At 40.1% G+C, this 576,716-nt stretch overlaps 2 protein-coding genes and 1 long non-coding RNA gene across 3 annotated transcripts; 1 reads left to right on the top strand and 2 right to left on the bottom strand.

Moving 5' to 3' along the window:
- Positions 1-230,369: 230,369 nt before the first annotated feature.
- On the top strand, positions 230,370-236,502 carry PRL (prolactin). The gene is made up of 5 exons (XM_074848435.1): positions 230,370-230,397; positions 231,897-232,078; positions 232,490-232,597; positions 234,048-234,227; positions 236,189-236,502. The coding sequence occupies exons 1-5, from the start codon at positions 230,370-230,372 to the stop codon at positions 236,378-236,380; spliced, it is 690 nt and encodes a 229-aa protein (XP_074704536.1). The 3' UTR covers positions 236,381-236,502.
- Positions 236,503-277,923: 41,421 nt separating this feature from the next.
- On the bottom strand, positions 277,924-539,768 carry LOC141933623 (uncharacterized). The gene is made up of 8 exons (XR_012626147.1): positions 538,711-539,768; positions 536,180-536,487; positions 458,870-458,949; positions 399,303-399,418; positions 372,895-372,963; positions 329,997-330,152; positions 320,849-321,004; positions 277,924-278,194 (listed from the first exon to the last, which is right to left on the bottom strand). It is a non-coding gene; the product is annotated as an uncharacterized LOC141933623 (long non-coding RNA).
- A 23,112-nt stretch (positions 539,769-562,880) lies between these two features.
- SOX4 (SRY-box transcription factor 4) lies at positions 562,881-567,905 on the bottom strand. Its single transcript, XM_074829450.1, has one exon. The coding sequence runs from the start codon at positions 566,847-566,849 to the stop codon at positions 565,539-565,541; it is 1,311 nt and encodes a 436-aa protein (XP_074685551.1). The 5' UTR covers positions 566,850-567,905; the 3' UTR covers positions 562,881-565,538.
- Between the last annotated feature and the right edge of the window lie 8,811 nt (positions 567,906-576,716).

The following is a 576,716-nucleotide window of genomic DNA, read 5'->3' as shown; positions in this document are numbered from 1 at the left end:
AAAAGTGGGATGTTTTACTATCAGCTATTAGTACTTGGCATAAGCTTCTTCAACCCGCCTTTTCCTCTTCCACTCTCTTTTGCTTTGTCTGAGACTGTAGAGCTGACATAAACTAAGATAGTTCAGTGCCTCAAAGAAAAGTTAGACATCACTGTCATGAGACACAGCTTGACTGCATATTAGCAAATACTCAAGCAATTTGCAAATCTCCTAAGACTGATTCTCTTTATGTTTTCTGATGGTTTAACAAGTCAAGATTTAAAGAGAGAAATGAGCAATTTAAAAAAGGAGAGAACAAAACATCATAAAAATCTGGTAATGACTTATCCTGAGGGCTGCATGCTAACTATTGCCTTTAGGATCTTACACACAAACTTTCATCTCTTCTCTCCTGTAAGTTGCTGTGACCCTTCCTGGTATCCAGATGTTCCCTCTTCTTTCTTCACTAGCTCATCACTTTCTGAGGCATTCATCCTTCAAGAGGCATTTTTTCATTTTTGGTCCCCGCCTGAAGCTGATTTTTTTCTATGTTGTTAAAAAAAGCCATAAAAAAGTGTAGTTAAGAAAAATGTACTTTCCCTATTGAGAAAAAAAAATCCAGGTTACATTTTAATAATTACAGAATCCTAAAGAGATAATGGAAATAGTGTGGAAATAACTCCGGGGAAAGGTGCTATTGAATCTTCTGTTAAAAAGTCTCAATGAGTAGAGCATTTACCAAAAATGGTGATAAGCTTGTGAACATTTATGGCTGTGCAGCTAATGTATTTGTGAAAGGTAAGATTTAACAGGGGATGGACATGACAAAGGTTGTAAAGGTGACCTTTATTGTTTCACTGTAAAGCCAAAACTCCCCCAATTCCTCTGCAGGCTTAGAGTCTGCAAGGCAGGGACTTGTTTCTGTGCACCCTTTGTCAGCTGACACACAGCAATGATTACCAGATGGATTAGAGGAAAAAAACCACACAAAGTGTGGCAAACATGTCAGGATGTGGTTCTTGCAGGTGTATTTGTAGACAGGACAGAGGCATCAATAGTTGTGTGTCATTTTACATTCCCTACATCTCCACCATCTTCCTCTTTGAAGAACTTATTACTGTTTTTACTGGGGCTTTTAACAAGGTGCTGTTAAAAGTGTAACAGCTCCCGTGGCTTTGTCTCCTTTGTGGGAAACCAGAGTACAAGGGCATAGCCAAGATGCATATTGTGGCAGTGAGCTAGCTACAACCAAAAATCCCTCACAATCCATAACTTTCACTTTTGGGCTTTCAACATGGGCATCATATGGTGGTTAGAGCAATTGATTATCTCTACCCTCTACCTTGTCACCTGTTTTTACAAGGCTGGTTTGGAAAATAGCTCAGATCCCATAAACATTTTAATGTAAATATACCACATCACTGTAACCGCTTTTATTTCTTCAGCTGCTCCTGGTTGTTTCCCTGCCTATCCCTTGCCACCCCGTCCCCTCAGAATCAGTAAATAGAAGAGGGATGGTGTGATTTTTCTTCACAAAGGCCACATGTATGGGCACTTCAGACTGTTTGCAGGACAGAAGCCTGGGAAATGAGGATAATCTGTTTTAAGGAGCCAGAACTCTGCTTAGCTGAGACTTGTTCTGCACTTTGCCATATGGTTAAGTGCCATACATTACCTGCTTAGGACAGGGCCCTTTGCAAAAGCATGAAGTTTATGAAGGAAGCCATCTGTAGCACACAAGTGCAGTAGTCCTACAATAATCATGCAATCATAACTAGTCCCTCCTGGCACACATGTTCTTTAACTCTTTACAGAGCACTGATATATAAAAAGCAGATTACATTAATTTCCTTCTTTCTGGAGAGGTACAAGCCACAATCCCTTTGTCCATGGAGCAAGAAACCTACATGGGCCATGAATTTGCATTCAGGCTCGTGTGAGATGCACTGCAAAGCAATTGTTCAAAGCAATTGCTGTTTGGGGGGCTAGAAAGATCCAGGAAGAAATGAGAGAGAAGAGAGAGAAGGAAATGCAGCCATACCACTGAGGTTATGGTATGGTAACTAGTGGCTGGATCGCATAACTATGCTGAAAGAAGCTGAATACCTGAGGGAGGGCATGGATGGGAAATTCATATCGCAATCCAATGGGACCATCTGAGACATACACACCAGTCAAAATGGCATGGAATAAGACAGAGAGCAGAAATCCTTTTCATAGAGGAGGTTTTCAGCCCTGCCACCCTTCCCCTTGCTGGCGTTTCCAGTGGATAAGTGCATATTAAGTGACAGTGGGGCTGCTCAGTCCAATTTGAAATGAATGCTGTAAAGTGGGTTTTTGACAACTTATTAAAAATTTAAGTGTAATTCCAAACCCTCGGGTTAGTTGATTTTATAGTTAACATTTCTCTGTTGGAATAGCAACACATGATGTCTGTCAGCAAGCCAGCCACAATAGCCCTAGGCTGATTTTCCAAAAATAAAATAGCAGTCTATATCTGTCAGAACTGTGCTGCTGCCATGTTCTACACGGGCACTTCTTTAACCTGATAATTCACACAGCTGAAACATGTCTAAGAATCGGCTGAAGTGTTCTTGCAATCTGAAAGAAACTCTGTTCTCTTCCCCAGTGTGGCATAACCAGAGCAGCTACTGGAAAAGGCTTTCAAAACAGTCCACACGTTATGTCAGAAGACCACTGAAATGTCACAACTTACCAAAGTTAGACAGGTATGTTAGGAAAAAAAAACCAAAAGAAAATGAAAATTTTAAAATGAAAAGACAGTTAATTTTTTTAAGGGAAATAAGATCAAGGAAAAAATGTGCTTCAACAGATCACTGACCCTGATTGCAATGGAGATCTAAACTTGACCAAGTTGATGAATGATTTGGTATTTCACAGCTGGCACAAACATAGCTTGACGGGGTTTAGTTTCTCCATTTATAAAAAAGGTAATGTCCCAACTGTGGTTTTTGTTTGCAGTTTCAGTACTGAGTGTACAAGCACTGATACAAAAGCTGCAGAAAATGCAAATATGTTTACTGAAAATAAAGAAGGTTAATTTTTAGTTTTGTTTTAATATAGACTAAAATCAACTGTGCTGAAATATTTTAAGGAAAAAGGCACACCACTCCAGAGAACCTAACAGATTTGAAGGCTAACGAGATGCACATGCAAGCCCCTATGTTGACAGACTTGCAGTGACAACTTGTGCCTTCCTCTTCCTAAACTGGTATCTTAACCAAACAGATATGGACTCAAGCTCTCTTTGGAAACTGGTTTTTACAAGAGAAGGTATCTTCATGTGTTAAGATTGGCAACTGGAGGAAGAGAAGGAGCAAGAGTTCAGATGCAAATAAAGACGGGCTTAGCGAGAGACCAAGGTGCGTACCAAAGTGCTTAGCTGTTCTGCAGTAATGGAGCATGAAATGCTTTCCTCAGTAATAAATGCTACCCTGACCATGACAAGTGTTTACAAAAGGAACTTTGCTGACTCAAACATTTACTCCATATAATTTTGTTATCTGGGTAAGCTTGCATTTTCCGTCCCTCCCTCCTAGTTAAAACTTGCCCAATTCATACATATGTGTGCGCAGTATTTGAATATTTAATAATGTGCATATCTCTCTGTACACACACACGACTTCCAGTTATAGTAGGACTGATAGCTGGACTGGGGGATCTTCTTCAGAAAAGAGAAAGAGGAGAACTAAGTAACATTTATTTTGCCAGCGCTTCCACTTTTGTCAATTTGGAGGTGTTTTTAACCACTCATGTTTTATGTCTATATTACTCATATTTGTATTACGAATGTATCATAGGGAAGGATTAATTTCTAGTTTCTTTTTTCCTATTTACAACAGTAATGAATTGTGACAAAGTTACAGAGCTATTGTAGTCTGAACATGGGAAATTTCATGGAATATTCCCATTTCACTGCAAAAGTGATTGTTTAATACTCTAATTTTCCTTACAGAATGGAGATCCATAAAGACACCACTGTCTGCATTTCAACTAAGAGAACATATGAAAAACCAAAACATGAGGCCATGGAATACAGCCCCTTTTTAGAGATGGTGAAGTGACAGTTCAATTTGTCATTGCATTGAATGCAGCTGACTACTAAAGAAAATGGTTCCTCTGTCTACAGTGGTCACGTTCTGAAATGAATCCTTTCACTGTATCACACTGTTAGTAAGATTTATACATTCTGTGAAAAGCAAGGCATTCCCATCAAAACTGATCAAATTTAATGTAAGACAAGTTACAATTTTTGTCCATATTTGTGCTAATAAGATTCTGCTCTAGAACTTCATTTCTTGGATGGGACTTCTGTTTTCCATTTCAACCTCAAACTCATTCATAAGCAGTCTGTATTAACTTCTTTTTGTGCCACCACTACATGTCTTTGCTCAGCTCTCATTTTGCTAGGCCAAAGCAAGCCAAGCGGGTTAGGCTTTCTAACCATTGCTCTATTCATTGTCAGCTCTTTTTCTGTATCTATTCCTCTTTTATTTCAGTACATCTTTCCTCATCATGGAGCATCAAAACTGTACACAGTGACTCATGTGGAGTCTTCCCATATTGTCTAGAAGGCCATCAACAGTATTCTGGGAAATACTCTCAGTTCAACAACACTCGATTTTCTACAAAAGTTGCTTTTCTTCTCAACAGCCCCTTATCTTACTGAGCCTAAAGTGCTGGGCCTTTGTTGCCTCTCCCTTAAGTCAGGTCTGAGAGTCAGCAAGACTATTATTACTGCACAACAATACAGATTACTGTAATTGCAAATGGATTTATTGGATAAAAGAAGAGGTACAAACCTGTATCTACAAGATAGGACAGAAGCAAAAAAAAAAAAAAAAAGTGGGCATCAAATGTATCTTACATTTTTTAGGGAAGTGATGAGTATTGTACTTATTGCTACATCACACAGAAGTTATATATGTCATTGCACAGTTTATAAGTGTAACTATCGTATCTGTTGTGGCCATTATCCATCTTGCATTCCATCAGAAGGAGTGTTTTCAGGTTCAGTCCAATCTTCCATAGGTTGGATTTGCTCTACTAAAGAGGATTGTAATGTTGCTCAATGATAGATGTTGGAGGCACTTTACAACCAGCTTCAAAGGTAGTAAATATATGGGAGCATGGGCAAATATTTCAATTACATGGAATAGACAGAAAACAGTTTTTCCTCCCTTTTGTTCTCCCTCACTACTGAATTAAGCAATAGCACTTGTCTTTAGGCCATTGGGTTCATTGTGGAAAGGTCATGAGTAGTTCATACGCTTAAGTAATTTTAAGCACACGCATAGTAACCTATACTGAACAAAATTAATTCTCATCTCTACCTTGCACCCTGTTCTTGAAAGTACATGCTGAGAAGCAAGGGGTGAGTGTATTACAGAAATGGAAGAAAAAGTCTTAAATGGAAGAAGTCTTAAATTTTGTACTTCACTGTGCAATACTGTATAAGACAATAAATTTTATACTGACTTTGATGTCTACTTTATAGATAAGAATTGTTTGAGGAATTGGATAGCACCACTTGCTCCTCCAGGTTGTTTTACTCCTGTTTGTCCCATTCATCACAAACATGCAAACACAGGAATAAAGGACTAGGAGGAACCTCCTGGTCACAAAGTTGAATGCCAAAATATCTCAGCATCCCTGTAAAAATCTTTTTAATTGGCTCTCACTAACAAGTTTCTTCAGACAGAAGTCCTCATTTAAATATTGACTGGGCTATTCTGCCTTCACTGTAGTTGTACTTCGCAGCATCACACCATCACTGATATGAAAATGCCATGTAACTATAGGAATAATAAGGCAATGAAACTGCCATGATTTTTTTTTTTTTTTTTATAAAATACTGATTCTCTGCAGATTGACTAACATATCCAGGCACTTTGTACTTCATTCCCAGTGAAAATTTCCCTAGAGACACTAGACTTAGATTTTATACAAGGACATATCTATAGATCAGGAATATATTTGTGTGAAGTTTAAAATGCATTTATTTTGTCTCTCCAATAACATCCTGTAATTTGACTTATTTCATTTTCAGTAAAATCTTTCTATCTCACATATCTAGGCCTTTGCTCTTTTGCAGCAAGGTTATATAATTCTTCCTTCCTATCAAGTCTTTCAAGATATACTACATAACAGCAACATTAAAACTTCACTGAAGGATTTGGGTTTTTTTGTACTTATAGACATTTCTACAGAGAGTATCACTCAAGATTGAGTTGGAACAGAAGTTCAAGAATGGTACAGAGAAACCTTGGTTAAATGTGATTGTCTTTAGTGATTGCTCATTGGGAGGGTGACACTGTGGGTAATGTGAGAACCAGGCTATGCATCTAGCCAAAGAAATTCAAAAGGCCGCATCTTTTATAATGTGTACCGTTTCACGTGTGTGCATGTCCATGTTGTCTGCAAATCCCTCAGACTGGCATGAGAGAGTTCTCGGGCTATATTCAGAGGTATGCAACGCATTCAAGAAAATCTGACACTGCGGCAAGGCTGTCCAGCACTTGCTGGTGACAGCTCATATGATGAGCTAAAAATGGAGAGGTAGATAGGATAACAAGCCTCTTCTGGGCCAGATCAGGAAAGAAAAAAAAGAAAAAAGATAAACAATTGTGACTGTAAAGCAAACATTAGTAGAAGCATGCCATGGATTTACCTTGGGACTATACTGAGCTCCCAGTATGACTTGGGTGACAGAGAGAATAGTCTGGTACAGAAAACTGAGAGGAAAGCCAAGTATGTGGAAAAGGGAAAAGAGAAAGACAGAAATCCTTACAATATTCAGACTTAAAACTTCTCCAGCATTTCATCTGCACCTTTTTCCGTCATTTAAGCTGTTAATTGCCCAGAATGACAAGGAAACCTCTTAAAGCACTACACTGATACCAGTTGATTCCAGGTTTCAACAGGAACTATGACTATGTATATTGTTTCCAGGGAGAAAGTACTCTGATATTCAGCCATATATCCTGCTCTTTAGCAGGCAGGCATGATTTATCAGTGTTCTCATGGAGCTCTCACTTTGAAGTATTTGTCTTGCACATTCATGTCAAGTGCACTATGTCATATGCACATGCCTCTTATCTTACGTGCCAGAAATATCCCTTGGAAATATCACAACAGAGCCAAATGAAAACCAACTGATTTTCTGGTCTACAGTGGATAGTTTAAAGCTGCAAATGATCCAGTACATCTCAAGCAATTTAGCTATGCAGGACGGGAGTGAGCATGTTTTAAATCTGCTTAGCATATCCAGTAACAGCACACAAGTCTATTGGGTTCTGTCTGGTAACAGCAATATGGGAAGCATAGTGCACTAATTATGCCTGACACTTTCGGCTCCTTGAAAATGTCTTTTTAATTAGAAAATGGGGAAAAAAGGTCTAAAGCACCTAGGTTAAACTACAAGCGCAAACATGAGATGTACAGATACAGACTCTTAACTTGGTTAAGAGTTAGATGAAATAACACAATTGTCATCCACAATGAATACTTTCAGTCTTTCAGATGTTGTGCAAGGAATATGTATATTCATTTTCACTTCCCTTTATTGATTTGCTCGACCTCTCTGCTGTCATTCTCAAAGCAAGGAGAAGCATTAGTGTGACAACACAGGACATATCCACGATGATGTTCAAAGGTTTCAGAGGCTTTTGTTATTTTTCTAGAGATGGTAGAAATATCTATTCACCTCAGGACAGAGCAGCCTTCAGATTCAACACTTGAAAATGCACTGGGACTGCTGTGCTAACTCACACAACCAACTTCGGGATGTAGATAGCCAAAGATGCTGACATCAAGGAATGAAATCTTGGCCTCCCAGGAATTAGAACAAACTCAGGCGTTGATCTCAGTGTGACTGATTTTAACAGTGATTTTAGAAATGTCAGGCATGGCTTATGAGCCTAATTGATGGAAACATTTTCATGAATGTCAAATTTAAAATTACTGATGTAAAACTCAAGCACATGGCTTGCCTCCATACTGATCCCAGGTTCAGGTTTTTACAACACAGTATAGGACACACTACACTTTTATTTTTATGCACACAGCTCTGATAGTGGGGTCCTTGATAGCTGGAGTTATTGCTAGGATGTGGAACAACATTAAGAAGCTCCAGCTTTGTGCCTGCATAGCTATACTATAGACAATACCGAGCTGTGCAGCAGTAATTTCAAATAGTTAACTGGGAAAACAAAAAAACCTTTTATGTGATTAAAACTTCTGCTTGAGTACCCAGCATTTCTGCAGTGTATATACAGCAGATTACGGAAATCAAACTAAAATCAGCTCTTCTGCTGCATCTACATTTCCTTCCACTATTCCCATAGAGGTCCCACAAAAATAGCTACAAGTCAAGTACTCAGATTGGAGAGCAATGTAAATTCTTCTTCTTCCTCTTCCTCTAGTCTCCATCATGTGCTTTGTTATCAAACAATGCCAAAGCTGGAATATAAATGAGGCTAGAAAATATCTATATAAAATATACATATATATGTATACACATGATGTATACATTAGCCCAGGTGCATATAGCGTACTGAACTGCTATATGTTGTCTGCATGAGCTTCAAGGAACAGAGACCCTGTTATGAACTACTCCCCTCCATTTTTTTTTCCCATACACTCGGGCTATTGTAACATCTTCTCTCCCAGCAGTGCTTCCTTTCTCTTGACCTTTTACCCTCTCTGCTTCAGCCTTTCTATGAATGGCAGTGAAACAAAAGGGGAGAAAAATCAAGAGAAGAGTAATTCACAAGAAGAGGAATGTTCCATCTCCTCAGAGGTATCCTTACAGGATAACTGTCTGAGATCATCAGTGCAACAGAGGATACCAGTGTCAGTGATAAACAGGAGTGGGCAGAACTGGGAAAAAACAGATAAACTAGAGACTGCCTCAGTAATTTTTGAGCCCTATTAGAAGACTATAACATTGGTGAAATTAAGAGATTATGCAATTTAGGCTGGCATTATGTTTTTAAACTATAGCTGTTCAAGTGGAGTGTATGGTTATAACCATACTTCAGCTCCTTAAAATCTTATGTCATGTGTGTTTGGACAGCATCAAAAGAGTAATATTGGGAGAAAAGTCTGTTAATACTCAGTTATTCAATACAGTATTGCTAAATTACCTGGAGAGATCTTGTAGATAGATAGATCATTGAATGTTAAACAGCTATGGAGCCTTATCTATTTCATCTAGCTGTACCCTGAGTAATACAAGAGCTAATACAGACTGGGGAATTTCAAATGTATGCCCCAAGCATGCATATATATTACAGCAGTAAAACCCAATAGTGAACCTGTTTCTTAGGCATTGTTTGTAGGATTTGGATAATCACAGGAGAAGCCCTTGGTGCTGAAATGATATTCTTTTTGTTGAGAACACCTAATGGGACTATGTGAAGCTGAAAAGAAAACACACTGATTGATGTGAATATTACAGTAGAAAAAATGACAACTTCGGTGAGGCCTCCCTGCAAGTTAATAATTTGTTTTACTTGATTGCACCCTTGCTTGTCTCAAGGAATATTTTCAAGTGAAAATCACATGCTCATGCCTTCTAGCTCGAGTTAAGTACTAAGCAGGTTTTAAAATGTCCATTGTGCAGATAGGAACTTTTGTAGGGATTAGAAGACCTCCTACCAGGAAGCCATGCCTGGTGCACACTTAACATGGGGGTCTGGGGAGGCCCTGATCTGGGAATGCTTCTTCTCGGTCATTTTCTTCATCACAAAAGCCGTTGGTGACATTTCACGTGTCCTTTGCCGCTGGAAGCTGTCCTATCTTGGCCCTTGGCCAATGAAGTGAAATTATATATTCCATAAAATTACTGAATATTGCATTTCTAGTTGCAGCATCTATTAATACGATTGCTCCTGCCTGCTGAGGAAAGACAGAACAAGTTAGACTGCAGCCAAACTGCAACAATTAATTAATAACTAGGAAGTTTGCAAGAAAGATGCCTCACAGAGGGAGGGTGTCCCTAGGCTGTCCAACATGCCCTGCTCCCCATCATCCCCGGACTTCTCCTTATGCGCAGTTCAAATCATTCTTCCATGCCATAAGATGGAAGGAAAAGCCAAAAGCTTTTCTCCCTTGTTCCTAGTTTCTCTCTTTTGCTGGTCAGCACACAGCCCAGCAAAAGGATGAGAGAAAAGCAGGCACAGGTAGAAGTCACTTTCAAGGGGCATTTTAGTGGTGCCAGACTACTGTGCCATGAGCAGTTATTGGCTACACACTACAAACATTTATTTCCCTGCTTGCTGGCCACATGGCACCAAAACTCCCTTCTGGCCACAAGGCAGATGCCCACTGCTGGTACATGACCAAATGAAAAAGGAGGCTATAAGACTCCTCGGACTATTTTATGGCCATTTTCCTAAGCAATCTTTGGCTGCTGAAGCTCTGTACCCTCTCATACCAAGTGTCACATGGTGGGGATAGAGGTGGGGGGTTGATTCTTTATTTCCATGATTCATAAAAAGGTAAATGTTTATCTCAGTTTTGGCACTGAGAGGAAGAGCAGAGAGGGTTTTAAAGGCACTTTGCATGTAAGTACTCATGAAACCATACTGTTATTCTCACACAGCAGGCAGTAAGCAGCAGAAACTGAGACATAACAACTTAGCCATGCAAAATGAACTCCAGGCATCTGGTTATTGTACCTTTTTTTTCCTTTTAAAACCCCTCACAACACTGAATTGCACAGGGTCAATATGACGTGTTCATGATGGTGTTTGCAGTGGTAGGAAGTCTTTGTGACTAATTTTCAATCAGAAGAACATATTATTCAGGTATGGAGGGAAAAGAACACAACAGTTTATTTGCACCCATTTTATGACTCCAAAGGGCTCTGGTTTTCATGATTTGTATTGAAGTTAGTGTGTTTCAAAAGTATTTATCCAAAAGATGTGTTTTCATCATACAGTCCCCAAACCAAATTTATTTAGTTCCATTATATGTGACCTATCATTCTACCTTTCTTTTAAGACATGTAATATTATGGATCTGTGGAAGCATGTGATTCAGAGAAGCAATGCAACATGTCAAATGTTTGAAATTCAAAGATACCGTCAGTCCCCCGGGGCATGTAGTTCAGCATCGTTACAGCCAGGACCCTCTGTAATGAAAGCAGTGGTTCTGGTGGCTCAGACTCAGCTTCTCAAAGAGTTTTTGTCAACTGGTTCCTCATGCAGTATCTAAAAGCCTGTGCTCCATACCTGGCACTCCTGTGAAAAGGGTGGAGAGAGACCAGCACTTCTAAATCCAAAAACCAAGCATGCAGGCAACAGGAACGGGCATCCTTCCTGGCTCTTCCAGAGGTCAGTATAGCCAAGCACCTGCAGCAACGAGCCATGCATCCAGCACCAGGAAGGCGAGCAGTGACACCAGCCTTCAGGTGCTCCTCTTCTCCATCAACACTGGGTCCCAGGTGGTGCAACAAGGAGACAGGTCCTGTGCACACCTACCTCTAATGCCTAGAGATCAGCATTAGCCAGGAGGCCCTGTGCGAGCACAGCCCTTAAGTGATGCAGCTCTGTCATGGAAGCTCCACTGCCGGGGCTCCAGAACCATCAGCGGCCAGAGTCACAGGCCAACCATTTCTGTCTTATGGCTAACCTCGGCACAGCACTATGCCCAAACAGACACGTCCTGGGAAGAGGCTTATTAGCCATGCACCATCCTAATGGCTGCATGGCTTCCCAGTCAAAGCTGGGCTGTGACTGCCAGCTGGGACCACCAACGAAGCAGCCCCGGTCCCCAGCAGGCCTGCTGCCCTTGTCACCTGTCATCTTTGGGAATTTGGTGTATGTAGTGATTTAGTCAAAATCAGGGATCTGAATCTTGCACCCTTCCTCAAGTTGAGTAATATGTGTTCTCTGTTCACATGACTTAAGCGTGCAGGTCCCATGCAGTAAGTAAATCCTTAGGATTCAGCTGAAAAAGTTTTGATGACAAGTGGATGTAAAATAACTGCAGGTGCCTATAGAAAAAATTTATCTGTCTATTGTCCTGGTTTAACCAGGATAGGGTTAAGTTTCCCCAGCAGTGGGGGGGGAGCTCTAGCTGGGTTATTCAGATACCATGCGGATGTCACATCCTGGCAGGTCACATTTTCCTGGCGCGGGAGCGCGGTGCACTCGTGGTTTTGTACATCGTGCTTCAAACTGCTGTATTTGGTAGCTATTTTGCTCTGTTCACTGCTATCACTATTACTGTTATTGTTATTGTTGTTGTTGGTTGTGTTGCTATTGCACTGTTGTATTAAACCTTTCCTTATTTCAGTCTTGGGGCTTTGTATTTCACTCCCTTTGTGGGGGAGGGGCAGTGGCCGCGTGGTCTCAGACCCCGGCAGGGGCTAAACCACCACATCTATAAACCACCTTGTAGCTAACAATACAAACAATATTAAAAAACAAAATAGCTTAGCTCTCAACAATAGTTATACTGCTTGCAATTAAGTGTAATCCATAAATACCAAGGGATTGTCCATTCCAATTGTATTATATGTTTCAATTGTTAGAACAAGAAAAAGTATTACTTTTCTGACACACATTAAATTTAATAATAGTTACCATGTTGGAAAGAATAATGGGAAAAACCTTTCCTTGGGTTATCAGAGGGAGAGAGCTAATATCTGCCAGCAAATCCCATTATGATTATTATATATGACTCTAGGTTGGATACATTCATAGATTGCACAGATATTACTAAATAAGACTTCAGGCAACCATACATGAATTTTTGTAAATTGTGATCAGTGCAGTGGCCACCAGGTAATGGATTAACGAGCTGTCAGTATTAAATTCATTCATTTCTCCTTATCATTTACAGAGCAGGTGGCATCTAACTCTACCAGTCTGCACACAGAGCTCTGAAAGATTCGTAGCTTTTTGCAGAGAAATGGAAGGAGCAGCAGAAGATTTCATTTATCTGGAATAACATTCTGTTCATGACCTTTCATCTCCAGCACCTAGGCAGACTCAATCTGGTGGCGCTATTGACCCTGCGCATTTTGTGCAGACGAGGGTGGAATGATGATAAATATACTGAAATAGGATAGACTTGCTGTAACTTGAAATTAAGCAAGGTCTTGAAAGAAAAACCTTCAAAGGATTAAAACTGTGTGTATGCATGCATGTGTTTGTTCAAAGAAAGCACATAGTGATTGACTGGACTGTGTTCTGCAGCTATGCACATGTATTGGTTTTGGTGGAATTGTAAGGTGTGTAAGTCAGTGCAAAATTTGCCTTACCCTTCTCTAAAGTCAAGTCAGTCCTGGCTGCCTCTGACACATAAACAGTGCAAATTAATTTGACTGATTTATAAAAAAGTAAAACTAAAAATGCTGGAAAGGTTTCAGTGTTACTTAAAAATAAGAGGGATAAACCCTAGCCTAGTCAGGATATATTGTCCCCTTTTTATCCTCTCCTTTCACTGTACTAGTCCCAATAAAATATTTGGCTTGGAAAAATGAAAAAGGGTGGGAAAGAGTTCCATTTTGACCTTTAACTCAACAGCTCGTCTGATTGAATCTCCATACACTAAAAAAATTAAGGCAAGTGAGCAAGCAGGAGGGTTTCCTTTCACTAGGCAGGGCCTCGGTGGGGCTACATTTCCTATCATCTTGCTTGTTTACACAGTGTGTTTATAAAAATTACTGCAGCTCTCCATCTACTGCAGTATTTCCATTATAAGCTAAAAGGGTACTGAGGACTCACTTGGGGAGGAATAGTGATCACGAAACAAAGTGAAATGTCCATCCGCTCCATACCAGCATGCAGCTTTTCCACAGGTGAAGATAAAGAGAAGCAGCACAAGATTTGTTGAAAGAGTTTTATAATGCTTCTCATCTTGTCTTACTATGGTGGTAAGTGTTGTCAAGGAGTGCTTTCATAAAGAAGTTGAATTACAGTCATCATGAAGAACGAGGCCATGCTATTGTCAGCAAGATTACTGATGGCATAATACAATGCTGCGCACAATGAAGATTTGAAAGACAAGATAGATCTGCCATCAAAAGAATCTTTTTCTTGTCTGGACAGGGTTTTTCCCCTCGCTTTTTATAAGAAGACTTTTTAACTTAAAACAAACAAGCAAAGAAAAACCCACAAAAGGTAAAGGAATTCTTAAAGTAGCTCATAAGAATAATCATCCTGAAAACACTTGTCATCACTTTGGGGGGTAACTTGAAGGTACGAATTAGGGCGGGTATCTCCAAAACAAATAGTAGCCAAATCCTTTCTCGAGAACTGTGTGTGCTTACATTTCTGAGCCCTAGAAGTGCACTAAAAACACCTCTATTTTCATTCCTAAAGCACTACCACTCTGAGCGGTACTCGGCAAGAATTCAGAAATGCTGTACTTGAGCAGCGTGGCATTTAGAAGGCAGGTGTAATGTAAAACCATTTCATTAAAAGTAGGTTGTAGCAGGAGCCAAACAGAAAGATAGTTTATCCTGGAATGACTGAAAATTGATATGTATGATCTGTTTTGCCATTGATTTCTTCAAAGAATGTGGCCCAACTAGACCCCAATTTTAAGGGTATTTGGACACCCACGTTGCTCAGATAAGTGTGAAGTCAGCTGATGTCCATTCTTAATTCTCAGGCAGTGACACCACAGAGAAGTCCACCCTTACAACTTTTTGAACAGAAAGAATTTCTTGTTGTGTACCTCCACATGGATGAACATACTCACATGGGTCCACACCTCACTCCATTTATATATAAATGAAATTATATGTAAGTTCAAATAGTATCAAAAATAAAAAGGACAGCTACAAGTTTTAGAAAGTTACTTACAGTAGACAATAAACTCATTTTCAGCCTTTTGGCATATACACATCCTTTCTTCCTGAAAATATGAAAATTATGCTTTCATAGGACAAATCACCCAATTGTTTACCCAATGAATCAGAAAGTAGGTTTTTTTTTCTCATTCAAAAAAAAAAACCCCACCCAGTACTTGAAATGGAACACACTCATAATTATTTCTTTTTGCCTTTTCCCCTCTCTTCTTCTTTATTATTCCATCAAGTTAATGTTTTCTGTGTGAAATTTTGAGGAAGATGAAAAAAGAAACTGGTGAGATTACACTGCCTTTATCTGACTTGCGACGTATTGTGTATAATACTTTACACATAAATAATTATATGTATATTTTTTAAAAAACATTTTCCCATCAGTTGTTTTTTTTCAATTCCATGGCAGCACTGACCTTTGTCCCCTGCTTCTAAACGAAAAATGTTTGCTCCAAAACCATGCTAACCATCCAGTGTTTTGTTTGCACTCCATTCAGGAGCTTGCATAAATATTCAAGATATACAGAGAAAGAAGGGAGCAAAATGCCTGATATTCTACTTTACGTTACTGGGATTCCTTGAGGGACTGAAACAAAGTTTTAGCCATGCTTGTTTCACAGACTTTTACAGACAACTGTTGGTAAACCATGTGAATCCTGGGAGGCTGGATCATCTGCCCTCTTTCAGTATATAGGTTTTCCTTACCATATACTACCTACCTACCCAGCACTCTGCCCTTCAGCATAGCTTGCACCGCTGACAGCATGCCAGCCTGCTCTCATTCTGGTTCCTCCATCGCACTGCTCCTCCTTGCCATGCCCCAGCCTGCCTGCAGCATCCACTGGCTCCTCCTGCTCTGTTAGGCTCACCCAGACCCTTTCCTGTTACTGGTCTCTTGTTATAACTCCGCGACCAACTACTCTTTCCCAGTCCTTATATATGAAAGGGTAATGTATGTAAAATGCTTTCAGTTTGCCAGCTCAGTGGTGTTATGCAAGCGAGAACACTTATTCTATTGCTTATCAGATTAATGAATATTTAGATACATAAAACGTTCTCCAGGCAGCCAGCTTCAGTGTGTGCAGGAATTCTAATTGCAAGGTGGGAGAGATAAAGACTCAGTACTTTGAGCAACCAAGCCGGTACCGAGGAGGGAAGCCAACCTCTCTGAGCCGACGACCTTCACACCCCACTGCTGACGGAGACCCACAAGTCACAACACATAACTAATCACCTGTATTTTGGAACTGTTCATATCACTCAATACACTTGTGTTTTTTCTTGGTTTTCTAAGGAAACAAAGCCTATACAGTCATAATCTCTCTGTTTCTACTCACAAGCATTTAACAGCTGCTTTGGCATTGGTTTTTGATAATGGATTGTCCCCTTTCACGTGCTACCAGCTATCAGCCAGCACTCAGTCCAACAGTCCTGCAAAACAGGGATAGCTCAGAGGTTTAAATTCATGTAATGTAACCCATTCCCAGGCACCATGAGTGCAGAAACAGAAGACTCTGTACATGTCAGGGAAGAAACCTAGTGAAGTTTGTGGGAATCTCTTTGTTATCTTTGAAAGACTTTTGTATCAGCACTGTGAGAAGTTTTACCACAAGTCTCTCTGTTCTCCCATCTGCAATACATCCTAGTCCAAAAGAGTACCCAAACTGAAATTTCAAGGGATACAAAGATATTTAGAAACCTAAGTGTCCCTGACGGTTAATGGCACTTTCTTAATGCTCTCAAGCTACTTCTAAAAACGCCTGTTCAACAGCTCTGTGAGGTCTTTTTAATTGTATGCCCTTGCTTTTATTTCCCTTTTGGACTGTAAATCAAAAGGAGACAACTTTCTACCCATATAGCAGCTTGCAGAAAACTTATTCAGCCTAAACTGTACCCAAAATTTAGCCACAATTCATCATGGAATTTAAATACTATTATAAAAATAATAGGGACTAATAGCCTATCACTAATATTTAAAAGCATTATTACAATTTGAATATAGAAATCTTCCAGGATTAGTTAATACTAGTACATTTTTCTTACACTCAGCCAGAAATATCTGTTCTCTTCTCTAGACACTTTTTCTCAGAAAGCAATTGACAATTTGTAATACTTACTGAATTTAAAAAGTTAATTGCTGTCTAACTGAAGTAGCTTATTATACAAGTACTGGGACCATGCCTGTCTGCCAGTTGAATACACTAAAGCATTAATTTAAGCAATTTAAATTAAAATATAATTTTATAAAGTTGTTTTCATTGTGATTGCATATTGAGATTTTAAATAATTTTGACTTAATTTCAAGGGAGATGGATTCATTTTGTATATTATCAAATTGTAATCATTTCTGTGTGATTAACATTTAATTTATGTCTACACTCTTAGCACTTTCCTTCCCTATAGCCATAGTTGTATTATACTTTTTAAAAAAACCTGAGTGTTCTGTGCAATGTACTGTGGAGATGAAGTAGCAAAAAGTACAATTAAAAAAACTACATCTGGAGCTCTACAGGCAACCCCCCAGTAGAGTGCCACTATCACATTTCATCATACAGCCAAAACCACAGCTCTATAATGGTAAGAAGACTTCATAATAGAGACAATTAAAAATATCAATGTGTGTTCTATAGTGTAATATAGGCACTTGCTAACCAAAACCAAGACAATTGGAAGACAGCTCTACATTAGACTTTAGCCCAAACTTTTTGTATTTGGGAGACAGTAATACAGACATAATGGATGTAGCATCATACTCCCTGCAGCACAGATGGATGCTTTCTCCTCTGTCTTCTTCAATGTCTACTTCAGGACTCACACCCCATTCTAAGAAATGATGAGATAGTGCATGCTCCACTGCACCTGTATTATTCATGAGTGGAAGTGGGTATTTCTTTTCCATTTTGGTACCTTTTTTTTTTTTTTTTTTTTTGAGAGGAAGGTATATAAAATAGTTGAATTATCAAAAAAGTTAATACTCTAGGTTGACTTTGGTGAATCACTCTAACCAAATTCAATAAAGCAGGAAAAATGTCATGAGCAGAAATACAAAGCATTCTGATATTTTTTATTCACTTTTCTGGTTTTTCAGCTAAGTTCACTGAGGGACAGATTTTTCTAGTCCTTAAGCAGCACTTGAGGTAAATTACCTGGAAATAGTCCAGTTCAAATAACTTTGATTACTTAAGGAAAGATGTGAGAAAATATGTCTCTGAATATGCTTTCAAAGCTGAAGGACTGCTCTAAATTACCTGATCTGTTAGCAAACTGAAGAACAAGTATGGACTAAGAAGTTAGCTTTTGACTTACACTGAATTTCACCCAGGTAAATATTTCATAATGTATATAGTAACAGTTGTGGTCAGTACCACTTTAAACTGAAGTGTCCTAGGTAATTGCACAACTCCCCCTATATTTTCTGAAGGAAATGCTGTTAGCAGCAATCTGATTGAGCTCATCGGAAACAAGTACCAAGCGGGAATTTACATCCTGTCTTTGTCTCGGGACTTGATCTTGAATTTACAGATTTGTTTTCCCTGTTAAGGTTTATAAATGAATCCATGGATGCTTTGTCAATGTGCACCGTGCATTATTTTTTTCCCATTGCCAGCTCTTTGCTTTGGAAAGCTTGTGAAATATTCCTACTACTCATTTTTTTCAGTGTTCAGTTAATATGCTGTAAACCAAAATACACTCACAAAGTAGAAAAGAAAAAAAAAATCTGTAAGGTTAACAGCACCAGTACAGCAGCTGAAGGCATTTAGAAAATTAGAGTCTTTGTAGTGATGCAGTAAAAGCAGGAACATCACAATCCAAAGGGCAGATTGTTTTTCAAATCTGCACGTGCAAGTTACAGCAACTACATTTAAAGTATATTCATTCAGAAAACTACATTGGGACAGGTTTTTGGATTTTGGGGTTTTTTTAGATGAAGGAAATTATGTCATCAGTAAGCAAGGTATAGCAGACCTAGCTTTAAGGATCTTATTTAAGAAGATTTTTAAGTTTTGAATATCAAAGTCAGGAATATCAAGGAATATCCTGGTAAACTTACTAAGAATAAAAGGAGATTGGCTTGCTCTGAAATGAGATACTTTATCTGAGCCTCTCTCAAGTGCACAAGGTTAAACTAACTGTCACATAGTTTTGAACAGATTTTCTCTCCCAGGGAAAGGATAGAGAGCGTAGGCAGTCATGGGTCCTCTCCCAGTCAAGGTGGGAAACACTCCAGGAACGGGCTGCAACAGGCAATGCTGGAGCATCTACTGAAGGTAGCCCATCAATCATCTCATGCCAACTTCTCTGCTTAGTTGCCTGATCAGCTGGTGGACCTCTGTAACTCTAATCCCAGCGGAGGTGCGGTATTTCTGCTCAGGGTACAGACAGCTAAACAGGAGCTAAGGACAGCTGAGGACTTGTCCTGTCCCTTAACTATACATGGATAACATCATGTTGTACAGGGTGTTGGTCTGGGGTTTTTTTTCCTTCTTTCAGTATATAGAACATATCAGATCACTTCACCTAGCTTTTTGTTACTAATTTTTAAATTGAGAAGGACTGAATCTAGAAACTTGCATCTGAACCTCTTTGAATTTCTTGGAGAAGGAAGTCTTGATTTTCATCCTTTGATAAATGTTTTCTCCTCCAGTTTTTGCAGATCTACATCTGCCAAATCTGTTAGATCTTCATCAGATCTACATTCACACCCTACTCCCTTCTCTGTTATAAGATCAGCTTCTTCATAAGTTTATCAAAATATAATAACATATCCTTAAGAAGGTTGTGTTATTTCTATCAGTGAAGGAAAGAACAACTGTTTAACTCCATTACAAAAACAGGCAATTTAGGCTAGGCTGCAGAACCTCAGATGAAAAAAAATAGCAGGAAAGCAGATGAAATATATTTTAAGGTTAAGAGGTATCTTTAAACGCAAGTTTTATCTCACCAGCCTCAAATCTTGATTTGCACCTAAAAAGGCAAATCCCAAGGATTAGACTCTTCAGCCTTCTCTACCATCAAACAAATTTTACTTTTAAAGGCCCGTCTAGTGATCCTAATCAGCTAACAATGTTCACCATCTTTTTAATTGACTTTGGGACACTTTCCAATAAAATTCCAATTGCTTAAATGGCTGTGCATTGAAAACAAAATGCTAGTTTAACTTATTTCAGTGAACAAGCCTCACCTGAGGCTTTTGAGTCTAAATGTAGATGCTTCAATCAACATGAGCTGGGAGAAGGAAAAGCCACTACTGGAAAATTAAGCTAATGACCTTCACACTGTGCAAAAAGACAAGTACAAAAAGAATTGGTTGCAAGGGGCCAAATTCTGAGGGAATTTAAGCCACCACAGTGTTGCTAAATTGGCTGAAGATGCTGGCACTTGGCAGCTCTGAGAATTTGCATCTAAGAGAAAATCTACCTGTTCTCATGTTGCATTTAACCATGTGAAACACTGTCACAGTCTGTGCTTCTGTGCTCCACAGTTTTGCTGTCCCTGCTACAGTGAGGATTTTAGTCCAACTCTAGGTTTTCCACATGGCTCCATATTCAAAATGGACAGAAGAACCTATAGCGCGTTTGTTTTTTGTATAGCATCTAGCATTTATTGTATCTACAGAAATTACATTTCTGAAATGTCTTAATAAATAACAAATGGAAAAAAATATTTTAACTAATTATCTTCATTCATCCACCCCTTTTACATTAACACATGAACTACTGTAGAGCTCCTTACAAGGCTGTAACACTTCAGCTTTGCAACCTGCAAGGTTGTTATGCGTAACAGGGTTTAGTGTTTCATGTGACCAACTTCTACCTTGATTTCTAAGTCCTTTATAAGGCTGTCTGAATTATTCAACAGACGGGACACCTGAAGGTATGGTACATATGTATTCACTTATGTATCATTCACTTCAGGGACCACCTAAAGGTTTCTGAAGAACTTGCAGTTAGATGAACTCTCAGAAAAGAGCTGAGTACAGTTATCTGGGCTGGTATAGCAAGAAATTTAGAAGAAAGAGTTCCACATCTTCCATTAAAGACAACAGGAAAAATCCTACAGCACTGCTCCATGCGGGGTTTTTTTTATAGTATTACATTACCAGCCATTCTTAAATTATGATGATCATCTCATAGTTGTCTACTAATCTTATAATTTACCACTTTCACCTCTGATATTTATTCTCTTATTTATGAAGGCAGTGTGCTATCCCCCACTTTTGTATAGTCACAGAGATTAAAAGGATTTGGGTCAAAATGAATGCTTTCTTCCTATGCTTTTTCTTGACGTACTATGAGGACAGTTGCCTGAAGGACTCAACCTCCAAATAAAATACTTTTACAGTCCCAACCCCAAAAGCTTTAGAAGTTAATATATACTTTTTTCCCTCTAGTTATGTATGCTAAGTGTTCCAGAAATCCCTCTAATAGAAATAGATATGTGTGTGTATACACGCACACCCTTTCTTATCTTGGCAAGGAAGCAAGGACAAAGAAGACTTAGTAGCAAATCATTTAGATAAGAGCTAAAAATCCATAAAAGACTGAAAAGCTATCTTGCTGTTGTGTTCTTTTTTCCTTAAAACATGGCTATTCTAGAAAAGTGAGAAAAGAGGAGCTTTGTGAAATGAAGCCCTTCCTACAACCACAGAGCAGGATCATAATGGGTTATCAGTGTCATCAACATGTATCTCAGACCTGCCCTTTCATCCTTTTGTGATAAGTTCAGTTCCCTGTGATTTCCCTAACCCACTGCCCACTAGGTTAGCCAAAATAGCAAGAATTAACATAAAACACCCATCTGTCCCTTAGAAAAAAGGATGAAAAGCAAACATGCCTGTCTCAGGTAGGCCAAAGAGCAGCTATCTGATTATCATCACCTTCAGCCTCTGTAGACTGGGCTCAAGAGTGGTGTAAGGTCTCCTGTTCACAAGCCCCCCTGCACAACCAGCGCTGCAAAAAGCAGCAAAGAAGCTGAAGTCTAATAAGCTGACTGTAGTTAACTGCATTATGCAAAAAGACTAAGGAATGAAGGGGGAGAAGGAGGAGAAATGAATCAAGAAGTCTGTCTCCTGAGCGAAGGTGCCCAAATATCAGCATGCTGGGATCTATGTGGTGGTAGATGCACCCATGCAGCCTCTGGAAGGTGGGCAGCTCAGAAAGCCTGCCCTGCAGCTGGCCTACTGCCCAGCGAGCCTGCAAGACTTTCTGTCTGAGGATCTCCTAAAGGTAATTTTCAGGATATGTCCCTGCTGGTGAACCTGTAATTAGGTAAGGTCTAATCACCGTGGTGGTGGCCCCAAGCTGGTAGACATGGGTGACCAGGGTGGCCAGAGGGCCTGTTCCTCCAACAGGAATCAAGGTCAGCCTCCAAGGCAGTGAGGAGAAACGCAGGTGCAAGGAAAAACGTCGGGTCTCTAGGCGAGCTGGCCACGCACATTCACCCCTGCCCTCCCCACCTCTGGCCGTGTCACCTGCACCATCATTGCCCAGTTTTGCCCCTGCTTCCCCATGGAGGGGAAAAAGATCAAGTTTCCGAATTTTCAAAACACTGTTATAACAATGAGCTGTTGCTGCACCTGCTTCCTTAGCACCAAGCGAGCGGCCTCAGCTCACCTCGCACTGCAAAGGCGAGCCTGGCCTGCGATGATTAACTCCAGCACACAATGGTCAACAACTGAACCGCCTGTGTGCCAAAGAACGTGCTTTCCTTGTTTATCTTGCACAGCAACTTTTTAGTACTGCTTTTTTACAAAGGCCATGCCTACTCCAAATTCCCAGACGGTGAGTCAGCCACCATCCCTGGTGAACCTGTGGAGCCACGTGATGGAGGGTGAGGAAACTTCACCCCCTGGAGGGGTCAGGCAGGCTTGCTACCAGAGCACGTCTGGATTTAAAAAAACAAACCTGTTTCCTACCGCCACACTCTAGCCTTGGCCAGCAAGTAAACAACTTGTGGAGGCTGGCGTTCAGTGGTAGCCATGCTTCTCCTGCTCCCTGCCTATCTTTCCAGCCTGAGGGCTGCAGCAGCAAAGCGTCTGCTTTTCACCAACACTCGGCATTTTATCCTTGTGGTATAGAGGCATGATTACCCTATTTTTTTATCAAGGCTGAGTAATCTATGTACCTTTATAGGGCTGTCATCTTAATTCCTAAGCCACCCAAGCTCTCAGTCTGAAGCACAAGGTGTCGATGTGCTGTCTTCAGCAAAACCCAACAACAAGAATAGGCCTTTAAGGTCATGAGCAGCCAGTTGGAATTTCAGATCAGCCCTGAGGCTAAGGAAATTCAGAAGCAGTAGAAAGTTTCAGCTAAGCAAGAAAAAATTCCAACATGCAGAGGGAGTGCTACAAGGATGTTCATGTCCCACAGCATTTGCCATCTCAGTAAGTGGCTTGTAGTATGAAGGTGATGATATTTTGCACCACCTTCTCACTTTTATAGGATATAGCAATGACATATGCAACTCATTTTTGTTAGAAGGTTGTGGATCATACTCTGTAAGGGTAGCACATCATGCTATGAAGTGGGGAGCATTTGACATGAAAAGGGAATTTATTATCACTGCTAAAGATGGCCCCAAAGTGCCATTTGTAAGATGCAAGGTAGATCAGAAAGTGTGAGCGTTTGTTTTTCTGCTTATGCTGTAGAGGGCTTTTGCTCTATCCTTCAGCCTGGATATGTGTTATCTTCATACCACTGCTGTGTTATGAATCTAACTGTAGGCAATACCACGTGAGGACAAACCTAAACTGCTATCTCAGTGTCTGTGACACTGATGTAGTGCCACCCTGTGAATTCCAGCCCAGGTCTGCTCAGCGCTTCTCGGCCTAAATGGCCTTTGTTCTCCAACACCCTGTTCATCTTTTCAAAGCTTGCCCTGTGTTATGAATTGGGGGTAAGGGGAGTGGTGATGGTGGTGTGGTGTGAATAGGTCCCAGGATGGGGACATGAAGAGCTAGAGGAACGGTGAGAAGGGTAACGAAAAGGTGTCAACCTCCTCAGGCCATCCGTGCACTACTCCCACCATTCACATTGTCTGACCTACCCTCTCTTACCACCTCCTCCCCCAAGCTAGCCAGGCTTTGTGCTGGCCTCCATGCCAGGACAACCCTGGTTGCTTCACAGGTCTGGCCCTGGTTCAAATTTCACTGAAATCAAGGTTGCAGAAGGAGAAGTGTTCCTCCCTTAACTCCTGTAGACCTTGAAGTATGTACAATTTAGAGGAGAGCTGTGAGGAACAAGCTAGTGTACCATTTAAATTACTGTTTGTTGGTTTACCCTCCTTGTAATTCTGCATTGGTTTTATTATTATTATTAATTAAAGAACTAAGTATAATGAAAGTTTTGTCTCTAAGCTGAGTGAAATTTTCTTTGTTTCCTTTACCACAGAGTGCCACTTTCCACCATCTCCACTCACAGGCAGAGTTAGTGCGGACCTTGGTGAAAGATGTGAGCTGCAGGCTGGGAATGCCAGAGATTTTCCACACAATGCCCACAAAGTTTCTGAGACTGATTATGTTGTAGTTTGTTTTTAATAAATGTCGATATAGAAAAAATCAAGCTGTCAGTCTGGATACTCAGCCATTCTTTGCAAAACAGAGGACCCTTATGAGGAAGCCAGCATTCACGGTACAGTATCATAGGTGTCCAGCAACTTGTATGATGGGCATACAGATTACCCTAAGGTTTCCCCTAGAGAAGATCATGCTGGAAATCATGATTTCCATCTCCAAGGCTCATTCAACCCAGAAGTTTTCAATTTTATGAATTAACATATGGTTTAATTTGAAGTCATGGTACGGAGCCTAGCCTGTTGAACGGCCATTTTTAGAGAGCACTGGTAACATATGTAGGATAGTGAAGTTTTGTTTTGGTTGGAGGTTTATGGAGGTTATTTTTTTTCTTGACAAGTACAGCAACACAAACTGGATGGATTAGAGCACCTCAGTCATGTCATCGTTTATATTGTCATGGACTGTCACAATGACTGTTGTTCAGAAAGGATGCGATGAAATGTTTATGTGGAAAACTAATTAATGTTTTATATTTTTTTCTTGACATTTTGCGTGGTATATCCTATGCTTGTTTTGTGGGGGAAGGAGGGTGGGTTATTTTGCTTTTAGCTGTCTAGTTCTTACAGTTGGTCTGATTCTGCTCCAGCTGAAGACTTCGGGCATTTCACCACCCTCATGAGCAGGCCTGGAGCCAGTATGTCTACAAATGCAGTAACAGAAGCCCCAAGTCTAAGATGAGCTCTGAGTAGGAGGAATTCCATCTCCATATATGAGACCTTGCTCAGCTCAAAACATGTCAGCATAAAGCCAGATTTTGTGCAGAGCCGCTAAATAAGAACAAAGCTTCTTTAATTTTGAGGTACTGCTTTAATACTACAATGTCAGTTGCTGTTTTTCAGAGTCTGGGAAGCACATCTGGACTGTTGGTACAGTTCGCCTTGCTTAAGTGGCTTTAAGCTTCACCTCCCTTCCTTGGAGAGAACAAGTTTCTACACTCTCCTCTGTGGATGTGAGAGTTAAAGGCCAGCAGACCTCTGGGCCTATACTGAACTTGGAGAAAATATAAAGGAAATATATTCTTATTCATAATAAAAATTCTAACTGCATTTTTTCCCACATGCCAATCTTATTCCAAATTGGACATGCTCCATTTTAAAGAAAGGCAAGGATGTGTTTTGAAAATAGCTGAAGTAATGACATTCACCCCAGACAGAGAGCTCTCATCCCAGATCCAGTATCCCACAAAAAGCCAAACTGTTTTCCCAGTGTTGTTCCTTCACCCATCTCACCTGCTTTTAACCATGATGACAAATCTACTCATCAGAGGATGCAGGAGCAGCTTCTCAGCCTTTGGAGGGTGAATTTCCTTTGCAGCACTCAGCTGGAGGTGGTGATGCTCACTCTAAAGCATCTTTTTCACAGAAGGCTGTTAAGGCAGTCCCTGGGGTGTGAGAAAATGGGAGGTGTAACTTGAGCGCAGAGTAACAATAACAACTGCACGCAGCTTCTGCCTTCTTTCACAGGAAAAAAAAAAAAAAAAAAATCCGTGCTCAACTTTCACATACCTTCCACCTTCTGGCTTTCTCTCAGCAGTTCCCCAGGCAGTGGAGAAGGCTGAATTTAAAATGGAGGTTAAGAGATGCCCTAGAGCATGTTTAAGCCTTGTTACCTGTCCTTGTGAAGACCTGTACTTTGTAACACGTAGGAGGCAGCTGACATCCTACTGGTCTCTCTCTTTCCCCATTTCATCCTACATCAAGGCGATGCAGATTCAGAAATGTGTCATTTTTATACCTGGAATAGGGGTTGAAATTACGCCTTTGTCAAGCACAGAGAGGTCAGACTAGCCAGAAAGTTAATGTCCAGGATTACTGGAAACATTACCTAAAATAATGGCTTTCTAAAACCCATTTATCAAAGGATAGATGCCTGCAGCTGAGGCATTGTTGAAGATTAGACTCCAACACTGATGCATCCTGCTGTGAGAGCAGTGGGACAACAATCACGAGAGAGAGAGCGAGCTGGCGGTGAGAACAAGCCATGTCACAGCCACGTTCTTGCAGGCTGGTTTCTCCAGCCAGACTGAAGCCTTAGCCAAAGCAGCCTTTGGCAAAACAAAAGAGTCAAGTAGGTGTACATTACAGATTAGGCAGTATTTCTTCATAACAGCTTCCTAGTCTAAATGAAAGTTAACATTTTTTCATAGGTATGGTTTCTCACTAGTCATCTTGGCATAGAGTAGTTCTTTATGTCCACTATGTAAGTTTTGATATGTCTACATTGGTATTATTTTTTAAATCTGGGGTTTAGATTTCTGTACATATGTGTGTAGAAATCATGCTCAAGAGCCTAGACTGAAATTCAGTATCCAAGAAACATGAAAAATAGTGTGCCAGCTACAGTCTCTCCTCTGCCCCACCTCTTCAGTGACACTGCTTACGTTGAAAACTTCTTGCTCAGTGTGTGTTATTCACTCCTTGCTGTACCTTTGTGTTTGATAAACCTCAATAGATTTCTGCTGCACAAACTTGTCTAGTCTTCTCTCCCTTTTAAACTTTCAGCATTCATAACATCCTTTGGCTATGAGTTGCACGTCTGCTCTGTTGTGTGGACCACCTCCTTTTCCTTTATTCCCATCTTCCTTTGTTGTCCCTTAATTCTTGTACCGAATAAGTTCATGTTACAACACCATCAACCAGCAGAAGACAGAGTGGAAGGAATGAAGCAAGTTTTGACTTTTTGGTATGCTCTGAAGAAACTCTCCCCAGCTGAAGAGCAATGTAGAGTGCGGTACATAGCCTTTAGCTAGAAACAGGGACAGAGGAAACCTATCAGCCATACACAACACTCAGATGACAGGAGGTTTAGAGCTGCCAAAAATTCAATAGCTAAAACTGGCTCACCAAAACCTTCCAATGACAGCATATTGAAGCTCCTGAAGGGGAAGTAACATTATGTGTCTCCAAGCACAGGTCTCTCTGCTCACAAGATTAAATCTGGCAATTACAAAGAAAAACTTTGGGTTTGGAGATGGCTCTAATGCTGGAGAGATTTGCACAGTATTTAGGAAAATCATGAGGAGCTGTAAATCATTCTGTAATGTGTGTTCATGAGTTCATGGGTAATAGTGTTCCTTGATTTGAGTATCTAAGCATCAAAAAACAGAGACACAATTATCCTCTTCCTTGATCTTGGAGTCGCAAAAGATAGCTTAAACTTCCAGAGTGCTCTTCTGCCAAAGCACTGTATTAAGTAAGAACCAAGGATAAACTCCCCAGTATACTGTGATATGGGTCTGAGTTGTCCTGAACGGAAAGTATTTAGGTGGCCATGGGAACACCTATTGCTCAGAACCTTTCATGAGAAGACTGCATTTATACATGAACTGTATTTCCTTTTTAACAAACAAAATGGTCAGCAAAGACAGGAACTGAAATTCCACTTCATTCAGAGTAACACCCAATTTGCCTATTATGTTACAGATCTCTCCCACATTTATGATTCAATTTAGGAGATAATGTCAGTGAAATTGAAAGTTGTGACTGGATAATAGACAGCTGCTGAAAGATAAATGCTGAAGAGAAGAGATATTTTCAGAGAAAAAACCTATTTTTTTAATGATGAAAGTTTGGTTCCATTATGGGTATTGCTATTATAGCAACTGAGATGCTATTATTTGTGCAATGTGATAAATTATTTTCTTCTATTCATGACAAGCAAAAAGAAGATATTTGCTTTTATACTTCATTGTATTTGATTGAAAACCTACATTCTTGTTAGCCAAAAGATGGAGCAAGTCAGTGAGGACTTAGTCTGTATTTCAGATCTCCAGATCCAGCTCCTTGTATAATTACCTAAACATCAGTCATATAGATCAACGTCTTGAACTATCTGAACCAGGGGATCACTCAGAACTGCAGCAATGTTCAGTTCAGGATCTGACCAAGACTTTTGCTAGCTAACACTGAGTTTATATGGTATACTTGCTACAAAGATTGGATTAAAGGAAAAGTAAGGTTAAACACCAAGCACTGGGGTTTCAAAGTTCCAACATTTAAAACAAAAAAATTAAATAGGTCTGGAAAACTTCGTTCAGATCCTTTATGCATATGATTTACACTACAAGTCTGTGTTTTGTCTTACAACAACTTGACCTCGCACTGTCATCTGCCATCTCTGCTCCTTTCTCTCTCCCTCTTATCTGTCTTCCCTTTTTTTTTTTTCCCCCCTAGTCTAATTTATCATTCCATCTTTGCTTCCTTTCTTTCTTCCTCATCCTTTAGTGTTCACTGCAGCAAGCACAAAGAGTCTCCGGGGTCTCAGTTCTCATGTCTAGGCACTATGACAGCCAACCAGTGAAATCACACATCCACATTAGCTTCTGCCTCCCTCTCTCATATGTTATTCAGTCACTTTGGTGCTATAAAAAAAAAAACCAAACATAATCCATCCATCAGTTAGGAATTTTAAGAGAATGCAAGATGCTTAGTGTTTTATGCAGGTGAATCTGATAGCCAGACTCTAACAAGTCTTAGGGAACCAATGATTTTTTTTTTTTTTTAAGGCAGGGCAAAGACAAACAGAATCACAGTCATTGTATATGAACATATATATATGCACATGGAAACCCGCTAGCTAACAGCACGCACAATTTCACAGCTGATCTGAAGGACAGGCTTCCAGAGTGTCTGGTTTCCTAGATGTCTTCATAATGGATGTTTTATCATTGTTCTCACAGGCACTGCTTGTTGTGTGGCAGGTAACTGGTTGGCTGTGGACATTATCTATTGTGAAAGCAATCTTGAAGGCAGCATGAACAAATTCTGGGCTGCCTAAACTCACCAAGCGTTGATCATAAAGTTGAAGAACATCTTGGATTCATGCTTGTCAGGCCACATGCAAATATGCCACAGTGACAGTGGGGAGATGGTTATTCTCAGGCTACTGATGTTCAGTTTGTGGGACTGATACGCAGCATGTATCAGGAACCCATGGCTGTTAGTCATAGACAAAGATGGAATTATATCCTCCATGACTGCACTAAGGGCAGGGTTTCCCTGAGTGGACTCCAGGTGTGTTTGTCTCAAGGATGGACCCAATGCAGTTGGGCATTCTGTTCCTCTGGGCAGCCACAATGGGCACAGAGCTATTGCAGACAGCAGGCAGCCACAACAAAGCAGCTAATGGGCTGTGTCACATCTCCCACAACAATGAACTTTCCAGTGCAGAAATTTCTATGCCCAGGAGCTGTACAACCCAACATATGTGTTGTCTCTCTTTGGGGCAGTACTTGTTTCTTAAGAAATGCCATGAAGCCACACCTGTAAATTAGCAGTTCTCTAGTAGCCATCCTTCAGCTGCTTGCTCATTAGGCAAAGTCATGATTACCATGTGTTGTGGTTTGAACTCAGCCGGTAGCAAATGCCACGTGGCCAGTTGTTTACCCCTCCCCCCCCCCCCCCGGTGAAACAGGGGAGGGACCAAAAAAAAAAAAAATGCAGGTTAAATAACAAAAATTTACTAGCAAAATCAACAGTAATGATAGTAGTCCAAAACGGGTAAAATGCAGTAGTGGCTCACCGAACGGCGACCGCTACAGAGCCCGTCCCCAGCAGCGATCTCGACCACACCAGAGAAGCCCGCCCAGCCGATCCAGAAACCGACACAAAACAAACAAAAACGGTGAGAGGGCACGCACCCGCCTATATGCTGAGCTTTAATGTCACATGACATGGAATGGTCCAATGATCGATCAGGACCCAGCCCTTCAGCTGTGCTCCCTCTCAGCCCACGGACAGTTAACTCTATCCTGGCCAAATCCAGGACACCATGACATAACGAAACTGAGCTTGCAGCAGCTGTTCAGAAGATTTCTGGCCCACTTTCAGGTATCAGTCAAAGTGTCATGGTGTGGAAGATGGCTTGGTCCTCCTTGCCCATCAGGATTCCTCCTGTTCTTTTAACTTTCTCAACCTTGCATGTACCATCTTGGTCTAGAAGAGTTAAACAATATGAATTCAGTATTTTGTTATGTGGTGGGTCTTGATGTCGGTGCATTGCAGATATTGAAGGAATACTGTGACTCCTAGATGGCTCTTATTAGGATGGTCACCAAAGGTTTAAAGTGTAAGTAACATTCCAAAGCCAGCCAGTCTTGCACGCCATATAGATGCACTCGGATGTCCTAGAGATGCCCTAGGGATCTGAAGCATTGGCATAGAGGAATCACTCCAAGCTTGGGACTTTATGACTGGAACAGCACTTGAGAGGGCCCTATGAATCAGGACAAGCATGGGGCTCAAAAATGTAACAGGCAGAGCTGAGCACAGTTGCTAGCCATTACACCTCCTCTCCCTGAGTATAGACACATTTGTCAAGTATGTTGGGAATCAGCTATTGTAATAGCTCTGCATGGAGTTTTGTCAGCAGAAACTAATGGAAATATTGCCTTAACTGGACACTTCACACAGGTAGTTATTGAAATATTTACAGGCATGCCACAAGGTGAAATAATTAACTGTAACATTAATGGTTTTCACGGTAAGTAGTATGAGTATCCTGCAGCAGCATCTGTTGCTTTCAAATTCCCCACACAATGGGAAATTTCTTTTTGGTATGGCCTTGCCTTCACATTACACACCATCATACCTCAAAGACCATGTAGATGTTCGGTTGACTTCTCAGCCAACCAGTTAGACAGAAGCACTCTTTGCCTGATGGCAGTTACAGACTCGCTGAAAGGCAAAAAGAAAGACTGCAGCTGTTTACATCCTTTCGTTTGTGTTAGGTTTACTTAGCCTCATTGGTATGGTTATTATTTGTTCTTTGTGAATATTTCAGTTAAAAGGCAGACTGCAGAACAAATTGATACTAAAATACAATAGTCTTTTCTGAACATTATTATTAATAATAGTCAATAATGATAATAATAATAATTTTTTTAAAAATGCAGGTTGTACCACATCTTGGAAAAGTACACTTGAGTGTTGCTCTGTATCCAGCAGGGTTTATAGACAGACTGATAAGCCTTCAGTAAAAAATCTTAAAATAACATAAACAAGTAAATCAATGAAAAGGGTTATACAATTGTTGTTTTCATCAATTTTGCATAAGAAGTCAGCTATAATACAAATATTTCATTTGTGGCTGTATCCAGGGGGTCTCACATGCCGTGCACAGGGAGCAAAATGTAAATTTAGATTTAAAAATGTTACTGTAGTGTCCCCCATCAATAAGGAATACATGGGATTTGTTTACCCAACGTGTTTACATTCTTTGACCATCTTTAATGGCCACATAATTTCATATGGATATAATATCTATGAAAATATTCTGAATCATCTGAAAAGAAAAAGAATGTATAATTTACTAAAGAACACCGAAGGGAAGTTGCAACCTTTGTCAGGGTTTGGAAATTATTAATAAAAAAGTGTCTTTGGAGATTGCAAGCACTTGGCAGTAAAGGGGCTTGATGATTTTGGGTTTTTTTCAGTGCAATGAAAGCAAATGATTTCTATGGGGAATATTCTTAATTCAGTGCTGCAGAATCTATTACCTAAACCAATAGTGTTTTTTTAACACAATGAAGTCAAGATATTCATAGGAATTAAATTTTTTCATAAAGTTTTCCACAAAGAAACAAAACAATGGGAAATGCATAATTCATGTGCTTCACAGGGAAAGGAACACATTTTATTTACTTGTAAAAGTAAAAAAGAATGAAAGTTGTAAAGTAGCCTCTGTAATATTGGATCAAAGTCAGTGTTATTAAAAGATGGTGTGAATTAGAGACGTAAGTTTCAGGAAAGAAAACCACTGAAGCTGTACAGAAAAAAACCCTTTTGAGGTCTGGTATAGAAAAAGCAGAAGACTGGAGGATGTGGTTTAAAAGTTTTATATGAAATATTTTCTATCAATGAGAACAGTGAGTTCATTTTTAGAAATGTGTAAAGTGATATTACTGCTTATCCACTTCAATGCATCAAATTAGTTCTATAATTAAAAAATATTTTGAAGGAAGGCATTGTATTTCAAAACCTACAGAATTTTATTATTTTGGTTCTTTTATATTGTAGGTTTATATACTGAATTTACTGAATTTACAATTCTTTCTTGTATTGGGTTAACTGCTCAGTGAATAATAGAATAAATGAAGCTGGAAGGGAAATCTGGAGATCATCTAGTCCACCCTCCTGCTCCAAGCAGGGCTATCTTCAAAGTTAGAGCAGGTTGCTCAGGGTTTTGCTCATATGAACTTTGAAATTCTTCAAGGATGGAAATTCCACAGACTCTGTGGCAGAACCATGATGATGTCATAGTTGTATTCCAAGACATGCCTTTTTTTAGAAATATGTGGGGTTTGTGTCTGAATTCCAACTTTAAATCCTGTTTATGTGCCACCTAGAGCTGTTCAAGTCTGAATTTCTTGCTCCCAGGTCAGTATGTTGACTGTATTTCAGGTATTTTTCAGCATTTTAATGACATGTATGTGAAAGACACATCAACAGACAAAAAATATAGTACCCTTAGGATGCATTCAGTGTGTACAGCAATGTAATGCTGAATTCATTTCTGTAATGCTGAATATGTTTATTATTGCTTGAAAGCATCTATAATTATTAATATAACTATACTGAGTAGTACCTCCTATGGACTAAGTAAGTTATTTTCCATCCTTTCCCTCTTCTTGAAGTAGCAATTAAAGTTTAATTTCAATGAACAATTTACCAGAAAATGCTAATTTTTATTCCTTTTTTTTTTGTCCCCCCCTAAAAGAAAGTGAAAAATCCTGCTTTTCTCCCAGATATGTAAAGAATCCATAAACACTACATGTCTGGTGTGGATTCCAAGTCCCTCAGTTGACTAAACGTTCCTTAAACTCACTTAAATTAACTAACTTTATCTCACTAGTTTGTAAGTGGTGGAGAGGAATCTAGACTATTCTTTGAGAAACAGTATTTTTGATATTTGAAAGAATATCTGTATCTTTGAAAGATGGTGTACGTTATTGTAGACACAGATTTGGAAGATCTATTTTGGAGGTGATGAGAAAAGACAAACCAAATGGTGATAAGCTTTGCAGGCACTGATGAGAAGCTAAAGCCTATGGAGTTATGCCGTGAATTTTTATTTTAGTGGGGGTGGAGGAGATAGAGCTCCTGCTGCTGAAAATATCAAGTGCATAGAAGGTGATGAGTTTGCTTTTTAGTATCCACCCTAAATTCAATCAGGAAGATTAAAATCAACTATGATGTGCATGCAAAGCATGCATCTCCTACACACAGGCAATGCACTCTGAGTGCTCTTTCATCTGCTGCAGTAGACCAAGGTTACACTGCTCACCCCTCAAGAAAAAAATCTAATGATGGTGGTGGGTTTGGTTTTTCTGGTTTGAGTTTGGGTTTTTTTTCTTTTATTTTAAAGCTGCTCTGTTATTGTGGAACCCTAATGGTGTCACTCAGCCAGAATATGTGATGTTATCCATTGTGACAATGGTATTAATTCACTGTAACAATAAACCATGACTATCTGTAGCACACATATGCTGCACGCTGGAATTCACATCATTACATTAGTTAATAATGGGGGATTTTATCTGCCTTTCTTCATTGTTTTTTCAAACAGCTCTTCATGAAAATTTCAAGTGTCTCCTACTCAGTAACAAGTCATAACTCCTTGTAGGTGCCTCTGTTTTTTTATCATACATGATGTAAAGAATGGTCTGCCCTTTTTCCCTCTCCTGTTTTTTAATGACTGTAACTACTACTTGAAATCGCTGTGCACCTTCTTTTGATAAAGTACCTAAAACTACAAAATCTCTTAAAAATTAAGCACTGTCCATATCAATGAAACAGAGCAAGATGGTGTTTAGCTACTGAGGCTAGCATGATCCATTCTTCTAGAGGGTTGGGTTCTATATCTTTCTGCATGCATTTAGAAAAACATTGACCTAACCACAACCTTTGCTTCAGTTTCTTGAAGGATAGCTTTGCTTTATTCTCACTTCAGTGACTACACAAACTATTCAACCTGGCCTTTATCAAGAGAAGAAATTACTTTGTAGTGGTGCTACAAAAGTGAATTTGAAGGAAGTGGCCTCACAATTGATCTGAATTGCCCTCCATTAATTTCAGGTAGGCCTCCCAGATTTCCATCTGAGATTTCCTGGGAAAAAAATAGGTCCCAAGAGCTCTACATTTTTCTGGCTTACCTACAACACATTCAACCTACCAAGTCTTGTGCTATGGGAACAGTTCATTCTCATTAAGTACAGTGCATGTCAAACAATTCAGACCTACTCTGCAGATGATCAATTTAGTAAGATGATTTGCATGCAGAGTTTAGCATAATGCAAACATGCAAACACTTGCCATCTGAAAAATGCAGCAGTCATCCAAATGTCGTCTAAAATGAAGCCTCCAAAGTTAGCAAGGAAAGAAGGTGCTTTGTACCACACGTTATCAGCCTGATACACCTCTTTGTGAAGACACTTGCAAAGATTCCCTCTCATTTCAATTACAGATGACTACCCATGCATTGCCTTCCACAAAAGGAACACAAGCATAGTTTCACTACCTAAGCCAGTAGTGGTAACTAAAAGATAGTATGTATGTTCCTTCCAATGTGATGATATTAATATCCAATATCCACAGGCAAACACATCTGTCTGGGTATAAGGGTCACTCTTGTTAGCAAGAGTTTGTTATTCTTTCTGTTTTGGGTTTTTTCCCCTGATGAATATATTGCAATTTTCAGGAAAAAGAAAATGTACAGAACAGTGTTTCCTACAATCTCCGCAAAGGACCTTCATAGGGAACCCAAAGGTTTAGAAGAAAATTACCCGGGTAACCTTCACTGTTCTGCCAAATATCTTTATTGTGGCAAACAGTAAATGCCACTATGTACTCCAGCAATAGCATAATATAGTATTGATTACTACAATTCCATGAGCAGGGGAAAACTGTATGCTGAATGATACTCTTCACTGTAAATTTCAGGAAGATTTATAGTGCTTTTTCTATACTTTATCCAAAACAGCTGATCATGACTATACAATGATAAAGACCCAGGCACTAAAAATATTTTAACTGCAGTTTATACTCCAATTTAACAAATCAATAATATCTTCAACTATCCCGTGTATTAATTATGCCACAGCTTCTTGTCCTTATAAGGGTTTGGGAGATGCACAGTAAGAATGCAGCCTGTCAGGCTGCTTTATCCTCACTTCTTGGGTTTGGGGGAGGAGAGAGGTGGGGGGTTGCTTAGTAAAACACACCATCTCCTTGAATTTAAGTAGAGTTTTACATCACTGCCACCCATATAATCCCTTCAATGAACTCTCTACAAATAAGGCCCCAAAATCAGGGAGAGAGGGAGGGAGTATCTTTTCTGCACAGTGCAGCCACTCCTGATGTTGCTGTTGGTAGGGAATGACCTCTGTCACCCACCAGTCCTCTGTTTTGTGCAATCTGCAGGCAGGGATTCGTGTTTGAAGCTGGGTAAAGTGCAGAGGAAACCAATATCTTTCAACTATGACATAACTAGGATGACGTATTTCTCTGGGGAAAAAAAAAATGCATATATACATACATAAATTTAGCTGGACATGGAATAAAAATGCATGGGAAGGGAGAAGGCATATTCCTTTTTTTATCATCTTCCACTACTGGAAAGCCATTCCTTTCACTCTGTAGTGCTTAAGTACAAATGGACATGCCATTTATCTTCTGAAGCCTCTTTTTGCTACAGAGACATTTCTTGAATTTCTGGTCAAGTTCACTTGACAATTTGATTATTCATTGTGTTAGATCAGGTATATTAAGAACTTTGATCTTCAGGCAAATCATGGCCAAGTGCAGGACCTCTGTCTATTCACCAGCTTACCTGTGTCTGTTAAGCTGTGATTGCTTGTATCCGCATATCCGCAAATCCATGGCATGTCACTTTACTTCTATGTTTTCACTTGCTCAGCTTATCCTCTCCTGATACCTAAACTTCGATGCAGTAGCAATTCCTTCTGCAACTTGTTCTGCTGACAGGGTAGACAATTCTGTGGTGATATTCTCTCTGATGGGCTGCACACTGCACAAGACAGAGAAGAAGTCATTAATGTATTAAGCTTAACAAGATGACAATTAATGGGGAACATGGATCTCTGGATGTGTTTCAAGTGTACATTTAAAATATGAACATAAATTCTTTTGCAATTTGAACTGTTCTCTGTTTAAGTTTCCTAATTGGTATTGAGAACTACTAATGATACTGACCTGATCTCAAGCCACTCATGCCAGGATGGATTTTGTAAAGGGATGAACACTGTGGACCCAATTCTGCACGTGCTTCTTATGCACATGCCTAACTTCAAGCCACATGAATAGTTCCATTTAACACTAAGATCATTCTTGTTCTCTCAGGTTGAACAAGTACTCAGCTGCTTTGCTGGAGCAGGGCAGGAGCATGCACCCCTTTCAGGAGTTTTGCATTCACAACAATTTAACTATCTTATCCAATATCTTGTTGCTTGGCTTCCAGGTAAGTCATTTAGACCAAAGACTCCCCTCTAAATCTTCTTTCCCTTTTTCTCTGTTTAAATAAAGCTCCATTTCTTAAACTGCTGCAATTGCTGCTATGCCAGACAATGTGTTTTGGATTAGCTTGACATTATTTAAAATTCACTTCTTTTCAGCAAGGAGAAACCTAAAGAAGCCATGCTGAAAACTAAGTAGGGAATTTGCATCACATTTAAGTTAGATGCATATACCCAAACAATCTTCTTGACTTTCCCAGTTATCTCACATCACTTGAACTGTGTCTGTCCTAATGTGGGATAGAACAAGGAGAAAGGAATCACAGACCCACTGTATCTGTGTGTTTTTTCTTATGTACGGGTCATATGCTATATAATAAAATTAAACCTAAATCTATTTCACTGCAATTTAAGTGTAGTAAGATTGAGTTTGCTGTGATTATTAATGTACATCTGCCCATTATCATGATCAAACTGAAAAAGCTCAGATGTTGTCAAACCACAGCTGCTAGATCACGCATCTCACAAAATACTTCTGAGACCCATTTATGCCAAGTCCATGCAAGTTTCTTGTGTACACAAGTTTCAGCTTAGATTAATGCATCATGTAAGCAGGTATCACGCATCAGTAATAGCACTACAAACAGGTTAACAGGTGGCCAAACATAGAGCAAGCCCAGCTGTAGGAAGCCTGACCCAGTGAAATCTAGCTTATCTAAAGTCTAGTTTATGAATGCTCTTGCAAGACTGCTAACACAGTTCTGCACCTAGAAACACACTGGTGGTCTTCTGCTTCCTACAGCAAGGAGAAACATAGACCACAGCGTGGAAAATCAGTTCAAGAAAGTTCTTTGAGACAAAAATTCTTGCTTAAGAGCATCTAGCATCCTCTGCCCAACCCAAAACCACAGAGGCAGAGTGACAAATAAGTCTCCCTCTCTAAAGCCATAATGAAGATCTATATTAACAAGGCAATAAAAAAGCTTGTCATAAATTATCTGTTCAGCTTTCTCATGGAACATCAAAGATTTTCCTCAGTTTCAGCCCATTCCACCCTCTACACTAAAATGCCCCCATGGGCTGGCGGTCGTTTGGTCCTGTGGGGGAGTACTGCTCTCTCTGTGGGAGGTCTGGTGAGGATGGTGCCCAACCATGGCATGAAATATGTAACCTCTGTCATCTCCACCCATCCACAGTGCTGCAACATGGAAGAGCTTATTTAATATCTCCCCATTTGTGTGTAATTTCTTTCTGTATGTACAGAAACAGAATGACAGCATCATCCTTACAAAAAAGCATCAGGCTGAAGCGTGACCTTTACTTCCATACAATCATTTTATTGTGGCTATATATTAATGAGTAGCAGAACCCTAAAGAGCAGCAGATATGGAGCTCATATTCTCATATTATTGGCTAATTGTTTACTATATATCAAATTCAGTGGACTAAGTCTCTTGCTGGGAAGTTTCTTGGTACAAAAGTGTGTGCACATGCATGCACACACATGTATGAATGTGCACAGACATAAGTGTGTGCACGCATGTGTTGAACAGCTCCCTGTGAGAAGTGATGTTTTAACAGTGTGCTGGAGTAGATGGTGTTCACACAGCTCCAAAGCAGATGCAAGATATCCATATGCTGTGCTTTTTTATCTCTTAAACCAGATTTACTGTGAAAATATGTGCAGTATGTGATGGAGATTTTTAGCTTATCTATTTATCTCTACTGAGTCTTGGATTTTTTCCTTTCTTTACTTGTTTGTAAGACTCTTGGTAGAAGATTCATTAGCATTTACTGAGTTGATAAACAGTTTCTGTTCTCCAGTCCTGTTATCATTTTCTATTATGTTTTTTGAATCAATTATTTTTATTCATTGATATCCAGCCTTGTAAAACAACCTTGAATAACCAGCACATTAAAATGAAACGCCCATTAGAAAACATTTGACAAGAAATATCTGTCCCCTGTCGTTTGATGGGTTTTCTTACCCACCCTAAACAAACATTTTGGAACCAAGTCCTTTATCTCTAGACTGCCCAACAGCTAGATACAGATGTACTCATCTATCTGTCTGTCTGTCCATCTACCTACCTAGCTATATATCTTCTGTTTGCTTACTGAAACATTTTTTCCGGACAATTTATTTTCTCAGCAGAAACTTGCAACATCTGAAACAAAGTGAATAAAGGGTTGAATATGCTTTTATCAAAGCTCTTGCCAAAACAGGGCAGACTTTGGGAAGTTTCCTTTAAATGCTCAGATTCTCAGTACTTCATATTCTCTGCAAAAAAAGAGTGAGTGAAAAATGAACAAGTCATGGATTTTCAGTGCTCTAATGACTTATACTAATGTATTCCTTCATCTAAATACAGATTTCTATTTAAAATTCAGTATGCAGGGGTATTATGAATTCCCGTTTAATAGATTCCAAATAATTGCCCTTTACAAATGATGAATAGCTGTTTAAAGCCACTGATAAGAATATACTATTTCTCCCCAACAATGAGCCTTCCACATTAACTGTATCATATATGCCTGAAATTAGTTTATTAATTTTTTTATTGATATGCAAACTACAAGCTGATGACAGATGGCAAATAACCCCTCACTCTAACACCAAACCCGCCAAAAAAAGCCTTGTCTCTTCTACTGTTCTTTTAGGGGGACAAAAAAGAGAGATAAGAAGATAGCTTTTATATTGAAGGCAGGCCACTGAAATGCAGATGATGCCATCCTCTCTTGTACTCAGTTTTCAGATTTTCTGGCATAAAAAGAATAAGATATAAGTTGAATTAATGACCAGATTTTGCACAACTGCAATTCAAGATGCTTTCTCTGTGCTATTCATGCTATCTCTGACTGCCCTTTAAAACAACCATTCTAGACTTGTTCTTTCATTTAAAAGATGAGCATCCAAGAATACTGAAATTAAAAATACATTATTCATGTATTCAACATAGAAATGACCTGACAAAATTTTCACTTAACAGAACTGGTGGTTTCTTCATAACATATGAAACCCTTTGAAAACGCTAAGCAAAATAGATTAAATGCATCTACAGTTGAATTTACAGTTATGCATACAACATGATGATATTGGAAGTTTCTGAGGTTGTGTGTGTTTTGTGTGCTAAACACACCTGATGTACTCATATGCAGCACTTTGGAAAATGTATGTAAAATGTAAATCTATTAGCAAACTAATAGACTTTTCTTTAAAAATTGGGTGGATGTGGAAGGGTGGTATTATCTCAAATATTTAAGGAGACATACAAAGATATTCAACACCAACACCAGTGGTTTTGTCAAATAATGTGGTAATGCTGAAGTTATAAAAGCGTGCTCTATATATATGGTTTTTCCCTACATAATGGTTGGGTTCTACCAAGCTTTTAGATTGCAAGCAGAAATAAAACACTTGCTGGATGATAAGTACACATATATATAAAAAAAATTAAATTGCTGTAAGAAACATTAGTATTTCATATTATGCACATATTGCACAACGTAATATCCTTGTACTAGTGCTCACTTGCTCTCTCTGTCCATATGTAACTGGATGTAATTGTATTTGTGTACAGAGACTGCATCTCAGCTAAATGTTTGCTGCTGGAAAAATATTTGCCAGTGTCCTTATTTGCTAAAGCTAACAGCAAAAAGAAAAAAACCTCATCGTTCTTTCCTAGAGGTTAGAAAGTTACTGTAAGAATTGTTTTACTTTCCTCATTTTCATCTTTCCTACCTACAAGCAACTTAGATTTGCTTTCTGATTGATTTTCCCTTGGCAAAGTTAGCAACACCACAAGAGGTCCTAAAAGTGGGTTAAAGCAGTATTATGTCAACCATAGTTGCCTCTATAATGCTTGGCTCTGGTCCCTTTAGTCTTTTATTTTTTTCTATAGGAGCAGGGCAGTTACCCCCCTCTCAGGGCCTTTTCTTCCTCCCTCTGGGGTAGGCTGCCTTCTCCACACACCACTGGTACCCAGAAAAGAATGGTTCTTCTGTTTGTCTGGCTGCCTGCATATTGCATCCATTGCTCCATTCAGCCTGTCTTTTCAGGTCTGCTAGCTGCTGTACAACTTAGCTTTTGTGCTCTACTGCCAGGGGTTTTCTGAAGCCAGACGCTTTTTGAAAAGAGGGTATATTTGCATAAACAATACCATGTGAGGAGGTCTGCTGGAAACAAAATCAAAATTCAGCTGAGCAAATCTTCCTGAACAACTCATTTCTTGCAACCAACACCTCCTATCGTTACCATCTGTGTACTAAATTATGGCCGAAAACGTGTGCAGCTCTTTCTTTTCACTTGCTCTTGTGTACAGATTCCTCATATCAGCTGAAATATATTTTGTTTTCAAATTTAGATTGAACAGAGACCCTTAAACAGAATTTGGTATATGGAATGAGAAAAATATGGTTGTGTTAAATAAGGAACAGAAGGCCAGCCATGCATCAGCTAGCTTGCAACCCAGATTGGATTTGTACTGAAGGCTCATCAAAATGCATATCAGAAACAAGATCTACCCATCAGCTTGCTGAGATTTCAGGTCAGTGATGGCAGGGCAGCTTTATCAGAACAGAGCAGGGAGAGGAAGGCTTACTACTGTGGCTGATAGCCGAAGGAATCATTCTGGAAATATGTGTGCTTAAAACAAATCTCTAGTGGCTTGAAATATTGGATTTACTGAGTGCATGTGTATGTGTATGCACATAAAACACAAAGAGGTCACATATATGCATACATGAGTGAATTCATGTATATTTCTATGCACAAGCAAACATACACACATGGCCTGTGCTACATCCTCTGTATGCATTTACAATATCTTACCCATGGGAATAAAAATAATTAGGCTAACCCTGCAAAAAGGCAGGCAGGCAAACCAGAAGTAACCACATGGAAAAAAGGAAGAATACAGTTTGATAAGCTACTGCTCAAATCTCCCACTTTATTTGCATTATTTATTCAAATACCTATCTAGGTAATGCATCTCTCACTATTCCATTAAATTGCAATCTTGACTTTGCTTTCTTGCTCAGATGCTTTGGATATAATTAATAACAATATTCAAAATTTCTCTTCTACTGCATTAGGTCTGTACATACAGCATCTTCTGTTTTGCACTGCCTATTAAACCACACTCCTCTGTCAGAAAAATGGTGCCTATGGATGCCTTCAGCATACAAAAATACCATGAATGAGGGGTTGTCCTTCTACCCCACTGACTTGCTCACTGCCCACTTTCCAAGCTCTAGTGCCAAGCAGCTTGGGAGAAGCCAGATTTCCTCTGAGTGTTGACTCCATCCATGGGCTAAAACAATGTGTGCAGAGGATTTTTGTGGGCTTCTTTTATTGATCTGGTTTCTTCCCACACAAAATCCAGCTCAGGGGAGCAGTATGAATAGGTCTCATATGTCTTTTAACCTATAGACAGGAGTCTTATCAAATAGCTTCCCAGGCACCTCCCAAGTGTCTGAAGTAGCCCTCACTATAAGTCAGACTTCATTGCTGTCATGGGGCTCCAATCAGGGTGCGTCTCACCCTGAGGATGCACCCGAATGGACAGGTAGCAGAAAATTAGAAGGAAATACATTCACTCCTTCATATAATTTCAAAGTCCTCTATAAGATGTGGGCTTTATTATTCTTACCTGGAATGTAAAGTGGCCCATTTCATACCACACCGGAAAATGAAGGTCACTGAAGGTCCTTTTAAGGAACTGGGCTTAGCAACTCTTTTTACCAGATTTCAGTTTGGGGGAATCATCCCTTTAGGTGTTTGCCATTTGTTACATGAATAAAATTGCTACACAAATAGTATACATAAACCACATCCATTAGGGTTTAATAGGTGTGCTAGAGATAGGAATGCCCACTACATGACCTCTGTAAATATGGCTTTATTATTCTACTTCATTGCCCATAATAAATCTTTCATTATTCTGAAATTAAAGGTGTGTCCAGCACCCCTTATTCAAAACACCCCTTGTATTAGTTTACAACATAAATGACTGTATCAAGAAAAAGAGAAAACAATAATAAAAACCATAATTTTGTGCCTGACCAATAAAATCCAAAATACCTGCTACAACAATGCCATAAAACTTTAAGCTTAAGCACCAGAGAGCATGTTTGTCATCTGGCAGCTCCTGGTTTTGCAGTAAAGGAGTGAGTCTCTCCCAAGCTCAGTCTGCTCTGATTGTCCCTGTTTAGCCCTGCAAGGCCAAGCAAGGTCCTCCATCTCTGCAAAAGCCAGACATGACCCCATTGCTATCTCATCCAGCTCACTCTGTTCCTGGCTGGTACTCTCATATGTCACCTCTTAGCAAGGTCTGAAACTGGTCTACCAATTTCACTGGTCTCTCCAGCATCGGTGAAACTGTTGCAACCTCATGGAGCCCTCCACTTATGTCAACAGGGAAACATCTATATCAGTATAACGGGCCTCAAATCAGCAAGACATACGGAGGGCACACTACATTAGTCTCACTAAAGACAATTCCTCATGTTACAGCTGAAATATAAATGGGGAAATACAGGAGAAACTCACATTTCAACATTAACTAGTGTCACCTTATTGGTCCAAAATATGGTATGTACTCCCTTCTTTTAAGACCAGTTAGCTTCATGGTGACTGGGCTGCTTCTTTAAAATGACCCACAAAGGAAGACTGTTTCTAATATAAACAGGAATATGTCAGTCTGAAAGCAGAACTTGCACTTGAGTGATTAGCAATTATGCACCCTGCAGTTAATAGGCTCCACATATGTTAGCATATACATTAATCTCTGTTTTAATCTCTCTGCTTTTCTGAGGATTTTCTCTATACTACCCTCCCCACCCTGACAAAAAAACAAAACAAAACAAAACAAAAAAAAACCCCAAACAACATACAACCAGAAATTCACAGAAGAAATGATAGTGTTTATGTAAGAGAGACATTGCCTGGTTAGCATTAGATGTGCACTCATTATAGTGCAAGAAAAATTAGAGGGGAGGGGAGGGTTGGAAGTAGGAGAGGAGGAAGACTGAACTTGTTTGCAGAATGTATTTTTCATGGAGTCTGGAAAATGCTTTGGAGGGGGGGTTTGCATGACTGGATTTTGTAATCCTCATAACTTGGAAATCAATAAGATAAACGGAGGAGAACTGAACAGCTAGTGGCCTCAGTCTTGAAGATTCCAGGATAAATCCTTTTAATAAACATGAAACTGCAGTAGAGCAGAAATTGTAAGTCCTACTTTTGATTTAAAGATGTTTACCTCTGTATCTGCTACATTTCTCAGGTTTTATTCTCCTCCAGTCTTTCCAATTTTATCTTTCTGGATACCCACACAGTTAATTGTTTTTTACATTTATTCTTCAACGATGAAGCATGCATGTATATACATAACACATTAATTTTTGCAGACAGTGGGGACATACATATAGTTTTGCTTTGTAGTGGCTCCCAAGGAGACTTAATGGAAAATTACTGTCATTTTATAGTCATTTTGTTCATGCTTGAAACATGCTGTTGTCTGTATGGGAGATTCACATTTGCCAAACATGAAGAGGTAGAGCAAAAGAAGGGAAATGTCATTTAGAGAAAACTTACTTACAGGTAGATTTTGCTGGTGATGGTGGTGACAAAGGACTTGTTTAAAAAAATGAAGCAAACTGCATTTCACAGCATTAGGACTCCTTCACTAGTTAATCCACCAGAATTCGGATTTGACAAGGCTTGGTTTATGTAATAAATCTTTGATTAATTTACACTTTTCTACAATATAACAACAAGAATTTGGAAGTTCAAGATTTAATATGCAGGCTTCCTTTGATATACACAGGGGGGGGAAATATATTTAGATCTCTCATTTATTTTTCAATTAACTGTTCTTTATCCGTGCATTAATATTACAGATGTCTCAAGAATAATTAAAACAGATAAGCAATTTATAAAAATCTTCACATTTCATGCTAATTACCATAATGTAATGTTACATTTCTATTAGCAGCTTTTGTTCCCTCCCCCCACCCTTTACTTCTAGCAACCCTGGGGCCTTAGCCAGTCAGCATGTTATAAATCTTTGTTAAAATGCAACACGAAGCTAAGAAGCTTGCAACAAAGCAAATTGGACAGTGATGGAGCTCTCCTTTCTTTACCTTCATTTCCCAACAGCCAACCTGTCATCAAATATGGAAACAGTGATGGTTTTTCACAACTTCTTGCTGTGAAGGCTAAGGGGCTCCCAGGACAGAGGATTATGACTATGGACTTCAAAGGATCACAGCTAGGCCATGAGAAAGGCAGAGGAGAGCAATGTGATCCTAGGATCCTGTTAGACACATAAATCATAGGCCCAGGAAGGAACCATAGAGTCAACATACCTAGTACAACCATATCACACAATTATATTCACAAGCAATTAAGTCCCATCTGAAAATGACTTGGCTTGTTTGTTGCTTCTATTCCTATGCAAGATTATTACAGGGATTTAAAAATAACCATTCTAAGGGGAATTCCTACTGATGTTTCATGTTCAAGCCATCAAGTCAGTAAGTAATGCCATGTGGTATTACACGAGCTCTCCACACCTCCATTCCAGCAATCAGTAGAACCAAACACATAGTCAAGCTAAACAACATGGTTATCATGAGCAGTTTGGAGTAAGAAATAAAAAGAGGTTCAAAACCCTGATCTTGTGAAGAGTTTACATTGATAAAGAGGTTTCCTTTGCTGAAATATGAGACTTCATATCAGTAAGATGATGTACGTGCTCAAGTATTTAAAAGAACGAGATAAACTTGTCCAGTGAATTATCTGTAATGAACAACATGATCACTGGTAGCGATACAAATGGTCAGCATGTTAGCACATGCACACGCAGAGGCACGCACACATGTGCACCCCCTTCTACTCTGGTGCTGCACAGCAAAGCTCAAGTGTGCTGTAGTTGCATCTATCAGCAGCCTATTCCACTCAGCCTTTGAGCAGTAATTTGTGTCATAATACAGATAATGTACCTCCATATGTTTCAAAAATACAGTCATCTAAGCTTTCAGAAATAATAATGTAGTTTAGGTTTCATTTTGGTTTTATTCCTGAAATAGACTTTGATACAAGGCAGTGGAAATGAGATATTAAATAAAAATCTTGCTCTGGTGCCAAGTCCTGAAACCTTTCTTTAAGGAGAAGAGTACATATATGCATCTCCTCAGCTGCTACCCAGTCTATTGATTCAAAGCTACAACACTTTTTTTATATTACTTAATTTACCTTTATTTATTGCAACATTGATAACATTCAAACTGCATTAGATAATGTACTAGATAAGATACCTTTTTAAAACCTCTTACTGAGATCCTATTGGGACTGGCATGTAATTGAAAGCACTTAATGGAATATTTCAGGGCATATTGCCAGAGAATGAACAAGAGAATCACATTTCATTTTAAAATGCCATACAAAAATCGCTTAAAATGATCATAGCTGTTTAGTGTAGAAAAGGATGGGTATTATAATTTACATAGATTTTCTTTCTTTCTGAGATTATTTTCTCTCTTTGTTATATTTGACAACTTGCCCACTGTCTTTTCAGAAATGCCTGATCTTCCTTTTAATTAAGTAGTGAGGGGCAACAAGCAATACATTTTTTAAAGATTGTTGAATGTATTGGGTGTGTTTTCCACCTTGGGGCCAAATCCCAGGAAGAAATATCAGTGCTTACAAGTTCTGCCTTGACCTATTCTATGATGGTACAAAGCAAAGTTGTAATACTCTAAGTTAGGGCTTGGTTTGCACTGACCTTACTTCTGTCTTGGAGGGCTCAAAACTGTTCTGAGGTTTCTGACAACAATACGGCAAAATCCAGCCAAGACACTTTTCAAGCAAGAAGTCTTATTATGAATTTCTGGGGTGCTTGCACAGCCTCAGACAAAAGGAGACATCCTTCTTCATTTGTTATAAGTAAACTGAGGAACAGAGTTTAAGTGGGCTTTCCTGCAACCACACAACAGACTACCTAGAAAGCTAGGAATAGCAGCCAATCTGCCTGTCTCCTTCACCCTATAGAGTACAGAATGAGATCCCCTGCAGGCCGCTGACATCCATACACATTCATACTGCAAATTTACCATTGAAACCCTCCCTCAAGCACTTTTGCACAAGGAAAACTTTTGCACAATTAAAACCTTTTGTGCAAGGAAAAAAATCTTCCACCAAGAATGTCAGTCAGGAGACTGACTAAAAGGCATCTTCAGCTGACACAAAAAGTCTCTAAGTTAAATGAATAAAAGCAAGGAAAGTAATTTCAGATGTAAATTTTCAAAACGGAACTGTCTCTACACACAGAGGCAAGTATACAATACTTTGCTGATTCAGGCTTGGCCAACCTCATACTAGGAGCCTGTCTTTGTATATGTGAAGAATTACAAGGGAAATACATAAATGTTTAGTTGTACCTGTGCACCTTGAGGAGCCTTGAGCACTCAAACCCTTTTACCCGAATTTTGTTGACTAATACTGTTTAATTGCTACTGACATTTTAGCTCTAATTAATGCTAAAACTATTCATGCCACAAAGACATGTGTCACCCAGCTCCATTGCATTCTAGCAGCAGGCAAAGAATCCACCTGGGGCAAATGATTGTGTTTAATTTAGCCTCTGTTCTTTTTTCAGTCTCCTTTGAAAGCTACATTTCAGAGGTAAACAGCACTGCATTGTTTTTATCCTGGCAATTGGCAAGAGAAACAGGTCCTTTTTATGGCCTGGCATTAAAAATTAGGGCTAAACCCAAATAAAAAGCTTGAATTCAAAATTTCTCCAAACACTGTGTTTTGACATGCAGCTCCAGATTAAAATGTGTTTGAGTTCTGTTTGTAACTAACTCTCCTCAGAGGAAACTCTTAACATCAGTCAGCCAACATCTTAAAGGTTATAGCTCATCCCTTGTCTATAATCCTGGTCCTGGACCTGGATTTTCATAAGCACAGGGATGTGACCACACATTATCACCATATGTCAATGTATATTTGCCTGCAGGTTTGAGGACCACGTTAGTAAACAGGCCCTTCAGAAATGTGCAGCAATGACAAAATATAGCAAATACTCTGAGAACTATCTCATCCTTTCCACTTGTCACTATCTACAAGAGTCTGTGCTGCTATCAGCTAATATTTCCTGCAGGCAGATTTTTCCCACTGGGTGATCAGAAATGATGAGGCTCACTGGAGCTGTTTTCTCTTCTTTTCTGTTCTTTTGAGTCCATTGAAACGATGACACTAAATCTGGAAATTCAATGTGGCAAGGAAGCCACACTCACCAAAATTGAGATGGCTTATCAGCTTGATTCCTGTTTTGCAAAAGTCAGCCTTTGCTGAGAGATCTCATCTTACAGAGATAAGCCAAATGTGGAAAGAGCCTGTGGTGAGCAGAAATCTCCATACCAGAATGGAGATCAGAAATCCACACACTCAGATTTTAGCCTATGGAAAATAAGTTGAATGTTTGAGCTATCTGCATTCATGGATTTGTCACTGGAGGTGTGGGGGATTCTTTTCACCTTCTTGAGCAACACTGGCCAATTCAAAATCAAATCATGGTCTTCCTAGCTGATAAAAGCAAACCAGTGTCAGTCACATCATCACTAATAATTAATGCCTCTCAGAATACATCCAAACCTCTCAAATAAAATAATTGTCTAGATAATATCCCATCTGCCTCTTACAAATCCCATGCACATTCTCACCAAATGCTCCTGCCATTGGCTTCTGAGGCAAAATGATCAAGATTGAACAACACACAGCATATGCTCACAGCTGGGACATGTCAAAAGCAGGTTTTGAACCAGGGCATAGTACAGAGATGCCTCAAGCAGCAGTGATAAATATCTTCCTTATGGCTATGATTTAAAGCTCAGGTTACAGTGTTTACCTCATCTGCCTTTGACAAAGTCACAGGTACCAATGACCTACTTCTGTTTATGGTGTCAAGCTGGACTGGATGCTGCCTTGGAGGACACACTTCATACATCCTCTGGTATCTGAGGTGATGAACACAGGCAGAATACAAAAAATAAGTAATCAGCATGGTGAATGTGCCATGCAATTTCACATACCCATCATGGGGGAGGGGTTTGCAAGGGTATATGTGTAGTGCTGCTTGCCAATAGACACAGATTTTTTAAGTCACCTCCAGGCAGTAAAACCAGTTGCCAGTTCAAGTGCCAGGTAATTTTATAGGATAATTATTAACCTTACTGAAGTTATTAGAGACTAGCTAGTGGGAGACTTGTGAAGTGTGAATTATCGCTATCCGTCTGACTGGGAAGGACAGCTAATCCCCTCAAACATTTTATGCTGAGTTGAAGATTATCCCTCTTTTTAGATATTAGAAAAATCTTCAGAAGGGATCAAATTACATACAATTTTTACAGTTGTGAGAGAGCATTTACAAGATTTCTTTTCCATTTCTCCACCACCCACCCACCCCCCTTCATACCCACCCTTCTTTCCAACAATATGTTAGGAAAACACAGTTCTGTCTCAGCCCTCTTTGATACTGCCATCTTCTTAGTACACCACAAGCAGTGAAGTAGTGATGTGAATCTCATTATATCTTCCATGGAAAACGTTTCTGAAGATGATAGCAGAGCTAACACCATGTGCTAAGGCAGTCAGCACAGCTTTTTCAAGGTCCCACAGTCTCCCCTCCTCCTCCTTCCCACCCAAAGTAAAATTTGTTGTGCTGAGGATATCGACACTTTTTTTTTTTCCTTCTTATCAAGCCACTGGTGAACTACCACTGCAAGGCAGTGTGGTTACCTTTCTCTCCTTCCCACCACTTTCACCCAACATAGTCCCTAATGTTGAGTTTTCAGCACCTGTCCCAAAGCCAAATGCCACTATGGAACATTACAAGGCCACATCCTGTGAAGGAAAGTGTGAGCAAGCAAGCTCTTCTGCAGCTACCAGGGCCAACTTGTTTAAAGAAAGCATCACGTGTACATGGTACTGAAAAGAAATGGAGGTTAACTAGGGGGGAAGAAATTAAGAAAAGCTGTAGCCCAATTTTTAGAGGGTCTCTTCAGTCTCCTTGAAAAGGGAAATGACAGAGTATCACCACAGTGTGCTTGCCTTCATATGGTATTCCTCACCCCTGGTGTCTCAGCCATGCCCTAACACACAACCAAGTGTTTGCACATCCTTTCTTCCTGGGTGTCTGGCACAGTCATCTGTGAGGAACATGCAGAACTTGACTATTTCTCCAACAATTGCAGAAACATGGTCTTAGTACCCCCAGAGATGCCCCAGATGATGATGCTCCCACCCATTAAGCTCATACCTGCATCCATACATAGTGGTTTAACTGCGCAGATGGAGAGTTGGTTTCCTGATGTGAGTTACTGCCATTTCCAATCCATGGCTGGCGAGTGTCTGCCACTAGGGAAAGCAGTAAATTTCAAAAGTCTGTCCTTTGTTGATTTGTTACCCATCTCACGGCTGCTTCCTCTCCTCCCTTCCACATGTCTCTTTTGAAATAGCACATTTCTATTGGCATGCTTGAAGGGATGTTGCCTTGATTATCTTGCCCTTTCTTCTTCTATCCCCAGAGCTTTGTAACTGTCTTTTTTTACCCCCGAGAGAAAAAAATGTATGCCGCTGTTGTCTTCCTTTTCAGGGAACTGTTAAACATTAGTGCACACAGGCTTGCTTTCCTCATACTGTTGGTTTTATCTCTATACACCTTATTTCTTTATGCAAGATTGGGAAATATCTTCTTCAAGGACCATAGAAAGGCAAAAATTTGCTATTTCTGTTGCACCAAAAGGGCTAAATCTAGGAGACAGTAAGGTTGCAGAAAATGCAACCACCCAGATTCCCACCACAGAGCAACTCCTGTTTTACACAGCCACAACCAAAGAGTGACCCCAGAACTGTGAGGCACACAGGAGTCCAGCAAATATGTTCAGTCATTCCCCTAGTATCTCACAGGGATTTTTTTGGTCTTATTTTGGTTTGGACTTTTCTGAATGTGGCACTAGATGTAAATTTTGCATTTCTTATGCTATCTCACTTTGCCTAAGCACGCCCTACTTACTACTTTTGTGCCAATAATAGACACCTTAGTTATTCCAGAAACTAAGAAACAGGGACACTTGTACCAATGCATTCTCTTTCACAGAGCATCTGGTAGATTTGCTTTATTCCTCAATCTTATCTTAAAGCTCCCAAAACACTCTCTGTCTTTTCTCCTTTTACATTGTGTATTATAAAGGAGAAATAAGCCTTTTGTTAACTATTTGCCTTTTTTTATAGAGGTCCTGGTGATACAGTTTGTAAACTAAGAGAATGCTGGGACAGCATAATTTAAGAGAGGGTTTTAAACTACTCTTTTATATTGATGGGCTAACTTAGTTTGTGGAACTTCTTGACCCTTCTACCAGTCAAATGTGAAAATTAAAATTAATTTGTAAATTATTGATATTTGTTTAGATAGAAGGGGAAATACACTATTGCAGTCTCTGTATATACGGGCTGGTAAGGAATCTATGCATGTAGTTATAGATTCTGCAGTCCAGAGGCCATCGCACATCCAAAGCAATATTATTCACTTCTTAAAGCATGAGGCTACGATGTGAGAGTTCTTTTCCTTGGTTCCCTTCCTGGATTTTTTGATTAATCCAGGGCATGGCTTGAGTAAGTAATTTCTTCCTTTTGTTTTATTGCATCAATTTGGTCCATCTGGGGTTTTTTAGCTTGCTTACTCTCTGGAGTGAAGTTGTGTGTGTTCATACAGTGCTTAGTGCACTGTGGCTCTGAGCTCAGGTAGAGCCTCTAACTAATTTCTAAGTAAATACCACCCAAAGGAAGAATTTGAGCCATCAGGTTTTGCCTCACAAAGACTTCCTGGCTGGCTGGTAACAGGTTTGACACTTGCCCTGTCTTTAATTTTGGAGGACCCAACCATATGTTTGCATTGGTAAGAAAAAATCAAAACGTAGCTGTATTGTGCTGGCTGAGGGGAAGGGGTAGGGAAGGTCAGTCTAGACAGGAAAAATGGGTGAGAACAATTGCTTCTCAGGTCTGTGCCTCTGAAGTTACTCTATCAATGGGCCAATGCTCTCCTATTAGACAAGGAAACTCTTTTACCCTTAAAGGTGCCACCTGCAGCAAAACCATCTCTCTTCAGTTAGGTAACAAAGTTTCCTGAAAATATATTACATAAAATTAATAATGCCCGATACTTAGTTTTTATATACCTTGCTGTTGGAAGGGAAGGTCTCTAGGGAAATTTATTTTATTTAATTTATATATTGTCTCCCATTATCAACTTTTAGATTAATTTAAAATAAATTATAATAAATATTTCAGTGTGACATGCCAGCTATATCAATTTTGGCACAACAGCAGCAAATCCCTCATCAATAAATAAAGCCAGTCTGGATCTTTTACATCGTTTTACTCCTTGTAGAAGTCTGTTCCAACACACACACATTTTGATAGCTAGTAGCATTTTTCTGATATGGTAGCCTGTTTGAGGCTATATGCACCCACAATTATCTTCTACTTGTTATCATGACAATATTGTCCCTTTAAAAAAAAATCTTGACCGTATCTGTCTCTCCTCCTAATATGTTTAAGTGAGCAGTGACATATCCCCCTCTGCCTCTATATTGCCAGGCTAAAAAATTCATGCTTTTTTGTTCAGGTTTGATCACTGTGAGTGCAGCCCATTCTCTAGAAGCCATTCCAACCTGGCAGCCCTGCTTAAAAATGAGGTCTTAAGAGAGGTTGCAGAGGATCGGATGCAGTTTTACTCATGGTACAACAGTCTGCCCTTCTCACGGTATAACAGACGTATTCATAAGAAGCTATTTTGGGAAATTAGCTGCTTGAGCGTCTTTTCACCTGGTTTAAAAGTTCTTTTTTTTTGATTATTCCAAAATGAAGTTTCTTTTTTTTCCCCCAGTCCCAGCCCTCATTTCTTAACAAACATATACACATTATTATTATATTTTTTACAAGAATCAAGTCTAGGAGTTGTCATTGTTTTCTAGATTTTCTCATTTTACTGTGTGGGAACCACTGCTTTCTAGCCACATTTACTCCTTTAAGCTTAAAAGCACCTGTAAACTTGGTATTTCTTGGATTATCTGACATTCTCTTGATTCCCAGATATTTCCTCTGCTGTTTGTATGTGTTACAGAGCCCCATAAACCTGTCTACCTGTCTTCTACTCCAAGGAAAAGGTTTAAAATCACCAGTCAATGGCACAGCAAATGTCCCATTGAGCGATGGTGCATCCAAAATACTGGGGATGAAGCCAGCATCTAACCCAGGATCAGTGTGGTGAGTGGAAGTCTGAGAACATGAAAAAGTAAAATAAAGATTTTTCATGGTCCTTTTCCTTTATATAGAGAAAATTCTGATTGGAGGACTGTGCTTATCTGGGGTCTTGGAGGGCAAGTCCTAAGTGCTGCAGTCAGTCAAACTGTTTGGGTCAATGGGACCTTGCTTGAGTAAACAGGGAGTTTCAGAGTATTTAGGACCTAGGCCTATTAATTCTACTCTGTACACATCTTGGCTTATGAAGGTCTTAAATTTTATTCTTACTAAGTCTTAAATGAAATGACTCCTCTTGCATCCAGTGTTCAGGAAGAGTTCTTCCACTGGAATAAAAACACTCCCATCTGTGTTTATTTGAAGGAAATTCATCCATTTTTGGTTCTTTGGTTTCCTTTATTTCATTTCCTGAGATGTTAACCTGCTCTGGAGTCCCTGCCATAGCTTTTTTCTTTCTTTTTTTATAGTCTTCATTTAGTGCTACATTACAGGCTCAGGTTCATCAATTTTCAGCCTGGGTGAATTTAAAAAAAAACACTATTAACTTCCTCCTGTTGTGTGTATCTAAATATGGTAGTGTCTTTTTCTTATGAAAAGCTTTGCCAAGAGATTGTTAATCTAACCTTGTGTCATTATATCTTTCATGGAAATCCATGATGTGGAGAGGTCTTTACCATCTGCTTCCATCAGGAGGGTTATCTCAGTGTCTAGACACTATAGTGATAGGCTTTTTAGGGTTGCTGATAGATAGATAGATGGGGCTTTGAGAGCTTGCACTTAATCTTCTTCAGATGTGGATGGATGTTTTCCTGCAGTCTGGGATGAAGTTCAGGATTGCATTTCAGACACATTTGTCCTGGAGTGTAAATGGGACAACTTTTGTTAACAGTAAATCTAACAGGTCCAAGAGATTAAATGTGGGATTAAATAATGCGAGAATCAGAGAGCCTACATTTTGATATAGGATATGTTTATCTTCTTTTGTTTTTTAACACAAATTAAAATTCTTCAAGCAGAGTAAGAAGTTATTCATACACATTTAATGGTAATGGTTTCCTTCAAGGAAAACTGTTATAAAAAACATAAAAGAGCAAAATGGAAAGGGAGTGTGTGCCTAGACACACATGAAACTTTTATCACTTGACACTTTAAAATATATAGATTATAAAAAAAAAAATTAAATCTTGATAGCTGCTTGCCATTTGTTTATTTTGGCACAATTCTGTTCTCAGAAAATGAGAATAAGGCAAACAAACATACTCCTGCCCCCTGTCGTGTTCTGGTTCTCATGTGAGAGCACAATGCAGCAATGTTTGGGTCTCAAACAGGAGAAAGCAGCATCTGTTCTGAAAACCTGCCTCCATGGAAACTTTTAAAACTGCCAGACATTCCTGCACTGTGAGGTGTATGTCCTCCTGCAGCACTCCTGGTGTTGCTGCAGTCCGCAGCGCAAGGAACACAGTCCTCCCTGTGAGGTGGTCAGTGCCCCCACAATCAAGTGGTTTCAAAAGATGTCGAAAGTGTTTTTACCTGACAGAAGCAGCTAACTATTGAGATGCTGGTTCTTCATCTGTGCCTTTCACTGACTACTCTGAGTGCAGCACTCGACAACTCCCCCCACCTCAACCTCCTCACTTGTGAGCCTCCCTGGGCAGTCTCACGCCATTCTTGCCCTGGCTCCTACTCTTGCCCTGTGTCCCCAGCTGTCTGGCAAATTGAGTTTGGTTACTTTCGGTAGTACAGTTGGGATAACAACTGCCCTTCAGGAGAACTCGTTTATCAAGGGGTTCCTCAGGGAACAAATCTGGGACTGATCTTATTTTTATCGTTTATTGATACAAAAGTAGGAGTGTGAATGAGTAAATGACAATTAGCCACTAGCAAGGACAGAAAACACCATCAGTATGGAAGATGGAAGAAAGTAAGACCTTATTGCCCTTTCAGATTGAAGAGGTAGAAATACAAGTATAAAATAACGCATTTTGAGAACTAATAATATCTGTTATGAGATGAAATCAGCTGAAAAATCAGAGGGGATAGATCTGAGCAAGATCCTTGGAGCTAACACTGTAATATGGTTATGAAAAAGATACGTATATGGCCCTTGGAGATACATGGCAACTATCTTCAGCAAAGAAAGCATTCATGCCCTTATAAGACGACATTGATAGCATCCCAACATGAATGCTGCACACTGCATTCTGACAATCCACAATAAAACTGGGAATGGAGGAGACCCATGTAAGCAATCACAAGAATGGAAGGCCTATCATGGAAGAAATTGTAAGAGATCTGGGCCTACTTAGCCTAAATAAATGAAAGCTTTAAGGAAATATGATTGCTGAAGATAAATGCAAAGCTGGAGAACTACTGAAGTTATCAGACAATCCTGGCAGCAGAACAAACAGGTAGAAGGCAGCCATGGATACAGCCATGCTGGGAAGCAGGAGAAGGTTTCTAACAGCCACTGTCTGGAGATGCAGATCCCACCACGTGGAACAAGCAGCATATTCTTCAGCGTCTTCAAGACAGAACTGGATGTGTTTCTGAAGGAGACCACAGAGCATGGCTTCCTGCAACAGCAGAGGACTGAGCTGAGTGACCCCACACATCCCTCACTGTGCCCAAAGCTCCTTCAAGCAGCTTGTGATTGTCAAGGAGCACAAAGCCAGGCAGCCTTCTTACAGTATAGTACCATTCCAGTTTAAATTTAAGCCACAATACTAAAGTGAAGAAAGGGCTGAAGGACAGTTTAATTTGCTGCCTCTTCACTCATTTACCTGTTGAAAGAGATTGTTACAATGCAATGTACATTTGACACAATATGCTGGATTAAGTTCACCAACACACCCAATGCAAGCTGCTGACCAGCCATTGAGTTTATCAAGAGTACTGTGTCCCAGCTTGGCATGTATTGATCCCAGATCTTACATTGCTAGGCCTGTAAACCATCCAAGCCTTTTCCGACACAAGATGTTCCTGCAGTACTGTCTTTTGTCTACCAAAAGTCAAACTAGTAAATTATCACCAGTAAGCCAAGCATGGGTTCAGGTGCACACCTGCACAGAGTAACACAATTCAATTCTTCCAATAAAAGTTTTACATCACCTGGTTTTCTTGAAAGCTTCGTTGAGTGTTTTCCTCTAAAACACAGTAAATTGAGCATTGCTCTAACTTGTCCTGGCAACCAACAGTATCAAGATGCTGTATCTGCAGGTGAAGATACACAGCTGAGGGATTTATGGGATATGTTCTTTGATGTCTGGCAGTCTTGCATGGAGGAAGAGCGGATGCTCTGCCTTTGCAGCACCACAGAAAGCTGATGCTAGAGCGAGCACCTCTGTAACAGGCTGAGCTATACATTTCCTTTCATCTGGTATTTAGAAGTCGGATCAATTGAAAGGACAGGGCATTTTACTTGTGTTTTGCAGCCAGCCAGAAGAGTGCATGCTTTCTGGTCTGAGACACTGTATGGCTATCAGTGTCTGGTTTTTGTAACCATCGCTTGTTATTGTTACCTCATATTGAATAGCAGGCAAGCTAGGAAAAAAAAAAAAAAAAAAAAAAAAAGCATGTTTATTTATCTAAGAAGTTCTTATTTGACAAGTGAAAAACTTAAAATTGGATAAATGTGAGAACATCTGCCATGGAAAAAAGTACTTGGTTGTAACCCAGAAAAAACCCAAATTGGAGGTCTGCAATAGGATCAGAAATAAAGTAAATATATGGTATGAATACAAGTACCCATCATATCTGATCTGTGAAAGTAGAGCTTATATTGCTGCTCCTGTGTGGGTTAGAGCTCAGATTTCAAAACTCTGACTGCAAAAAGTATAGGAATCTGTTAAAAACATAACTGCTCTTAACCAACAGGCATATCATAACTCCTCAGACTGTAATTTATCAGATATTTAAATAGAAAGAGATTGATCATGAGAGGCCTCACAAATCCTATCCTGCTGTCAATATTCAATAGTGTTTTAACATACTGAAGAGTTTGTGTTGCCCAAAACACCAGGGTGCTATGTTTTACTGGCTAGGATTGATTATGTTTCTGATAGCACAGATGACTGAAGTTTTGGTCAGGGGAATTTCTCAATATGATGGAATAAATTCTCAGCTGCCATGTCAGGGAGTGAGGGTCCTTCTCACTGGGTAGAAGACAGCACAACCGCCATGCAACATGCTTATGGGTGTGTGTCTGTCATGTCTGTGACCATACACACCATTCTTCCTCATCTCTCTAAATGTTTTCAGACTATATTCTAAAGAAAGCTTCCAGTTATCAGTTAAAAACAACCAGCGTAATCACAGTTTCCAGTGAAACGGCAAATACAGACAACCAGTTAACTGGTGAAAGGAAGAAGATAGATCCAGCCACTGCTTGACAGGTCTTGCTAAAGGTTAAACTGACCAGTCCAGCATGAAAGCAGTAGGATGAGAGAAGAAAGCATACAGACTTGCTTCTCTGTCAGATCAGCATAGAGTGCAGGAACACACTTTCATTCCTTTCCATATAGAAGGGGGGAAAAAAGAGCAAGAGCAGAACCAAGAACTATTGCAAATTTCACTTGTCATCTGTGCTGAAGTGAGGTCCAACCTTTATGCAGCACATGGCAGGTGAGTAATGTTGGCCATTTCTGAAGCAAAATGTGCTCACATACTTTTCCCAAACTACTCTGTTAACTCAGTTTCAGCACATGGGGATCTTTGCCAGGTTCAGGAAGGGTAGACAAGGGAGAGATCCCCATTCTACACAGAGAGAATCATTGTCATGATCCCATAAATCAGGGCACACACTTTCGCAAACCACTTGCACTTTTGTACCCACTTTCACAGCTTAGATTGCCTGAAGTCCTGAGATGGCTACTGACACAGTTGGTGTCTTCACATGCTCCTGGGCTTGACTTTGTTGGGTAACAGCTCTGTTGTGAAACTGGCTGCCACAGGTCACAGCTGTGGTGGGATATGCTGCCATTTGGGTAACATGGGCCATGTTTCCGACATGCCAGCAAGGTTAAGGTTGTTTGCCAGAGATACTAGGAGCTATAAAGAGGCTATACAGAGACCTGGCCTCTGAATGCTTTGCTCTATAAAATTAGCTTGCTTTTTTTTTTTTTATGAAGAGACTTTTGTAATATTTCATACAAGTTTGGACCCAGCTCCAGTTCTTCTACATAGAATAAAAACCATACAGAGAAATGTTTCCTTTCCTGTGAAATACTTATCAGCAGGGTTAAAGAGTTGAGCACATTTTGCTCAAAAGACATCATTCATTGGCAGCAGAGATTATGCAGAACTAACAAACACAAAAATCATCCATTTTTCTCTGACCTCAGCCTGCTACAGACCTTCACTACTGTGCAGAAGTTTTCTTACAAATGTACTTATTTCACAGCTGAAATACAGCATTTCTCCCCGCTGCTGGAAATGGAGAAGCTCCTGCTGGCCTGAAGTAGAGACTCCTTCTCTTGGAGCAGAACTTTTCCTGATCCCTCACTGGATGTAGAACAGCTCACAAAGCTGAGAGGTCTCACAAACAGCACATTCCTGTTACCTCTGTTCATGAGACAAGAATTCTCATGCAATGACAGTTAAATAAGTGAGAAGTCTTACTGAATTACACTGCGACTTTTTCTCCTTGCTGGAGTGAGATAGTGTGCTGTAAAAAGCTGTTTGAAAATGAACAAGTCTCAGCTGAAATAAGTGAGAGCTAACAGGTTTGGTCCTGCACATTACATTCTTTTGTAAACCATAGAGATGCTTTCTGTGAAGATCTTCCATGCTCCCTTAAAAAAATAATCTTTTGTCTTGCATATATGCTGTAGACAGAGACCGCTTAACTGTAACGGTGGATGGGATTTATAAGGAAAGATACACTTGTAAAGCAAGAGAGAAAAAAAAAAGGCTTTGTACATTTAAAGGATTACATTTCAGACTGTGAAAGGATAAGAAAATAAGTTTCACTAAGTGTTACAAACAAGACAGAAAGCTATTATCAGAATCTCAAGCATGTACTAGGTACAACTTTCTAAGACACACAAGCAGGCTGTGGGGCTTCAGGGTTCTCCTGCTCCATAAAGCTTAGTCTGTGAATTGAGGGGAAACATTCAGCCTAATATTCAGCAAACCTACCTCTATATTGCACTTTATTGTCACCCACAGCAACTCATGGCTTGCACACTGGAGAGGGAGGAATCACTGAGGAGGAGGAAGGGATGCAGTTCTGAAGTAGTGAACATAAGTTGCAGTGGGAGATTTTGGTTAGGCTTTTGGGAAAATCCAACCTCAAGCCTCAAATTCTGTGTTGCAGAAGCCAGTTTTCTACCACAAGAATGAAAACCAATCTTTCAAATTTCAAATCTAATAAATCTGAGGCATTTTGCCTGCATACTTAGACAAAGCTTATTTTTATTGCTGGGGGAAAAGAAATGCTAACAATTAAAAATAAAAGCTGTAACTAGAACACACGATTTTCTTCTTACAAAAAAATATAAACAACCATATATATGTGGGGAACATACTAGTTGATACATTTTCTTTTGTCTCTGTTTATTGCTAAACTTGCACTAGATGCTGATGCCTTTACTCACAATGAGTCAACTCTTAGTCTTTAAACAACTCTATCATTGACTGAAAGAGACTTGCAAGAGGAGTGAATTACTACTTGAGTACTCAGGGTTGTCAGCACCTGGCCCTGGAAGCCACATTAATTTTAAATATACTTTTGAAAATAGAACAATGTTTAGGCATTGCCACTTCTGATTGTTAAATTGCTATGACAGACTTTGCCAACTGGCCCACGCATACACCAAACAGAACTACAAATGTTTGCATCCAGCACAGAGTGGTTACAGAATCAGTTTTATATGCTTGCATGTACACACACAATTCAGCTCTTTGAAGTAGAACCAACTTGAGCAAAAGATAGTCCAGAAGCTTTTACCATTGAGCTGAAACAAAGGCTTGGGTAACATGGTTCTGCTTGGTGCTCTCTACAAAACAGCATATCCTAACTGGAAGCGTGGCTGTGTGACTCCTTCAGGAGTGAGAAAGCATCCAGCTGTTCTCCTGGTAAACAGGTCACCCATGAGGGAGCTGGCAAGCTGATGAGAAGGGTGTTCAGCAGCAACCAGCCTTTTGAGAGACTGGGTAGTTAATGAAAAATGGGATCCAGAGTCTGCTTCAAGTGAAAGCATTTCCTTGTTAACCCATTTCTGGTATTTGCCTGGCAAATGCACTCTTGAGCTTCACTTGCTACCTGATGCCCCCCCTGAAATCAATGGCACATACAGCAAATCATAATGATGAGAGACAGGACACAGTGAAGGGTCCTCTCAGCTCCTCCAGACCCCAGCTCTGTGTCAGCAAACACAGAGTTGCATCTGTTACGGTATATCTAATGGTTGCACTTTACTTCCTATACCTTTTCACCAACAGAACAGCAGGAAATAAAAACTCTGAGGATACCAGAACTCAGGCAGGAAGACAGATGATCTGTTTTGCTTCTGAGGAAGCCCAAGACCACCAGAGACCAAGAACACCCAAGCAGACACAGGGACTTATTCTAGAGACTGGAGCCAAATTAAATGTTTCTTTAAAAAAAAAAAAAAAAAAATGAGTATCATTAAGATTTGTGTTTGGGGAAACTTCTGTAGTGGCTTGCTTTTCTGACTGACTAATTCCCTAGAAGAAGGTAAGTGTTACAAGTGAAGAGCTATCACTCAGGAGAGGTTTACTAAACTTACCAGAAATGTTCGTTTGCTTCTCTGTCTTACTTGTCTGTGTCTTGGTGTCATGTCTAAGAGGCACAGGATCACAAGATCGCAGACCTGTCCAGGCTGGAAGGGACCTCAGGTGTCTCTAATGCAACATTCTGCCCAAAGCAAAGTCAGCTGCAGGATCAGACCAGGTTGCTCAGGGCTTTATCTAGGTGGGTTTTGAAAACCTCCAAGGGTGGAGACTTGGGTTTCTGCTCCACTGCTTGTCTGTCTTCATGGGAAAGTTTCTCCTTATATACAGGCTGAACATCTCTTGTTTTAACTTATGCCCATTGCTTCATCTTCCCACCACACACTACTGTTAAGAGCCTGGCTCTATCTTCATGAGTCCTGCTGAGGAAAGCAAATATACTAGCAGGTGTATTCCCCAAACTAATATGATTGGAATTTTTATAATCAGATCTCATATGAGCATATTATCAGTTTTATGACAGTAGACTTGTTTTCTGAAGGTAGAGTGTTACATGTAAAGTAATACAGCCATAGCAAAATTGACCAATTCTGACAGAATATAGGAGCACCATCCTTCAAGAGATTAAGCATTTACCAAACTTAGACCAATCCAACTAGTAGCATGTAAAATTCTAATTCAAACAATTATCTTCTGCGTGGGTCCTCAGAGATAAATAAGTACACAGAAACTCTCCAAATGTTTGATATTTGCATGGCTGCCACCACCAACCTATCACCTCCACACACACACCCACCCCCATCCAGTGGTAGCTCCATGTTGCAGATTTTTTTAATACTGTTTTTACAAAGAGGAGTACATCAGTATTCTCTAAAGCATCTTTTGAAAACAGGCATGAACTAGGTAGGAGTACAGCAGATGGAAAATCTTCATACATGTAAAAAATAAATGTTGTAAAGCAGATGGTGATCAGTTGTTTGAATCAACTGAGAGGAGGCATTGGTATTCTTTGCATGAAAGATACTAGCAAAAAATTGCAGTTATGAGGGCAGTGAGGGGTGGACCACCTGGGGACTCTGTGAGAGTAGAGTAGGCTCAATAGAGCCTTTTAAGAACAGGTTAACATCTGTTGGAGGTGAAGAGTCTACCTTGGGTTACTTCTGCTTCAAGACAAGCGTTAGATGAAGTTTGATTTCTGTCCATATTCTGGTTTCACGATATCCACCCTGGTCTCATGGATCCAGCTTTTCTTTGTACCTTGAAGGGTTAGCTCCCAGGCTTTTAGTGTCACATGTGAATCTACAATTCAGGAGTAATTGAAAAAAAAATCCAAAAGATAACTCACTGCTGGAGATGATAAAGAATAGAAAAATCATGAGGGTGGTACAAGGACAAAAAGGAGAGCAAATGAGTAAGGCCTGAAGGACAACAGAGACACGAATGCCAAGAGAGGGGTGAGGCCATTCTTCAATTTGCTAAGAAAAGTGGCAGACAGTACTGTGAAGTATCATAAATACTTCCCGAGCCATAGACTTGATTCCTGTTGCCAGCAGACTCACAACTTCACAGAAGAGCTGTGGTTGGGACAGAACCCAAGAGGAAGAGTAACAGCCTTGGGCTGAGAAATGCTTTTATTAGCAAAGACTTTGCACCTTTGGGTGATAAGTATCATTCACCCACATTACAGATGAGGTAAGTGAGAAAGAGAACTGTAGGCTCTTGGGCGTCAGGACCAGCTCCTACTCACTTTGAAGCCCGCTAGAAAACTGTTTCTTCATTAACTATGAAGTTGTACACCAGCTCTTAGCCAGAAGACCACATGTAAGAGGATCCTGATTCTTCCACAGCTCTTGCTCCACAAAACCTGAATCTTGAGCTTCAATGTCAGGATGTGTTCAGGTTGGCAGGACAGAATCTGATCTGCAAATTAGAGCAGAATCTGATGAAGTAACTGTATCTGATACAGACCTGTGCTTATAAATCTGTACTTGCATTACACAGGAGGAATAGTTAGCAATTAGATTGCCTGGCTCCTGCAAAACTCTGAGGACAACAGAGGAAAAGTCACTTGCGTAGTTGCAACAGGCTTAAGACTGTTGAGTGATTGAATGAAGAATGAGAATAAAAATATTCACCATGAAACAAGACAATTTGAATCCAGAGTACTTTTTCAACCATCTACAAAATGTTTAATTGGTATTAAACTGGGGCTTGTATAGCGTAAGCAGAACCCTTGAATTCTACCATGGCAGTCTAACCACAGAAAAAAGGAAAAACACAAATGTCCTTATAAAGTTGAAGCCTGTGGGTTTGGATTAACAAAGTGACATGATTTTTTTTTTTTTAGATCAAAAGTTCAGTCTGGTTTCTTTTGCAGATTCCCCATACCTCTGCCCTGCCAGGCTTTGACTGAAAGGGACAGCAGAAATATCAAAATATCTCATATATTCCTGTTCTTGCAATACTTCTGGCCCAACCAAAACTAGGATACTTCCGCTTTCCCTGACCACTGGCTGACTGAGGTCTGTTCTTCCAGGATGGTTAAGAGGTGTGACTGTCAGACCCAGCCAAGCAGTGTTTACATCCTCTGCCAATCCTCCTTCCCAGAGATTGCTGTCATTTTCCCAGGGGCATGCATGCTCAGAGTAGGGCAGTGCATTGTCAGCCTCCCTGAACCGTACACAGGCGGCTGTTTTATTGCAGCACTGTGCAAAAGGTTTCTTCCCGCTTCTTTTTGTGTGGTTATACATCCCCTGATGTGGGGAAGAGCTGCAGACATGGATCAAAGCTGCTAATAGAATCATGGAATAAACAAGGCTTAATAGGCTAACTACTTCAAATGTGATTAAAGTTACAAGAAACCAATCCTTCTCTTTAACCAGGCCTGGCAGTTCCAGGTTAAAAACTGATTTTGTGAGGTTAGATGCTCTTCTTCCACATTAGTCTAGTTTCTGTATTTTTCCCCTGTTCCCACAAGCTGCAATTTGCACATTTCCCAACAGAACCCTGCCAAGCCATCAAACAGACAAGCTGGCAACTTAAGGGACTGAGCAGCAGTTTTAAGCAGAAGAGAACGAGCCAGCCAATTACTCAGCTCCCTTCCCCCTCCCAGCAAATCTCCACGATAATTTTGGAGGTCCTGGTATTTTTGTTCACCTTGTATAACCAGTAATTTATGAAGTTTCTCTCTCCCTGCATATCATATTGATTTAAAATACAGAAGACACATTAAACTTAAGTGTTTCCTTGAAGCTGATACTGCATGCAATTGCAGCTTTCTTCATGTTCATTTTTGAAGGTATTCCACATACTAAAAATGTGGAACAAGATTATTTTTTCATGCTAATTAAGAGTTATAGTGATAGAGGATGACCTGAATGTAAGAGAAATTTGCTACAGTAGTGATAGATCAGGTGTATGTTCGTATTTTTTCATCTCTGTAAAATGTGCCATGTTATTGTATGTATTTGTAATCAGTCAGCAGTAAGTTCAGGACAGGAGAAGACTTGCAATTGATGTTAAATGGAATATGATGAGATTAAATTGCTAAAGAAAGAGACAGTATTTGGGAGACATGTTGCAACACATGTTGGATTTTTAAAGCATCCATCATTTTCTGCATCAGTGAGGCTAAGACCATTTTCAAGTCCCATACCACCTGGTAAGGGATAACTTTCCTCAAATGAAGAGTTAATAAACACAAGGGACCTACACAGAGGTCTGTGTAATCGAGAACACCACGGAGAAGGTGCACAGGGGTTGCTCATTCACTGCTTGTCACAATCTGAGAGCTAGGGGACCTCAAATGAAATTAACAGGTGGCAGGTTTAAAACAAACAAAAGGAAGTACCTTCTTTTAACCCACTACACTATGGAAATTCATTACCACAGGATGCTGTGGATGCCAAAAGCTTACACAGCTCCAAGAAGTGATTTGACAAGATAAGGCAAAAGAGTTAAACAAAGGCTACTGAGCACAAAGGCATCATGGCTGTTGCAGGACATCCCTCAGCCACAGGCAGCAGGGGAAGCATCACCATACCCTTGCCTGTTCTTGTAGCCCTCCTGACACTTCTGTCCTTGGCTACTGCCAGAGACAGGATACTGTTCCACAGGGCCCTTTGGTCTGAGCAAGAAAGCCATTCTTACACTTCTATATTAACTGGCAGCCAATGTGCCAGATCTGGCCAATAAAGCACTCCTGCCAGGCCTGCTTTCTTTTCCCAGAGGAGTCCAGAAATAGCTGTTCAAGAAGCAAATGCCACCCAGATGGCTCAGCTACACTCATTCGTAACCCAGCAGACACACGAATGGCAGCTGCTGGGGGTGCAGCCTCCACCAGACAGAGCCCCAGCTCCCCACTCCCTCACGGCAGCAGCTATCGGGCAGGCAGCCTCCCGTCCCATCCCCAGCTTCCCCAGGGAAGCAGGGAGCACCTCGAGGGGTTTGCTCAAGGCAGGGCCAGAAGGAGCATTTACTGTGTGTGGGAAGGGAGAGATACTGTGGCCAGAACAGTATGAGCAGTCACCCTGTGAGAGGGGGTGATATGTCCTGCCTGCAGCACAGAGAACATGTGCACCTACAGCCTAGGCTTAGCTATGGTGAACACTGGAGCATTTTTAGCCTTGCCTGTCCATTAAAACAAAACACAGACCTAAAATCTTCTGCATCTCTTTTGTACTCTCCTAGTATACATCCACTGAAGGCAATAGGAGCTATGCTGGTAGCTGCTGGGACATAGGATCAGCCAAAAATGCAAGCCTGGTGGTATGGGGTTTTTTCCCTCCTATTTATCATATTTTTTTTCCTCCTTACATTCCAGGGCAGAATTACATAGTAAATACATAGCCTGGTGGATTAATCTAAATAAAATCTCTACTCCAGCTCCTGGAGGTAGCCACCTGATCTCCTTATTCAGCATAGATGATATGATTCTGACATCTTTGAATGGCAGAAGCCAGAAATACCCCATAAAACATAAGGTACAGCTGAATACATTTGATTTGGTAAGATGGTGTTAATATTCAAGGAACATAAGAAGCACGAGTTCATCATCAAGTATTCCAAAGACTGATCAATGTTCATTTATGAATGCATGTATAATGTATATCTCTCAGTCATAAGTTCATGGGTTACGCGCCTGTAAAGAAATCTGTGAAAACTTAAACAAGAAGCTGTCATCCCATCAGCTTTGAAAAGCTGAGACAGCAGAGAAAGGTATTTTGCTAATGGAGCTCTGATTCTATTTTTGCTTTCTACCTAATGATTTTCCTTTCTGCCTTTTAGTTATTTCAGCTACTTTGCAGTTTAAAAATAACTATAAGACAACAGAATAAAACACTTTGCATTTCTAGAGACCCTTTAAGAAAACTGAATTAGAGCCTTCCTTATAGCCTCCCTCTAGACAGTATTGCCTTTTTTAAAAAGTGATTCCCCCTCCTCCCCCTCCCTTTTCAGAGTCAAGTGTCTTCATCTATGCAGCAGAAATTAAACAATTATGAATAACTTCGTGATAGACAACATACATTTTAGACACATATACATAACTAAAGTAAGATCTTTCCAGCAAACACTACACTAACTCCTTGAGAAACAGGAAAAATCATGGAAAAAGAGACACCCACTGATTTTTCTTGAGCAGAAATCCCTTACCTCTCTAAAGCATCAAACACATCAGTTCTTTAAAATACAGCCTGCTATATAAATCACTGAACAATGGAAGGGCTCTTAAAGAACCAGAAATGCATCAAGATTTACTGCCATGAATGTATATTCTTTCAAGACTCTTCCAACCACTTTTTTTTTTCTTTTCCATTTTCCCTTTTTTTTTTTTTTTTTTTCAGTATCTGACGAATAAGGTTCCTTATTCTTGTCCCTGCAGAGGGCAACAAAGAGCTTTGCTGCTGGTCAAATTATTTGATTTGCATCCTAATGAAATACTGTAGCCAATTATACCATCCTCTGGCTACCAGGCACTTGCGAGGCCCCGACAGCCAGCCCGAAGCTCTGAGCTGACCCATCACCTCTCTGAACGCGGCGCTGCTGCCTGGCTGCGGGTGCACTTCTCTGACCGGCTGGCTGGGCTCCACATCAAAGGCTTGATTGTTCTGACTTACTGGCCCATGTGTCTCTGAAAAAAAAAGGAATGCAAGCAGGAAAGCTAGATCTGTAATAATTCAAAACATTACACAATGTTTTTAACTGTTTTTTTCCCCCCACTCTAATGCAGTTGCTGAAGTAGTGGGCTCTCAAAAAATCTTGACTCAATAAATCGGTTTTTCTTTGGATAAGTAGAAAAGTTGACGTAGCAAAAGTGCAGGATAACACCTAAAATAAAGGTACATCTAGAAACCATTTTCAGGTTCTACACTTTGCTTTTTTGCGGTAATTGTTATTAGAAAGCCTAAAATATTTAATTACATGGCAGTTCAACCTGCATTCTGCTACATGCACAATATTCTTATCCACATCTCTTCTCCCCTATCTTTAGGGCTAACTACTGCTTGATCTAAATGTCTGTGTGTATATTTGTGTGTACGCATGTCAGAGTGAGGGAGAGCAGCATTCACTCCGCTAGCGTGGAAGTTTCCAGCGTGCCATATGCATTACGGCTTGCAGCACAGATCGTGCCTGCAGGCTGACGGGTTCCCACCCTGTATCTCTTTATTATCATGAACCCCTGACAGCAGGGCAAAACGTTCAGACAGCAAGAGGAGCTGCATGAGTCCACATCTCAGCGGCATGAATCAGGGCTATCAGTCATCAGGTAAAGGATTATACTGGCAACTTTGAGAGACATTGAGGAAAATACAGCAGAGCCTTAAATAGCAGGTGAGGAAAAACCTAACAGCATTTTCTGTTGGGTGTGCTGGCTGTGCCCGCTGGCTACATTCAGTTGGATACAGTTATGAACACATGTATAGATGCCTACCAGTATGCACCCCTACATTGCCCAAATAGCAGTCCTACCAAATCTCTAGAGGTTTGGTGGATTTTTGTTTGGTGTTGTATTGGTTTTTTCTTTTCTTTTCAAACTATAGGTAAGACTAGGGAGTTGAACAGCAACACAAGATAGTGCAAGCCAGCCCGTATGGCAGTGTCTTGTCATAGAAGGGCAAGCCAAACACCTCTTGCTAAACAACTCTCCATCACATCTGCTGCAAAGCCTTGCTCAAGTATTGTAGCTGAGATGGTCTAAGGATAAATGCAGGAAAGTAGGTAGGATGCAGCAATATCTATCAACAGAACAACTGACAGAATTGGGTGGGGAAATTCAGGAAGACTTTTGGCCACACCAGTCTTTTTCCAGGTCTGAAAGTCTGGAAGAGCTCATCCCACCTTCACACAGGAAGGAAGAGTTTGCTTCCTGCAGGCTTAGCACATCATGGGTACAACCACTCCCTCAGGTGACTCAGACTTTCATATGTCATACAACATTCACATTTACAAGTTCAGGGCCTAAAACATGTTTAGAAACTTCAGGGCCTGGGAAAAAAAAAAAATCCTGGGAACATATACAGAAAAAGTTAGTGTTGGAAGGTTTTTTTTTTTCCTTGAGTCTGGTACGGAAAAATTGGGAAGAAAAAATATGAGGCTTTCATGTGAAATACTCTGTCTCAGAATGAACAGTGAAAGAATGTTTAAAGTAATGTTTACAATGATACTGGAATTTTTCCCTAAATGGATGGCTTTTCTGAACATCTCCATCCATACCCTCACCCTCCATACCTTCCAAGGAAAATATTTGCTTTCCAAACTTGCAACATTTCCAAAATCTGTACATCTGTAACAAGGTTAGGGCTGGGGATAGGACTGGGGCAAAAATCTGGGCCAGTAAGGTATGATAAAATAAGGCAGATGTTGTAAAATAAGGATTATGAAACAGAAACTTGAGGCTAGGTTTCTGGCTGATACAGACACGGGACCCTGACCAGGTTTGAGGAACAATGTTTATTTCTGGAAACCCACCATGAGGGTGACAGCCTTTGCAAGTGCGGATGACCTGATTTGTTTAATCCTGAAGCTCACAAGTATCTTCCTGTAACAACCAGGTCAGGTCTAATAGTTCCTACCTTTCAGAGCAAAGCTACAGTTTTAAAATTAAGCGAGAGTGTGTCAAAAGGTTGCTAGACCCAGCCAAGGACCAGCAGATACAATACCTGGACTTGGGCAGACAGCAATCCTGTCTAGGAAAGGATGCCTATGTTCATCTTCATCTCTGTTTCTGGAAATGAGTTTTCCTGTCTGTATTATAGAGCTTCAATTCCACTCACTAGGTTTCTCTTTGAAAGCTGCATACACCTGAGTTCTTGTTTTGTGTATAAGTCACCACCACTCTTGCTTTCTATTTTCAAGATTTAATTTTTACTTCCTATCTTAGGGATATGACAACAGGTACCAAATACACTTGGGAACACTGATGTGTAGGGAAGCGCTATCTTCAGCATTTGGTACAGCCATTATTAATCAAGAGTAAAATACGTGTACACATGTATTTTACATAATAATACTTTCTAAATTACTAAGTATATTTAGCTAGCTAAATCATCAGACCTTTTTATTCTTAAATAAATTGTTTCATTTTTATAAACCCATAATAAAGACAAATATTTCCCCAAATTTCTGGGTTTTCCTTTCTTCTGAGAAAAATGTCCTCTGACATTTCTCTTTTCCCCCAAGAATACCCATAGATGTTCTGCCTTTTCTCACAGTCATATTTGTATATCTCAAATTGACCTGTGATAGCTACCTGGGTACTCACAGTAACTATAATGTAACTTACACTCACAGTCTCAAAGCACCAGAGAAAAGTACTTTAGCTGAGGGTAGGGTCCCACATCCAGCTTCTTTCAGCCATAGAACCAAATTTCCTGGGGGGCCTACTTCCCCTTCCTAAATAATGAGAAGGCTAATTACAGGTCACAACCAGGTGTGATTCAGAAAACCTTTTACTAATGTAACACCCTCTAAGGACCCAGCTGACTTCAGGAAAGTGTTTTTGGAAACTCAGTTAAGAGCACGTCTCACCTGTTTTAATAGTGAGGTCAGACCTTGGGAAAAATTGTATCTAAATTCATGTTATTTTACACCATCTCTAAATTATTTACATAGTGTAACAACAGTGTTGGTTGTTGGGTTCATATAGATGATAACCACAGTTGAAAGCGGGCAGGAAAGGTTTACACAGCATAAATGTAAGGAGGGAAGGAATTAATCAGTAGTAGTGCTCATTGCAGAGGCATTTATCTGTAGTTTCTCTCACATTTCTTCCTCCAGAGGCAAGGTTATACATTGTCCCTCTTCATAGTACTGCACAAGTCTCTCTTCACTTTGCACCATGCATTTTTCATGAATATTGACTTCTCATACCTCCTCATACCTACAGGCCCATGGCCTCATAGTAGTTAGAAAGATTTGCTAGCAGGAAGTTAAACTCTGTTAGCACACATGCATCCTCAGAAATTCACTCTGGGGAGCCACACCTTGACATTGAGCTGAGCAGGATCTCAGTTACAACCTCAAGTAACTCAGGGTCAAGGCTAAGAATAACTCCTTAGTACACACCCAGCTTACAATACTCACAAATTTTACCATTATTTGTGTAGGTATCGCAGCTGTGCTGTGGGTTATTCGCTCATAAGACCCACACAAACACATCTCAGCCTTCACCAGCTCTTCTCTGCTCTCCATTACAGCTCAGGAAATAACTGGGAGAGGAAAATTCATTTCAAATATTTGTACTAATACAAAGTTAATTTCTCAGTGAAGGTTTCTACAAACCTTTTGTGATTGTTTCATACAAATCCTTCCAAACTCAGGTTCCCTGGTGTGAAAATCCACAGAATAAAATTCTTCCTACCTCATTCACCCTCAGCAAATTTCAGCTGAGCTGTAACCCGACTGCAGACATTAACAATTCAAACAGAGAATTTCAGTTCTGCATTTATAACTCACAGTTCTCAGTGGGAATAGTTACATAAATCACACTGTTTTGCTTTTGTTCCTGATTGCACAATATAACAGTGTGACCATACCAGAGTGAAATTTTCATGTTACACCCAGATATGGATTTCAAAATTTCTTCTCTGTTGGCTTATTACTTTGGCCACCAAAAGAGGGAAGGAAACAATACTATATAATTAACAAACACAGTGTACAAATTTAGCTGAAAAATTAAACTTTTAAAATTGGAATATCCTAAATGTAACAATTGACAAATTATACAACAAATACACTGTTTCTTTAAACTATTCTGACTGGATGTTTTAAAATACACACCATAGGCAAGACTTATTGATTTTTCAGTATAACTTCATCAGTAGAAGGAGGGAGATACAAGTGAGGCCAGGGAAACATGCACAGATCCCTCTATCTCTAAAGAGCTTGTCAGCAAGCTACAGCTCTGGCTCCATCCAAATATCCTTTTGTCAAACACAACTTGTGTATTCCTACCTAATCCATAGGCTTTTTGAGCTCCCACTAAACTAAACCAACCTCACAAACACACTCCTGCTCTATGCGAAACAGCTCTGAAATATTACAGAAGCCATCAGGAATGGCATCCTGATGGGCTTTAGGCAAGATTCATTTTGGCAAAAGATTTCTAGCAGCATGCTGCAGGTTTAAATTCCCCTGGATATCTGCCCTGGTCTTCCTGGAGTTGTGCCTAAATATCTAACTACATCCAGGTACAGAGAAAAGTGAACTTGCTTTCTCTGGCCCAGAAGGCTCGCACCGGGGAGCCAGCAAACCCCAGGGGAAGTTTCAGAAGCACAGTCCTTTCCAGGGCTAGCCCCACCAGCCTCAGGCACTGAAATAATTTTGGGATGTGGTTTAATTTTTCTGTTCATTCATAGGAGAGGTATAAGATGCACAGCTGTTTTGTTGGCCTGCCAATCTGTTCCCTTCCTTCACACTGCCTTGCACTGTGTGCAGTCATTTAAACCACGGCAAGAGCAACTACATCATTAGGCTTCAGCCAGAAGCTGTAGTTTGCTGACAATTTACATTTGTATCAATTACTAGACTAGGGAAAGGAGTGGAAAATCAGGCCTTTTGTTGAAATAGCTAGGTGGTATGGGTAATGCACGTCAAGTGTTTTGAAACTGCTTCTGTCTGCTGGCTTGCAGAAGGACACACCAGCCCACTCCCTCATTCTGGTACTCGGCAATGAACTTCACATAGCATTGACTGGGATTTAAGGATGATGTTTATTTTAATAATGCTGGGTGAAACCAAGCCATGTTTTGTCAGAGAGACCACATGCATCTGAGTGAAAAATAAAAACAAACTATTCTTCTTGGGAAAAAAAAAAAAGAAAAAGAATCTTAGGAAAGGGTCAGTGTAAATAAAGTGAAAACCATTTAAGAATGAGATGTTGAGGGACATTGGAGTCATCAGCAAAACTTGGACTTGAGCACTTCCTCAGCACGGACCCTCATCCTGAGAGGCCATGCTGTTATTCTTCTCAATGAGCGTCAAACTCAAAGGAAGGGGCTACTGCAGCTATGCTCAAGGAAAACTAATCTTCTGTAGTACTTCACTGTACCACAGCACATTCTAATTTTCCCTATTAGCAAATATAGTCCTGAGCTAATGACAAGCCAGACCTGCACCATGAACAGGAGCCACTTATTTTCTGAGGGAGAATAACACTTTTTTTTCCCCCCTTTTTCTTCCCTCTCACCTCTAACCCCCTGTGTGCTCTACTCTAATGAAAGGTCGGAGGTTAGGACTTTATTTTCCTCCAGACCATGAATGCTAAATAGCGTCAGCACGAACAGTTCAATGACCCCTGTGTGTTCTGAAGCCACTGAAAAATGAAAACAAATGTTAATCTGGGGTCTGACTCAGACTCTCTTTGCTGATCTATACTTATGGAGCATATTAGGGCCACTTACGAAATCAGACTGAGCGGTGATCTCTGACCTTGCTCCATTTTCAGATGGCCTTGCTTCATTTGCTGGAAGCCTGGCGCTGGCGCTGGCCTTGCAGTGCGGGGTCTCACCCCTCATTCTCCCGCCATGCCCACTGCTGTTCACGTGCCACTTACATAAGCCAGAGCAATCGCTAGCACACATCAATGGCAACACTCCAATTTAAAAGTAGATGGCTGGAGTAGGTGTTAGTAGTACCCTGTGTCAAGCTATGATTGCTCACATATGGTTGCAGGCTGAATAGCACTTTTGATTCAGGGCAGAGAAAGAAAAAGTTGGTGGTAAGAAAAAGAAGAAGATGAAGCAGGCTTGATCTTACCATTTTCTAATTTGAAATGGCTGGATTAGAAATAACTACAGCCAAAAAGAAATCAAGGTGGATGTCATCGAGATACCTATATGTGTCATCTTCTAGATTCTTAGGTGATCCTGATCTTAAACTGAAAGTCCACTGACATTAAAGCCACATATTCAGTAGCAAACCAGTTGTTTGCAAAAGACTTCTGATGAAGAATACATTCTCCTTGGTAACATGACAAAAGAAGAAAGGGAAATATTTTCTCTATAAAGTTAATATTAAACAACAGTGGTGTTCTTGCATTTAATCTCATCATCCTGAGACAGATACTTCAGATACTTTTCATTTCTTTCTTTTTTTTCTTTTACCCTACCCTTTTTCCTGTTCAATGTCTCTAATGCAAATAAAAACCAGAGGTTTAATTCTGCACTGTTGAGGCCTGAAGATTACTGTTGGTCTACAAATGTGAGCTGCGTGAAGACTGTTACAGAATTTTACTTCTTTTTTTTCTTTTTCTGGCAAAACATCTTGCTGTAAAAATCATACATGTCACATTAGTTTCTATTTGAATATTTCTTATTGCAGGACTGCCTAAAAAACACATATGGTGCATATAAGGTATTGTGCAAGGGAAAGAAAGAAGAGACGAGACATGATAGACTCTGTTAAAGCTTGCAAAGAGAAATGAACAATTAAATAAAATTCTCCTTTGAAAAAATTAGATCTCAAAACAGAAGAAATGAGCACTTCATTTGGGTTGGGTTGAACATATTTCTAAGCTTACAGGTACATAAAGCCCTGATACACCAATGTATTGTAATTCCCTGATTGTCCACTTAAAAGCAATGTGCAATTTTCTCGGCTTCAGCGGGGCTCTTCAAGTGAAAAGGCTGAGCACTAGACCTTCTCTTTCATAAAGCAGCAATTGTTCACAAATTTCCTGCATGCTTTGAGCACAATTAGTTTCAACTGATTTTAAAGAACACAATTTGGTATTTGCTTTTGGGGACATCACCTAGCATTTTATTTGCAACAACAAAACTAATGTTGGCCCACTTCAGTATTTGCCATTTTCGTTGTTTCAGGTTTCAAGGTAAATCTAAGTCAATTGGTAATGTCAACATGTAGTGATTAGCAATTTTATTCAGAATAACAAAAAAATCATACATTGTTACTATTCATGATTTTTCATTTAGATGGTTCTGGTCTATACTGACTGAGGTATTCAGAAGGTTAGGTCTTTTATATTGTGATGGATACGTATATTGGCTGGTATTACAAAGTCAGCATTTACTTTATGTTCTTAAAGTACTGTTGGCTGATACTCAAGAAAAAAACACTACAAGCTTCTTAATGGTGACAACCGTAAGTGGGTATATTAGCTGTTGATGTATATTCACCCTTAAGATATAAAAATTAGTAAGACTGAGGAGGAAAAAGCTGATGGGAGGGAAGGGAGGGAAGAAAGAAATCAATCTACAGGAGCTGTAGTTCACCAGCATTGCTGGAAGAAAAGCCATTTCAATTTAAGGATGTAAAACAATTTAAACATCTTCTCTTGAGTTTCCCAGCTTGCTGTCCTTATTCATGTTTTGAAATTCATCAGTAATTTTCATCAGGTATATCTTGAACAGTGCCCTGTGCAAACAGCCTTAGTCTTGAAAACTCCCTCCCTACCTGACAGACTGAATCATGAGCAGGCTCACCCAGAACCCCAAGAGCTGAACTGACTGCCAGTAGACAAGTGTGTGCAAGATTCACCATTTTTGTGTAAAATCCTAAATATTAAAATATTCAATTTAACATATTTTTTCTTAGGGTATGGGATGAGCTAAGCAATTAATTGATGTAATTTTGAAAGGGGGATGGTGTGTCACAGGATATTTTGCAGAACTGTCCAGGAAAAAAATCTCTTCCACTGAGTGTTTCTCATCTAAATTTCTGGCACCCTTTAAAACCTGTTTCATTTTTATTTCATTCTAATTTTGAGGTTGTTTTTCATGGCTCCTCTTTCCTTTGCTTTTCTTTTGGGTATCTATAAAGCTAGAAGCCTTGCACTGACATAGCCTCGTTCATGTTATCTTCAAAGTCATCTGCAGGCTTTGAGCCTGTGTACCAACTATTCATGAAAACTGTATAAATTATGTATATGATATTTATGTAACTCATGTAACTATTTCTGTAACTATGCATGAGGATACATACCATTATAATAATATAAAGCTGCATTAGCACCACAAAAGAATATAAAACCGTACAAAAACGTAGGCACTTTTTCCTAAGTGATCTTACTTAGTGTTGTTGGTTTGGATGGAAGGACAGGGCAAGGGGAGCTGAATGTGAAAGGAGGACTCTCCTCCCCCACAAAATTAGTTAGCTTTTATTACCAGGGTGGTGCTTTCCTTATGTACAGAGAGAAAAAACCTTGCATACTTAAAATATCACTCTTCTGTGAAATATTTTCTTCTGTTTGATCTAGTCTTAACAAAGTTTGGTGTTCTTTCCTTGGATAGGACTCTAGTAGTCCTTTCTTGAACAGAGGCTATATAAATATTGTATTACTCAGTCTTGCTTTTTTCAGGGCCAAATTTTTACTTTAGGTCTAGATAGCCTAGAAATCCTGTAGAGCTGTTAGACAGCAATTTGGGAGCCAAACCCAGAAAACAATGCATTGAAGTGAAGCAAGGAGAAAATGCTAGGAGCAAGGCCATGTTTCTTGTTGCCCACCTCCAGGCCCATTGGCTGATTAATAGGCTAGCTCCTTTTCAAAACCACCTGTCAAAACTGAGAAGACAGAGCTATGAGTCCTACTTCCTAGGATACATGGCAGCTTTTGAGGTAACGGAGGTATCGTCTCAAATAGGGACAAGATTTACTTTTCACTGCTTTGAGCGAAGTACTTCATATGTTGTCAGTTTGCATCTCATTTTACACCTATCATAAATACTCTGTCTTTGCTGAGTATAATAGAAAATGTAGGCCTAGGTTGAAGGGGTGGGTGGTTATGGAGAAGAGGACATAGGTTTAATGGAGACAGATCATTAGAAACAATTTTCAGAAAACAATGGGAAGACAAGAAAAAATTATGAAAAGGAAGAAAATGTGCATTATCTTCCCTACCTTTTAAAAATACACAACTTCCATAGTGAGCATCAACTGCTAGAAAATTATTGATCCTACACCAGCACCAGCATTTTTTTTCAGAAAGATTTCAGAAAGTTTGTTGAATGAGTTAGGTCTGTGAAATTTATGTAAGCTATTTGGAGCAGGAGCTATCTTTTATGTATCTGTACAATATCTAGCACAAGATATTTGTAAATGTCTAGCCAGATAAATGGAGTTATTGGGTAGTGTCACCTAAAATGCAAATAACAATGGCAACAACAACAATAAATCTCTCTGTACTGAACAGGAATTTAACCCTGAATCACAAGTGTTTTAGCTTCATGTTTTGAAAAGTTATTGCATGTATATCTAGCCAGACAAATGAGATATGCTGGATCTCATAGCTCTTTCTATTTCTACAACTCTAGAGAAGAAGTGCACAACATGCTGGAAGACTAAGTAAACCCAACAGGAATGATGGGCTGCCCATGGCAACATGAGCCAAGAACCTTCTGACAGTCACACAGCCTTCCTGTGCAATGCTGAGCTTGCCACTGCAACCCAGACACCTAGTTCAGTGTCCAGCCATGCCTGTATCTGTGTCTCTCCACAAACCACCACCAGAAGTTTACCAGGTTGGAAAAAAGCTCTATCAAAATTTTTTGTCCTAGGAATTGTAGAATCCATGACCAAATAAATATAACACAACAATATATGGTAACGCCTTATTCAAATGCAGGAAATACATGTGTGTATATGTGTGTGTATATATATACGCATATACACATGTATGTATACATGCATATGCGTGTGTGTGCATACACTCACTAAAGACTATAAAACATATATTATCATATTATACAACATATGGTAAAGAAGAAAGAATAGAAATCCAAAATCACTACCACTACAGGATCCACATGCTAAGAAACCAATTATATAAATATCACAACAGGTATTTTAAGTGATCTTAAGGACTCCTGTCTCTGTTGGATTAACCTCCAGAACAAGGACCTTACGGACACATTTTCTGATCTGTGTTCTTAAAGCATAATTAATTTATTACATCAACAGACACCCATCTCACTGGAGGGAGAAAAATTTCATATGCAAAACTCTTAGTCCAGATGAAGTTTATTCTTCCTTTCTTTTCTCTTCTGCAGTTTACAAGAATAAGGTCTCTGAAAAAAAAAAGGAAAGAAAAAAAAGCCTCCCATATATGCCTCCAACTTTGTTATCTCTGTCTGACATTGCTGCAAATACTGTTTGATACAGACAGTCCTTGAACCCCCATGAAATAAGATGGACTATGGAAACAGTGACAGCAGCAACTATAGATGAATAAAGACCACAGTTGGCTATAATTTTTCCAAAATGAATAGATACACTAAGAATTCACCCAAGAAACAATCAGGGCCCCTAGGCCATCTCTTCCTCATCTCCTGCTCCTCACATTAACATTGATTTCTATTGATTTAATTCCTAGAGTGTCTTAGCTGAGTTCACTGGTAATATTACCATATTTCCTATAATAAAAAAAAAAGTCTTTGTTTTGAAAACACTGCACTGTCAAGGAGTGGGAAAATAGGATTGGTTTTATATGCCCAGCCAGTGGCAAAGCTGGGTGTGAGACATCCATGTGCCAGCTTGTATGCCTGTGGCCTAAAACAGTTTTGAAATGGCATTCATATCACTCAACAGTCTACTTGGATGGTAAAAATTCTGCCTTAATTACATGCTAAAAGGAAGGATAACAAATCTCTGTGCTTGCTTTCCCAATTGCAATAAATGCCAGATGCCCTCCTAAGGCAAATGCAGTTGTGTAAGTTGACACAATGCACACAAGACTCATATTTGCTCATATTGCCTAGTTCATGGGCAGTCAGGCAGACTGATGGGATAATTTCGTGACCACAGAGCTGGTGAAAACTCTCGGTCTGAAAGATGGCCTCACGTTTTCCAGACTCTTGTACCTGGCAACAGGAGCTGGGGCCAACATCCCAAGACTGTGTTGTAGCTAAAGACCAGTGAGTTCTTCAGAAACTGCAAATCTGCCCAAAAATGCAGTTGCATAGGTATGAATGGAAAGGTAATTCCAAATGAAAGAAGAAATTACAGAGAGCAGATTTTTAAAAACCTCTCACACCCATTGTAACAGGGTTCATTTCTAAAGGGTTCAAAAGACATTTTTTCACATAGTTCTCACTGTGGCATTATGATAAGGCTTCTCTGCGCTGCTCCCGTCTTGGCAGATGCTCAGCAGCTCTCCCTCTCTTCTTCTCCCTCTGTCAGCAGCATGTGGCTGCAGCATTTCCACCTCTGCAGCTGTTTCTCAGCTGTGCATACAGACGGGTGGAATGGGAATGACACACAGCCACTGGGAAACTAGGCAAGACAGGGAAATGCAGGCTGGAGAAGAGGTTATGAGAGGACTAGGAGTCATTTCCAACCCTGAAGAAAGGATAAAACTTGGGATTGCCAGCTGGTGGAGGATGCAAAGAAATGACATACCTGTCCATGTGGTGAGAAGGCTAGAGGACTGGGAGAGGATGCATGAGGAAGGGAGTTGTGTCCTCCACCAAACTACAGAAATGTCTCGGCAGGTCTCAACATGCGGGCAGGGCAGTCCAGCTGCCAGCATCAGTGCCTAGACAGTGTGGAGAGACTCCTCCAGCAGCTCTGTGCCAGGTGCCAGTGGCAGGACAAAGAGGTCAGTGTTGTGCACATCTGCCTCAGTAATTTACATCAGAGGATGTGGTGGGCCAGCAAGGTAATGAGAACATCAAGGGCAGCCTCTGTGCTCTGCACAGTGTTTTCTCTCTTTTTGTGAAACAACTGTTCATAATCCCTTCAAAAAAAATCCTGACTGTGGGCTGGGAGCAGCTTTAAACCGAAACACCTGTGTGTCCTGCACGCACAGCCTTGCCATTATGTGTAGGGACACTGATTCCCCTATGGTACATACACGGTGTTTGACTCCAGGTAAAGCTGGAGGGACAGATCAGCTCACTGGAGAAACACAGGACTCTGTGAGAGTCTCGTCCTCCCATTGCTGGATGGCATTTCTCTGTCCCTGCTCGCAGTTCTCTCCCTCCCTCCAGCCTCTTAACCCCACACAACAGTCATGGAGCTGAGGCCCAGTGAAACAGCAGTGCTGGCAAATGCTTTTACATGTCCTCAGTCTGGGATGACCGTGTTTCTCCAAAGCACACAGGACTTCATAGATTACTCCTTATCTAGCACATAGCTGTCACTGCTCCAGAAGGGGACAGGCAGAAGTTAGCTGCTGCTGCTGCTACTTGCTCAGAGTTTGGGGTTGGTAAAACTCCTCTTTCACCAGCTCAGCTTTTTGAGAGATATCTAACAAGCAAAACCAAGGCAATTTCTTTCTGAGCTGTGTTTCTTTCCACCTTCACAAGGTTCTCAGGCTTCCCCTGCTGCTGTTGGCTGGTATTAACCTTAAAAGTACAGTATTAGGAGCTATGCCAGTGCCCATTTATTTCCTTTTTTTAGAACAGGCTCATGATATAAAAATATTATTAATTCAGATCATTGTGAAAATAGACCATACAGGCATAGACACTTCTCCTGATCAGAGGAAGTATGGATATCAGAACAAGCAGCAGGAGAAAGCTTCTTTAAATGCTCCTGAGTCCAACAAGGTGTCTTCCTGTGTGCCAGGAGCACAAGCACAGCCCCTCTCTTTCCACCCTGTGTGCAGCTTCCTCACCACCTCCAGGAGCTGCCTCAGTCCCAGCCCCCCCACTGCCCTGAGAGCCGGAGCCATGCCAAGGAAAAGGAGGAGGAACCAGCTCCTCTGCCCCTTGTCTCCAGCAGTTCCCCCTATATCACTGAAGAAGAGCATGTATCCTGCCTAAAACCGTAAGCCCTTGCCAAGACTCCCACCAGAGAGTGTGACTTTTGCACTGCCTCCTATTCGGGCTAGCAGCTAAATATCACTCTTTGGCCTTATGCCTCCTTTTTAAGCTTTAGTTTTCCTCAGCTGTGGTGGGATTGCTGGGGTAGCAGTGGGATGCTGACCTGGAAAGAATGAAAATGGTGGAATATGCTTGCCAAGCATATTCCAAAGACAAACTTTGGAAAACCATGTTTTGTTTTTATGTCTATACATTAAATTAATCTCTCCAGTAAGCCAGGTTTGCGCAAGAATGTGATTTTGAGAAGGAGTGGCAATTAAAATTCCTTATGTACTTTCCACCCTTAGAGCTGAGGCCAATGCATCTTAAAAAATAAAAGCAAACCACAAACACATGTGCATACTGCAAGCATCTGATCACCTGACTTCAATCAATTGATATTTATTTATCTGAACCCTGTTTTTCAAAAGTCTTGACTGCCACAAGTGATCTCTCTGATCTCTTTATAGGAATGCCTACCAGACAGATAGACAGACAGACAGACAGAGGGAGGAGGGAAGCTTGCTCCTGCTCTGATGGTTACCATGTAGCTTCTCTTTTACCTATGGATCTTTTCTAAAAGCCTCCACCAGCTATTTGAAGGAGGTTCATTACTGGGGGGGAAGAGAAAAGAAACAGAGCTTTTAATGCAATGGTTAGAGAAACAAGTATGAATCTTTTCTCCAGCCTTGTGTCCAATCTATTCCTTTTATTGGCTTTTTACAGTCTTGGACTGCCTATATTCAAAATAACACTTTGAATAGGGCCCCCAGTGCCCCATGACTTTAGTCAAGAACTTAAATCAGACTTAGCCTCCCAGGGACCTTCTTTCTTTCCTGAGAGGAAAAGATTTCCACATGATATGAGGTTTAAAATGTGATTTTCTAATTTTTTTTTTTTTAACAGGAGCTGTCTGCTGAATCTCAGTGAGACTCAGCCACATAACCCTCTTAGGGTCCCTTGGAAATCCCACCCTCAGCCACATAAAGCATTGTATTTTAGCTGAGGAATGAAGTTAGCATTCACATGGCTGTCTGATCCCAGGTTTTGTTATTAGAGGACAAACTTAAAGAACATGGGGACTGAACAGCAGAACAATTAACTGTGGAACATTCTCACTCTGTTAAACAAAATGATTGTGCCCAATAACAGAGGCAAGAAAGTGAGGTCAGAGCAGAGATGAGAAGCTAAAAGCAAGCTGCTGGAATATGAGCTATTTCCTTCCCGCATTTAAAATGAAAGACCTGAATGTCCTCTTGGATTTCAGTGAGAAATGGAAGTAGAACCAAAATGGTGGGAAGTAGAACCATGAAAAAAATGAAGGCAAAACTCACTCTATTTTTTTTTCAGTTTTTCTTTTTTTGCACATTTTAGGAGATGATCCTATTCTGTTCTGAGAAATATGTTTTAGCTCTTATGGACTAGTTTGTTCAACACAGTTTGAAGAGGGCAGCTACAAGGTGAAAAAGTAAGACAGAAAAAAATGCAGTCATGTCTAAAAATAATTCTAAATATATAATAAATCTGCAGTCTCAGTTATAGTGTTCAGTTTTATTTAGAGAATTACAAACATGAGTTTAAGGAAACTTGTTTGTACATAAGAAGAAGTATAAATATGCTTATAAAATAAACATAACCTTTAATCTGTTGGGAATACTACTGAAAGCTGTATATGTATGTGTATATATATACACACATATGTGTGTGTGGAGGCGGGAATGATATTCAGACACAGTAATAGAGCAGTATCAGGACTTTCTTCCCTTTGTCAATAGAATTCTCTCTGGGAGGGAAGGTAGCAGCTGTTTAGCAATGTGATGTTACTAATATGAGCACCTTACACATCACAGGGACTTAGGATATGTCCAGATAGTGCAGTAAAGTGAACTTAAAGAACTAGATACAATTAACATTTGAAACTAGGTCCCCCAAAATGTGAAATTTACCTTGGAATGTGAAGAAAGACAAATACCACCTTATTTTGCTCTTTTTCATCATGAAATCCATGCTTAAAGGTTGATTCAGTAAGGATCCAGAAGCACCATCTTCTCTTGAAACTTTAACAGCCTTTTCTTCAGCATCTGGACTGTTACTAACCCAATCCAATTCTACTTAAATAGTAAGGTGTAATGAGCTTGTTTGTTGGTTTTGTTTGGTTGTTTCTGTTTGGGTTTTTTTTAATATGGCCTAGCAAAGTAAAACAAGTTAAAGAGCTTTGGCTTAGTTGAGACCTAAGATTATCAGGCTTTAGCTGCACGCAAGCAAATTTAGCAGTGAATAGCAACTTGGCCAAGTCTGGGTTGAGGCTGGGGAAATCATATTTTGGGGAAGAGGCAATCCCCACTCCACAGCCTCTGAAGACTGCAGCTAAAATTAGGCAGTGGCTGATAGCCAGAGAAAGAAGACATATTTTCCCTGTTTTGCAATATATCCAAAAGCCATGTTTTCAGGAAGATTTGCTACTGTTGACTGTAATTTCTGTAAATCTGTCAGACATTCAAGAAAAAACATAGATCTTCCCATTCACCTGTGAACCAGAAGTTGACAACTCGGTCACAGAGATTAATATGTTCTGGCTTGGAAGAATATTTGGGAAATAAGTATCATATCATTGCCCCATTAATGTCAGCTTGAGACAAATACATGGGCAGTTTTCAGCTGTATTTAGGAACACATAGTCTGAATCTCAGGTTTCAAAGGTGGTCTGAATTTCAAGAATAATTACTAGCCAGTCTATAAAAATCAGGCCCCTTTCCACTTTCACATCCCTTGCAATAGACCTCCAAGACCTCACATCCCTTCTGAAAAACCTTAAGTTTTCAAAACCTATACCTACAGAAAGAGAGCCTAGAAATTTAGTCCTTGGTGCCCCAGGCAAGTCTCACACTTGTGGCCAAGTGTGAAAGGCAGAAGGGTGATCAGAGTTCAGACCCATTACCTTCGAGGGGCCAGAGCTCTGAGTCACCAAAACAGTGGCTGAAATAGCATATTTGCACAGTTCCTCTGACGAGAAACCTGGATGTCAGATGGAGAAAATTTTGATTCTCATGGGAAAAAAATTTGATAAACATGTTTCACATTGAGCATGGTCCACCCACACAGACAAATCCGGTTTGCAGCCCTCTGTTAGTTTTCATCCTTATTTAGTAAGAAAACATATATAAGTGTATCTTTTTCATTTTTTTTTTTGGGTGAAGCCTCACTTACAGGCTTCCAAAATGACACCACTGAAGAGCAGACCCTAACCTCAATGTTTGGTAAAAAAACACAGGAAAGGCAGCACCTCCCTTGAGGAACAGAGTAGAAGCAGTGAGCAATATTTCCAAACAAGTGGACAAACAAAAACATACAAAGCAGGCCACTACAAATTCAGTGCACCTCTTCTCATTTCTTCTGGTGAATCAAAGCCAAGCCCATGCAACTACAGGGAAACCGTCCAGATGTTTAGGCCATTTTCCTGTGGCATTTCATGATGAAAAACTGCAAAGCGCCAACAGTTCTTGCTCTAAGCTCCTCAGTGTTTGTATATTGTTCCACATAAAATAGACACTGACAGCAAAGATCCAGCTGCTTTTTGTTTTGCTATTGCTATTTTGAGGAATGATAAGTCTCCATTTGGGGTGGGAGAAGAGGGATTTCTTTAAGGACAGGTGACAGTGGTGAGGCAGAGATTTTTTTTTTTCCCCCACTCTTAATTCACTTTCTTTTTCAAAAGATCTGGGGGTTGTAGTATCAGTGATGGAAGCAACATGGTTGTCGAGCATTTACCAGTATTAGCTGGTATGAGAGAGCCTCCTAGCATGCTCTCAAAGGCTGGCAGCAAAGAATACTCATTATAACTTATTCCTATCCTAAAGCTGAATAACTGTTACAGAACTCTTGGGGAATGTACAAGAAATACCCATATGCAAAATGATAGGTGCCAGAGAGATCATATCCTTCTATCAAAGCTGTATTTATCTTACAATCCTCTTTTTTGATAGAAAGGTCATTTTAATTAGCAAGTGGGGGCAGGGAGTTATTGTTGGTAGCACAGCCCCATATTGATGGTTCCTATATACGTCAGTGCACGAGCATTAACATTGCTCAGATAATCTTGCTGGCAAGCAAAGAAACAACTATCATGTTACTTGAAAGAACTGAAGCTATATTGTATAGCAGTCATTAGTCTCCTTGAATCTGCTCATAATGATGAATGCATCATTCTGCCTGCCTGCAACTTGTGTAACAAACAGCACAGCCAAGTCTTTTCCAGTTCTGTTATTCTGTTTTAAAAAACACTGACATTTTCTTAAACAGACATAATTTACAATTTTAAGTAACACAACAGTGCCTTGGTGTGTAAGGGCCAGCAAGCAAACAAGACTTCTTTCACAGAGATTAAAAAAAAATAAAAAACACAGTCTCGTGCTCTCTGAGGTCACCATGGCTTAAAACTGGGGTGAGGCGGGGAGGAACTAGGACCTTTCTGTGACATATCTTTCACTTTGAAATATGTATTATGCTCCCACAGCAGAAACCCCAAGTGCAAGTAGAGTTAAACGCAATATGTAATCCCTCTGGGGACAAGCAGCTGCCTGTGTCTACACCATCCTATTAAAGCACCTCAGGCAGCAGTTCTGGGGTCTGAGCATCCATGATGTTTTGATCCCTGATTTATACTCCCAGCTTGCCTGAGTTCCCCTGACTGCAACACCACATGGGAAACATCAGGAACACCCAGCTCTCACAGCACCCACCAAAGTGTCCCCCACACACCATCTGTCCCCCGACATCACCTTGTCGAGCACCACTGCCTGGAGCGTCTTCCACCTGCCAACCTGTATCCCACCAGTCTCCATGGGATGCCCCTCACCACTCACACTTCTAGGCAGAAATCACTTTCCCTTATAGGATGGGCTCAGTTAGGAGGCATGCTCTGCACACCCATCATCTGTGTGCTACCCACCTATACTGGAAAGCACAAGGTGATGCTCATGAACTGACCAGCAAAGTCCTGACATATGGTGAAATATTAGTAAATAACTAATTCCCTTATGATGGGCACCAAACAGAAAACACTGTCCTGCTTATGGCCCTGGCACAGCTGGGCTTCTCCACTGTCTCAGTGCTGCCTGGACAATTCAACTTGTCTCAGTCTAACAGCTGAGGATAGATCACAAGCACATGACATTGCAGACCTCCAGAATAAAAATAATGGTGTACTTGTCAACGCTGAACTGCTGCAGCACAGGTCTAGAGGAGATCAGGGTGCCAGCCAAGGAGGGGATGCACTTTCCTTTTCTGCCTTGTGTAGAAGCTGCTGTAAAGGGCCATGGAGCTGGCCTTTATGTCCAGAACTTCTTGCTCTGTTTTTCCATGTTTGGAGGACAACATGCTTCCCCCTGTGGGAGACTGTAACATGCACCATAATGTGAAACAGTTTTCTGTCACTGGGTGTTCACTGAGGGCATTAGTCTTGAATCACAGCTCCTGCATTAATATGCCTTATGGGAACCATCTTCATAGAATCATAGAACACCAGGTTGGAAGGGGCCTCAAAGACCATCTAGTCCAACCTTTCTTGGCAAAAGCACAGTCTAGACAAGATGGCCCAGCACCCTGCCCAGCTGAATCTTAAAAGTGTGTGATGTTGGGGAAACCACCACTTCTCTGGGAAGATTATTCCTGTGGCTGATTGTCTGCATTGTGAAAAATCTTCCTCTTGTGTCCAGTCGGAATCTCCTCAGGAGTAACTTGTACCCGTTACCCATTGTTGTTTCCATGTGACTCCTTGTAAAAAGGGAGTCTCCATCCCATCTCATCCCTAGTTGTCAGAGCAGTGGGTTCATTTTACCCCCAGGCAGAGCACCTGTCAGCCCACTGTTCCCTCTGTTTCCCTCCCATCTTTGCAAGTTGCATTCTGGACAAGGGAATCAGCATGGCACTGTAGGACACAAGTGATGAGAGGCAGCTGGGTGTCTATAGGATGTGTGTGATCGAGATGAATTAGGTCTGGGGCTTGTGTCTAGAAGGACTCTTCCAGAGGGCTTGTGGTACACAGATGCTTGAAGCAGCCCCTTCTAACGTGAACAAGCTTGCTTGGAGACTCATGAAAAGCTTACAGGGTGGACAGCACATACCCTACATTGCTCTGTAAGGAGGCTCCTTAGGATTAGCCTAGCAGAGTTAGCAGATACGAGCCAGAGATTTTTCACCTGAGCTTGATCCTTCTTCAGCTGAGGTCAGTGATTTACCTTCCACTGGTTTCAAGACACAGGGTCACACATTTAAAATCTAGTTTTCTTCCTTAAGAAGCCGGTGTGAAATTTTCTGAAGCTGATTCACTTTTATTATTGGTGTTCTCCTACCTCCATTCTTCCCTCTTAGAGCTTTGGCACTGGAGAAACTCGGAACAGACCTACGGTTCTTAGGTTACAGCAATATTATGGCTTTACATAGAATACTGATTGATGTCACAGCTAAATAAACCATCCCATATATAACTGCCTCAAACAAAATAAATAAATAAAAGTCCTTCTTTCCCAGAGGCTTATCAATTCTGGGTTAGTGACATGGGGTCCAGAATCCAAAATCCATCACTAAAAATGCTGGCTCTCTATTCCACCAGCCCCTGGCACTGCAATAGGAAGGAACAGCATCTTGTCAACTGCAGCAGCCTATGACAGCTATGTGACACTACGTTAAATTCATGATGGACTGAAAAGAGCAGGTGACACACAAACTGCAACACTGGTATTGTCAAATAAGTGAGCAGAACCACTCTACAAGGGCAAATCTTCCTCACAAACTCCCAGAGCAGCTAAAGTGAGAAACACAACAGTAAGACAGCCTGGAGGGCAGGGAGATGTGCATTAAATACTGTCCCAAACATCTGAGCTCTGCATTCATGACTAAGACTCACTGCATCACAACTAAAGTTTGTTTAAGTCTTGGAGCTTTTTTTGTGTTATTGACATTTAATGGATGTTGGGTCATGAAAATACTCAAAAACCAGCATTGATGGAGGGAAAAAACCCATGTGTTTACATCTCCAAATGAGATCATGAATGTCCTAAGCACTGTGACAAAGGCTGCTGTCAGGAGATGTTTTATGACTGAGCAGAAACAGGAAGCAGGGTGACTCACTCATGACAGCCCATACCTGGACAATTCCAGAAAATTTCACAAATGTGAGTAGTTCGAATAGCTTAGATAAGGATTAGGTAAGAATGCAAGTATGGGGCCTTTATCTAAAAGAAATTCAAGCTGTTAACCTTTTCCAAAACTTCTTGGTCTGGGGTACACTCCCTGTGTATGTTCAGCTTTTTGGTCATGCTTACATTTTGCTGAAGAAGCAAGTTTAATAATAGTTTCTTCACTCACTCTTTCCCCATTTTCCAAAACTTCAACCCACATCAGTAAAATAACATGATCCACAGGGGAAATTGTCTTATTTTTCCATTGTCTACAGGCTAAAGAAAATTTGAAATCAAATCTGAAATTAAAAAATTGGCAGAATATGAACTGAAGTCCATATTAACTAGAAACTTCAGCACAAAGTATATTTGTCTGATCAAAGCAATATTCTATATCCCGTGGAAGCTTTTGAAGAATATTTAGAAGTAAAACAAGTGGGAATAATCTCTCTGTGCCAAATTTTGGGCTGTTTTTTAAACACACATCAAGGCAAAGCCATAAAGCAGCCAATTGCCTGTATCTTCTGCCAAAAGCAGCATTCCCTCCCGCTCTCTCCCTCACTTTTTCCCTCCTCCTCCCTCCAAATGAGTGAGATCAAGATCAAAAAAAATGTATCAGGTCCTTGAAGCACTTTTCAAGTTTTCAGGAATATTGCACTCACATGAGTGCTAACTCACACACACACACACACACACACACACACACAAGTCCCTTTAGATGTTTCTGCTGCTGTCACCACCAAGGATTAACCACAGGACTGTGGAGGTAGTTAGTGGCATAGAGAGGTGACTGAGGGAAACAAGAGAATTTGGTAGCCAGTGGAAAGCTAAAAAGCAGAAGTGGGGTCACAGAGGGAGGTGAGAGAGCGGGTAGCATTTGCTCTGGATGCCAAAAATGTCTCCCTACAGCTGTGTGCTAATATTATGACTATTATTTTGGCAGAGGCTTTTTTGTTTTCTTTCCCAAGCTGATTCTGCTCCCCTCTTGTGCAGGTATTGAGGTTGTGCTGGGCCAAAAAAGCAAAAGAAACAAGGCCATCAGTTTTAGATTTGCTGTGGTCTATCCAAGATATATAGCACAGGGCAGCAGGGGAAAGCAGGAGACGGGGAGAAAAGGACCATGTTAATGGTCACAACCAGGGTAAGGATCTTTGACTTTTCTAGTAGTTTTCGTTCAGGGTGAAAGGGTGCTAGGGATGAAGAGAAAAAGTTTTAATTCCAGATTGCCTCTGATGTAAATAACTGATGCAAATAACTCAGTGTATCTGATTAGCCTGAAGCTCTCTTAAAAAAGCTTTAGTACTAGAATATTTTATTGGAGGAGGCTATGGTCAGATCCTTCTACACCTCTCTTTCACTCTTCTTTCTTCTATCAAACTACAGTACATATATCATTAAAGACCTTTTATAGCTGTCACTAGGTTACATCAGCTCCAGCCCTCTACACATCACATGCTGAATTAGCAGCCCTCCAAACAGTACTGTCCGTGACAGGCACGGATGCCCAGTGGTGGCAAGGCAGTTTTAGTATCTTAATAGCCTGAAAAATGCTTTTCATACAGTTAAACTTCTGGCCTTGAGCAAAATTATTTCTTAGATACCCCATTCCTTAGAATTATTCCCCTAAATTATTCCTTTATTCCTTAGAAAATAAAGCTCTGTACTCCGAGGTGTTTCTGCATCCCTTCTGTAATTGGTAGTCCCTGAAATATGAAGCTTTCCAAGTACATTTTCTCAAAACTCCCTAGCATAGGGAAACATGACAAAATATAAGGCAGCATGTGTACAAATAAGAGTAGAAGCTGAATTTGTGAGTATCAGGCAAGCATGTTGTGATTTAGATTATTAACATAAAGAGGAGGCATTCAGTCTTAAATTAACATTCCAGTAGCCCCTATTTCCACTTCATATTTCCTTTTTTTTCTCATTCTATTATTTGACATTTATTTTCATTACTTCCCTCTGTAAGCCTGTTACTTTTATCATACATCTTTTTCCTTCTACTTTAAAGTCCTTACAGTATTTCACATACTTCTTCCTCTTTGTAGTGTCTCTTTTCTACTAACCTCCATTTTCTCGTGTCTGAAACAGCTACACTCAATTGTCCTCTTTAGGGCTTCGATCCTGAAAACCATCTTAAATCAGAAAACACTTAAACACATGTTTAGCACTTGGATTAATTTTTACATGAAGTGCAAGGTAAGCATTTACCTGAAGTTAATCAAAGTTCAACTGCTCTGCCAAACAGGTGTAGATTTAAAATATGTATATACATACATGCATATAAGATAAATGTTTTGGTTTGAAACTGAACAGCTTTCCAGGAGGAGAACCGCTGGCTCATGAAAAGTATTTGGCAAATTATAACCTCTGTCTCTGGTACCTAAGACATATTACATTCATCACCATCACTATTCTCAGTGCCTATCAAATAAGACCCTGCACAAGACACATCCTCTCTTCATCCGTGACACACAAGTGGAGTTTCTTTACAAGCTGTTCATTCCTCTGCTTCACTGGACCTCCGCAGAGAGAAGCAGCCACTGTGGTAGGACAGCAGGGGGAAGCAAGACATCCTGGAGTTGCTCTGGTAGAGGGGCAGAGGTGGTGTATCTAGAAGACATCCACCAGCTCAGATGATGCCTGAAGCTCTGCAGAGCACCTAAACTGACCTGCTTTTGCATGGGCTCAACAGAGATTCTTGCCAAGAACTTGTAGAGGAGGGTGGCATGGCCACAGCCCCATGGCACACCCAGAGATAACCACCCAGAGAGCTCCTTCAAATTGCAGGACGAGCACCTTTACAGCAAAGGGAGATCAGAGGAACTCTCACAGGGTTCCCATCCACTGCTACTCATTATTCTTACTGAAATTTAGGTGTACCCTCAAATACTCATTTTTCCATTCAATTCACATTGCAGCTTTCTCTCAGGTTGCACACAGACATGCCTTTAACAGGGCTTTGTTCCATCTTGACCCGGGCCTCTTGAATTTGTTGGCTGGATGGTCTAAAAGATGGGAGTATTAATTTCAGGAACAGGATAGATATGGCTTTCAAACCAGAGCTGTTTCCCATGCAGGAGGATTTGTGTCTGCTTGTGCTATTGGTCTCTGCCAGAAGTGGGGCTTGACCCACATGGTCCCTCCGCCTTTCTTCCTGGATGAGTTACTTTGCTCCATGCTCAGATCGTTGCTTTTGCTGAACCTGTTCTCAGATGCTCTATTTTCACATTGTATTGGGAGCTTGAACTGTGAATTCTGCTGGGAACAGATTGCCTAAAAATCTGGGCTTTACAAAGCCTATATCCATTTGGGGATTCAGTCGTTAAATCCATTTAGATATGCCAAGGGTACCAAATGTGTTTAGGTACTTTGCTGAACAGAGACTATATTAACGTTAATGAGAACTACTTCCAGAAGAAAGTAATTGTAAAACTGGGAGCCTTTTTGTTTTGTTTTACTTCTAATTTCAGAGCCCGCTCTCAGAGTAAGACCTTGGGTGAGGAAGTGGAAAGGCAATTACTTCCAGTGTACTGGACAAATTTGCCAAAGGAGAGAAACTGAATGTTTGATGCATTCCCCAAGGCTAATGTTCCACAATTATAAAAATATACTACCTCCCCTGTAACTGTGAATATAAAATGAAGCAACTTACCTACCATTAATTAGCTATATTTTGTAGTTTTATGGACACTGAACATGGTGTGCTAATTTACATACATTAGCATATAATTTACATGCTTACTTCAAGGTATTCAGTTTTATTGCCATTACCTTTTGTGGCCTATTTCTCTAATGACTGTAATGGAATACAAAAGAGATTTCTCATTGTGTTTACCCTGTTACCTTATACATGAGTTTCAGAATAATGTGTCACGCTGAGAAGTGGGAATTTTCATGCAAAAGGTTTTTCTTTCAAGTCTGAGCCACTTCATGACCACCCACCCTGCTGAATTTTCTAATGCTGCCTATGTTTCCTTGGCCACTGTGCTTTTTTCACCCACAAAAGGACACACAATATTTTAAAAGTCAGGTACAAGTGTAGAAATTTGCTCCATTGCCTGCACTAAAAAAAGAAAGTCAGACACAAGAATTAATGGGTCCTACTCTGTCTATCAGCACCTAAAGGCACAGAGAAAAATAATCTGCAGCTGGGGAAAGCTGAGCAGGGTCAAAGGGCAGTGCCTGCATCTGCATTCACTGGGAGGCAGAGAGGAAAAATAAAGGGTCTCTTTTTGTTGCAGCTCAGCACTATTTTAGAAAGCACAGATACTAACTTAATTACCACATCTCCCTTTTGCACTAGACCACTGCAGCAGGCTATAAATCAATACTTAAGGTCACATTGCTAAAAGCACTGAAAACCAGTCTTTTTTCTCACTATAGCATGTTGTTTGCTGTTCCTGCATCAGTGTTACGAGAGTTCAATATCGGCTAGGGAACAGGGCTAAAACAATGATTACAAAAGAAATCAGAATTGCAAAAAAGTAAGGTGTGTAAAGCAAACCAGTCCAGCTCATGACAGATACCATGATTGCATCAAACCTTCTGTCCTTTCTGAGCTGAGAGACAGGAGACACATCAGCAGGTGCCCAGGAGTATGAAATCTGTTTCACTCTGTGCTGAATTCTTCTTCTGGAGGCTAAGTTGATGGGAGAAGAGAGCTGAAAAAATTACAGTTATTTCTGCTGAGTATATCTTTGGCAACTTTACCATACATCTGAAATCAATGATATATGTGCATGCATGACATCTTATTTCAATAATTGTTTGGAAAGGGGATCAGGAGTTGCAAAAATAGATATTTTTTTTTCCATTTGCTTTTCTATTATACCTGCTGACCCAGATATTTCACAACCTTTGGAAGAGAAAACAATTCATATGAGATTGGGAAGATATGGAAAAAGCCACTTCCAGCTGAGATACGCTTGGCACAGCACTGAATGGCTTAGCCAGAGGGAGGGTTTTTTTTGTTTGGGTTCACGCTGGCAGTACGCAGCCAATACTAATATCAGACAGATAGAGGACTTGCATCCAGGTGCCCAGGGTACTACAAGAATGAGACACGGGATCCTGTAAATGCCTAATTTAGATGCTAGATCATCTACAGCTTTGCTGCTTACAGACTGATTTTTTTGGAGCTTATAAAAAGTGTAATTGCAATTGGGGGGGGGGGGGGGGATTAAAGAAGTTGAAATCTATCCAATATTAAAAAACAAATTTCAAGGAAATTTTTGTTTGCAAAACATAAACGGATTTTCACCTAAATTGAAATTTAATTTCCAAAACTTGCATGTTCCTTACAAGGGACTCGGATCCCAGAGGCTGGTAAGCCCACGTCACAGCACACTGCTAACCAGGGTTATTAGTTCAGGTGCGAAGTGGTGCAGATGCATTCAGTTTAGAGCTACAGCTTCAAGATTCCCTGGGTTTCAGCCCAAACACAGCCCCTGGAGGAGGTCTTTCATACAAGTGGGAGAGCATGGAAACCATGTCCAGGAGCTAATCACTTCAGGCATGAACTGTGCAGCTCATCAACATGTCCTTTGATTTAGAAGGAGAGCCTTAGACAATGCATTTTGGACTCCACAAATCATATCTTCTGATGGGACTTTATGTGAAAAATTTCTGATAAGAAGAGCAAGAGCACGATGTCTTTTTGAGTTGATGGAGGGGATTATTTTTTAGCTTTTTGCACAAGTACAAATAGCTCCAGTAACCTGTAACATGTCTGTCCTGATAGCAAGAGTCCCCAGAGTACCAGAGCCAACTTCCTGAGACATTGTTTGATGAGGATCTGGCCTAGATTCTGACATGCAGAGGATAAAATTGTCCACGCACATCTTCATGTTTAGATGTAAAAGCTAATCTCTTTTCATTTTTTGTCAAGAAGACTCATGCATGGCTAGTGAGCATGTGCTGGATAGGAAGAAGAAGAAGATATTATTTCTCTTTTAAAAAACATTGGTATTCTGATGATAGGCATTACACCAGTTCCTAAACAGTTACAGAGACAGGGCTTCCTTTGAAGGTAGTCTCAGTTACTAATGCACTTTTGGATATATTTAGGTTGGAAAATTTTGAAAGCTTCCAGACCAAATGGATAAGTATTTGTGGTAAAATTTGACAAAGCTTTTATATTACAGTAAAAACAAGTAAAATCCCAATATTCAAAGCTATGCCCAGGGTAAATTTACTGCTTCCTAATTCATTGTTGTAATGTTGATTTGAAATCATCAATTAAGGCCTCTAAGTCCTCTATGATAAAATAATATATGATTCAACTTTTTGGAAGGCTTAAGTAGTGCTGTAGGAAGAAGGAAACCTCAATGTGCTTTAAATCATAGTGGACTAGACAATGCCTAAACATCTGACAGCACAATATTTGTAACATTATTTACTACAGTGACAGTTATGAGCATTCAGAGTGTTACTATATTTATTTAAATTTGATCATTTGCCATAGCTCATCCCAGTCTTCAAGTAACTACAGCTCAGGCCTTAAGAAACAGTTACACAGCTACAAATGGGAAAGTGGCTGGGGATAAAACATTGTGCCAAACTCCAGAAAATAACACACAGGTTTTCAGAAGAAAGCTGCAATACATTGAAAGTAAGATTTAAAGCATGACTTAGGAAAACCTTAAGTGAATATTTTCTACATGACATATAAAACTAAACTTCTTTGATAGTGACTGGTAGTTTTGCATGATACCAGTAGCATGAAAGTGAAAAAGCCAGACTCGGCCTTGATTGTTACTGTTGTCTAAAATTTGCACCATTGCATACACTGCATTTCTGCCACTGAGGAGATCTCTTTTTTTATGCAAAGAGGGGTTGTGCTGGTCATTAATCACACACAGGCTTGCTCAAGCAGTGCCACCATAAATACTAAATATGCATAAATTCACAACTGAACCTACACTGACTTTTTTTTCCCCTTTCACAGACTATCATATGCAGAAGTGATGTAGAGAAAGCCAGTAACGCACAGAATAAAAGCAGAAAGAGCACTTCCTCATATCAAGCAGATTTTGCTTCAGGGATGCCTTAAAAGGGTACTGTTCATCTTGAAATTCTTGAATACTGTAGTTTTCATCCTTAATACAGGTGGATAGTCTTCAGCCATAGTGAGTGTATGTTTTCAGATTTAAAAGAAAAAAATAATCCTATAATTATTTCCATATTACTTGCATACTTCTTTTAAATGCAGGCTCATAAAAGTACATTTCCTTTATATTCACTGTATCATATTTAGATCTACATATGCTATCAGGCTAAAGTGCATGCAGACAGCTGAAAATGCCCTTAATTAAAAATATGGAACATATGTGTGTGTACATATATGCATACATACATATTTCTATGTCTGATATGTATACTACTGGCTTGATTCACTAATGAATAAAGAAGGAGGGAATACTGTTATTGCTAAATATCTGTCTCATCTATATTCCTTCCATGCCTTGATAATTGCACAGTATGAAATTAACAATGCTTCTGCTTACAGGTGTTACAGATGCATATAAATGTTTGTGGATTTTGAGGACTAGAACAAGCAACAATGATTCAAATAGATAGTATCCACTCCTGGCTCTTCTGTGGATTTTCAGTGTAATCTTGAGAGAAAATCTGCTCCTTGGTTAGGTGATCCATAAAGTGGGATGAGGTTTTTAATCTATGTCATAGTGATGTTATGAGACTTAGTTACTGCAACTAAGGCACTTTAGTGTTTTGCATGGTTTTGCAGGAGAGTTTCTGCATGGGATAGCCATTCTGTCAGGGTATTAAGGGGTTAAAACAGCACCAAATAAACTACTCACAGGGAACCTGAATCACCAGAAGACTAATTGATTCTAAAAAGTTCAGAAACTGTGCAACGTATTCTTGAGCACCATCTACTGGTACTGCAAATGGTCAAAAACATCCATAAAACCATCAACAAATATGTCGGCCTTCAACAAGTTGAAATTGTACATAGATGTTCTCTGTGTTGTTTTAAGTTACATTGTTCTGTTCATTTGGTGTTTTGTGATTTGATTTGGTTTTCTCTGGGGGGGTGGGAGACTCGAATGTCTAAAAAAATGGAAATACCTTTGCCAAAATGCAAAATACAATGATTTGAGATGTGCTGCCACAACATCTCCTGACATATGTGGTTGACTTACTTTGTGCCTCAGGCTCAGGTAGATACCTTGGCCTGCCTACATCTCCCACACTCCAGTCCTTCCTTTTCTTCCCTGAGTCAAACTGCAGGAGGTGTACCCTAAGCAAAAAGCACTATGCTAAAGAGGAATGAGCCAGCAGAAGCAATGTCACGTACTAGTCTAGGAAGATAGACAGGCAGACATTTTTAATCTTTGCAGAAACATTGACAGTTTAGGTGGAGGGCGCATAGCCACGTATCACCACAATGTCACCCAGATGCAGTCAGACTGTGGCATCACCCACATCTAAGGGTTGGAAAGCCCATACAGTTCAGGCAAATGTAAAGTCAGATCAAACTCTGGTGCAGCATCATTTAGCGCTACAGATTATCCTTTAACCAGAGTAGCTTGTTTCACTCCAGTAGACAGTTTCACCATGCCATGTAAAGCACAGCTTTGCTGACACGGATGCATCCACAGTATGAGTGTTTCAGTAGTTTCACACACCTGTCAAGTGTGCACAGTACAAACAGAGCTGGAGGGGAAGGTGGAAAGCAGAGTCCTTATCAGCCCTGGAGGTGGGATGTGTTTGCCAGCTCACCTGAGCCAGACAAGTTGTCAGCAAGGCCAGAGAGACACTTAAGTAGGGAAGAACTGGGTGTTGCTGCAGATATATTCCTTAAGAGACTATATTCCTTTGCAGATATATTCCTTTTCTTGTGTTAACTGACAAGGCCAGTAAAAGGCAAAGCAGGATGATTTTTACTCAGTGATGCCTTCAGATATTCTGCTTTTAACAAGGGGAAGACAACAGCCCTCTGCTGACCCTTTTCTGGTAATGTTAGGCACTGGACTCTCATACTTTTGCGATATGCCTTCACAATATTTTGGGGGTCTTGATTAACTCCCTTCCTCAGAGACCACTGGATTCTCCAGTGGCAGACTTGAATCTATCCAGAGAGGAGTCAGAGGAGAATCAAACAGAAAAGTCAAAAATGAGAACAGTAAGACAAGCTGGAACAAGGCTAGGGAAACAGTTAGAAGGTCTGATTATTCAAGGAGCAAGTTACCATCAGTTCAAGTAATGTGGAATTGAGGGGCTCAAAATATTCATAATATTATTATTCCTCTAGTGTACCAAAAAAGACCAACGTCAAGCAGCTGCTCTACCACTCCAGGACAGTGTATATTCAGTCCTTCATAGCTGAAAGTACAAAACAGGAAATTAGTGGGACTGTCCAGGTAAAAATCAGAAGTATTCCCAACTTAGTAAAAAATGACTGCCATACTTAAAACTACTTCTTGCACTCTTTATATCAACTTAATCACTCCTTAGAGCTGTAACAAAATCAAAATTCTACTCTTACTTTTGGACGTTATATTTTTCTTAAAGACAGAAAAAAAATACTGGGAAAGAAAATTGGCTTTCCTTCTTTACAAATAATCTAAAAGACCAAGATACAAAGTATTGTGTATGTTTAATAATATACTAATAATATATATGTTTTTCCCTAAAAGATCTCAATCTCTGCTTAGAAGAAACATTTTGAACATCCTGAAGCCGTCTAAAAATTTCCTGCAATCGTAGCAAATTTAGGCAGGATTACTGCAGCAGTATTCAGGCTTTTGATTCTGCTGACAAAGTTTAAATCTCTCCACCTAATATATACCTCCTGTTTCTCCAAGCCACAAGGAACACTTTCCAAGACCAAATCTCCATAGCAATCCCTCCGGCTTTTTGGTTTAAAGGAATTTTGGCCCATGCCATCGGTTATGAGGGATGGAGAAATTGGTTTACCTGCCAAACGTCTGGCAACACGCGATGATCAGATAAGCACCCCAAAGCCTTGACTCTGATTCCTCACACCTTGAGTCTCTGCACAAGGACCAAGCTCTAATGACCCTGTGGTGAATGCCTTCAACCAGAGTAAGGGCAATTCTCATGATGATCCAGAGCACGTTGGTGTAAATAGCTAGTGTTCCTGTTCAGATGCCAAACTGAGGTAAAGCCTGAGGAAAGAAGAGTCCAATTCCAAGTGAATAAAGATGCGTTGCTGTGGTTTCCCTCATTAAAAGAGAAGAAGAAGAGCAGGTTTTAGGCTTTGTAGGGTGTTTTTTTTTTCCCTTTTCCAGTTTGAATACAAATTTCATTTTTACCCTACTGCTTGGTGACTAAGACCATGATCCAGGAAAGAGATACCAGGTTACAATTCCTTCCTCTCCTTCCTGAAGATGAGTATCTTCTTATACTTCAGCATTTCTTTGAATCCATTGACACGTCCTCTCTTTCGTATGTGGTCTTCTCTCTGTTCACAGCTAGATTCTCATCCTGCTTTCAGCTGTCCTATCAGCAGAAGAGTCTTCTTCCCCTCAGCTTTTTGCGCAGATTTACAAGAGAAATAACATAATCTGACTGTACGTAAATAAATGTTAAATACTACTCTGATAAAGCTATACTCATTTTTTGCTTACCTAGTTTCCAAAAGAGGGAATGGAGAGATGAAGGACAAGCCCAAGAATAATAACAGAAGTGGGGGAAGTTTTAAAGAATGTTCTCCTATGTTTCTGCCACCATATCATGCTCATTCATACCAGCAAACATGATTCATCCAGCTTATGCAGCTGCAATTATTTGTAAAAGCATCCCTCCTTTTTCTAGTGTAAAACTCTTCTTCATTTCATCAAGGTATTATCACAGGTTGTTAGTTTGTTTCTGTTTGGTTTTTTCCTGAGTGCGTACACTATGGCTTTTTCAATAACACAGGTGTCCTACCAAGATTTTGTTTTGAAAAGGGATTGTGTACTTCATTAAAGACAAAACAAGTAACTCACCTAGAGTAACACACACGTGCACACATATACAGACAGAAATAAATAAATAAATGAGAGTAAGTTTTCTGTAACAGCACCATTTTCCACTGTCTGATTAGAGAGTCCAATGCTTTTATCAAGACCTTTTTCTCTCCCTTTGAGCTTTAAATAAATTCTTGTGCTAATTGCAGATAGCAGCAGAATACAGCACCAAGTGTTTTGAAACTGGCATGGATGTGAAAGAGAATAAACAAGCTATGGTAGATCAAACACTGTCGAGTGCTGTTTTTCTGCCACTGTCAGAGTGTATAGTAAAGAGTCCCATGCTATTTTACTGTTTCTGCCCTTGTAATGCATGCCGGATACGTACAATTTATGACAGAGCCATTGCTTCATGAGTTGCACTTCCTTTTAAACTGATGCTGAACTCGTTAGTGGGGGAAATGTGACAGGTTGATAGTGGTTTCTTATCTGCAGGTTAAACATTGTCAGAATAATTCATGGCCAGGCAACTGTTAGAACTGTAGTGTTTTTATAATTAGATCTGGAGTGGACTGTTCACTAAGGATTTGAGCTCCAGCAAACAAGCCCACATCACCATCAGTCTGAAGCTCGTTGCCTTCCCATCCATCAGATTTCAGGGAGGAAACATTCTGAAACTCGATCTGCTGAGCTCAAAGGAAATGTCCCCAGCACTGAAGCTACCAGCACTTTGAAAAGCCAAGGATGACCGTATTTCCAGCCATCGCCACTCAAAAATAATGAGTCAGGCTCCAGAAATAAGATTTACTTAAAAATCATAACACTTTTTTTTGGGGTGCAATGTTATTGGTTTTTTATATATATTAGATATGTTTTTTGAAGCTTTTTGACTATCAAGGGCAGAATCTTGATTTCCAGTTCCTTGAGCAAAGGGTACAATTCCTTTGAAATCCTGTGACTCAAAGAGATGGAGAAGACATACTGTGAGACTCGTGACAAAAATCACACAAGCTCACTTTATAAAGGTCACAATCTAAATGAGGACTTTCTAACACAAATTTAATTGCTCTGTTGAGCTATATCAGTTTACATCAACTGAGAATCTAGTTTTGTCCCTGATTTCAACAGTGCATATACTCCAACAACCATGCAAGTTACCTGTAAGTGGGTATTTTTCTGTGTTCCTCAAGAATAGACTGTACTCTAGTATTCAGTACAAGGGGGTAAAAGCGTATTCAGGTTTGTACAATCTGCATTACAGCTCTCTGTATGTTTGGTGAATTGCATCCCAGATAGGTTTAACCCAAAACCTCACTGTTGGAATTGCCCAGTAGCAATAAGGTCAACTGTTGTTTTAAACACTGCCCCATTTGTCTGTCCATTTACTGCCATACAAATTTCTTGTTTATGCTCTTTCACTATTTTTGTACATTCACAAGACCCATGGAAGGTTCTGGGGCCATGCCTTTAAAAAGTGACACCTACCTCTAGCTCCTGTATAATAAAATACATCATAAATCCTAATTAGAGATCATCCACAGCAACAAACTTGCCTTATATCCTTCCTTCCAACAGATGAGTTGACTTTTTTCTTTCCAAGTTTATTATAAAAATAAAAAATTCAGTGTTTTTAAAAAAGAGAAAAAAAATCACTGTAAATAAATAAGTAAGCAAACACACATGCATTTTTAATAATGCATAAACACTTATTTTAAGAATAATATTCATGGAAGAGCTATGATTGTTATATGCCTAAAATTCCCAAATGGCAAAATATAATTAAAGTAAGAACTGTTGAACAAATAAACCTGTTAAATACACAATATTACCAGGCAAAATGGCTATGCATTTATCACTTTGCCACTGTAATTACACTGACTGCTGCTCTTCATGCATATATTAATATCTCAGTAACGTTATGGAGGATGAGACATAAATTACAAAACACTGACTTAAAGGAAGATTTTTAGCCAGGCAGAGTGCAGTGGTAACAAGTATTACATACTTTTACAAAAAATCTTAACATTGAATCTGATTGTTGGTTTTATTTCAATAGTCATTTCTTGCAGTTCTGAGAAACCCCATCTCCCTAAAATAGTAATTAATGAAGTGCTGGCTTGGAAAGCCTAGCTAGAGTGGGTTTCAGATACTACAGGTCAAGAGACTCAGCCTGGGATTCTGAAAGTAGCTGAAGTGCGAAACTCACAGAAGATATTCAGTTTATCTCAAGAAAAGAAAGGAAAAACAGTATGTCATTTCTGTTTTCTGTGTAAATAAAGACTACTATTTTAAGATTGTTCGGATTATTTCAGGAGGTTCTGCCTCATCATCGATTGGCTGGATGTGGCTTTGAGTGGGTGTGCTAGCTATTCACAGCAAAAAAAGGTCAGGAAATTCATTCCCATGGGATGAACTTTTCTGAACCTGGAAGTGAGCAAAGAGACTTGGAAATGACTTTTGACCATTTGGATGAATGATGCCAAAGCTGCCTTCAGCACATTGTAGTTCTTATAACATATGGAGCACTGCCTGTGTTTTGAGACTAGAAGCTGTTAAATACTGTCATTGGGCCTAAGAAATCCCTGGGAATGTGGGATTTGGTTGAAGAAAGTTAGGGAGAGATTCTCACACAGCATGTCACCTTAAGGACCCACTTACAGAGGGCTTATTAAATGTTAATATTTGACTAGTAGCTGTTAAAACCGTATTACAGGCATGAGTAATACATGTTACACAGGGTTATAGACATCTCAGAAGAAAATGTCTAGACTGTTACTATTCCAAAATATCAAGTACATTAGAAAATTTAGGCCACAAAGTCAAGCCTGTGAATATTTAACTGAGCCCTGTTGTGTGTATTTAATCACTCAGTCACATCCTATTTTCTTCATGCTCCCTGCCTCACCCAGAGTACAAGAAAGAAAATGCCTCCACAATGGGAATCAATATTCTTTCCATAGTGCCCCATACACTAACCCCAGAGCAGCAGACAGCACATAAATCTTGTTCTACATACAGCAATATCAATTTCTTCATCGATGCACAGCATTTTAATATTTTCATTGTTCCCAAGTATTAATGGTTCAATCTTTCAAACTTCTTTATGGGAAGAGAGCATAGGATTTTCCTCATTTAATAAATGCAGAGTTAAGGCATATACAGGAGATCAGATGAGTTCTTCATTTCTGAGCTGAAAAACCTAAGATCTAATTTTTCTGGTTCCTTCACTTGTTATATCATTCTATGCATTGACAACTTAAGAAAAATTAAAATTGAACTGTAAGTACTTAACACCTTGCAAAGCTGCCACTGGGTGCCTGAAACAGACACCGCGGAAAAATGGGACACACATGAACAGTTGCCCAAATGCATGTTTATATCCATGGATTTCCCAGAATTGTACAGAAATTGTATACTACTAAGAAGGGTAGAATTGCATTTTGATGGCAAGTATTATGCTGCCTTTGCCAAAAAGTCTTGCAATCTCTTCCTGCCATCTTGCCTCACCCACTATGCCCTTTCCAAATCCTCCTATCAGAGAGGCACAAATGTTCTGGTAAAATCTGTATTCACTAGTCAGTGTTGACTTGTTTCTTGAGCAGATTTATTCAGTCCTATTGAATGACACAGAAGCAATGTAAGACAACTCATGATCACATGCATAAGCAATATGAACCTGTAAAAGGACTCAAATTCAAATTGCATTGACAATTTGAGAGCTGATATCCCTGGCTTCTGACCACATGATCATGCAACCTAAATTAAAATCAAACAAAAATACAAGAAAATTAATTTTAAAATGAATACATAAAACTGCATCAAGTGGAACCATAATGAGACTGCAATCTCTGCCTCCACAACATTGTCTTCTACTGATTAAACAGAGTAACTGACAGCAATGGAAAGCAGGAGGCTGTAATCTATCTTCTGTAATCTACCCTTAGCAATGGGATGAGGACAAAGCTTGACAGTATATTTCACAACTACTTGCTTAACAACTTGAAGTAATGCTGCAATTCAGGAACCTCATGTGTTTTTCCAAATCCATGGAATTATAAATTATAAAGTACAGAAATCTTTCTGCTCTTCTCTCTCATGGCTCTCCATGCTCCCGTCTCCCTAACATCTATACAATCCATAGTCATCCTTATAGACCTGAGACTGATCTCTGTCCCATCCTGCTCCTATAACCTGGAAGATGCAAGGGTAATTGCAGACAATAAAGCACCTAATGAATATCGAATTTCTGTCAAACTTGTTGAAATTGCAATTCTTTAGACTGAACACGTCGCTAAATTTGGACAAATTTTCACATTTATGTGACTTCTCCAAAGCACAGAGGTGTTTCATGTCCTTCACATCAGACTTTTTTGGATGAAGCCAATCTACTTTGGTCACTATGGGTTATTCTTTTTATTGGGTTTGAGCAATAGTTGTCTACAGACCAAATGTTCTTGTCATCAAATGAGTGACACAGAGAATATCATTTCAATAATGCCTTTGTTGGGACCATTGGTAACACCTAGATAATTGGGTAGTTCCATACAATGAAGAATACAGGTTGGAAAAATAATAATTTTCTTGGTAAATTACCTGTGTGGTTTTAACAATGTCATTTTCTTTAGCAAATTATAAAGTTCAAAGAGAAAGTTTGTTTTTTTTAAAAAAAAGCCTACTTACTCTTTTTGAAATAGATTTTCATTTTCTTACACTTCATATTGTCTTACTTCAGGAGTGCTCTCACTAAAAGTTGTGAAGGAAGATACTGCATAAGAAACATTATCAAAATCTAATCCTTAATTCCTGTAGACCATTCTTCAGACATATCAGAGTACACAAGGCACCTTTAGTTATCTACAATTTACAGTAGGTTTGCCTGCTGTATGAATTTGACAAGGATACAGTAAAATTTTTGAATAAAAATGGAATTTCCAGATTTGATTTGTGTTACTGTAGATCAAAAAAGAATGTGCCTTCAAAGTCAGATCAGATATTATCTTGTAGAATATTCTGAAAAGTTCCTTCATTTCTGCTAAAATAATAAAATTCCTAGTTTGTAACAGAAAAGAACCCCTATTGTCTCATATTTCAAGCCATGCAAAAGCAGATTTTCAGCTGGCATAAGCTGCAAACATTCTCATGAACTCCAAAAAAGCTACACTGATTTACACCCCTGTGCTTAAGGATAGCCTTGCAGTTTAGAGCAATAATAATTATTATAAAATATGAAGAAAAACAATTTTTTGTAAAGGTGCTCAAAAATTAAATTTAAGGGAAAATTCTCTGGCAGAAATGACACTGTCAGAGAATAGCATAGACCACTGGAATAACAACCATGCTGTCAAAACATAGCCAAAGGAACACAGTTTGAAAAGAGTTAGAGTATCATTATCAATGACATGAAGAAAAAAAGATAAGAGCAGCTTAACTACTGCCTGTCATTGCATGCACCTAGTTCAGCACCCAGCTTAAATAGTATTCAGGCAGCTGCCTGTGGATATACCCAATATTACATGTTAATGTAAAAGTTAAGACTGCCAAGATAACACTTTTTTTCCTTGTTCATTCGCATGGAAACACCAGAGACTATGTTAAACTTCTCTGCATGGTGTGTACTATGATTACAAAATTGAATACTGAGATGTTCAGGGTGGCTCCATGACTGACAGCTGCTCCACGCTCTACAGCATAGTTGGAAAGGGAATACACCCTTCAGGACCAAGCATATGGATGGGACTTCAAGTTCTTGTTAAAAAGACTCTGACCTTTCTCAATGTTAGTCTCATCCACGTATCTTCACCTCCCAGTAGCTGAGATTTCCCACCTCTAGAATGAATATGAAGAGCACTTGTCTACTTGGATAGTACTGAGAAGTAATTTAATATCTACCTGTCACAAGGAAATTCTTGTTCAACACAGAGGGGAAAGACATTTGAAATAACGGGACTGCATTCTAGCCCTGATTTTGTGTTAAACCCATGGGGTAACAATGGGCAAATCCCTTTTATGTTTTCATCTCTTTGCTTTCCCTCCCTCATCTTGTATTGGCTACTAGAGAATTTACAGAGGGACTGTCCCTTATTGTGCACTTGCATCTGTTTCTTTTCCCATGCCTAGTACAGAGGGGTCCTTTAATGGTAACACTGTTCAGAGCATCTGTCACTGTAATTTGAAGAATTTCTGAATGATTTCGTGTAGCTGCAAAATAATTTTCTTTAATGCATTAAATATGTCAGACTGTAACCCCACAAATTCTGAACCGAATGATGAAAGAAACACAGTGTAAAACTGAAATAGATGTCAACTTGATAGGTTACCATGGCTCAAGAGAAATTACAGTCTGTCACTCCAAAAGTCAAATACACAGTGGTTAAATACTAGAAAATGTTTATGAGACAAACAGCAGTATTCAGAGTTCAGATAAAGAGGCTATTCTGAGGCCTGACACAAAATGGAATCTGTTGAAATACTTCAAGCACAGAGAAATCTGAGATAGCATTCTTTCTTTCTCAGGTATGGCAGTCTCTATCGTTTCCCTCAGTAGATGGATTAAAATGATGACAGATGAAGATCCATTGCCAAAGTAAATGAAGGATCACATTTAGATACGTAATTACTTGGTTCTGGGCCATTAAGAAATACAAAAAATGGAAGCTAAAACACAGACTCAAAGACCTAGCCTGGTAATATTAATTTGTTCTTTGACATTTTACCAACTGTCAGAAACTCAGAGTAGAAGTGCATTTCTATCAGTAAAGATCACAATTGTGGTGATGTGCTGACTCTTTCCCATAGTTTTTAGTAAATACCTATTGTATCATACAGCATTCAGCTATAACAGGTGCAAAAATTATCTTCTTCAAGAAACACTGTCTAGTGCGATGTGTGCATATTTTCCAGATCCTCAGTACAATGAAACAGGTAAGTCCTGTTGCAGTGTTGAAGACTTGGCATGAAATTCTAGCCCTACTGAAATAAATGGGATTTATTCCACAAATTTCAGTAGGGCTTGAATTTCACCTCTGGATGACAGAATAACCACTCGAAACTTTATTTGGTTCCTAACCATTCCCTCAAGTCAAATAGGACAAAATGTATTTCTATGATACTCCTCAAAGCCACTGCTTTTGTTTCAACGTGGTGACAGATGCCAGCCATATTGGAAGCTTTTCAAATTGACTCCGAGTGAGACATTAGCTTACTGCCCAGAGAATAAACTTTCCTACTCTATTCGCTGAGTGCATTAGGGAATGTTTCAGACATGTTTTGCAGGACAAACCCTTTTGTTTTGCTAATAGGGCTCATGTACACACTTCCAATGGGAAAACATCTGTTTTATAAATCTGTCTTCCTAGATATAGCTGGATTCAAGCTACAGACTTTGGAACCACATCCAAACATTCCCAAAGTTCAGCAGTGTTTGGACCAGGTGGTTGGACTGAAGTCATTATGGAGAAATAGGCCAGTTTCGAGATTTAAGCTTCCTACACTTTCAGGGACATTTTGGGATTTTGTCTTAGATCCATCTCTGGTTCTTAGTTATGAGCACAGTTATTTAATGCTGCTTTGGGCAGGCAGGCAGCACCTATCCACAGTGACATAAAACAAGCATATGTCAGTCAAAGGAACTGCTCTCATGAAAAACTGAGGCGAGATTAAAAGTGACTCCCTAACTACCTTTAGTTCATCCACCAAAGAAATTCACAAACTTCTGCCTCAGTGTACACCTCAGGCAGATGATACAACAATATCCATAACAAAATCAAGGCTTCATTTTTTATTTTATAAGAAAATGTGTGAGCTAGCATCTAAGGGCTGTCAGTTTTGACATATTGTTGGTTTTGTTTTAATATTTGACTTAGTTTTAAATTTAATAATAAATGGGGAGGTAATTATTTCAGTTTTTTGAAAATCTGTAGTTTTGGTTCTGCTTTTTAATAAACTGTCATCCAATAAAAACAACCAAGAAAGAATTCAAAGAAACCTTGAAAATTTGGACCAAGGGACCTCTGTGAACTTTTAAAGTGAGGGATTAAAGTCTTCTGAAACATCTGCTGCTCTATAGTCTTTATCAGGTCAAAAGTTTCAAATGTAGAATCTATTCCTGGAAAACATATAACAGATGTTGCTGTTCATTATCTCATATACAATATGTGAGTATGTAAGAGAGGGAAAACGAAGGAGGCAAAGGCAGAAAAACATCTTCTGAAGCTACCCATGTTCCTTCTGGATACAATACCCAGATTTATGCCAGTGAAGGGCCCCCACTGAAAGTCACAGCTTCAGGTACCTAAATAATTAAAAACCCCACTAAGCAAATGGGCTGTCCAAGCAGAATCAAACAGCCTAAAACACTACCCTGAACTAACAAATAGTCATAGCCAGTTACAGTCTACAGTCACTGAGCTCCCCAATCAACACCCTAAGAATTAAATATTGCTTCAGATCCTCATTAGGAGAGACAATAATCAAAATAATGCAAATTATAACATCAGTTATTGTATCTGTGTGTAACACCTGACAGAAGAGAAACCACTAAAAGGTAAGCTCAGAGACCACTGAAGCTGATGAAGCCATAGTTACACAGATCTCTTTCCAAGTGAAGCAGTCTCTGTCCTACTCCCTCCTGCTCTTGATGCCCTTTCACTTCTTCCCCCATGCCACACATGCCAGTACAGCTACGTAACGGTACGGTGAACTGGAGCGGGGGGGAAATTCTGCTAAGAAATACCTTTTTTTTTTTTCCCACATCATTCTTTACTCACAGGGAGGGAGAGTGTAGGAAGATGACAGCATGACAGCAAGGAGCAGGTACTGTCTAAAAGGACACCAAACACGAAATGGCAGCCTAAGACTATTTCTATAGCTGCAGTGAGATTTGGGCTGGGCCTTATCTCTGTTAGCAAAGGATTTGCCACACAGCTATCATCTCTCTTTCAGCTTAAAGGAGAGAGCCCAGCCTAGTTCCTTTCTTTACCTCTGCCAGCAGTAAGTGATGCTGTCAATGACCATCCCAGTTTTACCCCAATTTGGGGATTTTCTTCCCCAAATGTAATAGCAACTTGTACTATTTTCTGGATGACATAAAAACCTGTAAGTGGTTCAAATATTCAGGAAAATGTATATGCCATACATGCCATCTACAATGCTGTAGTTCTGTAAAGCTGGGAGAGAGAGGCACTTTGTACATTGCACAAACGAACAGTCAGTACAAGAGCATCTCACCACTGAGTGAGTGCCATTTCATTCTCTTTTAGGGAAGATATATGCTTGTGAGCAAAAGCTCCCACCATAAAAATGCTGTCATTGTAAAATACCCAGGGTATTCTGAAAACTGTGCTCAAGGGCTGGAGGCAAATGCCTCAGAGGCAGGCTAGAGGCCTACACAACACATTTTAGCAGAACTACTTTGTTCTGACAAAGAGATGAAAGGAATCTAGGTTTCTTCCAACCTACACAGTAAGACGTCAGTGCTTCTCAGACTGTGGCACAATAAGGCAAGCATGTGGAGCAGGTGGTTCACCTCACTCGTCATGAGTCCAAGATAGATGAGAAGGGAGGCAGCTTTTGAGAGATCTCTTGCAGCCTGGCAGCAGTTCAGTCCGTTCCAGTGCTTCTTGTAAGGATCTGGCAGGATCTAAGCACTTCAGAAAAATCCCTCCCCTTGTCCCCAAGAAAACCCACAAAGTTCCTTTCTGTGTGGACTTTGCCCCATAACTCAAGAGGCTCTGATAGCTATAACCAGGAGTGAAAGCACAAGATCACTGCTGGTGGAGTTCATTCGGAGCCAGGACTGTTGGCTCATGCTCTAGAAGAAAGCACAAAGTAAGCACAATTTTAAAGAACTAGCAGTCAGGTAGATTTGTGGATGTTTTGCCTAAAAGGAAAATTAATGTAATGTGTTTTTCTTCCCTCAATATTACATGGGACGCTGACATCCCAGAGAAGCCAAGGGTCACTAAAATGTTGGTGTATAGCACCATCCTCACAAGTCTTCAGAGACAAGATAGAGGTATCCTGACTATTCCTCTTCTGATTGCCTTTAGACAGAGGTCTTTAAGTATCAGACAGGACCAGTCTTTTTACATCCCAGTATTTAACCACCTCCCTACTAATGAGAGAAGATCCAAAGAATAGAACAGTAAAAGACATATGGAAGAAATGAGGGCTCTCTTTGTCACTATAAAGGTCCTATTGATGACCTTGGGTTGGCAAGAACAAAAGCTTTCAGACCGCTGGATATTTTGCAATGTTAAAAAAAAGATCAGTGACCCACTCAACAAGTATTTATAAAAAGAAATGGAGCCCACTATCATCATGATTAAAACTAGTCAGCATTTGTGTTGGCAACAAAGAAGCTAAGAATTTAATGGATACAGAAAAGAGACAACCTACCAGCCTAAGGGACTATACCCAAACTATATTAAATTGATATATCCTAGCCTGAGGAAAAAGGACAGAGTTTGCCCATGCAAGACTTGCACAGTATGTCACACTCAGGAATTATTATGGAAAAACATAGGAGTTTTTGATCTGTTTTTCAAACATAAAGTATGAAAAGACTTTTCTGTTGGTGATAAAAAACCTTCAACTCCATCAGTGTTGCATATTCTACCAGGACTCAAAGTAAGACACCCTGTCCCTTCCCTTTAAAGATTCCCAAGCTAAGGTAAATTGGAAAATTATAAAAACTCTTGTACCCCAGGGAAAAAAAGCAATATTTCCATGCTGTTCACAATGGTTGGGCTCTCTTTACTTAGAAGAGAGGTGAAAAATGGCTCTACCTCAAGTTGCAGGTCCCAAACTGAAAAACTGTTAGCTTGCCAAAAAAGCAGTATGGCTACTACACAGGAAAAAAAAGCATCTCTTTTTTAATGATTTAGTTTTGATTTGAAAGACACCAAAATTAATACAATCTTCCATAAATGAAAACTTCCTGGAACTTGCAGATGTTGAATGAAACTGATGTCCCATGAGTTTTATAACTGAAAATTATGAAAATTCCCAGCAATCACAGGGGAAATTAGAAGTTCCCCAAATCTGCTAATGAAAATGGTAATCTTGATATTGGCAGTGCTCGCAGGGTACTTGTTTCTCAGCCATGTCTACAAGCTATGTCTATATTAGGACTTAGTGTGGACCAATAAGATATTGTAGAAACAGTCAGTGCTGAGAACCCACAGTATAAATATTTCAAGAGTTTTTTCTTGAATACTTACTCCTCTTGTGGATTGAACTCTCATTAGTTATGGAAGGAGGTTATATGTGCTCATCAAATAAATCTTTTGATTTAGTTTAATTTGAACAGAATCCAGTTACAGAGCCTGAGACCTCTGTGCAATGGAAAGCACAGCACAAGAAGTACAAGGGTGCAATCTGGAGATTTGCTTCTAGAGGGTATGCTTCAGCCAAACAAAAATGCTCATGTAGATAGCCTTCAAAGAGGATGAAGAATAATTTTGACTAGACAAGGAGGAATAAAAAAGAAGCAGGGTATCCTGGCTGTGTGGATATATGGAGAGGTTCACTTTCCCTGCAGTATTTCGGCCCTTCCATGCCCATCCAAGTGAATCTCAGGGGTACACAGTCCTGCTCAGCTGGGCAAACTCCATGTCTGCTGGAATCAAGGAACCAACAGGCTTCACTGATTTACTAATGTGAGTCTGATCTTACTTCATCACAAATAGTTCTGTAAAGCTAAAAGTAACAGCTGATTTTCCTATACATCCAATCGCATGAGTCTTCATTATGAAATATGACTACAAATATAAGTATGGCAACTGAGGCTGTCCATGTTTTCTAGGTGTTTGCTGGGAGTCCTGACAAACAAAGCAAATCATCCTATTTGATCCAGAGTAGGAATAACTAAGTAATGTAAAAGAATCACAGCTGAGGCCAAGTATTTGGGTCCAATCCAAAGCTTGCAAAATCTAAGTCAAGTCTTTCATGGACTAAGCACATTCTGCCTTTCTTCTCCTGTATCACTGGAGGATGAACAATTAATGATCAGTAGATAATTTATGACTCGATTATGAATCACTTTCTGTCTGACTTGCTCTCCTGAATCATTTCTATTGTAAACTAAACTCTTTGTGGATCATTGTCATTCATGCATTCTCTGGTAATACCAGTCTGAGGTTGATATCTACCCCTGATAACTTGCTATCTGACAAATTAAGGAAGATAACCTTTTTTTTTTTTTTTTCCCAGACCATGAATATCTGCAGAAATTATGTTCAGTACCTGGACTGTTTTATAAAAACTGAATACATGTATCATATAACAAAATGATCAAGCAACGCAAGGACAACTGCAAAAAAAAAAAAAAAGGCATTAGTAACAGAGCCATCTTAAGGCTTCTCAGCAGTATAAGGAAAATTGAACTATGTGGCCCCAAAAGAGGACAAAACTCAGTCTGGGACATCGGCAGATCTTGGTTTTGGGTGGAAAAGTGAAGGTCTTGGGAGGTATAGTTGGAAAACCATGGCTGTGAAACTGGATTTGGATTCCACAGGATGGAGGAAAGAAGAGATGGACCAGAAGGGTCAATGGGATATGGAGGCCTGTATTATAGTTTGCGGGGGAATTTCATACTCGCCTTATCCTATAACTCTGCAGAACTTCACTCAATCTGTCCACAATAGCTGACTCTGGACATGCCAGTGACATGGGATCATAGTTATCCACCAGTGCATGGTAACTGTCATCTTCCACAGGCCCCCAGCTCTCGTCCCTTTCATCATTGCTTCCCCACCTCCCATGATAGGACAGCCAGTCAGTGTCCTTCTCTACCTTGTTGTCACTGAAGGACACACTAAGACATTTCCAAGACTTGTCTGGGCTCAGATTGGAGGAACTCTGTGGCAGAAGTCAGAGGTCATTTGGGGATCACCTCCTCTTGAAGATAGTGGGTATCCCCCCTTGGATGCTGAGTGCACTGTTCCTTGTCTACATGACTGAAGGGGGAAGGACCAGGTAATGGACTTAGCCTCTGTTGGCAAGACTTGTGTCCTTGTGTCTGTCTTGAAGTTCCCACCATCTGCATGTTTTCGGCCATGGAGAAGAATTTAATAAAGATTCTTTCAAGAGATTACCCCACACAGGTTTTAACGATGACCACAGTGTTTTTTCACCCTGGATTCTCATTCCTTTCCTTCTGCTGAATCTTATCCCAGTTTGCAATTGGACTTCTAGGGAATACAAACTATAGCCATCTAAGGATGGCCCTAAGGGGTTCCGAAATCACTGAATTCTTAATACATGTGACAGAAATATATGCCAGGTTTCCCCTATTAAAATACAAAAGTATTTGTTTTCATCAATTTGACCAGTCTAGATTCCATCATCTGTCCAGAAATGTAATTATAAAACTGATCCTGCATTGTCCATCAGATGTACAACATGTGGCTATGAGAACACAGATGCCCTTGGACTTTCATCTTTCCACTGTCACGCATGTTGTTTTTGCTGTCACACCCCATAGTTTCCCAGACAGGCAAAGCCCAAACTACAGTGGAAATGCTACATTTCTTCTTCACATAAGAATACGCAGAGCCCATAAAGGGAGCGTCAAAATATCGTTCCCTGCTGTGCAAGTGTGACAAACATATAGACAGCTTTCTCAACAAACTGAGAAAGTAAGAAAGGCATGTTCAGCATTTGCATAAATTGCAGGGCTCTGTTGACCGCAGAATTTCTTGAGAAAGCATGCAGTTGTAGGCTCGAGTGGGCACTGAATTCTGGCAATCTATATACTACCAGCAAAAATTTCAAAGATGAGAGCTACAAATATTAGAAATACTGTGTTGATGGGTAGGACTTTACACCACTGAACTATTTAATGGGCAAGATTTTGTATGATAACAGCAATGGGAGGGAAGGATAATCCACTGCATAGGATGCTCGCGTGGGATCTCACACCACTGGTCAAGTTGTGACTGGGCAGCCAGCTATCTCCAGTTACCACTGGCAACTGTACGGGTATCAGCTCAGCGTGTTCCAGCTGTAAGACTGTAACTCACCTTATAGTCTTTCCTTAGGGTTTTAATGGCCCATAAATCATGTGTCAGAATCCTAAAGCATGTTTCATCGTTCTCTCAACTAAAATTTCCTCTGTGACCTTTGACAAGATATTTCATTTCAGGCTTACCGCAGATCCACATCTACAAAAAAGGGTCAGCACATTCCTATTTTATAAAAAAGTTCTGTGAAGGTACATACCCAACACAGAACAAGGCACTCAGAAGCCACCATACTAACAGCTGGACAAACCAGGCAAGAAATGTAGCTAAGCACAAGGCAGCTAAACCAGTTTGTTAAATGTTTAGTTGCACATTAAACTTTGATTGTTCATGAGGGCAGATGCACTATGAATTAATAAACAGGTGATACCCTTGTAAGAATTTCAAAAATTGATATAATCTGAGAGTTTACATTAGGACAGACTCAGAGAGATGAGAGACAGGCATGCACACACACACACACGCCACCATGCATTTATTTGCACGTGCAAGTTCAGGTGCATGTGAACAGCTCATTTTTATTTGCAGGTGCAAATTTTTTCCAGTGTTGGGGCTTACAACTCAGGAAATTTTGCGCATTTCACGAGGGTGGAAAAAAGTTTTGATTTCATGGTAAATATTTCATGAAACAAAGACCAGATGTTTGCCTTAGCTCCTGTTTTTACTCTGCCTTACTTTCCCAGCTGGAGTTATTAATTATACCTTTTATTCTCCTACTGCAGCTCTTAACTCTAAAAGATTAAATGGCTTGATTAGCACTGTTTAGCTTTTCCTAGGTGGTTTATTGAATGTCACATTTAACATTCTGGCACCTCACAGATGAAGCTAAATTCTTGCAGCCTTGAAGAAATATGACTATTTTTTTCCCAGAGAGCGAGAGAAGGGCATTTGTTACATATTTATAAACACATCACATTGGACATTTCTATTTATTCTTTAACACACACTCACAAACACACAGCCTGTCCTAGACTGTATGTTATTTATAAATGTTGATACTTAGTTCTTTTGGAAATGCCTCCTAGAAATTTTTTCATAAAAACAATGACTGGGAGGGTTACAGACATTTGTGGAATCCTTGGAGTCAAAAGAATATTCTCACATGATTTTTCTAACTCTTCTACCTTCTTGGAAGCATATAGAAAAGAATGCAATGAAGTACACAATTCTTTAGCGGAAAAAGAGCACTTAATTCTTCATCCTGGTGCAGCTTATATGGCTGTACCTATGCTCATGAGACAGAATCAATAAATCACTGTAAGAGATCTTTGACACCACTCCATTAGGGACTGGTTAACATAGTGCCAGGGTTCATGCTTTAAAATTGCCTAACACCCAAATCCTAAAGCTCTCTATTCAATTGAATCTTGAGCCAACCATCAGATGATGGCCATCCCAATGTTTTCATTGGACTAGTATCTAAAGCCAGAAGACTGGTGTAGGATTGCTGTGAAATAAAAAGCAGCCTTAGCCTTAACAGGCTGTGAGTTAAAGTGCTTGCAAATAGCTTTCTCTCTCTCCCTCCTACCCTTAAAGTCTAGGATTAACATGGCTAGCTACCTAGCAAGCTGAAAGTGCTTTCAAAAACCCATCATTTTAGATCAATTGAATCCATGTTCTTCAACATCTTTTCAGATTCTAATGTTTTAAGGACTTTTTAGAAAATGTTTAAGATTTCTTTAATGTGTTTTCTACCTCCCAGAAAACACAAAGATGACCAACCAGCTACTTACTCTGAAGAAAGATAGAAGAGATTATGTAGACTCCAACTGTTAATAGTAGAACAATAAGAGGTAAAGATTGAACACAAATTTCACCCTATGCCAAGACAGAGTTCCTACGTAATCACTGAAAGGTGGTCCTGAGCAGATGGAGACAATGTGAGCTTTGTTTGGTCAATTGTTATAATCATATCTTTGAATTCAGAGGCATCTGGTCTTAAAAACCAGATCTTATATTTCTTCCAATTTGCATTCGCATACACACAGAGGAGGGGCTATATCTGCATCACAACAGAGTACCAGGGTGAGGGCACTGCATGGAGCTTGCCGGCTGGAGGAGCTCAAACTACGAAGCTGGGAGCAGCAAGGTCAAACTCTGAGTAAATTAGACAGAGACCCCCTTTCATTCTTTGCACCACATACCAAGTACACTGGGCACAGGTCAATAGCAGCACACCCTGTTTACATACATATGCCAGGAGCTCTGGCCATTGGCACAAGTGCAGAAGCAGTTAAGATTCAGAGAAGTTTCTAAACCTGAAATGATTTTTATCTGTCACAGATTACGCCCTCACTCCACTCCCTGCTTTGGTCTCTCATTCTTGTTGGTTTCCCATTCCATTTACTTCCAAAGTGACCACCCCAAACCCTGAACAAATAAAACCAGATGTGGGACTAAAATGCTATTTTGTGTCACTGCAGCAGCCCTTTGTTTTGCCTTGTTTGTTTAGCTCTAGTTTGTAAGAACTTTGGGGCAGAGGCTCTCAATTGGTCTTTGTTTACATCTCATCTGCAAAAGGTCCTCCTCCTTCATTGTGGGCTCTTGTACTCTACCACAATAAAGATGACTATTAATAATATGACCTTCAGCTAGCTGGAATGTATTCAGCAATTTAAGGCATTGACATTGGAGAAATCCTTCTGAATGCCTGAGATCATATAAACCTTCCATTTGTTTTCAGGCCTATATCCAAGCTGTGGTTAAGTAGCTATCATTTCTAACATTTGCATTCCTCTTACCCCATAGTGCGTGGGGGGGATGGTACTATCATAATTATACCACATTCTTCTGGGTTCTATAACGAGCTATTATTTTGCTAATGGAATATTCAAGCAGTCTGCAGTAATTTATCAAATAGTCCCAAGTCCCATTTTCTCTGTGTGAATCTTTTTGTTCACAGGTAAATTGATGTGTGGGGGGTTATCAAGGCTTTTTTGTAATTCAAATTAACCATTCCACCCCCCTCTCTGAAAAAAGATCGTTAGACACAGAATGTTATTTTTTTTCTAATGATGTTTAGAATTAGAATTGTGCAGGCTTCCTGTGAGTGGCAATTTCTGCATTTTAATTCATTCTTACAGTGTTTTTGCATTTTAACACCTAATTTTGAAAATTTGCCTAAACTAAAGGGGAGCAAAATGTAATTCCATTTCTCCTTACAATTATTGTCTGCTCCACTGTCAGATTAAACTGCCAACAGTGTAGAGTGCCGTTGAATTGGCAATGAGAGAGAAAAAACACCATCCTCTCGATTTATTTTACTTACAGTAAAAAAAAAGCCTAAACCCAAGACCTGGATGTATACATAGACCACACCGAACACACACACACACAAACACACATTTCTTCCACTGTGTATTTCTCTGTATAAGAGGAAGAGGGAAGGAGTGCGTATGTATGTGTGTGTATGCACACACGCATGCATGCAGGATAGGAGGGAGAACTGGTACCTAGTAAAAGAACAGTAAGTGCAAATGATTTCTGTGAAAGACAAGATTTCTTACCTTCTCAAAAACTGTCTCTGCCACAGTTCCTCACTAATCTCCTAACTACAGTTAGGAAATTAATGGCTGGCACTATCAGTGGAGAGTTTTGTTGTAGAATCAGAGAATTCTGAGGAGAGGTGAGAATGGAGCTCTGGAGATCGCCTAGTCCAACCCCCTGATTTGAGCAAGATCACAGGTGACAAAACTGAGAGGAGTGGCTGAGACACCTGATGATTGTCAGCAAGAGCAGCTTTCTCAGGACATTGTCTGGTTTTGAATATCATCATGGATGGAGATTCCACAACCCTTCTGGGCAACCTGTTCCAGTGTTTGACCATCCTCACTGTTAAAAAAATGGGGGGTTTTTTTATGTTTAAATGGAATTTCCTTTACTTCAGTTTGTGCTCATTGCCCTTCTTCCCATCACTGGGCACCACTATGAAAAGTATGTCTCCATTTCTTTAGTCCTCCCAATCAGGTGTTTATACACATTGATAAGATCTCCCAGAACCTTCTCTCCTCTGGTCTGAACAGTCCCAGGTCTCAGCCTCTCCTTGTATGTCATATGCTCCAAGCCCTTAATCACCTTTGTGGCATTTTGCTGGACCCACTGCAGTGTGCCCATGTCTCTCTCGCACTGGGGAACCCAGATCTGGACCCAGAACTCCAGATGCATCTCATCAGGGTGAAACAGAGGGGAAGGAACCCCTCACTTGACCTACTTGCGATCCTCTTCCCAATGCAGTCCATGACATTGTTGGCTTTCTTTGCTGCAAGAGCACATTTCTGGATTATGGTCAACTTGGTGCCTTCCAAGACCCCCAGGGCCTTTTTTCCCCGACTAATTTCCAATTGTTAGCCCCAGCCTGGCCTGGTGCATGGAATTATTCCTCCCCAGGGGCAGGACTTGACATTTCCCTTTTGTGAACTTCATGAGGTTCCATTTCTCTAGCCTATTTAGCCTCTTTCCTCCCAGTTTTTTGTCATCTGCAATCTTGCTGAGGGTATGCTCTGTCCCATCATCCAGGTCATTAATGTAGATATGAAATACTGGCTGCAGGATTGATTTCTGGGATATAGCACTAGTGACTGGCCTCCAGCTGAACTGTATCACTGATCACAAACATCTGAGCCCATCAGTTCAACCAGTTTTCAACCCACCTCAGAGTCCACTTCCTTCATTTTCCTCACCTCAGAGTCCACACTTCCTTCATTTTCTATGAAGATGTTAGGGGAAGAAGTATTGCATGCTACAGAGAAAATGAAAAAATCATATGGAGAGATTATTGCCTTTATCTACCTCTATATACATATATATGTATATATATGAGATGTTCTGTCCATCTCATCTTCATAGATCTTGGTCTTCACCACATATATGACAAGTGGGGTTACACAACTTTTCTTGGGATCTGCCTCTATAAAGTACATTGCACAGGGAGTACTTTGTTTTTTCAAACCACAGAGTTAATTTTCCTTTGCATTTGAACACCATATACTGCCATGAGGTTACATTACACTTAGGGTGTCTAAATACAAGAACCTGTTTACTCCCTCTCTTATAGAAAAAACAGCTCCCACTCATTTATTGTGAAGAGGAAAACAGAACCAGCTAATAAACAGTTTTGAGATTCAGTCCATGAGGCATGAAACCAGAAAATCTACCAGCCATGAGGTTTTTCATCCCATCCTCTGTTATTTTGGGCCAAAATTATATCCTGTAGCCAAGCATTCCTCCCAGTAAAGGTTTATATTAAAACTGACACGTTGCTGGGGAGAGAGAGGGAGGTGCAGTTTTGTTTGTGAATAGCTGTCCTTTTCTAATGAAAATCATTTTGTCACAAAGAATTTCCAATTTGCCCCAGTAGATTATATTTCTGTAGCCTTAGCTCGGGCAGATACTGAGACAGTATTCTCTAAATGTGATGATATGTTCTAGTATCTTTATTAAAAATGCTGTTAACTTCTTAAGTGCTCTGCTAATTGAAATACATAAGAATCAATGAAAGGACTTGAACTTCATCATTTACCACCCAACCAGTCTCTCCAGCCTTTAGTTCATGCCTTCAGAATAAACTGATTCCCTCCCTCACCTGCTGGATAACCATTGCCCGCAGGGCAGCCAGTCTTCCATTCCGAGAACTTGCATAAGATTCTGCTTCCCTCAGATGCATGCATGTCTACTGCAAAGTCTCTCACAGGGCAACCTTACAGATGGGGTATCCTGACAGTACAGCATGAAAACAAGCAGGTCAAACGCTCATTTTTACCTAAATCACACAAATGGTATTAACTGCACTGTGACTGGCAGAGAGAGCTGGGGAGGTGGGCAGGAATTTGCAGGTGAGTTAGGAATTCCTACCGGAAGAAGTATAGCTAACAAGGCAATGTGTAATGCGGGAATTTTAATCCTGAAGCAACATTCTGCTATAAACAAGTGAGTGAATCTCGTAACTCCCTGCATGCAGGCATTTTTTAAATGTCCTTGTTAGAACATACGTTAGATCTTACGCTATTGTAACTCATTTTCTTTGAACCGTATCACTCCCATTTATAAATACGTCATCTGAAGTGGTGAAATGCCAGAAGACTGCTCTATTGCCACATCATTCATTGGACATAAATATTCTGAAGTTGAGCATCACTAGCCACATTTTTAGTTGAAGAAAGTTGTGCAATATAAGCATTTGATTAGTAAATAAATAAGGCATAAATGTCTTAGAATGCTGCCTCGGGCCAATAGCAGCTTAGGTTAAATGTGAGCTAAGCTCTCTGTGTTTCCAGTAGATTCCTGGCATTATAGTTAAACCAGAATTCGCTTGTTTGCTTAGCCCATATTCTAGAGTGAAGATTGCCATCACTGAAAACCTGCCGTCTTTCCTTAACACAAAAATCTGAAAAGGTAGTTTGTTGAGGGTTTCCCTCTGGATTTGTATTTGCTTATTCGGAAGTGTGAGGTTTGGTATTGATTTTGCTGGAGCAGACAGGTAAAGCAATGAAACAAAACTAAAGGCCTATATTTTGAAACTGGAGAAATTTAAAAACAGAGGTATGCTTTGTGCACCACAGTAACACTTGTATGAATACAGTAAGTGTCTTGCCACTGTTTTAAAAAGCTACACAAGCCATTATCTATTCTATATCCAAAAAGTTACATTTAATTTATGAATCCTGTAGATGAAGACAGATTTACAGTACATATTTTGCTGGCAAAGATCAGTTGGTCAAAGGTTTCTCCTCTTCATACTATTACCAACAAAACTGTACAAGAAAAAGTTTATATGAAGATATGCTATTAAAAGCATGCTTTGGCTAGCACAACTGCATATACTCAGGGGAGTGCTGGGGAAGCTTGAATAAGTCTTGGCAGTGCTTCAGCTCTGCCTTTGTAAAAGCACTGCAAACGTGAAGGCATTTGCCATCATAACATACTGATACAACTATTCAGACCTAGTACAGATTTGTCCTGAAATGGAACTAAGACAAGTACAGTTTAGCAAGACAGGAAGATATTACATACAGACAGGAGACATTTGGTGATTCATGGGTGCACATAACCTACCCCAGCGCTTACCAGGGATGATCTTGGCGACATGGAAATCTGTGCACTGAAAATGATGCAAACTCATTTTGCAACAGGCTGATGAACAAAACAGCAGAAAGCAACAGCTTCCAGATCTGCCAAGTAACACTGAAACAGAGCAGCCTGCCTAGAACTGAGCATCCCATTGCTAATCCTGTGAACCAGTCCACTATTTATTTGTAGTGTGACAAAATGGAATAAGGGTTTTGGGGGAGCCGGATACGGGAAGATGATAACTTCATCAGCAATACAATTTTCTTTTCGATACTAATTTGTGTTACTGTAAGAGCAAACCAGAGCATAGTATGTGCAACCTCATGATACTGCTGTTTCAGCTGAGTAGAATTCTGCTTTTCAGCAGTTCAGTGGGATCTCCCACATTGTCCAGGGATGAACCCTATCAAATTTGCTTCAATCCTAAACTGTAAATGGGCACATACTCACACTTAGAGGAAGGGTGGTCCAACAGTAAGGACACTATCCCTTGGAGACCAAGGCTACAGTTCCTGCTTTGCCACTTCTGATCTCACAAAGGTCATTAACTGGGTATGGGTGAACACAGGGAGAATAAAATTCCCCCCCCTTACCAGTGGTAGGAAAAGAAGACTAAAAATTGTCAGCTGCTCATACTTACGCATAGGTTAAACTGTTAAAGCTACACTGCCAACTTAGCATGTAATTAATCATATAGGTTTGGGGCCAGACCCAATACTCTGTATTTCTGCCATGGTTGATACAATGGCACCCTGATTTCACTTGTCTCATTCTGCCACAGAATGTATTATTGTCACTTTTACTATAACAGCACGCTTTTTTGAGGCAAATAGAGTTCTGCTTCCCAGAAGTATCTCATACATACAATGAAATACGTCTCACAGGAGAGCTGGATGCTCAGCTGCAATGCTCTCTTTTCACCAGATGTTTTTGTGCAATTCCATGTCCAAAAGAAAATTTTCCAAAATAACAACACTTCCACATTGCTGTTCTATGGAATTCAAAGCCTCCCCACCTTTTTGCAGAAGATTTTCCCAGTCCAGCATATTCAGTCAAGAGTTACTCTTTCTATCTTCTATGCTGATGTGAAGTGATTTCATTAATTATTGTGGAAAGGAAGGCTGAAACTGCTTGCCCTGCTAATACCACTGCTTAGACACACAACTTTTAAGAATCCACTCCATTTTTTCAAACCAGTCAGTGGTAAAATATGGTCAGAAAGTCTTTATTCTCTGAGTACAAGAACAAGTGGAGACCCTAAAAGCTGAAAACATAGTGCATTTTATAACAATTAGGAGCCTTTGTGATTAAGAGACCACACACTGATATATTTGCTAATTTTTGCTCTGCCTCATTGCTCGTGAAAAGGCGTAAATGCTAGCAGAAGGGGAGGGGGCAAAGGAAGGGGACAGATTGAATCTCAATCCCTTGAATGGCAGAGGCTCCACTAGCACTTCCACAAAGATACGTTGCACAGGCAAACACACTTGACTTCTGTGACTAGCAGGAGTGTCAACAGGGGAGGCAAATCATTTCTGAAGAGAGGCATATCACTCCAATCTTTTTCAGAGGCAGGATACTGCAACACTCAGAGGCTGCTTCCATGGCCCGTTTGTGCAGAAAACAGGACTTCTGTTTTCTGTGAGAGATGGTGAGCCAAGATGACAATCTTCACTAAAACCTACCCAGTTTAAACATTCCCCTGCCCTCCTCTCTTGCTGTTGCCATGGTCTGGTTAATGCAAAACTCAACTGAAAACACACGATACTGAGAAGAATTTAAATGCACACATGTATGCACAGTAACCACAGTTAATGTGGAGGTCTTCCACAAGGTTACTGTCCCATCAGCAATATTGTGGGACAATGGAATTTATAGCTGGTTCGGGTGCAAAAATTCACATTGCCGTTTTACATTTGACATCCTAGAAAGCTCAGGAAAGGACAAAAACTTACAGCTTGCCCTTGATCCTGACAAAGAGCTTATATGAGCCCCACCACTGCAGCTGTTTCAACTGAGAAATCTGAATTTTGCTGAAAATCCTTTCCTGCCCTCTTGCCTTCAGAATCAATATGTTGTAGTGAGTTATTTCCTTAAATACTCCTCACGCTATGTACACAACTTGTCTTTGAGGACAACCTTTAGATATACCCGCTGTCTGCAGCGCAGTTAGTAAAAGGACACCTGATGTTTTGTAATGGGCATATGCCATGTGGGCTCTTCTCTAGTCTTCTTCATAAAGATATGTTACAATTGCTTCCATTACAAAGGAAAAGAAAATTGTCTTTTGGTCCTTAGTGAGACATATTTGTTCCCTTCCTTCCTTCACTCCCAGGCTGACCTCTCCCCTACAGACAGACATGAAGACAACCTTACGTGACAATGAGACAATTTTCATTTTGTTGTGAACTGCTTTTTCAATTATTTTTCTCTTCTCTATTTCTCCTGGCTGACCCATACCAGGCTGTTGCTCTGACAGGGGTCCCTAAACTCCAGATTAAAATATGCAGATTATTATCTTTCCTTTCACTTAGACCTGTGTCAGATACATTGTAATTACAAGGAAATGTTTGATTGAGGTTTATATGAAAAAACCATAGTTACTTACTTTTGTCATCTTCCTTAATAAAATAAACCCAATTTGACATGATGTAATCGATGTTCAGGTACAATATAGACCACAGAGTATTTTATATTCACTGAGACAGCTGCTGTTAAAAAAAATCAAACGACAGCAACTGAAAATTTCTAATACCCACTACCTTCTACCTTCCACCTCCCACATTTAAATTAGGATTAAATAAGTTATACTAAAACAATGGAAAGAAAAGCAGGTATAACACACCAAGTTTTGCACTCCCTACAAATAATTCACACTGAAGTATTTAGATTCATATTAATGATCATTGGCTTAAGATTTTACAAAGAAATTATTTCCAAAATCCATGGATATATTCCAGTTTTCAATCACTGTAAAGAAAAACTTGGCTGATATTTTTAAATTACAGAATTATACTACACAAAGAATGTCTCTGTGCAAAGATTTTTTTTCCCCTCCTTTCTAATTCCTCCTGTTTTTTAACTAATTCTAAAAAACCCATTCAGTAGTATCATCATTAACAATGATTATATAACAGATATCTCTAGGTACACAGAGATTTAAAAATACATAGTGTTGAAGGAGAAATGTACATGGTCAAAGCAAGTTCTTTCCAGATTTTCCAGGGAAATTTGGAGACATGTAGCTCAAAAAAAGAAAAAAGAAAGAAAAAAATAGACTATTTACATAAGCATGAATCATTTTCTGTCCCAGGTACTGTTACAGCATAACATAATAACTGAAAAGCTGGAATTTCATAAATGCAGTCCTATATAATGGATCCAATTTTACCAACACGTGACGTGGAGGGTGCACTGCTTGAAACAAAATGCATGTGTTAGTGGGGACCTGAGTAAGAGAAAATATAGGTTGTTAGCAGTCATGGTAATCTTCCCCAAATACCTGGGGAATTCTGCATTTACAAAGAGGTCCGCTTCTAGCCTGTTACACCTTGCCAGCACTTAGCTAATAAAATAGTCATGAAAAATATGAGTATCTTCATAGGATTTCCTCATATTTCATTTCACCCACTTGTACATCTAAAAATTGAGAAGCTTTTTGAAATTTTGTAATGTGGTAATTTTGGCAAGATATCATTAAGTGTTTCTAACCTTTCCCTAATGTATTCTAAAGGCCATTTCAAGCAGCAGAGTTGCAGCCTGTTGAGAAATTGTTCCTGCTGACAACTGCATGCTACCACTCTCAGCTGTGATGTGGGCCTGCAGTGTCAGTTCAAACCAATGATAAGTAAAAATACTGCAATGACATGTCACCAGCTCCTTTCATTAGATTCTGAATGTGCCCATTGTATCAGCTTTTTTCACTTAAAAATTACTAACATTTAGCAGAAGGTGCAATAATTGCTTAAACCACAATGACTTAGTTGCTTGTAATTGTCTAACAAAAAATTGTCTAACGCAAAAAGAGATTCATGTGATTTCAGTGGGTTTGGAGATGAATAAGATACAGCTCAATAATTGTGCCTCTAGGAAAGGATTCAGGTCTCTGTGACAAACTCTCTGTGCAACCGTAACCACATCACATGGGGCCATCTACACAAGATTTACATTTGCCAAAAAACCCCAGCATAAACCCAACTTGGTACTTAAGCACAAATAAGCGTTCCCTAGGTTGTCCAGCTGAATGCTTGAGAGGCTGCAGGCTTTTGTGCTTTAGCCATCAAAGTAAATCACATAATTTTGTGTGTGCCCACAGGCCATTCTGGCCAAGCTGCAAATCTTGCAACCCATCTCCTCCCCATGCCTGGGACTTCACAAATTAGTCTCACGCCATGGCTGTCTTAATGTACAAAAGAACATTTTAATTTGTAATTCTCGTTTTTATCAGGCAGGTAAAACTAGATAATGCAGTTGTTGTTAGAGGGAAAAAAAAGTGAATCAGGGGTTCATACTCAAAGAAGCGAATTGAGTAATTCAGTCCAAAAAACTGTTCCAATATGAAAATCCCAGTTTCATCAACGCACCTTGCTTAGGCCCGCCAAGAAAATGTCTAAATCTGAAAAAAAAAAAAATGAATGCCTCTATCCTCAGTCTGTCTTTCCAGCTTAAGCAACCTCTCCTTCATGCCACGCCTAGACACATAGCATACTTGCAGTTCACTATACAAGGAATCTCGATGTCTGGATTACCATATGTATTTGTGAACAGGGTATCCCAAGTCTTTAACCACCATGGGTGTTGCTCCCTGAAACACTCCTGTATTCCCACAATACATGTAACACATACCTTCAATTTCATGCTACAGAAACATTTCAGTAACTGGCAGCAACAAAGCCCTCTCAGTTTTTTCAGAACCTTTGAACAGAAAATAATTACACACAAAAATAATAATGATGTTGTGAGGCCAGGAGGTCACCTTATGATGCCCAAAAGAGAGACAGAACAAAATGCTGTATAACTCTACAGGGAGTTATCCCCAAACAGAGTGTGCCCAACCCAGTGTATGCCACCTAACTTTGTTTTTTATTGAGTAGCTTGGGCACAATCTCAGTGATCTTCTTTGTTCTCCTTCCCTTCAATCCTCACTCTCTCCGCCGTGACCTTCTGGGGAGGCTGGCATTCCTTCCATGAATGATCTGTCAGATAACACCAGCTCTTTCTGCAGCATGGCCAGCTGCCCAGCTGAACCAATCCAGGACCCAGTAATTTGATGTATTTTAGCAAATAGTCAACAGATTGTAAGACTTATTCATTAAAACCACTAAGGATTACAGTCACAGTGGTAAGGTAAAGAAAAAAGATTTAGTATCCTGTTACCAATCCCTCAGCCTGCTACTTCATATAAATAATACTGCCTGGGATTTCTTATTAACTACAGCACTTCTATAAAAAAATCCTTCCTAAAAGTCTGGAAAACCAATTTTAGAGAAAATTCCAATTTAAACTTGGCTACAACTTACTTGTTAGATTAATCTTGCAAACTTTTAATAGGTATATTAATTAGACATCATTAATAACTCCAGTATCATCCATGAATTTCTGTTGTCCCTTAAACTAAATATGATTAACTTCACTCTTTCTCAAGGGTATAATTTTGCAAAAATTAGCAAGCATGAGAGTATAAGCTATTATAGTATTTAAAGTGTCATTTTGTTTATGATTTCATGTGCAGGGCCAGATCAGCCTAAGAAGTACCCAGAATCTCATGCATTTTTACACCAATATCCGTTTGGGATTGATGACAGCAGTCAAGCAGTAAATGGCTTAAAATGCCAAATTTTCAGCCACATTTCCTATATTCTAAGACAAGTTATCTGAAAGAGAACTATCTCACCTCAAATGGATCTCTTTTAAAACATAACAGTGCCTTGAGATACTGCAAAAGTCCTACTGATGCTCTAATAGAAAGTTTTACAAAGTACACAGTCCTTGTGCAGAATGCAATTGTAAAAAATGCCATTAAAGGTTTCCTTTCATTCCTATAATTTCAGCCATTTAATTAATCTTTAGACTTAAGGCATTGTGAAGACCCTGGGAAATAGAAAACTACACTGTTCCTATGGTTTTTGTCAGATTTTTGTTTTGCTGCTTCATTGAGTGTCTCTTGCTATTACTCCAGCAAATGAAGTGTGTTCTGTACACAGCAGAAGGACAACCCTTCAGCAAACAAGCATAGCCCTCAGGTACCTAGTAGCTACCCAGCCACACATGGTTTCCAGCAGTTCTCACCTCTTACTCTCTCCAAACAGTATTACCAAATAGCTTCATGACTTCTGTCTGCTCTTGAAATACTTACATGTTCTCCACAATCTAGATCACATCTTTTGCATGCTTCATTTCCCAAAGACTTACATTACAAGCACACTATAACCACAGATGCATTGGACATTCTGGGCCCAGTTCTTCTTTCACAGAACCACTTTATGTTTCAAGAAATTAAGTAATTTATGGAAAGTGCAGAAACTGCAAAATACAACATTCCCAGAGCATGAGGTTATTATGCAGGCTGGTACTCATTCAAAAGATGATAAGTCACCTGTTGCCTTTCCTACCAGCACATTCCCCACAATACAGAGAGTACCCTCTCTTTCACACACAGGGATTATTCAGTTCATGATATTGCATTAAATCCTATGCAGTCAGATTTAGAGCTAAATAATCAGGCCCCTCTGAGAGAGAGTTGCCACAACACCATGCATCTTCTCAATTGTCTACACTCCTGTCTGCTCCTTCCATATGACCTAACAGTCCCCAGTGCTTAATCAAATAAAGGTGAACACAGCCACAAAGCATTCACTACTCCCCATCTGTACAGGACAGATGGTGAATCAAACTTGTGTCACACAACCACTCCCAAAAGGAGAAGTTTTCGGGTGATCAATTGGTGCTTCATCAAATGGACCCCTTGTCCTCCCAGCTCCAACTCTTCTAATTGTTTTTTGTTAAATATCTGAGACAAAGAACTGCTGACCTCAACTTTCAAACTTCAACTTTCAGCATTGATCAACAGAAAATAATGGGTAAACCCTTGACAATACATTTCCATGCTATATCAATTTTTCTTCAGCTGGTGTATCAAGTCACAAGGATGCAACTCTGTCCCCAGAGACCATAGAGGTCTTTGAAGTTCCTTTAAACTAAGAGCAATCCAGAACTTTATGCACTTAAATCATATTCCCAGTGGTAGGGACTCCAGACAGTTGACAGCCAATGTCTAGGAACTTTCATATAATTTTAGCCAATCCACAGCACAGCTTTCAAGCTTTCAGAAAATTAATTCATTCAGGATAATATAGTAAACTCAGAGTTGAGAAAGCAACCATCATATTTGTTGAGTGTGTTATGATTTCATATTGTATTTATATGGTGAGAAAACCAACACTGCATAGCTTTTTTTATTACATTCATTTGCATGAAAAAAGGATACTGGGGAATCAGTGGGCAAAAAGCTAAAGCTAATTTTGGATGAGGCAACATGTAAAGCAAATGCCGTTATATAAAATAAATTAGTGAATAACTAGTACAGCTGTTCAAGTATTTAAGTTGGGAATCAACTGTGAGGAGAATAGAGGGAAAGAGATATCTACATTTTTTTTATGTTGAAACTTTTTTTGTTGTCAGTATTTTTTGCATCGCACAGCTTCACCTAGTGACATCCAGCTGATTTATTATTTTAAAAAGAAGTAACTAATCTTCAAAATCAAGTACCTTCCCTGTTCAGCTCAGTTACACAGGAGAGTGGGGGATACTTCCTCGCCTTTGCTCACAGTACAAAGCTTCATGTTTTTAGCAAGTTCTCATTTTCTGAGCACCAAAACCCAATCTCCTTGGCAGCTTTCCTTCCTGGTATGAACCTTGTTTTCAGCAGGCAAATGTCTGCCCAGTCAGAATTCACTTTTTTCTTATGCTAATACTGAACCTCTACAAGATGACAACAAGGAGCTTTTTTTGTACCTGCTACATTTTGGGGAAACATAGCCTTGTTTCATGAACCAGGGCCTCAGGCTTGCTTATATTAGTTTACATCATGGAGGAACTTGGCCTAGTAATTCCCAATGTTGGCTCATCATTGCTAAACTATAAATGGATATCTCCTCTTTGGCTGGGTGCCCAGGCAGCTTTCTTTTAAATTCTTAATCCCACTTAAACAACATGTTCTTAATAGAAACAAGTGGTTGTTTCCATACAGTATCTAAGTAACTAAATGAAGCGCAGCTACCACCAATTACCTTCTCTCCAGCATGACTCGCCAAAATGCTGAAGACCAAAGGCTATCTGGCAGTTCTGTTTCTGATGCTGCTACTCCTGCTTTTTCTAGTGAGCTCTTCAGCTTTCTCCCTCAGACAGTCCATAAGATATTCACGTCCTGCATCACCCGTCTTGGTGCAATGAACTCAGGTCAGCCTCAGCTAACCACATTAATCCCACCATTGTATGTACCCTAATCCATTTATGACTCTTGAGCATCTCAGTGCCTTTCATACATCTCCCCCAATATTCAGTTTTCCTCCATAGGTCCTATACTGCTCACCTACTTTATGGGCAGATCTTATTCTCCTTTTTATGGCTACAGAGAGTCTTGTTTTCATTATAACATGTATCCCCACAGGTATCCCCATTCTGTCTGCTGTTTCCATTAAAAACTATCCCAAATCTGATCTGGTTTTGTACCAGGACAAAAACAAATAGTACATCAGACAAAGTATGTAACTAGCAAGGAAGAACACAAAAGAAAGATTCTGTTCTGTAGTGGATAACTATATACATCAAGGAGGCTGAAAAACACTTGATGAGAGAAGCCAAAGTATCCCCATTATAAAAGAAATACAGTCCCCTTGTCATAGCTACACCTCCTACCAGCTTGTTCTTTCACTAATAAAGTACATAAATACATATTGGCATTTCTGAGCTACAAAAAACCCCAAAACCTCTTATCCATATTCTTCGTAGGCAATAAAATGTGGGCCCATGTTTCCCCATCTATTTTAAGACTTCCTAATGTAGTTCAGATGTGGAAGCTGGGGGAAAAGAACACACGTATCAGAAACTTTCATTCTTCTCCATAGTACAGCTTTTAGCCACAGTACAGCTTTTAGCCACATTTGTTACAAAGCCCTAACTTGTTTACAACTAAATATTTATTTGTATACTTAAACAACATGGTAAGCCTTGATCACAGTTGCACTGGTGAATTTATGCGGCTACAGCTAGCCAGTACCCCAACTACAAGTCAAGAGAGCCTGATCTGGGATGCTAATTTTCTTCAGAAAGTATAGCCCATCTTTAAACTCATGAATAAGCTTCATCTACTTCCATGGTTAATGGATTGTGTAAATACACACCCCTGAGTGATTTCTTTAATCAGGGCCTTGTTTTCTTTAGAGAGAGGCCCTGAAGCATTCCCATGCAATCAGTTTGTTTCTTTTTTCTCTCAGCTGTGAACATGAAGGACATCCAGGTTTTCTGGCCAAGCACTGCTGCTGGGACCTGGGACACTCTCTGTATAGACACAACAGGGAACATGGCGGGTTCACTGGGAAACTGCAAAAGAGCTACTGCAGGGGTAGAACACAAACTTTTTCTGTTATCTCCTAGTCCAAACAGATTGTCAGAAGCTGATCACCAAACCATAGATATGTTTTTAACAAGAACTCTTATTTCACTTCCAGCACAGTATCTACTCATTCCCTTCTTTGTTACACTAGTCACTGCCTATTGAGTATTATAAGTTGTTTTAAATAATGCAGTTAGCTATCTATTTGCCTGCAAAGAAGTAATGAAAAAAAGCCTTCAGAGACGTAATTAGCTCTAAAGGTCATGTTAAAGTTAGGAGAGAATAGAAAGAGACTTCTACTAGGAGAGAATAGAAAGAGAATGTGGGAGAATATGTGTATATGAAGGCTGCAAATATTTCGGTCGAGTGGATTTTATTTTGCATTCTATCTGGTTTCACTTATATCATAATTGAAGGGAAATGGTGAGAGAAAATAAAGTACTTTCCCATGCTGTGTCTAAAGCTTTTTTCATCATTAAATGTCATCGTGTCTCAAGAGTACCGAAAATACTGGTGAAGGCCATCTTAATTTTGAAAAACAAATATGCATGAGAACTGGTTGTAGCTGGACACAGTTTTGAACTAGAGCAGGTCTGCCATCAGTGTAATTTTATTGTAATGTGCCCTGGAGAGTTTGCATTAGGATCTTCAGGAAAAAAAAAAAAAAAACAACAAAAAAAAAACCCCAACAGTAAAAGGATTTAAATCCAGCTAAAACATCCCCTCTGTATGGAAGACTGGCCATATCACTTGTTATTGTCATGAGTGAAAATACCACTAGAGGCATAACTATAACTTGCCCCCTGAGAACAGACCCAAGCTCTGCTCTCACTCCAACAGATGCACCTTTCATTTAAAAGTGAAAACAGAGTTAGCCCTTAACAGGAGAAGAAAGGAAGGCAAAAAAAGTTCAGAGAAAAGTAAGCAGCTAAAGAAAGCATAAAAGGGAAAAGTGAGCCACAGAAAAACTTGTCTCACTTTTTCTCCAGCTGATGATGCCTGAAATCAGGAATTTTCTCCCATTCCTACTGACTTGTCTGTGATTGCATTAAGAACCTGTCCCCATATATTGAAACATGTCATTCTCATCCCATACGACTCACTATCCAGTCATCAAGTATCTACATCAATGTATATATTTATACCTCATGTATATATCCATATGTCCAGTCCTAATCAAAGCAGGCAGCTTTAATTGTTCTATTTCCATGTATTTTACTGTGACATTTCTATGTTCCTTTTAACTTTGTTCTGGATATTTCTTGTTTGCAATGTAGTTTCTTTTCTAGGCTTTCAAAAACTGGCCAACAGACTCGCTTTCCATAACACATCCCAGTTCTTTCCTCTCCAGCGAGAACCTGTCAGAGAGGAATATGGGTAGTGGGAGTCAAAGTGTAGCAAAATTGTGGTATTAAAGGAAGGTGAGAGCAAAAGTCTGATAGCTATCAAACTGTAAATGTGAATTCAAACTGATTTAATGGTTCTGTCCTAAATCAGCTATTTGACTCTGCTTGGGGTTTTCAGAGAAATATATATGCCCATTGCCTCAGTTTCCTTGCGAATTGGGACAAACTTTTAGAAACAGCAAATCCTCACTGAAGTATTAAAAACTGACTTTTAAACTCTGATTGGTCACAACAAAGGCCAAGTCAGTTAAGCAATTAACAGATTATTATTTTATTCATTTTAGAACTCAATCATAATACTCTGCAGAAGATTTTCTTCTGTCAGCACATGCATTGGGACACTATTTTATAAATTGCCACTGTGTTTGGACTTCAGAGGTCTCTATTCCCACCAGAGAAATCTCACAAGATTCCTATTATCTCATTTTCCCTTTTTTTGGCCTTGCACTTTGACCCTGGCATTCTCAAAAGGACACTTGACTTTTTATATTAGGCTTCAACCACAGACTGGTTTTCTAAACAATAAAGTACAGTAACTCCTAGTCCATACTTGTCCAGAGTCAGAGAGGCAGGCTCCACGAGCCAAATATATACAGTGGGAAAGTATAATTTAAAATGTTCCAGACTAAACATTTTAAAATCAGACAAAATAAATATTTCAAAGCACTAACCTGTAAACTATTGCTTGCTGATTCTGGAGCTTGACGTTGTTACTGCTGTAGCTCCTTGTTAAAAGATCATGAATCTTTAATGCTTTCAGACATCCTACAGATAGCAGAAGCAGTGTACATTGGCTCACAAATTATTTGCTGTCCTTCAGCACAACCTACTATATCCAGTGCTATACCATTGAAATTTGGAGTTTCAGTAGTTAATGGAAAGGCTGCCCTTGCTAGGATCAGTTTATCAGCTGATGTCCTACAATTGTGAGACACTGCAATAGTCCCATTTGCTCTGAGAGGGTAAAATAAGATTTTTTTTGCACAGAGCAGATGAGATGTTAATGTTCCAGAAACATATTCTCATCATTTTTCATGAGCTCAGGAAAACTGAACCTCAGAGGCACTAAACTGTCTTCTGGATAGCAACTGTCAGCCCAGGTTGCCTTAGGAGTACCAGGCTTCTTACACTAAGATTCTCCAGTGCCATTTATTAACACTTATGAGTTGCTTACTCCCTGAGCCCTATATGCACTCAAATTAAGAGTATTTGCCCTGTCTGATTTGGTTATTTACTTTTTTAAAGTATAACATTTTAAGCAATAAGTACTTCTAGCTATATGAAGTAAGAATATCAGGCTCAGGATAGTAGATTCATATTATAGAATTGTATGGATAAGGATGCTGAGACCTGTGGGGATAACCCTGGTATCAGGTAATCACAGAGAGCACAAGAAAGGCACCACCAGCTCAAGGCCACTTGCAGGACAGGTTCACCCTCTACAAGGCATTGCTGCTTCTCCCAGGTACTCAGATTTCCCAGCCTCTATGCTTCTACCTCCTTGGACAGCCCAGACTCAGAAAGCAACATAAACATTCTCAGAATATGTATGGCATCTGCTGTATTCATTAGGCTTTCTCTCCAGAGGTTTGGGAGTTTTTTTGGAGGGATGGGAAGGTTGTTAGCTATAGGATTAAACTCAGTAGGGTATTCAGCTCTACAGGCCACTTAATAATTTAGTATCACTCAACCTTCAGCACACAGACCAGACTACATCCTATGCAGAAGTGTTCATGATATCAAATACGAAAGCATTTCAAAATTGTCTAGGGCCTGTACCCCAGGCAAATCACCTGCCTGAGCATTAAAACCCATAGTGCAGACAAGGAAGTATCAAAGCTGGATTTATTATTCCAACCAGAAAAATTAGATTTCTGTTTTAAAAAGAAAGAAAAAAACTTCCAGCTCTTGGAACCCAAGGAACGCTCTGATAAAAATACCTTGCAATTACATTACTGTAGATGTCTGTACCAGATGATTTCATGTTCCAGCAGGAAGATTATCATGCTCTCTGTGTCACAAACAAGTAAGTTGAGAGGTCACACAAGCTATTTCTAGAGCCTTCAGAAGGATCTGAAGGAGTCAAATTTTTCCACTGACCAATGGGAAGGACATCACTATCCTTCCACTTTGCTTTCCAAATTGCTTTATCCAGCTTACACAAGGAGAAAACATCTTCTGAAACAAGTGACTCATTAAAACATATGATACTGCTGTCAAAGAGGAACAAGCATTATACACTACTACTATTACTGTCACTTGCAAAATTAAAGACTGAGCAAAATACTTCTCTCAGACAGTAAGACATGAAAGCTTTGATTCATTTCTAGCTTTACTTTGGGATTCTGTTAGCAGGGGATTTATGTATAAAAGTACCACTTTTTTAAAGTTAAATCTGATCACTCATGTAAAATTCCCAAAGTTAAAACAGATTTGCAATTTGGATCTACTACTGTGGTTGACACATTTCTAAGAATGAAACACTCAGGGAGCAGCTGTGCTCTCTGAGTTTAAGACTCAGAGGCAGAAGAGAAGGCCATGAACATGATATCATTGCATGCTGAAGATAATAATTTTGTATCAATTTCAATTAAGTTTTAAATTGAAGCATCCAGCACAATTTACAGTGGTAAGCCTGTGAAGCTGTGACACTGAGACAAATGCTGTCCATTTTCATGAGACAAGTTAGTAATTTTACAATATTTAATTAGATATTACTAGGGACCAGGTCATAAAGCAAAAAGAGTAGCATGTATTATGGAATTGTCTATAAGCCAATAAACAATCACAGAAGTTTATTTTAACATCCAAAACCATCCTGTAGCATCATTGCTGGGACAGGACATTTTATACTTCATTGCTAGGTGCAAGTGAATGCCATTCAATCTGTGCACGCATGTGTGCATGCATGTACTTTAATTTTCTCATGGTACAAAAGCTATTCATTAATGTGATGGTATATGACATGATTGTTAAGAGCCACTAGAAAAAATTATTTGCACTACCCTCATGTTTCCTGTTTTCTGAATCGAGATTTGTATTAACAGATGACATAAATTCCCAGGCTCTGTAACAAAGCAATTAGCTGATATGTGACCACATAGAGTAAGGAAGATTTTAAAAACTATATATGAAGTCTTTTTCAGCTATCAGAAGGAATCAACAACCTGACTCATGTTACCTCTTAAAGTAACTAGAGTTACTAATGTCTTCTTTTATAACAAGTCCCTCTGTGGACATTGTTTCTGGAATAAGAATATCGGCACAGAGTGTTTATACAACCCAGACTCTCACCCCTGGAAAAAGAAAAGAAAAGAAAATCCTAACACCTCATTGCAGCATTTATTTCAGAGCAGCTATTTTGTAGATTCCAACATATGGACAAGTTCTTGCATCCGTGTACACAGGTTAATGTAATAGACTATTGTGTTGAATGTTGCAGTTTATAAGAATAAGGTCTATGAGTGCAACCAAATAAACAATCATGTGTCGTTAAACATCAGTTTTGCGATCTAATAGTAAGATAATGATAAAAACCAATCCATTAGTTCAATGGATACTTCAGGGGATACTGGCACTTACTTCTCTTAACATACTAATACTTCTTAAGAGCAAGTGCTCATGTTATCCTTCTTCCTCACTGGGAAGATTTCTAAGAAGCCCGACTACTCCTGGTGGGAGCAGAACTTACTGCATTTCTTTCTCAAATGCAAGGTATCATTTAAATTATGTATTGTAAATAACTGACAAGAAGAAACATGCTACATGAACTTGTCCATGGTTTTATAAGGAAATGACAAATATGGTTTCCCACTGCACTGCTGAAAGCAAATTAGCCATACACACACCCAGTCAGCTACTGTGGGACTTAAAACACATCCAGCACTGCACTGGAAAATCTAACCCTTAATTCAGAAAATTCCCAAAGGCAAAGGTATACAGTAATGGCTGCACAGTTCAGGAAGGGAAATGCCATCTGCTCTGCCACAAAATATAACACTGCACACCTAGTCAGGTGAAGTATTTGACCTGAATTGTCCTATATACCATGGACAATACAGAATATACGTACACCGTAGAAACAGTCAACACCAAGTCGCTTCCACCAGCATTAAATACAGAGCCTGAACTCCTAGAGGTATTGTTGCAGAGTCACTGATGTTGATTAGACATGACATGGGAATAAAATAGACACACTTTAAAATACTGAATTCTGCTCCTGAACTCATGCTGGTAAGCCTGTACAGCTGCTGTGCAATACCAAGTGAATACACCGGTCTGGATCTGCACCAAAGGAAAGATCTTCACAACATGGTCAGTCAAACAATGTAGATGCTGCAAGGCCCCTTATACTACCTCCATGGTGAAGGAACCAGGTGGAGGGGGCTTAGTTCAAGAGTAAATTATATTTACTTTTAAAAGAATCCGTTTCCACTACAAGGCCAAGAGTGGAAACAAGACTTACATTTTGAAAGATAATACATCATAACTATCTTACATGAATAAAATCACACAGGAGCAACCATACCTGGCATATTAACTTCTGATAGTTCCTTCTGTAATACTTCCACCTTTCTAAAATATTCACAATGTCAGAGGGCTAATCCACCTTTTGTACGTTCTCTCTCTAGATGGTCTGGATTTCCAGCCTGAGAATTTTTCTCCTTTTTCCCTAGGAAAACTGCATTTTAAGAATAAATTACATAATCAATTGTTTCAAAGGCAAATTATTTATTACATTTCAGTGAGATGCAGGAACATATCTGAATAAGTAAAGGATTAATATGACCATATATTCCACATGAGGTAGTAGAATTCCATTTGCTTTCAAAAGTGCTTGTGTGTCTGTTTTCCACGTTCTTCTAATGAATATTTCATATGGGATTTAATGCAATGCAAGGGTAGAGCATAATGTACGTAGGTGTAATGGTTATAGGATAGTGCATTTCTGCTGAAAAACCAAGTAGATGTGGCCAAAGTGGAAGAAGCAGTGCCCCTGTGGAACTTAAACAGCTCTAGGAAAACTAATGGTTCAGCAAGCTTTAGTAAGTACTGTGAAATTCTCTCCTTTGTTGTTATTGTCAAAATATGCTTGCATGTTCTCTATCAGCCATTTCACTTTGTTGACTGAGATGTTTTGCAGTCCTGAATAAAAAACAAAACCAAAAACCCAACAGTTCTTGTTTATAATTTCACTGCATTCATAAGGTATTCCAGATCATCCCATCAAAACAGAGCACAGCAAACCCTCTATTCTATACACTGTAAAAACAAATTATTACAGCTTTTCAATTAAGGAGCGCAAGATCTTCCCAAACTTTTCATAAATATTCAAATTAATTGTAGTTCAGGAACATTTCTTTTGGTTTGCAAAGCATTCTCTGCATCTGCCCTGCAAATCCTTTATTAAGTTGAAGTTAAGGAAAGAGAGAGCTCAAAAGTACCCACCACTGAATGGAAGATGCACAAAATTAGCTGATGTGTCATGCATTCTATTCAGCATCAATTATCTGAAGGAAAGACATTGTCCTTTGTCACTATGGCTTTCTAGGTATGTATTTATTGATCAGAGTATTGACGCCGAAAAGACAGAGACAAGAAAACAACATTGCATGCAACACACCAGGTATTCCAAGACTACAATGTCAGTCTGATGTGGAGGACATTTCATTTTGATGTCATATTTGAAGTATGGTCAGTTTCTGTCTGATTGCTAAGAATGAACTATGTTGCAATTTCAGTGAAAGCCCTCAGGCTTCAGTCATCTACAATTGTGTCTGAAGCTTTCCACAACCCAGCAGATGTTTGGTCTTCCTATTTTTTTTTTTTTTTTTTTTAAATCTGATGAAGAAAAAAAAGCTGTTTCATCTTACTCTTTTAAGGCTGCTCAAAAGTCTTGCTCGTGATATACACAAGATTGCACTAGAAAACACAAGGACAAGTGAAAGTCAAATCTATACCTCATGGATAGGGACTAGACTGTTTCTCTCAGCCATTTGCTACAGTTCACAGTCTAGAGGACTGTAAGGGATGAAGAGTAGGGTTCCTTGCACAAAGCACATGGAATCAACCTCAGCTGCCCTGCTATGAATAATGGGAAATATTGCAGTGAGGTGATGGCAACAGTGGCAATATAGTACTTTGTAGCTCCCACTCTTGAGCGAGGCAGGGAAGGAAAAAATAATTCAGACCTCAAGACATTTCTGTGCTAATATTTTTCCTCTTCTTTTTCATAGCCCCAGCATAGTTATAGTAACGATCTATTTCTGCTGGTGCAGCTCACAGTGCCCAAAGCATAAGAGTCAAGTCATCAGCTATCTTAAGTGCATTTAAAAAAAAAAAAAAAAAAAAAAAAAAGAGGGAGAAAGAGAAACAAACAGTTGCCTTCAATAGATTGTCAATCTAAAGGATTCATTATGCACAGCTTCTCAGAAGATGGTTACTGTTATGACATTGATGGCACGCATAAACACACAGGTACAGCTAAGAGGTGATGGATGTAGTCAGAATATTGTCCTCCGTCATTCCCATTCACCTTTTCTTGTTATTTTATTTATTTTTTTTTTTTTTATGACAGGAAATTATTTAAAGGCACAGTCCTGTTATCATAATCAAATTATTATATTCTGCTTTCAGGCACTGTGGAGATTTCATGCAGATTCCAAGCATGTTGGTCTGTCTGTTCCAAGTTTTTATTTTTTTCCTCCAAGCACCCTCTGTTTCAGGACTTCCTCCTTTTCTAGATGCTTTCCTGATCAGGACCTGTACAGGTAACAGTCTATGAGATAGAAAATAATGAAAGAAGATATTCCTTGGGGTCAGATTGTCTGTGCTGTCCTTTCTCCAGAATATTGAAAATGAAGACCAGATTTTCAGTTCTAGCCAAAATTCAGACAGAGGAAGAAAAAGGCTGTAGCAGGGGTATAGACTGTACTATGCTTGCATGTTCTTTACTAACATATGTACATGGTATTTCTTCCTCCTCATTTCTCCTTCCTGTGTATACACAAAAGCAGCTCTGTCTTGCTCAGGCTAATGGGAGTAATACAGTCCTGAATTTATAACTGAGGTTCACAGCAACATCAGCATGAGAACCTCTGTACTCTAGTCATAACTGAGCTCAGCTAAGCTGATTCTGCAGGAAAATTTTCCTAAGAATTCAAGAGTTTGATCCAGGACTGTAGTCTGTGTCTAGAATGTCAGAGCTTTAACATTTCAGTGTACTAAATGCAGAAACGTTTAAGATATCTCCTTGAAAAGCAAGATGCCTGCATAAAAGTACTTCACTATACTAAATATTGGAGGAACGAGAATATCAAACTTACTGAAGTTCTGGATCTCTTTGAAAATGCTTTGAAATATTTTGGGGGTTTTATGACTTTTCATACCTAGTCCTGCGATGCTCAATTTTGATCACTATGCCCTTGTAATCTTCAAAAACTGTCATTGGTATTTGAGGGACAGGGAGTAATAGCTTCAGGTTTCCAGCTGCTAGTAGTAAGATAAATTGTTATCAATACTCCTTGAACATAGTTAGGTACCAAGGAATTACAATTTCTCAGAAACCTTGTTGGTCTTATGTTCACATGACAGCCACAAACATCACTGCTATTTTTCTGACTACGCAAACACACAATGGTCAGCTTCCAAAGTCAGCATTTGCCTGTAGTTAACACACACTGGTGTTTCCCAAAACTAAAGTCACTGTTTTATGAATACAGAAAAAACCCAAACAATTGTGGTACAGAAGAAATCACGTGACTGTTAAATATTTTAAAATTCACTTTTTATTCACTTGCCCATTGTTCCCCAATGGTCAAAAACATCATTAAGTGCCTACTCCCATTACCAGACTAACTTATCATCAGTTTCAAGAACCATCCAGGTTACACATCTCTTTGCAGAGTATAGTAGAGTCACAGTGAAATGCAGTAATGAACACAAATACAGCTAAAAAAGTTACTTGTATATTTAAAATCAATCACAAGGATGGTGTGTTCCATATCATTTAATCCTAATTCTTTTCTGTTGAGGAAAAAAATAGAAAAATTGTCTGCTAAATTTCTGATTTTAACTGCTTCATAGTAAAAAAAATTAAAATATTAAAAAACCCAGTCTGTATCTTTATTTGTGAGCTTACTTTTAACAGGTTTCCTTCAGAAATAATTCTGGATTATTTAAAGAAATATTGGATCATCTAGCTAAATAAGAAAACCATTTCTACAGAAAAGTTCAACCAAAAAGTTTCTGACAGCTGCAACAAAGTGATAGCAATATGTTTATAAAAATATACCTTTTTTTTTTTAAACAACGGCAAAAGATATATTTGAATATGCTATTATGGCTTGGCTTTAGCATTCAAAATCAAGGATAACCAACAACAGAAAATTCCAACTAACAACAACAAAAAAATAGATATATACTGTAAGCTAAAAGGGCGGTGATATATTATATAGATGAGATGGTTAGTAAGAGCAGCATTAGAAAACTTCACCAGAAGGTAAAAACTAATGATTGGCAAATACTAAGCACCAAAAGGACTTCATGTAAAAGAGGAAAAAACAGGACTTGTTGACAAGTGAAGAGCAGTGAGAGGAGATAAGCCGAACATATTTTTTTTTAATGAGGTGTTAAGTAGATCAGGGAGAGAGGTTGGATAATGACTGTGCTGATGAGTTGGCCAGGGGTGTGAAAAAAGTTGAATAACATGACATTTGGGAAACTCCGGAGAGCAGTGAAATGTGAGATGAGATAGCTTCTGAGAAAAAAGATTAACTACTTGGGCCACTCAGATAACTTTTAGTGATGCTAGCACTGCAAGGACTTGACATCTCGTTAAGGAACACATTAAAACAAAGCATGCACAAATTTAAAGAAAAAAATTCTGCCTTATACCAACTCCCTCACTCCCATAAAAGATTTCTGAAAATGCAAGTACTTTGTTACTCTTCCTACCTTCAGGTCTTAGTTAAGCAGCGCAGCTGAATGTAGCTACTCAGCTAAACTATACTGAAGTTAATACAGAAGTGCACTGGACAGTCCTTGTAAGGAAACAGGTATTGATCTGAAAGAGTCCTGGGACAATATCAGATGGCCTAAATGCTCCACAGAAGTAGATCACAATAGCAAAGCAATAAACACGGAGGAAATTACGAGGTTTCTACCTTCTGACCTTTATCAAAATTGTTTCCTCCAGACAGTGAGGGATAGGACATTCAATTAAGCCAGTCTTCACATCATAGCTATCAGCTTCTCAACACAGAAGAATAGGATGTGCTTCTGTGGTTCATCTGTTGGATGTCTGAATACTTTCACGTACCAGGAGTAGCACTGGGCATCTCCTAGCTTTTCTTATGCAATGCCATTCTACTCTATGTCCATAACTCTTGTGTCTTTGTGGAGATCTAGGGGGACAGATCTACCACCAAGGCAGTACCACACTTGTTCCCCATGTCAATGGAGCAGGGGAAGAACAAAAAGAACAGGGTGGATTTGCTTCATCGAGTATCAGAATTTAAAAAAAAATAAAATTAAACCAACCCTGTGGGAACATTTTAATGGGAAATAGAGCAAGCAAGAGTATTGTCAGGTTGTGCAAAAATAAATTTTAAAAGTGTCTAAAATAGCTAGTGGTTGTTTGAAGGAACTTGACAGTGACAAAGGCAGAGGAAGTTTGTGGTGGGTGTTCAAGGAGGGCAAGGAACAGGATATGTTTATGTGCAGAGATGCTAAATATAAACTGCAAGGTGCAGTAGAGATGAAAGAGAGCTCATCAACAGTATCTATAGAAGGTCAGGGTGCAGTATAAAAGCAGGGAAAAAGACATAGGCCACTATTCACACAGAAGATAGCAGAAAGACATTTTATGCCACTTCCCCATGATTTTGCTGGGCCAGTATATAAAAATACATAAAAGCTACCCTTACAATCTGAAGTTTCATTTGTACCAGAGTCAACAACAACACAAGCTGAAGAACTGGTGACCCACACTGCAAAAGTATTACTCTGCATAAACAGTATTTTACAGAATAAATGTGCTATTAAAATCAGTGCAGCAGTATCTGACTCTGGCTGCTCATCAGAAGAGATGAATGGAAATACTAGGATTTCACACTTGTCATTTTTTTCCTGTGATGGAAGCGAGGATGTCTCTGAGTTCTGAGAATGTCATCAAACACTGCCACAAAATTAGAAGAAAGGGTTGTATAATTACATAACATAAAATTTCCTTTAAAACAGAGTCTGAGGTACTGCTGGCATGACAACTCGCATCATACCAAATTTAGGATTGGATATGAAGTTTTGTTTCAAAGAAATTTTTTCAAGTCTCACGGCCTGTGAGTTATACCATTAAAAAAGTATGAGATACGAATTTTCTGCCACTAAAGGGATTTACACATAAATTGTTACACAAAGAATAGGCATGGAAATTCATAAAACAATGTAAAACTACTAAAGAGGGGTCTGACCATATGACTTAGTTCTTTGTTTTCTTTCACAAATGACCAGTTGATAGGCAAAACTGTGTTTATCAGCCTCTCAGTATAGACACTTCCATTCATTACCTGATGCAACTGTGGTTTTAGCTCATCAAGCAACAGGATATTTAATTCATCAGATGATCCATTTCTGACCACAGTTCTTTCCAAGTCCATTTCCTGAGTCTTATTTTTCAGGTAAGAATCCAATGGTCCTTGTTTCAAGTGATTGTGAAAGAGAAATCCATACAGAAAGCTCAAGCATAGACAGTCTGCCCTTAACTGCTTGTTTATCTTGAGCACCACAGCCACATTTAATCTGGAATCAATTGGCATTGATTAAAAATGCAAAGTAATCTCAAAGGGGAAAAAAATAGGGTAGATGGACAGGTATAGAGCAGAGTGGGAATGATGACACACCTCAGATCTAGATTTAAAGATGTCCTGTGAAGAAAGCGCTAACTGCACAGTGAGCTGGGGAATTGGCAGGATGAACAGACCAATTTTTGTCGTTATTTCTGCTACTATACCCATACTGGCAGCTACAAAGTGTTAAAACCTGCTAAAGGAGACTTTCCCACTCTGTGTTCTGACACAGGTCTTTCCACATCAGCTGGAGCTCCAGCACAGCCATGTTCACTCTGGCTCAGGTGGTAGACAAAGGAATCAACAAATTTAAAAGAGAGTGGAGGAAGAGGGAGAGATGCCAAGGAAAAGAAAGAACAAAAACAAAAACAAACAAACAAACAAACAAAAAGACAAAGAAACAATAGAAGATTTCAATTTCCATTTCAAATAGAAATACTGAATCTTTACCCAGGAAGCATGTCTTTATGGGCCACCTGAAAAGTATATATCTGTTTTATTTGTTTATTATGCTATGCAGTCACCAGGACATTATGTGGCCAGAGGAGATTGCAGCATGAAGTAGATAATGAAGTCCACTAGTTCAGTAATATTCAATCGTTTTTAGGGGTATTTTTTTTCTACTGCTTTTAATCAGAACATAGAGACCAGCAGACGGGCCACCTGCGATGAAAGGCAAGTAGAAAAATTGAGCTTGTCATTGTTCTAAAACTGTTATGCACATATCTGACAGCAACTAACTTAGATCAAAGCAGAGTACAGAGGGGATCAGAAAGCAACAGCCACCAAAGCAGGAAAAGAAGATGTGAAAAGAACTACAAGCTAACTAACCACAGGGACATAAAATTGGTATTGACCAAAGCTGTGAAACAATGGCACCCAGCAGTATCAAAGACATTGTTTTATTTCAGAACTACAGAAGAAATGGAAACGTTAAGGTGTGTCACGAACAGGTTGTAACAAAGTCTAAAGATGTAACACTGAGAGCACCTTGCACAAATACCCAACAGGGGAGATAAGACATTTTTTGTGTTCTCACCTATATAAAAATTATTTAGCATAAACAAACAGGTTTTGGCACAATAAAAAAGTAGACCTGCCATGAGAAGCATAAGTGGAACTGGAATACCCTTTTGTTTCCCACAGGTTACTGCATTAAACTTCAGGGACTGTTAAACATTAGAAACAGGCATCCTTAACCAGTTTTGTTTTTCCCACTCCTGGCTGCTGTCATCCTAGTAGATCCATATACAGGGAGTGATGTGCATCATTATCTGTATGCCAGTCATACTCACCCCAGGCCAGACAACCCCATCTTATAGAGAGCCCAAGACAGCTGTTAATTGCAAAAACCTTCTCTTGGATATTCCTCAACACTGATCCCTCCATCAGTGGGAAAGTCAGGTAAGTCAAAGGGTTCTCCCCAGACCACCAAACTCAGGTCTAGACAAAACACTGTGGATATGCCATCTCCATGGCTCTCCGGCAGGAAATCTTTAAGGGATTGTCCTATTTTATAAACAATAAGCAAGTTTCAGTCTGGGCTTTAATCCAGCTAAGATAATCACAATTTTCATTTCCTAAACCAAATTGTTTAACTATGTGAAACATAGAAAGCAATGCACATGGTCACATGTCAATGGAAAAACATCAAAGAAAGAGCCCTTTCCTCTGACACTAAAATATAAACTTTACTAGATCAATTGGGGGAAAAAAAAAAAGAAAAAATAGTGACATATTCTACTCCTCTCCCTTCTTTTCTTCAAGCTATAAACTCTCTAGCCTTCTCTTACCTCGCTTCCTGCTATCGATTTAGAGAAATTGATAGTAACTCTTCACCAATGTAAGAGGCACAGAGTGTCATCCGCCTGCCCCAACACACAGCAGAAACAGCATCAGCTGCCTGCCTCTACCTTCTCTGCAGCTCAAACAGCAATAAGGGGGCAGCTGAAGAGCAAACAAGATGGATGGAAAATGCCTCTGTGCTGAAGTCTGCGGTACCATGTCAGGAAAAGTTCAAGCAGAGGATGTCAGGGTCAGGGTTTGCTTCTTCCCTGTTACCTGTCCTTCCAAGGGGACAGTTTGTAGTGGGTGGCTGTGTACATGTGTAACTATTAGAAACAGGTACTGTAAATTGTTTCTTTTCTGTCAGATTAATTGCTGTGTGCTTTATTTAGGAGCAACTTAATCACACAGAGCATAAATGCGTGTTCAGCAGCTCAATTTATTCTGAAGTCCTGCTCAGCCTCCTGTGAGGCTACAGTTTCAATCATGAGACGTGTTTCTCTTCAACAGATAAATTTGCCAGACATTCAGTGGAAAAAAGCTTCCATTACAGCACATAGCCAGTCTGCTGAGAACCTGGCATTTGTTGACACTGGCTTCACTGAATTCAGGGACATGGATCCCAACCTCACCAGTTCTTTTAAGACTCCAGTTTTACATTGGCTTTCAGGAAGTATTTGCCAGTAAATCTGAAGTTGAAACAGAAATAGGAAGCTATGTGCTCACAGTGAGAAAGAGGTATAAAATAAAAATGATAGGGCTTTTTAAAAGAAGCTTACACTGAAATTCTTCCCTCTGCATCATGACTACACACCAGGAGGAAAAAATAGAAAAAAACAAAAAACAAAACACAACAAAAAAAACCTGGAGGTTCCTCTCCTGTATGTGAATGTGAAATATGCAGTAACAGTTCTCATTAATTTATATGTTGAGCATGAAATGGCTCCTACACGCTGAAAGAATATATAAGCGTACATGACAAGGGTTTTGAAAACTATTACCAAATTATTGCTTTACTAATCAACCAGTGAACTCCAAACTCTATTTGGAGAGCTGGAAATTGCTGCATCTTTTAATTCATCCTTTCCGTACCATCAGAACACAACTGTGTTTGAACATATCCCAGTCTTCCCATCAGAAGTTGATGATGCATCTTGAAAGACCCATCGTGGAAAAATTTCTAACATTTCAACAATAAACTTATATAACTGCTTAAGAATAACACAGGAGTGACATAAAAGTATTACTGTTTATCTGGGTTTTTTTATTTTTAACGTAATTAAATGTCTGTAAACAGTTATACCACAGAAATACAGGTATGTGGTTATTATTATAATCAATTTTATTGACACCTTAAAAAAATATACATGTTGCAGATTTCTGAGAAAGAACGAACCAGTTATTAAAAAGAAAAACTCCTGTTTTAGAAAGATGTGGGCCCATGACAACAGACTCTCAACTAAAGGAATTTATCTTTTAATAAGGTCGTGTGTGCATCACCTTTTGCCACTTTGGAGAGTGTGGTCTCATGTTCCTGGAATTCCCTACATGGCAATGAGCCTCTCACCATTCCCCCATTCACAGCAGAATCAAGGGAGCTGAAGAAATAAATGGTATGTACTGTATTATGTTTAAGATTTGAGTCATTGCTCTTAAGATTTTTATATTCCTAGAGATGTTACTATATTATTAAGAAGACAGATGCTTCACAAAATATGAAAGGACACTCTTCAAAAACACAGGTTAGAAAGATCACTGCTATTATTACTTTTGCTGAGAGCAATACTTTTCTGTTAAGGAGTGATGCAAATGAACTTTGATATATATTGGTTATTGTTTCAGAGGTATTAGTGAGAGAAGCTGAGAATTGAAACGTTCTTTTATCTTCCTCCTTTATCTTTCACTGGAGTGAAAATGGGATTGACTGGAGTGAAAGTGGGATTGAAATGGTGTTTGTAAAGACTTGAACCTAGAGGAGAGATACTAAAGCAGAGGAAGCTGTATTGTGCAAGCTGTACTGTGGGAGGGCTGATGGGTCACTGAAAATGGAGAACAGTATAAAAGAATGCAGGCAGGTAAGAGCTGAAGGTAAAAACAAATTTGCAGGCTAAAAGAAACAAGCTAGATTAATACTGATGCAATGAAAGGAGAAAGATTAGCATGTAGATGCAGGCAAACATTGCAAATTAAAAATATGGGAAGTTTCTCCATACAAAATATTAGCTCTCAGGGGACACCTAGTTATAGACACAGATGTGAAGCCTTAATTAGGTGGTTTCTCTTTCCTGATCCTTGTATAAAAAGTATCCTGGAGATGAAGGCCATGGCCCAATTGTACAAGACCTTAAATATCACATGGCACATTCAAAATTGGTTTAAAGAGAAAGCAAAGACAGAAGATATTAATAGAAGGAGCAAGAGAGTTTATTCCACTGTCTTTGCTCAATGAGAAGCAAGAGAGATAAAAAAGTTAAAGTCCTTTGGAATATGAAACACTGTTCACATGTTAAATATTTAATCTGATCCATTTAGTTATGTTTCCACAAGAACTCTAAAGCCTAGTTTTTAACAAAATCTTAGCTGAATCTTTGAGTGTGAAAAGTTGCATTGAACATCCACAACAAAAAATAAAAGTGTGTGTTTTAAGATTTTCTCATCTGTATGCAGAACTAAATATCTCAAAATATTTTTTTATTTTGTGGTGTCTCTTCCTATTTGATCCCAGCTATGAAAAAAATACGTATTTATTTAATGCTAAGTTTGAATGTCAAAAAATGCTATTCTCAGGATGTGGCAGTTCATATTTTATCTGAGAAGGTTTCCCTACTTCTGAAGAATATCTGTAAACACAAAACAGAAGAGTAAGGCTAAGAATAAAACAACAGAAAGCATATATGCACCACAGCCAGTAGTACAGAGAAGAGACTTCAGATGCAATGTAGTGTGCCAATCACCAGCACAGCTTTAAAATCAAATAATGCTGCCACATCTCCAGTTCTGCCATCACTTCTCATAAAAAAAATTGGTTCAGATATTTTCTATTTCATTTGTATATAGAGTTGCAGCATGAATTCCAGCCAAATGAGGAAAGCGTCGTCTGCCTTCCAAGAGACAAATGAAAGCCTGAACACTTCAAAGCTGGCATGTTTTGTTCCCACACCTGAAAGCTAAGTGAAAAATCCCCTTATACAGCACAGTTGACCCACTTCTGCTCAAGGGACTTTAAGCAATAAGAAGCCCAGCATGAAAGACACACCTGTTGGGGTTCTTTTAAGTTCCTTGTCAAAATTCTGACACAGGTATGAATATGCTAAATGTATTATCAAAATATAACAAAGTGGTACAACAGAACACTCTTTTTAATAATGCTTTAAATTTATGTTTATGTTAAGCACCCTCACACACCACCCCCCCACCCCCCACCCCCCCCAAATGAAGACTGCAGTAAATAATTAAACAATGAAACCATTTTGAAGGGCAGATATGCTGTGCATCAAGGCCATGCATTTAAAGAACTAGACAGTTTATAAATCCCAAATAATAAACATCAAATGAATCTCAGTGACTGTGCTGAAGTAGCTACTACTGTCAGCTGCTATTTCATCGTCAGCAGTTCTGTGTTTCTGAGTAGGGTGGAATTTTCTTGGTACAGAATCAAAACTAAATTTTGAACTAATTCAGTGACATAACTTAGAAATACTTAATGCTTCTGGATTTCCAGCTTTTTTTTCCTGATATAACCATTTAACACATTACTTGAATCAGTTAAACACTCTCCTTAAAATGAACAATCGCATTTCTGCTTCTACTCCTGTGCCATCAGAAATCAATGACATGAAACTGAAGTTGCATTTACAAACGATATTTCTAAAAGGACTTCACTGCATAAATAGGTGACAGTAACAGAAGTCAGGAATAGGCATTCCGATAGGCAAGCATCTTATCACATATGTAGGACTTTGAACATGTAGACTTACTTAGACTCCTGAGAATTACAAACTAGCCAGTGTAATGCCAGCTGTATAGCTTTTATTTAGTACTATCTTGTAGTCTATTCATTTTAACCAATGCTGAATAGTTTTAGAAAAAAAAACAATGGTAATTACCAGTCTCAGCATTTTCTCATCCTAATTTAGAACAAAGAATCAATTACAAATTTATAAATGATCCTATCAAATGCTTTTAGAAAGCTGTTTGAAATCAATCCATAGTCACTCTAGAAACAATATGAGAGCATACTTATTCTTCGCAAAATTTGGCTTTTCTGCTTCTAGGTCTAGCAGTAATGCAGGAAGATTGGAAAAAAATAACGAAAACATTTCTTTTGTCACTCTGTGTTCTTACATATTTGAATTTGTATTTGATATACCTTTTAAGTTTGCTTTGAGTTTGCATTTTCTTGCTGCAAAGCTGATTAAGCTAAATCCTTATGTAAAACTCACTTTGACTTCAACAGGGGTTTAGCACAAAGAGAAAATTAAAAACATAGGCCTTAAAGCAGGGGGCAAGAGGTTTGTGTGTACATTATACATATATTTATATATAAATTAATTTGTGCCACTTTTCTGGACTAACACAAAGGTTTACAGGGATGGTCACTAGGCCAGACAGAAAGTGATACATTTTCATAAGCATTTTCAACCTATTAACCTCATGCAATTTTGCACTTCCCCTATAGATGCTGAAGCTATGAAAAGACATAGTGCATGCTGGATAAAGCAAACTTTCAGCATTCACACTCCATTAATTAATTCATCACCTAAAAGCTAAGTATTGATTTTTTAATGGGTCTACAAATCTGTTTAAGCTACTCTGATGTAATTAAGAAGACATGTGTTTACTGTAAATTATCTAACAAGTACAAGGGCTGTGCATTCAGCAATAACAAAAATTTTAGCTCAAAGCAGACAACAGGGAAAACGACTGTTTGAAAATGTTTTTCCTCTAATTGTATAAACTACTGTGATTATTGTCAAGCTAGATTATTAAAAGCCTCCTATAGCACTAAAAATAGAAAGATCTGATACTCCTTCCATTGAAATCAACAAGAGATCTTGTGCAAATTCAATGGTGGGGAGTCAGCTACTTAATTAACGTGGGTGTCCACAGGGGTGGTGAATTAGAAATCTCAAGTTGAGCCTTACAGAAAAGTTACTATAGTGCATGGACTCCTTATAAAATATTCTATACAAAATACTGGCAAAAAGAAGAACAAAGCCATAATTCCCACAGGTGTCATCTGATTATCCAATAAAATTATACTCAAGAAGTCAAACTAACACATGAAATTGATATTAACTTCTTCCATCAGAAGCATGAAGGCTTATGGTTAAATGTATAATGATGTGCAACATATGTCTTGTGCGAGTGTGAGAAAAGCCGCAATGACAGGTGGACTATATAAACAAGAGTGGGGGAACAACCTAATAAAGAGTACAGACATAGTTTGTTGCAAATACAAGTTCTTACCTTATATTTACACTGCAAAAATGAAATATTCAGAGTGTATCATTATCACTACCAGGGGAAAAAAAAAAAAAAAAAAGGAAGAAGGAAGATGGGGCAGGGAAGGAGAGGGAGTTGTGATCACAAATATCAAAACAAAAAATTTAAGATTTAATGCTTCAGGGAAGGGGCGGGGAGCAGAAATTATACAAGATAAATCTCTTATTGATACATTAAGAAATCAGTATGGAAAGGTCCATGAGGTCTTGACCTCCAACCAACCTCTGCAACCTCTTCAACCTGAGAAGACATCCTGAAGCTATCTTTGCCTGCAAATCCCTAGCTTTTCAATTATCGTGGACATGTATACCTCTACAGTTGAAACGCAGAATGCATATTTTATTGTACAGCAGCCTCCAGAGGGAAGGCTTCAACAGTTCTGCTGAGAATAGTTACTAGTATTACTCAGTTTTCAAATGACATCCAACTGTTAATGGGAGAAGGGAGGATATTTGAAGGTACTTATCATGCAGAGATAAAAAGACACCAGAATAATCCAGCTATGTCTTTTGATAACTAATTAGCAGTAGAATTTAGTTAGATTTTTAAAAATAAAAAATGCATCAGAATTTTATTCTTATTAGCAAAAATGCAGAAATTTCTAAATATTTAATAGCAAAAGCATGAACATATTTTTTTCAATGTCATATTTTGGTTGAAGGAAGGACTTTCCAAATGGTATACTAATTATTTTTTTTGCTTTGCTTTGCAACTGTAATGAAATTTTGCATAATCAGCCTTTTTCACCAGCCTAATGTTCCATGTTTACTGACAGGAGCAAAAGAGGAGCTGATTTTTACATCAGTAGGGCTCACAGGGGATAGACATCTCATCAGAGTCCATTGTCTTGAAGGGTTGGGAAAGATACTAGCTAGCTAAAAAGCAGCTCCAATCTGTGACAATGGAATAGAAGAAAACATGAAGGTAATTATTTTATGCGTGCACAGTGCAAAATGTGAATCAATAATTAAAGAGTTAATTATCTCACCAGTTATGGATACAGGCTGGGGATTAATCCCTGCAAACAGGCCGAGAGACAATTATGCTCCCTGCGTGCAGCGTGAGATAACCAGCCCTTCTTCGGCTGCACAGATGGGGATTCACAAAAGGTGCTATGCTCCCATGAGGTAAATAATTTGGAAATGATCAGTGGCAGCACACTGCAATAACCAGTGGCAATGCAGTAATGTTCTACACCTCTGTACATCCAGACTGAGAATCCTCTAGTAGTGATAACAACATAGTGTTAATGCATCCTTTTGCAGAAAATCAAAATTAGTACTAAGTGTATCGTGATGGCTGTTAAGACAATTAATTTACTCTTTCATCATCATTGTATGCTGAAAGCCTTTCTTTGTGCTATAAAAAGTGAGCCATGGATTTGATCAAATTGTAATAGGTGATATGGAAAATGAGTAATTTTTAAATACTTCAGAATATACTTGTCTGCCCATTTTAAAATCCCAGTGCAAAAGCAGAAAATACAAAAGGGAAAACAGACACAAACTATAGTTGGAATACACCTCAAGAGACTAGCAATAGAAATAATTAATTAATTAATGGCTTCAACTTTTTATCCTTTGCCTGTTTTTGACAACTTCACATATATTCTATAGTGAAACTTTTAGTCTAATTTCCACATGAAATGAGATGTATATACAGCCAGCATCTCTCCCAAGTGTTTTCAACTTATTAGCCTGTTTCAGTTAGACTTGAAGAGGAAAGAAGCCTCAAAGATGATGAAGATGATATCCTCAAAGATGATGGACAAAAATCCATAAGGAAACAGAGCTCATTAGTATCATGGTTTACAGAACTGTTTACTAGAGGATAGGGTGTAGTTGTTGAGATTCAAGCTCTTCTTACTAAAGCCAGAGGCCTGGACTGTCAAACACAGTTCCTACAGCAGCAGACTAGAGCCCACAGCAGAATCTGGTTTTGGCATTATATAACCCTTGAATTAAAAAAAAAAAAAAAAAAAAAAAAAAAAAAGTTAAATACAAGCTGGTTTTGCTTTGTATGTGACATTCTATGTATTACTCACTATTGCCAACCTCAAGCTTTTGAAAACCATGAGTCAAGCCACAAAACATCATAAGATTAGCTGTAACATGAGTTACTGAAAAATAAATAAATACATTTGTGTGGTTTATTTGCCTTTTAATGCAGGGTGAGTTCAGGTCATGTTTTTGAAGCTTTACTTCACAAACACCAAGGCTACAGACTCACTTTTTTTTTTCCAAGTGGATTTGATCTAAGAAACCATAAGACTTGGTAACACTAACACTTCTCAAACATCATGTGTAGTTATACTGACTGTCAGGGACTTTCACTTGCTCCTTCGCAGTGGTGGTGAAGGCTAGTTCAGTGATTACTGGGATATATAGCTACAGCAAAGCTCCCGGCACATGATGGGTCTATAGAGAGCCTCAACACCAATAGGTCTGTGGAGAGCCAAAGGATATATGAGAACCTAGTGACCAGCGTATCCTGCCACCAAACAAGTACTCACAATCATGGTTTGAACAGATGGACATGCTTATGAGACATCTCACCTCCCCACTAGCTGAGTGTTAGCCATGCAAAGAAACTGCATTAGGCCAAGGGAGTGGAATTTCAGCCACCAGGTCTCTTCCCAAAAACATTTTTCTGCAATTAATCTTCATTCTTCTCAAAATATTTGGGCATTCAGAAAGAAAACATAAGCTTTACCCCTAGAAATTAACTAGGACAAAGTCTAAATCTGTAAAGGTAAATTGCATGTTATTGCATCCTGTTCAATTTGTCTGGAAAGTTCTCACCTTCTCATGCAACAAACACAAACCTTCCCTAACTCCTGTAGGCTCCTAACTCTTTTTCTTATGGCTAATTTTAATGACATCAATATACTGCACATAACAACCAGCTTTTTATATTGCTGCTCCATACTCACACTGTTCAAACTCCACATTTAAACCTGGGACTTCTAGATATTAACATGCATCACACGGAGCCATTTCTTATTTTCTTCCTCCTGTGCTCCTTCTTGGGTGGTATGAAATAAAAATAGTTTGGGGGGTTATTAAAATTAAAGCTACTCCACAGAGGCAGTTGGGAAATGTCTCAGAAAATTCTTTCTGGTGGGTTTTTATTTTTCTTTGATTATTTTTTGTGGGGGTAATTTCTATTCATCAGAACCAAAACTTTCTGTGGGAATGGACCGCATCTTTTCAGCTACATACAAAGCATCTGCTCAAAGTAAAGGAGACTATTGCACACAGTGAGAGCAGCTATTCACACACTGCCCAGGGAAGTTATCTGGAGCATCCCATGGCAAATGTCAACTTCATTCAGAATGGGGATTTTAGCTGAGGCAACATCCTAGACACTGCTTTTTTTTCTAGCCTACAGAGTCATTTAAAATTTCAAAGTGCAACAAGGGAATTTCTGATGTTTGAAAAACTTAGCAGGATAAATTTGCCTTTTTATTTCTCACAAACAGTTGACTTGCAGATTACCAAATTAAGATATTTACCAGCTTTAGGATTTATACAGATATCAGCCATCCCTGCTTCACAAAAATTCAGTACCAAGAGACTGGGTTTTAATTTGGAATAAATATTGTCTCCAGAAACAACATTAAGAAACTGTACCTCTCATGTTGCTCTAGCTCCCAAGTTCTATAACTTGCTTTTTTACTCTCATTTAACTTCCAGTTTCAGGCTTTACCTAGAAACCTCCCATTCTAAATCTTGTAGTTCTCCATTATGTTTTACACCAGGAGTGCTTAACCTGCAGGCTAAACCCTGCATGCCAAAATTATGCAACTAGCCTTTGACACACTGCCTGGCACTCTCTCCCAAGAGCCCTGTGTCCTCTCTACCATCACAGGCATGTGCTGTTTTGTATCAAGGGTGTGTACATATAGGTGGCAGGAGTATATGAGCATGTCACACCATGTAAAAGGCATTAATCTCACTCATCTCCTGTATTTTGTTATGATAGTAAATTCGAGCAGCCCCTACACATGACTTCACATGTATGAACATTCCCATCATACAACCCGATACACTTCAGTTGGTCATGTGGTATCTGGTAATGGGATAACCACATGCTAGGTCCTGATATACTGCATCTGAGGGCTTCCAGGAAAACCAGAGAGATCTGTCAACGTTGTGTTATACAGTTTTCTTTGTGAGAGATTAATAAAATGGAAGGGATAGAAACAGGTGAAATGGATCTAACTTGTGCTTCTATAAAGTAGAATAAGGTCAGCTTAATCTAGAGTGCTTTTAGAAACACACATGCTGTCCATAGGTGAAACAGGCAACCTTCCTTTTCTCATGGGCTATGGCACACTCAGGGAGTAGGGCCTCACAACTTCGGTTACAGGAAATGCAAAGAACTAGAATAAAGCAATTTTAAGGCACTTTAGCAGCCCAGCATTAGTATCACCCATGGCCCTTGTGTTATACAACCATATTCCCTCAGTATCTCCACTACTAAACTCAAAATCTCCATCACAGGACTGCAGCATGGAGCCACCTGGTAGAAAAGGGAAATTCCAATGCGAATGGAGCCTGGGGAGCCTGAAGTGCTGCCAGGGGCACTGCCACAGACACTGAGCTCTTGCATTTTGGCACCATCTTTGTTTTCAGTGTTCCAGCTCCGCTTTTAATGTATAACTTGGTATACAGTGCTGGGTTGTTGGGATGCCATAGCAAAACGATATCAGGAAGACTGCAGAGGCTATTCTTTTAAGCTGATGCAAGCTTCTTCAAAACACCCTCTGCTAAATTCAACCCATTAAAAACACCAAATATTTCTGTTCATTATTTGAAATTAAATTCCAGCTGGTCTAAGAAACTCTATCTGCCTCTGGTTTGTATGTCCAAATCCCTGGTGCTATTGTAATTCTTGTAAACACCACAAATAGGTTTTTACCAAAGTCTGCTGCTGAAGAAATGACAAACCACTGTAGATTCGTAACATGAGTGTGTCATTGCTAACTGCAGTTGCAACACAGACGATACTAAAAAAATAACTGTGGTAAAATTGTATTTTGGAGATCAGTGCAAACAATAAAATCTCCATTTAACAAGCTTCAGTTTCATCTTATTGAGGCATTTAGCTGGACAAAAGGGGTGAGAAGGGAGGGAAGATTACCTTCAGGAAGATTTCATACATGCTAGTGTATTAACTGTATCAACTTTATGACAATTATACATGTTTTTACATGTAATGAAACAAACTGAAATTTGATAACAACAAAAAATAGGCATTTTCATATCAGTAGTTAACAACAAGTATATTGTAGTAGTTTTACACTGTTGTTTCTTACTGTCCTGAGCATTCATATTCATACAGCTGAGCTGTCACGTGTTCACAAATAGGAGCTTCAAATTTTCTTTTAGGTTTTGCATTAGCACATACAAAAGTGATGCCTCAGTATAAAATGATATGCTCCAAGAAGTCAGTGAGAGTAGAGTAGGGTAACAATTCCCTGGGGCTTTGCTACAGCTCCTCCTTTTTGGTTTAAAGCCTTTGATTTGCTTCAACCTGTTATGCATATGTTTTCATACAACTTTACTTCTTTCAGTGCCCTCTTCAGAGAAATATTTCTAGGTCTACTGGTGATTTATAGTAACTTCTTAAAATAAATGCATTTGTTTTCCTTGTTTGCCACTATATTATACTGCTGTGACGGACTCTATTATTTAGCTTCAACCAATTCTTTTTTTATTTGTCCACTTGACTATCACAACATCGCTGGATAGATTTCCTATCTAAAACATATTTCCCTCATTTATCACAGAAGTCTGAATTTAGCTGAATTAACATGGGTGATTTAGCCTTCCCTAAAGGAAATGTATAATACTTTACAGAAATAATGTGGCTTTTTATATAAAAATCCCACTATAAATCATAGAAAACTAACTTGGATATCCTGCTTACCCATGAAAAACAACTAACTCAAAATAGCTTTACCCATAAGCAAATACACATGTGCATGGGCTTCTTTGTCTTTTCTTCACCTGTTTCTGCATGAAAACAGTGTTCATGGGAAGTGCTGGAAGGGCAGACTTGGAAGCACAAATCCTGATTTTATCTACACAGTCAACAAAACAGAGACTTCCATAACTTCTGCCTTTGCAGAATGAGCTTGATGAACAAACAGGCAGTCCCTCCTGCGTGCCCTCTGCTTCCCCCTGAGCCCTCTCCCAACCACCCAGAGTCCATTGCAAGGGGAGCTGCTCACAAGCTTACCTCCAGCTGCAAAACCAGGCCAACTGGCTATTCTGCTCTGATAGCAATTTTTGACTCCTGTTAATTTAGGTTAGTCTTCTGGGGGGAACCTGAATCTTCTCTTTTTCTCTTCTTGAGCTTTCTCTCTGACATTACCCAGTGAGTAAATAGCTATACTGAATCTCAGAGTGCTTAAAACATAGGCTTCCATCTTGAGCCCAAAATACCCTGTCTTTGTTTCAAAATCATGTCAACTTCTACTTCCCTTCAGCATGAGACACCAGCCTCTATCAGCCACTTGCTTGGAAACTGAAAAAACAACAGTTTTATCTTATGCTGCCCTTCACATATTAGAGACTTCCTGTCAACACCAACAGCACTTACGCATTATCTGTTTTCAAATCTCACCTTGAAAATACTCTTTTTTATGATGTGCAAAACAAACAAAACAAAATAAAAAAACCCAAAAGCAAGACAGTTTCAGAGACAGGAAAATAAAAGGCCAGCTAATGGAACATAGAAATATTTAAAATATATAATGGCTATTTCTATTAAAAAAAAAAAAAAAAAAAAAGTTGGATGGGCTTAGTAGAAAAGTATGGGGGAAAGAGATATCTTATCAATTTCAAAAATCTTGACTCAATCTTCTCCATCTCTTCTCTGCCCTTCACAAAATGCTAACAATTAGGCTGTATCTTCAATCTCTTTTAGAAATCTTGAATCTCTGAATTTCATGTCTTCCAGCTTTCCTTTACTATAGAAAAGGCTAAGAAGTTAATTTATTTTTCCACGAAAAGCAACATCACAGGACTCCAGGAGGGAAAACTTTAACACAGGCACCAAATACCACAAACCTCACGATGCAAGTAATCAGATTTTCTAGTGCAGGAAAATTAGAAAATGGTCTGTCTCACACTGATGCCTGAGGTAGTTGTTTGCCTCAGCTCACAGGCTCCCTAAAACAGTCTGACCTACATATTCCTCTTCTTTTTTCTAGGCCTCACTGAGAAGACAGACTACTTAGTACTATTGTGAGGTTCACTGGGAGGTTAAAAACATGGAGAGTTATCTTTAAGTATAGAAAGAGCAAAGTTTATTGTGTAAACATTTACACTGTGAACTGACCTTCTGACTTCAACTGCTAAAGAGACCAGGGGGAAATGTTTTGGGGCAGGAGTCCAGGAAGCTGAGTGGAGTGGGAAGAAGAAGAGTGGGCCACAGTTCAACGGGGCAGCCGGGAGAGAGACAGGGAGTGCTTCCTCTGGTCCGTGAAAAGCTTTGGAAAAGGATTGCATGACACTGTGCTCTGAGGTGAGCAGGGGACCAGAGTCGGCGACCCAGAAGTTCCTTCCTGTGTCCTTATCAGGATAGTTTCTTAGAAATCCAGGAAGACAGAGCACCTGGAGCGTGCAGAGATGGAGAGCATCCCAGAGGCATGAGGTAATACTTGCACTATACTATCCTTTGAACTACACACCCACAGCTGGAATCCTCTGAATGACTCCCAGTTCAGGGACCTGAATTCTCCTGAGGTTAAGCTGTGCAGTGGGATCCAGCTGCCTAAACACAGTGTCATTTCAGATGTCCAAGGGCATCTCACTGCCAACCCAGAGAACACGTGTGTGTTTGGGGGTGTGTGGGGGGGTCTTTTCTAGGTGTCACATCTCATCTGTCAGCCCCATGGGAAAGTTTCAGATGCTAGTGTGCCTCAGATGGCACCTGACATATTTATGTTTGAATCTGGAGTTGGTTACAAAGCATACTGACTCCCAGAAGGTTTTGAAAGCCTATAGAGTGATATATACTAATATATAAAATACAACCTGTAATACATTAAAGAAATTATTTCTCATATTTACAGAAATCTGAACACTGAGGACCTGCTTCAGTTGTCTGCACATGGCATATAGTGCTAGGACATTTAAGATGTCACAGGGTGTCTCTGACATCCAGATAGGAATAGCATATATTACACAGGACCTGAAAAAATCTACAACAACCTAGCCAGGTAGGAAACTTTAGGGTAACATAAACCATAGTTGATACTTCTGAATGAGCAATTGACTGGTTTTTTTACTGTAGAAATTTGATGCATGTTGGTTAACTTTAACATTAACAGTGACCCCTCACCTATCCCCTAATTTCTGCATGCTTGGTGTGATGGCGTGTGTGGTTTGAGATGGGGCTTGGCAAGGTTCTATGCTGGTAGTATACTAGTGGTCTGTAATTTACTGACAACTCAAATGAACTGCCAGCCCCAAACCACTGGATAATTGACATTCCCCAGTCAAAACAAGACAGCAGATTTTATGTAGGTGTGGATGTGGGAACAGTGTGTGGACAGAGGTATGTATAACTTCCCTACTTGTAAAATAAACAACATACCACCACTGTCTGTTAAGGACAGTGATGATGAAATGTGTGACATAACTTCTACTTACCCTATCTTAGAATTTTTTCTGTGCACATCAAAGAAAACTCTACAGATACTTCACCGGGTAGCTATAAAAGACCCTGGAAAGTGAAGAAACAGTGAAGTTATAAGAATGCTTTGCCCAAAGCTGAGGCAATGTTGTATGTCCTCAGAGAATGAGCTTACACTGTAATATAAAATTCCAGACACCACTTCTTCACTTTTTCATTCTTGCTTGGGGTTTACATGCAGAGACACATTTTCATGTAGGAAAGAATAAAGATTTTGCTTGGGCAGATAGATTCCATGAGCTATCACACCCCTTTTAATCCCAGTTCACTATGTCTATCTGTATGCTTCATATAGGATATTGTTCCTCCAAAAAGCAGTCACTGGGAAAGAAAAAAACCAGTTACCCAGAACCAAAGTAAAAAGCATTCAGGGTAGAATTGCAGGTGCAAAAGTTCAGTTAAACTTTATTATATATTTCTGTCAACATTTATGAAATTCAGTAGTCTGGAGTCACAGAGACAGCTAGTTTGGATTTTTTTCTAAAATTAATACCTCCAGGTTTCTTTTTCTCATCTATTTTGGGAAATACAGTAGAGATCCTCTGTCAGAGAGTCAAGAATTCAAGCAGAATTACAAGGAATGGGTTTTAAGTGAAGCAAGATCAAGAAGGGAAAAAACAACGTCATGCTCTTTTGAACTCTGACAAGACAGATGAACCTACAGCTAAGATACTTGAGAGTGAGACTGATGGCTTTCCAGGGCAGATGTCTGACTGCAAGTTCAGGCCATCCATGTCAGAACTTGATGTGAGGTTTAAAGTGCAGAATGATTGAGTTATCTAAGAAAAAGGTATTAGTGAGCCTTCAAGCAGTAAAGGCAAATAATTACAGTACTAAAGTATCCAATACCTTTAATACAGTATGAGATGCCTGCAAGACTTCATGCTTTTCAGCTGTGGAGAGGTTCCCCTCTTCTTTAACCAGACAGTTAAGGCACTGCACACTCACTCTGTCATTAGAGAAATGATTTCTTATTAAAATTCCCCTCTCCCTCTCTTCTCTAAAAAAAGTTGAGAAATGTCTGTCTCCTGCTGCTACCCTACATATATCCACTCTCTGGGTAAATTCTTAAAGTGTCCTACATAAGGGATATGAAAAATTGTTATGAATCAGGCCCTAAAAATCTGACAGCAAATCCCATGCTGTAATCCTAGAGGCAGAGTGGAAAAGATTTCTGGAGAATAACTGGAATTTTGCCAAGAATTTTTAAGAGCTTGAATGTCTTGGGGGAATGTATAAAAACAACCTCATGATTCAGCTAACCAAAGCAGTAAAACAAGTTCCCAAAGGCAAGGATCAGCAATTTGAATATATTTGGGTGCTCCCTTTAATTCCTGTGTCTTTTTTTCGTTCTTCTGTCCTTTTTCCAGTTCCTTTCTACTTTGAAGTTAGGAAGGTAGACTTTAGAAGTTACTTTTCCTTCTCACCCAGCCAACAGGGAAGGGTCATAAATAGGGCAGCCAGTTCCCTCTTCTTTGAAAGCTGTATGACTGTTCTACTTTAGATACACATCCTCCCGCCTAAGCTCCAGCACAGCATGAACCCTATCACAAATTTATAAGCTCCGATTCTGTCCTGTATACTACCTAGTACAGACATGTAACAGTCATCTTAATTATAACTTAAACGTAGAAAGCATGCCATTGTCATCTTTCAAGATTAAAACAGGGCAAAGCATCTATAGCAGCGTCTTATAAAACAGTGTTTAACTTCCAGTACACAAAAGACCACTACTGCACCATTTAAAAATGCTTGTATTCATTGTCTGTTCTGGAAGCAGGATCTCTCCAGTTTGAAGAAGCCTGTCTGACCTCCATGAATAATGAACTATTTAAGAACTTCAAGAAGAATCCTCAAAGAGATCAATCGAGACCAAAGGGAATGACAAGAATACAAGATTAAAGAGTCTCTGATATAATCTTGACAAAGTTGATTTGAGCACCTAAAAGTTTAATAGATTTAACTGACAGTGGCTAAAGCTAACTCACACTTTATGGCTTGCGTGATCCTTCTTGGAAACATTTTAGATACATGTGAGCAGTCTCAAATCATAGCTGTAGAGGGTGATGAGGTCTCCCCTCAGCCTCCTCTTCTCCAGACTAAACAACCCCAGTTCCCTCAGCCGCTCCTCATACGACATGTGCTCCAGACCCTTCACCAGCTTCGTTGCCCTTCTCTGGACACGCTCGAGTAATTCAATGTCCTTTTTGTAGTGAGGGGCCCAAAACTGAACACAGTAATGGAGGTGCAGCCTCACCAGTGCGAGTACAAGGGTAAGATCACTTCCCTGTCCCTGCTGGCCACACTATTTCTGATACAAGCCAGGATACCACTGGCCTTCTTAGCCACCTGGGCACACTGCTGGTTCATGTTCAGCTGGCTGTCAGTCAACACCCCCAGGTCTCTCTCTGACTGGCAGCTTTCCAGCCACTCCTCCCCAAGCCTGTAGCACTCCCTGGTATCAATACAGGCTGGGAGATGAAAGGATTTAGAGCAGCCCTGCAGAGAAGGACTTGGGGGTACAGGTGGATGGAAAGCTGGACATGAGCCAACAATGTGCGCTTGCAGTGCAGAAAGCCAACTGTATCCTGGGCTGCATCAAAAGAAGCATGACCAGCAGGTCGAGGGAGGTGATTCTCCCCCTCTACTCCACTCTTGTGAGACCCCACCTGCAGTACTGTGTCCAGCTCTGGAGTTCTCAGTACAGGAAAGACATGGACCTGTTGGAGTGGGTCCAGAGGGCCACAAAAATGATCAGAGGGATGGAACACCTCTCCAATGAGAAAAGGTTGAGAGAGTGGGGCTGTTCAGCCTGCAGAAGAGAAGGCTCCGGGGACACCTTGTTGTGGCCTTTCAATACTTCAAGGCTTATAAGAAAGATGGGGACAAACCTTTTAGCAGGGCCTGTTGAAATAGGACAAGGGGTAATGGTTTTAAATTAAAAGAGGGTAGATTTAGACTAGATGTAAGGAAGAAGTTTTTTACAACGAGTGTGGTGAAACACTGGAACAGGTTGCCCAGAGAGGTGGTAGATGCCCCATCCGTGGAAACATTCAAACATCTAGTTGAAGATGTCCCTGTTCATTGCAGTGGGTTCGGACTAGATGATCTTTAAATGTCCCTTCCAATGCAAACTATTCTATTATTCTAAGATTTTATGAATCCAGCACTCTGAGGAAGAAGGAAAGCTTAGCATCTGAAAATCCCACCAGTTTAGTAGTGCTCCCATGGAATGAGGAAATACAGTCAAGGAGACTTAAAATAATGACATCATCCATATGCACATGTTAATCTTATGAACAGCAGGACGTATACTACTAGGCCTTGCATCCCAAATCTCTAGTTCATTTAAAATTTCTGTCCGGTGCTTGATCTCTAGCTCTCCAAAAATACTGAGCCAGCAGTCAAGAATGGAATTTAACACTGTGCCAGACATAAAGAAAAAGTATCCATGACTCAAAGTCCACAGACAAAGCATTTCTGAGTCACACTGAAAATCAGTCCCAGGAACCAACAAATGTAAACAAACTGTTCCACCAGCCATGTGATGGTCTCAGTGTACAGTAAGTTGCAAAGTGAGGACATACAGTAAAGTATGTGAAAAGTAAGCCTCCCCACTAGAGATTACGCCTCCACAGAACTAACCAAGGCAGGGCTATGCACCAACTCAAAGAATTTGAAGATCATAAAACAAAGGACTTAAAATTATCCCATTGTTACCCTTCAGACCACGTTTTAACAAAAAGAACTGGCCTTTTGTCAGTGGAGACACAAATAAACTTCAAAGTGATCAAGAATATGAGAATTCTTTTACAATCAAATGTCTGCTTTATAAACAAAATGGCTAATTTCAATAGCATCTTTCCTTATTTGAGAACAATACTTCACCCCAGCAAAGCACATGAAGGAACACATACTTAACATCCTTTAAAAATACTAATAACCCCACTGGGGAAATTTGGCCTATTCACTGACTTTAAATGATGCACAAATTAAAGCACTTCACCAAATCAAGGTCCCAGTTTTCTGAACCAGACTTCCCAATTGGCAGCAAATGAGCCTGAAGTACAAACAAGAGCTTTCTGTTATCTGTATCATGAAGTGTCAGGTGTTACTTGTATATTTAAGTACAAAAGGCTTGTATTTCATAAGCCCAGCAGCAAAAGCGAGTGCTTTTAAAAAACAAAAAAAAGCAATCAGTCTCATTCTTTTCTTATTTATACCTGCATAAGAAATTGAAGCCATAGGAGTTTCACTGCCACCTGCAATCATTAATATCAGCATAGAAGAATGTTTATTACAAGAACATAATTTAGCAATGAAGTTCAATGTGAACAAAACTAGTGAACCCCAAGCCTCATCATGTGAAAAAAATAACACTCTTCTGCAATATATAGTGCTTGCATGTTGTACTTTCAAAGGCACCTCTAAGTATCTTAAGTTTTTCAATTGTTAATTCAAAGAGAAAAAAAGGAGACATTAAGCATGGCAGAATACTCTTTCTCTCCCCCTCTAGGGATGTAAATTTTGACGATGTATAACACACCCTAACTGAAGTCTTCTTAATTGACTTATCAAGTAAAAGGCCCTTCCCTGAGAGTTCTCCATAGACAGGATTGCCAGTGACACCAGCAGGAGTTCCTTGTGTGACACTCTGACATATTTACCTCTCTAACCCTACCCAGAATTCTTTAAGAGACAGCAAGAATTAGACCACTGTACAACACTGGTGCTCCATGAGTGACTGGATCAAGTCCAGCAATGATTTCAAAGCTAGGTGTTTGTCAATGTAGCCTTGCTAAAAGAATGCCAGCAAAGGTATTCTCAATGTCCAACAGTATTCCTAACGTGAAACAACACATGCATTTATATACTGAGATCTCAAAGTTGGTTCTATTAACAGACACAAATATTGCATAATGACTGAAACTATTTTTCCAGTTTTGGCAATGAGGTTACTGAAGTATTCGTATCAATAATGAAAGTCTTCTGTAATGCACCTACCCTTCAGTGACAAACAGATCAATGGGATCTAATGGACTGTGACAGGCAACAGGCACTGTCTCCACAAATGCCCGTGAAAAGCCAAGATCTTGCCTTTGGTGAGACATTTGTCAATCTCTTACTAAACTCCTTGAAGTGCACTAGGGAATACAGTGTAGATTAAATCAGTCTGAGATGGGTGCACAGTTGGCTGAAAGCTCTATTTAAAATGTGGTTATCAGCATTCACAGTCAAACAGGACATATTTATTAAATATGACCTCCTGAAGTCCATAGTTTCATTAACAAATGGAGTAAAGAAAACCTTTGAAAACAGCATCAAACATGGTGGGTAACAGGCACTTCTGAGAATAAGACTAGAATGGAAAAGATCTTTGTCCACTGGAGCAATACTCTGAAATACAGATGAGGTCAGAAAGGAGTAGTGCAAACTCCTGCACTTAAATCAGAATTAACAACTCTATAAATAAAATAGGGGGAAAATCCAGCTGATCAGAAGCTTTGCAGAAAAGGATCTGGGGGATTCCAAACTGCATGAGTCAGCTAAGTCAGGCTGTTTCAAAAATATACCATACACCAGTTAAAGATGTAAAAATAGGAGCATTATAAGAAAGGCAAGCTAAGGAATCCTCTCACTTTTCCTAGCCCCAGAGCTGGGCATTGTGTGAGCTGTAGGAGTGCCCTTCTAGCAGGATGGCAGCCACTGAGTGTCCAGAGGACAACACCATGCACTGTAAAGAGAGAATGGGATTCTTTAGTCTAGAAAAGAAGGCCCTATGAAGAAACATGATTATCTTAAAATATGAGGGCTAGGAAAAAATAATAGCTTTAAACTCCAGTTGTGAAAATGCAGAATAAACATTGGGAAAATGTTTCTAATAGTAAGGTGGTTAAAAAAAAAAAAAAAAAAAAAAAAGATTACATAAGTAAGGGTGAGAACACTGTAAGATCCTTCCTTAGGATCTGGGATAAACAAGTAAGATCTTACGGTCTCTTTCCACTGTTGTGTCTCTGAGTCTATGAGAACAGAATTGTCCTCTGCATCTTTTGTCAAAAAAGCTGTAGAAGAGCTCTTCTGCTAATCTTAGAAGAAGCTAAGATAAAAACTGGCAGACAGGCAGCTTCTCCAAGTCTTTGACTGACTCTGCGTGTGTGTGGTTGTGTGCACTCACATAACTTCCTGTGTGAGCATGTACATACCTCTACACATGCATGTGTGTACATGTAAAAGCCTGTGTTTATACACATTCTTGTGTGAATGAGGTGTCCTTAACTACCTGAAAGTTAGTTTTAAAAACAAAGATTTCCTTCCACTGAGCCTCAACAGCATAAAGGGCTGGAGCATGTAGGGTGGCGAGTATCCAGGAATGCTTTACTGCTGGTATTCTTGCTCATCTTTTTCATCCCAAAGTACAGCAGGTTTAGAGAGGTACAAAAGTAAATGTGAAGAGGCTTTTTTTTTTTTAAAGGGCAGTTGGCATAATTCTTGTTTCATTTACATCTACATGTAGCACTGAATGCAGCAAAATGACAGCAGTATAAAACTGACTTGAAGAGAGAAACAGATCTTTGTACGATTATAGCAATATATGAAGAGCTATTGATCTGAAGATTTGTTCCACAAGGGTGACTAAGACTATTCAACAAGCATGCTTGATGAGATTTGCACGTAATAGCTAATGGTGAAACCAGAATATGATACAAAATAAACATCCAAGCAATACAGACTATATCTAAACCTGGTGAATGAAGGAGACAATTATCCCCAGTATTCAGACCAAATGGTTTTCATTTACACTTGGCAGATCCTTTTCTCCATTTTGGAATATCTAAGCAAAGTTTTCCTCGCTATTGCATTCCCACTCTATAGTTTCAGTGCTCTGGGTGGCTGCCCAATGAAAAGCTAATCAACTATGTTGCGTTTCACTTAATCATACCAATACATCACCTCTACTCATGACCACACAGCCCAAAGAGTGGCAGCACACAAGAAATCTGAGAGCACACTGAAGTTAGATGGGAGGACATGGAGGAAGTTAGGTAATTTTATTATGAGAACAAAGTTACTTAATTAAATCCCTTTAAAAGTTTATGAGATGGTCTAACAAGGCCAGGAAATAAAGTTTTCTTCAAATGGAATGCAGCAAAGGCAAGCCATATTACTTGCAGGAAGGAGGGAATGGGAATTTACCCAAATTATTTGCAGTATTAAAAAAATCCCAGGGATAAGGTTTTTTTAAAGGGGCCCCACTCACTGGAATACCGATATGCCCTCTGTTGTTGCTTCAACAAAGATACAAGCCCAGGGATGGAGGGAGAAGAAAAATCCCAGCTTACACAAGGTCATTAGAAACTTTACATCCTCTCAGCTAAAAATCCCTGAAGATCTTCTCTGCCTTAAATGTGCTTGAGGCTCTCACCATTCCCAGTAGCGGCGACGGCTTCCTCGGCAGCACATGTGTCTCCCCCAGAGGGTGAGTGAGTATGTTCCATTCCCTCAGAGCTCCCCAGGCTCACCCAGGCTGCACATGTGCAACCTGAATGGATACACTCCAGCCCAAGGCTGCTGCAGCTGGCAGAGCCAGAATTTCTCTGTAATGGCTGGAACTGTGACCAAGAACCTGTCTCTCCACCCCTCCCAGTAATCCCCCTGCTAGCAGTATATGGCAGGAAACCATCTCATTCTAATGCAGGAGGGATAAGGGGAAAAACTGAATAGTAAAACCAGGGGAGTGGGGCACAAGAAAAACAGGCATAAAGATATGTCTAGGCAAATATATTACAAACTGGGAGAATGTGGGAAAGAAGATGGAGAAAATTACTCTCATGAGCTAAGAGGGCTTGACGTTGGAGAAGATGCCTGGCAAGGAAATGGAGACATGACAGAAACAGTTTAGAAGAGAAAGAGAAAAAGGGATCAAGCTGAAAAGGGAATGAGTAGAAATGAGTTTGTGCCCAGCAGATAATGTGCTCCTGCAGAGCCTGAAATGAAGCACAGCATCCCACTTTATTTGACCATTACAAATGATATTATCAAAATACCTTATGCTCATCTAGTGACACAGGACAACTTACAAATAATTATTCCTTAACTCAAGCAGTAGATTTTGGAGCAATTCACCTAAAACATTACAATTAACCACTCTAGAAGACCACTGGTCTCATTTTCAAAACAAGGAGAAATGGTACATGTCCACAAAGAATACTCAATGAGTATTGCTGAATTTGTAAAGTCAAACACTTAAGAAAAAGGAAATACTAGAATGAAGGTTATATTTATCTTGTCTAAGCCTCTCTTGCAGACACATTAGGACAAACATACAAAGTTTGCAGACTGCCTTTGTCTTAAGAATCAGGATGCATTAGATCTGAACTAACACACTACTCTTCAATATTTTGGGGTTTTGGGTTTTTTTCCTGGATTTCTTGTTTCCTGCAGTTGACTGTTCTGTCCTTTTTTCTTTCGTGTTCACTGTCTGCTCTTGTAGCAAATGCAGAGGAGGGGCAGAATTCTATGAACAAATCCCTTTTCCTGTAACAGTCTTCATTAATTCCCAAAAATAGTGTGCACCTGTGTCTGTGCTACTGAAAAAAAATAAGCCAGGCACTATTCTTTGGCTGAGAGCAAGTGACAGCACCGATCAGATCTACATGGCTAAACTCTTCTCCTCACCCCCAAAACAGACAGTCTGTACTGAAACTATCTATTAGGAAATGACCTGGGTCCCCAACTTGTGTTCAGGCATTGACCACACCATTGTTCTTTGGCTTGAATAAAAGAAAACTACCAAGGGTGTCATGTTAAAAATTACAGTATGAAGAACTGTAATCCCATGCTTAAGCTCATATACTTTCCCTGTTTCATTCAGTAGAATAAGTGTAGCCAATAAGATTAGAATTCCATGCAAGAAGTTTGTGTTATGTAAATAAAAAACATCATCATGTACACACAGGGCAGTATCTTCAGATCTGGTGTTTCCAAATAAATGTACTTGTATTTGGAACTTCAGTAATGTGTTTTTAGTATCATTTGTCTGTGTGTTATGTAATTCATACAGGGACATCAAGCCCTGCATAATAAGTTGGTTGGCAAATCCAGAGAGAGACCAAATAAAAATCTGAAGAAACAAAACAAAAGAAACAACTATAGGACTGGAAATCTAAGTTCTCTTACTAAATAGCATTCAGATTTTATGCCTTAGCATTGAACAAAATGCATACATTATGCACATGTATCACTAATTCCTGAAATAATATGTGCAGCATGGCACATCATTCTTCAGACAAGCAATTGGCAGGTAGTTTTTACAATAGCAAGATGAATTCACAGTATGGGATGTGTTGATTGCTCATGTCAGTCCCTTTGAAATTTTAAAGTGATAGTAATCAGAGCTATAAATCTCTCCTAAGTATAATTAGATTACTATTTATACCTACTGTTGTTAAAACCAGCCTAAGAAATTGCTTTTAGGGCACCATTACTGAAGAAATAATCTCTTTAAAACAATAATCACTGAGTTAAGTACAACTCATATACCTACTTTCTATAATGAGAACACATAATTCAAGTATTTAAGAATACGGAAAGTCTTTTCCTATTTAAAAGTTTGATAATAACATTTTCAGACCTCGAAGTTTATTCACATTATACTGCAGGTCTGGGAGCATCCTCCAATGCTGTAATGAACTGAGAAGAAGGATTAGATATAGTGTCACCTCTGCACAGAAGGCACCCATTGAGGGATGCAAGTTCTGTATTACAGAAAGTGCAGGTTATGACTACTGTAGGGCCCTGTAGGGAGTATTATGATAACGAGGCAATTATGATCAACTGACTAGAACTAGAGTTATCTCCATAGACTTTTTATCTTTTAGGAACATATTAGGAATTCCAAAAGATGGTAAATTTGTATAATCTGGTCCAGTGGTTCACTCTTGCTAATTTACATCTTATTTCCCATGGGAACTGTCTTGACTTTTTCTTGACTTTTTTTTTTTTTTTCTTTTACCACAGAGAGAAGGCATAGCAAATGCAGTCGGTAAAACCTGAAAGTGTCTAGTACCATCTTCTGATTAAACAGATCTCTATAAAGATATTTACATGATTGTAAAATAAAAAGAGATATCTTTAATCCCCAGGTAAAAACATGGCATTCCAGAGCAATGGGGAATTGTTTTCTTTTTCAGAATGCCCCAAGATGTTAAGTGTTCATGGCCAGTTGCCTCACTGTGCAGCTGCAGGTTTGGGACAGAGAAGGCTAACAGAGCTTGAAGCTTGCTGGTATTCTGCAGTGAGTACCTTCATTAAACACTAGCAATGGCATGAAGAACACTGATGACAGAAGCTACTTCCAAATCCATGTCTGGAATATCCCAGACAGATAAAAGATCAAGGGGTTATAGTACTAAAATACAAATTAGGATATATTGTTACAGGATCTAGGAGCAAAAGAGGCTATGATTCTCTTGATGGGTATAAACCTCAGCAGACTTTGCTCCTCATTTTTCCAGTGGAGGTTCATGATCTTGTAGTTTGCTTCATGCAAAACAGATTCTTGAACTCAGCAGCCCTCAGAGAGGCTTTGTCCATGACCTACCCATGTGAAGTCAGGGGCAAAACTGCCCCCAAGGTCTCACAGAATTGTAAAGTTAGTTCTCATATGGAACGTCCTCTCTTCCCCTCAAGGAGTCACTTCATTCCCCCATTAATATTTTATGACATGAATCTCAGAAATGGAAAAAGCATATGTTTGGAATGATATGTAGCAATAAGACCCCGTTTTTATGTAGTTTTCCATTGCATGATCCAGCTCATGTATTTAAAACAGTTTTGATTCCATTCTCTTCCAATTTTATTTCTCTCTTAAAATATTCAGCTGAAGAATTTTTCTAATAGACGTATGTTATCTTAATTGTTAAGAGGCCTCTATTTAATTCTCTAGATATTGCAAAACATAATATTAGTGAAGTCTAACAACTTATAAAAATCAGAGTTTAAGCATAGTTCTTCAGGTAACATTATTCTCCCACAAGGCACAATCTAGTTTTCCTGTGCTATTGCGCTTTCTATTAACTCAGCATTAGTCATAAAGTAACGGGATGTACATTGAGATTTTGATTTTGTTTACTTTGTTACACATTACTGATATTTAATGGAATGTATCGATTCATGAATTTATCTCAATTATAGGTATCATTTAAACAGCGACACCACCTATTCACAGGTACTGTTTAAGATTTATAAAGGAGTAACAGGGGATGGGTCCTTCACAGTATTAGTCTTGCTCTATGATACTATGCTACTGTGACAAAACATTCTACTTCTGCGCTCATGGATAACAGTGCTGTTGACTTCAGTGTCACAAGAACAGGTATCAAGACATGGAAGACAGATGGAAGACATCTGTTCAACACCCATACCTAAAACTTTCTTTGTAATTCCTAACAATTTCATTTTTCTTAAGGATCCCAAACACAGGCTCTGCTTAAGCATATGAGTGGTCTCATTTAAGAAAATACTTACAAATATTGACCACAACCATCAAGCACATTTTAACACAAGTAACTCCTCCACCAGGTACAAAGCTCCATTCAAAACCACATTCATTAAAATAATCTATATACACTGTTCTGTATTTGCTTCTGTCTATTTGCTAGATACACCATGAATGGTACATGGGTGGAGTGTTACCAATACCCAAGCCTGTTATGCACAAATTACATAGTACTCAAATGACTTAAAGTCCAGGAGTAAAAGAAGGAAGGGAAGAACCAGGAAAATTTTAAGATATTTCCTATTTCAGATTCACTTAGACTCAGCTGCATATATCTTTTTGGCCATTTGTTAGCAGCTACCAGTAAGCAACTCTGCCCAAAGGGAAAATGTATTCTAGTTAAAGATTGGCTTATGGCCTCATCAGCCAGGTTTTACAGCTCTTAAAGCACAGCAAGAGCAATGTTTATACTGAACTTGTTGCATAGGGACTTCAGATAGCAGGACAGTAATTTCTTGCATAAGTATTATATTTAGCTGGAGACAGCAGAGTTACGTTAAGAGGAAAGCAGGGACTTCTAAAAATAAAATGTCTAGAAAATAAGATGAAAACAGAGAAATGCTACACTGTCAATTTGAAGTAATACATTTTTTTCTGAAAATGTTCCCAAGACTACAAAATGTTTTATGTGTCCTTTGAGTTTTGAACACCCTAAGTACAGTAGCATATGTCTGTGCTGTTTAACCAAATCCTCCAATGATTGGAACTGCTTCTATTTTTATTTTTTTTGCTGTGTATGTGTGTGTAGAAGGGAATATTATTTATAACCATCTAAGGTCTGGCACAGCATTTTTGAATCAATGCCATTCAACACATCAATGTTACAGTTGTTCTATATTAATCTAATTGTTTTAACAACATTGGAAAGTTTGTTCTTAACTAACATATATATTTACATGTTCTGCAGTTCTAGCCTGTTGGGTAATGAGGTCCTAAAGAGGAATGTTTCAGCACTACCTTTTACACTAATATTAAAAAAAAAAAAAAAAAATCACCACAAATACATACCTATTCAAGGACCTCCCAGTATTATTAAAGTTTCCAGGAAGTCTCAGTCTAGCTAAACTGATGTAGGATTTGAAGTGGTAAAACTAAGGAATGTAATTTCTGCAAAGAGAAACACCCTAGGAGATGGTAGAGAAGAAAGATTTCATAGAATTCAAAAATGAGATGGCCAAAAATATTAGAGTAGGTAAATAAAAATGTAACAGTTAAGCCAGCAGGAACTGGGACAGAGTTTACACTGTGTTTCTATTCTGGAAGGCTAGTGTCCTCGTGTCTGGTAGTACTTGCTTGTGTCTCATCAGCAATGTGTTACATCATACCCAATGACCATTTAAAAAAAAAAAAATCAGAAGAGACTAAGACACCAGCTGATTAGAGTTTCATTTCTGGAAGAGAGAAGCATTTTTTCAGTGAAGTCATGTTCACTGAATGTGAAGTCAGTTCTCTTCTAAGAATGTACCCCAGTACTGTACCCCTAAGAAAGCTGCACCGTTAGGTACAGAATGTATAACCTCGTGATTTAGTTTTACATGTGTGGGCATGTATGGATATATATGTATACATGTGATCCTGTGTGCGTGTGCATGCTTCTTTCCTTTCCTCATTTATTTTTATTTAAAACAATGAAAATATTTGCACATCATCATATCTCTGGACTAACTTTTAGCTCCAAATAGGCGAGTAGCCTTCTGACCACCCACTAGGCTGATGTTACTGGCTTTGATAGGTATAAGATAAATTGGTGCAGCAGTAAACAATAATATTAGGAGACTTCAACAATGCCTATGTAGACTGAGGAAAATTCATATCAGGGCCTGGTGTTGAGACCAAATTTTTAGACACCGCTAATGACCTATTAATGGAGCTGCTAATGAGGAAACCCATAAGAGGGAAGCAACAAGAGGAAACCCTTGAACCTGAGCAGTGCTTCAGGCACTTCTGAAACTATCACTCATCTAAGTAATATAGAGCTGCAACTGTAAAGTTTGTGGTTAAAATCAATTGCCAATGGGTTTTCAGCATGCTTCTTCACAGAAATCTGAACATTGAGACCAAAAACCTGCATCCATCTTCTCAAAACTGTTAGAGTAGATATTTAAGCTACAAATCAATAATTTCCGCAAAGGTCAAGCTGATGGCTTCACAGTGGGATTAAGGCCATCATAAAACCAGGCTCAAACTGCCATCAGAGACAAATATCTGAATTTTACTCAAGGATCTAATCACAGCCCATCTCTAATAGAAAAATGATCGAGGAAGTACAAAATGGGACATGAAATTGGACTATCCTATTGTTTTCACATAGAGGTTTCATACTGAAGTGTTAATGATTTCAAACCAACAGACCTCACCAAAGTTTGAAAGTAATAATCTATATACAAGTGTTTATGAAACAGCAACAGCTATTTCAGTTCTCTCTGTACTTCTTACTACTTTACTTCCAATGCACATATATTTTTAATTGCCTAGCTTCTCTGTGTTATCTTTTACTATTCTTAGTCTAGAAAATGTTATTGGATAAGCTTTATAAGTTTAATTGTTCTAATTTAATATTGTGCTTTTTAGCAGAAAATCTAATTTGAAATGGCAAAGGGTTAATTATGGAATTTTCCAAGGGAATGTCCCAAGGAAAAAAAAAGATATGGGCTAAAATCAGTGAAATGTTAATTTTAGAATCTAATTTCTACTTCTAATTTTTCTTTATAAGGTACTCTTATATTAACCCTACATATGGAGAAACATCTCTAAAAATAAACATATGTTTTTAATGTTCCAAATGCCATTCCACACAGAAGCAAAACAGAGCATGTGTTAAACAAGAGCCCTAAGAAAACTTTTATTTAATTCAATATATTTACACACCTGATTAAACATGACTATCTAAAGACTTGCATGTGTCATTTTAATTATAAATAGCTGTAATTATATATAACAAGCTCAAATTCTCTTTATCTTTCATAAGATCAGGCTTCTGAACTCTTCAGTTTAACTCCAGCTATTTGTTTAATAATCTCAGTTTGCTGGATTCTAGTGCTTTCAGATTTTATATTAATACTGGAAAGAGGATAGTTTTAGGCAAACTAACATCATACAAGATATAAACCAAATCTCTGTTGCTCAACAAACATGCATACAGGCACAAGCACAAATCCCTGCTGGGAAATAAGTCCCAAACAAAAGTTTTTGCATGTGAAATCTGAATTCAGGACCTGGCATTTTGGGGAGGTAGAGTATCAGCTGATGAGATTTGTTTTGAAGAAAACTGTGCATTTAGAGAGGAGAATATTTCAGAGACCGGTCTTTGGCTTCCAAAAGAACCAAAATCCTATTTCTGCACTGACATGCCTAATGACTGCTGAGGTTTAGGCAGCACCACCTCCCTGGCCACTGACCCTTTCAGAAGTATTCACCAAACTACAATAGCACACAAAGCAAAAAGTGCTTAGGGGAGCACTTCAGCTAGTCTGCCTCTTTTCTCTCTAGTTCCTCATATCTAGTAATTGCTCATTGGTTGCTCTCTCAACTGGCCTATTTTGTTTGTTCAGACTGGAAAAGGAAAATCCCATCTTCTCAGGAGATTGCCAGTGCAATGTAACAATCTGCAGCATTGACTTCTCATGAGATTTTCTAAATTGAGCCAGACATTATGTCCCAGAAAGAAACATTCACTTTAAAGGGCAGTAAATCTGTACAGCAGTCCAGTACTCCTGCATCTGTATTTCTAGTCTCATATACATCTGTAGACAATTAATTTGATCGGCCATATCAACCTTTCTCTTAGAGGGACCAGCAGGCCTCACTCAATACACAGGAATAAGACACAAGGGAATTAGCTTCATTTTCAACGTTGCCTGTTCACCATATCAGTTTGAAAAAACCAATTTGAATAAATCAGCAAACTGATCAGTTTCCAATTCTACAAAGCGGAAATTACATAATTCTGACACTTGTAAGGCACTCTCAGTTACTTGAATGAAGAGAGGCTGGTTTTAAAATTTGATTTTAAACAAATTTCAAATGGGCCTCAGGAAAATCTTCCAAAGCTTATTACATGGCAGTGGAAGTTCAACACCTAAATACTTCCGTCATCTTTGCTGAAGTGACTTTTCCTGCCCACACATATGCACGCGCTTCAGATAAACTTCTGAAGCCTCTGCACTTTGCTGGCAAGACGTTTCTCATAAAGCTATCAAACAGTCAATTTGTACTCTGTCTATTAAATACATTCGGAAAAAGAAAAGTTTACAACTGGCAAATGGAAATGAGGAATTTTATTCTTCATATATTAAATAAGATGAGAATCCTGGGTCGTGTAGCTGCTACACAAATCGAATCTGTCATATGCTGCAACTGTGCAACAGGGCATATGTACTTGTCTCTTCAAGTTGTCAGCTGTCCATCAAATTTGTAAATAGACAGAACTCAGATTATAAATTATTCTACCACCTTTGATTATTTATTTACATATGTGGGGGGAAAATTCAAATTTGTCCAAACACAACTACTAATACATAGTATATGTGTTTCTGCACTATAACTCTGCTGGTAAGGAATTCATTGGGAAACATCTATTTTCTGGTATTTATATTCTTTGGAAAACCCTGCTTGTAATCATATCTTTTAATATCCATCTGTGTGCTTTACTCAACTGGAAGACTAACAATGCACTGTAGTTTATGTCTGGCCTCTAGATGATGCTACAATGCTTTTAACTCTCTGGCATTTAGTAGTATGCTATGTGCAAGCAACTTTGAACTATACTCAAACCATTCGGTACAGTAGCTTAAAAGCAACAGAAAGTGACTCTGTTTACAAAAACCAGAAGCATAGAAGGACTAAGACCTTTTTCTCTAGAAGGTTTCTACTGCAAGTGGATGCAAGAAAAATGTTATTAGAATTGGTTTGCTGCATTCCATAATGAAGACCCTCTGACATCAAGAGTAGATCAGATTTAACTCCTGCAATCTGTAGTAACAGCTCTCGAAATCCTCATCCTGCATCCTCAGATTTCTCCACCACCATAAAGTGCCCTTCATTTCACTTTGACCTTCGGATAACCACTGGTAAAATGTGATGATTATCAAAGATTTCCCTAGTTGCAGAATGTACTTTCCTGGTGAGTCAGCCTAATTGCACAGCATGTTAACTGCCGTGACATTGTCCAGGTGATCCCACCAAGAAACAAGTTCCTCTCACTTTGGGGAGCACTTGTAGCTGCTCCCATCATGCCTGAGTAGACCTTGGCTGTTTCCTAATCCTTCTGTTTCCCATTCCTCAGTGATGACTTCCTGTCCACCTGCTGCCCAGATCTATGAAAGGATACAGGAAGTCTACATTTACGGCTCCAACAGTAAAAACTTGAAAACAAGAGAGCAAGCAGATTACCAAGACAGTAAAAAAAAAAAAAATTAGTTGAGTTTGTTTGGTTTGTTATTGGAGCTTTTTTAGAAAATCAGGTGGGGTACAGCAAACTAGTGAATTTTATCTCAGATGTTTTCTCATTTGGCATCTTGGGAAAGGGCTTAATGTTGTGAGAAGGATGTAATGAAGTTCTGACAGGTGCTAGAATCTTACACTTAAAAAGCTTCCAATTTCTTTTCAAAACTTCACTAGAGCAAGTGAAATCAGTGGCAGGTTCTTTGTTTTAATCCTTAGAAAGGAAGCTACATTTCTTAAATTTATATTTTTCACCTGATGGTTGCTAGTGATTATAAAGCAGTGACTAGCCAATGGTAGTCACACTGCCATGCTCATATCATGTTACGCCACACTGTTGCACAGAAGATCCTGCGTAAATTGTTTGGCAATGGGTGAAATTGGAGACATATTCTCTTTAAGTCATTAACATATTAAGAATTCACAGATACTGCACTCCTAATAATGGATATATTCTGATTTCTTCAGGATGCGGGGCTGCAAAAAAACCCATTCATCAGTGTTGTTGATTTTGCAGATGATACCATCTCCTCACGTCCTGGCAGGAAGTTCAAAGAACTGGTCTGTTGGAAAGGCTGACTTTCAACCTCACATCCAGGTTATTGGTTATGAGGCTGCCTAGATAGCTATGCCTACTTTGCCATGTAGTCTGTTTCCTACCCCAAAGGCCAATGGAATCTCCTGGCTTACACCCTTCTACTCTCCCTGATGAGCTGACTTTTCTGTAGCACATTTCTTGATTAAACTAGCTGTCAGATACACAAACTGGGGCCCCTATAACCTGGAGAAGACAGTAAGATAATTAATTTATCATACGCCCAAATGTGACTGTTTGTAGTTCACTTATATGAAAGAACGAATTGCCTGGAGGGCATACTCAGCATCCTTCAGTGGCCTCCAGCCAGATTAGTCCCTGTGAACTGGGGAAGAGGTGGAAAGGAACTTTGCATCTTTTTTTTTTCTCCAGTTTTTCACTCCTAGCTGCTGCCAAAGACCTCAGCCTTTGTGGCCCACAGATAAATATGTCAGTGTCTACAGTTGCGTGGAAGATTATTTATGGGACATGGGGGGGAGGGAGTTCACATTTGCCTTGCATGAGGTAATCAGTTCCTGTGTATACCTCAGGAAACTCTTACAATTAAGAGGAGATTATCTTATACTTTCAGGGTCTGTCTAAAGTGTCACACAACAGTTTCTCTGAGCATATGGATCTGTAGTTACACACAGTGGTTCATAGATCAGCAAGACAGCAAAGTCTTTCAAAAAGGAGGTGTGGAATAAAATAACAAGAGGACCAGCAGCTGAAGAATAGTCATAGCTACAGCTTCTGACAGCTCTTCAGGCTGGAGAGAGTGTTTCTCATGACAGCCCCTTTAACATTAACCACTTCCATGTCTTGATTAGACAGTGACAGCACATGAAGTGAGGGGAGAATTCTAGCAGGCAGCGCTGAAACAGATGGCACTGCCACAGCACTCCTCCTGCCAGCTGCCTGGGAAGAAGCTCTCTCTACCCTGTGATAAAAATGGCATGAGCTCAGGCAGATTCCCATACCACTCATTCTCTGCATCAGAGAGGAGGCACCTCAGGAACAGTGGATGGAGCATGGCACAGGAACAAGCAAACCTTCAAGCGAGAGGCTCATGAACATCCAGATTCTAGCAAACCTGAAATCCCATGTACTTACTGGAAACCCATGGTGTTTAGGTTCATTTCCAGTTAGAAATATAAAAGGAAGACATAGCAAATTATTACATATATCTGCAAAATTAAAGCCTGGTTTGAAATTGAAAGACAATATGATTTGTTTTTCTCCTTGCTAATGCTCTTCTAAGTATTTCTTTTAAATATCGGCTTATGTTTTCACAGCTGCCCTTTAGTAGATGAAAAAATAGCCCTACCATTCTAGAACAGGAAAGATTTCTGAGACAATAGCATTTGTCCATTTACAAATATTTTTGGTTTCAACATCTTTATACTTCTTTTCCCTTTCAGATATGTTTATTTTGCTTATGTTATCATAATAAAGCACAGCATAATTCAATGCAATCTTCAGGCTATAAGACTGATCACACAAAATAGTTGCCTGGGATTATCATTCAATCCTTGCCACTTTTCTCAGTTTTCAGCAGACACATGAAGAGTACTTTTGGGGTTTTCTGTGTAATATCTCTAGTAGAGGCAACTCCCACACAGTAATTACAGGACAGTAGACGTTATTGAAACACACATTAATACACAGGAGTGAACAGAGTCTACCCAGTGTAAAAGACTAAGGTGTATAAAGGCTTTTCCTGCAAGCAAATGGGGCCAGATAATGAACAGGAAGAGTTTTTCTTTTTTCCACCTGTTGTGTGGAAATGCTTGTTTCACAGAGTTCTCCCATTAAAAAAAAAAAAAGAAAAAAATCATTCTACAGTAACAACAGCTTTCTATAATAGTGCTAGCATAGCATTTTATGCTATTGTGAAACAGTGCCATTTCATTTCTAAGAATTAGAAAGTCAAGATATACACGGTAGGGAGGTGATTTGTTTCACTTACCTTCCAGCAACATTCATTTCTCTACTCCCAATCTCCAACATTGAATAAAACATCTGAAAGAGAGCCCAAAAAATCCTTAAAGGGCTATGCCAATATGCGCAACCTTGGTTACAGTGCTCATCCTCCACAGCCATGTACAGTCATTGAAATTTTTCTAAGGACACTATGCTGTTTGGGACCATTTGAAAAGGGAATGGAGGTAACAGTTCAGCTCGGGCTTGATGCGTAATCCAGGGGGACAGTGGGCTGTGACCATCTTTACCAGGTTCGTCTTGGAGTGGAACCAACCACAACCATGGCTGCCTGCCTTGTCAGATTTTCCACTGTGGTAACTGGTTGAGGTTTAAGCAGATGCTGGTAGGGGCACAAGGCAAGAGGACCATGAAGTTTGCCAGAATGCAGTTCAGCTGGAAAATTTTTTTGAGCAACTTTGATTCAGCAACATGAGGTTAAACTGGACCAGAGCTTTGAGTCATGGGGATTTTAATCTGGGATGAGAAGCCCTAGAGTTTGTTGTATTACAGAATCATAATCTTTAGGTGAGGCAGTGAAGTTAGCAATAGGCTGAAGGTCAGAGCAGAACGTGCAGCATGTCAAATGATTTAGAGAATAAACAGACTCAGGAAGGGCAAATACACAGGCTCCAGAGGCAACACAATAGACTGACCTTCTCAACTTTCTTTCTTCAGCCTACCACGTCACCAGACGTAAACGCAGGCAAGGAGATAAAATAAATGAAGGATGGATCCCAGCAAGTGGTCAGGTTTTCAGCTACTGGCTGCTCAAGCTGCCTTGTGTAACAGAGTGAAGTGATGAACACACAAACAAGCAGAGTGTTTCTAGCCAGCTGTTTCAGCTTTAGTACCAGCCTGAAAAATATTATCAGATGTATTTTCAAAGGAAATACAAAGGAAGGCAGGGGGAAGGAAAGCTTTAACAAACATTCTGTTGCAGGTATAGATTTCATACAGTTTCTTAGAGAAGACAATGGGCAATAGATTTATTTGACTGTATTGTACAATGTAAAATAGCAATTAGAGCTAAAGAAGGCATTTCAGCTGGCTGTTATCTGCCAACAAAATATAAATCTGGATTACCCAAATTTATCACAAATACATATCAAATTCTCACAGCCAAAAACATTCCCTAAAAGCCAAAACATTTCATTTCAGAATTTTCAAACAGAATATTAAGATTCTAGTCTCAAAAGATTTTGAAAACATTTTACTTTTTATTCAACAGCAAATTAAAATGAAACCAAATGTTTAACCTGGAACAGTCCCTCACACCCTTGATTAAACCAGCAAAACAACAACAACAACAAAAAAGTCAATTATTTGCACAGCTGGACTACTAATTAGGAAATAAAGGCAATACAATTGATGTCTGGCTAGTGACTACCACATCCTACTCCAATGTGGTCTTTAAATGAAATAAAAGCAAAAAAGACTAAAGCAGCTTTGAACAACAGCTCTTTAGTTAAAGGCTGGATCTCCCAACGCAGCTCCACATTAGCTGGAGGCTTATATCGCTAAAATTCTGCTATAAAAGCTCTGTGAACACAAGAGAATTTGTGTAGGTGAAATCACCACCAAGAACTTAATAACTGTCTTTCCCTTGGAGGAATAAATTCAAGCCAAGCACACAAATATAAGAAGTTTCCTTTATATATTTGAGATCCAAAGCCAAGAGGTGCTGCATAAGGGTTTCACTACCCTTGAAAACATTCTCCAGCAATAAAAGGACTAAAAGGAAATAAAGCAAGAGGAAGGAGCTCCTCTGCCCTTATGCTTAGCTGACCCTGGACTGATGACAGCTTCATTTTCCACTTGGCACAAGATGATTTTGGAATGCCCCCAACTGTATGAGAAGTGCTCCCAAAAATCCTGTGGCCCACTTGTGACCTGAAGCAGAGTCCAGCAGTGTGGGTGAATCAGATCAGTTAGCACCTTGTCAGAATGGGAATAAAACAAAATAAAATAAAACAAAATACAAAAGAGGGAGAGGAAGAGCATGACAATCCCGCACTTTCTGGTTAAAGGATGTGATCGGAGCAGGGCAGCTCACTTGTTCCTTTCCAAACTGAAAACCAGACCCCATTCCCCAGTGGCTTCTTGCACACAGTAAGCTTTCTGTATTTTAAGCAGTATGCTCAAGTTAAAAACAGCTTGTTATTTCCAAGCAAACATTAATTTCAACTGCATAAGTGCCCAGACTGAGATCAATCCTCAGCCTGGCTCTGCTCAGTGACCAAAGCGGTGGGAAAAGGAGGGGTTGGCTGTAGCTAGATCCTGAACTAGCATAGCCTCAAAGACAGTTGGTGCAGTCCAGAATTTACTGTCATTTATGCAACAAGCTGGACTTTACAGCAGTGGTGGTTTGGCAGACCATGACTCTGTTTTGCATTCTCTCTACTGCAAAGGAGTTGTTTTTGCTGTGTTTATAATTGGGAAAGGAGTTCCCTTCTATCTGAGGACATAATGCACCAGTGAATTACATCCAGGACAAGCCCTTCTTGCACTAGAGTAGTGGCAAGGCTGCCAGGCAGAAAGAGCCACTCAGAAATTTTCTAGCACTTAAAAGCAGGAAGCCCAGATCCTATGTACAAGAAGCACTGGTCAAACTACAACACACACGTTATTCTCTTGCACAACAGGAGTGTGTGACATTTAGCAGCCAAAAGACCTTGGTTATCCCTGAAAGGTAGTAAGTAAACATCCTTCTTGCCAGAAGTGGCAAACGCCTAATTGCCGCTGTACAAATGCAGTCAGCAGAAGCTTTCCTTAAATTTGAAGTTACAAATGTATTACTGCCTGAGAGATTCTGAAAGCCTTAGTCATCAGTTTTAGGGCAAGATGCATGCAAGTGGCCTCAGGACATTACAAAGGATTACTGCATGAATAAAACTAATGTAAACTCATTCCTGAGCTGTTTGTTTCTCTCTTGATACAAGATTATTGTGTTTTGGTGTGTTATTTGTTGGATTTTCTTTTTTTTCTTTGTTTTCATTAAATTACAATAATTTATTACTCCTCTCCCTTGAAATATTCCAAATCTTGAGTGTGTTTGTGCCACTGGATGATTTCAGTATATGAGGAATTCACTGTACCAAGACGTCTTTTATCATGCATTCGGGTAGAAAATGTGTTATGGACTAATATCCAGAAAGAGTATTATGGACTAACCAGCTTCACATGCAGCCAGCTTGGGGCTAGTGGTGACAGAGCCATGGATAAACCACTAAGTCCCAACATCCCACACTTCATTCTAGGGAGTGATATACTGCTGTGCTGCATTGCTTAGCACCCCAGTTCCTGAAGTGCAATGTAAGCTCTGCCTTGCTTTTCTCTGGTGTAGTATATTAGTTTGTATTTCAGACCATACAAAATTAGCCTTAATTGCTTCTGGACTTGAAGTGGCCTGGCAAACAGACTCTTACTTTAATAGTGCTGCTCCTGTCAGATTTGAATGGGCACTCCATGTATGAGGCAAATAAGTCATATCCCATATAAAGTGACTATTGATAATTAAGAGCTCACTACAAGTAACTGAATACACAGACATATACTGAACAGTAAAATCACAGCGACCCAACAGTATTTGCAGTGAGCACACTTAATGTCTGACATGAAGTAGTACCTGAAGCTCTGGCTCTGCTGATATTTTTGCCCAGAGTTCAATACCTTGAATGCCTTTTTGCAGACTGGCCTCAAACCTAATAATAACAGCCCTCCAGAAAACTCCTTATCTAAGGATGGTATTCAGCAGCTGAGACACAGGCATCTAATGCCACTTGTGTGTCATTGGATATCTAAGACACTTGTGGAGATCTGGCAGATAAAGCACAGGAGTGCCTACCCTCATGACCAGGCAACCAGAGGCTGGACAGGACATCTAAGGGCATCTAAAATGGCAACTTGGCCCTACTTTCGGGCACCTGCATTGCTCTCTAATACACCTCATGCACTATTATTATCATTTAGGCTGACCTTCTGCCTGTAAAACTTCAGTAAACAACTCCTACTTCTAACCCACTTGAGCTAAAACGATATCCAGGTCTACTTTAAAGGTGTTTATAGTGACTGAGTTGCCACAGATAGATTCTATAGGTAATCTGAATTATCTCCAAAGATAATTCAGTCTTTTCCATGTGCCCCTAAATCTTGTCCTAAAAGAAGTCTTTCCCAGTGGAATTCACTATCTCCAAGGAGATACTTCACTTAAAAAAATGTATTGGGTGAAAAATTGGACACAGACTGTAATTTAGTTTCTCAGTTTGTATGTGCTGCCTGAATAGCTTTAAAATGTTACAGCAGTCAGTGTCAATTTATTCCAAAGGATTATAACCATACACTACAAGTCACAGAGATGCCACACTAAAGCCATGTTGCTGTGGGATTCAGAATATTTTGGGCTGGGGATTTACTGGTTTAGTACCTCTTTTGTTAATTTTAAAACTACTGTCATATTTTGAGTCTTACAGAGTAGTGGCTTTGCAAAGTTATGTTCCCTCATAAATTAAACTGCTTAGCAAAAGTGCTTAGTAATGATTTTACATTTTGGCTTAAGCGCAAACCTTTTTAATTTGTTGTATTACAGCCTGTACTCCTTGTGGAGCTATCAGCTAATTTAATAGCCTGGTTTGCTGGCTTCCCTTTTAGTTGAGGCTTTTGTATAGTCCTTCAACAGTTTTGATTCTGCCTTCAGGGTTCACAAAAAAAAGGTCATTTTCCTCTGTCACAGAAAAAAGTGACTTTTAAAATGAACAAGGATCATTACGCAAAAAGTAGTCTCTGCACAAATTTTGTCAGATCCTACCCAAAAGGAGCTTTAAAAATAGTGTGGCCCATATGTGAATTTAATGCCTGAAATGACAGTAATACTTCTCAGGGGATTTGTGAGAACAAATTCATTAGTATTTGCACGATGCTTTCAGAACAGCCTTTCTCTTTTGCTTGTTTTGCTGGTTATCTAGAAAGAAGGCTCAGTATGAAAGCATAGGCTTGATCCCTTGGGAATGCAGTACATGTAGCATAAACAAGTGATTTTATGTGCTCAACTATTAAGACACCTTTTAGAGGGGTTTCAAGCCAGCTTTAAAAATCCAGTGTTTCAAATCTGTGTTGTGGTCTGCATATATACACAGATTAAACAAAAGAAAGAGGGGGGGAAAATGTGATTTAATTTCTGAATGTGTATTTGCAGAAAGCTACATTCTCTTAAAACTTTGTTATACCGAAGTGTTCCTACTCTGGGTGAACACTTGAAAAACAGCCTACTACTACACCTAGGGTTGTTCACAGTGTAGGTGCTACATTATTAATCTGCTGGGAGCTAGTAAAATTGATATAAGGCTGTCCTAACTGAAATTGTCCTTGTTTTTATTGGATTGCACCTGCGCTTCAACATCAACTCTATTTTTAGCATTTAATATGACATTAATACAAATAAATCATATAAGGCTTGTTCTTAACAGATTTGCAGCATGCATACATATCACACACCATAACATATTTCCAATTCACATTAATCATAGGAGGATAATACATTGGACAATAAAACACATTTTTGACAGGTTTGTGCAAGTTTAGATTTGCTCAGCCCAGATCTCCTTTTCCTAGAATCATTCTCTACCTGATTTATGTTTCAACACTTTCCTAAGACATCCCTCCATTCTGTAAGATTGTTAAGTACATTGCTGCAATCCAGCTTACTATTCCAAGTGACTGCATGTCTGAATCAAATATTAAACTCCATTTTAGGGCAATTTATGTTCCCAGAAAGCTATATAAAAGCTTTCATTTTCTCTTCATACTTATGCCCTATGAGTCTTGCCATTTTATGGCATTTAAATGAGAGTAACAGAAAATGGAATCTACTCACACAAATCATATAAGAACTGTGCACCCACACTCAAGGCAACACCCCTCTCCCCCCCCAAAAAAACAACAAAAAACCCCACCAAATCAGCCACCTTATTGTTACAGGTCTCTTTCTCCCACAGGAACCAATTAGTGATGGACCTGATGCAGCATATTCCACAGCAAAATCCACACTTCCAAAGACTGTGTTCCTTTTTTTCCCCCCTCATCTATCTGCTACCCAGCCCACGGCCATTTGCAGAGTTTAGTTACTGCTGCCTTTCTATGTTTCTGCCCTCAAGGTGCAGATACCCAGCTTGGTGACTCAGGGTGCACTGCACAGAGGGGTGCTGAGCTGGGCCATTCACTAAAATCAAAAAATCTATTGGTGTAACATGAAATATGTTTGTTCTCCTCTTCAAGGCACACCTGTCTGTAAACAGTTTACTGTTGCTTATGTAACTGAGATTCTGTATGAGCTTCCTATTCTTTGTCTTGTACCTGTGAACATTAAAAATCAAAAACACTGGGAAGAATACTGGAAGTGTCTCATGCTGGATGTATAAGCAACTTCATATGTACTTGGATAAATCTGAGTGGGTTGGCTGACACAGCATTAAGCAACAAAAGGTTGGATCAGCTCCTAGCCAGGAAAAGTTTACCCTAGCGCCTGCAAGATTTCCTCTCACAATACCTCACCTGGTAGAATTGCTGTTCGTGGATGATAAGGGTCTTGGCTATCATACAGTATATTTTCCATGCAGCAGGATTTTTTTTTTAGCTGAATGTTTGGCTAGGCTCTAGCTTAATAGAGACAATGACCATATTGAATTATTGTTATCAGGGAGATGAGCTTGCCTATAATTCTGGACCCAAACAGTTGTGTTCTCATCATAGCTCTGCATAGACTACTAAATTTCAATGTTGACCTATTATCAAATACCCTATACTTGGAAATTTGGGTGCTGAATATTCTGATTGAGTTCCAGGTTTTGTGGCCTAGGATTAAGGTTTCTAATGACCATCTCTAAATAAAGCTGAAATCCTGGCTATCTTTGAAGACAGACGACCCGAGTGCCAATCTAAGTACAACTCAGACTCCACTGATTAGTAATTGCCAAGAAACCCTGGCCACACTGACATCAACGACAAAACTGAAACCATAGCTTTTGGCCTCACTTTATTTTATATTTTAGGGTGATATAGAGGCATGACAGTTCAGCATGTCTTATAGGTTCATAACAGGCATCCAAATGCAAAGACCCAGCCTCATTCTTAATATAAAGAATACACTTCTATTTTTATGTGAATTCAAAAGTATTTGTATATGCTTTTTAATCCAAAAATTACTCATACAGTACTGTTGTCACTGAAAGATCATCTCTGGGTTTTAAAGTACTGACTCAGTGTTCAAAACAGGAAAGACAGCAGTCATGTATCTCATTTTGAGGCTATTACTTCATTAGTCTAGGAAGGAGGAACACTGAAGAACCAATTGTCAATCAATGTCTTCCATATCAAGGTTTTTAAAAATGAAAAAAAGTCATCATAAAAATTGAGTATATTTCAGGTTTCCTGAAATGCAGTCATACAGACCAACACAAAGAAGTTCCCCACTGCTCTGAAACAATCAATGTTTATATAAATTACTTTGTGATCCATATTACTCAACTGTATCATTTTATTTTATTGAACACATTAATGTGAAATAAAGACCCACATGTTCATTGTACACAGCCTGAAAACTCTTCCAGCAGAGGAGAAATAAAAAGTAATTAGAAGGATAGCTGACTAAAAGGATTTAAAATTTTATTGAGACCTCTGGCTTATACAAAGTCTGCCTTAAATGTTATTCATCTGAATGTTTCTCTCACCTTGTTCCTTTTTTTCAGAAACAGAATGAATGTAACAGTTTTTAAAGCATGATTAACCCTATATTATCATCAGAAAGAAAGGCAAAAAGAAGTACAATACATATGGCAGCTAAATAGGCTATCATAAAATATTGCCCCAGGACTATATCACACCAATTTAAGTCAGTCAACAGCAAACAAGAAAGTATGCCTTGGATATTTGATCTATCTTTTTCTAATTAAGATGGAGGTGACCTCATTCTTGTTTCCACACACACATGAAATGATTCTAATTTCAGAGTCAAGTAATGATCTCACAAGAGCCAAGAAATGATTGCTTAGGCTTGATATATCCAGGTCAATACACTTTAAAGCTACATGCTATGTTACTATATTATTCATTTTTAAAAATATTTAATGTTCCTTTCATTGACTTGTTATTATGTTAGCAATGTAACTGTGTAATACTATTATCCAATACAGACACGTAGCTTTCTGGAGGTCTTTTTTTTTTTTTTTAATAAGTTTTTCTAATTATCTCTTCCTGACTTGATTTTGACATACAAGCCTTGAAAGCTTTGGGCCAAGTTTCACCAAATTTTCCCTTGCACCATTGGCTTTGCCAGTTCATATCAATAGATCTGTCAACCCTCCCCTTCCCAGTAAGAAACTGAAAACCAGGGATGTTTAGTACTTTACAAAATCCGTTCTACAGAGAGAATTTTGTCATGAACAGTTGTATATTCTGCTCCTTTCTAATCAAGATAGGCCTGTCCAGTTTAAAACAACTGTAACTGTATGAGCTTCAATAAGGCCAAATGCCGGGTGCTGCACTTGGGCCACAACAACCCCCAGCAGCGCTACAGGCTTGGGGAGGAGTGGCTGGAGAGCTGCCAGTCAGAGAGGGACCTGGGGGTGTTGATTGACAGCCAGCTGAACATGAGCCAGCAGTGTGCCCAGGTGGCCAAGAAGGCCAATGGCATCCTGGCCTGTATCAGAAATACCGTGGCCAGCACGGACTGGGAAGTGATCTTACCCCTGTACTCGGCACTGGTGAGGCCGCACCTCAACTCCTGTGTTCAGTTTTGGGCCCCTCACTACAAAAAGGACATTGAATTACTCGAGCGTGTCCAGAGAAGGGCAACAAAGCTGGTGAAGGGTCTGGAGCACGTGTCGTACGAGGAGCGGCTGAGGGCACTGGGGTTGTTTAGTTTGGAGAAGAGGAGGCTGAGGGGAGACCTCATCGCCCTCTACAACTACCTGAAAGGAGGTTGCAGAGAACTGGGGATGAGTCTCTTTAACCAAGTAATGGGCGATAAAACAAGAGGTAATGGCCTCAAGTTGCACCAGGAAAGGTTTAGACTGGATATTAGGAAGCATTTCTTTACAGAATGGGTTGTTAGGCGTTGGAATGGGCTGCCCAGGGAGGTGGTGGAGTCCCCATCCCTGGAGGTGTTTAAGAGTCGGGTCGACATAGCGCTTAGGGATATGGTGTAGTTGGGAGCTGTTAATGTTGGGTTGATGGTTCGACTGGATGATCTTCAAGGTCTTTTCCAACCTAGACGATTCTGTGATTCTGTGAAATCAGCATACAGTGAGGATACTGGTCAGATAAGGTCTAAGTTACAGCAGTAGATTTGTCCTTCACTCTGGAAGAAGGTTACACGTTGACTCCTGAACTGGTAGCACTGTAATACATCACTGGTTTTCCTTGCCTTCCAGTTGAGAAACTACAAGCCCATTAGTCATCAATCAAGTCTCCCAAGAGGCATGGAAAGCAGGCGTACTACTGCTTCTATTTCACAAAGGGATAACTGAGGAAAAATGGTTTTCCCAAAGTCTGAGAGGCCATAACAGGGCTGACAAAAAAACCCAATTCCCAGTCTTTAAACACAGAAACTATCTTCTGATATGGTTCAAGGAAAGGCAAGAAAATGGTGTTGTTCCTAGAAACAGGGACCTTTCTGTAGATTAAGAACTAGGAAAGAACACCAGCCCTTAGAAGCACTGTCCATCTTGAAATTGTATTTGTTTCAGTGAAGAACAGGCCAAAAATATCTTGTCCCCACTACTGATAAGAAATCTTCATCATGGATTGCAAATGTTTGTTGACTTTTGCCCTAATGGTCCAAATTTTCTCATTTCAGTTTGAATCAGCTATTACACTGCCAAGAAGGCAGAATCACATAATTGTTACTTGCAGTAGGGGAAAAAAAGAAAACAAAAAACAACACAACAAAAAAAACCCACAGAAAACCTTGCACAATGAAGGATTTTGAAATGCTATTTCCCATTGTCCCATTCAACCTATTTCAGAGCCAATAGTATGAGAAAGATTTAGAGTGCTGAAGAAACAGGGAGAAGTAGGTGCTGCTTTTAAAGGTTTTTTCAAACATCAGTGTTGTAATTGGAATCAACAGTATAGTCCAGCAATGCTGTCTTGCTGATAAAAAACATGTGTGGAAATATCCTTCTCCAGGAGGACCAGATGTCCAAGCCAGTCAAGGATTTGCAAGAAATTGCCCCCATCTGCCTCTGTATCGCAATTTGCCTAACCTATTGTGCAGCAGCCATTCTCCAGCTTAGCTGTAGCACCCAGAGGAGATCTGCAGCAATTTTTAATAAAGGCCCTTAACAGCTGATGTGGACTGTGGAAAGAGCTTCTTTCTTTCTACTTCTCCATCCCTTTTTTTTTTTTTCTCTATCACTAGGCTTATACAACTTCCTCAGGGGTCCTTGGAGGAAATAGTTTATTTTCCATACGTTGGACCGCAACAAAATTAGTGCCATTCACACTGATGTGACATGGTTAATCAATGGTCAATCTATGTTCTCAATGAGCTGTCCTTTCACAGATCTGGCTAGAGAGGTCTAAAACACTAGTACTCCCTGATTACTGACACCATCCCTGTACTGACAATTACCATTCACTCAGCCAAGCAGCACGAATAAGCCAGCAACATACCACAGTTATCCCAGACAGCTTTGTCAGCGTGTTTTTTAATAGTGGGATTCTAATAAGAGCTTCAGATAACATTTGCCACTCATTCCAATATCCCATCACTCTCTCTTCTCTACTTGGAGCCTTATTTATGCATGTTGGTGGTGGCATAACCCATGGATAGGACTTTTTCAGCTTGAAAATGAGATACTGTCATATATGTCAGAGAAGATCAAATGAAGCTTTCCAATATACTGCCCCAGAGGTATTAACTTCTTAAAGTGGCTCTCCTTTTCCCAAAGGATTGAAATAATCTGCCCAGAAAACATGAGCCTGGCAGTCAGCTCCAACTGTTTTAGTAGAAGACTGGGGGAGATCCTGGTATTATTTAATAACTGTAGCTTCTGGCAAGGGTTTAATATGCACATTTAAGCACTGTATTTAGCTCCATTTGTCTGCATGCTAGATTGGATCTGAGAGGCACCGAAGTACGGCACAAAATGTGGTTATGTTTCCTCTGAGAAATTCTCACTCCCTCTGGGTCCAGCCTTAACTAAGAATCATTATTTCTCACCTGAGGCAGGTTCTCCTTTGCAAAGCTAACAATTTTACAGTTGTAAATAAAGAAACAGAAATAATCAGTGGTGCAAGTAATACAACAGCAATAGGCCCTTTAACTATCAAAATGTCATCTGAAGGCTGCTGTTTTCTCCACTTGTAGCTCCACAAGGCTATAATTTACTTCAGAAATTTGGTTACAACAGATGAGAGTGGAGGTTTCTCAAAACAAGCCAACTGAATCATTTTCAAATAGCAATCCTAGATACTATTCCACAGACCACATATGGCAAAGAGAACACTAACATGAAAGACAAAAACTCCAGTAACAAAAGGTTCGCCTCTATGAAGCAATTTGTCTCTACACTTAATGACTTTAGGTGTGATATAGGTTACGACTTGGAGTTCAGTAGAGTGTAATGTCATGAAGGAATTCTGTAATGCAGCTATTCCTGTGGTATGATTACCCATTTTTCCACTGTGAGTCTTGCAACAAAAAGAAACACTATTACCTTAAAATGCCCCCAAGAGAATTTTATATCACACCTACAACCTGGTTTAGAAAAGCAGAGCAATAAGTTTTCTGCATAAAACAGTATATCGCAAGTCTAGCAGCAAGAATAAACCTGATTCAGATGGAAACTGGAGTTGTCAGGAAATATCCCATTACTCCATAAATGGGCAGAAGATGACTAAAGTCACCTCTCCCTCCTATGCCTGCTTCTCTTACATGTGCACACAAACATAGAAAAAGTGCTTATGAGAGCTGCTTCAGACAGCTATAATAAATCAGCAAAACTCACTAGGCCTCCCAGCACCACAGAGGCTGATAACTGCTGATCCAGGAGTGTCACTGACAGTGTTCTGTGTACCAGGAACAACAATGCAGAGCATATTTCTAGACTCATAGAATTGCTTTTGATCTGTAGCAGAGCAGTGTTCAGAATCGCCTCACAATGGTGACATCAGTAGAAGATCTGGGCTAAGAAGGCTTCTAAGAGCACAAGAAAATGCATCAGCAACACCAGTCCCAGCTCTAGACTGTGTTCAAGAAAACGGACTTACTAAGTGCAGCCAATGAGGCACCTCTGCAGTGCATTCGTTAGCATCTCCCTGCATAGGAGGCCACAGCAAGCTGAGTGAGGGTTCTTGAGCCTCTTGCCTTTCTGAAGGCAATCAGAGAAGACCACTGGTTTTGAGACCTCCAAACAAGAAAAAAACCACCTCACCCCACCCCCAAAAAAACCCCACCTGAAAATGAAAACAACAAATACAGCTTCAACTAAGTTCCATGCTCAGCTTTGTCTTTTTGGACACTAATGCAAATGAGGAACACTAGAAGAAAGAAATGAGCTGGTTCACATAAAACACATATTACAATAGATGCATCAATAAACACAGGGAAATCATTTTGTTAAGCAAGAAGTCTGGAGAAATGTATGGGTATTGATTAAAGGGTAAGAAAAGTGCTGATCTTTATTTCATTTGTGTATGTGTTTCTTTAATAGCCTTCACACCTGAAAATGACGCAAAAATGCATACTGAAAAAAATGTATGTCTGTACTAGCCACTTATTGGCATACTTACAGTTATTGTTAAGGCTCACCTCTTTATCTTCAGATTTTAAAAACAGCCTTAACTAATAAGCATGCAGATATTATTTTTAGAGAAAATGAATCTTATTTATATACAGTTAGTTGCAAATGTGAAAGAGAACATTCATTATTTTCCACATGAACTAAAGACATCTGGATTATTTTATCCTCCTGTCATTGTCTGGCTGTGATATTGTTGAATACATGAGTGTGGGAAGTGCCAGAAATTAATTCAATTCTAGAACTTGTATTATATTAACAAACTGGGAAAAAAAAAATAAGGAACATAAATCATTATTCCCTTCCCTTTCCCCACCCCCTACTTTAATAAGTGAAATGTCAGGCTTCTTGTTCCTATATCGTTAGAAAGGGTTTAAGCCTTTTTGGTTAGAAGAATTCCACTATAGTTTTGAGGTTTTCTTGTACCCTGAGGTTGGCTGAAAAAAGATGTGTTTTGAAAGGGTTAACTTGTGGAACACACTATAAAAGGCAGCAGTAAAAGCTGCAACTCTGTTCAAAAGGAGACTAGCACTTAGAAGGGAGCAAAAAATAAATAAACCACTATAGAGTAGAAACAGAAGCTTATAGACGCCTTGAAAGAAAACTGACCAAAATATCAGGATGCTATCCTAATTAAACTACACCTTTACTTTATTATTTCCTAACTCTGGTTAGTTTATTTCACCCCAGACGTATGTTTGATTGATTGATTAGCATCAGTCACAATTCTCTCTGCTTCTCTTTGCAGTTTATACCTTCTGTGCACTGATCCTTCAGCTTGATCAGTGTATCTTCCATCAAAACAATCATGTTTAGCCCTCAGCTAATCTGAAGCCAACTTTCAAATGTTTAGCCCACAAGATTATTCCACAGCCATAATATTAGTTATATTGTTTGAACTATAAAAAAAAAAAAAACCCTACCTTTTTGTTTTTGTATTTTTTTTTCTAACACAGAGAAGTAACCAGATCTAACATGCTCCCTGTTTGCAATTTTCATCCAATAGTTGCTAGGCAATTTTCCTGACAATGAAGTTTTAAGAAAGTAAAGCACAAATCTGCTCAAGGTCAGGTTTATGGTTAACCTTGTCCAGTCTAGTCACAACTGCAGTGACTTTGCAGGGATAATGAAGCAGGAGTTAGCTAGAGTTACCGTTGAGGCAATCCCAACATACAGACATTCTGACTTTATATCAGAGACAGCAGATTCCTGTGGGCAAGACTCTTCAAAATAAGCAGCAAGAAAGTAACAGCTTCAAGGGTTGGTGAAAATGTATGAAATTTGTGAATTGGTCTCCAGTTTTCTCCCTTTCCTGTGGAAAAGAATGTACAGTTGGGAACGGACTTTGACTAAACAACAGCATTTCTATGTATGTATCCATGTATGAGGGCAAATCAGGAACACTTAAATATTAAGCACTGAGAAATATTTTGCCCTTTATTCAGTACTTTGTTTTGATTTAATAAAGAAATCATCAAATGGATATGATTTAGAAGTTTGCACACCAGAGACACCAGTTTATGTGATCAAAGAAACCAGCCTGCCATGTGCAGTCAGTCCCTGCCCTCACTAGTCCCTGACTTTCCCCCTACGTGACAGGAATTGTCAACTTCTTTCACTAACAGGCATCCACATCATTTCAATGAAAGTCAGTATAGTGAGTGGCTTTAGTCCATCAAAAATTCTGCTTCAGTGTTTTCTGGGTCCAACACAACCTGCTTATTTGACATCTTCCACTTGGCTCTTCCCACAACCTTTAATGTAATCCTACCAGGCTCCTGCCATTGTTCCCTACCCACAATGGCTGCTGTTATGTGCCCATTAAGCTATCTTATTTCCCTTAAAATTCTATCTGACCCAGGAAGGAGCAAAGATAAGATTATTCTCTTTCTCAGCAAGTCTTTTTTTGACCTGCAATACATGATTTGAGAAGAGAATAATCAAAAGGTGGAAGCTGAGGCTTATATGTCAGATTTTCCAAGGTATTTGGGCATGTGAGTTTTATTTCTATTAAAATGAGACTCTCAGAGATGCTCACTCACTGTGTAATAGCCTCATTCCTAGTTTACTAAACACAAGGTTGGTTTAGTTAATTTTGTAAGTCACACCAACGGAATAAAATTGTCACATATTAATCAGCAGTAAAGAGCCAAATAGTAAAATTTCAGGTGATCCAATCAAGCCTAGGCAGAGACTGTATGCAATTCATTGCAAGTTAGAAACATAAGGAACTTAGGAAAAAAAAAAAGCCAGGGAGGAAATAACAATATTCTGAAGACCAAAAGCTAAGTCATAACAATCTGAGAGGAAAATCTGAAAAATCAGTCAGAAAAGAAAAATCTTTGGCTGAATTATTAAAATTCCAGAATTTGTGAGCACAGTAGAAATTATTTTCCTGGTATATTCTGGGCAGGGAGAAATGAAAAGTCAGAGAATGAAAAAAAGAGCAAGTGGAGAGTATGACATAACCCTGTTAAGAACAAAAGGAGCCCCAGCATCCTTGAGTGATCAAAAGTTTTTCTTCTTTGGAAATTTTTTTTTAAGAAAAAACCAAAACAACATCTTTTAAGTTCTTTATCACTTTTGGACATTTGTCTTATTCAAAACCCAGACAAGAAGAGAATCCAGAGAAAGATTCTTCCTGATCAACAGAAAACAACATGAGTTTTTGTACGCCAGTGGCAGTATACTTGTAGCAGTCTGAGCTCTGAATTTGCAGAGTGTATGGGAAAGTGTTTTCTGTCCCAATAAGTCCATGAAAGAATAAAGGAAGGCAGAGAATTCTCATATATTCTCATTTATATTTTATCCTCACAATGCTAATACTTTTATGTTATCATTGTGAGGATCTCCAGAGCTGCAGGCATTTATTGCTAAGAATGAACAATCAAATTCAGATTATATAAAGGTAACTTGAAAGTTACCTCAATGACTGTCAAGCAGTGTTGAACTTCAGAAGATGCAGTTATTTCATGTCTGGTGGGGATTTGGTTTGTTTATTCAAACTTTTCACTTGTTTATTCAAATATTTCTTTGTGACCTAAAACTAACATCCCAAATTTCTGCAAAAATCCCTATTATACTAGTATTTCTGATTCATCCACAGCCAGGAATTGCTAGAAATCTCACTAAAAAAGAATTTTTCTCCCCTTATGCCCCACCTATGTTTTTTTCAATCAAGTCTATGGAGAACATCCATCAGAAAAGGCAATGGCCTGGAAATGCATAGTCACAAAAGATATAACACTCGTTTTTACAGCTTAGTTCTGCTCCCAGTTTTTAAAAGAATGCCTATGTTTCCTTAATGGTTTGCTCTGGGCATTAACATAGAGTACAGGGACTCAAAAGCATCTCACCTTGCATCTCTGTTGCTCATAAAACACCAGTTTTTCATAGTGACTCATTATTTACAAACCCTCCACAAATAAGTCACAGGTAAAAACTGCAGGTAAACAGACACAGGTAAAAGCAGATAACTGCATATTATGGGGTATTTTTCTAGGCAGAAACAAAATTTGTACATGCCAACAGATGTAATTCAGGAAAAGCTAGCATTATACATATAGACCCCAGTTCAAAAAGTCAGTGCCTAGTTAAAGCAAAATTGGCATGATCTGCATGTCAAAACCATGAATTTTGGAACCACTCTGAAATGGTGTCTTCACAGTGTGAATGAACTTACCTGATCTTTGTATTTAGATGCTGCTTTTCTTAACAGTGACTTATGTCAATTCTTCACATTTCAATTAAGTACAGCTTCTTTCAAAGCAAGTCTATGGTTCTGGTCTTCATTTTAGCCAAAGCTGCAGTGAACCTTAGAGCTATGTGCCCTTCAGTTTTGAGTTTAACTTCTAATCAAAAGCTGAAGAGGTATGACTGGCTCTGGGATTTGAATACAATCCACATGATATCAGTGTGTTCTGACTGAAGATTCAAGTTTTTGGTCTATTTTCCTCCTCCTTGTGCCAAAGTTTTGACACACTGACAAATATCAGGGATACACTGAGGCTCCACATATGGATGAAAACCAGGGACAGATGGGAGAAGGAGTTCCAGTACAAATTGCTGAGCAAGAAATAATGCTTAATAAAATATATTGCATTTATCTATAATAATGTTTTTTTAATTTTCATTTCAAATGAATATACATCAAAAAATGCATTTTATATTTTTCTCTTCATTTATGGTTTTGTTTCCTCACATTGGTTATGAAAATAAAAACTTAACATCGTTGGGTCTTTTTAAAAAAAAAGAGAGCCTTATTGTTGACCTAAGTCACCGATATCTGCATCCATAAGATAGAACATCATAGTAGCTGAGTAATATATATGAAGGGTGTGAGTATATTCCAAACCATTTATATGAATGTGTGTATGTGTATTTTGCATATGGAACAAAATATATCAAGATCTACTCCTTTCAGAGTGGCCATTTACTTAAGGAGCATGATTATAATGGAATAACTCCAAGGGATAGAGAGCAGAAAAAAAGCCAACTGTACTTTTCAGACTTCTTTCTAGATTTTTCCCTCTTTGGTCAGTGAACTGAATTGAGCATCTGAAATCACATTTCTATCTTTCAGCTTCCATCTAGTGTTTTTATCAAAGGAAGCAGATACTTCATATTGTCCAAAAAGAGATTATTATCTACTCACATGGAAAAATTTCTCTCTTGCTATTTCCCTCAATGTACAGAATTACCTAATTCACTATTTCCATGTCTGAACAGCCCCTTTAATATCATATCCAAGCAAATCAAAAAAGGGTATAACAATCACTCTTTACTCCTTCCCAGCTTATAAGACGCACAGCTTAACTCATTTATAGCACACTTACTTTCGTTTGCATGACATACCAGGTAGCGAGACTGCTCAGAGGGAAAAATTGAAATAAAGAGAATGGATTTGTATGAGAGAGCAGGGGGAGAACTGGCTCTCACTGAAATTCAAAAAATCAAGTACTGTGACAGCTGATGCTGTAACAGGATTGCAAACCCTGGATCGCCATGAGGTTATTCAGTGCATCTGCACTGAATTTCCTGGGTTACTGTAACATATTACAAGGATGTGCTTTGATGTGTCCCACACAAATGTCCTCACCACCACACCCTCTTCCTTTCCCTCCACTCTCCACCTACTCCTGGCCCTAGGACCCTGCGGCCCACAGCAATGTCATGCTGCATGCCTTCCTGCTCACATGAGCAGCAGTTGTCAGAGAAATGAATCCAAAAGAAACAGTCAACAAAAACAGAAACAGCTGTAACAATTTTACATGGCATGGTTCTGATTTCTGGGTATATCCTCCACACACATGCTTTCTTTTCCTCTTTTCTTCTACCTTACCCAAGTATTAAGATTTTGTATGGTATTGTGGAAAAACAGCCATTAGAAAGAGGACAATGAAGCAGAGCAGTTCTGCTCACAGATTCTGTCATTCAGAAATTGGTGTTGCTTAGACACCTTTTTTTTAAAAAAAAAAAAAAAGAAGTGACAAAGGGAAATAGATGGGTAGAGAGAAGAAAAGTGATTAGTGGGTAGAATAAAAGAAGACTACAGGTTCTACAGGAAGGTACAGATTTTTGCAAGCAAGACATCTGACAATGTTTTAAAACCTGCTGTCCCCACATCCTCGATTCTGCCCCACTTACACCCTTCGACAGAAGGGCAGGTTGTAGTTATTGGCACTTCTCACACTTTTTTTTTGCGTGAGAAGCATCTAAACAGACTTTACTGAGAGACTGTGCATCAGTGCTGTGTTATTTACAGCAACATAAGGAGCCTCTGAGTCATCCTACTTAGTCTTAGACAATGAACGATGGGACCTAAGCTAGGAGCCATCCTCTGTTACCACTCTTGAAAGATCACTCTCCAGTGAATATAGAAAGAGCCCAGAGCACCTGGGCTTTTAACACAGTGTCTTAGCTGAACTTAGAGGATAGAAAGAAATAGGGGTGATCCAGCTAAAGCATTTAATAAATGTACTTAGTAAACACAAAACTCCTTAAGAAGGAAATAAGTAGTAGGTTTGAAAGATATCAATTAAATACTTAGCAAATCTTGCAATTAACCTGGTGGTTTTCAGCCTAGGAAGACGTGACCCTGTCATAGCAGACAGGGTGATTTCTGGATCAGTTATCACAGGCAGGATAGACTATTGGTGGCACAGATTTCAGTTCACAGCAGCCATTTCAGAAAGTACCCACAATACCTGCTCTTCTCTCCAACTGCACTGCAGACATATCGTAAAACTTTATAACTGTCTTGAGTATTTATCTGACATCAGACTGCATAGCAAACTCACAGGATTTATATAAGATCAACTCCCAGTGTAGGAATGTAAAATAAGATAAAAAGATAAATCTAAAACATCCCTATTATATTTTCAGGGTTCTAAGCTAAAGAAAAAAAAAGGTGATTGAACCTGTCTAGCTGATTTGCTTAAAGGTTTTAGCTGATGGAAAAAAAAAATAAATTAGTGAACCGATAGTGTGATAACATGCACCTGTTGTTCCTAAATGTTAAAATACTCTCAAAAGAAACAAAAGATCTAAATTCAGTTCCTCACTCGTAAATCCACAATCCCCAGCAGACTACCCTAAATACTGTATCATGGGGCATTCTGAGAGGGTTTTTTAAAATAGCCGTTAAAATACCAACCAGCAAGGGTATCACACCTTTCAGCTGAGCACCCACTTTATATTACCCTCTGAATTAATTTTAACACAGTAATATAGCCATATCTTTCAGCCTTACCATCAAGGTACTCTTACAGGAAAGTCCCTCCTTCAAACCTGCATCCTCAACCAGTGGCAGAAAGGACCCGAACCCAGACAATACAACTTGCTTTCTTGACCCCTGGACTTCAGAGGAGAAGAAATGAAAATACCATCTCTTCTTCGGTTAGGAAGCCTTTTACTGTTATTAAAAATGCTTAGAAGCAAAATGAAAAGCTGGACTTTTAGTAGTTATTCTTAAATATATACAAAAGTTTAGTTGAAAGGTATGAGCTTAACACAGGAAGAATAAGGTAAAATGGAAGGATGCTAATATGCCCAAGGACCAGCTAGTTCATTGTAATGATTTCTCAGTGACTTTAAAAATCTGTGGAACAGCGAACTGCATACATCACAGTTTGAGTTTGCATAAGTACTCCAAAAACATGGTCTAAACTTTTGTGGTCTGGAAGTGTCACAGGAGCAGACTTTCTTTCAGGTCACATTCCATTTCTTTTTCAGTTAGTATCCAGAGTGCTCAAGAGAACAACAGATGAAGAACAAACCAACTCATTTCAACTCCTTCCATTAGGGTCAATTTAACCTTTAGACAAATATGGGGAATCTCACTTTACCCAAACTTCCAGCAGTATCATTGAGAACTGTGCCTTAGCCTGAAAAAAATGAGAGAAATAAATAGGAGGGCAAGATTCTGCCCATAGATAATTAAGTCACATATGTTTGAATGAAAATGGAATTTGTGTCAATATTCCCAAAACCTGCATTTCACATTAAGTATTTTTTAAACCAAAAATGTCCCTGTTGTGTTTCTTACTTCCAAGGTTTTTTCAGCTGTGTCACTGAAGCCAAATATGGTGTCTCTCAATAAATCAGCCATATTTTAGGCTCTTATAATTGCATTACATTACTTCATCTTTCCTTAAAAATAATACTAATGTGGGCTATTTTCTGTTCAAACCATATGCATGTAGCTAACGAGTTCAATATGTCTGCACTTTGCTGCTATACCCAAGGAGTTTAACAATACAGTGTTCAGGGAGCACAAACACCTGACATGCTAAAACTGACATCTCTTCTCAGGTACTCCACGGCCAACCAGCTACCAGTTACAGATCCTGTGGTATTTACAGAAAGAGTGAGGAATAATGCTGGCATTTCAGCTAAATACTTCCTTTCCCAGTACAGTGTGTCTCAGTGGCCAGCCTATGTGAAGGCTTTGGCCAGGTGCTGAACCATGCTATGCTGGCCTCTGTCTGTTGTGATGTAGTAAATTATTTTATTGACTTATTCATGTATTAAGCAATTAAACAATATTTAATACAACAGAAGAAATTTAGAATAGGCAGTAGGAATTACCTAAAATTAACCTGGAATACAAACTCCTAGCTTAAATGCTTTGTTGATGCAACCATCAGGCACAACCTGCTCACTCGCACAGGTCAAAATAGAGAAGTGATTGCAAGGGTCCCTGGAGTTCCTTTGAACTGTGGTGTCATATTCAAGGCTGACCACAGCACGCTCTGCATCACCACCAGGAGCTCACTTCTGCCAGATGCCAAAACAGAACAAATGGAATTTCATGCTGGTTGTGCTCTGATTTAAAACCACCTCAGAACTCCACAATACAAGCACGCAATACAAGGACAGTGAGAAGAACTGGGCTGCAGGTTGCTGTGAAACATAGGCAGTGCATAAGCAATTCAGATGGGAAGAGATGTCCCAAGAGGAGAACCTAACCTCCAGCTGTGGTATCCTGCACATCTAGGCAAAACAAAGTGCTTTCACAAGGTGGCTACAGCATTCCCTTATTTTTTTTCAGGGTAGTCTCATGAGTTTGGCAGCATGAGATAGGGGACAAATTGTTAGAACAGAAATTGTCACAGATCCTACACTTACTAAGGCCACAGCACTTTTTGGCCTGCACTCTTCACACAATAGTGCAGTCTCGTTGGCAGATCCTTTGTGGAGGAGCATCTCTGCAGCCAGGTGTAAATTCTAACATCCTGTGCTGGGGGCATAATTGAATGGCAGCCCTCGGGGGGTCAGTACCCCAGAACATACATTGATAAATACTGTCATACTGCCCAGGCTGTCCTTTGAAAGATATAAAACACACCTCTGGAGCACGTGGCACTAGAGGCTCAAGAAGCTAACCTGGGGATCAGGGAAGAATTTCAGTTCTGGCAAGCCATCACCAATATGACTGCTTTATTTAGCATCTACTAAAATGGAGTGGCCTTTCTCTATACAGCACACAGGTCAGAGCCCAGTAGTAACAATCAATTCCCAGGTATATAAAATGAGCAGAATTCAGCCCAATAATGAATAAGTATGGCAGTCCATGGTTATTTCTTGCACACCAAGTTTGGCAGGTGCATGATCGTACAGTCTATGCTCACTCTCTGGGCCTGGTTTGATCTTTTCTAAAATTGACTGGTGTCATGGTTTAACTTCAGCTGACAACTAAGCACCATGCAGCTGCTCGCTCACTCCCCCCACCTGGTGGGATGGCAGAGAGATTTGGAAGGGTAAAAGTGAAAAAATTAATGAGTTGAGTTAAAGACAGTTTAATAAGTAAAGCAAAAGCCACACATGCAAGCAAAGCAAAACAAGGAACTCGCTCACCAATTCCCACTGCAGGAAGGTGTCCAGCCATCTCCAGGAAAGCAGGGCTCCATCACACATAATGGTTACTTGGGAAGACAAAACACCATCACTCTGAGTGTCTCCCCCTTCCTTCTTCTTCCTTAGATTTATACACTGAGCATGATGTCATATGGTATGGAATATCCCTTGGTTAGGTGAGGTCAGCTGTGCCTACTAACTGGTGACGTGGTATGAGAAGCAAAAAAGGCCTTGACTCCATGTAAGCACTGCTCAGCAATAACTAAAACATCCCTGTGTTATCAACACTGTTTTCAGCACAAATCCAAAACACAGCCCCATACTAGCTAAGATGAAGAAAATTAACTCTATCCCAGCCAAAACAGGCACAACTGGCTAAGAGCTAGCCATCCAGTTCAAGCTAGTTATCTAAGATACATCTCTATCAGATGAATGGGGGAAGCAAGAGGAATCTCCACAGAACTCAACCCAGCATGAGAGATGTCTGAGACAAACAGGATGCATTGTCCCCTGGGTGTATCTTGTGAGCATTACAGAAGATAACTAAAACTTCCTCAGATGAGATATCCAAACCCAAAGTTGAAAAAATTAATGTGTAGACAGCAAAATGAAGCTGTGATTGCAAAATAGAAAAGCATAAATTTGCACAAAATACTCTGGCTCACTTGGCTAACTGTAGCATTGAAGAGGTGGCCTTTGGCATGAGCTAGTAACCATATACACAGGTTTCAGGAGCTCTTGTGCTTTGCCCATTTTGAAGCCTAGAGTAGCACTCTGACTCCACTACCTTAGTAGCTACTTTATGCCTGTCACCTCCCCAGCCGGCAATCAACACCACCTCACTTTTTAGGCACATGTTCAGGGATGCAGGGAGAAGTTTTTAGTCACTATGCTTTCTTCACAGCTTTCTTTAGCTTTATGGTCAACACACAAATGAGTATTTTTAAGAAAACTGCTGTAGCCCTCAGTTGTTGATAATTGTGTGGATTTTTGAGCATGTATAATTTCTTAGGCTATTAACCAAAAATAAATATTTCAGAGTAAAATATGGATGTTTAGGTAAAATCACGTTCTACAAATGGGTTCTTGAGGCCATCAAATAACAGAGGTTGGAAAAACAGCCTGATGGCTCATGCATGTTCAGATACTCTTTTCACATAAGAATCTAATAAAATGTGAAAGGTGACTCTGTGTATATTCCTGCAAAAGTAACAGTGGCAGGAGGAAAGAGAGATGCTTATTCCTCTCAGGGAGGGCCCCCCAATCTTTAGACTGCTTTTGACCTTAAGTGAAACCTGAGCAGATGAGATCACCGTTGCTACTCTACTGCAGAGAGGAACCAGCTCAGCCTTGGATGACTGTGTCTTACAGAGCTGTCAAGTAGTGGCACTTTGGAAGGATAGTTCAAAGTACTTGAAAAAGATTTTAAACGTCTCACTGAAACACCTTGAGGAATACTCATTAGAGAGGGAGACTTTTAGGAAAGGCCCAGAGATCGCTGTGAGAAAGTCTCCTTTTCAGCTACATGAGACTTGGCAGGTCTGAGCTCAGCTGTGCTCCTATAACTTTCACTGCCAAAGATAATAAATAAATAATATTCATTCTTCCTAAAATGGTAGAGAAATCCACTATTCAACAATGAGCTCCCTTCAAAAACTAAGGAACGACACATAGGGCAAGAAGTCTATAGCTATATTTCAAGTCTTGCTTATGTTCTTCAGGATTCTTCACAGAATCACAGAATCATCTAGGTTGGAAAGGACCTTGAAGATCATCCAGTCGAACCATCAACCCAACATTAACAGTTTCCAACTACACCATATCCCTCAGCACTATGTCGACCCGACTCTTAAACACCTCCAGGGATGGGGACTCCACCACCTCCCTGGGCAGCCCATTCCAACGCCTAACAACCCGTTCTGTAAAGAAATGCTTCCTAATATCCAGTCTAAACCTTTCCTGGTGCAACTTGAGGCCATTACCTCTTGTTTTATCGCTCATTACTTGGTTAAAGAGACTCATCCCCAGTTCTCTGCAACCTCCTTTCAGGTAGTTGTAGAGGGCGATGAGGTCTCCCCTCAGCCTCCTCTTCTCCAGACTAAACAACCCCAGTTCCCTCAGCCGCTCCTCATACGACATGTGCTCCAGACCCTTCACCAGCTTCGTTGCCCTTCTCTGGACACGCTCGAGTAATTCAATGTCCTTTTTGTAGTGAGGGGCCCAAAACGGAACACAGGAGTTGAGGTGCGGCCTTTCCAGTGCCGAGTACAGGGGCAAGATCACTTCCCTGTCCCTGCTGGCCACGGTATTTCTGATACAAGCCAGGATGACATTGGCCTTCTTGGCCACCTGGGCACACTGCTGGCTCATGTTCAGCCACCTGTCAATCAACACCCCCAGGTCCCTCTCTGACTGGCAGCTCTCCAGCCACTCCTCCCCAAGCCTGTAGCGCTGCTGGGGGTTGTTGTGGCCCAAGTGCAGCACCCGGCATTTGGCCTTATTGAAGCTCATACAGTTGGACTTAGCCCATCGCTCCAGCCTGTCCAGATCTCTCTGCAGAGCCTCCCTACCCTTGAGGAGATCAACACTCCCACCCAACTTGGTGTCATCTGCAAACTTACTGAGGGTGCACTCGATCCCCTCGTCTAGATCATCAATAAAGATGTTAAACAGGAGTGGCCCCAAAACTGAGCCCTGGGGGACACCACTCGTGACCGGCCGCCAACTGGATTTAACTCCATTCACCACAACTCTTTGGGCCCGGCCATCCAGCCAGTTTTTTACCCAGCAAAGCGTGTGCTCATCCAAGCCTCGAGCAGCCAGTTTTGCCAGGAGAATGCTGTGGGAAACGGTGTCAAAGGCCTTACTGAAGTCAAGGTAAACTACATCCACAGCCTTTCCCTCATCCAATAAGCAGGTCACCCTGTCGTAGAAGGAAATCAGGTTTGTCAAGTTCAGTAATCTTTTCTCTCTGACACTGAGAATTTCCTCTCTCCCTCATGGCCATTGAGAATTTCTGAAGTACTTTTACTAACTCTCCCAAGATTATCTATAGCTGTGCCCTGGCTCCTGACAGAATTCCCTCCATTACGCATCACATTAGCCCAAAAGTGTTTATCTTCAGGGCAAGGTATGAAGTTCATCTATTCATTCAGGTTTATGCCAGTGGAATGAATGCAAGGCCTTCACTATGGGTTTGCTTATACAAGGAAAGTAGGGTGTGAATTTACAAGCTACAGTGTGAATTTACACCATGCTGGCTGCTCCCTGCATGTGTACTTTTACATGCAGTTGAGGAAGCCACTTCATACAAAGGAACTCTTAGTGTGCACTCTCAGTGTCCATAGGGGGTTTTAGAGCAGAGCAGCTAATGTAACATCATTCCACATCTTAGTTTACTGCTGGTAATTTACCTGTATACACAAGCCTTTGCGTTGTGAATTTGCCTGATATCCAGAAAGCAATGGCCAACAGGAATACTTTAACAGGAATAAAGGTTACTCAAAGGAAAGTATTTCTTCCCTTAATTAAAAACTGTATTTTTGTTGTTATATGTATACGTAGGTAGCCACTGTTAGAAGTGAAGTTAATTTGCCATCTAAACAAGTTTTACTTAAGAATCAGTTGTTCTGTTTCCACACTTTAGGCGGTATAAAAATATCTGGAATTTCTCCTCACTTATACAGCAGTATTTCTCTACCTAAGGAAAGTGCACGTTCCAAGAATTAGCAAGCAAGCTGACACACAAGATCTCAAACTCATATTCAGTCCTCTGTGAGCTCAGAATAATTAGCTGTTGGCATATCTTAAAACATGCAGGTGCCTGTTGTACCTCTGTGGTCAGATGCCCACCTGATGTAACTTAACAGAGTTACATCTGCCTCAACATCAGTCTGCCAATTTAGATAAGTAAGAGTACAGCCTTGTTTATTTCCCAGAGGGCATAGTAAGGTAAGACATGCATGCTTTTCATGACAACATTTTCTTGCTAGAACTCAAGTAAAAAAGTCTGTTCTTTAAAACAAACTGTATCAGAAAGAAATCATCTCCCACTCCCAGTTAATTCATTCCAAGTTCTTAGTAGGTCAACATCTACTTCAGGGTCTTCCAAGTGCATGTTGTCTCATCTATGTTTGTCTTTGAAATTATAAACTCCTCAGGTTATGCTCTGTGCTTATCTGTGTCTTGTTCCATGCTGATCACATCATCAGAGATTAGCAAATAATTCTTAGTATTAACAATAATAAATAATATGTGGCAAGATGTTCTCACGCTTGCTTTTTGCCTGTGAAGCATGGCACAAGAGAAGATGGCTTGAAATGACCTGGCAAGAAGCAGACTTTTCAGGATACTGAAAGGTCAGGTCCCCAGAGAAAGGACACTTCAACACCCAATCAACACACTACAGGCAACCAAGTCTCATGTCAGCTGTTCAGTTTGGAAGAGTGATATTCGTTCCTTTCCCTGGACTCTTCTGTATGCTGGGCTTTTCCCTCTCTTCTCTGTATGTAGCAAGCCAGCCGGGGTAACTAAAGTGCAGTAAAGTAAAATAAACAGATCTGCAAAGTGCTGAGTCCAGTCATTTTCCCCAGGAGAATCTGTGCAGCTCTGAGGCTTTACTGGGGATTGTAATTAACACCTGACTGAAGCATGTTTATGAACAAAGTTAGGAGGGAGAGAGAGAGATATTTCAGCCTTGAACTGAATGGTTTTGAATTGGCTCAACTTTATGGGCTATTTTGGCAGCAGCCATGATTGAGTGTAACCCTGAAATGAAAAGGAGCTTGGGGCTTCTTGCCACCTCCTCCTCCCACCCTGATCTAGCTCCTAGTACAAAACATGTGTTTCCATTTAACACTGGATAAGAGTCAAACGATGTCTGGATTCTAATTCAAATGTTTATTCTTCTGTGGAATTATTAACATTATTATTCAGTTAGGTGTAGCTTACTTCTACCTCAGACTAATAAAATCCCTTCTTCATTTCTTATAATCACATTGCAGGTCCAGATTCTTGAGAAATGTTCTATTATCTCCTAAATTCAGGCTGTACCCTATTTCTAATTCTCTCTCCTTGTTTATAGATCAAATCCTTCAAGTTCTTCCAGAATTGAAAAGAAAAATCTTCCACTGGCATTAGCAATGAGTTTAACAACAAAAAGTAAGAACACCATGGACTTAGAATCTGTCACTGATTTCCATTATTTTCATATCAGAATGGCTCCATGAGCACACCCACTGCATTCTCTCTGTCTTCTAGGGAGACTCTATGTTTGTGTTTTCCTCTCTGTTTTTGACTGACCTTAACTCAGCTATGTAAACTCAGTCTACATCAGGATCTACTTCCAGATTAGGTTTAGGACAGAATTTGTATTTTTGCTTCAAGACTCACCAAGATGAAGTTGGAATTTAAACTCCAGAGTGCCCGTATTTTACCAGCATTCCTATAATATTTAAAATCACAGAAAACCGCTGTGATTAACAGATTGATTTCCACCATCTTCAATAACTTGCAAAACATGCCTGCTCCCTATATATCATGCTTATAAGGAGTTCCACCCACAAAATTCAGTCTGAGCTCCCCTGATATTCCATAAATTCTAGTCAAGTGTTCTGTAATAAGATGACATGTGCATTGTCTGTTCAAGTACAGCACATAATAAATACACAGCAAACACTGGTGTCAATACTGCTGTGGGAGCAGTAACTCCTATGAGTAACTTCTAAAATCCTGGCTTTAGACCTTGCAGTACACAGGGCTCAAAGTTCTTTCTCTATATGACCAGGAAAAACAAAAACTTCAAAAGAAGCAGGATGCACCACTCAAGTAACACCTGGCTCTATCTGCTTTCTGTTAACAGTTTGTCCCAAGAATACTGTGTAGTTTTGGTAGCATCCTGTTTGTTCCACAAGGCATTGTTTTATTTCCTTTCCTGAAGCTCCTTTGGTGAACTAGTTTTTGTGTCAGATGTCCTAATTTATTCAGCTATTTTCCTACAATTTTACTACAGTTTTGTGTTATTACTGAAGACAAAGTATTTTCTAAAGAAAATATGCCAAAGGACAGTAAAAGTACACAAATACTCTGCCCTTCTGCTCATCAATTTTTAATCCTAGTATATATGGCACAGCTAAATGAGTCATAACGTCAAATGAATCAAAAATCTTCCTACAGTAGAAACAGACAGTGCAAAGCACTATCTGCATATAGAGCACTCATAAAAATTAAACCAATAAGAGAATAAAATGTCCTAATAATTTGATCAAATGACAATTTTACTTTAGCATTTCTCCAAGTCACTAAGATTTCCAGGCATTTGGTCAAATGACTGACAATATAATCAGAATGATGGTAAGCAGACTGCCTCTTTTATAAACATCTCTTTAGGCAATCAGTCAAATTACAGAATAATACATTCTGTTTCAAAAAACTAAGATGAAATGCTTGTGGCATTTATATGCCCATTAGCCACAGCACAGGTCTGAGTAATAGAGAACCATTTTCCTTGAGCCTGGTTAAAGGCTACTGATCTACTTGTTATAATTAGTGAGATCTTCAATCTGGGAAGCTTGGTATTGTAAATTTGTCAAAAGCACGTTAGGCAAGTCCACTCTATCACAGCCACACAACATCAATCAACTCTTGCTTTCTCTTCTCTCTAGATGTGTGTTTCTTTCACTGGCAGTACCGAGGCAAACACATACTGGAAGACCAGCTCTTTAGGACTCTGGTAGCACATATTTTAAAGGACAATTTGCCATGATGAGAAAATCCACATGATTCTCTCACACTTCCTGAGTCTTTAGAGATCTGTTTGGGATTACTTTTGGCATCAGAGCATGGTCATGATTCATTTGAAAGGTACAAAGCCAGGGATCCACAGCTGTGTGGGTCTTCCCACCACACCACCCACACAAACATCCATGAGAAGGCTGAATTTCACACGTGCATTGCTACCTTAGGTAACAGTCTAAAGTCCCACCAGGCACTTGGAACTATTCCCTGGGCCTGCAGGGGAGAGTGTCTTCCTTATTCCCCACCACACAGCTTCTCAGTATTCAGTCCAGTTTTCCAGACTTCACTGCCAACATATTTAACCCTGTAATTCAGTCATCAAAATCACAGTTGGAGACAAAGTTAAACAGTCCACATGCAGGTTTGGTGTGTGTGTGTGTGCATGTGAATTTTGTCAGGCCTTAGTGACAAGCTACCAGCAAGACGACGACATCCTTGATGCTTTGCTTAAGGGGGAGGTGGGGTTTCTCTGTGTTTTTTGGTTTTGCTCCTTAGTACTCCTGAGAACAGTAAGGTTTTGTGAATGAATCAACTACTCCCTTCTTCTGCAGTTTTCCAAAAACACAACCAAAACCACACACCACACTCTACCTTAGTGCTGCTCCCCATGCAACTGATCATTCCTGGGAAAGATGAGGAATAAGAGGAAAAGGATGCTTGCTCAAAAACGGTTTCCTAAATGTTTTAATCTTTTGTCCTATTCATGTGTTCCTGTTACAACATCCTCCAACAGTCATAGTTTTGCTTGATTGTCTGAATCTAAACAGCACAGTGCACCCTCAACTCTGACTCTCTTAAGGGGAAGGTGACGGTCCTAAGTGACAATTCTGTGCTTCACAGATCAAGACTTCATAATTGAGTCACATTTCTCCTTTTCTTTCTTGGGCAGAGTGACTCAAGCCTATTAGGAGAGCTACAGATTTAGGAATACAATGAACACCTTCATGAGGAAATTTGGCTGCGTGGACTGAAATCTGCTTTCATTGATTTAACTTGTTAGAACCTTCAAAAGGTCTCTCGTGTTTATGAAACCTACAGCATTAAAAAAAAAGGTAAACTAAGAAACACTAGACAAAGTTACCATTTTCTTATTCAGAGTTCGTAGTCTGCCTTTACATCTACAGAAAGTGGCACAAAAAAGTAACTAAAAAATCATGACAGACTATTGAGTGTGGCTTAAGCCCCAGTTCTGCAGACTTATGTATGTGGTTAATTTTACACATACCAACTTTCTCATTGGTTTCTTCACCTAAGTTAAATCAAAGCAGCTATTTGTGGTCTTAAGTTTAAGCACCTGACTATTTACAGGACCAAATATGAGTCTACTGCTGCCACTTTACCTTTCCAGCTTCTTCTTTCCTCAGTCAATGGCTCTGTTGCCATCCTCTGTGGAACTTGGAGCGAACCTTCTCTGATGCTGGAACGGAGCCTTTATTTGTTTATGGGATGGTAGATACCTAGACAACAACAACAGTGGAAATGCTATCAAGAAACTGCACTTGTATTTTCAATTAAATTATATAAACTTTTTTGACTAAGCAGGGTGCAGAAAATAGAGTCAATGCTTGCTAGACCTTTTGGGTCAAATCCAATGGATTTCTCTAGATTTATGAAAGGAAGTGGAAAGTTGCATTTGTCCATCTCCCTCCCTCACAATATTTTCTTTTCCTCTTTTTTTTTTTTTTTTCTCTACTGGTTACTTCACCAGTAGGAAAATACAGGAAAGGCAGAGGAAGAGGTGGGCGTGCAGCTCTCTCTGCTTCATGTACCGGTAAGCAAAATCAACCAGTCAGGCAGGAAATAGCCAGCTGCATTTCGCAGCCAGAGCTCCCACTCATCAGCCTGAGTCACCACAGAGCTCCCGTGAGTGCTGTGCTTCTGCCCCACAGCTCAGCCGAGATGTAAGACTTCATTTGCTCAGCCCTGCCACTGGTACGGGGTGAGAGAAAGGAGCAGAGCCACAGCCCTCATGCTGGCTCTTTACCAGCCATTGCACACCACAGTCATGAAGCAGATCAGAATGTGCCCTGCCTGAGTACATCTTCATCATTTAAAAATTAAAACACCTGCCACAGTGAACAATGGTATTGTCTCCTTGACATCCATACACAGTTCAAGATCATTAAAACTACTCCAGCCTCTTCATCTGTTCCCTTCTGGGACAGAAATAAATGAGGTTTACTTTAGATTATGTCTGACTAGTTCAGTTGCCAAATGTTTGGAGACTACAAGTGCCTAGCAAAGCTCAAGTATATTATGATACTGCATAGAGAAGGGAGGGTTTCTCAAGGTCTCTACTGCCCCTTTCCATTTACCTCACACTTGTCTTAAATACAATGTGAGCTGAAGGAACTCTGCACCTCCCACAAGGCACTCAGTATGGGAAAGTATGATGCCCATAGACAGTCAGCACCTAAACCTCACATGAGTTTACAGATCAAAATCAATGCTTTACGCCCTGAAGCAACTCTGTAAGCCAGGGCAGACTTTGGAAAATGAGAATAATATGCTGCCTGTGACTAGCTCGACTAAATAAGAAAGCAGCTGCATTTATAGAACCAGCTCTAAGACTTTCAGGTTTTGCAGGCAGACACCATTTTCTGACATCTGGGAGGGAAATGCGAATTCCAAGCTTGCCATATATAGGGTCCCAATCAGATCTAAGATTCAACAACAATACTTGAGTTGAGACCCATTTATTTTGGGATTGGGGTTTATTATTTTGAAAAGGACACAACTGAGTATCAGACAGCAGCACTACAAGATGAACAGAAATGTATATGTAGATTAGTGTTGGAAGGAAAGTAATTTTCCTACGAGACCTTGTGGGGGGAAAAGCAGCCACTCCATGTATATTTACAAAAGGAAAAATAGGACAGAAGAATGGTATCTTTTGGCTAATTGCAGCATACATCTGGGAAATTGAAAAGAACTGAAAGATGTTCAGTGTCTTAAAAAACCAAAGCAATATGTTTCCCAGGTTACTAGCCTATAAAACAAAAAGCAGACGCAATAATGAACTCAGATGCTACACTACTCCATGCTGGTCTTCACTGGATTGAAAGTGCTGAGTAGAATTTTAAAGTGATAGAGAAGGCAAAATACAGAGGAGAAGGGGAAAAAGAGAGGAGAGAGGAGGGAATTGTGTTACAAAAGACATCCCAGTAACTCCTGCACACACACACTTCCCTCACCTAGACTAAGAGCTGCTTTCAGCTGATCCCAACACTGTCTTTTCTTCCATCTCAGTTGTCACTGATCTGAGGCTTTTTGTCCACTGTCAGATGGCACATGCCATGTGTCAGACAATATTTTTTTTTTTAGATGCAATTAAACCAAACTTGAGTCCACCCAAGAGGCATCCTGCCCCAGCTGCACTTCTGCTCTGATATACACTCTGTTCCAACCCTACTGAAGACAATAAGAGAACTGACGGTGGAAAGACACCCTCTTTTTTAATTAAAATCATTTGTATCATATAAAATACTCAGGACAGAAGCAAGAGGGGTTTATGAATATCAGCTGAAATCAGCCTTACAGAGCAAGGGCCAATATTTGCATTTCTATTGCTTAACATTGTTTGGGTTGGGAATTATAGCAGTTTTCCTATTAACTACCTGCAGGCATGCACCAGCCTGACCTTTTGCATGCTAAATTGCATGCACTAAATTAAATTTTCCCCTCTCTCTCACTGAGATAAACAAGGCCAGTTACATGACTCAGGCTGCCCTTTTCCTCCTGCTGTTCCATATGCAAAGTCAATCCTAGCCAGTTAATCCTCTAATTTAAGAGCAGACTTCTATATTTTATAAGTGATTACAAGGATTTTGTTTCTTTTAAGCAGTTGTGGGTCAATAATTTGTATTCAAAAATAAGTACAAGTAGCATCATAATAATGTAAATTTCCTAATAAGAGGTTTGCATGAGCACTTCAGAGGTAAGTGAATGTTATTACCTCTTTATAAATTTGATGAAACAATATAATCAGCTACAATGGCTACTTAGCACACTTCTCCAGAGAATATGGGAGGAAAAAAAAAGAGGGAGGAGAAAAGACCCCGTTCAGCTTGTGATCAGTTGTCTTTTTGTATAGATAATAGAAACTCTTATATCAACTCCAGCTATTAAAAGTTTTCAAATACTTGTAACTAATTCGAGAAATATTTCAACTGCATCATTACTCGGACATTCTCTTAATATTCTCAATTGAAATGATGCAAATCAAGGACAACTTTCCCAAAATCAGATGAAGTTATTCTGATCCCAGTCACACAGATTTAGTAGTACTTATTTCCCAACAAGTCATAAGGAAATGTAATCAATTTACAGACTACACTGCAGAATTTACACAGATGAAGACTACAGGGAAAGTAACAGGTCAGGCTGTGAAAGAAAAAAAAAAAAAGTCCTTCTCAGTGGGAACTAAGAAAGATTTGCATCATTCTAAGATGCGTTATACTTTATTCCATGATGAAATAAGAAAATGTGGTTGCTACACTAAAACAAAGAAAGGAACTTGATGCTTTGTATCTTAGATTACATCACCTCAGAGGGGAAATACTCCTTGCTTGTCTGTGCAAAGGCAATTTCAGACCCTGGCATCTTTGAATGAGTAGAATAGGAAACAGTCATAATTTCCCAGTGGAGTACATCATGTCTGTCTACCCCACAAAGTTTACTGTTGCTGCTATTGTGCAATGAAAGCTTATGTTCTGTTGCCATACCATGGCTCGTAGAAAACACCAGGTCCCCATTCAGTCCAGCCATGGCCAGCTCAGCAGCAAACGGTACACTTGTGGCAGCTCTAATGATGACTGGCTAAGCCTCAGTTAATAGCAGTGATCCACCATCAGTTCCCAAAGCCTTGTAGTCAGAACAAAACTTTAGAAGAAAAAACACACTAACAGAGACTCCATGTTGCTCAAATTGATCAGCTCAGGACCTTTCAAAACCTTTAACAGAATGGATTCTTCTGGAAAAATGCTTTGAAAACACTGTTCACTGTCACTCTGACAAACTTGACACAAACACATATCTCCCCTCTTTTATAATAACACATAAAACAGCAATACACTTGCAGTTTACAGCAACTGTTTTCACAGAAAAGTGTTGATTGGAAAGCATTTATGTGTTTGTTGATGTTTTGATGAAGATTTTTTTTTAATTTTAAGTTAAATATTTTGTCTTTTTTTCAAATGATTGAGGCAGCCTAATTTGACTCTATACTTCATCTACCCCTTCTACAGAGGTTCTCTCGGTGAGAAACAGAACAAGAACCAGCATGATGTGACTGAATATTTCTCCTTCAGTCACAAATCACCGTTTGAAAATTTCAGCTCTGCTTACCTGATATAAACAAAAGCAGATGGCAAATTGTATATTTACCATGACTGCATTAGGATTTATAGGACATAACTATTTGCTTATATCAGTCACTGTTAAATTTTACTGGCTCTTTTTACTAGTATGTATCTGTGGGGTAAAAAGACTTCTGAACTGATCAAAAGAAACTAATTATCATGCAAGAGGATGTTTTTAATTGAAATTATTAACTGAAATTTTTAACTGAAAAAGTTCCCATTTGTTACATGGACCCTCTGCCACTTATTCAAGAACATAATGGCATATACAGTCAGTTCCTTGTTGAGTCAAGATGCATGGGCATAAATCTTCATGATCTCTTAAGTACCACATATACAGAGATACTGTTTTTCTCTGTATAGTTTTGCAAAGACATTCTGAATGTACCTGCTGTAAGAAAAGAAACTGTTTTTCTTAATTTGGCAAATCTGAAAACAAAGCCAAATGAAAGTGTCATATTCCTATCACATACTGCACAAAGCCCAGCTATCTTGAATATGAGTTGCACTTGCTCATCCTAGAAGATAGTTTAGCCAAGAGTTTACTGCTTTGTTATCATGGCCAAGCTAGGTGTAGAGACTGTGAAGCTGGAGATAAATGATTCATCTCTCTGTTTAACAAAAGTTAGTCTCAAAAAAAGTGATGGTTTGATTTGTGTTTAGTTGTCCCACTACAGTACATATTCATAAATGTCCCTTTTTGTTAACCAGTGTACACTGAAAGCCATGCTTTGGCTTTACCTACCTGTAATTTGCATTAGCCACAGGTGTCCATAGACACCATGATGCACAAAGAGCAACAAAACCAAAACCCAGACACTGCGCACTATATTAAAAAACAGGCAAAGCAAATTTCTAGGAGATATCAGTATTGGAAATAAAAGAGAAGTTGCATTTCTCAAGGTCATATCCCTTGAGCTCAAGTTCAGATTCCACAAAACAGCCTCTGCTGGGTCATATAAGCATTAGGTGAAGGGACCAGAAGGGAAAGGGACTAGCTGAGACTCAACGAAAATAATTTTAAAAGGCAAATAATTCAGACAAACCAATAGCAATCAGCATGGCTGTGAGAAAGAGATAAGATTCACTGGGGAAATTCTCCTAGATACCCATCATAATTTGTTTAGTCCATAGTTCAGTGTTCATGGTATAGTTTCACGTCATTCTGGATGGGGCTTTGACAACCTGGTCTAGTGGAAAGCATCCCTGCCCATGGCAGGGGGGTTGGAACCAGATGATCTTTAAGGTCCCTTCTAACTCAAACCATTTTATGATTCTATGATTTCCCTTCTCTGTTATACCAAGAGACAATGAAATCTGTGCCTTCTAATTTATCATTTAGAATTTTGTAAGATCTGTACTAGGTCCATATACCAGAATCATACCAAACAAAGCTCTTTGACTGGTTTTCACGTATATCTGTAGGTATGTGTGCACAAAGTAAAGCCATACACAGTTTTACAACCCATACTACTATATCTATTATTTATGCACATATAGCACATTAATTTTGAATTATGTTGTCAAATGTTTTGCAATATCCTAATTTCGGTTTGTAAACACTGAAGGAGTACTTCCCTCTATAAAGCAAGGTAACAGAACCTATAGAGGTAATTAAATAAATAGTAATATAAAAATATTTTCCTTTATATTCTGGTTGCATTACTCCTGTAATATGTTATAGCTATGTGGTACATATTTTTCTATTTGTAGGGTATATCTAAACCACTTCTAGATCTCAAAGAGAATCCCATCAGGGGCCTGGGGCACATGGTTTGTCCCAGGAACCACCCAGGAGTAGCCTTTGAGGGAGTAACAGAAACACACAGATCTTAACATCGAAGCAGGATACACACACATGTTTTTTCACGCCAGACCTCTTCTCCCACCGCTCTCACATATGCTTGCACTTCTGACCTGAGCTTCTAGCAGCTTGTGGGGAATTTGTACCGTATGCCACAATATGACTGTGTTCCCCAACAAAGCTATTGCCTGGTGCATCTCTTTTGTCTTTTTTTTTTTTTTAATCCTTTTTTTTTTTTTTATTTGGGGGGGGCGTGGGGGGGTGTGTGCAATGGAAATAAATTATACAGGTCTCAGGTTCTGTTTCACTTTGGCTTTGTTAATTAGCCACAGGTGGGGCATGAATCCTTTCACACCAGTCTTGCAGACCCTAGGTTGAAAGTCAAAACAGCTTTAGCCTCTTGAGTAATATCTGGATTACTTGATAGTTCCAGCAGCTGAGACATTTGTTTCCACAGTTGGCTCCTGATAGTCTTACACAAGGAGACTGAAACTGAATAAATAGAGGATGATATCTTGGGTCTATGGAACTGAATGACAAACCTCTCATTGACTCCAAATAGACAGAAATTTCAGTTTAGGATTCCAGGAAATCACAGAAGGTATGAACAGTTCCTTCAACACGAATCAGTTTTTCCCCTTTCTCTTTTCCCTTTTCTTCCACTGAATTGCTTAAAATTGGATAGGGCAGAAGTATTTCCTTCTGTGGCACCAAGATTTATATGAAAATATTATACCAAAAGGATCTGAAAAATACTTCATATATTTCCAAGCACTGGCATATGCAATTCTGTCCTGGAAGTGGATGAGAAAAGGTGTAAGTGCCTAACTTTTGTCTCACAGGAAATATATGTCTATAGGGAATATGTACTTTTCTGGGAAGGGTAACTGTTCTTAAGCAAACAAGGTGACCAGAACTGGATCAAGGGATCAGCAGCATAGATAAAATTAACTTCTGCTGTCCCCACCATAAGGAACCAGACATTCTTAATAGAGTAAGGAAGGCTCATATGTCTATCCATCTGTAGTCATATCTCCAAGATAAGTGTCCACTTTTTGCCTGTGCCTAAAGACAGCCTGAGATGCAAGTAAAGCAAAGAACTGGAAGAGGATATACCAAGATCTCTTTCTACCTTCCTACCTTCTTACTCCTAATGGTCTCTTACTCTTACCTTTCCTTTTCCTCAACTTCTCCACCAGAAAAATGGGGATAATTCTGTCCACTTCCTAGGAATATTAAGAGCATGACCCTAAACAAGGTCATAATCTTTGTGTGCTAGACACTACACCATCATACAGTGGGTGTGATCCTCAGATTAAATATTTTGCAGTTCTAATTAGCAATATAAAGGGTGACAGGAAAGAGGAATAAGCTCAATTTCTTTGCAGATAGAGAGCTGCAGCAGAAACTTAAGTAACCTGCATAGGAACATAAAGGAGTCTGTGGAAGAGTCAGGAATTTAACCTGGATCTCCAGGAAATCAGTTCAGTTCTCTCACCATGGAGCATGTTACTATGGAGAAATAACTTTTATCTCTATCGCAGACTTCTGGCATAAGACTAATAAGCAGCAAAACTCCCATTTATTCTGAAAAAGGACAGAGCACATAATACTCTCTTTCAAGAAAGAGCTGTAAGCTGCCAAGTGAAGAGCAAAAATGCAGAATTAGCATGTGAATTAGTACTATCACTGTGCTAAAAAAATTAATTCCATGCCATTTAAAGCTTTTTTTCACAGGCACATTTTTGTTTCTTACATATGGATCTTGGCAATTAAGGACTGAGTTAGTAAGTTCCAAACCAGTGAAATTTAAACTGTGCAGAGCAAGGTATATGAGGTGACGGTAGGAGTTAATAAGCCAAAGGACAAGCTAACACTGTCAAGTGTGACCTTTGACAGGAGGGTCAGAAGTCACAGAGCAAACCTAGAAACAGACTGGCTTTTAAAGCTTTCTTGCTGGGCTACAGGAGTGACCTTCTGTCTGGAAACAAAAAAAATCTTCAGTTTCGCTTAAGCTGTAATGACTGCTTCAGCTCCTGCCATAGATAGACATTAGGCCATGATAAGAAAGCTCTCGTTTATGCTACAAGGTTGGCCATGTCAAAGAAGAATTAACAGAAGAAAGAAGAAATAAATGCTATATTTTACCAGTCATAAAAGTGAGGCTTTCACTCATTCATACACATTCTTAAATCAATCAGCTGTCTTCAAAGGCCAGCATCCTTCACTTTCTACAAATACCTTAGTGAAAGGTTGGCAAGGGAGTAACTCTAAGCTCAAATACCTTAGTATGTACAAATACTTCTATAGCATGTTTTCAAGTATACAATTAAGCCGTAACAACCTGAATTTAAGTTTGATTTTGAGAGTCAAACACACAGTTCCAGAATAGCATCATTGCTGGTTAAATACTTGCATCACCAACAAAGGAACAGGGATGGCCTCACCTGACTCCCAAAGCTAACTAGCACAGGGGAAATTACAAATATTTTTCATGGAAATGACTGCAAATTAACTCAGAACAAGAATATTCACTCACATAACTGACAACTAATTTTGAAATAATGAATGCATTTAAGAGTAACACAGTTTTTAATTGCAAACTTATGAAGGGAAAAATAAGAAGTGCGCTGAATAAATTGTTCATTCTGAATGATTCATCCAGATCTAATAACTATCCATCTCTACAAATATTGTCATAAGGCATAATCAGCTGGTATAAAACACCAGAAAGAAAAGAGCCACAGAAAAATTAAGTACTCTTACTTCAGTTTTAATACCAAAGGACAGACTTCATAACTCTCTAGAAACCCTCCCTAGCTGCAGATGCCCCTACAAGAGCAGAGTTTAAACTGGGTTTTGCTGCCATGCATCATGGTTGAGACCCACACAGCTCAATTATCTTTTGACCCTAAAGGCAGCGTGAGGCGTTTATTCTCCCATCCACTCATTTTACCCTGCCTTCTCTTTAGAAACCCAGAACCAGAGGCATAGGGGGAAGTCTCTGACCCGAATTGCTGCACAAGCAAAACCTACAGGCTAAACGCTGCTGCTATATATGGGCTGGGGGAAAAGATGATGGGCCTGTCCCAAAAAAGCCCCTAACCATCATGTCTGAGAGCTCCTCTAGGGCATCCTCAGCCTAAACATTTTATGGAGAAGGGGGTCAGAGGTCACCAACTGTCAAAACACAGCACAAGTCACACCGCGCGGGTGAGGAAACTAAGCAGACGGCAAAGGCGGAGTTCAGGGGCTGCACTTCTTAATGCACGCCACAAACGGTAAAGCTGCCCTTAAAAAGTAACAGGCTTTTTCCCCTAAATCTTTCTGATTTTTACAAGTTGAGCTCAGAGTTAAGGGGGCGTGAGTTTTAAACGATCAATGCACATGTGGAATTAGACTATTCCAAACATCTTTTTTTTTTTTTTTTAATGAAGGGGAACAACCACCAAACTTTGAACCACCAAATTTAACCAGCAGCTAACTCCAAAGCACCAGGTGGTTTCATAAACCCAAAGGTTCATAAATCTTTTCTTTAAAGTTTCCAATTTCAAAAAAGAGATTGTTTTCTTTGTGGTTATTTTTCAATTCTTCTCCCTCCCCCCCTTTCTTTCCTGCCTTTGGGCGGATGACCTGCCAACCCCTGACAGCCTTTTAAGCTCGCCGTGCCGGCTCCTGCTGACGCTGCTGGAGACAGGCTGCCTGCTCACGGGGCAGTGGGCTGCGGGCATGACTTCATCTGCCGGGAGGAATCGCTGAGAAAGGGGCTGCACAGGGGAGCTGTGGTTTCTATTTTTAAACACTGCCTGTCACATAGCTCATAAGAGTGCGAAGAGTTCAAGTGTTCGGTGAATCTGTTCTCCCCACTGCTTGGACCTTTAAAATCATAATAGTAATAATAATCAAGGCAATCAAGTCTCCTCAATCTACAGCCTGTGGGCCACATACAGTTCACCAGGGCAATTCATCTGTCCTATGAGGTAACCTGGGAGACTGCCAGGCACAAGCAGAGGAATCAGGGACAGATGAATCCCTGATGGCATTTGTTTGACGCAGGCCAAGGCACCTTCAGGAAAGATAGCAGCTGGGAATAACCTTCTGCTATAACCAGAGCAAATCACCTGTCCTGCACCTTTGCTTCTGCTGTATGTGAATTGCCACTGAGAAAGGCAGCTGTCAGGCGTAGCATGAGCTCTTCTTGTGGCCAGAGCCTGCTGGTAGCTGTTCTGTTTGCAGGAGCGTATAGGGGTTTGCTTGTGCATGTATACAGTGGACCATGTGAGCAGTATAATTCCAGGAAGCACCAAACCTTCTGTAGTTTCTGTGATGTGAGAAGAGCAGCACTACCATATGCAATCCTCCTCTAACACTAAAAGAAGTCAGCCAAAAAGGCTGGATACTGCTCATTTAGATGCTACTCTGTAATCAAGACACATGCATACATGTGGTCCTCTAATCTTCTGAAACTGCCAGAAAATAAAGCAGCAAGGATGGAAGAAATGGTCATAGACTTCTAGCTTCTTTCTTTGTTTCCTAATTAAACCTCTAAAAACATCTCACTTTCACACATGCCTCAAATCATACAATCACAAAGTCATTCAGGTTGGAAGGTCCTCAGAGGTCACCTAGTCAAATCCCTGACAGCAGTCTGCTCCCCACATTCTCCTGCAGAAAGGCAGCATGGAAAGAGCGTTGCCAAAATAGCTGTGAAGCCACTAACTCACTTTACCTAAGCCAGACAGATGGGAATCTTCAGCCCATTACCACCTCTCTTCTTTAGAAACAGCACCTAACACAGAGACCCGCATACAGCTCAGTAGAGACTGATCACGCACAGCTGCTCAACTATGTTGCAGGTTTGGGTGAGGGTAGGTTATTAAATCCCCAGCCACTTGATGGGTGAGGGTGTTGTCCAGTCAGATTTGGTACAGAAATTACTCTCCTTAAACATGACTTAGTTAACAATAACATTCCTCTGAAGCCCTCAGATAAATATCACCCAGTTATACTGATGAAGCTAATGAGGCAAAAGTGTTGTGGAATGTGACCAAGGCCACACAGGAAGCCTAGATCACTATCAGAGCTGGGGTTACAGAGCATAGGCTTGGCCTAAGTGCTCTAGCCCCTTCTATGGTTCAGATTATTCAACTGCCCACTTCTGTGGCCTGAGCCACGCTAGCTGATGAGGTATGGCACTGGCCCAGATACATGAAGTTCAGTGAAGCAATGGTTTAGATACCAGAAAGAGTCACGCAAGCATTTGTGCCAATTCTTCAGCTGAGCAATACTCTTTCCTCTGGAAGAAACGTTCCTTACTTTTTATTGGAGCTTTCTTTTGCCCACTTTCATCCCATGTCTTTATCTACCACACATATACAAACATATACATGCTTTGCCAGAAAATCAAATAAAATGATCACTTTGTTTTTTAAAGGGAAACAAGAAGAGCTTTCATGTTTCTCATGTTTTATGCTGTTGTAACTGCATTTGATATAGTCCCATGAGCAGACTCTCCAATAATAATGACTAAATCTCCTTTTCTTCTATTTTGTAGGCTATTTAGGAGCTATTTGGAGCTGTAACCACAGTTATCCAGACAGCTCCCACCACATACATATGGTATTATTTACTCAACCTCCTGATTCATTAAATGTATTTCCAGCTCCTATGAGGTTTATTATTATTCCTCTGTGGCATCTTCATATTGATTATGATTTCAAAATTCTCTGCTGGAGATCAATGAGTATCCACTAAATTAGGTGACAGTTGATGGGTATAAAATTGAAACACTGCAACTATTTGCTGTCTACAGCCATCAAAGTAACAAAGAGATTCCATCTCTCCTCTCTCGCTCTCTAGAGCTAGCTCTGATTCTGTGTTGAACTGTAGGAAAAGAAACAGGAGAGTAGACAATTGGTAGACATCAGACCTAAAGATAGCTAGTTAACAACGGCAAATGTGGCATCTAAAATCTTCCAGCATAGTGGTCAGCATGACAAAGAAACAATTCTTTTCTACCATAGCTCCTACAAAACCCAGATCCAGTCTTCCCTTAGCTCAGGAGTGTTAGAGTATCACTCTCTTGATCCTGTATCTCTGAGAATTACAGACCTTGTTGAGAAACACCTCTCAAGCTAAACAAAAGAGATGATTTAGGGCTCATAAGCAGAAGGCAATGCTATTATTAATGAGTTGAAACCATAGACTCCTCGGTAGTAGAATTCATGCTCGAACTTTCTTAGTGGTGCCTGGCCATCAGGTTTCTTTGGATTCATTATTGCTTACACAGTTAAAAGCAATTGTCAGATACAATTTTTTCTTTCTCTTTTTTTGACTGGCCAAATTCAAAAGTGACTGGATCCAGATCTGGATTTGGCAGTAGGGGTTCATGGTTGTGCTAGTATCTTACACAGCTCTAGCTCAGATTGTCCTTAAGACTAGCTAAAAAATATTATTGAATTCCAACTGTAGCAAGCCAGTTCCCAAGCTAGAGAGTCCTCTGGGCAGAACATCACACCAGTATTTTGTATCAGCTATTTTTTTTAAGAATATGAAAATATCTAGTCCTTATCTTTTCAGCCTTAAATAGACTTGTCTAATCATATACATATGAAGAGTCCTTTCTCATTCCACCATACGCTGTGATAAAACATCTGAACAGGATCTCAGACCTGACACAATGCAGGCTGGATCTTGGTGGGACTAGGCTTGGATATGGGCCTCATTGTTTCCAGAGTCATCCAGCAACACAGAGAGCTGACACCCTGAAGGAATGATGCATGCCTCTTTCTTTTTTTTTTTTTTTTTTTTTTTTACAAAGCCTGTTCCAAAAAATGTCAGAGTAGCTTGTAGCAGCTTCAAGGGAATGTGACATGTAATTCTTACCCTGTCAAGAAAATATATACATTATTAAAGATTTGTCTGATTGATAGCATTTTTCAGAGTTATTAGCAGTGAGATAGATAGCTATTCTCTGATTTGCTAGATCCCTATGTTGATTTTGCCAAGATTAAAACAACACGATAAGGCAACATAATAATTCCAATAGTTAAAATTCTGAACTAAAATCACGAATTAAAGGGAGTTAAGAAGGCTTTGCCAGAGAAACAAGTATATTTCAGGTTCTCGAAAAGTGGATCAAAGTGACAGGTAAATGATTTCCCTATTACGTGCCATGTTCATGCAGGTAACATTCATTAGCACAAAGATTTTAAATGTGGCAAAAAATACTTATCACCTTACAATTCTCTCTATTATTTCTTTGACAAACCCTATCAGTGTTGTTCAAAACAGTAGGTTTCACTACTATTTCAAAGTAAGGATCTGACAGTTGATTCGTTCCTAAACCTACAGGAGTACGCTTTAGAAGGGGAGCTGTACCAAGCTGCATCCCAGATTCCTCTAATTCAGTATCATATCAAAAATCTCCTGGGAAAGACCATAGCATTTTTGTAACACTGGCCATAGGATCCTGTATACTAAGTGTATCACGACCTACTGAAAAACCTGGTCCAAGTTCACTTCACAACGTGCCAAGATTAGCTGGTCTTCCATTAACACCAAATACAGTATGAAAGTAACAAGAGTCCAAGTAATGGGGATAAGAGCAGCTAGATGACTCATTACATTGTCTGCATACAACCTTACTCTGTCAAAAGCATTACAAACCAACATGTAGTGGCATACTAATTTTTCTTGTACCTTTAACTGAGCCTGACAGCTGTTATGTGGAGCAAGCCTCTGAATTGGGCTTGCATGCACACATGCTTGTACAGGATGTTTCTAGGTATGCATATGGCTAGATGTGTCTGTGCAACAAATTTCTGGACTGATCTAGACCATGTGTCCAGAAGCAAATGTGTGTGTGTGAGTTGCATGGTACGTGCATTATTACATCTAGATACATGAACACAGGTGCCAGACTAATGGATTTTGGGAGGGTAAGCAATCTTTGTCTTGTAGCAGAAAGCAGTACGCTTCTCATGTGGTGTGGGGAGGAACAGAAGGTATATAGAGTTGAGAAAGGAAAACCAAAGCGAGTACAAATGAAATAGGGTTGTATGATCTGTGAATGATTCTGCAGGATTTAAAATAGAGATGTAGAATGGAGCATATGTTTTATGTGCAGAGTTTATGCACATGACCTATGCCTTTGGATATAGGAATCATACTCCATTAAGGTTACAGAAATAGTCTCATTTCCAAAGGTATTAGAAGATACAATGTTAAAACTCTTCCAGCAGAAAGAGGGACATAATGCACTATTGATTTTATCCCAAACCTCTAGAACTGCTTCCACAATCCCTTAGATGTATCACAAAACAGAAAACATAACAAATAGAAACACCAGCAGTGTATTTTTCTGAAGGGATTATACTAACTATGAATTTTTTTCTTCCACTGTCATTTTAAGGCATACATGTGTAAAGCAGTCCTGGACAATGTGAGAGCAATTGTGTCTGCTTTTATTCAGAGGCTAGCAGGCCTTTCTGACCTGACGTTCTTAGGAAAAAACCTTCAGACTAATCATATGCCTCCACAAAATCTTCAGTGGACAGCACTGAACACTGTCATGGGCTTGACAGATAAGCTAGCTGTATCTCTTGCTGATTGATTCTTTTACTTTTTTTAAAAAAACCCTGCAGATTTCCTTTCAGAAGGCAAAAGGCAATTTGAAATTCTCTCCAGATGTCAAGGATTTTTTTTGTCTTTTTTCTCCCTCCCAGAATCGTGTTCTGAATAGAAGAAATAGAGACAAAAATAAGACAGAGAAATTTAAAAAAAAAAAAAAAAAAAAAACAAACAAAAAAAAAACTTTAAAAGACATGAGCGATCTAAATTAAAAACCTTTGTGAAGTGAAAGGTAGCTGGAGGGAATGTGCAAGAATAGTCAGTTACTGCTGGCATGTTTACAGGCTTTGAAGGTTCTTCAGATCCAGCTCAGTGAGAATGGTTAACAGCAGCTCTACCTCACACCAAGGTTTTATGGGATTAATGGAATCTTTATTAAACCAAATACCTGCAGTTTCTATTATTGCCAATGTAGCTACAAAACCTTCACACTTGTCCATACATGGTAGAGAGTAAAATTGGAGCACAGCAAAAATGACTGGCTACTTTGCCTTTCCATTCTTGTGATCATCACTATTTCTAATAAGAAAATGGATTTATTTCTACTGACACTGTTTAAAATGAAAGTTGTTTGTTTCTTTAACACCCACAGATTTCTGGCTTGCATCCAACCATGAAGAAAATAAGATTTTGTGGAAGATAAACTGACTACCACAGGAAGAATTTTGGAGATTACATTATCTGATTTACCTAAAGTTGATTTATCTCCAGAACAAGTCTGGTGTAAACGGAACAAAACTTCTGCTACCTGGTCATCTATTTCAATCATTTGAGATCCACATCTCACAGCCACCTGCAGATAATGGATCCAGCTACAGGATCTGTCTAAACACAAACTCAAGAGCCATAATGGCAAAATGTTGCAAACTGATACCACGCTGTTTCTCTCACAAAATTTTGCAGGCCAACATGGAATACCTCTTTGCTTCACTGTTATAAAGACAAGAAAGAAACATTAAAAAACTGAGAACCTCTGTTCTGCAGTCATCTTTAATTGTAACCTGGCTCTCTTTCTCCCACACACATATGAAATACTTTTTTATTATAAGATTTAGAGAGAAATCTTTAACATTATGATTGCATCCCTCACAACAAATGTGAATGTAAAAATATATTACTTTTGATATAGATGTCTTCTCCACTTTTTCAAGACTGATTTGAAGACTCATAAGGTTAAGGAGGTTGACAGGATGCATGCTCAGAAAAGCAGAATTTTTGTAGAAAATTTGTGGCAAAATGTTGGGATTTTTTTAAAGGAAAGAATATCATAATCTGAGTAAAACTTCAGCCCTTTAGTAAGAATTAGTTTTAGTCTATAATGTTAAAAAATGTAACTACCTCTATTTAGCATATTCATTTTTATGAAGGATACAAACTAGTTAATTATATTCGCTATGAACAATTGATCTTTTCTGGTGTCTACCAGGTAGGATGGTATCAATATTCTTTCACAGGTATAAAGCCAAACACTCTTGAAATATGCTCCTTGGGGAATATTAGCCCCAAGCTTTGAAACTGGAGGCAAAACAGAAAAGCTATAAGGAGAAAGTGATGCAAAGATTGTGCTGCACTCCACTCCCTCCTATTGGTTTGTTATTGCATTTTTGGTTTTTTTTCCCAAGGAACAATGTAACAATATTGAAGCCTTCATCCCTTGGGAAGAGCTGTGTTTGAAGTAGCTCAAATAATAATTTTATAATCACACTTCAAAAACAAAAGTAAAATACATAGATTACAATGAAAAAGCATAAAGGCATCAGGGATGGTTATGCGTAAGCTGCCAAGCAGTGCAGTGTCTCCCATGTCTTCAAGTTTAATGAACACACTGCACTGGATGGCACTAACGAAGGGTCTGGAGAAAAAAAGGCAACCATTCCTTTAGCTCTTCCTGCCTACGCTAAACCTATGGCTAATGTAACAAGTCACACAGCATATCTGATATTACTGCTCTTGCTCAGTCACGAAGCTATACCATGTCAGTCATTTATAATGACTAGGCACTTCCGATAATGGCAATGTCATCACATTTCCATGATGATTTTGGCCTCAGCTTTGTAAATCCCACAAGATCAGGTTACAGATTGAGGACTTAGGAAATGAGGAAGAAAGCTCTAAAGGAGAAAAGCTGTGATCAAATGCAAATATATTCATTAGAGAAGAGATTGAACAGAAATACACCTTCAATATTTTTTTAATGAATTTTTAAACATACAAATGTGCTGCAGGTGTGCAATTTAATGTATTTGACCTTTGAAGGAGTGGTTAGCAATGTTCACTATCAAAAAGTTTTCTTGACTATAGTTTTTCCTATTTCTGTTTAAAAATGTTTACTTCAAACTCTTCAGCTGTTTTAATTTTTATTAACAATAATTTATTACTTATTGGCTTATATTACTGGATGTCAAATATAGCTATCATTTGTAAGTATTTAAGGTATAAGAGAATCCTATCGGATAACTTGGGAGAGCTGACAACCTCTGCACAGAACATACTATGGGCTGTGCCTGCTGTATGTATCTGTATGCATTTCTATGCATTTTTCACATTGTGCATAGATTTCTTTTTAATAGCACAGAATATAGTCACAGAATAACTCCTTTCACATTTTCTCCCCCCAAAAAAAGATTTTACCTTTAGGAAGGAGGTGAATGCATTTTACTAAAGCAACTTCATGTGTCTTCCAAAAACCTATGTCGATATTAACTTCTAGCCTGGGTTGAATAAATATGACAAGTTTAATTAAAATATCTAAAAAATGTGGTAGATTAGAAAAATGGTTCTAATGAGATAATAAACAAGATTTGAGGTTCCAAATTTCCTATGGGTCAGGAAATGCCCAATACACATACATCTCATCCATTCAGTATTTTTAATTATTTATTTTTATTTATGTATTAGGTTTAGAGACAGAAACAAATGAAGAGAAGAAAATGCGTTAGGTTTTGGAATCAGTAAGAGAAACCTCTGACATTGAATACTTCCTTAAAGACAATTAAGTAAAGGTCACATTGTTTCAGTATCATTTCTATTCCATTATGAAATGGAGAATTTTGAGCAGCAATATGCATTCCTCCCTCTGACAAGTACACAGCTAAAAGTGAGATCCTCCCAAAGAAGTAAGAATGTCAGCACTGATCTCTGCCTGCTACTTAGCTTTCAGCTAAATACTACACCCCCCAAAAAATCTTTCTACTCACCTTTTCCTCTCCATTCAATCCTTACGTACATATCAGAAATTATCTGACCAAAGAGTATTTCACATAAGGAGGTAAAATGCATCTTCACGAAGATGCACTTTGTCTAAAGCACAGGGTGCAAAAATCTCCATTTGCCATTTCGGGATACTATATATTAGTAAAATCAAACACGGCATGCTAAAACAGAAGCATATTTACCACAACCCTTGGAAATACCTAGCTATTGAAATGCACTCAGAATGCCTGTGCACACTTCAGTGCTCTCTTCAGAGTATTTGTAATTTAAAAAAAAAAAGTCCTCCTACTTTGACAGACTCTAGTTCCACAAAGCACTTAGAGAAATGTTTTTCCAGTGATGCGTTTATCCATAGAATAAAAAATACGCAAATATTTAAACCAGGTTCCTATTTCTCCTATTCCGCACTTGTCAGCAGGAAAATTGCAGCTTCTGATGGCAATTTGACTGTTTATTACCTTTTATTAAAAGTGTGTTACACAAATATAATACTTTAAAAAATACCAATAATTACCCAGTCCACTAGTAAATTCCACTGTGGCATGCCTACTCTAAGTAAATTCTTGAAACTCATTCTACTTTATCCTGAAGAATGATCAGCTGAAATCAGGATTTTATGGAGAATAACTTACTGATTGTAGCAGAACATTGTCAAGGAAATAAACCAGAGATAAAAGAAAATGTATGGGAAAATAAGCAAATAACATGCAAACCATTTAAACTGCTAGGTCTTCAGCCTCTGGTTCAGTATGTCTCAGAATCAAGCATACTTTTTTCTATAGCTAAGAGCATTTCAGTGATATTTTTATAGCAGTAAGTGCATCTTATAGGTCAAAGTGTGCAAATACTTACATGCTTGTAATACTTCTCCAGTTGGATTGGGCTGTGACTTACTTCAGAAATCAAGCCAGCTGTGGCCCAGTATGTAATCCCATCATCCCAGAAGTAGAGTAAGACTCAAACTGGATAGACAGAAGAAGCTGTCACAACTGCTCAAATCCTCAACTGTACAGCAGTGCTCCCACAAATCCATTCTAAAGATTTTTTGGAGCATAGAGATTCCCCTTATTTGTCTTTATTTTTAAAATCACTAGTTTTCAAATTCTGAAAATGAAAATTGGATTTAAGCTATAGGATAAATAATATTGCAGACATTTGACGTAAAATGCTGAACCAGCATAGGCTCACTCTCCTGCTTCACATTTATACAAAAAGTTTTGTAGGACATCTTTGTCCTAGCAGATGTCAGATCATTAACATCCAACCTCCACCAGTCAGACAAATCTGGTATCAAGTATCAGGCCAGGATAAGTACCATAATGTGGTCTCTCAATAATTCAGCTGAAGTGCCATAATGCAGTTATGTGTGTTCCAGATCAAATTTATACTGCCAGGTTATTTGATAACACACAGATACAGCATTAGTGAACACAGAGCCACAGGCTTCAAACAACTTCAAGTATGAGGACCAATATATACTAGCTAGCTTTTAGTCCGTTCTTTGCAAATTCCCCTGGTTTTCTTTGCTATCCTTAGCTGGAATTCTACTTGGGATTCACACTCAATATTTCACAGTGCACTTGGGCATATGTCATCATAGTGGCAATGTTGATAAATGACTTTTGAAACATGTTCTGCCATTTTATTTTTATGTCTACTTCTGAAATTGTATGAAACCACACTGGTACTTAAATTAAAAGTAAACTGAAAATCTCCCAAAGATTTCTACTTTTTTTCTCCATATGGAATCATTTTCCCTTATGTTCTTATCTATTTTTTACCAGCCTTCGTGCAGAGATTACACTAAAAAAGTACTCGATCCCCATTTTGCTGTTTTTTTAGAGAATGCTTTTTAAATTCTCCTGTTCCCTATATGAAGAAGACGGGGAGGAAGAGTCCTTGTTTTACAGAATCCTAGAAAATCACTTGAATTTTGCACAAAAGTTTCATGGACATTATAGGGAGTGATCAGAAAGACAAAATATTTGTCATTTGAAACTACTGAGATTGAAAAAATATTCTGTTTATATTACTCCTCAAAATGTATTTTCCACATGTTTGAAAAGATAAAGTGCTCTTAGGATTTGTTTTTGATCCAGATTAAATAGTTTTGTATCTTTCCAAAGCCAACCATTAAATGAAGTTGACTGGATAACTTTGTAAACTATTCTATAAAAGGAAGACAAGAACAACTATATTTTCAGTATGCAAAACAGGAACACACAAAACCTTTTGTTTCATTGAAGAGTCAGACAATCAGATCACGTATTTTTCTGCACATTCACTTTTGCATGCTCAATCATCTGCATACAAAACTTGGGGATCATCTTTTAAAAACATAGCCAAAAATTTGACATTTCAAGCTTCTGCATGTTCTGTTACTAAATACAGATACTTCCAGGTAAGTAAAAGACAAAATTAAGTGATATTACCCAGTCTTCGACTTACCTACTTAAATAAGTTTTCTTACCAAGAACTATTCTACTAGAAAAGATTTTTCATTCCTCTGTGGTAGCTATCAATCAGACACAACACTTTGCATATCTCAAAATCTTTAAATAAAATAAAATGGTATAGGAATATTTGATCTTCCAGTACTGATCAATAGTTCTTAATCAAAATGTGACAGTCTAACTCATGGTCTGCAACCTGATATGAGGTGGAAAGATAAGATTATTGAGAAACGAGTACTAAATGCTGTTATCAGTAATATTGATACATCACTTGTAATGCCTATGAAGCATGAGTAATGAGCTGAAAGCTATATAATAAAGTCTGCATACAGTAAGCCCTTCTTTTGGCATATTGTTTACACTGGGAGGTAACAATCTACTAATTTTACTTCCAGAAAAGCTCTTGAAGATAAAAGGAATGCGATACATTTTTTTCTGGAAAAAAAAAAAAAAAAAAGTAGTAATTCAATTAAATTCCTAAGGCAAAAGTGAAAGACAAAGGGAGATGGAAGCATACTGTTAATCACAGCCATATTTAATTCCTCAAGTTGTTCCAGGAGCCTTCCCCTCCGTACTGATGGTTGTCCAGCTATTTACAGTGGTGTCCTGAACTACTGTCAGAATGAGGAGGTTATTAGGGGCTAGGATCAGCTTCCTTTACCAAAGTTAACAGTCAGAGAAAACAGGATGCCAAATTCCATATTACTTCTTGGGAGGATATAAACCCAGGCCACTTCCAAGAGCCAGAGGGGAGCATTTTCAGCTACTTTCAAGTTTTTCTCAACCTTTAAATAGAACCCTAAATTCCTAATTTATAGAAGAAAATTAATATTTTGACCTATTTATTTCAGGTTATTGTAACTTTTTCTCTCCTTTCTCTTCTCTCACCTTTGTTTTCTTTCTGGTACTAGTAAGAAATTATGGTCTTCACTTAAAGTGCAGGTCTAGGAATCAGGAATTTTGGGGTTTTTTTCCCAAAGATTTCCTGTGCAGCCACAAATAAACATCTTAACTTCTACGTCAGTTCTCACACCTGATAAAAAGACTTTACCTTTATACTTATCTACTTCACAGAGAGTTTCTTCTCTCCTTCTGCCAATGATTCTCAATTGCTGACAATTTCAATCCATTCATGTTTGTAAAGTATTTGAGGATTTCAGGATGAAAGGTGCAAGAGAAAAGCAAAAGTATATTATTTTGTTGTAGAATGTTTTAACTAAAACATCATGCAATGGTTTCAAATAAACCACTTTCCTATGATCTACATTTAAGGTGCTTGTCTACCCTTATACAGCAAGAGAGGCTCTTCTTGAAGGTTCCTGACTTTAGCTGATGCTGTCAGGGGCCTGAGAGAAACTTCCCTCTCCAATAATGGTAAAGGGAGCCTAGAGACTTTACCTGCTGCCCTTGTGAATATCTTCCTCTGTTACCTAGTCCCTAATATTAATTGTGTGCCTTATTTTGGCATCACTACCAACCCCGCAAAATGCCAAGAAAAGTAGACTAGTAAAGGAAAGAGCAAATGGTGGGTTGAGAAGTGCTCACTCCTCTTATTCACAGGGCTCTTCTAATGTTATACCAGGATTTTTCAAGCTCAGTTGCAATCTTATTGGGGAAGATTTTCAAATGAAACAATTAAATCAAGATCATAAGCCATGTGGCTGTGGTTTAGAATACAGCTGTTTTTCTACCATCCATTCTTCAGTTCTGGCTGTCGCCCTATTCTAATTTCACTGCCTTTTTCAGATTGCCACTTTTCCCTGCTGCAGGCAACAACTGCTTCATTTACTGAGCAGGGCCTCAATTTCCAAACAAGATCCAGCCTCTAAGCAGAACAAACTGTTCTAGCAATCATCCTAGAACTTAGCAGATGTAGACCACTTGCTACCGGTTCTGGTTTATTGATGAAGCATCTCCTTTTATGGCTTCCCAAGGGATGCTTTCCATGGTTTACCCCCTAAATGCTCTACCTTTCTTCTGCCTTGTTTATCATTGCTTCAAGAATCATGTCATAGTTATGAAATAATGGATTCAGGGTTACATATGTACCTGTTCCACAAGTACGGAACAAGTTGTCTAAAGGCAAGAAAATTCATTAACACTGTATACCTTATTCATTATAATCATCTAATTTGGAAAGTCTTTTCATGGGTAAATGGACCTGAGAAACAGATGAGCGATTACACATTTGCTAACATATTCATACAGATGAGCCTCACACAAAAGAAAACGGGGCCAACCTGCTGAGGCTAGTTTGTGGATTACCACAGACACATCAGACCTAGAAACAAATCCCACTGATTACGACAGCATATGATTTGTGTATGGTGGAAAAGCCCATCTTTTACGTAGAGAGTTTTCAAGTATACAAAACAGTCTCATGGTTTTGTAGAGTTTTGGGGTTTTTTTTCAATAATGTTGACTTGTTCATGAAACATTTGTGAGTAAACGATAAACATACAACTTCTTCCTCTTCGATTATTGCAAATTATTACTTTTTTAATATAAGAACTGGCCCCATTTCTCTAACCATCTCTCAGACTGAGGATCAGTTATATCACTATTTGTCCTGTGTAATATCTTTTTTAACTGTATGGAGCTATATACCCAGAATTTCGTATCTATAATTTTACAGATAGTGGCCTGTCTTTTCAGGAGCCTCCGTTCCCTTTATCTGGATAAATTTCAGTACAATTTATGCTGTTTCTCTCACTGTGGACATTGCAAAATATTTTTTGCCTCCCACAACTAGCCAGAATTTTAACATAAGCAAGATTGGATGGCTGAAGAAACAAGGAAGGATGAGAAGATGCTTTTGGGGAGGGGGTACAGCAGACTAGAAACACTGAGGTTACCTGTTTCAGAATTGACAACTGGAGCTTTCTAGGATCACTGGCATTTGCACCTCATTCAGGGCAAAATTTTGGCACTCTCTTCATCCAGCCATACTTAGGATCCCACAGCTGAACTTGTTAATGAAATTCCCTCTCACAGTTAAAAATAAAAAACCAAAAAATACTGAATATGAATGTGGAAGAAAGGCATTTTGATGTTTGTAATTATCGAGGTAAACTCCACGACCTGCTGAATGTATGCAAAATGGACCCTAGATGGTGTATATAAAAGTGGCAGGTGCAGAGAATAAGAGCAAGTACTGAGGCTTCTTTCTGGTAAGGCAAGTCATCAGACAGGACCCCTACCATGAGAAACAAGGGGGCTTCACTGAAAGGTAAGACTTTTGCCATGCACTTGCTGATAAAGTTTATATTTCTTTAAATTCAGATTGAATTAGGAAGTAACTGAAATGTAACAGCTCTAAAAACTGAGGTCTTCCAGCCAATTCTTCAGTAATAGTGAGACCTGCCTCCACCTCAAATGTTTAGTGTCCAAAGCTTGGAATTAGAAGGCAGCTGGATCCCTTTTTTACTCAGTATTTTATCTCCTAAGACTACCTTTGCATTGAGCATTGTCACAGAAAATTGGTTTGAGGGATGTGACACCTGCACCCAAAAGACTGGATCCAGACTGCTTTGCTACACCACTCAGAAGGCAATGACCAAAAGTCATTATCCACAAGTCTAGAAGTGATGTACTAATTTTGAAGTGAATGTTTTCATAACCATCTTTGACTTCTAAGCCAACAAGTCTCAAGTTTTCTTATTCATAGAATTATTCCCCAGAGTACTTTCTTAACTGCAGCTTGTTCATGAGGGAGAAGGAAGGCTTACTTCAATATTCTGTAAATGCACTTTTCTTGAATTTAGAGCTAGAAAGAAAGTTATCACATGATAACATTAGGGACAGTTCTGCTGATTTACATAGTACACTTTAATTTAGTGTTTAAAATAAGTCTAGTGAAACAATAAAGGTAGCAGGCCAATTTCCAGAACTAAAACTCTCAGAGCACAGAACAGTGTTCTTTGAATAAGTTCATTTACCAAATATTTGCTCTTGATTTTCTTCCATTGTTTTTCTGCACATATTTTATTTCACTGAATAGAAAACTTTACTCTGATAATATTAAAAGTCTTAAACAGATGAAGTTTTGTGTTTTAGATAATGAGAAGTCCTCTACATCAGTTTCAGAAGCTCAGGAGAAAAGGCAAAAGTTCTCTCTGATTTCTTAGCAGTAGACAATTTAGGGTTAAATTTTAAACAGCAAAGCAGCACAGCTGCTGGAAATCCTATGAAGGAACTCCCAGGGCAATCAAAACCTTAAGAGAGTGACCTAATCACCCTCCCACAAAATTAATTTAAACTCCAAATGTTTGCAAAGAAAAAAAGGAGGAGGAGGAGGAGGAGAAAAAAAAGAAAAAAAAAAAAAGAGACCAATCTATTCTCCAAACTTCTATGTCTGTGCAAATATAATTATGTATCTATATTTACACTGTGAAGAAGTTTGATTTTTTTTTCTTCCATTTATAACTAGGTAATAAAGTCAGGCACAATAGTAAGAGACTTCAGAATACAGTGTATGCTGCAACACAGGTTATCTTGATTCCTCAAACTCTGTAGCAGACTCTGCTATACAGTGAGGATGACGGAGGGGAGATAGGGTAATAGAATTACAGTGCTTCCTTCCACTGATTTTCAGCAGCAAGTACAGAGGGTACTCTGAGCCATGTGACATCACAGCCAAAACCACCCAGCATCTGGCTCTGACAGCTACTTCTAAATGCACATACAAGTCAATGTAATGCCATTTTGGTTTGTTTCAAACCCGAACAGGCTTGTTGCTGGTGGTCCTTCTGGTGTCCAACATGCTCCTGACAAAGGAAGGAGTGACCTCCTTGCCAATCTGCCCCAATGGATCTGTCAATTGCCAAGTTTCCCTTGGGGAACTTTTTGACCGAGCAGTTAAACTTTCACACTACATCCACTTCCTCTCTTCAGAAATATTCAATGAATTTGTAAGTACTCTGCCTTTTCCTGAGAGCAAGAAAATATAAAAATGTAATTTAATACTTTTTAAACACAAACACACGTTAACATATGAAATCCTTCAAGAAGTAAACAAATATGACCGCTGCACAGACACTGACAATGTCAGTGGTGACCAAATCTGTGTCTAGTGCTGACCATTGTTAAGATCCCCAACACTTCTATTAAAAGACACCATTTTCCCATCATTCTTTATCTGTGAGACAAGTTTGTGTTTGCTGGGTGGCAGTTTCACTCTAAAGACTCACCAGAACCTTTTGACCTTTACAGCATAAAAACAGTGATAAAAGCAATGGAACAGCAATTAGTTAATACAGTGATTGAATTGAAGCTCTTCTTACTTCTCTGTCTCAATAATGCCTGTCCTTGCTGGTCTTCAGGATGAACGCTATGCTCAGGGCCGGGGTTTTATTACAAAAGCTGTTAATGGCTGCCACACTTCCTCCTTAACTACTCCTGAAGATAAGGAGCAAGCTCAGCAGATTCATGTAAGTCCCATTTCTAATGTCATTCAGAGTGAGATAAAGTGGGGGAGAGGGAGAAGAGGGAGGGTTAAGGAATAAAGAGGCAGCAGACACAGAGAGAGGGAAATCAGCTCAATCAGAATAAAAAGCCAGTAAGAGGAAGCTACCAAAAATCCAAGAAAAGTTGGTTTAACATTTGCTGATACTAAGTTACAGACTGTACACAATATATAAGTACCAGTAACTTTCATCTTCCCTTCCTTTTCCTGTATGTTACATTCAGTCATTGCATCTTATTTCCAGTTACAATATAACCTCATGGAGCAATGTCAGTTACCATGTTTGTACAGTACTGAGAACACTACAATCTTTGAACATTATCTTAAAGCACCTTATAGACAATTATTATATTAACAAACATAAAAATACATTGGCTATATAGTGAATACTGTATATAAGCAGAGGTAAATAGTTTTCCAGTAAGTGAAAACACTGACATTACTAAACAAATGCTAAATAGATATTCTTGCTGTTACCAGTAGGCAAAAGTGGTCACACCATCATCAAAATACAGAGTCGAGTGCAAAATACTGAAAAATACTTGTGAAGAGAAATGCTACATATGTCAATTTAATAATTATAAACCTAAGGGAAGATGAAGGTAGCCTTGTTCAGCCTCTGCTCACAGATACAATTTGAAAATACTCTGGAGAAAAAAAATAAGCACGGGTGTATGAATGGGGGTGTGCCAGGGAGAAATCTTTATCGGTTTCATGGTGGTGATATCCTTGCAATCCCAGTATCGTCATCTTCCCAGTATGTCATTCAGAAATTCTGTTGGGAGCAATAGAATTCACAGCCCTGGGTACATAACTAGTCTGGTTGTGTTCAGTTGTAGTGCACCTAACAAAGAAGAAATGGTTGACTACTACCATAACCATAAGCTTTATGGATTTTTTTATTGCCCACAAGAAAGGACAATTTTTAAAACCAAAGAGCTATTGCTGGAAGAACCACTGTTCAAAGGGGAGGACAGATGATTTATGTAGAGGCAATAAAAGCTATTTAGGGGTTTACCATAATGTGCACCTTCCATTCAGTACTAAACTTTTTTAAAAAAAGTAATTGGATTTTAAAATTTTCATCAAAAATCAGAGAAGGAGTTCTGTTTTTTTCACAGAGGTGAAACACAGTTGTGCTTGCTAGATTTTAATGTGGAGAGGGTTTAATGATATTTTCCATTACAATACTGTAACTACTTGTGATAATATCGTAAAACATGATGACAACGACAAACTTCAAAAACGCAATTGCACAGAGATATCTAAGACAGGGCTATAGGGCACATTCAGTGGTAAGTCCTGGAATAAGTTCCTAAATCACGATGTCTGAGGACATTGCTCTAAATGCCTCCTAATACTGACAGCATTTAGCCTTCTTATTTTAACTGCCTTTTCTTAATGTGGGTGAGCAGCATGAAGACCTACTGAACTTAATACTGGGAGTGCTGCGCTCCTGGAATGATCCCCTGATCCATCTGGCCTCTGAAGTACAAAGAATCAAAGAAGCTCCAGACACCATCCTCTGGAAGGCTGTAGAGATTGAAGAACAAAATAAGCGGCTTCTAGAAGGAATGGAGAAAATAGTTGGACGAGTAAGTATTAGATTCTTAACATCCTTCCAGGCTGTTGCTATAAGGAAGACACATCCAGTGATAAACCTTCCCTACCTGGAACAGGAAAGGAAACAGGCGATGTGAAGGAAGAAAAAGGAGCCAAGATAGCTGAATCTGAGAACTCTTCAGCTTTCTTCTTTCAGCTTTCTTTTCTTCTGCTATCTTGCAATTTCTAAAGAGACAATCTGATGTGACTGGCATAGCATAATCCAGTGTACTCCCAGCCCTGCTTCAAAAGAAGGTGTAACCCTCAGGACTGGTAATCATCATTCTGTCTTTGAGTATTTTGAATTTACAATCCTGATTTTTTAAGGATGCGTCTGTGTTTTTTCACATGCATATATTTATATGTATGTTTTAGCATATTTATATACATCTATATACATATAGGTATTGTGTATAGTTTTCAGAAATAGATACTGTGTTTAAAATTGTTCTGGAAGTCTGGGCTATTGCAAAGATGTAGTATACAGCAAAGTAATCCTGCTATCTTTCATTTCTCTTTTCACACCATATTGGTTCCTCTGAACTCTGGCTCTGACTTGGTTCCTCCTACGCTTGTAAGGTTAGACAACGAGGCTGTTGTCTGACAAAACCCATACTCAAATACCCTGTGTTATCAGTAACTGATTGAAAGCTTTCCTGAATAAAATCAGCTCTAGCTTGTTTATTTTTAAAGGGGCCTCTGTTAGTCCCTGAATATATCATTCTGTCAGTAAGCTAGATGTTAACGAGAGGTTCTGACTTTACTGGCTTTTACTTAGTCTCTGAACAGTTGAACATTAAGAGCATTAAGAGTGCCACCATCACTGTATTGACCACTTTCTACTGGCTCACTCATGGTCTCTCTCTCTCTCTTTCAGTTAGGTGTCTCTTTACTCAGAAACCTTAGCCCATCCAGGCCACAAATGCATTTATCAGTGTAATCAAATACATCTCTATCCCATATCCACGTGTAAAAAGGGTGCAGGCAAGGATCCAAGATAACAGTAGAAGTCAGGTATTGCTACAGTTACCTTGTCACTGCCTTCTCATTCACATTATTTACAGAAGGAGGTTGAAAACAAGACTGGCAAATTCAATACTGTCAAACCACGCTTTTGAATGATAGTAGATCTATCTTTTTTTTGCCTGTTGCTTAAACTGAATGATAGAGGCTCCACAGATACTCTCCCATGTGCTTTTACAAAGTACAACTGGTGGGAAATAAGGAAGACGCACAAACACCAATAAGCACAGACTTCCCTCCTCCTATGAAAGGTAGATTTCTGTGATAAGGGAAAATTAATGATTGTCTCTTTCCAACAAGAAGACCTAAACCAATCTTCACCTCAGATACTAGCTCACTACTAGCTTCCTACACATAGCTTCCTAATGTTAGAGGTCACTGTATCACTCAGCTTTTTTTTTTTTTTTTAATGGAGTCTGAGGTACAGTACATCTGAAAATTGTTGAGAGATTCATCTGGTAACATGTTCTTGAAGCTGCCTGTATCAGAGATATCACCTAAGAGATGGGCCGAAACAAAGCTGGAGATACACACAAAGAAGTTCTAGGAACAAGCACTAATAAAGATTCCAAGGTGGAGGGAACCAAAAAGAAATGTCACTGATGAGTCCATGCATGAAGGAAGGTTTGATTTCTCTGCAAAGTCAGATTCCACAGGACATTGGTTAACACACTAGTTCTCTTAAAACACTACTGACACAGTTAAGCTTTTTATATACTTTAGGGAAATAAACTGAAAAAAAATGACAAATTAATTGAAAATCTGCATGAAGATATACAACATTATACAGAATAGTGGGAACCATAACAGGAAACACTTTACAAGCCATATGCTAGAAGCTAACATTCCTCAAAGCCAGTATTTTAAATGCTCTGTTGTACATCCAGTCAGATTCACTACCATTTACTACAGTATCATTCTATGTCTTTAGGTTCATCCTGGTGAGATCGGAAATGACGTTTACTCTCAGTGGGAAGGCCTTCCATCCCTGCAACTCGCTGATGAGGACTCCAGACTCTTTGCCTTTTATAACCTGCTGCATTGCCTCCGCCGAGATTCCCACAAAATTGACAACTATCTCAAGCTTCTGAAGTGCCGCCTAATCCACGATAGCAATTGTTAAGTACTCACGGCCCTATTCACTTACTGAAATCATTCAACATGGTGGTGGTGTTGCTTTGCCACTTTGCATTGCAAACTTTATGAAGAGTCACACAGTACAGTATCGGGATCATCAGTAACCTTCAGGCATGTTTGCATGAATTCTGGCTGCAACTATTAGCACCATTTATCTTTGTGTTTTAAAACGTTATAAATTACTTGTATGACAACAATACACTTTTCTGTCGTGATAACCAGATCGTGCAGAGACAAATAAAAATTTTATTAAATCCAAAAGCATATAACACTGAGTGGTATCAGTGAATGAAAAATAGCTGGTATGGTTTACCTGTAGCAGTAGTTTCTCGTTTTGGATATCAGTCTCCAGTTACTGATGACAGGATATCTTACTTCCATTGCTCTTTACCCTGCCTCCAAAAAAGAGGGGAAAAAAACTGAGGGATGCCAAAAAGCAGATTAATAACATATTACACTAAACTAGCCTAAACTAAAAGTAGTCTGAAATTCAATCTACTTGGATTGATGCTTTTATTCTATACAAAAATTGAGAAGAAGACAGAAAGGTAAAAAATCCATCCTGGCTAATGTAGCCATTGATTCCCCATGCAGTCCATGGAGAGAGAAGACACATCTGGAATTTTAAGGACAGAGATCCAAGTATATCTACATCTCTACTGACTATTTGGAAAAGAGGCATTTCCAAAGGAAGGTTCATTATGTTTGAGGTGACTATCTGAGGGTAAAGGAACCAATAGGTTTCAGTAGGTCCCAAAAGGAAATGCTAGGCATCCATATCACATCCACATGTCCTTCACATTCCTCACAAGTGATATGGTGGTTGCAGATGCTCAGAAAACTTCAAGCTATGAAAAGGCACTAAATGAACTAAGGTGTCTGCTGTCCTAAACCCAGAGTGTCTCCTCCATTCACTTTGGGTTTAACCACACTCAAAATTTTTAGGGCACTCATTTCCTACAGTTAAACATCAGAAAACTGGAGGGACCAAAACAATTGACTACTTTGGAAAACATCTGGCTTACAGTCAGTCACACAGCAAGTAAGAAGCCAAATAGCAGCTGGAGCCATATCTATATACTGTCTTTGTAAGCCATAAACAATCTCAGCCTTGGCTCCATCACACAGCTTCAGCAAACAGAAGCTTAAATTCAAGTCAGCTCCTCATGGGTCTGCCTTCCCATTAGACAAACCTGCTGCATTGCTCCAGAGTTCAGCCAGCTTGGAGGAAGAGTGAAACACCAGAGAAGATGGGTTTGAGGATTTAAGCCTCTCATTATCATAACAGAATAGGCACAGCCATAATAGGTATTTATGTAAGAGATTAGATAATACCAAGTGTTAGAAAGGTCTCATTTTAGCCATGTCTATAAGGATGTAATGATACTTGCATTTCTAATTATGTATATATATATAATGGCCTTTTAATCTTTTCATGTCTTCAATTATTGATTGCCTCAAGCTTTATCTGGATAAGTAGATACTAAGCCTATTTTTAATATATATAAAATCACCTGTACAGCAAATAAATTCCTTGTTGGACAGTCATAACTGACAACTTTCATAAGCTCTGAAATGCACAAAACTTGGGGCATATGCAACAGCGGTTTAACAACACACAGCTGCACAACACCACAGTCAAGGAAGAAAATGGCTAAAATCTGCCAGGCAAAATGCATGTGCCCAGACTAGAATTTAATCCGATCATAATATTCTATTTTCTGTTATAATGCCAATGGGGAAAAAAGCATTTTAAAGGGTAAAAAGAAAAAAATATCCCTTGTAATTATCACAAGTGCTTAGAATTACAGTGTGAGTTCTTATTCAAAAGAAAACATGAATAATAGGACTACTCTGTATTGAACTGCAAAAACGATTATATCTCGCTGAGTAAACTCCTACCTCAGAATCTCTTTAGAATTCAAAAGCAACTTGATTAATAGGGCAGACATTCATAATTTTACACTTACATGACTAGATCTGAAACAATGACTTTCATTAACCGCTTAAAAATTACAGAGCTAAAACAATTGTCTAAAACTTGCATGCACTGGCTTTATTATATAGCCTGGTTTAGTACAATTATGAGTTTTTAATTTCATAAAGACAGACAGAAGAGAATGACAAAAAAAGATTCTAAACTGAAAAGCTATCTGGTTTGCAGCTGTTTAGCTAAAGGGATATTTAAAAGTGATCTGGTTAATATTCTGAGTCATCACAGCTGTCAAAGAGACAGAAAGACATCGAACCCCAAGAGCACATTCAAAGCTACACCTTCACTGTCAAGTGCCCTGGCAGGGACAACGCCTTCAGACTCTGAATGTTCAAGCCACAATATAGGCCAATCTCTTTTTTTCAGTTGCTAATAGGAAAAATACATTCTTATCTCACAAATATTCTGTTAATTAGTGCATGTTCATAAGACCTGAGCAACTGTCTTTCATCCAATAAAAATAGTTACATAGCCAATCTCTTATATTTTAGAAAACTGAATTTAGAACAAGCACATTCTTTCTAAGTGAAAGAAATTGGAATCAATAAGAGTTTTTTTCCAAGTGTATTAACTTCTGGCTACTTCAGGTTTCCAGCATTCAAGATGACTAGCTTTCTAATTATTTATTCAATACCCAAATTGGCCATATTTAAATCTCTGCTGGTTTCTTTACTTCCATTCATTTAAGATTGCTTAGTGATAGGAATGGAAAGGTCTACATGGCTGAAATATAGGCTCAGTTCTGTTCCCTTTGAAAATTATATTCAAGCTTCCATAAATGGCACTAAATTTAAGATAAGACCTTGTGACACCAAATCTAAATGGCATGAAGTTCAAATCAATTCATCACTGAGAGCATTTATCACTGAACACAACAGAACAACAGAGATATGCAAAATAAAAATCTAACTTGCTATTCATGACTTTTGTCTAGACTGTAGAACTATATCCAACCATTGGAGCAAACAGAAATAATCTTGAGGATGGTTTTAAAAGCCAATAAGAGAAGATTTTACTGACAGTATGTAATTTGGAATCAACTAGTAATGTGATAATCTCTCTACCACCCTTTTCTCTTTTTTTTTCTTTTTTTAATTTTGAGATCCTACAAAAAGGTTCCAATGGTTTAACTTCTAGCAGAGGAAAAAAAAAAAAAAAAAAGACCATAATTTGGCAACTCATCTGTACAATACAGTTTACCTTCACAATATTATTTCAAAGGCAATCCACAATTCTAATAACAAAGGATACAATGTAGAAACCACACATATCCTCTAAGTTTAATTTCTGAACAACAGAAATTCTCTGAGGGCTACATTTTAAACTGAGTCTGCTTATTATAAATGAAATGTATACAAACAACAAATTATGTCAGAGATGTAAACTCAGTAATCATACTTATGTATATATCCATACACTATAGAAATCAAATACTACAATCATGGGAATAACACCACAGGCATACACATTCCCATTGAAATTACTGGGTTTACTGATCTGTAAAGCTATTTACATATATGTATTTCTATCTCAAGCTTTTAACAACTTGTGCCTGCAAATTACTTGAAGACTGAAAAAATTACTTGAAGACTGAAAAGTCTTGAAGACTGAAGCTGAGCCTCAATGTTCAATTCAATTGAAATTTAAGACTGACTGTCCATAGATTTATATTGTGTTAAAAGGAGGTTTAAAACTATTTTTAAAACCTAATGATACCCTTTTGAAGTTCCTTATGCTCGTATCCATCTTTAGGAATGAAGCTAAATTCAAATAAACATCAGTCTTGGAAAACAGTAGGAATGTCAGCCATGGTTTTCCAACTTTTTTTCCCCAAACAACTCAATGACTATCTGATAACATTTCAACAATATCTACTATCATTGTGATTTTAAGGCTATATATAGATATATCCCCTCATAATTGAATATTTTAAAAATGTACATCTTCTCTTAGTGATTTTTCATTTCCTTTCATGTATTCAACTATGAGGAGGAAATGAAAACAGATGAGTAATGGTGCCTAACATCCTCTGAACTATATCTTTTTTTCCATACAGGTGAAAGCAGTACAAACTGTCCTTATCTTTAGTGAAAAAAATTTTCAGAGACTTCTCCCATTTTCTCTGATTTTTTTGTGGGTTTGGTTTTCTTTTAAAGGTCCCACAGGCAGATTCTGTGAAACACAAAGAAAATACAGTGTCATTTTAAAGGAAAATACAGAGCCCGCCTTTCAATCTATAATTTTATTGCACATTGAGGGAAAAAACAAAACCTGTTTCTTATTTTGTCACTAATTCTTTTTTGTACCACCATGTTTATGTTCTTTTAATCATCCAAGCAGCACTAGAATCTCATGCTAACATTTTGTTTATTGGGAAGAATAAGTTGTCATGGCATACTGCCTTCTAATTCATGTGTCCAAAAGAGAATTGAAGGATATAATCACTTTTTGTTCCTTTCCTCATGAAGGAGTTCTGAAGCTCTTTCACTGAGTGATAACATTTTATATCAGTATTGGCCAGTCCACATCATCTTAGTTTTCTTCCTTGGTACACAATGTTAGCGGTAACAAACTAAGTGAAAGGAGGTTATAGAAAGACTTTCAGGGTCACAGAAAGACTTGGTCTCTGGCTCAAGAAGTACTGATATATAGATAGATGAATATTCATTTCCTATTTACTATTGACACTGAGCCTCACTAAAAGTCCTAAGGAGATGTCTTGGACAGAGCCCTTTACTAGGAATTCTTATATTTCACAACCATTTAAAGAAAGATGGCATAGACACTAGTCAAAATTTGTTAAAGAACACTTTTTACAACAAACACTTCTTTACATTTTATCCAGTTTGCTACCAGAGAGTGCTTTGCCAAGCATAAAAATAAACAGTATTTACTGACAACATTTAATAGTAGTTGTCCCTCAAAAATTCACTTTTCCTGTCAAACATTACCACACTAATTATGGGAACACTTTTCCCTTTTTAATAAATGAGAGGGTTCATTACACTGAAGAGTTCAGATCACTTATTAATTCACATGAGTGACAGTGTGAGTCATCAAAAATGCTAAGAGCACTCACTCTAGCATATCAAAGAAGCTATAAAACTCATATCATTTGTACCATATAACACATGTTGCAAAGGAGTTTGCAGAATACAAAATACATCACATGCATGTGCACTCAGTGAATAGGTATTAGTTTGTGCATTAAATGACTAACTCTAAAAATATTCTCATTTATTGATGGAGCTTTTTTCACTATCAAGCTGACTACGTCCCTCCAGCTTTCAGTGTCAAATAAGTCAGAAGTTAATAAAGAATATTGTATTTTTTACAGTATTATCAGAGTTACTAGACCCTCACACCACAGCCATGTCACCGTTAATGTACACTAATACAGAACAAAAAAAAAGGTCTCTTCCCAGCAAGGTCCTACTCTGTTTACTTATAATTCAAACAAGTGGGAAAAGTATGCAAAGTCTGGTATATAACATAGCTTGTCTCTCTGTCTTTCTTTTCACTCTATTGCTAAGGTAGAAATAATTCCTGAAATATATATAGCTATTATTGTGTCTACCTTTACTGACTTCATGTTTGAAAGCACTGTACGCGGTTTGCGGGATTAGGCCAATAATCATACATGACAATAGGCCCTTTCTTTAGCCAGATGATTGAAATAACAATAATCTTCCCCAGGAGCCATTCTTGGGAGATTTCCAGCCCGATTTCATGGACAAAAATAGTTCATATAGCTCAAAAAAGTTTCCAAGCCTTTTGATGATTATCCAAGTCTAACTAAAGCCTCAGAACCTTTAGGATTTTCCAATATCCTGGACCTACAGCACATGTACTATAACTTAATATGACAAAAGCTACTTGAATTAATTTGATTTGCATGGTATCTTCATAAGAGCCATGCAATAGAGACCATGGGTCCTCATGTCAAAGCTAATGCAGTAAGAAACTCAGCAATTCTTTAAAGTGGCTTTTGTGTTATTTGCAAGGAATCTGTTCTTCTGTGTCCCTGTTGCATCAAAGTGAGAAAATAAGAAAAGATTCTGTTCTTTATCATCTTGTACTAGAAAATACTTCATCATATTAGAAAATTCTCTCAGGATTTCTCAAGGGCTATGTGAAGAAAGAAAGTGCAATGCACAGCCTCAGTTTATTGAGAGATTAACTTTTGATGGATGGCACCATGAAAAATGTAAAGCAAAAGCATCAGAAATGGTTTGCAAAAAGTTTAGGATACCCATTTATTTTTATTTTCACTTGAGATTCCATCTAAGTGAAAGTAAGGTTTAGGTGAATATAAGACATAAAGAGACTCATACAAAAACAAATCTTGAAGCTTTTAATACAGTGGTAGATAGTAGCATTGTTTTGCAAATATGTTTTCTGTCCCCTAGACAACCCTCCTTGTGCATGTCATAACTTAAAAAAAAAAAAAAGTTCACTACTACTCTGAAGAGGGAAAAGGTACCTGTGTAATTATTTATATCATGCACATCAACTCAGTATCAAAGCATGACATACCTGGTATAGCCTCTTTATCAAAGGGATTATGAATTTTGTCTTGGACTAAATTAAGGGTAATATTATATATCTATTGTCATGGCATAAATCTGACTGGGAACAAAACAACAGAGCAAAGCTGTAGAATGACAGTGCTGCAGACTTGAACATGCACAACACATTTTAGAGAGATGGTCAAGAAACACCACATGCTCTCCTCCAAAGTATGCACTGGATCATAGAATCACAGAATGGTTTGGGTTGGAAGGGACCTTTAAAGACCATCTAAGTCCAACCCCCCTGCCATGGGCAGGGACATCATTCACTAGATTAGGTTGCTCAAAGACTTGTCCAACCTGATCTTGAATGCTTGTGATGATAGGGCATCCACAACTTCTCTGGGCAACCTGCTCCAGTATCTCACCACCTTCATTGTAAAATATTTCTTCCTTTTATCCAATCTAAATCTACCATCTTTCAGTTTAAAATTGTTGCCCCTTGTCAATACAGGACAAGACTCTTCCTTTATATGCTGAAAGACCACAAAAAGATCTGTCTGGACCCTTCTCTTCTTCAGGCTGAACAACCTCAATTCTCTCAGCCTTTCTTCATAAGAGAGGTGTTCCAGCCCTCTGATCATTTTGTGGCTTCCTCTGGACCTGCTCTAACAGGTCCATGCCTTTCTTGTACTGCGCACCCCAGAACTAGACAACTCAGAACTGGACACAGTACTCCAGGTGGCATCTCACAAGAGAAGAGGGGGAGAATCACCTTCCTCAACCTGCTGGCTACACTTCTTTTTATGCAGCATACAGACAGCTATGGTGTTTGCGCAGAGCATGACTAGATTTCTGGGCTGCAAGTGCACATTGCTGGCTCATGTCTGATTGTTCAACCACCAGTATCCCCAAACCCTTCTTCACACAATGTCCTCAATCCCTTCATTCCACAGTCTGGATTGATGCTGGGGAGTGCCCTGAACCATGTGCAGGACCTGGGCACTTGGTCTTGTTGAACTTCATGAGGATTGCATGAGCCCACTCCTCAAGCCTGTCAAGGTCCTTCTGAATGGCATCCCTTCCCTCTAGCAAATCAAAAGATTAAAAATGTTTTTTTCATGTTTCACAGATGAAAGATGGTTTTGATCAAGTTCTAATCTTAAAACCAATCAGCAAGACTTATTTATTTAATTGTAGCCAGGGCAAACTGTATTTAAACTTAGTCTTCAATGTAATAGATTTATACAGGGGAAAAAAGTGGCACTCGTAAGTTTGTTTTGAAAGCAGAAACTTATTTTATATTAATCCATATCCATAATCAATAAGCTGACACTTCTGTTGTTGTTTGTAAAATACAAAGTATATCACATTTCAATTGTGGATGTTGAAGGCATAAGGAAAATTTAATACATACGCACATCTTTCCTAGAGCTAGTTACAAGCAGGTAGATATTCCCCAAAATATCATAAAGTTCCTACCTCTTAAGAAATGCTTACATTTCCCACTTTCTTTCAGTTAAAAAAAAAACTCATGCAATGCAATGAACATGTAGTAGAAAAGTTGACATTTAGCAAAGAAAAGGCTCTTTCATTTGGTTTTGACTTTTCCTTCCCCACAAATATAGGGACATTCTAAATCAAACCAATCAAATGATGGTTCAGGATTTCTTCCCATGTATTGACTGAAATCAATTCCAGATTCACAATTTTCAGAAAGAAAATTAAAGTTTTCCGTGAACTTGCCATTTTAGTAGGTAAGAAGCATGTAATTTCACCATACTCTCTCTCATGAGAAAATATTCCTTGAGTAGGGATCTCCATCAACCCACCATTTTAACAACAGTTCAAGATATATTTTTCAGTTAAAAAAGGGACCAAAAATTCAATATGACGTGGTGCATGAAAGCTTTTGAGAAATGCAATGTAGTATGAAGTATATCAATACGGAGTTCAAGATGAAAACATAAATAGCAACTGAACAAATAGCTTGATGAACATAAGAGGGTTCTTTGTGAAAATTTTTGAAAAACAATCTGGTTTTTGTAGTCCAGAGATAGCCACAAATCAAGTAACATCTAACAAAGAAACCTGATCCAGTGACTCCATGGGTAAAAAAGAGACTATCCCAAACCTATCCCTGTGGCCAGCAGCTACAAAGCAGAAATACACAAGGATTACATCAAAGGAAACTAGACTTTTTTTTTTTTTTTCTCTGCATAAACTCATTCCCTTTAGAAATTAGCAAATACCTCCCTATTTGCAATTAGTTATCAGTGGTTGTAAATTATCAAGATTTCTCCAGTGAGTCCCCCTCATATGGGTTATTTCATTCAAGGGAAACCCAATTTCAATCACATATTAAACATACCCTTTCCACCACACTGGACATTTTTTAAGAGCTTCCCTTTTATCATCATCAAACCTATGGACTTTGAAATCCTGATGGAATTGAACACAAACTCTAAATTACTTCTTTAAGCAGCCATTATAAGGTAGGGTGCTGAAAAATGTAAACAATGAAGGATTAAACCCATTTTAATACACCTCCAGGGTCAGAAGAAAAGGCAGCTCTGAAGCTCTTGTGCCAGCACTGGCCATTGTTCACCAAAGGGCACGATGCTCAGCAGGGCCCATCAGGGCACGTGGTGCTTAATCTGTGCGGTGCTTATCGTCCCTCCAACGCACCACAGCAACCCTTGACACCCTTACTTTCAGGACCACAGTTGTGTAGGCCTGAGGAAGCTAGTGACAGGGAGGGGGCCCAAGGCGAAATGCCTGGTTTGAAGGGGGGTTAGTGATTAATGCCGGCAGCAATGGGGAGAGGCTAGCGGGAGAGGCTGGCTGGCGAGGCAGGCCTCGGCAGCCCCACGGCCTGCTGGGGGTCGCTAGGCAACTCGGGCCTACCCACCCTCGGGGCCTTCAGTGCAGGCTGAGGGGTTTCGGGGAGCTGCGGGGGTACAGGATTTTTCATCAGGCTACGGAGAGCCAGGCACGCGTATACATTATTGTAAATAAGTGGGGGGGGATAACCACAGTGTCACTGCTCCTTCTAATTCAGAACATTCAGTGGGTAGCAGGTTTTTTGTGGGTTTTTTTTAATGTAACTGACAAAATCTGGCAACAATGCACAGTGTAAAAAGTGACATTTTGACTCTAAGGGAGGAATTATTTGCAATTTGTTTTGAACAGAAGCTTAGTTCATGTCAGATGTGAACCTCCAGACAATCATTAGTTTAAACTGCCTGCTATGTGTTTAAAAATTTCAGTCAATTTAGAACTGATCTGAATTGCAAATGGGATGGTAATAAGCCATTAGGGAACAACATATCTCTCTTTCACACTTGCAACCCTCTGCTTTAAGGGGCCTTGACTGCACTGAAATATGAAAATACCATTTTAGTCATGCGCATTGCCAACAAACATGGAAATGAAGGAGGACCAGACTCGGAAAGTGGCACTCGGAGCCACCACAGGAGCAAAGAAGCAGGTCTAGCCCTGCTTTAAACGAGAGGCAGCAAACATTTTCCACAGAATAAATAGCTTGACTTGATGGCACAGTAAAACAGAGGCCTGGCATCTGATTAGCGCTCAGTTATTTTAATTTCTGAGGATCTGAGGCATTTCTTATCCTCTGTGAATCCATTTTTGTGAACAAGAGTAGACATTGTATCACCTAAGGTTTTCTGCACAGTTACCTGTATTTCCTCAAAATTAGCTGTCTAACAACCCTCTGTGTTCAAATGAATGAAAAGATACAATTTTTTCATTCTTGAGCTTTCAGTTCAAGACAGGGCTCTGCAATACACAGATCCATTGACTAAGAAGACATCTGCACAACTAAAACAGAATAAATGTCTTTTAGATGACAGCATTAAGCATCGTAGGTCCTATCTCAAGTATCTTTTCCCACTAAAGAACATTATAAATCACCAACTGATGTTTTATAGGTATTTCATAGGTGGAAAGACTTTATTCTACAGCCCTGTAGCCACTCTATAGTCACTCTTGTGTAGCCATCACTGGTTTTTTTATGCTGCCTCACAGAATTATATACCTTATAAAACTCTTCTATTTCATGCTTTCTTGAGTCTGCAGCTGAGGCTGACTCTATATCTCAGCATAGCAGCTGATAAGAAACCTACTCTCTACATTCAAGCAGATTCCCATGCAGCTATGATGAAGGAAGAAATGCAGACTTCTGATCTGCATCTGTAAAAGCTGAATGTCGATACCTTAGTATCAACCAGTGCGGTAGATGTTCCCACACCACTGGATACTATTGCAACCCTAGAGCTGGACAGTTTCCTAATGGGATTCTGCGACTCCTTCCCCCCTGAAGCTATATGTCTAAATACAGCTCCTGGAGATTTTGTTTCTAGAGAACCTCTTTGTTGAGGGGGGACTAGCCCAGAGACACCTACAGCAGACTGCAGAGATCACCTCATGGGTTGTCCAGCTGACCCAAATGCTGCTGTGTTAGCTCACATGCTGGACTGGATTTCTGCAGAACATGCCTTCATCCTGAGGAGAGCATTAAAGTGGATAGCCCATTAATTCTTTCATGGCACATCCAATCAGAGCCCTCTGCTCTTCAGAGATAACACCTTAAAATTGCTGAATGCAGATGAATTTGGATATTATACCACATCTCAGCTTTCTTAGAATGTTCACGTCAGCTTCCGTCCAGCTGGCAATATGCTAGAAAGGGGACTGCTTGCACAGGACCTTTACTGAACTGCCATGCAGCAGAAAGGAAATGGGAAAGGTCAAACAGGTCAAAGTTAGACTGCTGAGCCAGAGCCTTTGCATACGAAGGGAGGAGCCAAGCAAGGAAAATGCAACTCAGGTAAAACTATGGGAACAGACGAGTAGTACAAGAGCTTGATTAACCAGCTTCCCACCCAGGACTGGAAAAAGCCTTTCCATCCGAGCCCCTCTGCCTCAAACTGTACTGGATAGCACACATCTAAACCAACCTTAACATGGGATAATTCTATTGACACAGTCTTCTAATTCTTGGTGTATATGTGCATATAAATATACATATCTATAACTTATTCCACTTCAACACTTAAAAGAAATTCTATTGCATGAATATTAAAAGCAAAGGGAAAAAGTATTTTCAATATTCAAAATTTCATGTAAAAAGACTGTAGCAATATGAATAAGCTTCAGACAAGGAATACCTGAGTTTTTGTTTTGGATTACTTCTTCAAGGACAGGTACACCTAAAACTACTTAAGCATACAAACTTTGCAGACAATTCAGCACCACCAAAAGTAAAGAATTCTGAACTCTCTATTTCCTGGGAACACAGCAGACTATTCATCTTCCTCAAAGCCACATGAAGTAAATTAATCCTTTCCAATTATCCTCGCAGGGTATATTTGGGGTAACAATTCCCTACTTTCATACATACACGTGTGGAGCTTCCACTCATTTTAGTGAGATAAAAGACATTTCCAATTTGGATCTTTGAAAAGGTCTGACATTCAGTATTTATTATTATAGCAAAGATTAAGAACAGTCCTACTGAACTCTAATATTTAAAGACTTACTCCTTTCAGAAGTGGTATTATGGCACAGGACAATTAACATATTCCCAGAAGTATATCTTTCAAGAAAAAAATTTCCTGTGATAAATACAGAATTATATGTTAATTCAGATGGAAATGGAGTAGTTAAATACTTCCAGATCTAAACTCTAGCTACTTTGCAATTTCCCCAGCAACTGCAAAGTAATAATAACAAAAAAAAAGACTATTCAAGCTTTCCTATCATTACATGGGGCTTAAGCAAGACAGCACACACAATAAGATACTCAGAATCTAGCAAAATATTGTAAGGAAAAAAAAATATAGAAATCCTTTGTTCTCTGCTTCTTTTTTAGTGACTTTAGGCAGTTCTGTATTTTTGTGTCATTAGATAAGGTATTCAATATTCATTCCATCAACTACTCTGGCAAAGTGTGTACACGCCAAAGTGCATGCTCTAAACCTATTTAATTTTCCACACACAAATTGTTTAATTGTCATAAATGGGTTCTTGCATGTACAAATTACCCCCTGCACATACACCTGCATAATCTGGCAGTTTAAAGATATATGTCTTATATAGGGAAACCACTGAGATTTACATATCTGCTCCATTTACATTTGAAAACTGACTTCCATGTAGAGGGATCTTATCCTTATTTGACATGTGGCACAGGCCAAAGATCTGCAGTTGTATTTACTGAAAGGAAACCAACACAAACAGTGAAAGGGAATGATATGAGCAACTTGGGAGATGTGATTTCTTGGACTTTCAAGCATGTGTGTGTGTGATAGTCGTATACTTTTTGTGTCAGATACTTGGCTATCTAAATATTACTTTTCACATGACATAGTCCTGAGAGCATGTAGTATAAATTATCATATATCAGTTATGAAAAGATAGTCATGTGAATGGAATCTGAAAGGCAAACAATCATCTCTCAGCTGCAACTGAACATAATTCAAACACAGAGTAATATTTTGGTTTGGTTAAAGAAGAATGTTACAGGAATCAAAGGCTCAGACCTACATTCCTTCCTTGCGTGGATACTTCTGTTGACTTCAGTGGGATGGCTAATGTAATATGGTATAAACAGTCAATACTATATTTTAATCCCCAAAGAATACTGACGTAGGTACATGATATTCATATGTATAAAAAATACAGAAGATAATATTATTGAAAGCAACACTGACCTGACTTACTTGAAAACAGAAATGAAGAAAGTTTTGTTCTTTGCATCCCCAATTGCCTTCTATCAGCTAAGTGGGTCACAGGTTTCAACATAGAGACCAGACCACCATCTGCTAAGTAAAAATTGACATAATACAGAGTAGGTGATTCATGAGAGGAAAGCCATACATACTTTGTCAGTGCAGAATTGAGTACAGCGGGAAGCAGAATTCTCCCTTCAGAATTAATATTCTATCTCTCAATACACTCTACAGATAACCCAAAGATTGTGTGGCTGAACTGAATGTTCACAGGAAAGCCGCAGAGAAATCTGATGTATATGCTTCACTAGGAATGGATGCATTACCTATATAAGGTTCTGCACTGAGACTGTCCTCCATCTTGATACTCAGACTAGACGCTAACATAGGATTACCCTCATTCACCTTGTGCAACTCCTTTGGGCTAGTGGCAATGATATTAACTTGCCATAGAACAACAGTCTATAACATTGCCAGGAAGTACAGAACTATAGTGCAACGTTATCTATTCTCTCAAGTAAAAGCAAGCAAAGACAGATTTAGGTGATGTACAAATCAAGCCTTGAAAAACACAGTTCTTGAGAGTAGGTCCCTGCAGGGATCTTTATACTGAAATAAATTTTAATCAACATACTCAATGCTCAAATTGTGAAAATTCAGTTCTTGACTGAATCTGTCTGTAACATTGCTAACAGATATTGAAGAGGCTTCTAACCAGTAGTTCACCTCTTCTAGAAATGTCTTTGAGTAAAAATACTATATGCGCTCACTTCATTAGAACAGTTTCATGGTCTTTTGCAAATACAGGACTTGTAAAGAAAAGCACTACGCACTGAGATGCATCCAAATTCTTCCAGAGAACAAATTCTTACCACAGTACCCCCAGAGGGAAGACAGAGAAGATTTGGAGCACAAAGTCCCACCTCTTACAGTGTTGCTGATTTTGGAGTGCCCACCTGAAGTCCATCCAAGCTGCTTCGTGGTGTCCTGTTGCTGAATCCATGCTATGCCTGCTGTGGTAGACAGAACCTGCTGTCCTTCCCGTGAAGCTGGACCTGAATGTGGTATTGCATACAAGAGGTGATGTATAAACACAGACTTGCGCAAAGTCCCATATGGTTTCCAAAAAGAAAGATGGAAAGAATCAAGATAGCTGTTTCCCACAACCACCACGTGGATGCAGGAAGGGCTTCCACCATGCACATCTACAGAATTCAAACCAGCCCTTCATTTCCCATCTTCTAAACATTGCTTTTATTCAAAGAATGAGACATGACAGAATGCATGTGGATATGAGGTAACATGTGCCTTAGGGCTAGTAACAGAGGGAGGTGAAGGTAACAATCCCAAATGTGAAGGTGAAGACAATGATGCAAAACGCAGTTCATCTCATGCAGACGCAAGCCTGGAATTCCTGTTATTGTGAATATAAAAAGTCTTGAACAACCCAAAAACCCCCCAGTCCTTTCCCTGATGAATCTGTGTATAATGTTCTATTCTCATTGACACAAAATAGAACATAAAGTAAGAAGTGGAAAAAATAATCACAAAAGAACTGCTTTTAAAGCTGAGCAGGTCATGCTATGGTGATGTACAGAAAGGAATGACTATTCCTGGAGAGACAGAATGCACTGTGAAGCCATAAGATCTTGCTGTATGTCATTGTGGTCACTGCTGTTCTCTCTGCTTCATTCACTTTGCTGAACTGGTGTGTGGGTGGGACTTGCTTTGAGCTGACATTTATTTCCATTCCATTTCATTAATGCACAATGTTAAACTGCCTTGTTCTTGCTAACATGTCCAAGCCTCTGAACTCTTAGTCATATACACACAGTTTTTCCCTCAATGCTATGACATGACTTAAGAAAAATGGGATTCAACACACAAATAAGGGTTTATGTAAGACCAGGTCTCATGCCCTAAAATATGTTTAAGAAGGTATGTATCTGTTTCACAGTGAAGCACCAAATTATACTGGGAGTAATTGTTCCTGTAGTGGGTTTTAACAGTAAAGTCTTTTTTTTTTTTTTTTTTGACTTCTAATATGCTGTTATTTAAAGGGATTAAACCAAAATGAAACAAATACAATCACTATTAATAGTCCACAGAGCTACTTTGCAGTTTTTCTTTCTACTTCATAGTGACTTGGTAAAATTTATGTTTCATTCTTGAAGAACTTTTACATAGAAAAAAGAAGACCTGTTATTCAGAGACTGACACCTCTCTTCCATTCCTTTCCCTTCCCGAAAAATGCAACCTGCAAGAAAGAAATGTAAAATCTCTCGTGGTATAAGAGAAAAGTTTTGCTTTGTTTCTAATACTGAAAGGTGGTGGGAGCTAGGAGTGCTGGGGTGGGGGTTTTTTGTGGGTTTGTTTGGGGTTTTTAAAAAAATAATATAGCAAAATATGAACTTTTGCAAGTGGTGAAAACTGATTTCCCTACAGCCTGAGAGGGCTACACACAGCTGAGTGCTTAGAAACTGGCCATTCTGTAGCTGGGCTACGTCTGACAAATAGAATATATCTAGGAAATGGGAAAATATTACCTGAAATATCAAGGACTTTCTCCAAGAAAATGGCTCTGAGGACAAGATATCCACTGGAGAGGCAATCCATCTGTCCATGTATCTATGTGCTTTATATGACTCTAGAAAATACTATTCCCAGATATTAAGTCTCGCCTCATCTTTAATAGCCTTATTAGGACAGGATAAGGATTCATCCACAGAGCAGTAGTACGAAAAATGGCATATCTTCACGATTCAAGGAGGTAGATAGTCAGTTGGCTCACTGCCTGGAGCAGCGGGAGAGGACTAGTGTGAGAAGTACCAGGAAGGAGGGACTTGAGCAAGGCGGTGGGCAAGCAGAAAGACAAGAGTAGACTGGATCCTTCCTGTTGAAAACAAAAATGAGAAAGATCAGCAGTTCAGAGGTAGTTATGGGGCATGTACTACCAGAAGAAAAGATTGTGGGAACAGATATGTGTTCTAAGGGTTAACCTTAAGCTGGCATATAAACCTAACATACTCAGTCAGGTGATTTATGCAATGTAGAATACAGAAGCATAAATGTCTATCTTCTGGTACTAAGTCCCTTAACATTAGAATTAGATATGTCATCTATACACAGTATGCATTATTCTACTCATCATTCCATATTTATTCCTTTATCAGATTTTTGTTTAAATGAGCTTCACTGAACACAAAAGACCTGAATAATTTGATATGCAATAAATGTGTCCTTGTAGCCTTATTATTTCCTTAAACAGAGAAAAGAATATGGTTAGATTAGCTCAAATGACAATTCAATGTCTTATATTAAGTTCACTAGGTTACAGAGGGAAACATTCATGCACTCTCAAATGAAAGGGTTCAAAAAAATGACAGAAGGTATAGTTAATTAGTTGACTGGATTATTCAATCCTTGCATAAAGGCATGAGCTCTGCTTTAGTGAAGAAGCAAGCATTGACAGAAGTTAATGCCTTGGAGATTCTTCTTTAAACATTTTAGACTCTTGTCAAAATTATAATTGCATTCATATGAGATTTTCCATATTTAGTATAACAGGGGGTTGATCATTTTTCACCTGGTAGGAGTTTTTCAGCTAGAAAAGGGAACCGAATAAACGGAACAAAACACAAATGGATGACATGCGTAGGGAGTAATTGTGTAGGTGCTGTGCAAAACACCTTGCAAAAACATTACTTGTCTCAAAGGCACTTTTAGTATAACAGTGGGACAAAAAATGACAAACAGAAAAAGACAGACAGATGGAAGAACAAAGAAGCAGTGACACAGTTGGTCAGTGTAATAGGCAGCATTCTCAGCACATCTCTAGTCTGACAGCTGTCAAAATTTTAATAAACTTCGCAGCAAAACAGAGTTTTAAAGAGGCAGCTAAGGAAAATCTCTTACAAAAAAGTGAGGTGAGACAAGCTAAAAATCTAAAATCTGTGAAACATTTAGCTTTTTTGCTCTGAAACCCTTTATTCCTAAAGGAATAAAGAAAATTATTTGGTTTTCTGGTGTCTGGATTCCTAGATCCATACTCCAGCATGACATGCTTTCTTCTCATTCATCAATGGTCTGTATTCTCTTAATGCAATTGAAGAAACACTTATTTTCACTTCATATTCCCCTGCCTCTTAGAAAATTGACATGCCATCCCTATAAGAAGAAAGCTCCTTTTGCTCTGAACACATGTTTACTATCTCCAGGCACGCCAGACATTTGCAGCATGTCAGCTGTGAAGGAAACATGAATATGTTCACATGATCAACAGCTGCACTGTGAAAATGCCTGTGGGGATGGGGAAATATTCTAGACCCCTACCCATCAGCTCTACATGCTATGAAGTGATTAAAAGAATAAGCCCGAGAGTTACCAGGAAACCAAAAATTATTTAGAAAAGTAAAAAGACAGGAACCAATTTTCTATGACATTCAGAAGGGATGAGATTATATTACTACAGGACTCTTGTACAACAAGAATTCCTAACAGCACCCTTTTTTCAGAATTAATCTAAGCAGCAAGAATCAAACCTGGACTTTGAAACGGTGGTATTATGACCCATAATGTTGTCTGAAAACCTATCGATAATCCTTCCAGCTTTATACAAAACCATATACATTTTTTTCTAAAGCTTGTGAACACTTTGTGAGCTACTGCTTCGTTTACTAAGCCAGAACTTTCCAAAACAAGGCTTCGCCATTTAGCTCTCTACTTTATATCCAGAACTCATTAGGACAATATTTGCAGTTAAATCATAGTCGCTTAAAATGCACATTTAAATAGTATGTTATTGTGTTGGCAAAGACCAAATATAAGGAGACTCATGTAAAACAAAGCTTGATTTACAAATGAAGAAATACTGAAATTAGCATTGCTGTTTGTTTCCCTTTAGTGTCCATACCCTCCCAACTATTCTGCATGTAAAACTGGATGAAGAACAAACATCTTGGGAAGTCTACTATTGATCTAAATCAGTAATAGGATGCCCTATAGAATAATAGAAATGCTGGGGGATGGAGACAGGAAATAAATTAAGAGAAGTAGAATTATTGATAATGGAAGCTACTCGTCTCCCTAGGATTCAGCTTCTTAGATTTATGTTTGCTTCCTCTCACTGGTCTGCCTCATTCTATTGTTTTGTTTCTGCTATTACCAGCAGGCTCCTGCAAAAGGGTGTAATTTGCACTGGCTTTTAAAAAATATCATATAAGTGACAGGTCTATTATTTCAAGTAATCCAGGTTGAAGTTCTGCAAATGATTTCTAAGTCAAAAAAGAAACCTTTATACAGCCTTCAGTAAGCACTGATACATTTGGTATTAAAGAGCGTCATTCCCCTCTGCACACCCAAGCTGCACAAGTAGCTGCTACTCCAAGGGTCTACAGGAGGAAAATTGGCTCACCACATTTGATGATCCTTCTCACTTACAAGAGTGGTAGTTTGGCATGTTTCAAGTTGCTGTGCTACAAGCAGCACAGACAAACTCTGGCACCTTGTCAGCAATTTCTGACCCTGTGTTGCACAGTATTACACTGGCAAGAGATCTACTCAAGTACATAGGTGGCAGAGTCATTTTCCACAAGTCTCACAGGTAAGAACCAGATACTGTGCTCAGAAGCTGAAGACAGCTGAACCGATAATACCCATCTCCAAAAGTTCCCCTGACATTTAAGAAGCCCCTGTTTGAGGGCTAATTTCAGCAACAGATTTTATTATTTTCCTGCATGGTTTCTCTCCTCTGTATATAAGATATCAGTTGTGTAGTTTACCAAATTGTTATGCTCCTCCACCTGGACCCAAAACCAGTCTTTTACACCACGTTTCAAGAACTACAATGAAAATAGTCTCAGGTCATAGCACTGCAGAGGTTTTACTTGTTGATGTCATGCTGAGGAGTTCAAAAGGTTCCAGTCACTCTGCAGTATTACCCTGCCAGCCCCTAAAATAACATCCATGAGTGGTCATACTGAAATGCGTACATACTCTAAGATCTGTGTAAACATTTAATAATTAATGTTTGGATAAATTACCATGAGATTTGTTTATTAAAAAGTATTCCAATTGAACAAGAGGTCATCATTCAGGCTTTGCTCTCTACCGGCTAGACACTCCCTTATCAATAGAACACATTAAAAACCAAAGAATTTTTGGGGCTGCAGTCCTTGAGTTTGTTGACGATAGATCCTTTCTCTCTCTATTCTTGAGACGCTGTCCTGCAGATACCCACCTAAGCATATGTTAAAAGCAAAAACATCACCAAACTTCCAGTTGGTATGATCAAATCTGCAGAAACCACTTCCCATTCAAGAATTAACCATTAGACTTGAAAAACTCAACTACCTAAGAAAAGAATCTCAGACTATCACAGAAAGATCCTCCATTTCAGTTTGCCATGAGAAAAATCAGAAATCACTATGAAAATATTTATCATAGACAACCACTGATGTAAATCATAAACAGTCTATGTCAGAGAATGTATCCTGCTTCTCATTTATACGAGGGCAGAAATGGACTTTTCCTTGTATCTAGTATGACAACTATTTATGCCCTCGATTTTACATACAGGGCAGTCATTAAAAGGAAGATATTGTCTCTGCCCTAAGGAATTTTCAGTCTAAACTGGACACTGGCAATGCAGCTCAAATATGTATTTGAGAAGACAAATTTGGGCCTTGATGGGAGAAGGAATGCTTCGCACAGGAAGTGAAGTATTGGGTCACTCTAAAGAACTATCTGGTCCATCGTCATGTTTCTAACAATGGCAAGTGGGAGATCTTCAGGAAAAGACCATTACAGACAGAGAGCTCTTTATTCTCAGGTTCTGATGGACTTTCTGGAGTGGATATTGGATGCAACCTTCACATTGAACATTACTGTGGGCCTGTTCTGCACAAACATGGATATTATTACTTTTAAACACTTAGGCTTTCATTTTCTAAAACTGCCAGCTTCAGTGAGTTCCACAGCTTGTTGTGTGACAGTGATTTCTTTTTGTTTGCTTTAGATCCTTGCTGGGCTGGAAGGATCAGAAAAAAGTCTACCAAAAAGGGGTTCAATTTGCATTCATAAGAGTTAAATAGGGTGAAGAGGAAAGGAGGAAATGTCTACCTGATAGCAATCAGGAATGGGGAATGAGGTATAAAAGCAGTAAAAATGATTCAAGAGGACAGTCAGAAAGGAATTTGTCTCATTGCTACAAATAGCATAAATTCTCCTATACGATTCTACTAATGCCACTAAAATTTTTGCTAAAAACACCAACTTGGCTTCACTGAGATATCTGTAAGAGCATATTTCATTCTCTCATTTTATTACTAACACGTAGTTTCAAGAAATAAGTACATTTATCTGACCAAAAAGAAAAATATCACCTCATTTCTCGTAAATCTAATAATATTGGAGAAGCTTGGTTTTATCTACAGAAATTAAGGTGACTGTAGATTTTTGAAATAATTGTTTAGGTGCATTTCTGTCAGCAGGCACTTCTACAACATTAGCAGGTTCGTCATGAAGTCAGTCTGCCTCACAAACTTCTATGAGTGGAATCTTCACCTTTTTTTTCCAAAGAAAAAGAATTTTGACTGAAGAATCATTTTTTAATTTCAAGTCTGAATTGAAGCAAAACTCTACTCAAAACTCTTCACAGCACTTACTTGCTTGTTAGAAAGTGGCATTAGCCTGTACAAGAGAGAAGATGATACAAAGCAGAAGCATATAATGCAATGGTTTCAGACTTTGCAAAGGAAGGGTTTGGGGTAAATGCATGTTGTTGCTGAGCAAACAGTGATGCTCTGTGAGTCTAATCATTGCTGCTTGTTCCATGTATGGAGATGGATAAAGGGAAATGAAATTACTGAGGTCTGGAGAGAATACTGAATGTAAAATTTTATACTGGAAGTACAGGGATAAGTTCAGAAAAGAAAATTTAATACCTTTTATAAATCAAGTCAAATTAAATTCAAGTACAACTACGAAAGATTAACCTCAGTCTTTGAGGGGAAAAAAGTGCACAATTTTATGGGATTTGCCGGAAGCACCATTTTCCCCCCCTCATCCTTCCTCCCCCCCACTTTTCTGCAATGAACTCTATAAAAGGGGAAGATGAATGATAGAGTGCACTTGGAATTTGACCTTAAAATCAAATAATGAACCCTGACACCTTCAGCACTTTAAAATTATTCAGTATATTTTTAAAGTGATGTTTTAGTTATTTTCATTGTTACAATGCAATAGCTTTTAATCTGATCCACATAATTAAATGTTCTCTTTCTGACACAAGCTGCGTATCTATCACAGCCTCATTTAAACCACATAGCATGAGTTATATGAAGGCAATCAGGAATAACTGTTCAAGTTTCCACATACCTAGGGCCCAGTTTTCAGAATTCCCTCTGCTGTTCACATTGGATAAACAGAAAAATGTATTCTTCTCAGTGTTCATTTAGACTCTTTTTCAGGGCCATAAACATTTTCCATAGTTCTCTCCTTCATATTTCCTTCTGGATCCCTCACTTCGTCCCCATGAACATTACGTCTGGAAGTGGTTTTTTTATCATTTCTCCCTTGCAGTGCATTATGCTCTGGATTATATAGCCTCACTGACACCCAAATGGATGCAGTTCTTCTACCTCCACATCTCATGTCAAAACTGAATTCTTTTGTGGTCACTGAAGTGTTGATGCTGTCTTAGCTGTGTTGATTAGCATTTGTGGCCATGCAATGCCTCACTAAACACAGGGGAGCTCTCTTTAGCAGACAGATTTGTTCCAGTCTAAGCTCCTAAACCAGCTTCTAGGAAATGCAGAGATAGATAAAGATGTACATCCACATGTATATAAACTTTTTCAGTTAAATTATTAATTGCAGTAATTTGTGTTACTTCTACGGGGAATATTTCAGTTCTGAATTTCAGGAAATCTGATTTCCATTTGTATCTTTAAAATCTCTCTTTTACTGAGAATAAATGATTGAGAACATTCTTTTCAACTTATGAACTTTTATTATCTAATGTCTGGATGCCTAACTGGCCCTGGTGGTTTTGGGAAAAAACTGCTTACACAATTCTGCCTAATTAATATGTATGCCCAGACATACATCCTCCAGAGTGTATGGGGAATGGGTAGTGGTCCATTCAAATATAGGATTGAAGGATCATTAAGATTAACAGCTATTCATGAAGTACTGGAAAGAGCAATCAAAGAGGATGTGAATTATTATCTGTATCGGTTTGGGGTTGAGAAAAAAGAGAGACCTCCCATAAACTCAGTTTAGAAGGATAAAAGGATAAAAGAATCCCTTTGTTTAGCACTATATCTGAGATAAAAACAAATAGACTTACTGCTGCAAATACAGCCCCTCTACAGACATGCAGGAAACATTAGAGATCCTTCAGAGGAAGTAGTGGGAGTTTTTTACGACTACTTTTTTTTGTTTCTTTTTAACAAACCTTGGTTTACTTTTCAGATACTCTCAAGCCTCACTGAAACTTTACCTATGACAAAAAAGGAGGGCTGTTGAAGCGGGACATGTGCTTTTGGGTTGTTTGGAGGTGATATCTATTTCTCCATTTGGAGCAATTGCTCTCACTGTACCAGCTTTTATTGACCCACTTACAGGGTGTTCTGGGGGAGGAAGGGGAGGAAGGAGGTAGGTGCTTCAGTAAGGACAACAAAAGGTGGCTTGTATAAAGCAGCATGTATGCTACTATCCTCTAAGGAGAATTAGGCATTAAAACCAGAGAAAGAAAATACCCTCCAGCCCTCCAAATACAGTAATGAAAACAAACCACTTTTCCTTCACTCAAATATTTAAAATATTAAAATTTTGAAAGTTCCCCAAATGGAATCCAATTATTCTCATAACCAGAGGCTAATTTCCCCAACTCTGAGCCACTGACACTCAGCAACCATCTGAGCAGTTTTGCACTCTAAAATATAGGGCAACTGACAGTCAACAGATCTACTTTGCTGAGAGGATTTGCTGTTAATTTTGTCCAGCTTCTGTTTTCCAGTGCCAGTCAATGTTTTCCAAGTAAACTTATCCATGAATTCATGTAAAGACTCAACTTAAGGCCCTTAGACACTGATGGATCTATTTTTAGTGTTTTAGATGCAGTCCTAACTCAGCCAAAAGGTGGGCATTTTTTGATACAATATAGTAAACATTTATATATTGCTAAATTAATGCAACTGTGAGAGCACCTTAAAATGCTGAGGTGTTATCTCTGAATGTCTTTAGCTTAAATGACCAAAAACTGACAGCAGCAGTGCTATTTGTTAGAAAAAGTATATAAAAATCTGACCAGCACACAACAATGCCACACTGAAATTCTCTGTTCATCGTCTCGATGATCATTTAGGACCAGAAATCAATATACTTTCTTTGGAAAGCCAGAGAGAGTGTGGGGAGGGGAAGGGAAGAAAGGAAGGATGCAAGAGAGGGAGGAAAGTAATTTAATCCCTGACCCACCAAAGTTTTTCTGGTGCATGTGTAAGTTTAGGAACTGAATAGTTCACTGAGGTAACACGTGCGAACACATCCACTTCAGTGTTTGCTGGCTAAAGCCGGAGTCATCAGGCAATCTTCAGAGTTGGGCTCCACACTCATACTAGTGATGTGTTGGCCACAAATACCTTGTGTGAGGGTGCTTTTGTCACAACAGACATGCTTTTCTGTCAAAATGATCTTGAGATCAAATCAGTACTATGAGCAGCAATCAGCAGGCAGGTAAAAGTGTATGATGCCAGTCAACTAGGGATGGTTCAAATGCTATCCTTCTGTCAAAAGACAGACCAGCCAATGTCTCTAATGTCCTAGCTATCTTTTGTCCTATTATAAACATATATCAATTGTTGCTGGAAATATTCACTTTTAAATTAAGCCATTGTAAAATCCATAACTTCACTGTCTCATCCATACCATTTACTGATAAGCCCTGTTTACTCAAAGCTTGAAAAGCTACTGATAATATTTAAACTATCTCTCTCAAACCATATGTCAATACAGCACAGCAGTTCTGACTATTAGGGATTTGCTTGCTAAGGTATAATCTGTCCGCATACAGTCTCACTTATGCAAAACTGAAGCATTCAAATGTCTCCACTATGACTACTGAGATAATGTCCGTTATGGCACGATCTAGGTCACTGTTCTTAAAGCCGAGTCATGTCGCCAGCCATTTTTGCCAGTCATAAAACCACTGATGCTCTTCAGACAAAAGCAGCTGTGATTTCTCCTCTAAATAAGTTTTAAGGATTGTAGAAAGAAAAGTATGATACAAACATGTTGCACTCTTCCATGAAGCATCTATCGGGCAATGCATATAGTTTGTTGTGAAAGTCATTTAGTCCTTTGTCTGGAGGAAACTAGTACATTGACAGGAGCAACACAATAATTTCAGAATAGGTTCTCAGAATAAATAACAAGGCATGTCAATTAAACTCTTGAATATATGCTAGACTTCAAATAAAAATGTCTTAGACTCACTGGTTTGAAAGATTTCTTCGTTCTTTTTAAATCAGGCACCTGTTCATTTATAGCAAATGATTTCACTACTCTGTCATTAAATACGTTTAACTTTTTTTTTTCCTTTTTAAAAATCTGCTCATTTGAATAGCCTCAGCTTGACATCTCACTGAAATATATTTCTGCTATGGTTTAAAAAGTGGACAGGACCCACTCAGCCAGTCAATAATTAATTCAAAGTCGTGACCAGGATACAGTTCTACACAGAACATAAAATTTCTGCTAGGCAGAAAGCAGTCACAGCCCAGATTTCCAGAATGAGATCTAATATTCCACATTTTACCAAAGCAAAATAAATGTCTTTTTTTTAATCCCTCATTAAGAGAGCATTTACAATATTATCCCCAGCTCTAAGGGGACCCATGTCACACTGTGGTTATTTTTCTTGGGTTTACTTATCTATACTAAGAGGACAGCATACCCTCTTCCTATGAAAAGAACATACTGGCAACATTACACACACAGACAAGGGAAACGGCATATTTGTCATGGATAATAACCAAATATCATCCTGAAATAGAACAATTATCCCATGGTGCATACATCAGAACACATCAAAATTCCAGTATGTTCTGAGTCCAGGAAGTTTATTTAAAACAGCTTGTGATTTAAAAATTTTAAAAGTTTAGATGGAAAAGAGGTTTCACCTGACTTTTCAAGAAAAAGCCTAAAGGAGGACACTGCTCTGAATTACAGTGTGGTTAAGTGTTATGTTAGATATTTTCTTATATTTTCAGTGACCAGATTTCAAAGTGATATTTTAAGAGTACCAAAGTAAGTTGTAACTAGTTTTAAGAGAACCAAGTGTAAGCAGTTTCACAGTTACAGCCAACTAGATAACTTGGATCCATAACCTAACTTGGTATTTCAAATTCTAAATGACCTAATTGTTTAACACATGTATTAAACACACCAAAACCAAGCAGGAAACTGAAATCCAAGCTTTTATCTTCTTACAACCCCTGTCACTGCACAGTCCCACACACAATGTATAACAGATTGCATTAATGGTGAAAAGACTATCCAGGGTCCCACAGATAAGATTATTTTTGTGAAGAGAAGTTGAAGAAGCATTCTGATCTTGAGCAAAGGTACTCAGTAATTTCTGAAGAGTTTTTCCTTCTAGCTCCCTACAGATGGCTAATGCATTACTGAACACCTGCACAAACTTCTTCCAACTAAGTGGACAATGTTAGGATGATTCCTTCAGTAACATCTTTATCCACAATAAACCTCACTCTTAAAAATTAAAAAAATATGCTTTCTTGCAAAGTTTAAAAAATCCAAAACTCATTCAGCACTGACTGCCAGTTGCACATACTCTTGCAACAGGATACTGGCCAAAGTGAGAAACTGGCCATTTGTTTATAAGTCACGTGATTTTTGTTCCTTATTTAGTATCATGAAAACGCAAGGATTTATTTTTATCATAATTTCCACATATATTTTACCTTTGCCAAAGCCAGCTTGAGTATGCATTCTGAGTCCTTGAGGGAAAACAAAACTGAGCAGGCCAGGCATTACAAAGCAGTCAGTATCAGTGAGTTAAATTAAGTTCTGGCATACCCTTGCTGGCGAGGGTTCAGCAGGGAAGTGTTTGTGCAGGGGAAGCAGGGAAGGAGGTGGCATGTATAAGAAAGAACATACAGAAGACTGCCAAGGTGGTTTGTTCAGGGATCCCTGCAGCAGCAGTTCCAAGAATTGACAAATAAGAGTGTCAATGTAAATGCTGAAGCATTTGTCTTGAACTGGAGAACTGAACCTGAACAATTAATGTGCTCTGTGTGTACATAAACTTACTATTACACACTCTTTTGATCCCTTTTTAATCTTCAGCATGACAGAACTTTTCAGGATATCACTCCACAAAATGATGGATGATGAACAGGAATGCTTCAGTTAGGCAGGCAAAAACCCTTGGAACCCCAAAAACTTGTTCTGCTGAACAAGGCACACTTACTACAGCAAAAATTTACAGCAGATACAAGCAACAGAGATATTTACTGGAATCACTTATATTTCTCTTAACTCATATGCTTCAAGCCCCTCTTACATACTCAGTGACCTGACACACAGAAGAGCTGGATCCCAGTCAATGTTAGTCAGCAGAGTTTCAGTGAAGTTCATGGCTATGTGTCACCCTGTGCTATCTGAGGACCCGACATGGTGCAGCCACAGAAATTCAGGCAAATGACTGCTTTCCAGGCAATTTTATCTGAATCATCCTTCTGAACTCTGGCTACAGGATTTTTCTTTAACTTAAACTTGAAGTCCTGCAACATTAAAGAACAGAACGCATCAACTTAATTGGAAACAGTTTCGCCTCAACATATCCTGCATTTGTTCAAGGACTTAAGAGAGAGGAAAAGCCCGTGCTTTGAAGCACTGTGACAACTTAAGATAAATTTCAGCATTACTTTTCTAACAGAACATAATTGAAAACATACTTCAACACAGACTCCAATCTAACTCTGGGTAGAGATATGTTTAACCCACAAGTCTGGATCTCAACATTCCCAAGTCTTGAAGAAATCCTGACTCTGACCCAAATTGTCTTCTCTTTCTATAACAAGCAAAACCAGTCTTAATACTACTGAGTTCATCACTTATTCAAAATCACTGCTTTTACCATCATTTATGTGTTCCTTTTCATTGCAGTAATGTCTAAAGTCCTTGTTGCTCCCAATCCCTCTCAAAGATTAGGGTCAAATACCTGTATATTGTAGAAGGCAGTCCCTCCCCCCAAAGCCTCAATGTCTAAACAGTCAAAACTGGCAGACAGTAAGATAAAGGATGCATTGTTATCCCCATTTTCAGCTGGGAAACCATCCCTTAAGATGACTAAGAGTCAGAATCCCAAGGGAGGTCAGGGATCAGATTCTCAAATGCTCAACAACCAGCATCAGAGCCAGACTTTCATAGGAAACAGAGAAGAAAAAAACGGGGGGAAAAAAAAGAGGGGAAAAAAGCAGGGGGAGGGAAAGAAAATAAATAAGAAAAAAGGCTCCAAGCCCTGTAGTTCTTACTTTTATTGTAGATTTTCAACAGATCTTTTTGACCATCTTGAAAATCTGGCCACTTAGGCACCCATTTGAGTGCCTAAATGGGAAGCTATCTCTCTAGGAAATCTCTCTCCCAGTCTGGGTGTTACTGCCTTTTTGAAGCATGGAAGTACGTGAGTTGCCCAAGGTCACAGAGGAAGTCTCTTGTAGAGCCAGAAATTTGAACCAACATCTCCTGTGCCCTAACCACAAGTCTATCCTTCCTCTCACTAACAACACAGTGTATTTCTTTGTTAAGATTCTTTCTAGTTAGATATAATATAATGGGCCTTTTTCTTTATTCATCCACAATGGTAATATGACATTATGAGATTGGCACTTGTCATTCACAGGGAATGCTCTTTTCCGCTTGCCCCAAAACACAAACACACTTAGCAGATTGTCGTCTGCCGATGACACTGGAATCTCTGTATTTTAGAATCTTTTTACAGTAGCCTCACAAGAGTAAATTGCCCTTTATTAATATCTTTCAGGATATGAGAGGCTGACAACTTGTGGATCCCAGCTACAGAGAATTATTCCCCTTTCCCACATAACCTCCAGGTGGGAAAAAAACTTTTTGGACAACATGATCAAGATAACAGCAGGTTGCTCATATCACATCCCTTAGCAGCTGCTGCTACCATGTGAGGGCCTAAATACTAGAGTAATATAGATCAGTAGCCACTGGCTACCATCATGTGTGTGTGAGCATCCGTAAGTGTCCCTGCAAGACACGTAGAGTAGAACTGCATCAAGTGGAAAACCCAAGTACAGCACCCTGTTTTCTTTTGCCACCTTTTCCACTTTAGAGGGACATGTGTAATAAACTCCTCAAGTTCTGAAGACTACAGGTGGATGTCACTGTACAAACCACGAGAATTATAGATATTCACTGTATCTGCACGGACAAATAAAAGAATGCATGTGAGAAATGCCTGATGTACAGAACTCCATCTCTGAGTTACTATTTTTGCATTTGTCTCCCTTGAGCTTTTTTTTTTTCTGATTCAGTTTTTTCAAACCCTGCCCTCTTCTACATGACCTTTTTGATCAATAGTCCTTTGTTGTGTTGCGGGGCCTTGGCAGCAGAGGACAGAATGACTACAGCTAATCTTTATCTAATGTTTACCTTTAAATGCTTTGGGTCTTGGCACAGGTTTGAGACATTTGTTTTGTTTAGGTTTTATAACTCTAAATGATGAGCATTGCTTGAGAACATGGTCTCCTCCAGAGATCCTGGAGTTCTCGGCCAACATTCCCCTCTACTCCTGCAGTCAGCCCCATCTCTAGCCCACAAAGTACTTGCACTTTTCTGCTTCACCACCTCAGAAACTAGTGGATTACATCAGCTCTTCTGATACATCTTTTGGCAAGTCAATGAAAGCCAGGTTGCCAACTATTTTCATGTGGAAAACAGGCCTCTCCCTGTCTTTTTAAGTGTAGAAGACATTTTTTGTGGGGAGGGGACTCAAAAAGTCTCTTTGTCAGATTCTGCAGTTGCCTGTCATTTTAAAAAACAAATCCAACTGTTTTTTGTCACTACAGTATCTTCTCACAGGAGCTTCACTGACAAAAATTTGTGGCCAATTTTCAAATGGCAAATCAATACGAAACTTTCTATTCTTCCTGCCCCTCCTGCCTGTTACCCTATATATAAAGATCTATTATTGTTTCAGACATTGCAGTAGAACACCACATCCCTGGCAGCTCCTAGAACAAAACCATTAGACACATGGGACCCCCCTTCCCCAGCAACTTTATCTCAACAAGTACTTAATTTAAGCAAACAGCCTAAAGCATGACTCATATCCCAGCGAGAGACAACTATTTGGAAACTTGAGGGCTGCTATAACCGACCACAGCAAGGGCAAAGGTATCAAAAATGAGCCTAAAACTACAATTGCGGATGCAAAACAGATTAATACTCCCATAGAGGGAAAGCCAGATCTGCCAGGTTGTCCGAGCCTCCACAGGAGGTTTAGCTGCTGTGGCAGCACAAGGACAGGCTGGGGCCAGACATGGAGACTGCGGCCCTTGGAGTCAGGCATACACGCATTTTAGAGGGTTGTTGATAGTGAGAAATCCTTGGGCTGAGCATTTCCGTTACCAACCTGGTCTGTCCCTTTACAAACAGTAACTTACAGTTTTCTCTGAAGTAAGTTTTCACCAGATTTGAAGGTCCTCGGTGTACTACAGAGCTGTAAAGTTCAGCTGAAAAAAGGTATTTTGTGTTGCTTTGGTTATGGTTTTGTTAGGTGTTTGGGGTTTTTTTCAATTAGCACACATACAGTTAAATGCAAAGTTAGAGCTAATCATTAAAACTACGTCTAAAGTTACTGTGAAATTGGGATCTTAAAAAAAAACAAACAAACATTGTACTCAGTCTTGAACATTTTCCCCTCCACAACAGCAGCTGCTGAAAAGGTGCAAGTTACCAACTATTGAAATGCTACATAAATGCTCTAAAGTAAATCAAGAATTTATATCCAAGTAGATATAGCCAAGTGAAACTCACTTTCAGCTTCACATTTTGCAATAACATCTTAGTGAGTGACTGATCTATTGCTTATGAAAAGAAAAAAACACAAGAAAAAGCCTTTTCACAGTTCAATAGAAAGTTACAATATTTGAGAAATGAATAAGAAGTCATGTAATGGCCTTGCAGCTTTTGAACTTTCACATGTTTCAGATTTTTCTAATGCTTGTGCGGATTAAAGAGATTCACATCTCAATGGCTGGGGCACCTCGCATTTTTTCTGGATCAGGTTTAATGCTTTCCACACTGTAGAAATTTCACTTTGTATGAACACACCCTGAATTTAAGGAATTTTTCATACTTAGGTGTGTGTTTTCTAGTATGTTTCTTTTTATGTTAAACCAGTCAAAGGGCACAGTGTCTGGATCATAAGAATGAGCAACTCCTTCAATTTCACACATCAATACACTGGGCCTTTTTGGCATGCTTTTCTTTCCAGACCCCAAAATAAATTAAAAGCGGGGGGAAAAGTCAGGAGAAAATAAAATAGAAGACATCCATAATTTTTTTACTTCTGTGTCTTATCTCAACCTGGACCCCTGAATAAAAAGGAGAACCATTCATTTCAGTAATGTGCAAAGTTCGTGGGTTTAAAGCTACAACTATACCCTTTTCATCTCTTTAAAAGACATTTCAAAGCAGGGTTGTGGGACCCAAAGAAAGAGAAGAATCTCTGATATCCATCCAGCTCACAGAGAAAAAGCCCTGCATTTTCCACCCTTTGACGTAGGATTAAGGAGTGACAAAAAGTCATTTCATCCTTTCTAAAAAAACTTGCATGTGCGTGCTTGAATATGTTCTATATTCTAGTGGCTATCAGGAAGGCGTGGGTGCTGTCTAGATTCTAGAAACAATCACAGACCTCATAAAAGCCAGCACGTATGTTAAGTCCTTATGGCTCAATGACAAGGGGAACCAAACATTTAAAAACATTTGCACACTATAGGCATGCCAACCCAAGACGTAAACCACTTGGGGCTTGTGCAGAACTGAATCTAGTGGATGAACAGAGATGGGTTCTTTTTCTGGTTGACGACCCATGGAGTAAGATAATTTCAGACAAAGCAAACAAAGGGCGTGTGAGAGCAGAGAGGAAGATGACATTGGAAAGACGGAGCTTCTTTTGAACACCACTTGTAGTTATGCCCATTTGGGGTATTTCTGAAAATCAAAAAGCTCTCTAATGATTTTTGCTTACATTCAGGGAAGCAAAATTGCATACATGCTCTGTGAATAGAGCACATTGCCACAAAACTACCCCAAAAACACATTTCACTTCTATCATCAGTTTCTCATTCACATGGGAATTACTCGCCAGCTTCTGAATTCTGATCAGGCAACTTTGGCTTAAAAAGCAATATAAGTGTATAACAAAAATATACACTTTCCACCAAAAGAACAACTTTTATATACAAAAGCATAACTTTTACAAATAATAATAGAATTCTCTTTGAAAAAACTTATCCTTTCACTTTGGGAAATAATCAAGAAACTGCTCTTTGTGGGACTTCTGTGTTCCACAGGGACATTTATTACTGAATTTGCATTTATGACTATGCTCAGTTGTTTTCATTCAACCTAAGCAACTGCAACCACCAAAATAATAATAACAACAACAACAACAATAATAAGTAGTATTAAATAATGATAACAACAATAATAACAACAAGTCACATTATGGAAGACTTTTCTTCAATAATACATCAGTTCCTCATGAATTAATGTCAGATGATGTTATTTTCTCCTAGAGCTTTTCAGATCTGCCTGTATGTGAAAATATGCTAGCGTAATTTCTTAAAATACAAATATTTTTCAGGAGAAATCCTATGTTCAGTGTTCTGATTGCTTATGTCCACTTTTCAGCCTACAATATAAAGTTTGGGGTAGAAAAAAATATTTTTTGGTAATACAAAACATTAAAATAAAGACTAGTGAATACATGCTGAGTTCCTACCGCATACATCATAAATGTACATGGGAGTGTTGAGCTGACTCATCAAGGGTGAAACAAAACCCATAAAACCACGTTTATTAAAAAGATTTTTCTCCCTGAGAAAACAGTGCTTTTTTTCTATTTTGTTCTCCTCTTGATGTGATTTGCAGTGCTGCAAGCAAGCGACTGCAGCAAGCCCAGAGTTTTAACTGAATTTATCAGTCTCCATCATTATGCAGCACTGGAATACAGGCAAAACTTCACTGCCTTGCATTTCTTCTAACTTTCTCTGCAACAGAAATGACCAACCCACCTAGAACTCAACTACAGAACACTGCTGTTGCAAAATCCTGGCTGCTTTCCATTTCTTTTGCATGATCCAAACTCCTATTAAAGTCAACGCTAATATGAGGCAGCCAGGACCACCTAAGGCTATCAAGAAGCCAAGGTTTGTGGGAGAGAGCTGGTTTAAATAAAGGCTATTACCTCTCCTTACAATCACTACCGAACTGAAAACAGTATCAGTTGGGCTGAGCAAAGAAGATAACCAACTATTGGCAGCACTTAAAACTTTGGAGAATCCCTTTGGACAAGTGTGCAAGCAGGCACTGCACCCCGGTCAGCACAGGGCACAGCTCTCCAACAGCTCCACTAGTGCCATGCTTTCACTTGGTCTCGTAGCTCAGATGTCAGATGACCCACTGTTTGAAAACACACAACCAAGTTGATCTGCACAGCATTAGTTCCCTGTCCTGCTTCTTCAGAACATATCATAACATGAAATCAAACATCATCTGTCCACTTGGGCTCCTTGGCCTGACATTTGCTTGCTTCTTCTAAAAGAAATGAGATTACTCTCATAAAAAAGAGGGAAAAATTTCAGAGTACAGTGCTTAATCTTCATGTCTCATGTTCATCTAAACTCACATCAAATGTGAACTGACACTACAAATATAGGCATCAGAGAAGACTACTTTTCATGTTTGCAAGTATCTCTTTGCAACCACAAAAATGTTGGAACGGTGAGTATTATGCCAGGAAATCAAAGTCCAATGCAAAGACAAGTGCATTACTTCCTAACCAGTAACAGAAAACACTTGATGGAAACAAGATCTGTGACATATTGTGAAACAAGATGGAAACAAGGCTGTGACAGAGCAAATAGGGCACTGAAGTGCACTGGAATTCCGGCTCCTTTATAAAGAGGACGTATCCATGAAACTCACAAAGGCACATAATCTTACCAACCATTGGAAGGGGAGGGGCCGGGAAAGGAACGGAACTTGTGGTCTCATCTGCAAATTGTAAACAACTGTAGGTTTGAGTTTCAAAGGAGTAATATGAAGAGCTGCTGGAGATGACTTCACTAGCAATTTTAGCTCAACTAAAATGGTGTGTATGTGTGCCTGTGCATACACACACAGGAGTTGTAGGTGAGAGGAATAATACAATGCCAACATTAGAGGTCATGAACAGGAGATTTAAACTAAGATGCATCACCCATTTGTTTCAACCATAACCAAACCAAGCATGCAACACAAAGCACCACCTCCTCCATTTTGCATGTTTTCTGAATGATATGAATATCGCACAAAATCTATCACCAATGTTCTCTACTAACTGCCATTATTTCAAACACCTCTAACCTTGAAATATCAAAAAAATTTTGACCTTAAAAAAGCCTAATTCCTGAATCTGTATATAACAAAGAAGAACATAGTAAAGCCACATAGAACTGTGGTATACCTACCTCCAAATGAAAAACTTCAATGAATATTTGTGTGAGTAGTGTTTATGCAACACTAAAGTGTCAAAAAAAAAAAAGAATCCACCATTAACTTCAATGATGATAACAGTGTAAAGTGCTAGAGAGCTAGAAAGCATTTCTTTTTAAAGACTGTTATGTTCTGCCTCCCTCTACATTTCTGTGAGCCCTAGCTTTGTAGGTCGAGACACAAGCCATCTCATTACCTGTTTCTGCAGCCTGTTAGCGACCGGATTCTCCTTGGCATATTGTTTTTTTCACTTGTTGTTCCATTTCATCAAAACTAAAGACATTTTATGATGAAAGCAGAAGCATACAGAAAAACATAACTATGGAGACTAACCACAACTTAACCTTATCTGCTCAGCAGTGAAGTGGTATTTCCCCACGTTTTCTCATACTCAAGAGCAAATTTATAGTATATTGCTCATTTTCAGAGGAATAGAGGGGAAAAAGAAGTAGAAATAGAAACACCACACTTTGGAGAAAGAGTACAAAAAAGAAATATGTTCAGGGGAAAATACCAGAGATGAAAGCCTGGCCCCACCGAATTTGAGGATAAAACAGCCATTGGTTTCAACAGGGTCATGATCTCTGTCAAGATCTGAGTCTGGATTCACTTTCGAAGTAGGTGTGGCCTAAGAGCAGGAGGGAAGAATTAGCGATAATATAAAATATATCTCTCCCTCTTAAACAGCCCATCATGCATTTAATTTTACATTGCTATTGACTACAAAAAGGGCACAAGTGGTTATGAAACCCATTTATCTAGGTACACCCTACTTTTCACCACACTATCCTTGTTATCTTTGTATTACACAGTATCATGATTTTTTTTGTTGCTGGTGGTGAATGGGACAACAGCATTAATGCAATGGTTATGCTACATCCCAGAATTGCATGAATTTTATGATGAGCCATTTTTCATCATACATCCAGAGGCACAGGTTTTGGTACTACCCTGAGACAACTGCAATTACATTGTTGTGATTAGTGTTGTATTTGTGTAAGTTATGCTTGTGTCTTGTATGCACATTCACACACAGTACATGTATACACCATTTCTGAGTGTACAGGCACATATCAATGGATGCAGTAAAAGCATGAATGTGGGAGTCACAATAATGCTGCTCCTGACTAATAGTAGTAAGTTACAGAATTTGCTTCCATGTTAATGGATCACAGAAAAAAAATCTTGTAAGGATTACTTTAATTTGTAAAACATTTGTATTCCCTACTGTATTGCAATAAAAGGAATGTGCCAACTGCCAGTCTTTTAAGAAATATGATACAATTCCTCGTCCTTTTGATTTGAAATCAGAACTGAAACACATTTGCTGCAGAAAAACTGATCTTTATGGCCCTGGCAGGCGGTGAAGGCTGGGAGTCAACTCACTCCTTGCAGCTGTAAAACCTGCATGGGAATCTAGACGTGTCGCTCTATATCCTGCATCCTGTGATCATTTTCAGAAAAACAGAAAGTTGCAGTGACATCACAAAATACGCAACAAATCCATGACCGGCCAAAACTTCAAGGTCAGGAATACACCAAGCAGCACAGCCATCTCACAGCTGGAAATGGAGGCAGCATTCTGGGTCTTTTGCTGGGGAAAAAAAAAATAAAATTATTGCCTGCATATGCTACCAGTAAATCAGCACTTGCTTAGCCACCCTAGAGCATGACACTCAGCATAATAGATCTTTCATAGCTCACAGGAGAGGTCATAGTACAAGAATGTTGAACAATACAACACAATCTTTTGTAGGTAAGCAACTTCAAGGTAGGAAATGTAAGTTGTTGCAACAATAGAAACCTCAGAGGAGATCATCAGAAAATGATTAACATGTTTTTTCAAAGGAATGTGCACAATTGACAATATTTTATACACAGACATATATTTTGAACTTCTTTGGTGTCCTGTTTCTTATGCTTTATTCACACACACAGAGCTTAGATTTTGGTTTTGTTTTATTAACTCCCTATTTCTGCTACTTATAATTACCCAAAGCATTATAATCAGATTATTCACACATTCATCTATTTGGAATAATTCCCCTTAAAGAGACTTTCAGAAAAGTAACCTAATGTTGAATACAATTTCTGGTGCACTGCATTTTTTATATTTAATATGTCACTTGATGGTTTGTTAAACCATCTGATTTGATGCTTGTTATAAATGTTCACTGTGTTGAAATCCCAAACATCAAGGATACAACTCTTTTCCACAGAGTATGTGCTTTATATTGTTTGTGCTTTTCTTTGGACTTCCTCTTTCTTAGCAGGAATATACCAAAATAAGATGACACTCAATTTTTCTAGAAAATAGGTTTCTGCTGAAATTAATATACTACTGCATGCTCATTTTGATTTGCTGAAGTCCAAGTTACCTAATATCCCAGGTAAACTGGATGAAACTACAACTCGATACAACCAAACGAGGGCAGGAATCTCAGCAGACAATTGCACACAAATGTTAGCTGTTGCCTAGCATCCCAAAAGCAAAGTTGGCTTCTCCTCCCATAAGGAACTGACTTCCATGTCAGTACTTCCCTTCTGTTAGCAATGAGGCTGCCCACCGGGGTACGAGCCACCAAGGAGGCACTGGGATGGGCCAAACCTGCAGTTTCTGGAGTGACCTCTAGGGACAGCCACGGAGAACACAATTATCTGGCATCAAATAGTGCCTCTCTTCACTTTCACTTCTCTAAAAAACTGTCACTCCATGGGACTATCGGGAAGGAACAGAGGAGGAAGCGGTGTGAGTTTCAGTAATGAATCAAGTCCAGGAAAGAGACATAGGAAATCCAAATCTGTAGGTACTGAATACTTTGCCATGGCCACAAAATGCATCCAAATGCACATCTCCATTTCCAGTTGCTTCCTCTTTATACCTTCCTGAGAAACTCCAGAGGCCAAGGCAGGGGAGCTCTGCATCCAGGGAGGCTGCTGGCTGTCCAGATAGATGTGCAGGCTGCTCACCTCCCTGCAAAAGGTATCTCGTTCATCCAAGTATTTCAAATGAAACCATTTCAGACACAAATGAAGCTCACTACTTTTCAGCCCCAAGTCACATTTTCTATTTTGAAATTCCAGAGACTTTAGAGTCCCTCTTCCCCATCTCCAACCACTTCTTACTTTGAAAATTCCCAATTCTTCAAGTGTGACACCACAATGCGTTGACATGAAAAATTAATTTAAAATTTTAAGCACTATATTGTAACTTCTTTGCATGGTAAAGAATCACACAGAGGGGAATTGCATTTTAAACAAAGATCTTCTATAATTAGTAATAATAACAAAGGAAATATTCATAATTACATCAAAGGATTCTTCACTGAGTATTGTTTTTATTTGCTTCCTGAGGGAGCATGGAGTTCTCTGAAAAGATAGCACTATTTCAGGCAGATGTAGATAAATAAATAAGGGCCATCTAGAGAATCCAACTTCAAACCAAAGCCTGAAAAATACTCCAAAATTCAGAAGAGGTTCTCTAATTGATCTGATTACAGGCCAGGCATCAGTTGTCTGCTAGGTATGCAGTGCTGATATGTCTGTATTATGTAAACACCTTTTCAGATGAACATGACACACAAGACTCCAGCATACCCTGGGCGCCTGTCTCTGCATATAGGAGACGTAGTCCGGGGATTAATTTCATCCACCAACATAAACATAGGACTAATTTTGTGAAGTACAGATAGCTAAAAATAGTCAAGAGTAATGTTATGCAATAAAACCTGGTATATGTTTCCCCCTTCCAGACAACGGAATCTGACATAGCTGCAAACAGAAAGAGGCGGCAGTCTGACCAGAACACAAAATATATTCATCTCATTCCCTTCCAAAGAGACAGTATTTGAATCTCCCATACATTAAAGATGCATGCCCACTGTCATATCATTTCAATGGCTTAAATACTAAACGATGATCAAAAATTCACAACACTTCTGCCCTCCCCTGGAAAAAAAATAGGTCAAAAATAAATGGAAACAAACTGTATTCTGCTCCTTTTTATGCATTTGAGAGAAAGAAAAAAAAAATGAGGCAGATAAATCTGCATAATACTGAACCGAATCTCTTTAATTCCAGTCAGCTTTTATCATTCAATCACCGAGTCTGTATGTGGAAAAATTCATGCTAATTCCCCCTAGCAACAGCCGCAGCCTATCAGGGGGAGCCCTGCACCAGGCAGCTGCCAGCCAGCAAGAATAACTCTAAGTAGGTCAGGCCTGCATTTCTAAAAATGCCACGGTCTAGTAACCCCACTGTCCCGTCTGTCTGCCCTGCCCCATAATAACCTCGATTGCTCGGTGACACAATGACATACTACCCTGTTAGAGCGCAATCAAATCACGCTGCATTATTCTGCTGCGAGCATCACTGCTGGATGAAGGACCCGTCGAGGGGCAGCATTAATCAGGCAGCCATTCATGTCCACTAGCACTTCACTCTGGAGATGGGGCCTGCATTAATGACCAGCTGATTGAACCAACACAAACAAAATAATGTCTTCCACCCTGCTGGCTGCGCAGAATACACTATTCTAATCAGGCAGGTTATGCTCATTGACTAAACCTAAGATGTAAATTAAACAGCCCCAGACAATGCCAGCTTTTGTAACCTTCTATTAATTAAAGTAAGTATATTTAAATTATACTACACACAATTCAAAGAGCTATTGGTTTAATATACAGAGTCATCTCCTCCTACAAATTTGTGTTCACAGTCCAAAAAAAAAACCACCCCACCCCACTGTTTGCATAATGCAATCTACCTATCCTGGTAAATTAAAGAGCGACATAAACAGAGCTGAACTGCAACCGACTTCTGCTGGGAGCAGGGAACCATGCCAGGCTTCTAGCAATTGGGCAGCGTGAACACCGACAGACATGCACACTGAATATTGTGGAGGGGTATTGATAAAAGCCCTGTAAACATCTTCCAGCCACAACGCGGAGAAAGGGCAGTCGGAGCAGATTAAGCACTCCCTGCAATCTCACTGCTTAAATGCTGCTGAGTTGCCTGCACAGACCTAAAAATAATCGCAGAGGTCAGAAAGCTCCTGTCAGGGTCTGGGCATGTGCCTTTAAGAGAGCACTGCCGCACACATCACTCTTCCCCGCACAGCCCTGGGGACTTCTGCGTGGCTGCAAGATGCTGCACGAAGCCCTTTCTGTACCCCCTCGCTCTTAACCAGAGAAGCCTTAATATAAACCACGCCAGACCCCAGCGAGTCTTCTCTGGGGTGGTATTTCAGCATCAAATCTGTAACACCAGAACAGAATTTCGGCATGCTTCCTTTGTGATTAATTACACCCTTCCTTTTAAACACCTCCGTGCGGCACGCTGGTCTCTCCTTTCAGAGCATGCTTCCGTGTCACACAGCTGCCTGTACAGGATGGAGCTGGGAAAGACATTTTCTAGGACAGACGGTTCATCTGCATTTTTTTCTGAAGGATTCACACTTTCACTCGGTGGATGCGTGCCCTCTGACAAACCGATAATTCAGTCTTCACTGCTGCAGAATTCAGCAAGTCTTGTGCATGTAATCCATCCACATTTGATTTAGGAACACAGCAGATTCATTAATCCATTTTGTCTTTCTTGTTTGAACCAGGCTTGATAACCAGGTTATGACTGTCTTCCTTTGCTTTGTGGCACACATCACATAGCTATTCTTGGAGAGATACAGTCACTGACGTAACCGTGGACTCCTAATTACAAGCTGCTGACATTTTGCTCGTCTCTGCAGCTTTGAAGCTGCAAGTTAAAGAGTTTCTCTTCCTCCTCCTTGCATGTTTTAAACTGCCCAAGTTAGATGCACACCACAGTTTCAGAAAGGTATAGGAGTGGCATACACTACTTTGCAGAGCCTGCTGTATTGCCAAGGTTATTTTTCTTTAAGCAAACAGAAAACTACAGTTTGGGAGTAATAAGACTCCTTTGCCCCCAGCACAAGAATGTTATCCAACAGCTGGCTAAATATAATCCAACTCACAGGCCTGCCTTTGTAGGCTGGGTAACAAATAGTGGAAGGGCCAGACAGGCGTCTTGCAGGGTAGCTCACCATGACTGTTGGGAAATCCCCTCATACACATTTTAGGATGACATTATGGTCTATGGATTTGTATAAAAGGAAAAAAAAAAGGAAGAAAAAAACCCTCCTCTTTCTTAGTAGGCAGCTGCTAGAAGCCATGCCAAGCCCCACTAGCTGAGTGCAGCACTTGTTTCCCCTATTTCTGCATTGTTAAGACACAGCCAAGCTGAGCTGCCTACCAAACTAAATATGCCTGTACTGTGACAAGTCTACCTGCTCTAAAAACACGGTCTCTCCCATGCGTGTTCAGCAATACACCCACATACATTTCAGAGAAATCTATTGCCAAATGTGAGCTTTGCCTTTTCTCAATAGATGAAGAATCCTTTTTTAATTAGATGCTGATTTTGAAATTCTAAAAAAAAAAAAAAAAAAAAAAGGAAATGTAACACTGAATATAAATGCTCAGTTGAGCATTTAGCCATCTGATGACTGTGGTAGCCAGCTGGTCTAGAAGTCATCTGGGATGCATTTATTTTGATTAGATTGATCACATTTCTATTTACAGTATAGAATTTTTCACCATACTGAATACAGCTGTGTTTATAAAGATTTTAAGATGGAGAAAATGAAACCCCACAGTTTCTCTCAGCACAGTGCAGAAGATTCAGTGCTTCAAGGTGTTAAGCGGAAAGGATCTGCTTTCACATTTCTTAAAAGAATTCTGTCTACATCTGTTTTCGCAAAGTGCCGCCTCAGTCAGGAAATGGGTGTAGAGCTATAGCTGAAAATACAAGCTGCAATCAAGTCTGACCCAGCAAAGTGACAAACTTCCTTTGTAAATTGGTCAAAAATGTCTGTCTTTCGTGTCTATACATGCTCACACACACACAAAAGCACATACATACATATATATACACACAGAGTGCGTGGTTGCTGTTTTCCCTGGGGATATCGCTGCAGCCACCTAGCTCATCAGTTCCCTCCCTGACAGCATCAGGAGTGCTCGAGCTACAATTTACAGTCCCTTCGTCCATACATTGCTTTGTTAATCAAGCCATCCTCTCTGCAATGAGAATGCACAGAATCAAACGGCACATAGCATTTCTTCTTCTTTTGCATTTGCATTCGCTCGCTCTCTCCTTCTCCCATGGCTTTGCCTTAACAGGCAGACGCAGCCGATACCTTATTTATCCATCTCCAGCACAACACTGAGGTGAAACCCGACTGCAGCACTGTGGCTTCCCCATGTTAATCCTCTGGAGCAGCAGAGGCTGGATTCTTGCTGCTGATACCCTTGTCGAGCACTGGATTACTTTACACAATATTTCTTTAAGCTTTCACCCACCCCATCCTAGATTAACACCCCTCCTTTCTCCTCCATTCCCCCCCCCTCCCTCCCCCCAAAAAAAAACCCAAATCATCACAAATCGCAACCCTTTGCTTCCAGAACCAACAGAAAAAATGCGGCTCCATCGTTCTTCTTCCTTAGCAATGTGCAGACGAGTGAGTTTCGAGTCAGCCAAGCCGGGGTGAAGCACAGGCAGCGAGACTGCAGCAGCCCCAGCAGCAGCAGAAACAGCAGCAGCCGCCCAGGTAAATGGGGGGAAAAGCAGGCTGTGTTGAGAGCGGTGCAGCATTGTAGCTGTAAGGAAAGACAATCTCGCTTCTTCCGAACGGTGCAGCTTTATGCCTGCAGGAACGGAGAAAAGGGAAGACCCAGAATTAAAAATAAAAGCCAAAACAGTTAAGAAGAAACAATAACTATAATAAATATTGTAACTTTATTTTTCTGGGCTTTTGGGGTTTTCTCGAATGGGGTGGGGGGGTGTATCTTTTCCTCCCCCTTCCCCAAAGTCTCCTGTGTTGCTGGATGCTACTGTCCAAGAGTGCGGAGTCACAAAGGCTCACTCTCCAAAGCGCAGTGAGACCAGCATCACATGAGAAACCACATGACGCACCCAAATCGGATGCTGATGTGGTCCACTCTTTCACTCAGGGGGGAAAAAAATCTCAACCGAAACATGCCCCTCTCTAGTGGTGAGAAAGAATTTCCCTTTAAAAAAAAAAAAAAAAAAAAAAAAAAAAAAGGCCCAAAAAATAAATACCTCCCTATCTATCCATCTTCAACACCAATGCTTCAGGAGGCTGGAGAATGCTGTTCCACAGACACTAGCTGGATGGCAGCAATATTACTTCCAGGCTACGTTATTCAAAGCTGATTCCACTTAAGTGAATTCCTGAAAAGCATACCCCATGTCTTCATAACATGAACAGGCTCAGAAAACCAACTCCATTATCATTCCCTGCAATCTGTATCCAAACCTGTGTTCTGAATAATTTATTTGAGACTAATAAGCTGTTTGCCAAGACCACTCCTTTTGCCACTCAGCCCCACACTCATGAGCAACTACAGCAAGAAACAGAGCGGCATTCACCATTTTCATAACTGATAGTTTTATTAAATGCACTCTCCTACAAAATAATCAGGAAAAAATGAGCAGAAGGGGTTCTTCCTCACGTATGGACATGACAGGGCGCTCTCTGGTTTGCAGACGGTGGCAATGTTTTCCTGACATTGCTGACTCAAAAGCTTTCAATCCAAGTCAAGAAGCAAACACTCTCGCCTGCCAGCTCCTGCAGAGGTGTTGTGCCACACTGTTTAACGCAGAAACACCTGGACACCCTTGGCAGTCCCCAGATAAGAGTGTGCAGCTCCACAACACTGTTCACTGTCAGCGCACCAAGCAGTTAACATCCTTGGCTGTCTTACCGTCTTGCCTATAGGAGCATGGAACCGAGGGACTGGTTCGCTTGAGAAACAAAAGCAAAAAAGCTGACCTTGATGATCGATGGAATTGCTGCTGCATAAAGTTATCATCCAACAAACAGCTAGCAGTTTGTAGATTGTTTTACTCCTAACATTTGTTCAAGTGACAGAGCAGGTGGCACAGAGTCCTCCATCCCCTTTGTTCACAAAAGCTGGGCACCACCTCGCAACGCTGCGCTCCCTGGCACTTTACACTGAAACCGTAAATGGTGTTGGGGAAAGGTAAGAAGATAGCTGCCGTGAATCCACACAGCTGTTTTGCACAGGATCCCATTGCAAGCTCCAAAGTTATATGATAGAGATCAAGCAAAGAATTCCCCAGAAGAGAGAGAGATGCCTAGCACTCACACAGGGAAGCGCAATCGGAGCAAAACCCGAGTGCTCTTTCGTGCCGATTTCAACCTTCCCAACTGTTCACGCAATAGCAGATTGCAAAAATTTGCACAAGGCAGTTGTAGCTTGTTCTCATTGGCTCCTATCAGAAAGGGGTTTTGCAATGGGCTGCACCTAGGTGTTGCCTAAATTCCACGTAAAATCCAGTTGTAGCATTCACCCTCGGTGTGCAGTTAGTGTTCAGGAGAGCCACACGACTGCATGTACAGAAATCACAAGATTACCGCAGTCATCCAAGGGCATTTTCACCTGTGGAGTTAATAATTTCAGCATTGGCAAGTCTTTGCTGGAAACCGATATTGGTACACCCGAACTCTGACTGTAGCTAATGGATATAATAGTGTATTTTCAGACGCAGTGTCAGCTAATATAGAGAACAAAGGCTACGGATTAATTTTTCTCAGTCCAAAAGATAAAAGTTACCGAGGCAGGGACTCGGTGCAGCAAAATAAGTATCGTCAGGGCTTTGGATTACACGATAAGAGGAGCTGTCCAGGTGACCAGTCTCATTGTTCTTAACCTATAACCATTACAATAGCATGACTCAGAGTGGTTTCTTGTCCGTGAGCTGATGATCTTTCCTACTTGATACCAGTAGCTCTTTTATCTGTTCTGACTTAGAATCACAGATATATTGGTTGGAAAGGTCCTCCAGAGGTCACTTAGTGAACCCCCTGGCTACCATCAACATTACATCAAGTCAGCTGTAACTTCATCCTGAAAATCCTCAGAGATGAAGATTCCATAACCTCTCTTCCGTTGCTGCACCTCCCTCCCTGGGAAAAGAAGTGTGCAGGAAATAAATGTTCTTCCTCCATTTCTTACATACTCAGCCTTCACTGCACTGCTAGTGGGAAATACTGAATTGCATACATTTTCCTAGATCTAACGCTAAAACCAAAGAAGTGAAGGAGTCAAGGAACGAAGAGACTCTTCATACTCATTTAACCAAATTCAGTTCAAATCAGTAGCACCTCCAGATTGCCACAATCTGATGATCATTTTGATATCTAAATGCTTCCAGTTCAACCATTAACCAAACCACTAAAACCCCAGTGAACACCCTAATAATGATTCCAGTGTTCTGCCATGTGTTACCCACGAGAAACAGGAGAAAAAACAAAGACCAGATGAGTGCAAAACCTGAACTACTCTCAGAAGTCAGAATTAGGGCTGAACCAACATGGTACCTAGAGATGCTGGTTTACTCAGAATACACAATACAGGATACATTTTTCAAACAGACCTGAAAAGGGGGGCCTACAGTATTTATAAACATATCCACAAACCTGTGAAAAACCTCCTCTGCAGGCATATGATGCATGTACCTTTATAGATGACCCAGAGATACACAGTCACATTAGATGCAAATGAAGGGGGAGGGATAGGAAGAGACAAGAATTACAAAGAGAAAGACCAGCCATCATTTCTTCAAAAAATGTAAAACACTTAGATGAAGAAAAGTTCTTTGTGAGAGACAGCCCTATGCACACAGCGCTTAAAAATATAATTCTAAGATCCCTTCAGATAACCTCCCCACTAAATTCTTTGATGACAGCATGGGTAACTAACTCTTTCTTCCCGTTCCAAATCTCTAACATAAGTACTTTGCACTGTTAGATACTGTTAACTCTCAAAGTAATTCATAGGCAGACTCTAAAATTACCTGTCTAAAATTTCTCAGTCCAACTCCGCAGCACATTTTTTCCCCCTCCATATAGTGAATGGAGAAGTTGTGCAAACAGAAGAGCTGAGGGTACACGTAGGAATTTCTGGTTGACATCATTACTGCCTGAGTTCACATGAAAGCTTTTAGACTGGAAGATGTGGAAAGAACTGGGCTTATTTTGGATGCTGCCTTGACAGGTCATCAATAGAAATTTTCCCAACACCAGTTTGCTGCCAGCATTTAAAGATCTGTTCTCCAACATTTGATCATAAATCCTGCTCCCTGCTACCTTAGGGATACACCAGCTACCTTGGATTTGATGTCACTGTTCACAGGGGACAAGCTTTGGAGCAATAGATTCAGCAGCAGACTAGACTCTAGATCAACATGGAGAATTAGAGCAGCATACATAGAGCCAAAAATAAGCATAACTCATGGCCGCTTAAAGGTTACTGAATTTTGTGGAGTGACTTTCAGGTGCTTTTCTATCAGATTCAGTATACTTCTTCATATGGCTAACTACCTGCTTGGTACAGTCCTCCACTATGACATGGATCCCTGCAAGTCTAAGATTCATTGAACATCACTGAAAATGAAACTTTGGATCCCAGCTCTGAGACAGTTGGACTGTTTACAGATAAGGCCTAAATTCCTTTCAACACCAGACAAGTGTTAGGACTCAAAAGAGAAAAGCTACACAACTGCCTTCAGGGTACCAGCTTTTCCTTTTGGGAAAAGTCCCTTTTGGGTCTTACTTCCTGAAGTCAAAGGAAGCAGAACTTCATGTTGGTTGAGCATACCATGGGCATTGCAGAGATTGGACAGAAGTAAGAGAAGTTAAATCAAATGAGTATCTGGCCAATGGTTTAACATAAATTTAACTCTTTGCTTATTAGAGCCAGAAACTGCTACACCTGCGTAGCGCTAAACAGTGCTACCCAGGAAGTAGGGACTGAAAAATAGCAGAAACTTGGAGAAATGCTATAGTTTCAAAGCACTTGTGATACACTTGTGTATATCAGTCAAATGCAGAGTTGCTAATTTTGATAGAAACACACAATAGCTAAATTCTGCAAGGAATGGCCCATTTGAATGCCTGATGATTCTCAGCAAGTATCAGGGTTTACTTTTTCAATGACCTTTCCCTTCATAATCTGCAGATAGAGAAAGCATTACCATTAGGCTTGAGGTTCAACCCAAAAGCCAGGCAAAACTTGATGTTTCACTGAACTTGAAACCTCAAAGTGAACCTCAAGTGTGCAAACCTTATGGACTCAAACCAAAACAAACATATGTCAGTGAACAAAAACCGCAGAGCTGCACATGGGTCTAAGTACTGAGCCATGCTGGCTACTGGCCAAGGCATGAAGTGCCCTACGCCTTGCACAAAATACCAGTAGATGTTTAGTGACCACAGGGTATGTCTAGACACACGCTGCCATAGTTTAGAGACACTCAGGTCAACTTCATCTGAGAGTTCAAGTCCCAGAAGCAGTTTCTCTACAGTGTGTACAGAGCTCTTCAGTAGGGTAAAATATGCTGTAAGGAGTTTTGTGTGACCACAGCTAAAACTCCTTTGGTACTTGATGGGCTTCTTCAAAGCCATCGCCTGATATTGCTACGTTGTATGGCACCTGGAATGAAGATCTAACCAGTGCCTCATACTAAAGGTATGCTTTGGTTGTCCATCAGCTAAAAAATAGCCATGATTCCACCTTTTGGTAATTTTCACTAGAATGTGCCAGAGTATGTCTAGACCATCTAAGTGAATGCATGTAAAAAAACCAGGGAAATGCTACTTCTGCATTTTAAGCACAGAGACCATCACAAGAAACTAGTGAAGCACAGTTCTGCACTTTTCTCTTGCAGTCATCTGGAACCAGATCAATTTATTTGAATACGCTTTGAAAAATTTCCCACATTAATTCTAGGTTCTACAGATGTATGATGGACAGTTTATTGTAATTAGCCTCCCAAAGTTTCAGCTATTCCAGATGATAGCATTGACCAACATACCCTTGTATTTGCCAGCTCTTTAATCATAATATCTGAGATTCTGTTCCCAGTGTGAGTACAAATGCTATGTTTAAAATATGAGTGAAGTTTTTACAATACTCACCCATGTTTGATCGTTGTATGCTAAAAAATGCCTATGCACTTTAAAGGACTGAGTCTACATATCTTAAGCCCTGTGCTGTTGGATCACTGCAAACTGCTTGTGTGAGAAAGAAGACTTCAGCAGCAGTCCTGGAGGGGAGCATAAATAAGGGAATTCAACAGAGCAGAATTTGACACACTGATGTAAATGCAACCAAATGATAAGCTTCTTAAAGTTATTATTCCCATTATTATTCTGACTTACTGAAAACTGCTTCCTCCAGTTAAGTTAGCCCTGGAGCCAAACTCTTCTTACGGTTCAAAAGCAACTGACATGATGTATATGCCAGTGTAAAAGGGGTCAGGCCATAAGTTAATGTAGAGTATTGTAATTACTGTAATGATGTAAAAAGAAAATAAAATTTGTACAGTGGATTTGGAATTGTGCGTTAACACACATCACTTGAACACACAACCTGCAGGAAAATAGGAATTCTTCATTATCCCACTCTTCATTTGACTTCCAGTCTTCTTATCATTCCCTTCTAATTTCCTGAAAGTGTAAAATAACACTCATTTGACATAACTATGGAATATTTAATTGCTACAAAACACATCACCTAACTTGCATCACCAAAAACATGACCACTGAACTGGACCACAAATCTTCCATTAGATCTACATTCATTTTGCATCATGACTATGATTTTGACTCCAAAACTCAAATGTTGCTTTGCTCAGTAAACCTGCACTTCAAGAAGAGAATCTAGTCTGAACACACAAATTCCTAGCGTAAATACCCCAATTTCCTTAAAAGGTCTTACAGCCACTAGAAGAAGCAATGCAAATGCCAGAAAACAAGGAATTTGTGAGATCTATTGGCTCTTCATACAAACCAGTCTACAAATCCTAATGTGTTTTACTAGACTGTGAGAAAGCTGTGTGATGAAGAGGTTACGTGGAGATTAGAGCTGCACATGCAATAGCTAGAAGTGCATGAAGGGCCCTGAACTGCTCAATATCATACGTATATAAAAAATAAATAACCAATGGTTTGGGGTTTTTTTTAGATCGTAAATTATATGCTACACAAGAAAAAACATACAGAAACACATTACAACCAACTCCTTAGTGAAACTGCTGACAACACAGTTAATATTTGGTCTTGGGCAAAGGACTGGTTTCCTTTTGTTGGCTGCCCAGTTTTAGATGGGTATTTTACATGAAACACATTACAAGTTCAAAGTGGAAGAACTATGTTTTTTCACCTGTGAGTGGTTTCAACTTAGACTTCAGCATTACTGTCAGGAAGTCAGTTTTTCCATGCTTGTTACTGTAAACAAAGATTGTATGGCATGTCTCCAAAAATGATAGAAGGTCAAGGACCAAACTGCAAGAGCGACAGACTGCTTCCAGAAACCAATGGCACAACACTGAAGTGAGAATAACCACACATTTAAACCCTGTTTGATGTTCTCATCACTCAGTTGTTTTGGCACCACAACAAACGCATGCAAATACAACCTTGCATACTTTTTTAAATACATATATCTACATAAATATATATACTTATATATATGTATATTTATATATACTTACACATACTTTTAAAAAAAATATATATATGTGAAGTGTACATATCTGGCTGAAATAGTGAGTGAACAGGTAGGGAGAAGAGCCAGTAGCATCACTTATTATTAACATTGCCTCCCACTCACTTTTTCACAGTTGCTTTTATCTCTGTCATGCCTCAATCCCACCTCTGCTTGGTTTTATTTTACCTCACTTTGTAAAATTACAGTAAAATAACATTAGAATTTCTAAGAAGAGTCCTTCTCCCCAAACAATTACATTTCTATTGATATTTTCTTTGCAAAGCATTAGCACTTCCAAGAGCTGTAACCATAATTTATAATTTTATAAGTATTTATCTTGTTCATCACAGTGTTACTTTTTGCTGCTCCTCAGATATGAACCCAAATTTGCCAATGGTGGCACTTCTTTTTTTTTTTTTTTACATCTGAACCTCTTTCAGAAAGCTGAATATATGAACAGAATTCACCCACTTCTGCCCTTGTGTGAGGCTTGTAACATTACCTAACTATACACAAGTTCTGTATGTACATTTTCCTCTCCAGACCCCCAAGCTGAGGTTCTGCAGATGAGTATTTACAACCACAACTGAAGTCAGTAGAAGTTGTGTCATGGTAGCACGACACAGTGCATCCCAAACTGAATATCCTAAACTAGTGGAGACTCTGCACTATCGCATCTAATGCTTCAACTCTGTGTCTGTAAAACAAGGATAATAGCATCTCATGGGAATGTGACAAAGATTAATCAGATTGTGGATCAGTAAGATAATGCACACATTAGCTGATGACAAAACACATCTCTCTGAAACAGAGCACAGTAAACAAAGACTGAAAACAAAGGGACAGGTGTGCATCGATTTGCTATATGCATCCTGCTCAGCAAAAGAAATGGAAATTTCTATGAAAAGAAAGCATATATGATCAGGCACACAGAGAGTGAATGTTCATGTACAAACATACACATTAGTGAGGGGCAATTCTACTGCTGGTGTTTCCTCATGTTTAAGTATTTGTGCCCGAAACCTTATAAACTTTCTTCTAGCTTACCTGTGTGTGTAATATAAATGGTTATTCGTGCCACAGAGAGTAACAGGGTGCATATTTCTGTTTAACTATAAGCCTTTATCTTTCAATTACTTTAACAAACGCTTCCTAATGGCAGTCCACCTCATCTCCTACTGTACTAACCAAGCAGTATTCATCGCAAAACTACAGGCTCTGAGGTGGAAAAAAAAGATTAAAAGCAAAGTTTAGGAAAAAAGGTTAGAAGACTGAGCATTATCAAGAATGAAAACAAGGTCAGAAGAACAAACTGAAGAAGAAAAGCAACATCTCAAATTTATTCAAAAGCCCTAAAATTAGATTTATTTAAGCTCATGTACTAAGCACTTGCAAACATTCTACTGTCTTCAGTATGACAAGCACATGCTTAACTGGTCTTTGCCAGTAAAGACCGTATCAGGACTGCAGCATCCAGAACACAGATGTTACACTGGCTGAGCAACATAAAAGCCTCAGACGCATGTTATTAATTTGTGGACTGCAGATATGTTTAATTGTAAACAAATAGTGAAAAACTTTGAGGAGCTCTAAAAATAATAATGGCCAACAGGATGAATGTTTCCTGGTCTTACATCCAACATCAAGAAGTTATTTGAAAATGTCTTCTGCACTCAACTGCCATTTAAAAGTGGATTCAGTTCCTCTGACTCTGACATCCATAACTAGATTCAGCTTTGGAATATTTGGTTTTGCTCATCATTAGCATCCCATCCTGTGTTTTTAAGGATTTCAAAACATCTCAGAACAAAACCTTCTGAATTACGATAGTGAAATATGATATATGAAAACATAACACACCACTCTGCAAAACCAGGCTAGAAAAACTTGCTCATTTGTCAGATTTGGACCCAACAAACAGGCTGTGCTCCACTGATATTGTTAAGTACTTACAATGTTAAATATTATAAGACATTGTTAAAAGACATTTTGACCAAGCTAACCATTACTGTAAGTTTAACAACAAATTAAGCTGATACTACCCATGCTATCAGTCCACATACCTTTTTTATTGCTAATGAAGGCCGACCGTCCAGATTTAGCACAGTGGAATTCCTTCTGTAAACACAAACTCTCTTTGCCCTCTGTGTATGACAAAATAACCTTCACCTGTAAGCTTACAGTCACAATAATGAGGCCCATGACCACTGCTAATGAACCTTCTCTTGATAAGCCTGAACAAGCCTCATAGAATATAATATCTGTATAAACAATGGTGCAGGTGAGAAAGCTTTCAACAGCCTGGCTGCACCGAGCAATGGTGGCTTCTGCTCTGCAGTGGTCACCCCCAACAACATACATCCCAAAACCTAATCCTATTCATAACTTTGATTGAAAGCAAACATAAAAAGTAAATTCCTGTAAGAATAAAATGAAAACAATATAGAGCACCTGTAGTGTGTCCTTTGTTTTATACATTACTAGTGGGAATAATTATCTAATTGCCACAAGTCCTAAATTACATCTTTCTACCCCCAAACTATAAAGGATGATCTCCACGAAAGCAGGGTTGGTTTTTTTCCCTAAAGTATGCCTTCTTAATCCAACTATCTTCACCACATTACCTAAATAAAGAAGGTACCTTATTTATGGATGTACTTTTCCAACAAAGCATGCTCAAGTTACCTACTGCCTTTGCCCTCCTTAAGCCAACAAAAAACCCCAAAAAAACAAAAAAAAAGGGTTCCTGGAATGCATTGATGATAATGTCGTTCTCCAAGTGATAGAGGAGCCCACGAGGAGAGGCGCTATGCTGGAGCTTGTTCTCACCAACAAGGAAGGGCTGGTGGGGAATGAGAAGCTCAAGGGCAGCCTTGGCTGCAGTGACCATGAAATGGTGGAATTCAAGACCCTTAAGGCAGTGAGGGGGGTGCACAGCAAGTTTGCTACCCTGGACTTCAGGAGAGCAGACTTCAGCCTCTTCAGGGATCTGCTTGGCAGAGTACCATGGGATAAAGCTCTGGAGGGAAGAGAGGCCCAAGAAAACTAGTTAATAATCAAGGATCACCTCCTCAAAGCTCGGGAGTGATGCATCCCTGCAAAGAGGACGTCAAGTAAGAATGCCAGGAGGCCTGCGTGGATGAACAAGGAGCTCCTGGACAAGCTCAAACACAAGAAAGAAGCCTACAGAGGGTGGTAGCCTGAGAGGATTACAGAGAAATTGTCCAAGCAGCCAGGGATCTGGTTAGGAAACCTAAAGCCCTGATAGAATTAGGCCAGGGGTGTCAAGGGCAACAACAAAAGCTTCTATAGGTACACTGGTGATAAAAGGAAGACTAGGGAAAATGTGGGCCCTCTCTGAAAGGAAATGGGAGGCTTGGTTACCCAGAATATGGACAAGGGTGAGGTACTCAATGACTTGTTTTGCCTCAGTCTTCTCCTGCAAGTGTTCCAGCCACACCACCCAAGTCAGAGAAGGCAAAGGCGAGGACTGGAAGAATGGAGAACTACCCACCATAGGAGAAGATCAGGTTCAAGACCATCTAAGGAACCTGAATGTGCACCAAGTTCAAGGGACCTGATGAGATGCATCTGAGGGTCCTGAGGGAACTGGTGGATGAAGTGGCTAAGCTGCTATCCATCATATTTGAGAAGACGTGGTAGTCTGGTGAAATTCCCACTGACTGTAAAAGGGGAAGCATAACCTCAATTTTTTAAAAAGGGAAAAAAAGACGACCTGGGGAACTACAGGCCAGTCAGTCTCACCTCTGTGCCTGGAAAGATCATGGAGCGGATCCTCCTGGAAACTATGCTAGGGCACATGGAAATTAAGGAGGTGAATGGTGACAGCCAACATGGCTTCACTAAGGGCAAATCATGCCTGACAAATCTGGTGGACTTCTGTGATGGGCTTAGAGCCTTGGTGGATAAGGAAAGAGCAACTGATGTCATCTACCTGGACTTGTGCAAAGAATTTGACTCTGCCTCTCATGACATCCTTGTCTCTAAATTGTAGAGACATGGATTTGATGCATGGACCACTCAGTGGATAAGGAACTTGCTGGATGGTTGCCCTCAAAAGAGTTGTGGTCAGCAACTCGATGTCCAAGTGCAGAGCAGTGAGAGGTGGCATTTCTCAGGGGTTGGTGTTGGGACCAGCACTGTTTAACATCTTTATTGGTGACATGGACAGTGGGATTGAGTGCACCTTCAGCAAGTTCAACATGCTGGAGGGACAGGATGCCATCCAGGGGGACCTTGGGAGGCTTGAGAGGTGGGCCTGTGTGAACCTCATTAAGTTCAACAAGGCCAAGTGCAAGGTCCTGCATGTGGGTCAGGGCAATCCCAAGCACAAACACAGGCTGGGCAATAAGTGGATTGAGAGCAGCCCTGAGGAGAAGGACTTCAGGGTGTTGGTTGACAAGAAGCTCAACATCAGCCAGCAATGTGCATCTGCAGCCCAGAAAGCCAACCGTATCCTGGGCTGCATCAAAAGAAGCATGGCCAGCAGGTCGAGGGAGGTGATTCTCCCCATCTACTTTGCTCTCGTGAGAACCAACCTGGAGTACTGTGTTCAGCTCTGGGGCCCCCAGTATAAGGAGGACATTGACCTGTTGAGGCGAGTCTAGAGGAGGGCCTTGAAGATGATCAGGAGGCTGCAGTACCTCTCCTATGAAGGCAAGCTGAAGGAGTTGGGATTGTTCAGCCTAGACAAGAGAAGGCTCCAGAGAGACCTTACAGTGGCCTTCCAGTACTTAAAGGGGGCCTAAAGGAAAACTGGAGAGGGACTTTTTACAAGGGACTGCAGTGATAGGACAAGGGGTGATGGCTTTAAACTGAGAGAGGGTGGATTTAGATTAGATGTAAGGAAGAAATTCTTCACTGGGAGGGTGGTGAGACACTGGGACAGGTTGCCCAGAGAAGTTGTGGATGACCCCTCCCTGGAAGTGTTCAAGGCCAGGTTGGACGGGACTTTGAGCAACCTGGTCTAGTGGAAGGTGTCCCTGCCCATGGCAGGGGGGTTGGAACTAAATGATCTTTAAGGTCCCTTCCAACTCAAACCATTCTGTGATTCTATGAATTTCACATATGTTATCAAAACATCTGGATACATGTAATGCAAGAGCTTTTTTGCTTACACTGAAAGCAATTGCCGAGCTGGTGTTGCACTGTGTCCAAACTTGATTTATTTTAAGAGAAAAATATTACCCTCTTTCCCAACTTTTGGGAAATGAAGGGGCATTTGCTTGCAACAGGAAAATATTTTCTGAACATGAAATTCTTGTCAGAGGTACCTGTCTCACAGAAGACAGACTTGTCTCAAAATGAGTAACAACGATACATCCTTTTCTTTCCTAGAATTAATTTTTTAAAAGCACTTTTACCAAAAGAACTCCAACAAAACAAACAAAAAGGAAAAAACCCACACAATTTTTTTAAAGAATGGGGAGAATGAGACACACGCCTGCATTTGCTGTGCCTGCAACAGGTCATCCTGCAGATCATCTCTCAGCTGGACCATAGCATCCTAACACCAATTCCTTTTGTTAGGATAACCAATTTAAAATGAATACTTCAGTTACAGAGAGTCTGGGGATAAGCTGCAACCACTAACTGTCAAACATATACATCTATGCATATTCATGCAGGTAACATGGATGTTTACCTGTGTTGCTTCAGTGTCCTTTGATTGACTAGAGACACCTTTTCAGTCCCAAAGAGCTCCACCTTCCTGTTCCAGCTTCCCATGCTAGCAAATTGAAAGCAAAGGTTATCCTCATAAAACAAGTAGTAATACTACATACCCCCTTCTCCAGCACAAGTTGGAGCTTCTCCAACTGATAGGAGTGATTTGCGTCCACAGAAACATTCACTACTGCTCTCTTAATACCATATGCCAATAATCAAATTAACTGCAAAAACATAACGACCAGTCTTTTCATGCATTATTCCTTCAAACCTAATAAGATTTCCTATTAAAGAGCAATTTTTATTCCCCTGGGTTATAGGTATGTATTGAAAGAAAAACCAGCCCCCAAACAGAAAAGAGTACCATCTGCATCACCCTTAGTAAAATGCAGTACAGCAATACTTTACCTCAAGGTCAGTGCAGCTGGTAAGTACAGCCCAGATAATAAAAAAATGTAGATAAGAGGGGCTCTGGGAAGCACAGTACTGTGGCTCAGATAAACACAGATAGCTGAATGTGTTTCCTATTGGCCGACATACTGAACATTTAAGTTAATCAGACACTGTTCTTTAAAGATGGACATCCTGGTACAAAAATACTGGAGGCAGAAGTCAGAGGTTTTCATTTCCCACCCTGTAGAAGACTGTATAATTCTCACCGAAACACTTATAGTATGCATTTCAAGAGGAAAAAAGTTACAAATCCTAAGGAAAATTTCCTTTTATAAAAGACATCTGAAACAGAAAACTAAACCATCTGAACATGTCTTTCAAAAAAGGTAAAATAAGAAATAAACTAATGCATTTTTAGAAATCATTTTCTTCTAATCTGTACTTAGAGACCATTTTATTCACTGATCACCAAGTTGTTACATCAGAGAATTGAAGTTGGTGGAGTGTGTATTCACCTACATTTCGTATGTTTTGTTTCCTTTTGGATAAAGCTTTTCTTCTGAATTTGCTGAGTTTTTAATCACACTTGAGAAATACTCATTTTTTAATGTTTCAGCTTTTAAATTATTTATTAAGCCCATGTATACACTCAAGATTAAGTGCAGTTTAACGCCGTCCATTTTAAAGAATGTAGCAAAGGGCATCTGTAAAACATGAGTATAACTCAAGGAATACAAGTTTGCACAGCTCCGAAAGAAAGAGGCAACCAGAGTAAGATAACAAGAAGTGATTATGTTAAAGATGACTGTTCCAGGAAAACCTAAAGGACAAGCATTCTCTGCTTGGAAAATAGAGCCAGAAGGACACTATGCAGAGATAGAAATACTACATTGTATGCACGAGACTGTGAAACCCTTCCACAACAGCATACTTACAGTTTGCATGTCTATGGCACACACTGTTTCTCAGAAATGGGTATATCTTAATGAATAAACAAACAAACAGGAAGAGGTAAGTATAGTTCTTCTAACACACTATCCTTTCTGTTTCCTATTTTGAGGTTTGGCCAAAGTTCAAAGATACGGAAACATCCCAGTCTGTTTGGTGCACAGGGGGCCTGGTGGGAGTAGAACCCACTCTCCTGCCCACTCTGCTTTCTTCACTTACCTAAACAGGGGCTGAATTTGATCCCCTGTCTACAGTATCTGCAGAAAATACATACATCTACAAGCTACTCAGATCCTAAGTTGGCATCCAACATCAACTCATACCCATTTGCACATGTGAAATGTATACTATTTTGTAAGCATACCAAATACTTCCCTACATTCATTTCTGGTTTTACAGTACATCCATTTAAAGGTCTCTTTATCAAAAATCAATTGAAAATGTACATGGAAAAGGAGAGAAAAAAAATGCTTGAATTAATCCTACCTAAGAGAAGATTTTAGAATGGGATACATGAATTCTTGCTGAATGAGTGGCAGTACAGTATTTGGCTGTAATTTAAATCTGTATTATATTTAATAAAACCATAGTGTGTTCTCTTGTCCTATTAAAACTGCATTCTACCTTACCAGGTCTGAATAATTTGTATAAAATTGATTGCTACAGTTCTTAGTAAGAGCTCTAATTGCATTCCTCGTATAACTTAAAATGATAACCTTATCTTAATTAGTAGCATGCTACAGAAATGCTTCTGAAAGCCGCGGAGGATTAACCTGCATTTTTAAACAGAAGCCTTGGGGCTGGGGTTTTTTTTTCTTTTTTTCATTTCATCCCCAACACATGAGCTACTGCTAATATATCATAAACAAAAAAGAGAAATAATCAACTTGAGAGAGTACAAACAACCCTGCTGCCACCTCCTCTGGTCAGCAAGAGTTTCCATGTGTAGGCTGATCTCGCTGTGCAGAAGCATGCCTGCTAACTGAGGGGCTCCTCCGCTTGGAGAGCAAAGGACGTGCTTATATGAAGCGTATGTCTCTGATAACTCCCCAGCACACGGCACATTTATCTCGACTCTCAGTGAGTTGCCAGTGCTGCAAATGAGCCAGGTGTGGGACAGGAGCGGGATGAAGACGCGAGGGCCTGAGGGAAAGCTTCACGCGGATGCACAGCCTAACTCCAGCACACGTGGCAGAAGAAAAAAATTCTGCTCTATTAAAGATTAAATTAAAATATTTGAAAAGAAATAAAACCAAATTCGAACATGACACTATCCCAAAACAAAACTAACCCAAAACATTCACATGGATATTGTGCTCCAGACACCCCATCAACAGGTTCTCTGATGACAGAAGCAGAAGTAACTCCAAATCTGCAAGTACAACTGCTTGCCGAGCTCATCAGCCAGCCAGATGTTGTCCAGCTGATGTGACTTCTGGAAGCATACACTTCACAACATGGCAAAGGAATACTGCTGCTTTGTCAGAGTCAGAAAAATTAGTACTAGTAAAATTTTGTAGCAAGTGACTAAAAGCCCTTTATGAAAATCCTGCTTTGCCTTGGGTTTGGGGGGAATTTTTTTCATTTGACAGCTTTCTTGCTATGTTTAAGCATATCCATATTGTTCTGTGAAAAAGCAACACAGTTTTCTAGCTTAATAAACAAATGTTAATTGGGTTTATTTAGATAGTAAATGGTCCAGCAGTAGCTGTAGAAGACATCGACTCACAGAAAGCAGTAGGGAACTGGCAGTCTACAATGGGTTTCAAATGCTTCGATCTTTTGTGATATATTTTTACCACTGTCTGTGTTAAGAGTTCTGCTCATATTTTACGAGTCCCATCTTACTTCATCAAAACAAACAAAAACCCCCTACAAAATGACTCCATCCCTCCCAGCAGTAATTCCCTTGGACTTCACTGCTGTCAATCACACACCATAGTACAACTATAGTGAGCTACCAAGCAGTAAAGGCCGGGATTAGGGTGCCAACAAATTACTTTTTGTAACTGTACCTTTTCCAAATTAACTTCTATTCCTAACTTTTTAGTGCTAAGGAAATAGATCCTGCTTTTTAGCCAAGGTTCACTAGTTATATTACAGGCCCTTTAGGGCACAGAGCGCTCTGAAAGCATCTGTGTGCACACAGCACTATGGGATTCTCCATGATGCCAGTTATGAATATAGAAGCAATAAGGTGGTGTTTCAGAATCGATATCACGATTTTACTTAAAAATGTACACGTGTAACTTGATACACATCCCTATGTATGCTGGCATCCCTGCGTGGTCCCCTGAAATTTCACTTTCACATACACATAAAATGATTGAACTCCCCCAGAAATGGTGAGACCTCTCTCAGAGCTGTAGCATTTTTCTTATGGCAGCAATGCACTTTTGTAAGGTGAACATGCATTCATTGACTATTCATTACACGCTTTAAAGAGAATGCCCACAAAGCAAGAATCTGCATTGCTTTTTGTTCAGTATAGCTGACAGATGTCTATGGAAGATTTTTGGCATCTTACTAAGTAATTAGCCTTTTAATAGGAGACTTTGATTCACACCTCAGCATTTTCTTTAACTTTTAGTAATGGTATGGAGTGGAAAGAGGAGGGATTGAATGAAAACCATCAGTTATCCAAGACTGCCTGCCTAATGTTTCCGCTTATGGCAATGCACAAGCAGAACAATCAGCCTTGCCTCTGGTGTGATCCCAGCCAGTCTGTTAGCTAGTCCTTATAAATCCATCCATCACCTCTATGAAAGTCACTGCCTTCCTTTTACCAAAGATAATGTATGTTATTGGGATTATACCACTGCATGCAGAGTCATTAAAGAAAGATAGACCACAATTTATGACCAAGTCTGTGGACAGCAGGGCATTATTTTAACCATAAAATCACAATCTGCAAGGAGAGTGGCCAAACCAGAGGAGCCATTAAAGACTTATAATTAGCATCAATCAATGTGACACTACTGTTGACATCTTTATTACTTTAAATACACTAATCAAATACTTCTGCATTCAGATAGAAAGATTGATAGGCAGACAGACACAGAGAACATCCCTACAGAGAGCAATTTTAAATTATCTATTCAAAAGGTAACAAAAAAATAAGCACACCAGCATAATCCCATAGAAATGCAGTGTACTGACTGTTTTTCCTGGTTTTAGCCAGGATACTGGACTTGGGATCATCAAGCTTGCATATGAGATACACCAAATCTGCCCTGAAAAAACATATACCTGCATGCCTCAGGCATGCAGCCAACTACTGACTCTCCTAAACTGAAAGAACAAACATCCTACAGACAAACCTTGCTTTAGGGTATTTTGCATTAGAAAAAGAAATGACTCTGTAACTCTTCACAGCACCACTCCATTTTCCATCTCTACTTTTCCTTGCACAGGAACTCAGATGGAAGGATATCATGGTATTATTTGCATACTCACCACTGTGACTATCAATATTATCTAATTGCATCCACACGCAATTTCATACCGCACAGACTAAAATACACTGTTTCTATTGCTGTTCATACAAACATTTCAGTACTAATGAACGAGAGCTGTTTCACTTCTCTATACCACCTCTCAGGCCACATGCTCTTGTACCTTACCGAAAACATTTCTGAGGAGCAGCTCCTTTTTCCATAGGACATCTGCTTTGACATTCATGAAAGGGAAATTCTTGAACAAGGACACGGAATCAAATACATGCATGTCAGTTCTTTTCATAAAACATGTATTGGAAGGAATCAAATGACGGTGCTACCAACATTAGATAAGGTTTTAAGAATCCCTGCTTATTTACCTTTTCTGTTGAGGATAATAATACTTTTTAAAGAACCCCAAACAACTGCATATTTATTTAGATCTTATTTAATTGTAATTAATAGCTTACTGGAATACAGAAGTTGGCTTTGAAAGGACATGCACTGCTTCCCCTTAACTGGAAATAAGCATTGCTTTTGCTTATTAAAAAAAAAAAAAAAAAAAAAGAATACCTTATACTTAACATGAGAGGCTTTACCCTGTGCTTATCCTTTCGGAGAGGTCAGTGGCAGCCTGCTGATCATCTCACCCATGCAGTCAGCATGAGGATTAGCAAACCTGTGCGAGCGCACTGAAAAATGGCAACACCCCTTCAATAGCAACCCAAGTAGCCCAGAGAGCTGAGACGCGCAGCATCCCTGAGCCACCCAGCCTCCCTAGTAGCCAAACACTCAGAAAGCATGTTCAGCCAGTGATTTCAGTCATCCTTCTCAGCTCCATAGCAGGGAACTGTACTCTCCCATACGACATGAAAGCCTTACAGAGCACTAAGTAACGAGAAAAATGCAGTAATTTGTCTACCGAAAATCCGATTAGTTTAAGCCAATATTTATCAGATCACTCTCCTTAAAACATTTTACTTCAATTTTAAGTTAGTTACACTAATTTGGATTGGACTGTCCTCCTCTAATGAAACTGCCAGGCCTTTCAGATGCTTTAATTCATTTCCAAAAACAGTGGAACCCCATAAAACAAGCAGAAAGAGGCTGCTAAATGTACGTGGGGTTCCAGTGCATTAAAACAAACTAATGTATCAAGTGACAGAACGTAATGAAAGCTTTTACAGGGGGAGGAATTCAGACTGAGGCCTGAGAGGACACATTGCAAACTGGGCAGCCAGCCATCTGTCTACCAGGATCTCCTTCGCATCCTGCTGGAAAAGCAGCTTCTGCATCAGAGGTCTGCCCAGCTCCCCACCGTCCACTTGAGACATTCCCAGCCGTCGTCATTTACTGACTCAGTGGGAACACACGTACCCTAATCTGAGCAGAGGATTGTGAAAGATCCTACAATTACTTTTTTTTCAATTATTATTATTTTCTTTTCCCAGGCTGACCTTATCATTTGTGAAGAACAGCACAAATGAGCAGATAGCCACAGAAAGTTTACTAGCTCTGAGTCAGCGACAGGCCCAGTCGTGTCAAAGCCCGGGCAACGTGTCTGTAAGAAAGCAGCTGGCAGTAAACAGGAGTCGCGCGCAGGGGAAATGACAGCCATCAGGGTGCAGCCGCTTCCTGCTCCCAGCTTTTGGCCTCTGCCAAAACAAAAACAATACTTAAATCTGAGCAAACATCCTCAGTGACAAAGGGGAAGGGTACGACTCATAACGGTATTGTTCACAAATATCCAGCTCACTCAGCATCCCAGTCCAAAAGAGGCTGACGTTGTATTTTCCACAGACAGATAAAATTACATAATTAATAATACAAGCACCGGGTATCGCATGCTCACCAGTATACACCACGACATGTTCTCCACACTAATTTTTGTGTGCGTTAGACTTGTTTTGGACAATCATCTACTCAGTAAAGCTTTGCAAATGCTTTTGCCTATGTTTGAGAGAGGGGCCCAAATAGCCAGATGAGAGGCACTGGGACTGAGACAAAAAGGGACTTGAGAAGGGATGGATGCATGGTATGATGGAACAGAAAATACCAGAAGGAAAGGTGAATACACAGAGAGCAGGTGAAGATGGGAGATAGCCAGAGCTGTCCTAGAAAACAGAATGATGAATATCAGGGATCCCATAATACCTCCATGAATTTCTCATTCATTTTCTACTCATGATTACATTTATGTACCTTGAGTGTAGATCAGTCGTATTGCGGATTTATCTTTGTCATTGCACAAAGCATACCTGCTGTCCTCCCTCTAAGCTTTTGTGTGAACCTACACAGTCAGCCCAGGGACACTCTCTCCCTTGCAAAGGTACGGTTTCCAGCAAAATCTGGATGAAGTTCTGTACCTTGTCCAATCTTCCTCTTTACCTGAGGACACTGAATGGATTTTATCCATGAATCTTAGATTTTTTTTATCTCCTCATGGGAGACTTTAGGGTGCTTGTAAGTAAAAGGTGCTGGCAGAAATGCAATGCATTCATGCAGTGTGCTTTCTAGTCAAACCTGCCTGAGCACTGACCTGACAAATGGGGAAAACATACAGAAAAAAAATATTTCTTGCATTTCTTCCTCTCTCTCAGCTCCCTTCCACCCTTCATGCCCCTCCACATTGAGATGCACATCACTACTGCCAGAGCAGCGCAAAAATGTATGCAGCTACAGCACCGGCCTTTTACAATTGTCTGAGCCAAAGGTATTAATCATCAACTGGGATTTGAAAATCATAACCAGGAGACAGCAGTCGCGACAGCTCTACAGCATAATGACAAAATATGCAGAGCAACATGGAAGAGGAGAACGTGTTCTCTGTCTTTTAGTCTCTGTGCAATTGAGAGGCATGTTAATAAGCATGTTCATTTGAATGGCTTTTATTGTAACAATAATTTTCTTGCTCTGCTGGATTTTTTTATTATATTCCTTGGAGTAATAATATTAATCAAGGCACTGCTACATGGCACTGTCAAAGAAAAAGCACATCCTGAGTGAGCCTACCTATAATGGAACCACTAGTGAATGCTTCAAGATATAAGACGGCTCATGAGATCACACACACCCACGCATGCATGTGCACACACACACTTATTTTAACATACCTGATCAAATAGAACTGACATGGTGGAGGAGAGTAACTACTACTTTACTTAAAGGTTTATATCAACATTTAATGCAAACAGTTGAATAACAGGACTCTCCATAAGGTAAGCTTCCTTTAAATAATACACGGGCTAGAAAGATTATACTTAACTGAAGATGTACGTGCTGGGTTTTTAGTCACTTTGTGTGACTGCAGTAAAGGTAAATTTTCAGCAGGACTTCTTTCGAGCCTGTGTGTGTGCACAGAGCATATGCGTGAGCTTTCACTTCAAATGCAGCTACAAGATCTTGTAGAAACGGTATTACAATTTCAGTCCCTACATCTGCACCCAGAAGCACTCTTTGGCCAGCAACAGTTCTGCAGGCTTGCACTGCCTGCAGTAGTGTCCACACACCCCAACACTTATGCACACGCTTGAAATTTTCAAAGTTTGGATGAAATACACAAATGAGAGAAGCTGGCCTTTGGAAACACAAGCCACAGCTCGCAGCACACAAGCCCGAAAGGCTGGTGTTATCCTGAGCCCACCGGCCGGAGCCCCGGGGTGGCTGCCGGGTGTTCATCCCTGCCGCTGCCTGTGCCTCCGCTGGAGCAAGTGCCGGAGGAGTGACCTGGGAGAGTTCAGCGCCGGGAACAGCTCTGGCAGCCTCACCCTGTCCTCGCTTTACCCCTCGGGCTTGCCAGCGATGATGACAGCTTTGCTAGCTTTGAACTGTCTGACGGAGCACGAGGGCTGATTTCAGCTGGCTCCTGTGCAAGGCAGAGCGCGCCGTGCCTGCACCACAAAAATCTATGGGAGCTCAGCTATTGACTTCAAGGGCTGCAGGACCAAGTCCCTTGGAGCGACTCCTTGTATAACCAACTCAAGAAACAGTTTGTGGTTTCCTTTAAGAGCCATTAGAGAGCTTTACATAGTTTTATGTCTAGAACTTAAAATACTGGTATCTAAGACAAACCCAAACCTTAATCACAGAATACATTTGATATTTGTCCATGGTTAAAATTTGCTAAATTAAACTTTCCCGACAAACAGAACAAATATTATGCAGCACAATAACACTCAGCTGAAGACAGCATATATGCCTCCCAGCAGAGCAAAACATACATCTTATAAATGAACGGCCTCTTGAGAGATGCAAATACTTTAATTCCACATAGTCTTCCAAACAGTTGTTTCAACATGAGCTCTTTTATGGGTTATTTCATACTTACAGGGGTCACAGTACTGCTTACTGATTAAAGGCAGGGAGTCAACTTTTTATTTCTTAATTTCTATTTCGTTCCAGCTCTGCTTATTCCAGGCCAATGCATTTGGCATTAGAAGCTGTGACAATAATTTCTCGTATGTGCACACAGTTGCAGTTCTTTTCTCTATATCATACTCTTATAGCTACTTGGAAAAAAAGAAGTAGTAGCTTATTGATTGAATGTCACTTGTTCCAAAGCCATCACTACTGGATAAAAATAAAAACCCCAAACCCTAGGCACCTTCATTTTAGCATCTGGAAAACATGTGAGTCAGGAAGTTTTGACATATTCCAGAAACGATAAACAAACACTGCCAACTTCTTTCACTGGCCTACAGTAAAAGCCAGCAAAGACAAAAAAAAAAAGCCCTGCTTTATATCCCAACTATCCCATGTAACTCAGGCTGTGAATATTTAATAGTAAGCAAAACTGTACCTCTACATCGATACTTTTGCACAGTAATAACTATCTCCAATCAAATATCTCTTATTTGTCATATATATTTGTAAAATACTAATTACATATACAACAGCTCAAAGTTTAAAACTGCAGCTGCCCATAATGCATACAAAACTGAGGGCTAAATGTGCTCCAAAGTAACAGGATAGTTTTCAAGATTCTGCCTGCCACTTTGGCCCTCTCTACTTGGAAAGATGCCTATGTGAGGATAAAGGGCCTTAGCTCTGCCTAGAGATATTTTGCAAGGGAATGATAAGCCTTAGGATTTGTTTTTCTCTTTTTAAAACACTATTTTAAACTTCAAAATATTTTTTTCTTCTTCTGAGAGCAGTTTGTTTGGACTGTTTGGTTTGGTTTTTTCTTCTCCTGCCTGAAACAGTAAAATCGTAATTTCTTGAAACTCTTCTTCAGTAACTGCAATACCCAAGTAGAAAAGCCTCACTGTAACCTTTTGCTATCTCACTGTTAAAAACAGAGGTGGTACGTTGTTGTGGTTGGGCTTTTTAAAATGTTATTTTATTTATTCTTCTATTGTTGTGTTCAAGATGCAATGCCTGATTGGTGCAGGAAGAACTTGTGAGACATGCTGCTAAATCCATACAGGCAACCACAGCTAGGTAGACCTGGAGCATTCAGTTTAAGTACTGGTGGTGATGGCGATAGTGGTGTTGATGTAGTTCAATTTCTATGTATTTAATGCCATACAAACCATTTAGCAACCTTCAAGTTTTATTACATGTACATTGCCATGATATTTAAATGCTGCATGAAAAGAGGGAGCACAGTAAACAAGGTAAATGGCCGTAAGTTAGGAGCAGAAGTTCATCTCTGGTAAGGGAAACACAGCTGTACTAATCACCTCTTGTGAGGACCACAATAGCACATCAGCCTGGGGACTGCCACCTTGTCTTTAGACAGTATCTCACAGATATTAGGCAGAAGAAAGTGATATTGGACACTTTGTGAAAACTGTGCTGGGATACAAACATCACCCCACACTGCAAAAGGCAGGTCGGACAGCTGCTGTGGTGGCCTATCCATGCCGCTCCTCCATGGAGACCTTCAGAATCACTCTTTAATTGTACAGATTCAGCTTTGCTTCCAACATCACCCAGAACAGAAAGTACAAATATGAACAAAGCCTCAATTTTTCTGTTTTCTTAAGCACTTTATATATCTAGTGTCAACAAAAACATGCCAGTTAGCAGACGCATGCACCTACATCTTTAGACATGCCGTATCTCTTCCATGTTAGATTTAAATCAGAATAAAACACTGTCCGAGTGGAAATAAATATTGGAATAAATCAAGCCAGGTATAAACGTTATCTATATGCTGACTAACCAAGGTGTGCAGGCTTACCATTTCAGCCACTCCCCCTTGGCTGAGGGCACCCCTGTAACAGCCCAACCCCACAGCATGCCAAGCAAGCCTTGGCATGGGCCCAGCCTCACAGGTCTACGTTTCTTGGCTGACTGAAATTCGATGTGCACTTGTCTTAAGAGGATAGAGAGGACCTAAGAAGCAGGGTTAAATGGCTGCAGCATTTGGATATATAACTGAAGACTTGGTTTACCCAGTCCCAAGTGGCAGTGGAACAATTTCTGTTCTGGCAGCAACGTGAGGGCAATGCCTGCTGCCAACAGCTGCCTGCAGCCATCCCACAAGGGCCGGCTGAGCCCCACAGCTCCTCTTGCAGAAGACAGACAACAGGTAATTAAGCAAGGTAACCACAGGGTTTCAAGATGCAAGCCCCCACCTCATTACACTTATGGAATGCAGGTATGGTGTTGTCTCAGTATGTCGTTTATACATCGCAATAGTTGGCCCATGACGTTTCCATTCCTTTAAAAAGCAGTTGTCTGCAGACTGTGTTAAGTGGCCTCATGACTATGGCAGTAAGTGACTGCAAGTAGAAATCTTTGTACAATCCACTTCAGAAAAAGAAGTCCCATTTTGCACCTAGAGACATTGGCCCGAACAATCCAGGCAAGAAAATGCCCTCTTTTCATCACCAACTATAGTTGCCAGACAGGAAAAAAAAAAAAAATATTGAAGAAGTGATGTCACGAGAAAGCAATTAGAAAAAGAAAAATCAACACAAACTCAACAACTATGGTCTAGCTCTGGCAAAAGTTGTCTTCTGCTTTTCTGCCCCAGTTCTAAAAACTTACTTTACAAACACAAATGTTTGTTGAAAGTGTCTGGCCTCAGCCAGCAGGTATCTTCTGCAGTTATTCACAGGAAGTTTTTACAGCACCCTTTGTACCATTGACCTTGGTCTGAAAAAAAATATAGACCATACACATCCAAGTAGGCTATAAACTGTGCTAACCAACTTCACAGCTTTTATATCATATTAGTCTCCCTTATACAGTTTAAAGCCCCTCTAAGGAATTTATCCCCATGAATATACTTGTGCAACACACAGAAAGATTTGTCTCAAGAAGCATTTGGTTTTTCAGTCACCTTGCAAGTTCCCTACATGTCAGTTCAGCAGTGTGACATCCAAAGATGAGTAAAATAAAAATCCTGGTATTTTAACAATAATAAATTTAGGAATTATACTGACTAATATATTGTTTTCTCAGGCCTATCGATTTATAACACATGAACACCACAATAATCTGATGTGTTCACAGAGATTCCTTAGACGTATGGAATACTCCATTGGTAGGGAGATTATATGAACAGACATAAGATTTCAACTGAATTTAATTTTATGAGCTCTGCTTTCACATCACATACCTACAAAATCCCTGTTCAAGGTCAATTGTTCCACAAGCATATGCAGTAAATATGATTTTTTAAAAAATTTGTTGGGGCCCCTTTCTAAAGAAAGCTAAATTGCCCTGATTTTGCTGGGGATGGGAGGGGACAATGAAGCTTCCATGAAAGAAGTCTCACTAAAGATAGCAGAGCTGAGCTTAACAAACTCTCTTTTCAAAATTAATATAATAATAACCCAGTCCACCTCTGAATTCAGCAGTTCCAATACACATGTACGCACCTTATTAAGTGCAAGTCTGGGTTTAATTATGCCCAATTGGATCTTATTTAGTTTTAAGATTTGACAACTAACCCTTTTCTGATGGGAGTACTTTTATAGCAGATGATCTTTTTTCTATTTTCCAAACAGCCTGGATCATTAAGTAAATGTAAATTATACAACCATAAGTAGCAGAAAGAAACAAAAAGTCAGTAACGGTAAATGTACATCAGAGCAGAAATTAAATCTATCCAATTCTATACTTCAGATGTAAATAGACAGTGATTATTCCAATAGCTGTAAGTACAAGCCTTCTGTTATCATAGATACCGTTACTGAATTATATTGCACATAATGAATTCATGTGCATAGACATATTTATCAATTCTTGATGAACTCCCAAAGAAGGCAAATAGAAAATAACAGAGGTAACACGTGAACAATTCATAAACAGAAAACGGTATGTTAAGTTCACATACCAGTTAAACTGTAAGACTACAAACTTGCTAACACAAAACATAGCTTGAAAAGAGTATCGTAATCACGTTGCATGGCTCCGATTTTTACAAATGGTGTTGCTGGGGAAAAGAACTGAGGCAATTTTCCAGGGTTACCTGGGATGGATACCTACCTACAGTCAAATCCTGTTATAATACACACTTTAGTATCACTAATCAACTCAGAAAGTTAACTCAGGAAAAGGTAATGTGGAGCAGGGTCATCGCAAACCTTTTTCCAAGAGAAGCCACAGACTGAGAGGAAAAAGTGCCCTGGCCTGCCTGCAATGAACTTCCAAGTAGCTGGGACTTCGTGCAGAGTTGACCTTCCTGTAGAGTTCATCACACGTTTACTCTGAATTACTACACTTATTTTGCAGCAATAGGCTTAATGCTTTCCACTTAACTTAGGACTTTTGAGTCTATTTACAAACACAAAGAGTTATACTGAAATGCTTTTTTACTTTTTTTTTTTATTATTATTATTTTGACATAAAATAAGTGGGTTTCTGTTGTCTGTGTTTGAACAAGAAGAGTATGTGGTTTGCAGACCACTCTGGTGGAGGTGTATTGCTGTACCAGGCGACATGTTGACAGAACATTACTTTACACAAGGAATAGCAGAATTCCACATCGAAACAAAAATCTGGGGCTGCCAAACAAATCATTAACACAATGTCAAGAGTCAGGGCAACAGGTTACCCTGTTTCAATCCCAGGGAGGAGGAAGTCTGTACTGTGAAAAACTATAATTTATCAGATAAAGGCATAGTAAGAGATAATGGCAAGAAACTTCACTAAAGACATTGAAACTGCAATTAAAGCATGACTTCTTAATGTAAAATGCAACTTAAGAACTGCCAGAAAAGCCTAACAAGAGTTTCCAGATCACTTTGGTTGATAAATGAACTTCAGACAAAAACTGTGGGATTTAATTTAATGCAGGAATTATTTAAATTCTCTTTTATAGACAAATCAGCCTTTTCAGAATTAACTTCCTTAGCTTAAAACACATGTAAAACAACATGCAAAATTTCTTTCTAATCTGTAGCTTTAATCAAAGATGAAGTAGTGGGGCTGCTGCTGAGGTGGTATGTCTTTAAATCTTTGGTGCTGATGTAAAAGTATGTGTTCACCGGTCTGATGTTTTTAATAATTGTCAGCACAGTGTCATTGGACTTATATACATCTTAATGAGAAATTACTAAAACAGGAACTGTGCTTCTGCTTCTTAATCTGTTGTACTCGCATCAAAGCCAAACCCTATATAAACAGGAAACTGGAATCAGCCCCATAATGTATTACCCACAGGACGGATGATGTAAAGGAGACTGGACAGACAAACAGAACTACAGCCACTTTTGCCTCTTCACTTATAAAATAGTAATTCCCCAGCAGATCATTATCCTTCATGAAGACAAGAACTATAAAGTTCCCCAGGATAGCCTGATAAAGTTAAATAGCTGTATCTAAGACCAAGTCTCAGCCATACTAAACTACACCCAAGTTTCAGCCTTGTTCAAAGATTAAAGGCAAAACTGTCAGAAGAATCTGAAGTCCCATTTCTAAACCTACTCAGAATCACAGAATCAACTAGGTTGGAAAGGACCTTGAAGATCATCTAGTCCAACCATTAACCTAACACTGACAGTTCCCATCTGCACCATATCCCTCAGCACGAAGTCGACCCTACTCTTAAACACCTCCAGGGATGGGGACTCCACCACTGCCCTGGGCAATCCATTCCACTGCCTAATAACCCGTTCTGTAAAGAAATACTTCCTGACATCTAGTCTAAACCTTCCCTGGCGCAACTTGAGGCCATTCCCTCTTGTCCTATCGCTTATTACTTGGTTAAAGAGGCTCATCCCCAGCTCTCTGCAGCCTCCTTTCAGGTAGTTGTAGAGGGCGATGAGGTCTCCCCTCAGCCTCCTCTTCTCCAGACTAAACAACCCCAGTTCCCTCAGCCACTCCTCGTACGACATGTGCTCCAGACCCTTCAACAGCTTCGTTGCCCTTCTCTAGACACGCTCGAGTAATTCAATGTCCTTTTTGTAGTGAGGGGCCCAAAACTGAACACAGGAATTGAGGTGCGGCCTCACCAGTGCCGAGTACAGGGGTAAGACAAGGTAAGACAAGGGTACTCAACTCCATCAACTTTAATTTTGATACCTGTCATCCAACATCATGTATTTGCTTTTGAAAATTTAATCTCTGGCCTTCTAGCTGTCCAGTAAAGTCACTGCAAAATGAGTGTCTGCAAACAGCTAATTAGTGTGACCAAAAAAGGGAATCTTGTAAGCACTCATCTCTCACTTTTTTTTAATTTGCTAATAGGAACACAGTTGCAATTTTTTTTAGAAGGAACAACACACTTCAGTTGTGGTTTGAAAAAAAGCCTACAGGAAAATACCATGCAAGACAGAGCATAATGCCCTCAATTTTAAACTACGTGTTATTGGGCCTATTGGACTGTCAACAGAGTGTAATGTGTATCTGCCATCAATATTTAAAGTAATCTTCCAGAGTACCAACAGAATTTACTTGAGGATGCCAGTGAAGATATCAGAAGCTTCTTATTATAACAAATACGACAATTACTGGAAAGGAGAGTAAGTTCTGCAAACGCCATGCTGGGGACTGTCAGGGGCAGAGATGCAACAGAGAATGTGTGCTGAACTCCAGTCCTGAGGTCTTCCCTCCAGGTCAAAGAGTCCTGATTTCTAAGGACACGAACATTCAATTCAAAGTGGGGAGAAAAGAAGCCCCAAAAACATAACACTTTCCTTTTATAAGATAAACTTTATGGTATAAATAAAAAATAATACATAGCACTGTTAATAGGGCTCTGCAGTTACCAGCATGTGAATTTCAAAAGATTACAGATGTGCTGTTGTGACTGAGACTAACTGAGCATCTAGTCAGGTGGTAGTATCTTTCACCAACTGACAAAGTCAGATTAGAGCAAAAAACCTCAAAGGAGCTTACAGGCACAAGAACTTCTCCCGAAGTATCAAACACTGAATTCTATGGATATGGTGTGCTGGTTGTCAAGAAGTGAGATTTTCTTTGCTTCACAATACAGTGAGGTTTTCAGTTGCTCTACAACTGCTTCTCCCTGTTTCAGCTGATTAATCTGTAGTTTAAAAATAATGAAGAAGCAAAGTCTTTAATTTTAACTAAAGATTGAGAAGAAATACATTGGTTAGATCTTTAGCTTTCAGTTCCTAGGTGTCTACATGGGAGTACCACATTGTTTTAGAGTATTTTAAAGTTAGGATTATTTTTCCACTCTTCATTTACTACAGTGTATTTTAACCTATTTATAAATTTAGTATTTTACCAGCAACTTCATAAATTGGTCAAGTTTTATTTGCTTAATGAACTCATGTATACATATATAATTTTAAATTACAGGCTTCATCCAGTTGTACACCTTGATGCACGCTTAAGGATGTGTTAAAATCTGTCCTTATACAAGGCAGTGCTTGAATTTCGCAAAGCCCAAGCTTACATTTCCTGATTATAATACCAACATGGGCTACAAGTTAAAAATAATGCTGCCAGGGAATGAAATCTTCTCTTTTATGCTAGTTTTAGAAAGCCTAATGATCCAGGAGTTTCAAGCCTACTTTCCTTTATAGGAAATGTGGAATAGATACAAATCAAAGAGCCATGATACTCAGCATAAACCTTGCACTCACAGCTCCAAGTCAACACAACATCAGCTAGTAAAGGATATTCCTTCCAACCAATAAAACATACTTTGGCAATAAAATTTAGTAGGAAGCTGCAGCATCTTCCTTACCTCTACTCCAAATTAAGTGAGGGCTACCACTTTATTTACATGCTTATGCTACTTGGTCAGACACAGAGTCCTGCTCACAAACAGCTTCAGCTGTAAGTTGTAGCACACACCACAGGCTGGAGAGAAAGAAAACTGAGGAAGGCAAGGGCTCCTCCAAGCATCTCCACCTGCCTTTGAACTATCTTTATCAGGAGGCTAATTTGTCTTTTTCTTTCTTTTCATAGTAAGACACATTGATCCAGCCTTAATTCCAGCGTCCTCAGATTTCCATGGGTTGCATTGCTCAAAGGTTTTAGGGTGAGTCTCGATAATGGAAGATTAAATAATGCCAAGACATGTTCAGTTGCATGACAGAGGAGGGCAGGAATAAACTCTATTTTGTGTCTTTTCTTAAGCACATACAAAATGTTTCCTCAGTATTTTACTTACACATTTGTTTTAATCACACTTATTTCAAAATGTGTGTAAAAAATGAGTAGAAATGTATTCCTTAACCTTGTCAATACAATAATAAAAGTAAAGAAACAAGCCAAGCCAGGTTATAGAGAACAGAATATGAAGGAATGGAATATTTGATGCAAAACTTATCTGAAGGCTTAAGAATTTTATATAGGTTTACTGCTTTATTTTCTCTTGCCGTGACACTTACACACATCTGTATCCTACATTTTCTCAGAGTGCTGACCAGCCACTTAGAAATACATTGTTATTAGGTACTTGGGCTCAGCTCAAATTACTGGATCTCCTCCAGGGACAGGACAGTATCTCAGACATATGGGTAACCATATGGTTTATTATTGACTCAAATATCCTTTGGTTTTGCTCCTGTAAGATTTTAAGTTTAATGGAAAACCCCTAAGTGCTTCCACTTCACAATTTCTATAATATCGTCCAGTCACAGCAGACTGTCTTTTACTTTACTCGCTGCCTGTTACATTTGTATCTCATTTCTTATCTCTCCTAGTATTAACTAATTAACTCATCATGATGGAAAAGCCAAAAGCAATTTAACTGACCAAAATCCCTTACTCACCCAGTTTAACAGGTTATCTGTGTGTAAAAGAGCTCTTCTTCAGCCCTAGAAATCAGAACTTTTCTAGTGTCGTGTAACACCTATGAATGCCTTCCTACTTCACGAATCTGGAAGAGGAGGTGGCTATTAAAAACATGCTCTTCTAGGACCACAGCAGGATGTGCTTTCCACTGTTCATATCAATAATGCTCTATGAGTAGCAAGTGTATTCAAATAGTTTTCTTTGAAGGAAAAAAGAGGCATTTTTTTCAGCTGCTCTTGCTCTTGTTTTGTTGGTTATTACTGTTATTCAATAACAATGCATTTGCACTCGTATTGATCAAAATACCCCAATTCTCAGATCTTAACATACATTATAATTTGATTTGTAAAGGGCTATCAGCATGACATATACCACACTAGGCAAGATTCCTTCTTTTCAGTATATCAAATATTATAAATCAACAACAGTTACGAAACTGCCCTCAGGGTTTAAGGTATTTTACTGTCAAGATCCAGCTCTCAGAAGCATAATCAGCCTTCGGTAAGAACCAGTGTCATCTGCTTCATTTTCTCTCCTAATGCCTGTTTTGTATCCCCCACATAATTACAGAAGCCTTTAAGTATCATTCAAAGGAACACAGAGGGGGACAGAAATATCCTCTGTAAGAAATTAATTCCAGGTTGAAGTAGCAGTATTTTGTACCGATGTAAAAGTGCCACTAAATACTGAGGAATACATTATTACCATATCAATTTTGGTAAGAATACAAAATCTGTCTGTAGTATGTATAGCAGTATGCTGTTCCATAATAAATATATGTGCATGCTAGGTATGTATAATTAATGAAAACAGACTGTGCACTGTGAATAATACAGTTACCAAGACACAATAAGCACAGAACAATTTTCCAGGAAATTTTTGTAACGGTATCTTTTGGAAGCAAGCAAATTCATTTTTCGATTTAAGCCTCAGTCAGTACATTTACAGCAGTAATTCACCTGCATAAGTCTCAGTTTTATGACTTCCCACTTACCAACACAGCTCTAAAAGAACAGACTGAGCTCTTCTTCTGGCTGACACATGGGGAACAAATTTATTCATTAGAATATGAATCATAAAAAAAGACAGGTTGATGTGCTAATGGCAGGCTGAGCATCAAAGGACGGAGTTAAAGGTCTTCTCTTATTTGTATACAAGTCAATGTGGAATAGTGCCATAGGCTTTGTCTAGACTAAGATTTAAAAGTGAACTGTTAACATGTCTTAGCTAACACATATGCTAAAAGTCTTTTATGGTTGTACATGTATACTTCGATGCATCTTAAGCTGATCAAAATGTAGCATGTTGGGAAATGAATCTTAATCAAGGTAAGGAGATGTACACTAGGGTGATGCAAACCAGAATTCTAAAATGCATTAGTCAGAACTCGATAGCTGAAGGGTTTTTTCTGTGTCTCAAGTCATCAGCTAGAAAAAGCTATGAGGAGAAAGTTAAATTAAGTACTGTTTATGCAAATGATAAGCTAGAATCCCCAGTTTTATTTACATCAAAGTTAAATCCATAAGGCATCAGCCATGCCATGTTAACTTAAGCTACAATGCTCCCATTATCGCTAAAGTAATCCCATCCAGAAAGAATAGGAAATAAAACCAACTTCAATTCTATATTTGAAGCTAAAGTATACTAAGTCAAGAAAACCAACAAAACTCTTTCCACAGTTTGATAGCTCTTTTAACAAGCAAGTATGAAGTATTAAGAACGAAGTAACTTCACTGGCCCAGAAGAGTGATCTGCACTCTTCGAAAGCCAAAGGAATCATTTAAAAATACTAAAGCATCACATACTAACCATATTTCACTTTCCTGTATTAAAATCACAACCATGAGCTTTTTTGGGTAACAATGACCTGTTCTTTATGAGTTTCCTGTCAAGTAATGGTACAAGGATGGGTACTACTTGCAAGACAGTTAAGCAGTAATGAGCAAAATATTGTGGCGGACACATAAGAATGCAGAGCAGAGTTAAATCCGGGTAGAATACACAACTAAGCTAAAATGATTTGACAGATAATGACTTTATGTTCATTACCATTGTTTTCCATTGAGAATTAGTTATCCAACCAACCAAAAAGAATTATTTTCGTTACACACACATATGTATATGTATATGTCTCAAAACACTGGCTTTAAAAACAAGAAAAATGCTACCAGCAGCCACACCAACACATCTTTAAAATTGTGGCTGAATTTTCACCTCTTATCAATGCAGCTGTGTTATTTACTTATATCCTGCAAATCTATTAAATAAGCTATCAGTTGCATTTCTAGTATATACCCTTGGAGTGAGATGTTAGTTTACAGTGACTCAGGCAGTAGTGGGACAATTAAAAAGTGGAGGACTTCTTTCAAGAAAAGAGCCTTTTTGGTGGCACATGAGTTACAAAGAAATGCTAACGTGTTCTTCAGTGCTGACACAGCAAACAACCAAGCACAAATAATTCTTCATGTCTGAAGGTGAAAAAGGAATGCAACACCATTCTCTGGGTGGGAAGGCACATTTATTATTTCAATATGGAATTTATGCTGGTTGATAGATGTAGACCAAGAGGAGAAAAATCAATAGAGTCTTGCATGTATTCAGTTTGAGCAATGTGGATTTCACTTAAAACAAGGACAGAAAAGTGAGAAAACCTGGATTTTTATTTTTAGTATTTTAACAGTAACAGGTTATTATGAGTTTTACTCACGGAAGTTAACCAATTAACTAAAGGATGTCATCAACCAGAATCAGGATGGGAAAATATATGGTAAGGCAACTTCCCTTCTGTAAATAACTTTTACTCATTCATCTTTTATTCATTCATTTTATAACATGACCTACAGTCAGTACAAGTTTACTAGCAGGATGCATTAAGGAAAAGAAAAATACATTACATTTCCTAGCCATTGTCCATAACTTTACCTTTTCCCTATAAAGAATGAGGTAATGAAAACTCAATAAGGTTTATGAGACTCCCCTTGCAAATTCAGAACAGCAAAAATCTGCCTTTCTTATTGGCTTATACATAGCGTAATTTTTTTGCTAAGGTTCTGGTCAACAAATATTATGTTTGTTCCAGGGGAGCACCAATGCAACTTGTCTCGAGAGCTACTGCTGTGTTCCTTGGAAGATTCAGAACATGGGTAGAAAAATGTCAAGGGGGAAACCTTGCCTAAACCTAGGCCAGATAGTAAAACTCCCCAGGGGAAAATCGTATTTATTAAGTCACTCCTCTTGTTCAGTAAAGGTTAGCAAGCATTTCAACGATTTTCCTCTTGGGTCAAATAAAGCTGAAAGTGAGTGGATGTGATACCACCTGACAGGCCTTGATTTTTAGCTGGAAGCTACAGTACTATTTTGGACTCCTAGTTCTGGATCTTGGTTTACAATAACAAAACAACATCTCCATGCCTATTTTGTCAAACAAGCTAAGAACAGTTATTTTATTTCCAGAGTATGACAGAAGTTTTTTGTTCAATGTCCCATCACTGTGTGTGAATCTAGAGCAGGCTGGCAATAACAAGTGTTTAATCACAATGGCTGCAACTGTGGGATACTGCAGAAAATTGCTTCTGATCAAGCTTTAAAAGAACCAAAACCTCTACTTATTTTCTTTCAGCCTTATGAAAGTGCATTCCTTTGAGAGGCTCATTGTGTTCCTCTTAAGGAAAATAAATCCACTGTATTTACCGAGAGATGCATTCCGCAGATGATCTAGCATCTTATTAAGATGATTCTACCTCATATTGTTCTGGCACACAGGCTCTCACAAACAACATTTTCAATACTCTGCTTTTCAGATCTCATCACAATCCTAAACTAGGTCACCTGGAATGACAGTATGGTACATAAACAAACAGATGAGATCCAACTTCTCCCTTTCTTATGTACCTGATATTTAGAGGTATTTTCCCTGCAAATGGAAGTTTAGGAACAAACAACAAATGTTTTAGATGACCCTTTACCAACAGCTAGTTCCTCAAATCAAGCTCAGGTAGATAACGAGTGACAGTGACTGCCAGTCGAGGGCTGTTCAATGGGTTTTGCAACACCAAACTTCTCATTTCTAGCGGACCAGGGCACGGATTTGCACCTCAGGGGGTTGAGGGGGCTGAGGCTGGAATGGCTCTGGCATGTGAGCCATCTCTGCACCCCGAGACAGGGAAGCTCCAGGTCAGGGCTGAGGTCATTCCTGTCGGGGCGGCAGGCAGCAAGATCTATTCTTAGCACATTAGCTGACATTTGGTAAAACCATAGCAAATACAAGGGATTTTGTGAATACTTTGCCAAGAGGCCAAGAGCCACGTCATCCTGATAACTCATATTACAGCTACAGCTTACCTCATGTTAGTTACTGCATGTTAGCTAAGATGTAGTAAAAAATACATTCATCGTCTGGTGAAGGCAAGACAGCTGAAAATTAATGATAAGGCAAACTCACTATGACATTGGCCATATTTAATTAATTTTAGGAATAAACAGATGAACCAGACTAACATTTCAAGGGACATCAAACTAATGTTAATGTTGATCAATCCATAAAAATGCAACCTCTTAACAGTTGGCATCTTAGAAAAAAATATGGGATTTTATATTGCTTTGATATTTTGCTTTCTAAAAGACACCCAAAAAATTACTTTAAATGGACAGCTGTTATCCCCAAAGGTATTTATTTTAGCTATCTCACTCTTGCTACTCAGGCAAACCCTGAGGGAGAGGAAGAGGGACAGGAAAAAAAAAAAAAGATAAAGGAAAAAACAACTAGAAGCAAAGTAAGCGATAAAATATTGAACCTCCAATCCAAGACTACAGCATAAAATTGCCAAATATGAAATTAAATTAGTGCCAGACACTGTTGGAATCATCAACACAACTTAAATTCTAAGTTCAGGTTCTGATACATGGTCTTTGAATCAAAAAAATAACTGATTTGAATTCCCTGGTCTCCACCTGTTGTAAACAGTTGCAAAACACAAACCATTTTCTTTACACCTATAGCTTCTGCCGAGTTCAGTAGTTCAAAAAGTCTCATTATTGCAGCAGATAAGACAGAATTATGACTCTGTGCTTGACATAGTGGAGTGCCTCATTACACACTGTCACAGACATCACAGGATGCACCAGAGATTTCTTTGTCAAGGAGAAATAATGAGCTGTCCTGGGTCCACAGTGTCTTTTATAGCCTCCCAGATGTTTGCATTTATTTATTTATTTATTGCACTTAAAACGTCCCCCAAACCTGTATCAACTAAGTAATGAAAAATAAACCTTTATCAGCATAAACCCGATAAAGATCAAAATACCAAGATTGCTGACAGGGCATGGTAATGGAAATAATCTGTTTATTCAGCATTCTGTTTTGATAATATGGGATGCACTCAGATTCCTTCCACAATTCCCTCCTCATTAACATCCTGTCCAGTTTGCCACAGGCCATGACGTAGTCTCCAATAATAGTTTTGGCATATGTTTCCTAAGGAAAGGCCCGGCCACCCTTCTGTTGAGCGGATGTCGATTGTGTTAATGTTGAAGATGCTTATGCACCGCCTCCTGCTGGGTCCGAGCCTCAGTGTTCATGTGACCTGTCACTATCACTTAATACCAACCACCAAACATCATACACAGATCTCCTCTACAAATGGGCAATGCATGTATGTGCGTGTCTATGCATATATACATGCACACACACCAGGCATGCACTTGAAGCACAGAGCAGAAATGCACTGTATATTACGGTGGAAAAAAAAAAAAATCACTATCATCCCCTGAAATCTTAAAGGAAGGGCAAAAAATACCTCAGGGGAAAGGCAAGCTCTTCCAGTCCCATCATCACAGAGCCTCGTGTACAGTGGCCAGTGTTACACTTGCTTCTTCTTCCCCTCCCCACCCCCGCCTTTTTTTTCCCCCAAGAGATATGCAGAAGTAGCATGGCTGTCATTTTAATGCAAAACCGTAACAAAGTCTTCAGCAGTGAGAAGACAAAATGAGTTCCCAAATGCATGAGATGCACTGGTTGGAGTGCTGATCCTCAATAAACAGGATAACCAGAGATAAACAGCCAAACCTTCCTTTTTGGCCACTTCTACATCAGGAAATTAAACAGTACCAAGAAGCAATCCCCAACAGTAGACTTTAATTGTCTCTGCAGTTGAGTTATTAGACAAGTCCTTGGCACAGTTTTGGCACAGGCTTGCCAACACTCTCCCTGGCACCACAGGGGAAAAACACAGCCCAGGGATAAATCCTATATGACAGTTGGATGTGGCCACCTTCTTTTGGAGAGTAAGAGTTATATGATATGGTCATGGGCTGTCCGTATCCTCAGTGCCAGAGGATACTCCCAGGCACATTTAACTTCTTAATACAGACACAGCCTTTCTGTCCACTGTCAAAGCAAACCTCTGGTTTAATACAGGTACCAGATCTCTCTCAAATATGGAATAAGATAATAGTACCACTATTTCTGACTAGAATTTCACAACTTTCCCTACCAGGTGAAACAAACTATGTCTTAGCTCCATCATACAGCCCTGCAAGGAACATCCAACTGGACAGTATGTAGAAAAGCAAGAATTTGCCATATCCAGTGCATTCCTTACCCAACATTCTCAAAAGATGAAGTATTAACAGCAAAACCGACCCTGGAAACAACATGTAGAGGAATACAAAGACATCAAATGCACAATATCAAGCCTATGTCCTTCTCATTTAAAAGTAAGTATGGGTAGATAAGCATATACACATACATGCAACTTAAATACCTCAGCATTCACAACATTGTAGAAACTTTTGAGTTGTTGTCCATGCCTATGTAGTGACAGATAATGGACTTCTGCAGGGCCTAAAATCTCACTGGGGGAAAAGAAGATTGATTTTTAAGGTCCTAAAGCAGCGTCTAGAGGATGGAGTTCCCATCTGCTTTCATGCTGGGATTGGGATTTCTGGAACCTGTTCACCCACAGTGCACACTTCCCCTGATGACACCCAGTTGAGGAGAAGCCAGAGTTTTACTGTGCGACTATGTCTCCTGTGCACTGCTGAACCAGAAGATGCAGCAAGCCAGAGGTAGAAATTACAGAAAGTCAACAAAGAGCAGCCTAGACTTTATTTTCTAGAGGTAAGCAAAAGGAGTGAAAAATGGGACAGTTGAAGTATGCTTCAGGATTCCACATTTTTCCGAGCAGAAAAAAACCAGTACAATTTCTCACAGAAATCCAACTCTTAACTACTCCATGGCTGTGTGCTTTCAAATCCGTAACTTTGAATTCTCATCTCCAATAAATACATGGTTATCTGTTTCCACAGGCCAAAAAAGGAGGTGACTTGACTGTCTCCTTCCGAAATTCTTCCTAAAGAGTTGCATATCTTCACATTCTCTTATTAAAGCAATTAAACAATTCAATAGGGCAACATATACTAGGTAAAAGTGCCAATATTGATATTGCTTCCCAATCTACAATCTTAACCTGTGTTTACAATGATTTAGTGCAGCATCAATACTAAACACAGTCAAAGGACATCCCTCTGATGTTCCTTTCTTTGCTCATCATCCTTTTCTCACCTTGCCCTTCACATGGCAGGTGAATTTGCATCAGAAAACTTATTTTGACAGAGACATGGCAAGGGTTATAATCTGGCACAAAACCTTCTCAGAAAAAGCAGCAGGATAGGCATTTCTTCCTAGTACTATCCATCTTAAGATTGCAGGGTGCTAAGGGCTACTGATTTTGTTTTGTTTTTCCTAAAGCCACATTTCATATATTCCCATGTTCGGCAACACCCTTGTGATCTGCTGACCTTTCTTAAAATGGCCATAGAATATCCCCAAAGTGAAGCCCTTTTGAATGAAAATGGTTGTTCCCTCATATCTATAATTTAGAAAGGAAACAAGAGAACACAGGCAGGAAGGAAAGTATGGGGAGATACAGAAGCAAAAATGAGAAAACTATAAGTAGAGAGTCTATGTATAAATTCTAGACCAGAGCAAAAACTCCTTATTTCAAAATATGCCACTCACAAAACTACATGTATTTTAAAGGGCAATATTCACCTGCTCTTTGCAATACTGGACTGTAAGGAATTAGAATTAGGAAATACGTTTTAGATACAATACAATATATGCTGAGAAGCCAACAAAGGAAAATATTACAGTGAGTTAGCTGCAAAGCATGCTAAAGATCTGACCTCCTTCCCCCTTCATGCATGTTGCAACATCTGTAAGGTGGTACAGAAAACTCAAGGCATAAAGCCAGGCATGAGAAATGTCACTCACCAATGTCTGTTTTGGTTACATTTCCCATCACCAAGCAGACAGGAAACGTTCTCAGGCTCACAAAGAGGCAAACAGAAGCCAGAGCTAAAAGTAGACTCTTTTTTTTTTTTTTCTTTTTTCCCCCCTGCACACTATTGCTCTGAAAGAACGGAAGCCATATGGGGATTGGGTTATTATTCAGTTCCTTACTGCCTTCAGGTGGCTCCAAATTAAAAAGATTGTCAGCAGATGTACCCATCTACTCTACCTCTTCTTCATATGGCATGCTACAACATTATTACATCTATGCCCATCAGCACACTCCAGACAAAGGTATGTTGGCATTTCACTATCCAACCTTTTTTTTCTCCCTCTTCAGAAACTCACAGGTCAATAGCTGAGCTAAAAAAAAAAAAAAAAGAATCACTCTGGACTTCATCACCACAATCATCTTAGGTTTTTTTAAGGAATGATCCAAAGGAGTTTCCGATTTATTTTTTTTTAAGCTGCTGCACCTGGAATGCAGCAGTTGTGGCATGGATATCTCTCCCCAAGAGCTTTGTCATCTCCCACATCACCCGTCTCTGCTGTAACCACTGCAGTAGCATGCTTGTCTTTTCTTGTCCCCAGGGTCATCAAATGCATTTTCAATTCCATGGGTCTTAACATCCCACTAATCTTAAAGGAATTTTCAAAGGAAGCAGTCACTAAAATGAACAACTGTTCCAGGTTTTGAAGTTTAATTACATCTAGCCCAGCATCTTCTTTTTCACACTTCAGACTGTAGGTGAAATTACTGCTCAGGGAGCAGGCTGTCACTAGCAGTGAACTGCTTACATGAACAAATAGACACATGCAATAAACATGCTGAATTTAATTTATAATAATGATTAGCACTCTCTCCCATTTTGCTTTTTATTTGTGGATAGCTAGACAACAAGAGAAAGAGATGTTGTTTGCAAACAAAGTTTTCATATCAGATATGTGCACAGAAAACCACCACAGACCTCTTCAAATATATATTTTATATATATATATAAAATATGTGATATTCAAAATATCTGAAAGACACAGAATAGTTGATGATGCAAGCCTGATCTCCCGTAGCACTTATTGGCAATTCATACCCACTTTACAACATGAAAAAATTATGTAGAAAATTATGCATGTAATATTTCAAACTCATGAACTTTTTGGGTTACTTATGTCTTCATAACCTTGCATGTTGATTTGCAACTACTGTGATTTGCAAGAGCAGTAAAATAAATGTAAAAACAACCCTGCAAAATACATCCAGAACACTAACTTCAGGACACCCCAATATAAGCATTCCTCTGTTCGCTCACAGAAATACAGAGATTCGTCACCAATAACTGCTATGACTGAAAACTAGCTGAAATTTTTTAAAAAAACCTCCCATGTGTATATTTGAATTATTTGATGTTTTCTTAATATAAATAATGAAATTTTTTTCTACCTTCTATTTGTTTTCTAGCTGTGCCTCAGTGCAAACACTTTAGAATATTTTTTCCTTCTACCATAACAACAAAATTCTTTTCTTTGTACAAAAAGAAAGAAAAGTAGTAAAGATTACATCAGATGTTGTTCATTACACAATATAATCAGAACTATGCTACAGTGAAGTGAAGATGAAGGCTCAATTTGGGAATGCAGTAAAAGAACCTTTCAGCTGTGAATATTGAGGCAGCTTCCTCTTGAATTACTACTCCTGTTATTTTTGCAGTTGCTTGTGAACTATCCAGAATTTGCTGCTGAACACAAACTAGAGAAGACTTCAGAAATATTAAAATACTATTTTTAACTACATGAAAAACAACTTAGATACAAAAAATCATGTCAATATTTCCAAGATGGACTGGTTGTTCTTATCCATTCAAATCAACTTTGAAACATTTTCCAGGCTCTATTATCCAGTCCCCAATGTTGAAGCATCCTTAAAAATCACTCAGTGCAATTGAAGAAGGTCTACATTCTCCGGCAGAAGTGTCCTTATACTAATAAGAGCTCTGAATTGATTTGGAAGGTATTATCCAAGTCAACATGCACGTTGTAGTAACACAGGCTTAGTTCATGGTAGCATTACGTGAAATTAGACCAGGGCCCCGGAATGCACATATGCACTCAGGTTTCCCCACATGTGTGAATGCATTCAGATACCTTTTTTCTAAAATCCTCTTAGAGGACTTCAACAATTCATTTAAAAGGCTTGTTGAGATTTTCTGGTTTTCAATACACTTCCATCTCCCTAGTGATTATAATCGGCCTCAAAACCTACAGCAATACCTGTAGCATTCTTAAATTCCACTCACCAACTGCAAGCTTTTTATCCTAACAAGAAGTAAAAAGAACAGGTACCTAGATTTTGTGCCTGGGTTGGAAATTTTCAAGATAATTTCCAAACATATTTTAATGCTAACAAGATATTAATACATATCTAGATATCTGCATGTTAATATTGCGACTACGGTTTATAGGAATATGCTTCTAATATTCTATTTTAAACTCATAAAAATACATTCTTATTGCTATATTCCTTGTCTATCTTTGTACAGCATTTCCTTTCTAAATGGTCATTGTCATTAAAAATAAATTATACTGCAACATGTCTGCCTTTTAAGGACAACCATTTATTTGTTCACACACTTCTATATCATGCACTCCTTAAAGTGAGACTAGAAAAGAAAAGGTAGCATGCTTCAATTTTATCATGTCATTATTTACTAATTAATAAAATGCTCCCTCTGGATGCAAACACAACTTTATGCAGTCATTTTTCACTTTAAATCAGAAGCACTACTACAGTATAAACTGAACAGTTCTACACAAAGATAAAGACAAGCTGCATTTTGTGCCACAGTATGAAATGCGATTATTAACATCATCATCATCATGTTCAGTGAATGCTAGCAGTCTTAGATCTTTGGTACACAACAGCATCCCAGATCTCTTGTTGAAGTTGCTCTGGTCCTACACTTTTAAATTAATGGACTGTAGAACAGGTAATTGGGTGCAGAAGGTGACTGCAGAACGAATATTGGGTGCAGGAGGTGACTGTACTGACGAGCAGAAGGAGCGGCCATCCTGTTGCACTTCTGGACCCATGAGGTCCTGCAGTACAACTAGAGGTGTTAGAGATACTATTATATTCTGTTCCTAAAGCATCCATTTGCTACAGTACCAAGGCTGAGAACACCACAGATATTGCAGAGTCATCACTGGACATGGCCTCTCAAGGCCATCCTGCCCACCCTACTACTCCAGTGACCAGCAACTCAATGATCTTGAGCTGGCCCTTGGATAGCTCTAGATCTTCCCCCCAGAAAAATCTGTCGAGGGCACACTGTCTACCCTACCTTCCTTCCTGCTGCAACACAGCCTCTGTGCCAGGGAAATAGGTTTGCTGCTTGAATTTCCTGAGCCTCACAAGGGGTGGGGAAGCTGTCCAGGAACAGTTGGCTCTTGGACCTCTCAGAGGAAAGGAGCTAGAAGTGGGGAAACAAAGACCTCACCGATCAGACAGTCATTTTGTCTGGCTGACAATATGCAATATTCCCATAAACCCATCTTCTGCAGGACAAGACAATCACCTGAAGAGCTAAAATCTATATGCAACACTCAGGTCACAAGCAAGGTTGAGATATCTCGGTAATATCAGAGGCACAATTACCCACAGAGAGGAAGTAGTCAGAAAGAGGATGATAAGTAACAACAATTTGCTTATATAACAACAGGGGACAAAAAGCTGTATGTCTTGAGCAAAATAACATCTCACTTCTTCCAAGAAATTGAACTATAATCCTCAGCTGACAAAATAAGAACTTTAAAGTATTATTTTAGCGTGAGGAATAATCTTACTTCCAGCATTGCTTCTCTGCTGCGTCTGCCTAGTTTTCTGATTGCTCCAGCCGGCTGTTCAGAGATGCTCAGGGGGACCGTGTTCGAGCAGGGACAGGACTGGAAAGGCTCCTGTGGCAAAACCGGTGTGAAGTACAGGTCTGTGTTCATCGCCTCCTGTAACAGAATTAATTATTGAGCTGCTCATGGCCTTTGAACCTCAAGGGTTATGATCTGAACAAGCATACACCCTGTCACTGAAGTTCACTGAAGTGCAGATGCTGAAACTATAAGGCTAATTCCCTTCCTTAAAGGGAATCAAAACACCCTGATGGCACCTGGTGAACATTAAAGTGAGCTTTGGTTTCAAAGTCAGAAGCCCTTGGGAAAAACAGAGGTCACATTTGTCAGGTCACTCTGCTCTCCAGACATTGTTTTCCTCCCTTCTTTCTTTATGTTTTCATTAACACTATCAAGCCTGACAAATATTTTTCTTCTTTTTTTTCCTTTTCTTCTCCCTCTCTCCACACCCCCCTTCAGTTCTCCCACCATCTGTACCAGCCTGGTCCACCCTCACTGTATAAAAACCTGATTAGGAGACAAGCTTATTTGTATGATAAAGTAGCGAAACAGAGCTGGTAAAACCAAGTGTGCTGTGACCCCTCCTTGACCATCACATGGTTATTCTCCTGTGCTTCAGCCTGTGGGTCAGCACCCATGCAATGTTATCCAAGTGCATGGAAAGCAGTTCCTACACCTTAAAGCAGGGCCACCACTACCCATGTGGCTCATGAGTGCGAAACAAGCAGGGACCAGCTTCTATAAGAAAGGCAAAAAAATGTAACACTGAAGCAGCTGGTCTAGGAGTTTGTTTTCGAGAGGCTGTTGGCAGAAAAGAAAAACAAAGGGGTGGAGTGGGAGAAAAGAAGACTTCTCCCGACAGGAAGATTCTTCTCAACTCTTCAGTGGTGGTGAGTTCACATCCTAAAGCAGACAGACTCAGATCCCTTTCGCGTAAGTCGCACCAGCTGCACCAGCAAAAAGTTATGTAACGTAACTGAAGATCGTCTCATTATCTATGTAAACTACCACTCACGGCAATATTCAATTATACACTTGCTAACTCATTACCTTTAATCACCAAACAAAACAATGTTTCAAAGCTGGAAATATCTTGTAGGAGTCAGAATTGCTCTACTGCATCTAAGAATTGTGCACAACGGAACTAAAGCCGCCTCCCTTGCTGCGTCTAGGCACCTATGTCTATTATTATCTGTAGGTGAAACAGAGCTGCATGAACACTGTTGGCATGGCAATATAACAGGAATTTGTTCCCAACTAGGCCCTTACCCTGTGATTTTTACATGTCTGTGAATACACTGAATTAGGAAGGCTTCAATACTTTAACAGATGAAAAAGTGTTGGTTTTTTTCTTAGAGAGGATTTCTATAATGATTAACCACTCTTAAATAAATCTTGCTTTCTCTTGCTTACCTGTAAAGGTAAAATAATTGGATAAATCATTTTGTTTAAAAATTAAATTCTCTGAATTTCTTCATACACTTGTTCATAAGCAAGGTTTAGACTGCAACTAGAAGGGTGGTACGCACGCGTCCTGTCTCCAAGGCACCGAGGGGGTAGAGTGCTACAGGCAGATTGAGAGATACCCTGAACTCCATTTTTGGAGACACTAAACTTTTGAAACCCCATCCCCAAATGGTGGAGATGACTTGCTGCCAACTGTCTAAGAGCATGCCCAGGACTGGAGGCACCTACCATCTCAGCATTCCTTGGATCTCCTCCTCTGCCCACTGGCATATGTCTCAAGAATAACTTGTTCCAATATGCTATATTCATTTAGCAAAATAAAGACTATGTACACAAATATCCTATTTGAAATGCCAGAAGCTGACACCAAATTGTACATATTGTACTCATACAACTCAGAGCCACTCTACTGAATTCCCAGGGGCAAATGAAGCCAGTGATGCCTTTCCACACTTACCCAGTCACAGAGGGACAGAGTTTGCCTCACACTCCGTAACTGAGGTGGTCCAAGGTGATAGGACTTGGAAAAAGCCTACAGCTACACTTGGGGAAGCACAGAGTAGCTTCACTTCATACATTTAATTTCTTTACAGCTGGGTGTCGGTATACGACAAATTCTGAGACACCAAAATAAAGAGGGTTGGGTAGGGTGAGTATGCGTTTATCCTGGGTCCATCTTTGAAGGAAAGAAAACAAGGTGCAGTATTGGTGCTTAAAAGAAACCCAACACTAAACGGACATAAAAGCAGTAGCTTTGTAAGAACTTTTCCCCACAGCACAGCATCTGTCTGTACTTCAAGAACTCTCCAATCCTTGGGTCACGACTGATCTAGCCAGCTTCCCTTCTGGCTGGATATGGCCTTGGTCATCCCTTTCTCCCTCTGCAATGCTTGTAACTGATTGACAATTTTAAGAGCATGGTACTAGGCAGGTGTTTTTGTATGGCGATCCGCAATTTTTTGCAAAATCATTCTCCTCGCTTTTCTTTCTCTCCGCTCTACCTCAGAGCATCTGTGAGAGGAAAAGATTGGTACCAGCAGTCTGCATGTTGGAGCTGTTATGTTTTGCATTAAAGACTACAATTTATTTCAGGAGGTAGACCTGCTGTACACAGAACATGCATCAGGCAACATGACAATCATCTGATGTCACCATGAGCTCACACACCTGCTCCAACGGCGTGAAGAGCTGAGGGTTTTCCCTGATTGATGTGTGCTTCATGAAGCTGTGTGGGTGAAGGATGTGGGCTGGCCCCGGCAGCGCACCGACCTGAACTTCCCCCTGACATTGCACAAGAAGACAGACCGAGACTCATACCTGCCCACCCACACAGACAAACCAGCAGATATTAAAACACATGGCCTTAAAAACCAGGGCACGAGCAAAGAGAGGGAAACATCTCTCCCTTACTCTTTTTCTTCCCTTTCTCAACAGCACTGTAAATAAGTTATACATGAAAATATCAACATAAAAGCAGAGGGCTGGCTTCACCTCTAGTGGAGCTCTGCTGACTCAAATCAAGATAGACAAACAAACTAGGTCGGCCTATTGCCTTCACCATGTTTGCTAACATGCTCCTATTATCACCCTCCTAGAAATTCCCTCAGATATTTCTAACTCTCTACTTGTCTATTTAATTCCAGAAGGAAAAGAGGGGGGGAAATAAAAAAATTTGCACTTCTATCTGTATGAAAAGTACAAGTTTGGCTCAAGAAAGTTTCTGGAAAGTACAGAAGGACCAACTTCTCAAGTCTACAAAAACGATGACTTCTACCACATATGCTTATGCTCACCTATCTCCTGAGAGGAAATTCACTGCTCAGAAACCTGATATTCCACATGCTCTAATTAAGGAAAAAGGAAATAGCTTTCACAGTCTCTTGTGCAAGGGCCAATGAACATAAGTCAAACACTCACCTAAAACCATGAAAACACTTTGAAAAGAAGTAAAACAAACATTCTGCTAATTTCCCAGGTGTATATCCAGTAATGTTTCTGATATAAAGGGCAGTGGGTAGCAAATGGGAAAAGAATTTAGTGATGTGGGAGAGATATGTACCTTTAGAATCCATCCTTGATCCATTTTATGCATTTGTGATGGAGGGATTTGCTCTGAGCTGCTTTAGCAGGGCTACCAGGGTGGCACAAAATGGGGGCAGTGTCACATCTCAAAAAGCTACTTTCTGAGAAGCATTATGGTTCTCTGGTCACACTTATTTCTGTAGCACCTACTAAATGCTTACTTAAAGTTAGCAAGAGTCACGGGATACACAGCCCAGTAAGTCTTCATCCACCTCCTGAAGTTTCAGGAAGAAAGTATTCCTCCTGCAAGCGTTTAGGAAACTCCAAGACTTTTTTCACATTGAAAATACTTTCTGTCCATGGTGTAACGTGTTATTCCACCTGCTTCCAACCAGTTTAGTGATGGTGATTATTCATCACATTTGTACCAAGGAAGGGGAAAAGAAAAAGTGCTAGCCAAAAATAACGTTTACATACACGTTTCCAGTTCCACTCAGCGTCACAGTTATCTGCCTGAGTCTGGCCCCTTTGAGCTCAGCACCAGTGCTGAAAGAAGGCAGGTGAGCCCAGCAACCAGTTCTGAGATTAGAGATTGCAATCAAGAGTTTTTCACTAAGCAAGACAGCTAACAGTTTTTTTCCAAATCTAGAGCCTGCTAAGAGCAGGCTTAAGTTTTTCAATGTAAATGCACTTTATTTGAGCCAGTGAAACTGAAAAGCAGATGCAGAGATAAGACCTGAACACTGCCACTCCTGATGCAGAGATGGCCACATATTCTTATGCACCTTCTGCATAAGAGTCAGCTACAACAGTAATCAAGATGCAATGGTAAGAACAAGAAATGTAACTCTTCTTATCTATTTTCTGCTACCAATGTCAGTTAAGCACACTGCTCTTTAGATGTGGATGCTATACGAGATCTAGACTCTTCAATCTTGTTTTGCAAAATATGAGACAACTTCAAAAAAAGAAAGCAAATGCTAGTTTTCTTTTCCAGTGTGTTTTATTTGCTGATCATTTACTGAGAAAGTACTAAACAATACTGCTGAAACATATTGATCTGAAAAGATTTTACTGCTATGGGCTATGTTTCATCTTGAGTACCTGGCACTGCCAGAACTCCCTTTAACAAAGCAGAGATTTCCCTACCAGCCACAGCTGTCAAAAACTCAAGCCAATCAGTCCAACACAGCTGGATGGATTATAAGAAGGTTGTAACTAACTCAAGCATCTTCAGCCACCAGCTACACATCTATTGACTCCAGAGGTACCTCTGCAAATGGAAAAATTGTACATCCCTGTACCAGTCTGGCCACCTGCAATCTGGCTGAAGCAAGCAAGAAGAAGCTATGCTACCCTCACAAAAAAAAAGGTCTATAATTTGCAGCATGAGCTCCATAACATGGTCGTTGCATTACATTATATATCATAACGTCTTTTTCTTGTCCTTACGAAGTCTCCCATGCCAGATAGAAACTCCCAAATTTTGAGGCACCAATGGCTTGGCACTATCCAGTGTAGGATGATCAAGTGAATATAGTAACCACTCCCCATCAGCATGCCTAGCTGTACACAACCTCTTCCTAAGCCAGGCTTTTTCCTTTACATGAAAAAACATCATCAAGCTGGAGAGGAGTAAACACTGTGGTGTTTTACCTTGTGGCTAATAGCAGAAAGGTTTTCTGTAGTTGGGAATTCAAGGCAAAGGGTCTGGGAAGCAGGGAATCTTTTAAAGCTCCTCTGCCTATAGTTTGCTGAACTTCTATTTCTGAGATGAAATGTAAAGGTGGTTTCCTCATCTACTCCTCTACTAAAAATGATCAACCAACTCAAGTTCCTGAGTAACTCCAATACCTAGTAGTTTGGAAGTACTCCTTTAAAGTTTCATTGTGCATCTTCTGACAATTAACACAAGAAATCAGTTGTAAGCTTATTCAGACTCAGAAGTAAGTATCAGTTATTCAGACATGAATCTGCAATTACTGGGGGCAAGACAATAAACACCATGTAACTTTGTCTTGCTAAGCAAAAGCCAAACTGAACGGATGAAGTAATTATCTTAAATCAAGCACATAGTCATATTCCAGCTCATCTTCCTGTTCATGTCTCCACACACTCTCAACACAGAAGAAATCTCATCTCTTAAGTAAACAAACACATAAAGACACCAGCTAAATTAGAAACCCCATGGAGTTGACAGGTTATGATCTCATCACCTTTTTTTTTTTTTAAGAAGCATTTCCTTTCCAAACTGAGTTTAATTCACCTGAAAAATTTAAGCAGAGAGTATGCTGAACTCACAGAATGAAAGTTTCTCAGTCATGACTGCGCTACTCTTTCAGTCTGGTTTTAATTTTACTTAAAGCAATTTATTAATTTGATTTAAAGCAAACACATAAAACTGGTAAGTGGATGCAACCGTACTAAATGGGATACTATTCAAAAACAGCAAATGTAAATGCATTTTAAAGGAAAAAACTCTCCTATCTGGCTAAATGCAACGTATGAAGAGTTAAAGTTACAACCATAAACTATTACTTTTTTTTTTTTTACTTTTTTTTTTTTTTGCAAAGGCAAAACCTTGTAATTTACCCTCAGGCAAATCATCAACCTCCACATTGCTCAGTTTTCTGTCCTTGAGACATTTATGGCGAAAATAAGCCCTGTGAGGCCCCATGATGCAGGTGTGTCTATGGATATTTGTCTATTTTCTTTCATTTCCACCCTGTGGCTGCTTATCTAGACCACCCTCTCCTTTCCACATTAATCTCTGTTTATTCTTCTGTTCAGCAGAGAGAGAGGGAAGAACACTCACACACTCATGTTTATGGTCTTCTGGACCACTCCTGTGGAGTCAAAGCTAGTTCAGTCAAAGCTATGCTTTGACTCAACAAATTTCAGGAAAGTCAGCACTGAGAAGAAATGTGCAACTTCCCAGCCACACTGCTCTGGAAGGAAATGAGCTGTGCTCTGTAGGGAAAAGGAAATTGCTTTGTAAGTCTAGACCAAACCCCTCCTTTTGCATCCCTCCTCCTGTTTCCCCCCTGAATATATTTAAGACAAAACAAAAGGAAGGTGGAGAATGAAAAGGAATCATTGGGCAGTTTCCATCTCTGTGTGTAATAAAAGCACAACTGGATGTGGATTTAAACACCGATGAAACATCAGCTAGAGGAAAGGGAGGAGAGACACAGAACTACAGAAACACCTAAGAGACAAGGATGTTGACAGCATCTGGTGTATCAAAATGGGAATCAGGAATGCGGTGAAAGGCAACACACTGCAGGCAGCCACTCTGATCCTCCTATCAGGTTGGATTTTCTTTAAAATGCAGTGAGCAATGCAGCTGTGGATCTAGTTGCCTAGAATTGTGCCAGTGAAAGGGAAAATCCTGCACGGTATTTAGTAAACTTGGTCTGTTTTGGGATTACCCCCAAACTGAAGACACAGTAAGAAAAGGAGCCGTGAAATAAGATTGGAACTGCAGAGAAGCTTGAAACAATCAAATGAACTCAGGTGAATTTTAAAAGAAACCCATAGAGACTCTAATGAACTAAGATGCAGGAGAGACAGGTCAGATAGATTGACCAGCATGGCCTGAATTTGGCCAGCAACAAAAATAATGGAATTAAAAAAAAAATGGGGGGGAGAATACATATATAAAAAAGAAAATCAAGAGATCCCCAGATAGCTTGGTACTACTTGATTCAACTGAGGACCAGATAACACAAGAGCAAGCTAAGAGACTTTTCCGATTCAAGGAGCAAAATAGGGACCAAGGGAATGGATGAAGAAGTTTCTGGGTATTGAGAACAAATGAGCAAAGGGGGGGAGGGAAATCAGACTATAAATTTAAAAACACTAAAGATTATATCAGAGGAACTTTTAAATCAAATTGGCAGGAGAGGCACCAAGGGAAGCACTCCTAAGTGGGCAAACGCAAGAAAATACACTTGTGGGGGGGCATTTAAACTAAACTGCAGTATATGCACAGGCACCAAGTCTCACTAACTTGCTTTATTCCCTGCATAAATGAAACTGTATATTTTGTTTGAGTGAGTTTGGTTTTGATAAGGAGCAACAAAAGGGGAGACAGTGTGAAACCATTCATCATAAACTGATTCTTTGTGCCCACCTTGGGAATTTTGCACATTCTGAGTACTCTTAATTCCTGCTGCAGAAAGAGTCATTGCAGTTTATATGACCTTTTCCCCCATCCATATAGGAAAAGGAAAGCAGAGTTACATCAAGAGAGCTGCAGGGCTACAAGATCACAACTTTCTATTTCTCATGGGCAGAGCTCAGGCAGTGCCCTTGGTCTGTCTTCTCACAGAGATGCAAAACCAATACATACGGTAGTTCTCTCAGCACCTTCTGTCCCACTCCCTAAGAAAAAAATGAAAAGGGAATACTTTGAACCACCCTTTAGCCCTTGCTGGCACACGTCTCCATATGGAGCAGGGGAGAGGAAAGGGAAGGAGCGATCGGACAACTTATCAGTCATGAGATTGCAGGGAGGAGCGCTGCAAATGCCTGCTAAAGTCACACCACTCATATCCTGAGGTTACACTGGACTACTGTGCGCCAGATCTTAACATTAGGTTTATTAGTTGTCCTACTTTCCAGACAAAAAAAAAAAAGGGTAAAAAAAAAAAAAGGAGAAGAGGGTTTGGTTTGGTTTAGTTTTTGACCAATTGCAGGAAAGAAGTTTTATTCCTTAAGGAAAATTCTCAGGAGTGGGAATGAATGTGAGGATTGTGTGTCTGAATCATCCTGTTAATTCCCTAAATCCCACAACATGTGGGGCTCAGATAATGTTTTCGGCTAGGAAACTTTTTTTTTAATAATTTATATTTTAAAAAAAGAAAAAAGAAAAAGAAAAAAAAAAAAGAAGTGGTTTAGAGCTCCTCCCTTTCTAAATCACAGTTGGACCCAGAAAGACCAGTTTTGTTTTTAAACAAAGTTAGCAAATTGCCCTTAAGCTGGTCAATTCCAGTAATCAGCATCAGAGTAATGACAGTCACTCAGTCGGTTTCCCCTTTGCCAGACCAAAAATAACCATTCAGCTAAATTCTTCCCAAAATTGTTTTTTTCGGCTAAAGTGAGTACAGCTAGGTTGCAGGCACGTCTTTCTTACAGTTGAAAAATACACACCTCTATACATAACATTGTTTCAACATACCTCTCTCCATATATTCAGAAATACCACTAGACATATTATAGATCCTAGGGAAGATACCTTCAAAATAACCAAAAACATCTCCTCCCTTCCTTGTTAGGCACAGCAGAAAGAGAATGAATTTTATCAGATGCTGCCTGTCAGTTACAGCCTTTGTGCTGTTTACAGCATGCTTGTAATGCACTACAGAACAATCCCGATTTCTCTAGCAATCATGGAAACTTCTGCTGATTACAGGGACTAATAGATCAATATAAAAGAAACTTTCTTATTTATTTGAGCCAGATACAAAGTTTCATCCACCTAAAAAGCATAAAATCATCAAAATTACAACAAATTTTCCAGATGTTAAGTCAAAACACTCCTAGTTAACCAATCTGGAAACACCAAGCGGCAGCCACAACATTATAGCGTACTTACAGCACAGAGAGCCTGAAGTGCAGAGGTGGTACAAAGCTTGTTCTGCGCGGTCCTTCCAAGGCACCCCATCACCAGGACACTGAGAATGTTGCTGAGAGCAAGGACTATACTGCAACATTTGCCTTGACAGCTGGTAAAGTGATCCATCTGCATCTCCTAGCAGGAAAAAGACATTACGTTTAAGAAATATGAACAATAACGATTTAGGACCACTAAGGACTATAGCCACTCATGTCCCATTCCAGTCCTTCTAGTCTTGAAGAATGAGAACACCACATCTCAGTTTCATTCCAGTCAGCATAAACCAGCATTTTTCCCAGAGACTGTAAAGGATACTGGTGCCAAGGTTGGGAGCAGGAGAATAACATGGAGTTCACAGATATAAAATAACTGTTTCATAACTTGTGAAAAAATTTATCTGAGAAATTCTACTGGAACAAGAACATTAACTAAAAGGAGCAGATAAAAACAATTTTTCTGCCCTTGGTCACTCAGCATGAGATAGTGGAAGGAAATGACGGTGAGTCATCTCAACATCGGATGGAGCAAAATCTGAAGGAGTATTGGATACAGAACCCAAGAAACAAAGGACAGGGTAAGCTACTGATGAATCCCAATGAAGTCACAACCAAAGGGAACTGATCTTTAATCCTCTCGACTCTGAAATATTACACTTTTCTTGAATTACATAGTTTTACATTAGCTTTAAAAATGTAATAGAAGACTAAACATTTTCATTTGTTACCATTCCTATTCTAAAAATGGAGAACACAACTATGCAATTTTAATACAAATGAGTCAGTATTGTACCTGTTGTTGTATCTATGTAACTGCATTTGCGTAGGCACATATGTACGTGTACACACATAGTATAAGTCGATTCATTATCTTTACACACAAACTACATAAGGTTTGTTTCAGACCTGAGAAAGGTCTTGTGCTTCCAAAAGATATTTTCCCCCATTAATTCATCTAATAAAAGACATTTCCTCTCTGATCCTTACAGTTATACACACTACTTATGCTCTAGTAGTATTTACATACATACAACATACACTTATCCCCCCCTCTTTTTTTTTTAATTGTTTGACCTACATCTACGGACTGAAAATAATTACACACTACCGACTAATAAAGTACCCACATTTATAAAAAACATTGAGTAAGGTGTTCTTCTTACTAATACACACGGCTTTCTAAGCTGTACTTTTAAAAATACATATTTCCCTAAAAACAAAAGGGAAGGATAAAAGGATAAAACCTTCACATCGCAAGTCTTTACAGCCCCATAATTTACACTCTGGTATCATAAAACAGCAATAAAATATTTTAGAGATAGCCATAAAACTGTGATCCAAGTTCAATCTTTTCGAAAGCTCTGCTTCAACTCAGCTGTTAGGGTCTGAGCAGGATCGTTTGTATTTGATCAATGGCAAAGTTCACATGTGGTCCAAACTTTTCCAAAGTTTGCCCATTTTCTGATGCAGCTCAGGCTCAGCCCTGTGTCTGGGAGGGGCTGGACATTTGGCTGGGAATGCTTTCATTTAAAGAGGCTTGCATCATCGAACCCAAAACACTTCATCTGAAATACACGGAAATTTGGGACAAGGCAAAGAAAGGTGGGGCTCTCACTGAACTTTCATGTGGATTTCTGGTGAGCTGTGACAGATGCGGATTTTGGTATCTGGTCTTGTAGCAGCGTTTTCCCCAGCTCTCTAGATTTCATTGCTTCCAGAACCTGCACCCCTGGGGTGTTCAAGCATTACACCAACTAAAACCAAAATTTCCCCAACATATCTGAAACATGGTAACCTGTGAAACCTCAGAGCCTTACCCCTGAACAGATCCAGGGAATCTGAGAGTGAAAACTCGAGACAGACCCCTGGGATCTGCCTTACCATTTGGGCTGCAAGAGACCACTACCCCCAAGGTCCAGAGGCGCCCAGGGCAGCCGGCACCAGCCCCATTGGGGAGGGTGACATCCCAAGCACCTCAACGGGAGGTGCTGTGCCTACCTTGCAGGCTGTGACCAAGTTCCAGCTACTTCTAGGCAGTCTTTGTACAGGAAACACATTTGTTTGGGCTATCTGGTTTTAAGTTTCAGGTCCAAATAATAAATTAAAAATGCCACTCCAGCCCAATTCAGACTGAAAACAAAACCTGAAAACATACAAGCAGCGTGTCACACACACCAGAAAACTTATTTCAACTTGTTCTCTAATAGAACAAAGTAAGAGGAAGAATAAAACAGTCCACATTCATAGCATGCTTCACCAATTGCTCACTTACAACAAACTGCGTTTAAAAATTATTTGGGGCTTGAATCTACACTCACTGCAGTCAGCTGGAGTTTTGCACTATTTCAGTGAGTATATAAAATCAAACATTGCAGAAGATGAAGCAGAAAACTATAAGTTAATATACTATTACAGAAAATGCCAAGTTTAGATCTCATAGTAAGGTATTTAGATCCAGTGCACAAGCAACACAGTGACTACGTTTATAAATAACTCACAAGCAGTGAGGGAATAGCTTTGATTCTGCAGTTAACCCACTGAACTGGAGCAAAGACAGTCTCCTAATAAATACATGATAAATTGTTTATCAGTAAGGTATTACAGTAAGTAAGTCGGTATTATATACACCAGAAAATAAGTGGGGGAAAGTGGCGCACATAAAAAAACAAGGCAAAAACTTGGATTTTGGTTCTCCTAATACTTACTTCTTTACTTGACCACAGGCATCAGGCTACAAAATACCACCTTGTACAGTGAGAAGTATTACAGTCAGGAGGTGTATAACAACTCACTCTTATTGCTTCTATCTACAGAGAATAAATTCATTTTACCAAATATTTCTCTTTTTTTTAATTCCATTTCCAGAAAACTAGGCTTGTGTAATTTCTTTTAATTTATTTATTAATTAAAGGTTACAAAAATGTAAACAGTTTGCTAGAATTTCTTCAGCTAGACAAGCGTCAGTGATGACCAGGAAACAGATTTTAGAAGGCTTTCCTGCATGCTTCACAGTAATGTGGCTTGGTTTTGTTTTTCAGTTGTAGGTTATACTCAGCCTGGAAATCAGCAAAGTCAGTATTTCAGGATATTCAAGATTCCTGGAATCCTCTAAGAACCGTAACATGTCAGGCCCTGATTAGAGAACACGCTTACCTGTTTAACCTCAAGCACAAGACCTCACATCTTTATTATACAAAAGTTTAATCAAGCATTTCACTTTGAACATGTATTGAAGTGCTTTGCTGAATCAGGAAGGATCTGGACCTTTTTAAAAAGCAGCATTGTTAATTTACTGCAAAGATGTTACACCCTGCAACTGGGCTCCTAATGAGCCATGCCTGCTGGCAAGCCACTCTGGTAGTGCACAGCAGCCAGATGGTCTTCTGCAGCAGGGCACCAGGACCGTTGCATTATCATGGGGTAACCCCCCCCCCTACAAATAATGTAGTACAGGTTGCTGCTTGTGCCGCTACGCATACCTGGCCGCTAGTGACAATAAATCATAAAAAACCTCTCCATTTTAAAGTAATCTATAAACTAACACTGAAGTGATTTACTTAAATGATAAGTTTTATGGTGGAAGAATATACAAGGCAATAAAATGTCTTTTACAGCTGGTTAAGCACTGAAACAAAGCTGAGGCATTTGGTAACTGCAGAGGATTTTTGCTGGTGAGGATATTCTAGTGCAGTGAACATTCACATAAAGAGGAGATTAAAAAATTCAGACATCATGATTGTTTCCTTCATGTTGTTTCATCTTTCAGAAGTGCATGGAATTGCAGCCATTGCTTGTCTCAGACTCTGCAGAAGCTGATACCAAGGACATGTGGTTTGGGTACAAACTGAACAAAGGAAGGTTTTGAAAAGTGTAGATCTGTTTGAGACCAAGTAAGTAAATAATTGATCAAAGCCACATCCTCAGTGGAAAGGGAATGCTATGATTAGGAAATACATTTCCAAAACAGTCGCCTTAGTATCTTCAGCAACCCAACTTTGAAAAACTGAAGAGATCACACTCGGCCATGATGCAGGCACATGCAAATAATTTGACTTCAAAGAAGTTAAACCCACTACAGCAGCTCTGAATTTGTCCTAAGTGTTCAACTATCCCTTTTGTGCATGTAAATATTGCTGTGCAACACTACAGATATTATTCTGAGAAGCTCAACTGTCTGCTTAAGAAAAGGCTGCTTCACGGTGTCAATAAAGACTTTAACGGTGTTTGTTAAGGGAACATTTGCTATTTCTAGGCTGTGATTGAGTGAAATTCTTCTCTTCTCATAAACTACTGTATTACAGTGCCTTAAAGTAAAAGAATCTTCAAATTCTGCATCTGCTTTAGGTTACTCCAGCTTAAAAACCAAGCTTCTCACGCCCCTCTCCTCAAATAAAAAAGCAAAATCAGAGGAATTTAAGCAAACCTCCATATGATTTTATATTAAATGTAGCAAAATCAACTTAGCATTATTCCTACCCCTTCCTCCCCAAACTCTTAATATAGCTACTTAATACAACTTTCTTGGGTCAGATTTTAACTACGTTCACTCTCTGTGCTCTCTCTCCATACACTGCACTCTGCTTTTGTACAATATCAAACACCATGGGCCCCCACTTTCAGCTGGAACTTTTATGTAGTGTTGCTTACTTTGGATGGGTAATTGATCTATAATCTCTGGTTACAAATTCTTATACAACTTAGATAAAATGCAAAGGATAGTTTAAAAAAAAAAGTTTGAGCATGTACTGTGTGAAAATACTTTTCCAAACTGTTCTGAAAACCATGGGTCAAATTCTGGAGTCACTATTACTAATTGTTAATTTTACTTATTACTAGTCCCTAATTTACTAGTTGCTAATTTTGAACATACTTCTGATGCACAAGGTTAGCTGTAATCTACAGCTGAAAGGGTTGGTCAGACTTCAGCACGAACTGTACAGTTTTGACATGTTTTTTGTTACCTTAATTGTGACATCTTGAATAAGGCCATTGCTGTTTAGAATAGTTTCTTTTGTGTTTGAAAAATACTTGTAGAAAATTCACAATTAATGGGACACACTAGAAGACTATTGTATTTGACATGATTTTCTTTTGTCCTTTTTGAGGATGGAGTTACTTTGGGTACGCTGGCAGAATCTCTTAAGTAAGACGGGACAAGGTGGCACATATCCTCTTAATGTCAGCTTATTCAAAACTGTAAACCAAGTTTCATGTTCTTCTTGATGATTTTCAGTAGTATTTTACACTGCAGAAGAACAGTGTAGCTTTCTGGTTCTTCAACCATCTTCACTGTCCTGTAAATGACATCTGAAGGATGGAAAGAGTGTCAGCTCTTCTATCACCACAATATTTGGATTCCCACTCACACTTTCAAACAAATTTTGAGAGACTGAATTTAAACCAAGCCTGAGCACTTGTGGTTTTCTTAGCCCACAACCAACTTCCCAGACTTTCAGTTTGCAAAAGTCATCGGAACATTAATAATTCTTCTCCCCTGAACCACAGATACTCCTTTCCCATTTATTCGTCTTCCTGTAAACACATTTTTTGCTTCAACTCAAAGCGGTTGCATCCTACACATCTAATCAGCATGACCACAGTACTTCAAACTCACCTTTAATCAAAACTATAGTGTCCAAACTATTCCTATATGCAGCTACCACAAGTATGTACCCACAGGAGCTTCTTTGCCTTTTTAAGTGGCAGTGGGGAGACCTGCATTTTTCACACATCCCTTTCTACTTAGCAATGAATAATTTATCTCTATAAATTTAACCTTCAAATATACCCAATACCCGAGACATAGAAACAATGGACACAGATGAGGCATGATGGAAGTAGCTCATTCTGACATGACAGTGTTTATATCATGTCCCCATTTAAACATGATCCCCAGGTTTAACATGCTCCCCTTCTTCCTCTGCCCAGGAGGATTCAAATCTGGGGTAACATGCCTGATTCCAGCACGTTTAAAAGCATCTGCTCTTTTTTGTGTGTGTTTGTTTTAGGCTACAGATAAATTCTTCCCACCTTGATGCTTTCCCTGTTCTTCTCTACTCAACTCAGATCCTTTCTTAGAGGTTGTTTTTCCCTCATTGAGACTCCAGTGGGTTTTGTGCAGAGGGCTGCAGACATACCTTAATTTAAACACAGCATTACTTGGGGGTGGAGGGAGTATCACAAAGAGATGATCATAAAGGTACCAGTATTTCAAGTAAGATTGTTTCCTTTTTTTTTTTTCCACTACCCTGTAAAGCAAGTGTCCCCTTTCTCCCTCACCCAGTCTGTTTCTGTGCTGCTCTCTCGACATTACCGCAAGTCTCATGACTCAAAAGACACAGTTCCCAAAGAGAAATGCTCAAGTGAGAATGTCATGACCAGTTGACCACAAATGCTACCATTATTCATCGTTAGGCTGAATTATTCCTGCCCACCATAGATCACATCATTATGCAAAGGAATGAGCTAAGAATATGGGGAAAGACTGGCAAAAGGCCTCTTTAAGAAGCATGCCAAATTTCACCAATTCATTTCATGAACAAAGCATGTCTATCGAGGCAATCTTTATATATTCCAAGTGCTTTAATGTTAAAAGGAGTCCAGGTGTTTATTTCTGAACTTCACAGCACACATTTGCCTGACTTACATTTTCAAAAGAGGGGACTAGATATTATAGCAACAACAACATCATGAAAAAAGAGATTCAGCTCTGTTTTTTCCATAGCTTCATTCACCACTGCGGTCATTTCTCTTGGCAGTGACATTTTAAAAGCTGCAAGAAAAGACCAGAAACAAGGTTGACTTTCAGATTTTTTTTATCTTTTACTTTTTTTAAACTTGAATGTTGTTGGCCTCATGTTTAGAGGGAATATTTAATCTTTGTCAGTCCACTGCTTTTTTCTAGGACCTAAACAGGAAAGTAAGTTTATAATTCAGAAAACAATATATAGTGACAAAATTACATGAGGAAAAACCTCCCTCAAGGGAAGACTTCTTTTCAATTAAACAGGACACTAATCAAAGAGAAAATGACAGCAACTCATTTTCAGGGCACCCCCCCATGAAGACCCAGTTAGCAATTACAAACGTACGTGACGATAAGCCACGCGCGGCTTGAATATGCTGGAGCTGGACCCACATGGTATTGCAGCTCAGTGATTTCATGGCAATGACCTCACCCTGCTGCCTGGGATCATGTAGGGAGGGAGGATAATTGTGGTCGGCTTTGGCACACACGCACGATTGGGAATCTTGCAGGACTGTCATCACCTTAGTATTACCATTACTGACACAACCGAGGGCAAGTAGAGGTGACACAAATGGGTACAGCAAGGTGCAAAGAAGCCACAGCTCGAGACATGTCTGTGCACCCATATAAGCAGCATCACAGGATTCTGAGATAAAGAAGTTACATGCACTTGGTTTCTCACAGAAGTATAGGATTTGAAATGAAGCTGTCAGGAACCCCAGTTGTGAGCATGATTGGATCCAACTTCAAACTGACCAAGCACAAAACCTCCTGAAAACGCTAGTTTGCTTTGCCGAAGAACAGCACAAGCAGCACGAGCTTTGCTCCTCCTGTTTCTGCCTTCACTGCCTGTGTCCTTGACATGTCCCCTGGGGGATGAGGCACAGAGCAGGGTGGCTGCGGGAAACGCAGCGGGGAGGCAGTGGCAGCCACAGTGCAGCTCCCAGTCAGCTCAGGGCTTCACCGTGCACTGACGCTCAATTTCCCTTCGGCAAGTTGTTAAACAACCGCCTGACTCCAGCCAGCCCAGCTCAGGGGTCAAGTCTAAGTGTGTTATTGCACATTTATGCAAGGCACGACGCAGATTTGAAAGTATTTTTACTTAATAAAAGGCATCTTTAATTTACAGCACTTTGAGATAAAGTGCATATAGTTTCAGATAAATAACAACTCCCAAAGAAATAGCTTAATGCTTAACACATTTTGACACTATGGCATGCTGCCCACAGGCCCCCCAGGTTGCTTGGAAAGCAAAAGGAGGAGAAACAAATGTATAGCACAGATTTGGCTAACTTGTCCATCTTACCTACACCAGCTAGTGTGGTTTGATTCAGCAATCTCAGGAAAGATAGCAGGAGGTACAGAGAGGAAGCACCGCCTTTAAAACTGCACTGATTTGGTGCATTATTCACGGTTTTACCATGCTCAGATTTCTAGTCCTTTAGCCGTGCTAAACTTTTGCCAGTTAAACACACTCAGCAGCGTCCACGACAAAGAAACCGGTCCTCTTTACAGCAGCTGTAAATGTGATTTGTCTCCTCCCTCTGAAGGCCGCATTCGGGGGCCAGGGGCTCTCCCAGCTGCACTGCGTCTTCAGCACACACAGAGAACTCTGGGAGGGGGCAGGGGGGGAGGAGAGGGCGTCTGAAAGTAGTAGCTGCTCCCTCTAACCTGGGCACAGAAGAAATGAATAATTGTGCACACCGTGAAGGCAGGCTGCCTACACAGCATGTCTGGAAATTAATGTTTTAGGGTAGCGAAAGGCCACACTGTTATGAGGTTGTCTAAAGGCCACCCACAGGTCTAACAAATAAGGGACTTAGGGAGAGATGGAAGAAGTTGCTTATGCCAAAGGAAAGGAAAAATGTGTTTTAGAGGGAAAATAAAAGCCTCTCCCCTCCTATCCCATTTTCATTTTGCTGCAAAGAAAAAGCCTCACATTTGGTAATCCTGCTACAAGATTCCCAGCAGAAAGGGAACGACAAGTATAGGGGAATTCCATTTACCCCAAAGGTTGGATTTTGTTTTATTTCATTTCTCTTTAGCCCCCCTCTCCCGGCTCTCAACTTTTTTTAAATAAAAAAAGTGTTGCAGGAAAAACAACAGAAATCATGTCCAGGTTTAATCCCTATGTCAAAGCTCTCCACTCCTGCGCTTCACACCCTGCTCCTTTGGTGCATGCCTTGCTCACCCAGAGCTCCTCCATACCGCCCCACTGAGACCCGGGGTGAGGGAATAAGAAATGACCCAAGCACCTCCCAACTAATATTGCAACGATTATTCATTTCCATTGTTATTCTGAGACCAAAAAAGCAAAATTATCAAACTACAGCAAAAGAGTAATATTTGGGAGTGGGGCAAAATGGTTGATTTTTCACACTTCATTGGCCATTTTCGCTCCCTGTGTGATTTATTTCTTCCTCCCTTCGCCTGCAAGCCGCCATCCCTCTTCTCACTACACCTCCCTCTTAGGAGAGCTTGCAACAGACCCGAGGGCAGCACAGGGCAGATGCCGGCGTGCGACCTCTGTATGTCCGTAGCCCTGCGAGATGTGTGAATGAGGTTTGGTGCCGGTTTCCATGGCAATGCAACCACACAGTAAATGCATGCCTCGCATAGCGTTGGTTTTGTTTTGGTTTTTTGCAGGGGTACACAAAACAATAGAGCTAAGCTTAGGACATACAGCTAAGCTTAAGGTGCATAAAGAGTTACACCGTCATGTAAAGGCAGAGCATTTCTCAGTGTTTTCCCATGACTACCTCTTTTTTTTTTCCTGCAGCAATCTGTCCTTTCTAAGCAAGCATTGAAGAGCACCACTTTCAACAGCTCATACATACATGTGGGTGTATAGAGTATAGTTGTACATACATGCAGACAAGAGAGACCACACCATCTATATATGGTCTAACAGTATTTCCAGTGACCCCTCTTTACCCTCTTATGTCTGAGAGAGTTTCTTAAGGGCTTTCCTCAGAACCACAAAGCCGGAGCCTTAATTCCTGACCTATTTCCAAAGCTCAGCGAAAGCCAGCACAGATGTATGTTCACCACAGAAACATCCTGTGATTTTGCAAAGCAATTTAAAAAAAAAAAAAAAAATCTGAACTTGCAAGGCTAAGCACTCTGAAAGCTCTTAGATCAAAAAAGTCATTAAGAAAAAATATAAGTTTTTTTATAGATATATATTTTTCTTTTTAAAAGAAAGTGATTTTCATTCAATGAAAGTGTTTAATGGTTTGAACAAAAAAATCTAAGGGTTTCAAACCTCCAGCATGGGTGTAGCATCTGATAGCTAATCATTTCCTAAGCTCATGGAAGGGCAGAAAACTCACTTTGCACGGGACATCCCTCAGCTCCACCACCTTCCTGCCTCTCTCCTGCCAAGAGTTAAGCATGCTTCTCAAACAGGCGAGAAGGCATGGCTGCTGTCAACGGGGCTCGAGACATCCCTTGGAGACAAGCACGGGTTTCTAAATTTAGGGCATGCAGTATTTTGTGCAAAAGCTTGCAACCCTGTACGCTGCACAGCAAGTTGCCATTCTTCAAGACCCATTTTTGGACTGGCCATTGTGGACTCCCTCAGGATCAGGCAAAGAATTGATACAACATTTTCTTGAGTCAAAAAAATTTGCCTGTCTTGCCAATATTGGACTGTAAAGAGCCTTTGCCAGAGCTGAATATCTTACTCAACCCTGCAGCTAACAAACATACTTTTCAGGGCTTTTCAGCACTTTCATATAACTGTCTTCCACAAATGCCAGACATCAAAGACTAATGTTGCCTGACGAGCCATAATTGACACAATGACAACCAAGTATCTCATATCATCGTATAATCTTTTTTTAAGCAGTGTGGCAACCTTTCCAGCTACCACACTTCCTTTAAACATTTCACTTTAAATGCAATGAAATGAACTTTAAAATTGGCAGTTTAGTATAATGAAGCATTTGCAAGAGCTGTAATGTCTTTTTCTCATTTTGCTCCTAATCGGCACCCATAATTTGCACTTAATTCAGATTATCAATGTACCACTACTATAAAGGATGGAAATTGCACGGTTGATGGTAAAAAAAAGATTAAAAATACTGCTCAAAACCTAGCAGGTATAATATGAATGCTCAAAATACAATAACAGTAAACTTTTCACACCTGGGGTGAGAAAGTGGACATAAATGTATGGAAAGTTTCTAAAAAACCTTCTTCTCTTCCTTTGAGGTGCTGTATGAAGAGCATGGCAAACCCCAAAGAAACATTCCCCCACTTTGGAGGGGGGAGAAGTAAACCACATGTTTTCCATACATGGTGCTCTCCTCCCTTAAATAAACCTTCTGCAGCCAGCCTGCGACTATATTACAGTTTAAATATTTTGCTAACCTTATGCTATATTCTCAGGAAAGCAAAAAGCAACACTGAAAAACATCTGTCCCCAAATAAGTTATATGCAGGTATGCTTAAAAGGCGTCTTTTCATCTGTTTAGAAAAAGGGGTGCCCTCACTAGGAATGCAGCCCGATTCATCCTAGGTCATCTGGAATGGCTCGGCTCAAAGGTCCCGCTATTTATCCACAGCTAAGAAACTGCCCAGCTACACTGCCTTTATAATGAAGCTGGCTCACCCCTGCACAAGGGGAAAAAAAAGAGAATAGCATCAAAAGAAAGACTTACTGGGGTTTTTAAATGAGAAATCATCTGAGCAAGCCACTATCTGAGGAAAAGAGGAGGTTTCTTCGGACAGATTATACTGTTTAATTAATTAAGGCACATACCAGAAGCAATTTGAGTGCAAAGACACAACTCGACTGAAAAGAACAGGCTGGTCCAAAGCCCCTTACCAGACTCTGGTCGCATCTGGGAAAACATGGGCATCATGAAAGGCTGCATTCGGTCTGCTACAGAAAATGCAGACATCTTCTCCCGTTAAACCTTTTATTTCCTCACGATACCCTCAGCCACAGAGCAGAGCAAAGACCAAAGGATGTTGATAAGAAATCAGCTCCCAGCCCTCCTCTAACTCTGACCCCCAAAGGTGAGTGAATTAGCACTTTGCATGTATGGACAGGCCACACTGGAGCCTATACATCAGGAGATGATAGATAGATAGATAGATACATACATACATACGTGTATGTGTGTTTGTGTGTGTGTGTATATATATATATATATATATATATATATATATATATATATATATATATATCTCCTCCTTTAGCCCCTAATCAAAAAACCATCAAGCCTTGCTTTTAAAACCTGGGCAATGGGGACATTACGAGGGCAACTACACTGAGCCTTACATTCAGTGTATGAATTCTGGGTTGGAAAAAGCAGACTGTGAGTAACACAGTGTGAAAAGGCAGAAGCTGAGATAATCAGATAGGTCACCAAAAAAAAGGAAAAAGATCCCCACCTCTGAATGACTAAATTAAAATAGCAGAAACTGTCATCTTCTAATCTGTCTGTATCATAGTCGCAGCTATCAACAATCAAGCTTGCTTAAAAATTGTGGTGTTTAAAATAATTCTCTCAACTCCTTACTAGCATTGGAGGAGGGTTCAACTATATAATACACATAGATCATACCTTCAGTATTCTCCTCCCCCAGAAATGGCTAGAAAGTTACTACAAAAAAAAAAAAAGCTGAGCCATAGTTGATGATATTATAACAGAAATGTAGCTTAAAATTTTAAAATAAAAACCCACCCACCAAAAAAACCCAAAACCAACCAACAAAAAAAAAACCCCAACAAACCAAAAAAAACAAAAACCAAAAACAAAACACCAAACACACCACACAAATAAAGACCCCTGCAAATACTGCTGTCAAATTATCTTTTACAAGTTGACCATCCTGGTATAAGTTTTGGGGGGAAAATTGCCAGTAAGTGGAGTAATGACTCCACTCCACTGATGTCAGTTGTGCCTTTAGACACATATAAGGGCAGAAAAAGGCTTTTATCATAGCTTTATCTACAATCATGCTCAACTATTACAATAACTATATTGACCCAAGAACAATAGGAAGAAATATTCAAAATGTCGAGGTAACTGTTAAAAGTGCAGAGTGCAGAAACAAAACCACACCGCACGCCCAGTGACCTGGCTCTCCCTGGGCTATCTCAGATTTCTAAAATCCAGCCGCCTGCCTGGGCTCCCACCAAATTTGTCTTCATGGGTTACAAAGAAGAACAACAATAATTTTCACTTTGTTCTAGAAATGTTTCAGGCAGGGTTACAAATGATGTCACTCCCCTCTACCTTCTTCACCAATATCCCCAAAAAAGAGGATAAGGAAGTTTAAAACATCACCTAATAAAATAGCTATTTGGAGATCAGGAATGTGTTGACTTTGCTAGAGCTGACTGTGATCTGAGCTCATTCTTTGCATTTCCAGCCAGAGGTCTACACTGGTACCTGCTGTGGCTGCACAAATCTCGCCCAAAGGAAAAGGCATTCCTGGGTTCCTCATTCAAAGGCTCCAATTGCCCCCTGTGAAATGACCTTAGTCTTCCTTTAAAAAAATAAAAATCAATGTTTCAGTGTGCTCTTGATGCATGCTGCTAAGGCAGACCCAACAACAGACCCAGAAGGGCACACTGCAAGTCAAATTCTTCATACATTTTAATTACAGTTTACACAAAATGAAAGACAGGTTAATAAGCTCAGTTCATTAAAAATTAATAAGAAATGGCATTTTTGTACAGAAGATCAGGGGACTTAGCCTTCAGAGGGCTGATCAGAAAAATATATTACATGCAAAAGTCACCTATAGTCCTCAGCTGGGAAAGAGGAGGGAGCAAAAGGGGCAGGGGATGCAGAGAGGAACAAGGGATTTTATCTAATAAAAACTTTTCGAAGAGAAGTGTTTCTCATTAAGTTGGTCCCTCTATACCAGAGCTGCAGATTCAAAAGGTTTTCTCCCATGTGATGTTATACAAGACCATTGAAGGCACACAACTCCACAGACACAGGAAGCAGAAGAAAACTATTCTGAGCAGCAAAGCTGGAAAGGCAGACAACAGTTGCCACCTCCAGATAGTGAGAAAGCGCGCTTTCCCCAGGGACCCGTGGCCACCCATATTTAATGTGGATAAGTGAGAACACGTTCCGCTCTGGCCGATACGAGACCCACTACTGCAGCTGCTTGCTCAAAGCACTGGGTGGCCCTTTGCTTCAGCCGCCCTGAATGCTTTTAAATGGAAAACATAAGCGCAGAGATCTGGGTGGTGTTCTGAGTACAGTGGCCTGAAAAGGAGGGGGAGGTGGGATGTCCCCTGCCAAACACTGAGTCACAGCCAGGGAATCCCATGCAGAGAAACCCTCACCAAGGTGCAGAGCTGAGCTGGGCTGCGCATCAAGGAAACACCACCCCGAACCTCCCCGTAACACCACCAAAATTACCCGAGCATATGCTTTAGCTAGACCTTTCTTACATCATGTTTTGGTTATCTCATATACGACAGTAGTGTTTTCAGTAAGCAGAGAGCATGAAAAAGGCGCGGCATGCCAGGGCTTGCTCTACACCCCCTTTCTCACACCATCTTCATAGCTCCATGTCCAGGGTTACACCTCGTAGCTCCCCACCTGTCTCTTGGAGGCGGCTGTGGCTCTAATTCCTCATACTAAACTTATTTCTGAATGTGCAGTGGGGACTATTAACTCATGATTTGCAATATGATTAAAAAGGGATTTTTTTCTCCCCCCCAAACGGGGTGAAAGGGAAATTATAAAGTTGCATCCAGAATATCATTTCCAAGTTAGATGCCTTCAGTTTTAAAAAAACCCTACAAGGTTCTAATTTATTAATGAATAGCTGCTGTCTTTGTAATTTTGCCGTACTTATTCCATTACTGTCTGACACTTCCTATTGTCACTGCTTGAATTTTTAAACACTTCCGCATGACTAGTGCTAATCTCCACATTTCGTGGAGGGCTGCTAATAAAAGGAGAGACACGCATGGGTGTATAAGAATGATTATAGCTAAACACATGCTCTAAAGCCCACTCTTAACATCTCTCAATTTCTAGCATCTCTGCCTTCCTCCTAACTCCCCGGCTTCTGAAAGGAAAACAAAAATGGAAAGACAGATTCAAGATTCCCCCCACCCCACCCCCTGCTTTTATTTTGACTTGAGCTGGATTTACTACTGATCAAGAGAGAGAATGGGAGCCCCCTTCTCAAAGCAAAAGGACTCCCAGCACAGGGTGCAAAGATACAGGACTTGTGTGAAACAAACGCTGGCAAGAAAACAGCAAGCTTCATATCTTGATTTTCTTTCAGAAAATCTTGTAGAACTGGTACAACAAGCTATTGTGAACAGCTGCTTTGAGGATATAACCTCGTAATAAACAATTTCTGATTTACACACGAGACTACATACACCTAGACAGTCTTTTATTTGTTTACTCCCAAGGATTTCAACACTTTGACCATGTAACACAGATTTTCAGCAGGTAAGGGCAAAGATCTTATTCATTTGAAAGCACTGTTAAAGGACCTTTTTTAATTCATATTTTCTTAAATACCTACTATCCACACCTTGAAAGAACAGCCAAACAACTCCTCTACAGCCTTATACATTTCACTGGCACAAAAGCCAAGAGCAACAACTTGTCTAGTGTACTCCCATCTTACTCCCCAGCAGAAACATCTACCACACTACTTCCACACAGAAACAATCTCCTCACAGCCTTTGCTGGGAGCAAGTGGTTATACCCATCCCATGCAGCACTCACACCAGGGGTGTTGGTGACTTCTAGCTGCAGCAAACAAATCAAGCTGGGTGACTTCTGTGTAGCTCGAAGCTACACCACTGTGCACCAATTTGCTGCTGGAAGCAAAAATGGCCCTGAAAACATCAGAAGGAAAAGGTTTGGCATGAATAGCTTGGACACTGTTTTCAAAAGTAGGCTACAACACTGTGATTGCTGAAAAGAGTGAGCTGCAACAGCCTCTCAGAATTACAGAATCACAGAATTGTCTAGGTTGGAAAAGACCTTGAAGATCATCCAGTCCAACCACAGAATCACAGATCAGTACTGACACTAAATAACACATGTTCAGCCCAGGGTATTTATTTACAAGGTTTTACATTTTATTGAGATTCTGATTGTTGTTTTAGAGCATGATCCAAGTCTTCACTGGGGCTCCTATGTTTGCTCAGGAAGTGTCTGCATAACTTCATGCCCCTCCTTTGGGCAGGGGACTCTATCCCACCACTTCATGTCCCCTGTGTGCTTCTTCCCTCCCTCCAGGTTGCACAGGACCCCTTCCTCCTCCCCACTGCTGCAGCTCTTAGTCCTGCCTCCATGCTGATCTTCCCTCCTAACACTCCTGGGGAGGCAGTCTCTGCCTCCTCATCCCTTTTCATGCCCTCCTGTCCTCTCCAGCAGCAGCACTGCTCCCAACCATCATGAATGAGCTTCCTTTCTCTCCCTGGGAACAACACTGACTCTCCACTTGCCCCACAACCTGCTGCATCAGGTCTGTTTCCTCTCCCCAGGGGAGCTGCTTATTACTGGCCTATGTAATATCACACACACACCACCTTAAAAAATAGCTTAAACGCATAAATATGAGCAGGAAGCAGCAGTGGGGGGAGTACAAGAGTCTTTCCTTTTCTTAAAATGCTGTGAAATGTAAAGACCACTGTAAAGATCATCATGGTAAATAGGGACAAATGACCCTGACTGCTGCTTAAAAACATTTATTTTGTGCAAGCAGTGTTTTTCACCAGCTCATTCCAATAGCAGTTTCTCCATGCTGTAGGTGCACTGTGGACATCTACCTACAGATAGGGTTGGTTTACATCATGCCACCAGCACCTTGTGGCTCTAGTGGTGGAAAGGACATGCGGCCAACATTTCCTTGTGTCCCAGCTACCACTGACCTCTGTAACTCTGGCACTGTGATTTATAGTAGCTCAACTGTCTCAGTAACAGCAGTGCATGCCTCAGTGCTTGACAGAAAGCTGTTGCTTCCATGCTACTGGTTCCTTAGATGCAATGCCCCAGCACCCCCAGTTGTTACTAGGAACAAAGCATTCTTGCCGTTAGAAACCATGTATCTAGCTGAATTTGTCACTTCTTCCACTACCAGCCAAAAATGCAGTAGAATCAACACAGTTCATTGCACTGGGCACCAGCAAGCAGAGTAGGTATGTAGCCAGCTCAGCCGGACTCATAGCTGGGTAACCATATCATATGGGAAGTCTGAGGTCAGCCACTTGCAGTTAACAGTGATCAAATAAAGTTGAAACTTTTATCTCATCAGCCATGGCCACTCACCAGAGATTCCTTAATACCCAACATTGTTCACCTGGGAAGCCCTTGACCCCTTTAAGGATTTGTAAGTAGCTCTTGCACGTAGTGTGTTGGGTGGTGAAATATCCTGCTTTATTGTGGTCCCCCATATTCATGTAAACAGCTTATTTTGTATTTCTGTCTTAGCAAATAAAGAGGGTCTGCATTGTAGCAGCTCTGCTTTAAACAAAATGAAAAGAGGCAATAGCAAGCATCACTCCTAATCAGTCAAAGACACACCAAGAGAGCTTACTGATGTCTGAAAGTGCTGACAGACTTGCATGGCAGACTGCTTCAAAGAGAACGGCTAACGCAGCTGGCTAAAACACATTGCTTAGTTGTTTGCATAATAATTTAAGAGAAATCCTGAGGTGAAAACAGTTCATAAGAAATAAAGAGGATAGGTTTTCTACAGTTTCCACAACTCCCCCCACCCCAAATGCAAACTCATAGTCCATCCACTTGGCATCTACTCTTACTTCCAAAAAGAGTAAGTGGCATTTCTAATGTTACTCCTACAACTAAAAGTGCTGCATATAAGCCAGATCTGTCCAATTTTAATGTAACTGGCATATGCGTTGGCAATTTAACAGCAGCCCTAAAGCTATGCCTAGCTTGCATATACACACTTATTTACATGAATTGTTACAAAAAGAAATTCAAACCGTCGTGAGAGCCGATTGTTCTCGTGATTTCCCTTCAACATTAATGAAAAGCCTGCAAGCAAACAACGTTCTCCTCACCTTGAAATGACAAGGAAAGTGAACATGCAGGCCAGGCTTTGAGGGCTACGCACAGCTTTTAAGGTTCAATCTGGACCTCCCAAACAAAGTTTTCTAAACTCACAGGCCCTCAGATCTCGTCTACTGAGCTCTTTCAAACACAAGACAAAGTCTAAAATGTACTACTCCTCTCACTACAAAGAAAGAAATACACCCAATCCTCCAGGCAATGCTTTGAAAAGTTATTCCTTTGTGCCTTTATATTTAAATAATGACATTTGTCAAAAACTTACAATGATTGCATTTAAGAACTTTTGATTTGCTTTAGGTAACTAGATCTCACTACCGATGATATCTGTACTCTTCACTACGAATCCCTCAGTAAACTGTCAGAATGGACAGAAAACCCTGAAAGTCATGAGGCAACATTATCTACTTGTCCAGGGGTGAAATGAGAGACCTTCTCATCATGTCCCTTGTGCAGGTCCAGCTACCAATGTGAATCAATTTTCTGAATGCAGGGATAGATCATAAAACTGCTTGCACTGGCACAATGACGCAGTATAACATAAAACATTAACTGCTTACTTTCTAACCCCCTCTATTTCCCTGAGAAGAGGAATAAAAGAAGCAAAGTTACAGATAAAGTTTTTCCAGAGAAGATATCTAATCGCCTACTGCAGTCTCAGATCAAGCAGGTATTTGCATGCTTTAATTTATGTCTACAAAGTTACTTCTGGGCACAAAATAACAGCTAGACCAAAGCCAGCTTAACTAGTTTTTGACAGCCAAGTATATACAAACCAACCTTACTGTGTATTTTGCATCCGAAATTTAGTGTTGGTTCCTGATTTTAAAAAAAATAAAACAAAATGATGCAGTCGTGACAGAACTGTGTCTTTATCAGGTTAAACATAATTTGAAACATATCTGTTCATTCAATTCAGCAACATGTTAGGATACCAGGTTCATTATGCTATCTACCACAATAAGAACACATGCACAAGGTAGAGGAGCGTGTGAATTCACAGGCCAGCAGGTACTCCTGGGAATTGCCCAGATACACACTTCTGGTGCATGGGAACTACCTCACACTACTTCACATTAGCATAGGTCAAAAGCATGTACTGAGGCAGCAACCAACACTATGAATTTACAATGAACTCGCCCCACAGTAATTTGTTTGTATACCCACAGCCACAGTTACGGGTACCAGAGCTGGGCTGGCTCCTTACCTTCTGTTATTTTAACATTCACGTCCTTCCACCTGTTCATATTTGTCCTATGCGGTGAAAACATATTTCACAGCTGTAAGGAAACTTTGTCACATTTGCCTTCTTATATTTTGACAGTGACAACAACATAGAATAATCCTACATAACAAATACCACTGTTGCACTAACTGCACAGAGGTCTGCCAGCATCCTTACCCTCCTGCAAGGCTACACTGAGAAACAGTAAAAGCACACTGCCCTTGCTTGATTAAAGCCAACAATAAATAAACCTGTAATATTGACAACTGGGATTGTTATACAAAGTCTGTGAAGTGACATTTATATACCTCTCAGCAAGTTTGAGTATCTGTAATTCTCAAACTGTTTTAAGCTTGTAACACTTTCCTGAACTCAAAGATTAATATCTATTCTACATTTCTTCATTTGATTTGACTTTTTGAAATATCAGAGTTCATAGGATTGCCTATTAGTCCACATATAAGCAACAGAAACATTCTTCGTACCCCAAATGACAGTTAGTGCAGTCTACAGCATACTGTATTTTATCAGAACTTTTATACTTAATTTTTGCCCTTTATTCCTTCACCTTTTCCATAATCCCTGTTTACTTTCTACTTTGTCTTCACTTTCTACTCTTTTTTGTCCCCCTCCCGTGGTATTTCTGTTCTTTTTTCAGAAACCTGTGGTCTGTTTCCATCTCCCACATCTGTATTAGTGTGTCTTTCACTAAGCAGGGCTGAGTAGTCAAGACAGAGTTAAGATTTAGAGGTAACATTGTCCAAATGGGCTTCATAATTTTTCTATCACTAATAGTAACATTGTATAGAATACACACACAATTAGGGAATTTTGTTGGAAGGGAAAAAAAAGTGGGTTTTCTCTGTGTAGAGGACATCCTTATGCTAGACTATGCTTTTAAGTGAATATTGAGATGTTAAACATAATGCAATTTCAAAGAGATTTCTTAAAACTAGCTATTCTTAATCATGTGTGTCACCTTTTTTTAGCTGTATAATAGTTAACATTTTCCCTCCTTCATTTACTAGAAAAGGTAAGGCATTACATCACCTAGTACCAGTTTGCACTTGTATGCAATTTAAGATGCAAGTTTATATTTCAATTTCCTGATCTGTTGCCAGCAATATTTCTTCCTTGGGCTGTTGAAGCAAGATGCTGGATCTTCAGGGTGTTCCATGTGAAATACCATTATTTATAAAAATGCTTAATTCTTTTAACAAATCAAGGGGTTGGAGCAAGCACAGAATCACAAAACACAAAACTAGAAGTCTGTCAAAGGGTGGCCTGCTGCATGAACAGTAAACTAAACTGTTCAATAACTGTGTCTGGATTCCCAGATTCCTCTGCATCAGAAATATAAAGAAATGTAAAAATGTTGCCTTCATCTGCAAATTTGGATACCAAAATATTTTAATTGGGTGCTCAAATATGGAGTAAGATGGTTGTTGGCGAAGAAGCTTTTAGAATTTGTTTGGAAGTTTTATATTCTCTTAGTAATTTTGGGAAAATGCCTGGGAAAATAATGATTTTTAAAGAAGACTGTGCTCTTGCAGATGCCAAATGTATTTCTTGGAACCACAGAGAACCATCTGGTCAACTGGGTTTCATATTGCCATGATGTGCTGTGATATTATTCAACTGCTTAGCTTGATGCATCAGAAGGATACAGATCTGAGGTAGATCTAAATGTCCCCCGTATACACATACTTCTGATGTCCGACTAACTATGTAATGCTTTGGGTTGAAAGCTTGAGGATTAATTTCACAAAGAGTGAAACCAAGGCAAAATTACCTCAGTCCAACTACTTCTGAAGCAACAAAGCCAGATTTGGAATTGATCTTCAGATTTTTTTCCCCACCCAAAAAAAGAATTAAAACCCCTTAACGAAACTTTGTTCAAATGCATCTGTCTACTTCTACTGAAATTCCTCCATCTCTCTCTTATACACACAAAGCTCATGTAATCCCCTCTTCTCAAAACACAAGTTCCAATTAGCTATCAAACAGTGTATTGCTCCTAGAAATAAGTTTTTTTACAGTAAAAACAATCATTCACTGGCACAACCTCCCCAGGGACATAGTAGAGTCCCCATTGCTGGAGATTTGCAAGATGAAAGTGGACAGGGTGCTAGGTAATTTCATCTAGGTTCCCTTTCCCATGAAAGATTGGACCAGATGATCTTTCAAGGTCCCTTCCAACCTGGGCTGTTCTATGGTTCTACAACTCTGTATGAGGGCAGTATAAACAGAAGATCTTAATCTCAAAACAGATCTAAATCAGAAAAATGTAAATAAAATTGTCAGTAAGTGAGATTTGCTTCAGAAGAAGGAAGGCTGTTGCGCTTGCCTAAATAGCACTCTATTCCATACATACACATTTGAGGGACTGTCTTTTAGTACTCTGAAATTGCTTTTAGCGGGATTCATTCTTAAGTATTTATACCATTTATTTTGGGACTATTTTAACCTCAGTTAAAATTTCTGACACCAGCCTTTCTTCACTGACTTAAAATCCTAAGTTTGGACTTCAGAAATAACAGCTACATCTAATACCTAAAGTAGCCAGTAAGAGCACCCTTCACAATGTTTTGTGTTTTAGAAATCACCAGAAGACAGAGGAACAGTATCCAAGTGGAGAGACTTGAAAACATACTTCAGAGAACTGTTTTGCAGACACAAGGTTTTTTCCACCAGATTCACTATGGAGCAACAGGCAAAAGAGGATTAAATATTTGAAGAATAACATGTTTTTAAGCTGCAAGAATTAAATCACCTATAATATATACACCTCCAAGGAAAATTCTACTATAAAAGATAGTAATTGTTGATTACTGTTGCTGTGCTATTTCTAAATGTTCCTCTCCCAAAGGTAAGCATAAAAAATAGTTCAAGATGGTGGCAAGCAGTGCTTTGAAGCTAACTTTGTACTTCCATCTCCTTTTCCTCTACTCACCTTGTTTTCACCCAAAGTCAAATTTTTCTGGAAGAAAATCAGTTCTTGCCTAGAAAACATATTGTAAAAATCTTTTAAAAGGGTATGTCAGTCCATGACCATGAGCCAAATCAGAAGGAGAAAGAACAGAAAGCATCTCACAGTCCCAACTAATGTCAATGTGCTCCTGAACCAATGCCAAGGTTATGACATATGTCAGAAAACATACGTTAAGTTCTTTTGATATTTAAAAAAATAGTTTGTGTCAAACACGCTGAAAACAACAGTTATTTTCTTTCTCCCATGTTACTACTTGTCTACATCATTGTCACATCATTGTGTCATTTTGATATATGAGAAGTATAATAAGTTTAAATTAAGAGTTCTGTTTCTTGCAGACAAGACAATGATTTTCTTCGAAAGAATTTATTCCAGTGAAGAAGCTAGGATGTTGATCTCAGTGCTGCAACTCCTCATCTGCCCCTTTCACTCTGCCCCACTTGAGGAGAGAGGAGCACGTGGGGAAGAGAAAAAGTTTGTCTTTGAACAACTCAGTGAGGGTGGGGACAAAACTACCAAAGATAAATATGAAATAAAGTAGAAACAAAGAACATGGAATTTTGAAGTTATTACTGCAAATAAGTAGAGGGAAACATTAAGAGGTCAGCAGCTAAAACCAACTGACATACTAATTAATATCAGAGTTATGGTTACCAGGGCAACCACAGCTACCCTAACTTTTGTTCTTTTAATGTATTTATTTTTGCACTGAAAATTCTTTCTTGTTAATAGATTGAAAACTTAAACATCTCTATAGGTACAGATAGAGCACCTTGGAGCACAGGCGGCTTCTCTGAGAATCCCCTACGTTCAGCATGCAGTTGTTAGACTCACTACATACACTTTTACCTCCTCAGGGTTTACAATGTTAAAATGTTTTAAAAGGTAGAACTCTGTTTCTTTCTTTCTAACATTCATTGCATGCTTGCTCTCTCAAGAATTGTCCCATTTCAGGACCCAAACATCTGACAGAAGGGCACATACTTCCACTGTACAGTCACCCTTGAAATCAATGAGCAATGCAATGCTTTCTCCCTGTGGAGGTTAAGTAAACCACGCGAGTTTGTTCAGACCAAGCCTGGGAACAGAAACCAGGTCTTTTGCATGACTGCACGATGCATTGCTGAAAGGGTATTGTGCTGACCTTTGGTCTTGGTCACAAAACATTACTGATAATCCTCATTTTGATTAATATTTTTTGTTTAGGTTTTACTTTTAGGTTTGGCTTGCCGCTTATTTAAATAATTCTCAGATACTCACGCTATTGTACTCACCAGTGCCTATTTGTACTGTTTGGTGAGGCAGAGTTATTGCACTAAATCTCAGAGGAGATACAATCTTTAGAGTTATCTTAGGCTGAAAAATGAATTAACTAGACAAGCACAGCAACTGCTATGCTCCTTGGCTGATTTACAAAATAACCTGCAGAAATGCAGAAAAGTACATTACAGCTAGGATCAACAAAACATGTCAGGGGGATGGGGAGAAGGGGGACAGAGAGAGGGCAAGCATGTGCATAGTGGTCTCTTTCACTTGAGGAATGCTCGAGTGGAATGAAGTTATGCTAATTGTAAGGCTATGAAATATGTACTGCCCAGCTAGAAGCAGAAATCAGAGCACTGCTGTTACTGATTTGAGTGCAAAGAGAAAAAACCTAGGTAACCATTCTGAAAATTTCTTGAGAATTTCACATCATGCAATCACACAAAGAACTAATACTTGCTAAAACTGGTAGTCTTAAATTTTGACATTTAAATAAATTACACCAATAGAATCTTAGGGCTCTACTGATAATTACAGAACCATTTCAGACTTCATCCAAAGGCCATTTTGCGGAAATATTAAGATTTTTTTCTATTGCCCTTCTGTGGAGTCATACTATAGCCAGGATTATGATCTGAATATCGTCACAAGTTCACATTCAGACAAACAAATCTGAACTAAAGATTTTTATATACATGAACATATTAATTAAAAAGACCTCTTTCAAAAAGATAAAAAATACTGACAGCTTTCCTACAGCATCAGAAACACGCTTGCACCAATACTTTCCAAGAACTGCATAATGGCTAGCAATGCAACAGCCAGTTACCATCATAAACATGACCTCAGTCATAAAGGTACATGTTACATATGTCGTTTCTTTAAATTAGCTGACATTAAGGACAGATTTCAGGGCTGAGGAAACTAATCTGGCTTTAAAGAGTTGCAACATTTCACCAGAAGCTGTTTTGATTCTTACCACTGGGATACTAGATAAGTTCTAATCTCACCATCAATTATGAAAGATTCTTATGACAACCTTGATTTTACAAAATTGGGTTATCTTCCAGCCTGTGGACATTTTCCTATTGCATTCTGGGTTAATCTACGTGTACAGCTCACTTCTGTCAGAATGACAAAAGACAATTGATTTTGTTTCATGGTGTATTCTTATCAATGCTCTCCTCTGCTCTCAGACAGTCTTTGACTGATAGGGTGTTAGAGGAAAGGTCCATTAATTGATTTGTAAATAATTACAGCTAAGTCTTCACTTTTGACTAGCTATCAATAAAGGCCTATCCTTTTTTCACTGGTGAATGCTTTCAAATCAGCTTCACTGTCCAACTTTCTGCCACAAAATTCATTAAAATCATTAGGTCCTTTTAGAGTAGCACCCACTGGTGATGGCAGAGGTAAGAGTGTGTCAGCATTTCTCTTACACCACTTGCGAGGATGGATTAGAGAAAAGCAAAATAAATAAACAACATGCCTGGGAAAAAAAAAAAAAAAGGCAAATCAATAATTTCTTAAAGTGGGATTTAATTTCCAGACCATCAGTTGTACAGAGAAAAAAAGCACAGGCAGTACTTGGTACGTGTGTTCCTACACACGCAAAGCCTATGGGTTCATTACCTGTATGCATACGTGTATACAGGTAGTTTGTCCACCCACGTTCCCAGCAATTTTTGAACCTAAATTCAGACATTTGACAGAGGATTAAGAGTCTCAAAGCTACTAAGTTCCTACAGATTTTGTGAAAATATGCAGCTGGGTACATGCAAGAGACCCCTATTTAGTGCCCTGATGGAGCAGAAGGCTGCAGAATGTGCTCCGCAGCATTAGACACTTAAGAATTACACCCATATGGGGGAAACAAGAGATAGCCAAGGAGGCTAGAAAGCAGACACCCACACCCTGTTTTGTAGGTCCCCAAGCGAGGGGAAAAAGTAGCAGTCAGACTCATGTGTCAATCAGCACCTGTCCTTGGAAACCCAGGTTTCATTGGTTTTAATGGTTCTGAGTTTCAGGTTCTCATCTTCTCCTTAGCATCTCATGCAGAATAGAAAACCCTACACACAAATTTAAGTTTTCAGAGGAAAGTACAAACTCAAGTCTGGAAAGTAGCTATACTACTTAGGCAACCCTTTCATATGCTGTTAATATGTTGAAGATGTAATAAGAACATATTGAAGTTGTCATGCGCTACTTTGAGTACCGTTAATCCAAGTAACTGCATCATATTTTGAGATCGCATATTAAGCAGCCAGCACAAGGCAAGGCAAGTTATATTTAACTCCTTGTACATAATGCCAACAAACAAGGTATAGAGTCGTATCAAAGAACTGCCTGTTCAGCATTATAGAACAATTGACCAGAAAGCCTTCTTTATTGCTGCTTTTCAGCAATAGCCACCTGCTTCACATTAACAAGCACATAAGCTTTCCACCTAGTTCAATACAAGAGAAAGGTACTCCTACAACAACTATGCAACAATTTATTGTATTATTTTTGTTGTTAATATCTGCTCCATTTGTCAATCCATGCTTTATACCTGACAAATAACTATGAGCCTTGCAGTTCCCCCTGCCTTCACTACCAACTTTCCAGAAAGAGCTTAAGCTGCAATGCACATAACTAAGGTGGTGTATGTCAGCACACCAGCAGGTCCACGCACAAAACACAGAAATAGCAAAGGTTTGTGGGTTATGGTCTCTCTCCTGTGACGTTTCCCATTAAATGCTCAACCAGCATATGTTGAGCACCCACACGCTGAGCCATCCCCACTTGCTCACAGAGTAAAGGTATGAGTCATGGTCACACCATGTTGGCCCTATGCCAAGAAGCAAATATTCCCCTCACAGCAGAAAGAGTTTGAAAGTTCAAAGATTCCCAGTCATGTGGATCCAGGTGAAACATTGCTGAGGACAGCAAAATTATGGCTTTATGTGGGAGAGACACTTCTCCAAATTTCCCAAAAATGGCCAGGTCTCCTCATCCAGCCTATAGCCCTTCAGCACCTACGGACACCATTCTGCTACCAAGGGAAAAGGTCATAAAAGATGGAGCAAGCAAAGCAAGCAGGAGGCAGCCAGAAGGTTACAGCCTGGCCACGATGCATGGTGCTTGCACCCTTGGCCCAACAGGAGTCGCTGGGTTGCCTCAGCAAGATTTGGGAAATGGGCTCGTGTATTAAGTAGCTTTATTCCATCTGAAACATAATCTGTTGGTCAGTAGCATCTGACATCATCCATGCACATGAGGAATGTTTTCTGAGGAATACTTTGTCAGGGACAGCAGTATTACCTCCTGCCCATGGAGCAAATGAACCTCATATCTAATGAATGTTTCTCCTAGGCTCAATCACAGCATGATTCTTGCATATTCTTAAGGACTTAATGGGAGACCCAAATGTAACTTATATAAACACATTGCAAGGAAAGAAAATGTGGCAATGTGTTTCTATTAAAACCTCTCTAACCTAAGAATCTGTCTTTAAGCCATTCAGAGAAGCCTGTAAAATCTGATAATCACTTAATAATATTTCACACTTACTGCTCAACATGAACCTCAGCTATAGCTTTTGTAAACTGTGGCACCATTCTTGTTCCAGATGGCATGCAAAATAATTTATAAACAACAAAGTTCAGCAGGTTTATAGCAGCTGTTCAATTCCAGCACTTTGGCCACCCACTTCAGCACAACTGAGAGCTTTCAATCAGCTCTGGCCTCTCACAGGGCCTTCGAACTGCACCAGAGCATGTGTTCAATATGCTCTCAGAAAACAGCCAGCCAAATAGGGAGGGATAGTCATCCAGACAATCCTGTAGCGCACCTGCAGCACACTCACACTGTCTTTTTCTTTTTTCTTTTTTTTAATGCATGAACCTAGGTGAGAACAAGCGGTAAAATGTTTCAGAGTCTAAAAAACACCTTTGTTAAAAAATACGGTTCCTACAAAACAATTCCAGTTTGCCATAGCTCGAATGCAGAATACAATCTTCCCAGCAGGAACATACTGCAAATGCAAACATAACATCTCTCGGGGTCAGAAAGGCTCTTTTTACTGTTGTACCTAAACGCATGGTAAGTGTTGTAAGAAATAGAGTATGTCAAAAAGGGCCTTCTCTGTACCTGACACATTTCCATTGCTATTTCTGTTTCTTCCTCTCCTCTTTCCTTCCTGGTGCTTACTTTGGCTCTACTTTTCTTGTGTCCCTTCAAAACCTCCTTGTCCTGGATTGGCCTTTGGGGCACAGAGGAAAAAGGAAGAGATATTGCTTCACAGTCTCTTTAAAGGTCACGCAGTCTGAACTGGACAGAGACAAATTCAGAGTCACTTTAAGCTCCTCTGATTACAGGCATATCCACACAAAGTATTCTGGAAACTGCACAACCACATTAAGGTGGCATTAAGCCTGATAAAATATACCCTGCCTGTCAACATAGCTGATTAGCCCAGGCTCGGTGCCCTGTGAGTCACAGACATACGGTTTCCAAGAGGCTCAGGATAAGCAAAGCAGTATGGGGACATGCCCTAAGTACTAAATATGTCTGGAGTACACAAAAGGTGTCAGGGCATCAGCACACTCAATTGATCCAGGACAGCAGCCCTTGGTGTATCTCATCATTTCAGTTGGCAAGAAAGAGGCAACTTGTCTCCTGAGGAGCCTAGTCCTAGCTTGGTAAGCTTTTCACAAATTAGGGCTGACTTGAGCTTGTTTGCTGGCCATTGCCAATCAGGTGTGGTACACTGTGCTCATGGTCTGTGGACTTGTTTGCTCACTTCACCTAACACCAGCACGCTGAGCCTGAAGGGATGATTAGCAAGAATAAGGTGCTTATGGTGGAGGAGGCCACACCTAGGCAAGCATGCAACTGAGAAAAGTGTTCCTTAAAAAACATTCCATAGCCCATGCCTCCTGGAGCAACAAATGAAGCCAGTCTGACCCCAAGGTTTCTGTACCACAGAACCATAGAATGGTTTGGGTTGGAAGGAACCTGAAAGATCATCTAGTTCCAACCCCACTGCCATGGGCAGGGACACCTTCCACTAGACCAGGTTGCTCAAAGCCCCGTCCAACCTGGCCTTGACCACTGCCAGGGAGGGGGCAGCCACAAATTCTCTGGGCAACCTGTTCCAGTGTCTCACCACCCTCACAGTAAAGAATTTCTTCCTTATATCTAACCTAAATCTACCCTCTTTCAGTTCAAAACTATTACCCCTCATCTTATCATTACAATCCCTTACAAAGAAGCCCTCCTCATCTTTCCTCTAGGCCCCCTTTAAATACTGGAAGGCCACTGTAAGGTCTCCCCAGAGCCTTCTCAATAACCAACAGCCAGTTAGTGCTGGATTATTCTCCAAGGCATCTCCTGCCTCCTACAAATCCTGTGGTTTCCACAGCATATACAAATTTGTCAAAATGAAAATAGCACAGTTTTGCATTACCCTATTGTGTAAACATAATTTGTATTGAGCTATTGTATAAACATTGGTTAAGAACTAATTCGGGGCTTTTAATGAGTTTATGTCCTGCTCACAATTGCCAGGAAATATCAGAGTGCTGAGGGGAAAAAGGATTCCTTTAGTTTTGAGACACAGCAGGTTTTTAAGTAAAGTAGACAACTGAAACCATCACTGTTTGGTATGGGGACATGATTATAACTGACAACAAGAAGTAAGAATCGAGGCAAGATTTTTTTCAAACTACACAAATTAAAACTAAGACATTCTTCTCTGCTTACAATGGCAACATGTTCTGACTACAGAGATTACATTCTGGCCATTACCACTGCTCTGAAGAGGATTTGAGTTGGTAAAGTTAGAAATAAGTCAGAACCTAATTTTCTAGAAAAGTTTTTACTGGAGACCACATTTACTTTTCTAAACTGAATAACTGCTCCAAGAGAAAAGATCTCTGGTATTTGCAAGGAAGCTTTCAGTACAGCAAGTGTCTGATGCCTGTTTCAGTAGCACCCAGGAACCTTAAAAAAACCCCACAGGCAACAAGGTCTGCCAGCAAGAGCACACTGCAATTAAACAGTGTTGCAGAAGCTGGAGGGCAACGTAAGAAGGTATCAAGACATAGAGGGATCCCAGATGGCAGAAGCAACTCTTCAAGCTTGTGGAAACAGCCCAAAGGTCTCCGTGACACTTGCTGTTCCTTTGGTGTGCTCACATGGAGAGGATGCATCATCAAGACTTTCCCACGCCACATCAATAGCCGACTGCAGGTTTGGACAATGGGGGCAATTTGGAGCTGGCCAAATTGAAGAAGCCAAAAGCTTCTCTGGCATATACTCATAGTTTGACGAGCTGTATTTAACAGCCTTAGGATCCAGAGAGTAATTAATAAGATACAAATAAAAAAAGGAAAGAGAGGAAGGGCAGAAGGAATGATTACGCAAACATTCATAGCTCTCAGGAGCTCACTGAGCCCTGGGAAGACTTTATAATGGGACAGTGAGGGCAACAGAATGCATCACCGTCAGGCACTCTGGGATTTTCATTCTACTACTGCTTGATAGGCATAACGTTAACTTCCTTTTCTCAGGTGCAAATTCTGTTTTAACCTTTTCCCCTGGAAAGATAAATTCCTTTCTATTCATAATGTAATTAAACCACAAAATGCAAAAGTATCTAGGGATATATAAAACAAAAAGCTGCCTAGGTTTAAACAAAAAAAAGTCCATTTAGTAAGGGGTCAATGAAAAATCAGGGTGGTTGTTTAGCATCTTCTATAGTAAGGTCAAAACCAACAATTCTGGTGTTATCTAGATAGCAATAAGAGTTAAATCCACACTTGTGGGACAGTAGTCAGGATTTTTAAGCACAGTTGCCACTCTAATTGCAGGCTTGGACTTTTGCTAGAAAATTATTCCTGATCAGCAGATTTTCAGTCTGACATCTAAAATTACACAGAACACAATTTTGTTGTCATAGTGGTTTTCTTCCCCCCTTTTTGCCCAAACTGAGAAGGCCGAATTCAACCTTTTGCACAGCACTAATTATGAAGGGGTAGAATTTTTTTTGAAGGAAGGGAGAAAGAAAGGGATAGGGGGAAGAAAATTACGAAGTAACCCCCTCCCCAGTTCTGTAGCAGCCTTTCACTTTCTCCTCCTCACCCTTCTGGGAGATGCCAGACACAATGGCAGTCCTTGTCTTGAGGTTGCAAAGAGTTAACAAATGCAACACACGGCCATATAGGTTGGACTACATTCTGGTTGACCAGCATCTCCCACAGCAGCACGCCAGAGGTGGGCTCTCTGACATGTCATACATTAAAACACTCCTTAGTCCTCTGCAAACAACAAGCATAAGAGGGCCGAGCAGGAGAGTGATGCCTTGAGTGCAACGCCAGGCATGCAGCTGAAGGCAGACAGCTTGCAACCACAGAAGTAGCTCGGGTATCCAGTAAGTCAATATTTGCATGTTATTATTCTCATATACATCCCGTTTGCTGATCCAACACTTGTTCCAGCAGAAACAGGATCCAAGAGGTGGCCAGCAGGCGAGCACAAGCCCGCTCCCCCTGGAGCCTGACTCCAGAAAGCTGGACTAGCGACCCCCTGATTTATCATGCCATTCTCCTTTGCCTTAAATTTCCAAAGCAGCAGCAGGCTACCAAGCCCAGACTTTGCCACTGCACTGGTTACCCCTTCTCATAGTGAGAATTCAGCATCCACTTGTTTCTCTTCTGTCAGGGCACCCCTTCACAAATCCCTGTGTTACAAACAGTCAAGTGTAGATGGTACCTTAAGGTGTAGAAATACTTTGTACATTCATATCACTGCCTGGATTAAATAACCAAGCAAATAACGTCATGCTGTTAACACTAGTTTGAATCCAGATACGCACATGTCAGAGACCTGGCATAGCAGCCTTCCTTAGAGCCCGAGGCTCCTGGAAAGCCTGCACACCCGGGTTGCCAGCACAACCAAAACCCATGTTGATGCATCTATATTGCTACAAGAACCCATGCTTGCTAAATGAAATATATCTACATGTTCTGCAAGTACGCCTTTTGTTGCAATGAACCCATCTGCTGTACCTTCAGCCTGGAGAAGCTGTGCCAGACCTGTGCATTTAAGTCTTCTGCGTTACAGACTCCTACAAGGTTTTTCCTCAAGTGCATCTGTCTGAAGTTAAAGATAGGTACATTCCACACAGAGCACATGATATCCACTTACTTCTTACATTCAACATCCATTTCCTCTCCCTGCCTTTCCTAGATACAGTTTTAGAACACATCTGTCACTTGCAGCCCTTATTAACTGAGACTTTGCAAGGATGAAATCAATGTTTCTGTTGAACAAATAACTTAAAGAGCAGACCATTCAAAACTTGCAGCCTCAATACAGATAAAGGATTAAGGCAAGAATGAAACGGGTCCTGGATGTCTGCTATATTTACCCTTCACATGTTTTCTATTTGATAGTGAAGAACAGGTAGAAGGTGGCCTGCCCTGACCACAGGAGTGCAGCTTTTAATCATACAAACAGGGCAGCAGCACTCCATCATTGTATGGTTACGCAAAGGGAAGCTATGGATGCTGTTACATTACCAAAAAGAAAACAGTGTAGAAACTTGCCATGCCCTCCACATTCCCAACTATATACTTGTAATTTTTGTACAAAATTTAAAAAAAAATTCATGTGCTCAAAATCTGCACAAGATAAAACAAATACTGACACCAAGTAATCCATCTGGAATCCAGCCCATTAGGAAAGCTCATGTCAGGATTATCAGATTAGATCTGACAGAAAAATCTTCCAGAGAATACATACATGGATGACCAACTTCTAGAAGCTTTTGTCAGCCCTGCAGAAAATTCCTCCTGTAGGCCCAACATACCAGCCTTCTTTCCCTTCCTTATCTCACCCAGCAAATGGATGTTATTAAACACACAAATTTCTTTCAGCAGGCTATGCAAACAGAAATACACACAGTTAATTAATACTGCAGTAATTTCTTTGATCTTCCAATGAAAACAAAATTTAAAAGTCATACTATTTCAGCCTAGAAGCTTAAAGTTAAAAAGCTTAGGAACTCATCCGGGACTTTGAATCCAAGAATCGTTTGGCTGATGTCATTAAAAGAGCTGAATTAGACTTGTAATTATTCCCTTATGAGTCCTGCTGTCTATCTGAGAAAGAAGGGTATTCATTTCTGTCCTCAAAATTGATTTATTTTGGTGAAAAAACAGAAGGGTTGGAGACAGCAGGGACTTAGTTTTACTGTGTATCTGATAGAATACAAGAAAATAAGTCTCGATAGTGAACAACATCCCTCCCAGTCAATAGGAGCTGTACCTTCTGTTTACATTGCATGGCAGTTTCCTTGAGATCCTCAGGATAAATCCTATCTCTGCAGTTCCGGCTGGCTATCCACTGCTTAGTGCAGTAACACTTCATTAACATGCAAATGCTTGACAGTTATTGGGCTTAAGTACATCTGCATATTTATAAACACCGTTCCAAACCACATCCCCACTTAAGCAAACTGTTTAATGACACTGAACTTAAAGTCTCTCTCATATCCATTGAAAAATATGTTGCAGTCAGATTCACTCACTTTATATTTATATAGTACTTTTAAAAATACTATTTACACAGTTAGGTCAAAAAATGCCTCAACTTTTTCCTTAGCTTTTTTAGTTGTTCTTTTGTGGCAATCAACCTTTTCCCTTTTTCTTTTTTTAACCTATTTTTCCACTGAAAAGGCAAAAAAAACCCAAAAAGAATGATGCTTTGGATATCAAGACAAGATAAACCTACAGCAATGCAAAACAAACATCTAATAAACCATATTTAAGCAGAAATCTGTAAAATATTCAGTCAAATTATGCAACCTCTGTATTTTCAAAGCAAAGGATTGAGAAACCCCAAACAATGCACAGGATTAAAAATTGCCCAAAAATCTACAGATTTACTTTCTTTGCTCACAACAGTAATTCCGCTCACCTCGAGATGACTTCTATTTGTTCTCCAATGTCACATTCTAGAAAGCACATACCAAACCCAACGTAGGCAACTGCTACTTCTTGTAGCACATTCTACCCAGAGCATCTGGAATATCACAAATTTGGCCATGAATTTGCATGTCTCCAAAATTTTCATGCAAATTATATTTAGCGATAAATATTTTTTTAAAAATCAGGAAAAAATGTTAATGGACTAAAAGATGCAAAAAGCAAAATATAACAAAGTTATTAACTAATAACTTAACGTTTTGTTGAACATACTGGTTTTCTACTGCTTGACAGCCAATATAAGAGCACATTAATGTAGAAAAGAATGGGAGCAGCTGAATCAAGTTAAGCAATAGTTAAGAGGATTGCACGCAATCATCCTGGAAAAGCACAGTCATTTCTGTTTCCCACCCTTTACTCCTTTAGCACACCAGAGTAGAAGTTGCATATCCTTCCTCAACAACCATTTAAGATGCATTATCTTTCTATTTGGGGTGGGTGGGAAAGTCGTAAGTTACCAATTTATATAAGTTACCAGTGATTTTCTTTGAATCTATGGGACTTTGTCCAGCCGAAAAGTGATTTATGTTATACACGCTCACAGGTAAAATATATTATCTCAAAGCTGCATTGTTCCTGTAGGCCTTAGTCAGTAACCTCCAGCATAGTATGATTCAGGATTATTTATTTTGTCCTGCTGCACAAGTGCCAATACTTAACTATGGGCCTCTTGCCTTATTTCTGTCAATCTGGATAGCAACCAAACACTTTATGGCTAGCCAGCCATAAAGTATCAAAGAGACCTATACAGACAGTTTGTGAACATGAACTGTAAAACTCCATAGCCATATATTTCATTATAGACAAAAGATGAACATGAGCTGTACTTGCACATTTAAAGAAAGTACAGGGCTGAAAGCCAAATATCTTTTCTGTAGAGGCTTAATCCAGAAGATCCCTGCTATATAGATTACATAAAAAGCTTTGTTGCATCTCCTGCTTGCTAGCCCGCTGTCTACAGAAACTATTTTAACAGTATCTGTGATGAGGAGAAATTGAATTATCTGAAATATTAGCACAATATCTCAAAGTGTTATGTAAATACCACAGTAAAATACAGAAGCATAACCACTGCCAGTTTCATTTTGGTCATATTTGGCTATACATATATATCATTGTATCAGAGACAAGTATGTTCTCGTGTCTCTTTGGACTTTTATAAGACACATCAAAGCAATGAGAAGTGAAGTCCTGGGACAGAGAAGATATGTCATAACAACTACTGGTGCACAAGAAAACAAATTAATTTACTAGGACAAAAATACAACCATTTGAGACACTGAGGCTAAGAAATCATGGTGGGTTTTTTTTAGGTTAAGAAAACCAAAAATGACACGTATGAACAAAATTCTAAACAGCACTCATTAAAAACTAAATATTTTTCATTTACAGGAGCTAAATTTGCCTGCGTATTTCCCATTCTAAGTGTAGAAAATATTACAGTAAATATAATTCCTAGAGCCATGCAGACACATTTTCAACAACACATGTGACACTGAAGCTAAATTACATGATAATTCTATATATCATTCACATTACATACTGTGATAATTCTCAAGATTAAAAAAAAAGTGAAGATAAGACAGTTTTACGTGAAGATGTCTGTATTGGTTTTACGTATGTAATACAAGCCTTGTGCTTTCCCCACACTTCAGATTCATGTTTCCTAGCCTCCATCTAAACTAAAAGTAGGAATCCACACAGTTAGGACTACATTCCTTTGTTCCCATTGCCTAAAATTTGGCCTCATTATAGCACGTAAAGATCGAAGGTAGCGTTTTCAAAATTCACAAAACATTTTAGCTTTTAAGACCCTCCTGCAGAACTAAGTTCAGAAACATTTGTCTGACCGGAAGTCAGTGATGCAGCCTTCAATGACCAAACTTCTTCTAAAACCTTAGCCCTAGAAGTCTTTAATCAATTTGTCATTTCTGAAAGTTTCACACACACACACCCCCAGCCTAGAATTTTTTATTTTGGTTTATCTTCCTATAAAAACAATCAAAAGGACTGCTTTTATTGAACAAATAAATCAAAAAGACAATAATAGAAAGTATGGGGGTTTGTGTTGTTTGTTTTATGATAAATTAGTTTGTATTTTTTTTTCATTTGCATGTTTTGACTTGTGCTGTGTACCACTTTGGCACTATTTTCATGCATTATTGTACAAGTGATGATATAGCTGATCAAATACAGACCCTATTGGAGGTAATATACAAATGACAACTCATCATCAGGACAATTTAACCTTGTGACAGCTTACTGCTATGATAAGAAAGAGGAGTTGGCTCTTGTATAGTCCTTTTATGGTGCTTACCTTTCCACCTCAACCGCCGAATGAGTGAAATGTTGCCTACATGAGATTTAGTATCATCGCGAGAATCACAACTTCACATAAGCAATTAACACAGTCTACCAAAATGAGACCAGCAAAATGGTTTTGGCAGATACAATATCACAGAGTTTCTTCTGTATCTCTGCATGTGCTTACAACTGAATTCTCTCTGCTCCATTATCTTCTCTTACCTTACCAAAGAGATTGCAAAAAGACAACCTTCCTTCTTGCAGATGGGATGTACGCTCACCTCTCAGTCATGTAATGACATGTGCCCAGTATGAGAGAAAAAGAAAGGAGGCTGAGTGGATTTTTTTTGAAGTATGTTATGTTTTTTTAAGAGTGCCAGGCAGGGAGATGCTTGGGAGCAGTCCCTTCTAAGAGAGACTGAGCTGTATCTGCTCCTTTCAAGATTCATCACTTAGCTTAAGGTTGATACCAAGGCTTTAGAAGACAGATGAAGCTCAAAAAAGTGAAATATTTTCTCCAAAGAAATACTCCTTCATTTCTTCTTTTGATCTTAAGTGTTAGCCAAAGTTTAGGGTCTTTGAAAAGTGCTCTGAAAAACCCTGAAATCCCTATTGACAAGGCTAGCTTTGAAGACCACTGAGTAAACAATCTCATTTTTAAAATGAACTCTTCCAGTGCCTTAGTATAATTTCTAGTTTGTTTCTGTTACTGAACACCATAAAAAAGAAAAGTGTGATTATATAAGGCACACACAGGAATCTGAAATACAGAAGGCAGGTCAGACCCAAGGCATATCTGTAAATCCTCCCACCAGATGGAGAGCTCAGGACCCAGCACAACCCAAGCCAGGTTTCACAGCACAGCCTCACTCCTTCTACCCCATGCTGCCATAACTGATGTCTGTAGCCAGCATACTCTTACCAGGACAGCACAGCTAATTATGTCTACTACATGCAGAATATTTTGAACATGCTAACAACATGACATTTTGAAGAAAATCAAAGCTTTAATACACTTTTGCAGCCTTGTACAAAACCAGTACCCCCATTACCAAGTGGGACAGACATTTTTAGTTACAAAGACCCCGTTTCTATCAAAAATAAACTGTTTGGGATGAAATTTTCCTTTCCTATAAACATAAACTTTAGTTTTCACAAACAAATGAATGGAATGATACACACATTGTAAAATCCTGGTGGCCTTTCCTTTGGGAAGCTTTAAGAACACACTTGCTTTGGATCAGGAACTGGCAACGTGTCAATAAGAGTTCTGTCAGTTGTAAACACGTCTGCTTTTTCTTTTTTTTTTTTCTTCAGAATTTCCTCAGATCCGTCTACCTGGTAGAACATAAAAATCTGTGCGCACACACTTTGTGAAAATAACTTAAAATTTAATACATAACTTCTCTAAGTTTATGCTGACAGGGCTTCCCTTGCAATTCCAACTAAAAAGCCGTTGTTAGGTTATACAGAATCTCTCTGCTCCTCAATTGCTGAAGTACCACAGAGAATTGCAGGAAAAAATTAATTATTTTGCCCTCATATCAGGGCTGGAACAGCATATAGTTAGTGCAGCTTGTTCATATACTGCATAAAGAGAAAACAAAACATCAAATAGCTTGTCAGTTTAAAGAGCGCGTTCTGTTTGAGGGGAGGGAGAGGTGAGAAGGGATGTTTATGTAAATGAGGCAGAGAAACTACAGAGAAAAAAGATGCAAGCATATAATTAAAATCTGTATCATAATGCCTACATACAACATACCAACTGAGATTACAGGACCAATATTGATTCTAGCATCAAACTTTTCAGTGTTACATTTTACAATTCAGTAACATTCTTTTAAAATATGCTTTTCATGTGTAATCTCTATTATAGCACAATGGGCTCAAGATGATTTTTCAAACAAAGATAGACTTTTATCAAAAAAAAGTGGAAACTTTCTTTAAACTCTGATCCCAGCTGTTTGATGTAATCCAAGCAGTTGAACGTCTGAAGCCACATAGTTTCATACAAGCTTGCACAAAACCAGAAGTCCTTCTGCATGTTATGTTACAGTTTGAGAGCTACAAGGCCAGGTGTTAAAAGACAGAGATTCACATCTGGGTTGGACCTTGGTAAGTTTTGTAATTTTAAGGTGACACATCTGAAGATATTTACTTCTCTATTCAAAGGCAATGAAAATAAGGGAAATGGTCCTCTTCTATGGGGAAGATAACTATTCCCCAAGTGTTTTTACCTGTGTTTTGTTTTACCAATAAAATCAGGAGTTCTGATTTGGTAAGAAAGAGGTTTCTTCACAAAAAGGAAAAGTTGCATCTTCACTAAATCAAAACAGATTCACACACTTGTCATTCTCCCAAACTGCAGATTATGAGGCCTAAGACAAGAAGCATAACCAGGGCTTAGCAATTTATTTTTTTTTTAAAGGCTCCGGCTGTCTCATATGTCAGACAGGCATGTGTATTATGCACATCCAGCAGGGGACAAAGATCAGAAATTTAAAGGAGCTGTTTGTGATTTTGGATGGGATGTGGCACACAGATGAAAGAGCAAACATTTTTCCCCTTGGTTTAATGCTAGCACTAGATTCCTAAATTAAGCCCAGCAGGAAACAAACATCCACCACAGATTTCAAAAGATATCTCACATCTTTGTATTAAAATGTGTTATTTTAAGAGTCCCAAATGCTGCATGTCTGATTTTTATTAAGTCCAGAGCCAACATAGGAAGTTTTATTTGATTTATTTTAAAAGAACGCGGAAAATATTAGTGGACAATGGGATGTAAATTGCAGGAAGTCAGAAGAAAAATCAGGGAGTAGGAGATAATGGGCCTGATGTTATTATCTATAAGAATACTAAGGCCACAGGCTTCAAAAAATTACTTTGATAACCTTGAGAGCTTGCTCAGACTAAAGAATATAAAGTTAGTGGATTTTCCTGGGGGGTGGAAGGAGGACAGTCTCCATCTTTCTTTTCCAAATGGACTGGGGAGATGTTTCTGATATGCACTTTTGATTTCTTTCTACACCAAAGAGCTACAATGTTGTATTCCCATGGAGGGCAAAATTAGACATCACCCCGCATGTTCCTCACACATTTCATGTGTGATTCTTGGTGAAATGAACAAGAATTCTAGATCCATATACAAATGCAGTTCAAATGTTCAACCCTGAAAATTCTTTTCTTCTAACACTCCATCTTTCTTTATACAAAATGTAAGAGTAACCAGAACAGGATTTTGCCCAGCTCAATCACTACACATTGAGCTTTTATTTTGGAAGTTGCAGATAATTTTTTTTTCTTCTTTCCCACTGACTTTGATGATGTTTTGGGATTAAAACAAGGAGCAGGCAGTTCCCATGAGATGAAAGACATAACTGCAAAGGACACTTACTTAGAAGATTTAAAAAAAAGTCTTGGAGTTTGAGATGCTGTTATGTATTTATTTAAAGAAACACTCCCTTGAAGGGGCTTAGACTTCAATATTTTAAATAAGTTTCTGCTTTTATCAGCTCTAGATGGAAATAAAATGGTTTTTTTTTTAATTGCCAAGCTGATGGAAATTATAACAATACGTTCCCAAGTAGACTAAATGTATTATTACAGACAGAAAGAACAGCTCCGAGTTCTTCTGTAAACAGTGCCAGTAATAAAGCCTAAGTTTCATTCTAATTTACGGTCAATTATAATTCCCAGACACCCTTACCCCAGTGACACCATTTCAAAAACGTTCACCACATTCCTTCCCCTTCAGCTAACTCCTGGCTGGGCACAGAGGCAGCCCCTGCTATGGCAAGTCCAGAGCTGTGGTTCAAGAGGTTCAGCCAACCTCTCAGGCCAAACAGAGTAGAGACCTGGTAGGCTCACACATCTCTCAAAGGACTAAATTTATCTTCCTCCTCTAGCTAGCCCCTTATTTCATAACATTTTTTGTGCTTCCACTTCCAGCCCTGCCCAACTCTCCTGTAATTTGCCAAGACAATGAAAGGTTATTGGGTGAAGAGATGAGGTAGAAGAGGTAGGGGTGAGGGGGAAGCAAAAGTCTTGTTTTCTTTGGGAAGTACACTAAAGACAGAGCACAGAAGTACTTTTGACAGCAGGCAGAATTCTGCATGCGTGAATGAGCTTTCTCACACTGTTGGGTCAGCTGAGCAAGAGGAGAAAGGAGACCTTTGGTTTCTCTTACTGACACTACTTCTGCATGCAGTGCAAGCCGTTGATTTATGTTTCCGTTCATGCAGGCCTAAAATAAACACATAGTAGCTTACATAGTCCTTTGCAATGTGAAAGAAGTCAATAGTTTCTAACTCAGGCCCTGACTGGCATCAGAAGATAGAGGTGCACGCACTACTTCATGTATCTAAATTCACTACTTTCTCTTTCTGAGCTTCAGATCTCATCATAAGTTATTTCCAATACCTCCAAACTTTTGGCTCCAACTTTTGAAATCCACCTTTGACTGTGAGATTGATGAAGTACTGGATTCACTATGAACTCAGATTAAAAATTATGTAGGGCCCTAAGAAAATACCGACAGAGACAGAAGCAAACATCAGTTAACATCCAAAACTCATCTCTTGTAGAAGGCCAGTGAAACTACACTTAGAACTCCCTGGATGTTTCCATCTTCAGGCATAATAATTTGGCCCGTCTTTGCAAAAGACGAGTTCATCATCTGAAAATTTTGTATTTGATATAGAATAGAAAGGATTACGTACTCTAAAGTAAAAAATATAAAAGGTGTGTTTACTGTTCTTCGTCAGCTTTGGAATCTAGGAAGGGAAGTCGTCTCCTTTCATTACATTTTTCAGCTTGCTAATGTACTTAAGGTTCATATTTTTCAACAATCCTAAAATGCAAATTTATCCTTTTATATTGCATCCTGTATTTTCTTCCAGTCACTCAGCTATTCTGCAGGGCTTTTCATCAAAATTTGCCCTCATGTTCTGAAGTACCAGCATTTTGTTAAATTGTTCCAGAAGCATCAAATGCAAAATTGCTTTTCTAACATGATTTGGTTTTAAACAGGGATGTGTCACAACTGCTATTTCTCATACTTAGCAGTGGTATTGTATCACCAAGGGCTGTGGCTGTCTCCTGGACACGTTTGTGCTCAGTGGTCTTGCACTGAAATTGTGAAGCCAAAGAGGGAAGAGCATGGGACAGGACCCACAAAAGAAGAAAAACTATCTGCTTTTGTTAGTTTTGTGAAGTCTTGTACAACAGCGATTCCCAATTCATGAATTTCACACAAATACACAACATTCTTAAAGCACATCTACACTTGAGTACATGGTCATCCCAGTTTGGTTTAAATATTCATGCAGCTTACATTAATACTTATCTAAACAGAACGGATATCTTAAAACAGAAATAAATAGAATATATTTACAAACTTCACTGGGAATGTCAATAAATTCATAAGGGGTAGTAGTCCCAAAAAAACAAAAAAAAAAGCTCTAAAACTCACTCTTCCCCCAAAGGCCCAAAGACATTACGGCATGGTTAGACTCCAGTATTTCTGAAAAACTAGACCCTAAGAGACTTTCTCCCAGCTACAGAGTTCTTAAGTGCATTGATACTGGTTATGATCGCTCAATGAAGAGCTTTATGGAAGCACCCAATGGGTGTCAGTGACCACTCAAATCACATTTTGGACTCATCACCGCTGTAATGACTAATCACATCTTGTTAAACATGTACATTCAAAATCTGGAACAAGATTTTTTTCTGGAAATAAACATAAAATTGAGCTGACACACATTTTTGCTAAATTAAATGAACAGCTCAGCACCTTAGTGTTTTTTTAATACAAAATTCATCTTTAGGGACTGATAAATGGGACTGAAGACTGTTCACTTCAAGAGAAAAAGATGAAGCCCTCAATTTTAAACTATAAATCACCATTCCGCAAAAGCTACTTCAAAAACAGTTAAAAGGTTTAAAAAATGCAAACGTAAAGCACAACTGTTTTCATGGAAATGCTGGTTTATCTTTAATGCTGCACTGTCAATAGCTTTATTGCCACTGGAAGCAGTGAAATGCAAGAAGTTTGGTATAATTGCCTCAGTGTATTCAGTACTTTAAATTGATCAAATTACGTGAATTGATTTTTAAAGATTTAGCTTAGGGAAGTAGGGAGGGGATGCCTGGGAAAAAACCATCAGTTCCATCTGCAGAGTGGAACTGATTATATGTTATGGATGGCTTACGCTCTAGGACTATAAAAAATTGCAGGTGACTTTGGTTACTAGAGGAGCTATCAGTCAGCCTGAATTATTGACATATTTTTGTGTAGTGCAGCTTCAAATATCTCCCTCGGTTTTCTTTTTCACCCTCAAAGTGTAAACATTCAGAGCTATCATCCAAAGGAAAGTCACAAGGTTGAACATAGGAACAAGCTATTCCAGTACCTGTGATTCCATCAAAACTAAACTCTTATCTAGTACACATGGAAAAGTTTAACCTTTCTCTTCCATTAGCTTCTCTTAAGATCGTTTCATACCAAGAGATAAAATCCAAACTAAAAAACTATATCCAGAGTCTGCTCCACAGTGATCAGAGGGGGCGTTACACCCTTCATTTGATGCTTAAGCACCAATGACCAAAAGGATTCACTGGGTGGCAGGAAACTATGAAAATAGAATTTTAAAAAAAGATTAGGATTCCCAAATACTATCACGTCATTGTAAGGGAAGACCTATAGACTTAAAATCAGGAAATTCAGAAAGCCTAACACACTTCATCTTTGTTCCAAAATACACATCATAACTAATACTGAAGGTTACTGGGAGAAAGAAAAAATCCAACAGAATAAAAGAAACTATTTCATCTTTGTTATCCTTTCCAATCATACAGTAACATACAATCCCTTAGGACATGACCACACTCTTTCTACAGGATCCCACTCCCTTTCAATACTCTGAATGGACAGTGATAATTGAACAAGTGATCATTAATTATTTGGCCTTACTCTTACTATTCAGTGTGAAGTCCCATGTCTTGTTTACTGTATACTATTGAGAGGCCGATTTGAACAATGAATTATTCATTTGCTTGTGGGTTTTCCTACAGTGCTCATCACAACAACATCTGAATGCATTACAAATATTAAGTGATTCATTTTCACATCATCTTTGTGTGATGAAGTGAATGGTATCATTGTATGCACATTACAGAAAGGGGACATGACACTGGGATATTAAAGCACCTGTTAATTCCAAGTGTGCAAATGGAGGCTCGCAGGGCCAAGTTTCTTCAAAATACTTACTTTTGTCACACATTCAAGTCAGCTTCAGTAGCACATGTGGATTATATGCACAGGTCTCAGAGCAGGTCCCTAGAAAATGAGGAGCACAATCATGATCCCTGATCACCTGAAAACATTTTGGTTTTAAACTATATTGCACATAGAATGTGATGAGACAAAAATGATGACAGTGGAAGCAAAGAAATTCTCAGAACAAGCGGTTACATTGCAGAGGTGTAAAAGAAGGTAAACAGCAAAAACCCAGATACAATAGCAGAGGCACTGAAGCACAGTAAGGGTTTGTGCCATGCTGCCTTCAGATAACACCACATTTCAGAGAATATCCATTCTTTATTGGATATGGGGGGAAACATAGTGACAAAGGATGAGGAAAAGGCTGAGGTACTTAATACCTTCTTTGCCTCAGTCTTTAATAGTAAGACCAGTTGTCCTTGGGTAACCAGTCCCTTGAGCTGGAAGACAGAGACAGGGAGCAGAACGAAGCCCCCATAATCCAAGGGGAAATGGTTAGTGACCTGTTATACCACTTATGAGGCCGGATGGAATCCACCCAAGGGTGCTGAGGGAGCTGGCAGAAGTGCTCACCAAGCCACTTGCCATCATTTATCAGCAGTCCTGGCTAACCAGGAAGAACTCAGTAAACTGGAAGTTAGCAAATGTGATGCCCATCTACAAGAAGCGTCAGAAGGAGGATCCAGGGAACTACAGGTTTTTTAGTCTGATCTCAGTGCCAAGGAAAAATCATGGAGCAGCCATCATGTGGCACATACAGGACAACCAGGTGATCAGCCCAGTCAGCATGGCGTTATGAAAGGCAGGTTGTGCTTGACTAACCTGATCTCCCATGACAAGGTGACCTGCTTAGTGGATGAGGGAAAGGCTTGTGGATGTTGTTTACCTAGACTTTAGTAAAGCCTTTGACACAGTTTCCCACAGCATTGTCCTGCAGAAACTGGCTGCTCATGGCTTGGACGGGTGTACACTTTGCTGGGTAAAAAACTGGCTGGATGGCCGGGCCCAAAGATTTGTGGTGAATGCAGTTAAATCTAGTTGGCAGCCGGTCACAAGTGGTGCTCCCCAGGGCTCAGTATTGTAGCCAGTTCTGTTTAATATCTGTATCAATGATCTGGATGAGGGGATTGAATGCACCCTCAAAGTTTGCAGATGATACCAAGTTGGGTGGGAGTGTTGATCTGCTTGAGGGTAGAAAGGCTCTACAGACTTGGGGAAGAGTGGCCGGAAAGCTGCCTGGTAGAAAAGGACCTGGGGGTGTTGGTCAACAGCTGACTAAATATAAGCCAGCAGTGTGCCCAGGTGGCCTAGAAGGCCAATAGCATCCTGGCTTGTACCAGAAATAGTGTGGCCAGCAGGACTAGGGAAGTCATTGTCACTTTGTACTCTGCAGTGGCGAGACCACAGCTTGAATACTGTGTTCGGTTTTGGCCCCCTCACTACAATAAAGACACTGAGGTGCTGGAGTGTGTCCAAAGAAGGGCAACGAAGCTGGTGAAGTGTCTAGAAAACAAGTATTATAAGGAATGGCTGAGGGAACTGGGGATGTTTAGTCTGGAGAAAAGGAGGCTGAGGTACCTGATCACTCTCTACAGCTACCTGAAAAGAAGTTGTAGCAAGGTGGGTGTTGGCTTCTTCTCCCAAGTAACAAGTGATAGGACAAGAGTTAACAGCCTCAAGTTACACCAGGGGAGGTTTAGATTAGATATTAGGAAAACTTTCTTCACCAAAAGGGTTATCAAGCACTGCACCAGACTGTCCAGGGAAAGTGGTTGAGTCACCATCCCTGGAGGTATTTAAAAAAATGTGCAGATGTCACACTTAGGGACATGGGTTAGTGGTGGATGTGGTAGTGATAGTTAATGATCAGACTCAATGATCTTAAGGGTCTTTTCCACCTAAATGATTCTATGATTTGCTGTCTCCACCACTAGTACACTACGATATCTTGGTTTATATCTCTCACCTTCCTCAGCTAGGTGAGCTGGTGCAGTGAAAGGAAGAAGAAATAACACCATGTGCTTGTTTCACACCTCAATCCAAGTGGGAGAGATCTCAGAAGGGGTAGAACACAAAGCGACAGTAGATGGCTGAAGGTGAGCATGCTCCAGGGACCCTCCTCACTGCAGAGCTGGAAGTGCACCAAGAGAGCATGCCATCAGAGATTAAAAAAGGCTTGGAACTGTGTGCATTTAAGCAATGGGGACCACCTTTAATCTTTCCCTGTTATATGTAATTCACTCAAGTACATCTGACCTCATTTAAAAATAATTTTAAACCTCTACATGTTAGTTGTATGTATTTATACAGTTTCTATTATGACAAGTCCTTCCACAGTTTGATCCTTTCCCCAGTGTCTAAAACTGACAAAGTCATACACGCAGATTGTCTGGCATCATACTTAGCCTTCCAATAAATGGCTATCCCTACACAAGTGAAAACAGTTCCAAACTGTGTTAAACCTTCCTAAGGGGCAGGCACAGAGACAGAGCCGCTGCAGTGGAAAAAAAATCCTTTCAGAATTACAGTACTGCAAAAAAGGGGTTTCTGCTTCCATTCCAGTATCTGCAGTATTTCCATGAGAAATACAGCTGGATATAGCCTTACCATATGCAGGGCAGCACACATGTTGTGTTCAAGCAGCTGTAACCAAACAGGCTGCTCGTTATAGTCCAACACTGACCTATTTATCGAAAGTGACCCAGAATCTGTTCCCAGTTCTGCAAAAGGTATGTTCACAGTCTGTAAGAGGTTATTGGAAGATGCCTTCCTCCATGCCTTCAAAAATCTGATCCAGTTGCTGCAACCCTATTCAAATTATAAAGCAAGGACAAGAGGGTCCACCCTCTACTCAGACTTGCAGTGTCTTTCATTCCTCGACACGAGTTTTTCTCCGTGGCTTTCTAGGCAGTCTGGGAAAGCCCCCTCTAAACTCAGTAATCCCCTTGCATTGGTTGCAAACGCAGGTGCTCATCTGGTCTTTGCAGGACTTTCCCATTTTTCTGAACAATGAGTAAGGGTTCATCACTAGCAGCAGTGGTACAGTGAAGCTCAGGCTTCCTTCTCATTCCCAAGGTGCTACCACACCAGAAAGAGGCTACTTCGGTTTTGTAGTTCTCCGAGGAAGATGCCTGAAACTACCTGGAGTTTTTGCCATATAGCTGACAGTACCAGTGGATATATGTATAAAATAAGCCTGAATCAAGGTTTGGCAGGAGGTGTTTTCCCCTGTGGGTAGGCAGAATGCTTGGGAGGAGAGGTTGTAAGGAACTGAGCAGGGAGACACATAAGCCAGTCTCCTGGCCTTTATTTGTTATCATTTGATTGACTCTGATGCTTCAATTTCTATCAGTCAATGGGTTTAAAAAGCTTATAACCACTGTTGAGCTTACAGGCCAGCCGTCAGATTACACTGATGCCAAACCTGCTGGAGAACAGACAACATGGAAGAGAAACACCCACATGGTCCTTTCTGCTCAGAACTTCAGGCTCATGTCCGAGACTTAATAATTCATAACACTTATAGTAGCTGTATCTTCACCTATAATGTTCTACCCTGTTTCTCCTCATTACATATTACAATAAAAGACGCTTTGGCTGAAATAGTTAAAAAAAGAATATTTGCTCGGGGAAATAAACTTATCTCAAAAATTCAGCTCAGCCTGATTTTAACATAACACATGAGTCTGATCCCTCTACAAGCTTTAGGCTTGTTAGGAGACTGTGGAGATATTTCAAAAAACGATTTTTATGTTTGTTTTAGAAACAGAGTAACCTTGACATGCATTACCTTTGAGCAGACTCAGAAAGAAACCCAAGTCTGAGCATCTCCCACCCATAAGAACAATGTGGAAGCTAACGCAGCAAAAATGAGTTGAGGGTTTTATGAAAAGACAGATTCCAAAGACTACCAACCGTGCTTAAGCTTGAGAGAGAAAGGCAAAGCAGTTCTAGACTCAGAGTGTAAGCTGGTAACACAAGGGTCACTAGTAGGTAGTTTTAACTGGAACAAATGAGGGCACAGACAAAAAGCATGTTAGCAAATACCAGTTTCACTGTAGCTGTCTATGAAACGTCAACCAGTTTAGTACATTCAGACAGAAAAACTGTAGCACAGGCATTTGATAGCTGTAAGTCATGTAAAAATTGTTCACATTTGTGCTGAAATCTGCATTTGCTGTTACTTTATAACCACCTGCATCACAATATTTGTACACTAAAGAAGATTGCTTAAAAGAAGTCAAACATCTGGTATGCTGGGATAATTCATAATTTTGTAAATACTGAGGATAGTTCATTGCTTTACTATGCACTGGTATTCAACATTAAAAAACCATTTTCTAACTTAGTATTACCCTGACAATAGCATCATCCAATTTAAACATATATATTATATATACATATTTTCTCTTCAATGTGAGTTTTATATGCCTACGTTGATTAGGCTATGGCTTATGTTGTACCATCATATAATTCAAGTCAACTTGTGTTTACTGAGATAACTAGAGAATATAGAAATAAAAAAGGATCTTTTCTTTTTATCTACTTTAACTAAAAATCTATATTTGAAAAAACATTAGAATATTTATTTTCTACTTTTTCATTTAAACTGATCAACAAGAAAAAAATTCTATACTGGGCTATTAATTGAAAAATGTTATAGGCAGTTAAAATATGATAAATAATATCTCATTTTTAATAAACTACTTGAAAACTCTTATATAATATTATGTAAATTTATATCTGAAGTGTTACTAATTCTGAAACTGTGTTTTAACCTGGAGTGCAGGTCCCACAGCTATTAGAGACGGAGGGCACTAGGGAAACTTTACTCTTCCCCTTCCCCTCTTCAGCTGCTATAAGATCACTCCCTCAGGCTGGGTTTGAGGAGCAACATCAACACACTGTAGAAACGGCTGCAAAATTTGATACCTTCTTTTGTAGCCTATTTCCGTCAGGCCAAACTGCAGAGCTTTCACATGAAGGGGGAAAGGGAATAAAAAGAAGACTTTGAGAAGTATGTCTGCCCTGCACAAATAAAAAGTATTTCCACTGTCCCACAATAGAGAAAAACACACCCCTGTCCCATCACTTTCAAGACTGTGGCCCTACTGAGTAAAGCCCTGGAGGAAGAACCTACCTTTTCATTAGTGTGAATGTGTAGTGACACCGCTAATCCATGAACATTCAAACCACACCAACAAAACAGGAATGAGATTAGTCTGAAAATCTTGCATTTTTAAAAAATAGGTTTGCTTGGGTTTTTTAACCTTCTGTCTCCTCAAGCTTCAAAATAAAATTCTACCTTGTTGTCAGCCTTTTTTTCACCCCACTCCCTAAAACTAGAAGTGTTCAAAAGAAACGGCTTTTTGTAACAAGAAGTTACAAGATTTCACAGAATTCTTCTCCAGGACCAAAAAGTTACAAATATCACCCAATCTCTAGAGACTCCAATCTCAGACTGAAGCTGTATTAAGTGCCTCTGCAAAATACTTCATATTTTAAATCAAATTTTTAAAAAAGCCAGCCAGTGACTGATTAGAAAGCTGGTAATGTGCCAGGTACTCTATTGAAAACACCTTGACACAAAACTACACTACTGTCTATATTTGGAAACTGTAAAAAAGTTGCAAAACTAAAACCATATACATGTAAAATATATGTTCAGCCTTCATTGTTTTCAAAGGAAAGAAGTACAGATAAACTACAAGGATAACATATGGTTTGGATATGAATGTGGTTTACATCTGTTAGTGGTTAATTAGTTCAAACTTCACCCACAGTGGAGTTTCGAAGACACAGGGACATGAGTTAAATAAATGAACCGTATTTTAGAATGCTGAACAGATCTAAAAATCCCAAAATCCAACCAGTAGGTCTTTCAGCTTTGCAGAAGCGCCTTTCTTGGCTGGAGCATTTCTCAGTGGATTAGGCATGAACAACACTGTCAGGAGAGCTCAGTTCTTACCCCAGTTTCCATGAGTTTGCTCTTATCTCAAGTCAGTCACCTAGACACAGTCTCAGTTCTGTCACCAGGAAAACACACTTGATGGCACAGACTTGCTTAAGTAACTGATATAACCAAAGCCAGAGACAAGACTAATTCTGTATTTCTTGACCTAGCCTTTATTTACTCCCAGTAGTCACAATGACCTTCATACACACGTCTTTCAAAATCAGCAAATGGAATTTTCCCAAAGTAGTCTCCCCACTTTTCAGTTAAGTGTTAAAGAGCCGTTTCTTTTCTCAAAAAAATTAGTCCATCTGTTTTATCATCATTACGAAGGCAAAAACAGTAAAACTGTGTTAAAACAAACTTTCAAAATGGTTATGTCCTAACTTTGGCTATTTCTTTTTATTATAGTTAAGAAGTTAAAGCTAACATTAATGCATATTGAGCAAAGGACATGCTTGCTACCTAGTCATAGATTAGCTTGTGTTAATGATCATTAAGGCCATAACTTTGCATCTCCAAAACTTAATTTTCCATTTTTAGCATACGTAAAAACTAATAGCTATAAAATAGCAATAAGACAATCAAAACAATGTGTCATCACAATCACCTGTGAAGGCATCTCCTTAAATCTCATTCATATACATCTCAATTTTTAAAAGAAAAAGCAAAGTTGATGATAAAAGATGCTTCATAGTAACAGACAATTTTTTTAAATTATCTTGGGGTTCTTCAGAGATGCTAAATCTGAAGCATGCTATTTAACCCTAAGAAAATCTTCCATCAGCTATTTCAGTTTGTATTGAACATTACTGAAAAATCAGTTGGGAAAAACACAAGTTCCCAATACTTGCAAGAGCATTCTGGAGAGCTGACTATAGGACACTACATTTTATTGATCTCCTTTTACAACAGTACCACATCTACATTTCAGAATTGTATCAGGGAGAAACTGTAGAGGGTTTCAGGGAAAAAAAACAAACAAAAAACCAAAAAAAGAACAACAAAAATTGAGTCAGTCAAGAATGACTGATGCTATTCCCAGTTTTTCTAAAAACTCTCAACACATGCTTTTTTGAAAGATATTTTAGCTCCATTTTTTATTTTATTTTCATTTGTTACTTTTTTCCTTTTTTTTTATACTTGCTGTTTTAAATTTGTGATTCATATTGACATCAACACTCTCCCCTTTTAAGGAGGAAGCTACTTTCCTCCCCCAACTTACCCTCATGTAGTCCCCCAGCTGAGTTATGAAATCCTGCTAAAGTAGGATGTCATTTAAATAAGACATAAATCAATAGGAAAAAAAATCAGCTTCTTTCCTGCACAGGTGTCGCCTCTATTTATTTTGAGTGCAAAACCCAGCGATCACAAGTTCAGAATATTTATATTGCAACCCAATCCTCATGGTCCGTTGACCACTGATATTTCCTTGTTAAATAAAACAAAGCCCCTTATTAGGCCCGTGAGGTCTTGACAGTTTTACAGGACACCTAGCAAGATTTTCCCGCAATAGGATGCAAGCTGATGTGATTGCAAGCTTTGTGGTATACTTCAGTGATCTCTCTGAGCTTCAGGAGGTCAGACAATTCTGAGCACTCTGGTTTCCAAGAGATCTCCAGGCATACCTGGATCACCTATAAAAGGAATGATTTGAGTGCAGATGAAAACAGCCACTTACCTAACTTAGCCATACGGATGCCATGTTGCACCTCAGCCAAGGAGAAGCATTATCTACCACTAACTTCCAATATAACACTCAGTAAGCAAGCGTCATCCTACCAGACTTTATTTTGCTGTATTCATAGATTATGAAGGCTCAACAGCGTTAGCAACAGGGAGTCACAGGCAGAGTAGTCAAATTAACTGGGGAAAAAACCCACAAACTTACATGTCTCCAGCAGGTATGACTAAGCACCGAGTCACAGATGTGCCTGCCATGCTGTAATACAATGTTAGATACACAGCCTGATGAGCAAGAAGAGAGGAGGAACACAAAGTCCCAAGTCACAGCAGCCAGGCAGGTGTACCTATAAACCTTGTAATGCTTCTTGTTACTGCTTCAGTCAAAGGCAAGATATTTGTCCCACAGTGTTCTAAGTCTTTGATCTGAACAGAGATAATCTAATGCATCATTTGCACAATTAAGTTATTTCCGCCCCCTCTCCTTGCTCCCTCCCTCCCAGCAAATCAAAAAATACATATCCTATCTCACTAGAAGAACACGTATCTATATGGATGCAATGTTTATTCAAAATCTCAGCTGTAAAATTCAAAGAAAAAGGGTAAGGAAAATACTGGCAATTGAGCAGCATTTGCTTTAAAAAAAAAAAATCAGCACCTTTCTCTGATGATAACTTTGTTCATAACAAGACTCTGTGACAGTCCAGGTACGAGAAAGCTCCTCCCCTTGCTGTTCTTTGCAGCTCTGGTACCTACAGCAGGGCTACAGAAGAACCATGCTAGCAAGCGAGTTCTGCGCTCCTCACACTCATAAATGCTTTACAGACTCAGGATAAAGGTGATGCAGTAACAGAATGGTTTTCTTTCCACACAGAAAATACACACCAAGTATGCAAGAGCATATCACAAGTATACTAACAGTGAAATGAATAAAATAGTAATTTTGATCACTAGTACTGAAAATCTTACTCTCGTCCCAAAACAATGTGTTTCTGCCAAAATCTTTCTGAATCTGAATGGTACTTGCTGAAGTACCATTAATATGCTTCCATACAGTAGCACAGGAAATGAATCGTACCTGGTCTGCATGGAAGTCTTTAAAATATGCACATATTTATCAGTCCCATTCTACATGCATAAATCTACCTTTACAATTTCTGGAAAACACTGATAAACACTGCTTAGGAGACAAGAAATGTACAAAGAAAGAAAAGGAATTAATTTACAAGGGAATTTACTGTGTCTGCAGGTCATACAAATGAACCCCATTTTTTCCCACAATTAAGTCTATGGTGTTATCAAGACAATCAGTTTATTTTAAGACTGTCAACCCAATATATAAATTTCCTTTTGTGCTTGAAATGCCCTTATCAGATAAGACAGCTTTTGTTTAAACTGCTATTTTCAGCCTTTGCTTTGGGGGTTTTGAATATACACAGTGAAGTAACTTGAGATTTCCTACCCTGTTTAAAAATGTGTTTCTTCTGTCTGTTTGTATTTTGTAATTTCCTGTCAAATAACCTCACCATAACTAAGTTTCCTTGCTCCAACCTACTACTTTTTTTTTTTTTACAGCCATTCCCACTTCGTGAGGATGGTAATAAAACACTGATTACATTCGGCTGTTATCTGCCTTTTCTTCCCCTCCTTTTCCCCTCTCTCGCTCCCTTTGTCAAAGCCAGCACTCAGGTTTCAGCTCTTCATGGACTGAGAAAGGCACCTAACCAGGAGAGGAAGCAAATCAGACTGCAGGAATCCAGATTCATTAGAGTTTATTGGGTCAATCAGCATTTGGACCAGAGCCAGACAATTAGGTTGTGCAGCAACTTGAAGCCTGGATGCATTCGTTGCTCTCCTTCCAGAGCCAAGCAAACTCTGCAGCAGCCACCCTGACACCGGCACACGTCAGCACCCTGCTCTGCAGTCTGCCCTGGCCATGGGGGTGAAAAGAGGAAAAGGAAAGCAGCAGCATGCTGCTGCTTCAAGTCAGTTACAACTAACTGAAAAGGTCGTTTGGCTGATTCCTTTTTCATTAAGCATGAAGCTGTTAGTTTTTCCAACTGAATTCTCCCATTGGTCTTTGCTAATTCCTACCAAAAAAAACTGGTTATCAACATACTATTTGGATGTACTTTTCTCTATCTGAGATTCTTTAACCCCTTCCATTTGTCTTCAACTGCACGTTTCTGTTTCAGCCAAGATTGGTCCCTACTTACCCCACTATCCTCTCATTCTGTCCCCACTTTCTGCTGTCCACAAGATGACAGTCCTACCTATTCCAGCAGTTACTCCTTTTCTCCCTTCCCTTATCTATAAACTTGTTGCAAGCGTAGGCTGAAGCCAATGCACTCACTTGCTCTCTACACTGGATCACGTCCAGCCCAGCTTCCGCTGTTTCCCTTTGAATGAAAGTGCTCTCACCAGCGTCATTCATGATCTCTTCCCAGACAAGTCTCAAGGACCTTCCCCTAACCCCCTCCTTGCTTGGCCTTTCTGCTTCTTCTGATACTGCTAATCATCAGCCTTGCTCAGACATCTCGTCCTCACCGAGGTTGCAAATCAGTCACTATTTTTCCTGTCAATGATTATTCTCTGTTCTGGGCAGCCCATCGCATCAGTGGGCACTTCTGAAAGCTCTGCCACTACCATGCTTGGGTGATCCTTTAGCTCAGCTCACAACTTTAGCACTCACCTCTGCATTGATGGTTCAGATGCCATGTCAAGACTGCCAAAGCAGTCTGAGGTGATCTGACACAAAGGTCATGGCAGGAATGCGTGGTAAGGGACAGGAGAAGGGTATAGGCCAGGAGCCTTACATCAGATCAAGCCGCTCATGAAACCATGTTGTCAGACACATCTTTTCCCGTTCTAAGCCATCTCCTTGCACTTAGACAGATGCCTCATTTCACCTTCCAGATTTTCAAGTTTTGTCACCAACGTAAATCAATTTACCTTGATATTAAATGCCTTCCCTACAAAACTTCCTCCTCTCCCTACAACTGATGCCAACACTGGGATTTTAATGCTTACAACAGCAAATGCAAAGTCATCTGTGATATTTCCTTCTCTCCTTCTGAGTATCAAATCCAGCCACTCCCTTTCAGCCCCTTTCTTCCAGCCTCAGCAGCTTAAATCTCTCACTCTGTACTTTATCCTCACCAGTTTGACAAAATTCTCTCTTTGAGTGTCCCAAATATATTCCACTGCCTTCTGCCAGGGCACAAAAGGTACAACTACTGAAATCATCTTCCCTTCTCTGTTCAGTCAGAAAACCCCCAAAATAAACTCTTCAAGTGGTTTCCTAACATAGCATCACATTAAAGTTCTTCTCACACCCTCTTCTTCAACTTTTTTCTAAGGTTTATGTACATTAAAGCTTCCTGAATTGACATAATGACCCTCGAGAACCACAAGGCCAAGTGGTGTGACAATGCAAAACTACTCCTGTTCCAGATGGCTGAGTCAATTAAGCAGGAAGCATAGAGCCCAGAAGCGGACAGTGGGTGTTGAAGGATTTGCTAAAAATGCTTGCAGTTGTACCTTCAATTTTTAAGTGAGCAGTTATAAAGATTAGCTATTTCTATGCAATACAGGAGCACTGCGATGATATTCAAGCTTTGCTTCCATTACATCCAGATTTTTCTATCCTGATGGTCACCACTAGGGTTTCTTTCAGGGGATGTGCTGTGGGGTTGTTTGTTTTACACTGAGACTAATCTAAATTATGCTTAATCCCTGCACAAACAGCACCATTACACAGCAGTCCTCCTGCTGTTTAGAAGTTATTTGTATGGCTCAATATCTTTTTTTCTATGTGTCTAAACATTACTTGCTAGCTGCCATTCAGCCTGAATTCTGGCAACTCTAATTTTCACCCTTTCCTGATAACTTTTTCTCCTTCCTTGGGGCACAAAACCCAGACTGTTGGAATACTTGCAAAAACTCCCAATTTCTGCACTATTCAAGTCCCTGAGCTCTGCAGTGCAGCTGACTTGCCTTGCTAGCAGTTTGACAAACTCAAGTTTGCTATCTTTCAAAGACAACTTTTAATTAAGGACATACTTTTAATCCTCCTTCATTTTAATTAAATCAATTCCTGATCACTTGATCTGAAGTTACTTCCCATGTCTAGCTCTTCCATGATATCATTAGCTGCTAAAACCAGAATAGATACTCTTTTATTCAGTATGCCCTTTCCTGCTCTATTTTTCTGTGTGTTTTGTTGGGAGTTTTTTTAATGATCTTTCCCATTGTTAACACTCACAGACAGCCTTCTCTTTCTGTTCTTCCTCAACAGAACAACCAAGTACTACTTTTCCAGCAGGAATATTATTCTGCTACACATCTATTGTCCTCTACAACATTTGTTTTCTCAGGTATTTTAGATTCCTCTGGTATTTAAGTACAAACCTGGTATATTTAAGTACAAACCTGTTCCTTGTTTCTAACTGACCACAACCAATTGCCTTGTCAGGTTAGGTACAAATCTTTAACTGTCCTGTTGATCCAAATAACGCCCCTATCGTTTCCATGACTTTCTTTTTTCTTGCTGTCCTTCCAATATCCTTTATTGTATCTTCTCTCTTCTCCACTTCCTGCACACTAAAGCCAAGCATGAATATTGTATAAGCACCTTCAGACATTTTCCCATCATTTCTTGATGTATTCAACTGCTGTAAGAGACTCAGTATCAAAGACTACTACCCCACAGAGTGATGCAGACCATCCCTTCAGAAAAAAATCTCTTTTCTTGAATGGATCCTAGTAGAAACACAAGTCCCAGCTTTCCTCCCATCTGCCCACCTCACCTATGGGCCTTTTCTAGGGACCAGATGAATTCTGATCATGAGTCCAAATTTTCTGTAGAAATCATGGCAAAAGTAGAACTGGGGAGAGATCTGCATATCCTGATGGATTTCTCCTAAGAAAGAGCAAAAGCACTGAAACACCACTTTAAAATGTAGCAAATAAGTGAGGGAGGTAGGTGCCATGGACTGATGGAGAGCAAAAGTCAGTCTCCAAAAACTGTGCAAATTACAGCTAGAATAGAGGTAGAATGTTCAGTGCTTTTAAAATGAAGTTGATTTTTCTTTAAGGTAGTGAAAAGTAAAAGGGAAATCTAGAGAGAAAAGGATAAAGTTAAAGGTGATATGATTGGAAGACCTTTTGTAGGAGCAGTCTAGACGTCTATTAACAAGACAAGAGAGCACATGCCAAAATTAGAAAAAGTAACATGGCAGAGACAGAGAGAATCGTGTGATGAGAGGCTGGGCAAGAGCTTTAGCAGTACATACAGATGAGAAATGCCTTTTCTTCAGAAGGCCACAAGTAACCGAAAGTGTTAGATAACTTTTTTCAAGAGAAGCTAAAAGAAAAGTCAAACCAAAGGTGATATGGACAGAATTCCCATCTGCAACATAAGTATAGAAAAAAAAGGTGAGACCACCACTAGGAAACATGACATACTTTCCTCAGACATGACTCAAGTACAAACATATCTGAGTCATCAGAATAGAAGGCATAGAGAGTAAAGGGAAACCTGCAGGATTATTCCTATGCTGAAAGCCACGTGTAGAATATCCTACCAGGCACAGAGAGCGTTAGAAGGTAACTAAAAAGTCATAAAATTTTAGGGAAAATATGCCTGCTTTCAAAATAATAAAGCATGGTGACTACTGAAGATAACTAACAGATTCTCAATGGTCCTTAATTATTGAATGAAATACTCATATATCCACTGATATGACTTCCCCCCCACCCCCCAATCAACCTTGCCACAGCTTTTGCTGACATCCTACGTAACAGATCTGACCATTTGAAACCTCCTTGGAGACTCACTACTGCCATGCTACAATTCATCCAAGTTATATTGATTTGTCTATGAAGTGCATAGACTTTGCTTATACCCCTGCATCCCAACACCTGTGGACATCTGTCCAACTGAGTTCTCTATAGGGAAACAGCTGCTAAATATTTCTTATATTTACCATTGGAAACAGTCTCTGTAATACCAGTTAGAATATTTACTGACAGAATAAACATACAGAAGATTCAGCACTTGCACTCTGTAACAAAGCACAATGCATCACAGTAGAGACATCAGCTCAGTGCTTAACTCCACTTGAAGAAAGACTAGGTAATTTTACCTTATTTCTAAAGAGGGAACCTCTGTATTTCCCTATAGAGTAAATCTATGAGGACTAAATAAATTCCCAGAAGAAAGCTGTAGATTATTTCAAATCACCAGCTGTCAACCAATAGCCTGGATAATGGAAATCCACAGTTTCCTGGCTTCCTGCACACTTCCTTGCAGGCTTCAGAGTAGTGGTTTCTCTCTTACTTGCATACACTCACTATGATTTCCTTTCTCTTTGCTTCAAGAAAATTTTTTTTTTTTTTTTTACATCATCTGTAGGGGATGACAAGAGGGATTAACACTAACAGAGACTTTGCATATGACCTCTTTTTTTATGGGCACCATTTGTCACAGACGTTCATTAGACTTGTGTTTCCTAAACTTACTTCAGTCAAGGAATGAACTTTTAAGAGGATGAACACTCACAGCATAGCTGCCTTAAACAAAACCACCCCAGTTTGTAAATAAGTAGTGATTAGAGAAATTCACTGCAGAAATCAGTCACATTAATCAGCTGGTTATAGCAGATTGATGTGCAGCCACTAGAGCTGTCTAAACAATTTTGTTAACCTCTAACAAAAATGTGAAGGAATACGCTGCAAAATGGTTCAGCTTTAAATGGATAGGACGTACTCCTTTTAGGAGAAAAGTCAAGTCACAAGATTATTACTGTATTCAAATTTTGCCACAAAAAATGGCCCAAAAAGAGCGATTTATAGCTACAGCACTCCTTTCCACAAGTTTATCCCAGGCTGTGAACAACAATGGCCCATGGCAGGACACAGAGTGTTTATTCAAAGGCAGATTGTAGCTGGGGACTCACAGAGGGAGGCTGATGCTAAGGCAATGTATAAAGCAAAATGAATCATCAGAAAGCCTCCAAGGATTTCTTCCAGCACTGCTTTCCCTCCTATGTTACCACCAGCTTTTTTTGTACCCAAAATCACAGTGAAATTGCAGAATAGTCTGTGAAACATGGTGCAGGCCAGCAAGGGCACAAGGGACTGCAAGGGTCCCAGCAGACGGCTGTCAGCAAGCTCTCTCGCACCCCAGGGCTGTGCCTCCTTGATGAGGCTCATGCAGAGCTGGCTGGTGTGACAACATCTCAAGGACCATGGCAGAAGAAAGCCAGCTGAAGAGTGGCCGGTGTGGCTGCACTGTCAAACAACCAAGTTTGGTACATGTCCTCGCAGTGACCAGTCCCATCATCTGTAAGGCACCAGCTGCACATGTGCCAGCCATGAAATCAGTGCTGCTTATAGCCCAGGAAGGGATGGAATGGTTCCACACCTGCAGCAGTGGCCACACACACTTCAAAATAACAAATCTGAACATAAAACACCCTCCCACTCCCCCAAGACTAACTTAAAAGTAACACTTAAAAGATACATTCTTCCTTTTTATTTTGCTTTCTCATTTTTGAGTTTGAGGAAGCATTTGATTCACATTTCCATGTTTTCACCCACAACCACCAGAAATAGAAAGATGACTTAAAAGGTGAAGGAGAGCAAGAGAAGAGAAACCCAACAAGTAGTCTTTTTTTTTTTCTTCCAAGAGATACAGTTTTCAGAGGAACACTAGAGTAGACACAGATAATATCACACTCACTTCAATCATAGTATGTTTCATAATACCTGGAAGCTCTGAAGTCAACACGTTCAGAAGAAAACCTTACAAAAATGATCCTGGGCTATCTTTAACTTAATTCTGCCCACGCTAAACACAAATTCATCCTTTCCGTGGCCAATAAAGACCTATTGTTTTGGATGCAGGATGCTAGACGCAAGCACTAGAGCTTCTAAAGCAGGACGTGCATGTTATCAGATGCAGGGAATTTAGACAAATTCAAGGGATTGTCTTATTTTTCTTGATATACATCTACTTCTAATACTTATCAACGCTGGTTTACACAGATAAAGCAAGATTAAGTTTGGAGTCAACTCTTACTGAAGTCTGATTCAGATTTTAGGGAGTTACAAGCTTAGAAGGTGTGTGATAAACTCCTCTATTACAATAGCATCTCTCAGTTATACTCAGCAGGGACATTTGTTTAAGCAACAAAAGAATTTGGTGTCATTCCCTCTTGCTGGGTAAGCTACACTTGATCTGTACAGCCAATGAATAATAAATCAATGCAAATTACACTGCTTTATCACTAACAACCATTTTCTGGTCAGCTACACCACAGACTACAGTCTCTCCCACAGGAGACAAATAACCCCCAGTGACTTAAAATAGGAGTTATTTATAGCCTGCAGGGGAACAATTGGGCTCTAACATATAATTTGCACCACTTTATAGTTGCAGTGAATTTGTCCCTTGAAATCTTTGGCTACAGTGAAGGCACAAACTACTTTCATCATTAGTGCATGACTCTGCAAATTATTTTAATTGATATATTAATATTTAGCTGCTAGGCAGCTCCTCACACCCCACAAGAAATGCCTTACACTTGACAAGCAGGTCACTCTTTCTTACTCTGTTTCTTAATGACCTGTAGCTTTCCTGAGTAACAATTTTTGATAGAGATTGCAGCTCTCTTAAAGTATGAACTATTGAAGATAAAATAAAGCTCCACGTTGGGATTGCAGACATCTTGAGAGGGGAAGGTTTATAACTCACTCTCTATTAGCACAGTATAAAGTCATTCCTCTTTCGAAAGATGGATGTGTTTAGCCCCTCAGAGGTGCCAGGCAGCTGTGCGGATCTAGAGAAAGAGGCCTTGAGGGCACAATACAGCCAGTCAGGGCCCCACCTTTTACCAAGAAGATCGATGCTCTTCTCATAGCATCATTTTCATGAGCGTTTATCTAGAACTCATCGTTGAGCACTAGAGGAAAATATCACATGGATGCAAACCAAAGCTAACTTCACCTATTCGAAAGACTTACAAGGGCACAGAATAATACAAGACGCTACCATAACGTCATGCAAATCATCCACAGTTCACTTACCCACAACAGTTCAGCCCTGATGCGCAAACATCAATCTGAAGTAAAACTCTCGTCATGCAAACATTAACAGACAGCTTTGATGACACAGCCGATCATTAACCACAGCAGTTCTCTAATGAATGCAGAGACCAACCGTCCAGATACAAACCCACGCTGTACAGTGCTTTGGATACTGTTCAACAAACAAGCTTCACGCAGGTAATGGCACATGAAGTCTTGCAAACATTTGAGCCCCACTAAGGGCGACAAACACTAGGCAGCACCCCATGGTGAAAGCATGCACAGAAAAGGCATAGGATGGAGGGAGGGGAAGAAATAAGGAGGCCTGTGAGCTGCCTCCAAGCCTGGTAGCACCCACTCAGCACTCCTGCTGCAGTAAAACCCCAGCCTACGCCAGGCTGGGCAGCAAGGTCAGCTCCCCAACAGCACCAGCAGCACAGCCAGATCCATACCGGCTGCAGTGCAAGGGCAGGTATGGCAGTCACTGGGAGACCTGCCCACTGCCCCTCTCACACCACTCCAAATTAAGCTGACCTCAGCTGCTGCAGGGTCTGAGGCTATCAGGGCACAGATCTCTGCAAACAAAGAAATACAAACTGTGGGCATCTGGTCAGGCTCATCTCTCTTTGTGACCAAGAAGCTGCTTTTAGGGCTGGCTTGACTTGCCCCGAAGGCTTCCCAGAGCGCTGTATAATAAAGATGATTGAAACGCAGACTATGTCAACAGACACTTCCTTTGAGAGAGGTAAACAGGAGGACAGCACCTCACTCATCAAAAACAACCAGACATACCTACAGGGCATGCAGAGCCAGCCAAGATCCTTTGGGGTTTTCTCTTTCCTTTTAAAAAGAAAACATTTATTAATTTTTTTTCCCAAATTTAATATTAAAAGAAGAAAATGCTGGCAACACCCACGGTGATGTTATGTCAGCTGCTTATGTCAGGTCAAATACAGTGCGACAGGAAGCAGGGACTCCACGTGAATATGACCCCATCAACTTGGTGTCATTCTGCTCCTCTGTCTAAAACACAGACTAAATGATGCTCAACGGAGAGAACATGTCCAGACCAGCAGCTTTCTGCCCAACCTGCCCAAGAGAAAAGCACCCTTGTAGAAGGGAAAAGGTAGTTACATGTCAGACTGCACCTCTTTTGATAGCTCCCATATGATGAAGTTCTCCTGTCCCAGAAAGGAATCAAATTGGGCATTCTTCCTTGGTCTAGATGTGGTGATGGAAACAGCAGAGTGTAGGATAGTAAATAAGTATTTGGAAGGAAGACATTTTCAGCCATCCAACTCATAAAGGTAAGCAGAAGACAGTAACCTGGCACAGCACTTGAGTAGCCATCAGGATAGCCAAAGTAAATGAACACAGTGACTGAGAAAGTAAAAACTGGAACTCATTCAGAAAACTATACATTTTCCAGGTTTCTATTTCTCTAGTTGTAAGATATGCAAAGCCATTCTCTAATGCCTTTATTAAAATGCATATTTCTTCATCTTGCCATCCTTGTTATCCGAGTTTCCAGTTTTTCCCACCATGTCAGACTGATGGAAGCAATGCACTGGGGCAAAGGCAACAGCAAGGCTCTTTTGAACCTTGTCAAGTACCTTTCCCCCACACAGCCTAGCAGAAAACAGGATGTGACCAGAACCTCTTACAGTACAAGACAGATCTTAGCTCCTCCACTATACAGCATTAGTCCCATTTTCTCTTAAGCTATTTAGTAATTTTCCTGCTACGAAGTGCCATAGGTGACGCCTTAACAAGATGTATGGCAGACAGGGGCCAGGCTGCTACAGCCGCTATGCAGGCGCCCTTGTTTGTGCTACCTGGCTTCTCTGTGCCTCTCCTCCCGCCACCAGGAAGTCTTAACATGACTGAAATTTACAGCAGTTATAACAAACCGCTGCTAACTGAAAATTTTAATTACAGCATTTGCCTCTGGTGTAATGCAGTAATAAGGAGAAAATGGGTGTCTGCTTTCTTCTAAGGATCTCTGTATGCAGGCAGGTACAGACAGACCTGAGCTTGCTCTGCTTGTGCTCCAAGCTGGCTCCTGGTTGAAAGCTGTATATCGCTTTGTATTGTAGGCACAGTATGGTGTGCACAAGCAAACAGACCTGGCCACTCAACACACCTAAGCTTGCCTAGATGACTGCAAACAGAAATAAGAATTGTGCCCCTGTAGCAAGGAGAAAGGAAAAAAAAAAAAAGAAAGAAAGAAAAAAAAGATGGCTTTTCTTTACATTCAACACTTGTTCACACTTGTCTTAAGAAAAACAAGTTTGCCAGTATTGCCCTTGTCTTCTCATAGGAGTACGTTTTTAGAGTTTTTTCTGGCTTGCTGTTCATTACATCTAGGTCATTTACAAGTATTAAGCTATCATCTGCACAGAGATGATAGCAAGTATAACAGAAAAGTAATATTCGGGGGGAATAAACCACAGTGGGTAGTGGATTATAACAAAGAACCAGTGAAGTCTGGCTGACCCTTATCAGAGTGAGCCAGCTCTAACACCTCTAAATTAGGGTTTACCACTTTTGTTTTACTCTGGCTATTTTAAAAAAGAATCACAGCGAAATAACGGAACATGAACAGGGACATAAAAAAAAGGGTGTAAACCCAATAAAAGTGGTTATTCTTTTTATTAGGAGATTTATCAAGTGCCTAACCAGTCAACAATCAAGCCACTAAGACAACATAATAAAAATCACTTTTTGAAGACACTGGAAGTTTTAGTACTGAGCATCCTATACTCCTGTTTTATGCCAATGATCTTTTTCAGATGCTGTTATTGAAAAGGAAAACAAGAAATGTCTAAGAACAGCAGGGTTCTCAAAAGCAGAGTAAGCACAGGAGAACTGACTCCTCTCCAGCACCCCAGAACCACATGAAGGCACCCATCTTCAGGCAGGATAACAGACTCTTCTCCTTGCTGTTTTTTACTACCGGCACAGGAGCCAGGTGATTTCCAGCTCTAGCCTGGGGGCAAGTAGCCTTCCCTGCCCTCCCACAGTTTTCCTAGCCCGCCAGGAGGGTTGCTCTTCCCAGCAGGGGAGCTACCTAGCAGGAACTAATGACTTCAACCTTCAGCAGGACCCAGCAAGTCCTTCCTCACCATCATTCCCCACCTCCCATCTCTGCAGCAGCAGGTTCCTGGAAGTGCTTTGGAGGGTCTAGTCCCAGAGGCAGCCCCAGCTGACAGATACGCTCCATCATCAGTGTGACTACTTGGGTAAGCTGCACAACTTTGTTTTTATGTTTGATTTCTGGAACCCATCTGTCCTGCAGAACACTAAAGAGCTGCCTTTGCTCACTCTTCACTTTCCTGCTTTCAGGCTCAAATTTAACAAATAACAGCCCATTACACATAGTATTGACTCACTGTTCTGTGCCATCATTACTGGTACTGAGGAAAACACTACAGACAAATAGATAAATATTAGGGAAGAAGAACATGTACTACTCCAGTAAATTCATCAGTTAATATGAATTAATTCAGGAAGCCCACATTAAAAAAAAAAATCTCCTTCATTTATGGCAAAACCAAGAGAATATAAACCCTAAATATCTTCTTCTCTTTTTCCCTTGCCAGCAAGACTGGGAGAATGCAGGTCAAGCAACATGCTGTCAGGCTGCTATACAAAAAACAAGACAGAATATGAACGTTAACCTGATTTCAAGTGGATCTGGGAAAGCCTTAATGCTGAAGTTTGCATGCCAGATCTCAGACCAACCCTTGTTTTTGAGTACTGACCTAGATTAGCAAGTCACCTGAAAGTTTACAGTAGGAAAACCATATGGGCATGTTCCTGTAGCTACATGTGTACAGTAATTATGGCATAGGTAAGCAATAACACATGCCCAAGGCATCATACTTGGTGAGGCACGAGGCTTACGTGCATATCTGCTATTATGACTTCAGACTTCAAAGTACCTTATTGCTCAGACAAAATTGGTAGCCTACTTCCTTGCAAAACACACATAAGGATCTATTGCTATAAAACACATATAGGTGTTGCTATAACATGAGACTTAAAGTGTGGGTACTAGAGCTGTGAAAGGCAGAGGATCTTACTTAAAATATTTTCCTATGTTGTTTTAAAGTGAGTGCACTTTAAAGTAGCAGGCAAAAGTAAGTATCACTTAAATTCTAAAACTGCCAGAGCTTCAAGCCGATGCCCAAAGTCTGGTTACTTGGCAGGCACCACTTCAAGCTCATGTTCCCCTCTAAGAAACGGGGTCCCTTCTAATACATCATCCACTAGATTGCTTTCAGACCTCTAATCAATCAAGAAATCCCATCACAATCACATGATCAGTAGCTGTGGGCTGACATTCATGCATGGCAATTTATAACAAAAATCAATAATAAGTGTTTCCCTTTTACATGGCTTTTTCAAAATAGGGCCACATTTCACAAAAGTACATTTTTCTGAAGATCGGTCTCTAAATTAATAGCACCAGCTTCAAAGCAAATGTTTCTGTGAGGGCTGTTATAACATTCGAGTTCTTACATGATCTTCAAGGCTGCAGAGTGACCTAGGAGGCAGCCATAATGAGACACAGACAGTGAATAAAGCACTGATTTAATTATGTTGTTTGATATATGATGACCTCATCCAGTGGTGTTTATACTAATATAGTGCTTGAAATGCTTTATTGACATATGGGAAGGCACAGTCTCCAGCCTGAAGAGCTTACAGTCTCAAAGACAGAAAACAGATGAAGGGTGTTCTCTTCCTGTAGCTTATTGTACATTTTAAAGCTTTACTCATTTCCATCAGGTCTTAAATACGGTCTGAATGCTGGAGAGCGGGTTGCTGAGCGAGTAGTCTAAGCTTGCTGGACAAAATATCTACTGCATGGTTGCCTTTGATTACAGAAGAGAACTTCCTATATGGGAAGTCTATGTTCCTAGGTACAACCAATGACAGGAAGATGCAAACACTGGTATGGTGGAGGGAAGCTGTAGCTGTTTACATCTCCACCAAATTCCTTCAGTTTTGAAGATAACTTGTGCCCTAGCGTGAGCTTTGAACCACTGTTGTCTGCTGCTACAAAAAGAGGAGTGGAGGACAGTACAGCCTGCTAGTTCCTCCACTAAAGATTCCATCAAGATGACTGTGCTGTAACCATGCCCCCCAGAAAATTAAGAATCGAGGCCCAGAGTCTGGTTAAATATACACATATATCTTACTTTACACTCCTGATTAAGGTTCCCTGAAAATATGCAGTAAAGTAACTCTTTACAGTGTTAATGCCATGAAAAACTCCATGAGGAAACAAGTAGTTCTGTATTCAGTGCATCACCTGCAAACCACACAGTAAATAAGGCCATACAAGAAGTGGTGAGAATCAAAACATCAACAACCTACCCACTCATTAAGCACTAGCCATGCTGTGCACTGAACAATATGAAGGCCTTGTAGAAGAAAAGAAAAAAAAAAAAATGGAAGCAATCCTCTAATTAAAGGCAATCAAAATGAGTATTTACCAAGAGGATGAACAAATAGCTTTAGTTGTAGAATTTTCTAGCCTCTGATTGCTTGGTTTTGTAACCTTGATATTCAGACCTGTTCAGTAATCTAAAGGCCTAACTTAAGGCATTATTTATCTTATTTTACTTACATATGGGAAACCCATAAAACACATGCAGTTGAAACTTTTATCTGTATTAGTTACATGCACACGTACATGACCATAGCTTTCACTGACATCTATCACAGCAATCAGACAAAAAGAAAGGTTAAAGAGGAGATACACCAGCACTATTTTGTTTCAAGGTAATTCTGGAATTGAAACAGGGCTTCAGTACATCCTTTTTCTTATATTGAGTTTTTCCTCAGCAACACTAGCTTTTAAAACCTCTAGTAAAAACAAAAAAATCCAGGGAGTCCTGCTAGCAAGGATAAAAGATCAAAAGAGTATAAATTAAATACATTAGTAGTGAAGAAAATGTATATATACACACATATGTATTTGGAAACCTTTAAAATGGTACACAGAAGTTAACCAATTAGAAAGCATTTGCCCAGCAGAGCTGAAAAATAGCTGAGAGAGACTAACAATAACGTGTTTTCATTTTCTTTTCAAACTCTGGTACAAATTCAGCTAATATCACTTTGTATGATCTCATGCCGGGATAGGAGCCAAAAGTTTCACTTGAAATCTTTGCAGTTATCAGATCTGGAAAGCTTTTCAATCACTTAAGTTTGAGAAGCATTAAAAAAAAAAAAGAAGAAAAAAAAAAGACCAGAGATAAAAGGCCAGGGGCTTGAAACACTTATCACTTCATCATACTCCTCCATTTGATGCTAGGTCAGCATCTTTACAGCTACAGTGGAATGCTTGCTTTACCTATATTTTGAGAGGTTTTGAAAAAAATATAGAATTAATGAATGTACAGGGTTAGAAACAGGCACAGAGCAGCAACGCCAGGCAATCCATATGGAGGACAAGCTTCTTAGCTAGCACATCCAGGAAAGGAAACACTCCTAGGCATAAAAGGAGGTTTCCAATACTTACTTCCAGCAGTAAGCTGCAAACACACAGCCACGTTGCCTTGGTGTCAGCCTCACAAGCATCAGCCCTGCCACTTAGAGGGGATGGCAATGAGGTAGCACATACAGGGTAAGTGTGACGCTCCCTGAAAGGCCAGGATTGCTACAGCTGGACAAGCTCTACCCTCCGCTGTGCTATGACACCAGGGATCCCAGGCCTGCCCATGCTACAGCTCTGTCATCAGCACCTCCTTCTTACCACTACCAGGGGCCTCTGAAAGTTCACAAAGCCCTCAGACTGACCCAGACAAGGCTGAAAGAGGAAGACAATGGGATGTCCGGGAAAATGTAATGCCCTGCTGGAAGCAAACGTTATCAACATATTTAAGCAATTGCTAAAATAGGAGACTTCCAGCTCCATTTGACACCATGTAGGGATGGCATTAGGACAGATCAAGGTAACAAGTACTTTTCTGGCATATATTTGGCACCTCCAGTCTCCTCCTGATAAAACCAATATACCACGAACACTATGCAAGCACAGTTCTAGCCAAAGGAAAAGTAAAGGTGGCACAAGGTAAAACTCAATACAGCCACAAGCACAGAGCGCTCTGTATCTTGCCAAGCTGATGGCTGTTTTGATAGACTATGCCAGTTTATGAGCTATTAGGGCAGCTTCAGACCTGCTCTGGTTTCAGGCAGGAGCCACATCTCACCAAGTGACAGCCCACCTACCCACTACAGGACAAATGCTACTCATGTAAAGCCCAAATCTTTAAAACATTCACAACCGTTTTAATCTTAACATCAGCAGTGAATATGCAGGCCATAACTAGACTTCCCTATGACAAACATTATTTTGAAGTTTTAAAACTTTTTCTAAGCAAGCAAATATATGAAAGATAGGAAAAAACAGCACATTTTTAGAAAGCACCACAAGACACTCAGGTGTGGGTTTGCAGGCTCATGGTTAGCTGTGTGACCTTAGAAAAATAGAAAGTGTAGCTCTTAGAAAAATAGAAATGTGGCTCTTAGAAAAATAGAAAATACAGAAAGTACTATCAGAATGTTTCTATTGCTTTCCCACACTCACATTAAAGCATTCTTTGTGCATGCAAGCAAATCTAGTGAGCTTTTTCATTTCCTTGCTGAGGAAAGTTGATTTTTCCTCTCTCCAATAAGAGCTGCCATTCACATTATATTGGTGAACAAAAATGAGAAACCTATAAATTGAATTGCATCTTTCCTGATGCAGATCCCTGCTCCCCCATCACCTTCCAAAACTCCCCCTCAAAACACTTGTTTTCTCATTATTGCCTAAGTATTTCTCACCCCCTTTCTACTTTCTTCTTATTTAGAAATGTCTTATTTCTGGTTCCCTGACTTTGTCTTCACCTTTTCTCTCTCACCAACTGCAGCGGAGACCTCTTTCATACTTGCTCTCAAGTACAGCCCACAAGTAACATCTCTGAAGGAAAAAAAATGTTTTGTGTACATGGTTTAACAGAAATATTCCCACCCACTTCACTCTACTGCATCCTTTCATCCCGCTCTTTGTTCTGGAGAAGCCACACAAGTTACTACTCCCATGTTTCCCTCCTTCACCCACTGAGCTCCAGACGCTTTGACCCACCACTGACAGCCACTTTGCTCTGCTTGCTGCCTATCCTTCTCCACCACCAAGTGCCAGGACACTCCCTGTACCTCACAGCAGCCTGCTTCACCTCACCGTGTACCTCCCCTTCCTCTCCAGCATACACTAGCACCTGCTGCAGATTTCTGCTTCAGGCAAGGCCTCAGACTTCCTCCCTGACATCTTCAATGCAATAATGTCATCTGTCTTTTCTTCCTACACCACCCGAGGCATTTTCCCTTGGGCTGTAGCGTTGTAGGCAGCATGACAACATCTCAGTTCTGGCCCTCTGAAGATGACAGAGTCCTGTCCAGATGCACTTCTTTTTTGGCATTGCCTGCCCACATGCGGATAAGGAAAAGACTCAAGAGGTCATCTCAAGCTGTCATGGATGGCACAGCCTCCATTTTCAGTCCTGCACATGGCTTAAATAGACAAAATTAGTCTAAGCTACAAGAAGGTTTAAATTAATAGAAAGATACTGTCGCTACTCTGCCAGTGTTAGACCTCATTTTCACTAGTTCTTACCTATTTCTGTCACAGCTTGGTGCAAGAGCTGCCTGTTCAGCAATACCTGCAACCAAAAGCTCATCCTGTTATGCACTGCTCAGCATTGGTAACTACACAGGACCACGTGCATGCTCCTCATGGGCCTGTATACATGCAGAAGTGAGAACCCCCTGCCAAATGCCAGGGCTCCAACACCTTGTGCTTTTCCAACAGGAATTAGATCTACTTTGAATAGATCGTACTAAGATGCATAAATCTTATTCACTGGTCAGTACCTGAAGGTAATATATGTTAGGTACTCCCAAAGTCAGAATAAATAGAATGTCAGGAGTTAACTTCCACAAAAGGACCATGTGCCCTTTTCTAATGATGGCCACATATATCTACAGTCAGAGACAAAGGAAAACAACCTGAAGTGAACTCCCATCCATCCCCCTACTGGGTTTGGCCCTAGTTTCTCTCTTTCCCTCTAAGGGCAGGGAAGTAGCAAGGGAGAGAAGCAGGAAGATACCCAAGGTGGGTTTGCAGCTGCTGGAACTCACTCACACATCACGTCCACCCTAACAGGCTTTGCAAACAGCCCAGATGTGGTATGGACATATCTGGTGCTGAAGCTGACCTGTCTGTTTCACTAACAAATACATGCAAGGGTCTAATAAAGCTCCACCTTGAGCTCTTCTCCGGTGGAAGACTTACTCAGAACTCCTTCAAGAATGACTAAATTCATTTTTTCAGTTCAAATTTCGTTGATATTGGACAAAAAGCTTCCAAATATAAATCATTCTACATTGGGGGGATTTAAAGAAAACTCACACCACTTCTTATGGAAACCCTCTTGTTGCTAAACAGGAACAGAAAACTCTGAAGGCTGATGTTGTAATTAAGAGGTGTATGTGTAGTATCTGAAATTTCTTCCATTCTTCCATACAGCCATCTGAACTGTATCTTCCTGTTTTGACTAAAGACCTTCTAAAGTAAGGACTGAGTTAATTACAAATTATTCCGTAATTCACTCACCTGTCTCTCCTGGAACAGGAAGGAGGGGAGTTCAGAATCCTCCCTGTAAATACTGCAATCCCATTCACCCTCCTACTTCAGATGTGTAAATCTTCATGCTGCTCTGTGACTCAAGCCTGAAAAAGAAAAGAACAACAGGACGGGAACACTCTAGTAACTTTATGTAATGCACTGATAAAAAAACTATAATAGGTGCTTTAAAACAACTAGTTCATATATATTATGTCTTGCAGACACTCAAGTCAAAGACATAGCTGTAATTCAAGGTCAAATGACCGTAAGACAACAGAAAAGACTTTTATACAACTACATAGTCCTGTATTTCAGGATTTTTCCTGTTCAGTTACAATAAATCCCAGTTAGGCACCACAAGCTCTTCAGTTACTGGAAGAAGTCCAAAATCTCTGTCACCATGCTTCCTTACTAAAAACTTTCTCGAGCAGAAACACAAGCTGGAATGTGCTCTTAAAACACAGCCTTGAGAAATAAAATTTATTGGACTTTCACACTACAAAAAGGAAGCCAAATTGTGTCAACGGAAGATACATTCACCCTCAGAAGCACATTTTCTTGTTCTCTGCAGTCGCTATGTTTCAGTGGCTTGCTTTGATTTATTTTACCAAATCAGCTTCAAATGCAGGACAAAGGTGCTGGGCAGCATCAGTGGGCGATGTCCCAGTAACACTGCAGAACACTGGAGGCAGTTTTCCAGCACACCCCTCGCATCCCACCTTCTGCCACTACCCAAGGCATACACAATAACTCCATTCCATCTTGGAAACACAGGCTACAGCGGGATGGCAATTGCAGTTTTAGCAGCCAAAAGGGAAGACCAAGACTTAAGTCTTACTAAGTAAACAGTAATAAAAGATCCAACACAGTAGCTAAGATTAAGTACAGAAAACTCCATATTTGCACATCGCTCGTGTAAGCATATTCTCATGAAAATCTGTTCTCATGTCCTTTATTTCTTATTCCTACATTTATACTTAATTTTTATAAAGCATTATTATAAATACTAGTTTTCTCAATTATACCGTTCATTTGTGTGTGCATGTGTATATCAATGCACATGTGTGTAGCATCCACTTCTATAACCCTGAAACAAAATCAACATAAGCAGGTATTCCAGTCTGAAATCACTAAGTTTTAAAGTACATGTCTGTGACACTGAACCACGCAGCGTGAACTAAAGACACTGAGGCCTGGCAGATTCGCAACATCCACAGAGTCAACCCTGTGAAGAGCACTAGAGATTCTTCCAACACTCAGCAAGTCAAATAAAAGCCCACTTCTGCAAAACATTCTGAAAATCCTGAGGAGGATAAAAGAAAGAACCTTTTGTCAGCAATAAACTTTTGTTATACCTAAGAATGTTAAGTGCACTGTCGCTTTTTTTAACAGTATGAATAAAACACATTCCAAGTCAGGAAAAGTTCAAGTCTTAGCCACCTAGATAGTATGATCCTTGTCCAAATTAAAAGCTTAAGAGTTAAAATAAAGGAAATGACAAGCCTTCATGGGGGGGGGGGGGGGGGGGGACGGGACGGGACACGGACACATGGGTCAGGCATGATTAACACCCAGTTTTGAATCAAGGCTTCACAGCCAAAGCAGCCAACAGTCTCCAGGTCTTATGGAGAGGTTCTGTAGCACATACTAAGAAACACTCTCAAAAGCCCAGATACAGCATTTTGACCACTGTAGTATATCAGAAAGATCCCATGCTACACATGCACGCACAGTGCTCTAAGGGTTGCAGCTGAGGTCACTAGTTTGACAATCCAGCAGTTTTCTCTTTATGGAAATAGGTCGTTCAGGAACTTGCAATCAATTTTTGTATAATCATGATGTACGTACAGTGTAATATTCTCTGCATGTGCAGGGAACGTGTCCAGAATAACTGTGCAGGGCTGGGACAGCTTTGCCTTCACGGACTTCTGGTGGTTCAGTTTACACCTGGAGCGGATACAGCATCTACAAACACAAATCTCTTCCTATTACAAATTTATCTGACTGTATGTGACTAAATCTGCCTGACAAACCTGATCTCCTTAAAGGCAAGATGACCTGACTATTGGACAAGGGTAAAGCTATGGATATCATCTACCTGCATTTTTGAAAAGCATTCGACACAGTTCCCCATAGGATTCTCATAGAAAAACTGGCTGCTCATGGCCTGGGTGAGCGAACGGTCTGCTGGGTCAAGCACTGGCTGGATGGACGGTCCCAGAGAGTGGTGGTCAATGGAGCTAAATCCAGCTGGCGGCCAGTCACAAGTGGTGTTCCTCAGGGCTCCGTGTTGGGACCATTTCTGTTCAACATCTTTATTGATGATCTTGATAAGGACATAGAGTGTATCATCAGTAAGTTCGCAGATGACACCAAGTTAAGTGGGAGTGTCGATCTGCATGAAGATAGGGAGGCTCTACAGAGAGACTTGGATAGATTGGATCGGTTGGCCAACGTTAATGGGATGAGCTTCAACAAGGACTAGTGCCAGGTCCTGCACTTGGGCCACAACAACCCCATGCATCGCTACAGGCTTGGGGAGGTGTGGCTGGAGAGCTGCCTGGAAGAGAAGGATCTGGGGGTTCTAATTGACAAACAGTTGAACATGAGCCAGCAGTGTGCCCAGGTGGCCAAGAAAGCCAACGGCATCCTGGCTTGTATTAGGAAGAGTGTGACCTGCAGAAGTACGAAGGTGATAGTCCCCCTGGACTCTGCACTGGTGAGGTCACACCTGGAGTATTGTGTCCAGTTTTGGGCACCTCAATATGAGAAAGATATCAAGGTGCTGGAGCGAGTGCAGAGGAGGGCAACAAAGCTGGTGAAGGGCCTGGAGAACAGATCCTGTGAAGAGCGATTGAAGGAGCTGGGACTGTTCAGTTTGAGGAAGAGAAGGCTAAGGGGAGACCTCATCACTCTCTACAACTACCTGAAAGGACATTGTAGAGAGGTTGGTGCTGGTCTCTTCTCACAGGTGATTAGTGACAGAACAAGGGGGAACGGCTTTAAACTCCAACAGGGGAGGTTTAGACTGGACATTAGGAAAAAATTTTTCACAGAAAGAGTGGTCAGACAGTGGAACAGGCTGCCCAGGGAGGTGGTGGAGTCACCATCCCTGGATGCATTTAAGGGTCGTTTAGATGAGATGTTGGGGGATATGGTGTAGGGGAGAACTTTGTAGAGTAGGGCTGATGGTTGGACTCGATGATCCCAAGGGTCTTTTCCAACCTGAATGATTCTGTGATTTTGTAAACTTAAAATGCTGCATTCAGTTACCTTGCTGAGGAATGTACTGCACATTAAGCTAGTAATGGAGAAGAGATCACTGAACTTCATAATTGGAAAGTCCTACCTTCAAAACATACAGCCTTGTGTTTTCTAACTTAGGAAATTAAAACTGCAAAAAAGGAAAGATACCCACAGAAGCCTCTGGGGGGTGGAAATCACATGAGTTTGGACAGCTCTGGCAGTCACAGGGAAAAGATGAAACCTAAATTTGATTGATTAATCAAACCTAGCATCATAAAAAAATTTGCTCAGATCCTTGACTTTAATGACTTTTTGTGGACCATGAGGAAGTCCTGTAGCTTCCCCAGCTCAAACATAAGGGCTCGTTATTAGAAGTTGCAAGAAGCAAGTATGGTGTGTGAATGTTCATGACGACTCCCTCCCCATGCACTTTGGGCTGTCTGCAAACAACATTTCAAAGCCAGTATCTATGATAGCTTTCTCAAACACACAGGGACACACACCTTAAAATCTGCTGACAGACATTGAGGCTCATTCTCAAGCTTGGACCGACTGAAACTAAAGGACACCTGGATTTCTTGTATTGGCCCTAAATTCTAACAGCAAACTACAGACCACAGTATTTGCCTTATTTTTGTGCAAGCAAACCTGCACACACAAATTAAACGTATTACATTTCCTTATATACTTTTGCAAGACAGGGAGAACACAGGAATTCATAAAAATACATTAGATAATTGCCATGTATCTTTGAAAATTTGGGTCTGAAAGTCTGCCTGATTTCAGGTATCTATTTCTGAATGATCTGATTTAAGGTTTACATAATCTCTGCAAATAGGAAAAGAAAATTCTGTTCCTTTTAACACATTCAAAACAATACCATCTTTATTTAAGATTCAAGATGGCCAGATAGAATACTTCACTTTATTTTTTATGCAACCATGTGCTTGTATTTCATGAAGGAGCTAACTGAATAATTAAACCAAGATACATGGCTGAGATACTGAAGAGTAAATCCCCTTCTCTCTATAAGCTCTACTACCCAGGCAACCAACAGTAAGTATCTTTTAATAATTTTATCTACAAGAAAAAAATGAAAATAGAATAGTCACAGAAGCTCAATCCTTCTTTTCAAAAGCCTGCCAAAGTCATCTGAAACACATTTGTCAAACATACATAGCAAAGAAAAATGCAGGACCTTCCTAGCATTTGGGAGAACATGAGGGAAGAGAGGAGGAGAGAAACTGCTCAAATAAAACTCAACAGAATAAATCAGACCAGTTAAATGCATACATCATCTTCTACAGGATCTTCCTACAAAATGTTCATCCAAGACCATGTATGCACACACACGGGTGTGTACTTGTGAGGGGGTGGGATCCAGCCCTGCCAAAGTAGACCTGGCTACACATCTCACAGGCTAGGCAGTATAATGAAATTCCCCTTTTTCCCTCTGTGATGGTTTAGCCCCTGCCGGGGTCTGAGACCACACGGCCGCTGCCCCTCCCCCACAAAGGGAGTGAAATACAAAGTCCTGAGACTGAGATAAGGAAAGGTTTAATACAACAGAGCAACAGCAACACAACAAACAATAACAATAACAGTGATAACAATTAACAGAGCAAAGTATATACCGATACAGCAGTAAGAGAACCGGCTGCGCCAACCCACGCGATCACCGATTCTTCCCGCGCTCGCGCCAGGATGTGACGTCAGCATGATATATGAATAACCCGGCTAGAGCTTCCCCCCCACTGCTGGGGAAACTTAACCCTATCCTGGTTAAACCAGGACACCCTCCTTTAGTGCAAGCAAACCAAAAAAAGTACAGATCCTGCCCACCCTGGGCCCACAGCTGAAGGCACTTTATAACACAACACACTTGCAGAAACACCCATGTGCATGCACACACACACACAAAAGGGAGAGGGGGGTGTAGAGCACTATCTATACTCTAAAACCACTGGGAAACAAGACAAGTTAAAGATCAACTGGTTGTGAGTTTTTTCTGGAAATACAAATATACTTCCAGAAATTAGTCTTGATGTTCTCTCCTCCAAAAAGTGTTATGCCTGTCCCCGCAACCAGAAGGTTTCCTGAAAGACTACTTTCACAACCATCAATACCATTAATGATCTTTTGACTGTTATTTTAACAAATAAAATCATATCACTTTGTCAACACAGTGCTGATATGACCTAGAGTTTGGCTGTATTGCTTCCAAGAATATTATCAAAGAAGTGGTAAATTGAGGCTCAGGACCTTAGAAAAGTAATTCATATTTGCTTATGCCTATTTCAATCCTATCATTTTTCGGAGGGGGCACAGGTGGAGGTTTTGGGACTTGCTTTCTTAATAAAGACCATACGTAATGCGAGCCAGAGATCTCCCCTCTCACCTCACCATCAAGAAACACAATAGGGGAGGAGGCAAACCATACAAATCTGGGTCACATCAATCCAAAGCCCATATATACTGTGACAGTCACCCCCACTGTCCTACTTCATGCTGTGACCCCTATCATACTCCACTGGAGCAGAAGAGGAGGAAGAACAACAGCAGCAGGAATCCTTTCATTCCCTATCGCAGAGAAAAAGTAGCATCACGATTACCTTGTTGTGCCATCTCACACAGGAGCAAAGAGAAGATGCCTGTTATTTATGTCCTTAGCTCAGAGCCCAACATAAAATGAGGGTTCAGGATGAACAAGAAAGCCTAAGGGCCCACAAAGAGTGGGGCTGGATAAGGGCTGCCCCAGGCAAGGTGCCGGGAAAACAGGGCTGGCAAGAAACTCCTCATTTGAGCCACGGCTGGGGGACCTGGTCTAGGGCTCAGTGCAAAGTTCAGGTTAGAGATAGGGTTAGGGTTGAGAAAAAGATAAAGCATAGGGGCCCATATAGAGTGGAGGCTCACCTCTGCCTCCACAAGTGAGTATGGGCTGCAAGACTTATCTCCCACTGAGCTCATCTCCTGCATGCAGGCAAGTTGAAAGCTGTAATTTGCCCAGCTGCCACTAAGTTTGCAAATACCTTCAAGGCAGACATCCTAAACTTCATTACACCTGACTAGCCTCAGGTTTTTAGCACAGCATCCCAAAACATTACCCCCTCCTGCCCCCCACCCCCACTTTCAAAGTGGGGGGGAACAACATATATTCCAACAACACTTCATAACTTTCAGAAGCGCATTCCTACATGTGTGCTGTACCCTAACCTAGCCCAAAGCACACGGGCCACAGCTGCTACAGGTACGCAGGGGCCCTGCTTGCAAACACCTGTATGTGAAACCAAGCCTTGAGATGATCCCATCCTGGGGCATTCCCCCCACCCCATGCAGGGGCCTCCAGACCTCCTGGCCATCACTGTGCAGTCACACTTGATTCAACTCCACTGCTGCAGGAAGAGTGTTTCTTCTCCTGGGCTCCTCCACAGGAAGCTTAAGGCTGAAAGAAAGGTATGCATGCCCAACAGGCTGATTTCTTAGCAGCTCACTGTTTTTAAGTAGGCCTGTTATGCAGATATAAGTGCATGACTTGGGTTATCTGCCACTTAATTGCTGGTCACAGCCCTGAATTGCCAATCTGATCTCTTAGACACAAAAATTTTGTGTTAATTAGCTGTGCATCAGAATCAACTCGAAGTGGAATACGGTAATCCATTTTCTTCTTGCTCATTTTCTTCTTGGTATAAAAATGTCATTTCTTTTTTCTAATACAACCACAATACACATGAAAACACACACATTCCCTGAAAAGTAACTGTAAAGCTAGTCATTAACTGTAAAGCAAGCCAGCTACCTGAAATTTCATTTAAATTACAAAAAGACTGGAAAATATTTTAAATGTATCTTCACATGAAAGTTCACCAAATGCAGGGCACTAAATCCATCAGAGTAGAAATCTGGGAGTAAAACTTGGAAGTTTGTTCCTTTCAAATTAAAAACTAGCATCTCTGTGTCTGGGGAAAAGTTGCACAGCCTCCACAACTTGCCAGCTAAACATCTGTTGTGGTTTTTGTTCTGTTTTAAAATATAAGATATTCTAGGTATAATCTGAATAATGACTACCAATGAACAAGGCACATGATAAAGGAAATACTATTTTATCCCTGCTGATGATAGCACAACACATCCAAGAATGTCCACATTTTTAAATCCTTCCACTGATCACCAAGTGTAAAAATGGCCTCAAAACTGACACTACTTTGATTCTGCCTTGTTTTATCAAGTGGTAGTTTAGCACGGGCTAGTGGAACATCTTGCTCCAAAGTGGTCAGAGAATGAGCCTCATTTATAACATATATAATTTAATCTTCTACATTAATTTTTAACACTGAAAGAAAACCAAAGCAAAAAAATTATGAAACTAATCTATTGTAGTTTTGCAGTATTCATTCTTTTAAAAAAAATTAATTACGTGCACCAAAAAATACAATGACCATAGGAACAAAGCTTCAGTACATCAGCTTCCAGGTTTCCAGACATTATTGGCGGTTTCAAGTGGTCGGATTTAAAAAAGGAAACAGCTTCCTATGCTTCCACCACTTCCTTTTAGCTATGTACTTTCCTAATATGTGTAATTAATTCTGGCAACAAATGAGTCCAATTTGAGTCCAAATGAGTAATATTTAATGCAAGACAGAACTGCAAGCTGTATTTTTTTTAAATGCATAGCCCTCAAAGAAAGAATTAGCAACTACTCAGGAAAAAAGCTAAAATGACAATCTTAATTGCCCTCATTTGGGGAAGAAGAATAAATCTAGCTTATCTTCAACTATCATTCTTTTAAAATATAAAAATCATTAAAACATCTTGAACTCAGGAAGACACCATCAGCTTCAGAAGAGCAAATGAGTTTTGGGTATAAGCTTTTACCACAGCCAACCTAGTATATGGGATAGAAGTCAAAAACATGCAAGCAGGAACATGTTCCACATTTTGACACTTTTAAGGAAGTTGCCCTGCATTACTCAAAACTTCTTATCCAATATTTAGTAGATCATTTATCTATAATATTTGATATAAAATATTCAGTAAAATTGCAGCATACTAAGACTCCAGCCTTGTGCACTGTAGACATAAAAACTAAGGAAATTTCATTTTATTCCCACTAAATACCATGACAATTGAAACAAGCTCTCTACAATGTCTCTTGCATTACTTAATATATCAAATTCTACTTAACCTATGTCATCCTGAATCTCACCTTCTGCTATAAGTTCCATAGCTAGAGTAGAAGTTATCAGAGATTTTCACTGGGGAGAAGCTTGTAACTCCTGAGACTGGACCAGACACTATATTATTACAAAAATAGACACTATTTGGATCTTTATCACTTCTCACCAGAGAAACAGTTAATATAAAATACCAAATATTAAATACCAAGCATTTCTGTCTCAGAATCCAGCACTACACAGATGAAAGGGGCAGTTTACACTTCTCTGACCCATAGCAAAAGAAATCAAGACTTGCATTCAGATCATGCTTGGAAATTTTCTCTGGTATTGTTATAAAAATATATTTCTATTTAACTCCTTTCCCAACTCTAATGTTTTCTGGTATTTTCTGACAAGAATCTCATTCATCAAAAAAAAAAAAGTCTTCATCAGCTGAACAAAAATGTTTCATGAGAACACAACAGATTCAAATGGCTGGTGAGGAAATACAGACTCTAGTGCTCTGGTCCTCACTAGCTTCCCTAGCAAGCCAAGGAGGGACCCAACCTCCCCAGCCTGGAAGGCCTGCATCAACTCTTGGGTCTGCAGCAGGCAGCTCCCCCAATCACGCTGATGCATGGCCTGGGGAGAATACGACCAAGGGGATTTAGAGACAGACATCCCTAGTTTGCGAGACACAACATGCTGCAGACATAAATCATGTGCCAAGCAGCTTGTTTCAGCAACAGTGGCATGGGCAGCAGCAGGACAGCAGGCATCTGTTTGTGGTACGCCAAAACCACAGATGTCTACAGATGGAGAGGTGGAGAACCAGCATGTTGCAGCTCCGCGTGGGGCAGGTTAGAGGTTAGTATCAAACGTGACTCGATTTTTGAGTGGGCAGTAAGTGACTTGGCTCCAGGACTGCTAACAGCCACGTCAACTCTGCACTGCTTGAGCTGTGGTACAGTCCCACTTCTGGGACCCGACCTGGTATTTTATTTCTACCTTACACTACATAAAAGCACCACGGTGATGGGGAGACAGGTCCTAAATTCTCCATAAACCTTTCCTTGCAAACCTTGCCACACCAGAAGATATAGGTATCTGTGTTTTGGGAGTGCTTCCGAGTCCATGTAAGCACCCTATGCCATGGTCCCAGTGCTGCACGGGTGCCAGACTGGAGCACACCAGCATCGCTGAAAAGCCAAGGGAGCAGATGAACACCAGAAGAGATGAAGATCTACAAGAGATGACCTCCTCGGAGGTCAGTGCAGGCAGAGCTTAATGTATACTACATCAGGAGAAGCTATTCCAACCACCAAGGCAGGAGCAGTTAGTTCTGAGGTTCTTGCTTATCAGTCGGTTGTTTAGGGAGCAAAGGGAAGAGAGATACAAGGACCAGACCCATACCATAGAGAGGTCGGCTGCCTCCCTGGGGCTTGAGTTAGAGATATTAAAAGGAAGGTCACTGCTCTGGTGCAGCCCTCTGATTACTACCCTTTGTTGGTTATCCAAGCAGGTAACAATGAGGTGGTAGAGAGAAGTCTTAAGTCACTCAAAAAGAACTTCAAGGCACTGGGGTGGCTAACTGAAGGCTCGGGAGCTCAGGTCGTGTTTTCATCAATCCCTCAAGTGGAAGGGAGAACCACTGAAAGAGGGTGGAAAACATATCTGATTAACACGTGGCTCAGAGACTGGTGCCACCATCGGCATTTTGGGTTCTTTGATCATGGTGAGGTTTATAAGGCACCTGGCCTGCTGGTGACAAATGAGACAGGCGGGATGCAGCTGTCCCAGAGGGGGAAAAGGTTTCTGGGGCAGGAGTTAGCAGGGCTTATTGACAGGGCTTTAAACTAGATATGAGGGGGGAGGGTGTGATAACTGGGCCTGTTAGGAATAAGCTCAAGGGAAGCATGCCAAAGCTTGAAGGATGGTGGACTGGTGAGGGCTCTCCCTCTGCCACTTCATTTGAGAGAAGAAAGGATAGATGTTTAGAAACCGTGGAAGCACCTGAGAAGGGTCTGGTAGGGAATTGGGCCCACACTCACAAAAAGGTGTTGGATTCATTAGCTCATCTCAACTGCATCTATACCAATGTACGCAGTATGAGCAACAAACAGGGGGAGCTTAAAGCCATGATGCAGCACAAGAACTATGACATAGTAGCTATAACAGAAACATGGTGGGATGCCTCACACGACTGGAGTGCTGCAATCCATGGCTACAAGCTCTTCAGGAGGCATAGACAGGGAAGCAGAGGTGGTGGAGTGGCCCTGTATGTAAGAGAATGCTATGACAGCTCAGAAATCAAGTATAGTGATAACGGGGTTGAGAGTGTTTGGATTAGGTTAAGGGCCAATAAAGCAGATCTGGCTGTGGGAGTCTGCTATAGACCTCCCAACCAAAGCAGTGAGGTGGATGAAGCTTTCTGTAAACAGTTGGGAGAAATCTCGTGGTCACTTGCCACTGTTCTTGTGGGGGACTTTAACCTCCCGGGTATCTGCTGGGATCACAACACAGCAGAGAGGGAACAAGCCAGGAGGTTCCTGAAATGTGTGGAGGATAACTTCCTCACACAGCTGGTGAGTGAGCCGACCAGGGAAGGTGCCCTCCTGGACCTGCTTCTTGTGAACAGGGAAGAGCTTGTGGGAGAAATAAAGGTTGAAGGCTGTCTAGGGTGCAGTGATCATGAGATGATTGAGTTTTCGATCCTTGGAGACACAAAGAGAGGGGTTAGTAAAACTGCCACCTTAGACTTCTGCAGGGCAGACTTTGACCTGTTCAAAAGACTGAGTAACGAAATCCCTTGGGAGGCTGCCTTGAAGGATATGGGAGTCCAGGAAGGCTGGACATACTTCAAGAGAGAAGTCTTAAAGGCACAGGAGCAGGCTGTTCCCGCATGTCAAAAAACAAGCAGGCAGGGAAGGAGACCAGCCTGGCTAAACAGGCACCTTTGGCTGGATCTCAAGAACAAAAGGAGAATCTATGACCTGTGGAAGAGGGGCCAGGTCTCTCATGAAGACATAAAGTTGTAGTGAAGTTATGCAGGGAGAACATTAGGAGAGCCAAAGCACAGCTAGAGATCAACCTGGCTACAGCTGTTAAGGATAATAAAAAATGTTTCTATAAATTTGTTAACAGCAAAAGGAGGATTAGGGAAAATCTCCCTCCTTTATTGGATGCAGAGGGAAACATGGTGACAAAGGATGAGGAAAAGGCTGAGGTGCTCAACGCCTACTTTGCCTCAGTCTTTAGCAGTGGAACTGGCTGTTCCCTGGACACCCAGCTTCATGAGCTGGGAGATGGGGAGGGGAAGCAGAGTAAGGTCAGCACAGTTGAAGAGCAGGTGGTCAGAGACCTGCTACACCACTTGGATACACACAAGTCTGTGGGACCGGATGGGTTACACCCAAGGGTGCTGAAAGAATTAGCAGATGTGCTCGCCAAGCTGCTTTCCATGATTTACCTGAAGTCATGGCTAACTGGGGAGGTCCCATTGGACTGGAGGGTGGCAAATGTGACACCCATCTACAAGAAAGGCAGAAAGGACAAGCCAGGAAACTATAGACCTGTCAGTCTGACCTCGGTGCCAGGGCAGGTCATGGAGCAGGTCATCTCGAGTGCCATTAAAAGTCATATAATGGACAACCAGGGGATTAGGCCCAGTCAGCATGGGTTTATGAAAGGCAGGTCCTGACTGACAAACCTGATCTCCTTCTATGACAAAATGACCCGACTATTGGACAAGGGTAAAGCTATGGGTATCATCTACCTGCATTTTTGAAAAGCATTCGACACAGTTCCCCATAGGATTCTCATAGAAAAACTGGCTGCCCATGGCCTGGACGAGCGAACGGTCTGCTGGGTCAAGCACTGGCTGGATGGACGGTCCCAGAGAGTGGTGGTCAATGGAGCTAAATCCAGCTGGCGGCCAGTCACAAGTGGTGATCCCCAGGGCTCCGTGTTGGGACCATTTCTGTTCAACATCTTTATTGATGATCTTGATAAGGACATAGAGTGTATCATCAGTAAGTTCGCAGATGACACCAAGTTAAGCGGGAGTGTCGATCTGCGTGAAGATAGGGAGGCTCTACAGAGAGACTTGGATAGATTGGATCGGTTGGCCAACGTTAATGGGATGAGCTTCAACAAGGACTAGTGCCAGGTCCTGCACTTGGGCCACAACAACCCCATGCATCGCTACAGGCTTGGGGAGGTGTGGCTGGAGAGCTGTCTGGAAGAGAAGGATCTGGGGGTTCTAATTGACAAACAGCTGAACATGAACCAACAGTGTACCCAGGTGGCCAAGAAAGCCAACGGCATCCTGGCTTGTATTAGGAAGAGTGTGACCAGCAGAAGTATGGAGGTGATAGTCCCCCTGGACTCTGCACTGGTGAGGCCACACCTGGAGTATTGTGTCCAGTTTTGGGCACCTCAATATGAGAAAGATATCGAGGTGCTGGAGCGAGTGCAGAGGAGGGCAACAAAGCTGGTGAAGGGCCTGGAGAATAAATCCTGTGAAGAGCGATTGAAGGAGCTGGGACTGTTCAGTTTGAGGAAGAGAAGGCTAAGGGGAGACCTCATCACTCTCTACAACTACCTGAAAGGACATTGTAGAGAGGTTGGTGCTGGTCTCTTCTCACAGGTGATTAGTGACAGAACAAGGGGGAACGGCTTTAAACTCCAACAGGGGAGGTTTAGACTGGACATTAGGAAAAAGTTTTTCACAGAAAGAGTGGTAAGACAGTGGAATAGGCTGCCCAAGGAGGTGGTGGAGTCACCATCCCTGGATGTGTTTAAGGGTCGTTTAGATGAGATGTTGGGGGATACGGTGTAGGGGAGAACTTTGTAGAGTAGGGCTGATGGTTGGACTTGATGATCCCAAGGGTCTTTTCCAACCTGAATAATTCTATGATTCTAAGGACAGGGAAAGAAAGGGGGTTTTTAGTGGGCCCAGTGTTAGGTCCTCCACAGTTCACATTTCAGAAAAAAGCACCATGGTACTTTGCCAAGATGACCAATATTTCTGAAGGAGTTGTTTTTGAAATTGTTTTAATGAAGTGAGCTTAAAAGCATGTGTATATTCAGAACTGACACTGGCTCTTGATATTAAAACCCTATCTCCCTTACCCCCCCCCCCCCCTTTCCGACCCACTATTAAATACAATTAACTCCCATTTTCCTTCCAATGCGTTATGCTTTCTTGGCAAAGACCAGGCTACAAAGCCTAACAGAAAGCAGAGAATGGAGGAAGGAAGGATGAAACACAGCAGGGGAGCTGTGCACAAAGCTGATGATTTGAACACAATTTAGCTTACAGTTAACTCACAGCAGGACTTTCGTAATGTCCTTTATCACATATGAAGCCATTTCCTCATTACTCATTATCATTACACAAAACAAGACAACGAAAGATGTTTCTGCATAAAATGGAAAACCATTAGCATAGAATCACAAATCAGCAAAAGTTCAATGAATTTTAGAAAATAAACCAATTTTTGCTTCTGTTCACTGGAGAAAAGAAATAATATTACATCCCACTGAAACCCTGAACATCCTGTGCAAAACTTCCACTGGACTCAACAGAGCTCCTCTCAAAGGGAAACCAAGGAACCCCACCCAGCCTGCAACCTCCAGTTCTCACTCTTGTGTCACACACAGCACACATTTATAGTCTCTGTTTGCCCTGTTACATTTAAATATAGGGAAGTCATCTATGAAGATTAAGAGAAATAAGTGTAAAACACATTTCAAATTTGGTCCTCCCTGGAATCCACTGCCAATGTATTTCAGCCACAAAACATACCAGAAACTTAACTTACTGACATTTTTTCAAGCCACAGACAGCAGAATAATTCTTAGTCAGAGTCATAGGGATCTTCCATAGCATCCATTTGTACTAACACATGATGGAAAAATTGGTTTCACCATCGCAGACAAGAAATCTGCCTCATTAGATAAAGACAACTCACTCATGAAGTCAAGAGTCAAAAATATTTCAGATAGAACCACAGGTCAACATGACATTTCCTCTATCTGATCTTGGACTCTGCTTGTACATGGTGAAGGAAAAACAAGCCGATAACATTTGTGGTGTATTACTTTTGAAACAGAGTTTGTGAGCACCTGCAAGAGCAACAAGCAGATTGCAAACCATTAGCCATCTTTGCCAACTGAAGGTATTTTCTTTTTCAATGAATGGAAGTCTGAAAAGAACTACCTCTATGGAGAATGGTAGAACCTCACCAGGTCAGAGGTATGTGGGAAAGATAACACACAAGGAATCAGACTTTCTGTATTTCTACAAAATAACACTTTGAGCTTCAGAGACAAAACCAAACTTCTGAATATTGATGTCAAAACAAAGAGGATTTACCTACATGTAAGTAACAACCTCACGGCAAAACCTGGCCATTAAGCTTCATCCCTTCTTCTAATCCCCTACACTATTCACTTCTTTTAACTGTTTCTTCTCATTTGACCTGTTTAACCTCACTGTTTAAGCTTTCTACTCCCAGACCACTTCTGCTGCTCTCTCAGCTCACAGACAGACTTCCATAAGAGCTATTCTCAGCCTGAAGGAATGTTAATTGTTGTAGAAATCACACTGTAAAAATGAATGTCATAAAAAAGAGCTGAGCAACAGGAACTCCAACACATTCAGCTCTGTTTCTATCACTGAAAAAATACTAAAGACAAATCAAAACAGAAGTTTTGTTTTCAGGTAGGAAAAAAGGAAAAATGTAACACAACTGAAACAAAAAGTTGAACACGGCAAAAAAAACTTCTGTGGAGATGAAGTGGCACCATGTAAGCACAGGAGGAAACCACAAACAGAAATCTTGGCACAGATTAAACTCCAAAAGACACAGATATGATTGTTTCAAAAAAATATACCCCATCTGAACACAAGAGGTTTATTTTTCCTCATTGTGTTATAAGGCATTTGCCCCAGCACCTTCTTACATATACACACACTATGTAAAGACCCATTAGCAATAAAAAACTAAAACAAAACCACACCCAATACTTATGTCCGGACATGACTCAATAATTAAAACGTGTCTCTATGTAAAAAAAAGTACATTTTTATAGTATAGTTCTGGTAACTTCATTCAGTGGACCTTCATGAACTTCAGTTAAACACACATGTAAGTGGCCAAGAACACTACTCTAGTCATACAATCACTGCATGAGTTGTGAAGACAGGCGCTACTGGGAAAAGTCACCAAGTACTCAGAGACAAGACAGCGATGCCAAGAGGACTGCTGGAGTCAGCAAACGAGACTCAGAGAGTCTCACCAAGGTTTCCACAGGAAAAAACAACAAGAAGTACTAAAGCAGTTTCTACTAGGAGACCCAGTAGTTAGAGGCAAATCTTTTTTAAGCTCAGTGGAAAAGACCCACACATACGGCACCAGTAAATTACAGAAGCCATTACATCAACCTGCCACAGCTGCAATGTTGTGGCCTCTTCACTGGGCTGAATCCCCCACTTCTGCCTTCACCTCCTCCCACCACAAAATCCTTTCACGAAATGCTGGATGAGTTCATGGCCTCACCACAGTCCAACTAGAAGTAATTTGCTCTCCAGCTTCTCTCCAGCTACAAATAGTACACTAGAGTTTTAGACTGCCCTGAAGTCTGAGAAAAAAAAGGAGCTCCCACCCTAGATGGTAAATCTGCTGCTGCAACCCAGAAGCTGGAACAGATCAGGAGGGTCAGATCTGCAGCTCCGACTCGAATGCAAGACTCTTAAAAAGACACTTGCAACATCAGCATCAGTGAAAAAGCAGAACATGCCACTAAGCTTGGCCTTTCCTATAACCTTATAATGAATGATGCCTCAGACAGAAATTAATGTCTTGTCAGCAGAGGCACCATTTCCCAATTTCTTCCTTTCAGAGGAGGCTTTATTTTAGTATTCTCTTTTAACTGCTTAATGGGAAACCAGTATATCTGCTATACTTCAGTCCTCTAGATTTCCCTTGGATACAGCAGCACCTCCCCGCACAGGACACACTGCACACCTTATTCAGGACCTGACATGTTGGTATTTTGGTGGGTTTTGACAGAGTTGAACTTTTTCATTTTCTTCCTCTGAAGTCTTAAAAGAAATACATCTATCATCTTTTCACCATAAATACAGACAAGTTCTACAGGTAATAGGTTGACGCCCAGCTATAGGTTTTCTAGCAAACTTGATGCTCTACGGACAGGACAGTATTTCCTGCCTGAATCCATGTGGGGCTAATCAGTGCTAATTCCACAGACCCATTCCTTCTTCATTGGCAATTCACCCTGACACTATTTTGATCCCAGTGCATAAGCAACTGTATAAACTTACCCTCCCAAAGTAATTTTTGCCCTGCTACTGTTTCATCAATCACAGAGTGAGAGAATGCATGTGTATGTGTGTGCATGCACAGGAGGTTTAAATCCCCCCCATCCCACCCCTAAGTCTTTTATTAGTACTTTAAAGTCAGAGTATCATCCAGGCTGTTTCTTTCATCACATCACTTGCAGACAATCAGTTGTACCCGATAACAAGCTGTCATAGCTTCTCCTTTCAGAATGATATTGGTTGTCTCGTCACTACCCTCTCAAAGACTGTCCAGCCTAACCTTGAAGGGGGAAGATAAAATAAATGGCATCTCTGTTAGGGTTTGCCTTCAAACAGAAGACACAGAGAGGAAATGGCTGGGAACTGATGCACCAAGACCTGAAAACATTAAGCGAGGTATTTCAAACCTCTTCCCAGGTAGATTCATAAGAGATGATTTCAGACTTGAAAGCACTGTCTAGATTAAGCTACCTCCACTGAAAAACAAAAAAAAGTTACTTCAATCAAGTCAAGCCACTGTGGAAACCTCTTTTACATACCACTGCCTGCAATCTCACCAAGTCCCAGGCACAGTTCCCAAAGACTTCAATAAAACCTTTGTCTGGGATAAGGAGTGCCAGATTTGGCCCACTTTAATACATTAAGTCTGTGGTAGGTGAAAAACTGAAACACAGCAGTTGTGAAACTACCCTCATAGCCAAGGAGATAAGAGAAAACAGCACTCGTCCTTCCCCACAGCAGGAGCATACAGGGGGTGGACAGGAAAGTTAAAGAGGAGGAGGGAGCAGGAGTTTTAGGCTAAAAAGTATTTAATATCCTCCCAGCGTGGGCTGGAAAGGATTGCAGTATGCTTGTTAGAGAAGTTGGCTGGAGTGGAAGGCTGAGAAAGCGTTTAAGGATGCGTGTATGTGTGCGTGAGTGTGGCAAGGGCCAGGCCTATGCAAGTTCACAAAGTTTAGTCAATTCTCCTGCCAACTCTTCCAGGCTTGAGGCAAATACAGATAACCTTGGCTTAACCCAACTCCAAGTAAACCTTCCCTTCTCACCCCCGCCCTCAATTAGCAAGCTTCAATCCAAAATGCCTAAAAATAAACTATGAAATCACTTCAGTTACAGCTCCAGTAATGCACTTTTTCATAAACTTCTCCGTATCACTGAAATGCTCTAAATCTCATTTGTTACAGACCCAAGTTGTTCAAAAGCAAATAAATGTATGGGAGGTGTGATGTGGCTTAGCTTCCAGCAGATTTTTACTCTTGCATCAGCGTTTCTACCCCCACATTAAGCAAGGTACTCCTGACTGCATTACTGTTACCTGTTGCAGCTCTTAGATAAGCAATGCTAAAATAGCTAGTTGAATTACCTTTCAAATAAGATAGGTTTCTCACACAGCAAAATGAAGGACCAATAGACTTACTTCAGAATTTTGGGATCTTTTTTCTCTCCTGTACCTCAGCTGTCAACATTCATCCTCATGGCATCAAGACCACCCATATTCATCTTCGTCCCCCAACCATCTGCCTCTGCTGCACAGAGATAAAAATCTAGACAGAGCCTTTATTATTATTTTATCCATAACTTGTCTAAACCTTCACCTGCAAAACACTGACTCACTCTGTCCTTAAGCACCTGAAGAATGTAAAGGAAGAGAAATTAACTCACGGGCATGGAAGCTAAACAGGCAACAGCACAAACTTGCAAGTCAAACAATAAAAATCAGAGCAACAACAGAATAAGTTTTTTAAGCAGATGAAAATTCAGGTCCTAAAACTAGAAGCCAGAGGAAGCTTGGCTGATCTATTGCTTTTTACCATATTGCTAGTTTATCATCAGATGATAGCAATATTTACCTTTACTAATGCCTCATCAACCCCAAATTAATAGCCTTGAATACTGAATAATCACCAACTTGAAAATGTTAATACCCCTCCCTGGCCTGCAGCAAGAGGGAAAAAAAAAACCCACCACACAATTTTAGGCAAGAGTCCCCTTAAGAAAAGATACTGGCAAATAGACAACTCTTCCACCTGAGGTCTTAGTAGGGAAGAAAGCTGATGTAAGCTACAATGTTGCAAAACATTCCCAAGTCTTTGTAAAAAGCTGGTGGATCGCTAAAACTCACCACTTAAAACTTATCAAACTAACTTTAATGCTACAGCATGCTCACTTTTCCCCTCATGACTGCTGCATCAGCCCCCATTGCCAAAGCTACCTCAATGACAAACTGGGACATCTCTCTTTTGGGTATAATTGCATGGTCAGGGTCACAAATGATTCTGTTGAGTGTTAAGAAATAGGAAGCAAAAACCACTGGCTTTCATTTTGACAATTAGTATCTTATCTACGGAACAGCCTTCTGCCTGAGCATATTAGCAGATCGCATCTTAACACTTGCTGCCTTGTTCAGTGGAATACGTTAATGGTGGCAACATACAAAGGTTTTCTGCTGCAATGGAAGCCAGCAACGCTGTCCCACTAAGAGACCGATGTCAGACATTTGAAAAGACAGAGAAACCTCTTAAAAATATGCATTAAAAAAACCACACACAACCCTTCAGATTACAGGAAAACCCTCACCCATCAATCTGATACTTCACACATCAGTGTAAGATTATCATACCAGAATGAATATACTACATTAGAACACTGGAAGTGGACACTTGAACTCTTCCAGACCTCTAACGTCATTGAAATTTAGCACCAGAAATAATTATCATGCTTTGAATGTTCTAAGAGTCAAAATGTTTCAACTTGCATCATCATAAATGATAATGTAGTATCAAAAGGCTAGTGTATGTACCTTGACTACATGAAGTACTTTACAGGGTTATTTACAGAACTATTTGTGCTGAATTTTCATTGAATAGGAAATTTAGTCCCACAAGCCCCACTCCCAATTTGAGTAAGAGAAAACAGCACTGTCATTACCAGAGGGCAGATGCTCCAAGCCATGATCACCCCCAGGCTCCAGTTTCAGGGGAAAGCAAAACAAAACAAAACATATTCAGTAGGGGTGAACCAGGAATTCTCTGGCATTGTCCTCAGCAATAGAAATGTAATTTGCTTTTTTGTGATTCAGATTGTCATGAGAGGGTCACCGTTAAAAATCCACTGTAAATCCATGCTACACAAGGCACTTATGATAATAAGGTAGTACAATGAAGTCTTCAGTTTATGCACTGCTCTCCACACTTAATTTACCTTCCAGTAAAACTTTAGTGCTTCATATCAACGCTGCTTTTGCAAGTGGATAACTAACACAAGGTCATTAATTTGTGGTACTTTGGTGAGGGAGTGAAAGGAGGGGAAAGGAGAGGTAAAGCACAGTCTTCAGTGTCATGTTTTCTCAGCGAGTTTCACCTCTGCTATTCAGTCTTCTGCAGAAAATGGATGTGGTTTAAAGTGTTTGGAATAACAATATCTCCACATGTAAATGACAAATGCTGATTTCTTTCGACAGAAAAGGGACACACTTCTATCATCATTTTCTCAAGGAAGTGAAGTCATCAGCTACATTAGGTAAAGCAAGGATAGTATTTAACATATTCCTGCTTGTAACACGACATACACATACAACAGGATCTACTGCAACCCTGAATCCAAACCAAACATTCAGGAAAAGGTGAATATTGGTTTTAATTACTTTTTCCCCCTAGTAATTACATACTTGGACACTGTGTCTTTTCTATATGCACTGTCCTTGTATTTATGAGTTTGTATTTTACGAGGAGAAAATACAAAACTATTCAGAATGATTCTCTGAAATTATTTGTTATCGTTACAGGAATAAAGAAATATTTTCAACTGATTAGAAAACCTCAGTGAAATCAACTTATTGTATTAATTCTTCTTTCAGTTTAAGTAAATAAGTAGGCTTCATGTGAAGTTAGCTCCAGGGTTTATTCAAGTCACATCTGACATTAATGTTTTAACCAAGCCCATTATGCAGTGATTTTCATGGCCTTCCTCAGGAAAAAAAAAAAAAAAAAAAGGCAACCTCAAAAGATTTGGTAAAGGCAGACTGTGTGTTTTCATAATCCTGGGAAAAGCTTGGGGTTGTCCCACAATGCAATTAAAAAAGCTGACACTCCCTCTAGAAGTGATGCAGGATTCCCAGCCCCCTAGACCTCGCCTGAGCAGAGAGAGCCAGTCCAGATGGCACCCAGATTTTCTGCTAGTTCTCAGGCCCTAACTAAGCCCAAAACCGGAAAAAAATACAGCAGGCCTACTACATACAGATTTCAGCCCTGGGCTATGTGCTGCTGTAGCTGCTCCTCATACAGTCAAGGTGATCAAAGACCTGTTAACACACAAAAAAACCAGCACATCTATCACTGAAAGTATTCCCCTACAGAAGAAATGAGTACTTTGGGAAAGTGGGGAGAAAACAGAGAAAGCAAACACATTGTAATTATAAAAATCTTACTGTGAAAAGTAATATTTTCACAAACTGTTTCAATAAGTGGAAAGACAGGTTTGCAGGAATTTAAAATCTTTCACCTGAAGTGCTAAGAGCCCAAACAAAAGAGTACTGTTCTGCGAGGGCAGGAAAAAAGCCATAAAACAGATCCAGTCAAATTTCTTAATCCAAGCTGCCTGACAGGGTAAAGGTAAGCCAGCAGGTAAAATGATTTAGTATACTACTTGAAAATATTTCGTTTTAATAAGCCAAAAGAATTTTCAATAAAGAATTTTAATAATGAATATATATTTTAAGATTTAAAGCTATATCGGTGTAAGCATCCTGCCTGAAACAAAACCCAGCTTTAGTGGAAATGTTCCTTCAGAGGCATCATGTGTTTGTCCAGGGCTTACCATAATTGCAACACACTGAAAAGCCTTCTACAACACAATTTCTATTCCATTTCCTACTTGTCATGAACTTTGAGAAAACTGACTGTTCTGATCTTCGCTCTCTCTATTGGTTCCAACTTCTTTACGGCCCACCAAAAACACTGCAAAAAGGTCTTTTGTTACACTGCTTTAAAGGCTAATTTCTCATAGCAGAAATAGGAACAGTAGCGTGGAAAATCCATAAGACACAGTAGCTTCCTTCCCAGTCTACAAATGGTGAAAACAATCGGGAAATAGAGATTAAAATAGGATGGGCAGAAAAAGACTTTTGTCTCTTTTAACAGAAAAGTGAGCTTCTTTGTAAGCAATGGTTTTTAAAAGATACATTTGTTTTATATGAAAAATTTCAGTTTTTCTTTTAGACATTGAAGAACCCCCACAACAGTATTTTAACCAGAACCCAAAATGTTCGCATTTAAAATTTCATGCTTTTGTCCTTCTACCAAGTATCAGTCCATTCTTTTTCACAGCCTAGGCTCCCCTCTCATACGTTAGAGCCTCATACGCACTATTTCCCTTACGAGGGGGATGAAACGCAATGCTTCACTGAAGGTGTAGTCTGATCAGCATCCTAATCTACAGAGAAAAAGTGAGCTACACTCCCATGGGGCACAGCTGCAGTATCTTGCAAATCTGAGTTTGTAAACATACTGCGGAATTTAAACAACATAACACCACAAACAATGTCAAGTTAGAGACATTTGAAAGCTGAATTCCCCAAGGGAACTTCTTGCAGGTCAACCAAAATGGACCCCAATACAGAAGGGAACATGCAGCTGCCCTTCACACTCTCCTCTTTCAATCATTTCTCTCTTGTAATGCCAGGGTGTCACCTTTGGCTTTGTCCTCTGTCTGCCTCCATGCCTCAGGACTGGTTCAAAATCCTGCCTGCTTTAGCATCTTTAGCACCTTGCCTTCCCTTTCTATTCATAAAACCAAAACACTCATCCAGGTCCTCATTATTGTTGCTGAGATGCAGGATAATCTCCTTCCTTTTGGCCATGACAGAAGCAATCTTGCCCCCTGAAATCCATTCAAAATGCAAATTCAAAACTCATCTTTCTGGATTACTGCCTCAAGCACATTCCCCCTATTTCACCCTGCCAGTCCTCCTACTGGCTCCCCCTTTTTCTACTACATTAAGCACAAATTGCTTGCCTTCATTTTAAAAGTTGTTCTTAGACGGTGACAACTGATCCAAACGCCCTCCACATCTACTTAAAACCCAGGTAATGAAGCCTAATAACTATGTACAAAATCTCTTATGTAAGGAGTAGAAAGCACTTGGTGCCGTGCACTTTAGTAACCAATTCAGTGGAGTATACCTTCTCACAAGGAAAGCTGTGACACACGGCTGACGTACTCTACATCATCTTTTTGCGGGTTGAGCCCAGCGCAGGCTTTTAAAACAGCTGCCCTTCTGAACCATTTTACAACAGACTATTGGGCTTCCAACAAAACCATTCTGGTGTGCAGGAAGTGCTGTGGGATCTTTTTCGTAAGAAAAGAGCATTCACGGCTAACCTCACAAAAATTGCAGTTTGGTGTTTCAAGTCCTCTTTCCCCCCTCAGAGAGAGACTCCCCAGGAAAAACTTCCATCTCCTGTGATGCACTGCCTCTGCTTATCAAGCTGGTATAATTTCAAAGAGGTAATTCAGGCTCCAGGAGAATCAGTGGCCTATTGCATTTCAACACGACAGCCATGAGGTTTCATTCCACAATAAGCAAGGGCCCCTGCCTGTAGGTATTTAAGCATTTTTTGCACCATCCTCTAGACCCTCTGCACCTAATGCCAAGAAAAAGGGGAATAAGAGTGCAGATAAACAACCTTTAATTCCAGTTTATCTCCAAACTAAGGAACCAAGAACAATTTGATTTTCAGGGTCTGCACACCCATCACACCTGTAGTCCAACCCTCTGGCTGGTCAAGCCCCAAGCACAGATCAGCTCCCCAAAACTTAAGACCTACCTGACCTGGCTTGCATGGAAAGGAAATCCAAAGTGTTCAGACCAAAAGAGAGTTGGGGCATGTTCTAACATTCTTTCCAGAGGTCATTTTAGGAGTTGCCATAGTCTCTTTGGAAAAGTCCAAGTATATATGCTAACCCTCACTTTTATTAAATGGGCTCAAGAAATTCCCAAGCAACTAATGGTCCTTTATTATGTACATGAAGGAAAGCTGAAAGATAAAAAAAGAAAAAAGAAACCCCCAGGCAAGCATATGAGCATGTGTACACTGCACTCCAAAGAAAAGCTTGCACCCAGGAACTGTTTTAGAAGACAGCACCACACATCTCACCAGTAGACTAAATTTCACGTGAGCAGAGAACATGGAAGTTTCCCCAGGGTGAGGGAGCCAAAAACCCAACTACACAGACCAAAAATTCAGGACGATGCATACTCCAGCCCTGTAACAAAAGTAATTTATATGCTGAATTTTAGAAAAAATAATCTCTCTTTTGTTAAAGATAGTTGGCCATAAGAATAGTTTGCCAAGGATGGCTGGCAAATTACTGTTAGTGAAGGTTTTTAAGAACAGGTTAGACAAACATCTGTCAGGAATGACACAGGGGTGATTCCAGCTCAGGCACAGCAAAGGACATGCCAGCCTATTTTCCATGATCCAGTGCTGCACTCCAAATTTCTGTCAATGTGCACCAAAACCTAGGGAAGTCTTAAGTCTCCCCAATATCGAAACAAGATGACAAAAAGGTTGACCTCACTGGATCAGGACGATATTCACATGTCTGCCCAGCCTAGGAGCACTCTGCAAAGCTTAGTGGGGATTCTGCAGAGGCTACTGTCACCTCCTCCTCCTGTAGAGGAGGTCTCTTCCTCTACACCGCTCCAAGGTCTATGGTACATGCCTTGTAGCTTTCTGCCCTATTAGGATCCAAGATGCTCACAAGGTCAGGCAGGCTACTTGCTTTGTCTGAAAAGCACAATGAACCTTTTTGGACTCTCCCTGTGCATTTCCTGCCCCTTGCAATAGTGGTGTAGGAAACGAGTTGCTATCCTGCTGCCTGCTTCCCCTTCCCACTGAAGTATATCATGAGATCCAAGCGGTACTCCTATCTTGTCCTTCTGTCCAAGTCCTGCATATGTTACTCTCCCCAGCCCAGTATAAACCAAAGATGACATTCTGTTTCTTTCCAAATGTTTGATCAGAGTACATGGATATGGAAATTTTTAAAAAGGAACCAAAGTTTTACTTCGAACCTCCAGACACTTTCTTCTTCCATCAAGACTACTGCAGATGACCTTGCACTCAAATTACCCTTTTCCAATTTACTTCATCCCTGCTGCTATTTTTTTTGTGTCACACATTACCCAGAAGCTTTCAGGATTATTTTGCCCACCAGTGCTTCTGGGAAAGTGCCAACCTGCAGCATCCAGTCCTTGCTCACATTCCACTTAGCAGAGTTAGAAAAGCCAAAGCCCACCTGAACTTGAAACTGGCAAGAAGAGTGAAGGGAACAAGGATAACTACTACAAAAGTACCAGCAACACAATGAAGATGAGGGAAAATGTGGGCCCTTTGCATGAATGGGCCAGGGGACCTGGTGACAAAGGACATGAGGTACTTTTCTGATAAGATTTGCCTTCAGAAATCCCAGGTCCCTGAGACCAACAGGAAAGTCTGGAGAAAGGAAGACTTACTGTTGGTGGCAAAGGATCAGGTTAGGATCAGATTTTAACAAACTCTACATACTCAAGTCCTTGGGGCCCAATGGGATGTACCCAAAGTGCTGAGGGAAGCGGTCAATACCATTTTGAGGTTCCTCTCTATAACCTATGAAAGGTCATGGCAACTGGGAGAGGTTCTCAAGGACCAGAAGAAAGAAAATGTCACTTCAAGAAAGAGAATCTGGGCAACTACAGGTCAGTCAGCCCCCACTTCAATCCCTGGGAAGGTGATGGAGCAAGTAATCCTGGAAAACATTTCAGAGGGATCTCAGCATGTTGGAGAAGGAGGCGGCAGGAGTCTCATGAAGTTCAAAGGGAAGTGCCAAGTCCTGCCCTGGGCACCTCTGTCATAAGAGGAAAGACCAAGAGAGCTGGTACTGTTCAGCCTGGAGAAAAGACAACTCAGGGGGATCTCATCAGCAGCATCGCACCAGGGAAGGCAACATGTGAAGAGTAAGGAGGGCAGGCAGGAAGGCTGACACAAATTTCAAGACAGTTCTAAGTAACAATTGTGGATCTCCTACTAGAAGTGCAAGAAAAGCAGAAAGCTGTAGGGTTTAGGATGAGGGGGTTTCCCTATCAAAAATTAAAGTTGTCAGTTTATTATTAGTGAAACTAAAGTATAATTGCAATGACTGCAAATAGAAGGGTAATATATTTTACTAGTTTAGTTTTTTTCTAATCACACCAAATACATGATTTATGAAGACAGCAGTTACATTAATATAACTTAACTGTGTTTCATACCATCTTATATTGTCCTTGTTCTAAAGAATCCAATTCCCTTATCTCAACATTTCTACAAAACTAACTTCATGGAATGACATCCATCGGTATGAAATGGATTGGAATGATGAAGGAGGGATGCTATTTTATACCAGCTTGAAGAATTTCAGTTTAACATAAGGTTACACGTTTAATACAATGTCAAAACAGAAAGGAAAGGAGTCAGTCTACAAAGAACACCACCAAACTAGTATCTTTCTTCTAACTTGTCTCCCACATGACCGCAGAATAATCCCTATACAGGAATCTGGGGGTGAAGTACAGGGCATTCGTCTCAGGCAGTGGAAAAGAACAGTGTTTCCTATACACATGGTAGAGATATATAATTCATTGACAATACACAAGACAAGAGAACGTTTTCACAGATAAACATCTCCTGCTGATTAGAATAAATGCTTTGATAAATCCAGGTGTTTATTCTAGCAGCAGGGAGTGACAATCATAACATTCCCTCCTCACTCTCAAGCATAACAAATTTTTTAAAAAAAAACCCACCATGCTCCACTACAGAAGACAGTTGTGAGCATTTTCTTTCTATATACAAGCAAAGACTACACTCACTAAAATAGATGAATGCATTTATGGGGGTACTCTCCCAGGGACCAACAATGCACATGGTGGAAATCAAGGATCATCCTTTACATTCTTTGGTGATGATCAAAGTCAAATAATACATCTAATTGTGGAAAATGTCACAGAAAAGACGACAGAGGAACCTCTTAGAAAAGCTATTGTAGTCCTTGATGTTTGCACTTACTTTCCTTGAAAGATATTTGAAAACAAGAACAACTAATCACCCGGTCAGCACTGACGCAAAAATGTGTTAGAGGCACCGCTACTATCCTAGCAAATAAATTCATGCCTGCTGAAAAACACAAGCAGAGAAAACAAACATGGTATAAGAAGTTTTGTTACTTTCTTAGACCTTGATTCTTCAGCACTTTCAGAAGTCAAATAGCACAGCATGCAAAAATAATTTGAAAAATTATGGGTGTAAAAGGTGACAGCACTCCCGTTCACATAAACTCTGCAGTCTTTCACTTGGAAAAAATAAAAAATAAATAAAATAATGCTGCCCCTTACTTCACATCTCAGGAATCTGGCTGAAAGAGGCATCTGTTTAGGAATTAAGACCCCTCCCATCCTTTTTGATCCCCTACCATTGTTGAAAAAGGTGTTACAAACAGTAGTTCCCCAGAACCTGCATGTGTAAAGCAAATGCCAAAATGAGAGTTGTCAAAATCAAAATATAATGGAAAGAAAATATCCTGTCACAGATCTCACTGAATGCCCTCATTTGCATGCATCAATTAAAGTCCCTGGAGTGGATAAAAGGCCTTCACTGAAGTCAGAGATAAAATCATAAAGTACATGATTGGAGACATTTCTGGTTTAATTAATTTATTGAGTGTGGGGGGGTGCGGGTTGGTTTGTGGTTTTGTTTGTTGGGGGGGGGGGAGGGCGGTGGGTGGGGTTTGGTTTTGTTTTGTTTTTTAAGGTATCCAGAACATAGGCTGGGATTATTGTTTTTCGACCCTAGATATCTAGGCAGGTTTCTTTTCCAAGCTGTAAGCCAAGGAAACAAGCCAAGGAAAATGGAAATTCCTGAAGATTCTGAACTTGTTGGGTGGTAGTTAAATATTTACATGTTGCTTTCCTCCTTCCTAGCCATGATTTCTTTTTTCCATCATTTCACTGGATTTAATTTTTTTCCTACAGAGTGATTTATGAAAAACAACAGCTAGCCAGCAGCAGAAGCAGCAACAGCATGAGCTCCAGGTGTTAGGAAAAATCACTACATAATTAATTTTCTCTTTGATACACTATCACATCCCCAAAAATATTATGCTTGAAGATTCAAAGATCTATCACATCCCAGTGTAGTTTTATTCCATGTATAACATTTTCCTTTGTCTTGGGTGAGAAGGTATTTCCCAGAAAATACAGATAGAAGGATTCAAGAATGGATTGTTCTGTGGCAACTAAAAATATATCAAGCAGAGCTTTGAGATTGACACAGTCTGTTGATGTTGTTTTACGGCAGGATCTAGTAAAACAGATGGCATCGGATTTCAAACTCCTTTGTCAACTCAGTTCACCAATGAGCTGAACATTGATTTTTCCACTGTTTTTGACTACCTCCAAGAAGTTACAAAAATTCAAATCTAATTTCAACTTTAAAGGACATTTTAGACCCCTTGGTACTATTGACAGTTTGAATGTGTTTGTGTAACTGAGCATATAATTCTGCAAGCTGACTCACAGTGACTATAGCAGCATCTGAAGTTGGGATATTTTCTCCGAGCAAAACCTTCTTATGTTGCAACCTGAAGTCCATAACTGGAATAGGTTTATTTTTCTAAATGGTGATACACACTTCTCCTAAACTGGTATTCTGGTATTACATATCCACAATTTACTGTCTGCAAAATGGCACCTCTTCCAGAAATATGGAAGCACTTTAAACAAGATTATCAGCTGCCAAAAGTTAACTGGGGCAGGGAATTTTCATCTCACTCTGAATATGAATCCAGAAAAGAAATGAACAAAGTGCAATTCAAACAAACAAGATGGGGTACCTGAGGATAACTTGGCACTGCAGTAAACGATGAGCTGGAAACAACCATGCCAAGAGATCCCTGGAGCCTCAGAATGGATACTTAAAGATGGTCTCAAAAGCAGAAAGAGACACATAGAAAGCTTTTGTAAAGTTGTAACGTATTTAAATGCCGGGGAATAGCAACAGATACTTCTTTAAAAATTGAATTCAAATTCAAAAGTCTAAATATTTTCTTTCCTCTCTGCTTTCTTCTAACCAAGGAATTCCCAAAATGTGGTACACAAGCTACTTCAAACGTATATGCAGAGCAAGAACCTTACATCTCTCTCTTGCTCTCCAAAAGAGAGCCAGGAGCTGACATCCTGACATGCAGGTCTGGGGGCTGCATGCAACCAACCCCAGACCTGCATTGGAATAAGGTCTGCAACACCATCCCTTGCAAAATGAGGAACAAATGCACCTGCCTATGCCACCCATAATCCACACCCCAAGTGTACCTGGAAACTTCTGTTCTAACCTCAAAAACCCCATATATACAATTCTGAGTGTGCCCTCTGCCCCAATATTGCCACAATATTTTGGTAGATTTTTTTCCCTTGTCTCTCCAGTAAAAACTTTTGGAATATCATCAATATGTGACATTGTAGTGAAAAACAGAAACTTTCCTCTCCTGCTCTTTTTGAAGAGCAAAGTTAAAAGAGTATCTCTAGTTTAAACAAAATGCATGAGGCAACAAAGACTGACAGAGCAGAAGTCCAGTTTCCGAAATTTGTCACTGAATGCATTTACATAAGCTCTGAAGAGCTATATAATTATGTCCTTATCACTGGAATAAGTGTTTCAAAGAACAGGCAGAACATTCTGCTTTACAGATAAAAAGAGAGAGAGAGAAGAAAAACACCTTCTTCCTTTAATCTAACTTAATTTTGGAAAGCCTGCAGATATTTCATTTGCAGCTTTCTCTTGAAGAGTGATCAAGTTGGAGAGATGCTGCTGGCAGCAGCTCTGAAAGAATGAAGAACATCAACAAACAGCATATCTTCTTTTTTTAATCCTAACATTTTCAAATTGAAGGAATTAAGATTCTATTATCCCCCCTCTGAATCTAAACAAGGATGCTTTGAAGCAAGAAGACAGCTCATTTAGTATCTTAAGCATTCTGCGTATAAGAGATTGCTTTCTGTGTTCCTGAAGGGAAAAAAAAAATATCTCTAAAGGACAGGAACTGGCAGAATAATGTAACAGTATCCAATGACATACTAAAAATTAAGATTCAATGTATGCCACGCATGTTCACAACTGCACCTTCAAGACATCAACGTACAATACTTCACAGTAACCAGAGAGTTTAATTTATGTCTTAGTCTTTCCTATGCCTAACCTGTCCTCATGGAAGATCTGACCATCTCCTGACCCCCACTGAGGAAACACTGTCAATGCCACCACGCAAAGGAGTGGCAAAGGAACAGAAAGCCCCTTGCTGAGGGGCAAATTGAAGAGCTTTCATTAAATTTTACATCATATCCCAAACCACTGACAATATTCCTTCCTCTTTAAAAGAAAGATATTAAGACTTCTTTTAATTTTGTCACCAGCTGTGGAATATTTCAAAGCTAAATGAAAACCAGCAAGCACAGCATTACCCTCCTCCACCCCCCGTAACAGATACAACTGTTTAAGGACAGCATTATACTACAGTGCTTCCCCTTCCCCCCCCCCCCCCCCCCCCCCCCACTTTTTACCATACAAGAAGTTTGGAGATTGGGGAGAAAAAAGGGGTAGCTTTGGCCTGAAAATAAATAAAAAACCCTGCCATAAAGCACACAAAATCTTCCTAAATTGATGTACAGAGTACATATGGCCTAGCGTGGAGGCAGCCACATGCTGAAAATCTGACTAGGCAATTTTTCACTGAATAAAGTCTTTTAAAATGTAATAATAATAATAGGAAAGGGGGGAAAGGGAGGTAGGAAATCAAACTATGCTTAAGCACTGCAGTCCTAAGCATGACTTCATTCAAAAGACAAACTGGGCTGCAATGTGTATTTTTAGCTCATAAGTGGGTGCTCATATGCCATATGTAGCTTTTTACCACAAAGTGTTGTATCCTAAATATAGGTTCGTGCTCCTGTTCACAGTATAATTGTGGAAATCCATGCTCCAGCTTGAAGCCACAAGGGAAGCAGCAGTTCTTAGCAGCAATGACTCTGAGGTTAGAAATCCTTCCCAAAACCCCATCCAACTTTCTTGGAGACTTCTATTAAGTTAAAACTTAAAGGGTTTTAAGGATCCTTTATTCAGTTCCCAGATACACTTTAATCACAGCTCATTTGCTTCCCTGCCAACACTTCCTAAGTTCTCTCTCCCGGGTCTTTTCTCCTAAGATATCTCTGTGAAGGCTGTCTCCGGTGTGTTTTTCAGGGGAGGGGGGTAAAGGAGACATGGCACTTTAAACAGTTCACAGAACTGTAACAGCATAATAATACAAAGGACGTCTCAGAGAAAAAAAAAAACTTAACTAGCTTTTAACACAAGGATGGAGCAAGAATGGATCACTAGGACTGGAATGAGGTCGAGGAGTCTGGCAAACTCAACCCTTCAGAAGGGGAAGGGCTCGATTTGGAGCAGAGATGCAGCCATTGGCAACATCCTCCCTTTTTTTTTTTAAAGTAGGCTTAAAATCACAGGGTAGAGAGAGGAAGCAAATAAAAGAGCTGGCTTGAAGGTTAGACCACCAACATCAATGAAAGAAAAGATGTCTACTTGTCTACAGTTTCCTTTCAGTTGCCTACATTTTTACATAAAAAGTATAAACAACCCTTACTTAACTGCTTGCTTGCAAAGCAATATTCACCTCTGCAGCTCCCCAGAGCTGCTGCAGCACTGTAGGAAAGCCTTGAGAAAGGCTATGAAGGGGGGGGGGGGATGGGGGGGGCAGAGGAGGAGGAAATGGCACAGAGCAGCATGGAAGCTCCAGATGTGAAATGTTCTTGACTGTCACCCCTCCCACTCAGGCTGTCTGGAAGAGCCCGGCTCTGCCCAGCTTTGCAGCAGCATGACCTTCAGGCCCTCTGTAGTTCCTCAAACTGCACCTGCGTGGGATTAAGTATCCTGATAGTGAGTGATAGTCTTGCCTGCTCAGTCTGAAACAGCTTTCACCAGATCAAACAGCAGGAGGAGGAGGAGGAGAAGGAAGAAAAAGAGCAGAAGGAACAGCAGAGCAGTGCCTTCCGCCTGGACAGAATAAGCAATAATATTGATTTAGGTTGCTAGATTTGTCCAAGACACCACCTGCAAAAATCTGTGCTTGAGATTCTTATGTATGTTTGTGTCAGTGTTGGTTGCAGCTCACCCATAATTACAGCCTGTCAGAGACACGGATCTAGCCTGAAATGCAGAAACACTCCCTAAGAGCCCATTGCATTTTGTACTGACTTTTTCACCTCCTTTTGAATCAGAATATGGTCACTGGTCATTTGAAATTCAGAAGTATATGGGCAGAGGAGATCTAGCACTAAGAATGTCTCTAAGGCATTAGTCAAGCTGCTTGCTTCAAGTTTTGCTAGTCTTAAAAAAAATTCGTAACATTACAGCATTCAAAATATTCCTGAGCAGTCACGTGAGTTGAGATAGCAATGATTTTTTTAGTCCAGAAATACAACCATGCAAGGGGCTACCGCATCAGTTTAAAAGTCACTTCTGGTCAATTGAGGGAGATGGATTACAGAAAGGGAGTTTTTATTAAGAAGAAATGGAAGAAAAATATTGCAATAACCATTTTCCAATATGTTTCTACTTAAACAAGCAAATTCATTCTACTTAAAGGCTTTGTTTGGAAATAGAGTTTCCCAACTTTCAGAAAAAAACAACGTTACTGCTAGATTAGAGAGCCTTAAAATGTGAGAAAGTCCAACTAATCCCAAACTTCAAGAGGTTTTCTTTTTTATGTGCCCTTCCACTGTTCTTTATTAAGAGTAAACTATCACTTCTTAGAATTTCTATTTCCACCTAAATGTATTAAATATTGACTGATTTGACATGCATGTCATGGAATATTGGTATGTTAACAAAATAACCTTGAAATGCATTGATAATCTTACAATACACCAGCACTGGGTAGAAAAACACTGTAGTATTCATACATTGACCTAGATTTAAGAGGAACAGGTGGATGGAAACCTGATCATTTCCACAAAGCTACCTCTTACTTTCCCCACCCAATTCCACCCATCCACATCTATCCATCCCCCCAAATACACACTCCTATTCCCTAAACTTGCAATCATAGCATGCGAGGCTTAAAAGCTAGCTTAAATCTCCCACCTATTTCATTAGCATTTAATTCAGAGAAGAGTCAGCTGCTCACATACAAGTGTTAAAAGAAAAAAAGCAAATAGGAGGGCACAGGTGCACATTTCTGCATGGTGAGGCATAATATTGCCAGACTCAAGAAAAGGCCTAGATGTCCTCCATCACATAAAAAGTGCAATAATTCCCTAAAAATGTGCTGCTATGAAATGGAATTTATACAAACAAATAAGGAAAGCTGATCTGTTCATTTACTGGGTAGAGTGACATCAGTATGACATCAGCAGCAGCCAATCACAGTGCTCCATATGTATCTAGTTTTCTTGCTCTATTTCATATTTATGGATAAACACCAGGAGGGTGTTAACCTTAAGCTGTGTTTTTCTTCTCCATCATATTCTAAATAAAACAGCTGCTTCCATTCAGCATCAGACCTGACCAAATAAAATAAAATAAAGCAGCATCTCATCTCAGCGTGTTCTCTGACAAATCCAGAAACAATATATGGAAAGGGGGGGAAGAGCAGCTGGAGCTACGTGTCACTGCTTCCTGAAAACCTGTAGGCAGCCCAGAGCTTCAGCTCAGCTCTTCCTTGGCTAGAAGATGCAGAAACAAGAGAAAAAAGCACATAGGTCAAACAGGGGGTCAAGGCTTTTGTTGTCACTGAAGACATGAATGCCATTGTTATTTCCATCTAAGGCATTTTAAACTGTCTGAACAAGTGAAGTACTGTTCCTCTTCCTCCAACATCACCGTCTCTGACATCTTTTGGGGGGAAGAGATTTTTTTTTTTTTAAAGCAAGAGGTGAAGTCTATTGCTCACTGGCATGACACACAATCCCAGGCGGGCGTGGCATAAACAGTTCAGGCAGACCATGCTCTGGCTCCCCACACCAGCACCCAGCTTTCACAGCTGGTCCGGGGAGCAGAGCAAAGGGTGAATGACCCGCACACCTCTAATCATCAGAGCCTACAGGCGTCTAAGCTGGGTGTCACTGAAGGTTGGGCCTTTGGCAGCCTGCTGCTCTGGCAAAGCCAACAGCACAGCAGGGGTGATGTGGAGGTTTTTCATCACCAATCAGCAGTAGTATTCTTCCAAAAGAAAAATTTGCGAAGCTTCTTACAGCACCAAGAAAAACCAAAACCAACTTGCCACTGTTCTTTCCCATGAACACACTTTAGCCCATGAACTGACCGCCCTAAGGTACGTGTGTTTATGAAGCCATGTGCATAGACACACTCTCTAGATATACACAAGCGTCATAACAGACTCCTTTTTCAACTTTCAAACCTTCACCACAAGAGCAGGATTTTTGATGCAGCAGCCTTAGCTGGAAGCAAACACAAGGCTGAGTTCAGCACCTTGGCTTTCAGGTGAACTGCACCTCTCAGACTGATGTCCCATTCTCACCAAAAGTAGCAAATTTTCAAAAGAAAAAAAAAAATGGCCAAAGCTAACTTCAAATATATCTCCTCCAGGTACTTTGAAACCATTTCTCTGCTCATGCAAAATCCATGTATAAGCATTCTGATTATGTTATGCACCACCTTATAATTAACATGGCTCAAAGGAGCAGAGGGTGCGATATAAATATAAAGCTAATGAGCTGACTTGAAAGGTGGAATGTATAATGCAAAACCACGGTTTTTATTGGCCAGTACCATATCCTGGTACCATTTAATCAAGCCCAGCTCATTTTATTTGTACTATATTGCTCAGAGCTAAAGCCTGGTAAGCTGGCTCTGCTGTTTAACTTTTTGTTCAGCTATGTCTATTCCCCAGCTATGATAATACATATATTCATTACATGTACATAGCACCACATTATAACCAAATACAACTGAACAGCATCATGTTAGAATTTTTATATATATATATATATTAGTGCCAAAGATGTATTTGCCTCCTTTCTGCCAAGACATTCTCTGCTAGCCCAAGAGCTTTCATTATAGCCTGTTAAGGTAGCTTTATTGCTGCAGGAAAGGAAATTCCAGACTCTTGACAGGCTTTTGCTATATATCCTTTGTGGGAACTATTCATGGAGGTACAGAAACTGTACATAACTGTGTCTGCAACTCAGATGGCCACTCAGCACCATACACAGAGTATTACAGAATAAACAGGAATACTTTTGCAGAAGAAGCTAGGGGGGAAAAAAAAAAATGCATGTCAGGTGATAGGCCTACAGTTACAGTCTAAACCTCATGAGGGAGATTTTAGGTATCTGACACAGCATGGAAATTTGCTGGAAGAAGGGAATTTGTTTGTAAAGGCACACTGGAATACAGTATAAGCCTGCTTTCCATCATGGACTCTACTTCCAAAGGATACAGCTATTTTCTCAGAAGTCACCAGCTCATCTCCAGGGGGATGCCTTAGCAACAAGGTCCACTAGTACAGGGAGGAATTAAGACCAAACAGTTGAGATGATTTATGAGATGGGTTAGGAAACATCATCCAGAGATACTATTTTCACCACATTCACAGCACCACTCTGTCTATTCTTGTTCTCAGCATCTGAAAACCAGACTATGAAAATTCTAAAACTGTTTTGCTTGTTATTAACCACTACCGGCCAATAATTATCCAGCTTTTGTATTTTTTCACAAGAGAAAAAAATATTTTCAGTAATTAGAACTGTGTTCGGTATGCACTTACAGCTAAAACCACTTTAAAAGCCAAGGGCAATGTCTTTTACCTCAGCATTTTATAATTCTTCATATTTTATACTACCTTATAAATGTTGGCAAATAAGAAATCTCACAGTATCCCTCACATATCATCATGTCCCAGTCCAGAATTTTCTTACGGTTAAGTGATCTTGCTAGCACCACTATCTGAAGGGTGAATAGCAAGTACACTGTAGTTATAACTTAGGTAACAACTTAGAACATGGAAAAAGAAATAAACATACTTCTCATTCCCTGCCTTACTGATCAGAACAACTTCCACCAGAAAGCCACAGTCTTGCACTCATCACTCCAACTTATGTGTCTTCCAAAACCGTCAAGGTATTTACAAATCCCAAACACATCCAGTAAGTTACGACTAGAACACTTGGGCTACCATTATCTAACGGTGAAATAAACTTAATAACTAGCTGAAACACAGGACTTTTCACTAATATAGTAATTACAGTCATTCAACAAGATAACCCCCAATAAAGAGGGCATGGCTCTCCTGACTGTTCTCTTTTTTTTTTTTTTTTTTTTTTTTGAGAGTGAGCTCTACAGTTCTCAGAACCTGCAAAATATGGAAAGAGTGATGTAGCTTATGCATTCAAACTTCTCTGTAAAACCCTCCAGTTTCCACATTTCATATTATTTACTTCAACAGAAAAACAGTAGTTAATATTTGGTGGACCAGATTTTTACAAAAAGGCTCTTCAGTCTTTGGATGACCAGAAAACTTTTGTAATATGCTAAATCTAGACACTATAGACCAGTGACCTGGGCAGAATAATTAGAAGACTGAAACCTCAGGAAGGGTCCAAATTTAAGTAAGGAAATATGTAACAGCTGTACTTCAACTGCACAATAACAAACTTTCTCAATGACAAAGACCCTTTTTGTGCATTTTGCCATTTCCTGAACAAGTCTTCAGAAGAGACAGGAAGCCTGGCCATAAGGTTGGGCAGTTCCTCTGACACTGGAAAGAATGAAGAATCGCGGTCATTATTATTTTAAGTTATACTACCACAGCAGAATCTTAGTTCTTTTATTTATAATTATTTGAACCAGCTTCTATAAACTTTTATTGAAAGTGCCTCTGATTTAAATCACGTGGTAAAATAAGATTCTGCCAGCAAGCCTGCTTTCTCCCCCCTCACATGCACACACACCCCAAAGACACCAATACAAGAAGGGAGTGGTCATAGCTTCAAATGCTTGCTGTGTTGGAGGAGAAAGAAGGACAAGACTGCACAAGAGAAGTTCTGGGTTGTACCATGAACACCCACTCTAATACAGAAAGCAATATGAAAGGTAGCAAGTATTCCCATTCTTAGAAAAATATGTCTGAGGTCATTTAAAAGCACTAATAAATCTTCTCATCCTTTTACTCAATCATTTTCTAATATTAGCTAGGCCAATTCGAAGACATGTGTTACAGTATCAGCATTCAGAGGCAGGAAAAAAAATAAGCAATTTATCCAGCTGTTTATTCATAGCTGGTCCCTGAAGGACAGCTACTGCACCAGCACTGGCAAGCCCCGCCAGAGGCAGGCCAGCAGCAAGAACCTCTCCACCCACCACGTCAGAGGTTCAGTAGCACCCACAAGCTCTGGCACCGCTGTGCCAGAGGCCGGTGACACACACACACAACATCTCGCATGGCTTCGCACCAGGCTGACTGCACAGCAGCTAAGGAAGGCACCCAAAAATCAGACAGTGTTACTTGGGCAGATGCTCTGGAGGAGGAAGGAAGTCTCTGATGGTTGCCTCGGGACTCAGGCCAGGAGAGGCAGATGCACTCAACCTCCCTGTTGTTCCCCAGCCACCCAGTGACTCACCAGCCAGCTCCCTTGCCCTGCCTTCAGCCTGGCAGCGGTGGAATAAGTGACTCGGTGGCTGGCCTTGCTGGTTTGCTGTAACTAGCATTCACAGAGCTGGCCTCGGACAGAATAAGCACTAGCTTTTCATCCTGTAAGCCCCTTTCTACCAAAAAAAAGAGTTAAAATAAAAGTGACAAACCATTGACAGATACACCTCTAATGCAGTTCATTCTCGTAAGCAAAACTCATCTTCAACAGACTCAAAATACAAATTTGCTGTTACATGTTAGTTACTAGAATTCAACTCTATAAGAGGAAACACTGGCAATTCTGCTGGTCAGTTTACGTCCCTGTTCAGATTCAAATCAATGTTTTGTTATTGTAATCAACAGTTAAGTATGTTGGGTGTTGAAGATTTGACCCTTTGACTTCCAAGATTGAGCGTTATTTAGTACATCTTTAAAGGCAAATTACTGTGACAAATAAGAACCACCTGCTTTCCTCACTAAATACTTTTTGGGGTTTTTTTAAATCTCTTTCCTTCCCAACATCTTTTCTGCTTCCATTTCTTACTTCACATGTGGCATCATAGTTGGTGAGATATGCAAGATGAGCTGCACAGATCCAGGTTTACTCAAGAATAGCTTAGCCAGTTAACTCCCAAACACTGCAGCAGCCCAAATCCTGCTACTTTTAGGAGGAAAGGGCTATCTTCCCATTAAGGCTTCCCTGCAAGGGTGACAAGAAAAGATGACTATTAACACCAAGTGCTCTGGCAACAGTCTGTGTGGATAGATACCTGCCCATGGGTAATTAGACGGGAGAAATTTACCCCATATCAGGTGGTTGCTGGGTGACCTAAATTACCTCAGTAAGAACAGGATCCTGCTTGTCTCAACTTCATCTGCCCAGAAATGAGGCATCTCCCCAGCGATGACAGATGAGCAAGACAGTCTGTCTGGCACAGGTCACCAGCTGAAAACACTTCTTCAGGGACAGCAAACAGAGGCCTCCCTGCCTGCATCTTGCCCAGGGACACCCCATCCTGCTTTGTCCAACTGGAGTAGGTTTGAAGCATTCAGCATCCTGCACCCAAGAGCCTGGACTATTCAGTCTCCTGATTTCTATACAGTGTTCTTTTATTTTTCTTAAGGCATATGATCTACATTCAGTTGGCTTAATGTATAAAATTTTTTAAGGAATTTGTTTTGCAGTAGTAGAGCTGTGCAATAAATGACCTACTGAAATCCATTCTAAGAGATATCATGAAAGTATTATCAAGGAAGTGCTTTGTTTTCTTAATTTTCTTTATTAGTCCATTCAATCTCCTGTTCCAAAATACCTAAAGTCCACAATGAAGGCTAACATATAAAATAAGTAAATTAATTCGGTTTTTGATTGCAATAATGCTGTCTTACTAATCATTAGACTAATGGTTTTCATTGCATTCCTTTGCCTTAGAAAGTTATTTTAAAGGGGGGAAAAAAGTTTGCTCCAGGCTTGGTCCTTGTATGCCAAGTTTCAGTCAGCAGTGAATTTTAATTGCAGAGTTATAAACCCTTGAAAGCAAAAATTTATAATGGAAATGCTGACACAGTAACAGCTATAGCTAGTAGCACAGGTGACACTCCTCTAATATACTGATTCTCCCCTTTTAACCTATTCCTAGGAGCTTCAGATTTTGCGCACTTAGAAGCCTGACAAAAAGGACTTCTGTGATTGTATTCACACAGGTTGGAAGTCAAAGGCTTTACATATGTACAGCCATTCCCATTTTGTCAAGAACCTGAAGTATCTGATTAGTAGGATGCCCCAGGTTTGGGATTTTTATTGTTTGGTTTGGGGTTTTTTTAGCAGGTTGACTATTTTGGAAAAGTACAGGGAAGAAGATGAGGACCTAACCAAGGCACATGTACAGGAAATGAGATAAAGAAGAATGAAGATACAGCTTGAAGAATGCAAGAAATAGGAGGAGAGGAGAAACAGGGAAAAGCAAAATGGATTTTAAGAGAGAAAGGAATTGTAGCTCTAGCAGGAGGTAGAAAAGAAGATCCATATTAATGGACAGGAAAAGTGCACAAGAGAACAAGAGCACAGGAGAAAGCAGAGCAAACAGACAAAACGAAAGAACTGTAAAAGAGAAGGAAGAAAGTATTTTTAATACAAACCTAACACAAACTCATCGCTTAGACAGCAAGGAGAGGACAGGCAGCATAAAGAGCAAAGAATCAGACTCAAAAGCCTACTAGTAATGTTTGTTTTGCTGGGTTTTTTTGTTTGTTTTTTTTTTTTTTTTTTTTTTACTGTATCCTTCTTCATACATTCAGTTGTGCTCTGTTTCTCTGGCAAAAGTCCAAAAAGTCTGTCAATGCCAGGAAGGAGGTGACCAAAACATTTCGCACTTTCAGCTGAAGTCAAACAGCTGCTTGTTTTGGGGTTAAGTCCTGAAATTAATAAAGGACTTTTTTAATCTGCCTGTCTCAATTGCAAGAAAACATTGCTTGTATTGTGTTAATAAATGCCACCACCATCCAAAAAGGCTATTTAAATGATGCTAGGGTGCTTTCAAAGCAAGATGGAGAGATTCACAAATAATCAAAATACTCTGCATGAGTCATTTTCTGAACATATGCTCACAAATAATACAGCATATGAAACTGAAGCTCCAGATGCTTACAGGTAAGCATAGTATTGCAAGCAGTGTAGTAAGAGGGGTTTTTTTGTTTTGTTTTTAATAAACAGCATACGAAACAAAGAACAACACATACATTGGAATTAAGAAAAAGAAAAGTGTAAGTGACCTGAAGGAATTCAAATCAATCTGGGGACTTGGCTGTGAAGGCCAGCACAAAGCAAGCTCCATCTGCAGAACTATGAGGCTTTGAAAGCATCAAGAGGTCAAAACTGGATCCTGAGGTTCTCCTGGACGCTCCACATTCCCAGCTATTTTTATACATTACCCAGAACTATGGAAGCCCCATACTTCAAGCAGAAGCCTTTTCTTTTTCCGTAAGTTAATGAGGCATTATTTTAAGAAAAAGAAAAAAGTCCCTTCCCTTCCCTCCTCCCCAGCCAATGCATTCTCTTTAAGGATATGTTAGTCCGAAGATAATAGCTCTGACAGTCCACCAGGCCAAACAGTCACAAGCAGCAGTAATTCCTGAGCAGCTCTGAAGCTCAGTCTTAAATACCACCGGCGTCCAGCGTGCTAAACCCTCCCTCCTGGTGGGGCTTATCCCCTGCTCTCTCCACCATTAGCCTTCTGCTTCGGCGCAAAGTGTTGCAGGGTAGGGTCAGGCAGTAAGTATGTAAAGCCTGAATTAAGTTTTAATACTGCTGAATGGCTATGCTATTTCCTCTTAAAAAGATAGGGAAAAAAAAAAAAAACAACATTGGTGAATTTTGACTACACTGGGCATAAATATTAGATGACAGAAAAATTATTATCTTTAATCTCTGGAAAAATAAATGGCACACAGGTTTCTGCTGGTGTGCTACTGTAACATTTGGCACAATCTCATTGGAAGGATTGTGTCATGCTGACAGATTAATGAGCTCTAAGAGAAATGAACAGATAAATACAGAATAAGCAAGCGACCTGCACTGACAGAGTTACTGCAAGTAAAGGCTGCATGTCTCGCCTGTATTTGTCTGTGCTCAGCAGACTCAACAGATGAGAAAACATAAATGGAACAAAGCCAGAATATAACTTTAGAGGCAGAGACAATTTTGTAAAAATTATGCTTCATGCCACCAATTAAACAGGTTTCATATACAGAGAGAAAGTCAATCCCAAAATACACGGGGGAAAAAAAAAACCAAAAAACAAAAAACAAAAACAGACTTCATGAGGATTTCTTTTCCTTACAACATTTTTTCCCTTCTTTCCATTCCTTAAACAATAACTTTGACTTAACAGCACTTTAAATCACTTTAGATTAGTGATTCAACCTACCAAATTATAACATACATTCTCCCTTCTGTAAGAAACTAAAAAGAAAATATTTTAAGCTTCTTATGTAAGTTTAACCCGTTGTTTATTTTCTAACATTTTGTCTATGCAAATAAAAAGCACTGGATTAAACAGAGTGAGTATTAAATTCTGGTTCCAATAGGATGCTTTGTGTTTATGATCCATTTCTGAACTATGTTAACTGACCAAAAATAACCTATTCTAAAACCAAATAAGAAATTCTAAGGCTTACAAAACTTTCTAAACTAGTTAAAACCAGGAAAGCAATCTGAAGTTCTGTCTACACTAGAAAACTGGAGCAAGTGATCAAGCTCAAGACTTTCTATTAAGAATAAAAAAAAAGGAAAACGCTGAAGTATTTCAGAAAGAATGAGAAAGAATTAAATTCCTGTCTCTTCTTAACCATTCAAAGACAGCAAATCCCAAAAGCATAAATTTCTGTCAGTTCAAAGAATGTGAAAGAGCATGGTTTGCTTCTTACTTCAGCCAAACTTGCTTGCTCATCCCTAAAATCAATATTTTTTAGGATTCTTTGAAGAAAGCATTAAAAATGGCATGCAAAAAAAAATGAACTCTACTTGCAAAGTATTGGCATTTCCAAACATGCAGTGCAGCTGTGATTTGTTTGTGTTTTCTTTTTCAGGACAACTACAAAGTTTCAAAACATTGTGTTCCCGTGAGGAGATGCTGAAGGCAGTTGCAGCTGAACCCGGGCAGTACCAATGCAGAAGACTGCCACGGCTATTCCCTTGACATAGCTCATCCTCGCTTCAGGCAGCTGCCCACCCAGAGGCAGGCTGGGTTAGTCTGCTCTGAACATAAAACCACTGGTTTGGGTTTGCTGTGCTGAGCTGTGAGCTACTGTAATAAAGGAGAGGTTTCACAGGGGTGTTTCCCAGCTGAAAAGGAAGCCTTCCCAAGGAAGAGGAAGGCCTAACAGCATCAGGAGTCAACCATTTCAGCCACCTGAGTTTAACTCTGCTGTGATCCTGAGCTGACATGAGGCAGACAGCAAACAAAGCTTACTGTAACAATAACAGCATGCAGCAGGCAACACGGAGGCAACAGGAATTATGCCAACCATGATCTTAACTAACCATTTATCCAACAAGATAAATGCAGGAAAGCAACAGTTAGAGATAACCACCACTGAACACTGCCCCACACCATCAACATCTCCCTGAACTTTTGGGGACGTTCAGATCCAGAAGTTCAGAGCTCCTCCACATCTTGCAACCCTCAATTTTTGACCTCTAGCAACAGAAGTACCTGGAGATCACCCCGTCACCTTTGCATTTGGTGGTATTAAATGCAAAAGAAATGAGAACGTTCAAAGACTGAATTCAAGCAAGAGCAATGGACAATGAAATAGTTGTGTTGGCTTACATAAAGCAGCCTTTCACCTCTGCAGAGGTGCAGACAAGCATCTCTAAAATAATGCACTAAGGCAAAATAACAACACACCACCACCGTCACCAGAGGCCTAAAATAGGAGCCTCAACAGTTATTGTAACTAGATGTTCGTTATTTCTTCTATTATGCAGTCAGAAGATTTCCATTTCAGATTTCTTTCTGTTTATACTTTAAAAGATCATTAACATCAACAAGCTATTCTCAGTTTAGGTAGCAGCAGCAACTTCTTTGTCACTAACAGAAAATCCTGGTAATTGAGAAATGAAAAATTCAGGCAAGATTGCCTCAGCAGTTCTTGGGTGCTTGGGAACTATTTTAACATATTCTTCCACAATGCTATTACTATGATAAGAGATTGTGATTGTTAAATAAAGAACAGTCAACATAAGTATACACGTAAGACACAGCTGATAATCATTGTGAAGTTACTTGCTTTTACTTAGAAAACCTTATGTTTGGGAGCTACGTGTACAGCAAGTGATAATACAACAATAGGTAAAGCAAGGTAAAGACAAAAAACACTGCAATGAAACCTCTGAGTTTGAGAGCCTTTGAGTTGCATTTAATATTAAACATTTCAATATTGCAACAGATTATCCCATATTTTTACATCATACTTTCACAGCAATAGCAGATCACCCTTTCAAGGCAATGTAGGGAGGAAGGAAAAGAAAAGGGATTGCTTATGACATTTTGTTTTATTCTGTGAGAGCTTTTTTTAAGTTCTAAGGCTTCTTAAATGAGAAGGATGCAGGAAATTTATAGTGCATGCTATTACAGAAAAACGTTTAGTAGATCACCCAGTGACGTACTATATTTGGCAACGGAAAGTTTAGGCTCCTTTGGCCATGCTCTGTGGTTTTGCTTTGTACACAGTATATAACAAAAGGGACCCTGATCTTTAATTTGCACATATACAGACCACTGCAGTTATTAATAAAATAGTGTCTGAGCAGCATGACATTTTTAATAAGTTTTTTACCTATTTAAATGCATTTAGCTGCACGCTGCTTGTTCAGTAGTCGTCAAGTCTTGGGACATCCTTCCCCATGTTGCAAAACCAATGGAAGCAGAGCATATAGGGGAACAGGGAGGGGTCAAGAACTGGAGTAATGCCCACTTTGCCTGAAAATTATGCAGTAGATTTCTTCATAGATAAAAGCGACACCAACAGAATATACTCAGATACTTCCTGTGTTGTTCTAGAATAGGACATATGGGGTGAGAGGTGGAGATGGAGGGAAAAGCAAACTCTGAGGCCATGTGCACCAGTGCACACCATCCAGGTGCCCACAGGAGAATGCACCACAGCCACAACCAAAATCTACCCCTGGTCTGCCGTGAAGAGCCCGTCATACACAGTGGGATCCCTGTGCCATAAACTCAGTGCATCGCACAGGTCAGAGTCCCTCCCTTCCCATTTCAGCAGGGGTATTCCCTGCACACCAGGCGGCCAAGCCTTGAGGCATCTGCAGGCAGCACAAAGTCCTTACAAGTTTACTGGCAGAGGTCAAAACTCCTAGCCAGAAGATTATTTTTTCTGGATCCCCTATTACTTCAAATCTCCCGGTCTCTTCCCTTTTTGGGGGACACTGCTTTGAGGGACAGTGTTTCTCTGGGAAGGGTGTTTGAGATTTTTTTTAAAGGTCTTTGTTGATTCCTTTAAGTCTTCTCCAGGCAACATTTTTTTCTAGTTACTTTCAAATACAACACAGGTTTTGTTTGTCAGCTTTTGGAGGAAACTGGCTTTAAAATGGTCTAGGTATATTCTCTTCTCCAAGCTGTGTCTTGTTGAGGGTACTGCCTGAGGACGTATTACAAGGTTTTGAGTTTCCAGGGGCAGTCTATTAAGGATTTAGGCATTAGAATAAGGAAAGGCAGGCTGCTTTTGCTCCATCTTTCATTGCCATTAGACTTAGCAACTAGTTTTAAGTCAAAGATGTGTTTGACAGCCCAAGACAGTTATTCTAACTTGTTTTTCTATCATCACTGTCTATCTTTTCCAAACAGTGTCTTCCCAAGCAGTACAGGCTTCCACGTTTCTTATTAGTTGATGAAGATTTAAAGTGAACCCAAAGTTCCCAACAGAAAAATTGAAGTATGTATCCAGTATTTCCTTGGTCTCACAATTAAACAAAGTCTGGAGAATAAATCAGTCATCCCCATTTTGATCAAGTGTCTTCAGACAGTGAGGGACAGGATCTCCAGCAAGCCCACCGAATTTTCTCCTTTCTTCCCTTCATCACAGCAGAGTCTCCTCTTTGAATTTAAGCGACAGTAAACTTCTCCTTCATGGTCCATGAAGCAAAGACAACAGGGAAAAAAAAAAAAGCCAGCTTTTGGCAACTGTGGCAGACAGTATCTACTGGTAACACAACTACATTTTTAGCAATGTTTTTGAAGGCTGGGCAGAGCAATGATTGCCTGCTATCACAGTGATGCTACCCACAGCTACTAAAATACTGAGAAGGTGGAAGTCAAACAAATTCATCCTTATCACTTTGTTCCTACTCTAACCGATATATCATGGGACAAAAATATGCATCAAGGGACAGTACTGACACATGCTCAGGATTTTATCAGAAGTCTCCTGATTGGAGTTTTCTGATGTACTTAAACACCTAGCTCGGCAATCATATGAACTAATTACATGAGAAACTCAGCCTTCCCAAGCCTCTTATTTGTGGAGAAGAGTTCTTATAATAAAGATCTCCAGTACCACATCACTGATTGATCAAAGTTTTGCTGGAGGCATTCAGAAGTGATGCTCCTAACAAGCACACATAGAAAACGGACCGAACTCTTTTCAGACACACGATCCTGAAACCAATGGTGACTTCACAGGCCCTCCTCTGACAAAAATAAACACCCTACTAAAAACATATAGCCTCAGATCCTGTTCACAGCAAGAGAATAAACTGTTTGTGAAGAGCAGATTATCCCTGAGTGCCAGTGAAAATACCATGAAGTGGAAGAGAGCTCGCAGAATTTGTCATTAGGCACCCACATGCCACATCCCTGCATTAAGATATATTAAAATAAGATGGGAAAAGCATTACAATGACTACTCGATAACGCTTCCTAGCCTTGTGTATTGTTACTGCCATCTGTTTCTGGGTTTGAGAGGATTTTTAATTTTTATTTTTGCCAGTTTTCAATTTCAGTAAGTGTGCCAACTTTCACAGGCTACTCAATTAAAATGGTATTTTAAGTAAGATTTCACAATAAAATACTATGTTTCTCCCCCCAAAATCAAGTCATATTATATAAACTGCAGTCTACTACTACTACCGATACTATTAATTTTGACAAAAAAAGGCTTCCCAGTTTTTCTGGCCCGATTTCCACATTTACTTAACTAAACTGTTTAAGACCCGTGATTCTGTTACCCAGATACATAGTTTCTTACTCATGTTTCTGTTATTCAGATACACACAGTTTCTATTTTTAGATCTATTACTTTATTCATTGGTATATGTGTTTACATGGGGACTAAAACCGGGGCTCACCGACCAGCAGTTCCTGGTTGCCCTTCCTCAGCCTGTTTGAGTGGGAGGACAACAGATGACCTTTTCTTCTGGTTTCTCTGCCCAACTCACTATTTATTTCACAACTCATCCAACACAGTGGCCAGTAGCGTTTGAAATTCATTCATATAATCTTCCCAAACCCTTCAGATCTAGATCATTTGAGCCCACTGATTAATACAGCAGCTCTAATTTTTCAAACAGCACTCTTAAAATCCTTTCTATGAGCAGCCCTCGCCTGGACCTTGCACTCTCTCATTGGCAGTGTTTTGAATTCACTCTTTACTGGCACATGACTCCTGCAGCCATCAAACAGTACAGAGTATGTGAACTAACACATGCATGCACACACAAGGTCCCTTTCTTATTTGGAAGAGGTTAGAGAAAAACATTGACTAGCTCAAGCATGTTATTTTTCCCATTTACAAGCAGTCAGCTCTAGAATAGTTGAAGTCCTACTCTCCAGTCCTACTGTGCGTACTTCAGAAAAAAAAAAGACTATTAAGTTTTGATGACTGGTTTACATATCTGCAGTTTGAACAGCTTATTGCATAAAAATGCACTTCCACTAAAATCAAAAGAGTGGTGGTGTTTTTTGTTAAATGATCCACCACTACCAGTTGCATGTATACGGAGAACAACACATGGTTCTGGACAGCATACCCCAAGACAGACTAACAAACAGCTCCAAAGGGAAGTTTTCAATTATTCCACTCCAAGTACATTATTCCTACTGGAAGGATATTGCAATCTGCAGATTAACCACAAATTAAATTTATATTAAAAAATAATATCCTGCATTTTACATCCTAAATTAAAACAGATGTAATTAAAGCCTTTGAAAGTAATTTTGGCTAGTACTTCATTTATATCTACAACTAAAGCAGACACTTTCTCAGGCATTTGTGCCAAATTTGACTAATTCTTCTGCTCTGTGTTTTAATTACTGTATATGCTTTCCTGTGAATACACATTACACACTTGAACAGCCAACACTATGAGAAAGTGTGTGCTTTTTTTAAGCCTAGTGGTGTTTCACATCATTATGTGATAATGGCAAAGCTCTATAGCTCGCAGATGCTTCTGTTATATACTGTTATAAGATAGTCTATACACACACACCCCTCGTGACCCACATCTGACCTTGGCTGCACCAACACACAGCACATCCAGAGCAACCTTATAGATGCAAAAGAAGCTACACAGCATCATGTTCAAGCCAATGTTATGCTTAAATACCACTGCACTTCTGCTATGGCACCTATGTTAAAGCCAAGTTCAATAAACATCTTCTCCTCGAAAAGACTGATTTGTTTGGGGTTAGATTCCTTGCATCCCCATCCCTCCTGTGCAAACGCACAAAAAGCAATTCTGCCAAGAACAAAGTTTGTACAGCATAGCCCTGTACCAGCATTCCCAGAGAAGCCCAGCCTCCTAATATATAGGTTGGATTTCAGAGACTTGATAGCAGTTATCTTTAAGTTCAAAAATCCATGTCAGACAAGAAGGTCTGGAGATCACCCCTTCTAGTGCAAGTTTTAAGTTTCCAGCCCACTTGTAAAGTTAAACAGGGGGACTTTCAAGTGCAAAAACCCTGTAAACTTCTACAATCGTCTTTGCTTTGCTTGGCTTAACTGCTGAGTTACCTCCCCAGGCAGCCAGATGCAAACTGGTAGTGGAACTGGACTTTTAGATAACTGCATTTAGTGAGATCTTCCTGCAAAAAGCCTTGTTCTCCTCCTTGGCTTTGTAGACCAAACCACACTATGAAGTCCCTTCTAAACATATGTATCACATACTGTAGGTATGCGAGTACATACACATTGTCTATGGTTAACACCAAAAGATCAGTGAGCATGTTCCCCTTGAATTAAATCAACAATGTCTAGACCAACTGCTTCAGTCAGTCTAAATTTCAAGAAAAAGGGAACAGCTGCAAGCAGGAGGCAATCACAGCTGTCTTAAAACTTAAATTATGTGGGAGGATTTGCAGATAAAAAAAATGAAGTGTATTTAAAATAGTAATTTTTGAGTATTGAAAATTTGATATTTTAAAGAAGAATAAAACGTAAACTTTTTGCATAGCTATGGGTCAGAGTCTCCTCAGTTATACAAGCAACAATTTGAACTCATTGCAGAGAAATCAGCAGAACTGTTTGTTACACCTCTGTGGATGTGAAAAAGTAGAACTTGGACAAAAACTCTTTTCTAAGAGGAAAAATATGTCTTTGCATGTTAACTAGTGAAAATAAGACAATCTATATATATATATATATATATAAAATGCTCATGTCCGTTCCACCATCATTTACATGGTAAATATTATCTTCATTTCAATAAAACTCAAAAGAACTGTATGTGATAATGTAAACTACTTTATTATTACCTTAATACAGATAATATCAAAAGGACCTAATCCAGACTTGTTTTTGTCCTATGAAAGTATTCAAGTTCAGGTTGGACAAGGCTTTGAACAACCTGATCTAGCGAAAGATGTCCCTGTCCATGGCAGGGAGGTTGGACTAGATGATCTTTAAAGGTCTCTTCCAACCCAAACCATTCTATGAATAAAGAGAAGAATGCACCTTTGTACTCAAGAGTGCATGTTATGGTGTTTCTTATGAACAGTCTCTACACACACACAAAAAAAAAAAAAAAGACAAGAACATTTTATGCCATTTGGGGGGGATTTTTCAATAAGAACTGACAAAACAAAGCAAGCAAAGGGTTAACCAGAGTTTGAAAGCTATTCAAAGCAAGTCTGAAATTATGAGACACTTCCCTAATAAACAAGTCACACACATGTTCTGCCCACACTAAGATTTACCACAAATGCTTGCAGCTTTGCTGCAGAGATTCAGACACATCGAGGTCTAGATCCCGGCTCAGAGCATAAAATCAAGGGAGTTCCCAGCCCCATGCCAGGAGACCAGCACTGCAGGAAGGACCCGCACCCACAAGTTCAGGAACTGGTTTCAGATACAGGACCCACGCACCTTGGCCTTTTTTCTTTATGGTGGTAAAACATTATAGGGTTTATCTGTACTGAAATTTAGTGTTTGCCAATACAAAGAGACCAAGCTGGGCAGCGGTCCCCTCCGAACAAATGAAAACACACGTGCTATGTTTTGTACTCCTTTTCCAAAGCTTTGGCCAAATTCTCAATTGCCAAAGCATCAAAAACCTCATTTTTTCTTATTTTTCAGACTCTTCCTCAAAGTGCAGCATGTGAATCAAAAACTCTCCACTTTGCCTGCCATTTGGGGATTTTTAATAGATCTTGGGGTAGGAAGTACTCAACTTTTCCTTATGACAACGGCTCTATTTTGAAAAATAGAAGGCTCAAAACTTGCAACACAGTCCCCAGAGAAAGAAGAAAGTTTTAAAGCAATGTGCATTTGGGAAGCTCTGAGAAGTCAGCACTCTCCATCTCTGATGCATATTCCTATTTTTATTGTATTCATTCCCTAGAAGAAACACCTACCATCACTGCATTCCTTTTTCCACCAGCTTATCAGTGCGCACCCTTGACCACAGTACAAAAACCAGCATTTACCAATACTCCATAGGTGAAAGACTATTCTTCTGTATAAATTATACATCTTAAGAACTCAGCTTTTGTTTAACACTGAAAACCTATTCAAGCCTTTCCACATCTGTGGGCTAAGTGGTTTGCTCCAGCCAGGGGGGCCGACAAATGCTGATATTTCAAGAAACCTAATCCCTTAATGATTGGGATCAGACGAAGGGTATGGCCATGAAAGAGACAGCTTGAAACAGGCCTAATCTCCGGCATATCTGAACCTACAGATGGCAGAGACACAGCATTGCCACCAACATAGCTTTGACTGACTGCAATCTGCCTACCCAAGGGTGGTCCGACCAGAGCTATTGAATTGCACGTGGAAATCTCTCACGCCAATGCTTCTGTCCTGGGAAAGTACAGCAAGGCTGGCTAGGCTGGGCGCTGGCGGGAGCCAAGCAGGCACCATCTCCATCATACAATGGCAACATGAACCTGCTGACAAGACAATATTCCTGCTCAGTACTGGTTTGATCATGGCAAAATTCCCATTTCTTGGTTTCAAGAGGGCCAGTTTCCCCGGGTCTGCCACCTCATTGGTGCCTCTGCGCCTGAAGATTTCCTGGCTGTGCAGCCCTGTGCTGCCTTTCCCAGTTTATGGTCACAGACAGACTGTTACTTTTTAGAGAGGCACTGAATGTTTTCTAATTCACTACCCCTAACAGCTAAATACAACGCTAATCAGCACTGGGGCACACAGCGGATGCTTAGCTTTTCCAATCAGCCCACTCAGGGCAGTGATACATAAGGGTACATCCCCCCTCCCTCTCCTCCAACAGAGCCCCAGTCATCTACCCTGCGGCAATAAGCCACCATCCTCTTCCATTCCTTGCAAAATACAAGTATTTCCACCTCAGCTTAACCTCTCCCTGCAAGAAAGTCTATGTGCTAATTGTGACCCCAAAAAAATTATTTAAAAACTTTGAGTTGTAAGCATCCTAAAATAAGTTTAAACTTTCAAGTTGAGTTTTCAGTTGATACATAAACTAAACCGATGAGTCACCATATGTACCCAATGTCCAAAAACAATGGCATGCAATCTACAACACAGCCCTCCTACACTGATCCCTGAAATAAGAAAAGAGACCGCCCTGACTGTATACAGAGCAGCAACATAACCAGAATTAATCATTTCTGAGAGGGCCGAGACGCCATCATGCAGCTGACCCAAGGAGCGTTCATCGCCTGGGAGAGGGCCGTACTCCCTGGGACAGAGCACATCTGCAAAGCAGGATGTTTTCCAAGCTAAGAGCTGATGTGTTTTTCTGGCAGAGGAAACAAGAGCCAGGAGGATTCTGGTTACTTTCGAGGGCCCTGGGAAGGTGGGGGAGGGAGGTCAGGCACCCAGGGCACATTCACACAATTATCCAGGCACCAAAAAAAAGTGCTTTTCTGATCCCTCCTTCAGCAGAACAGCAGCAGTATTCAGCAAGCTGTGAATTTACTGCGTGGGAGTTGCTTCAACTCTCTCATCGAGCTTTTTCTGCCTATACTGGGTTATGTGTCTGGTGTGTCTTTTATTAACTTACAGGGCATGTGCATAAGGAGGAGACACTTGGGGGCTGGGGAAGTGATAAAGCAAGGGTGATTAACAGATTGGCATTTCAGGAGTTAAACATTTTTTCCAAAGTACTCATCAACATAAACTATTTAATAACTGAAAAAAGTGAGTTAAGACTATCCCTCCCCATTAAACTTGATATAACAGGTTAAAGGATGACCAGTCAATTTTTAAATAACCCAGGACAGAAAGACCTATTACTAAAGTTTCTAACACCAAAGCCCATTCTGGATGGCAGAATATTTATGCCTATGGTTAAAGCGAACATTACAAAGGAAAGACCAGTGCAGAAACCACTGAACATAAAATCAACATGGTAAAATTAGTTCCATGATCCTATTAGAAATCCACCCTAAATATCCTACAGTTGACAAAAGAACCAACACCTAGTTGTAACCTTGCAAAAATACACCCATTCAAGTGTAGAGTTTAGGCAGATTGGGTCAAAAGTCTCAAAACAACAAATTTCTGGATACTCCAATAACTGAGTCTTCATTTAAATAGCTCTGATAGAAACAGATGCTTATTTTTCAAAAATTTGACATTTAAAACTTTAACTGAAAGTATAAGCCCAAAGACAGCATGGAAGAGAACAAACCTGAACCAGTAGCTTCAATGACAGGCTGAAATAACAAGGAAAGCATCACAGAAACAGAAGCTTGCCATTTTCAAGGAAGTTTCAATTACTTCATTTCACCTAAAACTTCTTGCACATTGACTGTCATGTTCCCACAACATTTGCAATGGTACTCACTACCTGCTGCCAATACCAAAGCATGCATTGCTCTGTAGTTTCTGAATCTGAAGTTTACTTTATCTGTTTCAAGCAATTCCATTTTAGTAGTTTGCCATGTATCAAGAGGCCTGAAAATTCAGAACCCATGGTTTTCCCTGGAAAACAAGCCCCAACATTTTTCATCGACAGATGCCCTTGACATGGTTATGAAGTTTGTGACTCACTCAGGGACATGTCAGAAGGATGCCACACAGTAAGATTCCTGTCAGGACAACAGCAAGTTGGACCGAAATCTGGTGGCTGATTTAAAGAAAACAGTCTCTCCTGTTCTGAAGACATAAACTGTCAACATATAACAATTTTCTTTAAAGTTCTGGTATTAGATTCTGCTTTTCATGGCAGATTAATGCAGCTTTAAGATAGTTGTTTCACTCTGTGGTGCAGCAGATACGTTCTGATTAATTTTTAGAAGTGAAAGTGGTTGTTATGGGAATTCTGTACTTATTGACCAAATCTTAAATCCCAAGATACTTAAATCTGAAGAAAACCATATATATAGTACTATTTGTCAACAAGAAGTATTCTCCAACAACAGGAAAAGTTTGGCTTATGCCACAGGCACCTTACTTTTACCCAGCAGCTGGCAGTTGTACTGAAGCAGTGTCTGAATAGCACTCAGGAGCTCCTGCAAGGGACGATCTTGCAGGCGACCAAATTAAGTTTATGACAGGCAATGAAGAAAGTTTCTACAGTCCTCTACAAGATCAGAGAGTTGTGATGTTACACAGGAGGTTCAGAGTTAGGGAATTCACTTAAAATATATATTAAAGGGCAAGAGAAGACAATGGCAACCTCTGCCAGATCTGCTGGCAGTTCTGTTGTCACCCTCTGTCTGCTGCTGCCCTGTAGCTTTCAGAGTCAGACACTTTGTCACTGGGAAGACCCATCCATTTAACAATAGAAACAAAGATGATTCACGAATGGACATGAATTGATATTTTCCCTGGAACAGAAGAGACCAAGAGAAACCAATTCTAAAAATGAAAAGTTTCTTATAATGTTTTACAGAAACACTCACACTGATTGTCCTTGGCAAAAAAACACAGTCTTTAAGGCAGAGCATGCCTGTGTACAAGCCAACAGGCAAGCACATGACTTTCTTGAAAAACATGAGTCAAGAAGTAAAACCCCACAATTTGCTGTTTAGCAACATCACCATCGTCACCAGTAGTCTTTCCTTAAGTTAACAGACATAACAGCACTAATTTAGAGGAAAGCACTTGACAATTTGTTTCTACCCTTTCCATCCTAGGTATAAATCCCATCCCCTTAGACAACTGGGTTCTGGTTTAAACTACTGTAGCCCACAGCTTGAATAGAGCTGATCAAAAAGTTTATTTAAAATCTGTGTTTTGTTTAACAGTTTTCTTGGGAGAAGAGTTTCTGAAAACTTCCAATATTTTCAACCTGAACTGTGGGACAGGAGGAGTGCCCCAGAGGGCTCTGCTTTCACGTCCCCACACAGCACTTGCCAGCTGTGCTGCTCTGTTCCTGAATTACGACCCTGTCTTGCCAGGATCAGGGCAAACAGTTGAAAAACAGCTCTTTCACCAAGGACTGCTTCATCCAGCTGATCACTGATCAGGCCAAAATAAATGCATGTGATAATTATGAAGAAGTGCAATGCATGTGCATGATGGAAAGAAAATTAAAATTTAAGACCTAAATTTGATAGCCCTCTGTATGCCCCCTCACAGATTCTGGTAAGATTCAAGAAGCATTTCTGATGGTTTTCACTATCATTTCTCTAACAGCTGCACCACTTGAGCTATTCAGTCTCAGAGTTTTAAACTAATAGCTGAAGTGTATTTTTCTACTATTTTCTTCTCATTATAAAGGAAATGCCCAATCCATATTCACTTAATACCACAGAGAAAAGAGGAACAAAGAAGAAAAGGGAAGAAAGGTCACTGTCAGGCCAAGATCAAGTCTGGAAAATTTCAACTTGAGACATGAGCATTTCAGGAAGTTATAAGCAACTGTAATAATAATGGAATTATAATTGAAACACTGCAAGAATTTTAACTATAGCTTGTTATGCTAACCAAGTATTATTTAATGTATTTCAACAGCATTCAGAAACTCCTCTTGGCTGAGATACGAATGGTCTGTGCTTTCAAGATCACTCCCACCCTCCTTGAAAAGGCAGAAGAAAGGGATAGGTGGTGTTGGTCACAACTGCAACTGATGGAGATCAGCACAGCTCCTTTGCTTTCAGTGGCATCAGTGAGTCACAGGAAAAGCAACAAAAGGGAGCAAAACCAAAATCCCCCAACTTGAAACAGCTCATCTAGTTTACTTCTGTATTGCTTCCTCCCCATCACAGAAGTGCCATGTTGGCCAGCCTCTCACCAGGTCACCTAATTGAAACGTGGCCTGTTCTGATACCTCCCTCAAGGGTATACAGAAGCAAAGAGAAATATTTCTCCAATTTTAGAGAATTTAGTGTTCAAATCACAAGCTCAACATTTTTGTTCTCATCTCCTCCTAGCACATTCCCCTCAACACCTTGCCCTGCTCCTCACAGGAGGACCACGAGTCAAATGAAGCCTAATCAAAGTTCTCTCTGCCCCTCTCCTGAACAGACTTACAATTGTGAACAGACTAAATGCACTTTTTTCCTCCCTTCACTGCTCTAAATGAACACAGGATCTAGAAAGGCATCTTGTAATTGCTGAATTCCTGTTGAAATAATCCTAGAACAACTATTCTTCCAAACAGTGCTCTGTTAAAAAAATTCAGACATCCTATGAAAATTCTGCATGCCAACCCAGACATTTAAATGTCTCTGTCTCCTGCAAAACCCCCCAATGTTTCAAGTTCACTCCACTTGACTCCACTTAGCAAGTATTTGCAGAGGGTAGGAATGCCTAAATACACCGAGTTTCTAATGCAATGCTCTAGAGGCACTGCCACCAGCGTCTTCTTTAAGTTCTTTCCACACACTGTGATACTGTGTTTCAGTCAGAAACTAGGTCATAAACTTCTCTATTGGAACGCGTTTATAGCTGTTTGGACTGGATTATTCTGTTCAAGAGGTTATAATAATAAAGGAAGCTTGGAAGTGTACTTTTTCCAAACTCTTGGTATGTTGTTGCCAGTTTGAGAAATTGGCTTGTTACTTATCCTTGACTGGCTCCTCCATTCTCAATTTCTGGTTCACTTTGACCTCTTTCTGGACAAATACAAAACTTACTGTTTCACTTAATTAACATGAGGGAGAATATAGAAAACTCTCTCATTTATTTCAGTTCCAGAATCAGTTTTACAAAAACATTGTCAGAGTTTCAAGAAGCATTCAGATGTTAAGAGTCCTGCCAGAGTTTACAATCTAGTTATATCCTGCTACAGAAAAAAACAACAGCTCTGTTTTTTCAATTTTATACAAGTCTCTGGCAAGAAACAATCCACCTCCATATATTCACATGCATCCAGATGATCTGTGGATAAACCTTATTCTCTTTAGTCTAATCAAATTGGCCAACTCACTTTCTCCCCTTCCAAACACTCACATTTTTCTCAGCCACTCCTTCCTGCACAGGCAAGCAAAGCAGCAGATTTGTTCCTCTCCCAACCACCACTCCTTTTTGAAGGCTTAAAACAGTGAGCAACAGTTCAACTACAACTCTAGTATTGCAAAGTTTTTTCATTTGAGGTTCCTCCTCTCTTCTCCATTATATAGCTGGTCATTTTGTACCACAGGCAAGTTCATTGTCCATCAGCCTCCCACAAGGGATTCAGGGGAAAACCTTTACCCATTTTCTGAGGACTTAAGGAACAAGGCACCTGACAGTTTCCTTTAAGTGAGAAAGCTGGTTTGGCAGTCTTTTACTTGTTTCTCCACGAGCCATCAGAACACACACAGTAGAGTCATCTCCAACTGAAAAAGCCTTAAATGATATGCTACGTCCAACTTAACTTGTATCTCAAGGATTCAGCTGAAGGCCTTGCACATCAAGGCAATCCTTTGTAAGAGCTGCTTTATCACTTTCTGCCCTCAATATAGGTGCAGAAGGGAAAATGAGGGCAGATGGGATGGAAATAAGTGTACAATGTTAAATTGGTTCTGTAATCAGGAACAGATATTAAGTCCAAAACACAGTGAAGATCTTGAAGAAAAACAAAAAAAGAGCAAAATTAAACCCAACTTCTACCCAGCTGCATAAATTGTCTCCCAAATATTCTCTGCCAACAAGGAGAATCAGTATAATTAAATTATTCTCCTTCAACTGGCTCTAAAATTTTAGCTAAGAGCTCGTTTTAGTTCTGCTTGTTTTTACAGTATTTTAAAAGCCTTTACTCTTAAAAGTGTAGTTCTCTGTACTCTGTACTTAGCACATCCACGGTGTCAAGTTTTCCCTTTTCCAAGAGGCTCACCTTCAGCAAAGCCATAGCCTTTTCCAGTCCAGCAATCCTACCACAATGGTTATCATCACATACATTGCATAGCGCATTTCTGTAACTCCATCTAAATCAGGTAGATTTATGCAATATTTACATTTCCTTCCATAGCATTGACACATTAGCCGGAATATGTGCAGTCAGATCCTCAGTGCAACGATTTTGCTGCAAAGGTATTGGGTAATTCCTTTTTGCTTTTTAATGCATCTAAAAATTCTGTGAACCCAAAAGCAATGTTTTAAATGTACAAAAGAAAAAAATATAGTTCAATTCTAATTAATGGTCCTATATTTTAATGTGTCGCTGGTAGGCTCAACCCACTGAATGTGTCCCCCCAGGATATTTTAAGCTTATGATGGATTCTTCCACACAATCTTGAATTGTCAGGAAAAAAAATGGCCAGGACAACTGCCTCACAGCTCAGGAGACATAGTATCTTCTCTGTTGCTTTCTGGAACTCAAGGAGGTACAGAACATAAAGGCCACACAAATCCCAAATTATTGTGAAAAAATGAGAAATGAGCTCAAAGAGAAAGGCAAGACACGTCTGAGCAACTGCCTCAAACCTACACATTAGGAAGGCACCAGCAGTGGGAGAGCCACAGAAGCCCTGCAGTTTCATTTCACTTCAGGGAGATTTTAGTCTAGCTACTTTAAAAGGTGCCTCTTTTAGAGCTTAGCACCCATCACCCTTTCCCACCACCCCACTGGAGCAGAAAGAGCACAGTTCAACTCCTGACTCTCCTGGCATGTCATCCTAGTGCCCAGGTTAAATGAAGTTAGCAAGTAGGAGGTTCAAAACTAACTTCAGGGAGTGCTCCCTCCCTCCCGCCAGCATTCAGCTGAGGAAATCTGAACAGCGTGAAGCTGTAGAGCCTAAAAATTCACCTGGGTTCAAAACATCACCGGACAAATTCACAGAAGGGGAGAGTATACCCAAGACTACTCAACACAGAAGCCACCATTGACTCAGAGGTCCTTCATCTGCAGATCTGGGAAGCAACCACGTGCTGGGCTTGCTCCACTTGCCTCTCTTGACATCAGCTTCCAGTCACTCCCTAGGACAGAAGACTACTATGACTTCCTTAAATGTCTAGGCTTAACCTGGTCCCTTGATCTGACAGATATTGACATTTTGATGCCTTTGCTGTGTTTATGCTCTTACAGCCTGCAAGTTGCAGAATAAAGTAAACTTCAGGGTCATCCATTTGTATATTTTGTGCCCTTGCCTTAAGACACCTCTTTAACAGTGCATCTGTATTAGATACACATCTGGCTCCCACCTGAACACATTGCAGTCTTCACCATATTTATCTTCACAGTACTCTTAGAAAGGAAGACAAGAGGGCGACTGGAAGTCAAGAGATACTAAAAGCCTATGCATGTACCAAGACACCATCTACATTAAGCCCAAGTCATTTAATCTTGCTGAAATGTACATTTGGCAGTGAGCACCTTCACTTCTGAGCACTGGCTGCCTAGCAGCTCTATATTACCAACAAGAGGTGATCCTCATGCACAGAAAGCTCGATATAGCCCTGGGCATATCGCAGCTGTGCAAAAAAAGTACTCTGGACACACTATCTCCTCTACCAGAAATGCAAGCACGTAGGTATGTAAGCACTTACCTCCCACTGATATGGGGACTAAAGAATTTGTCCACGGTTTCCCAGGAAGCTTGTGACAGAGCAAGAATTGAATCAAGACCAACTTTTGCTTGCCTTTGTGTAGGCTTTAAAGGCTTGGGTTAACTTCCAAGGGCATCAACAACTTGACAACTATATCCTGAATTGGCACAGCCTCAAAGAACAAGTTACTTAAACCACTCAAGAAATGCCAAAATTGTCCTTATATTCAGGCCTACAGTTGTAACTGCTAATGTGAAATAAATTTCAAAAGTTAAGGAAATGCTTTTATACAGTGGCAAGGGTAAAGACTATAATAGCAGCAGCTTGTTTGTTCCCACCATTCTAATCAATTACATAGGATAATTATGTATTACTAATAATCTTACAGTTCATCAACATCAGCTAACTCTTGTACAAGATGACTGAGGAAGAAAGTTCGCTGCTTTGTGCAAAGAAACATGCATGCGCTGGCACACATTCTCTTTTTATTTTACTTCCATCACAATCATATCTTTGAAAGAAGTGGATTTATTGAGAAAAATTAATCTCACAAAGTCTCTATTTAACAGAGACACACGGAGTCACAGCAGAAACCTGCCTCAGACTAGTCACAACCACTACAGATCTAAATGCAAAATCTGAGTGAATGAAATTGGATCACAGGAGCAGAAGAACAGAACTCACTGGAGAGCCAGCATCTCCCCCATGGGATATGGCTGGGATTCACTATAAATACACAAAAAAGTGTTTTGTTTTCCTCTTCATGGTAGATATTGTTACCAAAGTATTAGCAGACTAACTGGTAAAAAGTTTACTACAGGGCAAGCTTCAAAAATTTTTTAGCAGGCCAAGTGTGGTTTAGAGAAGTAAAGCCTTCTGGACTAGATCCTCCAATCTGGTATAACTTGAAGTAGAGGGAACCAATTCCTGCAGGAGCAGGTGGGTTGATGGAAGAATTAGAAAAGACAGACCGTATTTTGTAATAATCTTTTGATCATTAAAACCCAGTTTAACATGCAACGTCATCTGTTGTCAGAGTTACCAAATCTAGGAGAAAAACCAAAAACCTGCTCACAATGATTTACAGACATATGTAGACATTCACGCAGAGATTTATACTTTATATTCAGTGAATTTTGATGCTGTAATGTAAGACTGCTACTATTGAAGCTTAACTGAAACAATGTGAGGAAAGTTAATGAACAACCATACCAAATGGCATACATCTGATTTCTTACCTGAAGTGTGTTCATCAATCATTGCTGTTGTCCCAGGATAATGCTTCAGCATCCACATAACAAAAAGATCTGATGAACTCCTAAATGTTTAAAGAGAAATATAAGCATGTTACACAATACAAAAGTCACCAAATCCACAGCAAGTACAAAAATAATACTCCAGAGTTCAGTCTTATGCCGCACTTGCAAGGAATTCTTTGTTCAGATGATTCTTTTCTTAATTTTTTTTTTTTTTATTTAACTTGTTCTCCATTCATTCAAAATGAAGTTGTGATACATTCATCTGAGGCAGAACTAGAACCACAAGAAACAAAATTACTAACAAGACTAATTATAGATGGAAAAATCAACACGATATGTAAAAGTATCAAAAGAGAAGCAGTCATCCCTAGTTGGTTTAGTGTTTTGGCAAGTATGCTGTATCCACATATTCACTTGTTGATATTAATTCACACTGTATACAGAGAAGTTTTTCAGTTCTCACAGGAAAAGAAACAGCATTCCCAAATTATGGCTATAATTTGCAAAAAGGAAGACTTATGCTAAATGTGAAACATGTCTCGCCTCAACGTTTTTCCTTTATTTTCAATTTCAGTTGGAAAGCTCTACATTTCTTAAGTGTCCAGGTATAAAGAATGCTTTAAAATTCTGGACACAGCATTCTTCAGAGCTGCATTTTGACTTTACAGCTACAACACAAGTACATTAAAAGGCTCTGCAACTTACATTAGTTATACTGTATCTCTGCAAAGCCTTCTCTTTCTAATCAAATACCTCATTGGAAAAAACATGCACTGTTAATGTTGCATGCATCTGCTTGATTAACAGAGAGTAACTATGCAGTAAACTAGCTAGCAAATTAACCTTTCAGATTTCGTGTACTGCAATTAACTCCCATGTCTGCAAGCATATCACCATAAACTCCATGGGCAAAACATGCTTTCTAGGACCCGAGAAAAGCACTTCTTTATAACAGTACGCCAACAGGTCTGCTTTTATGAAGGACCCACATTTTATTGTGAATTACACCTATACCACGTTTTCTCCCTTATACACATTATAAAATTATCTTAATCAAATCTAAAGTGCAAGATGCAATCCCTCAGTAGGTCCCACACAATTTCTAATAATCCTTAACACATGGAAGAACACTGCAGTTTCTGCTGCTTCAATACAGTTACTTTTCATGGCCAGCTCAGCTGCCTACTACAGTAAGGACTGCAAAGCATCACTAATGGCTACAATTATGTTTCACTATACTTATTATGAGACTAAGCTTACAAAAGCCACATGCAATACCCATCTACAGAATTTAAAATGGCTTACCTAATACTAGTATATGCACATAAATGCTTTCATAAAAGTTAGAAGTTAACTTATGCAAGGAAAAAGATATTTGCAATCATTTTTCTAATTTGCATCCTTTCACATCACCAGTTTCACGTAACTCTTAAAAGTCTATGGAACCTCACCACCTACTACACAGTAGAAGCTTCAGTGCAGCTCTATGTTAAGAAATAAGTTGAAAAATGGCATGATCAGGTGATATTGTTTCATTACTGACTCTTCTCATATTTATTTAATTTGTAAGCAGAGCAAATAAAATCAATTCATTAGCTCACAGATCAAACTAGCCTTTAAAAAAAAAAGTTGTGCTCCCTCTGCTATCACTTCATAGTAGCAACAACAACCCATCTTGGCTATTATACCTTCCTTTACATCCACACAACCTGCTCAGCCTTCAGTGACACAGCCCAGACATAATGGAGGAAGGTTTCAGGGCAATGAGTTGTTACCAAGGCATAGCTTAGAGTACACAACATGGTTGAGTACAATCTCTGGATGAGATGTGAAGAAGAAAGAACCCAAATCGCCTTTCCAAGTGGAAAGTAACTTAGCAGCATTTTTCAGCTACAGAATACAGAACATTTGAATTGTTAATGTAAATTAGCTTTATCCAGAATGAATCTTACAAACTTGGTGTGCATTCAGGCTATTACGTGGATTTTCCAAGGGTGGGGGGAATCCTAAATTGCAGTTCCCTGACCATGTTTAAATCCTGTTAGTGTAAACTTGTCAATTAACATACACCAATAGAGAAGACTGGACGGTTATACCATTTCCTGCAGTGGCTTTGGTCTAATGTTTTCACCTTACAACACTGTCTGGAAATCCAGGCCACTCAGGAATACCACACTGCTTCCACAAAACGTACTTTTAAAACTCAAGTCTCTTCCAACAGTCTCTGCAATTTCTGCAAAGGGACCTCTTTCACGAAGTCATCAAAGAATATAGGAAAAACAGAGAACACCTCTAAAGCACAGGCTGCTTACCTGAACATACAGCCACAAAATTCAAACCAACCAGTGATAAAATGAAGTTGGTAAAAGAGCATGACTGATTTATCTGACTGCAATTAGTTCCTACCTTTAGAAGACACTTGACACTTGTGCCTAATTAAAGCCAAATTGGGTATTAAACAAGAGACCATCAGAAACATTTGGTTCAGAGTGCTGGAGCAAGGGTACGATGAAGAACAAAAGTTTCATGTGGAATTCTATGCAGACTGCGGCTCCTCAGTCATCTTTATGGACTGCTGGTGGTCCCTACAGTTTCAGAAGGTGGTCCACGAAATAATCATGACAAGGAAAAATTGAAACCACATTCCTGAGCATGCCAGCAAGAAAACAACAGGAGAGAAATAAAAAGAGTGGGTCAACATTCAAAGTTTAGTGTGATTCTCATCTGGTCACAAATGAAAACCATTGTTGAAATGCAGCACAGTGCTGTCCATAGATTTTTCTTTCTCTGAAAAAAACTATTAGGTGGTCTTTTGATGAAACAAAGATTGAGGAATACTTTCACAAGTTATATTTCTTTGCAAATATATATGAGATACATAAACACGTCTCAAAGGGGCAAAGTCTTTGAAGTAAAAATAAGGAACAGAAAAGCATATGACAGAACCCAAAATGCTTCCCAGCTCTTGGTGCTAAGTATATGCTCAAGCAGAACGTCGGACCATTATCAGGGAGCGCTGTTCATGCACCAGACTTCATGCCTTGACTTCAACACCAGCAGCTCCTGGCAGTCAACCCAGATGGGCACTATGACATTTTCTAGCCAGAGGTTCAAGAAGGTCACCAACCTACCAACCAGGACCCACTGACCACCTCCAAAGCCCAAATGAAGCAAAAGACAAAGCTAATATTGATCTTTAACCTTTAAAATTAGATGACTCTTGTCTGTTTGATTTCTTACACCAAGCAGCACCAGTTGCATTTGTCAATTTTAATTACTTGGATCCATTTCCTTGGGAAGGAAAAGAAGTATTTGACTACTCAGATAATAGTGCTGCCTGAGGCTGGCAATCCTAAAATGCTGGGGAAAGAGTCAAGATTGCTATGATCAAACTCCTTCCATTCTCCCCTCACATCTCCATTGGAAACAGGAGAGCGCTCAAGGATCAGACTATCGCCCTGAGTAGTGGCTGGGCCCTTCACACCGCTTGTTCAAGTGGAAAGGGACCATACACCAGCCATCAACAGCCAACAGAGATACTAGTGAGTGAAGAAGCCCCCTGACAGCAGCCCCCTCTGCCCTCCCTCGCTCCTGGGTAGAGGTGCAGCTTGGAGATGAGACAATGAGCTCTACACAGGCAGCTGAAGAGAGTCACCCTGGAAATCATCCCTTGCTGCCAGGAATCATTATAATCAGTTTGTGTTAGCCGTGTAAAATGTACATGCTCTTCTCGAACAATAAGATGCATCGCCTGGGCATTGCTGGCTGTCAGGCTCAGTCCCAGCATAACTATCTACACAATGCCCCTTCTTCCTTTGCACCAAGGAAAGTTTTAGGGCAGAAGACTGCGTGAAATGCATCAGAAAACATTGTTTCCTTCAAAAATACCATCATTGCCTCCTAAAAGAACTAGACTAGGAATTATTTTTCAAGAAAAGGATCATTTGTAGGCCAGAGACTAAAGTACTACCATGAACTAGGTCAATCCCATCCTTTGTTACTGTTCCAAAAGTACAATAACAGCAGGAAGGGGGGTCAGGGTGGAATAATCATTTGTTAACAATTTTCATAGTAAAGCTTTATTGGTTTTCCCTATGGATTCTCATAGTCATTATGGTGAAATTAAGCATTTTTCCTCCAAGTGAACTCTTGTTAATCCTTTTATTTAGGTTCAGAGTTACAGTACATGACCCTGCAAGAACATTCATCTACAGTCACAGCTGGAGCTGCAGACTCTCTGGCTTGAAGGAATTAATTTCTTTGCAAGGCAGAAGCAACTGAAAGGCCAAAGGCTTATCTACAAGAAAATCTGAATTTCACCAACTCATACAAGGAACAGGACAAAACCAAAACATATAATCAGACACCTCATCAAAAAGCAGATGTGAAAAAAAAACAACTCTGGCACATTAGAGAAATACAGTTTAGGGGAGAAAAAAAAAATCTAAAGTTCTGTCATACTACAATACAAGCTTTTGTTCTTAAAAAAAAATATCTGACTTTTAAAACCAGATTAAATTCAACTCCAATGAACTGCCATAAAGAGAGCAAACTTAACAGTGCCCAACCCCAACTACCCAGCCTTTCTATTATCTCATACCTTTGACAGTCACTTACTTGCAAAATTTATCTAAAGCCAGTTATAACAGTACTAAGTGAAAAGCCTGTTCTTACTTCAGCTTGGTGGTCAACTTCTCAGTCCCTTTTCTTCCATGTAAGTAAATAACAAAAATGTGAAGAATGCTGCAAAGTGAGATTGTCTGGGCATAATGGAAAAGTTTGCCACACACAAAAATAAAAAATACAAAGCAGAACTGTGGCAATCAGGTCAACAAGTGCAGAAGGATATTGAAACAACTCACAAGCAGGCAGAACTTAAAACATGAGTGACAACCAGCACTTGGAAGCTAAAATCTGGATCTTCCACTTTCGATGGTTTTCAAGAAAATACTTCAAAAGCCATTTTTAATAGTTTAATAGCTTCATTTTATCAGTATTAAAAAAGAAAATTCCTAAGGCAGTGTTCATATTCAACACTTCTTAGAACAAGCCTTAGATAAGTACTCACTAGATGCATCACACTGCTGTTTTACACAGAATGCATTTAGAGACTTATATTAACTTGATCATGCGTATGCAAATTCATCGCCTTTTAAATGGTATGAAAGTTTGACCCATTAATCTGATCAGAAATATTTGTATATCCACAAACATTCACAGTAATTTATTTTGAGCATATTGCACTGAAATGTTTCCTTATGTTTTCTAAAAGCTGAGCTTCCCTGACACTTTGGAGACCTCAATATCTTGAATTTTTCAAATCATTGCCTTCCTAATCAAGGAATAAAGGGACATAAAAGCTTCATTTAATGAAAATAACTCAGAAGCAGATTTTTTTGCAAGGACAGTCTAAGCACAGAAAAGTCAGTGTACTTTTAAATCTTGCCCCCATTTTAATTTAAGTATGCAACTTGCTTACATTTTCAGAAGAGATGTGCAGCACATTCTATATGAGAAAATATTGCAGCCACACTGGAACTCTTCCAAACCTTTATCTGATACAGCACAAGCAGCTCTCTACTAGAATTGTTAGTAAGTAGCAACTGTCAAAAAAAAATATTTTCAATTCATCTCATTTAGATCTAGGATTTTTACCCATCTGAAGTGAAAATACATTTAATTAAATCACGCCAACGATGAAGCATTCTCCCTTTGCCATTTCACTATCCATTTATTCTATCCTACTAGTCCATTTAGCACAGTTGCCCTTAACACTGTGTTCCCAAAGAGACTCATCGTAGAAGAAGATTCAGGTCAGACTTCACTGATTAAAATTATTCTATCTCACTGGCATAGGGCATCCACTAAGGAATCCATATGCAGGAAAGAGCAAGAGCTGTTCAGCCTTTGGAGGTTTCCCTGCTGCTATTCTCTTGGGTGAGGAGGTCAAGATTTCAGTAGGAAAGGCCAAAGAGGAGCACAGAGCCCTTCCACAGTAGTGCTGGAGAGGGGGCTGGAGATGCCAGAGCTACACAGATCCTTCCTCCCACTATACAGTTCGGTTACTTTTAAGTACCACTTGCTAAACAGCTTTTTTCTTAAAAGATATCAATATAAATTCACATTAAACTAACGTTGTCATGCATATTGCGATCATCACCTGATAAAGAATGATGCAATGATGGTATGCTGATGTTTTTCCTTATCTAGTTTTTCTTAATAGTGCTAATTCCCCAAAAGGAACAAATTCCATGAGCAGGACCTACCAGGTTACACAGATTAGAGCTCACAAGGTAGTAAGTACGTGAGCAATGAAACCAGAACTTCACACAGAAATATTAAGGATCCCCAGCAGTAACCTGGCTGACCTAGTTGCGTCACATTGCCAAACAAAGCGAGAACATTCATTCTATGTTTCTTTCCAAAGTACCAAAATAACAAAGTCTTGTTATTTAAAAGCTGACTTAATCCACTTACAAAAGTCACCAGGAGCTATAATGGCACCACCTCCTCCTCCTTTTTAATTTTGTTCTTTTCATTATCATTATCCCAGGTGGCTTTCAGGAAGTCCCTGCAAACTAGTCACTATTATGAAGATGGCCTATTTTAATCACAGTCCCTTGACAAGAATAGCTAATTATCTAACTTTTCTGTCTGAACTACCAGATGGCTTTAGTTCTATACTTAACTTGCTTTTAGTTTTTAGTAAGTAGTGACATTTGCATATTAGAAAATGTCTGGGATGACACAGACCAGAAATAATATGAGTACCAACACCAGTACCTCAGATTCAGGCAGAATGGAAACACATGCATCTACTGCATTCTTCCACTAAAATAATAAAGTCAGTTAAGATGGTAGGCATCTTTCAGATTTTCTTTTGTGATTGGACTCCCCAAAGGCATGCCAGCTTTCCCTTTTGCTGACAGGCCAGTGCCTTCTCCTCTGAAGCTGCAGACTCCCAGTGCTGGGAGGCAGAGCTGAAACCTGGGGGGGGGCGGGCAGGGGGTGGGGAGGTGGCCGTGCAGGGTTTTGTTGTTATTTTTTCTTTAAACACTAACATCCATCTCAAGGAAAGCAAGAGGGAGTTCCCCTGTTTTGTTCTAACCAACCCCTTTCAGGTTTTCACAAGCCTTCTCCTCCTGAGACCCCAGTTTTGGGTGCATCTACCCACCCGAGACAGCGGGCAGCACGGCCACGCGCTGTGCACACACCTCAGTGCTGAGCGCTCGGAAAGCACTGAAGCACGGTGTCTCACGGGACTACACAAACACTCGAGCTCAGGGGGACAGTACTGCAAGACTGTCATCACTGACAGCACAGCTGGCAAGTACAGCTTGTGTGTGCTTGCCGGGACATGTACTAAAGCAGTCAGGTTTTGGCTAGTTCCAGAACCGTGAGTTTAGATGGGGTTTGAGAGTACACGTTGCCACATGGCGTGGTGCACTGCAGACACAAAGCAGTGAGGGAACGTGGCCTGACTGCACTGAGGCAGCATTTACCCCTGGTATACACTATACACAGCTGCCTCTGACTGAAGACAGTGAAGATCAACCAAAAACAAGTCAAGGCCAAAGGTCAGCCAAGTGAAATGAAAGAGTTTTGTGAACAGACATAGGACATTGTATTTCAGGCAGACAAAAACCACTGCATATTAACCATAGCAAACATACCCTGTACGAGTCACACTCATAAAAAATGCAGGCATTTTCCTCTTATATCCTTCTCACTATACTTAAAATTCCAGAGTTTATTACGCATACATGTTCTATACTGCCAAATATCTTTTTTCCAAAAAATAGCAGCAGTGCAAACATTGACTTATTTTTCCTATGCATTACAATTCCTGTGAATAACTGTAATCATTCAATGCTGTTGCAACATCCACTACAAAATAATTGAAGAACCCAGACTTGAGAAAATTCCCATGTCAACACAGGAGTTATAATCTCATTTCTACTTTTTTTTTTTTTTAAAGTGGCATCTATTGCCTCAATACACAAACAAATGGAAAAGCACACAACAAATAGGGAATATTATATTCAAGTTCCTAAAAGGGTACCACAACAAATGTCAAATAAGATGCCAAACAGTAATTTTTATGGGTTTTTGTCTGTGTATCTTTAGACAGTCACTCACTTTTAGCCACCTTTTCTAAAAGGTTTAGGCTGTTTTTCTCGAACAAAGAAAATATCTTCATAATCAGAAATCCAACTTCTAGTCATATTAACACTAAGAATACATATACTTAATTAAATTATACTGGTAGCAAATTCAGAAGGGAGAATCATTGCCTTTTTTTAAAAGCTAATATTCTAATCCCAGATAAAATCAGTTACTTTCACCGAAGAACTAGAAACAGCAACATTATCATATTACCATAGTTTATACTATAGCAAGCATCATCAGATAAGTGTCCCCTGGTACCATCACAGCAGCATAAGGATGCCTAAGAACAAATAATAATCAGAACATTCTCAGTTTTACAGCAGTGACTCTCAGGCAGGGCAGCAGGAAATAAAGGCTGACTGAACACATGCCTGCCACTCCAGAGACAAAAATAATTTTTGCTAGTGTAATGGCCATCACAGCTTCCATTTGTAAGGCTTCTCATCTCTGAATGTATTGTGGCAAGGATGCTCACTGAATTAATGGAACACCTTTAGACTGACAAACTTGGTAAAGTTCTCAGGTTTGGGTTTGGTTTCCAAAACTGCTTTGATCTCCTTGTCCCTTAGTGGAAGTTATATCAGGTTTCATCTTCTGCCACTATAGTCCAACTAAAGTCAGCTCTTGGAATAAGTACTACAATAGAAACCCAAAGCAAATAAAAAAATCCACCCTACCCACCCCCCTTAATATTTGTTTGAAGGTATTTATATAGGATTTAGAAAAGCAAACCTTCCCAAATGGCACTGTGATTTACATTCATAGAATCTATAACATTAATCTTCCAACAATCAAAAGACTGTACTATCTATTTTTAGTAATCTACAGCGGTTTTGGAGCAGACTTAAGAGTCAGTGCTGAGCATAAGAGGTCTTGGGAAGCTGACTTGAGTAGGACTTGTAATGACAATCTCTAGTTATATTTCACAGAGCCCTAGATCATCCTGAAATGGAAAACAAGGGTAACTATTGCCAAGAAAACTAAGTTTGCTTGATTTTTCCCATGTAGTGCTGTTTAATGTTCTGTTAACCAGCTTGGGTTCTGACCAGTTTGCAACACTGCAGTGTCTGCTGCCACTCCTCACTTTCATTAAATCAGTGGGTGAGTGACTACAAGTTACGATTTTAAATGAAGTTTCCTAGATTGGTCAGCTTCTGTCACATAGTCATTTGACCAACCAGCAGCAGCATGGGTGAGGTCTCAGCTGCTTGCCCTGTCCTGGCTGCCCAAGCAGCCTTGGGCAAGTCAGCTTTAGGCTACATCCCATTACTGAGCTCAGATGCACATCATCTCACTTGCAGGAGCCCCTAGCTACATCTCAACACCAGGACAGGACAAAACCCCTGTCTTTTCCTTACATCCTGGTTTCCACAGACCCAGACAGAGCTCAAAAACACACCTAACAGGGTTAGGGCACTGGGGTGTTCTGCAGCATGCCCCTGATCGCAAACTGAGACACTGCTTGAATGTCCAGCAACTTCAGTTCTCCACTTAAACAAAAAGTTCCTTCACCACAAAAGCGATGTAAAGTTCAACCTATTAATGAACATAAAGAACACAAGCAGTAATGCCTACGTAGGCAAATATTGACAAAGGGTAACGATTTCAAAGAAGTCACTCAAGTACACCAAGTCCTCCTGAGTCATTCCTCTGTGGGATTTATGCTCCATGGTGACTCTGAAAGAAAGTCTTGACTATCCCACAGCATCTCCTTATGCATATGTATGCTGCTTGTGTCCATTCTACAATCCAAATCACTTCTTGTGTGCAACTTCATTAATGGCAAGCCTCTTAAAAAGAGGAGTGAGGGGGTTGGGTGGTGGTAATCTAAAAGCAAAAATAAAAATTTACAGCTAGAAAGCACACAGATAAGATTTTTTCCTTGATCAAGACCACCAGGTATTTCAAACATAACAGATAACACCACTAACAGCATATATAAGCAACTGCACATTAATACTAAACATTTCCTTTCTTCATGAAAAAAGTCAATTGATTGAATGGAACAAGAAATAAATTCTTCCTTTTATTTTCATCCATCCTTAGGATATATCAGCGCACAATTCTTTAAGTGCCAATAGTCTGACATGTATATAAAGACCTGTGTTCCTGCAGACATCCGTAATATTGTGTTAGAATTCTGATTTACAGCCATATCTCAACATCATCTAATAAAATGACTAACATGGGTGATATACAACAAAATCACAAGCCCTCCAGATACAAACCAGCCTGGGCAAGCCACATGAGTGTGTTATCTTTAATACTGGAAGGAAATGATGAGGTAATTCCTTCGGTAACTTATCAAAAAAAAATATACAGCTTTAAATCCTAGCTCACACTTTATCCCACACAGCAGCAGGAGGGTCTTACTAATTGGAATCTGCAGAACATATGGACTGGAATACACCCCATCATCCAGCACCTTGAACTATACACATTAAGTCTCTAAGCTTCAGCACACTATTTACAATTTGCCTTATGAATGTATCACTGTATTTTGCATTACCGAAGCGTACATGTAAAGAAAAAACAGGAAGCTTTATTGATGGCAACTAACACAAACATCAAAGACATGTAGTGCAAAGAAATCCATTACTATACTGCCTTTCCCCATTTTATATAAAACAGATTCAGAATTTTTTTCCTGCCTTCCCATTTCCTGACTGCATCCTTGTGTAAGGAAGCCTGTGAGCCTTTGAAGCCTCCACCCAAAACAAACATGAATCTTTATAACTCTTGCAATCTTCTGCTTTTTGGCCACCCAGTGAGAATCTAACAGGATTCCTTGTTTGAAGGCCACCACAGAATAATAGTAGCAGGGGAAAAAAAGAAAAGAAAAAAGATGATGAGGTCCAAATATAATAATTACATAATACTTTTGTAATGAAATATAAAGCTGCTTTAATCTAAACAATATGTTATGATCTTTATTAAACAACTTTGAAGAACAGGCAATATTTATCAATTTAGCAGAGTGAAACCAAAACAAGCAGAAAATCTTTTTCAGTGTTTAGACAAGAATTCTCCAAGTGACACATTTCTCAGATAAATGGGTGGTACTATCTTAATTTTGACACCTCTCCTAAAAATACATTCCCTGGAGACATACCAACCTGTGAACGACAAGGCTGTTCCTAAAAACGATCAAGTCATGTTACCTAGAGCATGCTGTATACAGGGCCAGGGTGTTGAAACCCCAGAGAACCAGGACTAACCGCTGAGGAGCAGCTACCTAAAGTTTCTGGAATCCCAGAAACATGTTTTGGGAAGCTCCTCTCACCCCAGCCTCCATTTAGCAGATACAAAAGAACAGTACAGCAAGTGCCATTGTACAGGTGACAACTCAGTACCAAAAGGATGCTTCCATCCTGTAATAGAGTATGTCTCCCCACAACTTTAAACATCTTCACTCTAAATCAGGCATGGATTTACCACTACAGCTAAAAAGGTATTAGCTGCCCCCTCATCATGATCCAATACTGTGATGGGCTCCTCTTTATCTCACATAGTCATGATATACAACTTCATGGCCCCTTTTTACCTCCCCTCCATTCATTTCTGTGAGCATTTTAATTTCTAGTTTACAAGGAAGTTTTCATTCTGAAGGATCCTAAAGTACAGTGTAGTTTATTTTTAAAGAAAACCTGGATGTAATTCCAGTCTAATTTCTTTTTACTATGAAGTTATGCAACCTTAGGAAATCCTTCAAATACAAGTATTAGACTGTTGTTATTTTTCTTATTGAAAACTTTTAGGTATTTCAAACTCTCACATATAGTTGTCTTATAGTCATTTATCAACATTTATATTTATCAGCCCACAACTGTATTTCAAAATCATTTTTAAAAGAACACTCAAAAGTACACTACTACAATATATCATAACAGCTTTATATTAGTTACAATCATTAATTGCAGACCCTGAAATAATGCTCATGCTGAAGCATTCTCATGAAAGAAACAGGAAGAAACAGTGATCAAGTCATATGGACACATATCAATCTTACATTGGCAGCTTTGTCTTTTCTTTACATTCATATAAAAGTTGCAAAGCATGTTTCTGCCATTAGTCTCAAAAAAAAAAAATGACAGAAGAAAAATAGATCGATACATGGAACTCTATGGTCCACCTATAGTGCTCCTCTCTAGCTCACAGGCTGCGAAAATAATAAAGGAAAGATGAGGAAAAAAATTGAACTGTAAAAGTGATCTGAAACTTTTCAGAAAATTAAAGAAGGGCACGTCCTAAAGAGGAAACACCCTAGATCAAGGCCTTTTAAAAACACTCTCCTTTTCTTAGGCCTTCTGATTTGATACCATCTCTTCACCATATGAAATCCTTTGATCTCCATTTACTGCAGCACCTGCATCCTAGGGCTGGGTTTTGTTTATCTGTGGTTTTTACAAAAAACCTACTACAGAGATACACACTAGTCCTGTCCTCCAAAGCTCACAAGCAAAGCAGTGCTGTTGAGAAAGCTCAGTTGCCTGCTCTGTTTTGCTCCAACCTTGCTACTAGATTTTCACCTATACAAGCAGTGTCTTCCACATATTTAAAAACAGCAAATGTCTGCTGTGAAAGCAGATCTGTGTCTCATGTCAGCAGGCATAGTGGCAGCATATATCCCAAAAGAATTGCAGAAGTGTCCATATAATCTCTTAAGGCACAGAAAACCAAGGTTCTTGAAGAGAGGAGGAGAAATAGGCTGTTAGGCATACCATTTCTGCAATGAAACTGTATGATATGCACATATAATATACTTCCATCAAAAGTGGAAGTAGTGATGTAAAATAGCTGCACAGAAATGAATGCTATAGTCAAAGAACACATTTTGCACATCAGGGCAATGAATATTTGATCCATAGTGACAACCCTATATGATTTGTTTAAAGTGTGAGAACAATAATGGTATTTCATGTAAGAAGGTTGTTAAATGCGCCAAAGGTACGAAATTGCATGTAGGAAGTGTACTGCAATGCCCTGACTCAAGTAGCCAACCATATCAGGATCCAGACTCTTTGAGTCCACCGACAGCAGGAAAGCGTGCATCTGCAAAATAAATCCAGGACTACTTGTACACACTAAGCTCAAAATATCATCTAGAGGAAACATTCTCTGTGGAGTGCAACTAGGTTTGCAACAGGCTACAAGGCAAACTGGTACAACACTTTATATCCTCATCCACCATCGCTCAGTGCTACAAGATCACTTGATAGAAACTTATTCACACATTTAACAATAATATTCAAAGAATTAATAGAAAAATAAATAAGGCTTGTATACATTTTAAGCATAAATATATCTTGAACTCTCTTTCATGATGCTTAGTTTTTTTTTAAAATAACATATTTTTTGTAAATACAGGACGTTGTAACATATAGTAAGCACTTTACTGTGTGAGCAGACAAGGTACTGGGAAAACACTACTGTCATTTTTTTTGCCCTACACTACCACTGCCATCCTTGTGGAACCAGGCATTGATCTCGCTTTAAGGCAGTGTTGCTTACAGATCCCTAGTTAGCATATGGAAAGAGAAAAACTTTCCTAAAGGAAACATCTTGAATACATGTTAACTGCTGAGAATTTAAGAAAAATACCCAGAATTACCAGTTTTATTAACACCAGAAAACACAGAATGTGCACACAGCAAGGAAAGAAGGGGCTAAGCTTGTCCATTTCTCACTAAATCTCCATTTTTTAAAATTCTGTATAAAGAATGGGGGATTCAGTTTGACCCACTTTGCCGCTGCCTCATCTTCCCTCCATCACGCAAACAGTTCAAGTGAAAATAATCCCTCCTCACTCACTACATATTCTCTGTAAAGCAGTAGATCAGCTGAACAACGGACATCATCTCAATGAAGATATTTGATGGTCATCTTTCAAACTGATTCTTTTTTCTGCTACTAACTTCTATGGTGCTTGATACCAATTGCATGGGGTAGGGAAAATTACCACCTACATTTCATGAATAAGGAAGTCCTTATGTGAGGTTTCGGCTATTCAAAGGCATTCCTTCCCTTAACAGTAACTGCAATGTAGAAGTAATCCTCCTCCTCTGAAAATTTTCTTTTATTGGGATTTTTTTTTTTTTCAAATTCATTTAAAATAACTAAATCAACCAACCGATCTAAAATAAGTAAATTCCCACTTACAAATGCAATCTGGCCATGGTGAAACATTTGGTATTTTTATTTGCAGAAGATCAAAAGTAAAGATCAGAGTAAAGCACTTTTTCAAAGGCCCCTCGTGCAAGCTCAATTTATTAAAACTCAGCACTGACAACATTAATATATTCCTTTCTGTGAGATCCAGTTCTGCATTCCCCATAGAAAGTACATCAACCTCTTAAATACGCAACCCATATAGGCTTGCTTCCAGCTGCTTGTAAGCAGATGAGACTGAAAATACTTCAAACCTGGAGGCTGGAACCAGCTGCTGTCTTTAAAAAAAAGCATTTGTTTCATCCCAACATCTTGTCGATATGAGAAAAATAAATATTCTCACAATTTGAAAAAGTCTTTTCCTTTCCTGAGTCACAGAAAAAGAATTAACCTTTTATTTGCAGGAAAGCATTCTCCAGTCTTAAAGACCAGGATAGTAATAAGAAAAATCCATAAGACACCAACAAAATTAATATGGATTAAATGTGCAGCTCAAAAAGGAGTGGTAGGTCTTCGGTATTTCCAAAAACCTTCTTGAAATAGAAGAACTTGTCTTCTGGGGGTCATATAACATTGTGATATTGAAATAAAAAAAAAAACCTGTCATACTTGAGATTCACAAAACAGTAAACTTCTTTGAAAGGTAAATGCATTCATCTTCTCTACCCCCGTGCAGGATTTAAAAATAGACCATATATGGAACATCCCATGTATTTTGACCACCAGAAATGTTCATTTCTACACGAGAAGTCACCTAGCTATCAGTACCAGGGGGAGTAGGAGTAAGTATTAATCCATCACCAAAGCACATAAATCATAATTTATTAAAATGAAAAAAGTGGCAAGGACCCTCCTGAAAGAGCTACCAGGGACCACTTCTCCACAGCCTTGATGTCTTTGGGAATTCTTCCTCCCACTCACAAATAAGTAGCAGGACTGCAGTAGACAGCACTTGCTTACTTAGAAGTTTAAAAAAAAAAAAAAAAGCAGCATTCAGTGCATTTTTAGCTGCTTTTCGCATGATTTGATCTCTGGCAAGAAGCCTAACAGCAGCTGCCACAGTGTGTCAGCTCCCCACAGACGTGAAGTGATCTATGGGATCATGGTTTGGGAATCTTCAGACCAGGTCATTAGGAAACGCCATTAATAAGAGTGACGAACCCCAGTCAGTGATGCTGTGCAGCTTTAAGCAAAAACATCCTTTCTAATTAAAGCTATGTTTGTACTCCAGCTAAACACTGACATTTAATAAGTCTCACACAAGAGGATCCCAAAGAAAAACATGCACTAAATATTTATTTTAATTTAAATACGGTGTGACTCAGCTTTGGGTAGGCCTCATAGCCTCTGACTACAACTCCCGGCTGGCAGCCAGGTCAGGGTTCAGCGATGAGAACGGCTGAGCTTGGCGGATGGTCCCACCACAGGGACAGCCCAGCGCCTCTCCTTCCCACATGGACTCCCTCGGCCCGTGAGAACAGTTTGGGCTGGCCTGGCTTTACGCTAGCTCATGCTCAAATCAGCATAAAATCACCACTGAAAAGGCTGCTGTGTACCAGGGGGAGGCATGCCGCCTCTTCCCCCATCCCCCAGGCAGACGCCTCTGCCCTCTCTATATTCTTCACAGCACAGCGACATGCTGCAAGTATGAAGCTGTCTAACAATGAGAACAGAGCAACGATCTCCCTGGACTGAATCCATTTTATGTGAACTATGAGAACTTGGATTTCTTTCAGTAATGGAAAGAAATGCAAGGAGTAAGAGGAGGTTTTCCACACAGGCATTTACATCTCCAAGGAAAGAAAGGGGAGAAAACCCACACAAAGACATTTCTGATGCATGTCATGGGCCAAATTTCTAAACTCACTTCAACCTTCTTGTATTTCCAACTTTGTGCACTTAATAGTATTGCTCTTACTGATTTTACATACTGCTGTTATTGTGCTCTTTTATTATGCCTAGATAAGTCTCGTGCTTGGCACAGAACAAACATCTTCACAGAGGAAACGTACGCTCAGGTTTGAATGCATACACAGAGATAATGAAAATGGACACTGGGAAAGAGTTGGCACAGTTTATGGTCACAGTTTTATTAACAAGCTACTATGCCCCAGATGCAAGCCGCATCCAGTGGTGTTAGCGTATTAAGCTTAGCCCTAAAATTACGGGGTTAAAATAAATATGGGATATTGACTTTCCTGAAAAATAATGCATTTAAGGCATGGATAACCTTTGTCCACATGAGAAAGAGGGAGGTACTCACTAAGGAAGCACAAATATTATTCCGTAGCACATACCTCTTCTGTGATACCATTTCTCTCCTCTCTTCTCTCCAACTCTTCAGCCTAGGAATTGGCAAAAGGCATTCCCTAGTCCTCAGGCAGGCTACCAACTCTGAATGCAAAAGCCTGATAGAAACTGTTGTGGAGATCCCTGTAATCCACCAAAAGGTGGTACACCAGGCACACAGAGGTCTAGGCTAACCTGTAGCCTCTTTTAATACTGAGTTCAGCCCTGCTGCAACTAGTAAGGTGAGTGGGTACATACAAGTTGGAAATGCAAAGAATTTCACTGAACAATAATTACATCTGTATGGGACAAATGCAATCTTTCTCCATTTCTGACACTACAGTACGTTGCTTTTTTCACCTTGTTTGATAAATGTTGCCCAAAAAGTCTGAGAGGTTGTTTTTTTCCTATTATTGATGAGATTATTTTCATAAACAAGAAAAGACACGAGATTAATCTATTTAGCCATTGCCTTAGTGAGAAGCAAAGACTGGATAGAAAAGCTGACTGTCAAAAATTGCTGCATATGTCACAATTTAGTGAGAAGAATCAAGGAGACAAAAATAAATGCAATGGGAACTTTAGGACCTCAGAATGGTAAATTTTGAGAAACCAGAGAAATTAGGGAGGTTATGCTCAAACACTTTAGCTCAAACACAGAAATATCTTATTTGAAAAATACAAATGCTATTCACACTCCCATTCCAAGCAAGAGGGAAAAAATGGTAGGGAAAGATTGGAGACTTGCTTGTATGAATAAACACTTTAAACAGGATATTGAGAGAAAGTGCAGACTCTACAAAGAATGAAAAGATTAATTAGGAAAGAAGACAATGTCTGAGGAGTAAGAAGTGTGGAAACTGGAAAAGAGCACAGAAGCTCAGCCAAACAGAACCTGACCCAAGCAACCGAAAATGAGTTTGACACACAAGTACGACTTCCAGAATTTCACTTTGGCTGCCGACTGACTCAGGAGTGCTGGCAGCCAGGTACAGGGGCAGCACAATGCAGGAGGAGAGACCCCCTCCCCAGACACTGCCAGCCCAGAATAATCTAGATTTATATCTACACAGGCTATTAATTCAATTAAGCAATTACTCTAGATATATTTTGGAGGGAAGTCCAGCTGCCCTAGACTGAAGTGTTTCACACAGTGCTAAGCAGTCAAGCAGGCTGAAGCACTGTAAATGACACAGACAGACTATTTTAGAAGTGGAGAGGAAAGGTGAAAGACGACCACTGCCTAACTACTTCTATCATCACACAAACGATGCAGGCTGAAGCAGTCAAGCTGAAAGCCTCAGTAGGTCACAGGCTCAGTGTGGCGACTACCAGGGTATTTCTGATGCTCGCAGTGGGCTCTGGCTACTCCTCTGAACAAAACAATCATCTGCATCTTCTCCCACGCATTTCCTGCCAAGCACGAGGCCACAGGGCCCAGAGAAAGTTACTCTATATAGATTTTTTTCCATAAACATAAGTCATAACTTCTCTTCTTCACAGAGTACTATGAAACAAGGGAAACAAAAATACACTAGTAGCCTCTTTGGAGCAATAGCTTCTTCTACTATCCTCTCTTTTATTGTAGTTGCAGTACCCATAACATTTATCTCTACACTCCATAACCAAAACTTAATAGTTTGTTAGACAAATCTAGATTTAGAAACATGTTTATTTCATCCTCCATGTATGCATCCATCTACAGAAATACATTCCATCGAAAATTTTGCTTTACCAAGCTCTCTAAAGGGGGGGGGGGGGGGGGGGCAGGGATTCTGGGGTTTTTTAAAGGCATGTCAGACTAAAGCCAGTGGTGGGAGATAAGCTTGCAGGTGGGAGGGCCTTTTTTTAAATAAGAGCTTCTGATGTTAAGAAAGCACACAAGTACAAGAAATTAGAATTACTCAAACTTAATTTTAAACAGTTTTGATTCAGTTTTTGAGAATTAAGATTAGGAACAGTTCCTTGTTACTAACCAAAACATTCCTGTAATCCTTATGCAGTCATACCTGACACAGAGCACAATACAAATCCAGCTGCTAACTGGCAGAAGTTAACATGGATTTATTTGGGAAATGGGGGGCAAAAAAGATAAAGTATTTTTGGCTGTGCTAGTTTGGTCAGGTCAACAGGCCCCAAAATAAAGAGATACATTTGCATATTCACTACATATGGTTACTCAAACTTTTCAAGGATTAAAACGGAAGCTCTAAGTGAACTTGAAGACCTAAAGAGAAGTGCAATATCCTGGTTCAAAACAACCATACATCTAATTTCTTTAATGCATTTGAATGCTTTTATGTGAATACAAAACTGAAATTGAAGTCCAATGTTGCTATGGGTGTAAGTTAACTTTCAAGGTCTGTGACCTCTGATCAAACTACATCTCATTTTATTAATTTCAGCTTGGATTTGATATTCTCAGATTTTCCTAAAATAACAACTTGGTAATCAGTGAATCAAAAACATTTTGGAAAAGATTCATTTACAGAAATTCATTCCTTCAGGGTCTAGAGCATGCCTGCCATGACCAAGGTGCATGTGTAAAAATTACTGCAAAAAACACATCCATGCATCAATCAAACCAGTGTGAGTGGTGCTCCCAGAAACTCAAAAGTCTGAGACACACTATACACCCTCCAGGAAATGGGCTTTGCAGTAGGCCATGAAGGCCAATAAACTTATGCTCTCCCCAAGCCTAAGAAAAAAAGTAAATTCAAGAACATGACATCCACACCAAAACCATGCTACCTCCAGCTGAAACAGGCTCTCATACACTGAAGCTAAACATAATCAACTTGTAGCAAGAGAGGCAGAGAAAAGGGAGAACAATTTTAAAATCTACCTTGAATGGCACTCAGAAGTAGACAGAAAAAAAAACACCTGCCCATACACTTGTAAATAAATAGCACATTTTACAGTAGCATCAGCTCCTATGGACATCATGGCAAGTAACCCCAGATGGAGTGCATTAATGCACTACCAAATAGCGAAGCTGACAACTGCATCAAGGCTTGTAAAGAAGCTAAATCAGCTTAGCCTCTTCACCAGGGAAGGACTAGAAAAACACAGTAATAGACCCTGTGCTATTGAAGCACTTCACAGCACAATGGTCCAAGCAGTGCACCTGTAGATGGAAAACTGTGGGGTGGGAGGAGGAGGAGATGCAGAAGAAGTAGGAAGAAAGTTAACATTTCTCTGCCTAATTTCCTATGAGTCAGCCAGTATCATCTTTACCTTTACCAAATGAAGTTCAGCTACTTGACTCCGACAAACTCTAGCCCTGCCCAGACTGCAAGAAAGACCAAACAGCTGCAAAATCAGCTGTTCTTGTGCTAAGAAACACAGGACAGGTGGTGGAGTCCCAAACAGCCTTGGCTCTCTGCTGAATACCACTAGCACATTGCAAAGATGTTGGTTTTACCAGTTCTGGACTTTGCTCCCTCAGAAATTGCCTACTTTCCTGAACAGCCAAAATTAGGGTCAGGAACAGTGATAAAGGTAGAAGAGCTTGCCAACAGATGAGCACAACCATGGCGGTTGCATTGGAGCAGACTCTTCCACACAGGGCACCAGTTCTGGACCTCTCTTCCAGGCTTACTGCATCAGAGCATATATTTGTTAATCTCTTAAATAACTGCAAAGCTGACATTGATTTCTATGTGTTTCACTGGAAACCTGAGGGAAGGTTAATGGTTTTATTGTTGTTTCCTTCTACAATTATTGATCTGGGCATCCAGAATGAGTTATCCGAGCATTTTATTTTTGTTTTCTCATCCTCTTGTATGTCCTGTAAAAGCTAGTGATATACAACTTATCTACAAAGGGATATTTTTAAAAAATGAAAGTTTTGCAAAAAGGTGTCCTGCAGAAATAGGGACAGAGGAACTAATACATAAATTCTTCTTCAGGAGTTTTTTCAGGATTACTTTGAGTCAGCTGAACACAACCCAAGTTCTTCTACTGTGATGAGCAGCATCCATCTGTAGTTGTGTTCTGCTCTCCCCATAATTTTACTTCACCATAACTAAAAAAAAAAGAAAAAGGTTACTCTCAAAGTCTATGTATCAGACCTGCACTAGTCCATTAGTAGTAGGATTTAGTCATGAAACCTGTATAAAATTCAACAGAGAAGTAGATTAAAAATTTCTAAAAACTCAAGCCTATGTATTTAAGTTACTGAACTAGAACTACAAGAGATGATGATAAACAGTCACATCTAAATAATCCTCAGATATTTCAGCCACTCTAGCAAATATCTGCTGTTTCTATAAATCTCCTCTCAGCACCTGTCAAGAGTACAGCAACATGGGGGAATAAATACATTCAGGAGGCACAGATTTCCAATAAATCCAGTGAATTTGGGAGCTCACTAATTCCCCACTTCAAGTAAAAGAAAAAAATTACAAAAAACCTTAATCTCCTATGTGCTGATACAGCACTTCACAGCTCCAAATCACACTGCGTTTCCCCCAGCTGCCAGCCCTGAGGTCAGCGGGGAGCACAGCAGGGGAGCAGGGGCAGGAGCAGGACTCATGGAGCAGTAACACACAACACTGAGGCTGAAGGTTAATAGTGAAAGGCAACAGGCACGCCATAGCGGAAGGAGGAAAAGGAAGAAACGCATCAAATCAGAGCAGCCAGGCATTTATTGAGGAGTCAAACTGGTTTGGTTTTCCCCTCCTATCCATCATTTTAACATGCTTTTTTCCTGGGTTGCATCCTTCACATTTTTTTGGTTGCTTGCTTTCTCCGTTATTTACTTATTTATTCTGCTGGTATTTTAGGCTCTACAAAACTCATGCTGTTGAAAGATGATACATTTCCTCAACTGAGCCCAGCAGTGTCAAAACTCACACAGGGGACCTGAACTGCTACTGTAGAGCAAGCCATATTCAACAACAATCATTAAAGGAGACACAGATAAAGCCCTGTAGGTGTTTACAACTATGTTACAGTGGCATTAACATGTCTCCTGCACCTCTGAAGCCTAATACCATTTGTGTCTACAAGCAGCTATATTGACCCAGAGCGCTCAACAGGGCTGCTAAACCCGGATGAGGGGGAAATCTTTTGAGTAAGTAACTGTGTAACAATTACAAAGAAACCTGAAGGTTGCAAGATTTTTCTGCTTTTCCATGAAGGAAAAGCAGTATTTTCTTGGTGCGATTGGACATGCTGCTTTCTTCCCTTAATCTGAACTCCAAATCTCCACGGCACAGAGCCCAGGCATTGACCACATTCCACTGCAAAAATTAGTGGGGAATGGTGGCAGCATGCGGTACTGTCAAAAGTTGCCTATTCTTGCTATTCCAGAAGTTGTGAGCTGCCTCAGGGGAAGGGAGTGGAATCAAATTAGCATGGCCTGAAAATGGCCAGTCATTGCTACGTGCTATGACTATAAAACAAAGGGAGTGCAGTGTGTGTCAGTGTTCGACCCCCCGCCACTGGTGTATTTGCATCCTTTCCAGTCACACTTCCTCATTCCGTGGCCATCCCACTACAAACGGCCTTTGTGTCTGTTCGTCATCTCTGCTGAGCTGAGCTCACACTCTTATCAAAGAAAAACATTTCGAGAGGAAGGAGGGTTTAGCTGTTGGTTATTCATCTCTGGGACTCAGGAAAGCTTACAGGCAAATTCTCTCTCCCACCCACAGGTTTTCTTGAATGCTTTGCGCAAGCCTCTTAAGCCAAGGCACTGGAAAAACACTTCAGAAAGCCCCAAAGGATGGGCTAGTGCACCTCGAATGGAGCTCGGGCAGAATTCAAAGGCCTGACGGGTGTCCCACATACCTCCCACCCTGTGCCAGCTGTGCCTGGAAGCCCACAGACACTCATGCTTCCACCATTAACTTCCACTCAGCACACACTGAGAAAACAGAAGGACTGACCACAGGCATGGCTGCAGACGCATCGCTGCCTGCTGCTGAGAGGAGAAAGGCCCCTTCACTTTTTCCTCCTCTCCCCAAACCGGCAGCTCTGTTCCCCTGCTCTGCTCTCACCCTTCTCGCCCCCAGCTCTCACCACGGGCCCTCCCTGCCATCACACCGCCCAGCTGTTTCACGAGGCACCAACTCACTAAAGCAGCAGAAGAAACACTGAGCTATTTTTTCCCCTGATTGCTTTTCCGAATGTTTCACACTGGAAGGCAGCTGGAAGAGGGCATGAGAAGCACTGGCCAAAGTGAAGCTGCAGGAGCCTGCGGTCAGGAGCGGGAAGGGGGAAAATGGAAACTCCTCGTCAGCAGCAAGCTGTAAAACTGTTCAACACATGCTGTTGAGCCATACCTGGAGCTTCAAGGAAACTATAGCAGCAACTTGAATCATTTTCACTAAAAACAACCCTCCTCAAAAAAAAGATCCCAAACAAAAAAAAAAAAACCTACCACCACAAACCAAAAAGCCCCACACAAACAGTCCCACCAACAGGGAGAAAGGCTAGGTGTGCACTGTGGGTTGCCTGTGGCTCCCAGGTGCCATGTAAGCCTCTCAACCCCACAGTCCTCCCCCCCGAGGGACATCAGACCCACAAAAATAGATCCAAGTGGCACTTTTTGATGTTGTGTCATTTTACAGAATAGCACCCAGAACTAACTCAGAGAAAAACATTCTGGTTTATCAGGTCAGGACACTCCCTAGGAGGAAGACAACATGGTTTCCACTATAAAACTGCATATAGATTTTAATCCAGTGATAGTTAATTGTAAAAATATAGAAACTAACCTGAGGGAAGGAACAAAACCCTTGGGACAAGTACTTCTTCACTACATGTCTGGGCTAAATGTAAAACTGGCACCCTAGCAGTTTTACATCCACTTCACAATCAACCACCGTGTCAGCGAACCCACATTTGGTAGGAAACAAGTCTCACATGAAATCCTCACATTATGTTTGGCCACAGGAAGTTAGAAGAGTTAAAGATGAAGCCATGCATTAGTGTGATATTACTCAGGGTGTTACTTGTTCCACGCGGTTGCCCATAAGACAGCAAGGGTTAGAAGTCAATGAACAGTAGCATCCTGTTCTCAATTTTTTTAAAAAATATAATCATTTTAATGTGTGTATATATATATATATATATAAAAACACACACTTCTTTTAACAGTTCAGGTATTTCATTAACAAGTCTTGTTGCATCAAGTAGTAAGAGTAATAAGTAATAATGATTTTGATTGTATAATTTTACTATAACAATATACCCCCACAAAAAAAAAAAAAAAAAAAAAAAAATCACAAAACCAAGACCAAAACAGCCTACAAATCTGATTGAGATGATTGTATACATTACTTGCAACCCCCCAGACTGAAAACATTCAAATGTGAATTTGGCAACAGCTTTTCCAGTACATCTCATTTATAAGCTTTGACAAGCCAAGTTCTGTAGGTGAGAGATTTGTTGAAATTTTCCTCTTCTAATGTTCCTTCCAGCTGACAACACAGCTACATGAACGAATTCTCTCTCACGTTTAATCGGATGTACTTCACTTTTAAAGGAGGAAGATATTGGAAAATAAATCAATAGTAGCATCAACTGGCTTCCTCAGGGCATTCCCAGCTGCTCTCCAGGATTTCCCATGGAGATGGCAGAAGTGTGGCATGTACACTTGGTGATACATGGCAGAGAAGAAACACAAACTCAAAAAGCCAGCCTTCTTTCACCTGTGTATGCTAAACACAGGGCAAACAAAACACGACCCTCAAACAAAAGTATTGCTCAAGATGAGTGAAAGATTTTTAGCAGTAAGATCTCCACGAAATCTTTTGTTCTATGTATACACATTTCTACAGGCCATATCTCACTAGTCATACAACCTTTTTCCTAATATTACTAACAGGACATTGCAAAAATTTAGTAAACTGTATACATATTAAGATTTCTATATTACTGTTATTAGAATTGCTGGAAAGAATAGCTGGAGTCCCACAGTTGAAATATTTTTTATGTATACAAAAACCTCTACTGCCGTGAAGTATCACCCAATCCCAGATATATAGCTGAACTGAGAAAAACCATGGACAGACTTGCTAAACAGAACTGAGAATAGCTTCCTGAGCCATTCTCACAGCAAATCCCTCTCTCACATACCTTTGTCAGAATTATGTCACTTCTAGAAAAATATTTAAATTAATATTCAACCATCATTTAAGAACCACCTGCTGGGTTCCTAGGTAATAAGCAATGCAAATTCTAATCTGGAGGTCAACATTGGGTCTTCAATGTATAAATAGGTAGTACAGAAAAAATAAGGAGAAAAAATACAAAGTAAGGAAGAGGAAATTAGTACCATTTTACAAGTGAGGAATTAAGGCACAAAAAGGTGCAAGAAGGGATGAAGGCCTCATAAAACACACCCTAAATTAAGTCTGAATAAGCAGCAGGAAGAAAAATGGAGCAGGAATTTGACAAAAGCAATTTTTAAAATATGAATCTCCTACTTTTAAAGAGCTCTTCCTAGCATATGTCATCCATCAAAATGAATTTAGTGCAACAGGGAAAAATGTCATCAAGCTATAGTAATTATCTCTACCTGTAGCATTCTATGGATAAATTCTGTGCTACAGACTACTATAAAATCAATTTAAAAAAATCACTGTTATGGTAAGTATTGCTACATTGAAATGACACACTAAGTTCAACACTACACTAAACTTCAAGGGGGTTTGGGGTGAGGGGGGGACAGGGATGGGACACAACGGACACACAGACAACTTGTCCCCCACTGAGGAAGTCTCACTCCTTTCCTACTGCATTCTCATATAAAAATAACAGCTGAAGTAGATTTTTTTTTTTTGCCTATACAGATTTCAATGCATTGCCTATAGGCACTCAGACTCACAGAATCAGCAAACTATGGAAAAGAGATGTTGCAACCAGAGTTTACTTAAAAAGAAAACTTGGTTTTTTACAAAGTATTAGACTATTCTAGAGGTCACACCTTTTCCCTCCCTCCACTGGTCTGCAGATTCTTCAGAGTAAAGCATATTTCAAGCTTCATTAACAGTTACACTTCTGACCATGTTCTTCTGCTATTAGTCTACATTAACTTTAGAAAAATTGTTGAAGGTTCCTTTTCTTTTCTAAAGCAGCTTTGAATGCAGCACAGGTCTCAAAGAAGATAAGCTGCTTTATCTCACTTTTCCAGGCACCGAAAAGAATAAGGACAAAAAAGCTGACAGGACATATCTGGGTAAGTTGCATACACACACCACTTGGAAACATAGCAGAATCTGGCCATGCAAACACGCATCAGTACTTCGCTTAATAGCATTAAAACATCATTCCTTTAAAAAAAGGGAAGGAGAAGAGACAGAGCTCACTGATAACACTGTTAATATATGAGGCTGCATAATCTTACCACAGTCAACACATGTATCTAAACACTGCACATTAATATGCAGGGAAACTCCATTTATTATATAATTTGTCTTTTTGCCTAGAGATTCAAGGCTTTTCTTAAAAATAAATGAAGAGCAATGACTTCTGGTGAACTTTCCCTACTTTGTAGCCAGTTAATTTCCTCCTCCTGGTGAAAGTCTGTTGCATGCCTGCATGCCACACATCCTGCTTCAGGCTATCACTGATACAGGAAAATTGTGGTTCCTTTCTTCCTATTACAGAGTTTAAAACCAGGAAATACATCCGTTATGAATTTTTTAAGAGTAAAACAAATGTTAAAGACATTGGCTAAACACTGGAAGAAAATTCCCAAGACTATAATCACACACACGAGGAAAGAAGCATTTAAAAATATATTAACAGATACAATGCCTTAAATTTATCAGGAAATACTGCTGGAAGTAACACCACAGACAGCTGAACAACATTAAAAAAAAAAAAATCAAAAATTCAGCATGTGGAAAAAGGGGGCACCAGGAAAATGCACTTCCAATTAAGTTTTTTGTTGCAGACCTGTAGTCCCAAGGGACACCTGATCCTATTCTTCCTCTTCCATCCTTCCCTTGGGGGGAGGAAGAGTTCCTCAATTATCACATGATCCTACAAAAGGTCCTTAAAAGCCTTCCAATTTGAAAATAGCTTTTAAAAACTATCCTGAAATCAGGAGAGTGCTTTAGCTACAGCCTAATACACACAACTTCTTCATAGCTACTCACATGAAAAATAGCAGCAGTTCTTCACAAGCCCATTAAGAAAAACTGGAACAATTTGGAATTTAAGCCCCGCAGTCTCAGTGCAGGAAGCTTGGCAAGAGAAGGCAGTGATTCACACTTCAGCTTCTCACATCCTGATACAGAGCCTCTCACTGGGAAGACTCCCAAAGCATTTTACAAGGAAACTATCAGTGCAAACCCCATTCATCACTGAAACACAGTCCTTTGCAGCAAGTCAGAAGTTTCTCAACAACACAGGGGAACAGCTCAGAGAAGTTCAGGACAAGAAGCAAGATGACTACAGCATGACACAGGTGGGACTCAAAGGAGAGATCAGGGAGCCACACTCCCCTCCTCAAGCAGGACTGACCCTGTCAGACAAGAAGATCTGGGCAGACTAACTGCTGCTGGCAGCTTCAAGCAATCTTTTATTGACAAGTGGTCATAAGCACAAGTGGAGAGGCCACCTCAGCACCATAATGGATTTTGGAGTCAGTGGTGACCACATGGAACAGCCCCCCACTGAACTGCCCATACCACTCAGGAGACCAGGGTATACACCCCTCTAAAGGATAGATTACTCCAACTATGCTTAACTTCACACACTACAACACAGCTTCTGTAAGGGGAGGTGTCCTGGTTCCAGCTGGGATAGAGTTAATTTTTCTTCTTAGTAACTAGAAGAGTGCTGTGGTGTAGATTCAGTATGGGATTTGGTATGAGAAGAATGCTGATAACGCACTGATGTTTTTAGTTGTTGCTAAGAAATCAAGGGCTTTACAACTTCCCACGTCCTGCCCGTGCGCAGGTGCACAAGACGCCGGGAGGGAGCACAGCCAGAGCAACAGACCCAAGTTGGTCAATGTAATATTCCATATCATAACATGCCATGCTCAGTATATAGAGAAGGGTCAGCCAGGAAGGGGGTGCCTCTCTCTCTCACTTCCAGGATTGTGGTTTCAGGATCTTGGCTTCTCTGGGATCGCTAGCCAGGAACTGGCTGGTCAGCAGGTGGTGAGCAATCGCATTGGGCATTATCCATTACCCATTTGTATTTTCTATTATTATTATTGTTGGTTTATTTTATTTCAATTATTAAACTGGTTTGTCTCAGCCTATGAGTCTCCTTATCTTTACCCCTCCAATTCTCTCCCCCAACCCTGGGGCAGGGGGAGGGTGAGTGAGCGGCTGTGTGGTGTTTGGCTGCCAGATGGGTTAAAACCATGACAGAAGGCCAAACACTTCTTATAACATGCTATAAAATTAGCTTTCCCCTATACAAATTGCCAAAGCAATTTATTCCCTAGAGTTACACACACACACTTCAAAATTAAAAAGTGAGCTAAATGATCGCAGACAATCCTCCCAACTACATACATTACACAGGCCCACAGACCTGTTCAGGCTGGAAGGGACCTTCAGGGTCAGGTTCAACCTCCTGCTCAAAAGCAGGGCCAGTCATGGGATCAATTTGCTCTGGTCTTTATCCAACTGGATCTTGAAAACCTCAAAATGTAGAGATGGCACAGTCTCCCTGGGCTTGCATAGGCTGAGCTCTCAAGTAATCCATGACTCTGTCCTTGGACTGTGGCGAGAGACTCCTCGAACCCCTTCTCTACGTAGAGACCCGTGAGGCCTTATCGGTGAAAACTGAGGTGCAAGATGCACAAGTACTTCAGCTTTACCTGTGCCCACTGTCACTAATTCACCTACCCCACTCAGCAGCAGGCCCATACTTTCCTCATTCAGCCTTCTCCTACTAGTATAAGTGGTAGAAACTCTTCTTGGGGCCCTTAACACCACTTGAATACATCAACACCAGTTGAGGTTTTGTGACACCAGCCCCGCATGCTTGGACAACGTTTCTAAATTCCTCTTTCACTGCTCCCTCCTATCCCTGTATATGGCCTTCTTACATTGGAGTTCCATCATGTGCTTCCTGCCTAGCCATTCTGATCTCCCAATATATCTGCTTGTTTTCCCAAGTAATGACTGCTCCTGCACTTAGAAGAAATTGTCCTTCAAGACCTGTCCAGTTTTTCATGAGCGCCTTTGCATTTTAGGGTTTCAATGTTATCTGATACCAGTTGCCCGAATAAGCCGAATCCTGCTTGCCTGAAGTCCAGGGTCTGTCACCCTGATACTTGCATTTCTCACTCCTCTAAGGATCTTGAATTCCTCTATTTCATGGTGGCTACAGCCAAGGCTCCCATTATCACTCTCCTAATCACTTCCACCTTCTTTGTGAATAGCAGATACAATCGTGTTTACACCTGCATCAGAAGGTTAATCCTGATACTCCCAAGAAACATCCTGGCTAATCTGCATCCAGCCATGTCACTCTTCTAGCAGATGTCAAAGAACTTCAAGTCACCCATAAAGAGCCACAGGCTGTGAGCCAGAGACTTCCTCAAATTGGCTGAAGACTTAGCTTCCTCATCATTAGGTGATCTGTAAGAAACACCCATCATGATGTCCCCTTTACACACCTATTCCAGATCATGATGCACAAATGCTCTACCTACCTGTCATCTCTCTCATAGAAGAGCTCTATGCATTCAAACTGCTCTTTCACTTAGAGGAAAACTCCCTCAGTCCTCATCTTCCCTTCCTATTTGTCCTGAAGAACCCGCATCTGCCCACTATAGCACCCTAGTCCTGCACGCTGTCCCACCACGCTGCAGTTAATTCAGCAGAGTCGCAGCCATTAGCACACACGCAGTGCTAGCTCCTGCTTGTTTCCCAGGCTGCATGTGTTTCTGTATGTGCCCTGGAGGTGACAATTCCCTTTCTTATGTCTTAACACTCTCCTTACTGTGCTGGCCAGCTTGTTGGACAGTATGCTTTTGTGCCACCATTGTCAGGTGGGAATACAACACTGACTGACCACAAGATCCCTGTTGTCCTATAGACAGGACAATGAACACTCCCTGCCCCAGAGAGCTGGCAAAACAGGCAAGGAAGGGGAGAATCATGATCACCTCTGCTCCATAAGGGAACATAGAAGCACAGGAGATTGAGACAAACAGGAAGTTTATAGCAGTGAAACCAGATCTCCTGACATGGGCCCGGTGCCTTGACCACCAAAACTTTTCCTTCTCCCTCTGACATAACTGTCTAGTAATTTGTGACCACACACAGTGGTTTTGAAAGGGCTAAGGAGCATTTACAATCCCACTTTCTAAATGAGCTTTGCTCTGCCTGCTTTAGCCCCCTCTGGTCACTCCCTTTAACATTCAGCCCACATCTGGCTATGGTCTTCGTTTGGTGACAAAGAAGTGGCAGAGTGGCCACCTTGCACATCACATACTTCAGGCCTCCAGCTTTGGTCCTGTGAAGCACTCTGTACAGGAGACAGTCCTACTGATCATGGTAGAGAGATGTTTCAACATGGGAAACCCACAGCACTTAAGGCACATGAGCCACCAACTCACAGGCACACCGCTCATTGCAGTGGCCTGTGTTTTTAAGAGCTTTTGACATGCGCTCACTTAAGCAGCTGTAGTAGTTTAAGGCTTCAATATCTCTCCCACCCTCCTCTTCATTTCTTGCCTGTTACCGTTTGCCAGACCACCAAGCCAAGCCCTGGAAGCAGCTGCATGTGTGCTTTGTCACCACCAGCTGCTGTTCAAGCTAAAGGCACTGGACATTGCATCTGAACTGCTTCAGTGCATTCACAAGCCCTGGTCTCTCTGTAGGTACCCTGGAAGAAGGGTGTAACAATCACCAGCACCTAGCAGCTTCTAAATCTGCATCAGCTGGTTGACATTCTCAGGTGTTATACCATCACCCAAGCCACTGCCTCAAGTTGGGGCAGGAAGAATGTGGTGACAACTTTACTGACGAGAAATGCAGCAAAATGTGATGCTTAACTGTTGATTCTCTTCACAACTCTTAGTGCATACAATCAACCACCATTTAGGGAGTCCCTTCCACTAGTAAATTTAAATTAAAAAAAAAACTCTGCAATACATTTCCCATTTAAAGAGTGGTGTTGACATTGCCACCTTGTTAAGCACACCTAAAACACATTCTTTCAGTAGCTCCCAAAGTCTAGAGTATACCAAAAAAAAATAAATATCACTTCTCACTATTTGAATTTAACACAGGAATGCACTAAACCAACATTCACCCTGCTACAGCAACTAAGTACATATATTACTTGTTAGAAAAAAATGCTTAGGTGAGTAGCACGAATACTGAAATACATTCATCACATATTGATCACTGCTTGATGTCACTGCAGACCAGAGTTAAGTTCCTGTGAGTTCCTGTAGCACAGAGGCTTTTCATTTTTGGAGTGTTGCGAGGCGGGTTTTTTTTAAACCTAAACCTGTCTACATTTCCTTAGAAGTACAGACTTGCTACCCAATTTTCTGAGTTTGTACTACGTAATGTAGGGAAAATTGTAACGTGAAGAGGAGACTGTTGTATGGTCATTTTTAACAATTAGCATTTATCTTAAAACAATCTTAGTATAAATTCCAAAACAAAACACTACATTAAGTTAATACCCAGAAACCCAAGTGAATAAACCAGTTGTGAATATGTATCACTGAATACAGACTGACACTTCTATGGCTAGCAGAACAGTGACCATCACTTCTTTTTTCACTGCAATAGCATAACTCTTACAGTTAAGACTCTCGCTCTGACACCACGCTGTACATCGTACATGCTGTGCAGTAAGGACATTCCAAGTGTGCATTGTTTTATTATAGAAGGCCTTGTGTGTCCCTCTACTAATGACACTAAATATTCAATAGTATTCAAGTCAGCTATAACAGAAGATATTTTTCTTTACCTAATAGCACACTTTTATATTAAAAGTATAGCTATTCCTTTGCTAATGCTGCAATATGATTTTTATTTAAACGCAGATCAACAGAAAATTGATTTGCTATTAAAGGAAACAGACCGACCACTAACTTCTGCAGTCTAAAAGCCTCAAGCAAACAAAACAGTGTCTTACTTATCTGCTCTATATTTACATCACAAACAACATTAACACACATAAGCTAATTCCAGGACTGTGATTAAATTTGACCAGCAAGGCCATACCCATGCCCTTTTATTTTAAAGAAAGTGAAATAAAGTCAGGATCTCTGCTACTATAAGGATGTCAAGTTTTAAGAGTTCCTGAGAAGGCGTCACTTGCACAGATCACTGTGGGTGACACTTCCAAATCTCCATCAGATAGAAAGAAGGGCCTCTGGTGCTTTAAATTACATGACAGCCTGGAGCTCCAGGTATATCAACCCTTCTGTGCTTTTTGTTCAATGAATTTTTCACTCCTGTGGTCCTGAGCACTCACTCCTACCCCAACACCTTAGCTATCTCAAATGGAGACAAAAAACGCCACCACACACCACAGCCTCCAACAAGCTAGTTTGAGAAAGAATAAGGATCACAGAATAGCTGCCAACCATCCCACACACCAGAATGAAAAGGGTGAAAGAAGTCAAGGCAAGTTGAAGCTCAGGGTTTAAATTAAATGCTTGCTGATCAGGAAGGCAAGAGAAGGTGTCAGCATCCCAGAATGAAAGGAAAAAGAAAGAAAAAGAAGAAAAAAAAAAACCAACACCCACCAAACACCACCAGTTGCTGCTTTGCAGAGAGAGGTCAGACGGAAGGAGGAGTCTTTGATACTCTACTCCAACCTCAGATTTCTGGATGCTATTGTGCAGCTGCTGGATGTCACATCTGGTAGCAATATACTAACACACACCACCCAGTTTCATCTCCCCTTGTTAGCAAGCACACCCAACTCATCATGAAAATATCAACAGAACAGCAAGAGATCTGTGTCCATGTGGAAAGAAGCTAGCACAAGAGAAGTCACACTGATAAGAACAGAGGAAACACTTGGAGAACCAGCCCAAAAATCAGCCTTCCCCCTCAATCTAAGACATGTACTGCATTCATCACATCAGTATGAAACCTTGGGTTTTATTTGATTAAGGTTCCTGGCAAGGCTAACAATGTCCTGGCAACAGTAAGTTTCTCCTGTCTCCAGCTTGCCAGGAAATGATGTGCCACTGTGGTTACTACTGAGAGGGACAGAGTGAAAGCAGCAGAAGCTCCAGCTTATGTGTGAATACTCACCAAATAGGAAGCCCCATAAAGAGCATGTCAGTAGGTGCAGCATATACTTCCACTGCCTCCCAGACTAGCTCAAGGATCCAGTCTTATCCTTCAGGGATTTCCAGAGGTTAGGGTCTAAACACATCAAAATCTCCTTCCATTCATGAGCCACATAGGTACTCCTGGGAAAATGCAGCTATCACCACTGAAGGTAATGATAGCCAACAAATACTTCATGCTCCCCACAGCAACACTGAAAAAGAGAAACAAAGCTAGGACTGGAAAACCCAAGCTTCGCAATAGACTGTGCTCAGAGCCTCTTATTTAATTATATCTAAATTTCAGACTCTAGGCAGACATTACCTTTTTGCATAACAACACACAAATGCAACTGCCTTGACTGCGCATAGACTAGCCCACATCTTACAAGCTAATATATTCTTAAAGTGAAGGGGAAAAGTGCCTGCAGACATTTATCACTTGCATTTCTAGCTCTTCTGGAAACAGAAGCAAAAACATCTAGCTCCATTTTTAATTATTTTAGTACCTCTACGGGATTTTATTTTGTCAAGACAACTGATGGCATAAAGGAGGAAGTGTTCTCTCTGTGTCTATCTCAAGTTATATCAGGTCTCTAAATAACAACCAATAAAATTACTTAAAATTTTGATAAAGGCATGTTCTTGTTAAGTGCCATATGCTTCATTTCTCACTATTAAGAAATTAATTGCTCTCAGAAGATAGAATATGAACTTTAAGTCCATAAAGTAATTTTTTCATCATCTTAATATTCTGCCAGGAAAGACATGCATAGGCTGACAGAGGAAATAACAGATTTTACAGGCAATTTTATATTTACCTGGCATATTTATAAACACCACACATACCCTTATGTTGTTTCTGCTGCTGCTTCTTAATAAAGAAAAGCAATCCCCTATTCACATGCAGGCTGTATAACCAATGTATACTATCACCTTGATCCATTAACTGAAATTGTTTAAGTTGTCACTATAGCCTCAGATAAAATTCATTTTTGATAGACACTCTGATCTTCCTTGTGAATGAAAGTAGATGTTACCCAGTATTTCATTAGGCCATTAGCAGCACCTTTTGCGATAACTGTCTATGTAGTTCATTTGCCAGAAACTACAAAACCATTAAACTGTATATTTTCTCCCTTCCAGAAGACCCTTAGAGATCTTAAAATTTTTGAGAGGAGGGCTACCCATTTAAATTGCTTTGTAGACCTAAAAAGTATGAATATCTATTAGAAGATCGAGCTCGCTTGGACTAAGCAAAGTGTTTCTTAAATATCTTCACAGAATGTTGCAATCTTTAAATCCCCAAAAGTCTACTCAGAAGCTTAGTACACAATGAAAATGACTGCCTACCAATCATGTAGGTAGTACCAAAAAAATCCAATATTCAGAACTCAAGAAGAAACTGCTACTTTCAACTGACATTGAACTAAATAAACTGAGAAAACACTATTCTTTACAGCTTTAGAGAGTGCATGAAAAATAAGAAAAACAAACAAGTTTGGTCAATTTATCCACAGCCTGTAAAAATCAAGCGGTCATTCATCAGCTCTTGAAAATGCTTATTACATTGCTCCCTTTCAACACACTGGCATTGTATTTCAAGTGGGTCAAAGACAACGTTTGCAGTCTTTCAGACATGGAGGAAACTCATGTCACTAATTTCTTATTAGCACAATATACTGATTTACTACAGTTTCTGTTTAACTTCTACCAAAGTCACCCCCCACTACAAGCCAGTGTAGTTATGCATCAAAGTACTGATAAAACTTCCATGAGGAAGCTTTTTGCCTCTTTAGCAGGTCTGTCTCAGAATGGAGGCTTTGGATGCAAAAAGCTATTTGCCTCCAAGCACAGAAATCTGAAGCTATGATAAAACACTTGTCAAGGCAAAAAAGAATATGTGATTAATTGTTTTCTGCTTGATGAAAGAAGATAAATGGGAATTATGTTTCCGAGACTAACATTTCATCATAAAGCCAAGGCAAAGCCAGTAAGGCCGATGTTGCATCTCAGCAGGCTTGTTCCCTCTCTTCTAACAGCGGTTAGCTGCATTCAACAGCTAAAGCATGTACTTAAGTTTCACTGAAGTTAATACTAGCATGATTACATCATGAGATAAGCAGTCATAATAACATGGGGTTTTTCTCCACAGCTATAATTGTCCCCTAATTTTAACAGATAACACTGAAAATGATTAGAGGTTTGCAAAAGCAGTCTAACAAACAAATTCAAATTTAAATTAGAACATGTTAAAAATCAGACAGTGACAGAACAAGCAAGCATCAAGATAAAGTGTTCAATAACCGTGAAGGCATTCAGTAAATAGCACCCTACACCTCATGCACTGAGCCACAGACACTACTTAGTAGTGCTCGAGACTGCAAGCCCTTAAGTGCTAATATTTTTCCTAGGAGACATTTTAACTACTCCAGAGTCCTATAAACCTGATGTATTTGGAGTTGTTAAAGGGAAATCTCTCAATTCTGAACTCAAATGCCAGTCACTTACCACACAGTACATTCAGTTCCTGAGTGGCACAAGCTTGGGTCATTTTTGGTGTGACTGACCACAGACCCCCTTCCCTCATGCTATTTCACAAGGGAATAAAGCACAGGGCTGTCTCTCTCTCTCCTCTTAAAATTCACACCTTAGTTATTAAGGAGTTGGAAAGCAAGATTAAAGAGCAGATCGGGAATCTGTGTGCAACAGGAAAATCCTTGAAGAACTGAATTTACTTTTGGGAAAGCAAGTTGACCTTCCAGTTGTATTTGGCAGAGTAAGTCATAAGGTCACCCCCAGAAGGAATTTAAGATACATCTTCAGCCTGACCTTGTCCTTAAAGAAAAGGTATAAAAAGCAAAACAGCATCAGCCAGTAGGCCTGGGACTCAATAGATCTCTGTGGTGAGACTACAGCCACAAAAAGGCATATGTACTACAACAGTTGGCTTGGAGAAGTCTAGCAAGTTATAAAAGGATGAAGGAGAGGTCTCATCTGAGAATCATGTCTTTAACAGAGTAACAAGCACAAAGGAGACCCTTGATAAAGCCAGTATCACTGAATATTATGAGAGACTGAACAAAAACTACAGCAGTGCAAGACATGTTACTGACAGGGGCGATCCGCAAGAGAGTTAAAAGATACTAGTCCTGCATCCATGCAACATACAGTCAGAGATCTTTGGAACCAGAGTCTCCCGGCACTGTCCTGAACTGTCTCTTACAAAGCCTCTTCTGCTTTCATGAGATGATTTCATGGGTTACATCGCTTTACTCAACAGTGTTGAGCCACTGTTGATGGCAGTCAACCAACCTGCACCCAAGCTATCAGGTGTAATAACCAAGGATGGGGATGCACTCCTTGCACTTAGAACTAAGATACTTTGTCAGTCCAAGGGTAGAGTGTGGAGCACGATGACTGAACAAAGTTGCCTGAACCACTGGAAAAGGAAGTATGGGCCCTCATCCACACCTGTAAAAGCTAAAGTAAAGCCTGCCCAACAGCATCACTAACAGACAAGCACATAACCTAGGAGTCCCAGACTGTGTTTGCAGAAATGCAGACCTCTGTTTTGCATTTTGTTTGCCATGCAGAGGGCCTGGAAGCTGTTAACTAGGATTCAGCCACATTTCCTATGAACCAAATCATGTCTGAACAGTTTGAATTCCGCTTGTCCGTAGTTCACAAGGACTCCTATTAGTAAAGACAGAAAGGACACTATCCTAGACTGCTTGCAAATATTATATGGTCAGAATGAGGTACATATGGGTTCTTTGTCTCCTTAAAAGTGCTGCCATCAGAGTAAGGTATTTAGAGTCATGAAGAGCTGAAAAGGCCCTTTGCATTTTCATTATTACAGTTTGTGATTCTTAACTTCTAGGTTTCAGTATTTAGAAGCTTCAAACCACTTTTAAGACTGGAGAGATGAAATAACACCGGCAGCACCACCAACCTGAATCAGCATTAATTCTCCTGTTTCAGAAGAACAGATTTTCCCTAGACAATGACACAGTCACCTTTCTCAAGTAACAAAGCTTCATTAATTTAAAAAACCTGAGCACATATGGCATAAATTAATCGAGAACAGGGCTAAACTACACCTGCAGACAAAGAGAGCTGGACTTACTGGATCCCTACTGTGGCATGAAAATGATGAAAGAAATTAGATGTTATAACAATATACTCAAGTTCTTTCCTCCAAAAAGACAGAAGAATTACAGTTGTGACATTAAAAAGACAATATCATCACTGTCTTCATTACAAACCACTGGTCTAAGGACTATAAAACAAGTCTTTCCAGGCTGAACTTTGACACAAGTTCTCAATGTGAGATAGCATCTCTATCTTTGAAAGGTTAGTGCAGTTGGGTAAGAGTGAGGGGGAATGGTTTGTCACATAATGTTCACTTTCCAAAGTGAACATTTCAGTTTCCAAAGAAAATACAAGCATTTGCATAAAATTAATGCTGGTTGATTTTTATGTATTTTCACAAATATGTTTAAGATATGTGGGTTCGTGGTATTTTGTTTTTAAATGAGAAGTACATAATCAGTGGGGGAGTGGAACAGAAGTTAAGAATATCTTAAGACACTGAACAAAAGCTATCTCTATTTTTTTTTTAGTTTTACTCTGGAAAACAACAGCCCTCTGCATGATTAATCTGTTTCACTGCTTTCTTGACAGCTACTTGCATTTGCCTCCTAATGCATTAGCATAGGACAACGTTTTCATATTGTTGTAATGTAGCAAGTCCCAAACAAGGGGTCATGACCCCCAAGTAGGGTCACAGCAGTTATGACTGGGGTCACGAGCCAAACAGAAGTACCCTTGTTTATAATGGTATCTGGAGTCACAAGACCAACAAAAAACAAAGCTCATAATCAGAAGGCTTTTAAACTGCTGATGTAAGAAAGCATTCAAGGCAGGCTTTGCATGAGTCTTACCTGATACCAAAGCAAGATAAATGCTAACTATGCTTAAGTGTTTATTAATAATGAATATTTGGTGCTTTATCTGCATTACTGTAGCAGCTATGGTATTAAATTTTAAACTACCCAATTTAGTAATGAACTTTTTTAAAGCCAGAAGTAAAACACATTATATCCACCTTCACAGAAGAGAAGCCAGCTGGCAACTGCCAAAATTCACTGAGAGGAGCTCCAGAAACCTCACAGTCTAGTGATTTCAAATAAAAGTGTTATTTAATTTAAATATTGTTACTCAAAACCAAAGGAGTATTCCAAGTGAGGCACTGATACAACTTGACAAAAATCTCCATAAAGTATAGAAACAAAAACTTGCAGAGAGTTCATCCAAGCTAGGAGAAGAAATCCCAATCTTTACTGCTCCTCTTATTCTATTTCTAGGCCATGCAGAAGGCCTCCTGGCTACACCTACATTACCATGTCAGGTTGCCCACTAGAAGCAGATGAGTGGAACAACACAGTTGGTATTAAGGACTCAACGTTTGCACAATGCACATTTCAGGAGTTTTATTTCAGATCAGCTCCAATATGTCCCTATGATGGAGAGGGGCCTGGGAGGTCAAGTGCTCTAAGTACGCCCTGGGTTTGAATCTTCTGACTTGGTCTTATCTGAAATGAATCTAATTTGTGCTCTCAGGACTGCTCCACAACATGTGGGCATGATCAGCCCTGACTCCCCGTGCCCTGACTGCACTCCAAAACTGAGCTCCTGCACCAAAATTAAAATGTTAACATGACAGTGAACTTTAACTGCAAAGCACTGCATCCACTGTGGATCATTATAGGATAAATCCAAGATACTTTGATGAACTGAAAAAGCGACACTCATTTTAGCCAAACACAAGAAGTAAAACTAAATATCCAGTGCCTCAACTAAGAGGAAATACATAAATCTGGATCCCTTCTTCCCTCCTGCCCTCAAACACTGCTGGGAATTATCTTCCTACGGTGGAAACCACACTTCATGCTAATATCCACTAGCATATGAAAAATGTGGGTTGCTAGAAAACGGAAAGAAAAGCCTATGCCTTCTGTCACACGTTGTTAAATAAAATATGTTCACACTTAGAATTTAAAGATGTTACAAAAAAAAAGTTGGTAAAAGCATGAGCAAACTATTGGGAGCTGGTCTAATTTTCACTCTGCCTTCATTTTTCACATTTAGGAGCATCAGCCTACGCAATACTTTTTGCTTTGGGGCTTAGAAGAGAATGATTTTTTTTCCTTTTTAACTAGAAAGCACATATATTATGGGCTTACATATTTAATTTTAAGAAATCATAAGTACGTCTCACTATGCAATACGGCTACAGAAAAGTTTAGCAACCAAAGTTCAGCAGCTTCTTTTGGGACCTCCACAGAGATGATTGTCGATGCTCAAACTCAAATTTTCAAATAGGAATGACAAGTTCTCCCCTACTCTCATAATCAGCTAAGCATCCTGACCTCATATTAGGACACTAGGGATATTTAGCAATTATTTTAGTGGGAAAGAATGCGTTTTCTTCATTAACTAGACCATGAAAAATGAAAATGCTCCTTTATAGTACTGAGAAAAAAATTAATAAATTAGTGTCTTTTTAAAGCAGTAAGATATGGAAGATATAAAAATAGCAGACTGTTAATAGCAGGATGGCCATGCACTAGGTTCTCACTAGATGTATCACCCCCATGAGTCAACCACCTTTCCTTGAATACAACAAAACCTCAAGAAACCAATTTTAAAATCAGTAATAGAAAAATTACCACAGCAATAGTTTATCTGAAGAGAAACAAGACCATAACTCTGATGCTTCCAATTACACACACGCAGACACACAATACACATGCAGACTCAAAGACCACAAAATCATACAAAAAGTTACTCATTTAACTTTAGGGCGATATAAGCAACTTTGACACCCCGTGACTTCTACTTCCCCAGGCAGAAAAATCTCGTACATTGCACTCAGAGTTGGAGGCAACTTTAAAATAACAGATAACTGCAAACCAATAAAGTTGTATTCCTGGGGCTGCAAGCTGAAGCAATCAGCTGAGGTATGAGCTGCCTTAGCCATCTCGGTCATTAAAATTCACCACACTCCAAAGTACCTTTCAAAGTCTCTACAACTGTCAAAACACAATTTACCTTTTTCTGAGTTGCCAAAGTATGTAGATTTCCCCTAATAATTTATACAAAACAGTGAGCTGTCAATATGAACGGCTGCAGTATACCATGGTTAAGATATGGAAACATCGTCAAATACGTGGAAATTAAAGATGTATCTTACACTACATTGAAACTATAGTGCCAACTGTTTGGCAAAACAGAATAGGAAAAAAAGGCGAGTTTGGCCAAGGAAGAAAAAAAAAAAAAAAAAGAGTATCTGTCATCTGTGAAGGCCTTTGTACCACAGATCCAGCCTACCACAGGAGTGTAAATCCGTATTATCTGTTGAGCATCATTATTATTTTTCAGTAAAAATAGCTTTGCATTGATTGAGTTCGCAAAGCGATTTGAAAGGCAGAAACTATAATGGGAAACAGAATATGCAAGAATTCAGACTGGTTAACACTGGTGCTGTGCTTGGTCCAGGAATCGAGAGCAGAGGTAGAAAACAAGCTGAATAAAGTGCAGCCAAGTCTCAAAGCAAAAACGAATGTCACCCATATAATTTGTGCTCTTCAGGTAAAAAGGTTCAGACGCAAGTCTACAGCAAAGAATGCAAAACCTCTATGGGAACATAATGTGCTCAGGCACGCTCAGGTCTGCTCGTTCCTCAGCTCTCGCTCTACATCTGCAGGAAAGCCCTTTCAAAACACGCTTAGTGTACATAAAACACCTATGACCCAAAATTAAAACCAAAGTTTTAAAATAGTTTTTATATAACTCTTAGTGAACTCATCCTCAGAGAAAAAGAAATGAAATAAAACTGAAGACTTAGTCTCCAGTTATAGCCCATATTAGACAAAGGTACTGGTCCTCCACCCCCTCACACCAGACTGAAGGGTTTCTTAGTTCAGAAACTTATCACCTCACGTTCACACCTTGTCTTGCCTCCTCATCTCTCTCACACCCTCTCCTCCTCCCCCATTACCTGGACATTTTAGAGCATGGCCTCTTAAAAACATGTGGAGGTAACAGGTGTTTTATGCCACATGAAAATTTTGTTATCATACTTCTAGAAGAAAAAGGTAACCTTCTCATTTTTATAATAACCATTCTAGCAGCTGAGTTTAAAAATGGGTCACAAACAAGTTGGGTAGCAGGAAGAAAAGTAATGGTATAATCAAAGTAATCTTACTCCGTATGCTATTAGTTCTTCTCTATGTGCTACATACATACATGGCTTTATTTACCTACTAAGGCTGAAAATCAGTTTAAAGATGCCATAGTGACATGAAAAGAAATATATTCTCTACCTTTGTGAAAGAGAAGTTTCAGCTGAACAAACAGTCAAGGCTTAACACATTTCCATTATGTAGCTCCTCAGTCTGCAGGCCTTTCTCAAAATGTAACTAGAATACACAATAGGTACCAGCAAGTGCTCTGAAACAAATACTGATTCTTGGGATAACACAGCCTACTTTGCTTTGTTTATATAGGGCTTTTTTTCCCCACCCCTTAAATCCTCTTAATCTATTTTTAAAGATAAAAACAAAAAAGCATTGTTTCCACAGAATGGTATCTGTTATCCTCTAACACTATGAAGAGCACTGCTGCTAGTGATGAACTGGAACTATTGTTGAGTAATATGAAGACTTCTCCCATCCCCTTGAAGAAACAGTTCACAAATCCCTCCGAAGGGATATGTAATATTTATATTACCATTAGTAATATAAATATGATCTAGTCATATTTCCACATGGAAGTTGTGTAACCGTGTGTCATCCACTCAGATGACCAGAATCAGAACAGGTAAGTTACATGTAGTTTTAGATAGAAAACGAGTATTTTGGTCTCTGTTTCTAGCTTAAGACAGAAGTTTAAGTGTGTCACAAATACCCACCATACACGTGCCTCACGGCAGCAACTGTGATAGACATAAAACTTGTGCTGCTGCCACCCTGCAAACTTCTGCCAGCTCTCCCCAAGCCTGAAATTGAGACTCTCTCCTCCTGAAGCTGCAGAAAAAGAAAAAAAAAGCAGCACTGGAAACTCAAAAGGACAAGGGACTGCAAGTCCCATGGCTGTTGTAAGTCAGAGAAAGCACTGTGAACGGCTAAAAAATAAGTCATGCCACCCTCCCTGTGATGTGCTGCAGGTAGGCCCGCCTTGGCAGCCGCCCTCCTGCAAACTGGGAAACTGTGGCATCCCACAACTTAGGAGGCAGCAAGGCTTTATGCTTGGTTGCAAATTTTTGAGTGCACTGTGTCAAAAGAAGCTATTTCCTGGCCCTTGTAACAAACAAAGACAGAAACAAACTAGCAAAAAAAAACATAGTAGAAAGTTTAAAATAAGCACTAATTTTGATTAGGATTTTGCATTATTCATTGTGTACTGGTTGCTTTCGGAGGGGGGGGGGGGGGGGGGGGAAGGGGCAGGGGCATTGCTACAGTAACATTGGCTTGCATAGAAGTGTGTGTGAGCTGAGCATGGTATTTGTAGAAAGCTAGATTTTCCAAGAAGCTCCTCTGCATAACACAAAATAACCCCTTCCTGGCAAGTTCCTAAGTAGTTGCAAATGCAGCAACAATATTTACACTGTAAACTCTGTGGGGCAAGAGTTACCTTTAAGTTTGCAAAGATCTAGCAAAACCACATCTCTGCCCATGACAGGCTCCCAATGCCTATAAAAAATGATCAAGATCACAAACAAGTTTGAGTTTACCAATTTAAAGATTTATAGTTCGCTAACAGAACATTTCTGTAGAAGTAAAACTGAACACATGTAGAGCTAAAATTAGACGCAGAATCAGGGCCCTACTCACTTTGGCCAAAGCAGATTTCCTGAAATCCAGTTATCACTACATTAATCTGGCATAAAAGACAGAAACAAACCTGGCACTCATGTCAACCTCTATCACTGAAATACACTACACTAAAATAATAGGAGTGACTGAATTAGATATGAATTACCATAATCAGCTAGAAGAAAAAAAAGAAAAAAAAAAACAGGAAGAAAGATGAAACCACAAACTCATGCTTAAAAATCCTTGAATAATTAATGAAGGAACTAAAATCGATCACTGATCGGTCAGTCACAAGCAATATGCCTACATCAGATTCAGCACCTTTTCGGGAAGCTGCACCATCAGGAAAATGCACAATTACATTGTTTGCCACTCTCTACGCGTCCAGGCACAAAACCATTGTTATGGGCTTCCTGTTTCAGAAGACTAATATGTAAAATAAAAATAAGTCTCTCCTAGAAATAACATGCAGACAATGCAGTTTTGCAGGGAATTTCTAAGACAAGGCAAGTTAAATCTCCAGGTAGTATCTCAAAAACATGAAATATTCTTCAAATCTAATCCTGGTGACTTTTATATTGACTATTCAAAGGCATTACTGATTAAGAGTGGTATCATTCCTTTTTAGACTATGGCAAAGAGGCGAGAAGTTTACACCGACATGCCGTTAAATAAACATACACACACACCCCCCACAAACACACAACATCAAGGCTACTGAAGGAGGAATAAATCACTAAACAGACAAAAAGCTTGTTGGGGCAAGCTTGAGCCCCAAGATGAATATTCAGCCTGTAGTGCCTTCCCCTCTCCCTTTCAGGGGGCTGATGGAGGTACAGGGTACCCATCAGGAAACAAGAGTGTGCAAGTTCCTTCTGGCATAGACCTGCTTTTCCACCTCCTGTGGCCACACTACAGATTGTGAGCTCTCTATAAAGGCAAGAATGATAAGTTTTTAGATAACATACACAAATACTTTCAGGCATAAAAAGGAGGCAGAACTTCCAGGAAGCACTCTCTGGGAACATCCTTTCCAAAGACAAGTAGTCAAAGGTCTGAAAGACACAATGCTCCCCTATGTCCTCCCCATTCTTGCTGTCCCAATAACAAAAGATCATCTCATCTCAACCCTCTTCACTCTGGCTGTGGTACATCCCTAGTCAGGCCTTCCCCCTTCTCTGCAGATACTCACAAGCTGGTCTCAGACCCAGGGCAGAGGATCAAGTAGTGCAAGCAGAGCCCTCAGCATCACCGTCTGCACTGCTGTTCACAATTCAACCAGGCAACATGTTCATGAGGTATCTTACACACACACAAACATACAAGCCCAAAGATGCTCATACTTTTCTAGTGGCACAACACCAGCAGATAAACCAGATGATGGTTTTTAGAATCCATGACATGATTTTTTAATAAAAGTTTTACAATATAGGTTCTGTTTCTGAAGCTGATGAATTGCATTGTCATTCAGTATATATAAAAATCAATACATGATATAGAAGGATATTTCAGATGCACTTCAGTGCCTTCCGAAGGAACAAAGTTAGTATGACATGTCTTTCAGTGATCAGTAATTTCTGAAAAACTATCACAATCTTGATAGACTCCAAGTCTGATGATGTAGGGAAAACAATCCGTGTAAAGAGTTAATAAAAGCATTTCAATCACACCTGATCTTATGAGCAAAAAATCATGTGACATCCCTATTCAGCACATTACCAAACGAGAACATCTTATTGCAACAAGAAAAACTCAGGAAGTTTTGTTTTGGAGGCAGCACAATGACTAAAACCATGCCTGGGTACAGATTCTTATGCTTATATTCTTCTGCTGTGTTTTCTTAGTGCCCTATAGATGGAAAATTCAACACATTCTTCTATAATGGTAGAATTTGGACAGAAATGCTTACAGGAGGCAGGAGAATATCTCCAGGCAGTCATTTTCAAGGCTTGGAGAGAAGACCCATGTGAAAGACCTTCATTTCTGTTCCTTGTACACCCCTTGTTCTTCCTTGTTCTTCACAGGTGAGGGTCATCATCACCATCAGAACAAGAGTGGAATTTCTCAGCTAAAAAGCAAAGCATGCTTGTTCGCAAAAAAAAAAAAAATGTGCAGACCAGGATGAACACTGGCAGAGAAATCAACTGAGCTGCGATAAACACTGGGGGTGGGTGGGGGGGTGGGGGGTGTGCTTGCCACACCATCACTGCCTTGCTTCTGCTGCAACAGCATCATCTAGCTGATCTCACTACAGAGCTGAATTGAATAAACTGAACAGGAAGTATAAGGGAAAAAAGAACAGACAAGATATGATTTATTATGTACTATAAAAGAACCACTGGTTTAACTGTCTGCATTTCAGTACATCCTGACAAATAGAGGAAAAAAATATATCAATATTTATCATAAAGCAACGGTTCTTAAAAAAAAAAAGCGAAAGAACGAAAAACCAAGCTGTACTTGCTGCTCAGTTAAAAACCAAATGAAAGCACATTTTGGGAGAAGTAATATGAAGGCACCAGTAGATCTTACAAAGTTCCAAGTTTGTTGCTAAAATATTTAGATAAGATAGACCATCTTTTAAATGTTACGAGAATAGCACATGTCCCCCTCTAATGAGTGGCAAGACTAATAAATCATGAACAGTGAAATCATGAGCTCCAAGGGGGGTCTACCTCTTCATCTGTGACAATTAATGTGTCACCCTCACAGAAGCCCAGAGGCAAATTCCTTATGCTATTTTTTATGCATGTATTGTTTTAAAACATATCTCTTCCAAAATTACACTTGACATTTCTTTAATGGAGTGACTTGCACTCCAGCCAACCAACATCATAGATTTAAAAACATCAGACATGATAAAGATCTTATAAAATTCACCTAATACTTTATTTTCCTCCCAATATAGAAGGATATCTTCTCCCCCCAGAAAAGGCATTGAAATACCTTTTTTACTTACTACCAATAACGCTCACTACAGAGGGAGACATCTTTCTCAAGGTTTATCATGAATTTTTCATGATTAAATGTCATGCAAAATAGTCTACGGTTGTGACCTATATTCACAAAACAAGAGAATGTAAACGTAAACAAAGGAATAACAAGGGAATGATGAAACATAAATACCCAATTCCACAGCATGCACAGAAATCAAAAGGCTCACCTTAGGGTAAACTTCTACTGTGCCTAATTTTTAGGTTAGCCCCTGATAAAGATCACAGCCTGCATCATTTGCCCAGCACTTTAAAGTTACACCGCTGAAATTTTCTTTAATACCTTTGCACACTGCTTGTGTGTAAATAGATTTCAACTTATGCTATTTCCCTGGGTTTTTTCCTCTCTTACTTTCATCATGTATTTTGTGACATCTGCAGACAAGCAGCACTACTCGCATAAGTTGTCTTACTAAAAAAATCAGTTGGATCATTCAGCAGACAAAGCCTGAAAGCTTGTCTCTCCCTATAAACGAGAGGAGAGGAAGAGGTTTATAGCAGTAAATGAGGACTTCGACAAGGAAGCTGCAGCAGTTTTCTGCCAGGGGGCAGGACACCATCCTCTCCCAGCCCACTCCTGCCCAAGGACTGCCATCTGGGTAGCTGAGACGGCAGAAGAGGACGCGTGTCCTTGCCGCACACGCCACCGTTCACCCTCAGCATATTAATTTAAACCAGCAACGAGAGCACCACAATGCTAAGTCCTAGGATGGATAATAATTGCCTGGATTTTATATTGAATCCCCTTACAGGAAATAATTACTATCAATGACATTTTTTAATGTAACAACACATAAAAACAACTGTGGGTTTTTTTGTATCTCACTTTAAAAGCTGGCAATCTACAGGCTTTGCCGGGCCAACCTACACTCATAGGCATGCTACTGAAAAACAGTCTTTCTTCTGCAGGTACTATCCAAAGCAGAAGGTGAAAAGAAGTCAAGAATTTTTCAACACCAGGGTTTTGCAACATTGGTATCTCTACCATCATACACCCAAGCCAGATGATGCACAAAATGAGAGCAGGGTCTTGGTCCTGTGAGCTCTGGGAGCCAGCATACCCCTCCTCCTCCTCCTCAGCTGCTGTTAAGAGGTCAGGAATGAAGATTAAATAAGAATTCACAACCTGACTCTGGCGTCCTACTCAAAGGCTTCAAACTCCAGCTCTTTCACAGCAGAAATAATTTTGCTGCCTCAGTGACAGCAATCTCCGCAGGTACTGAGCGATGAGGGAAAAAAAAAATCTCTGGTAAATGACTACAAGATCTTCAGCTATCACACAAATTAATTAGGACTTTAAATCAATATTTGAGATATACATCCTGGAGTTCTGAATCAAAAGAAAAAAAAAACCTACTTTCAAAGACAGGGAAAGAGGGAAAAGCGTCTCCGTATATGTTTCAAACTCTCACTACTATTCGTAATATGTTAGAAAATTCACAAGCACATCTCTTCTTGCATCAGGCTCTGCAGCTGTTTCTTTCATTCCAGTGACTAGAAGTGACTAACACCGTAGGCATGCGAATGCCACACCACAGCACGACCAGTGCCTACATGCTGGGACCTGAAAGACTTTGGCACCTACCGGAAAATGAGGTGGTGAGAATTGCATTTGCATGTCAGAGGCTGCTATCTAGGCTTTGGGGGCTGCTCACACACTTTTCCAAAGCCCTCTAAGAGTACTAGGAACTTATTGCTGGCTACTCCTTCAAACCATGGAAATCTGGCACTCACTGGAGAAGAGACAGCTGCCCTGCAGAGACTGCAAGCCCAGGAGGATAGATACTTGCCACAGAATGCAAGATCTTATTTTTCACATCCCCTGCTACTCCAGCAGCAGGCCACCTGGCACCAGCTGGCCATGCGCTCTCAAGCAGCACAGTAAGAATATCATTTCACCGAGTTGCCGGCTGCCGCCAGTCCCCTGCCTGACACCCAGATCCTTGTTGCACAGGTACAGTAACGTTCATGTGATTCCAGAAGGCTTCCTATTACAGCCTAAAAGAAGAAAAGGTGACAGAAAACCCTGGTGAGGATCCTGTGGAACAGATGCAAGCTGAGGGAACAGAAGAGATCATTACAATTTTTATTTCTTCATAGTTACACTAGAGAACTCTAGTGGACTACACAAAATTAATGAGGACCTGTATTAAGTATGTAGCCACTCCCTCTATATAATGAATACATAGGCATTAAAAACCCCTGCTGCTCTACTCAAAGCAGATGGGGTAATGCTCAGCAGCCCTGGTTCTGAATGCATCTGGTAGTCAAATGTCATCTTTCACAAAGCTCCCTCCCAGCCTCTAGACAGAGGCTGCTGGTGTGGCTCCTCAAGCTACAACCGACACAATGCCAGCCTCCACATAACCATCGCAAAATGGAGCCCTAACACACTTAAAACCTTCGCAACAGTTAAAACATGGTTTCTCATACTGCCTTGCAATAAGAAAACAAGATAACTTGGACTGGATTTGCAAAACTGCTGAACAAGCTTACTGAAAGAAATTATGTGATGTGAGCCATGTACCTGCAAATACACCAGAGATCAGCAAAATAAATAGGACTCGTGACCAGAAAAGTCTGGATTTCATTGAAATGCTTGCTTCATCACCGGCGGAAAAAATAATCACTGCCACAACACCCGAGGACAGTTTTAAGTATGCATAACTTCACAAGGAATATTTTGCATGATTCTGTCCACTCTGACTTAAGGCTTTTCTATACATTAACTGTTTGGTTTTTTTTTTTTTTTTAAAAAAAAAAAGGACAATTATTCTCGGTATATCGTTTATTCCACAGAAATAGCGGCGACTAAGAATTCTGCCCAAGAAATGTTTGTGAAACAAGGCACGTTAATGAATACCTAGGGACTCTTCATTACACGAATCCGTAACAGTTAGCACAAACGCATTTTTCAAGGCCCTTTCACATGCATGTGGCCGCACTGACAATGGGGCCGAGGGGCCAGCCCAGCCCCAGGCCGGCTGGGGGGATCCTTTGTCCACCAGCTCGGCCCCGGGAAGCGAACGCTGGGGCAGCCACGCAGCGCAAGGGCCGCCTCGGCGCTGCCGTCCACCGCATCAGTCGCGTCCGCGGGGTTCAGGCCGCGCACCCGCGCAAGGCCCAAACACCCGGGTGCGTGTGCGAGGCTGGGAGAGCTCCCGTAAAACGGGGAGCAGGCTCACCAGACGTGTAAGGCAGGGAGCGGGGGGCTGCGCAGCTGCAGCGCTCCAAGATCCTCACGGTCAACTTGGATGTATTTGTGCGTGCAGGTACCACGACAGAGGGATGGAAACGCGGCCACTCTGTGCCGAGAAACACTAACATTTCAAAATGGCAGCCGCATCCCCCCTACGATTTGACCCAGAAAGCGGCAATAAGGCAAGTTTGCACTTGAAATTAAATACATTCAAAACCGGGAGCATTTTTCGCTAGGCTCCCAGCTGCCACAAAAAGGCTTCTTGGACAAAAAACAAAGCAAGTGACCACCGTGAGAACACATCAAGACCCAACGTGCAGGAAAGGCCGTCAAAGGTGCCCATTAAACTAGCAAAAGTTTAGAGTAAAGTATTTTGTTCCTCATCTTACTTTGGAATAACAGCTACATTGCAAAGTGAGAGGAGGTTTAAATGCTTTGTTATGTAAACAGAGGCAAAACTGTAATTTTCACTTGACTGCATTCCTTTAAAACACCAATTTCAGCACACTGTTCTATAACAAACTTGTTCAGATTATGATCTAAATCCATACCACAAATGCTTCCCATGATCAAAATAGTGTTTATCAAACACACACAAATCCTTAAAAGAAAATGTAATGGCTTTAAGGGATAAATGCAACTAAAAAAGACCCCCAATTTTACAAATGTATTGCCCTCAATTTGCACTTGCAAAACATTACTGACTTCAAAATCTTCAAGACACAATACAATCCATTAATCACCTACCTCAACCCTCAACATGTAATATGTGCTTTAATTTCATGCCACCTTGCATTGGTCAAAAAAAAAAAAAGATTCTTTGAAATATTAAATAATTAAAATACATGACTTGCCACTGAGATCCAAATAAGATGTTTGTATCAAATTCTTCAAGTTTATTGCTTTATCAGTTGGTTATGAACATGGATAAAGCTTTCAAAAAGGTTCTTTAAAGTGTTTTATTATCCAGTGGTTATATTATTCAGCAGTTTTCTGAAACTATTAAGTTACACTCCCATTTCCCACCCCCTCACAAATTGTAGGTCTTTGTTAAACATTCTTTAAGCTTTTACCATGGCAAAGAAAAAAGCGATGAATTGTGGGATGCCTCTTACTCCGGGGGAGAGGTTTTGAATAGAACAGCTGTCCAGAGGCCAGACAAAAACACACTCCCCTCTGAGAATAAGGAGCTTTTTGTGGAGAAGGAATAGGAATTCAGAAGAAGAATTTATGGAATTAGGTAGATACAATAGGAGGTTAAAGAGAAGACTTCAGTCAAAAGGAAGGAGGGAAAAAAAAGGTACTGCAAAAAGAGAAGGGAGACATCACCAGCCAGACCAGCAGGGAGAAAAAGCTGAAACAGTTGTTCGATAAAAATATATAAACAGTTGTTGGACTAAGAAGAGGAGGAATTCGTGGTAGCTTTGGCCCCGCAAGCACCCCGAGCACAGGCCTGTGCCATGGCAGGGACTCCCTCTCATTCTCCTTTCTGCAGGCTGACGCCACTTCAGCAAAACAAAACCCCCCACAAAAACAAACTGTGTGACCGGGTGGGTAAGGCACTCTCTGGGAAGGTGGGAAATGGGGGCTTGACTGTTTCTGTAGTGAAAGAGAGCAGCAAACCCAGCATTCACTTCAAAAGGGCCTATAGAGAAAAATGGAGGCCACAGCTCAGCGTGGTCCAGTACTGCAGACCTGTGCTGGGCACACTTTGGGTCCTATCAACTGCAAGATGTTAAAACCAAGCTTTCGTCAAATCACATCACACTTGCCACTTATATGCATCTTTCTTGCCTCAAAGAGGGGGGGGGAAAAAAAAAAAAGATAAAAGGTAGTCAGACAGTGAATACCTGCATTTCTGAGCTATACAACAAGCAGGTCTCACACTTGCAGGAGGTGTTATTAACAAATAACACCAAAAAAATCCTGTGTTGCAATGCTTTTGAGTGGGTATCCTTGTTTAAGGGTTATTTAACGCTTATCAACATAAGATGCAGGACAGTGTCCTGGCAGAAGGTACTTCACTCTTAACCCATTTCCTTGCCCAGGAGCCCGGCAGCTGCTTACATGACACAAAGAAGCGCAGCATCCTGCACAGAAGCCTTGCATGCCTCTATAGCTAACCATAAAACCAACAAATTTTCAGAAGTTTACCTCAATGTCATGTCCTCATCACAAATACTTTATTCTATATGTTGTAATAGAAATTACAAAATGTTAATGCAAAAGTTATACAGGTACAAGCCTGCACCTTTGCGTAACTGTGCACTGTGATTAAAACCGTAGTTTTCAGTTAGACTTCGTGTTTCTCAGTCAAAACAGAAGTAAAAGGAAGTGACAGATACTGGAGCTTATAAACTTCCTTAAATCTGAGCTATGAGGTTGGTTAAGCACACAGTGCTCAAACACCTGAAACTGGATTTTTTTTGTGTGTGTGTGGTGGTGGAAGGTTACCCAGCACTCACCGATTCAGAGAGGGTATTTTTTTCCCCACGCTGCATTAACAGTGGGACTAAGAATGCAGCACCTCAGACAGAAAGTGAATGTTCTGCTACAAAAAACACCAAAACAAACAAAACAAAAAAAAAATAATCACACAAAAACCCCAAACAAACAAAAAACCACCAACAAAACAAACACCCACCACACATAACCTGAGGCCCTGATTCATTGAAGCATTTCCACACCACTGAAGTTTTATGTTATTTAAGCATGTATTTTCCATACTTCACTGGAACAAGGCTGGTACGCAGTCCATCCAAAATACTGAGCAGCAGAAATGAAGCTTGTTACCACATGCGTAACTGGTACTCAAAGACCTGACCCAGCAAGAGTGCTGCAAGATCAACCCCCAGCTCTCCAATCTTCCAAAACAGGCACTGGATTGTACAGCAGAGAATTAGTTTCACTGCACCTGCACTGCACAGACAGGAGATAATTTACAATAATTTGTCAGGATTAACCTTTTGATAAGGCATACATTTTTCTAGATTTAAAGCACTTTATGAAGGTGCAAAGGTTCATTTATATTAAGCAAATGCTGCATCAGCAGTTTGACAGTAGCAAAAATTCTGATGCCAAGAATAACTACTACTCTGCTGGCCTTAATCTCTATCGCAATAAAATGAAGCTTGGCATTTCAGCATGGCAAGGTATGATTCATAACTAACCATCATTCTTATTTAGCTTTGGAAATGTCAAACAGCATAATTAATAGGAGACACTCGTGGGTTCACACATTCCAGATGTAGAGATTTATGCGGATTCTGCATCACCAAACACTGACAAGTTATTTGTAGCCACGTGTTTTAAAACTGCCTTTGAAGTTTCATCATAGTCAGTGCAGCCAAACAGAATGAGTCAGATCTGAATGGTGCAGTTAGTGCTCCTGACCTTATCCAAGATAATGAATAAAACACAACATAGATTCATTATCTTTTTACATTCCAAATCCAGCTGTTTATAAACATATCAATAAAAAATAAGTTCTATGGCCTGTCATTCACATGCAACTTTTATTCTTTCTCAAAAAAACAGCCTCTAGAAGCCTACGGCAAACGCTACACTGTTCTCAGCCATTCACACCACCTACATTTGTATTTACAGAGCTTTTCTTCACTCTACTGAAGTAGGCAGGTATTTTTAGCCATGCCATGATGCATGTTTAAAAATGATTAAAATAAATACTCCTACAGCATTTCCATTTGAAGACTACACATCTCACATGCTCTTCCGCTGCACCAAACCACACATAATATGGTGCCAAAATATTTTCTTGCAAAGCAGACACCCGACCAGAAGCTACCCTGATACTTTGCCAGGAGCCCAAAGCAGAAACTAGTAACTATGAAATATAGTCATCTGCCTCACTAATACAGAGGGGAAGCCCTTCCACACAGAAGGCACAGGCCCTGGGTGCAACACTGTACCACACTGTGAATCCGTATTCATCACAGGCCATACCTATATAAGAGACATAAGAAGCAGGATTGCTTGGTAGATTATCATGTGCTTCATTAAACCTACTCTGGTTCTCACTTTGTGATAAAGAAAAATCTACTGAGGAACAATTTGACACCTGAAAAGCAACTTAATATTTTCGGTTTAACTTGCCAGCAACAAATATTTTCATCATTTCAACAGCACTGAAACATTTTAACAGCATCTAGACTCACACATAAGAATATGCCTAATTACTAACAATATTAGGTTTACCAGCCTTCAAACTTACTGCTGTGTCTATTCAAAACAAAATTATTTCCAGTACTTTTCCTTTTGAATGACTACCTTGCTCCCTTCTTTGGGGCATGCAGAATACCTAAACACGTATCAAACTGTTAGAATCACATTTGCAATCAGTAAAGTATCAGAAATACAGTCTCTGAACAGAGTACACATTCATCTACCGGCTATGACTAGTGCCAGATACTTTGCATCCCATACTCCAATTCAGGAAAGTGCTTTTTATTCAGAACAAAATCTAAACCTCGGTATTTGCCTTAGTAGGAATGCATGCAACTACACATTTAAATATTTTGTTAAAACTAGGGTCTTGATACTTGTCACCAGTGCATAGACAGGTCTGCCATCATGCAGCAAGGCAGTGGATTCAGAAATTAAGGTGTATATCTTTTCTCTTGGGGGAGTGGGGGGGGAGGGGGTACAGGGGGACACAGAGCAGGACAGGACACAGGACAGGATGGGACAGGAGGAGGGTTTGATTTCATTTGACCTTTTGGGTTGTGAAGGGAAGGAAAAAAAGAGCAAAGTAGAAGACAGAAAAAGAGACCGTCTAGGGGTTTTGTTGGGAGAATCCAGTTTTTCATCCTCTGTTCTTAAACAAAACTTTTCTTATAAACTGTCACCTTCTGTTTACTGTTTCTGTTCTTGAACCACAGAAAACTAAACAGCCATTCAAAAGAAAATACCCCACTAATTGAAAATCATAGATAAAATGCTGCTAAACAAAAAGAAAGTTCTTTATTGACAAAGTGGAAGCGAAGGAAATCCACCCCATACACCCCCCAGAAAGCATTCATTCCTCAGATGACAACTTAGACACCAGATTCATCACTGTGTTGCCCAACAGAAAAATTTCTAAGCAAAGAGAAAATTATGTTCATATCCTTCAAATATTTGTACAGATCCTTAACTCCTACCCTATTATTAATGCCGCTAAGTTCACAAGCTTCTACAAGCAATTACAAAATACTTTAAGATACACATTTTGTTCATCTCTGCACCCTTTAAAATGGGTCTCTAACTTGAAGGGGAAGAAGATAAAAGGCAGCTAAAGACAATGAAAGAAATAGTGCTTATCCATAGCCTTACGTAATTTTTTTCAATACTTATAAAAATAAATAAAAAGGAAATGCCCTTCATAGACTCTTACTTTGATCACATTATTTTAATCAAGGGACTTAAAACCAACTGTTTTAATCACCAGTTCCATCAATCTAAAAAAAATAATTCAAGTTTGCTTTGTATTTATGCTTAGTTATTTTCCTTAAGAAAAAAAAAATTCTCATATTAGTGACTTTCAAGACATTTTCATTTGATATTAGTTATTATCCTCACAATAACTCCAGCACTTTGCCAGAAATTCTATTTATATTTAGTTAATGTGATTGACTCTGTGGTTGACCATGCTCCACAGTGTTTAGAATTAGTAGATTTTCACCCACTACACCAGCTGCTGTCTTACACCAGAAGATGAAAAACAAGCTCTCCTGTCTTCTCTTCCAATTTGTTCTTAATTCTGAATGGAATAGCTACTATACTGAAGTAAATGGAAAGAAAATATTCCCTCCATATGAGCAGACTGCCTTTGTCAAATGCTCACACCTCAGGCATAAATCCAGCAGCCTCCTGCCACTCAGATGATTTTTCTCTAAGTTTCATAGTAAATTTATGAATTTTTTTTTTACTTACTGTAATTTCCTCAAGCCTAAATAAACTCGTCTCACTTTCCAGTCAGTTTTAAACTCAATGTTATTTCAAGAAAATATTGAACTATTACATGTGTTTTTTCAAAATAAAAATATTTTCATCAACTCAGTCTTTCAGAAAGAGGCCTTTGTAAATGATAGTTTTCATTTTTATTTCTAAATAAAAGTGTAAGTATGTGTTTTAAAGCTTTTATCTCCCTGGTCATACAATCAACTGTTGTGATTTTATTTGTGCATTCAGATATTGAAAAGAAACAGGAAGAAAGTGAAGCCTACCCAACCATTTTGTACAAAACCCACCCAAACCTCAGAACTGAATTACCAACAATTCCTTGTCCTGTTTCTCTACTTAACATTTCTTCCTACTTCTATACCAATTTAGCCTTTCTTTTTTTTTTAATGCAGAAACATTTTCTTAAGTGACATCAATTGAAACAAAACTGGTTTTATACTGACAAACAAAAACTAGCCAAACACAAAACTAATGGAAGTAACAAAAACGTAGAGTAGCTGCATTTACATACTACAGAAGGTGAACACAGAATAGATAATGCCATCCTACCCGTATCTCCATGACAGCACAAACACACTTAATATCTTGACTTCACTGCTAACACTGAACTCCTCCCTTGGGACCATTTCCACTACAGACAATGTATATGTATCCTTATTTGTCTGTAGACATGGTAAAACTAGGCTTTCAGTTACTTGATCACAAGAAAAAAAAAAAAAAAAAAAACAAATGCCTGTGAACAACAGCCTGGAAGGGAACAAGGAAAGGCTTCACGTGCTGCTCTGCAGGATTTTTATTTCAAGGTCTGCATGAAAAAGAATCACCAAATCGAATGAATAAGAAGTGCATTTGTTTACTAGGTCCTATAGCTCACGTTTCGGTGAGGAAACAGATAATGTGGAACTGGGGTCTGTTCTTCTCCAGCCAGAGTAGGCACAGGCAGTTGCCCATCTTTAACGTCCCCCAGACCAGCCTCTTGTAACGTGCCCCGCAGTAGAGCACAGTACAGAAATGGGACTCAAAAGGCACTAAAAGCCTACAGGGACAGATTAGATAGCACACAAAATGCTGACAACTCATCCTAACCCCACTCCCACTAGGGAGTGGAGGAGCAGAGCCTGACACTGGCCAACCTCGGGGGTAGCAGCAGCTCTAAAGGCTCCAGTGCTCCCCAGGGCAGCCCCCATCTGCACTATACAGCCTGCTGCGGCCCGGCACTCTCCTACACCAGTCCAGTCACTGCCAGCTCCTTCACTGCAGATTTAAACACCTAACCTGGTTAAAAATCAGTTAGGAGATCTCCCCCTTGTACCAAGATTGAAATCATCACACCATGATTTAAAAAAACATAAGACTCCTCCTTTTATGGCAGAGCAGTAGGTGACAGCAGGATTACTGTGGCATGCAGAAACCACATGAAAGGACAGCTATTTTTAAGAAAAGAACAAACCCCTCCTTCAAACTCTAAGACATTTCTTCACCTTCTACTGAGGAATTTTTCCCATCATGTAAGAACACACAATAAAGACCACTAAATTTAGAAAAAGTCACTCAGTTTGAGCTAGATAATTTTGTTAGACAACACTGAGAACCAGAGTCTGACTCATCTTCTAAATAGCTTAAATTTACTCCCATTTACATTATTTTTAGCTCAAGTAAATTAATAAATTCCTAAATTCTCCAGAAATACATTCTTTTGCCCAAGTTAGCATATACCAGAGGACCTATTTTATTCTTCATACATAGGAAAGAAGAAAGATCTCCACTTTAAGTGCCAGATCTAGCTGTAGAGATGTAAGCTTAATAACACCATGTCATAATTTCTAATCTCAGACACATGTCAATATGTAAAGGCTCCACCTAGATATAGATTAGTGTTGGAAACAGAGGACAGACTTCATTTCAATTTAAACGGGCTTGCTTGCAAAGTATATTGTTCTTCTCAGACAAGGGAAAGGAATGACAAGTAGCAATATCCTCCTAGATTATTTAAGCATTAACCGCAAAGTTGAGAAATAAAGCATTGTATTCATACAAAAGATAGAGATAGTGATGAAAGTATGATCACTTTCTGGGATAGCACAAAGATGCACGTGTTAAAGCACTGGACCAGAACACACCAGTCAACCAGTATGTCACGACTATCAAAAATAAGCTTCTGATTTGGACTCCTTTAAAGGTACATCAATATTTTTTTTTTTTTTTTTTTTTAAGACCTACATAAATCTCCACTAGGTACTTTTAACTGGATAGAGACATGAACTACGACTCTCTTAAGAAATACCTTTTTAAAAAATGCTTCAACTAATATCTCTGCATTTCTTCACTGAAGAGAAATTAGAAAAAAAATATTATTCTCTCAACTGATCCGTTTCTTCAGAAACACCACCTTTCAAAATGCAGTTCTGATATCTTTGGATTCAAAAAGACTGTTATCAACAGAATATCCTTTATTCAACACAAGAAGAATCATTCTTTAATATTCACTGAATAAGAAAAGAGCTCCTAATAAATATGATATTTATGCAATATTCAACTCCCATCTGATACCATGGACAAGACCCGATTCATCAGGCATGTTTGGTACTATCTGCATTTCAGCAAGTTTAGCAAGTACTGTTTGAACAGTTAGGGCTCTAGATTATTCTCATTTTCTTCTTTCAGCATTGCTCCAGTGATCCAGCACACAAAGGTTTCTGTACAGCTATCAAGTGCTGACAACTCCTCAGAAGCCCTCTCCTTCCCAGGCTCACTCTGAAGGGAAAAAAGGGCATCTTGCAGCAAAGCCATCTATCACTTTCCCTAACAAAAATTTTGAATGCAGCCACTTCTCTCAGGCAGGCCCCCAACACAGATAGCCTGGAGTATGCTGTTCACACTCAGAGCCAAGCACTATAGCAAAAGGGCCACATGTTTGTGACTTGCTCTTCCATTTTGAGATCAGAGAGGAAAAAAAGAAGGAAAGAAAGAAAAACAGTGCAACAAGCATAGGTAAGCTGTTCTTCCAAAATCCATCAACCTAAAACAGAGAAATTTTTCTAGCAACCCAAACCCCGGTGTAACATAAGCCATAGAGATTTTGATCCCCTTGCCCTCTTATTTGAGGCTACTGGCTACAGAACAGTGAACAGAAAAATGTAGAAACTAAAGACGTGTGGGAATGATTCCTGCTACTCAACACACTGCCTTACGAAGAAGCCCAGTTTTGCATCTCACGCCAAATAAACTGTGCACACGGAATTTGCAAAGTGGCTGCCAGAGGATGATGCCTTTGGGGGCATTGCAACCTCACTTGCCCAAACTAAAGGGCATCCTACAGAGGACAAAGGGCTTGCCATTCAAAAACCTGCTTGACAGAAGAGAAAGGCACACCACTCTGTTAGCACTGCAAAACATAATTAATTCTGAGAAGCTTGTGCCAAAGTCAGTATAGTTCCCCGCATCAGTCTGGTCAAGCCAAACACAAATACTCAACCATCATCACTGACAGACATCTTCCAGTCCTTCTAACCAGACAACCAATGGTTTTAGTTTTGAGGTACCCTAGAAATAAACAGACTCCTGCATCTCCTACAGGAGATCAGCATCACTGGTACCACACAACAGAAGTCCACTAGTTCTCTCTCTTTCCCTTCACAGTTTGATACAGTCATTGCCCAAGGCCTTCTTGAGCAAAATGGCTGAATTAAGTAAGTGCTCTTTCTCTCCTGCTGTTTTAGAATTCAGAGAGGTGATGCCTATTTTCCTAAATTGATACAGACATGTTAGAAAGTAAGTCTTAAAAGACCCCGTGTTGCATCTTGGAAACTAAAGTTTCCATTTAGAGCCAGGCAAAGTTATCAATTTCATCATGCAGTGAAACACCCAAGAACTGGATTTTTGTTTTGCCTTACTTTTCTCGTTACACCTCTACAAGCCCCTGGTGACTGACATCAGTTTTTAACAGGACAGAGTTTCCTCTGTCACTTCTTGAAGAGCGTGTCAGCAGGTAACAACCCATGCACTGTTGATGCTGTTCAGTAATTTAACATGGCTAATACAGAACAATCTGATTCCACAACCTTTTTAATAGGTACCTTCTAGTTTTGACACAGGTGCACCAACCCATTAGATGTGGCTACTGAAGGCTAGTCATTACATATTTTAATCCACAGTGCCTGAAACTCAAGTTCACTGAACTTATAAGACCAATTGTACACATTATCATCAGCTATAGCAACTCTACAGGGGAAAAAACATTTTTAGTAACACCAATTTAACTAATTCATGCCTACTTTGCTCAAAAGGCTCAGTTTTCCCCTATACAACCAAGATGAGCTCTTTGGCATGATTTGTGTTTTAGTTCTGGGATATGCAAAATTAATAGCTTCTTCAGCCACCCCATTCCTCTGGGACAGTTTAGAAGAGCTCTCCTCTTCCTCTTACCTTTTTGATCCTAAGTGACTGTCACAGCACTCCCTCAAAAAGTTTAACAACTTAAGAATCACAATTCAAATGCCTTTAATCAAAATCCTGCCTAGAATGGACATAGTTAAAGTGGCAATACAGGATAGGAATACATTGTCTGGCTGTCCTCTGTACAACTCTCTGAAGTAGCTCTAGTGATTGAAGTCCACATTTAACCAAACAAGAAGTGCAATTTTTAATTTTTTCTTTTAAACAGAGTAGAACATACAACTTGACTTTTTTTTTAATTTAGTTACAAATCATAGAAAACACATGTGCAACTACCAGATATCACCCGGGTCTGTATGCAATCTGCAAATCATACATTGAAAGTGACAATAAAAATACTTCCAATATCTGTAATACATAAGGGGATGCTCCCTGTTCTGAATGTTTCTCCTCTCAGCCACTACATCACAGTTCCCATTAATCCCTGAACCCTTCCTTGTCTGTCGAGTCTGTATCCAGGCATAGTGACAGCAGCCTCCATCTTATTGTGCTGTACCTATACATCTTGCTCAGCAGAGAAGAAATAAGGTATTTTCACTGACTTTGGCACAGTTTTAGGACAGCACCACTAGCTCTTTCCAAATGCACTTGAAGCATCTAGTTGTTTGCTTTCTTCCTTGTCCTCAGACTATATAATCTACATGAAAGATTTAGATTGATTGTATCATGAGAGTTATTTTGCATTTTTCCTGTTAAACTATCAGGAGCTAAAAATAAATTTATGTCTGTCAGAGAAATAACCTCTTTTTTAAAAAAATAAAAGCGTAGCAGCAAACATGCAAAAAGCCACACGCTAAGTTTCTGCTACAAATACTTGTCAAAATGTTAATGATGCAATAATCAAAAGATTTGCTTAAAATCCTCTATTCCAGCAATACCTCTAAGTAGTAAACAATATTCCTTTGTGTCCAGTTATACTAGATACAAAAAAAAAAAAAAGTTTCTGTATTTTTAGCCTACAATAAGGACAGACTATCCCTACTCTACTGATTCTTGTACTTGGTATCTGACTCCCAGAGGAATGAGCCTTTCCAGATCTTCTTTGGTCTGCACTGTCAGCTGGGACAGCTCTAGAAGGGCTACAGCTTTTCAGCTTTATTCTGATGAGTGTTTCTTTAACCTCTGAAAAAAAAAAAAAAAATTCAGCATCTTCAGTATCTACAGCATTTAAGTTACAGGTGAAATTGATTTAAAAAATAAAACACACATGTGTAGTTGGTAGGACAACAGGGAACACCTAGTATTCCCTTTACATAGACAGCCATGAGTTCTACCAGTAAGGAACAAAGTTTTGGGGCAACAATAGATTATTTTAATAGATAGTTTAATGCTCTATAGCAGTCCAAAAGGAAAATAAAAAGGAAACAGAATACTACCAATTATTATTATGGAATACATACAGAAGAAAAAAAAGCTGTCTCACTACATAAACCTGGTTTCTTCTCTCAACAGGACACAACAACTAGAAAACAAGGAATGAAGGGCGAAATAATCAAAGGTAAGACACAGCTCCTACGTGTGGCTCCTTTAGCCTCAGAACCTCTTTAAAGAGACCACTGTGGGGAAACAATTCAGAGTTCTGTAAGATGCCACCTGGCAGGGGAAAGCAAGCAGGAAACAATTACCTTCCCTGTTACAACAGCAGAGGGGCATTGGAGAAACCCAGCTCATAGCAGGTTCAAACCAAACAAAAGTGGATTTCTTCACATGAAGTCCATTGTGGAATTCGATGCCACTGGGTGTAGTGAATACTACCAGTCCCAGTCATTCAAAAAGCAGTGGGAATAAAAATCCTCAGATGATTATTAACTACAAAGGCACTTTCACTCAGACAAGTCCAAGGCTCACAAGCCATAAATCACTGGAAACTGTGAAAGCATAAATACAAACTCGCCCTGTTCTCGCACTCTTCCTGAAGTGCCCACAACAGCTCAGTGAGGATCTTGAGCATATCAGTCTTTTATCAAACCATTTATACCCACTACAATAAAGCTCCTGAGCTACCAATTACATTGTCATTGTCTTTGTGCATACTTTTGTACTTGATGTGCCACCAAAAAAACCCCCAAATGTTCTAATGTATTTATTCCTTTTTTCCCAAAAAAGACAAAACTTTGTTTGATTAAGTATCACCATTCCTGTCCCTGAGCTCTTCCCCCTTGTTACCAATACTGTAAATCCTTCCTTTTATAGGTAGGTGAAATATCATTTTCATCATCATCAGAGCAGTCATAAATACAAATAACCATGTAAAGATTATTGTGGAGTAGGCAATGCAATCTCCAGCCAGTGCAGATGTTCACTGAAACTTCCCCTCACAAAGGACAGGGGAAGGTGGGGAGAACTGATACCTCACTCCTCCCAGGTACCGACTGTGCAGATTTCACTCACAGCAAACCAGAGACCTTCAAGGATTCCTGTTCCAACAATGATATTACAAGGAGAAAAAAAAAAAAAAAACACCCACACACAAACACTAAACACAAACCACAAAACAAAAAGCAACCAAAATAACATACCACACACAACACCCAGAAATCCTGACCACAGAGTACACAAGTTGAGATCTAGACCCTGCCAAAGTACCCAACCTGAAACTAAAAATCCCTGCATAATGATTAAACAGCTCCCACATAGAAATGATACACAAGAGAGGACTGTCTAATACCTCTTAGAGCAAACTGATCAGAACTGAAGGAAAAAAACCAAATTCCCATCACACAGGCAGGAACGAAAAACCTCAAAGAGAGATGTAACACTCTATAGAAGCAGACCCCCATATGCCATTCACATTCCAACTGACACAACTGGTGTGGAGGGAGGGAGGGTCAGTCCTTACTGGGACCTCTCTGCCCTGCATTTCAGAAGCATCTCTTAGTCCAGACAACACAGGAAAGCCTAAGCAGTGCTGAAAGTAAAGCAAACCTTCTTACCCATGATATAGTCAGGGAAAGGGTGTCCATTTCCTACAGCCACAAAAAAGCAACCTATATCCACTATAACCCAACCAGGGATAGGTGCCATCAACTGAGCATGTTTCAAATAAATTGCAGCTTTAATTATCACAAGGATCACAGGCCCATGGACTGGTGTGTCCAGTTTAACTACTTCCTAACATGGTCTTCCTCTACTGTGGTAATACTCCTCCACTGTGCAACCAAAGTCCCACCACAGAGAGATTCTATGCCAAAGCTTCCCAAAATACCATCCGCATTTTAAGTTGAATGTTTGCCCTCAAAATTATTAAAATACATTGGGTTAGATTTATTGCATCCAGGCCTGGACCAGGCAACCTCAAGAAACTAATCAAGTCACCTGTAGTATCACAGCACTCATCAGTGGTATTGCCAGATGCTGAAAAGAGCTTATGATGGGGTTTGATGGGATTATCCCATCAGAGTCCTTAGGAAAATGAGATACACGGACCATCTCTCAATTGGATTAAACTGCTGTGGAGGGGTCTGTTTTTCCAACTGTGTTCCAAAAAAAAAAAAAAAAAAAATATTTCTTGAAACCAAGAACAGAGCAAGAGCATCTGCTCACCCTGCCCCTCTTCAACATAATCAGAGCCATGGTCTGGGACACTCTAACAAATACTAAAATAGGTCCCACAGAAGAACTATGTTGTATGTGGATGATACCCTGACTCTAGTCTCCAACCCTCAAAGGTCAATACCCAAATTATAAGAACTCATTGAAAACCTTGGGCACTTGCCCAGATGTGTGAATTTCCTGGAACAAGTCCCAGGCATTAGGATTAATTAAATGCACATAAATCAGGACTTGCTTATTCACTGTAGTTTCTAAGAGCAGTCCCTGGTATTAAAACATCTAGGAATTCTAATCCCCAGAGATTACAAGCAAATAGTTAAACTTGGACCCAGTCATCCACAAATCACTAATGACTTGGGAAGTGGAAAGTGCGGAGACTCCCTAAACCTTTGGACAAAAAGAAACCTGAAAATGCAGATACCACACAAATAAATGGCTGTACTCCAGGGACTCCCAGGCCTTATATTCCAGTATTATTTTCAGAATGGTGGGGGGGGGGGTGTTTAGTTTTTAAATGAGAAACGGGCACACAATTACTTTAAGAGTCTCTGACAAGGTCAAGAATAGGAAAAGGGAGAGAGAAAAGGTTAGTAAAATAGCAACACACTACTTTTGTAATAAATCAAGCCACGTAGCATAAGCTAATTGTGAACAAAATCCAGTAAGCAAGAAAGGTATTTCCCCGTCTTCTACATACAGTGCTCTGCACTGGGTTCTTACTACCAAAATAAACCAAATCCTACCTCATACACATAGACAGTTAGGTAAATGCCTAACTTTATATACTGAAACAATTCCCTATCTCACCTCAGAGGCCTCAGTACAGTAAAATCCAGTTGCAAATGAACAGAAACAGAGCCAGAGAGAATATAACACCAGAGAAAACCGGCTGGAGGGCAACACACCAAAGACATCCAGTTAAGAAACCAAAAACACAGAACCATGTTTACTCCTTATACACAAAAGCAGACTACAATACTGACACACTACACTTAACTCTATAGAAACCAAAATAAACCCATTTTTCTCCTAAACATCAAAACATCTCAAAAAACCTAGAGAATACTACAATTTACTGAGCTAAGCAGCTACTTTGTAATGCAAACTTCTCATGACCCTTCAGAGAGGTAGTACAAGTCTGATGAAGCAAGAATGGAACAGAGAACTGGCAAAATACCTAACAACTAAAGCAAAAAGAGCAATAACGAAAATTAAAGAGAACACCATGCTCAGCTTCCAGTGACACTTCTACCAATAAAATTATCTTTAAGGTGCTCAGATGTGCATGTGTTTTAGAACATGTAAGTGCTTCCCAATGATCAATGTTAGAGACAAGAGAAAAGAAAAACAAGAGCACATGTATTATTACAAGCTTTTGGGATTATATGAAAATCAAAGTTAATGAGATCCTTGTAGCTTCACTTGTTCCTTAAGCAAGTAACCTACACTTTTGAATTTGTATTTAGCAAGCAGTCACTCATTATATTCAAAGGATGGCTCTCAGAAGCAGCTTTAGGAGATGAAATTTTGCTACGTTGGAAATAAAATTTTCATCCTTTTTCACCTACATCTGGCTCTTTCTTATCTTCACCCCCATGAAACAAGGCAAAAAAAAAAATGACAAAGGTTTCTATAGTGCACTAGAAAATCTATTTGCAAACAGAAGAAACCCAGACAATTGACAGAAAACCCCCGAAAGATAAGTAACACCAAAAGAATTTCCCAAAGCTCATCAACTCAGGATCCCTGCAGAAAATGTGAATAAAAGGTCAAATACACCAATTTCCTTTAAGGCCCCCTGCCCCCCTCCCTCACCCCACAATGCATACATACATACACAAAGGTGCTCTTCCTTTTGCTTGGATTTCTACTTTATTTTGTGGAAATATATAATACATACCATAAAATCCTATGCTAAAAATAGTGTTTAATGTAAGGTAAGATTTGTCAAAAAATCCATGCTCTCTTAATTCTAATCTATAGAATTTTTGTATGTATCCTATGTATTGGCACTTAGAATTTGAGATTTGAAACATGCAATAAATGTTTAAAAAAAAACCCAGAACAAACCACCTCCAAACTGCTTTCATGTATGACATTCAACCAAACCAAGCCACATACCCTCAAAACTTCACCAGGTAAGCAAACGAAAAAGCACTACAAAAAAATGTACTTTTCTCTTATTTTACACACTTGTATTTAATCACATGTTGTTTGACATAATCTGCAATATATTACATAACTCAAGAATTTAGGAGATAAGAATCAGAAGTGCTTCATTTTATTATAGGGTAAAATCACTGATCCTCCCACTTTCAAGAAGATTCAAGTGTGACATTAAACTAGTCAACAAAAGTTGCACTAAATTTCTTCAGAAACATAGCGAAGATTCATTTCAGTCTGATACATTTTGCTGACATGGACATGACAAACAGCAGTAGTTTAAAGAAGTGCAGCTGTTTATTTGCAGACTTGGGTCTATTCTGTAGCCCTCAAAAACACTGATGCTTCACATTATACCATGGAGATACTACTCTGACAGCAGCCTGGTGAACCTGATACACTCAAAGTGATAGTAATAGCATAGTTTTTCCTACACCAGTTGTAAATCAGACAGGATCACAAGACTTCCACACAGGCACACTCAAGCCATCTCCTGCATCCACATAAGTTGGCCAAACAAATAAAAGGAAACCTTAATTCTCACCAGACCTGTTACCTTCTTTTACTACTTGTTTCAATATATTTAGTGTATCAAGGTTACTGTATTCCTTCCCCAATTCTAATGTACTTTACTGAGTATTTCAGGAGATGCACCCAATTAAAAAAAAATAATCATACATTAAATACAATCCATATTCACATGAATTTGCATATGGATTTCTAGTTATTAATAAGCACAGTGAGATTACCAGCAAGTGCATTACTACTCTGCATGCATCAAAGATGCATCTTTGTCTGCCTTTTTCTTCTGCTTATCTACCCTGTTTGGCATGTTAAACTTCTGTGCTATGTAAATGAAAATATTTAATTATGCAAAGCAAAGGGGAAAGGTTTACATTATTATAATTGAGTTAAATTCTTTCTGCTTTAAGCTCAAATACTGAGAACATAGCCGAGCATCTGTTAAGAATTTCAAAGTCTTAAACTGCTGCTTTATAAATTTTAAGAGCTACACGTGAACAATTTGAAGCCTTTTGATGTTAATAAAATTACTGTAATATATTCAGTTTTCATGGTTAAAATTAAAGGAGGTCTGAAAGCTTAATGCAAATCCAAGGTGAGAAGCAAATTCAGAAAGAAGTCGCTTGTTTGCTACAATTTTTCAACTCTTGTGGTAACCAAAATTTATAATTGCAAATGAATGAATGAGCAAATGGGTAAGGAAGCTAAAAGTAAAACCATCTCAGGAAAACAGCACCTTAAGAACAACCTGTTCATAGAAAGATATCTCCCCTTCAGTTAAAGGAAAACCTAATGTTCATAGTTACATACACAATAGCAAATATCTCATTTAAAGGCCAGTGTGTCACATTGAAGATTGTAGCCACTTCAAAGGGATAGTTGTCTTATGTCTTCACCTAACTACTCTGCGATACAAAGTGACAGTTGTCTTATATCACACCTAACTATGCCCAGACACTCAACAAATATGCCAGTGCTATGGGCAGTAAAGCAGGATACCAAAGAATGGTACATATTTATGAACAAAACTTCATTGAATCTTCACACTAAAATAACCACCAGCTCCACTTTTTATTGGGGTAGAGAAGTACAAATAGTCCAAAGCAGCTTAAATGCTCACACAATTTGAAAGGAGGCAGAAGAACACTCTTGTCCTTCCATCAGCTCCACCTCCTGCAAAGCTGCCATTTCTCAAACCTGAAACACTGAATTTAGCAGGATGCTTAAGATTAAAGAGGTAACCTAGTTTCTTCTGATGTTCAGACTCTGAGATGACAGAACATGTCAGCTGTTTACTTGCATTTCATTATAAGATGGTAACCCTTTTGTTACTCAGATCAACCTCATCATGTTTACCTGGCCACAAAGCTACAGTAATCTGCTTCACAGGGAAACAAACCCACATCTATTTGGTTTATGATTTCTGATATGCACTGGTAAGTGCCCTCTGAAGTTTCAGACATTCTCTGCCACATACTGGAGGAACTGCCTTGCTCCTGTGCCATGTAAGTGCTTATGGCCTTCCTCAGAGAGGATTTAAACATTTTCACGTTTACATTTCTGATGCGAAGTCCTTGTCTCTTAACCATGCCTGCCTGTGCTGTTCAAGTGAAGCTCCACCGACCCTTGAGACCTTCCACTTACCAGGCTTCCTCAAGCAGAGAAAGCCACAGCACTCTCAAACGCTTATTCAATTGCTCATCACCATTCAGATGCTGATGGTTTAAATAAATAATTAAATAAATAAACAAACATGGGCAGCATCTTTTGGTTAAAGTCCGATCAGACTAACTTGCCTTGCCTGTCCCATATGTATGCTGGAATAGCTGTAACAGCCCAGCATAATGCCAGGACTCAGGCAGGCTCGCAGCTGTGTTGGCAGCACCACACCATCACTTCCTCTGAGAGGCTGGAGGATTATCTTGAGAAAAAGGATTAAGGAGTCACACTAACCACTCCACAATTACGACTGAAATTTGCCTTCCACTGTAGGCCCAGTTCTAATGCTTCTCTCAGGGCAGAGATGGATGAAACTACTTAGCTAAATACAAGCATGCATACTTGTAAATGTTTAGCTGTGTTGTTAATACCAAATTACTGGAGTTCTGAATATATGCAGATTTGAGCTTTTTTACCACTGTTTTTGTATGCTTTCTTTGGGTAACCCAACACTGGACAGATTTTTTCAAGGCTTAAATAGGTGTTACAGCATCCAGCTCTAACTCCAGTCTGAGCCAGCATTTGTACTGGGTTTCTCACTTGGCACAGGCTATGCTGTACACTGTACTTCATAATCCGAGAGCTCTGCCTCACTTGCTTATCCTCCCCTCCTCACTCCCCCAAGAAAAAAAAACACCTCACACCACTGAAAGCATTAAAATGCATTAAGCTGGATGGCTGCAAAATGTCATGAGTCCTTACTGACTCCACGGTTTAAGTGTGGGTTTTAATAGAGGTAATATTTCTTCATTGCTAGCCAGTGCAAGATTTGTTACCTACACAATGACTCAACTATGACATCTTTTATGAGTGATATGTTAAACTAATTAACATTAACCTAGCAGAAGAATCAAGCATAAATTAGAGACCATTTCAGTTAAATTTAGAGAGCTTCTATGCTGATAATTTTCCCCAAACAAAAGACTGACCCTTGAAGTATGAGATCTCATTTTAGAATTAGTATTAACCGATTCAGAATCCTTATAGTCAATTTTTTTCAAATACAATTCCTACTTATTTCAATTTCAACATAAAATAATAAGGCATGTGCCGCTAGAGTAGCAATTCTAAACCCAAGAACTGGGAGAACCAAGACAGGAACCATACAAAAATTAAGAGAACTTAAGTATTCTATTATGCTTAATGAATTGTTTGTTCCCCTTCCGACTTGTGAAAACAAAAATAAGACAGCCCATAATGCCTATAGATTTTGCCGGCTCTGCTATACAGCAAGTATGGCCCTACATCCAAACGCAGGCAGCAAATGTTCACAGCAACATTCTTCAGAGTTGAGGAATATCACTCAGACAAGAGGTGGATTAAGTCAAAATTCACTAAAAATACATATGACAACATCTGTTGTCCAACAGATATGATAATATTTTTCCAATGAGTGCACCCTGGTTCTCTTTACAGACACACACTAAGTGCCTGCATCTCCCTCAAAAGCTAACTACCATCAAGTATCTTTCTGGCAAGTGGTTATTATACTACATTCAACCCCTGCCTCTCCACAGAGATTCTCTTTTTGGTTTTAGTAGAAGAAATTGATCCTACCTAAACAGAACTAGAGATACCCTCTTTCACTTACTGTGTTTTGCAGTGACGGCAGTATATGATCCATAACAAGTTTTTGTCAAGAAGCTAATCCAGGCACTGACCTGAAATAACAGGGTCTACTTCATAGCTCTCTTCAGCCTGGAAGCATTCAAAATAAAAATAACAATAAAGACACCCTACTCCTCTTACACAAATCGTGGCCATAAACCACTACCCACGGTAGAAAACCACAAGGGAAAATGTTATATGCAAAAAGGCAATTCCTGGGCTGTTTGCACAGCACTACTAACACTAAGGAACCAGAAGCCTAGAAGATACACTGCTTTAATTCAGCAACTCTCACTCAGATACACCATTTCTGACATAGTAGGGCAACAAACCAGAGAGCTCCCCTCCCCTTCATGTTCAGAAACTATCCACCAGACTACAGTGTGTCTGCAAATTCTTATTTTTAATAATGCTACAGACGTTTTTCAACGTCTAGAATATGCCCGCCTACACAGTTAACAGATAGCCCATCTATGCTTCACAGACTGTACCAACACCTTAAGAAATGACTGAAAATGCATAGCCCTGGGCAACAGCCTCAAACACACAAGCCTGCAAAAGAATTCTTGTTCTGCCTCTTTTCTGTCCTACTTTGATATGTCATATCTGAACTGACTGCCTTTTGCAACAATGTTCAGAGCAAAAAACTATTTCAACTGCAACACGCAATCCAAGGTCAAAGCAGTAGATTGATTGCAAATGCAAAGAAATCAATCTGGAAATGGTTCTGGTCTTCCTTTGCAAACATCCTTTCACTTGTCTCCAACAGAGCTACTAATACATCTACGCTGCATGAAGTCAACGAGTAACATTCCATAGTTTTGGTGGCACTCAAGAATTCTTACTGAAGATGTTAAGATATGAAAAAAAAAAATCTCCCCTAGCCAACCTCAAGTATTACACTGTGCACAATTTAAAGCAATGAATCCCACCAAACCAACATATAGAGGTGTGTACATACACATATACATTGTACATACACACATTAAAAAGTTAGGCCAGATTGATTACCAGTTGAAAAAATTCTTTTTAGTGCTTGTCAAAGCTCCACTTCAGATATGCCTTGCTATTTCCCAGTGGTGTTTTTTGGGGGTTGTATTTTACAATTGATTACAGTGAATTGTTTTGGTATATGCCTGATCACTACTAATTCAATAGACACTTTTCCATTATATGTTATTGACTGATCAGAATTTACATGCAGGATGTATTTTAAGAAACAAACTGGTAAATTGGAACAGGGCACATATTTCATTTTGAGTAGTTAAAACCAAATCAAAAACGGAACACAGCATAGAAGACCACTGACACAAGACGACAGAAGCGAGGTTTAGGAATGCACTAGACACTGCTACAAACGAGGGGAAAAAAAACACCTGTCTCCATCATGAAACGACCTCTGTTTTGGACTCTATGGTGTGAACACGTACACATCTATACATATATATTTATATCTAAGTATGTAATGTACGCATACACACGCACACGCGCGCTCTGGTGTCTGACTTGCTTTTCCAAAAACCCCAGCAGCCTGTATCACCACTGAAGTCAATAGCAACTATTATTCGGCTCTGCTGAAAATCGACCCAGCTGACTGGACTGAAAACACAGCAGCTCAAACGTTGGTGGCTAAACAGGAAAATAGGTGCTTCGGGTAACTCAAATTGGCTGATGAAAATATTTCCGGTATTAGCTTTAAGCTACTATACACTAAAATGCATAAAAGGAAGGTGTTAGGTATGAGTTTAAATGAGACATTTAAAATAAAATAGCATCTAATTAATCTCACATCTAGATGCACTGCGTGGTCCAAAACCAATCTCAACAGACATTAAGCGAATTGTCCGTTTATTTCTTTGGGGAGAGAGAGCAACTTTATCTTATTGTTGCCTTAAAACTTCCTTTCTGGTCCTACTACTAGGTGAACTGCTGTCATGATCACATACCAGGTTATAGCCCCCTTCCTCCACTGCCCAAGTGCTGGAATTCCTGCAGGAGATCAAACTCTCTCTAGCTAACTCCCATAGCTGATGCACAGAGTAACTAAGTTGACGATATAGATTTTTACAGGGATAGCTAAATTGTTTTTGCAAGCTGTGTTCCTATTTACGCTTTAAAAGCAATAATCACTCAACTTTTCTCTCAATTTACACAAAGTTTTTTGCAACACATTCAAATCATCAACTAAATTAGGCTAGAAATGCTCATGCATCAAAGTCTCCTGAAGATAGATGATAATATTATAATATCAGGTGTTGATACCATGGAAAATAAGCTATTTGAAAAGAAGAAATGGCAGTTAATCCAAATCTGATAAACCAAGCCATGATCTAGGACAGATTTTAACCATATGCAAAAGGAAAGCTTTAAACTGATAAAGTCACATAACGCATAGATTTAAGACTATAAAAATAATGTATACAAATCCTGAAGCTGAAAGGTATCTATGTGATAAAAAGAACAAGCTTTTGGGTTTAGAATTACATTTCTTTCATTCGTTCTTTTGCAAGTGTGATGAATTTCAATAAACAAAGAAAAAGCAAGGCAATGAAAACATGAAGTTGTGAACCAGAACCACCCTTCCTTCCAATGCCTGTTTTTCAGTAAAGACCCATGCCTAAACACGTTCCATAGGTCCAGTCCAGGAGCTTGAATGCATAAAGCTACTGCCTATGTTGCATCATAAAACTTAGAATATGGCAACCTTAAGCCCCAAGATAGCACAGCTTTCATCATCTATCTTACCTTCTGGTTTTTACCAATAAGGCTACACATTTTCTGTAAGGGGAAGAGTATCTCTTCCAAAACCTTTTCAGTTTCCAACACTTGAAGCCCAAAGGCTTTAAACAACAGCCTCTCTACAAAGCACAACTGAGCCCATGTTCACACCCCACAAGAGAGCCCATGGAAGAGCCCCCTGAGCTACCACCAGCTCAGGTCAGCTCTAGCACCAGCAGAGCTGAAGCCATATCATATGCAAGCTCAGCTGAGAAGCAACAATTAACAGATCAAGTCCCATAGCACCATAATACAGTTAAAGTAGCTTACAGGCCTAAATTAGCACCCTGTGTGGCACTACACCAGCCTGCACAAAAGCAGTGAGTTGCTTAGATACACCTCAGTGTTTGCTGCATAATCTAGGGTACCTTCTTAGGTATTCTGGAGTCATCACAACTTTTACTATTTTCAAAGCATATGCACAGAGGAACACTGATACCAACCAAAAATCCATTTGCAAATTCTGAAAGATAACTAAATGAGCAACCACACAAAGTCTCACCTCTGAGATAATCTCAAAACAACATATGCAATTCCTGAACCACTTACCTAAATGAATTTTTGCCTTGCACCGTATTGCAAAGCCAAACAGAAGCAGCTAACTTGTATGCTCAACTGAAGACTGCAGTTATTCTGGGAGCAAATTTAATTCAAAACATGCAAAGCTAAAGTTAACTTTGCTTCCTCGTACAATTTTATCATACACCAAAAAGATGCCAATACTCCTGACTGGGATATTTATAACCTATGATACAGCCATTTAAAGATTTCACTACATTTTCCCATTAGAAATGCTCTGATGGCACAGGCCTCCAGACACATAAATTATGACAAACAGCTTCTCATCCATTCCCACAAATCCACCTCTCCTTTCTCTATCACATCAATCTCTAGTGACTAGCCCTCATTTTCAAGATGCCTCACCACTTCCTTTCCTCACCGATCATCATTGGCTCACAACTAAGTCAGAATCCATCCTTATCAGCCCAGAATACCCGCTCCCATTGCCCACTTATTAAGTTTTATGACCACTGCATGCCTTCCCCCTCCACTCCCACCCACCTCCCGTGACTGTGAGGAATCCCATGCAAACATTTGTCATTCTACCTCACTGCTCTCCCTTATCTCTGAAGGGGAAGTAATGCTGACACCCAGAGCAACATCACACTCATCTCCCCCTGCAGAACTTAAGGCAACTCATTTAATGTACAAAATGCTTTAGGAACAGTTAAAAAAAAAATAATAAAAATACCTACACACAGAAAAGTGACAGAAAAATTGATACTGCAACATTTAAAATGTATCAAAATGCAGCATATTTCATAAGGTGGCAACGCTGTTCCTAAATAGAAATGTGGCTTCTTTTTAATCTTTAAGTATAAAAAAAATGTAATCATTTTGCTATTTTTAGCAGGAGCATACAGATTTAGATTATGTATGAGCATTTTTCTCTTCTTTCTTCTCTGTACAGAATTAAATGCAGTATGTTCTCACTAGTCTACAACATTCATATATATGAACATAGAATTTACACTTGCAGCAGTCTCATAACCTTTCGGAAGTACTGTCCCTGTCCTCACACAAAGACCACAATGAATTTTGTGTTAAAATATTCTTAATCCCCCTAGTTTATACATTTCCCCCTACCAAAACCCAAACACATCTATGCATTTTAATCAAGGAAAGGTCAAGGTATCAAGCACAATAGCACCCTATGTCAGGCTTCAAATAGTTTGTGACAAATTTCATGTTATGACAATGCAAGTAAAAACAAGAATCAAAATAGAATCTGTTAGTGAGTTGGAAAGCTTCTTGCTACATAAAATAAATCCAATCAAGAGAAAGAAAACTATTCCAGACACCATATGCCTCTGTCCTGACATAACTGATAGCATTTTACAGAAAGCAGCTCACATGTTGGAAGCTTCCTTTTCATTGTAAGCTTTCATGCAAGTATTTCTCAATCATAACTCTAAAAGAATGGACAGGTGTGTGTATAAATCCCCCATCACCTCCCCCAGATTTCAAGTGACAACTCTCTCCTTCCAGCCTTGGTCAACTTCCTTCTACCTCTCTTAACAATATTTGTTCACACAAGCTAAAGAGAAACAAACCATACTTCAATGCTTACATTGATTCTGTAAGAGTATTGTACCTCAAGTTACCTGATAAGGTGACAAGCAAGTGAAAGCAGAGAAATAAAAAAAGAAAATATGATATTTGCAATTTGGATTTCTACTACCTGAAGCTATATGATTAAGCACATGAGGTTCAGCTCTGCTCTACAAATATGCCCTGTCCTACAGCTTCTACCTCACCTTCCCCGTGAGGAGCACGAAGTCACTACTTGCCATGCCATCCTCCTCATAATTGCACAATACTCTTTGGGCTGTTAGGGAACCCTTTCAGGGACTAACAATCATATTTCCAAAAGCCTTCTCACAAAATTTTACTCAAGAGTCAAACTGTATCTCTGCATCCCAAGGAGAACGCTCTGGTAAAGCCTCCAGAGAAGAAAGCTCCTTTGTCCTGCACTGCCAGGAGCAGGGCCTCCCACTGGAGGGGTGAAAGGCAGCAGGCCCTCAGGAAAGCATCCCTGTCTCCACTGTGTATCACAAACCAGTGGGGCACACATGGCTCTACAGAAATTTCTACCTCACTTGTGAATTCTGGAGTTCACGCCCAGAAAAAAAACACTTCAACTAAAGGGAAGGAACAATCAAAGAAATAAAGTCCTTGTTGCATTTTCCTTTCTACTTTCCCAGATGTTCACTGATCGGAAGTTACTCCATATAGCACCTCCTCCATCTGCTACCTAAAAATCCAGAAGTTACACAACCTGCCCTTTTCTGCCCATTCCTCACAACACACAACTCCAATTCACCCACCCACAACACACTGTACAACCACTTCTTGCAGTCTGTTAAATCTCTTCCGTACCTGTGCTCCCTTGGCCTGACACAACCCCACGGTTACTCTCACCTCAGTTACATGGAACAAGACACTTTCTTATGTAACAAAGTACATTGGTTAGAAGACCTTCTTAACTAAGTGCACAGTTCAAAGGAAGAACTGCTGCTCAGACTGTCTGGATTTGGCTTAATCTGGTTTAGGTGTAAATTCTGCTAGCAGTTTAACAATGACATATCCCAGGGTAGGCTTGTGAGGGGAGTTCAGAGCTCACGCCCAAGCCCCTACTGCCCAGGATACCTGCAAGGACTTCCATCGCCTTCCAGGACAGCCACAAACAAAGCAAGCAGTGGCCCCATCCTAACCAGAGACAAACCACAAGAACAATACTTTTTCATACATTTTGGAACTACAGCATTAGGGCTCACATACCTGAAACCCTCCTCTCAAGCAGGAGTTCCTACACTCCTCACAGCCAGCCCCCACCAAAGGCATCAGGGCTGCTTTCTGCCCCAGTTAAGGCAGGTGCTCCCCATCACCCAGGTGCTGCTCTTTCCCCACAGCACTCAGCCTCCATCCACCCCTTGCCTCACCTGCTGTTGCTGCCCCTTTTGCTGGGACTGCTCCCAGGAGAAAGGTACAGGGACACTCCAGCCAGGGCCTACAAAAAGCATTTTCCCCATCTCCGTGCAAGTCCCACAAGGGTCTCACCTCCTGCCAATGCAGCACACCTACCAGCTGGGAACTACCGCAATAAACGTTTCCTAGCTGGCTCTACTTTTCCTCTCTGCAGATCTTATCTCTGAATATGAGAATGCTTCTTTTTGTTTTATTGGAAATAGTCCAAAGAAAATTGAAGGCAGATAAATTCCCCCTCTTTAAATCTTAACAGTTTTGTCACCAATTTGTTAACGTTTGAAATGTTCCAGGTATAAACAAACACAAATATATCTAATAATTTGCCTAATATATCCTGAATCCTATGGTAATGATGAAATTCAATCTACACAAACTCTCAGATTAAGCAAAGATAAGGACTTGTCTCCATTTACCTTAACTGTAAGTAAAAATTCACTTCAGTTTTCAGTGTTGATGAAAATGCATGGCTTCCATGCAGATAAATGAAGTGTACCTTTTCTATCCAGTTTAGTTTTCCTAAAGAGCAGCAAGTGCCTGAGAATAAACTGAACAAGAAGAAAATCTGCACAGAAAGAAAAAAGAATCGCGGTTTTGGTTTCCTTTAAATACAGAAATGTAATGACTGGGCTTCTTTTCCAAGATGACACTAAATAGCAGCTCTAAATATTTTTATTCAGCACAATCCATTTATTATTCCTTTTTTCCTCTTTCCACAAACAGCCTAAGACTTTCCTTTTCTGAGACTTCAAAATAAAGACTTTCATATGGCTAACAAGTCAAAGTTCAAAAATAGTATAAATGCAGAACAATATTAAGAATGGAAATCTAAATGTACATTAATTGTGTTCAGTACATAAGAAAAAGCTTATCCTCAATAATCAGTAAAATTAAGAGTAGGTCTTTATTAAAACACAGTCAGAACCAGGAAATTAGGATTGTATTGCTTCTTGTATCTCTGTTTACAACTGGAAAGGATAACAAGTGATTATTCGTTCAGATTTCTATTTTGCTCTAAAGTAGGCCAGCCAGCTCAGCACTTTTCTTAAGATTATGAATACTAGTCTGCCCTACATATGGTATAGGCTGGAACCAATCAGAAGAGCTGTAATATGCAGCAAAACCAACTATTTTAATGTAATTCATTTTCAGCTATAAATGACAAGCGCACAAAACGGGTTTAAAAGGATCAGATTTTAAATAGTTTTAAAATTTGCTTTGCAATTTTCATAGCTCACTAAGAGGCTCAATGATTTCCTCACCATTGGATTAACACTTAATCTAGACTCAAAAATAATTTGTTATTCATTAATAACTCCTTAACAGTGTGTTTTCTCCACTAGTTTTTGTTTCATTTTTGCACATCGGTTATCTCATACAATAACAAGAAAACTGAGCACTGTCCACATTCAATAGACTTTCACAGTACTAGGACATTCAGGATGCAGACACGCTCCACAAGAAGCCTTAAATCAAAACTTTAAAAACATATGAAACAAAATAATTCCTTGAATTTTTAAGTGAAATACTTCTATTTGCTCTCTCCCCCATACAAGCCATTCATAAGGTTTTTGTTGCTATTTGGAAGAAGAGAGGTTAAATAATAGAAGGTTGTTTTCTTGAGCTCAACTCAAAACTTAGTAATGTGTCTTTAAACAAAGTCGTCTGTTTGGAAGATCGTAATTGTGGAAAATGCTTTAAGTTGTTTTTAACTTATTTTTCTTAAAAGTTAACTAGTCTGATTTTCTAGAGCTGCTAAGCACTCCTAGACCAAATGAAGTCATTGCTTTGAAAATATCAGTTAACTCGGAAAACAAAAATACTTTCATGTTCAGTTTTTCCTTCTACATTTAAGATATAAACATTGCCAAACCATTAGCAAGGCATTTCTGTCAGATTACACCACTCAAAACTATTGGTAGGCATCAGCAGCAAGGCAAAGACAAAAAAAAAAAAAATAAAAGGTTACAGTGCAAGTTTGTTTAAAATGAAGGCGATGCCCTTGGTATTTTGATGTACGAGACATAGTATTTTTTGTAACGGGGAGAAGCATACCTTTCATCAGCTGCAGGACCTTGATGTCATACTTGGCGATATAATCCAAATGGGTCTCAGGAGCATCTTCCACAATATCCTCAAGTTTCAGCAAGAGGCTTTTCCACTTCTTCCAGGAGTCCACTAAGTTATGTATGAATCCAAATGGTTAAGATGTTCAGCAGCTGTACAGTACAGTTTATACCACGTTAACCACCCTTGAAGAATCCCAAGCTGTATTCCACCACTCAAAGAACAATGCAATATGGCACCCATCACAGACTGACATTTTGGCAACCATCCCATTCTCCCGACGACCATGTTTTGACCTGTTCACATAAGAGGAAGAAGTGTGTTAGTTCAGCACAGTAACTCTGCCGCACCACTCAGGGACTAACATACAAATATAAAGTTACATTCTTCTGAATAATTTCAAACACATATTTCTTCACAGATTTAGAGACATCCTAAACTCAAAGCCGGTGACGGCATTTCGCTTTAACATCACCAGGCTGGAGTGTAACAGAAGACTCAAGCTGGATGCTGTCGCTCTTGTACTTTCAATACTTTAAGAAAAAGGCTTTCATATTTCTCTACACATTGTCTTAGATTACAGAAAGCACTGAAGTGACAGGAAAGGAAGGTAATATAAAGGTTCTTCAACTGCCCTGGCAGGTATTTCAAAACTCATGAAAAGAGTAAGTCAGTAAAAAGGCCTCAGGTAGCAAAAATAAAATTCATCAACCCTTCTGAAGGAAACATATCAGGATGGTGGAGGAGAACTTAATGGTGATCTTTCCTCCCCCCTTAGCCCCGGCTCAGTGTCCCCCCACAGCACCTCCACCAGCAGGCATGTTACTGCAGCCGAGGGGCTTGGGCGAAGAGCAGCACTGTTGACACTTGGCCCAGCAAGGGGAAAGCCAAAGCAGCCAAACTTATGCCTGTCTACATTGGTACTCCTGCTGTGCCATTGCTTCAGAAGTACCAACAGCAAATTTTTGCTTAGGTTGGGAAGGGGAATACAAAGAATGGAGAGAAGAGTTTGAGTACTCCGCACAGGAGGGAATAACGATGTGAAGAACAGCGTCGGGTCTGTTGAGCTGGAGTGGGGGAAAAGGGAAAGAACAAACTTCCACACCAAGGATGAGGGAGAGGAACTAGAAGAAGCTTTTAGAGACTGGAAGATGCATGTGCACAGAGATAAAAGAAGAAAGGAGAAGGTGAATATTGGTGAATTCACAAGAATTTCTGCTGGAAGGTCTGTCTGCATAACTGAGTAACGTGCATGTAGGGCAGACCACCGAAGAATAATTTTAGAAGAGGGAACAAGAAGAAGCTCTTGTGTTTGCTTCATATCAGGAGAAACATGAGCATATCTACATATGCACGAAAAGAAAGAAACTTCATGGGAAATGCAAGCAAGCATATAGGTGGAAAGGGACCAGGAAGAAGGAGAATGAGTGACAATGCAAAGTGGAAAAGTAGAGACTTCAGAAATTCTGAAATGGATAGATCTAAGGAGGGAGAGGGACAACTGGCAAATTAGCACGAGCAAATAACAAGGGAAAGGGAAAGTAGTGGACTGGGATAAAAAAAAAAGAGGAAAAGCAGTTGTTACATAGCATAGAAAAACAAAGGGGAAAAAATAACACGCTAAATTAATCAAGTAAGAAAAGTACAAAGAGCACATGAGTAAGTTTTCTGAAGTTGTGATGCTTGCTCTAGAAAGCACAAATACCAAAAAGAGTGGAACAAAACGCAAGGCAACTATTGCTTTTCCAACGGGACGAAGCGGACCGCACTGGGCAGGGGAAGATAAGCTGAGGAAAGGCCAGCCTGGACTGACCCTTACCACTCTCCCCCTCCGCTATGACCAATGCGAACGGAAGAACAAAGTCCTCCCTCTGGTGTGTGTCGTGTCCCCCCCCGTCACCCCCCCCCCCCCCCCAAATTGTCCCTCCGCACTTCTGCGCACCTTGCTTCCCTGGGATGGTCCCACAGCAGCAGTGGGACCCTCTGTGGTGTCCCCGGCCCAGGCTGGCACCCAGCGGAGCCCCCACGTTGCCCCTGTTGCACGCTGCCCTGCCCAGCCCCACAGCCCCCACTCCTTGGCCAGGGCCCCCAGGACTCCCTACAATCCCAATAAGTTTTCCCCGTCTTCAGCTTCCCTCTGTCCCAACTCTTAAAAACACAGCCCGACCCAGAAGGCTCTCTGAGCCTACTTCCCTCCCCGCGCCCCCCCCCAATAAATTAAACCAGTACAACAAAATACAAAGCAGGCACAAGGAGGAGGCAAGACCACCACCACCCCACACCCCCCCCCAAGCAGTGCCCCCCGCCTGCATTACCGGAGCTAGGGCAGAATGACTGCCTTACCCTCCCCAAAAATACCTGCATGTGCTCCCGAAAAGTACAAAGAAAGGGCTGGGCTGGCCCGCAGCCGCCTCCTCTGCGCACTGCCAGCCCAGAGCGCAGCTTGCGGGGCGGGGGGGGGCGGGGGGGCCGCGACGAGGGAGCCGAGAAAGAACAATACACCCGAAGTCCAAACGTACCTTCTCCTTTCTTTAAACTGTGAAACCAGATTTCCTTACGAGCCTACCGCGGGGCTGTTTGCTTTTAAGCGGCGGGAGAGCTCGGAGAAAGTTGAGTAAATCTCTCCGGATAAAGTTGCCGAAGATGAGATAACCCGGGAGACGAGAGGAGAGGAGAGGGAGAGATGGAGAGTTCATCCGAGTTTCTCCTTTTGTTCAAGTTGCCCGAGCAGACAAAGAGCCGGCAGCGGCGGCAGGTCCCCCGCGCCCCCGCTCCCCCCGCGGCCCGGGCGCAGCCGGGGTCCCTCACTGCCCTCGCCCCCCGCCTCCCGCCCCCCCCTCCCCCGCAACTTTCCGTCTTCTCCATCCCTCCTCAGCCCCGACCCCGTCGCCTGCGCAAAACTTCCCTCGAACTGAACCTCCCAGAAAAAAAAAAAAAAAAAAACCACAATTTAATTCAAGGCGGGGGGGGGGGGGAGGGGGGGGAGTAGGGGGTGGAAAGGGAGAGAAACATCTCTCAAATCATTATTTCCGGTAGATGCACCTCTTTGTTTGGATTCCCCCGACTGTCAGTGAGGACAAGCCTCTGGGTATCTGGTTTCGGTCAGTTTGATCTCCCGGAATGAGACGGGCAAACGCAGGACATAAAGAAAAGTAAGTTTAAAAGAAAGAAAAAAAGAAAAACAAAAAACAAAACAAAAAAAAAAAAACCTCCGGAGTTGCGAAACGAACCCTTTTTGCACGGACACGGGAAGTACATAAATAAACAACTTCAGAGGAATTTGGGAAGACTGTTGCTTCTCCTCCCCCTCCCCTTTGCGCTTTTCCAAAGACCGTAAGAAAAAAGCCCCCCGAAAGCTCCTGCCCGCGGCTCCGTGCCACCCCGCTGCGGCCAGCCCCTGGCATCCCTACCTGTTGCGTAAAGCGCAAAGACGGGCCCGACCGCATCCGCCCCAGAGAAACCAACGGGGAAGGAGCGGCCGCCCGCGGCCCCGCGGCCCCTTCACCTGCCCTCCGGCCGCCCCACGGGGACGCCCGCCGCCACGGCGCGGCCCCGGGCGGAAACCGCGGCTGCCCCCGCACCCTGCCCGGCACCGGCACCGGCCCCGGCCCCGGCCCGCGGCGGCCGTCGGGGCGCCGAGGTCCCCGCCGAAAGTTTGGCGGGGCGGGGCGGGGGTGCGCGGCGGCCTCGCACCGAGACAAAAGAAGCGCGGAGCAGAGCGGCAACTCACCTTGGAGGGAGGGAGGGAGGCAGGCTGGAGAGACACCTTCCGCCTCAGTCCTCCTCCTCCTCCTTCCCACCCCCCGGCCCTGTGGCGACGGTGGGGCCGCGGGACAGGCTCCTGCTGCGGGCCGGGGCGTGGGCGCGAGTGGGTGCGAGTGCGTGCGCGCCCGCCTCGGCCCCGCCAAGGGTCCGCTCCCCGGCGCGGAACAAAGGCGCGGGGGAGCGGCCCCTCCGCCCCGGTACATAACTTTCTGGTGCCCACCCCTCATCCCGGCGCCCCGGCCCCGCGCTCGGGGAAGGGCAGGGGGAAGCGGGGCGGCCCCGCCCGGAGCGGGACCCCCGCGTCGGGGCGGCAGGGCCGGGGCTGCCGGCAGGGCGGGAGCGCGGCGGGGGGGGGGGGGGGGGAGAGGGGGGGCACGGATCTGCCTCCCTTTGTCTGCACGTGTGTGTGTGTGTGTGTACGTTGAGGGTGCTGGTGCGTGTGTGCAGTGCGGGCGTGCACAGCACGTGTGCGTGGTGTGTGTGAGGCGACTGTGCACAGCGCACGGTGCGTGCGTGTGCCCGGTGGGTGGGGGTGGACGGTGCATGTGTCGGCACCGGCTCGGGTGCTGTCCCCCTCCCAGAGCCCCCAGCCCTCCCTCAGGCCCTGCTGGAGCAGGCTGACCAGGCCTGAAAGATGCCCCAATTGCAGCTTGCTTTTTTTTTTTTTTCCCTCCCCTCTTAAAAACAAAAGAAACCGTGAAGAAGTTACCAAGACTTGGTAATTAATAGCAGCCCACACCCAACATGGTAGGGCTAGTTTTTCAAAGTCAGAAAACAGAGGATGATCCTGAGATGTGTTTTTTTAGAAGAAGGAAAAACAGGATGGGAAGGGCACCGTATTTAGCCTTTGTTGTCCTGTTGCCACCTCCTACTGCCCCTGCTCACCTACGTCCCTTCCTATTTCCCTTCAGTTCATGCTAGCATGAATTTCATGGTAGCAATGCAACTTGTCCTTCTTCCAGCTCCTTTCCCCCTGCCCATCTTCCCTAGTTTTGAGGTTCATTCAAACTATTCCCTCCTACCCAATGCTGTCAGCCTCACAGTCTTGTTCTTCAAAACGTTTTTTAACTCCCCACCTACAATCAACCTTTTTATCCTCCTGCCCCAGAGAAACTGCACCCAGGTCTTCCATCACTGCATGCGATGTATGTTGCTCTCAAACGTTGTCTTCCTACATTCTGCTGCAACGCACTTTGCTGTTTTTCATTCTAGAATTCTGAGGTGAAATGGTAATACATAACAGAGTATAACACCAGGCGTATGAAATGCCTCCTTATAGTCATTCTTCTCTAGCCTTCCTTTCACTTCCTTCTGCCCTTCTGCATTGTGTGCCCTGGAGCAACTATCATAATACTTCTACAATTTCGTCCTGAATTATTTTCTACAGGCTGTTTCTCCTTTCCCTCCATTTCTGACTTTTTCACCAAGCCTAGATTTCTATTCTTTCCATCTACACTATTTCCATGGCTGGTTTATCCATCTTTCTTTTACCACCTCCTTTCTTTTTCCACATCCTCGCTTTTGTTTTCTTAATCCTTCAGTTTCATGGGGGGAAGAAAAATGTTGACTGCACCATAGCCCTTTCATTACTTCCATCCTTATTTTCTCTGCTGTTCACATGCACTCTTTCAGTAATGCACATTGATGCCCAACCAACATGTACTCTTCTGCTAACGCATATATAGTTTTTTGCCAGGTCTCTTTCCCAGACGGCCCCAAATCCAGTGGAAGGCTGTGCATTTGTGGCACAATCAGCAAACATCTTATAAAGGACTACTCTTAACAGCATTTTCTGGAAAAGCACAAATTGTACAAGTAGCTCCTGGTTTCATGGGGGGTTGGTTTTGGGGGACATCCAAGACACTTTGCATAAAGGTATCGCTTGCTGAGAATTTGTGAGGATGGTGAGCTGCCCCATGGCCTGCCAGCTGAGTTGGAGTGGGGGCAGGTAAACAGGATCACCCATGTCCACTTCTCCTCCTGCCCTTGGAAGTTTGACGCCAAAAGTGTCTAAAAAAAATAATCATATCTCGTAATTCTCTAGTACAAACTATATTTAGACAAGGTATGTCTCTACCTTATTACTTCATTACGAGCGATAGATTAACTAATCGTTGGACCAGAGGCCACCAATTGCCTAGGGTCCCATAATCGTGACCTGATTACATTCATTAGACACAAACGGAAGACAGTCATAGCTTGTAATACGTAGCTGAAGAGCTAACTGAGCGAGGATGAGAAAAATCAGCAAAATTGATCAAAAGGGCAAAAATATCACAAACAGTTTAACAAAAGTTACTGTGTCTTCTATAAGAGTTTAATTGATGGATAAAAGGCCATCTGCAGTCAAGACAATAAAATTTGGTTAAAATCCCTTTGTGGTTCATTGGCCAGGTAAAGACAAACATTAAACAGTAAAAATGAAAACATAAGAAGCAAGAAAAAGGAAGTAATTTATTATAATTAACATGAAATAGTACTTGTATAGTGTAGAAAATTATTCGCAAAAGTCAAAAACATTACAGAAAAATCCACATCTGGAATGGATGGAATTCAAATAATTTTACAGTAAGTGAGGAATGAAATATCTTCTAACAATGCTCATACACCTCTCAGCAGATATAGTAACATTTTTAATTATGATACAAAATGTACTAATAATGATACCTGGGTTCTATAAGTGGAAACATAAATTCTTCACACAGATCATGACCTACTCTTTTGCCTTTGGGCAGCATCTAGCTCCAATAAATATTAAATCCTTAGCCCCAGATGCCTTGCACCCTAGCATCAGATAATACTTGGTACTTTATGTCACAGTGATGTTCAGTTTAATAAATCCTGGAATGTCATGGAAATTATAGGAATCTATTGCCAGTGTTGTGCCAATATGAAAAAAGGGCAAACAGAATAACCCAGATCACAATATTCCATTTTGCCTGACATTTGTCCCTTAAAAAATAGTGGAAAGGCTGACAGGATTAAACTCAAAGAGAACTAAGGATAAGAATAATGATTCTAACACAACATTCGTTCATCTTTAATTCTTCTTTTCGCCTTTATTTAGGTTTCACTGTGGCTGTAGAAGGGGTGTGAGTGCAGATCTACTGACAGCTCCACATACTGATGTCCGGTTTGAAGAAAGCCACAACAGTGAAGAAATTGCCCACAGAGTGCCAACATTTAAACATTTCCAAATGGCAGTGACCTAGTCTCTTCTGGCTCACAAATAATGGGGACAAGTGGCCTAAACTATCTGTGTTTAGTTTTTAAATCCCTGATTCCCCCACTGCACAACCACATTCTTCTTAATTCTTTCAGTCTTAGATATCTGATCTCTTTCTGTCTCCATGTGACTTTTATTCTGCTTCTCAAGCCTCTTTGAGGAAAGGCTTCTGTGAAATTCACTCTAGACAGAAATTCAGGACTTTTAAGATCAGAAAAGGTCATTAAATCTTCATATAAAAGGTCAAACTGGACAGAAAATGTAATCCAGTTTCACCTGTATTTATCCTGGTTGGCCTTATTCTTCTGCAGTCTAACGTCCAGAAAGGTTTTCCATTTTGCTAAAACATTCTGTGATACACAGTCAACCACTTCCCTTAAAAACTAAGTCATCTATAACCCTTGCCGTTAAAAAGAACAACAAAAGCTGTACTTCACTTTAAAACAAAATTTGTTTGGCTTTAGCTTCTAGTTACTTTTTAAAATGTATTTCATGTCTCGCCACCACATTAAATTAGCGTACAGCTAATTTTATAAATGGAGGCCTGAAAGCAAGACTGGCTGCACAGGGCAGGAAACCTTCCTGCAGAGATAATGCACTTACAGGATTGTTTTAATCTCTTTGAGGGATTACTTGTTAATTTAACTTGTTTAGGTTCCATTACATTTACCAAGAAAACATACAATTGCTTGAAGTTCACCAGCTGTGAAGGCCATTTTGAAGCACATGTCAGTGCCATAGCGGTGATGTGAAGACTGGCACCCCCAAAGCCCAGAATTTCATGCAGATGCTGTAAGCACCTACTACGCAGATCAACGCAAAGGCCAGCCCAGCCTGCAGCGGAGAACTGGGGTGCTGATTACGTCTCACTCCCATTATTCATCCTACATGTAGCTTTTTGACCTCCTCTATAAGTTTTGTTATGCTGGAAATAAGGGGGAGTCCAAAAGCACATCACCTGCAGACTTCTCCAGACTAAACAGCCGGTGGCCATTTACCTGAGGTTTTCAAGAGGCTGGATTTGAAGACACATACGATCCCTTCTGATCTTTGTTCCTGGCTGTGTAGAAGAAATTCAGATTGTGCGAGATCCACTAGACCACTACCACAGAGCGCCCCAGTAGAGGAGGATTGTTTTTCTGTTTTAATAAATGCCACAGGGGATGCCAAACTTCAAAGAGGGAACTCACAGAAAAGTCAGCATACATCAGCTACAGTAACTGTCTTTGCTTTTACTGTGAGAAAAGACTGCACAAAAAGTTATTTAGTGTTGTTTGAGCCCGCTTTCCTGAGAAGTGAACTACCACTCATCTTCCAAGAGCATCTGAACGTTTTGACTTGCTCATGAGCTTTTGGATGTTGCCTTGTATAGGAAGATGGGCAATACAGCAGAAGACTGGCAAAAGGTGGTCTTTTAGCAGATAATTCAGGGCACCTTCTGGGTTTTGCTGTCCTGGCAACTTTTTGCTTCTCTTTCTGTTTTATTCTTCTATATGCAGAGGCTGATTTCACCATTACTCTCTTTTGTAGAAGTATGAATCAAATCATTATGTCAATCCACTCCTGTAAACGTAAAGACCAAGACAGACAAGCCTGCAAATGAAAGAATTGTTTTGGCATGGATGTATTCTTGTCTGGAGACACGCAACCAGCAAATTCATAGAATGTTTATTTTGGAAATGCATATATTGGAAACATTTGCTTACAAAAACAAACAAACAAATCAACCAAAACCAAACCTAAATCCCAAACTACGTAGAAAAACATGAGCTTTCAAGCATTGCAGTCTTTTGAATCACCTAAAGGTTGTTCACAACATCTGTACTCTAGAGAAATAAAATACAATTTGTAATTGATTCTCAACTACCTGCATTTTCCTTCTGTTTTCTCCTAAGACAAAAAAAAAGGGTAGTGAAATCTTCTCTGATCTTCTTTTCCATCAAGTGTCCATCTTGGTCAAACCAAGGACAGTCTTAGCTCAGAGACCCCTTTAACGTAACTTCTTTTTTTTTAGATATGTACACCAGAGCCTCTTTGTCACCTCCCTTTCTATCTTGCCTTTTTTTTTTTTGGTCCCATTCAATCCACCTTTTTTACTTGGCAAATCAGTAACTCGACACAGACCTGGTTCCATTTTAAGTGTTTCTGCCACTTTTCCCTCCAGAGTCTATGGTTATTCTAACAGGTCTCGTACAAGAATCCCTAGAGAAATAGATAATTCCCAAACAAATTCAAAGAAGGTTTTAGTTCAGCAATATGTTTGTATATGGTTGTTATTGCAGTCGCTACTCCTCCTAAATGAAAATTTATATTACGAAGAATGAAAGCTCCATTGCAAGCTGAACAAATGAACAGGCCCATTTTATGTTATTCTTAATAGACAGGGGCAAAAAAATTACTTTTCTGTATTCTTGTTCCCATTTACTCTATACACAGTTATGAGTACTACTCAAATAGAAGATTATTATAGTCAATTTTTATTATTATAAAATAAGACTAAGTTTGGGGAGTTCTGGTTTCAGCCTTACTTTCTTCTTCCCTAAAATTTTAAAACATTAACTTAGACTTCTTCCTTCCTGAAAATTTTGGTCTATTTCAGACATATTAAGTCTAAATATTGCTACAAAAATGAGATGCTGTGTAAAGATTATCTAATGTACATATACCTTCAAAATTGTTAGAAAAATATGGCAGTTTGTTTTGAACATTTCAGACTAACGTTCTGAATATATTGTTTGATAATATCCATTCTTCTCACCTGTTCAAGTTATTTCTAGTTGCTTTTCAACTGATTTAATTAATTATCCTCCTCTCTGGCTTATATTGAAAACATCAGCCTTTCTAGCTCATCACTTCTTTTAAGAAATCACCCCAGAGTACTGACAAAGGTGCTGGACTAGAATCATAGTCAGTATGATCTCTTTGGTTCATAAATCTGTTTGAGCATAGAGACTGTAAAATCCTTGTCTTGAATTCCCTCATATAGAGAATATACAGGACAATGCCAGGAAAAGCATTTGAGTCCTACTTACAATCTTGACCTGGCTTAACAGGGCTTTGTGCACCTTATTACCATATGAAATACTTGTTTGTAGCTTAATAATACATCTTTCTGCCTTCGTAATATGACCGGACAGATAGACAGACAGATAATAGGGTTTTGGCAGCTGGCCCAAAATCTAATTTGGGACTTCCCCATCTCTGTGGCTGTAGGCAGTCCTCTGAAAACATGCACTTCTGCTTCATGCGGCATGGGTGCGGTTACACAGTCTGCAGCCCTCAAAGAAAAAGAAAAATTTTTAAAAAATCAGTCTACAACACAGCACATGCTTCCCCCGCACGCACGAAGGGAGAGGCGAAAGAATCAACCCAGAGAGAGCAAAGCTCCTCCTCTCCTTCTGGCTCTGGGTATCCTCAGGTGCCAGCAAGGACCAGGGCACCCAGAGGGCTCGGAAAAGCACCAGATGAATGAGGGAGCAAGCGAGCAGCGGAGGAAAGGGAAGAGGATGAAGGACAGACTTTTCTCCACCATCCTGTCAGAGGTCGTGCAAGCAGTCAAAGTCTCCTCCAAGCACCAGGATGCCAGGGCCACCATGGGGGCTGCCCTGCAAATTCAGCCCACACCAGCACAACTGGGGTTTTTTTCACTCTGCACAATAGCACGTTTTCCTGGCCACAGATCCAGCAAGCCAGCCCAGCCTCCCTGCTTTGATTTTGGCCTGTGTGAATACTGACCTCCTATATCTTTAGGTCTTATGAGTTTGACCCTTTTCACACAGAAATAGGTATGGCAAAAATGCAGACATATACCTGCCATTGTGAAGGACAACGGAGTATAATTTGTTTTTGCAAGAAATATCAAGGTCACCCCCTAAGCACAGAAATACTACACCAGCTCTGGTAAAACCAGCATAGTAAATATAGACATGAGATAAACTAACTGTCTGGTTTTCCATTTGCCTGTGACCTCTATTACTGTTCTTTGTTCCTTTGCCTATAACCTCTGTAATTGCCTTTTTGGTCCTTCGGGTCAACATGATTATCAGTCTCAACACTGCCACTGCTCTCAAATTTTTCAAATGAAACCTCATCTGGAAAGTTACAACCATATTCTGTGACTTATTCAAAAAATTGTGCCTTTGAATAATACAGAATATTTTTTCTCAGTAATAGGTCCATATTCATAAAAGGGTAGCTATTCAGTCTTACCAATTTATTTTCCTTTTGTCACTGTTTACACAAAATAATTTACCTACCCTAACATTTTTTAAAGCATACCCTTGTTTTAATAAGCACTTAATAAAATACAAAATGTACGCTGAAAACCAGCATCCAGAGAAATCCCAGTCTTGAATAAGGTTACTTGGCATGAATGAAATACATGTAATAAAGAGGTTAGTCCGATAAAAGTTGATTTTATCTCTATATTTAATGAGTAAGAAGATAGACTATATTCAGAGTCTCAGTAGCTATTGCTTATGCTCCCTCAAGAAAGTTAAGGTGTATCTTAGTCAATATTGGTAAAACAGTGGATCATTTTCCTGAAACCCATGATTTCTAAGTACAGATTCAATCCAGCTGTCAGTGGAATGACTGAAAAAATGTCATGGACACCAATATTGATAATACCCGCCCCAATGCAAACCCAAACATAATATACCATTAATATATAAAGAAAAGCATGCCTTCTCCAGCCCCACTCTTGCAATCTCCCATGCAAGCAACTTTATGCATATGTGTCTGACTAGTGCACGAAAGCTGTATTTTGAGAGCCCCAGTCAAGCACATGACAAGTTCCAAAGACAACAGCTTGAAACATTAAAACTTATCCCCAGCCTCTTTTTTTCCCCCATCTTTTCTCTGCCTAGTGTTATTTTTAAGAAAATGTGTCAAATTAAAAAATTATAAAGCTTAAATAAGCCTATTCTCTTCAAATTTGGTGCTTCACACAATGCCAGAGGTGTCATGAACAGAAAATGTCATCCATAATATGTGACTGTTTGGAATCAGATTAGAGAGAGCCATAATCTGTCAGTAACCTCTGCCTGTAAGGGCAAATTACAAATTCTGTATTTATTACACATAAACACACTATGTTTCCAGATTCTGCCTCCACAGACCCTGGGTAATTTATGGGGTCCATCAGTCAATAGCTATTTTATATTAGACTCCAACTATACATACATAAATATTTTCAATAATACATTCAGAGGGACAGCGATCAATTTTTAAATTTTTTTTTTTACAAAGTGAAATAAAGTGTGTGAGGGGGTAAAGAGAGGCTGCTTCCTCAGTGCTGACAGGAAAAGCCTGGAGAAACCACTGTATGCATAAAAAGAGGCAAATATTTACTAGATAAAAGCCAGGCAGAGGAGAAATTACTACCTAAAGGCTGCAGCTGGTTGTCTCTGAAGATTTAAAGGATCAGCTACCGAGACTGTAATTCTAAGAAAATCTCCTATTAATGGATAAAACTCAACTGCGCACTGTTCAGTGCAGGCTGGGCAGCGAGAAAAAACATATTCCTTAAGGAAAAGAAAAACTCTGGTTTCTCTAATTGCAGGCTACTAAATTTGCTTCACCGGTGTGATCCATAGCCACATCCTAGTGGCAACTGGTGGCTCCTGTCACCAGTTCATTTCATAGGTCACCAATCCACCATCAGATTGTAATGACTTCTGGCTATTTCTAACTGGGATTTAAATCAGTGACCTGAAGTAAAGACACTCATCCTATTACGAGCCTCCTGAGCCATGTAAATTCCAGTGGAGCATTTTTTTTTAATTCTTCTTAAGCTTACTTCACACAGATATAAATGCTCACAGAAGATCTGAGTTGAAGAGTCAGGCCCTAAATATTGATAGAAACCCTCATTTCTCTTTTCTGTAGTGAAAACTCTAGAAACCTCTGGTTTGCATTATTCATTCACTAAGCCACCTATGTATGCAATGTGCACATGAGAGCAGTTTCAGCAATTTATCAGCTTTAGTGATGGCTGAATATGCAGATTTTATATTCTAACACATATATCAGAAACACCTGGATACAGATATCAAAACCACTTAGAATATTCCTTGTAGTGGTTTGTTTCACACAGACATACTGTACTGAAAAGGTCAGTTTAAAAGCACTGGAAGGACTTCTGGGAAATTTCCTTTGCTCTTAAATCATCTACCGTTACATCAATAACACAGTCAATGAGGTTTGCACTTCCATTGCACAGACACTTTAAAAAAAAAAAAAAAAAGAAAAAAAAAATCAGTGTAACCCATCTTCATTGAAAAACAGAAACTGAAAGTTCCACTCCAGAAAAAAAAGTTTCTGCTACTTCAGAATATGAATTGCAGGGAAACCAAGTCATTTTAAAAAAAAAGCTCACAGACAACTGCACATGAAAACTTTAGGTCATTATATTTAATCACATAAAATGAACAAACAGCTGTGAAAAACTGAAATTCCTGGAAATCATGTCCATAGCTAACCACAATCAGAGGCTGCACAGCAATTATTAACCTACTGTTGCTGAGCTTCCAGCCACCACAGGATCACCAGACTATTTTTTTAAACCTAATTTAGTTACAAAATGTGTCTAGTTACATTGTTTGCTTCCTACATTTCTTTCTGAAAATCACATAGACAACATCTTTTTGATTTATACTATAGTATAAATCAAGTTATTTTCCTAATAAAGAATTATAAGAAAAATTAAAATTCTGAAGTTAAAATCAGTGTGAAAATAGGTACTTTGTGGCTTTATCAAGGAAAGAATAACAAATGTTCTAATGTCATAAAATTTTTAAATATTCAAAAGTGAAAAATACTCTTGATTTAAGCTAATAATAAATATATCCAGTGAGGAAAATGTCCTTTGAAGTGACCACAGACAACATGGCTTTCTAAATACCAGAAACGGGAGATATTTTACATCATAAGACTAAACACCCAGTTCGATGACAGACAGCAAATAAACTGTAGACAGAGTAGATCCTTAGCCAGGCCTGTGCTGATCTCCATATATGAAGTCTTACAAACACACACCAGACAGTCACGGAACATAGAAATAATTTTGTATGAAGAGTTATCAGAACTTACAAGGCAGAGAAGCATTTAGACATAACTGCAGCCCAAAAAACTCAGACTTCTCAAATTATCTCCAAATTCAGAAACAGAATTATTGAGAGAGGACAAAAGAGTAGCATGAAGTGATGTGATTAATTTGCCTTGGCCAATTTTTTTCCGCTGTGAAAAGCTGCTGTTACCTTTAGGTACCTAGAGGAGGGTCCCCATTGGGAGAGGCATTCTGAGAACAAGACATGAGAGAAATGGGATTTACTGGCAAACATCTGAAACCCGTCATGCCCATCCTTTTTAGCAGTCAAGACTGCTTATTCAAGACTTTCTGCATTAGAGAGGGCTCACACATGACTTTCTTCACTGCCCCCCCCATCACACAGTGCACATTATGAAGCCTGTCCAGACCTTTGTAGAACCAGAACACCAGCTCAGCCAATCGAGTGCTTCCCTGTAAGCACCTGGCTCTCTGGTCAGGCAACGTACAGGCACTCTGAGCCCACACGACACCTTCACTCATGGAGAGGACAGATGACCTTGGAGGACGAGGAACAACAGTGGCCTGTCACAGCCTGCAGCTGATGCTGTAGGATCTCCCCAGCCTGCAGTCATGGTCCTACCATCATGGTCGCCATTCACATTAATTCTGTGCATGGGTGCACAGAGCTGATCAGCTGGCAGAAACTGGATATTATTGCAGATTGCTATAACGCTTCATTGTATTTAATTTTAAAAGATAATGACTAGGATTCTTGGAGTCATGGGATTGTGACCTGCTCCTGTCTGCCAGAGGTACAACCACCTACTGCAGTGGCTAAAATTATGCAATAGGATCTATTAAAAAGAAGAAAAAATAATCAAGATTTCCGTTTCTGAACACTCCTGCACTTCCTAGCTTTAGCATGTACATCGCTCTCTTTCCTACTGATTCACACAGCCCTATCTAGAACTGTCAGGTGGCTTATATTTACATCCTGCAAGTCCTCCAGGAGGCTCTTATATTAAATTATTCCGCAGTTTTCCAATCATTTGTGAAGAGGATTATCTCAGCTTTTACTGACAAAAAAATTTTCTTTAAAATCAGGACATGCATGTATAGACAAGGCCTATTGAACAATGTAGTCAAGTTCAGAAATGGAAGAGAATTATTTCAGAAGGGGAATATCCGAGTAGAAAAAGTTACTTCAGCTCCCACTATGGGCATATTCCAAAACAGATTTAAATCACTGGTGCCTTTTCCGCTTGGGTTCAATGCACTTTGCATCAAATGTTACAAAATGTCACTTCAGGTGTTCTCATTATAAAAGTATGAAACATTAAAAGCCAACCAGAAACACCAAGGCATATTTTTACAGTCTTAGGGTGCATTGTGAATGATAAGGTGAAGCTGGTTAATTAACATGTGAGCTAATCTTCATTTCCTCATCTCTGGTGTTGCTATTTAAGCAATTTCTGGGTCTCATGGTGCCTCAGCTAAAGTGCAGAATAGAACAAATAGAGCAAAAAAGGCCTTTAGCTCTGCAGGAAGGACACGGTAGAGTTGGGACAGGGATCGCTCCTCGCTTCCTCCTAGGCACAGGAGCCTTCTTCAGGCAGAGGCGCTCCTCCCTCAAAGCAGGGGATTAGGATTTTTTTTTCATAAATTATGCCATTTCAAAAAGCTACTGTCAACTCAAACCCAGCTTCAAGCCAGCATAAGATGACAGGGCTAGAATACAAAAATTCATTGCTTTGTGAGGTTCTTGTTCTTTCTCTCTGCTGTTGCCTTTGTTATTGAATCAAAAAGGTTAGTTTGGGTTTGTGTGTGTTTGAGAAATTTGCATTGTTTCCCTTATTTAACAAGACTTCTATAACAGAACCAAAAGTAGCCTCTTTTCCTTCTTAATTAAGGGCAGCATGATTTCTTTACTTTCCATAATAAGCAATTTGAATAGTTCAGAACCCTTTATTCTGGGAATGCAGTTTCTCAGACATACTTATATTCCACTGAACTATGACAAGCGACATTTTATCACAGTAAATAATTTCTGTGGTATCATCAGAGACAACACATTATCCAATTTAACACTTTATTACTATAGAATAATATATTAATTCATCCTTTAATCTGAATGGCTACTTTTTAGAAAAAAATTATTTGCACAAAGGATCAAATTAAATCTAATCCCTGACAAGACATTCAGTAAAATGGACAAGACCTAAAGCAACTTATATCCTCTTTCATCTCCTATATTATTACATATGGCGGGAAACCTTAGAGTACTGTTTATCAGCTGTTAATCAGAACTCACACTACAAGCAGGGCACTCCGCATTTTAAACATTTCCTATCTTCTATTTGTGCACGTATTAAAGGAATTTATATTCCACCTGTGCAGAAGATCTTGTGAAATTCAATCCTTACAACTCGTACACACTGGGTACATTAATTTGTTGTGGAGAAATATTTGGGGCCAACTTTGAACTAAAGAGAGCGAGAGGAAAAGAAACACTGTTAGTGTGAGAGCTCTGAGGTGTTGCTCACAAAGATATGCAGGGTTGGAGATAAATCAAGATCTTGAGCAAAAAGGCAAGAAATTCTCTAAGAGTAGCTATTTAAGGATCAGAGGAAAGGGATGTTTTGAAGTAAAGAGGACTATGTTTATTTCTCTGTGAAGTATAAATATAATGGGCTTTGCTGGAGGAAGGGAGCTAATTTTTTCAGCTTTGTAAGACACAATGGACACAATTATGCAATGTCTTTATTAAAACAAACCCCCACATATAAATTAAAATCTTAATTTAAAAACTAATGACTTCAAATCTAGTATTAAGGTCACCAAACATCCAAAGTACAGAATCACCATCCTCAAATTTGAGAGATATAGTCAAGGCTATGATGCATCAAGACAGTCTCATTAACGTAATTTTTATTACCATATAAAGTGGAATTTTGTCTTGTTTTCTTAGGTTGTTTTCTATGTGTCTCTTTCTACATTTGCATACTCCTATATGTTTGAGATTGAAGGGTCAGGCATTACATGTCCCTGCCTTTACAGAGATAAGGCACTGCCAGATGTTTGGAACCAGTGACAGAAATGCTAAAATAAATATGTGAAATTAGTAGCTCGTTCTGCAAGTGCTGAATTAATAGTTCTTTAATTTCAATTTACACAGTTGGCTTTGTTAAATGATTAGTGCCTTTAAACCTGAGAAACTAATTATGAGCATGGATGGCCAGATAAGACTGAGATTAGATAGGATTTAATTGGTACTTTGTTGTTTCCTAGGCTTGACTGTCACATCAAAATTTTTAAGAAAAAAATCAGACTTACTTAAGCAGAAATCAAGAGGTAGAGTTAACAGTCTTTTACTAAAAGAAAACTCAACCAACCAACCAACCAAAAAAACAAACAAAAAACCCAGCCACCCAACCAAAACAAACAAACAAGTTTCTGGCAATTTGTTAACTTCTTCATGTTTAAAACTACTTTGGCCATGCAGAATAAGAGGACCAAGAGATTTCAGAAAGATCATTTTAGGGAAAGCTTCAAACAGCTACTATTTAAGCTTGTTCTTTTACAATTCAAACCATCTACTTTGCATACATCTTACATGTTTTGGAATATACTTAGGGCACCTTTGCTGTGTTTAGTTTTATCACATATAGAGATGTATGTGTAACACTGAGCGTCACACAGACCTTCCAAATATTTTAATTCAAAACTCCCTACAGCCACAGTAGCTTCACTACCTAAAGGAACACTTGGTGATGAAACAGTCTACACTCACAAATAATCTTTTGTCATCAAGATGAAAGGTTAAAGAATTAAACATTTCTTGATTGTCTAGTTGATTAAACCAATATGTTCAAGATATCCCAGTTAGCAAATGAAGAACTATATCTTCCTCATCATACCATACCCAAAAGACTATTAAAGACCCTGTAAAACATTTAAATCTAAAAAAAGAAGTATTACAAACCTTTGTTGCATTTTTGCTGATTAATAAATATAAATGCCTTCTTCGGTGTCAAAAATGAAATAAATTATACTTCCCAGTACAGCAAATCAAGAGCCTTCTCCAACAACCAGGTCTTCTAGGAGAGCATCACGGTGGTGCCAAGACACACAAAGCAAACAACAGGGATTAAAAGTAGAATGGTCCATTTTTCCTGTTCAATTAGGCTAAAATATGTTCTGAGACACCAAAATCTGTTTCTAAAATATTGGAAGACACAGTGACAGTTCAGCTCACCAACCACAGACCATCCAGGTAATCTCACAATGAGTTATGACATACTCTGCAGAAGCACTTTGGCACTAAATTCCGTGATGGTGCAGGGGTAGAAATAACCCACTTTGGTCAAAACCGCTGTTACAAGCTGTCTCCAGCAAGCTCTGAATGAGGATGCTTTGTCTTTCTCCTGAAGACTCAGAACAGCTGATGGCTTCTCCTCTTTCCCACACTCTCCACTGACACCATCTTGGATGGAGAAGCTGCCATTGACCTTGCAGAAGCTCCTGTCCTTTGTGTCTTCCTCTTCTTTCTCCTGGCCTAGACCTCAGTTTCACCACACATTCCTCAGACTCTGAAAGATGTCTGTGAAGGTTTTAGCAACATAGACCTACCTGGCTGGGTGACACAGGCAACTAATGACCCACTAATCATAGCTACAAGTCTGAAGTCCACAGCAGATCTAGCCCTTGCTTTTTAAAAGAAATGCATTCTAACAACCCTACTTTTTATCTACCCAGCATATTTTAACTAACACCCCCCTTCCCCTCCAGATTTTATGTATTTTTAACGAAAGTCTAATTACCATCCAAATACAGTTTGAAGCAATGCATGGGGAAAAGTAAACATAATTTAGAAAGTCAGAAAATATTCATTAATTATTTTTCTAGAATGATAAAAGTGTATAAATTAAGAATCTGTGTAAATATATGTTAAATTACTTAAATATATACAGATATAGTATGTACATAATCCTCACGGTTAGCAAAAGGAAATACTGAATTACACCAGCCAATGAAAATCAACCTTTATTTAGAAAAATACTTAGGAAGCACAAATGCAAAACAAGATGAAAATCAATTATTTAAATCAAGGTTTCCAACTTGACAATTTAAATCATGATTAAAATTGGCAATTTAAATGACTTTGATCTAAATCTATCCCCTTGATGTGAAATCAGCCCATTTTGGTTTTCATCATTATTGTTCTCAGAGCACCCTGATGAAAAAAATTATTTGTAAATGTGCACATGTGGATATTTCTTTATAGATGTACTTTGCTCTATGTGTCTGTAATTCATTTATGACAAGAACATTAACTACACTTTAGCATACCTATGACACAACTCTATTTACCAAGAAATATTATTAAATGGAAATTTTATTTTGTAAGTGATACTATTTCCTATTCTGCCATAATATTAGCATAATTACAGGACAATTTAGAATTGACGGAGTTTCAGATCACCAAGAGACCTGCCAGTCACAAAGAGAGCCCCAAAAGCTTTAGACCTGCCATTTAGCATCCAGCATCCTTCAGAGAAGACTACAAAAACCACATCTGATCTGTAAGGCCACAGGACACCAGCTCCTAGGTGCCACCCAGAGTAGCACAAGCACAGCTCTCAAATGCCTCTATAGCCCATTTCACCAAATGGAGATAGCTATAGGCAAAAGACTCTTTGGACTTGCCTTTTTAACCTGCCTCTTAAAGATGTGTCACACATCTATCTTCATTCATCTATCCATCTCCATCTATAATTTTTACAGAGAAGCTGAGGTCCCATCCCAAAGACACTACATTTCTACAGACTTTGGAAAGGGAGATGACCAGGAGAAAGGATAGAGGCCCAAGCCTCAGCTTAAATGAGGTCCTGCAAGGTGGGTGAGTCCCAGGTGGGGCTGGCTAGGGGAACAGAGTTAGTGCACTCCAGGCCCTGCCAGAGACGTTGCAGCAGGGAGCAATGTACTAATTAGACATTGGAATCCACCCAACGGAGCTCTCCTGAGATATGGATCTCTAGAAATCAGGTTCCATTGGCTCACACAATGATTTGCTGACAGAAGAAATTTAAACATCAGCCTTTGTCTCTAACATTGCCTGTGGATAATAAGCCACCCAGGTTGTATGCTCTGCCTGAATTAAAGAAAGATAGAATTTTCCATCTCTACTAGGCTCTTAAAGCCTTCCTCCTACCTCTTTTTCAATTACTGCCATAAGATGATCGTTTCTTGTTAGTTATCAGTAATAATTCTGCTTTAATATCCAGACTATGCTTTAATGCTACCTTTTTTTTCTAAACATCTCGAAGTCACATCACCTTGTGTCCCAGCTACTGCAGTAGTTGTTTCCCTTTCTTCCCATGCATCCAGTCTTTCTGATTCAATGACCATTTTGTGGCCCATGGGCTTGACCACGATAACCTGATCCATGCTCTTCTTCCCTGGCCCTCTTTCACAAGTAAGCCTATGTCAGGGTCCTTCCAGCACCACCACAAGCTTATCAAGTGTCTTACTGTTCCCATACAGCAGCAATGAGTTGGCTACGATCACCTCACGATCCCAGCTCCTTAACCATTTGCTTGTTATGTTTTGTATTTTCTCTCATCCTGAGAAATACTTTGCAAGGGGTCCCTGCTCACTGGTGCAAATTTATGTGTGTTGTCTTCCAAATCCCTCATTAATACCTGTCTTCATTTGTGATACCTGCAAAGAACAAAAGAGCAGCTATCTCAGGCTGCTTCTGTAGTGAGATCCAAAGTGAACAGTAATATTACTTTGTTTTCTGCTCATGCCCGTGGCTGCTTTTCTGTCCTACACTTAAACTATAAACAGTCTGAAGTGGATCTTCTCTTTCTGTCCTGTATTTGTAGTGCACCAAGGACATGAGCTGCTGATCTATGATTAAGGGCATCAACAACTACATAACAACAATAATATAATATAATAGAAGAGGAGAAGACACTATGATTTCATTTCTGTGTAAGCCTGGAACTATTTGTTAATGGAATTAGGAAGCTTCCTTTATGTAATTATCAGTGAGTACGTCAGCCAAGTCTAACCCACAGTGTGTATCTTTCACTGTGATAATACAGTATTTTGGAACTACATGAAATACACCATTTAGATAAGCTGAGCTGCAATTTATGACCCTCCATTTGCAACCAGGTCCAGAGGACTAATCTGCATTTTCAATTTGAGGTAAGGAAGCAAAGAACTCTGTTTATAAAGCTTCATGTCTGAGTTCTTAAAAGCAAGGAGAGAGGTCAAGCAAAGAAAATCTTCACACTTCTTTTCCCCCAAAGCTGATCCAAGAGAACAAACCTGAAGATTTTTAAAATATCCAGGTTTCTTCCTTTTTTTGAATGAGCATGTAAAAGTTTATTCTTATTCTGTTCCATTACTCTGTTTTCTAGAAACATAAGCATTTTGAGTTTATTAATTAAAAACCCTTCACACCTGGTGAAACAATTATGTTTCAATATGTCTGCTTTTACATATAGCTCATATTTCACTGCATGAGAAGCTGATCCAAAGGAAAGCAGCATAACAAGATTTTCCAAATCATGTTGATTTTTTGGAACTGAATATTTACAGAAAATATGTCCCTTCCTGAAAATTAAGCCCTAAATTTATGTACAATTAGAGTACTTAAGTACTTATATGTAAACAAGACCTACCTCACATAATGTTAAATTGTTCTGCCTTTCTTGGTACCCTGAGTAAATCTGAATCAGTGACTTTACACAAGGACCCATATCTCAAGTGTCACATTTCTGAATCATACCAGTCCCTAGCATAAATTCTGCAGAGCCTGAAGACATCTGAATATGTTTTTATAGAAGTAAATCCAGATGTAGGTGTTCAAGTCTGGAAAAATGCCCAGATTCCCTTTTAAACAGCCATTCCCTTTGCCACTCACTGAGTCCCACACTGCCCTGTGTAACCCGCGAGTCACTTTATGTCTGGTCAATATACCCTCATTAGCGACCATCCCACTGCAGCAGTTACAACTTCAGCAGTTCTGAGCTCCTGGAAAGATTCGGATGTTTGTTTCACTTTCTTGAGAGGGGCAGATCACAAGCTGCATGTTGCATGTGGTCACAAACTTTCAGCAGGCTCCTAAGGCAAAAAGGCACTATTATGTTTTCTCCGACACATCAAGAATTTGTCCATTTGAAAGATGTGGGTGGGCTTTACCCGGAGTATACAGGTTTCGGTGATGCTGATGCAGTCAGATCTTGTCTGGTTTCATAGCAATCCCACTTGTTCAAAACAGCCAACCTGTGCAACAGCCTTTTAAATTATTCAGCTAGATACCAGCTGTTTTCATTTAGCTTTCAGAAATGCAGTCACAGTTTGAACCCAGCTTGGTGCTAGTTTTAAGGCAGACAACGTGCAGAGATACCCTCATCTGAGAGCCTTGGACTAAGCTCAGGATGATAACGTAGCATGGGTACATCTTGGATACAACTTTAATTAGCTTTCTTTTTGTTCTACTGCCACACATTCAGCAATGTGCCTTTTGCAAGGGGAGGAGATGAATGCTGAAACAGAAGAAAAAGGGGGTCTGGGAAACAGGAAAGACATAATATTCTGGGTCCACTGAATGGAAATTTGCATCTCTAACACAATATTAGCAAAACTCCTCTTGGAGAAGTTTAGGAAGATATTTGGGAAGAAGCAAGGGGGTCACATGGGACACACAGGGGTGCATGAAGAGACTGGTCAGCATTTGTTAGCTGTCAACAAATGGCATCTAGGCCAGGTTATGGACAGCTAACCTACTCTGTCAGAAACCAGCGAACGTCATCCCTCCAGCAGCCACTGCTATAGTGCACCTTGCTTCAAATAAACTCACTTAAAAGGGAACATTTAACAGGAGCCATTTGGAGCTTGGGGATAATCTTCTGCCACTGGGAGAATTAAGCTTTGTTTGCAAAAAACATGGAGGAGCTAGTATAGGGGGAGAAAGAATACTAGGAGTTAGTGTATTCGTAGGAAAAAAGGCATAGGAAGTGACTCAGAATAGTATAATCTAGCCAAAGAGGTAGTATTAGGAAATGTTGCATAGCCGTGCTGATGAGTTATGCCTAAATCACACTCCAGGGGATTTAATTTGTTGGTGGTCTATAGGTTGGTTACTATAGGTTCAGTAAATGCTGCTCCTTGCCTTGAGATGTTTATGTACAATGCACAAAACAGAGCAGTCACCGACCAGGTAATCACTAAATCCTAAATAAGTCGCCTTTTGTGCCATGGGATACCCATCTTGGAGACAACCACATTTATTTTCCTCATGTTGATGACAAAAATCATAGCTGATGTTTACAGCTCATTTGAGGACCCTGGAGAGGAGAGGTTGAAATGGTGGGAGGTGGATAATCATTTTTGAACTCTGGTATATTGAGATGATCACAACATGTGTAGACCCAGGAGGTCACATTGTAATACATTGTTAATGTCTTCAAAGCTTTTCAGGGATCTTTATGGAGTTATTCTATATGAAAAATTAACCCTAATATATACATCCAAAAACTAGATCCAAAATGCAGAATAATGAGCCCTTGAGAGGAGGGTTAAACTCTAATCTGCTACTTTTTCCACTTTCTCATGGAAACAGATGTGGCAGCAGAGGGGCCAGCCAGCGTGAGGACTCTGCACTCATATGGCTGCTACTGTGTCATGTGTCATGTATCATGTAAGTGTATGTCATGACAGCTAATGGGGAGGCTGGGGAGACCTCTACCTCAATACTGTCCTTTCTGCTCAGTCAGGCCATTTCTGCTGGAAGTGTAACATGAGAGTACAAAGCATTGCTGACTCCCAGGGAACCCTACTTTGGTGTTGGAAAAGAAAGAAAATACAATACGGTCTATGCATGCAGTCACATCACATACTGCTTCACGAGGAAGGGAAGGAAATTAAATGATACACAGGGGAGGCAGCCCTGATTACTGAAAATTATATATACACTCTTGAGGTGAACAGCCTTCATCTAATTTGCAGGTAAATTAATGATTTACAAAGAAGCATGGCCTATTAAAAATAAATTTTAGCAACAGACATATGTGGGCTATTATGGTGATTTTTCATTTGAATCTTCAATTCTTTTCTGTTTCTCTGTGCGTTATGAGATGAGCTGATGGAGAAATGGCAAAGAGCTATAAAAATGAGTGGCTTGGCATAAGATGAAGAAGAGACAAAATTGTCACTGTATAAGAATGGACAAAATCATCTATATCAAAGTTAAAATAGAAAATAGAAACTTAATTTTTTCACTCGACACACGATTCACTCAGCATTACCACAAGATGTTGTGGAGGCCACAGGCAAGAAGCGGACGCTGTGGAGGATAGAATAAATTAGTGGAGTGGGATTCACTGGTGACAATGACCCTGTGTGGCTGTAGAAGTCCCTAAAATGCTGATTACCAGGGTGAAGGCACCCCAGGGAAGGAGCAATTTTGCTCTGCCTTCTTTGCTCGAGCATGGTTGCAGCTTCCAGGCGCGGGGCTGGGGCCACTCACGCCAGCTGGGGCAGAGGCCCCGGGCAGCAGGAGGAAACGACCGCTACAGCCCGCTCGAGTGGGAGATTTCACGATGCTGTGGAAATGCACCTCTTCATAGGCACCCACCACTCTGGCCCACGTCCAAGAGAGGATCCGGTGTTAGGCAAGCCTACAGTCAGACACCAGTTGCGATTCCTAAAATCTAGTTTTCTTTTACATAGATCTTCATTTAAAAACCTTTGCAATAAATTTGTTAGATTTCACATTTGCTAAAGAGCTACCACTTTTTCTTCCAAAACAATAATGTTAGAAATATGGTCTATAAAAAAAAAAATAAAAAGAGTAGATTTGGGGATATATCCTTGTGTGCCTTAGTTCTGGGTACTTTCTCCAGTGAGAGGCTTGCCTTGCTCCGTATTGCGTATACATATAAATATCCCATTTATGCGTATACGCACATATATAATATTGTGTGCCTATATATATATATATTTTAGCCAGACTTGCACTGAGCTGTCTGGAGGCAACAGCTTGTGCCACCAAAGAATCCTCCAGAGAAACAATCCGTTTGGCAACGCTGGACCTCATTATCCTTGAGACCAGAAAACAACGTTCGCAGGAAACCATAAAACCCCTCCGGTTAACTGTAGCCAACGGCAAGCGGGCCCGGAGCGGCAGCGGCGAGCCGGGCTCGGGCGGGGCTCACTCCGAGCTGCAGTTTGGGGGTGTCACCCGGCCCGTCGCCACCCCTGTCCGTTTTCTCCCCTGATTTTGACCCGCGCTGAGTCCCAAGAGCTAATTTACCGATAAGCACAGCACCTGCGCACAGCGACGTGCTCAAGCCAGCAGGATTTGGGCGCACCCCTCCAGGGGGTGCCTCCCCGCGCCCCGCCCGGGTGGGGGTGCCCCGACGCCCGGGCGGCGAGTCCCGGGGGTGCGGCGGAGGCCGGCGGCAGAGGCATCTGATCTGCAAATGGCCTTGGCGAGGAAAGGCGCTGAATGCAAAGGGGCTCAGCGGGAAACCTCCCGGGCAACGGGTGCCGGGGAGCTGCGGGCGGGGGGTTTTTGCATGGCAAATAGCACACGGGAATTCAGGGGATGAAGCAGGGCAAACATTAACCTCCTGTGCCGGTGGCTTTGCGAAATAGCCGGTACAACGCCTCTTTTCGTTTGCCGCTCCTTTTTCATGGAAAAGAGTTTATGGCTCAAAGCCAGCTGTAAATTAACAGCTAAGTGAAACCATTATGTCGGTGGGATGCTTTAATCGGTTTACAAAACACTGTTCGAGGTACGATGCATATCCGTAGGCCGGAGGGGAACGCAGGCGGGTACCCGGGAGGCCGAGGTCGAAACCCACGGGGGTCACCGGCCCCGGCGGCCAGGGGGAAGTGGGGGCAAGGACCCCCTCGGGCCCTCGCCCCGCGCATTCGCCCGGCTAACGCCGCTGATGGCCCGGCGTTTGCAAACGCTTTGCATTAGAAAGGCTTCATTACGGGTGCCCCGGAGAAACTGTGCTGGATGGGGGGGTGGGCGGCTGGGCCCCGCTGCCGCCCGGGCCCAGTGGCTCGCTCGCTCCTACCGTTCTCACCCGAAACGGCAGGGTAGAGGGGGGGGGGGGGGGGAGAAAAAAAAAAAAGAAAAGAAAATATCCTAAAAGGGAAAATAATCCCAAGTGGTGGCGCCGGGGCGCGCTGCCTGCCAGCTACCGCCCCGCCGGCCGCCCGGGAGCAGCCGGCCCCGCACCGCCGGCCCCGCCGCACAGCTGCACGGCTCCGGTTCCTCCCGCCCCCTTCACCCGGCGCCGCCCGCCCGCCACCGCACGAAGCCGCCGAGCCCCGCGGCCCCCGCCTGGGACGGCGCTTCCCGGCGGCCGCGGCCACTCCCCAGCCGGGTCCCGGCGGCCCCCGGACCCAGAGCTGGCGGGGGAGAGCGGGGAGGGCGGTTCGGCGGCGCGGCCGCCCCTCCCCTGGCCCCTCCCGGCGGGGGCGGTGGCTCCGCGCAGCCACCGGGGCCGGGCCGGGCCGCCGCTCCGCGGGCACCGCTACCGGACGGGAGGGAGGGGGAGAAAAACCCGGCCGGAGGGGGCCGGGGGTGTAGCAATGATGACAAGAGCAGCCCAGTGTTAGGGTTCAGTTCCAGCTGATTTTATTTCCTTCCCGAAGAAAAAAAACAAACAAAAAAAACAAACAAAAAAAACCCACAAAAAAAAGAGAGGTTATTTACAGAAGGTATATCAACAATCTGACAGGCAGTGAACTTGACATGGTTAGCTGGCATGATCTTTTTTTTTTCCTCTTCTTTCCCAACGTTGCGTCGTGGGTGATCGTTAAGACCAAAAAAAAAAAAAAAAAAAATTCTACACAGCATATTGCACAGGATGGATGACCAAAAAAATAACAAAAAGAACAAAAAAAGTTAAACCCTTAACGGAACCACCTCATTAGGCAGACGTCCTAGTGCCTGTCATGTTATATTAACATACATAAACACACAATCTTCTTTTTGCTTATTATAATACAGACTTAAATGTACAAAGATGTTTTCACTTTCTTCATCTTAAACACAACAGCTATAAACCTGAATACATATGCTATCATCATGCCATAAGAGACTAAAACAATTATATTTAGCGACAAGTAGAAAGGATTAAATAGTCAAATACAAGAATGAAAAACGCAGTACATAGTGTCGCGAACTCAAACCGGCATTTAGATAGATCCAGTGGTTTAAACGGCACGTTTTTGCTTCTAAAAAAAGTGCAAAAGATGTGGTTTACAAGTTAAAGGTACAGGATCCCTTCTGTGTAAATGCACCAGTTGCTTTTACTTCATTTCGGGATAGGTTTCTCCCCAAAACGGTAGCATACAGTGTATACGCCTTAAGTCTTTCCCTTCCCCTCTGGCTCCCCCGGCCCCCTCCCGCCCCCTCCCCCCCCCCCCCGAAAGGCAGGGGGCTGCAGAGCGGGCACTGGCGGCGGCGGTGAGGGATGCTGTCACTTTAAGATGCCTGCAGATTGGAGTGTAAACATGGACAAAATAGGGGCTGATTCGTGGGTGTGTGAGTGTGAGTGAGCGTGAGCGCGCACACGCGTGTGAGATACTAACCAGCGGCCCTGTTGTTAAAATCAGGAAATCCAAACAGCGATTTACACCGATTTACACCCCCTTTATATATTTTTTACAAAAATACACTGAGAAAATAATCAAACGTTTTCATCTCTCTTCTCTTTTTGTTTTTAAAAGTGTCAAAAGTCTACATTTAAATATAAAAAATTAAAAGTTAAAACTCTAGCCCTTCAGTGAAGGAGACATAAAAATGGTGCGGGTAACAACGAGAACTACCAAAAAAGGACAAAGAAATACAAGTCAAAAATGTTTGGCCAGTATAAATACGTCCACTTATAAAATGGCATCCGATTACATTTACAAGGAAAAAAAAACAATACGAGGATGGAGCATCGGTGAGAAAAAACAGTCTTTTCATTTACAGCTATAAGGAACAAACACATACATACTCTGAGAAAAAATTTGGTCCTGAATTTTCTTTTTTAAAGTCCAGCACAGATTTGAGTTGCGTTTGAATCCTTTAAAGAGTTAAGAATGAAAAAAAGCTGGTGATATTTTTGTAGGAATCAAACATAGCGCCATCTATCTGCTTTTATATTATCCTAACACTATTTTTTTTTAAACTGTTCAACAGTCTTACAGAAATCTTAAAAAGATAGACAGGATAACATGCTATATTAAACCCCACCAGTGAAATAATCCAACACCATCACGATTCTGAGTAAGAAGAAAAAAACTACTTTTTTTTTTTTAGTATTTTCGGATTTTTTCTGCAAAAGCCATCGCCCTCCATTTCCCCTGTACCACATCATGACAGAAACTGTTCCCATTCGGTCTCTGTTTCAAAAGAAGTTTTCAGTGTTCCTGAAGTTTCGTCCTTATTTTTCGCTCTAGATATGACATAAGGTGACTGAGAAAAGCGCTGCCGCCACCTCATCCGTACGTGCAAATCCGTTTCAGTTTATTATTATCTTCCCCCCACCGTATTTCCAAGACAGCTCTCAAGTGTAAGTCTGGCTCTTCTCCGCTTAACTAGGATCTCAGTCCAGCTCCCAGCTCCATCCGCCTCCTCCTCCTCCTCCCATCATCGTCGCCTCTCACCGCAGAAGAAACCGGGACAGGATTTCTCCCCCCAAACGTGAACCGTGCAAGGGCTTGGGTGGATTTTTTGTCTCTTTTTTTTTTTTTTTTTCTTCCAAGCAGTTCTGATCGCTCTTTCACACGAAAGGGCGAATGCTCAAGACATCCAGTGTGCGCTCAGCACAATGCATCGCTCCCCCTCCTCTTTATTCGTATCAAGTGGGCAATAACAAAGAACCCAGAGGTGTGTGTGGTTCCCCCCCCCCCCTTCCTGTGTCTCTCTTTTCAGGAAATAAAAAGGAAAAGGAAAAAGACAGCGTTTCGCTCCCGCCAGTCTCTGAAAAAGCAACGTCAGGCTCGTCTCCCGGAGGGGGGTGTGTGCGGGTCCGTCTCCAGCCGGAGGAAGGGGGCTGCTGGCCTTTCTGCAAGGAGAGGGCGATCCCACTCCCGCCGCCGCTCTCCCCCAGCACAAGAAGCAGTCTCGCCAGCCCCTTCCCAGGGAAAATTTTAAAAAAAAAAAAAAAAAAAAAAAAAAAAGGGGAAAAAAAAAAATAATCAAAAGCGCCCCGGCGGGGTGGGCGAGTCCTGCCGCCAACGCGCCTCTGTGCCTCCTCCAGCAGGGCCCGGCTCTCGCCTCAGTAAGTGAAGACCAGGTTGGAAATGCTGGACTCCAGCCAGTCCCCCGAGATCATCTCACTTACCTCCGGCGTGCAGTAGTCCGGGAACTCGAAGTGCGAGCCCGAGCCGGGCTCGAAGTTAAAATCCAGGTCCCGGTCGAGCACCGAGGAGCTGAAGCTGCCCAGGGACATGCTCTCAAAGCCGGGGCTGGGGTTCAGGTCCAAGAGGTCGTCCTCGAACTCGTCGTCCGACGAAGAGGAGCCGGAGGAGGAAGAGGAGGAGGAGTGGGAGGACGCGGAGGAGGAATGCGCCGTCGAGGGGGCCGGGGAGGAGGCGCGCAGGCTGGTGTAGCTGCGGTGATCCGAGGGCGAGCCCGAGCCGGAGGGCGAGGGGCAGGCGGCGCCACCGCAGTCCCCGTCGGGCCGGCCCGCCCCGCCGCCCCCCTCCTCGTAGAGGCTCAGGGGGTCGCCGGCCTCCGCCGGGCTGCTCAGCGTGGGGCTGCCGGGCACGGCGCCGCCGGGGGAGGCGGAGGCGGCCGCCGCCTGCCCGCTCCCGAAGATGTAGACCCGCTTCAGCTTCTTCTCGGCCAGCGCCTTGCCGGGGCCCGAGGGTGCGCCCGCCGCCCCCCGCGGCTTGTAGAGCGCCTGGTGCTCGGGCGGCAGCAGCGCGGTCGGCGGCTCCCCGGGGAACGGGGCGGCCTTGCCGCCCGCCGCCGCCTTGCCGTGGGGCTTGCCGCCCGCGCCCGCGCCGCCGCCGCCCGCGGGGGAGGGCTTGGAGCCGCCGCCGCCGCCGCCCTTCTTCGGGGCGGGCTTGGCGGGGGCCGCGGGGCCACCGGGGCCGCCGCCCGCGCTGCCCCCGCCGGCGCCGCCCCCCCCGCCGGCCTTGTCCGCCTTCTCGCCGGGCTTGGCGGAGCTGTTGCCCGACTTCACCTTCTTCCTGGGCCGGTACTTGTAGTCGGGGTAGTCCGCCATGTGCTTGAGGCGCAGCCGCTCCGCCTCCCGGATGAAGGGGATCTTGTCGCTGTCCTTGAGCAGCTTCCAGCGCTTGCCCAGGCGCTTGGAGATCTCGGCGTTGTGCATGTCGGGGGACTGCTCCATGATCTTCCGCCGCTCGATCTGCGACCACACCATGAAGGCGTTCATGGGCCGCTTGATGTGCCCGCTGGGCGTCTTGCACCAGCTCGGGTCGTCCGCCTTGCCCCCCGTGGAGGCGGTGGAGCCCGGCGTGGGGGAGGAGGCGATGCCCAGCTCGATGCCGGCCCCGGAGTCGGAGGTCTCGGCGGCCAGCAGCGCCTCCGTGTTCTCCGCCGTGTTGGTCTGCTGCACCATCGCGGCGGCGGCGGCGGCGGCGGCGGGGGGCTCGCCGGGGCTCAGCGCCGCTCCGGCGCGGGGCAGGGCGCGCAACTTCTCACAGCGGCACCGGGGCGGCACAGCCGGTCGCGCAGCCCCCCGCGGCCGCGCCCCCGCTCCCCGCACCACTTGTACTTCCACACCGGCGCCTCGTCCCCGGCGGCGTGGTCCTCTCCCCCTCGAGGCGGCGGCGGCAGCGGCGGGGCCGCCCGCGGTCAGACAGAGTTTCTGCAAAAGCAGCGCCGCGAGCCGCCCGTCCAAGTTTGCTTTTTTTTTTTTTCTTGGGTGTTTTGGGCTTTTTTTTTTTCTTTTTTTTTTTTTGGAGGGGGGGTGTCGGTCTGCTTTTTTTTCTCCTCAGCACCTCGGGTCTCCCCCCTCCCCGAAGCAGCTGGTCCAGTTCAGTTCACAAGTGCTTTTCGCCTGCCCCCGGCGTTTCAGGAGAGCAGCGCGCCCGCCGCCGAAAGTCTCTGAGCGCTGGGCACGGCCAGCGTGCACCGCCGCGGGGGAGGGGGGAGGCGGCGCGCCCCCAAAGCCCCGAAAACCCCGGCTCCAGGACTCGTGGTGGCGGCGGAGTTTGTGCAGGTAGGATTTGGCAGTTGCGAGGTACCGAGCGAAAAGAAAACCCCTCAGGAGAAAAAAAAAAAAAAAGGAAAAAATAATAATTGAAAAAAAATCTCCGTGAAAAAAAGAGAAAAAAAAAAGCGCTCGTGCATGAACGAGTGTGTACGTCCCCGGCAGGAAGAGCGGCGAGCCGGGCGCCCAGCCCCGTCCTCTCCTCCTCCTCCTCCGGTGGTGGTGGTGGTGGTGCTGCTCCGCGCGCGCGGAGCCCCGCGGAGCCGCCGCCGCCCCCCGCCGACCCTCCCGCCGGGCGCTGCCCCGCGCCCCCCGCACGCCACGCTCCGCCGGCTGCAGCCGAGAGCGGACCCCGCGCCCGCCCCGCGCCGCTTTATCCGTTCGCCGCCCGCCCCGCCGCCAATCGGGCGCTGTATCCAACGCCTCCGCGTGCCAAGCCCCGCCCCCCATCCGGCGATTGGCGGCCGCCGCCGCGCGGTAATAATCGCCGCGTGCAATGAGAAGCGGCGGCGCTGACCTCATTCCCGGCGGCGGGGCGAACTTTTTAAAAGGGGCAGGAGGGCAGCCCCGCGCGCCGCCCCGCGCCCCGCCGCGCACGTGCCCGCGGACCCCCCCCACCCCACCCCCCGCCGCGCTCCGCCCCACCCCCCTCCCTGCTGGGGGAAAATCAGGAAATCAGCAAAAATCATCATAATACAAATAATTCTAAAAAAATAAATAAATAAAGGGGGTGTGTGTGAACCGGCGGTGCCCGCGGGAGGACCCCGCACCTGTGACCCGGGGCGCCGCGGGGACGGGGCGGCCGCGGGTGGGCGGCGAGCGGGGACACCTGCCCGCACAAAGGGAGGGACGGCCGCCGCCGCGGAGTGGGGGGGGATGCCGCAGCGGCCCCCACGCCCACACGCGGCTTGTGACCGAGGGGCCGTCACCCCTCCAGAGGTGCCGGCGCGGCGCTGCCGTCACGCCCCCTCCGCCGCCACGGAGTTGGAGCCGAGCGGCGCCGGGGGTGGGGCGCGACGGGCCGGGCCGGGCCGGGACTCCCGCACGGCCGGCACCGCCCGCGGAGCGACGAGCCTCACGCTGCCGCCGCCGGCGTTAATTACTCGCTGCCACCCCCCGCATCTCCCCGGCGCGGCGGGAGGAAGCGGTGCTGCCCGGCCCGCCCCTCCACGCCCCCCTCTCCGCTCCGCCGCCGGCCCCAGCCCCGCCGCCCGACCCCCGGCGGGGTGGGGGGGGGGAAGCTGGGCTGCGGCTGAGGGGCCCGGCCTGGCCCCGCCGGGTCTCCCGGGAACGGGAGGGGCCGCGGGGGGGAAAAAAGCGGTGCAGGTACCGGCCTCCCAGGGTCTGCCCCCCGCCCCGCCCCGCAGGGTCCCCCGGCTTCGGGGCCCTTCCTGGGGCGCAAGGTGCGTTTCGGGGACTGCCCTTCCGTCTCCTTTCTCCCTCCCTCCGCCCTGCGGTGGTCAATCGCCAGGAAAAACGGCAGCGGCCATATGCGCGGGGAAGGGCCCCTTAAGGCCTCGCGGCATCAAAAAACCCCAATGCACAGGTGAAGGGGACGGTAAGGCCGTAAAAAAACGGCAGCAGTACTCCCCAAAGATTCCTCACATCATTCATCAGCCCGGGGACCAAAAAGGCTGTTAGACAAAACAGCTGTGAAAATTGTTGTTTCACACACCACCAGTTAAAAACACTTTTTAAATCAGAAAAAAAAAAAAAAAAAAAAATGGTTGGAAACAGCTGAAATGTCTAAGAAAGAGGTCTGAAAGTAAGTTATGCATTTTTGCAAGAAAATTGATGGTAGGATCCTTTAGCGGGGTTTCTGGCTGGCTTGAGAACAGGCTTTGAATATTAAGATCACGCAATTGGACTCACACGATTACACTGTCATGAAGTGCTGAGAAAAATCCTCAATTCTTACTACCTTCCTGAGTAGGTCACCTGCATTACTGAGAGTGTTTACAAAGATACAACCTAAATCATTGCTTTCCTTGCAAATATAATACATTGTTTCATCTTTCAGCCTCTGGTAAGCACTGCATAAAATACCGCTTTCTGCTGGGTTGACAACACCCAGTGACATCAGTAGGGTGTCTCACCTTTACACTTTCTGAGTAGTAAATCACACTGTGTTTTTCCCCCACAACCCCAAAGCTAACATCCAATCTGTTCGATCATATACCACCACCGTTTACAGAAACGGAGGCTGGCAGTGGTTTTGGTGTCAGGGATAAGTACTGGGTTTATTTACACTCTCGGTATTCGCGTGTAGCAGTGTGAAAAACTGGGACTGAGAGCAACCAGTAGCTCCTGGCTGCTCCACCTGTTAGCGTGGTATCCAAAAGGATTTCAGCCCCCACCTATCATATTTTACATATAAATATCAATTTGTTTAAACTACAAAGCAAGTAAAATATTTTCATGTTTCTAGACACAGGTTAAAGCACAACAAGTAAACGGAGAGGCAGAGACATAGAAAGAAAAAAGCATTGGAGAAGCTTTTCACCCAGTTGTGTTACAGTGTGCAAGGTCTTGACTGCCATGAATAAAAATTATCTCCAGGTGAGCTAAGTGTTATCTTGATGAAAGCAGTCACGTCGATTTAATCCTGGTCCAAAAAGTGTATATGTGAGATGGACAGTAGAGGATTATTTCCTGAATGAAAACTTTACAAAAGCGCAATTTAGAACTGCTTAATAAAGCAATTGTAAGAACACAATGTGAAACTCTATAAAAGCATCTTGCTACAATTTCTTGGCCGTTTCTTTGAAGTTAATTGCTTCCACCCCTAATCCTCCAGTGCTGGACTGAAAGTGCCTTCCAGCTCCCCAAATTTTTAAGACTAGGTGTAAAGCGTGAGCATTCAGCTCCCATCTAAAACGCAGTTTTAAGAGCACTGGCAAGATTCCTCCACGTTTTACAACTTAAAAAGCCTCGAAACTTCCTCGAAATTTCCTGCAGGCTTTGTAAGGCCGGGGGTGCGGCAAGGGACGCGAGGTGGCAGCGCTGAGCCTCTTCTGCTTTTCTGTGGGAAAACGCGGAGCTGCCGAACCCGGGATTTTTTTTTTTTTTAATTATTATTCTCATTCTTCTCCCCCCTCCCCCCCGTTTTACTGAGCAGCATAGCGCTGCAAGTTTCTAACTGAAATTCAGTAGGTTTGCATAAAAGAGCGGCGATGCCGACACATTCACCTGCCCGCCCTTGCGATTGACCATAGACCTCACCCGGGGGATTTAAGGGCACGGACACTAGTAACACCATTCGCACACGTACGGCTGCGACCTGGAACCTGCATTTTGCCTCGCACGTGGGGCAAGAGAGCTGGTTCTGAGACAAAGCTTCTGGATAAAAAAACTGCAGCTGCGCTGGACGCTACAAACATCAATTCCAGGCTTTCTGTGCCAATCAGACCGCGGTCCCCACCGGTTCAAATGTCTTAAGAACGCGCAGATTTAGCGCCGCCGCCTATTTTACCCCCTCTCCCTCTTAAACTGAGGATTAAGCACCGTTCAGGCTTATTTACCTGCGGCCCTCGAGATTTTTTCCACAGCCCCAGCTCTGTAGGCTGTGAGAAATGCTCCGGAGCTGACCCGGACCGAGCTTTGGGGAGGCAACACCTTCCCTCCCTCCCGCTCGCCCTGCTCCTGCGCGCCCCCGTCGGCACGGCGCGCTCCCGGCGCGGCCGCGTTCTGCCCGGGCAGCGCGGGCAGGGCCGAGGTGGCCCCGCGGCTGCCGCTGCCCCAGCCCCCTGTTACCCTCCGCGGCCTGCTGCGCTGCGCTCCGGGCGCGGCTCCCCAGCCCCCCGCAAGCTCACCCCTCCGCCTGGGGGGGGATACGGGTTAATTAACACGCACGTTAATTCCACGCTGTTAACCTGAGCAGCCACCCTCACCGCGCTGCGCGCAAAGCGCACCCCCTCTCTTTAAACAACCCGCCCTCGCCCAGCGCAGCTCCGACCCCCCGGCACTTCCCTCCGCTCCCGGCGCCTCCGCGCCCGCGCAGCGCGGCCCTGCCCACGCACGGTGCTAAACGCGGGCGGGCGCAACCCTCCCCGCGCCGCCGTAGCCCCCTCGAGCCGCGCAACCACCAACCCTCCCCTCGCAGGGGACGCGCGGGCGCGGAGCCCGCCTGCCTCCCGCGGCCGCGCAGCGCGGGCGGGGGGGCGGGCGGGGCGGTGCCGGGCAGCGCGCGGCTCTCCGCGCCCCCCCGCGGAAGGGGCGGGGGCAGGTGGCGGCGCCCCCGCGGGACTGAACCCGCGTGGGGCGTGTTCGGCTGCAGGGAGCGGGCGGGGCCGGCGGCCGGGCGCGGCGCGGGCGTCCCACCGGCGGGGCGCTGAGAGACCCGGGGAGCCGCGGCGATTCCCGGGGGACATCGTGCTTCCCGTCACGCCGGGACACGCACCACACGGCGGGGAAAGGCGGCATCTGATTTTCCTTAAAAACCAAACAGCCCCTGTGCCTCTTGACCGCCTTTCTGCCCGCGACTGAAGTTCACCCTTGTAACCCGTATTTTGCCTTGACGTTCCGTCCGCGTTTTAAACAGGCACAGCGGGGTGATGTCAGCCGCCTCGGATTGCGAATGACAAGGCCACGGCTGCTAAAGAACGCCTTCCCCACCACCTTTCCGTTGCCTATTTTGATCCAAGGAAAACAAAGTTGATGAGATACTTGCCACTAAGGGGAGAAAGGGCCCTGGCTCTTAAAATAACATGATGATAGCGGATATTCGCGATCAAAGAAGAGCCTGCTTAAGGATCAGAGGTGTAAACTGAGACATGAAAGTGGGCCCTCCTTCTTCGTCCGGTTTGCAAGAAGAAAACCCCATTGTGCAATTGCGTCACTCCGATGCATAGAGTACCTTTATTCAACGTGATTCATAAACGCTTTGAACTCTCCCCGATAGCTATGTAGAGAAGAACTTTTATGACTGGGAAGTGTTTTATAGAGGATATTATTTACTTAGAAGTGAAAATCTGTTGCCTAAAGTTGTATGGTGTTGTTTCCTTCAAAACTGTATATTCACTTACATTTTACTTGAACACAAGCCTTCACGTAGATACTCAGTGCTCTTGGTATGAGAATGCCAAGACATTGCCAGCTCATTTAATACCATAAGTAGGTAAGAAGCCATTTGCGTATACATATTTATATTAGTTCAGATATTAATCACTTATATGGAAATGTTTGGTTTGGGAAGGCAGAAACACCTCTCCAGAGATTTTTAATAAGAAAATATGATAATACCTTCTATCCTTTATCCACTTTCACGACTTTTTAAGTTTAAACTTGTTCTCTAAGAATAACACAAGTTCAAAAAGCTCTGTTGAAAAAATAAAAAAAGAAACTTGGAAAACACATTGTTTGCGTTTACTTAAAAGAATTGTAACCCCTATCCCATCCTGTAAGATTTAGTAAACTTTTTTTTTTTTTAAGCTTCGAGTAAGAAAAGCTTTTACTTCTTCTTTTAAAGCTGTTTTGGCAAGCCTTTTCTACAAAGTGAAAAGCAACATAGCCACAAGGTTGAAGAGGAATTACCAGTCTGCTGCATATGTAGCAACAGATTGCATATTCATGAGCTGCAGCTGCCATGAAGGCCACCCCACGAAGGGCAGCCCACGAGGAGAGCCCGTGGAGGGGAGCAGCGGCTGGCGCGTGCCCGCAGCCAGTCCTCTGGCCAGGCTGAGCCCTTCTCCCTGCAGGAGGATCAGGGAAGGAGTCTTTTGAATGTGCTCCTCTGTTCTGCCCCTTACACTCCCTCCCAGCCATCGCTACTCATCCTTCCTGCTTGCTCTCATCTTCCCGTGCCTTCTCCTACAAGCTTATCGCTACCACTCTTGTAACGTTCAGCTCATCTTTTCCTGCCATCTCTACAAACAAGCAAACAGCTGGGAGAAGGCACTTCAGCAGAAGCCCACATAGTACCAAGAATGAAGTAATATTTCCACCCACTTCCACAACATCATGATGTCACCCAGACTTTAGCACTGTTGATAAGATGGAGCTACAAAACCATGGTGAATTGAATTAAATTTGGGTTGTTTTTAAAGATCATTTAGTAGGATGTTGGATGCTATTTAATTCAGTGTATGAATGACTTCTTGTGTTAAGCAAAATGGTGCTTACACTTCGTATTCCTGGAAAGGAGGCATAAGGTAATCCCTGTGCACACAGGAAAAAGGGTTCTTCTAAAATTTAAGTCTTAGCATTTCTAACTTGTTTCTTGCAAGACCATTTACTGAGTGATATATCAAGGTAATTATTTATTTTTTTTTTTAAATCTTGCATAGGATTTAGTTGTGATCATTGTCTTTTTTTTTTTAAACTCTGGGTTATTCATGGGTGCTTATTCACAGGAGCCAACTCTAAGATGAGAAAATTCCTTTGGCAACCAGCAGACAGTTGGGGTTATCCATGTGCTCTAAGATGGTTCTGGCAGAGCTGGACAAACTCTGGAGCAGCACCCAGCTTTTGACTCACTAGAAAACTGTCACCCAGGCAGGTTGGCGTGTAAGCTTTCTGGAGGCTTTCTGCAGAGACTCCAGAAGACCTTGTCATCAAATAATGCTGTTTACTGTTCAGAACAGAATGGTGGAGGTAATAACTGTGGCTATTTTAAATGTCTTTAATTTTAGAATCTCCTGAGGCATGGAAATAACTGTGACTAAAACCAGCAACGTCACACCATCAAGACTGGTTTTAAGAGTGGACTATCATTTTCTGATATTTCGACTTTAGACAATGTTTAGTATTTTTTATCATAAAATTGCCTTTATACTCAAAAATTCATCCCCTTCATTCAGCCCTTGTAGTCTTCAGATGTAATGGATTAATTTCTGTCAAACATATTTTACTTAATTTTTCTGACTTGGTGATTCTGATGCACAGGTCAAAAAAACAACAGCAGGTTCTGGAGGGAAAAGGCAAAATACATTTTAATCTAAAATGAATGAGAGAAAAAGTAGTTTTCTTACATTTTTTTTTCCCTTTTGTGCTCAGGACAAATACAAGTCTGGCTTTCTTCCTGGTTTCCTTCCATATAATTGTTCTTAATGATGGTGGCGGTGTGACAATTAGTAAGTAGATTTTTTTTTTTTTATCTTTTCTGAATAGATTGCTCAAATGACACCATTCTGCACTTGCCAAGGTCTGTTCTACAATCTCTGTCACTTACCTTGCTTATGCTGCTTGTGCAGAATAAGGTTACTGGTTTAATATTAAATACGAATATTTATTTCAAAAATAAATATATTTTCAAAACCTTGTTTTCTCTAAGAGTTGTACCTTTTTGAACAGAATGTCAGAAAAAGGTTGTATAGTTCTACACTACCCTAAGTAATCCTGATCTAGCTGTCACACTCAAGAAGCTTATATATGAGTAATCTCAATGTGCAGGTGTGCTCAAGTGAGGCAGGATGTCTGAATTTGCATTGCTTTATGGAGTCTGTATTTAAGTTTGATTAATTGCTATCAGAAATAACAAATTGTCTGTATGAAACCTCAGGAAGCTAGGATATTATATGTTGTTTCATAGCACAAGAATCAGGCATTTTCCACATATTATTCCAAAATTTTAATCCTCAGCTCATGTGTTTCACCAATACACAAAGTCTGGTGTCTAATCTAAGTATCAGAAATGTGAAAAAAACCTGAACTGTTGAGTTTTGCTTTATAAAACTACTGATTTATTGAAAATTGTGTAAGAGGATGCTAGTGTGTAGTAATTTTGTGGATTCTAAACACAGCAGTTGAAAAATGTGAAAAATATTGCACTCCTGCTAAACAAAGCTCTTCCGCAGAAAAACTATCTGCTGGACAGCCCTTAGTTTTGTTTATTGGGACTGCCTTTGAAATTTGAAGTGTAAATCTTGTTGATATAGCAGAAAATATCCCTGTATTCAGGAAAGACTATGCACATCCAGTTAGTCTATTCTTACTCCCATTTCAAAGAAAACAATCCTTATTTTAATGCCTGCCTGTGGGATGACTTCCCCAAGTCAATAGTCTGCTCAGAATTATTGTTATACAATTAGATACCAACCAAGATGCTTTAAAATGACCTTACAACCCAAGTATCTCCCAGATATTACAGAAAGCTGGCTTTTAGACCGACTTTGCTCAGACTTCCTTGCACCTGTTTCCACCACGAGCCCGAGATCTACTCCTTCATGCACTCCTCCTGGTAACTGGTCTTTGCGGAGACTCAGAGGTAGAAGGTAACGGTGCTGGTGGGTGGGTGGTTGCTACAACATACCCACACACTGACTGTTTTAACCTCAGGGCTGGAATAAACAGCAGCTGCCCACGTGTGCCCCAATGCGGGGGTTTGAGGCACTTTGTCTCAGCGCAGATCTTATGGTTTTCCTCATGCTTTCACTGCTGTGACACAAAGTACCCCCTCGTGCCTCTGCCAGCGTGGCACTGAAGTTACGTGGTTCCCAGTGTAGATGTTTCACACGGGGTGGAAGTAACCAGGATACAAGACTGCATCTTGTGTATCTTACACCTGGTGTGTAAGCAATGCTCATTCTGGAGGTGTGCGACTGTCAAGGAACATATCTAAGGCACCACCAGCATGTTGCTAATACGAGCACAGGCGTATGCACAAGCACTGTAGCGAAGACTTCTGTGTATGACCTTTTCTCACTGTATATATAAAAGTGAAAAAAAAAAAAAAATCACTGGCAGAAACAAGTAGTGAGACCACTGGGGAAAAAACAATATTTAGACTACAGAGCTAAAAAAGACAGAAGAATATCAAGTTCCTATAGAAACAGACACTGGAGACATTTGCTTTTTAGGACAGATGTACACTGCAGACTGTGGTGTAGTGTAAAAATACCTGAGCTAGCTGTAAATGAGCCATCTTAGGTACCAGAAACAATAGTAGGTGCTTTTAGGTTTTCACCCTTGATTTATGTGTCCCATCAGCTGTGATTCAAAGGTAGCTCCAGTTCTCTGAGCTATTTATACAGCAGCTGGGAAGGGGCTGTGGTACAGGTATGCTCTGCCTTGCTCTCTAGCTCTTGTCCCCCTGCTCCTCCGTGCACAGCTCTGCTCCCAGCTCCTTCTGGGGGTGAAGGCTCCGCAAGGCAGGTGCCAGCAGGCTTTTGGCTCCTTTGCATAGCTTCACCAGCCCACAGCTTTTCAGGTCTTGAACTTTCTGCTTCCCTGCTCTCAGCCTCAGTGTTGCTCTAATATAACTTCTGCACTAATTTGTTTTTAATCACATAAAGGAAATTTAAACAACCTTCACCAAGCACGTAACTCGCATTCAGT

The sequence above is a fragment of the Strix aluco genome, chromosome 1, assembly GCF_031877795.1.
Source record: "Strix aluco isolate bStrAlu1 chromosome 1, bStrAlu1.hap1, whole genome shotgun sequence".
Classification (NCBI taxonomy): domain Eukaryota; kingdom Metazoa; phylum Chordata; class Aves; order Strigiformes; family Strigidae; genus Strix; species Strix aluco.
Note: the sequence above shows the minus strand (reverse complement) of the source record. Positions and strands in the feature narration are given on the sequence as shown.

Coding starts and splice junctions, on each gene's coding strand:
- PRL (XM_074848435.1), top strand. CDS start 230,370: ATGAGAAACAAGGGGGCTTCACTGAAAG. Junction 230,398..231,896: donor CAAGGGGGCTTCACTGAAAG/GTAAGACTTTTG, acceptor AAACCCGAACAG/GCTTGTTGCTGGTGGTCCTT. Junction 232,079..232,489: donor CAGAAATATTCAATGAATTT/GTAAGTACTCTG, acceptor GCTGGTCTTCAG/GATGAACGCTATGCTCAGGG.
- SOX4 (XM_074829450.1), bottom strand. CDS start 566,849: ATGGTGCAGCAGACCAACACGGCGGAGAACACGGAGGCGCTGCTGGCC.